Genomic DNA, 576716 nt, shown 5'->3' on the forward strand with positions numbered 1-576716 from the left:
AGCTCAGCAGTTGCCCTGTGCCGTTTAGATGATAGCAGGACATGCTGCGCAAATGCGAAAGACCCCATATGGCTCTCCACAACGCGTGCGTGTATGTGGTGCCGTACAAATTTGACAGTTCCGTTGAAATATGGAAACTGCAACAAGGAGTACCAGAGTAGGAAGTTTAGTTGAAGAGGAGTGAATATTTTTAAAGAAGGCAGTCACAGATGTTGAACAGACAAACATACGTACAAGAAAGGTAAAAGTGAAGAAACGTTGCCTAATAGAAAAAAAATACTTTAACTGAGCGACGAAACTACAAAAATGTTCAGGGAAATATAGAAATTCAGCATCATAAATCCCTTAAGAGTGAAATAAGGAGGAAGTGTAGGTCAGCGAATCGGCTGCTGGAAATGTGTGAACAATGCTGAAACGTCGGGAGGACTGACATAGCGTATAGGAAATTTAAAAGAAACGTCCTTGAAATTAAAGGGAAGTGTGGTAACATTAAGTGTGCATGATAATTCCGCTGTTAAATGCAGAGGATAGAGTGGTGAAAACGTTACACTGAAGGCTTGCATGATGAGGACAGTTTTCCTGATGAGTTGACAAAAGAAGAAACTTCAGCCAATGCAGAAAGCAAAGTGGATCCAGTATTACAGTCAGAGTTTGGAAGAGCGCTAGAAGGCTTGAGGTCGTACAGGGCAGAAAGGGAGACAACATTCCATCGGAATTTCTAAAATCATTGGGAGAAGTGGCAACCAAAAGACTACCCGATTTGGTGTGTTGGTGAATGTATGAGACTGGCGACATACCATTAGACGTTCGGAAAAGTGTCACCCACAAGTCAGCAAGCGGAGATAAATGCGAAAACTATAGTACTGTCAGCTTAACTGTTCATGCACCCAAGCTGCTGACAAGACTACTATACAGAAGAATGCACCAGGAAATAAGTTTGTTAGATGACGATGGGTTTGGCCTTAGGAAAGGTAAGGGAAGCAGAGAGGCAGTTCGCCGTTGCCCTTGTTAATTAAACCAGGACTGAACAAAAAATCGAGACACCTTCTTAGGATCTGTCGAACTAGGAAAACCTCTCGAAAATATAAAATGGTGCAAGATGTTCGAAATTATGAGACAAAAATGAGGAAGATGTAGGGAAAGACGTATAATATGCAGTATGTATAAGCACCAATTAGAAACATAAGACTGAAAGACCAAGAATGAAGTGTTCTGATTAAAAATTGCGTTTCATCCCTATTGTTCGGTCATCGAACAAACAAAGACGGAAAAGAAGCGAAGGTTCAGGAGTGAGATTAAAATTGAGAGTGAAAGGATATAAATGATAAGATTCCTTGGTCACACTGCCATCCTTAGTAAAAGTTAAGAGGAGTTACAGTATCTGTAGAATGCAATGACCAGTCTCACGAAAGCGGAATAGAGATCGAGAGTAAACCAGAAAAAGACGAAAAATCAGGAGAAATCAAAATAACCAGAGACTTAACATAAAAATTGCTAATAACGAAGTAAACAAAGTTATGCGATTCTCCTACCTTGAAAACACGGTAACCTACGACGAAAGAAGCAAGGAGGATATAGAAATCAGTATAGCACAGGTAAAAAGGGCAAGAGAAGTCAACTAGTATCGAACATACGCCTTAATTCAAGGAAGAAATTTCTGAGACTGTACCTTTGGAGTACAGCATTGTATGGTAGTGAAACATGCATTGTGGAAAACCGGAACAGAAGTGAGATGTGGAGCTACAGAAGAATGTTGAAAATTAGGTGGACTGGTAAGATAAGGAATGATGAAATTCTCTGCAAAATCGGCTAGCACAGGAAGATATGGAAAACATAGACAAGAAGGGACAGGATGACATGACAAATTTTAAGACATCATTGAATAACCTCCGTGGTATAGAGGGAGCTGTAGAGGGTGAAAATTGTAGGGGAAGACAGATAATAATAATAGAGGACGTAGTGTGCAAGTGGTACTCCGAGATCAAAAAGTTAGCGCGAGAGTGCAATTCGTGGCGGGTCGAATTAAACCGGACAGACGACTGATAACAAAAAAAAGAAAGATGTGTTAGTGTTATAGTTGCTGGGGATGAAGATGAGAAAAACGAGAACGTCAAACCTGATGTCGGGTACCGCCAAGTTTAATATCTTCATCTTATGGACATGTCACATTAATCAGTGCAAAATCTTCTGGTAATTTTCTCATTTGAAGCTGCGGTAATGGCGCTGCGGTCGTAATTGTAGGCAGGTTTTTGCGCTCTGAGTCTGCTGAGAACAGTGTTCGTCGAGTGGGTTGTTTGTCGGCACGTCGGCTAAGGAGGAAGACGCATAGCGCGAGTGTTTTGTTTTTGATGTGTAGTCAGCTGCCAGTACAGATTATACGGTCGCGATGCTGGGCAGCGGGAGACCGCAGGACGCAGCCATGTCCGACCTGTTGTAGCGTATATGCAACAATATGTAACGTATATGCTACAAATACATGGCGTAGCTACAGTAAATATTGCCATGTTCGTCTGTGAAACTGGACTCGATAAGGAACCCGAGCTATCAGTAGACGGAATCTAACCTGTATCACACTATGTGCATGTTGTATGAGTGTCAGTTTCACTGTCATTGAAGCCCTCAACAGGTCGTTGCCTTAAAAACTAAACAATAACATTTGGATAAGCTATCTGGTTGCGTTTTTGTCCAAGAATTTACAAGTGGTACAGAATCTGACTTGTGCAACGGAATTTACTGGACTAGAGTACATGATATGTTGTGGTGTGTCAGTATCTCTGTTTTGGCCATAAGTTTTACACTCACCTCTTTAGATAACTGTCTTTGTCCATGTGGTTTGCAGCAGCACGCAGCAACAGCAGCTAAAGGTTATTGTTGCTAAGAATGAATTTAGGGAAAAGGAGTTTGCTTGGGTCTTGTTAGCTACTAAATAACTTTTGAGAAGGGATTTCATTAATTAAGTCTATTTAACACTTCAGAATCTTCATGAACAAGTATTAATAATGACAATGACCAATGACATACTTGTCAATAATGTCTGAGTGTCAGGTTAACAAATTATTTCAGTTTCAAAGTCACATTAACATTTAGTAACCTCAGCATATTATTTAGATACGGAGAATGATTGTGATTATTTGGAAGATAGGAGGCTTATTTCACTGACAAGCAAAACATGGGATTATTACAAACTCGGACTAACAGTCACGGGTCTAACACTGCGATTGGTTTCGCGCTAAGCTTGCGAATTGTACTTTGAATTCCATCTTAAAGCGTAGTTAAGACATCGAAATCTCTCCTGGCTATATAAACGAAATCAGGCCTTGAGTGTGGTAAGATCTGCCATCACCGACGTGAGGGCAGCGTGACACGTCTTCTGTCTCCGAGCTCTCGACCGACACTGCTCTTCCACACACTCGCAGACAGACCTCCTCTCGCAACAATGCTTAGAATCGCGCTCCCATTTTTGCCCTCAGATTGTTACTATCGATATGTGAGTGCTTACACAATGCAAGGGATAACGTTAAGTTGGGTGTATTGTTTTATGTAATGGACAGTTCTGTCACACTCCCTACACTGTTTCTAGCTAAATAGAACCAAGCCAGAGGTGATGTATCAATGACCACTAGTTAAGCGCTCAGATCGTGTTAACCGAAATGAACCGTGGAACTATTCGGTTCTTTAGAAAATCAAAATTACAATCTCACCATAGTTATTTAAAGAAAAAAGGAAACCCAGGATCACTGGTGATGGACATGCTTGTCATTGTTTTACAATTTTAATTTGACTCAAAACAGACATTATTATAAACTACAATCCGGACATTTACCCTCTTACTGAAGCAATATACAAATTTTCACTTTAAATGAATTAAATAAACATGAATAAGAATCATCTTTTGCATCCGCAACCAATAACATAGATAGTAGGCACGGTAATAATCAATCATAAACAATCGTTCTTGTTTAACCATAACCCAAAATGCTAGTAACACTATACACTTCCAAACCAAAGTTACACCGCCACATAATACCAGAACTTCATTAAAACACAATGATCTTAAAGCCTAATAAAACTGTTCTGTCCACATAAAGGTGCACAGTGAAACATGCTTTTACTAAAAATGCAAAGTGGTCCAACCAACTGGCACACAGGAAATATAACAAGTTTCACATTCATTAAAGATACACAAATGATTAACATAAGTGTTGAATAAGAATGGCTAGTAATAATCAGTAAAACAACATACAGAAACGCTAATATTAACAAAGTGGCCTCACTTAACATTAGAGAACAGCATTAAGGCCCACAGCAGTATTTGGAAGCATAACGCTACAGGCAGCAGTCAATATGAACCTTCACTCCCCACGGCTTGTGCACAGGCTCACAAGCAGGCGGTATATATTTATATATAGACCGACCGGCCTCACAGTGCGCGGTCCTGCCAAGAATCCATAACCGCGCCGACTCCTGGAGACGAGCAGACTTAACAAATGTGGTTCAAACGGCTCTGAGCACTATGGGACTTAACTTCTGAGGTCATCAGTCCCCTAGAACTTAGAACTACTTAAAACTAACTAACCTAAGGACATAACACACATCCATGGCCGCAGCGGTCGCGCGGTTCCAGACTGTAGCGCCTAGAACCGCTCGGCCACTCCGGCCGGCCGAGCAGACTTAACAAATGGCCTGCAGCACAAATAGATTTCCACGAAAACAAGGTCAAAACACAGCCACATTGGAATATATAATTAGCATGCCCACAAATTCTTATGGAGCGATACTCTTACAGTGCCCATCTCCCAGTAAATTAGCAGGAAACTTAGAGATACTTGCAGCTGCCTTAAATCACTTTCAACATTAAATAAACATACCAAATCCTGCCATGACAAATGAGTAAACCATTAACTCTACGGCTGCCAGGCGCGTACACAACGGCAACCAGTCCACAAGCGGTTAATATGTCCTAAAACAAGTTAAAACTTGCATGAAAACCACTTAAAACACACACTCCACAAATGATGAGAAACGAAATGAGGAACACCAGCCTCCTTAAAATAGCCACTGTCGAACCAAGTTCAGAAACATCTCTGGAAGCTACCCTAACCACAATAAGTTTCAACAGTCTTCTTAGTTAAACACAGAATAACTTGGAGCTTGCAAATTACGAGCTGGAAAGCGGTTCAGCGTGAGACGACGAACCCACCACAATTTTGCACGGCAAGGCGCCCAATGATTGGCACTGTAAATCCGATGCTACAAAAGACAGGGACGGCGTGCACGGAGAGGCCCATGCACCACAGTTAGCGACGCCGGCTCGCTTTCAACATAAATTGGCTTGATGAACGCCGACCGGAGACTCTCCCATCACAAAAAAAATTGGCTCTGAGCACTATGGGACTCAACTTCTCAGGTCATTAGTCCCCTAGAACTTAGAACTAGTTAAACCTAACTAACCTAAGGACATCACACATATCCATGCCCGAGGCAGGATTCGAACCTGCGAACGTAGCGGTCTCGCGGTTCCAGACTGCAGCGCTTAGAACCGCACGGCCACTTCGGCCGGCTCTCCCATCACAAGTTCACTCGGAAAACCCGCCGGGGGGAGCAGTCAAAGATAGCGAGACAGCCGAATATCAATATCAGCGATGCAAGTAGAACAACCCAGCGCCAGCCGCCTACTGCTCAACCTCGCCCTCCTATTCGAGAATCACCCGCCAAATGAGCAACCCTCAAAACAACTTTCGAGCCAACTTAACCTGGCTCAAGTGTACCGTGAAAACCTTACCCGAGCTAAGCTACTTTACCTTGAAATTCACGAGACTAAGGATCTTAGTAGTTCGGCATGGCCCCTGATATCTCGGCTTAAACTTGCCCTTTACCTCCTGACTCATGGGAGCGACCAAACTGCGGATGAAGACTAAATCGCCAATCTTTCCCAAAAAGAGTTTTCGCCCGTTATTGTACCTGTTTGCCTGCCTCTTATGCGTCAGGTATATGTTATTCCGAGCCCCCTGGAAATTTTCTCTCAAAGCTTCAGGGGTGATCGACGTACGCAACAGATCATTAATACTCCACAAGTTCGAGAAGGGAGATTTAACCGAATACGCAAACATTAACGCATTAGGTGTGATACCAGGGGTCTCATGTATGGCGGAATTAAATGCCTGATTAAGTCAAGGAAGACTCAAATCCCATCTACTCGGTGACTTCGAATCGTATATCGTGAAGGCCGCCTTTAAGTTGCGGTTGACCCTTTCTACAAAGGACGCCTTTGGATAACAAGGAGTGGTGGTGATATGCTTGAGCCAATGGTTCAAACAAAAGGCCTAAAAACTCCTCGCCAAAAAGGCCGGAGCATTATCACTCACCAAGGACGTCGGTTGTCCAAACCATGACATTACTGTAAGTAACTGTAGAGCAGTAATGTCAGCCGTATCGCCACGAGTCGGTAGCAACCACACAAAGCGAGAGAAGGCATCAACTACAACCAGGATATACTTTTTGTCCCTTCTGGTGCTCAGCAAAGTCCGATATAGTCAACAAAGACTATCAAGAGGATAATCTTCCCTTTCAGGTTGTAACAGCCCGTGAGGAACACCCAAGCTGGGCTTCGCCCTTTTACATGCCTGACAGCTAGCAACTAACCGACACACATCGCGATACAATGAGGGCCAAACAAAAATGGTTCAAATGGCCCTGAGCACTATGCGACTTAACTTCTGACGTCATCAGTCGCCTAGAGCTTAGAAGTAATTAAACCCCACTAACCTAAGGACGTCACACACATCCAAGCCCGAGGCAGGATTCGAACCTGCGACCGTAGCGGTCGCTCTGCTCCAGACTGTAGCGCCTAGAACCGCACGGCCACTCCATCCGGCGAGGACACAACAAATCTTTCACCTTGGGTAAGGTCTTATAAAGGCCTAAATGACTAACTATGGACTCTCGAAAATACTTGAACACCATAGGTACCAAACTCATCAGCAAGCAAGTCCTTAACTGCTGGTCCTTGGCCACCTGCTTACAAGGGACGCCACGACTGAAGCCTTAACCAGGATAAGGCTCCCCTAGCCTTTACGTCTCCCTCACTGGTCCCCAGACCGGATATTCTGACTGTGTTTCTCGTAGATACCAAAATAACTCGCGAATATCTGACAATATAGCTCCAACCATACACATTGGCTCAACACTTTGGACCTCGGAAGGTCTTAACCCGTCAGCTACCGCGTTATCAGACCCCTTAATATGTTTGATATCAAAGCGAAACGCTGAAATATGCACAGCCCAACGAGCAATTCGCCCAGTTTTCCTTGGCCTAGCCAGGACCCAGCTCAAAGCCTGGTTATCAGTCTCCAGAAGAAAGTGCTTTTGCTCAAGATAAAAGCTAAACTTCTGTAAGGCAAATATGACAGCCAAAGCCTCCCGTTCATGAACAGAATAGTTAGACTCGCGACCAGATAAACGGCTCGACGCGTAAGGTAAAGGCATCCTCTCCCCCTCCGCCTCCTTCAAGAAGACAGCAGCAACACTCGCATGGGAAGCGTCCGTTTCTGAAACCCAGTTTTTATCGACACTCGGTAGAGCCAATAAAGGTGGATTAGAAATGGTAGCTTCTGGGCCTCAACCTAAACAAATTCCTCATACTTCTAACGAAGATTGTTGAGGGGCGCCGCTAATTGGGCAATATTGGGTACCAACTTGCGAAAACGATTCGCCATTCCCGTAAAACGAGCAATTTCCTTCCTACTCCGAGGATGAAGGAACTCGCGCAAAGCCTTAGTCCTTTCTGGATCAATACTGACCCCTCTAGCCGAGACCAAGTGTCCCAGAAATGAAATCTCGGACCTATAAAGAGTAATCTTCGAAGCTTTCACGGTCAGTTCAGCCGAACGTAAGCGGCAAAATATTTGATTTAATGGCCTATGTGATACTCTAAGATTCGAATATAAACTACCACATCGTCAAGGTAATTATACACACAGACAAACTAGTAAACGAAATATTACTGCCGCACCTGTGGCCACACCGAAAGGGACCGAGTCGAATTCAAAAAGGTTTCAGTCGGTGCAAAAGGCCGTGATCGGCCTTGACACTTCTGAGAAACGGAATTGGTGGTACAAATGGTTTAAATCAAGGGTGGTAAAGATGGTTGCACCAGAAAACCAGGTAAAACAATAGTGTACGTCAGGCAGTGGCACCGACTCCAGGACCACCTTCTTATTAAGACGATAGTCAATGACAACCTGAAAATCTTTACCGTGTTCTTTCAGGACCAAAATTCTGGGGCGGGATACGGCGATGTGGATGGCCAAATTACCCCTTCCTGGAGCACCTTATTAATTTTTTAGTTTATTATCCCTATCTTCGGGGGCTATAAACTTGTCGGCGGCTGGCGCACAGGAACACTGTCAGTCAAAATTATCTCGCACTCCAGCACTTTCACCTCGCCTAACTGCTCGGACAACACTTCAGGATAGCGCTCTAGGACCTCCCTCAACCGGCGCACTTCCTCGGTGGAAAGATGACCCATCTGCACCTGTACATTATCGAAATAATCGACACTGGTACCCCTTGACTGATTGCACGAACAGAGCGACATGACAGAATCGGGAGCCAATTTAAAATGGAAAACCCCTGCTGCATAATCAACAACCAACCCGTTCCGTTGCGCAAAATCTTATCCCAATATCACGGGAGTCTGCAAATTACACGCAGTGATAAAGCTCTGTGGCCATGAGAAACCATTAATGTGCAAATAACCCCGCAACTCCCCTGCAAAGGCAACTCACGGCCGTCAGCGACCCGACATATTTGCACAGGAGGGAGCGGTAATGAAAATTAACACAAATTCCAGAATTCTAGATACCACGTCCGGTCAACTACAGATACCAAACTACCGGAATCAACTAAAGTCCAAACTGGCTAATCTCCAAACCGAGTGCAAACATAGGGCAATGGAGAACGACTGGCACCTTTAATTGCCTTACAATTCAAGGGCCAGTTACGATCTTTGTTGTCTCTACCCCACCTCTGGCGTCAGCTGTTCGGTCTAGGGCTTCTGGACTCGGGACACTGCCGCAGTAAGAGCACGGTAGCTTAACAACGATAACACTGCAACACACGAGAACTATAGGCTCCCCTTTCTCGATCCCCTCCGCGAATTCCCACACAACGTTGTGTAACTGGGAGTTGCGGCCGTTGATCGTCGACTAAGGAGACCTCTTTCTACATAGCCAATTAGCTGCTGAATCTGTGCCAAGGAAATTAGCCGCTGCGCAAAAGTTAAACGCGAACGATCTTGAGAGCGCATCCCTTCCAGAAGATGTTCAATATTATCCAGCTCTCATGCCGACATGTCAAGAGCAACAACTGCCACACGTACTCGATCAAAATATTGGGCTAGCGTCTCATCATCGGCTTGTACCCTCCATTAAAAATCACGCTCCCACTGCTCTTGTGTTGGATGCGAGAGCTTCCTCCCCAAAATATTTTGGCGGAGTTCAACCGATGTTCGACGATGCTGCAATTCCTCCGCTAAGATCTTACCAAAACACTCCCGAGACATCAGATACAACAGACACAAAATTGCGCCATGCTCCACCCCCAATGCTTCAGCATGAACTTGCAACCGAACTAACAACCACAAAAATCCTTGAATATGATGTATGATTTTAATACATAACTCTAATATACTTTCAAACAATTTTACAATTGGATTCGGCAATTTCAAGAAACAGTCAGAATACCTAGTTTTACAATGTACTCCCCCGCCTGTATCCTTACTCTGTACAACAGGCTCGCCTTCCAAACCTCCCTGACCTAAAGCAAGCACGACAGCAGAAGCTTGCAAATCCTGAACTTCAGAAGCAACCTGGTTCCAAAGTATCTGCACTGTGTCACTGAGACAGTCATTCAGCAAATCCATTAAACAATTATTGTACTGAGTTAGGTGAGCTTGCACATTGCAAATTTGCCTCTGCGTAACTGGAGAAGATCGCGAAAAATTCGACTGTGTGAGCAAAGTCATCCACGGATGCTTTAATGCGTGGAAGACACTCACCTACAGCCGCGATGTGATCAACAGGGAGGGAGACTGGGGTATCGGACGAAGCCGCGCGGAGCCGCGCCGCTAACCCTCAACATTGCCCTCCACGGACAAACCGCGTACGCGCAGCTCATACATTAAGTGGTCGCGGCGCAAATATGAAATAGCAGGCCAGGTACGTCCACACATGATGGGCAACCTACTGAAAGAGCAAAACATATTAGTGAACATGAACAAACATTCGTATCACAGGCTTCGACCATCAACAAGAAGGGTAGAAATGAAACCACCTCCCGGTATTATTCTGCTACCAGCTGAAACTTGGTACTACTCAGTTCTTTAGAAAATCAAAATTACAATCTCACTATAGTTATTTCAAGAAAATAGGAAATCCAGGATCACTGATGATGAACAAGCTTGTGATTGTTTTACAATTACAATTTTAATTTGACTCAAAACAGACTTTGTTATAAACTACAATTTGTACATTTACCCACTTACTGAAGCAATATACTAATTTTCACTTTAATTGAATTACATAAACATGAGTAAGAAGCATCTTTTGCATCCGCAACCAAAAACATAGACAGTAGGCACGGTGAATAATCAATCATAAACAATCGTTCTTGTTTAACCATATCTCAAATGGCTAGTAACACTGTACACTTCCAACCCAAAGTTACACGGCAACATAATACCAGAACTCCATTAAAACATAAAGATCTTAAAGCCCAATAAAACTGAACTGCTCACATAAAGGTCGAGAGTGGAACATCCTTTTATTAAAAATGCAAAGTGGGCCAACCAAGGAAAACAGGAAAAATAACAAGTTGCACACTCATTAAAGATACACAAATGATTAACATAAGTGTTGAATAGGAATGGCTAGTAATAACCAGTAAAACAGCTTATAGAAACGCTAATATTAACAAAGTGGCCTCACTTAACTTTAGAGAACAGCATTAAGGCCCACAGCAGTATTTGGAAGCATAATGCTAAGGACGCCAGGCAATATGAGCGTTCACTCCCCACGGCTTGTGCACAGACTCACAAGCAGGCGGTATATAATTATACATAGACCAACTGGCCTCACAATGCGCGGTTCAGCCAAGAATCCATAACAGCACCGACGCCAGGAAACGTGCAGACTTAACAAATGGCCTGCAACACAAACAGATTGCCATGAAAACAAGGTCAAATCACAGCCACACCGGAATATATGATAAGACTCTCTGTTTTTCTTGCAGATCACAAAATAATTCGGGAATATCCGACAATATAGCTCCCACCATACACTGCGGCGCAACTCTTAGGACCTCGGAAGGCTCCTCAGTGAACATACGACTTAATGCGTCAGCTCCCGCTTTATCGGACCCCTTATTATGTTTGACATCAAAGCGAAACGCTGAAATACGCACAGCCCAACGAGCAATTCGCCCAGTTTTCCTTGGCCTAGCCAGGACCCAGCTCAAAGTCCGGTTATCAGTCTTATGCTCAAGATAAAAGCTAAACTACTCTGAGGCAAATATAACTGCCAAAGCCCTTGTTAGTGAGCTTTCGTTAGGCCCCTCTGAAGCTGGTCTACAAATGAACTATGAAAAACCCAAAATCATTATGAATGAACGAACACCGAAGACAAATATGTCTATTGGAAGTACTCAACTGCAAAGGGTCACAGAATATGTCTATCTGGGTCAACTTATAAATACGAGAGGAGACCAAACAAATATTTCGATCCATTAAATTAGGCTGTGAGGCTTATGAAAAATACTCTTTTGTGTTGGAGTCTGAGATGTCGACTGAGCTAAGGAAAATAGTTTTTGACCAAAGTATACTGCCGGTAATAACTTATGGCTCCATTCATGTTCATTAAATGAATTCATTTAAAAAAAAACTAATACTAACCCAATGAGGAATGGAAAGTTGAATGTGTGGCTACATATAGAAAGGCAGAAAGTAAGAAATTGATATCAGACGTACAACAAAGGTCAATGAGATAACGGACGGAGTAAGTACCTCGAAATGGCAGTTGGCTCATCATGTCGGTCGAAGAAAAGATGGAAGGAGGTCAAAACAAGTACTAGGCTGGAGCCCAATTTACGAGAAAGTACCAACGGGAGGACTTCTGTTCAGATGGGCCAGAGACTCAAGGTAGACGGCCGGACTGAACTGGCAACGGGAAGCTCAAGATCGGGATCCTATGTTCAAGCTTACTCAAAGAAGCCACTTCACCAAGTGACTGAATTGGCTAGTAATAGATAGAGTGTGGTAAAAACATAGAAACGTCAAAATACAATTCATTGATATGCCCAATACGGTTTAGAGAAACCTTGTCATTCAAAACAGCTTTCAGTCGTATCGAAATGGATAAATATAGGTCCTTTATGGTTTCCCATGGAATCTTGGAACATTCGTTCTGGAGAATACTGCCAACTGTAGGTAAGAATGATACATTTATGTAGTAATGACGCTCCCTTCTCTCCAAAGTAGACCATAAAAACTCAATAACATTGAGATCTGGCGCCTGTGGTTGCCAAGGAAGATGCGGAAATTCATTCTCGTGCTCAATAAACCAGTCTTGGACGATGTGAACTGGGGTGAGCAGAGTTTCTGTTGTCTTCGAACATAGCCTTACAGTTTTGAAACAATTGTACTATAGGATGGATACAATCAACGCAAGTGGTTACATAATTCTTGGTAGTAGGGTGACCTTGGAAAGTGACCAAGACATGGCTGCCCAAATCATCAGCGAACTGCCGCTTTGTTTCACTGTTGGAGCGTAAATGCGGCCAGAAGTCAGAAAAAGTGTGAAACAAGACTCGTCTGACCACATGACTTTCTTCCAATAGTCCGCAGTCAATCATGGCTTCGGCACCGCGTTTTACTGTTACGGGCGTTGCCATCACTGGTGAATGGTTTTGGAATTCAGATTCGCCCTGCAATTGCTTCGTTATGGAGCACCCTTCGTGTTGTTTCGGTAACGACAGAGTTCGCGAATGCAACATTCAGAACCGCAATGTTTTTGCGCCGGCCGGTGTGGCCGTGCGGTTAAAGCCGCTTCAGTCTGGAACCGCGTGACCACTACGGTCGCAGGTTCGAATCCTGCCTCGGGCATGGATGTGTGTGATGTCCTTAGGTTAGTTAGGTTTAATTAGCTCTAAGTTCTAGGCGACTGATGACCTCAGACGTTAAGTCGCGTAGTGCTCAGAGCCATTTGAACCATTTGAACCAATGTTTTTGCGGCTGTTGTTTTCTTGTTTTTCGTGACAATCCTACTCAATGACTGTCAGTGACGATCACTCAACACACACTTTTATATGATGTTTTTCCGCTTTTTCCGTATGTAGCACGACTCTTCGATACGGTGCCTCTTGAAACTCCAAATATGTCGGCTGTCTTGGTTACCGAAGCACCCACCATACGACCACCAAAAATTCGCTCACGTTCGAATGCACTGAGCTCCGACGTAATTCACTCACAATTACACAGAACACTGTGGAGATCACGACTGACACTTGTGGCATATTATTACTTGTCGTTCGTAAGGCTGAGCTGGAACTCCACAAACTTTCAGAGATCGTTCAGTGATAGCTTATGAGTATCTTGGCTGGCTGGTTCAAATGGCTCTGAGCACTATGGGACTTAACATCTGAGGTCATCAGTCCCGTAGAACTTAGAACTACTTAAACTTAACCTAAGGAAATCACACACATCCATGCCGGAGGCAGGATTCGAACCTCCGACAGTAGCAGTCGCGCGGTTCCAAAATGAAGCGCCTAGAACCGTTCGGCCACCGTGGCCGGCGATTATCTTGGTATAACGGACCCATGGTCCCTGGCTACTCGATAGACAGTTATTTCTTTTCGTTTCATTTCTTGTCCCAATTATCTTTCTATCTGTGTGCAGTGAAAATCATGCTCAACAGTGCGAATGTCGGCAGTGTGCGACAACAGTTGACTTCTTGTGCATCTTGAGCCACGTGAAGAGCCAAGTTTACGAGACTCAGGTGGATATTCACCCGTTCCTGGTTGCTAGGTTCATCACAGTCGCGGAACTGATACTCCAAACTCGTAAAGTTCTTGAGATTTTCAGACAACCTATAGTGCGTCGCTGTACACTCTGCCGTGAACTTGGTGGTCGAAACTGTAAAAAAAAACACCTGTAAGGGAACTGTTTGTGTTTGTTACGTACTATACTGTAGAGTGACAGAACAGACTCAACCCGCTATGGTAAAGGTGTTTGTATCTACATCTACATCTACATCCATACTCCGCAAGCCACCTGACGGTGTGTGGTGGGGGATACCTTGAGTACCTCTATCGGTTCTCCCTTCTATTACAGTCTCGTATTGTTCGTGGGAAGAAGGATTGTCGGTATGCTTCTGTGTGGGCTCTAATCTCTCTGATTTTATCCTCATGGTCTCTTCGCGAGATATACGTAGGAGGGAGCAATATAATGCTTGACTCTTCGGTGAAGGTACGTTCTCGAAACTTTAACAAAAGCCCGTACCGAGCTACTGAGCGTCTCTCCTACAGAGTCTTCCAGTGGAGTTTATCTGTCATCTCCGTAACGCTTTCGCGATTACTAAATGATCTTGTAACTAAGCGCGCTGCTCTCCGTTGGATTTTCTCCATCTCTTCTATCAACCCTATCTGGCACGGATCCCACACTGCTGAGCAGTATTCAAGCAGTGGGCGAACAAGCGTACTGTAACCTACTTCCTTTGTTTTCGGATTGCATTTCTTTAGGATTCTTCCAATGAATCTCAGTCTGGCATCTGCTTTACCGACGATCAACATTATATGATCATTCCATTTTAAATCACTCCTAATGCGTACTCCCAGATAATTTATGGTATTAACTGCTTCCAGTTGCTGACCTGCTATTTTGTAGCTAAATGATAAGGGATCTATATTTCTATGTATTCGCAGCACATTACACTTGTCTGCATTGAGATTCAATTGCGATTCCCTGCACCATGCGTCAATTCGCTGCAGATCCTCCTGCATTTCAGTACAATTTTCCATTGTTACAACCTCTCGATATACCACAGCATCATCTGCAAAAAGCCTTAGTGAACTTCCTATGTCATCCACCAGGTAATTTATGTACATTGTGAATAGCAACGGTCCTACGACACTCCCCTGCGGCACACCTGAAATCACTCTTACTTCGGAAGACTTCTCTCCATTGAGAATGACATGCTGCGTTCTGTTATCTAGGAACTCCTCAATCCAATCACACAATTGGTCTGGTAGTCCATATGCTCTTACTTTCTTCATTAAACGACTGTGGGGAACTGTATCGAACGCCTTGCGGAAGTCAAGAAACATGGCATCTACCTGTGAACCCGTGTCTATGACCCTCTGAGTCCCGTGGACGAATAGCGCGAGCTGGGTTTCATATGACCGTCTTTTTCGAAACCCATGCTGATTCCTACAGAGTAGATTTCTAGTCTCCAGAAAAGTCATTATACTCGAACATAATACGTGTTCCAAAATTCTACAACTGATCGAAGTTAGAGATATAGGTCTATAGTTCTGCACATCTGTTCGACGTCCCTTCTTGAAAAAGGGGATGACCTGTGCCCTTTTCCAATCCTTGGGAATGCTACGCTCTTCTAGAGACCTACGGTACACCGCTGCAGGAAGGGGGGCAAGTTCCTTGGCGTACTCTGTGTAAAATCGAACTGGTATCCCATCAGGTCCAGTGGCCTTTCCTCTTTTGAGAAGGGTGAATGCGGTAAGAAACCGAATACGTTAAATCAAAACAAAATTATTTTAACCTCCTAAGAGTCGTCAGGTGATTATTCTCTGGTGTTTCGGCAGATATTTGGAATCTCGTTTTTGGAATGTGTAGCTGGAGTCAACCCAAACAAATACTGCTGATCGTGCTGGTTATTCTTCATGATTTCCTGTTCCTGTTAACATATATCGGTAAAGCAAACATCGTATTAGACAAATCTAGGACCGCAGTATCGAATGGAGACGTAAAATTCTGTCTTAAAAATTATTTTGTTTGTAACAAAATACACCAGCGCTCTCCGTTGAGAATCGGAGTCGCATTAAAAACGTGACGAGAACTATTTTTTTGGGGTGACCTAGTTACACACGGCAAAGATGAAATTCTCTGAAACAAAGAAGACTGCGCCTTTCATTGAGAGTCTCGAGCCACTTACTCCCTCAGCAGGGTACAATTAATATTTATTGTATTAATTGGTGTAACAGATTGCTGACTTGCAGCTGTGCGTTAATATTTAGGCGCATTATGGCCAAAAAGATAATTTTTAAAATTATTAGTAATAATTAATTTATTGCTGGATTTTATAATGTTGCACATCAGTTCGTAGTGTCATTTCAGACGGTTCAGTTTGCTGTGTTCTGATCTTTCATTTCTCGTTTAGTTTATCTGTAATTAGATACTTTTGTTACGATGAATGAACAAATTTTAGCTGAATCTCTTAATGATGGTCTACCGTAACACATGCGTATTTCTTCGACTAGGGCGGAATCTATCACATGTTGTCTTTTTGAGTTATAATGTTTGTTGTTAACCATAGCTCACCATTAAATATCAGCTACTTTTTCGGCTCTTTTTTCATAATAATATTAACTGCTATGTTATTACGAAGAATTTTATGAGTAGTCATTCGACGGAGCCTCTTGTCACCTTTTGTTAGTCATCTCCTTTAAATCTATAGCTTTAAGCGTTCTGATTTTATTAATCCAAATTGTTTAATTATATGAGCTGTGGCTTAATAACCAAGAGGTTCACAAGCCGTAAGGTCCAAAACCTTTAGTGATACAAGCCTGTAGAAGATCGCAGGCCAAATATTTTTGAGATAAGGAACCAGTACTGGGAAACTGATATTTCAGATGATGTAAGATCTCGAAAGTGTTTGGGGTATGTGTTAGTCGACATAACAATCAATTGCGCGCCGCACTACATAGGTATCTCAGAAACGACCTATCTGCAGGTGCAGTCATGCAAATATTACAATACTGTCAGTATCCAACGTTAAGTTCATTTCGAAACACCTTTCTATCCAATTCCCTTTCTATGTGATTCCCATTCTATCAAATTTCTACTCCCTATTTTCTTGTCATAGCTATAAAACAGCTGTATCACCGAATTTCTGTCATATGGACTCGCTGTTCTAGCAATCCCATTTAAAAATTGATGTCATTGTATTTCTCGGTGCATGATATCAAGTGATTTTCGATTTAACAAGCAAAAAGGTCTTCTAGGTCTAAGCTAGTTACTACCACAAGTAAGCGCTGATCCGTAGATAACGAAATAATGACTGTTGTGCCAGGTTGTCAAAGAGTTAGTTTAGAGGATATTATTAGTGTTAACATCAATGAACACATAATTATTTTATTACTACTCACAATTAAAAACGAGTTTTTTCCTGGTTATCGGTTTTTAAGAAGGAAGTTGTCAATGGAGTAGAAGGATTTGTCTAGGACGAATGATATTAAATTAGATTTAAAACTTCCTTCCCTATCTATCAGACATTTTATGTTATTGGGAAAATGAACAAAATTTTTGTTGCTGCATAAACTCCCCTCTGAGCCACTGACAGCTTTAGGAATGGGTAATAAGTCATTTTCCTCCTAGTGTTGTAGGTATCTACATCACTGTTCTAAAATAGTGATGGATTATATACGACAAATTTCACCAGAGAAGATATGTACTGTGAGGGCACAGTTAAAAAATTCCTAGCTTATTGAAGAGCTACCTGTAAGATGCCTGAGAGTGAAGACAACATACTGTTCTTACTCCTCGCTTTCGTGCAGTCAATAAATTGTTTCTAGGTGATGAGTTACACCAGAAAATTATTCCCTACGACATTATTGAATGGCAATGTACAAAATAAATGAGACTGACACGTTTGTTTTCAATATTAGCAGTTATATACGAAGAACCAAATTAGCTGTCTAAATTAATTTACTCACAAACCCACATCACGTCTCTTCAACAACATGGTTAATCGTTTAAAGTTGCTCCTGTCTGATCGACCATTTACTACTTTATAAAGTGTTAAGTACAACCATTAGTTTTGAAGCTTATTTGCTCTAGAAGAAATCAGCACAGCATGACAGTGAAGCGAAGGTGGCTCAAATACGTTCCATCATCATGTATTCCTCCTCCATTTCCTCAGTTCAGACACCTTTAAACATCCTCTATTGCTGCTGCTAATTCACTACCTGAGGAAAAATGTTGTAACCTCCCCCTCACTTATCGACCTTAATGACAGTGAAAAATTAAACAGCGTGCACCTAATGGAAATTTGGGAAAAGCAATCGTCACCGAAGTTAATTTGTTGGTAAAGAGGGAGGAAAGGGTTACATCTAAATGATAGGAAAAATGCAAATGAAATAGGTGGAAATTAATTTTGAGAAAAGGGTGAAATTAATAAAGAAAGTAAATGTGCGGTCGTTACGTTAACAATTAACTGTCGTTAATTAGATATTTGAGATTTGGGGAAAATTACGGTTGCCAGTCCTATGGATAACTACTATAATAACTGAAAAAGAAATATATAATTAGCACTAGAAGCGTGGCAACAGAAGGTTGACACGTGTAGTGTGAAAACTGAAAGTTTGTCAGTAGTAGTTAATAAAACCGGAAAACTGAAAGTTAATTTAGTGACCGAAATTAATAGTGAACTTTGTTTCTGAAGCACTACGAAATTCAATAAAATAAGGTTAGTCTTGGGCTACCTCAACAATCATTTCAATAGCTACTTGAATCTACGCAATTTAGAAATAAGAGATTTAGCTTTGTACTTGAATTAAATGATTCTGAACAATTAACAATAGTAAAATTTAGTACGTACCAGGCTGAGCTGCAGTCACAGGTAAGCTAAAATATGGTAACAAAACTCGCACTCTTAATTTCTGCTTGTGTAATCTAAATATTGTAGCGAGCAATGAGTATTTTAACTGAACTTTGAAATTAAAGCAGTGAAATGGAACGATATTACTTTAATGCTGGCGTATGAATTTCAACGACACTCGGGTTCATTCCGGAAAAGGAAGGGACCTTGCTTGGTAATGCAATTGGGACAATGAGCAACAAAGGTTCGTGCTAAGTTGCTGTATTTTTGTGATGCAACATTTTGAACAGCTGAGGTCTGCCATGCAGTTCTAAAACTTTACGTGCTTTTAGTCTTCCTTATTGGTTGATTGAAGGTTTGCAGTCGTCGATCGGGGATGTGGCGACAGTCACTGATTGTCGGCCGTCGCTGTTGCAGAAGCTGGATGTTGGCGCGCCTTCTTCTCGACACGGTCACCGGGTGAAACGGCCTCTTGATGTGCGCCAGCTGATGCTTCCCGTCCGCGACACCGTGTCAGAAACTATCATAGCAAGTCGAGCGCAATTACATGCTGCCAAACCCCGAACGCGGGGCAACTCGCGGGAGCGTCACACAACACACCTGCTCCACCGCCCTACTCCAGCCAGACTCCCTCTGCTCTGCCCGCGCTTCACGCGGCAGAGTTAACACTACCAAAGATCCTACACACTTTGGTTCTCCACACGACCTATCGATGTAATCGTTCGATAGCATATTTTTTCCTAGGGAAGACCCAGCGTAAAATTCAAATAGTATTTACAAAACAAACCAATTATACATCGACATAAATGTGTAAATATATGTATACAAATAGTAAAACAATTACAATATATAAAGACACAGAAATGTCATATCTTCAGGCAACAAAATAAGGAAAAAAATATAGTACAATAGATGGAAATAGGAGGATATGCATTTCCGGCGTTACAAAGTGAAACACCCGAAGAGGAATAGGAATGAAACACAGAACTTTACAGCTTGAGAGGGTAATAGTCTGTTATTTCGATACGACGTTGAGCAACCTACAGCCTCGATGAATGTACTGGTTCAGTTGGAAGAGGTGTGTCAGAAAGCTGCTGCATTCTCTCCTCAGGGAAGCTGACCAACAACTGTTGTAATGGGTCTTTGATGTCGTGCATACTGGCACTGGGATGTAGATGACGTCAGATCGGTGCAGATATGGGAATCTGGCTGGGCACAGGCCCATCTCAACATAAACCAGAGAGCTCGTGAACCATGTACCATATGTGGGCGAGCCTTGTCCCCTTGACAAAAAGCACCGCAATTCGGTCGCATGATACGCAACACATGCGGATGCAGCATGTCTGTGACTTAAAGTTTTGTCATCGGTTGTGTCATCGGAGTCGATGAATGACAATAAACGCCGACCTGAAGTGATAGCCAATGGCTCCTCACACCAAGATGGTAGGAGAAACCCCGCTGTATCGCTCCAAAACACTGGTAGAAGTAGATCTCTCCCGACGTCGACGCCACACTTGCCGACGATAGCAATCCGAGGTAGTGCAGAAAAGTGATTACTCGCTGAACAAATGCAACGTTGTTCATCAACACTCCATGCTTTCCGGTTATGACACCACTTCAAATGTTTGTATTGTAGTGTTAACGGACGGTTATGCCTTAGTCCGTAGTAGTAGTGGTAGTCTGCGACCAATGGTGCAGAATGAAACAGAATGATATAGGGAGTCCATTACTTGTCATCAGATAGCAGGCGCATATGTGAAGGAGCAATGAAGTCCTGGGAGCACACAATACGGCTATCCTCCCTTGTGGTGGTCACATGAGGTTGATAAGAAAACTGGAAAACTGGCGACGAACTCATCTTTCCTCATGCCCCCCCCCCCCCCCGTCCTTTTTTTTTGTCATCTGTCTTCTCACTGGTTTGATGCCACGAATTCCTCTCCTGTGCTAACGTTTTTGTCTCAGAGTAGCACTTGCAACCTACGTCCTCGATTATTTGCTTGATGTATTCCAAACTCTGTCTTCCTCTACAGTTTTTGCCCTGTACAGCTCCCTCTAGTACCATGGAAGTCATTCCCTCATGTCTTAAGAGATGTCTTATCATCCTATCCCTTCTCCTTATCAGTGTTTTCCACATATTCCTTTCCTCTCCGATTCTGCGCAGAGCCTCCTCATTCCTTACCTTATCAGTCCACCTAATTTTCAACATTCGACTGTAGCACCACATCTCAAATGGTTCGATTCTCTTCTGTTCCGGTTTTCCCACAGTCCATGTTTCACTACCACACAATGCTATACCCCAAACGTACATTCTTAGAAATTTCTTCCTCACATTAAGGCCGATATTTTATATTAGTAGATTTCTCTTGACCAGGAATGCCTTTTTTACCATAGCCAGTCTGTTTTTGATGTTCTCCTTTCTCCGTCTGTCATTGGTTATTTTACTACCTTGGCAGCATAATTCCTTAACTTCATCTACTTCGAGACTATCAATACTGACCAAAAGTTTCTCGCTGTTCTCATTTCTACTATTTCTCAATACCTTCGTCTTTCTTCGATTTACTCTCAATCGATATTTTGTACTCATTAGACTGTTCATTCCGTTCAGCAGATCACGTAATTCTTCTTCTCTTTCACTCAGTATAGTAATTGCATCAGCTAATCGTATCATTGATATCCTTTCACCTTCAATTTTAATTCCACTCCTGAACCTTTCTTTTATTTCCATCATTGCTTCCTCGATGTACAGATTGAACAGTAGGGGCGAGAGGTTACATCCTTGTCTTACACCCTTTTTAATACGAGCACTTCGTTCTTGGTCGTCCACTCTTATAATTCCCTCTTGACTGTTGTGCATATAGTACATGACCCTCTCTCCGTGTAGGTAGCCCCTACTTTTATCAGAATTTCGAACATCTTGCACCATTTTACATTGTCGAACGCTTTGTCCAGGTGCACAAATCATATGAACGTGTCTTGATTTTTCTTTAGTCTTGCTTCCTTTATTAACCGCAACGTCGGATTGCCTCTCTCGTGCCTTTACATTTCCTAAAGCCAAACTGATCGTCATCTAGCACATCCTCAATTTTCATTTCCATTCTTCTCTATATTATTCTTGTAAGCAATTTGGATGCATGAGCTGTTAAGCTGATTGTGTCATGATTATCGCACTTGTCAGCTATTGCCGTCTTCGGAATTGTGTGGATGATGCTTTTCATAAAGTCAGATGGTATGTCGCTAGACTCATACATTCTACACACCAATGCGAGCAGCCGTTTTGTTGCCACTTCCCCCAATGACTTTAGAAATTCTGATGGAATGTTATCTATCCCTTCCACCTTCCAAAGCTCTTTTAAATACTGATTCTAGTACTGGATCCCCCTAACTCTTCTAAATCGACTCCTGCTTTTTACTTCTATCACATCCGACAAATCTTCCCCCTCATAGAGGCTTTCAATGTAATCTTTCCATGTATCCGCTCTCTTCTCTGCATTTAACAGTGGAATTCCCGTTGCACTCTTAATTTCACTACCCTCGCTTTTAATGTCACCGAAGGTTGTTTTGACTTTCCTGTATGCTGAGTCTGTCCTTCCGTCGATGATTTCTTTTTCGATTTCTTCACATTTTTCCTGCACCCATTTCATCTTAGCTTCGCTGCTCTTCCTGTTTATTTCATTGCTCAGCGACTTATATTTCTGTATTCCTGTGTTTCCCGGAACAATTTTGCACTTCCTCCTTTCATCAATCAATTGAACTATTTCTTCTGTTACCCATGGTTTCTTTGCAGTTACCTTCTTTGTACCTATGTTTTTCATCCCGATTTCTGTGATGACCCTTTTTAGAGACGTGCATTCCTCTTCAACTGTACTGCCTACTGAGCTATTCCTTATTGCTGTATCTATAGCCGTAGAGAACTTCAAGCGTATCTCGTCATTCCTTCCGTATCCCACTTCTTTGCGTGTTGATTCCTCCTGACTAATGTCATAAACTTCAGCCTCCTCTTCATCACTACTACACTCCTGGAAATTGAAATAAGAACACCGTGAATTCATTGTCCCAGGAAGGGGAAACTTTATTGACACATTCCTGGGGTCAGATACATCACATTATCACACTGACAGAACCACAGGCACATAGACACAGGCAACAGAGCATGCACAATGTCGGCACTAGTACAGTGTATATCCACCTTTCGCAGCAATGCAGGCTGCTATTCTCCCATGGAGACGATCGTAGAGATGCTGGATGTAGTCCTGTGGAACGGCTCGCCATGCCATTTCCACCTGGCGCCTCAGTTGGACCAGCGTTCGTGCTGGACGTGCAGACCGCGTGAGACGACGCTTCATCCAGTCCCAAACATGCTCAATGGGGGACAGATCTGGAGATCTTGCTGGCCAGGGTAGTTGACTTACACCTTCTAGAGCACGTTGTGTGGCACGGGATACATGCGGACGTGCATTGTCCTGTTGGAACAGCAAGTTCCCTTGGCGGTCTAGGAATGGTAGAACGATGGGGTCGATGACGGTTTGGATGTACCGTGCACTATTCAGTGTCCCCTCGACGATCACTAGTGGTGTACGGCCAGTGTAGGAGATCGCTCCCCACACCATGATGCCGGGTGTTGGCCCTGTGTGCCTCGGTCGTATGCAGTCCTGATTGTGGCGCTCACCTGCACGGCGCCAAACACGCATACGACCATCATTGGCACCAAGGCAGAAGCGACTGTCATCGCTGAAGACGACACGTCTCCATTCGTCCCTCCATTCACGCCTGTCGCGACACCACTGGAGGCGGGCTGCACGATGTTGGGGCGTGAGCGGAAGACGGCCTAACGGTGTGCGGGACCGTAGCCCAGCTTCATGGAGACGGTTGCGAATGGTCCTCGCCGATACCCCAGGAGCAACAGTGTCCCTAATTTGCTGGGAAGTGGCGGTGCGGTCCCCTACGGCACTGCGTAGGATCCTACGGTCTTGGCGTGCATCCGTGCGTCGCTGCGGTCCGGTCCCAGGTCGAAGGGCACGTGCACCTTCCGCCGACCACTGGCGACAACATCGATGTACTGTGGAGACCTCACGCCCCACGTGTTGAGCAATTCGGCGGTACGTCCACCCGGCCTCCCGCATGCCCACTATACGCCCTCGCTCAAAGTCCGTCAACTGCACATACGGTTCACGTCCACGCTGTCGCGGCATGCTACCAGTGTTAAAGACTGCGATGGAGCTCCGTATGCCACGGCAAACTGGCTGACACTGACGGCGGCGGTGCACAAATGCTGCGCAGCTAGCGCCATTCGACGGCCAACACCGCGGTTCCTGGTGTGTCCGGTGTGCCGTGCGTGTGATCATTGCTTGTACAGCCCTCTCGCAGTGTCCGGAGCAAGTATGGTGGGTCTGACACACCGGTGTCAATGTGTTCTTTTTTCCATTTGCAGGAGTGTATATCTGCTCCTGGGTATGCCTTACAATCCAGTATCTGATTTCGGAATGTATGTCTGGCCATGATGTAATCTAACTGAAATCTTCCCGTACCAGCCGGCTTTTTCCAAATATATCCCTTCTTGTTGTGATTGTTGAACAGGGTATTCGCTATTACTTGGTAAAACTTGTTACAGAACTCAATTAGCCTTTCTCCTCTCTCATTCCTTGTCCAAAGCCCATATTCTCCTGTAACCTTTTCTTTAACTCCTTCCCCTACAACTGTCCCCATGCAGTCCAAAAATGGGCCTCTGTCCCAACCGAATGCCCCCCAAATCTGGATATTGCGGACTAGCTCGCCGGATGGAAGCACACAATGAGACCTCATCCTAACTGTCATTTGCTGATAACGTTGTGTGGCACGAGTACATGTTATATCCAAGTGCTTCACAGTGGTCAGACGAAATCTAACGCTTTTCCCACCATATAAATTCTTGCATATATCAGAGCCGCTAACAACAACATAAACGAACAACAGCAATTCACTCCGGTGGGCCTTCTAGCTGCCACAGACGAATGCAGATCCAATCATTTACATACGTCTCCATGGTGTGTACGTGTGAGAACTTATGCTCACATCTGACAATGTCTCCTGTGTGCCCCACATTTTGTCAGACAAAGTATTTTTGATGGTACAGAGCCTATCGCTTAAATTATTATGAAATTACCAGTAGCCTGATGAAGTGCAGTGGAACCTTGGTACTGATGTTGCATGGGGGCTTAATTAAATATATATGAAAATGCAAATATTTTTGGTAGCTGTATGTCCGATTACGCTGGCGCTGTGGCTCAGTGTAGCCACCTTTCAATGTATCTTTCCGTATCTGAATATAGTTTTAATTCGTACTTAGTTTCTTGAAGACCATACTGCCGAAAGCTACACCGGTAGCAGCGCAACTATCAGACAAGACTAATTTATTTTAAAAAATGCAATTTAAAAATTAATTATAACTTCAAATCATCCAGTTATCGATTCTCTTTCGGTGTACATACAAAAGGCTCTCTCTTATTTATTCAATCAGATACGACTGAGATGAATGTTGAGCAAGTTAACAATTTCATACTTCTGGACACACTTTCACAAGCGTGTCCAAAAAAGCACATTAGGCCTTCACTTTCTTGTAAGGGTCATATACAACAAGACATACATGGGAAAATAGATTCACTTCCTCGGTTGAGACTTAGGGCTATTAATATAATTTTAGTTTAAATTGAGTTAATAGCAGATGTACTAATGGAGACGATAATGAATAGTAATTTGCAATAACGACGTCAGACCGTACAACTCGGGAAAGGCGACTTCTTCCACCACGAGCCCTTCTCGCTTTATAGAAACTATACCTGTCCAGTGTTTCCTGTCCATTTCTCTTATATAAGCAGCCAAAATAACTTTGCTGGGCTCCTGTTTATATGCTGGTATTGGAGTTGTTTCCAGTTTTTTAAGTGAGTACGATCTGCAGTTATTAACCGAGTTTTCATGTAAAATAATTCTACGAACGATGACTGAGAAATGCTTAATTTAGTCTCACGTTGTCAGTGATTTTTGTAGTGTTAGTGGGAAAAGGACTGGAATGGTAAATATGGCACCTTACTGCTGCGCCTCTCTCACCTTAATCATGTTACTGGTAGACTGCGTAAGTCTCTTCCATCCAGGAATTGCTAGTACTTGTAGATTGGGCTGCACTGATTGGAACCACGTACCATACATTCACCGTATATCTTGCAGGGTGGGTAAGATATGTCAGATGGAGTGGACTGATCATGTTTAAATCTGCAACAGTTACCTGCTGTAATGCACTGCTCGAGTTACGTTCAAATATCTGAAATACCAGAACACCTAGGTGACCTACTTTTGCTAGCGAGGGGACCAGGGTAAGCCTCTTGGTCTCTTCAGATGATGGGAGCGCGGAGGCGAGGGTGATGCATTCGCCACCCTCCTTGCTGTGAAAAGTATTCCAGCCGGTGATTGTGCAAACAGTGACGTTGGGTTGTGGAATACATACTGACAGCAAGTTACATTTGGGAGAGGCTCTTCACTGTGGTAGGTGCAGCTGTACAACTTTTCACGCAATAGCTCACACAGAACACTGAAAATAACTCCACTGTATAAACACGAGTCCAAGGATGTTGCTTTGTCTATTCACATTAGAGAACTGGATAGGAAGCGCTGGGGAGATAAAGCGCATCTGCAGCGCTTTTGGTGGGATACGTCGCTTTTCCTGCAAGAATGCTATAGTTGACACGGATGAATGGTACAGTTGACGAATAGTATGACTAAGAATCAACGTCCCTTTCTGTAATGTAGAAGAGTGTGCTGAGATTTACGTAGATTCTATCTACAGTGCTCAACAATGTAATACTATCGTAAAATATCGTCTACGATACTGGAGGTCTCATTGACCTAGGCACTTCATGCATTATCCAGTTAGAGCTCATATACTAGACGGTATTTACTACTGAAATGCTTTGTGGCCGTTCCAGTCATGTAAGCATGCCGCTGCCGCAGCAGCATACCGAGAGAATTCCAGTATCAATAGCAACTTGATTCAGTTTGTGTTCAGTACTGGTACACAATACAGGTCCGAACGCCGTTGCAGAGGCAATGGAAAAAGCATGCGAAGTTCACAAGAACGCGAAATCAAGAAGATTGGCTAAAATTTACAGACGCGCGAAATTTGGCACGGACTTCAATGCGTGATACCTTTAATAGGTTCCACAACGAAACATTGTCTCGAAATTTGGTAGAAACTCCGAAGAAATTCTGGTCGTATGTAAAGTACACAAGCGGCAAGACGCAGTCAATACCTTCGCTGCGCAGTGCCGATGGTACTGTTACCGACGACTGTGCCGCTAAAGCGGAGTTATTGAACGCAGTTTTCCGAAATTCCTTAACCAAGGAAGACGAATGGAATATTACAGAATTTGAAACACGAACAGCTGCTAGCATGAGTTTCTTAGAAGTAGATACCTTAGGGGCTGCGAAGCACCTCAAATCGCTTGATACGGGCAAGTCTTCAGGTCCAGATTGTGTACCGATTAGGTTCCTTTCAGATTACGCTGATACAATAGCTCCCTACTCAGCAATCATATACAACCGCTCGCTCACCGATAGATCCGTACCTACAGATTGGAAAATTGCGCAGGTCGCAGCAGTGTTTAAGAAGGGTAGTAGGAGTAATCCATCGAACTACAGACCTATATCATTGACGTCGGTTTGCAGTAGGGTTTTGGAGCATATACTGTATTCAGACATTATGAATCACCTCGAAGGGAACGATCTATTGATACGTAATCAGCATGGTTTCAAAAAACATCGTTCTTGTGGAACGCACCTAGCTCTTTATTCTCACGAAGTAATGGCCACTATCGACAGGGGATCTCAAGTTGATTCCGTATTTCTAGATTTCCAGAAAGCTTTTGACACCGTTCCTCACAAGCGACTTTTAATCAAGCTGCGGGCCTATGGCGTATCGTCTCAGTTGTGCGACTGGATTTGTGATTTCCTGTCAGGAAGGTCGCAGATCGCAGTAATAGACGGCAAATCATCGATTAAAACTGAAGTGATATCAGGTGTTCCCCAGGGAAGCGTCCTGGGACCTCTGCTGTTCCTGATCTATGTAAATGATCTGGGTGACAATCTGAGCAGTTCTCTTAGGCTTTTCGCAGATGATGCTGTAATTTACGGTCTAGTAAGGTCATCCGAAGACCAGAATCAGTTGCAAAGAGATTTAGGAAAGATTTCTGTATGGTGTGGCAGGTGGCAGTTGACGCTAAATAACAAAAAAAGTGTTAGGTGATTCACATGAGTTGTAAAAGAAATCCGTTGGAATTCGATTACTCGATAAATAGTACAATTCTCAAGGCTGTCAATTCAACTAAGTACCTGGGTGTTAAAATTACGAACAACTTCAGTTGGAAAGACCACATAGATAATATTGTGGAGAAGGCGAGCCAAAGGCTGCGTTTCATTGGCAGGACACTTAGAAGATGCAACAAGTGTACTAAAGAGACAGCTTACACTACACTCGTTCGTCCTCTGTTAGAATATTGCTGCGCGGTGTGGGATCCTTGACAGGTGTAATTGACGGAGGACATCGAAAGGCTGCAATAAAGGGCAGCTCGTTTTGTATTGTCACGTAATAGGGGAGAGAGTGTGGCAGATATGATACGCGAGTTGGGATGGAAGTACAGAGAGACGTGGCAGATATGATACGCGAGTTGGGATGGAAGTACTGAGAGACGGGAAACGTGGACGACAGACATCGCACTGGTCATCCTCGTGTGACAACACCAACGCACGCTCGTTTCGTCCAACTGTCGGCTCGCAGGCGCCCAAAGCAACTGCCAGAAATATTGGAAATGTCTTCTACGAAGCAACAGGGATTCGTACCTCAGGCCAAACAGTGCGTAGAAGACTGCATGAGGGTGCTGTTCATTCCAGACGACCAACGAGAAGTTTTGAACTGAACCAACGGGACCGACGCACTCGAAGGACCTGAGCTGTTGCGCATCAGCATTTGACTGTTTCAGAATGGAGTAATGTCCTGTTTTCGGACGAGACTCTAGACTTGTTAGAAAAGCGCTAGACGACACCAGAAACGCCGACACTTTCAGGAAGTTCATCCGTTTGAAGGTGGAAGTGTAATGTTCTGGGCGGCAATAATGATGCGACGGCGGACCACTATCATTCCCATCTAATGCAATTTGACTGGTCCCCGATACCTCTAAGAGACCCAAAAAACTATTGTAAAGCCCTACAAAAACATGGTTCAAATGGCTCTGAGCACTATGGGACTTAACTTCTGAGGTCACCAGTCCCCTAGAGCTTAGAACTACTTAAACCTAACTAATCTAAGGACATCACAAACAGCCATGCCCGAGGCAGGATTCGAACCTGCAACCGTAGCAGCAGCGCGATTCCGGAGTGTAGCGCCTAGAACCGCTCGGCCGCCCCAGCCGGCAAGGCCCTACAGACGTGAAGTCTGTGACGTTCTCATCTTTAGCTACTGCACTGCAAGACTTCACAATACTGTAGCAGTGGCTTGGTATATTCAAAGATATGCATTGACCAGCACAGTCCGAATGCATGAATGCAATTGAGCAGGCATTGGGCCGTTCCTATGTGGCCATTACACAGCGTCCGAGCCCACCTGACAATCTTCAGTACCTCGTACCCCAAGAGAAACTTGATGGTCTAATCCAGAGTGTACCTTGCAGAGTGGAAGAACTCATCCGTGTGCGGGGAGGATATACTCTCTACTAAGGACTGATAATCATCATAACGGAATAAAGATTTTCATGTTTCTGTCTTCAAGATGTACATTTAGGAGGGAGCATGCTTTGTTTTTTAATGATTTTCTGTAACTATCCAAAATCGTTCTTGTTTTCAGAAGGAATTATGTTTATTTTGTTAAGAAGCTATTATACAAACCTCATTGGATCTACTATTAGAAGTCATTGCAGTAAACTATATGATATTCCGAACATTTCTTAATGTGTCTTTATGCGTTACTTGCAGTAGCGTCCGCAGCTCGTGGTCGTGCGGTAGCGTTCTCGCTTCCCGCGCCCTGGTTCCCGGGTTCGATTCCCGGCGGGGTCAGGGATTTTCTCTGCCTCGTGATGACTGGGTGTTGTGTGATGTCCTTAGGTTAGTTAGGTTTAAGTCGTTCTAAGTTCTAGGGGACTGATGACCATAGATGTTAAGTCCCATAGTGCTCAGAGCCATTTGAACCATTTGAACTTGCAGTAGCATTACTAATAAATCACATCTGTATTCCACGTAGTGTTAATGCACTTTGTGAAAAATCAACAGCCCCCGCTCCCTTCCAGCATGTCTGTGTACTGTATCACCAGTGATTCATAAGGGGCGCTGCGGAAGGTCAGTATAAGTTTGTGAAACACCCGGTAGTTTCCCCGTATGGCGTAGTGCGGTAGACAGAACTGGGAATTACCTGGTCGCCCTTCAGTTTGCAGACCTGTGGAGGAGGGAAGTGCATGACCACAGTCCGGCAACCCACCTACCGTCAAACTGCTGTCCTTCACCGCTGTTTACTGTTAAATTGGCCCCCTTTTTTTAATAATCTACGATTTTTATATCTCTTTTAACGTGGAAAGTATGAGTCCCAGAGGAAAAACGAATGGGACAATTTCCTGTAGGAAAATGAAATTTCTAGGTCTTGAAGAAACCTCAAACGCCATCGGCGAGGATATTTATTATGTTGCTCATGGCACTCCCTCTTAGAGTTGCACAAAAATTTGAGAAAACACGATTTTTCTCCTAATTTTCCGTCGTAGACAGGATTATATCACGGAGAATAATCAAACGTCACACCGTTCGTTCTTCAAATCTGTCCCGATGCAGACATTGTGCAGTACCCCCATTATCGTATGCTAATACACATAAAAAACGGGCATTCGATAACTCCACCTACGTCTACACTTCCATTGCACTGGGCGATAAGCCAAGTATCTGGGGAATACTTATTTGCTCACCAAGCCCTTAACGATCACTTAATCATTTGACGCTACGCTTAAGTAATGTAATGAAGTCGGTCAAGTAAAACACGAAACATGGGTGGTGAACTAATAATTATAACTTAACGAGGTGTAACCGAGCTAGGGTAACGGAGCTACCGTTTTGATCACTCCTCGTAAGCAAGAGAATCACGTGATATGATGGTACTATTCATTCAGATATGTTTGCCATGATTAATGTTCTATTGTAGAAAATATGTTATCTCATTGAGACAAAGCTTTTCTTTTACTTCTGTGTGTAATGATTCTGTCCCGAAAGCCCGCATCTCGTGGTCGTGCGGTAGCGTTCTCGCTTCCCACGCCCGGGTTCGATTCCCGGCGGGGTCAGGGATTTTCTCTGCCTCGTGATGGCTGGGTGTTGTGTGATGTCCTTAGGTTAGTTAGGTTTAAGTAGTTCCAAGTTCTAGGGGACTGATGACCATAGATGTTAAGTCCCATAGTGCTCAGAGCCATTTGAACCATTTGTCCCGAAAGGTTTCCCGTTTTTCTTTTACTTATCTTCTGAATTCGTAATGTTTTTAGGAAGACAGTAAACTGCACATATGGAACGTATAAGGAAAAGATATATATTACCGATTTACCTTATAATTCTGAAATGGTGTCGAGATATTGGTGCATTACCCTAAAGTAGTCTAGGTCTAGGCCCATAGCCTAGAGCACATACCAGTGAGCAAGTCGAGCTGTGCTACATGGCAGAAAACATTTTTCTAGCACTCTCAGTGACGACGGTAGAGGGCTACTGCTAGCTGGAAAGCCGCCAGCGGTGAAGTGGGAGAAGGTCGACGATTAACTCCCATGCAAGCCTGCATATCGACTGCATCAGTATGCAGCCGCTAATAGAAGCACCTTGACGCGATGCAACAAAAGGAGTGCGGTGGGAAACCAGTTCTGAATACATCGCGGACCGACGAAATGTCAGCGGTGCCACACAGTACGTAATAACCGAAGGACACAACTTTTCGACGGCGCTTAAAATGGTTTCCTCACAAGAAATGAAAGGTCTCATTCTGCGTCTAAATACGTTACACGCGAGCCACCGTATGGCCCTTGGAGGAGGGTACATTGAACCACTGCTAGTCATTTCCTTTCGTGTTCTACTCGCAAATAGAGTAAGGGAAGAAAGACTGTCATATGCCTCCGTAAGAACCCTGAACTCTCTAATTTATCTTCGTAGCCCTTAGGCAAAACGTACGTTGTGGCCTGTCGGATCGTTTGCTATTAGCCTCAGATACCGGTTGTATAAATTTTCTCAAAAGGAGTCATCGAAAAGTGATTGCTATTTGAGTTGCCAAAGCATCTCCATTATAATTACATATTGTTCGAACCTACCGGTAACAAATGTAGCAGCACGCCTCTAAATTACTTCGATGTCTTCCTTTAATCCGAGCTGGTACGGATACCAAACTCTCTAACAGTACTCAACAATGGATCGCACTACTGTCCTATACGCTGTCTCCTTTAAACATTAACCACACTTTCCCAAAATTCACCACCGCCATCCCTACCACAGTTGCTCCATGCTCGTTGCCAATCATATTGCTTTGCAACGCTACACCCAGATAATTAAATGACGTAACTGTTTCAAGCAGTACACTACTAATGCTGTACTTCAACACTATTCGTTTGACCGGCCGTAGTGGCCGAGCGGTTCTAGGCGCAACAGTCTGGAACCGCGCGACCGCTACGGTCGAATCCTGCCTCCGGCATGGATGTGTGTGATGTCCTTATGTTAGTTAGGTTTAAGTAGTTATAAGTTCTAGGGGACTGATGACCACAGCAGTTAAGTCCCATAGTGCTCAGAGCCATTTGAACCATTTGAACTATTCGTTTGTTTTCCCTACTCATCTGCACTTACTTTCGTTTTCTACATTTATAGCACGCTCTTATTCATCACACCTACTAGAAATTTTGTCCAAACCATCTTGCATCCTTCTATAGTCACTCAGCGATGACACCCTACCACATGGCACAGAGTCATCTGCAAAGAGTCGCAGACTGCTCCTCACCTTGTATGCAAAATAATTTATATATACAGAAAATAGCTGCGGTCCTATCACATTTCCCTGTGGGACGCCTGACGATACCCTTTTGTCCGATGAACACTCGCCGTCGAGGAAAACGTACTGGGTTGTGTTACTTAAGAAGTCTTCGTGTCACTCACTTACCTGGGAACCTAATCCATATGCTTGTACCTTCGTTAACAGGAGGTAGGATGGCACTGTAGCCGGCCGTTGTGACCGAGCGATTCTAGGCGCTTCAGTCCGGAATCGCGCCGCTGCTACGGTCGCAGGTTCGAATCCTACCTCGGGCATGGATGTGTGTGATGTCCTTAGGTTAGTTAGGTTTTCGTAGTTCTAAGTCTAGGGGACTGATGACCTCAGATGTTAAGTCCCATAGTGCTTAGAGCCATTTGAACCATCTGATGGCACTATGTCAAATCCGCCTGTTGCCCTCCATCCATTTTGCGATGTGTTCCATGCAGAAACAGGCAGTGTTACATAACACTACATACTAAAGACGATGCCACTTGCGAAGCTGCCGTGAGGTAAAATCTCTAGGGATGAACAATGTCGTTTTTGATTTTGATCTGGGGTTAGGGTGCTCAACATCCACATCATCAGAGTCTGTTACCCTCCCTCACAACTTCACTTCCGCTGCTAACTCTCCCCTACCTATCAGATCTCAGGAAAGTTTTCCCGCATACATTTTCACTAGACTGTAGCAGTGCTGCTGGTAGAAAGGCTATCGCTGAGAAATGCGACAGTCGACCGAGAACGGAACCCGAAGTTCTGTTTTTATTCTACAAACAGTTTTATTCTGCTATGAAATTCAAGAACCGAGTAAAAATGCTTTCTTGAAACAGTTTCAAGTCGTCATTTTTATATGTTTTCCGTCTTTCCCTTAGTTGCTCTAAATTCGTGGAAGTATGTACCGTCTATGCAACTAAATGAAGGCAGTTTGTTTATTGCCATTCGCGTTGCGCTTCTTTTATATGGGAAGCATCATCAGTGGCCTGAAATTCATATTTCTTTTTAAACATACAATAAACGTATTATGTGATAGACTTAATTTGCTGCTATATTACATTTTGTCCTGTTTTTCTCTTGCTTTTTAGGTTAGAGGCAATTTTTGTAGCACAAGTTCCGTTTTGTGAATATATCGTTCGGTGTTACAGTTTACAGCGTTGTTAACAAATGTGTATGGTCTTGGAGATGTATTTGTTAGTTTTCATACTCCAGCTGGCCGATGTCTGGCGGTCTTCCATCCAAATTTGTCAATCGCTTTTTCTGTGTAGTGGTTATCTATTTTTGTGCTGATGTTATATTTGAGTCCATTCGCTAACAGCTGTGTTTCTTTCTCCGTTAATCCTGTATCTGTGAGACATTAATTTTGGATGAAATTTGTGGTGATGGGTGTAGAAACGGAAAACATCCTGACAGAAGAAGAGAAAAAAGAAAATAACACCATAAATACTGGGCTTACACGAGAACTAGAAAAGAAATAAATAAGTAACTTAATCACCATGTCAAAGAAAGAGCAAAACAGTAAACTTCAAACAGAAAAACACCACTAAGAAATTAAAGGAAAAACTACAAGCTAACAACATCATAGTCACAAGAGTTGATAAAGGGAACAGCACAGTACTGATCAATAAAGGACAATATATAGAAAAACCTAATTTCATCTCTTCTAACAATATCACAAAAGTAAAATCTGACCCAACAGCACGCTTCCCGACATATATAAAAAAACAACCTCAAAGACATCAGACACATACTCATAGATAAACAAAAACAACACATCACACACAATAACTGAAAAGTACCAACACTCAGAATCCAACCCAAGGTCAACAAACCCCACATTCCATTGAGGTCTGTTGTTGATTTGATGAATGTACTATCATACCATGTAGTAAAACACATGAACAAAGTCATAATGCAACATTATGAAATTTGAAACACCGCAGAACATTGGAAAACACAAATGAACTCATAACACAAATAAATGACTTACACTTCCCACAAACAGCATCACTCATCTCTTCAGACATAGAGAACATGTACACCTCAGTACTCACTGCAGATACTATAAAACCAATTGAAGAAAACTTGCTGACATACAACAAAATATGTGCAGGCAATATTAATGAAATAACTAAAACCCTCAAAGCAATCACATCCGATAATTACTTCCAATTTGAAAATTAATTTTACTTACAAGAAGATGGGCTTCCAATGGGATCCCCAATTTCAGGAACACTGGTAAACATATTCATCAGCCACACAGGAAACACAATCTTTGATACAGTCCTCACAAAGGATGGATAAAAAATTGTTTACTGGTACAGATATGTGGACGACATAAGTTGTATGGTAGATGAACCAACAGAGAAAATTGATGAAGTTCATACTGATATAAACAACATACATAAAAATATTCAATTAACCATGGAAAAAGAAACACAAAAGGAAATACATTTCTTGGATATAAAAATAAAGGGAGAGAACAATAAACACACATTTGACATCTTCAGAAAGCTAACAGTCACAGATATCATTATACATGCTTCATCCAACGACCCACAAAATCAAAAATTGGCGACCCTCCTTCACATGTTACACAGACTAAATAACATCCCATTCAGCAAAGAAAACTATGAAAAAGAATTACAAACAGTACAACTCATAGCCACAAACAATGGTTACAGCACCCGTATAGTACAAAAACTCAATCAAAAAATTAAAACACAACTAAAGAAAAATCAAAACAAGCAGAGAGCACAGAACCCCACTGACCCTACAACACACACGGAAACACAAAACAATAACACTCATGACGTGAATAACAGAAAAAATGGTACACTCTTACATACATACACAAAGCAACACACAAGATAGCAAACGTACCAAGGAAACAGGGATTATAAATAGCTGACAGAGCAAGAAACACACTCCAATCACAGACAAACCAGATAAATGCCAAGGAGAAGGTACAATGCCAAGCAAGAATGTAATTCATATATTTGTGGATGACAAGCAGGAACTTTAACACTAGATACAAAGAATATATAAGAAGTTGGAAATATGAAAATAGCCACTCTACCGTCGCCGAACACCTGATAAAACATCCATCAAACACCGAATGTGACATGACAGTTATCAGAGTGAATAATCACAAAAAAGCTCCTGACATAGCAAGAGAACTTTCACGTCCAAAGAGCCGGCCAGTGTGGCCACGCGGTTAAAGGCGCTTCAGTCTGGAACCGCACGACCGCTACGGTCGCAGGTTCGAATCCTGCCTCGGGCATGGATGTGTGTGATGTCCTTAGGTTAGTTAGGTTTAAGTAGTTCTAAGTTCTAGGGGACTGATGACCTCAGATGTTAAGTCCCATAGTGCTCAGAGCCATTTGAACCATTTTCACGTACAAAGAGCCATTGCAATGGAAAAGAACGTACTCAGCGACCAAATCCATAAAAAAAATAACTCCGTGATCATGCTAGCCACTAAAACAATAAGAAACTGAAATGTAACCAGGATAAATAATCAATAAATCTCCTTCCCCTCTCCTCTCCCAACCCCCCCCCCCCCGCCCCACCACACACACACACACACACACACACACACGCACACACACACACACACACACACACACACACACACACACACACACACACATGAACTCATATTTATTTAAAAAAATACATTTACACACACACACAACAAATGAAAAACATCAATCACAACGCAAACAAAAGATAGACAAACACACAATAACAGTTGGCAACAGTATACACTCAATGACACAGATATGTTGATCACCAAATGGAAAGTGAAACATTCTAGGTGACAAATGTGGATAAGAAGAACGCCAGACATAGGTCAGCTGGTGTATGAATACTAACAAATACATCTCCAGGACCACAGACATGTGTTAACAGCGCTGGAAACTGTAATTAACACCGAAGATACAATCACAACACCGAACTTGTGCTACAAAAGTTGCTTCCATCCTAAAAAGCAAGAGAAAAACATGACAAAATGTAATATAGCAGCATATTAGATCTATCACAGAATACGTTTATTGTACATACATCAAAAATAGTTTTGCATCACCCCAGTTCACAGAACTCCTGAAGATAGAGGTTGAATGTGGATATTGTATCACAGACACAGTCCCTTTGACTTTTCAGAGATGTCACTAAACACGCCCAAAGATGTAAACAACCATGCAGTTCCAGCCATTCCACCAGGAAGGAGGTACACAGCTCACGTTGTCTGTAGTTCAACCATGCCTAGGCAGTCAGTACCGCGGTTCGTTCGTGTCCGCATTGTTACTTTGTGCCAGGAAAGGCTTTAAACAAGGGAAGTATCCAGGTGTTTCGCAGTGAACCAAAGCGATGTTGTTCGGACATGGAGGAGATACAGAGAGACACCGTCGACGACATGCCTCGCTCAGGCCACCCAATGGCTACTACTGCAGTGGGAGACCGCTGCCTACGGATTATGACTCGGAGTAATCGTGACAGCAACGCCACCATGTTGAATAATGCTTTTCGTGCAGCCACAGGACGTCGTGTTACACCTCAAACTGTGCGCAATAGGCTGCATAATGTGCAACTTCACTTCCGACGTCCTTGGCGAGGTCCATCTTTGCAACCACGACACCATGCAGCGCAGGACAGATGGGCCCAACAACATGCCGAATGGACCGCTTAGGGTTGGCATCACATTATCTTCACCGATGAGTGTCGCATATGCTTTCAACCGTCAGGCTGAATTCCTTGTACACATTGTCCAGCGTGTGCTGTTTTGTGGGAGAATTATGCGGGGCCGAGGTACGTCGCTGGTGGTAAAGGAAGGCGCCGCAACGTCTGTACGATACGTGAGTGCCATCCTCCGGCCGATAGTGCAACCATATCGGCAGCATATTGGCGAGCCATTCGTCTTCATGGACGACAGTTCGCGCCCCATCGTGCACATCTTGTGGAAGACATCCTTCAGGATAACGACATCGCTGGACTGGGGTGGCCAGCACCTTCTCCAGACATGGACCCTATCGAACATGCCTGGGATAGATTGAAAAGGGCTGTTTATGGACGACGTGACCCACCAACCACTCTGAGGGATCTACGCCGAATCGCCGTTGAGGAGTGGGACAGTCTGGACCAACAGTTCCTTGATAAACTTGTGGATGGTATGCCTCAACGAATACAGGCATGGATCTGTGCAACAGGACGTGCTACTGGGTATTAGAGGTATCAGTGTGTACATATGTCTGGACCACCACCTGTGAAGGTCTCACTGTATGGTGGTATAACATGCAATGTGTGATTTTCATGAGCAATAAAAAGGGCATAAATGATGTTTATGTTGATCTCATTCCAGTTTTCTGTACAGGTTCCGGAACTCTCGGAACCGCGGCGATGAAAAACTTTTTTTGATGTCTATGTATATAAAAGTAAACATGTATTTCAGGCCACTGATGGTGCTTCCCAAATAAAAGAAGCGAAACGCGTATGGCAATAAACAAACTGCCTTCATTCAGTTGCAAAGACGGTACATACCTCCACAAATTTCATGATCCATGGCGTTGAGTACGAGGTAAAGGTAGTTTTTTATTATTTTATTCATTTGTTGGTTACTGTTTTCACGTATGACCTGCATTTTAAAAACAACTGCAGACCGTGTTTCACACTGTTATTAGGGGAGAGTGATGTACTTATAGGGCAGTGTACATAGGCAGACATGTCATCTTATGATCGGTACTTCAGTCTAGCTAGTGAATTTAGAGCGACATGAAGGAATGTAGCCGGCCGAAGTGGCCGTGTGGTTCTGGGCGCTACAGTCTGGAGCCGAGCGACCGCTACGGTCGCAGGTTCGCATCCTGCCTCGGGCATGGATGTGTGTGATGTCCTTAGGTTAGTTAGGTTTAATTAGTTCTAAGTTCTAGGCGACTGATTACCTCAGAAGTTAAGTCGCATAGTGCTCAGAGCCATATATGAAGGAATGTACACTAGAGACAACCCGTAAGCCAATTACAACAGTTTTTATTGTTGTTGTTAGATGTGAAGGTTGAGATTTATAGAGCATTTGCAAATATTTCACGCTCTACGCATTTAAAAGCTGCATAATATATTAAAGCTATTAGGAACACATTATTAATTCCTCGTCGGTCGTGCACCATCTTGAACCTTGAAATATATGACGGTTTTTCTGCCACTTAGCATGTGAGATTTGCAAATGAAATGAGAATCTTCTCTGTCATGATAAGTTCACCTGTCTTGAAGACAGAAATTTGAGCTATCTTCCAGTAGTTTCCGTTTTTTGATAATGTTTTTGCTGAATTTTATTTCAGTTACAGATTAAATACAGTATTTACAAGACTTTCGCATATGCAACTCATTTGGATTTCAATAAATTGAACACGTTTTCACGCTTTGAAAAATCTTAATTTTGCGGAGTATTTTTTTGTAATTTGAGAAAAAGTCTGCAGAACGCAAGAAGTGAGTGCCATCATTTAAAAATTGAATAAGGAAAGATATTAATATTCTGTTACGGGGTTGGCTAGAAAAGAAAGCATGAAAAGCTTACGCAGGTGCAGCCCTCTCCCATACCACGGCTACAATCCTCAGTACAGTACTCTGCCATGAAGCATACCAAAGCTTCCCTGGTTCTAATGGCATTCAAAACCGCATCCTCCACGAGTTCACGGACAGAGCGGTAGAATACCTTACAGACGTAACGAATGCCATCCTACAACCTAACACTTCCCTGGCTTTCGTAAGGTGGCTAAGGTCCTGATGTTCAGGACGCCGGGCGCTGATAACCACGCAGTTGAGCGCCCCACAAACCAATCATCATCATCATCATCATCATCATGTTCAGGACGCCAGGTAAAGACCACTCCTTCCCAGAAGATTACCGGCCCATCAGTCTGCTCGCTCAGCAAGACTGCCGAAAACGGTAATAATAAAACGCATCACTAGCCACTGCATCGCCAACGTCACCCCGAGGCCGGAGCAGTTCGACATTATGAATCACCTCTCAACAAGACAACAACTCCTCCGCGTAGTTGAACATATAACACGCGGGTAGAACAGGAACAAAGCAACAGGTGCTGTGTTCCAGGACATCGAAAAAACACAATGGTATCATACACAAACTAAGCGATGTAGGCTTCCCCGACGAGATCGTGCGTCTCATACACTCCTGTCACCAACAGATGGTTCAACACTGATATGCAGTGCAACCAGACGACACGACACGATATTCAAGCTGGAGGACCCTAGGGAAATATACTGGGGCCCATATTGTTCAACCTCTACAGTAATGATCTCCCAGCAACAAAAAACACTACGTTAGCCATCTACAAGGATGACACAGTCGATCACGTGAAAGATTCTTTGTTGATTCATTATGGACTGTGGGACAACGGCTGACACGTATTTCTTGATGCAATAATTTATCAACAGCCGTATGTATCGTAGAAATTTATTTTATGAACTTCTTATATGCTACCAGTTTCGGCATTACATTGATGCCATCTTCAGGCCCCAAACGTCATAGTCGTAAAATCGCTATACACGGAAGGAGGCATACAACTGGATCCGTGAATCAAATTAAAATACAAAACAATGGGGTAAATGATAGAGTTACAAGAAGACATCAACACACTACGTTTTATGCTCAACATGTTGATGTCTTCTTGTAACTCTATCATTTACCTCATAGTTTTGTATTTAAATTTGATACACGGATCCAGTTACATGGCTCCTTCTGTGTATAGCGATTTTACGACTATGACGTTTGGAGCCTGAAGTTGGCATCAATGTAAGGCCAAAACTGGTAGCATATAGAAAGTTCATAAAATAAATTTCTACAATACATACGGCTGTTGGTAGATTATTGCATCAAGAAAGCTGTTCAAGACTGTAAACCGTCGAACATAAATTCACGATTATAGACAGCACTCGAGCTTTGGTTCGAACGATGGCGTATTAAAGTAAACGTCTACAAGTTCTGTTCATATGCAGACCGAAAGTACTGACCAAATATCAACACTGTAGACAGGTTACACCACATGCCTATCCAAAGGTTTTCCGAGAGGAAGTTAGATAGATCGGTGTTTGGCTGAACAGGAGGGGGAGCAGATAGAATACGTTGCCAACAGAGCGCACCTGAGGTTCACACAACGCTATCCTATGCTCAACAGCGAAAGTACGCTGAGTAGGAGGGTACAGAGGGTCTGCATGACACTGCTCAGACCACTGACGACGTACACAGCTCCCGTCTGGCGATATTCAGTTCCTACACGTCTACGCCACCTGTGCTAAGCACCATTAGCAACGCTCCACGCTACACTCCCGCCGCAGATCTCCACAACGAATACCGCCTTGATATCCTCCAGGAAGTATTAAAAAAAACTCGCCAGACGACTAAACAGGAACTCGAGACACTCGAACAATCCTTTCATTCTTACTCTGGGGTGCTATGATCATACCCATAGGAAGAAGTAAAAGCGACCAAAGGCACTCTTAGATAGGGCGAAACCACCTATGGTGAGCTAACACACACTCACAAGCGACATCGGTAACCCCAGCACGTCAGTAAAATATAACCCGACATGGCAGCTGCCAACAAAGCCGACCAACAGCAGGGAAGCCGATATACTCGCACCCAGAAGCCGCCTACATTACCCTGGCCTACACTATTCATACTATATATGACCTATCGGACACTAACCGACGACGAACTCAACTGTCACAGCAATGTTGATGCTGACGGAGAAACCAACGCCAGTACCCGGCTGCAGCTCCCGATTGACAACGCATCGCAATGTCAAAGGTATCCTCCTGCGTGATTCACACAGTTCACTTACCTAGCCCCTGCACGACCTGTTGAAGACAGCAAGCAAACTGCTACTGTCCTTAGTGCGCGACCAGACGATCGCAGGTTTTTTTTCCCTTGGCTCTTGTCTTCTCACTTTTTTTCCTCTCTGCACTTCAAATCACTACCCTTCGTTCAGATTTTGACCCAATCTATCTCCAGATAAGCGTGTATTAATGGTCAATCATAACCAGACGTACGCAAACATCGCAATTCCCACTTACGACGAAGACCGCACTTAGTGAACACTAACACCTATGCAGAGATGGCAGTAGACCTATTGTGTTGGCTTCCATGCCAGTGTGGGCGTGGAGGATCTCAGCCCTACAAAAAAGTACATTAATTAACTTGTTTCGTTCTTTATAAACAGTTACCTATACAGCACCACATTACACCACTTACGGACACAAAATGAAAGTGGTGTGGAGTTGAAAGAAATGTAGAGGGAAAAAGAGAATGGGATTAATAAAGGCAAGTTGCGAACTAGCTACAAACAAAAATTAAAAGTGATGGGAAGAGATGAGAAGTAAATGTTTAAAAACAAAGAAGATAGTAAGATAGTTAGTGCGCAACGGAGTGTGCGCTGATATAAAACTACCTTGCAGATGAAAACTATGGGCCGGACCAATACTTCAAATCGGAACCTTGGCCTTTCACGGGCAAATGCTTTGCCAATTGAGCTACCCAACCTCGATTCATGACTCCTCCTCACAGCATTATTTCCACGAGTACCGCGTTTCCTACCCTCAAAACTTCACAGAATTTCTCGAGTGTGACTTGCAGGACAAGCACTCCTGCAAGAAATGATATTGCCAAAGATATACTTCCAGAATGAAAGATGCCGAATTCGAGTCTCGATCTGGCATGCAGCTTTTATTTGCCAGAGAATTTTAGTTAGGTAGTTCTCGGAATAGGTAGTATTGGTCATAGTTCTGTTACTGTTTTATCAGCACTTGATAAAGGATAATTCACCAGTCACAGTCCATGATTCTGTGTCCGGCGCACTGGAGCATCCCCGGCATTCAGTGTCTGTCCTTGGGAACGTGGTCTCCTTCATGCTGATAAATGATCACACTGATCTTCATGTTTTTGGCGACTAGAGTGTCATCCAGCGGATGTGACCTGGGTCATCACCATTGTCCGCCATCGCAAAACTTTCCATTCATCTCCTGAAACTAGCACCAGCCTGAACTGCCGGTAGTCGTCATTATTTCAGCAGTCTTGGCACATTCAAGCACTTCGTGCCAGGTACGCTTGTCACGTAATAGTTTCAGTAGATTGTCTTTTCCGATGCCGGATTTAAGACAGTGGAAGCAAAGTTTGGAACAGGAATAGAAATCATCGATGGATAGATTGGCAGACAACGTACCATGACAGAAGATAAGTGATAATACGATTAGCACTGAATACACGTTCAATGGTAAACAGAGCAAAGATGAAGTTGGCGAAGATTGGTAGAAAGGACATTCTTCACATTGAAACTGGAAACGATCTGGTAGTGGAGGAGGAAAATGGTTCAGTCTAGAAACCAAGAATACATATGATGATCGAAGTAAGGAAGATAAAGTAGAATGGCAGAGACCAGAAAATATTCTTTAATGGAAGAGCTACATTGGTATCGGACACCGCAATGCATCTGTAGTCGAGCATCCTAAATATGTCTGGAGTATGTGTAGGTACTTCTGAAAGTAAGTTAGACACATGAGCCTAGGCTAAGACCATTACACCAAAGGAGTGCCCCGTTATCAGAAGAGATTACATATTCAGGGTTGCCTGCTCGCAGCCATATGCAGCAAGGGACCACAAGCGCCACCATATGGACACACGGCAGCAGACCACTCCTACTTGATACAGCACGGGCTTTCGTGGTGTAGCACAGTGTTCTACAGCTTTCACTAGGTACGCATAGTCAGAGCTTCGTTTAAATTCCGTCCACTAGGTGCTAGCACAATGCAGAGGCACCAGGGCGTGCCACAGGTGTTTTGCAATGTTCTTTCCCTATTGTGTTGGCAGATTTACAGTTCTGTTTTGTCGAGCAAATAAAGCTCATCACTTCTGTGCTAACTTTGATATCATTTTTCTACATCTACGTCTACACAGATACTCCACAATGTATAGCGGAGGACACCCTGTACCACCACCGGCCTTTTCCTTTCCTATTCCACTCGCACATAGAGCGAGGGATAAACGACTCCGTATGAGCCCTGTAGTGTTTCGGAATAGTAAAAAGTTGGAAACGTGGAAAATTGTTAAAGTTTCGTTGCCTATGCCGAGAGCCAGAGGCAGTAAGTTAGCCAAGAGGTAGGAGGGTTGCGCATGTATCGGAATGTGTCGTCACGCAGGGGCAATGGCCTGGTTACACACAACAGGCGAGAGAGAATTGCTTAGCACGCGGGTTTGTGTTAGACGTCAGCTGAACTGCATTTCACAACTTCGTCTAAGTCTGCCGTAACAACACGTAACTTTGTCGCAAGAACACCTAAGGGGCGAGTATGACAGATGAATCAGCAGTATAAGTGGAACGAATGCAGTCACTACAAACGAGCATGACGTCAGGACGTCGCTCGTGTTTCCTTTAAATACGCCAGCTTTGTGTGTTAAATCTTACGGGACTTAACTGCTACGGTCATCAGTCCCTAAGCTTACACGCTACTTAACCTAAATCATCCTAAGGACAAACACACACACCCATGCCCGAGGGAGGACTCGAACCTCCGCCAGGAACAGCCGCGCAGTCCATGACTGCAGCGCCTTAGACCGCTCGGCTAATCCCTCGCGGCTACGCCAGCTTTGACAGCAATAAGGCACTCGCAGTTAGACTTGCAGTTAGATGTGTACTGGGACGCTGCGTAGCGCTCAGCTCGGTGATCGACATGTTAATCTTTATTAAGGAGATGTTGCAGTAAGGGCGGCCCATCCAGCAGCAGACGTGAGGGGACAGTACCAGCTCTGGTCCTCTCTGCTGCCGCTGTCAATGATCAACCCAGGATTAGCAGACATCGCGGCAGACTCGCTCGCCGCCAATGCTGACCACATCGGTGAGCCGTCGTCGAGGTCGTGCGGGACCTAGGCCCTGTGCATCCGCTTTCACAACCCGCTGAGCCAACAACGCTGGGGGACTGCAGCCCGTTTCGCCCGTCCACCGCGGACGAGCCACCAGGAGGAGTAGGGAAGAAGATGGGGTAGGATACACTCCGCACTACGAGAACGCCTCTCGTGCCGACAGCGCCGGGACTCCAACCCAGAGCCTCCACGTGCAGCAGCTAGCTGTCCACCGCAGAGCCGACCGGCCAGTCGGGCGCCACCAGCCACGTGTGGATGAAGTACGAAGTATGGACATTCCTTCACTACGTCACAGCACGCGGCGCTGCGCTAGCAAGACTGTGCGGCCCGGAGCTGGTGTCATCGCTACGAGTGAGCGAGGACTCGGGAAGGTCGTTGATATCACCAAGCCACACTGTACTCGGCAGGAATAAAGGCGTTATGAATTAATAATGTTTCTTTGGAGCTTCCGACGCTTCTACTGCCATTTCCTAGCACCCTGACAACTGGAGAGGTCACCGCTCGGCCATCCAGTCCACCGTAGGCGAACGGGACCACCGGGGCGCCTACAGCCCTAATTTCTCGTATCTTATCTTTGTGGCCCTTACGCGCAATGTATGGTGGTGGCAGTAGAATCGTTCGGCAGTCAGCTCCAAATGCCGCTTCTCTAAATTTTCTCAATAACATTTTTCGAAAAGAACGTCGCCTTTCCTCCAGAGATTCCCATTTGAGTTCCCGAAGCATTTCCGTAACACTTACGTGTTGTTCGAACGTAAGGGGAACAAATCGAGCACCCCGGCACTGAAGTGAATCGATATTTTCCTTAAATCTGGCCTGGTAAAGATCCCAAACAGTCGAGCAGTACCGAAGGATAGGTCGCACCGGCGTCTTTTATGCGGTCTCCTTTACAGGTGAACCACTGTTGACTAAAATTCTTCCAATAAACTTAAGTCGACCATTCGCTTTCACTAACACAGCTCTCATGTGTTAGTTCCACCTCGTATCGCTTTTGCCACGTTACGCCCAAGCATTTAAACCACTTGACTCTGTCAAGGAAGACACTGGTAATACAGTACCCGAACATTACAGGTTTGATATTTCTACTCATCTGCATTAGCTCACATTCTTCCACACTTATTGCTAGCTGCCATTCATCATACAAAATGGAAATTTTGTCCAAAACGTCTTGTACCTTCCTACAGCCACTCAACTTCGACACCCTACCGTACACCATGGCACCATCAGCAAATAACCGCACATAGCTGCCCACCCTGTCCGCCAAATCATGTTATGTATATAGAGAAAAACAGCTGTCCTCTCACACTTCCCTGGGGCATTCCTGACGACACCCTTGACTCCGATGAACGCTCGCCGTCGACGAATACACACTGGGCTCTATTATTTAAGAAGTCTTCGAGTCACTAACATACCAGCGAACTTATTCCGCATGCTCGTACCTTCGTTCACAACCTGCAATGGGGCACCGCGCCAAACGCCTGCCGGAAATCTAGAAATACGGCATCTGCCTGTTGCCCTTTTTCGCAGTATATTATGTGAGAAAAGGTGAAGCTCAGATTCACACGAGTGATACTTTCTAAAACGACACTGATTTGTGGACATAAGCTTCGCAGTCTCAAGAAAGTTTATTGCATTCGATCTGAGAATATGTTCGAGGATTTTGCTGCAAACAGAAGTTAGGGATATTGGTCTGTAATTTTGTAGGTCGTCCCTTCTTTTGCCCAGCGCTTTTTTCAAGTCCCTGGGGACTTTGTGTTGGGCGATAGATTCACGATAGGTGCATGCAAGCTACGTATGGGGCAAATGCTGTAGAGTACGCTTTGTAAAATCGAACTGGGATTCCGTCCAGAAGTAGTGAATTTTTCTTTCAATTGTTTTTACGCACCAGTGCTGCTTATTGCTATATCCTCTTTACGAGAGTCTATCCGATGGTCAAATGACGGTATGCTTCTATGATTCTCCAGTGTGAACGATAGCTTGAACGTGAAATTTAGAACTTCGGCATTCGTTTTGCTGTCTTCAACTGCAACACTATACTGGTAAAAAAGATACTGAATGGAAGTCTTAGACCCGCTTAGTGATTTTACGTAAGACCAAAATTTTCTCTGGTTCTGTGCCAGATCTTTTACTAGGGTGCCTCCGGCATAGATCTATTCACAGATGCACGAGTCTCTACTAACTTACGCTTGTCGTCATTTGTGCTTCCCCTTTTGAAGCGAGAGTGAAACAGCCTCTGCTTCGTCAGCATCCTTCGAATTTCGATATTAACCACCGTTGATTTTTTTCCATCATTTATCCACTTACTAGGCACACAACTCTCCAGGTCACTATCTACAGTCTGCTTAAACTTTGTCCATAATTCCTCTGCATCCATCTTACTGGAAACAAGTGATACCAGGTCACTGCCTAAGTGAGATTCTTACAATAGCTATCTGATCTCTCTAGCAGAATCGCTCTCCTAGCCTTCTTCATTGATTTGTTAACTTTCGTGATCATAGTTTCTTTAATGACATCGTGATCGCTAATCCCCGCTTCTGTACTTTATAGCTATAACGTCCAAAATATTTCCACTGCTTGTGGGCTGCACAAGACGGTTTTCAGAAAACGCGTTTAAAAGTATTTCGTATGACTGTCTGCCTGTACCCCCCCCCCCCCCCCCCCAATGAATACACAGACGTCCCAGTCTCCTCTCGGTAGGTTGAAGTCGCCTCCAACAAGTACCTTGCATGATCTGGGTATTTACGCGCTATTTGCATGATTCTAGAACTGTCACAACAGACTCGTGTGGCTGGTAAAATCATCCAACAATTAACTTCAGTAAAAACATTACCAATCGCCGTTATGTAGGTTTATTTCTAGGCAACCAGTTTCGACGTTACACTACGTCGTCTTCAGGCCAAAACTGCTCCAATCCAGTAACCTTCGTGTTTAAAATGTAGCAGTGCCTTTAACTGGTCTCGTAATAGCTATTACGGTCATACGTGCTCGTTGGACAACAGTAATAGCTATTTCAAGACCAGTTAAAGGTACTGCTCTATTTGTAACACGGTTACTGGATTGGAGCAGTTTTGGCCTGAAGATGACGTAGTGTAAAGTAGAAAATGGTTGCCTAGAAATAAACCTACATAACGGCGATTTGTATTGTTTTTATTGAACATTCAACAGCCGTAGTCCCATATTCCACCAGAAGACGGAGTTACATTGAACAATTAACTTGGTTTCACCTATACCTGTTACACGCGACCAGATGACTTCACTGTCACACACACTTCGACCTCAATAGAGACAATATTTTTGTCAACTGGGGTGAACACTCCTTCTCTTATGGTTTCTAATCTGTCTTTCCGACTCGCTCAATATGTTGGAGCTTTCCACTTCGATTTTCAGCCAGCTCTCGGTCCCAAGAATAATTTGAGCCCTAGGACATTCCTGGAGGGCAGCAAATTCTGGAACTTAATCACGAATACTTGGACAATTTACTGATAAAATTATTACAGTCGAACTGTCTTTATTCTGAACGCCGTTTGACTTCAAGAATTTTTAACATTGTGCAGCCCTGTCAGCAACTGTGATAATTGAACATGTAACACGTGAGCCTCAGTTGCAAATAGAAACCAGTCTTTACCCAGGTTTCAGCCTAAATAATTGCGCCTTCTTCAGAAGCGAGTGGCACTAAACTATTGCATGCCATAGTTTGGCCATGTCAAGTATAAAACTGTAGCACCGTAGTAACCAGTCATAAACCTACATTACCGAGCGAGGTGGCGCAGTGGTTAGACACTGGACTCGCATTCGGGAGGACGACGGTTCAATCCCACGTCTGGCCATCATGATTTAGGTTTTCCGTATTTCACTAAATCGCTCCAGGCGAATGCCGGGATGGTTCCTTTGAAAGGGCACGGCCGACTTCCTTCCCCATCCTTCCCTAATCCGATGAGACCGATGACCTCGCTGTCTGGTCCCCTTCCCCAAACAACCCAACCCATAAACCTACATTAGTTGGGCTGAAGAGAAACAACAGGCGCCAGAGTTCCGGCGCAGCTCTCGCGGTCTACAGACATCGTCCGCGCAGTGGGGCCTATTGTTTCTCTTCAGCACAAGTAATGTTGGTTTATGAGTGATTAACACGGTGCTACAGCTTTGTACTTGACATGGCCAAACTATGGCATGCAATAGTTTAGTGTCACTGGCTTCTGAAGAAGGCCAAATTATTTTTGCTGAGACCTGGATAAAGATTGGTTTCTATTTGCAACTGAGGCTGACGTGTTACATGTTCCGTTTTACTTCCCTCGCTGCATATCGACTGGCGAGTGTACATCAGAGCACTTCAAACTACTACGTAGCCTAAAAAACCTCAGCTTAGGACTAGCACTGTGTACAGCTCTCGATGGATATCGGAAGTCAACATTCGCTCGATAACGACATAAAATAGTTCTCTATTCACGTCTGCGACAACATGCCTATGAAGAGGACAGAGTTAAGTTTACGTACTAGTTAAACATGTAACCCCCAGCTCATAAAGACTTTTCATATATTAATAACACACACAGTGACAGGTAACTGATCAATATAAGGGAATTCTGCCACATCTCTGCCACTTTTGCCACTACGAGGTAGGAGACAGTTGCTGGAGAGTGATGTATGTGGTTTCTGTTAAGGTACAAATACATGATGACATCCCCCTCGTCACAAATTCTGATTATTTTGACTGTGTACTTCCTTTCTGAGTGCGTCTATAAATCATTGTAATATTCCTCGATCTCTTGTGTACATAAAGAAGACTTTTGTAGTGCATGATCTACAGTACTTGACATACAATCTCAGATGTTACAGCTAGGGTTCCCACCTCGTTTTTAACGCACAGACACACACAGATTTATTCCGCAGTAATACGGTTTTCAGAATTCGTCGAAATCCTCTATAGTGTTTCAAATGATACCTCTCATTGTCATGAACATTGTTCTCCTCATATAGGAGAAATTGTACTTCGACCGTAACATCATATTTCGCAGAGACGAACGTGAACGTACAGTCCTCTTGCACTTAACTCTAGGAACTGACGTTCGACTACTTTGCAACGACACCATCCAAAAGCTGCTCGTATATCATCGTAAACAGGAGAGTTTTTAGATTTTTTGGCAGTCTGGTGAATAAGGAAACAAACATCCTGGTACTTAAATTTATTTCTTTTGCACATACATTTGGAGCCTGATAATTGCGCCTAAGTCGACGCCAGAAAGTGCTGTCGAATGGAAGGGCTGGGCGTAGGGTAAATTAATATCATTCATCAATAAAAGAAACAACGCCTCCATTACACACTCAGAATTTAAAAGAATTGACGCTAACCATTAGGACCATAAAATTAGAAATTTTCGTTTTTACTTTACCGTGCAAGAACGCAGTGAGTGGACTCAAATTACAGCAGTTCGAAATTACATGAGCAGCCATTTAACTGTCGACGTACACGACAGATGGCCTCAAATTTATAACAATTTGAAATTATATAAAACTCTAACAGCTCCCAGGATAAAGCCGCAGTGAAATAAATTAATAGTATTAAACAATCAACATACTAATCCGTGAAGAAAAGCCAACTTTAATATTTAAACAAATACCACAGAAACAGTCGTAAAATTACAAAAGTGGTAAAATTAGAAAAACACTTAACTCCTTCTTTGGTCGCGACAACACGGGGGCCAAAAAATACTGGTTTGCAGAATACACGCAGGCCAAGCTGCCAGAAATGAAGACTAACACTGCCTGTGCCCAAACATCAAGGCGCTGGTCGAAACTGGTCGGTAACACTGAACGCCAGCCATGACTGCAAAACAAAGTCCAGTGATGAGATAGGTCAAACCACAGCAACAGTATAACCTTTATCAATCTTCCAAACGACAAATGTATGCCAAGGCGCACCTATAGTACAGACAAAAGACTATTACTTCAGATATAGTCACTATTCAGTGCCAGACTCGATACGAAATAGTAGAATGGGCAGGTTTCGAGAAAGTCAGTTACTACAAATATCGGAAATGAAACAGCTTTAAAATTTACTCCTTAACGTTGATCATTACTCTGACAGTAGTTCATTAACAACCTTTACGGCCAAATTTAGATAAACCGTCTGAATTAGTGTTGGTCTAAGCACAGGCTGCACCTTGCATCAGCTGTTAACGATCCTTATCAGCAGATAATATGCAAAACAGTAGCGCAGTTTAAAAATTTGTTACCTTAGCGACACAAAAAACCAATGAGAGCGATTTCATATAATCGATAACTGTGCACCCTATGAGGGCTTGCTAATCAGAAGGAAGGTACTCAAAAGAAACACCTCTAATAATATTAGTGTTATGAACTAGCGTTACCGTTCAGAGGAGCTCAAACACCGAAAGCATTTAAATATCCAAAGGCACATAGAACTGGGCTACTTTTAATACGAAAACTGCTTATAGTTTTCAAGCTGCTTTCCTTCATCCATTACACCGCCAGGTACAAACAAACACGTGCCATGGTGTCAGATGCTGCAGTCTGATGGTGTCCCAGCACGCTACCATTCTTAGTGGCTCTCGAATGAAGACAACTAAGACACACTAGGGTTTTCATATGAGAAAAATGGAAAATGGTAGCACACAGTTGACTCTCAGTATCACAGAAGGAGCTATTTTCTTACCAAGATCAAGTTTACACCACCTCAACAGCAGCTTAAATAACATTCACAAGGAAATCAGGTTTCCTTTTTAAAAAACTGCAGGTAACATACAATGTACTGAGGCTCAAATCTCATGTAACAGCTGGAAAGGCACTCTCCATATCGCACAAGGAACAGCGCCACCAGTAAAAGCGGAAGCAACTGCAAGGCACACAGTGATGGATTACTCACATACAACCCAACCACTTCCCAATACACTTGACTTTCCAACTAGCCAGGAAGTAAATCATTGACGAAGGCGCCGGCCGCTGTGGCCGAGCGGCTCTAGGCGCTTCAGTCCGGGACCGCGCTGCTGCTACGGTCGCAGGTTCGAATACTGCCTCGGGTATGGATGTGTGCAATGTCCTTAGGTTAGTTAGGTTTAAGTAATTCTAAGTATAGGGGACTGATGACCTCAGATGTTAAGTCCCTTGCCGGCCGAAGTGGCCGTGCGGTTAAAGGCGCTGCAGTCTGGAACCGCAAGACCGCTACGGTCGCAGGTTCGAATCCTACCTTGGGCATGGATGTTTGTGATGTCCTTAGGTTAGTTAGGTTTAACTAGTTCTAAGTTCTGGGGGACTTATGACCTCAGCAGTTGAGTCCCATAGTGCTCAGAGCCATTTGAACCATTTGAACCATTTTTGTTAAGTCCCTTAGTGCTTAGAGCCATTTGAACCATTTTTGATGAAGGTGAAGGCGGAACCAATCTACCTTCCATGATGCTCAAGAAGGCGCTACGCCAGAACCACCACGAGTTCGGGCACACCACACTACGGCCAAAAAAATGGCAAATCCAATTGCCTGGCCATACAGAGAAGCACTCCATGTTCTCTCACTAACAGCCTGTATTTAGCACAACACTCCTTCCGTCGGAAACCAAAGAGCACGACTCCAATCGAAAACAGAAACGATAGAGCCCACACGTCTCACATTTAAGCACAGAAATAACACTTTCTTCATATTTGATGGGCCTGGGAGATGACCTGGGGGAGTCGCTGCTACAACCTTGCGACTCTGGCTAAAAATGGGGGTGAGATGCGAATACGAGAACTCAACAAGAGAGTTCTCGTAGCCTCTCTCACCTCAGTTCTCCACAGTCCTACCTACACGTGGTGCCCCTGTTAAGCTGAGCAACCCAGTGGAAGGTTGGGTAACCAACAGCAGCGGGAAATTGGGTCTGCGAACCGACAGAATGTGGAGGACAGTGGCAACGGGAAACCACCACTGGAATTTCTTTCCTAGACGTTCATGGGGTGGACCTCTTCGTACAATATTCCAGAGGTAAAGCTTCCCCTCAGTCGAATCTCAGCGAAGGGAATACAACGAGGACTCCAGAGATTAAGGCAAATGGAAAAGGAAGGAAGTAGAAGAAGAAAGAAGACTTATTGAGGATTGGAACTTGGTATGTTTTAACCGTTCTCCAGGAAGGGAAATTAGAAAACACCAAATATGAAATGGCAGGAGACAAATTGGACGTACTCGGAATGTGTGAGGTGAGATGGGGTGGTTGTGGAGAACTAGAAAGTGCCGACTTCCGATTGTACTATTCAGGTGAAGATAAAAATGGAATGTATGGGGTTGGAATGTTGATAGGTAAAAGACTGAAGGACAAGGTCACCAAGGTTGAATAGGTTAGTGGAAGAATAATGATGACAATGAGACTGAAATGGAAAAAAGAAGGACTTAGTTATCATCCAGGTCTATATGCCAACAAGTAATCATTCAGATGAAGGGGTAGAAGAATGTTATAAGAAAATAGAAAACTTAGCAGAGAGAGAGAAAACAAATACATATATTGTCATAATGGGTGATTGGAGTGCAGTGGTTGGTGAAGGACCAGAAGGAAAAGCGCTAGGAAAATTTGGACTGGGAGAAAGAAATAAGAGAGGGTAAAGATTGTTGGAATTCTGCAATGAAAATTTCATAGTAGTTGGGAATACTCTATTTGATAACCACAAAAGACGACAGTATACTTGGATATTTCGATTTGACAACGAAAGGTATGAAATTTAATGCATAATGATACAAAAAATATACCGAAATTGCCTAAACAGTGTCAAAAGTTATCCAGGGGCAGTTATTTATTCAGATCATGTATTAGTAGTTGCTGAGGTTCTACTTGAATTGAAAAGAACCTGGAAGGGACAGAAGAGAGAGCACATTAATTCAAATGTGTGTGAAATCCTATGGGAATTGGCTGCTAAGGTCATCAGTCCCTAAGCCTACACACTACTTAACCTAAATTATTCTAAGGACAAACACACACACCCATGCCCGAAGGAGGACTCTAACCTCCCCCGGGACCAGCCGCACAGTCCATGACTGCAGCGCCCTAGACCGCTCGGCTAATCCTACGCGGCGAGAGCACATTAACTTTGAGTAACTGAAACACAAAGGCGATTGTGAAAAATTAAAGAATGCATATTGAGAAATCATGAAGCAAGGACAGGAAACGGAATGCAGAGAAGGAAGATGGGATCATTTTAAAAATGAGATCAAATAGGCAGCTAAGGTAACGCTTGGAGTCAAGGAGAGGAGAAATGTAAAGAAAGAATGGTTAACACCAGATATGATAACCAAGATGGATGATAGCAGGAAATAGAAAACTGTAAACACAGAAGAAGGGAAGCGCAACTACAGAAGGTGAAACAATGAATCAGGAAGGGAGACAGGAAAAACAAAGGAGAAATGGCTGACAGAAAAGCGTGACAAGATAGAGAAATTAGAGAAAGAAGGAAAATATGATTTGATGTACAAAGGAGCAATGGATTTGACATTCAGGGGAAAGAGAAACAACAATGGACTAAAGGAAGTAGAGGCAGCAGGTGGTCAAATGGTGAGTGAACCCCAAGAAATAATGAGAAGTTGGGAAGAATATATAGAATGGCTATACACTGCAGACAGTCGACCAAGTGAAGAAGACTTTGGGATAGAAGAAGAAGATAAAGTTGCAGATGATGAAGAAGGAAATGTAATACTAACCAGTGAGATTGAAGAATCTATGAAGGATGAAAAAATGGAAAGGCAATCGGAATTGATGCGATTCCTGCCGAACTGTTAAAGCCAGTGGAGAAAGAAGGGAAAAGTGAGGTGATTGAATTGTGTAATTAAATATACATGACAGGAAAATGGGCAAAGGACTTTACAGAAAGTATCTTAATACCGATAGAAAAGAAAAAAGACCAGCAAAAACTGTGAGGAACATAGAAGTGAGCCTGATATCGCATGCAGCCAAAGTCTTGCTGAGGACGCTCAACAGAAGGCTCTATGGAAAGCTGAATTGCGTAAAAGGAGATGAACAACTTGATTTCAGGCGAGGAGTGGGAACTAGAGATACCATTAGTCTACTGAGAGTGATAGGTGAGAGGTACGTGGAGAAGAAAAGGAAGGTGTATGTTGCGTTCATTGATCTTGAAAAGACTTTTGACTGTGTCAGTTGGGACAAACTGATGGAAATCCTAAGGAAACATGGAGCTGACTGGAGGGATAGACGGCTAATTAGACATTTATGTTTGAACCAGAGAGCAAGAGTAAGAATAAGAGGTGTGATGAGTGAAGAAATTGAACTGGGAAGAGGTGTAAGACAAGGTTGTTGTTTATCACAACACTGTTCAATATCTATCTGGAGGAAATCATTAATGAAAGTTTTGATGGAAGGAGAGGAGTATATATAGGTAGTCGGAGAGTAGAATGTATAAGATCTGCAGACGACATGGCTCTGAGGGCAGAGAGTGCAAGAGAGATGAAAAAAAATGTTAGATGATCTAAACACAAAATTAGAAGAATATGGAACGAAGATTAACAAAAGAAAGCGAAAAGCCTGGTAATTGGTGGAAAGGGGAGAAAATGCCGTATGAAAATAGGGGGAGACGAAATAGAGCAAACGAATAACTTCAATTACTTGGGAAGTGCAATAATGGTTGATATGTATTGCACAACAGAAATTTGCAAAAGAATTGCAATGGCAAAAGAAGGATTCAAGAGGAAACAGAAATTACTTTGTGGACCACTAAACAAAGATCCGAAGAAAAGACTTGCCAAATGTTACATCTGGAGCGTTGCACTGTATGGTGCGGAGTCCTGGAGATTGAGGAAGGAATATGAAAGAAGATTGGAGGCTCTAGGGACGTGGATATGGGGAAGAACGGAAAAAGTGAAATGGGAAGACCGAGTAAGGAATGAAGAAGTATTAAGAAGAGTTGGAGAAGAAAGAAACATGCTGAAAGTCATCAGAAAGAGAAAACGGAACTGGATTGGACATTGTTTGAGGAGGGACTGTTTATTCAAGGAACGAATAGAAGGAATGGTGGAGGGAAAAAGGGGAAGAGGAAAAAGAAGATATCAAATACCGGACAATATCAAAGGAGACAAATATTCAGAAATGAAAAGACTGGCTATGGACAGACAAAAGTGGAAGAGGCTTAACCTATGAGAAGACCTGCCGTAAGGTAGAATACCATACTACTACTACTACTACTACTACTACTATATTTGCTAGGTATATAAACAGTTATAAGAGTCGAACGGCGTGAAAAGGAGGCAGTGGTTGCGAAGGTTATGAGATGAGGTATAACCTATTCCTTATGTTATCCAATCTGTACACTGAGTTAGCAATAAAGGAAACAAAAGAAAAATTTGGTGTAGGAATTAAAGTCCAGGGAGATGAAATAAAAGCTTTCAACTTTGACGATTACATTGTATTACATTGTAATTCTATCAAAGACGCAAAGGACTTGAAAGAGCAGTTGAATGAAATGGACAGTGTCTTGAAACAAGTGTATGAGGTGAACATCAACAAAGGAAAAACGTGGATAATTGAATGTAGTCTAATGAAATCAGGTGATTCTGAGAGAATTAGATTATGATACGAGAGGCTCAAAAAAGTTGATGAGTTTTGCTTCTTTGGTAGCAAAATAACTGATGATGGCCGAAATAGCTATATAAAATGGTAGGAAAAGCGTTTCTGAAGAAGAGAAGTTTGTTATTGTCAAGTATAGATTTAAGGTTCATAAAGTCTTTTCTGAAAGTATTTGTATGAATTCTAGCCATATATGGAACTGCAACATGGACGATAAATAATTTGGTCAAGAAGAGAATAGAAGCTATTGAAACATATTGCTTCAGTAGAATGCTGAATATCAGGTGGGTATTTCACTTAACTGATAAGGAGGTACTGAATACAATTAGGGAGGAAGGAAATTTGTGGCACAACACGACTAGAAGAAGAGACCGGAGATCGGTTGATAGGATACATTCTACGTCGTCAAGGGATCACAAATTTAGTGTTGGAGTGAAGTCCTGTAGTAGAAATCGTAGATGGAGACCAAGAGAAACCCGTAAGCAAGTTCAGAACGATGTTAAATTGTAGCAGTTGTTCAGAGCTGAAGAGGCTTGCATAGGGTAGAATAGCGTGGACATCTGCATCAATCTAGTGTTTCGACTGAAGACCACAAGAACAACAACAGTTGTAATAACATCCAGCTTAATTTTCAATTTTCGTCTGAATCATCTAATTCTTCCTCCAGCCATAAATGTGAACAAAGAAGTTCATATTGTCCAGGGATTTTTCCGTAATAAATCTCTCCACGATGCACATCACCTCTCTTGTAGTGACTGCCACTGGAGTTTGTTGTTTATCATCTCTCTACCGATCACGGGCCACTCCATGTTGGATCTTGTCTGTCTCTTCCTCTATTAATCTATCTTTGTGCTGACTGCTGAGAGATACACCACACTTCACGTCATTTAAGGAAGACGACGAAACAATTTGGAGGCATGCAGGTGTTCTTTTCTCAAGACGTTACTGACAAGGGAACCTCCCCATCGCACCTCCCTCAGATTTAATTATAAGTTGGCACAGTGGATAGGCCATGAAAACTGAACACAGATCAATCGAGAAAACAGGAAGTAGTTGTGTGGAACTATGAAAAAATGAGCAAAATATACAAACTGAGTAGTCCATGTGCAAGATATGCAACATCAAGGAGAGGGTGAGCTCAAGGTCGCCGTGGTCCCGTGGTTAGCGTGAGCAGATGCGGAACGAGAGGTGTTTGGTTCAAGTCTTCCCTCGAGGGAAAAGTTTAACTTTTTATTTACACTTTATGTCACAAACTCTTATGTATTCATCACTCTTTTGGGAGTGATTATCACACCCACAAGAAAACCTAAATCGGGCAGGGTAGAAGAATCTTTTTACCCATTCGCCGAGTGTACAAGTGGGTCGACAACATATTCCTGTCATGTGACGCACATGCCGTCACCAGTGTCGTGTAGAATATATCAGACGTGTTTCCCTGTGGAGGAATCGGTTGACCTATGACCTTGCGATCAAATGTTTTCGGTTCCCATTGAAGAGGCACGTCCTTTCGTCTACTAATCGCACGGTTTTGCGGTGCGGTTGCAAAACACAGACACTAAACTTATTACAGTGAAAAGAGACATCAATGAACGAACGGACAGATCATAACTTTGCGAAAATAAAGAAAGTAAACTTTTCACTCCAGGGAAGACCTGAACCAAGGACCTCTCGTTCCGCAGCTGCTCACGCTAACCACGGGACCACGGCGCTCCTATGCTTACATTATCCTTGACGTTGCCTATCGTGCGCGTGGACTACTCAGTTTGTATATTTTGCTTATTTTTTCATAGTTCCACAAAACTTCTTCCTGTTTCCTCAATTGATCTGTGTTCAGTTTTTCAAGGCCTATCCACTGTGCCAACTTATAACTAAATCTGAGGGGGGTGCGATGGGGAGGTTCCCTTGTGAGAAACATTAGAGAATATACATTTGCGACGGACTGCGGAACGAATACAGCAATGAACGCGCACATCACGTAACGACCATAACAAAATCAGACGTATACACTAGACGTCCGCTCGCTGAAGCATCGTAATTTGATGGCTAAGACAGGCAGTCCGAGCGCTTTATTATTTGTACTGAAATCCGAAAATATGGGACCATTTACTGTAAGTTGTTCTAAAATAAATGTGACTGCTGAATGAGATGCTGGTACACAACTGCGCCTCTCTGTGTTACACAAGACAAGAATGTTGCTAATGGCATCGATGCATCAAGAATTTGACACACAAAACGTAAAATTCACACTGTAGCACATAGTATTTTCTAATAAGAGTTGTACTTTTAGAAATCAACAGACTATTCCACTTCGTTACGAAAGGATTTCATAATTATAATCGTTTCTACGGCATGTGGGACATCTATACGATTGTAAGGTACGTTTTGGCGACTTTACATGGCAGCTGCGTACGGTACATAAAATGTTCAGGACTGTTTCACGAGAGAGTAAGATTCTAATGACACCTCTTTCTGCCGACATGACAACGCGAGAATGTAGCACATCCTGTCACTAACACAGAATCACTACAGCTATGAAACTAAAAAATGACGATAGGAATACAATTAAACAATTCAGGGTCTAAACCAGCAAATCTAATAGTGATACCACTGAACAGTACGTCGAAATTGGTCAGTTGTATCCTAAAATTGACTATGTTGTACCGAAATCACCAAATATAATGGCGATTCCACGTAACACAAGGCCTTGACAGGCTTCTAGAGGTTTTTTTTTTTATTTGAGTCAGTCTTCCGATAGGTTTGATGCGGTCCGCAACGAATTCGTCTTCTGTGCCAACCTCTCCATCTCAGCGTAGCACTTGCAACCTACGTCCTCAATTACCTGCTGGATTTATTCCAGTTTCTGTCTTCGTCTACAGTTTTTGACATCTACAGCACCCTCTAGTACCATAGAAGTCATTCCCTGATGTATTAATAGATGTCTTATCATTCTGTCTCGTCTACTTGTCAGTGTTTTCCACATATTCCTTTCCTCTCCGAGTCTGCGCAGAACCTCATCATTCCTTATCTTATCAGTCCACCTAATTTTCAACATGCTACTATTTTCTTCTGTTCCAGTTTTCCCACAGTCCATGCTGCACTACCATACAATGCTGTGTTCCAAACGTACATTTCTTTCTCAGATTAAGGCCTATGTTTGATACTAGTAGATTTGTTTTGGCTGGGAACGCCTGTTTTGCCAGTGCTAGTTTGCTTTTGATGTCCTTCTTGCTCCGTCCAACGTAAGTTATTTTGCTGCCTAGGTAGCAGAATTCCTTAACTTCATCTACTGCGTGACCATCAATTCTGATGTTAAATTTCTCGTTGTTTTCATTTCTGCTGTTTCTCATCACTGTCGTCTTTCTTCGATTTACTCTCAGTCAATATTCCGCAATCAGTAGACAGTGCATTCCATTCAGCAGATCACGTAATTTTTTACTTTCACTCATGATAGCAGTGCCATCAGCGAAACGAATCATTGATATCCTTTAGCCTCGAATTTTAATTCCACTCCTGAAACTTTCTTTTATTTCCATCATTGCTTTTTTGATGTGCAGACTGAACAGTAGGGACGAAAACTACATCCCCGTCTTACACCCTTTTTAATCCGGGCACTTCGTTCTTGGTCGACAACTCTTATTATTCCCTTGGTTCTTGTTCATATTATACATTACCCGGCTCTCCCAATTGCTTACCTCAATTTTTCTCAGCATTTCGAAGATCTTGCACCATTTCACAGTGTCGAATGCTTTTCCCAGGTCGACAAATCCTGTGAACATATTTTGATTTTCTTTAGTCTTGTTTACATTATCAACCGCAACGTCAGAAATATCTCTCTGATGCCTTTACTTTTCCTAAAGCGAAACTGATCGTCATCTAACACATCATCAGTTTTCTTTTCCAGTCTTCTGTGTATTATTCTTGTCAGCAACTAGGATGCATGAGCTCTTAAGCTGACTGCGATAATTGTCGCAATTGTCAGCTCTTGCAGTATTCGGAATTGTGTGGATGATATTTTTCCGAAAGTCATATGGTATGTCGCCAGGCTCATAAATGCTACATGTGAATAGTCGTTTTTTTGCCACTTTCCCGAAAGATTTTAAAATTTCTGTTGGAATATTATCTATCCCTTCTGGCTTATTTGATCGTAAGTCCCACAAAGCTCTTTTAAATTCTGAATTTATTACTGCATACTTTATCTCTTCTATATCGACTCTTCTATCACATGACACCAATCTTCACCATCACAGCGGCCTTCAGTGTACTCTTTCCACCAATCCGCTCTCTCCTCTGCATTTAACAGTCGAATTCCCATTGCAGTATTAATGTTGCCAGTTTTGCATTTAATTTCTCCGGACGTCATTTTCACTTTCCTATATGCTGAGTCAGTCCTTCCGACAGTAACTACTTTTTCGGTTTCTTCACATTTCTCATCCAGCCATTTCGTCTTAGCTTCACTGTACTTCCTATGTATTTCGTTCCTCAGTGATTTGTATTTCTGTATTCCCGAATTCCCCTGAACATTTTTGTACTTTCTTCTTTCGTAGATCAGCTCAAGTATTTCTTCTGTTTCCCATGGTTTCTTCGCAGTTACCTTGTTTGTACCTATGTTTTCCTTTCCAACTTCAGTGATTGCCGTTTTTAGAGATGTCCATTTCTCTTCAACTATACTGCCTGCGGAGCTATTCCGAACTGCTGTATTTATAGCCTCACAGAACTTCAAGCGTGTCTCGTCATTCCTTAGTACTTCCGTATCGCACTTCTTTGCATATTGATTCTTCCTGACAAATTTCTTAGACTTCAGTCTAGTCTTCATAGCTACTACATTGTGATCTGAGTCTATATTGGCTCTTGGGTACACCTTACAATCCAGTATCTGACCTCGGAATCTCTGATCTAATTGAAATCTACACGTGTGACCCGGCCTTTTCCAAGCATACCTCCCCCTCTTGTGATTCTTGAACAGAATATTCGCTATTACTAGCTGAAAATTATTACGAAACTCCATTAGTCTTTCTCTTCTCTCATTCCTTGTCCCAAGCCCATATTCTTCTGTTACCTTTTCATCTACTCCTCCCCCTACAAGTGCATTCCCGAAACTATTAAATTTTCATCTCCCTTTTCAGTATCCTCATACACTTTCTCTACTTCTTCCACGTCGGCCTTCGACGTCGGTGTTCGTCTACCTGAACGACCGTTGTCGGTGTTGGTTCGCTGTCGATTCTGATAAGAACAACCCTATCACTGAACTGTTCACAGTAACACACTCTCTGCCCTATCTTCCTATTCATTATGAGTCCTACTTCGGTTATACTATTCTCTGCTCCAGCTGATATTATCCTATACAGCTCTGACCAGAAATCCTTGTCTTCTTTCCATTTCACTTCACTAACCCCCAGTATTTCTGGACTGAGCCTTTGCATATCCCTTTCCAAATTTTCTACCTTCCCTACCACGTTCAGGCTTCTGACATTCCACGACCCGACTCGTGGAAAGTTATCCTTTCGTTGGTTATTCTATCTCTTTCTATGGTCACCTACCCACTGGCACTCCCCTCCTGGAGATACGGATGGAGGACTATTCCGGAATCTTTTACCAATGGAGAGATGATCAAGAAACTTTTTCAATTACTTGCAGCATGCCATGTGAATACATGTTATGTGTCTTTAATGCAATGGTTTCCATTGCCTTCTGCAATCTTATGCTCTTGATTATTGCTGATTCTTCCATCTTTAGTGGCAGTTTCCTGCCCCAAGGACAAGAGAGGGGCCCGAAACTGCGTCCGCTCCTCCACCCTCTATGACAAGGCCGTTTGCAGAATGAGTGACTCCTTGTGCTTTAAGTCTTCGGTCGTCAGTGCTGATTATTAATCGAAATTTAAGAGGTGGTGGGTTACGAACCAGGGACCAAGGAATTTTGATTATTAATGTAAGTCGGTACCCCAAGGTCATGGTTGAATTACCTCTAGAGGTATGGAACGTCAGTTGCTTATGTAATTCACATCTGATTTTAGTTCGGTAGTTGCGTTATTTTTAGTCATTTAGTCAGAATACATAGTAGCCACGAGAAGTTGGAGTATGGACATAAGTTAAATGTAATTCTGGGAGAGCAGCATAGATATTAGAACAAATGTAGTTCTGACAAGGGGCAGTATTTTCCACTGAAGTATTATGTCAACGGTGTATCCATTTCTACCACAGACCCAAACCCATCACAAACAGGAAGCTGGGACTTCCACATACATTTCTAGCAAACATTAGTCCTAGTCATTTAGTCCGCAGGATATGTAAGTAGAAAGAAAATGGCTCTGAGCACTATCGAACTTAACATCTGAGGTCATCAGTCGCCTAGAACTTAGAACTACTTAAACCTAACATAAGGACATCACACACTTCCATGCCCGAGGCTAGATTCGAACCTGCGACCGTAGCGGTCGCGCGATTCCAGACTGTAGCGCCTAGAACCGCTCGGCCACTATGGCCGGCATATGTAAGTATAAGTGTGGCATACACATTTCGTATTACCTCAAGATTTCAAAGCCCTTTCTGTTGAATATACATGCCATTTCTTCGCCAAGATGCTTATGTGGAAAGACTTTGGATAACCAAGGGTGCAGATGTCCATGATAGAGAAGTCTGCTGTTAGGACTCAGTAAACTCCATATGGACCATCTACAGATAGAGCATGGTAGCAAATCCAGTGATCCAATGGGTTGTTCCAGGTTTCCAGAGCCATAGGGCATCACATGTTCTAAGCAAAATCGCATGATACAACACGCCAGACAATGACTATGCTCACTGGAGTGAGATTTGGGGAAGCACGAAACAACTAAATATTTAGGGGAGTAGGTGGGAAGAATACGATAATTTGACGTATTTAATGGTACTTCATCTTAAATGCATTGCGTTTATATATTTCCTTGGTGATATACTCTGGGAATCTCTAGAAGTCTCTGATACTGTGGGATACGGCCCACGTGTCTAACATAGGGTGCTTAGGAAGCTGTATCCTCAGATAGCTAGTAAACATCCGAGCACATCATATTAATGGAGTTTATTTCAGTAAATTGGCTTGGCGTCTTTACAAAGATTGGTCGCAAGCAAATGGCGACAGGCAAATAATCAATGTCCTTCAATGTATACAATTTCCATTCAAGCAGTTAAAACAGATCACAAGTCATGGATCGTCTTATACTGAGGCTCCTCTAGTGCGACCGCGGCTAGCATTCTCTTAGTACAGGTGCCGCTTCTTCCGTGGTGTCGTCGTGGTCAGCGTTCTACTGGCTGGCATCGTCTCACAGCCTTCTCTGCAGTTTCTTTCAGGCCGACTTGCCGGCGCTTGATATTACGCCGGAACAGTTACTATACAAGGATTTCACGTTATTTCAAATTTGATTTTAGTTTTAACAACTGCCTGTGGTAAGCTGTCGGCTTTTCATAATTTGTTATCTGTTATACTTACAAAAAACCGACTGTTATCAATACCTACCTCGCTGGCGGAAGCGTTGAAACCGACCTCCTTGGCAGAAACAGTCAAATGCAAGGTATCAGCGTTTGAGGTCAGAACACAGAAGATTCTATTAGAAGTCTGACTCAGTTTTAACATTAGTGCATTTCCCACACTTTGTATGTACGTAACTGCAGCACCGCTAAACCCAACAGAACACAGTTAATGTAAAGGTTACAATAAGTGACACGACTGCCACTATAGTGAACTGCATACGCCCTCAAACGATTTGGGTCTCGTGTCACAGATACACATCCTGCTGGAAGCGTAGTGCATTCATACAGCGAATTTTTATTGTCTTGTCGTTTGTAATTCAATGGTATTGTATAGCCTTATGTAGAGAATTTAGAAAAGCAGCCGGCTGGGAGGCCGAGCGGTTCTAGGCGCTACAGTCTGGAACCGCGCGACCGCTACGGTCGCAGGTTCGAATCTTGCCTTGGGCATTGATGTGTGTGATGTCCTTACGCTAGTTAGGTTTAAGTTGTTCTAAGTTCTAGGGGACTGATGACCTGAGAAGTTAAGCCCCATAGTTCTCAGAGCCATTTGAACCATTTTTTTTTAGAAAAACACGCTAATATCTATAAGTGGGAAATCAATATGCATGCATGTCTGAAGGAACATGCATTGCAGTGACCGGCTGCCATATAAAGCAGTGTGTCAGCAGTGTGCAAGTAGCAGCATTACTGCATTTACTAGGCAATCTTGTATTTTAATAACCGTTTAAATTTTGTGTCGATTTGTTTGTGCTCTCTGTAGATTAGTTCAGACGTTCTTTGCACAACAGTTTTTAGCATGGATAGGGACTGCAACTGCTGTGTTCGGATGCAGGCTGAGTTGGCATCCCTTCGCTCCCGGCTTCAGTCAGTGTTGGCTTCGGTCACACAGCTTGAGGCTGTTGCCAATGGGCATCACTGTGGGGGTCCGGATGGAGGTTTGTCGGGGACGGCCAGCTCGTCCCACGCATCCCCCGATCGGACAACGACTGTGGCTGCCCGGGATACTGCCCACATTGAGGCTGATCCCTCACCTGTGGTAGAGTGGGAGGTCGTCCTGAGGTGTGGCAGGGGGCGAAAGACATTCCGGAGGGCTGAACGGAAGGCCTCTCCAGTTTGTCTGACGAACCGGTTTCAGGCTCTGTCTCAGGCTGATACTGATCTTCGGCCGGACATGGCTGCTTGTCCTGTTCCAGAGGTTGCCCCTCAGTCTGCAAGATCCGGGCAGTCGTAGAGGGTGGGCTTACTGGTAGTTGGGAGCTCCAACGTCAGGCGCGTAATGGGGCCCCTTAGGGATACGGCAGAAAGAGAGGGGAAGAAACCAATGTGTACTCCGTGTGCATAACGGGGGGGGGGGGGGAGTCCTTCCAGATGTGGAAAGGGTCCTTCCGGATGGCATGAAGGGTACAGGGTGCACCCATCTGCAGGTGGTCGCTCATGTCGGCACCAATGATGTGTGTCGCTATGGATAGGAGGAAATCCTCTCTGGCTTCCGGCGGCTATCTGATTTGGTGAAGACTGCCAGTCTCGCTAGCGGGATGAAAGCAGAGCTCACCATCTGCAGCATCGTCGACAGGACTGACTGCGGACCTTTGGTACAGAGCCGAGTGGAGGGTCTGAATCAGAGGCTCAGACGGTTCTGCGACCGTGTGGGCTGCAGATTCCTCGACTTGCGCCATAGGGTGATGGGGTTTCGGGTTCCGCTGGATAGGTCACGAGTCCACTACACGCAGCAAGCGGCTACACGGGTAGCAGGGGATGTGTGGCGTGGACTGGGCGGGCTTTTAGGTTAGATGACCTCGGGCAAGTACAGAAAGGGCAACAGCTTCAAAGGATGCGGGGCAAAGTCAGGACATGCGGGGAACAAGCAGCAATCGGTACTGTAATTGTAAACTGTCGAAGCTGCATTGGTAAAGCACCGGAACATCAAGCGCTGATAGAAAGCACCGAAGCTGAAATCGTTATAGGTACAGAAAGCTGGCTGAAGCCAGAGATAAATTCTGCCGAAATTTTTACAAAGGTACAAACGGTGTTTAGAAAGGATAGATTCCATGCGACCGGTGGTGGCGTGTTTGTCGCTGTTAGTAGTAGTTTATCCTGTAGTGAAACAGAAGTGGATAGTTCCTGTTAATTATTATGGGTGGAGGTTACACTCAACAACAGAGCTAGGTTAATAATTGGCTCCTTTTACCGACCTCCCGACTCAGCAGCATTAGTGGCAGAACAACTGAGAGAAAATTTGGAATACATTTCACATAAATTTTCTCAGCATGTTATAGTCTTAGGTGGAGATTTCAATTTACCAGATATAGACTGGGACAGTCAGATGTTTAGGACGAGTGGTAGGGACAGAGCATCGAGTGACATTATACTGAGTGCACTATCCGAAAATTACCTCGAGCAATTACACAGAGAACCGACTCGTGGAGATAACATCTAGGACCTACTGATAACAAGCAGACCCGAACTTTTCGACTCTGTAAGTGCAGAATAGGGAATCAGTGATCATAAGGCCGTTGCAGCATCCCTGAATATGGAAGTTAATAGGAATATAAAAAAAGGGAGGAAGGTTTATCTGTTTAGCAAGAGTAATAGAAGGCAGATTTCAGACTACCTAACAGATCAAAACGAAAATTTCTGTTCCGACACTGACAATGTTGAGTGTTTATGGAAAAAGTTCAAGGCAATCGTAAAGCGCGTTTTAGACAGGTACGTGCCGAGTAAAACTGTGAGAGACGGGAAAAACCCACCGTGGTTCAACAACAAAGTTAGAAAACTACTGCGAAAGCAAAGAGAGCTTCACTACAAATTTAAACGCAGCCAAAACCTCTCAGACAAACAGAAGCTAAACGATGTCAAAGTTAGCGTAAGTAGTCCTATGCGTGAAGCGTTCAGTAAATTCGAAAGTAAAATTCTATGTACCGACTTGACAGAAAATCCTAGGAAGTTCTGGTCTTACGTTAAATCAGTAAGTGGATCGAAACAGCATATCCAGACACTCCGGGATGACGATGGCATTGAAACAGTGGATGACTCGCGTATAGCTGAAATACTAAACACCTTTTTCCAAAGCTGTTTCACAGAGGAAGACCGCACTGCAGTTCCTTCTCTAAATCCTCGCACAAACGAAAAAAATGGCTGACATCGAAATAAGTGTCCAAGGAATAGAAAAGCAACTGGAATCACTCAGCAGAGGAAAGTCCACTGGACCTGACGGGATACCAATTTGATTCTACACAGAGTACGCGAAAGAACTTGCCCCCCTTCTAACTGCCGTGTACCGCGAGTCTCTAGAGGAACGGAAGGTTCCAAATGATTGGAAAAGAGCACAGGTAGTCCCAGTCTTCAAGAAGGGTCGTCGAGCAGATGCGCAAAACTATAGACCTATATCTCTGACGTCGACCTGTTGTAGAATTTTAGAGCATGTTTTTTGCTCGAGTATCATGTCGTTTTTCGAAACCCAGAATCTACTCTGTAGGAATCAACATGGATTCCGGAAACAACGATCGTGTTAGACCCAACTCGCTTTATTTGTTCATGAGACCCAGAAAATCCGCACTGTCGCCTGATAAACAAAGTAAGAACCTACGGAATATCAGACCAGCCGTCTGGCTGGATTGAAGAGTTTTTAGCCAACAGAACACAGCATGTTGTTATCAATGGAGAGACGTCTACAGGCGTTAAAGTAACCTCTGGCGTGCCACAGGGGAGTGTTATGGGACCATTGCTTTTCACAATATATATATAAATGACCTAGCAGATAGTGTTGGAAGTTCCATGCGGCTTTTCCATGCGGCTTTAGAAAATTGTAGCGAAATGCAGGAAGATCTGCAGCGGATAGGCACTTGGTGCAGGGAGTGGCAACTGACCCTTAACATAGACAAATATAATGTATTGCCGATACCTAGAAGGAAGGATCCTTTATTGTATGATTATATGATAGCGGAACAAACACTGGTAGCAGTTACTTCTGTAAAATATCAGGGAGTATGAGTGCGGAACGATTTGAAGTGGAATGATCATAGAAAATTAATTGTTGGTAGGCGGGTACCAGGTTGAGATTCATTGGGAGAGTCCTTAGAAAATGTAGTCCATCAACAAAGGAGGTGGCTTACAAAACACTTGTTCGACCTATACTTGAGTATTGCTCATCAGTGTGGGATCCGTACCAGATCGGGTTGACGGTGGAGATATAGAAGATCCAAAGAAGAGCGGCGCGTTTCGTCACAGGATTATTTGGTAACCGTGATAGCGTTACGGAGATGTTTAGCAAACTCAAGTGGCCGCCTCTGCAAGAGAGGCGCTCTGCATCGCGGTGTAGCTTGCTCGCCAGGTTTCGAGAGGGTGCGTTTCTGGATGAGGTATCGAATATATTGCTTCCCCCTACTTATACCTCCCGAGGAGATCGCGAATGTAAAATTAGAAAAGGGAGGTAATGACAGTGGCACGTAAAGTGCCCTCCGCCACACACTGTTGGGTGGCTTGAGGAGTATAAATGTAGATGTAGAAAATACTAGAGTCATATCTGCATTTGCCAATATGGGTAAATTTTGGCTGCACAATACATACACTGTAACACTCTGAGGGCATAAGAAACTCAAGATCTAAATATAAATGGGAAATGTCCTCTTCCGGTAATCTGTGAACCTTAATAGCAAATACTAACAGAATTGGATAGGCTGTAAGGGAAAGGGTACAAGCAGGGAACGGAGGTTACTTTGCAAATCTGCAACTCTTCAGAGACCGCCTTGTTGCAAGAAAAATGTGAGTCTCATTATAGAAGGCGTTTCTCTGGGCGTGAAATAACTAAATATCTCGAGAACGACGCATCGTACGAAAAAAAATGTTTAGATGAAAAGGGTATGTGCTACAACTGGCCACTTCCTAATCACCCCTCCAGCGTGAGCGGGGTCAACTTTGTATTTTCAAATGGGAAACTGCACAAATAGGCACACCTGATATTTGTCGATTACAGCACTATCTGCCACGAACGTAAAGAAATGATTTCAGTAAACAGCTTTCATTTTTATTGTGTAGAAACCTACCCGTGGTTTAGGGGTAGAGTCTTTGATTCATAATCAAAAACATCTTCAGTCGCGGGTGCGATCCGCGCCACTGCCTAAATTTTGATAAATAATCAGCACTGGCGGCCGAAGACTTCCGGCATAAGAAGTCAGCCTCATTCTGCCAACGGTCTTGTCAAAGAGGGCGGAGGAGCGGATAGAGGTTCAGAGCACTCTCTTGTCCTAGGGGTGGGAAATTGCCCCGAAAGGCGGAAGAATCAGCAATGATCAACGACATGAGGATGCAGAAGGCAATGGAAACCACTGCATTAAAAACACGTAACGTGTATCCACAGGACATGTGGCCTGTAATTGAAGAAGTGTCATGATGATCTCTCCATTGGCAAAAGATTCCGGAATAGTCCTCCATTCGGATCTCAGGGAGAGGACTGCCAAGGGGGAGGTTACCATGAGAAAAATATTGAATAGTCAACGAAAGGATAACGTTCTACGAGTCGGGGCGTGGAATGTCAGAAGCTTGAACGTGGTAGGGAAACTAGAAAATCTGAAAAGGGAAATGCAAAGGCTCAATCTAGATATAGTAGGGGTCAGTGAAGTGAAGTGGAAGGAATACAAGGATTTCTGGTCAGATGAGTATCGGGTAATATCAACAGCAGCAGAAAATGGTATAACAGGTGTAGGATTCGTTATGAATAGGAAGGTAGGGCAGAGGGTGTGTTACTGTGAACAGTTCAGTGACAGGGTTGTTCTAATCAGAATCGACAGCAGACCAACACCGACAACGATAGTTCAGGTATACATGCCGACGTCGCAAGCTGAAGATGAACAGATAGAGAAAGTGTATGAGGATATTGAAAGGGTAATGCAGTATGTAAAGGGGGACGAAAATCTAATAGTCATGGGCGACTGGAATGCAGTTGTAGGGGGAGGAGTAGAAGAAAAGGTTACAGGAGAATATGGGCTTGGAACAAGGAATGAAAGAGGAGAAAGATTAATTGAGTTCTGTAACAAGTTTCAGCTAGTAATAGCGAATACCCTGTTCAAGTATCACAAGAGGAGGAGGTATACTTGGAAAAGGCCGTGAGATACGGGAAGATTTCAATTAGATTACATCATGGTCAGACAGAGATTCCGAAATCAGATACTGGATTGTAAGGCGTACCCAGGAGCACATATAGACTCAGATCACAATATAGTAGTGATGAAGAGTAGGCTGAAGTTCAAGACATTAGTCAGGAAGAATCAATACGCAATGAAGTGGGGTACGGAAGTACTAAGGAATGACGAGATTCGTTTGAAGTTCTCTAACGCTATAGATACAGCAATAAGGAATAGCGCAGTAGGCAGTACAGTTGAAGAGGAATGGACATCTCTAAAAAGGGCCATCACAGAAGTTGGGAAGGAAAACATAGGTACAAAGAAGGTAGCTGCGAAGAAACCATGGGTAACAGAAGAAATACTTCAGTTGATTGATGAAAGGAGGAAGTACAAACATGTTCCGGGAAAATCAGGAATACAGAAATACAAGTCACTGAGGAATGAAATAAACAGGAATTGCAGGGAAGCTAAGACGAAATGGCTGCAGGAAAAATGTGAAGACATCGATTGTCGGAAGGACAGACTCAGCATACAGGAAAGTCAAAACAACCTTTGGTGACATTAAAATGTGATAGAAGAAGAAACAGGAGTCGATTTAGAATAGATATGGGATCCAGTATTAGAATAGGAATTTAAAATAGCTTTGGAGGATTTACGGTCAAATAAGGCAGAAGGGATAGGTAACATTCCATCAGAATTTCTAAAATCATTGGGGGAAGTGGCAACAAAACGACTATTCACGTTGGTGTGTAGAATATATGAGTCTGGCGACATACCATCTGACTTTCGGAAAAGCATCATCCACACAATTCCGAAGACGGCAAGACTGACAAGTGCGAGAATTATCGCACAATCAGCTTAACAGCTCATGCATCGAAGCTGCTTACAAGAATAATATACAGAAGAATGGAAAAGAAAATTGAGAATGCGCTAGGTGACGATCAGTTTGGCTTTAGGAAAAGTAAAGGGACGAGAGAGGCAATTATGACGTTACGGCTAATAATGGAAGCAAGGCTAAAGAAAAGTTAAGACACTTTCATAGGATTTGTCGACCTGGAAAAAGCGTTCGACAATATAAAATGGTGCAAGCTGTTCGCGATACTGAAAAAAGCAGGGGTAAGCTATAGGGGGAGACGGGTCATATAGAATATGTACAACAACCAAGAGGGAATAATAAGAGTGGACGATCAAGAACGAAGTGCTCGTATTAAGAAGGGTGTAAGACAAGGCTGTGGCCTTTCGCCCCTACTCTTCAATCTGTACATCGAGGAAGCAATGATGGAAATAAAAGAAAGGTTCAGGAGTGGAATTAAAATACAAGGTGAAAGGATATCAATGATACTATTCGCTGATGACATTGCTATCCTGAGTGAAAGTGAAGAAGAATTAAATGATCTGCTGAACGGAATGAACAGTCTAATGAGTACACAGTATGGTTTGAGAGTAAATCGGAGAAAGACGAAGGTAATGAGAAGTAGTAGAAATGAGAACAGCGAGAAACTTAATATCAGGATTGATGGTCACGAAGTCAATGAAGTTAAGGAATTCTGCTACCTAGGCAGTAAAATAACCAATGACGGACGGAGCAAGGAGGACATCAAAAGCAGATTCGATATGGCAAAAAAGGCATTTCTGGCCAAGAGAAGTCTACTAATATCAAATAGGGGCCTTAATTTGAGGAAGAAATTTCTGAGGATGTACGTCTGGAGTACAGCATTGTATGGTAGTGAAACATGGACTGTGGGAAAACCGGAACAGAAGAGAATCGAAGCATTTGAGATGTGGTGCTATAGACGAATGTTGAAAATTAGGTGGACTGTTAAGGTAAGGAATGAGGAGGTTCTACGCAGAATCGGAGAGGAAAGGAATATGTGGGAAACACTGATAAGGAGAAGGGACAGGATGATAGGACATCTGCTAAGACATGAGGGAATGACTTCCATGGTACTAGAGGGAGCTGTAGAGGGCAAAAACTGTAGAGGAAGACAGAGATTGGAATACGTGAGGCAAATAATTTAGGACGTAGGTTGTAAGTGATACTCTGAGATGAAGAGGTTAGCACAGGAAAGGAATTCGTGGTGGGCCGCATCAAACCAGTCAGTAGACTGATAAAAAAAAAAAAAAAGAATCCACATATGCATTAAAAATGGGAGACTTCCCGCTTGAAAATACGAAGCTGACCCCACCCACGCGCAATGGATGGTTGGGAGGTGGCCATCTGTAGCATAGACAGATGCCTCCTATACTAATATTAACTTTTCGCCTGCGAGTTCTTTAGTTGTCTTAAGTTAAAGATACACACTGTATGACTACCAATATGTTTAATGTAATGTTCTCGTGGCTTTTTTATGGTGGTATTAAAAGTTCGATGTGCTTACATGGCTTCTTTCTTGTTAAATTCCAGTAGTAAATTTACTATGAAGCACACATCGATGTATTTGAGGAACGCGGAAAAAGATAAAACTATCCAGGATGCAGGTTAAATACAGTTTACTTTTATCATGAATTAACGTCGCTGAATTTCTTCTCTGATTGAAATTAATCACAGATAAAAAATCTCCTTCATTATCTAGCAAATCCAAATGTACTTTTGTTATATTTTAAAACTACTTTTTCTTAGCGAAAATGATTTCAATGCTTGGTTTCTACAGCGACCAGAGATGCTTAACAGATAGTTAATGTTGGCCGGTTATTGAACAATGGATTGTCGTTTAGAGTAACGTTCGCTACGTTAAAATGTCAGAAATATATAGTATTTATCACTTCAATGCTCTTCGTTGAATATATTCTTCATCTGTTAATAATTTCAGTCTATTTAACTATCTCTGAAAATAAGGCTTTCTATTTATTTAAGTGATTTATCACACTTGGGAAAAACTCATGATCTTTGGAATCAATGTCAACCATACGGCGAATTCACTTTCTTGAAAATATCGGGTAAAATACAGTTTAATAATACTGATATTTTGTTTCCACTTACAGTTCACAATCACACATTACATCGAAGCGATTAGTGCTCATGGACAAGGTTCTTACAGAACAGATCTGAACATATTACTTACATATTAACACAAAGGAATTCTAATCTACAGTTTTTTTTTACTCCAGGATTATAACGTATTCCATTTTATAATTAATACTTAAATATTTCAATTAAAACAATTAAAGTTTTTTATTCAAGTTGTGGTTTAACGCCATCAATGCGTGGCTACTTGAATTCGCCCAGTTGTCAACTTTGGGTCACAAGTATGGATCGTGACACATGACAAAAATCTTTTAAGAATTTTTGAGCGAAAAGTGTTACGCAAAATGGATTGCCCAATAATCGGGGTACAAGGCTGGAGGATACGCTATAACATCGAGCTACAAGCATTAATACAGGAATGAGATATAGTGAAACTTGCCAAATCACTATGGATACAATGGATAGGACATGTGGAGAGAATGACAGAGGACAGAACACAAAAGAAAATGAAATGTGTTCAATTTATACTACTAGACGAGAAAGAAGTCCTAGAAAAAAGTGGATGGATGATGTAATAGAGGATCTCACCAGTATGGTGGTGGAGGGATGGAAAAGAGCTGCAAAGAAAACGAGAAGCGTAGAGTCAATGAAGCCAAGGATTCCAAGTACTGTAGCGTTACGGAAGAAGAAGAAGAATCTTTCGAAGATTTGCAAAGGTAACTTCGTTGGTAAAAATAATTGTATCAAGACAGCCCTATTGTCCAGATATCGCATCATACTTTCTGCTTAAAAGGTTTACTGCTTCTGCGATCATGCAGGTTAATTAGCTGGTGAAGTTGCACGTGATGAAGATGGAAGCTGTTTGCTCACAAAATGTAAACAACGCTCGGCTGACGTATTACAGAGGCACTCAATGTTTCTCTGGAGCTACAAGTGGATAATGAGCGACTGTTTTCAGATCGCCAATATCGTTGCAGCATTTCTCCTTGAGCTTTGCGTTGAATTCCAGTGCCTTCCCAATAAGTATTTTTTACAGTTTCGCTGAATTGCTATTTTTGTTGGACACCGTTGTCGAGATATCTTTGTGCTTATAAATCAAGTATTACCTTCTCTTTCGTTCTGCATTCTTCGTAAAGAAGTGGCGCATCTAGTGCCTCATAATTTCCGGAAGACATTTACTGCTTCATACCAATCAGTACTCGACAGACGTTCGACGACACAGACTGCCTGTTCTCCGTGCTCCTTTTACACTGGTATTGCGGCGGTGCAATGCATCCTTTCACCCTTACCTGCGTGACATATTTCCTGATTTGGGTATGAAATCACAGACTCACTCATAAGGCATCAATCGGTGTCAGGCTCAAAAGACATAAATTCTAGGTAATTACTCTGAAACCAGCTGTCGGATTTTGTACAGTGAAGCGTCGTCGAATTTGTCTCTTTTAGAAACACGGTTTTAATAACAGAAATTATTATAGTTAGATTATAAAAAGTGAAGTGGATAACGACACCTTCGTAATTAGTATATTTATGAAAAGAGATGTCGTGTAGTGAGCACTTGGTCACAATTCATTTGGGTATAAATAGAATCACGCAGCTTAAAGGTTCCGAAAATAATTGATATGAAAAGCCCAGCTCAATCAACCTGTATATTTCTGTCGTGCATACATTGGAACCTAGTATCATTGGCCCTCACGCTAGGTGACGTAAGAAATATTTAATTCGATGTTGAAATACCTGGAACACAATCAAGAAAAGGCAGGAAACCCATCCTAGCTGAGTTCTCCGTATCTTGTGGTTACTCACATCGTTTAAGGCGTACTTGTCGAAAAAAACAGCTGATCTGTGATCTACTTCTCCGAATATCAGTACTGGACAAATACGGAGAGAAAATAGCAAAGCTCTGACGATAAAAATGTGTGTAAAATCTAATGGGACTTAACTGCTAAGGTCATCAGTCCCTTAGCTTACACACTACTTAACCTGAATTACAGACACCCATGTCCGAGGGTGGACTCGAACCTCCGCCGGGACCAGCCACACAGTCCATGACTGCAGCGCCTAAGAGCGCTTGGCTGATCCTGTGCGGCTCTGATGATAGAATCGACAAAAGGTACTCCTTGAATGACTCGCCGTAATACAACGTCATGATAACTGTTAGCTTGTAATTACAGATCACTATGCTTTTTTTTAAGTCCACCGCCATTTGACAATGTATTACTATAAAAGTATTTATCTTCTACACAATCTGTTTCTCGGCTTTTCGACTTTTACACAGTACTACAAGCTGGAATACTCTGTTTCAAATTCTAAAGTTGGCAGGGGTAAAATACAGGGAGCGAAAGGCTGTTTACAATTTTTACAGAAACCAGATGGCAGTTCTAAGAGTCTTGGGGCATGAAAGGGAAGCAGTGGTTGGGAAGGGAGTGAGACAGGGTTGTAGCCTCTCCCCGATGTATTGAATCTGTATATTGAGCCAGCAGTAAAGGAAACAAAAGAAAAATTTGGAGCAGATATTAAAATACAGGGAGAAGTAATAAAAACTTTGAGGTTCGCCGATGACATTGTAGTTCTGTCAGAGACAGCAAAGGACTTGGAAGAGCAGTTGAACGGAATGAACAGTGTCTTGAAAGGAGGATATAAGATGAACATCAACAAAAGCAAAACGATGATTATGGAATGTAGTCGAATTAAGTCGGGTGATGCTGAGGGAGTTAGATTGGGAAATGAGACAAAGTAGTAAAGGAGTTTTGCTATTTGGGGAACAAAATAACTGATGATGATCGAAGTAGAGAGGATATAAAATGTAGACTGGCAATGGCAAGGAAAGCGTTTCTGAAGAAGAGAAATTTGTTAACATCGAGTATAGATTTGAGTGTCAGGAAGTCGTTTCTGAAAGTATTTGTATGGAGTGTAGCCATGTATGGAAGTGAAACATGGGCGATAAATAGTTTGCACAAGAAGAGAATAGAATCTTTCGAAATGTGGTGCTACAGAAGATTGCTGAAGATTAGGTGGGTAGATCACGTAACTAATGAGGAGGTATTTAATAGGATTGGGGAGAAGAGAAGTTTGTGGCACAACTTGACTAGAAGAAGTGATCGGTTGGTAGGACATGTTCTGAGGCATCAAGGCATCACAAATATAGCATTGGAGGCAGCGTGAAGGGTAAAATTCGTAGAGGAAGTCCAAGGGATGAATACAGTAAGCAGATTCAGAAGGACGTAGGTTGCAGTAGGTACTGAGGATAGAGTAGCACGGAGAGCTGCATTAAACCAGTCCTGAGGCTGAAGACCACAAGAACAACAGCAACAGTACTACAGAGTTAAAAGTTGTTGAACAACGATTATGTCATATCTGTTAACACTGCCTGAATAGATACGATATGCTTTTCGCATTGTAATTGATAATGGCATAAAAACCGAAATCTAGATAGCACAGAAGATAAATATAGTAATAAACGGTCAAGTGGAAGTTTACCCTTTTAAAAAATTATTGCATTACTGGGTCAACATCATCGAAAGGATCAGTATGTATTCGTTAGAGACACATATAGCAACCCACCGACTTTACGCACGAGCAGATCATTTACGCAAGGAGTACTATGTTTGTAAACTGATCTGTTGCAATCTATCATGTCTGTTAACTGATCTGTTGCAATCTTTACAAGGGGCTACGTTACACGGGGCGGTTAAGTAAGGTACGTTTGAACTTTAAGGAATCAACCCTTAGAAATACAAGCAAATTCGTTATTGGGACATGAGCCCACGCTACAATTCTTTTCTACATTAATAGAGAGAAAGAGACAGGAAGAGGGCGTACCAGCATACTCTTCCTTACCTCACATTTTAGAGACACTTTCTTCGTTATATAGTCATGTAATGAAAGAAGAGCCCGTAAAATGTAATGAGGTAAGAAAGAATTTCATGTCGTATGTTGGTACGCTCTCTTCATTTCTCTTTCCCTCCATTAATGTAGAAAAGAATTGTTACGGCCTCACGTCCGCCCCAGTAGCTGAGTGGTCAGCGTGACGGATTGCCGTCCTCTGGGCCCGGGTTCGATTCCCGGCTGGGTCGGAGATTTTCTCCGCTCAGGGACTGGGTGTTGTGTTGTGTTCATCATCATTTCATCCCCATCCGGCGTGCAGGTCGCCCAATGTGGCGCCGAATGTAATAAGACCTGCGATATGGCGGCCGGACCTGCCCCGTAGCGGTCGCGCGGTTCCAGACTGTAGCGCCTAGAACCGCTCGGCCACCCTGGCCGGCCATGTTCTTCCACCCAGCAACAACGGATCAAAGTAAAATATACGTCGGCCATTAAATTTGAAACGCCAGAAAAGAAAGTAAACAGCAAAATTCTCCCTATTGTTCGTGTACAGTGTTCTAAACAGAATACTTGACTGAAAATGTAATTTGGAAGTGAACAAAACTAATATATCAGGTAGAAACATCGAGTCTAAGTCGACATGCTGCTTCTGCTGCAGACTACATCAATCGCACTGACTGGCGAGTGGGGGCACACCACATTTTCAGTAACTCTTGACCAGGTGGTGCCAACCTGCAAAATCTTCCGTTACCTTATTGAGAGATAAAGCCACGGGGACCTCGGTGATAGGGCCTAGTTACCGGGCTTAAGCAGTCAGAACTGTAACGACTACCGTCCAAATTAACGGCAATACGAAACAGAAATAAAAATATTAAGTACCAACTGGTGTCGCATACCATTATAGCAGTTGTTGGGTCCGTATACTGCTACCAAATCACTTGTAAACGTCCGTTTTCCCCCTGGGCCTCGACTCACGGATTCATTCAGAGTGATGCTGTACGCAGAACTTGGTCCCGTCTTAAAAGACTGATTCGTCCGTTGTTGTTGTTAGACGCACCAGCGTCGGTCACGTTGCTGACAGTCGGTGGTGTTCTAGACGCCGTCGCAGTCCCAGTGTGGATATTTGTCTTGCTGCGAACATACCCAATATTTTGTCTGAAGGCAGATGAGGTGACTGTACGCACCCGCGGATCCGACGGGAATTCCGACACACCAGGCAGTATCGACACCATCGATCTTTCAGCTCAGTAACACTGTGCTCAGTACAACGTCAGTGCTGCAGCATAGCGAATGATCCCAGAAAGTAGGGTGCAGAGGCGACGAATTCTTGTAAGCGCCAGTTCTCATTGTGGCGCTAAAAATGGATTTCTATTGAGTTTTAGTGTAATTCTTGATGCTTAAACTTAGGTAAGCGTTTCAATATTTTTTAACGGTAATAACTATGACGTAGTTGAACAATATTTTTTCAAGGGCGTCTTCTAGCGTGGGTCTTAAAACTTTTGGAGCATTATCAAAGCCATTAAAGTCTAATCTCCTCCATGATGACTGAGTAGCGTAATGCTAACCGACGAATATGGCGCTGTCATTGTTGATCCATTATGAACTGTGGGACAACGGCTGGCATGTATTTCTTAATGCAATAATTTACCGACAGTCGTATGAATTGTAGAAATTTATTTTATGAACTTCTTATGTGCTACAGTTTCAGCATTTCATTGATGCCGAAAGTGGGAGCACATAATAACTTCATAAAATAAATTTCTACAATACATACGGCTGTTGGTAAATTATTACATCAAGAAAAAAATATGGCGCAATGTCGACGTGTTGTCGAACATTCGTCACGCTCTAAACATCAGAAAAAAGTTGTTTACATTTAAATAACGATTTATATCTAATGTCAGATGGCTCGGATAATAAAGAGAAAAGCAGAGAAGGTTAAATGAAATGAAGAAACCCTCAAAAGGGCATGAAGTTTAGTGAAGTTAAGAAGATCACTGAACATCATATCAAAGGAGCTGAATATGCTAAAAATTACCATTTATGATCCATTAAAACCAAATTCAGACATCAAATCTTTTCTGAGGAAGATATTTCTTCTTTTTTCTCCTCAATAACAACAAGAATTAGTCAACCATGTGTCTACATTGACACAATAATTCCATGCCGTTTCACGGGGCTGAATTGTGGCGAACTGCCTGTGACCTTGCCAGAAAACCAGCCCCAAAGCAAAAATTACCAAAATGACTGGAGAACATTGGGTTTCTGGTTTCTAAAAGAGGAATCCTAAAATAAGCATTAAGTGTCAGCGGTGGTCTTGGTTTCAAGAATGCTGAACTGATTTACTTTTTTTTTTCGAACTGGAACATCATTTTCGAAAAAAAAGTACCATACCGTATTTTGATACACGGCAAGATAGAACGGGAATTTTATTCTGTCTGCGTTTTGTACTGTTGATATTACCCTGTTACGCCAGCAGTACAAAATGCAGACAGAATAAAATGGTATCGGTATTACCCACGTACTCCTGTTGCACGCTTTTGAAAATGTTTGTATAGCTCTAAGGGCATTCAACATATTTCGATTTTCCTGACGCTGCTATACAGCTAACACTCCTGGGTCACATAGAGTGTTATGCTTTTTTCCACGGAAGAAACAGATACCAGAACAAAAAGAAACATCTGTTAAGGTGTTGGTATTCCTGCGGTCGCCCCAATATTTCTCCCCTCATGCACTAGTTGCATGTTGCCTTTGAGTTTCTGCGTGGCGCTCTGAATATGGCCTCGCTGAACCCATCTAATCCACATTACCGTGGGAGTTGTGAGCCTCCTACCAAACCAAGTGACAGTGTCGCGACCCAGTTGCTGTCGAATTCCAACATGTCGTGGCACGTTTACTTCGCCTTGCACGAAGCGTGATAGGATTTCTCAGTGAGAAACCTGGTGTATAACCTTTACTTACATACATGATGTGCATGGTGATAATGCTCTCTACTTTGTACCGTTCCCCTGAAATACTGAACATTTTCAAATCCAAGCATGGTGCACTCTTCATGCCAAATTTGTTGTAACCAGCTTCATGGTATTGTAGTTTTAATGGCGAGCCGTGTACTTGCGTTGCTAACACTTAACCTTATCCACTAGGAGTTGTGTGACTCTACCAACGCAACCAAACATGTACTTTCTACATGGTGATACCCTGGCGATGTTACAGACTCTCAATGATAGTGGAGAATAAACGTCCGTGGAAGAAATCCCACTTATTCGTCAACGGATGATGTAGCCATCTCACTTTGGATCGAGGGTTTCGTGAAAACCAGAATCAGACATGTCCTGAGGAGTAGATAGAGGATTTCCTGTTTCTTAGTTAGCTCGTTCATCTTACCTCACCCATTTTGATTTCTTCTTGCGGGGCCACGTCAAGAGTTTAGCCTACGAGATGTCTATCGAGACTGAAGAAGATCTTGTGACGAGAATTTTTGGTACCTGCGACAGTGTTCAGATTACGCTGGGGACATTAGGAAGGGTACGACAGAATTTTGAGCGGCGATGCCGTGCCTGTATTGACGCTGGGGAATGTGGATAGTGAACAATTGTTGTTTACTGTAGCGGCCTGTTAACCTTGGGCACGTAAATGCAATTCATAACTACTGTATCGTCGACTTAAGATTTTCGGTCACTCTGCCATCAAGTTAAGTGCGCCGTTATTGGTCCATCTACAGGGAAAATGGACTGAGCGTTTTGGGGAATATTCAGCGGCAATTCTGTGCGTTATGATCAGGAATTGGAAGCTGGAACCCTTCCTTCGGGCTCTGCTAGAGCGAAATTCAAGTAAATTTTCGCTGATACCTTTCGACAAGGTTGTTTTCAGACTAAGATCAATTACTTCAAATTTACACTCTTTTCCTTGCCTATCGTGGGATGAGGAATACCGCCTTATGCAAGACACCTTTTATCTGTTTTGCTTCACCCAGACATGTTTCAACACATTTTGTGCTATCTTCAGTAAGCTATTTTTTATTGTGTAACCTACATGATACCTTTTGAAAAATCCCCCTTGTATCCTTTATTGGGTTTCGTGTGATTTACCGAAGACGCCAAACAGTTAATTATTATGAATATATGACCGTGTGGATAATGGATGAAACGCCATCGGTTTTTCTGCTGTGATTTCAGGGGTATTTCAACCGAGTGCAGCTGTTCTGAGACGGAATTGTTAAAGATTGAAAGTTTTTCTGTTATTGAAGACCACAAACGTTGCGATATACAAATTGATATGTGTTTTCTATTAACACACAAATTCTGAGGCAGTTGCTACCTTCGCCTTACAAGTTTGGTTCAAATGGTTCAAATGGCTCTGAGCACTATGGGACTTAACTGCTGTGGTCATCAATCCCCTAGAACTTAGAACTACTTACACCTAACTAACCTAAGGACATCACACACATCCATGCCAGAGGCAGGATTCCAACCTGTGACCGTAGCGGTCGCGCGGTTCCAGACTGTAGCGCCTAGAACCGCTCGGCCACTTCGGCCGGCTCCATACAAGTTTAATTACGGTTAAACGTTTTATTGATTGCTGATTTTAAGTACTTCGTCATACGCAATGATGATGGTTAACATGCACAGCAATCCTCACTGCACTCCATGGTTGATGCTGGCCGATGCAGTTGACGCTGAACACGTAATCCGGCACATGTCACTTTGGGTTTTATGTCACTCACGAATCGTTATTGATGAGGGTCAACCACATGACGATAAGGGGACGCACTCATTTGTCACACTTCGGTGAATTTACAATTGACACCATACTCAGTCCTACCGCCATTTTTTTTTATCATTTCCAGCCTTCCAAATACTGTTTCCACCCGACACTAATCTCACTGCCTCTTGCAGCACTCGACAATCGACTCCTGTCTGCTATTGACCGGGGTGTCGGATACTAATATCTATGTTCATGGGATCACGGATCACTAACATATTGGACATTTATTTTAGTAGCTATTCTGCTACACAATTTACAACTTCTCATGGTGTAGCAGAACAGCTACCAGAATAACTGTCCAATAGTATCGTGTAAGTTAGAAAATAAAAAATAGCTTACCGAAGATAGCACAAAAGTACTGAAACACATCTGGGTGAAACAAAACAGATAGAAGGTGTGTTGTATAAGGCGGAATTCCTCTTCCCATTTTGTAGCAAACAGGGACATAACAGGAAAACTGCAACACCACAAGGTGATTACTTGTCTACCATCCGTGAAAATTTGTAATATCATCGCGGAATGACCCAATATATCGAACGTTTTGAAATTCTCTTAAACAGGACAGATGCCGAAATTTTACTGTGTGAATAATTTTCTAGAGAGTATCCAATAACCCTCTTTTCAACGATTTCATTAGATCGGTGAGGTACTTGGAAGAAAATTTCCAAGCAGTCGTCGGAACGTTCCTTGCGTATTCCAGCGCTCACATGCTGCTAAGTCACAAGAGACCGCTTCCCAGAAACTTTATCATACAGCTGCAAACCGCTTCCGTCGAAAGCGTCCTGTAACGTACTCGTGGTCGGATTTTCTTAGCGTTCTGCGTAGGCGGCATTTACGTTTCTGCGGTTTCCTTCTTCCTGAGTTGCTGTCTTGTAAGACTCAGCGTTAATACCTCTTACGCACGACAGTGTCAGTTAGTAGGAAGATTATCCTTCAGTTCATAAATCTGTAGATCAGCAGCGGGATTCAACACTTACTTCTTTTCAATCTTGACATCATGTAGGTTAAACGTAAACGTCACTCATGTATTAGGAGTGTAACGACTGGCCAACTGCTACTGGGCAGTACGAGGAGCGATATATGATCGTCGGACATGCCACCAATTACTCTAGCCGTAATTGACAGAAGATGAATTCTGACGACACTGGTGCTACCTTCCTCACCGAAGGCAACGTGTTTTTTTCCCTGAAGATATTAATTGTACTGAGAAACGTTGGATTACAGTATTGTACAAATGTTGATGCGAAACTTAAACACTACCGTTAACACACTACTGGCCATTAAAATTGTTACACCACGAAGATGACGTGCTACAGACGCGAAATTTAACCGACAGGAAGAAGATGCTGTGATATGCCAATAATTAGCTTTTCAGAGCATTCACACAAAGTTAGCGCCGGTGGCGACACCTACGACGTGCTGTCATGAGGAAAGTTTCCAACCGATTTCTCATACACAAACAGCAGTTGACCGGCGTTCCCTGGTGAAACGTTGTTGTTATGTCTCGTGTAAGGAGGAGAAATGCGTACCATCACGTTTCCGACGTTGATAAATGTCGGATTGTAGCCTATCACGATTACGGTTTATAGTATCGCGACATTGCTGCTCACGTTGGTCGAGATCCAATGACTTTTAACAGAATATGGAATCGGTGCGTTCAGGAGGGTAATACAGAACACCATACTGGAACCCAACGGCCTCGTATCACTAGCAGTCGAGATGACAGGCATCTTATCCGAATGGCTGCAACGGATCGTGCAGCCACGTCTCGATCCCTGAGTCAACAGATGGGAAAGTTTGCAAGACAAGAACCATCTGCACGAACAGTTCGATGACGTTTGCAGCAGCATGGACTATCAGCTCGGAGACAATGGCTGCGGTTACCCTTGACGCTGCATCACAGACAGGAGCGCCTGCGATGGTGCACTCAAAGACGAACCTGGGTGCACGAATGGCAAAACGTAATTTTTTCGGATGAATCCAGGTTCTGTGTACAGCATCATGATGGTCGCAGCCGTGTTTCGCGACACCGCGGTGAACGCAAATTGAAAGCGTGTGTTCGTCATCGCCATACTGGCGTATCACCCGGCGTGATGGTATGGGGTGCCATTGGTTACACGTCTCGGTCTCCTCTTGTTCGCACTGACGGCACTTTGAACAGTGGACGTTACATTTCAGACGTGTTACGACCCGTGGATCTACCCATCATTCGATCTCTGCGAAACCTTACATTTCAGCAGGATAATGCACGACCGTATGTTGCAGGTCCTGTACGGGGTTTTCTGGATACAGAAAAGGTTCGAGTGCGGCCCTGGCCAGCACATTCTCCAGATCTCTCACCAACTGAAAACGCCTGGTTAGTGATGGCCGCGCGACTGGCTCGTCACAATACGTCAGTCACTACTCTTGATGAACTGTGGTATCGTGTTGAGGCTGCATGGGCAGCTGTACCTGTAAACGCCATCCAAGCTCTGTTTGACTCAATGCCCAGGCGTTTCAAGGCCGTTATTACGGCCAGAGGTGGTTGTTCTGGGTACTGATTTCTCAGGATCTATGCCCCCAAATTGCGTGAAAAGGTAATCACATGGCAGTTCTAGTATAATATATTTGTCCAATGAATACCCGTTTATCATCTGCATTTCTTCTTGGTGTAGCAATTTTAATGACCAGTAGTGTAATTATTTCATAATTATGAAATAACTTAATATGATCTAACAAGCAGAAGTGAAACACGCACGGTGCATGCAGTATTAGTGCGTGTGCTGTCCGTGTGTAGATCGGGGAAGGTTCACGATCTATCTGAGTTTTACCGGGGGCAAATTGTGATGGCCCGAAAGCTCGGCACGAGCATTTCGGAAACTGCACGACTTGTCGGGCATTCGAGGAATAATGTGGTGACTGTGTTCAACACGTACCGTAACCAAGGCGAAATCACGTCCAGGCGTAGAGCGATTAGGCGGCCAGACCTCACTGCAGATGTCGGACGTCGTAGGTTGGGCAGACTGGTGAAACAGGACGGGTGACGAACTGTGGCGGAACTAACATTAGACTTTAATGCTGGGCAGCACAGAAGTGTGTCTGAACAGACAGAGCACCGAACAGTTCTAATTATAGACCACTGCAGCCGACGACCCATGAATGTGCCAAACATCGTGACATCGGCGGCTACGACTGAAACGGGCACGTGATCATCGGCAGTGGACATTGGCCCAGGGGGAGAGCGTTGATTCCGATACCTTCTTCATCACGCCGATGAAAAGTTGCGAATCCGTCGTCTCACAGGGGAACAGCTCCTTAACACCGGTACTGCGAGACGGAGACAAGTTGGTGGCAGCTCCATTGTGCTCTGGGGATCATTCACGTGGGCGTCCATGGGTCTAGCGGAGCCCGTGAGAGGCACCAAGACGGCCAAGGAGTATCGTATACTGGTTGCTGACCATGTACACTCGCCCAAGACGATCATTTTTCCCGACGGCAGCGGAATTTTTTCAACAAGATAACGCACCATGTCACAAGGCTAGGAGTGTGACGGAGTGGTTCGAGGAACACAGTGCCGAGTTCCAATTGATGTGCTGCCCCCCCCCCCCCCCTACTCGCCACATCTCAGCCCGATCGAACAAATCTGGGTTGCAATTAAACGTAGCCTCATTGCTTTCATGCCATAACGCGTCGCCACTCTTATCCGTGCGAAAGGTGGACATAACCTCTATTAGGTAGCCGGTCATTATGTTTTGGCTGATCATTGTATTGATTCTTCTAACGTCTGACCATGATGACGATGGCATATTGTATTGGAAAGCTCAAAAATGGTTCAAATGTCTCTAAGCACTATGGGATTTAACATCTGAGGTTATCAGTCCCCTAGACTTAGAGTTACTTAAACCTGACTAACCTAAGGACATCACACACATCCATGCCCGAGGCAGGATTCGAACCTGCGACCGTAGCAGCAGCGCGTTAACGGACTGATGCGCCTAGAGCCGCTCGGCGACAGTGACCGGCTTGTTGGAATGCATCATGGTCCTATAAGTTTCAGTTTTCATGTTATTACTCGAAAAGTGCAGTGGCATCTAAGGCTTAGGAACCAAGCCCCCACTAGTGTCGAACGCACTATCAAATTATGTACTTCGTACATACTCCGAAGAAAGCCATTAATGATCGAACTGGCCAATTAGGAGGGCCTTTATTACCTAGTTATCATTTAGCAACCGTGGTCATTGATATTTGCCGGCCGGAGCGGTCGAGCGGCTCTAGGCGCTTCAGTCTGGAACCGCGCGACCGCTGCGGTCGCAGGTTAGAATCCTGCCTCGGGCATGGATGTGCGTGCTGTCCTTAGTTTAGTTAGGTTTAAGTAGTTCTAAGTTCTAGGGGACTGATGACCTTAGATGTTAAGTCCCATAGTGCTCAGAGCCATTTTGAAACATTGATATTTTTTCGTTCTGCATGGACGGTTTGTATTTTGATCCCAGTTTCGTGTTTGTATTAATTTCCATCTTTTTTTCCTTAGGTTGTCCTGAGTATGTCATTATTTCTGATTATTTCTGATATACGATATGTTATTACAAATTAACCATATTAATGTTTCCATTTTAGCCCAGGGAAGGGATCGAATGTCTAAGTACGTCAATCAGCATTCTGTTCGATAAGTCTTGTAGCTGCTCATGTAGCAAGTCTGCACATCGGCGCTCTGTCCCTTTCCATACGTCTACGATTTTCGAACATCCAACCGTTCTTTGTGTGGCGGTGTCCTGATACGGCAGTGTTAGTGGTCAAGACTTTGCTCTAGATGGCTGCACGGGCTAACCGCGAGGTCTACGGCGCCTTGCCAAGGTTTGCGCGGCTCCCCACGTCGGAGGTTCGAGTCCTCCCTCAGGCGTGGGTGTGTGTATTTTCCTTAGCGTAAGTTAGTTTAAATTATGTTAAGTACTGTGTAAGGCTAGGGACTGCTGACCTCAGCAGTTTGGTCCGGTAGGAAGTTACCACAAATTTTCAATTTTTTGCTCTAGATGGATCTTCTACCGTCGGTCTGCTGAAGGTGAAAGGTCTCTGATGAAGATGTGTGCGTCAGAATAAACGTCTAAAGCTATACGCACACCAGAGAGATTTCTCCATGTAATCTTCCAGTGCACATTTAGTATTTTAACTTGAATGTGCAGTTTCACTCGTTTACCTGATAATAAAATTTCGACAGTATTGTGCTACGACTGCTTCCTGTTTCCTCCTCTGTAGGCTGCTGAACATACCGAAGAAAAATAGAAATATCCCTTGGTATTGTCAAAATCATCCGGGGAGGTGCCTGAAAATGACGCCCTCCATCGGTAATGCTGAAATTCAGAATGGTGTTGGCCCACCTTTAGCCCCGATGACAGCTCCCACTCTCGCAGGCATACGTTCAGTCAGGTGCTGGAAGGTTTCTTGGGGAATGGCACCCCATTCTTCACGGAGTGCTGCACTGAGGAGAGATATCGATGTCGGTCGTTGAGGCCTGGCACAAAGTCGGGTTCCAAAACACCCCAAAGGAGTTCTATAGGATTCAGGTCACGACTCCGCTCAGGCCAGTCCATTACTGCGATGTTATTGTCGTGTAACCACTCCGCCGTAGGCCGTGCATTATGAGCAGGTGCCCGATCGCGTTGAAACATGCAATCGCAATCCCCGAATTGCTCTTCTATAGTGGGAAGCAACAAGGTGCTTAAAACATCAATGTGTGCCCGTGCTATGATAGTGCCACACAAAACAAGGGATGCAAGCCCCCTCCATGAAAAATACGACCACATCATAACACCACTGCCTCCGAATTTTACTCTTGGCACTACACCTCCTGGCAGATGACGTTCACCGGGCATTCGCCATACCCACACCTTGCCATCGGATGGCCATATTGTGTACCGTGATTCGTCACTCCACGCAACATTTTTCCCCTGTTCAGTCGTCCCATGTTTACGCTCGTTACACCTAGCGAGACGTCGTTTGGCATTTACCGGCGCGATGTGTGAGCAGCCACTCGACAATAAAGTCCAAGTTTTCTCACCTCCCGTCTAACGGTCATAGTACGTGCAGTGGATCCTGATGCAATTTGGGATTCTTGTGTTATGGTCTGGCTAGAAGTCTGCCTATTACACATTACGACCCTCTTCAAATGTCGGCGGTCTCTGTCAGTCAACAGACGAGGTCGGCCTGCCGTTGGTCTTCCTGAATATTCGCTTACAAACGTCATTATTTATGCATTGGATACACACTATTCAAAGCATTGTCAACTTGAATGCATACCACTTCATCATCAAGCAAGTTTCGGTCAGCAATTATCCACTTCCGAATAGCGAGAGGGGTAGGTCTCTACGCGTTACATTCAAAAACCAAATGTCGCTTACTGTTCAGCTGACATAAGCAGAGCAACCGTAGCTCCGCAGTAAACAAGTGCTGCGCTGTACACAGCCGTAGCATAATTCCACACGCGACAGCGGTCAAATGCGGACCACTCCTCTAGACGTTATTACTTGTTGTTGTTGTGGTCTTCAGTCCTGAGACTGGTTTGATGCAGCTCTCCAAGCTACTCTATACTGTGCAAGCTGCTTCATCTCCCAGTACCTACTGCAGCCTACATCCTTCTGAATCTGCTTAGTGTATTCATCTCTTGGTCTCCCTCTACGATTTTTACCCACCACGCTACCCTCCAGTACTAACTTGGTGATCCCTTGATGCCTCACAACATGTCCTACCAACCGATCCCTTCATATAGTCAAGTTGTGCCACAAACTTTTCTCCTCCCCAATTCTCTTCAATACCTCCTCATTAGTTATGTGATCTACACATATAAACTTCAGCATTCTTCTGTAGCACCACATTTGGAAAGCTTCTATTCTCTTCTTGTCTAAACTATTTATCGTCCACGTTTCACTTCCATAGATGGCCACACTACATACAAATACTTTAAGAAACGACTTCCTGACGCTTAAATCAATACTCGACGTTACCAAACTCTCTTCTTCAGAAACGGTTTCCTTGCCATTGCCAGTCTACATTTTATATCCTCTCTACCTCGACCATTATCAGTTATTTTGCTGCCCAAATAGCAAAACTCCTTTACTACTTTATGTGCCTCATTTCCTAATCTAATTCCCTGAGCATCACCCGACTTAATTCGACTACATTCCATTATCCTCGTTTTGCTGTTGTTGATGTTCATCTTATACCCTCTTTTCAAGACACTGTCCATTTTGTTCAACTGCTCTTCCAAGTCCTTTGCTGTCTCTGACAGAATTACAATGTCATCGGCGAACCTCAAAGTTTTTATTTCTTCTCCATGGATTTTAATGCCTACTCCGAACTTTTCTTGTGTTTCCTTTACTGCTTGCTCAATATACAGATTGAATGACATCAGGGACAGGCTACAACCCTGTCTCACTCCCTACCCAACCGTTTCTTCCCTTTCATGCCCCTGGACTCTTATAACTGCCATCTGGTTTCTGTACAAATTGTAAATAGCCTTTCGCTCTCTGTATTTTACCCCTGCCACCTTCAGAATTTGAAAGAGAGTATTCCAGTCAACATTGTCAAATGCTTTCCCTAAGTCTACAAATGCTAGAATCGTAGGTTTGCCTTTCCTGAATCATTCTTCTAAGATACGTCGTAGGGTCAGTATTGCCTCACGTGTTCCAACATTTCTACGGAATCCAAACTGATCTTCCCCGAGGTCGGCTTCTATGAGTTATTCCACTCGTCTGTAAAGAATTCGCGTTAGTATTTTGCAGCTGTTACTTATTAAACTGATAGTTCGGTAATTTTCAAATCTGTCAATACCTGCTTTCTTTGTGATTGGAATTATTACATTCTTCTTGATGTCTGAGGGAATTTCGCCTGTCCCATACATCTTGCTCTCCAGATGGTGGAGTTTTTCCAGGACTGGCTCTCCCCAGGCTGTCAGTAGTTCTAATGGAATGTTGTCTACTCCTGAGGCCTTGTTTCGACTTAGATCTTTCAGCGCTCTGTCAAACTCTTCACGCAGTATCATATCTCCCATTTCATCTTCATCTACATCCTCTTCCATTTCCATAATATTGTCCTCAAGAACATCGCCCCTGTATAGACCCTCTATATACTCCTTCCACCTTTCTGCTTTCCCTTCTTTGCTTAGAACTGGGTTTCCATCTGAGCTCTTGATATTCATACAAGTTGTTCTCTTTTTTCCAAAGGTCTCTTTAATTTTCCTGTAGGCAGAATCTATCTTACCCATCGTGAGATAAGCCTCTACATCCTTACATTTGTCCTCCAGCCATCCCTGCTTAGCCATTTTCCACTTACAGTCGATCTCATTTTTGAGACGTTTGTATTCCTTTTTGCCTGCTTCATTTACTGCATATTTGTGTTTTCTCCTTTCATCAATTACATTCAATATTTCTTCTGTTAGCCAAGGATTTCTACTAGCCCTCGTCGTTTTACCTACTCGATCCTCTGCTGCCTTCACTATTTCATCCCTCATAGCTACCCATTCTTCTTCTACTGTATTTCTTTCCCCCATTCCTTTCAATTGTTCCCTTATGCTCTCCCTGAAACTGTGTGCAACCTCTGGTTCTGTCAGTTTATCCAGGTCCCATCACCTTAAATTCCCAACTTTTTGCAGTTTCTTCAGTTTTAATCTGCAGTTCATAACCAATAGATTGTAGTCAGAGTCCATGTCTGCCCCTGGAAATGTCTTACAATTACTTATTTGTGTGGCTCACTAACATTGACACACACTACCACACATGAAAATAGATGACTACACTCATTCTCGAAATAAGTAGGATGTGTAGTGAAATAAGTATTGTTTTTAGTGTCGGCTTGTATCTATCTTAGGAGGCTAGTGAGTGTTTAGAGAGCTATGCTTAACAGTATGACGAATCTAAATTTCATAACAGTCGCCACATCAAGATTTACTACGAGACTTCTTGAGCCAGACCTTGATGATATTGAATGGCAAATATTCAGCGGTGATCTCTCCCGAACGATCACGATTGGACTACTATGTCAGCATCACGTAGTAAGTGGTGTGGCAAAGGGTTCTTTCCCTGTTTCTTCTGTGGGAACATTTCAGTTTCAGTTCCTATTTCGTGTTTTTTTTTTTTTTGAGAATTCCTTGTTTTTTCATAGACCTTTTATTATTCTCCTCCCACCCATCCCTTCTGCCTCTGCCCTGTTTCCTTTTTTATCCCGATCTAGAAGCCTACAATCTTCAAAACTTTTATTCAAAAATTGTTTGTGTCCCGTGCTCCGTCCCCTACTGTGTTATTTGCTCTAATATTAATTTTAACATATGAATGCAGCTTGTAGCAACGGTTGTTCAATTTTCTCTTTGTTTAACGTGTTGTAATCCATCATATGCAAATGACAGGTATATTACAAGTTTCTGCTTTCGTATTTTACTATATTTGCGATGTTCTGTTGTATTCCAAAGTTATTCCTTTATTTTCAGGAGTCTGTCGGTTTTAATAAACCTATTATTTGCCTTATAATTCTTCTTTCCAAATATTTCGCTTTATCTTACACATGAATCAGCACTAGAAAATCACTTGCACGTATAGTAATTCTGGTTGCACCTCGGTTTTGATTTTTTAAAATGTTCTTAGACGCGATGTTTACGGTTCGTGTATTCGTCGTGATGTAACAGTAAAAAAATGAAAAAAAATACTTTGCGTTAAGGTCCAGAGAATCATTCGATGCTGACCGGCTGCCATAGCATTATCTGATTAAATGTCATTCTCATGCAGCATGGAGAGGCGTGGGGTAGTACTCTGTTCTCCCAGACAACGTCAGCTTTGCAGGTGTTAGAGTTGCTGCTTGTCATTGAAGTTGCCGCTAGAGTCTGAATGCATCCCATCCTAGCCGTCCCAAACCCGGGCCCTTTGTATGGGTATCCAACAGGCCGACCTTTTAAGTAGGGAGGCGAACATCGATCGTGATGCCAAGGGGCTTAGATGTCTGGCGGTTCCTCGCTTCTACATTAAATTTTATGACTTCCTTTGCACGATGTGTGGTTCTTTAGTGGATACAGGAAGGAGGAACAGATGGCGTTCATGAACAGAGAATTCAGATATTAATTTATTCCACCTCTAGTATCAAACATTAAAAACAATACATAACATTCTTTCTGAAATACCAGTGTCAGTTTATAACACTAAATTTATATATATATATATATATATATATATATATATATATATATATATATATATATATATAATGTATCCACTGTTTAAAAGTCCATAACTTGCAAACTAATTGACGGAGTTGTCTTAGTTTTCTTATTTTTAGTGAAAGTGTAGCATAAATAATTCCAACTTAAAGATATCAATGTGTTACAAATGGGCACCATTAACATCCACACATAAACGATGCCACCGAACTGCAGCACGAACTACGGACTGCATCGTGTTCAGTGGGGTATTTGCACATGAATGTACGATGGATTCTGAGGTTCATTCAATGTGCGTGATTTTTGTCGATAAACGACGTCCTTTAGTGTTCCCCACAGGTAAAAGTCCATAGGAGTTAAGTGTGGGGAACGTGGTGGATACTCCACAGCACCTCTACGGCCTGTCCGTCTTCCTGGCAGATTCTCGTAAAGATATACCCTAACGCGATTTTGGTAGTGGGCTGGGGCACCATCTTGTTGAAAGTAAACTCTTCCGTCTCCATACAAGTCTCGGATGGCAGGTAAAATGGATGTCTGAAGCTTCTGAAGGTACAACTCACCGGTAGCTGTGCCGTCAAAGAAGAATAGCCCAATCAAGCCCCGGTAAGAAAACCCACACCACACATTTACTCCTGGCAAATTCACGGCTTTGTCTACATGGACGTTTGGATTTTCGGCAGCCCAGTAGATGCAATTGGTTCAAATGGCTCTGAGCACTATGGGACTCAACTGTAGATGCAATTGTGGCGATTTACTGTACAATTGAGTTGGAACTGTGCCTCATCAGACCACACAATCATCTCCGCAAACTCTTGATCGTTACGCACCATGTTAGTAAGCCACTCGCAGTACTCCATTCTACGATCTGGGTCGTCCTCGTTCATTGCGTGTAGCAATCGTGGGATGTAGCACTTCCACTTTGCTGGTTTCAGAATTCGCCGAACACTTGAGCGACTCACTCCAGTTTTACGGGCACACTGTTCAAAAAATGGCTCTGAGCACTATGGGACTCAACTTCTGAGGTCATTAGTCCCCTAGAACTTAGAACTAGTTAAACCTAACTAACCTAAGGACATCACAAACATCCATGCCCGAGGCAGAATTCGAACTTGCGACCGTAGCGGTCTTGCGGTTCCAGACTGCAGAGCCTTTAACCGCACGGCCACTTCGGCCGGCGGGCACACTGTCTCACGTGCTTCCGTGGTGAGCGAGTGAATTGTTGTAACACACGACGTGAGTTAGCTGGACTTGTTAATGTTACAGGTCGTCCAGATCGTTGTTTGTGTACATCTTTAACACAGCCATCGGCTTCAAATTCGTCTCGAATGCGACGAATCGTTAAACGTGTCGGTGGTTCTGTTTGATACTCATGTCGCCATTGCCGTTGAACCTCATTAATGTTTTCGTACGTAAAATATCACTTCAAAACTGACTTCCTTTCATCGAGTGTAAGCCTTGTGCCAGCCAGCTAGGTGCAACCAAGAACAAAACACTATCTGGCGACTGCCATCTCACAACACAACGCAATGCAACGCTTGTGTGGCGATTTCCGGAACTACAAACTATTACACTAACAAAGATGAGACAATTCCGTCAATTAGTTTGCCAGTCATGGACTTTTAAACAGTGGATACATTTTTTGGATCCCTCTATACCGCACAAACTTTAGAACACCATTATTTGTTTTTTTCTTCAATATACCTGTAATTGCCGTTTTCCGTGTGATCACTTAGTGTGGTTCTGTCGTAGTTCTTCGCTACAATGTGAACTCTCGATTCCGCTCTACAGGGGCAGCTTGGATGAATTTTAATATCATCTGAAAGTCATTGGAAACAACAGTGAGTTCCACTGTCTCTCTACCTGAAACCTGGTTTTTTTTCGCAGGTTGCGCGTCAGTCCTTCAGCGGCTCTTGACCAAAGCGGAAGAACGACGCCATCTCCTCTGTTCCATACCTCTTCCGAGTTACGATTTGGTGCGGTAGGTCGGTTCCCTGCATCGACGTAGTCCTGTAACGTCCACATCCACGATCATATTCGCAATTCGTGTCGTTTCGCTTGGGCACCGCCGACGAAGCAAGCTCCCCACAGTCACCGGTCCGTTGAGCGCTCTTTTAAACATTGGCTGCTCCCACGTCACTGCAAACAGCGAGCCTCGTGACATTTCAGACGAGCTGCCGTCACGTCGTCTGCGCGGCCGTAGCCACACGCGCAAATATCGCGATCACTTCCTACCCAGACGCCCTCTCAGTCTTCTGCACGTCTTTGCTCGTGAGGGACGCAGGTTTCACCTGGCAGAGCACACGGCGGTCGGGACACACGCGCTCAAATCCGTAGTGGCTGCTTTCACTACGAGGAAAGGTACTGGCCGTCCACAAACTAGGTCACTCGTAGCATTCCTATTTCGATCTCTGCTATCTGTGAAAGAATCACCCTGGTCTGGAAGGAAAGGCACTGGAATTTGTTAGAGATGCGCATAGCCGATTGTTGACTCTGAAACAACTCATAAAGATTTCATCTCGGCTGGAGTAATAACTTTACGTTCCTCCAAAACTACATATCGCTACGAATTTCCACAGCGCAGAGAAAATCAAAACACAGGTTGCGTCAAAAAAATGTATACACACCTTGAACTGTCATAGACAATTTATTTCCCGTTCTACAAGAATGGCTCTGAGCACTATGGGACTTAACAGCTGTGGTCATCAGCCCCATAGAACTTAGAACTACTTAAACCTAACTAACCTAAGGACATCACACACATTCCATGCCCGAGGCGGGATTCGAACCTGCGACCGTAGCAGTTGCGCGGTGCCGGACAGCGCGCCTAGAACCGCGAGACCACCGCGGCCGGCCCCGTTCTACAAGGTTAAATATCTGTGACAAAGTAATGTTATGTTTCTTCAACAGGTGGCAGCAGTGGCAAGGAAGTAACTGCAACATGGCGGACGTGCGTTTGAGCTTTGAAGCGCGGAAGCAGATAATTAAGTGGTACTGGAAGTTTGAGAATGTAGCTAGCTGCGGTTTGAAGACAGTGAAGAAGTGAGTATGGTACAGAACCACCTTCAAGGTTAACAATGACACATTAACGAGACAAATTCGAAATGTGATGTGCATAAAGGTCGATCAGGGCGACCTCGTACAGCTAGAAGTCATGATTCCTCAACTGCGGTCTTTGAACTGTTTCAGCGTGTAATGGTACTTGAATTACGTAACCATTACGGCACCTCAACTCAACCTCTCGATACCAGCAATATTCTACTGTGTTTCTGTAAAGTAGTTGACATAGTTCTGAAACAACATTCAGATTTGATTTCATTAATGTAGAAGTACTTTGATACATCGATATGTTTATATTGCAATGATATTATTCTTATGTGTATTCTTTCTTTTGTCACTATGATCTTTGTCGTACTTGTAACTCTGTTTTTTGGGCGCGTAAGCAGTTAGTTAGAGAGTTAGAGACTGCAAAGTCAAGTCTTGGACGTCATGTTGGAAAGACGCATATTGTAGACAGCTTATAAAATGTGAACTTTAACAGTGAGGTAGATGTTTTCAAGTATGTTGTGATGTTTTGTGTGACGTGATATTGCAACAAAGGCAATAAAAAGGAAGTGTAACTTAAATTCGGAGCCGGCCGGAGTGGCCGAGCGGTTAAAGGCGCCACAGTCTGGAACCGCACGACCGCTACGGTCGCAGGTTCGAATCCTGCCTCGGGCATGGATGTGTGTGATGTCCTTAGGTTAGTTAGGTTTAAGTAGTTCTAAGTTCTAGGGGACTTATGACCACAGCAGTTGAGTCCCATAGTGCTCAGAGCCCTTTTTTTCTAAATTCGGAGTGCTGATTATTTTTTTACATCACCATTGTGCTAACTTTCAAAGGTTTAATGTTCAGGAATGGTTTATGAAACACACCTATAAAAATTTTGAATATCGCAGACTAAAACCTAGGCCTCTTTGCATTCGAGCTTGGAATCATCACCATCTAGATTTTCGACGATTGAGCCATGAGTTTAGAATGAGACCAGCGGGGGAAACACGAAAAGATGAGTGCGTAGTTTATTCATTATTACATGAAACAACTTTTTAACTGTGCTATAATGAGACCTGCCACATAATAACTTTGTTGTTGCCCGAAAATGCAGTATTTAGCAACGTGAGCAACACCACAATCATTATTAAATTTTGACCTTTGTTGTGGTAGGGTTGTTAGAAGCGCTCGCCTCAAAACTCTTCAAGGCAAGTGGCACGTGAGAGTAATGTAAGTGAGAGTTGTGTGCTACGCATTCTGAAGAAAGGCAAGTTTCGTGTGTACATTCCAAGGCTGGTGCAACAGCTAAGTGACGATCGAAGGTTAGAATTTTGTGAATGGGTTTAGGAGATGGTGAGACGTGAACCGGGATTTATGGGTAGCATAATTTGGTTGGATGAAGCCAAATTCAAACTCAATGGAAGTGTCAATAGGCACAATTGTGTGTACTGGGCTGAAGATAATCGTCACATTACAATTGAAAAGGCTGTGAATTTGCCTGGTGTAAATGTGCGGTGTGGTTTGTTTGCAAGGGGACTCATTGGGCCTTTCCGCTTTGAAGGTACTGTTACTGGAGAAACGTACCTAACAGTGCTTGCTGACTCCATATTCCCTGCCATTCGTGCATTATACGGTAATGATGAGTTTTATTTCCAACAAGATGGCGCCCCGCCGCACTATCATAGGGACGTACGAGCATACCTGGATCACAATGTGCCAGGTCAGTGGATAAGACACAGGGGACCGATCGAGTTTCCTGCACGCTGTCCAGACCTCACGCCGTTGGATTTCTTCGTATGGGGCACAGTAAAAGATGAGGTGTGAAACGTAAACCACGTAACCTGGACACACTTTGGAATGAGATTCAGGCTGTGTGCGCAGAAATCTCATTGGACACTTTGGTACGATGTACAGAATCAGTGGTGACTCGTACTCAGAAATATATTGATGCTGAAGGCCACCAATTTGAACGTTAATCACATTTGCAAAGTACATTTTTTATTCCAATTGGACTTTAAGCCTTCCATTTCCAGAAATTTAACATTGTATAACGAGAAATAAATTTTCTATGACGCTTCAAAGTCTGTATACATTTTTTGACGCACCCTGTATTTATCTTGACGCCATAAAACTATGGGTAGTTAAACCAGGTTTAAACATAGTAAAATCATTATTTCATATTATTTTGATCAAACTGAAGAATATTTCTAAACGAGCATGGGGATTGCTTACTGTACATCAAATATACAGTACCGCTGTTAATTACACTATTCCATAGCGGCAAAAACACATCCAAACAAAGTCAGTATCTCCCAAAGCATGAGTTCAGTTGCGAAGAAACTTTGCAGACTCTGCTGTCCTGCTACGCTGTATACGTTGACCACATTATACTTCCTGCAAAAGCTTTCTATGGCGGCTCTCAAATGAGTGCACAACAGGGAGTGGCGATGTCAGTGCTACGGTCTTGCCGCAGACGCCTCACGGAGCGGTTGGTTGTGTCCGTAAATTTCGACAACATTATCAACTGGGACCAGCGACCTGATGCTGTATTTAAGATAATATGAACAGTCGAGATCACAATAGTATTCGTTTATTTACCGATTGCGGCTTATGTTAAAGCCATCTTCAGAATTTTTGGCCGCCTATGGTTGGTACTGGCAGCTACTCGGTTTTCTTGTGGTACTAAGAGATTTTGGCAAAAAAATCTGAAGATGGCTTAATATAAGCCGAAACCGGTAAATAAACAAATATTTTTTCGATCTTGACTGTTCATTTTAAACTAGTTGGTTATGTGTCTAAAAGCCAGTGGCGGTTGGAGAAAAAAGCCCCCTCCCCCACTCACACAGATACCCGCTCCTCTACACACATACACTCAGAAACAGATTACAAATATGCAAGAGCAGAATAATGAACCCTGTTTGTACCCTAATGCTGCTTCTTCCACAAGAGAACGGGTTGCTGAGGTTAATAACCGAGGACAGCTAAACTGAATAGCCAACCGTATAACACAATAACTTTGTACCGACTGTAAATTGTGTTCAATTATCCTCACTCAGTTTGGACCTTTAGCTACTTTTGTAGTGATCGACAAAACCACTTCTCTGTGACATGAAATAGCATATACATGAGTAATGAGAGCGCCCCACAATGGGCGTCAAAATTTAGTGAGTTGAGGGTCCTTTGAATATTCTCTCTCAGATTTCGTAGCAGGCAAATCACCAGTGGGATGGACCAACTGTGGACACCAAGAATGTAGCGAATGGAGAATTCTTTGATCTTTTTGCGGTAGACGTAGTATGCAAATTCCTAATGAGATCGTCCTGCGCTGTTACACGGCTGTGTGGAGAGCGTGCCCGGAATGGTGTCTGTGATGACAGGTGGCTGTCTGTCGCGGTAGCTCGTAGTGTAGTCGGAAGGCGGATGCTGGCGAGAGATGGAAGACCCCAAAGTCATCTTGCTTCCACGCTGTCTCACCGACTGTCCTCTTCATTCCTCGTCCATGTCTAAGCTCAACGACTCGTCGAAATATTCCTCCTCTCGTGAGTTAGCGAGCGTTGCGCACTCATTTAAATATATGGCCGGAAGAGTCAGCCTACAGGAATAGTGAAACGACTCCTGTCGTCCAGGACCGGATGTCACGAAGGGCGCAGATCCACCACGAGATGAGGAAACTCACTGGCGTGTGTTGAGAACTAAGTGTTGTAGTGTGTGAGTGAGACAGACGATAACCTGCGTCATAGGAAAACCCAGTAGAAGGCTTTTGTGACCAAGGAGACGTATCAGTGTTAAATGTGGCGGACCTAAGATCGGCTATAAAGGGAATCATTTATGGAAACTATTTAATTCTGTAGTAATGCAGGGAGTGAAGCCACAATAATTTTAATCTGCCATTCTCAATATATTTTCATGGTGATCCCAATAAAACTTGAATAGTGATCATATCTGTAATAGTTTAGAATTTACTGCTAAAGTCTTAACGCTTTGGTCGATCGTAACGATCGATATTTCATATAGAAGAGTATCATTAAAATGACAAACGTTGTAAACATCAACTCTGTAAATTTATTTGTCTGAAAGATATAGTAAATTTAAATTATCAGTATTTTCAGCTTAAGCATGAGATCATCATTTCCTCCACACAAAACACATTGAACGATGACAGCATGAAACCTTATTGAATCGTTAGATAATATATTTGTTGTAAACTTTAGTGCATAATGGTTACTTTTGCTCTTTATTTACTTGTCAGAAAGCACATTGGTGCAAGGCTATTGGCCGTGGCATTCAAAGCTAAGAAGGAAATTCTGTCGGTTTTACGCAAAAGGATTTAACGTTTATTATGTAATGGATATTATTGTTACTTTATTTAGAACGTGAAACTGGTCAAGCTTTGATTATTTAAATATGTTAATATGTAAAATAATGTAGAATAAGCTGTATCTAAACAGATGGACGACTTGAGGAAAGGGAACTGTCCTAGGCAGTTGAGCGAGGAGATACGGTGCGCGGGAAACGCGGACGGGGACGGTCAGAGGAACAGTGCTGGTGCAGACGCGAAAGCGGGCAGTTCAGCTGGAAGGGTACAGTTCGGATGCAGACGCGAAAGCGGACTGCCGATCTTTAGGCAACTAGGAAGTGAAACAGAAAATTTCGCGTTGTGTGGTATCGCGCGACTTAGTCTCTGAGCGGTGAGCAGCCGAGCGCCTGGTGTGAGATAACTTTTCGTGTAGACAACGTCTATTTCGCGATGAGATTGTGAGTGATCGAACTGTGTCAAATGGATATGGGCTCGACTGTAACAGTAACTCTAAATAGGACCACTTTCGCTATTAGTTTTCATTCTGAATAAACATTATTCTAACCAAATCGCAACTGCGTGGCCTACATCGTTCATGGGTGGTGAAACGACTCCTTAGAAAAATTGTATACGTGACTGGGCTTAAACCGACACACAATGTTTTTAGCGCAACGCAATCTGACTTTCGATAATCACTAAAAAAGAATGGCCCTGACTAACATTAACCTATACCTTTCACAAATCACTTACCTCACAAAAATCTTCGTTACTCGAACTACTGCAATGCAGCAAGCGCCACTACTGCCAGCTAAATAAAAGATTCAAACTACGGAAGGCACTAACTACTGATAGGCATTGATAGCAAATGAAAGATTTTGATAGAGAACAAATGATGTATTTACCTTAATAGTCATAATGTATATAGCAGTTCATAACATCCAGTCTTACAAATTTCAAAACTCCGCCATCTCTCTCCCCACATCCACCACTGCTGGCGGCTCACCTCCAACTGAGCAACACTACGCGCAGTTAACATCCAGCTGCCCAACACTACAATGGCAGACAACAATGCAAACTAGCCACAGACTGCACGCAGCACAGCCAGTGATTTTCATACAGAGCGCTACGTAACGTTGCCAATAAGAAAACATGAACAGCCTGCTTACATAGCCCCCATGCTCCCCACAACAAATTTTACAAATTGTTTTGGGCAGTGGCCAATAATGATTTGATAAAATTTTTCATAATTACAATAACAAAGATAACAATATATTGATACAATGTTGGTCAAAAGCTAAAATTTTCTCACAGTCCATAAAGACAGTCCTGATCATTCATCACAGTAAAATTGCAGTGTTTTTCTCAAAGACTGAGCAGTAAAAAAAATTGCACACAGAAGTAGTGGATTTCCATGCAGTCTTGAAGAAGTAGTGTTGTCCTTCCAACGGAAAGACAGTGCTGACTCTCGACATGCAGACAGGTAATGGGCCACAACAGAGCAAACCCACAGCAGAGTCATTCGAAGTTTTGAAGAATATTGGTAGGTAGGTCATCACAGAGTAGACCCGCCGTAGTCCTGGTAGAGATTACGGTATTGGTGGGCCACCAGAGGTGCAGATCCACTGCAGTCCATGTAGAAATAATGGTACTGGTGAGTCAGCAAAGGTGTAGACCCACTGTAGTCCTTGTAGAAATAATGGTATTGGTGGGTCATCAAAGATGCAGACCCACTGTAGTCCTTGTAGAGATGGCCAGCAGCCATCTGTTGTGAATGTGCCGGTGCACAATCACCATTGAAGAGGCTTGCGGAGAATATAGCAAGTCCATAAACCTCCACTTGCGCACTCACAAAAATTTTTTGAAATGTCCTTAGAACCAGCAATGCTGTTATCCTGTCCCTTGCTGAATTATTAACACACGTGCAAACACTAACAGTCCCTACTTCTCACATATTGTCCATATACTATGACTGACAGAAACGTGTGCAGTGAAATGTAACTTACAAGTTAATAATATGATGAACTGGAATCAATTACAATTTTATAACATAAGAATACAATAACAACGGTACAAAACACATCATTAAAAACATAATAATACAGATAACTTTTGTAGTAATAGGGGCTTTACAAAAGAATAGAAATAAACATATACATCAGTGCTACAGGAATTATGACATGAGTAAATACATAAAAGATCAGAATAATTATTGAAACATCAACTTCACACATGAGCATTAAAACAGAACAGAATTAATAATGTCTAACATCTTTACAAAGTAAATAACATATTATTAATGCAAATTATATTTGAGGATAACAGTATTCCTCATCATAGTTCATGTAGCTGAGTATTAGAAAAATTCTACAACATAAGTCTTAACAGATAAACATATAAAGACAGGAAGAACATAAATACACAAGGGTACACAAACACATAGTGGGATAACACAAGGAAAGGACAGGGTTTGTTTTACTGCAGTATTTTGCAAACAAAACTTTCTTTACTTCTCGGAGATCTCCCTTCGTTCTTCATTATTTCCAAGAAGTCCTATCTATACCTGCTTTCTGTACTTTTCTCATATAGCCTCTCAGTGCATTTCTTCAAATTCATCGCAACTCGTTCTCTTATAGTCTACCCCCTCTTAAGCTAACTTAAATCAACTGAGCTCAGATGCTAAACTAAGGGACAAGGCAATGCAGCAGCACAAAACAATAAATGAAAAAAATGGAAATTGTCAAAGCAAGCTGCAGGAAATCTAAATTACCAAGCAATGATACATTACAACTAATATGAGCCAATGTGCAGCAACAAGAAAAATAAATCAGTAGAAAAACTAGCTTAACAGAGTAATACAAAGTGAAATTTAGTAGCACTATGCCTAGCAAACAGCAGCAGCAAATGCAATAACTTATATCTGAACATGACATAGCTCAAGCAGAAAAAATATTACACTAAAGACAACAATGCAGACAAGGGAAATGTATATTCACATCTTAATGTCTATGTAACTATAGTGGTGCACCACAAGAAGTTATTCTACCAAAAAAATTACCAAGTAGTTGAAAAGAAAATTCCATATGCAATTCCTGTGAAGGGAAATGTCTTTTTATGCTCCTTCATTTTTTGAATAGATCATAAAATTATTTACTGGATCTGTATGCATAAAATATTTATATTAGTACATCTATTAAATTTTATTTTAACCAATGCTGCAGTGCAGCTAGAAACTAGATATTAAACAAAATGAGTAAATAAATACGTAAGCAAGCCATATGGCATTTCTCTCAACTAGCAAGACAATAGCCGTGAAATGTTTCTGATCGTTTCATTAGGCATTTTAGTAAATATCATAAATTAAGAGCTCCACAGTATAATCATATGTTTTCAAGTTTGAGTGTGTCGTATTTGCGATGCTTTCTACAAAGGAATGTCAATAGTGAGGATAATGGCCTCTTTTTTTCTCCACCTGTGCCTCTGAAAGGCACACACTAATGGCTTTTTTTCCAGGTGACTGTCGCGCAGCTGCCCACGACACATTATGTGCAGGTGGTCACTTAACTTTCTTACGGAAATATTTATTACAGCAGTTTCCGCTACGGTGACAGTCTCATATAAAAATATTTCACAGGTCAAGAATTTGCGTTACAAATCTGTAGAAACAAAATCCTATTGATGTAACAGGGTACAAATAATTTTCGTCGGCATTGTAATACATTCACGCATGTACATACATTTCATAACTCTTAAAGTACTATTCTTGGTTTCCAACAACCTTTTTCACAAACCAGAGGCCCTAACCACTACTCATTATTCCTTACCTTATTTGTCGACACTTCTTCAATATTTCATCATAACAGATATGTAGCATACTCAGATAACTCATATAGCATCAGCTTATTGATCATAAAGATACCGCAACACCATAATACACATAGTCATCGTAATAATAACATCATAACACCTCAGTCAACTCTCAAAATCGTCGTAGCTTCCTCCAATAATTTCAAAACCTAAAAAAAATTCTCTGCTCATGTCAAAAGTGTCATCTGCCTCAAACGTACTTTAAAAATCGTGATCCCATACCAAATATATCATTCAAAGCTCTCATAATATCACAGTGGGTCCGAAAAAATATGAACAGTTCACAAAGTACAGACAAAATACAATTTTGTAAGTGTGAAGTTACCCAACTGTGTAATTGCATAAACATGTGTCACTGATGTAGTAAAAAGATGTTTGTTTCTCTGTTAAATAATCAGGTAGCTGTGTAATTCTGTGTTGGAGAAATATGGTACCGATGTGTAAAGTTGTATAAGCAAATACCATATTAGCTAGGGCTCCTTGTGCTTGCCACACACATGGTACACAAAGTAAGCGTGTCCCCCCCCCCCCCCCCCCTTAGGATTAATATAATTATACCCTCAGGTGTTACAGATTACAGCAATGGAATGAAATGTATCACGGAAAACCTTTGCATCACTGTACTTCAAAATTAATCACTCAAATACGTGTACTGTAGCGCTAAACTGTGCGTCTTGTTGCAACACAGTCTCTGTGGAAGTGTCGTAGTTATCGTCCTCCGAAAGCTAAGTTCTGCAGAAGTCAATGTACTTACCTCATGATAAACAAAAGTGAAGTGCTTTGCGTATAGATGTCGTAGTTATTATGCTTATTGGCGTGATGAAGAAAGTACTGTACAGTAACGTATTGTTGTGCCACGAAAAAGGCTGTCTCATTGTTGCTATACCACAAAAGTTACTACTAAAACATGTTTTACTTTCCAGAATAATACAAAAAAACTGTGCAGATATAAAACAGAAACACCGCAAAATCAACATTGTAAATTGTCACTCATTGGTAGCGTCGTGATAAAACCGTGTAGTTGTCACATAAACTAACCACTGTGTCGTCTGGCATCTCACAGAAAGTACATTAAATCCAGAATGTATTTTCAAGTAAACCAAAATGTTGCATTAAAATCTCGTTAGCAGTACCAGTATATGTTCTAAGTATGTAAGCCTTATAGTTGTTACGTAATCGTGCAACTAACAAGCAAGAATGTACACACACAATAACACTGTGGTGACGTCTGTTCACTATAACAATGCATTCGTAATTTCTGTTTCAATAAGTTCTCTTGGTTCTTGACTGGATATTTAACTTTAAACATTGTTGCATGTTAACAGATTCTAAGTCTGACAAGCATACTAGTAATGTAACGTGAAAAGTTGTATGGCAAAGACTAAATTAAAAAAAAAAAAAAAACAGATTATCTCTCAATAAACGGTTTTACGTGTGAAATGTGGTGTAAACCTTTACTCTTCCTATTACGCAGTGTTTCAACTTCGACGCAATTATCATGTGGTATACGTCGGTAAAGAATACTGGAATTTTTCTCAAGGTTAGCGTCTATGTAACGTTTCTCTGAGCCAGCTGGCGCACGCGGCTGCCTGCTGTGCGAGTCATTGTCTGTCTCTTTGTTGGCGCACGTCGTTATTAGGATTAGGAGACCTAACTTCTACAAATTCACCTTGTCGAGAGTGCCCTGCTCTGTTTGAATCCCGCCAGTTCTGATGAAATTCAGGTCTGTCGTTATGATTATGTCGCCTGCCGTCATGTCGGTAGTTCCTGTAGTTTCTTTCTTGTCGGTTAAGCGGTGGAGAATTTCTCCCTGAATTATCACTGCACGGTGGACCGTTGCGTCTGAAGTTATTCTGTCTCCCGTGACAATAATAGTTCTGGTTGCCATTTTGTCTGTTTCTATGATTGTCTCCGTCATATTCATTACTACGGAAATGTGATCATTCTCTGTAACTATTACTCTGCCAGTGGTTGTCATATGGGTGGTGTCTGTTTTGATCACGATATGCGTTGAAAGAATAGACTTGTCGTGTCCAGTAATTGTTTCTGTCGTCACAGAATTGTGACAGATGTGACCTGTAGTGATTGTTTTCCTGTTTTCGCATCCCGTGACTGTCAGTGTCAATTTCTAATTCTTGTAAGAGTCCCTGAAAAGCTTCAATGTCGTCTTTACAACGTCCTGTTAAATTAATATTTCTTAAATGTTCAGGCAATTTCATTAAGCAAATGCGGATGAGTTCTGAATGGCTGTATGGGTTTGAAAGATATTGATTCTTATGCAACATGTCTTCAAAATATTTGACAAGGCTGGAAAATTCTGATTGTTCAAAGTGTTTCATCTTCATGACGCTATGTTTTATTCGGTCTTGTGTAGCTTGAGACCAATATGCTGAGAGGAAGGCATGGTAAAATTCTCCTTCACTGTGACAATCGCGAATGACCGATCGCATTCTTACAGCTGGTTCATTCTCTAAGTAGCCACACATAAATTCTAATCTGTGTTCCAACGACCAGTTGGGAGGAAAACAATAAGAGAATTGATGGAGCCATGCTTGTGGATGAATGTCGTTGCCAGAATTCTTAAATGTTTTGAATTTACGTGTAGTAATGAACAGCTTATAGTCAAAATCATCATGTCGGCGAGTCACATGTCGGTCATTGTTACGTCGTTTCGGCGGTTCCATCTCAAAATTCGGTGTGCTTTGCCAATTTCTTTCATAATTTCCGAAGTGTCCTGTGTCATTATTTTGTGGTTGTTCCGTATTTCTAAGTCCCTCTCCCCGTGTTGGAGCGCGAGTGTCCTCTGAAATATGTAATTTTTGTATTACTTGTGCCAACTGATCTTGTACTTCCCGGATTTCTCTTTTGTGTTGCGTATTAATTTGATTCTGATTTTGTTTGAATTTCTTAATTTGTTCATACTCTTCTGTGTCAGTGATGGCTACAGATCTTGTGTCATTCAGATCATCATCTACCTTTGTAGATAAGTTAGTGAACTGATCCGAAAGTTCGGCTACTTTCTCCGATAGTGTACTTATTTCCTCAGTGTGTTTTTCTGAACCAAGTTTCAGAGTACCTACTGCGTCCTTTAAGTTTTCCTGAGGTTTTGCAAGTTGCGTAACCGAATCGGTGGATGCAACTGAGTCAATTTTAGCTTGCAAGGTGTCGTGATTTCCGTGAACAATGGTTTGCAGTTCTTTTATGGCTGCTTCGTGATTCTGTAATGCATTTTCATGCCGCGAAAAAATAGGTTGAAAATGCTCACAAATTTGTGTTTTTACTTCATTACAGACTTCTTGACATTTCGATTCAATGTTGTGTAACTCAGTAGTTAAATCTTCACGTGTTTGTTCAAGTGTGGTGTCTAACTTTTGAAGCTTTTGCTGTATTTGTCTCTGATTTTGTTCCATTGTGTCTAACTGTTGTTGTGTTTGTCTCTGGTGTTGTTCCATTGTGTCTAACTTTTGAAGATTTTGTTCCATTGTGTCTAACTGTTGCTGTGTTTGTCTCTGGTGTTGTTCCATTGTGTCTAACTTTTGAAGCTTTTGCTGTGTTTGTCTCTGATTTTGTTCCATTTGTTGCATTAGCTGTAATAACAATGCATTAGTGTCTGGAATCTGTTCCTCTACGCTTTTCGGCAGTGCATTTGCACCGGCAACATTCACATTTTGAGAAGCAGAAGATGTGTCTTGACTTATTTGAGAAAACGGTGAGGACGCAAAACCTGAATCTACAGTATTTGCAAAATTGTGTCCTGTCATTTCGGATTCCTGAGGCGAGTTGTTGCCGAGCGATCGATCGATAATGTTTCCCTGTTCACTAATTGTTTCACTGCCTACGCGATTGTTTGCCGCCCGCTCCATTTCCACATGCACAATTACCAAATTACCATGTTGAACATTAGTTAATTCATAACACGGTGGCGCTAACACACTGCTTTCGTCTTCACTGTCATTTCTCAGTTTACTTTGGAGCCTAGTATTACGTTTTTCACACGCCATAATTGTCACAATATTTCACACGATAACACAGAAAAGCACAATTTGAAGAGCAAAATAAGATAACATAGCAATGGAAATAATGTCTATTTAATTGCAAGCGCAGCTGCGAGATATTTGGTGCAAATCTACATGCATGTCACAACTGTTTTACTATACAACAATGAAAAACTACAATTACAAAGGAAATTCTATCTATGATTACGCGCTAGCAATAAACAAAGGCTACACTAATTACACAAACTACAAGAAAAAAATCAGAAGATTCCAGTGAGGTATCCTCGGCTAAGGGTCGATATATGAAACGTCCACTTAGAAAAATTATATACGTGACTGGGCTTAAACTGACACACAATGTTTTTAGCGCAACGCAATCTGACTTTCGATAATGCCTACAAAAGAATGGCCCTGACTAACATTAACCTATACCTTTCACAAATCACTTACCTCACAGAAATCTTCGTTACTCGAACTACTGCAATACAGCAAGCACCACTACTGACAGCTAAATAAAAGATTCAAACTACGGAAGGCACTAACTACTGATAGGCATTGATAGCAAATGAAAGATTTTGATAGAGAACAAACAATGTATTTACCTTAATAGTCATAATATATATAGCAGTTCATGACATCCAGTCTTACAAATTTCAAAACTCCGCCATCTCTTTCCCCACATCCACCACTGCTGGCGGCTCACATCCAACTGAGCAACACTAGGCGCTGTTAACATCCAGCTGCCCAACACTACAACGGCAGACAACAATGCAAACTAGCCACAGACTGCACACAGCACAGCCAGTGATTTTCATACAGAGCTCTACGTAACGTTGCCAATAAGAAAACATAAACAGCCTACTTACAGTGGTTAATTTAGTTCCCGATATTATTACTGTCACTATATGTTATGTTAACTTTGTCTTTCGCAAACCTGCCATTGGCCAGACAGTTTAACCAAAGGGCCACAAGTGTCTGATTCAGAGCGTGTAAAGCGACCCTAGGCGAGGCTGAGCCAAGACATGTAGACGAATAGGAACCGCATGTGAGCCCGAACATGTCAGGGATGTTAGCTCGCACTCTCGATGTTGTCATTGGTGGACTAAATTTGCCACGCCCTTTGGCTGATGGCCTTGCCTCCCAGTGCAGTGTGACAATTCTCTACCTTCTGTGGACTGGTGTGTGACTCGGGGATTGGCATCTTTCTCATGATTTGAATGTCAAGGCAGTTCCCAGGGTTGGTCGCACATTGTTTCTACATCATTCGGCATTCCTAAGTTGCTGTGAAAGCAGTCACACGACCTTCTTTGTAGTGGTTATCTCTGCGTGAGGCCTGGACAGTTTCATGTTTGTGCTCCGTATAAGAATCTACTGGTGCTCGTGATTTATAAAAAATGGCTCTGAGCACTATGGGACTTAACATCTATGGTCATCAGTCCCCTAGAACTTAGAACTACTTAAACCTAACTAACCTAAGGACATCACACAACACCCAGCCATCACGAGGCAGAGAAAATCCCTGACCCCGCCGGGAATCGAACCTGGGAACCCGGGCGTGGGAAGCGAGAACGCTACCGCACGACCACGAGATGCGGGCCGTGATTTATAAGCAGCGTCCTTCTTGTCCAGAACACAACTTTTTAACCAGGATCACTTCTTCGATAGTTCCTTACCCTCACACGCCTCATTGCACGAAGCCATCTCGCTTTGTATTTGCGCTCGCTCCCAGTGCCTGTGGGTTCTTGAATCATCGACATACTCCTGATTTTGAGGCAATTATAAACTGCTGCTCTCAACCGGAAGATTCATACACCTTCACGTGTGGTTTCTTGACGCTTTTGTGTCTACGCCCCATCCCCCGGCTGCAGGGTTCCATCAGTTTTGAGCATGCTTCTCATTGTCCGCCAAACTCTTCGCAAGGTGTACATTCTTAGGCGACGCTATGGCAGCCTCCTGCCCTCCCCCTGTGCGGTCGCAGAACGACTCCAACGTCCGCATGTGGGGTGCTCGCCACATCGTGTCACTTTTCCCGTCGTCCTGGCCCACTGACGATATAAGTTGGCGAAACCAGTTGCCAACGGAGGTATCATACTATTGTAAAACATTACTCAACCAAGACTGTACCTCCTCATACAGCACAAACAACCATGTATTTATTTACTCTATTTGATTAATTCTCTCAGTTTATTTATGATACATATTTTATCGTTTTGTATGTTTTTTAATTTATTGCTGTTAATTTATTTCATTTGAAAACCTTCTCCGCAATATGAAACCAAACAGAGATGGCAAACTCTTGGACATAGTCTAAACCCGACAACTCAAGTACACATTAAAATGGTTCAAATGGCTCTATGCACTATGAAACTTAACATCTGAGGTCATCAGTCCCCTAGAACTTAGACCTACTTAAACCTAAGGACATCACACACATCCATGCCCGATGCAGGATTCGAACCTGCGACCGTAGTAGCAGCGTGGTTCCAGACTGAAGTGCCTAGCACCGCCCGACCACAACGGCCGGATACACGTTAAAGCTAAATCACCTGATCAAACTATGTAGCCTCATTCTCTGTGAGTAACGTACCCACTTTTCCCTTGTATAAAATTCTTGTAATAACGTAACTACTTATCCCTTGTATATAATTCCTGTAATAATGTATCCAATACCCATTGCATAACAATCTATAACGTAATTCTTTCATTAAACATTAAAAACGTAAGTTTCACTAGAATGAGCAGATATGATACCCTTCCATACATTAATATAGTAATTCACGAGTATGCAAAATATGAGTAGCTTTATTAACATGTAAAATATGATTATATAAATTATTTTTTTAAAATATGAATAGTCTGATTATTTTTTAAAATACATCTTATCAAGCATCCTTTCATCTTGTCACTACTTCTTGTCAGTAGTCCTCGCATACTTCTTTTCTCATCAGTTTTACGGAGAACCACCTGATTTCCTATTTTATCAGTCCACTTAATTGTCAATGTGCTTGTATAGCGCCAAATCTCAAGCGTTTCGATCCTATTCGTTTCTGGTTTTCCCACAGTCCATGGCTCATTACTATACAACGCTGTGTTCCAGACGTAGATTACCGGAACATTCTCGTTCTGATTAATGCCGGTTTGGTAGCAATAGACTTCACTTGACCAGGAGTGCCTACAATGATTGTGCTGGTCTCCTTTTTATGTACGTCTTGCTTCGACCATCCCAACCATCCCCACATACTTTTGTTGCGAGGTAGTATTCCTTCAGTTTCATAGCTACCTGTAGGATGAAAGATGGCTACAGTGTTTGTTATCTTTGGTATAAAGCAACTTTCAGCTGAGCTCTTTGGCAGTCAGACTGGCTAAGCTCGTTACATTGTGGTGACAACTGCTATGTCTGTATATGCTGAGTGAGGTAAAATGTAGCATAACTTTTGCATTTTTTATAATCGCTAATATTCATGAAACATACTTACGACAGATTATTGTTATCGCGAGTTATTATGTGGAGCGTAATAGCTGTCTCACGATTCCGTGCATATGTTCTGGAAACCGTTACATCAGATTTTAAAAAGCGTCTATTCTTAACAAAATCCAACCAGCATAACGACATTGCTTTCTGTTTCCATGATTCTGCCCTGGTGAGTGTTAACTACAGTTTTTTTAAAGACACAGGTTCTTTAATTCAAACACTAATACATTAGCCCTCAATATTTTCGTGCTTAAAAAATATGCATAATTTTGCAGTACGTTTTGATTCAATTCATGCGGAACTTTCATATTTCCTTCTGACGATTATCAACCTACTGAGCATGACAATTTTTGTACCCATTGCACAGTCGCGTGATTTGTTTTGATTCACTTTATGCCCAACTTCCTTATTTCGTTTCGACAATAAAAGAAAATCAAATGGCGTGATTGATTGGGAAAGGTTTTTCCTCTCTTTCGCGCTCACTGACACCTTTTTTTCTGACGTGTGGCAGTTGTGTGTTAAGTGTATCTGGACTGTATTACTCTACCACGATATTATTGCAGGTGGTCTGTTGCGGCCGTTATCGGAAACATGTGGTGGCGTTACAGAATACTAGTACAGTAATGTTTAAGAGAAACGCATTACACTTTGAACGGTTCAGGACACTTGAGCATATACTACCAAATTGTTCAGCGTGTGCCTGTGAAATATTGAAATATCACTTTAAAAACACGATAAGCCGAATGGAGCGGCTTCACTGCCAGGTGCAGTGGTCGACAAGTGGAGAAGGCAGAAAATGGAACTTTGTGGGGGTACATACTCCATCCCTTTCGAATAGTACCAAGGGGGCTACCTAGCTCAATGTCCCCATCCACCGGACAGATCACCAACAGTGTCATAAGCCCTCACCCCATTACACACTGCGCAGAGGTTTGGAATTTAATCCAAGACCTGAGCGCTAAGCCTCTTAACGTCACCGTCCTTCCTCCCCCACGCCGGAAGGCAAAGGGAAAATTATCAACAGAGCATGACGTATCCTTCCAGCTGCTAATTTGAGCCTTCTGACGGGAACCAGTGTATTGAACGAGGCTCCTTTTGAGAATCACAATTTTGCTTAGTATGACCATGCACTGGACAGTCACGTGATTTGTTTCATTAGCATGTATACAAGCACTGCACGTTAGCGTAATTTATTTACGAGGCAATGCATAGCTGCGCATCGAGCAACCAGATTCATGTATCGCAGGTCAATATGTAGCAACGTGAATTATGTACTTCAGGCACCACTGAAGAGCAAAACAGATTTCCTGTTTCCCAGGTACAGTTACGCAAGGGGTACCCAAAAAAACGGAATTATTTTTTAAAAGCTATATATTTTTAAACTGTTTATAAAACAACCTTATAACGGCCTTATCCCCTTCAAAATACTCCCCACTACAACTAACACATTTGTACGATCGGTGCTTCCACTGTTCCAAACATTTTTGTAGTCATCTTTAGAAACGGCTGACAGCTCCTCGCTAGCTTTTTCCTTGACCTCTTCAGTGCTGTCAAATCGGTGTCCTTTCATGTTCCATATCATGCGTGGAAATAAGAAAAAGTCACACAGATACGGGCCATGCGAGTAAGGTGCGTGGGGCAGCGGAACCATGCGATTTTTAGCCAAAAACTGCCCAACAAAGATGTCTGCGTGTGCAGGTGCATTGTAGTGGCGGAAGAACCAGTCTCCTGTCTGTCACGAATCGGGTCTTGTTTGATGAACACCGAGACAACCCACAAATCTTTGGCGGTTGATCTTCTTCTTCTTCTTCTTCTTGCGTTATGGCCTCTGTAGGGACCACGGGTAGCCCCTTCGTGGACTGCATTTTCCTCTTCTTCACCCAGAACCTATTCATTCTTTCTCTTCTTCTCTCTCGTTCTTCTTCCGAGATCTTCAGTTTCCGTTTCTCCTGGCGGGTCCACTGGTTACATTCTAATCTTTTCCTGTATTCTACTCTGTCATTGATCTCCGGCATATTTGTCAGTGTATATTTGTTCCTCCAATGTTCCTTCCTTCGACCTTGATCCCCAATTCCAACCAGTCCTTCCGAAGTTCAACTACCCACTTGGTTCTTGTCTTTCCCCTTGTCCTCCCTGTTGTTTCCCACACTTTCTTCGTCATTCTGTCCATACTCATCCTAACTACATGCCCAGCAAACGTTGCCCTTTTGAGTCTGATTTCCCCGGATATTGTTCTGACGTTCCGGTACAATTCTTCCCTAGGTCTTCGCATCCACCTCTTTTGGGACCTAGTATTTTTCTCAGTATTTTTCTCTCTTCTTTCTCTAGTTGTTCTGCTCTATTTCTTCCTAGTGTCATCGTCTCAGCAGCATATAATACTACATTCCTCACTGTTGCCTTGTAGTGGCTTACCTTTGCCTCTGTGGATATATTCTTTTTGTTGTATATCTCCCTCGTCGTGCAGAAGGCTGACCTCATCTTCTTTATCCTCTCTGTTATTCCCTCCTTGCTCTTGTTCCTTCCTGTTATATATTCTCCCAGGTATTTAAATTTGTCCACCATTTGCACCGTGTCTTCCGGTGTTTCCCAGTCTGCAGTGGTGTTTAGTGTCTTGGTCTTGTTATAGGCGATCCTCAGTCCCACCTTTCTGGCTACCTTACTTAAGTTGTCGAGTTGTGTCTTTGCGTCTTCTTCCGTCTCACTTCCCAACAAGAGTCTGTCGATGGAGTCATACGCCTTTGTGGAGTCCACGAAGGTTATTACTGTCTTTTTGTTCTTTAAGGCCCTATGTTCTATCAGTTGCTTGAGGATAAATATCTGTTCTACACAACCTCTTCCCTTCCTGAATCCCGCTTGGTAGTAGCCAACTGCACTTTCTACCTGTTCTTCTACTCTCTTGAGCAATAGTTTTGACAGCAACTTGTATCCGACCTCTAGTAGCGATATTCCACTGTAGTTATGTGCATCTCTCTTGTCCCCCTTTTTGTGTATTGGTACTACAATTGCATTCTTCTATCCTTCTGGCGGTTGATCAATTGTATGTCGACGATGCGTGCGCACAACCTCTCTAATTTTTCCAATATTTTCGTCGATTCGGGCAGTTGATGGACGTCCAGAACGAGGTTTCTGATTAATCGATATGTCGGCATTTTTAAATCAACGAAACCATTGGTAAACTTGAGTTTTTCCAGTAGCGTCCTCTTGGTAAGTTGTTTTCTAGATTACAACAATTTCAGTGGCATTTTACCAAGTAGAAAAGCTGCACATTCTTCGCTTAAACTTGCCATCATAATAAACGAAACAAGAACAAACCAGTGTTATCCACAACAATCTGTGCAGATGGACAGAACAAGCCAGGTCCACAACCCAGGAGACACTCAAATGGGAATGAGTTGCACTGTTCATGACTAGCGGCAGAAATGCGGAAATGCATACCACACAAGCTTCGTCCAAGGAAATGTTATTCCTGTTTCTTTTTTTGGGGGGGTGGGGTGGAGGGGGTAACCTCGTATTTCAAGGCTATAACGAACTATTCTTTGGCGAGTTAAGGAAGCAAGAAACATTTATTTGTTTCCATATAATTCTAAAACAGAATGAGGAGCTGCAAGTGGTTTTTGCATACAACAGTGAACACCGCTAAATCTTGATTTGTAAACGTCAAGTTGTATTTTTGTCCTTCTAGTTTAGCATTGTTTCAGTTCGTTATTTGTCGCCTATTTTTGTTAACACTTTGTTTATGTGCTCGGTAATCTACTCAATAAAGTACCGTAATTTTACTTTACGACCACCCGAGTCTTATCCCGAATGTCAATCCACCTGTAATTCCTGCAAATCCCCTAAATAATGCAGTGTATGAATTTCACTTATGACAGCAAGACAACAGACTTTGTATGAACAAGTTACAGGTATTAAGTTTGCATTTACAGTTGCTATGTTACATTCCATGTAACACTTAGAGCATTTCATTTAGAAAGTTTAGTGCCACTCCATATTCATGAAGTTGAACAGTCACTTCACTGGTAGAACATTAAGCTGACAGTTATTTACGTAAAGCTTACACGTTTCATAGGATACACATAAACGTTACACGTAAGGACTGCACATAAAGGCTACACATGTCAACTTTTACCTAGGATTGGATCTACACTGACATTTCCTGATCAGTGGTCAAAGTAGGGATCTAGAAAACTTGAAGATATTAGGAGTTAATAGTGCCTTCAAATATTCAGTCCCTTGGTCTGCTTCAGATGAAACTGTTTAATTCGTTTTTCTGCCTTTTGTATTGTGTGGACTTATTTTATGGAAATGTAGCACAACGATTTTTGATAAGTGATACTTGCCCAAAACTTAGCTTTTGAATGGGAAGTAACAAGCAGTGTTACACAAGTATTCAAGGTAGTGTTACAATTGATACTGATAGGTCTCGAGTTTACCAGCCTAATGCTTGTGCCTATAAAGATGGCTTCTGAGAATTGTAAAGCTCTGTAAGTAGAAAATCTATCGTGTGATGTACTGATTGGATTTTCCATAAGATAATCTTCGAGTATATGGCGTACATGTTCAGTGACACTTATTCAGAAAATTTAGTACAGGAACTATTTTAATGCTTGTATTGTTTGGAGCTTTGCTTGGCTTCGCTAGAGAGACATATCATTGACTTAGCAGACAACGTCATGGCAGACTGAAGCAAGGCATCTCACTAGCAAGAGCCAGTTAGGTGTTCTTGCACAAGAACCCACATGCAGACTATACTGACAGCGCAAGAACATCACCTGGGCCTCATGTTAGGGGGAGCTGCCACGCATCAAAGGTCCAAAAAATGCGGCCAGGACTGCAACTCAAGATGGATGCCACTGCAGAGTACTAACAACATTGCCACCTTACCGAACCTAGCAGCTTGGTTCTGTTGTGAAGAAGGTCAAGGAAAATGATGCTCTTTCAAAACAGAGATGGAAAGAGCCGTCATTTTAGCCTGTCATCTAGCTGCAGGATGCTGTCTTCACTGAGATGCCTGTTCCGCCTAGATCCCGAAGACCTGAGCCATCCGACCATACGTGGCATACTATCCACAAACTCATCAAGGCACTGTTGGTCCAGATTGTCCTATTCCTCAACGGCGATTCGGCGTAGATCCCTCAGAGTGGTTGGTGGGTCACGCCGTCCACAAACAGCCCTTTTAAATCTATCCCAGCCATGTTCGGTAGGGTTCGTGTCTGGAGAACATGCTGGCCACTCTAGCTGAGCGATGTCCCTTATCCTGAAGGAAGTCGTTCACAAGGTGTGCAGGAATTGTCCATGAAGACGAATGCCTCGTCAATATGCTGCCGATATGGTTGGCAGGAGGGTGGCAATCACGTATGGTACAGCCGTTACGGTGCCTTCCATGACCACAAGTGGCGTACGTCGGCCCCACATAATGCCACCCCGAAACATCAGGGAACCTCCACCTTGCTGCAATCGCTGGACAGTGTGTCTAACGCGTTCCGCCTGACCGGGTTACCTCCAAACACGTCTCCGACAATTGTCTGGTTGAAGGCATATGCGACACTCATCGGTGAAGGGAACATGATGCCAACCCCGAGCGGTCCATTCGGCATGTTGTTGGACCCATCTCTAGCGCGCTGCATCGTGCCGTGGTCGCAAACATGGACCTCGCTATGGACGTCGGGAGTGAAGTTGCGCATCAAGCAGCCTATTGCGCACAGCTTGAGTCGTATCGCGACGTCCTGTGGCTGCACGAAAAGCATTATTCAACATGGTCGCATTACTGTCAGGATCATTCACTGCAGTAGTAGCCCTTGGCCGGCATGAGCGAGGCATGTCATCGACAGTTCTCTTCCATGTCCGAACAACATCGCTTTGGTTCACTCCGAGTCGCTTGGACACTTCCCTTGTTGAGAACCCTTCCTGGCACAAAGTAACAATGGAGTCGCCATCTAAGCGCGGAATTGACCGTCTAGGCATGGTTGAACTTCAGACAACGCGAGGCGTGTACCTCCTTCCAGGTGCAGTGACTGGAACTGGTCGGCTGTCGGTCCCCCTCCGTCTAATAGGCACTGCTGATGCATGGTTGTTTACATCTATGGGCGGGTTTAGTGACATCTCTGAACAGTCAGAGCGACTGTGTCCGTGTTACTACATCCACAGTCAACGTGTATCTTCAGGAGTTCAGGGAACCGAGGTGATGCAAAACATTTTTTGATGTGTGTAATTGTCAATTTATCTTTCTCGATTTGTGAGCTGCCTATCACTTGGTTCCTACCCACTGCCTCACTGCAACGATGCCCAGTATAGGGAGTTGGCTGCCATGCTATGCTCTAAAACAATGACTCTTTCACCCTCAGTAAAAGCCAAGTCACCATAGACCTCTGCGCGCGTTAGAGGGTTAGGGTTTGTATGGATAAAATTTACTTAACGCTATGATTTGTAAAACACCCAACTTCTCAGTGTTATGATGAAGTTGAACAACTCTGTGACGACCACTGCGTGCACTGTTTTTTGGCTGGATTGCGATGATGTGTTTGTTTTGTGAAAATTAGGCAAAGGTAGATTACACACTGTGATATTGTAAGTGTAATGACATGGTACCTACAAACAGGAGGAAACTTAATAAGTATTTTGGTGTAGTTTACCACTTAAAACTACACTTCTATCTATAATAATCCAATTTGGTGATCATGAGAAGGGGAGATTCTTTTTCCTGGTAAACAGACACTAGGCTCTCCAGGTCATATTAAACATTCAGTAGAGTGTCGTAATATAATCAGTTTTAATTTCCTGCAATAATCCCGCATCAAATCCATCAGATTGCACCGTGAAAGAGTTAGGGAAGGTTTACAAGTTATAGTGTCATCAGCAACATAAAACCTGTGACTAGTATTTGGGTGTTTTTCAGGGCTTCTTAGTAAACTGCCCAGTAGTTCTACTTCATTGTCGCCCTTTCTTTTTCTAAAAAATTTGTAACCACGAGTGCAGGTGAAGGAGTTCGTACCTATACCGATGCAACTGTGTCTAGATCATCGTGAGTTCGTCCGGGGTGCTAACAGATATCATGAAAGCGACCGAGAAATGTAAACCATCACACCCTTTCCGGCTGAGTATAAAGGAGTTGCGGGTGGTATAAAAGATACGGGTCATGCCACTCCGCAAATATTTGGGCAAGTGCTCTTGGGACCCTTTACTCAAGCCATCTGCATTGCCATGCTTATTGCCAGATTTGTGCACTACTTCACAACCGAGTTCAGTTAATTTTAATGCCCAACAAGACAACCACATATAGGATTTTTTAGGTCTAAGAGCCATTTCAGGGCCACATGATCTGTTATAATTCTGAATTTCATATCACATAGGTAGCACTGTATATGGACCTCAACGTCTCCTTCTCCATAGTTAAATAATTTTGTTTGGCAGTATTTAACTGCCTTGAAGCATGTGGTACTGGCTGCTCCTTGCCATCTTCTATCAGATGATTGCTCACATCACATGACATGATAATTTCTTTTTGGTAATTTCGTTAGCGCCTCTTTCAAAATCTCGAATACAGCTTGCACTAGAATTTTACAGCGTTCTTTAAAGAATTTGCTAATGGTCTAGTGTTTTCAGCAAATCCCGTAACAAATCCCTATAATAATTGCAGACTCTAATAATGACTGGAGATATTTTGTAGTTTGTGGTGATGAGAAATCATGGACAACTCGTCCTATCTCGGGTCAGTCTCCATATCGTCCTGCAATATCACATGCCATAGACTACTTCTGTCGACAGAAAGTGGCACTTTTCAGTACTCAGCTTTAAGTATGCAGAATTAAAACTTACAAGCACATTTTCCATCTGTTGTGCATGCTCCACCAAATCTTTAGAAAAAACAGTAATATTTTCTAAGTAAAATACTGTCTAAGTATACCATACACTGACGTAGTTTCAACACTTCATTCAATAATCGCTAAAATGCGGCCAGTGCATCCCTGTTTTCAAATGGTGTCATTCTGTACTGGTAATGCCCCATGTATGGTGAATGCGATCTCCTTGACTAATTCAAAGTGGTGATTCACATTTATTCAGGCTATCCAGCGTTTCTGTGATATTTGCAGTGGGATATGCAGCTCTTACTGTTCTTGCTCTTATGTATCGGCCGTTGCAGCAGAACCGGTAGGTCTTAGCTCCACCTCATAATTTTATGGGAATAATGGTAACAGATGCTCCCAAGTGAGTATCTGGTGATTGATAAATTCCCCCATGGAAATGGAAATGAGCGTTTGGCGTCATTGGCCGGGAGGCCCCTTACGGGGCAGGTCCGGCCGCCTTGGTGCAGGTCTTATTACATTCGACGCCACATTGGGCGACCTGCGCGCCGGATAGGGATGAAATTATGATGAAGATAGCACGACACCCATTCCCTGAGCGGAGAAAATCCCCGACCCAGTCGGGAATCGAACCTGTGGCGGTAGGACGACAATCTGTCACGCTGATCACTCAGCTATCGGGCCGGACAATTCCTCCATTATTACTTGCAGGTAATGAGATATTCAGTATGATTTCCTAAAGATAAGATGAGTATGCCCCATTTGGATTTTAGGCATGTCACAGGTGGTACGGTTCCTGCACTTAACTTAGCAACTAATAAATACACGAAACCATCCGTTGGCAAATTTACCTTTATTGTAATTTTAATTGACGTGGAAGCCATAAAAACATCAAACATGGAGGCAAAATGTACGCATCTAAAAGCTACTTAAAAAAGGAATAAAATCATTTAAATTTGTTTCCACAAGAGGATAATACAACGTCCCAATTCGGACCTTGCTTACACTTACATTTTACTGACATTAAATATAACAAGATAAATAATCATACATGTGACGAGAACAAATGAATAACACTACCAATCTTTACAGATGAGAATACGACTATATCCACGAAGGTTCGCGCCCTGGCAAGGGAGATACTTAACTTCAACATATAAGGTGATTACAGTTAGCCCTAATTCCACTCGACAAACGTGGTAACGATATAAACGAGACAAATGTACTGAAGGAGGATAGCCGAATGTGCCGTAGTAAAAAGGGCCACTATCGACCCCGTCAGGACGCGACCCCAGTGAACACGTCAGTTTCAGCTACCTGAAACATACACAGAGGCATTCGTAGCTTCTTAAAAACAATTAACATGCAAAGGGCACAACGCGTAACACACTAATAAAATATAAACGACTGCTTCACAGAACTAGCTCCTCTTTAGACAAAGCAAATAGCAGAATATTAATAACACGTAACCTACAACAAACTAAGGTACCACGTAATACAATATCGTCTTGAGCCCATAGAATACTCAGTTGGACTTGCCTGTTTATAGGTCTTACAACAGTGTCAGCTTAAGCAAACCCGCGAATACAAAACTCGAAATAGGACTGGAATAATGATTGAAGCCCCTAACACTGCTAGGCTGCCACACAGAGGAGACAATAGTAATTTACAGCGGCACACAACCGACCTTACATCTCCAATTTAGTATAATCAGAATAAACAATTTTCTGTATAATAATTACTTACAGTACCACGACAACCTCCGAATAACACTTATTACCCAAGGTAGGTGCTGGTATCGAAAGGTACCTTTAGTAATACAGAGTTCGAGTGTATTCACTTATTGGAATGGTTTCAACTTTACATACCTTTCCAAATACCTCTCTGTTTACACACTTCTTTAACTTCTGCAACTAAAGAAGGGCATATAAATGCACATATGACTGACACTGATTTAAGCAGAATAAAACAGTACATTAGTATGGCGCAAATGGCTTCATTTGCTTTAGACGTGGGATATCTTCACCATTCAGTAATTCCGAAATATATTCAACCACGCGTGAGAGCAAGACGTCGCCGTTGTATCAGCTATTTACTTCATATAATTTCCTGCACAGTCACAAGGCAGACGAAGCGTTTTCACATGCAACAGCGGCGAGCATCACACATTTCCTCCGTCACGCCATAGACACATCTCAATTTCAATGGCCAGTAACAAGAACCTATACATGCCCTCGTAGCAGAAAAGCCCCAAAACACAACAGTGCACCACCGTGATCCCAGACCCGAGGTCCCATCAACTCACTGCTGGGATCTTTCGCTGACCCTGCCCATAGCGTACAGGCGTCGTACCGCAGGCCTCACGGTAGACGTCAACGAGCCACCTCCGACCCTGCGAATCCACTCTGCTGTCTCTTTTTCTCTCTCCGTTAACCACCCGACCACCGGCCTGAGTCGCGGAAGGCAAAGATGCTGACCCTATACTCGATGGCATTCTAAGTGCGAGAACACTGGCGCCAACCGCGCCACGGCTCAACAGGTGTCACAGATAATGGTCCACCAGGACTAATAGCGTTCCCATAGTTGCCCTATCTTTCTCTTTCAAATGCTGTACTTTTCTGGCGTGACGTAAATGCATTAATAGGTCGCTTACGCCAAAGGCATCCAAGCGACCATTCTAGATTGTGGTCATCCATGACATTGGCAGTCAATAACCCCTTTCGCAGATCCACTTCGTAGGAGACAAAATCATCCACACTAATCAGAACCAAGTAGTCAACATTTACTTTCAAGGCATGTGTGATGCTCCTGTACCCAGAACATTGCTAAATATGAAGCTCTTCAATTTGTATGAATGACTCTATAATACCTAAAATATCACCCAGTATGTGTGTGTCAGTACCGACGGTTATCCACAGTAATTTTCACATGCCATTTGGTACTTTACCAGATGCATTGAGCTTTAATGACACAAAAACCATCAACTTTGTCTGAAATGCAAGATGTTCAAAAGGTGAAGAAGTCCTGTGTGAATTATACTAAAAACTTTGTGAAGTTGTAATTATTTCCTCAGTGGTAACTGAAATGATAATGGTGTCAATGTGTAGCTATAAAATTTTATGACATTCCTGTAGGGGTTTCAAGATTTCAAGTGCTATGACATATTCAGTTATACTGTCGAAAATGTATTAGTAAAAATTGAATGCGAAGGCTTAGATGTCGATTTCAGTCATCAAATGCCAGGAAAGACTCGAGCTGTGCATGAACCAGAACCATTACTTAGATACTCATAAATTGTGTATTACAACATGCGTCCGTAACATAGCAATGCACGGCATTTGATGAACATTAAGTTCCCTCATTTACAAGAAAATGGCAGGTAATTACGGAGTACGCTCTTCTGAGAGTAACATACAATCAAACCGTAAAGTTGTTAGAGCCATTACTAAGTTTTTGATCGAGAGGTAAACGGTAAGTGCATCCTGCATAAGGTGCTCACAAGGAGCCATTATTTAGGCACGAGTTTCAATAGCTCTTTTTTTTCTGTGTTGTGCCAAGGTACTCACATGGAGCCATTATTCAGGCACGAGTTACAATAGCTCTTTTTTTTCTATGTTGTGCCAAGGTGCTCACAAGGAGCCATTATTTATGCACGAGTTACAATAACCCTTTTTTCTATGTTGTGCCCTTTTGGACCAACAACAGGGTTGAACACCAGCAATTATCTGATGAATTTCTTGTTACTTGTTCTGGTCAGAATACCGTAACCCTCCTTTGTGGGATATTCTACTTGAGCTGCAGTTCTCCACATTATTTTCCATTTCAGAAGTGTGCTACTACACAATATTTGCACAAACCCACGACTTGAATCCCCACATCGTCTTCAAAATGAGTTTGTATTTTCGAACTTAAGACCTTCGAAAACCCATAATAGTACTTTACGAGTGTGGTAAGGATACACACCTCCAGTTTGCTCTGTTGTGAATGATCTCACTGGAACCTACAGAGCTGCTTAAATGATTGTGATTCGCTTGCAAGTTTATATCGTTATCGTAAGCAGAAGTAAACTGGAGAAAAGGCAAATGCTGCATAAGGGAAAATTTTAGATACTTCTGGAGGCTAGAGGAGCAACTGCATAATTATCAAGAGCTCAGATAAGAAACAAATACTAAGCAAAGAACGGAAGACTGTAATGTGGGAGAAATATACACTCCGTCATCAGAAGTTTCTGGACACACTTGCGTCAGAGGGTACTGACCGCCATATGCCACGAGAAGTGGATCTTTTCTTATAAAAGAAAGAAGGGACTACTGTGTTCTCAACAGAGAATCAGTAACAAAAAATGGTTCTGAGCCCTATGGGGCTTAACATATGTGGTCATCAGTCCCCTAGAACTTCGAACTACTCAAACCTAACTAACCTAAGGGCGTCACACACATCCAGCCCAATGCAGGATTCGAACCTGCGACCGTAGCGGTCACGCGGTTCCAGGCTGAAGCGCCTAGACCCGCACGAATCAGTAACAGTAGAATAAGTCGGTGAAAAGAGCTCAGTGACTACGATCGTGGACAAGTTATTGGATGTCACCTGAGAAACAAATACAGTAGAGACAGGTTGTGGCTAAGCCATGTCTCCGCAATATCCTTTCTTTCAGGAGTGCTAGTTTTGCAAGGTTCGCAGGAGAGCTTCTGTAAAGTTTGGAAGGTAGGAGACGAGGTACTGGAAGAAGTAAGGCTGTGAGAACGGGGCGTGAGTCGTGTTTGGGTAGCTCAAATGATAAAGCACTTGCCTGCGAAAGGTAAAGGTCTCAAGTTCGAGTCTCGGTCCGGCACACAGTTTTAATCTGCCGGCCGGGGTGGCCGAGTGGTTCTAGGCGCAACAGTCTGGAACCGCGTGACCGCTACGGACGTAGGTTCGAATCCTGCCTGGGGCACGGATGTGTGTCATGTCCTTAGGTTGGTTAGGTTTAAGTACTTCTAAGTTCTAGGGGACTGATGACCTCAGAACTTAAGTCCCATAGTGCTCAGAGCCATTTGAACCATGTTTTGTAGCGCCTAGAACCGCTCGGCCACCCCCGCTGGCAAAATGTGAGAGGGAAACGGCCTGAAAAGTGGTGAGAAAATTCATGGCTCTTGCATCACGGTTACACACCCGCACCTTCATCCCTTGTTGGTGTATGACAATTGCACAAAAAATGAAATCACTGAGCTGTCTCATCCTCCGTAATCTCCAGACCTTGCTCTTGTGGCCATCTTTTGGTTCACATAAATAAAAACCACGTTGAAAAGACGAAGATTTGCAACGATAGACGAGATAAAAAAATTCGTAGATCCAGCAAGACGCGTACGAAGACTGCTCCCGAAAGTAGAAACGGCGCTGGGAGGAATATATCAATTTTGGAGGCAAAAATATCAACAGAGACTACGCACAATAACTAAAAGATAACCGTAGAAGTATTTTGTGGACAAGCTTCCGGAATTTTCTGAACACACGTCGCATTACTGCTCTGTGTCTGTCGTACAGTAGAGCAACAGTTCGTTTATATGTATCAACATTACTATGCATCCTGTTATCAAGCAGCATGTCTGAGGGAAATTAGTCTTTCGAATTGTTTGATGTGGCCCACCACGACGAACTCCTCTCCTATGCCGACCTCTGCATCTCAGAGTAGCACTTGCAACCTACGTCCTCAGTTATTTGCTGGATGTATTCCAATCTCAGTCCTTCTCCTCAGTCTTTGCCCTCTACAGCTAAAACCGTGGAAGTCATTCCCTCATGTCTTTAAGACGCCCTGTCCTCCTGTCCCTTCTTCTTATCAGTGTTTTCCACATATTTCTTTCCTCTCCGATTCTGCACAGAACGTCCTCATTCCTTACTGTATCAGTCCACCTAATTTTGAACATTCATTTGTAGCAGTACATCTCAATGCTTCGATTCTCTTCTGTTACGGTTTTCACCACCATACAGTACTGTGCCTCAAACGTACATTCTCAGAAATTTCTTCCTCAAACTAAGGCCTGTGTTTGATACTAGTAGACTTCTCTTGGCCAGAAATGCCCTCTTTGCCACTGCTAGTCTGCTTTCGAGGTCCTCCCTGCTCCGTCCGCCATTGGTTATTTTACTGCCCAGGTAGCAGAATTCCTTAACTTCATCTACTTCCTGGCCATCAATCCTGATGTTAAGTTTTTCGCCGCTCTTATCTCTGTGTCTTCTCATTATTTTCATCTTTCTTCGATTTACTCTCAGTCCATATGCTGCACTCATTAGACTCTTCATTACAGTTAGAACATGCTATTCTTCTACATCTACATCTATACTCCGCGAGCCACCTTACGGTGTGTGGCGGAGGGTACTTATTGTACCACTATCTGATCCCCCCTTCCCTGTTCCATTCACGAATTGTGCGTGGGAAGAACGACTGCTTGTAAGTCTCCGTATTTGCTCTAATTTCTCGGATCTTTTCGTTGTGATCATTACGCGAGATATATGTGGGCGGTAGTAATATGTTGCCCATCTCTTCCCGGAATGTGCTCTCTCGTAATTTCGATAATAAACCTCTCCGTATTGCGTAACGCCTTTCTTGAAGTGTCCGCCACTGGAGCTTGTTCAGCATCTCCGTAACGCTCTCGCGCTGACTAAATGTCCCCATGACGAATCGCGCTGCTTTTCGCTGGATCATGTCTATCTCTTCTATTAATCCAACCTGGTAAGGGTCCCATACTGATGAGCAATACTCAAGAATCGTACGAACAAGCGTTTTGTAAGCTACTTCTTTCGTCGATGAGTCACATTTTCTTAGAATTCTTCCTATGAATCTCAACCTGGCGCCTGCTTTTCCCACTATTTGTTTTATGTGATCATTCCACTTCAGATCGCTCCGGATAGTAACTCCTAAGTATTTTACGGTCGTTACCGCTTCCAATGATTTACCACCTATGGCATAATCGTACTGGAATGGATTTCTGCCCCTATGTATGCGCATTATATTACATTTATCTACGTTTAGGGAAAGCTGCCAGCTGTCGCACCATGCATTAATCCTCTGCAGGTCCTCCTGGAGTACGTACGAGTCTTCTGATGTTGCTACTTTCTTGTAGACAACCGTGTCATCTGCAAATAGCCTCACGGAGCTACCGATGTTGTCAACTAAGTCATTTATGTATATTGTAAACAATAAAGGTCCTATCACGCTTCCCTGCGGTACTCCCGAAATTACCTCTACATCTGCAGATTTTGAACCGTTAAGAATGACATGTTGTGTTCTTTCTTCTAGGAAATCCTGAATCCAATCACAAACCTGGTCCGATATTCCGTAAGCTCGTATTTTTTTCACTAAACGTAAGTGCGGAACCGTATCAAATGCCTTCCTGAAGTCCAGGAATACGGCATCAATCTGCTCGCCAGTGTCTACGGCACTGTGAATTTCTTGGGCAAATAGGGCGAGCTGAGTTTCACATGATCTCTGTTTGCGGAATCCATGTTGGTTATGATGAAGGAGATTTGTATTATCTAAGAACGTCATAATACGAGAACACAAAACATGTTCCATTATTCTACAACAGATTGACGTAAGCGAAATAGGCCATTAATTATACGCATCTGATTTATGACCCTTCTTGAAAATGGGAACGACCTGCGCTTTCTTCCAGTCGCTAGGTACTTTACGTTCTTCCAGCGATCTACGATAAATTGCTGATAGAAAGGGGGCAAGTTCTTTAGCATAATCACTGTAGAATCTTAAGGGTATCTCGTCTGGTCCGGATGCTTTTCCGCTACTAAGTGATAGCAGTTGTTTTTCAATTCCGATATCGTTTATTTCAATATTTTCCATTTTGGCGTCCGTGCGACGGCTGAAGTCAGGGACCGTGTTACGATTTTCCGCAGTGAAACAGTTTCGGAACACTGAATTCAGTATTTCTGCCTTTCTTCGGTCGTCCTCTGTTTCGGTGCCATCGTGGTCAACGAGTGACTGAATAGGGGATTTAGATCCGCTTACCGATTTTACATATGACCAAAACTTTTTAGGGTTCTTGTTTAGATTGTTTGCCAATGTTTTATGTTCGAATTCGTTGAATGCTTCTCTCATTGCTCTCTTTACGCTCTTTTTCGCTTCGTTCAGCTTTTCCTTATCAGCTATGATTCGACTACTCTTAAACCTATGATGAAGCTTTCTTTGTTTCCGTAGTACCTTTCGTACATGATTGTTATACCACGGTGGATCTTTCCCCTCGCTTTGGACCTTAGTCGGTACGAACTTATCTAAGGCGTACTGGACGATGTTTCTGAATTTTTTCCATTTTTGTTCCACATCCTCTTCCTCAGAAATGAACGTTTGATGGTGGTCACTCAGATATTCTGCGATTTGTGCCCTATCACTCTTGTTAAGCAAATATATTTTCCTTCCTTTCTTGGCATTTCTTATTACACTTGTAGTCATTGATGCAACCACTGACTTATGATCACTGATACCCTCTTCTACATTCACGGAGTCGAAAAGTTCCGATCTATTTGTTGCTATGAGGTCTAAAACGTTAGCTTCACGAGTTGGTTCTCTAACTATCTGCTCGAAGTAATTCTCGGACAAGGCAGTCAGGATAATGTCACAAGAGTCTCTGTCCCTGGCTCCAGTTCTGATTGTGTGACTATCCCATTCTATACCTGGTAGATTGAAGTCTTCCCCTATTACAATAGTATAATCACGAAACTTCTTCACGACGTTCTGCAGGTTCTCTCTGAGGCGCTCAACTACTACGGTTGCTGATGCAGGTGGTCTATAGAAGCATCCGACTATCATATCTGACCCACCTTTGATACTTAACTTAACCCAGATTATTTCACATTCGCATTCGCTAATAACTTCACTGGATATTATTGAATTCTTTACTGCTATAAATACTCCTCCACCATTGGCGTTTATCCTATCCTTGCGGTATATATTCCATTCTGTGTCTAGGATTTCGTTACTGTTCACTTCCGGTTTTAAGCAACTTTCCGTTCCTAATACTATATGCGCACTATTTCCTTCACATTCACTAAGGATAGCAGCGTCATAAGACAATCGAACTATTGATATCCTTTCACCTTGAATTTTATTCCACTTTTCAACCTTTCTTTCATTTCCAACATTGCATCTTCGAGACACGGATTGAACAGTAGGGGTGAAAGGCTGCATCCCTGTCTTACATCATTCTTAATCCGAGCACTTCGTTCTTGGTCGTCCACTCCTATTATTCCCTCTTGGCTCTTGTACGTATTGTAGGTTACCTGTCTCTTCCTATAGCTTACCACTATTTTTCTCAAAATTTCAAACATCTTGCACCATTTTATGTTGCCGAATGCTTTTTCCAGGTCGACGAATCCTAAGAACGCACCTTGACTTTTCTTTAGTCTTGCTTCCATTTTCTACAGCAACGTCAAATTTGTCTCTCTCGAGTACTTACCTTTCCTGAATCCAAAATGATCGTCATCTAGCACATCCTTAATTTTATTTTCCATTCCTCTGTACATTTTTCCTGTAAGTAACTGCATGAGGTGTTAAGCTGATTGTGCGATTATTCTCACACTTGTCAGCTCTTGCAGTCTTCGGAGTTGTGTGAATGATATTTTCCTCAAAGTCAGATGGTATGTCACCATACTCATACTTTCTGTGTACTAACGCGAATAGTCGTTTTGTTGCCACTTCTCCCAATGATTTGAGAAATTCTGATGGACTGTTATCTGTCCCTTCTGCCTTATTTGATCTTAAGTACTCCATAGCTCCCTTAAATTCTGATTTTACTACTGGATCCCTTATCTCTTTTAAACCACTCCTGTTCCTTCTTCTGTCACATATTACCCACCACAGAGGCCCTCAATGTACTCTTTCTATCTACCTGTTCTCTCCTTTGCATTTAACAGTGGAACTCCCGTCGCACTCTTAATGTTACGACCCTTGCTTTTAATTTCACGTTCCTATATGCTGATTTAGTCCTTCTGACAATAATTTCTTTTACGATTTCTTCATATCGTTCATGCAGCCATTTCGTCTTAGCTTCCCTGCACTTCCTGTTTATTTCATTCCTCAGTGGCTTCTATTTCTGTACTTCTGCGTTTCCCGGAACATTTTTGTGCTTCCTCCTATCGTCGATAAACTGAAGTAGTTCTTCTGTTACCAACGCTTTCCTCGCATTTATCTTCTTTGTACCTATGTTTTTCTTTCCAAGTTCCGTGCTGGTCGTTTTAGAGATGTCCATTGCTCTCCAACTATACTGCCTACAGAGCTATTCCTTATTGCTGGATCTACAGCCTTACAGAAGTTCAAACGTATCTCGTCATTCCTTATTACTTCCGTATCCCACTTCTTTGCATATTGATTTTTCCTGACCAATCTTTTAAGCTTTAGCCTAATCTTCATCACTACTACATTGTGACCTAAGTCTGTATCTGCTTCGGGGTAGGCCTTACAATCCATTATCTGATTTCGGAATCTCTGTCTGACCACGATTAATTCAACTGAAATTTTCCCGTGTCACCCTGCCGTTTTCGAGTATATGTCCTTCTGTTGTGGGTCTTGAACAGAGTATACGCCAGTACTAGCTGAAATTTGTTACAGAATTGAAATTAGCGTTTCGCGTCTCTCATTCCTTGTCCCAAGCCGGCCGCGGTGGTCTAGCGGTTCAGGCGCTCAGTCCGGACCCGCGCGACTGCTACGGTCGCGGGTTCGAATCCTGCCTCGGGCATGGATGTGTGTGATGTCCTTAGGTTAGTTCGGTTTAAGTAGTTCTAAGTTCTAGGGGACTGATGACCACAGATGTTAAGTCCCATAGTGCTCAGAACCATTTTGAACCTTGCCCCAAGCCCATATTCTCCTGTAATATTTTCTTCTACTCCTTCCCTTACAACTGCATCCCAGTCCCCTATTACTATTAAATTTTCATTTCCCTTTACGCAGTGTATTGCCATTTTGTATCTTCATATACTTTCACTAACTCTTCATCTTTAGCTTGCGACGTCGGCATGTATACCTGAACTATCGTTGTCGGTGTTGGTTTGCTGTCTATTATAATAAGAACAACCCTATCACTAAACTGTTCACGATAACATACTCTCTGCTGTACCTTCCTGTTCATAACGAATCCTACTCCAGTTACACCATTTTCTGCTGCTGTTGATGCTAACCAATACTGATCTGACCAGAAATCCATGTCTTCTTTCCATTTTATCTCACTGACCTCTACTATACTTAGATTGAGCCTTTGCATCTCCCTTTTCAGATTTTCTAGTTTCCTTGTCCCATTCAAGCTTCTGGCATTCCACCCCCCGACTCGTAGAACGTCATCTTTCCTTTGTGAATATAACATTCGTGAAATAGTGTGTCATGCCCGGAGTCCAGACATGACCCCAATGGAACCTCTTTTGGCTGTGTCAGAAAGCCGGCTTGTCTCCAGAACCTAGCGTCCAACATCACTAGCTTCTCTGGTTTAAAACACTTTTCGTTTGCTATGTTTCACAGCTTTGTTAAATAGTAAGTGTGGAAGACTGTGGCACGTCAGCTTCTGTAATATTTGTTTCTAATTCTATGGCTATTTTTTGTTAGAGCCCCTTTTCCAGTACCTGTTGTACAACGATGTGGATACAGGACAATTCTCGTACATAAATATGTTTGAAAAGTCTAGTAGTTCCCGTTAATAGCAGTTCTTGCACACACATATTATAAAACAAAAGTCGAAATATCGTATTAACAAATATTATTTTATTTCCAGAATAAGGTAGGAGACGAGGTATTGACAGAATTGAAGCTGTGAAGACGGGTCGTGCGTGAGTCGTGCTTGGGTAGCTCAGCTGGTAGAGCACTTGCCTGCGGAAGGCAAAAGTCCCGAGTTCGAGTCTCGGTCCGGCACACAGTTTCAATCTGTCAGGAAGTTCAAATATTTTTACTACCTAAAGTTAGACACATGGAGTGTCAATTCAGTAATTATCCAAAGAATATACCAAATAAAACGGAAAAGAGTTGCCATTGGTAGTAGGGGGTTAATACAATGCAGTCCAATGTAGGACATAATACGTATCATAGAGTTGAAAATTCGTGGCTGGATTTGTTGCTCGGGGGACGTCCAGTGAGGACGTCACATTCGAAGTCATTGGGCTCTCGTCACTGGCACGGTCTGGTGTTTCTGCTTCTCTGCCGGCTACACAAAAGTCCCATCCTCCTTTCATACTGACGGGTCCGCCCCGTGACATCAGGTGGTCAGTCTCGCATTAATATACACTACTGGCCATTGAAATAGCTACTCCACGAAGATGACGTGCTACAGACGCAAAATTTAAGCGACAGGAAGAAGATGCTGTTATATGCAAATGATTAGCTTTTCAGAGCATTCACACAAGGTTGGCGCCGGTGGCGACACCTACAACGTGCTGACATGAGGAAGGTTTCCAACCGACTTCTCATACACAAACAGAAGTTGACCGGCGTTGCCTGGTAAAACGTTGTTGTGATGCCTCGTGTAAGGAGGAGAAATGCGTACCATCACGTTTCCGACTTTGATAAAGGTCGGACTGCAGCCTATCGCGATTGCGGTTTATCGTATCGCAACATTGTTACTCGCGTTGGCCGAGTTCCAATGACTGTTAGCAGAATATGGAATCTGTGGGCTCAGGAGGGTAATACGGAACGCCGTGCTGGATCCCAACGGCCTCGTACACTAGCAGTCGAGATGACAGGCATCTTATCCGCATGGCTGTAACGGATCGAACAGCCACGTCTCGATCCCTGAGTCAACAGATGGGGACGTTTGCAAAACAACAACCATCTGCACGAACAGTTCGACGACGTTTGCAGCAGCATGGACTATCAGCTCGGAGACCGTGGCTGCGGTTACCCTCGACGCTGCATCACAGATAGGAGGGCCTGCGATGGTGTACTCAACGACGAACCTGGCTGCACGAATGGCAAAACGTCAATTTTTCGGATGAATCCAGGTTCTTTTTACAGCATCATGATCGTCGCATCCGTGTTTGGCGACATCGCGGTGTACGCACGGTGGAAGCGTGTATTCGTCATCGCCATACTGGCGAATCACCCGGCGTGATGGTATGGGGTGCCATTGGTTACCCGTCTCGGTCAACTCTTGTTCACATTGACGGCACTTTGAACAGTGGACGTTACATTTTAGATGTGTTACGACCCGTGGCTCTACCCATTATTCGATCCCTGTGAAACCCTACATTTCAGCTGGATAATGCACGGCCGCATGTTGCAGGTCCTGTACGGGCCTTCCTGGATACAGAAAATGTTCGACTGCTGTCCTGGCCAGCACATTCTCCAGATCTCTCACCAATTGAAAACGTCTGGTCATTGGTGGCAGAGCCACTGGCTCGTCGCAATACGCCAGTCACTACTCTTGATGAACTGTGGTATCGTGTTGAAGCTGCATGGGTAGCTGTATCTGTACACTCCATCCAAGCTCTGTTTGACTCAATGCCCAGGCGTATCAAGGCCTTTATTACGGCCACAGGTGGTTGTTCCGGGTACTGATTTCTGAGGATCTATGCACCCAAATTGCGTGAAAATGTAATCACATGTCAGTTGTAATGTAATATATTTGTCCAATGAATACCCGTTTACCACCTGCATTTCTTCTTGGTGTATTAATTTTAATTTCCGGTAGTGTACATATTTGCAGGTGAACGGAAACTGCAAATAAAATTTGCGTACGTTGATTTTAGAGCGCATGCGTTTATCAGGTAATAGTAATACAATATAGCAAGACTGATGCTTAGGTAGCCACACAGGTTGCAAGTGACTGAATAACTACGAGGAGGCATTTAGATGAAGCATTGAAAGTGAATATGTGTTACTTTTCGTATATGAAGTTATTTTATGCAGTAACTTCATTCTATGACAATTGTGTACTACGTGGACGTTAAAGGAGCAGCAGTTAGAAAAAAAAGGTCGTGTGTTAGATGTTACATAGCTATAGTAAAACAACGCTAAGTATACAGTTGTTAAATTTGTCCAACATTATAACTTGTGTCTGAGCAACCTGTATTTCAGGGCCCTGTTGTAGTCCTATTATATAATTATGTAATTATTCCTATACATATCCTTCGCATTGAAATTCTGTTTTCGCCTGTAGAGAAGCCACTGGAACTTAACCATTCTAAGCAAAATTACCACATTCTGAAATACTACCGACAAACCGAGGATAAAACATGGATATTTCCGTAAATGAAATACGTTAGGGTCTAATGTGATGAAGATAGCAGATGGACATATGCATAATTACAAGTAAAAGCTTGTGTGATATCTTTAATGAATTCGTTGCTGATAATGTTAATCAATAGTTATCAAACGTGTGATAGTTTTGCCACATGTTTCGAGAGTAAATTATCCCATTATTAAAAACAAGGAAACTAATCGTATATGGCAATACCAAACTTATTGAGAACCATATAAAAATATTTAATTCGTCCTTTAGCGTAGCTTATTTTAGAACTTCTATGCCACTAGGCACAGTAAAAAGTAAAATCCTAGTAGCAAACACGTTTTGTCAAACATACAACCCTTCCTAGAGTATCTCACTCTGACGTGTTATACTCTCGAGGCACGTTGTAAACTGCAGGCGCCACTTTCACTTACCAAAGGTGGAACTTCCCTGCTACGCATGTCACATCCCCCACAACGATGCTACTGGGTGTTATAAAATCTACGAACAACACACATCAAGTACTAGTAAGTTCTGAAAGCAATACCGCACCTACGTTGCCATGCATGGATACACTATATTCCAATAAGCTGGTGTTTGCTTCCCAAAGTAAGAAATTTTATGTTTAACATTGCATGTTGCTGCTGTGTTTAGTCTTGTTGGTGCCTAATGACATAGAAGCGTTAAGGTATTTTATACAACAGGACGATTTAAATAGATATCGTTTTCAGTACGTATTGTTTTCTTATTATATTGCACTTCATAATGGGATAATGTAGTCCCGAAATATGTTGTGGTAAAAACATCACACGGTTGACAACTGACGCATAAAATTCTCAACACCGATTCACGAGGCAGTTGTACGATGGCTTCACAACATACACAGTTAATGAAGTTTGTATGGCATATCTTTTCGTGGTCTCACCGCAGTAATGACTGAGTTGGAGGACTGCAAAACTGAATCCGACCGCACTACGAACCTTGTGTGATAGAGAACTCGCTGTTACTCATTTATTTCTTTTGTCTGTGTTCTGAGTGGTTTAATGTGGTCCACCACGACTTCCTCACGAGTGCGAAACTCTTGATTATACAGTGACACTTACACCCACATCCTCAATTATTTGCTGGATATATTCCAGTCTCCGTGCTCCACTATATCTTAGGTGTGGTTTCCCCAGTTTTAGAATTATCCATTATTAGTGTGTTGCTTGTGTTATACTTGCTTATGGGCACGACTTACAATCCAATATCTTCATAATCCCTGCCTTACATTGCCTTAATGCATCTAGTATCTCCTGTCGCATTAAACATTTTCCAAGGAGTGTTCCAATCCACCTCGAATATTAGATGTTAGTTCGATGTCCTCAAATACTTTCTCTCTCTCTCTCTCTCTCTCCCTCTCCCTCTCCCCCCCCCCCCCCCCTCTCTCTCTCTGAGTGGCTAAACGTCATCAGTATCATGCCTATAGCTCTACAGACTATGATACTTGCATATCTGCGCAGAAGTATTTTTTCCTTTTCTTCCTCCCCTATTTGCTCCAGATTTCAGCAAAATATGCCAGAAAAGCGAGTCGTAAGTTCCATGACATTTCGTTATTGGGAGACAAGTCACAGTGGTTAGCAATGCAGGACAAAGCGTCACTAATTGGGGAACGACTTTTGTTGTAATATCTATGACACACAAACAAAATATGAATTACAGACTTATTTTCTAACCAAGGACAATGTTAAGTCCCATAGTGCTCAGAGGCATTTGAACCATTTTAACCAAGGACAGAGACTTTACGCGCCGTGCAGGGGGTTCAGGTCTTTCAGAGAGCACCCGTTGTCACACCTATTCTGTATTGTAACATGTCACTTTTATCTTTTTTCGAAATTTTACTGCTTTCTTAAGTATTTTGTACTTTATCGGTGATGTATTTTAGCGTACCTGATAGTAAATGTTCTGAGTTTGTATGTAAATGTGAGAATAATTTTTTTTGTAATCTTGCTTGGTCATGCTTATGTTATTAAAATAGTAAGGGATAGTGAAAATGCGGAGGGAAGTTCCGTAGTGGCTGGGAGGTAAAAACGCGAATAGAGAAAAGGTGGAACTGAGCATAGAGAGCGCGCTAGTTGTAAAACAAAAACTACTTGCTTGTGGTCTGCCTCTGAGGAAGACGTACCTGCAGCAACAAGCAGGACTAGAGTGTTAATAAATGATTGCGATTCTTAGGAACGTTGAGCGTAATTACATGTTCTGAATAAATATTCCAGAGCAAAAACGAGATTTGTAGAGCGTGTAACGTGAACAGCTACTGTTTCTCAATAGTGGTCAGCATCGTCGCCACAGCATCTCAGTAATTGGCCTACCTACAGGCAATGGAATGATTTTAGAAGTCTAACACTGGAATGGACCAGTTCTTTATGATGTATTCTTAATATATGTGTGGAAGTTAAATTATTGTGTCTGGCCTATTTTATTATTTAGAGTCATATTATCTGAGTTGAATTTCCAGTTCCACTCCTTTATGTAATCCGAGACATTATTGGAGTGTAAATGCTTATTCACACAGTTATTTTAAGTGCGTTGTTATTGTGCTGATTGTTAAATGGAGCTAGTAATTTAACCAGAATACTTTAATTAATTCAAATGCTCCGTGCGCTTGTAAAAGGTAATTACATCTTTCACTTCTTTAAATATCTTTATCGAATATTTTTCACAAAAAGATTATTAAAAATAGTTTCATTAGTATAGGAATCTGAGTGTGAAAAGTGTTGAAAAAGAAAGTAATTGACTGTGCAGAAAGAAGGTAATTGACTGTACAGTTTTAGGACCTAAAATCTTATCTCATCATCAGACAAGTCTATAAACAATGAATTTTATAGCCAAATATTTTGTACAAGTGTCCCTACACTTCTAAATACCAAAAGCGTCTGTAAAAAAGTTATAAAAATTAAATAAGAGTTTAAGGGACCCACATATATTAGCAACCTTGCTCGTTGTTACTTGATAGGAAGTCTTGGATTCTGTATTAATATCTAAAATACTTTTTGGAACGTAACAGTTTGCTATAACAGAATGTAGAAAGTAACATGCAAGTTAGTATGTCCTTTATAAAGCACCCATTTATCACTGAGAATATTTTGTTACAAACCATTATAAATGTGTGGTACTGGTTTGTGTAAAAGTACGTTAAGATGGTAGAACAGAGTCAGTGAACCCATACGATTCTTTGCATGTTGCTTGTTACCAGACACAGTTTATGGCAGAACGCCTGGGCTGCGAAACTTACCACCTACTGCAGCTTAGTGAGACACATTCAGGCAGCTTCTTCACCTGCCTGTCTTCTTGTTCTGCCTAAAAACTTAAAGAGGATGCAGTATGTACAAACCATTCGACAGTGCTAAAGTCCTTGTGATTTGTGCTGTAGTTAAGTGCTAGAATTGAACTAGCGACCACATAGATTAATATCTGTACCAAATGACTATTTTCTCTGTTTAGAGACCTCGTTCCGAATCCCCGTTACTGGCTAATATTGTTCAGATACATTGCTATAAAGGAAAAGAAATTTTGTCTGACTGCATTTATTCCATTAGTCACACGTCCTCGGTCAATCCAAAAATCGTGTGAAAAGGGTAACTTTCACCAAATTTACGAAAACAACACTGTTTTAGTAAACCTCTTTAGTGTTATATTTGGCGACCATAACAGTAATTTTTACAACAGTATTAATTGAATGCTGTTGCCAGAAGTCGGTTGTATCCTGAAATAAAATTGGATAGGAATATAAATTCAGTTCCCAGTACTATCATCGCAGATCAGAAAGCGGTACCATATCCCAATGAAAGACTAAAAGTGATTATCGATGTAACCGTCATGCTTGCAGCAAATCTTAATTAAAATCCTGATTTCATCAGGGCGCCTCACATACGTGTTTGTTGTTGGTGGATACTGGCAATTTAATTGTAATAGTGTGATAGGTACTTGAATCAAAGGATTTGATATGCTAATAATATACATTTAATTTATGAATAACATATACGTAAGGGCCAAGTTGTTCCGAAAGAGAGAGCAGGTCGCCACCAGCGTAGTGCTGGACAGTATTGATTGAATTAATGTTAAAGTGGCTGCCAGAGTTAGCTGCTTAATTCATCCATGGTTTCTCCAAAATATTAAAAAAGGAAATAAACGAACCAAAAATACTGTGGAAGGGTAACTTTCAATAAATTTAGGAATACAACACTGCTCTAATAAACGTTGTTAGTGTTATATCTGGTGACAACGGCAAGACATTTTTATGACAGCCGTTGCCAGAAGTTGGTCGTATTCTGAAATGCAATTGGATACATAAATAAATTCAGTTCACAGTGCTATCGTTGCAGATCAGAAAGTGGTACCATGTCCCACCGAAACACTAGAATCGATTATTAATATTTTTTATTATTATTTTGAGCTTTTCCTCATTACAGAGGCTTCTCTTCAACATAATAATTTACTCGGAAATATATCAATATATTTATCAATATAATAATCGATTTATAATAATAATAATAATAATAATCAATAATAATCAATAATAATAATCAGTTTATCAATAGAATAATCAATATCAATATATTTATCAATAGAATTGTCGCAACTGCAGCGAACATCAATTTAAATCCTGATTTCGTCAGAGGGTCCTGACATAAGTGTTTATGTTTGGAGGACGTTGGGGATTTAATTATAATGGTGTGATAAGTGAAAGAGTTTACATTTATTAATTCATAAATAACACATTGAAAATATATTTTTTATACATTGATTTTATAACACAAACTTAAGACTAAATTATTCAGAAAGTCAAACTACAGTCGTTCTTAGCGTATTGTTGGACAATACTGGCTGAATTGACGTTGAATTTACTGTCGCACCTGGCAGTTTAATGCAATCATTGTTTCATCAAAATATTAAGGATGAACAAAGTGCAAAACATCATTATGAAGACCTCAAAGAAATAGTTTATCAGTCCAAAGGCGATACGTGAGTGGTGCTTGATTAAAGTTTTCTGCCAAATTTAACATCACAGGAAATATATAGAAATATGCAAACAGCTGCATGAAGCGCACGTTACAGTAAGAGATTACCAGAAGATTAAGCATAGGAATGTAACCATCTCTCCTCAACAGCTGAAATTTCTCTCATCACTCGATCGTATTTCTGTGCGGATAAACAGTGTCTGCAGTGAACCTGCGTGATGTCGCAATTCACTGTGCTGCAGCGAGTGACAGTGCAGGCTGACTTAGGGCGGGCTGTTGCTTCTGCAGCTGCCGGATGCACTCATCTGCTCAGATGCGATCGTGAAAAATTTATCTAAATCAAGAGAACTGTTGAATCAAACTCTGGCGATTTGGCCGAAATCCAAATCTGCCTACCAAAACCTCAGAGATGCTGGGAGTAACGCCTAGGACGAAGTCTCCACGAGTCTCCTCTGCAGAACCGCCTGTCGCTTCCCTACAGTCCTTGGTGTTCATGTTTGGCGCACTTTATTCGGCCAATCAAAGAACAAGCCTAACTGTCCCTCCAACGATGGGAACGGAATAGAGCCCGCTGTCTCGCATCAACAATTTAGACTCCAGAAAGCCAATCAGAAACGTGCTTTCGCACCTGGGAAAAGTCCGAAAGCACGTTCTCACGGCAAGCCAAACGTTCTGGTATTTATATAATTTTAAATATTTCCGGACAGTTCTTCCAGCGGCAAACTGAATTGGAAATTCTTCCAGGCGCCGCTGTGGGGCTCTATCAGAACTTAAAGGGCTGTCCGGCATCAGGACAAAAGTGTCGTAACCCTCTGGGGCAGGTTAGGAAGATGCTTCCGCCTCTCCGAATTCCGTAGATTTCTGTTCTGTATTGTGTGAAAAGGAGTTTGAGGCCTCCCGTTATGTGGAACCCTTTTGGTTGCCGGAGCCCCATACTATGGCTGGCCAGCCTGCACTCGTTTTTACGTCCACTAGAAAAGCGAACTCTGTTTCTGAATTAGCTTACTGCACCCTTGAGATCCTCCAGAGCTGTACGTTTACGTGAGCGGGAAACTACAAGACAAAGGAGACCTTGTAAACTGAGATACTGACAGTTTTCTCCAGTATTAGAACAGAGTCGAACTAATAATGTGCATTGCCGCCCCTGACCACTCATATACATCGGTCAGCCAAAACATTGCCCACCGCGACCTTTGGTCCGCAACTCGTGGTCTAGTGGCTCTGGATCACGGGGTTCCGAGTTCGACCGCCGGCCGGGTTGGGGATTTTCTCTCCCCGCGGACTGGGTGTTTGTGTTGTCCTCATCTATTCACCATTATCGTCATCATTCGTGACAATCGATTGGATTGTGTAAAAAATTGAACTGTGTAGAAACTGGGACTTTGTACGGGGGCTGATGACCACGCAGTTGAGCGCCCCATAAACCAAACATCATCACCATCACCGCGACCTCTGATGCCGCCAGGTTGTGTTGCGGGCACGTGACGCGGTAACAGAAGCATATAAGCTTAGCAGACACTAACAGTGGACCATCCTAGCGAAGATACGGGCTTCAAATGGGAAAATCCACTGAGATAAGCAACTTTGACAAAGGACACATCATTATTACGTAGAGCCGTTGAAGATAAAATGTTCACGTCCTACTGCCGAGAGCATCTGCGGAGTAAGGTATGACTGTGAAACTACTGTTGTTGTTGTTGTGGTCTTCAGTCCTGAGACTGGTTTGATGCAGCTCTCCATGCTACTCTATCCTGTGCAAGCTTCTTCATCTCCCAGTACGTACTGCAGCTTACATCCTTCTGAATCTGCTTAGTGTGTCCGCAGCTCGTAGTCGTGCGGTAGCGTTCTCGCTTCGCGCGCCCGGGTTCCCGGCTTCGATTCCCGGCGGGGTCAGGGATTTTCTCTGCCTCGTGATGATTGGGTGTCGTGTGCTGTCCTTAGGTTAGTTAGGTTTAAGTAGTTCTAAGTTCTAGGGGACTGATGACCATAGATGTTAAGTTCCATAGTGCTCAGAGCCAATCTGCTGGTGTATTCATCTCTTGGTCTCCCTCTACGATTTTTACCCTCCACTCTGCCCTCCAATACTAAATTGCTGATCCCTTGATGCCTCAGAATATGTCCTACCAACCGATCCCTTCTTCTAGTCAAGTTGTGCCACAAACTCCTCTTCTCCCCAATTATATTCAATACCTCCTCATTAGTTATGTGATCTATCCGTCTAGTCTTCAGCATTCTTCTGTAGCACCAGATTTCGAAACCTTCTATTCTCTTCTTGTCCAAACTATTTATCGTCCATGTTTCACTTCCGCACATGGCTACACTCCATGCAAATACTTTCAGAAACAACTTCCTGACACTTAAATCTATACTTGATGTTGACAAATTTCTCTTCTTCAGAAATGCTTTCCTTGCCATTGCCAGTCTACATTTTATATCGTCTCTACTTCGACCATTATCAGTTATTTTGCTCCCCAAATAGCAAAACTCCTTTACTACTTTAAGTGTCTCATTTCCTAATCTAATTCCCTCAGCATCACCCGACTTAATTCGACTACATTCCATGACCCTCATTTTGCTTTTGTTGATGTTCATATTATATCCTCGTTTCAAGACACTGTCCATTCCGTTCAACTGCTCTTCTAAGTCCTTTGCTGTCTCTGACAGAATTACAATGTCATCGGCGAACCTCAAAGTTTTTATTTCTTCTCCATGGATTTTAATACCTACTCCGAATTTTTCATTTGTTTCTTTTACTGCTTGCTCAATATACAGATTGAACAACATCAGGGAGAGGCTACAACCCTGTCTCACTCCCTTCCCAACCACTGCTTCCCTTTCATGTCCCTCGACTCTTATAACTGCCATCTGGTTTCTGTACAAATTGTAAATAGCCTTTCGCTCCCTGTATTTTACACCTGCCACCTTCAGAATTTGAAAGAGAGTATTCCAGTCAACATTGTCAAAAGCTTTCTCCAAGTCTACAAATGCTAGAAACGTAGGTTTGCCTTTTCTTAATCTAGCTTCTAAAATAAGTCGTAGGGTCAGTATTGCCTCACGTGTTCCAATATTTCTACGGAATCCAAACTGATCTTCCCCGAGGTCGGCTTCTACCACATTTTCCATTCGTCTGTAAAGAATTCGCGTTAGTATTTTGCAGCCGTGACTTATTAAACTGATAGCTCGGCAATTTTTACATCTGTCAACGCCTGCTTTCTTTGGAATTGGAATTATTATGTTCTTTTTGAAGTCTGAGGGTATGTCTCATACATTTTACTCACCAAATGGTAGAGTTTTGTCAGGACTGGCTCTCCTAAGGCTGTCAGTAGTTCTAATGGAATGTTGGCTACTTCCGGGGCCTTGTTTCAACTTAGGTCTTTCAGTGCTCTATCAAACTCTTCACGCAGTATGATATCTCCCATTTCATCTTCATCTACATCCTCTTCCATTTCTATAACATTGCCCCCAAGTACATCGCCCTTGTATAGACCCTCTATATTCTCCTTCCATCTTTCTGCTTTCCCTTCATTGCCTAGAACTGGGTTTCCATCTGAGCTCTTGATATTCATACAATTGGTTCTCCTTTCTCCAAAGGTCTCTTTAATTTTCCTGTAGGCAGTTTCTATCTTACCCCTCGTGAGATAAGCCTCTACATCCTTACATTTGTTCTCTAGCCATGCCTGTTTAGCCATTTTGCACTTCCTGCCGATCTCATTTGTACCCCTTTTTGCCTGCTTCATTTACTGCATTTTTATATTTTCTCCTTTCGTCAATTAAATTCAATATTTCTTCTGTCACCCAAGGATTTCTATTAGCCCTCGCCTTTTTACCTACTTGATCCTCTGCTGCCTTCACTACTTCATCCCTCAAAGCTACCCATTCTTCTTCTACTGCATTTCTTTCTCCCATTCTTGTCAATTGCTCCCTTATGCTCTCCCTGAAACTCTGTACAACCTCTGGTTCTTTCAGTTTATCCAGGTCCCATCTTCTTAAATTCCCACCTTTTGGCAGTTTCTTCAGTTTCAATCTGCAGTTCATAACCAATAGATTGTGGTCAGAGTCCTCATCTGCCCCTGGAAATGTCTTGCAATTTAATACCTGGTTCCTAAATCTCTGTCTTACCATTATATAATCTACCTGAAACCTTTTAGTATCTCCAGGGTTCTTCCATGTATACAACCTTCTTTCATGATTCTTGAACCAAGTGTTAGCTATGCTTAAGTTGTGCTCTGTGCAAAAGTCTATAAGATGGCTACCTCTTTCATTTCTTATCCCCAATCCATATTCACCTACTATATTTCCTTCTCTTCTTTTCCTACTGTCGAATTCCAGTCACCCATAACTATTAAATTTTCGTCTCCCTTCACTATCTGAATAATTTCTTTTATGCCATCATACATTTCTTCAATTTCTTTGTCATCTGCAGAGCTAGTAGGCATATAGACTTGTACTACTGTCGTAGGTGTGGGCTTCGTGTCTACCTTGGCCACAACAATGCGTTCACTGTGCAGTTTGTAGTAGCTTACCCGCATTCCTATTGCTTTATTCATTATTAAACCTACTCCTGCATTACCCCTGTTTGATTTTGTATTTATAACCCTGTACTCACCTGACGAAACGTCTTGTTCCTCCTGCCACCGAACTTCACTAATTCCCACTATATCCAACTATAACCTATCCATTTCCCTTTTTAAATTTTCTAACCTACCTGCCCGATTAAGGGATCTGACATTCCACGCTCCGATCCGTAGAACGCCAGTTTTCTTTCTCCTGATAACGACGTCCTACTATTAGGCGCTAAATAGTTGGACGTCTTGATAGAAAATGAGGTACGGGCCATTGTCTGCTCTGTATGTTAGAACAGGTGGTGATCTGTGGCATCTGCCGAAAGAGCACAATGCTGATGAAAGCACAAGTGTTTTGGAGCACACCGTTCATTGTGCAGTAATGAAGATTGAGCTCCGCACTAGACTACCCCTACGTGTACACATGTTGACCCAGCGACATCATCGATTACGATTGCAATTGGTACGGAACCATCGGGACTCAACCGTCGATCAATGGGATCTGATTTTCGTTACACTGGGTAGATAGTCACCTACACAAACGACGAATCGAAAGGTCAAGCGCGCCATCGACACAGGTTGGTGGGAGAATTTATCCTGCGTTTGCATGGGACCTGTCGTAGCAATCGAAGACATGCTTACAACTGCGAACCACCTGCATCAGTTCATGCTTGATGTCTTCCCCGACAGCGATGTCATCTTTCAGCAGGATAATTACTCGTGTCTGAGCCAGAACCATATTACAGTGGTCTAAGGAACATTATAGTGAACTCACGTTGATGCCTCGGCCTCAAAATTCACCTGATGTAAATCCAATGGAAAACGGCCCATTATCTGCGCGCGTTGCATGACCTGTGAGTAGAAATCAGATGCCACATACCTCCAAAAACCTATCAACAAACTGTCGGATCCCTGATACGCAGAATGAGATATGTACTTCGTTCTAAAGGCGGGCAAACAAGCTACACTCCTGGAAATTGAAATAAGAACACCGTGAATTCATTGTCCCAAGAAGGGGAAACTTTATTGACACATTCCTGGGGTCAGATACATCACATGATCACACTGACAGAACCACAGGCACATAGACACAGGTAACAGAGCATGCACAATGTCGGCACTAGTACAGTGTATATCCACCTTTCGCAGCAATGCAGGCTGCTATTCTCCCATGGAGACGATCGTAGAGATGCTGGATGTAGTCCTGTGGAACGGCTTACCATGCCATTTCCACCTGGCGCCTCAGTTGGACCAGCGTTCGTGCTGGACGTGCAGACCGCGTGAGACGACGCTTCATCCAGTCCCAAACATGCTCAATGGGGGACAGATCCGGAGATCTTGCTGGCCAGGGTAGTTGACTTACACCTTCTAGAGCACGTTGGGTGGCACGGGATACATGCGGACGTGCATTGTCCTGTTGGAACAGCAAGTTCCCTTGCCGGTCTAGGAATGGTAGAACGATGGGTTCGATGACGGTTTCGATGTACCGTGCACTATTCAGTGTCCCCTCGACGATCACCAGTGGTGTACGGCCAGTGTAGGAGATCGCTCCCCACACCATGATGCCGGGTGTAGGCCCTGTGTGCCTCGGTCGTATGCAGTCCTTATTGTGGCGCTCACCTGCACGGCGCCAAACACGCATACGACCATCATTGGCACCAAGGCAGAAGCGACTCTCATCGCTGAAGACGACACGTCTCCATTCGTCCCTCCATTCACGCCTGTCGCGACACCACTGGAGGCGGGCTGCACGATGTTGGGGCGTGAGCGGAAGACGGCCTAACGGTGTGCGGGACCGTAGCCCAGCTTCATGGAGACGGTTGCGAATGGTCCTCGCCGATACCCCAGGAGCAACAGTGTCCCTAATATGCTGGGAAGTGGCGGTGCGGTCCCCTACGGCGCTGCGTAGGATCCTACGGTCTTGGCGTGCATCCGTGCGTCGCTGCACTCCGGTCCCATGTCGACGGGCACGTGCACCTTCCGCCGACCACTGGCGACAACATCGATGTACTGTGGAGACCTCACGCCCCACGTGTTGAGCAATTGGGCGGTACGTCCACCCGGCCTCCCGCATGCCAACTATACGGCCTCGCTCAAAGTCCGTCAACTGCACATACGGTTCACGTCCACGCTGTCGCGGCATGCTACCAGTGTTAAAGACTGCGATGGAGCTCCGTATGCCACGGCAAACTGGCTGACACTGACGGCGGCGGCGCACAAATGCTGCGCAGCTAGCGCCATTCGACGGCCAACACCGCGGTTCCTGGTGTGTCCGCTGTGCCGTGCGTGTGATCATTGCTTGTACAGCCCTCTCGCAGTGTCCGGAGCAAGTATGGTGGGTCTGACACACCGGTGTCAATGTGTTCTTTTTTCCATTTCCAGGAGTGTATTAAGCAGATGGTGGTAATGTTTTGGCTCATCATTGCAGTTAAGTGCGAAAACTGTTTGACCACAGAATACAAATATAGTCTGAATCAAAAGAAGGGATGAAGGTGTTAGGCAAGATTTGTGCATATCATTATTTAAATAGGAATAAAGATCTGAAAGGGCGACCTGACACAAGCTGATGTCCTACTTCACCCCATATTTGGTCTTAAAATTGTTCATCAAGAAATATGTTGAGATGTCACCCAAAGAATTTTTCTTAATCTGGTAAGCAATAACATCGATAAAATGAAGAAATGGGGTTTTACTGAACGGAACGATAGTGAATGCGGTTATCCACTTTTAATTGTAATCAAGAAAGACAGAGGGGTTCGACTCGTGTTTGATTCAAGGACATTATATAAAAAACTGAATGCATTGATGAGATGTTATAGGCGTTTAATATTGTATATACCATATGACTGTGCTTGTCCTGGTAGGTGGCTATTGGCAAGTTCCTTCAGCTCTGGACCCATGAAAACAGCCACCATACTGAATGGTCTCTGAAGCTCTTCACACTGGAGAGTTGACTTTGAAGTTTAAAAAAATGCAAGTTTATTAAAAAGGTGATCAAGTTTCTCAGGCAAATAAGTACTATGTCTGCGATGGGCAACGACCCACAAAAGTTGGATGCCGCAAACAATTGCCCACCACCTAAAAATGAGAAACAACTCAAGGCATATGTCGGACTTTCCGGATTCTGTCACAAATTTGTGAAAGGGCGTACTTTTAATAATTCGTATACGAGCAGTCTTTTAAGAGGAATTAGAGCCTTTGTATGGATGGTGAATTTCAATGTACTTTTGAAGAACTGAAAAAAGGAATTAATAAGAAACAATATTTTGTATCAGATTTATCCTAACAATTTCGTATGAGTACCGACAGCGGTTTTTACCCTATAGGCAGCGGAATTTTCCAGATAAAACGTAAACCATGTAAACATGGTCTAGGGCTAGCGTCATTGACTAGAAATCAAATGCTACTCAGTTCCAGGTTCCAATCTCACAACTACTTAAATTTTGAATAAATATCATCAGCAATGGCAGTCGAAGACATTTGGCAAAACAACTCGCCCTCGTTCTGCCAACGGCCCTATCATAAACGGCAGAGGAGGGAACAGAATGTCAGAACACTCTCTTGTCCTTAAGGTGGGAAACTGCCCCTAAAAGAGCGGAAGAATCAGCAGGATCAGTGGCCTGATGGTGCAGAATGCAATGGAAACCGTTGCATTAAAGGCACATAGTAAGTTTCAGCAGGACATATGGCCTGTGAACGAAAAATTGTCATGATGTTCTCGCCACTGCAAAAGACTCTTGAATAGTCCCCATTTAGATCTCTGGTAGTCTCTGGGAGGGGACTGCCAACGGGATGGTGACCATGAGATAAAGGCTGAATAACCAACCAAAGGGTAATGTTCAACGAGTAGGAGGTGCTATAATATTGTAGGGAAGCTAGAAAATCTGGAAGGGGAAATGTAAATGCTTAATCTAGATATAGATTGAGGTCCCTGACGTGAAATGGAAAGAAGACAAGGATATCTCGCCTTATAAGGTACTGTCAACAGCAGACAAAAATGGTATAACAGGAGTAGGAGTCCTGATGAATAGGAAGGTAGGGTAAAGAGTGAATTGCTGTGAACAGTTCAGTGATAGGTTTGGTCCTATCAGAATCGATAGCAAATCAACACCGACAAAAATAGTACAGCTATTCATGCGGACATCGCAAACAGAAAATAAGAAGGATACAATGGTATTGAACAGGTAATTCAGTACGTAAAGGGAGACGAAAATCTAATAGTCATGGGGGATTGCAATATGGTTTTGATGGAAGTAGAGGAAGAGAGAGTGGTGGAAAAATATGGGCTTGGTACTAGGAACGAGAGAGGAGAAAGACTAGTCGAATTCTATGAGGAATTCCAATTAATAATAGCAAGTGCTCTGTTCAATAATCAACAGATGAGGGGATATGATAGGAAAAGGCCTAGAGTTACGAGAAGATTCCATTTACATTATGTCAAAGTGAGTCACAGACTTCATTATCAGATGTTCGATGGTAAGGCATTCCCAGGAGCATATGTAGACTCGGATTTCAATTTAGTAATGATGAAGAGCAGGCTGAACTTTAGGAGACTCTTCAGGAAGAATCAAAGTGCAAAGAAGTGTAATACGAAAGTACTAAGGAATGCAGAGATACGCTTGAAATTCTCTGAGTTTATGCTTGTAGGTACCGCGAGAAAGAAAAGCTTTTAGTCAGTTCATTTGAAGAGGAGTGGTTATCTCTAAAAGAGGAAAGTACAACAACGCTCACGGAAATTCCGTGATACAGAAATACAAGTTACTTAGGACCGAAATGATTAGCAAGTGAGGGAAATGACTACTTGAACAATGCGAAGAAATCGAAAAATAAATCATCACCGGAAGGACTGACTCAGCATCCAGAAAAGTTAAAATTAAATGGAAGGGTGGTAACATTAAAAATGCAACGGTAATTCCATTGTTAATTGTGCTGGAGAGAGGAGAAAGCTGGGAAGAGTAAACTGAAGAGGTTTATGACGAGGAGGAATTGTGTGATGACGTTATATAGGAAGGAAAAGGAGTTGGGATGCAACTGATAAGGGATCCGAAATTACAATCACAATTTGAAAGAGATTTGGAGGGTTTAAGATCAAATAATGCATATCCGAATTTCTAAAATCATTGAGGCAGTAACAACAAAACATTTGTTCACACTGGTGTGTATAATTTACTAGTCTCCAGTTTATCTACGGTAAAGATGCAAGCGAAATAAATAATTTAAGATTCGTGCAACTGCTAGGATTTGAAGCTGGGTCTTTTCGCTTAGAAGGCAGAAATGCTAGCCATTGTACCACCACCCTTCTCAAACGTCGCGACGAAACTTTAAGATCTATAGATCACGTAGACCTGAGGTACAAAATGTCCCCATTACATCCAACACTGGGGTGCTATTCCAATAATGCCAGTGAATCTCGACAATAGTGACGATGTAAGAAGGGGAAAACTATGTGAAGATATGAATAGAAGTTTGTGTTGGGGAGGGCATTCGACATGAGTAGTCTGTGGAGAAATGTTTGCTGTACTGATGTGCTCGTGTAATGACTAGTATTCCCATCCTGTAAACAAGAAGTCCCAGGTTGAACTTCCAGCTTCGGCACAAAACTTTCATTTATTGCTTTGGCTTCCATCGTTATCGAAGCATTTCAGATGTGGTGGTACAACCGTATTTTGAAAATTAGGTGGAGCGGTACGTTAAAGGTTTAGGAGGTTCTGCGTGGAATCAAATATGGTTCAAATGGCTCTGAGCACTATGGGACTTAACAGCTGTGGTCATCAGTCCCCTAGAACTTAGAACTACTTAAACCTAACTAACCTAAGGACACCACACACATCCATGCCCGAGGCAGGATTCGAACCTGCGACCGTAGCAGTCGCGCGGTTCCGGACTGCGCGCCTGTGCGTGGAATCAACGAGGAAAGGAATACATGGAGAACACTGAAAATAAGAAGAGACACGATGAGAGGACATGTGTTACGGCATCAGGGAATAACTAGGGGGAATTGTAGAGAGTAAAAACTACAGAGGTCGCAGAGATTGGAATACATCTAGCAAACAATTGAAACGCATGTTATAACTGCTACTGCAAGAAGAAAAGAATGGCAGACATGATGGACTCTTGCTGGGGGGGGGGGGGGGCATCAAACCAGTCAGAAGGCTGATGACTAAAACAAAAAATAAGAAAAGATAGGCCATCAGAAAAGCTGCATAAAACTACTACGTTAGTGAGCAGAACTATGATCAGCTATGAGAAAAATGATACAATATCTACAAATAAACTCTTGTTATTGTTTGGGATTCTAAGAAGTTCAGGAATTATTTTTGGGGTGATAAAGTGACTATTTATATGTATAACAAAACTCAACATTTCTGAAAAACTGTCGCCTTTTACAATGAAGATTTACCCACTGGACGTTATTGTTGTAGCAGTTCAGTTACTAGATATAATACAGTAAAGGCACATTACATTAAATGACTGATGTTTATTTGTATTGCCTGAAAATTCTACTATCTTACATACATTAAATGACGATGAGGGTACATTTCTAATGCTTTATTTGAAAGAGAAAATATTTGTGACAATATATGCACTAACAAAAAAAGACAGAGATTGGAAATTAGTCAGAGCAAATTATGACAATAAGTAATTTAATCTTCAAAAGTATTCTGGGCGAGATGCAGATAAGGAAGCGTAGAGAGGTTGTTGTCCATCTCAATTTGAAACTAAAATTATAGGTTACGCCCATTTAGCGTATGGGCATTGTGGACGAAACAAATGCTCTAAGAAAATTTGGAATGTGTTATTCCTTAGCAATACATCAAAGCAAGTGTGAGGTCGTTTAAAATCATGTGACATTTCCCACAGACTTAAGTGAGCAGACAATGTGAACAGATATCCAACGGAGAGTATAAAGCAGAAAGATGCTGTATCCATTGACATCTACAGCCAGTAGCCCAAAACATCAAAAAAATTATATCTGTATAGTGATGATACTGGACGTTTCCATGAAATGTGTTAAGCTATATCCAGTAAGGACAGCCACAGCGAAAAAGTGTTTAGTAGAATGGGTGACTTATCTTTTCAAACAACAAAAGCCAAAATTCGTCTTATCCAATAATGGGCCGCAATTTATTTCAAAAGTAACGGAAGGAGGCATGGAACATAATAGTGTGCGAATAAAACATACTCTGCATACGATTCAGCAAACAGCCCCTTCCACGCTAAATGCACGGATTTGGTAGGCTACTTGGAGTATACTACCATCGCAATCACAGGACGTGGCGCAAATGAATACCTGATTTTGAGAGCATTACGAATTCGTTGGTTCACGAATCTACTGGATTTAGTCCAGAAGAAATTTTGTCAGACGTATAGTTTAAAAGTTTGACAGAGGAAATGATTGATATCCCACACAGTAAAGAACTGAAACTGGATATAAAGAAAGAACTGTTAAGAGAAAGAATGCTTAAATGAGCAGAAGCCAGAGGCAAACGGCATGATAAAAGTCTCAAATCAGAAAATGTTAATGTTGCCGACCTTGAATTGGAAAACATATGAGTAGTCTATAATGAGTAATGGAAAGATTTTCCAATGTAACTACTAGTATAATTGACTCTTTAGTCCAAAGGATTTCTTACACTGATGTGTACCAACTGCTATACCCATACACTGGAAAACTGATATATACCTATAGCACAGTTGATTTGAAAGCACAGAAGCCTAGAACAGTATAAAAAGTTCCTACAGTGGAAAAGAACAAAATAGAGAAATGTGAAGAAGTTATAAATTTAAACTTGTTACTTATCTCGGAACGGAATGGACAGTGTCTTGAAAGGAGGATATAAGATGAACATCAACAAAAGCAAAACGAGGATCATGGAATGTAGTCGAATTAAGTCGGGTAATGCTGAGGGAATTAGATTAGGAATTGAGACACTTAAACTAGTAAAGGAGGTTTGCTATTTTTGGGAGCAAAATAACTGATGACGGTCGAAGTAAAGAGGATATAAAGTGTAGACTGGCAATGGCAAGGAAAGCGTTTCTGAAGAAGAGAAATTTGTTAACATCGAGCATAGATTTAAGTGTCAGGAAGTCGTCTCTGAAAGTATTTGTATGGAGTGTAGCCATGTATGGAAGTGAAACATGGACAAGAAATGGTTTGGACAAGAAGAGAATAGAAGCTCTCGAAATGTGGTGCTACAGAAGAATGCTGAAGATCAGATGGGTAGATCAATCACTAATGAGGAGGTATTGAATAGGATTGGGGAGAAGAGGAGTTTGTGGCACAACTTGACTAGAAGAAGGGATCGGTTGGTAGGACATGTTCTGAGTCATCAAGGGATCACCAATTTAGTATTGGAGGGCAGCGTGGAGGGTAAAAATCGTAGAGGGAGACCAAGAGATGAATACACTAAGCAGATTGAGAAAGATGTAGGCTGTAGTAGGTAATGGAAGATGAAGAAGCTTGCGCAGGATAGAGTAGCATGGAGAGCTGCATCAAACCAGTCTCAGGACTGAAGACCACAACAACAACAACACTATCTCTGTAATACTGTAATTTCTGAAACTCGTAATAAATAAGTATTTCATCTGCGCTAAAGTCTGTCTTGTAATTTTCAGATCCTAAAGATTATCCTTTCTGTAAATAGGACGCATTAAAAGGGCAAAGATAATTAGTGAACTACATAAAGTCACCAGCAGCCAAAATAGTGATGTATATAATGAAAAGGATATTGCTTTAATTGACTACTAAAATTGGTATTAGCAGCCATTTCCCTACAAAATAAAAGGAAAATAACAAATTGCTGAAGCTGTGACTAGCATATGGGAACCAATGCAGAAATATCTGAGAGTCTCATAACAATTTTCCAATGGTACAAATTCAAATATGGATATGCTGTTTGGCATTACTTTTCAGATGCTGAAGTATTACTGCTTGTTCTCACGACGGGTATGTTAATCTCTCAGTTTCATGCCAATTCTACTGCAAAAGCTGATATTTTGGCTGAAACAGGGATTTTTTAAATATGTGCACCTTCGAAGCAGCCTCCCTCAGGATATGTTAGTGTTAGAGAGGGGGGAGGGGTGCGGGAAGCCTGTGTTAATCCTGGTGGTGCAAAAAGCTTTCACTTCCAGCATTTGGCTGGCAGGTGTAGGAGAGTTGGTGGCGTAAATAGTCTGATCACCAATCTTTGCGCCTATGTCCCGGTTTATATACCAAGCATCTCCACAGTGTCTCTTGACGTGAGGGAATGAGACGCTGTTAATACTCCACACGCGCGAGCGCGCTCACACACACCCACCCACCCACCCTCCCAGACACTCACACACACACACACACACACACACCCACACACACACATATACACACGCACAAATACATACGCAAGACATATACCTGTAGTATTACAAACATTGCAGTGGAGCACTTTGCTAATAAATAAAACAAACAAAATAAATACAGGGAGGGAATGGTTTTGGTGCAACCAAGTAGAGCACTTGGTGCAGGACTCGCCAGTACCGTGCAAAAAGTGTGCTCAGAGTCGATGCCATGCAGGCACAGGCCGTTGTATTGGTCTACGGGGTTTTATAAAATGTTGCAGTAAGCTACATAGGTACAAAGAACGTAGCTGCGAAGAAACCATGGTAACAGAAGAAATACTTCAGTTGATTGATGAAAGTAGGAAGTACAAACATGTTCCGGGAAAATCAGGAATACAGAAATACAAGTCGCTGAGGAATGAAATAAATAGGAAGTGCAGGAAAGCTAAGACGAAATGGCTGCAAGAAAAATGTGAAGATATCGAAAAAGGTATGATTGTCGGAAGGACAGACTCAGCATACAGGAAAGTCAAAAGAACCTTTGGTGACATTAAAAGCAACGGTGGTAACATTAAGAGTGCAACGGGATTTCCACTGTTAAATGCAGAGGAGGGAGCAGGTAGGTGGAAAGAATACATTGAAAGCCTCTATCAGGGTGAAGATTTGTCTGATGTGATAGAAGAAGAAACATGAGTCGATTTAGAAGAGATAGCGGATCCAGTATTAGAATCGGAATTTAAAAGAGCTTTGGAGGACTTACGGTCAAATAAGGCAGAAGGGATAGATAACATTCCATCAGAATTTCTAAAATCATTGGGGGAAGTGGCAACAAAACGACTATTCACGTTGGTGTGTAGAATATATGAGTCTGGCGATATACCATCTGACTTTCGGTAAAGCATCATCCACACAATTCCGAAGACAGCAAGAGCTGACAAGTGCGAGAATTATCGCACAATCAGCTTAACAGCTCATGCATCGAAGCTGCTAACAAGAATGATATACAGAAGAATGGAAAAGAAAATTGAGAATGCGCTAGGTGACGATCAGTTTGGCTTTAGGAAAAGTAAAGGGACGAGAGAAGCAATTCTGACGTTACGGCTAATAATGGAAGCAAGGCTAAAGAAATATCAAGACACTTTCATAGGATTTGTCGACCTGGAAAAAGTATTCGACAATATAAAATGGTGCAAGCTGTTCGAGATTCTGAAAAAAGTAGGGGTAAGCTGTAGGGAGAGACGGGTCATATACAATATGTACAACAACCAAGAGGTAATAATAAGAGTGGACGATCAAGAATGAAGTGCTCGTATTAAGAAGGGTGTAAGACAAGGCTGTAGCCTTTCGCCCCTACTCTTGAATCTGTACATCGAGGAAGCAATGATGGAAATAAAAGAAATGTTCAGGAGTGGAATTAAAATACAAGGTGAAAGGATATCAATGATACGATTCGCTGATGTCATTGCTATCCTGAGTGAAAGTGAAGAAGAATTAAATGATCTGCTGAACGGAATGAACAGTCTAATGAGTACACAGTATGGTTTGAGAGTAAATCGGAGAAAGACGAAGGTAATGAGAAGTAGTAGAAATGAGAACAGCGAGAAACTTAACATCAGGATTGATGGTCACGAAGTCAATGAAGTTAAGGAGTTCTGCTACCTAGGCAGTAAAATAACCAATGACGGACGGAGCAAGGAGGACATCAAAAGCAGACTCGCTATGGCAAAAAAGGCATTTCTGGCCAAGAGAAGTCTACTAATAGCAAATACCGGCCTTAATTTGAGGAAGAAATTTCTGAGGATGTACGTCTGGAGTACAGCATTGTATGGTAGTGAAACATGGACTGTGGGAAAACCGGAACAGAAGAGAATCGAAGCATTTCAGATGTGGTGCTATAGACGAATGTTGAAAATTAGGTGGACTGATAAGGTAAGGAATGAGGAGGTTCTACGCAGAATCGGAGAGGAAAGGAATATGTGGAAAACACTGATAAGGAGAAGGGACAGGATGATAGGACATCTGCTAAGACATGAGGGAATGACTTCCATGGTACTAGAGGGAGCTGTAGAGGGCAAAAACTGTAGAGGAAGACAGAGATTGGAGTGCGTCAAGCAAATAATTGAGGACGTAGGTTGCATGTGCTACTCTGAGATGAAGAGGTTAGCACAGGAAAGGATTTCGTGGCGGGCCGCATCAAACCACTCAGTAGACTGATGACCAAAAAAAAAAAAAAAAAGCTAAAGGTTCTCGCATGGGCTGACTTACTCTTTGTGTGCACTACCGTGGATCACGAACCAGTCTGCGCGCTGTTAATCTCTGGTAGTAATAAGTGACTTGTGGTTTGGCAATGGTACAGTGAAGTTCCCCGTGTTTTTAGTTACCCAGAATACGGAAGTCGAGTACGCTGTGTCGCGCTGTGAACAGTTGGCCATTATCAGTAGTGAGCAAGGTTTACTCCTCCAGCTTGTTATTCAGGGGCTCTGTTCGCCTATTACATTCACCGTTATCAAAGAACTGAGCACTGACGTGCTGTTTGGTCGCGATTTCCTTAAGCACACCATGTGCATCTTAAGTCACGTCTAAAAGGTCATTTTTTAGAAATTCAGGTCTGTGGAGAAACATTTTTGGTGGAGCCAGTGGCAGAAATACTGGGTGTGTTCTGCAGAGGTAGAACAGTCACCGTTTGATATATACCGTTTGATATATATCGTTAGAGTAAAAACAAGGAATGTAGCTTGGTGAAGGGGCTGTGACGGTATCCAGAAGTATTTATCGATAGGCTCAGCTCACTGACAAAATCCAGCGTAATATCTTGCTGACCAAGCAACGCTGAAGATGAGGGAATTAAGGAAAACTGTTGATAAGCTTTTGGCTGATGGTGTAATTCGACCATCGGTTTCGCTCTACATATCACCTATTGGTTTCCAAACCCAGTGGGGAAGGGTAACACCCAGTCGTGCATTATAGGCCACTGAATCAGACGTTTATACGGGGGAATCCGTGTCATGGCCCAACCTTGCTTTACTTGGTTTTCAGAGCACAATATTTTACCATTCCTGACCTGAATAAGACCTACCACCAGGTGCCTCTCGCAGAGGAGTCCAATCCCTTTACTGCACATTGCACAGACTGGAAACTCCTTGAATATATATGAAGGCAGTATCTGTTCCCGATAGAACAGATAACATTGATGACCGTGCAGCTTCTCTAGCATTAAATAATAATTAAATCGACACCCTAGTTGCAAGCAGAAGTTGATATACATCTTTGTGGACATGTTGAAAATGTGTGCCCCGACCGGGACTCGAACCCAGGATCTCCTGCCTACAGGGCAGGCGCTCCAGCCATCTGAGCCACAGAAGGCCCGGAGGATAGTGAGCCTGCAGGGACTTAACCCGTGCACGCTCCCCGTGAGACCGACATTTCCATAGTGTCCACACCACCACGTTCGTAGTGTGCCTAATAGATGTTTGCCCATCACACTCATTACTCGTGGCAGATTAATCTACCAAGTCTGTATCTGTCCTTTCGGGAATAGATACTACCTTCATATATAGTTAAAATATGGCTGCCCAGCCACTGACCTTCTTGTGCGAATGCACACGCTATGCCCCAACTCCTACGGGTCTTGGTAGGTTCATCTGCCACGAGTAATGAGTGTGATGGGCAAACATCTATTAGGCGCGCTATGAATGTAGTGGTGTTGACATGTTGGGAATGTGGGTCTCATGGGGAGCGTGCAAGGATTAAGTCCCTGCAGGCCCACTAACCTCTGTGCATTCGGTGGCTGAGATGGATGGAGCGTCTGCCATGTAAGCAGGATATCCTGGGTGCGAGTCCCAGTTGGGGCACACATTTTCAACGTGTCCCCAATGATGTATATCAACTCCTGTTTGCAGCCAGGCTGTCGATTTAATTATCATTTCTTTGAATATAATCGCATTTCATTCATTATGGCTACTGGAGCAGCCATATTGCCATATTTAGAAGATTATGAGTTGGGTGACTTAAAATTTAAGTGTGTATGCAGCCAGCTAGATGGTGTGAATACTTACTGCAAAACCTTCAGGGAGCAGTTGGGCCATGTGGGACCAGTGCTTCACTGTCTTCGGGCTGACTGAACAAATCTGTACGATCAACCCGGTGCGAAGAGAGATCTCGTTCCTGGGTCGTCTCGTGTCTCGTGAAGGCCTACTATGATCGAACTAAGAATATTTATTTGTTTCCTGGCTAAAGAATGAAAGACAGGTTTAGAGAGATGGTGAATTTTTTTCACAAATTCATTCCCAGATTTGTGCAGCTGGCTGACCCCTTTAATGTACTGCAGAGGGTGAGCATTATCAGTCGAGTGATACGTGATGGGCATACTTCGATCCACTGAAGGAGGCATCGGCTAGCACACCCATCCTAGCTTTATTAGATTTCGACACAGAGTTTATCTTGTAGACAGGAACTTCAAATTCTGGTGTTGCGGCTGCCAAGAGATGTATGGAGAGCAGGACCCTATCAGTTACGCCTCCAGGTCTTTCTAAATGGTGGAAGGCCAATTCTCGGTGTACAAACTGGAGGCGCTAGCCATATTACTTAGACAGATTGATCTTGAACATAAGTCATTCCACTTACAGACCAACAAGCAGACCTTAACACAGATGCTAGCTTGGCCACAGAAGACGGAGAGAATAGCCCAAGGGGTTGTGAGAAAAATGGTTCAAATGGCTCTGAGCACTGAGGGACTTAACTGCTGTCGTCATCAGTCCCCTAGAACTTAGAACTACTTAAACCTAACTAACCTAAGGACATCACACACATCCATGCCCAGGCAGGATTCGAATCTGCGACCGTAGCGGTCGCGCGGTTCCAGATTGTAGCGCCTAGAACCGCTCAGCCACTCCGGCCGGCTGGTTGTGAGAATATCCGCCTTCTGTGTTGCTGTATGAATACATATGGTTAACAGGGTGGCTGACGCCCCTTAGCCAAATGTTTCAACACGAATCTGAGGCAGCGGTGCCGTAGCGAGGCAAGGAAGAAATTGCTTTTGTGTGCACGGTCCTAAGTGTAGTTTTTGGTTTCATCAATTGATGTTCTTAACCGGTTATTGTCTGTTTATGCTCTCGCTGTAAATAGTGTTTTAAATTTCGTTAGCTTTGCCGTGGCAGGAATTTATCATTGGGCGTTATGAGGTTTGTCCCAGTTGCTAAGTGTAATTATTTGCTTGAATCAAAAAATGGTTCAAATGGCTCTGAGCACTATGGGACTCAACTGCTGAGGTCATTAGTCCCCTAGAACTTAGAACTAGTTAAACCTAACTAACCTAAGGACATCACAAACATCCATGCCCGAGGCAGGATTCGAACCTGCGACCGTAGCGGTCTTGCGGTTCCAGACTGCAGCGCCTTTAACCGCACGGCTACTTAGGCCGGCTTGCTTGAATCCTTGATGTTGTGTACCTATGCAGTGAAGTGACAAAAGTTATGGCATATCACCTAATAAAGCGTCAGTACTCCTATTCTGTGGAAGTATCCTACAGAAATACTGAACCATGCTGCCTCTACAGCCGTCCATAATTGTGAAAATGTTCCCGGTGCACGATTTTGTGCACTAATTGAAGTCTTAATTATGCCACACACATGTTCCATGGGATTCATGTCAGGTGGTCTGGATGGCCAAATCATTCTCTCGAATTATCTGCAATGTTCTTCAAACTAATCTCGAACAATTGCGGCCCATTCACATGGCTGCAAATGGTCTCCAATTAGCCGACACAGTCATTTCCGGTCAATGATCGGTTCAGTTGGACCAGGGGATCCAGTCTATTCTATGTAAACACAGCCCACACCTTCATGGAGCCATCACCAGCTTGCACAGTGACTTGTTGACAACTAGGGTCCATGGTTTCATTGAGACTGCATCACACTTGGCTGCGCCCCACTCGAGCCCTACCATCAGCTCTTATCAACTGAAATCGTGACTCATCTGACCACGTCACGGATTTTCAGTCTATGGGCCAACCGATATGATCAGTTCATGAGAGGCGCTGCAAGCGATTGAAACCTGGTAGTAAAGGAAGGCAGGATTCGGTTACGACTGTCGACGGGGCCTGGATTTTATTTTAATCACACACAATTTGCTTAAATCAACAAGAAAATAAAATTGTGGCAATAAATTAAGAATTTTTTCACGGCTGAAGGCCTTAAACGCCAAGAATGGCAATTACTAAAAAAATTAACAACATACACAAAATAGAGACACAGCAAATAATGTTTTGAAAACAAGCCAACGTGGTAGCAATTTAAAAAAAAAAAATGGTTCAAATGGCTCTGAGCACTATGTGACTTCACTTCTAAGGTCATGAGTCACCTAGAACTTAGAACTACTTAAGCCTGACTAACCTAGGAACATCACATACATCCATGCCAGAGGCAGGACTCGAACCTGCGACCGCAGCGGTCGTGCGGTTCCAGACTGTAGCGCCTAGAACCACTCGGCGATCCCGGCCGGGCGCAACTAAAATTTTAAGGTAAGTAACCACAGTCATGGCTGCAGGCCTTTAACGCCAAGAATGGCAATTATTAAAAAAAATTAACAACATACAATAAAACAGCAAATATAGTAACAAAGGTTAATTCAAAACGACAAGCAACTGATCACCAACCAGGTAAGACAAATGATGGTAACTTGGTAATACAATAATAAAATAGTAACACAATAAAAAAACACAAGGGACAATCACAGACGGTGCTCCAGGATTCAGCCTCTGAGTAGGTCAGGCCAAAAAGACTTCCGGGAGCGATTAGAAAGGTAGCCAAGAGTTGCATTCACACCACAAGATGGTAACTCAGATTAGTGGCAGTCTAACGAGTGACTAATGATAATCTTGGTGAGGCTACCTGACGTCCAATAAACGAAATGCAAAGATGTAAAAATACGCCAAAGCCTGTACCAGCAGTCTGGACTCCGCCCACAGAACACTGTGCTTAGAGCGCCCTTAAAAAGAAAGGAATCACTACTACCAAGGCAGAAAAATCTGCAACCAACTTACAATCAAGAAAGCTGTCACACTTACACGCCTCACCGGACAGCGGCGACAAGGCAAGAAAACGTACACTGCCATTACATACACTAGCCCAAAGGGCAGATAACTGGGGCGTTAGCGGTCGCCAGGAAGGAAAAACCCGCTGGTTGAACTTAACAACTGTAACAAGCTGAAGGTAGTAAATAGTAATTAGAAGCCCAGGAAAGCTAATCAGATCCGCCTTCCCCAAGCACTCCACTCGCTGCTCTTTGCCTTGGCGACACTACGAGCAGCAACACGAACCCAGTGGAGAACCGCGGGATTTCACAATGGTGGTGGTTTGTCTACTCGAATTGAAATGCCCTCACCTCGAAACTTGCTGGATCCGATTTGGACGAGGTCGTGCACCCTCGCGACCACAACCCTTCGATCCGACAGTCCATGCACGCCACCAGTGGTCCCGGCGTGTTCTCGCTCTGTGCGGACCTGGCTACTCCTGCGTCCCCAAGCGAACTGCTCACTCACACGACACAGAAGAACAACGACGTCACCCCAAAGATAGGGCCACAGTTACTACATATCGATAGCGCCGCTGCTGCCACTAGCGGACAGGCAACACTCGCATTCTGTTATTAAAAGAAGGTCATCGGGCACTGCGCTGTCCGTGATGAGAGGTAATGCATGAAATTTGGTATTCTCTGCATACGCTGGACACTGTGGATCTAGGAATATTGAATTTCCCTAAATGAAGTGTCCCAAGCGTCTAACTTCAACTACCATTCGCGCATTCAAAGTCTGTTAATTACCTTAGTGCGACCGTAATCACGTCGGAAACCTTTTCACAAGAATCACCTGCGTACAAATAACAGCTCCGCCGACGCTGTGCCCTTTTATATCTTGCGTACGTGATACTGCAGCCATCTGTATATGTGCATATCGGTACCCGACGACTTTTGTCACTTCAGTGTAATAGGCTGTTAACAAGTAACGCCGTATGCTGCATGATTTGATTTTTGCCAACCAAGGTACTCGATTTTTCTTATCTTTTTATCACCTTGAATCCATGCATTTGAAGGACTGTATTTAATGATGTGTTGAGTCCTTGCCTTAACTGCCTTATTCATAAGTCATCGGTGCTCCCATTATAGAATTGTGTATTTTATCAATGGAAAGAGTTTAATTCTTTCTGATAATAAAACGATGTTCAAATATACTTTATTTTGTAGTACCAGTACCTTTCCACTCGCCCGCCAACTCCCAATCACTTCACTTAAAACATGTACATCTACATCTAGTACCACATGATTGCTCTATAATTCACAGTTAACTGCCTGGGAAACGGTTCATCTCTACCATTCTGCTCTCCAACAGCGAGCAGGAAGAACACTTAAATCTTTCTGTGCAAACTCTGATATCTCCTATTTTATTACGATGATAATTTCTCCTGTTGTAGGAGAACGGCAACAAAATATTTGCACGCTCTGATGAAAAAATTAGGTTCAGACACAGTGAAAAACGCCTTTGTTTTAATGACTGACATTCCAATTCGTATATCACATCCATGGCACCTTCACTCCTACTTCGCAAAACACTAAACGTGCTGCCTTCCTCTGAACTTTTTCGGTGTCCGTCAATCCTATTTTATGTGAATATCACACTGCACAACAGTACTCCAGAAGGAGGACGACAAGCACAGTGTAATCACTCTCTTTAGAAGACCTGTTACAGTTTCTCAGCGTTCTGCCAATAAATCGCAATCTTTGGTTTGATCTGCTTACAGCATTATGAGTGTGATCGTTTTATTTAAATTATTCGAATTTGTGATCCATTAGAATTTAGTTCAGTTCATAGTCTGTAGATTTATGGACGAGCCTTCTTTGGAAAGTAAAGTCCGCTCGCCCGCCCGGTTAGCCGTGCGGTGTAACGCACGGCTTTCCGGATTGGGAAGGAGCGCCGGTCCCTTGCACGAATCCGCCCGGAGGACTTGTATCAAGGTCCGGTGAGCCGGCCAGTCTGTGGATGGTTTTTAGGCGGCTTTCCATCTGCCTCGGCGAGTGCGGGCTGGTTCCCCTTATTCCGCCTCAGCTACACTATGTCAGCGATTGCTGCACAAACAAGTTCTCCACGTAAGCGTACACTACCATTACTCTACCATGCTAACATACTAACATAGGAGTTACACTCGTCTGGTGTGAGACGTTCCCTGGGAGGGTCCACTGTGGGCCGAACCGCACAATAATCCTGAAAGAGTGGTTCGGTGTGGGTCGGGGGAGGGGTGAAGTGGACTGCGGTAGTCGTCGTGGGGTTGTGGACCACTGTGGCCATGGCGGGGATGGAGCGTCTCCATCGCTTCTAGGCCCCGGTTAACATACAATACAATGCAAGGTCCGGTCAGTTTCGAAATGCAAACCACAGAGACAATCCGATGAAACTTTGCGCACGTGTGTTGGGCAGTGTTTCTAGTATGCCCGTCGATCACATCACATCACTCTTTTCAGTTCTCAGCGCACAGGGAGCGCGTAAAGATGACTAGAAAATAGAACCCCCCACCAAGTGTGCGGACCTGGTGACGGATTTCGCCTGATGTCATACAGCCCACATCACGTAAGTGCCATGCATTTCCTTCTTCATTACAACTCTCGGCCACACCATGCAGCGGCAATGAAGATGCCCCTGGAGTGATATCGATGGGAAGTGTTTGATTACCCACAATACAGCCTGTAATTGGTTCCTCCTCAGTTTCATCTCTGCTCGCCTGAACCGCTGGCTATGGAGACAACATTTTGGCACAGACAACGAACTGAAGACCAGCGTAGAGAATTGGCGAGAGGCACAGGTGGCTGCCTTCTATGACGACGGTGACGGAAAATTCATAGAACGCTAAGACAAATGTCGAAGTCGAGCGGCGACTATGTAGAGAAGAAGCTGGTGGTTGTAGCTAACTGTCGCAAATGAAAGCTTTTTGATTTTCACAGTGGTTTCGATTTCCCTACCTATCGGGCCTAACATTCCTAACAGCCCTCGTAGTTTATCGTGTAACCAAAATTTAGTGGATTCTTTATAGCGCTCATTTAGATGACTTCATAATATTCATTATTTAGAGTCAACTGGTATTTTTCCACAATACACATAAACTATTTTGCAATTGGTTTCGATCATAAGATGACTTTACAAGACAGTAAGTGACAACGTCATCTGCAAACAGTCTAAGAGGGCTTCTCCGACTGTTTCTTAAATTGTTTACATAGACGAGGAACAGCAAAGAGACTACTGCGTTTCCTTGGGGGACACCAAATGCTACTTCTGTTTTATTCTCTCACTTTCCTTCAGTTACAAACCGTGACTTTTCTGTCAGGGCGTCACGAATCCAGTTATATACGTGAGGCTATTACCATAGGTACCTAATTTGATTAGAAGTTTCTATAGAACACTAATCCGTTTCATATGCTAGAAATTTTCTAAATTTTCTCCACGGCCTGGTTCGAATCTTAAAGCTTCAACTTCAGGTACCACCAAATACACACATCAAAAAAGGTTTGCATCACCCCGGTTCCCAGAACTCCTGAAGACAGACGTTAACTGTGGACATTGTATAACAGACACAGTCCCTTTCAGAGATGTCACTAAACCCTCCCAAAGATGAAAACAACCATGCATGAGCAGCGCCTATTAGACGGAGGAGGTCTGACAGCCGATCTTTTACAGTCTAGGAAAGAGGTGTAGGACTCGTGTTGTTCGTAGTTCATGCATGCCTAGAAGGTCAATACTGCGGTTCGATCGCGTCCGCATTGTTACTCTGTGCCAGGAAGGGGTCTCAACAAGGAAATGCCCAAGCGTCTCAGAGTGAACCAAAGAGATGTTGATCGGACATGGAGGAGATACAGAGAAAAACAAACTGTCGATGACATGCCTCGCTCAGGCCGCTCAATGGCTATTACTGCAGTGGATGACCGCTACCTATGGATTATGACACGGAGGAACCCTGACAGCAATGTCACCATGTTGAATAATGCTATTGCATGGGGGCTTAATTAAATATGATTGAAAATACTTTTTAGTTTTTAGTAGCTGTATGTCCGATTACGCTGTGTCTTGTAATCGGTTGGCCCTGACTAGTATTATTACGCTATCTGACTGCAAAGAACAACAACAAGAATGAAATGAAATTTTTCGTTAACACAATTAATTAATTAAATCCCCAGCAACTATGAAACCTACGAAACCAAAGCATAAGTATAACTGTTCTGTATGTGGAAGTATGACTCAACGCACATCTGGCACGGTTCTTCTTCAACAAGACAAGAATTTTTAAATACCAATTTTACTGACGTGATAAAAGAAAATTAGAAATACGATAATTGCGTAAGGAAAGCAGAATTACACTCTAATACAAGATCACACGCCAGATGCTTTGTTGACTGAACCTGTAATGACGCATTATTTAGGACACTAAAATAAAAACAAACTGAGTTAATTACCTCATTTATATTGATGAAAATCATTCTAATCCTTACATTATATCTCAACCAGAACTCTCCAATATCACATCTCAGCAAGCACTGCCTAATAGCACATCTCAACAAACACTCTCTGCTACAACATCTCAGCACAGACTACCACGAGCTCTCTCCAAGCACTGTCTTCTACGAGTTCTTAACAGGCACTGACTTCTACGAGTTCTTAACAAGCACTGTGGAGGCGGCTTAATAATACTCTTTGGCGCAATCTCTGGCGCAGTGGCTCAGTGTAGCCACCTTTCATATGCCCCTCCTCCACAGGCCAGAATTTGATGGTATTTTTGCCAGCATTGGTGGTTAAAATACCACCAAATTCGTCCAGAAAAATACAGACAAAAATAAAAGATAATATTAATACCTAAATATCACATAATTAGTCCAAATTTTGGCTTTGCACTGACTTTTCAATAACCTAATATATAAAATACAGTAGGCAATACAAATTCTTTTCATCCATGTGGCTTTACATAATAGTTTACACAATACATAAAAATCAGTTTATACAAATGTTCACATAAAATACTTTTAATTTTTCAAAAAAAAAAAAAAAAAAAAACAAATAATTGATAATTCCAGCCCAGCAATGGTCAACAGGTGCAAACACCAACAAGTGACATCGTTTCAGCAGAAGCAGTCCATCAGTTGCACCCAGCAATGTTGAGAGCAGGTGCAGACACCAACAAGTGACATCATTTCAGTAGAAGCAGTCCATCAGTTGCACCCAGCAATGTTGAGCAGGTGCAGACACCAACAAGTGACATCATTTCAGTAGAAGCAGTCCATCAGTTGCACCCAGCAATGTTGAGCAGGTGCAGACACCAACAAGTGACATCATTTCAGTAGAAGCAGTCCATCAATTGCACCCAGCAATGTTGAGCAGGTGCAGACACCAACAAGTGACATCATTTCAGTAGAAGCAGTCCATCAGTTGCACCCAGCAATGTTGAGCAGGTGCAGACACCAACAAGTGACATCATTTCAGTAGAAGCAGTTCCATCTGTGGCACCCAGCAAAGTTGAAGAGGTACACACAGCAACAAGTCACATTAGTTCAGTAGAAGCAGTCCATCAGTGGCACCCAGCAATGTTGAGTAGGTGCAGACAGCAACAAGTGACTTCATTTCCATACAAGTAGTCCATCAGTTACACCTAGCAATGATGAGCAGGTCCAGAGAGCAGTCCATGATATTCACTATCACCGATCACACTGTTCATCAGAGTATATAAGCACAAATTAAACATGTCCTAGTGACACCAATCATGTAGAAAAAGTACAAGTAACAGTCCATAATATTCACTATCACTGATCACACAGTTCATCAGCAGAAATTAATCATTCCTAAGTGTCACACATTATGTTGAAAAAGTGCAGGTAACAGTTCATAATATTTACCCTCACTAATCAGACAGTTCAGGCATGAACAATAGTTTGAATGCACATACAAATGCTTTTACACTAAACATATAAATCATAACAAACACACAAATGATGTCAGATAATTTTCATATTAACTATTACAAATACTCAAATATCAGTAAACCTATAATATTTATGGGTGTCAGTGCAAGCCACTACAAACAAATAAAATAATATTTACGAGATAGGTGGGTAGGATTAGGAAAGGAAAACACACAAAACACACTCATTCATCTTTCATCCACATTAAGTACTACTGTGTAATTGAATGGTGTTAACTGTGTAAATGCAATTCCGTCAAAATTTGATGTTCATCATGTGTATCAAATAGTAGTGGCAGCAATGTATAACAGTCAATAATAGTTAAGTCAACGTCATATTCATCATGTCAAGACCAATGTTTGCCAAGCCAGATCAAATATACTGTTGTTGAACAACTGTCAGTGAGCCAAGATATGCAAATACTTCCTCTCTCCAAAAAAAAAGTATATACTGCTTAGTGATTTAACAAAGTGTGTGTATAGACTATCTTCCTTCTACTTTAGTGTTCTAGTCTGCTATCTTCATCCTCCTTGTTCCATAAGACCAACAAAAAAAATATGCATCGCACTTACTTTACTTCTTATCCACCAAAACTCCAATAATCATCAACTTCACACAATCTCAATAATACCTCAATAATACCTCTTCAATACGTCGATACATATAAACCTTTTTACCAATCTCATTTCACTTCCATAACAACTCTTTCCTCTAGTCAGTCTCCTCGAACAAGTACAGATAAAATCCTAATGCAAACTTCAGTTCATCATCCCATACAATCCGAAGACACATTGTCAACACACAACCTCTGTGTAATCCATCTGAGCCAAATCTTCTACTCATTATGAATTATAAACAAAATAAATGCATACATGACCTCTAACAGACTTAGTTCGAATAACTCTCAGTAATTAAGTACGATTACGGAATGTGAATGATCACAATATTTCACAGTGTGTACACCACTTCAAGAATTATGGCAGAAGCAAACATGTGGAGTATTTCTTGTATCAAGTGTCACTTCCTATTTCAATTGCTCACGAAAAATGCAGTGTAATAACTGTTAATGGTCTAAACCCAGTAATGGTATGTCATGTCGTTGGCTTCCTTCCTATTAGCATAAAGTTATACAGCTTCCATAAAACCTCAGCTCATTTGACTTCTATGAAGTTTCTTGTACTAATGTCGTTCGTCGAATTATAGCAGTTCATTTTCTTATCTTAAAAATATAAGGCACTTAGCGTAAGCAAACAAGCAATAGCGAGTAAATATACCAGTGGAGAACATAATGTCAACAAGTGGATGCAGCACAATACTTACAACGAGGCTCTGCCAAGCGAACAATCTGTAACCTATACCATAGTGTAACCTAAACTCTATATTCGTACACTGTACATCAGCATTGCTATACACCAAATTAAAGAGTAGTTATGACAACAACAGATATGTATAAATATGCAATCCATACGCAAAGCAGTAAACATGTCATTAGCATCATATCAGCATAAGCAAATAAATGTTCATATGTCATCTTAATAAGTAAACATGAAGGCGCAAGCAGATAAATCACAAAGTATAACTTACATACATAATCACAGTCAGCACAATTAATCAGGTGACAATTATAATTTAAATAAATAAACACAGCAGGCACATAATTAAAAAATATGACATCAGTGAAAAAGCATAGCAGCCAAGCGATGCATAATATATACAAATAACAATCCTGTTCATTAATAATCATTGTCAAAATCAGTTAAAGTACGCAAGCACGTCGCTTCACAAGTAATTTCATAGAACATAAAATTTAGCACAAAGTATGAATCACGTAATCGCGAGCACCAAATTACGTCTAAAGTACGTACCTAAGTGGAAATATGTTACCTGAAAAATAAACTCAATTAATAGTTGCCTTTTTAGTTCATTAGTTTCTTCTTCGAAATTACATTCTTCCTGAAAATTTCTCGATAGCAAGTCGTCTTAACGTCGGAGACACACAGAATTTACCTGAAGTTCTTAAATATTTTATAGAACCGTATCCTGAAAAATACTGAATGTTAATAACATAATTCATCAAGTCACTATAGCTTTATACTGAATTTAGTCAGAGAAATTAGACTGTGTGTTTGTTTACGGCTGTCAGTGCATTCGCACTGAGCGCTCGATCAGCTGTAGGCGCGTGACGTAGGAAGCAATTGTTTGCGGTCAACGACTGCCTTGTGCGGCGCGCAGACTTGACTGTTGCTTTGAGTACATGCCGCCGCCAAAACACAGCGCGGTATCCTTGTACTCTCCGCATGTTTACATCTAGCTGTTAGTTTCTCTAAATTATGTCATTCCACAAAAATTTTTCAAAAGTATATCATTCCACAAAAAAGTTTGGAAACTACGAACCTCACGTTTTGTGGTAGGTACGGCATAATTACGAATAGCGTCTAGTTTTTTTTTTTTTTTTTTTTTTGGATCAGGAAGAAAACCTTTTGTAGAAATAATGTGACCGAGAAATTTCACCTGAGAACGACCAAATTCAGATTTTTCTAAGTTCACTGTAATGCCAACTCGTGCAAAAATACGTAATAATGAGTCCAAAATTTTGTTGTGTTCACTCCAAAAATGTTTAGCAATAAGAATGTCGTCAACATATGAAGTAATATTGTCACGAAGATAAACAGGTAAAATTTCATTTAAGCTACGAATGAATGCTGCTGAAAATACAGTAAGTCCAAATGGTAATTTACGAAATCACTTTTAGGTACAATTAGTCATATCAGGTTATTATTTACTTACTCACTAGATAGATTGATGGTCGAAGAGTTGGTTTGACAGATGCAAAGAATAGTGAAAGAGTAGGCAGCGGTACAGAAAACTAAAAGAGAAATAGCACCACTACAGCTCGGGGCCCTATGCTCGCTACGGCACATATTCACTTAGAGTAGTGAATCCCCTGAGGACATTAATAGCCGCACATAATTTCCAGTTTGTGTCTTAATGGCAACTTTGGCGGAAGTGCGTACATAAATTGATCTAGCCATGAACATGGATGTATGTCATTCTTAGAATTGCAGAAGATCTTAAATTTCCGAACAGTCAAAAAGTGTTTATAGTTAAAGTTTTCGCCTCGTGGCGACAAAGACCTACCGCGTCTGTCCCAGTCCCAATGACGATTATTGTCAAGTTCGCGCGCCTGGCGCTCTCCTGTCGCATCGCGTAAATGAAACAAATTATTTTCTTCAAACCCCTCTGCTATCTGTGATTCCAAATTTCTTTTGCTGTCTTTTCCTACAATTTCGCCTTCGATCTGTTTGACTTGCTTTTTTAAAGCCGCAAATTCCCTTTTCACGCGTTCATTAAATTTTCCCTGATTTTCAACATGTTTGTTTATGTTCTGATACTCTTAGGTTTCTGCAAATGGCAATGGTGCTGTATCATCCGAATCTCTGTCCCCATGTAAACTAAGATTTGTCAGTTTATCTGAAATTTCCTCAACTCTTTCCGATAAGTCACCTAATTGTTCTTTCTGTTTATTTACGCCTTCCGTAAGTGTCGCGACTCGGGTTTCAGTATTGACACATTTGGTAGCTAGCTGTTCATATTGTTGTGTTAGGTTATTTAATCTGTCATTTGGTACTGATTCCTCGATTCTCTCAAATATTTCTTCCTTATCCTTTGCACGTTGAAAATTTAACTCTGAAAATTTCTGTACTATTACGCGATCTCTTTCTTCCTCTTCTCTATCCTGTTCCCTTTGTCTAATCTCTACTGCAATTAATCTATTATTGTGAGAATTCAAAATCGGTTGTACTTCTTCTCTGATTTCTTTCTTTAATTCCTCTTTCATATTTTTGAAACATGTCCCTATTCGTGAATCTAACCGTGTTTCCAAAGTTCCCATCTCTGTTTTTAATTCAGATCCAAACCGTGTTTCCATTGTTCCCATTTGTGATCCCAGTGAGTCTAACCGTTTTTCCATTGTTCCCATCTGTATTTTTAATTCAGATCTAAACCGTGTTTCCATTGTTCCCATCTCTGTTTTAATTGTTCCTATTTGTGATCCCAAATTTAATATTGCACCCATCAACTGCTCCATATTAAATGGTTCAGAATTCTTTTCGCCCCTAACATTTCCCGCAAAACTAACTTCCTTCTGCATAGCCATAAGGCTATCTGTGTTCGATGCTATTCCAGAATCTTCTGTCGTTAATCTCGGATTCTGTGAATTTTCTGATTGAGAAAAATTTTGAAATGGTTCCGGACTATTTTCCCGACGTATCACATTGTTTTCCACTTCATTATCCATCATACTGTTTTCCTCTGTTGGCGAGTTCGCCATGTTAACAATTTCGTCATTCTCACTATTCATCATTTTCGCCTTTTTCATTGATCGCGTAATCATTTACAAAACATAAAAAAATTCGTCACAGTACGAAAATTACACACAATGACTCTTTATCTCCAACAATACCATTTACATAAAATGTTTCCCTCAAACACGATTAATCGAACAATTGAAATAATTGCACTAAATTGTCAAACGTGTATACAAGACAACAAATCAAATTGTGAGAAAAAATACCATTAGAAGAATGACAATTACCAAATCTACACATCCAAAATAGACTACAATTACTAAACTCAAATTACTACAACAATACTACGGTCTACTATTTTTACAATCAGAAGATTCCAAGGGACGATCCGAAGCAGCGGTCGCCACGTGCATGGGGGCTTAATTAAATATGATTGAAAATACTTTTTTGTTTTTAGTAGCTGTATGTCCGATTACGCTGTGTCTCGTAATCGGTTGGCCCTGACTAGTATTATTACGCTATCTGACTGCAAAGAACAACAACAAGAATGAAATGAAATTTTTCGTTAACACAATTAATTAATTAAGTCCCCAGCAACTATGAAACCTACGAAACCAAAGCATAAGTATAACTGTTCTGTATGTGGAAGTATGACTCAACGGACATATGGCACGGTTCTTCTTCAACAAGACAAGAATTTTTAAATACCAATTTTACTGACGTGATAAAAGAAAATTAGGAATACGATAATTGCGTAAGGAAAGCAGAATTACACTCTAATACAAGAACACACGCCAGATGCTTTGTTGACTGAACCTGTAATGACGCATTATTTAGGACACTAAAATAAAAACAAACTGAGTTAATTACCTCATTTATATTGATGAAAATCATTCTAATCCTTACATTATATCTCAACCAGAACTCTCCAATATCACATCTCAGCAAGCACTGCCTAATAGCACATCTCAACAAACACTCTCTGCTACAACATATCAGCACAGACTACCACGAGCTCTCTCCAAGCACTGTCTTCTACGAGTTCTTAACAGGCACTGACTTCTACGAGTTCTTAACAAGCACTGTGGAGGCGGCTTAATAATACTCTTTGGCGCAATCTCTGGCGCAGTGGCTCAGTGTAGCCACCTTTCACTATTCGTGCAGCCAGAAGACGTCATGTTACGACTCAAACCGTACGCAATAGGCTGCATGATGCGCAACCTCACTCCCGACGTCCATGTCGAGGTCCAACTTTGCAACCAAGACACCATTCAGCGCGGTATAGATGGGCCCAACAACATGCCGAATGGACTGCTCAGGATTGCCATCACGCACTCTTCACCGATGAGTGTCGCATATGCCTTCAACCAGACAATCGTCATGGACGTATTTGGAGACAACCCAGTCACACTGAACGCCTTAGACACAGTGTCCAGCGATTGCAGCAAGGTGGAGGTTCTCTGCTGCTTTTGGGGAGACATCATATGTGGCCGACTCACGCCGCTGGTGGTCATGGAAGGCGCCGTAACATCTGTACGATACGTGAGTGCCATCCTCCGACCGATAGTGCAAGCATATCGGCAGCATATTGGCAGGTAATCGACTTCATGGACGACAATTCGCGCTTCCATCGTGCACATCTTGTGAACGACTTCCTTCAGGATAACGACATCGCTCGATTAGAGTGGTCAGCATGTTCTCCAGACATGAACTCTATCGAACATGCCTGGGATACATCGAAAAGGGCTGTTTATGGATGCCGTGAACCACCAACCACTCTGAAGGATGTCGTTGTGGAGTGGGATAATATGGACCAAACGTGCCTTGATGAACTTGTGGATAGTATTCCACGACGAATACAGGCATGCATCAATGCAAAACGACGTGCTACTGGGTATTAGAGGTACCGGTGTGTGATGCAAAACTTTTGTTGGTGTGTGTAATTACGAGAACATAAATGTGCGGTGGTCGTACCAGATGGTCAAACAAACGCACGGGAGTGTAAAACAAGCAACAACCACCACAGCACCCGTCCAGACAGCACGACGCAGGGGTGTCTAGTGCAGATCAAGTATTTTGATTAGAAGCCGCTTCTTGAAATCTAAAGATATGTAATCAATCTGACGTCCTTGTCGATAGCACTCGTTACTTCGTGAGAATAAAGAGCTGGGTGTTTCACAGTAACGATATTTCTTGAATCTGTTTTGGCTGTTTGTCAATACGTCATTTTCTTTGAGGCAATTCATAATGATCGAGCACAGTATACGTTCCAAGTTCCTGCTACAAATCGACTTATGTGGTATGAGCCTCTCAGCGGTTTACTTCTATTTCCTTTCTTGAGTATTGGCGTAACTTTCCAGTCTTTGGCTACGCATCTTTCAGCAAGCCAGCGATTATATATGATAGCTAAGTATGGCGCATATTGCATGAGCATACCCTGAGAGGAATCTGAGCGATACATAATTTGGACCGGGGACCTAGCCTTTCTCAAGTGTTTCAAGCTTTTCGCTACACCGACGTTATGTAGTTTTAAGTTATTCACGTTATCAGTTGCTCTCGATACGAATTCTGGAATGTTTTCTTCGTCTTCTTTTCTGAAATAATTTCGGAAACCGTGTTTAGTAACTCTGCTTTAATGCCAGTTTCATCAATAACATCATCATTCTTATCGTGCCGTGAAGGTACTGATTCAGTCTTCGTGCTGGTGTACTTTGCATAAGACGCGAATCTCTTTAGGTTTTTCTGCCAGATTTTGAGACAGAGTTTCATTGCAGAAACAGTTAAGATCACTTCACACATTATTTCGGGCTGACTTTCTAGCTTCTGTAAAACCTCGTCATTTTAAATTTGACATATTTTTTTCTTTGATTTTGCAACAGTGTGTACCATGGATGATCATTACTGTTTCTTATTAGTTGATTTGGTATATATTTCTGAACTACCGGCGATACGATTTCTTTGAATACAAGTCGCCTCTGGCATACGCTTATACAGAGTGGAAGGAAAGGATTCTGTCTGTCAGGAAGGTGTGAAACGAATTTTTAACTTTTTCTTTTCCTTAAAAAAAATACATGTATTTTGGGTTTATTTTTGATAGTTGTGGATGTTACGGTATTCATTCTAGCTACAACAATCTTGTGGTTACTAATCTCTGTATTTACCCTCATGCTCCCTATTTGGTCAGATTTATTTTTGATGCTAAGAGGTCAAGTATGTTTCTGCAACCATTTATACGTCGACTGGCCTTCTGAACTAATTGTTGAAAATATTTTTTTAACAAAGCATTCAGTACGATTTCGGTTGAAGTTTTATGCCTACCGCCGAATTTAAACATATATTATCGCCAACTTATCGAGGATGAATTGAAGCGACCATCAACGATAGTTGCACGAGTGGGGTACTTTCTTCAAATGAGACTCAAGTTTCTTTGAACTGCTCAACAACTGTATCCTCTGAGTCGAGGGGTCGGTAAAAGTTCGTCAAATATAACTTCTACCCACACTCACAGGAGTTATCTACTTCAGTTTCGCTACCATAAACTTCTTCTGACAGCAATAAACTCCCCTTCACAAACTGTATTTAATTTACACTTTCTGAACACGGTTAGGTCTTTCTAAACATTTCAGGTTACCTTAGTTCCGGCTTTAGCCAACTTTCACTACCCGTAACAAATTTTTCGTGGTGTGTATGTGGCGATTATGCCACATCTCTGCCTAAATTTTGTTGTCTCGTTTTAACGTACAGTATAGAAAGATTTTTGTCGCTGGAAGCTGGCAAGAAGGTAGGTTCATTCGGCGTACTCATCCCACCATGCTCCAGGTGTTCTTAGAGCATGAGAACGGTAAATTGAGTGGAAGAAGCTTATAGTGCTGGAGCGCAAAGAGACAGCGGCGATTCTCCAGTGAGTCTTGGACGCCAGAAAACGTGTTTTCCATTATTTATATTTCACGTTTAAATGTTACCATACATCTCCAACTGTGCCGATGACGTTACTTGCGCTGAAATCTTGTTAACAATAACTTCTATAATTTTAAGTTCACATTCAGAGACTAATTACAAAAGTTGTTTAATTTTCATAGTCAGTGGCTGATACCAAGAACCAATCGCAACCATGCGACGAGCGGAAAGTCGCCAAACTGTTAAGGTAGTTCACACTACTGGTCTACGATGCGCTTCTGGGGAGTGCGATTTTGTGTGAAGATACACTGACTTGTTAAAGGTTGCTTCGCAAGACGAATGTGCAAGATCGTGCTGAATATTGTGTTGTGACTGTTTACAGTGCTCCGGAAATAACCAGAAACCCGAAGCTTTGCTATATTAGCAGTGGTCTGCCTCTCGGAATCGTTTGCTCGCTTTTGTAATTCTGTCAATAAAAGGAGAGTCAAGTTATAACGCCGGACATGCATATCCTCCTATTTCCATCTATTGTACTAAAAAAAATTTTTTTCCTTATTTTGTTACCCGAAGATATGACATTTCTGTGTCTTTATGTATTGTAATGTATAATTGGTTTGTTTTGTAAATATTATTTGTATTTTTACGCTGTGTCTGGACTAGGGAAAACTATGCTATCGAACGACTACATCGATAGGTCGTGTGGAGAACCAAAGTGTTTAGGATCTTTGATAGTGTTAACTATGCCGCCTGGAGCGCGGGCAGAGGCAGTCTGGCTGGAGTAGTGCGGTTGAGCTGGTGTGTTGTGTGACGCTCCCGTGAGTTGCCGAGCTTTCGGGGTTTGGCAGCATGTAATTGCGCTCGACTTGCTATGATAGTTTCTGACACGGTGTCGCGGCCGGGAAGCATTAGCTGGCGCACATCAAGAGCCCATTTCGCCTGGTGACCGTGTCGAGAAGAAGGCGCACCAACATCCAGCTTCTGCAACAGCGACGGCCGACAATGAGTGACTGTCGCCACCTCCCCGATCGACGACTTCAAACCTTCAATCAACCAACAAGGAAGACCGGAAGCATGTAAAGTTTTAGAACTGTATGGCAGACCTCAGCTTTTAAAATTGTTCCATTCACAAAATTACAGCAACTTAGCATGAACCTTTGTTGCTCATTGTCCCAGTTGCATTACCAAGCAGGGTCCCTTCCTTTTCTGGAATGAACCCGAGTGTCGTTGAAATTCAAACGCCAGCATTAAAGTAATATCATTCCATTTCACTGCTTTAATTTTAAAGTTCAGTTAAAGTATTCATTGCTGGCTACAATATTTAGACTACACAAGCACAAATTAAGAGTGCGAGTTTTGTTACCGTATTTTAGCTTGTTTTGTTACCGTATTTTAGCTTACCTGTGACTGCAGCTCAGCTTGGTACGTACTAAATTTTACTATTGTTAATTGTTCAGAATCATTTAATTCAAGTTCAAAGTTAAATCTCTTATTTATAAATTGCGTAAATTCAAGTAGCTTTTGAAATGATTGTTGAGGTAACGCAAGACTAACCTTATTTTATTGAATTTCGCAGTGCTTCAGAAACAATGTTCACTATTAATTTCAGACACTAAATTAACTTTCAATTTTCCGGTTTTATTAATTATTTTGCTGAATTAAGTCAGAGTGTAGCGAAATTTATGATTTCTGACAAACATTCAGTTTTCAGACAACACGTGTCAACCTTCAGTTGCCATGCTTTTAGTGCTAATTATATCTGCAATAACATTTCGTTTTCAGTTATTACAGTAGTTGTCCGTAGGACTGGCAACCGTAATTTTCCCCAAATCTCAAATATCTAATTAACGCTAATTAATTGATAACGTAACGACTGCACATTTACTTTCTTTATTAATTTTACCCTTTCCTCAAATTTAATTTCCACCAATTTCATTTGCATTTTTCCTTTCATTTAGATGTAAATTTTTCCTCCCTCTTTACCGACAGAGTAACTGCGGTGAGCCCGCATCTCGTGGTCGTGCGGTAGCGTTCTCGCTTCCCACGCCCGGGTTCCCGGGTTCGATTCCCGGCGGGGTCAGGGATTTTCTCTGCCTCGTAATGGCTGGGTGTTGTGTGATGTCCTTAGGTTAGTTAGGTTTAAGTAGTTCTAAGTTCTAGGGGACTGATGACCATAGATGTTAAGTCCCATAGTGCTCAGAGCCATTGTAAGTAGGCTGTTTATGTTTTCTCTATGTAAGTAGGCTGTTTATGTTTTCTTATTGGCAACGTTACGTAGCGCTCAATATGAAAATCACTGGCTGTGCTGTGTGCAGTCTTTGGCTAGTTTGCATTGTTGTCTGCCATTGTAGTGTTAGGCAGCTGGCTGTGAACAGCGCGTAGCGTTGTGCAGTTGGAGGTGAGCCGCCAGCAGTGGTGGATGTGGGGAGAGAGATGGCGGAGATTGGTAATTTGTCATGAACTGCTATATTTATACATGATGATATCAAGGTAAATACATTGTTTGTTCTCTATTAATATCTTTCATTTGCTAACTATCCCTATCAGTAGTTAGTGCCTTCAGTAGTTTGAATCTTTCATTTAGCTGGCAGTAGTGGCGCTCCTGTATTGCAGTAGCTTGAGCAGCGAAGATTTTTGTGAGGTAAGTGATTTGTGAAAGGTATAGTTTAATGTTAGTCAGGGCCATTCTTTTGTAGGGAATTTTGGAAGTCAGATTGCGTTGCGCTAACAAAATATTGTGTGTCAGTTTAAGCACAGTCTTGTATAATTGTTCAAAGGGGACGTTTCATATGTCGACCCTTAGCCTAGGATACCTCACTGGAATCTTCTGATTTTTTCTTGTAGTTTGTGTAATTAGTGTAGATTTTGTTTATTGCTAGCGCGTAATTGTAGAGAGAATCTCCTTTGTAGTTGTAGCCTTTCATTGTTGTACAGTAAAACAGTTGTGGTATGCATGTAGATTTGCACCAAGTATTTCGCAGCTGCGCTGGCAATTAAGTAGACATTATTTCCATTGCTATGTTATTTTATTTTGCTCTTCAAATTGTGCTTTTCTGTGTTATCGTGTGAAATATTGTGACAATTATGGCGTGTGAAAAACGTAATACTAGGCTCCAAAGTAAACTGAGAAATGACAGTGAAGACGAAGGCAGTGTGTTAGCGCCGCAGAGTAATGAATTAACTAATGTTCAAAGTAGTAATTTGGTAATTGCGCATAGGGAAATGGAGCGGGCGGCAAACAATGGTGTAGACAGTGAAACAGGTAGTGAACAGGGAAGCGTTATCGATCGATTGGTCGGCAACAGCTCGCCTCAGGAATCGCGAATGACAGAACACAATATCGCAAATACTGTAGATTCAGGTTTTGGGTCATCACCGTTTTCTCAAATAAGTCAAGACACATTTTCTGCTTGTCAAAATGTGAATGTTGCCGGTGCAAATGCACTGCCGAAAAGCGTAGAGAAACAGATTCCAGACACTAATACATTATTATTGCAATTAATGCAACAAATGGAACAAAATCAGAGACAAATGGGACAAAATCTTAAAAAGTTAGACACAGTGGAACAAAATCTTAAAAAGTTAGACACAATGGAACAACACCAGACACAAACACAGCAACAGTTAGACGCAATGGAACAAAATCTTCACACCACGCTTGAACAAACACGTGAAGATTTAACTACTGAGTTACATAACATTGAATCGAAATGTCAAAAAGTCTGTAATGACGTAAAAACACAAATTTGTGAGCATTTTCAACCTATTTTTTTGCGGCATGAAAATGCATTACAGAATCACGAAGCAGCCATAAAAGAACTGCAAACCATTGTTCATGAAAATCATGAGACCTTGTGGGCTAAAATTGACTCAGTTGCATCTACCGATTCGGTTACGCAACTTGCAAAAACTCAGGAAAACTTTAAGGACACAGTAGATATTCTGAAACTTGGTCCAGAAAAACACACTGAAGAAATAAGTACACTATCGGAGAAAGTAGCCGAACTTTCGGATCAGGTCACTAACTTATCTACAAAGGTAGATGATGATCTGAATGACACAAGACCCGTAGCCTTCACTGACACAGAAGAGTATGAACAAATCAGAAAATTCAAACAAAATCAGAATCAAATTAATACACAACACCAAAGAGAAATCCGGGAAGTACAAGATCAGCTGACACAGGTAATACAAGAATTACGTATTTCAGAGGACACTCACGCTCCAACACGGGAAGAGGGACTTAGAAACACGGAAAAGCCGCAAAATAATAACACAGGGCATTTCGGAAGTTATGAAAGAAATTGGGAATGTGCACCGAATTTTGAGATGGAACGGCCGACACGACCTAACAATGACCGATATGCGACTCGACGACATGATGATTTTGACTATAAGCTGTTCATCACTACACGTAAATTCAAAACATTTAAGAATTCTGGCAACGACATTCATCCACAAGCATGGCTCCATCAATTCTCTCATTGTTTTCCTCCCAACTGGTCATTGGAGCACAGATTAGAATTTATGTGTGGCTACTTAGAGAATGAACCAGCTGTAAGAATGCGATCGGTCATTCACGATTGCCACAGTGAAGGAGAATTTTACCATGCCTTCCTCTCAGCATATTGGTCTCAAGCCACACAAGACCGCGTAAAACATGGCATCATAATGATGAAACATTTCGAACAATCTGAATTCTCCAGTCTTGTGAAATATTTTGAAGACATGTTGCACAAGAATCAGTACCTGTCAAACCCATACAGCCCCTCAGAACTCATCCGCATTTGCTTAATCAAATTACCTGAACATTTACGACATATTATTTTGGCAGGACGTTTGCAAAGACGACATTGAAGCTTTTCAGGGACTGTTACAAGAACTGGAAAGTGACACTGACAATCACGGAACACAGGAGCACAACAATTACAGATCACATCAGTCGCAATTCCGCGATGAAAGAAATAATAACTGGACGCGACAAGGCTATTCTCACAACACAAATCGTGACCGAAACAGACACCACCCGTATTACAACCGTTGGCAGAGTAGTAATAATTACAGGGAAAGATCACCTCTCCGCGGTAGTGACTATCACAGAGACAATCAGAGAAACAGACAATTTGGGAACCAAAATAATTATTATCAAGGGAGACAGAATAACTTTAGACGCAACGGTCCAGCGCGCAGTTACGATTCAGGGAGAAATTCTCCACCACTTAACCGACAAGAAAGAAACTACAGGAACTACCAACATGACGACAGACGATGTGATCGTAACGACAGACCTGAATTGAATCAGAACTGGCGGGATTTAAACAGGGCAGGGCCCTCTCGTCACGGTGAATTTGTAGAAGTTAGGTCTCCTAATCCCAGTAACGACGCGTGGCAACAAAGAGACAGACAATGACTCGCACCGCAGGCATACACGTGCGCCGGCTGGCTCCGAGAAAAATAACATTATATCTGGTACTGCTAATGAGATTTTAATGCAACATTTTGGTTTACTTGAAAATATATTCTGGATTTTAAGTACTTTCAGTGAGATACCAGATGGCACAGTGGTTAGTTTATGTGACAGCTACACGATTTTATCACGATGCTACTAATGAGTGACAATTTACAATGTTGCTTTTGCAGTGTTTCTGATTTATATCTGCACAGTTTTCTGTTTTATTCTGGAAAGTAAAACAGGTTTTAGTAGTAACTTTTGTGGTATAGCTACAATGAGACTGCCTTTTCCGTAGCACAACAATACGTTACAGCACAGTACTTTCCTCATCACGGCAATAAGCGTAATAACTAAGACATTTATACGCAAAGCATTTCACTTTTGTGTATTATGAGGTAAGTACATTGACTTCTGCAGAACTTAGCTTTCGGAGGACGATAACTACGACACTTCCACAGAGATTATGTTGCAACAAGATGCACATTTAGCGCTACAGGACACGCATTTGAGTGATTAATTTTGTACTTAAAACATTTATTTTTAAAGATATTTGAAGTACAATGATACGAAGTTTTTCCATGATACATTTCATTCCATTGCTGTAATTTGTAACACCTGGGAGTATAATTACATTTATCCTCAGGGGGGTATACGCCTACTTTGTGTACCATGTGTTTGGCAACCACAAGGAACCCTAGCTAATATGGTATTTGCTTATACAACTTTACACATCGGTACCATATTTCTCTAACACACAAATTACACAGCTATCTGATCATGTAACTGAGAGATAAACTTTTTTATTACATCAGTGACAGATGTTTACGCAATTACACAGTTGGATAACTTCACACTTACGAAATTGTATTTTGTCTGTACTATGTGAACTGTTCATATTTTTTTGGAACCATTGTGATACTATGAGAGCTTTGAATGATATATTTGGTATGGGATCATGATTTTTAAAGTACGTTTGAGGCAGATGACACTTTTGACATGAGCAGAGAATTTTTTTGGGTTTTGAAATTATTGGAGGAAGCTACGACGATTTTGAGATTTGACTGAGGTGTTATGATGTTATTTTTACGACGACGATGTGTATTATGCTGCTGAGGTATGTTTACGATTAATAGGCTGAGGCTATATGAGTTATTTGATTATGCTTCATATTTATAATGACGAAATATTGACGAGTGTCGATGGATACGTATATGTGTAATAAGGTAAGGAGTAATGAATAGTGGGTAGGGACTCTTGACTTGTGAAAAAGGATGTTGGAAACCAAGAATCGTACTTTAAGAGTTATGAAATGTGTGTAACTGCGTGAATGTATCACAATGCCGGCGAAAATTTTTTGGACAACGTTATATTCATAGGATTTTCTTTCTACAGATTTGCAACGCTAATTCTTGACCTGTGAAATATTTTTATGTGAGACTGTCACTGTAGCGGAAACTGGTGTCGTAAATATTTCCGTAAGAAAGTTAAGTGACCACCTGCACGTAATGCGTCGTGGGCACGCAGCTGTGTCAAACACCTGGAGAACAAGCCATTAGGGTGTGCCTTTCCGGAAGCACAGGTAGAAAAAAAAAAAAAAAAAAAGGCAGACCTTTATCCTCGCCATTGGCATTCGTTTAGAGAAAATATTGCAAATGCGACACCCTCATTACTTCCATTAACCTTGCTATTGACATTCCTTTGTAGAAAGCATCGCAAATATTACACGCTCATTACCTGAAAACATATGATTACTCGTACTTTGTGCTAATTACTGCAATGCTTATGAATTGATGGGAAATATTCGTACATCTGCACACCTGATTATGACAAGTGTCTTTCTATGAGAGTTGAGAGCTACTGACTTACGAAAGGCCACATGACTATTGAATGATATTTTTATGCTTTGCTTTTCGTAGTTGCTTATTTCACTTGATATCTGGTTTCCAGCTGTGTTGCAGCATTGCTTTTATAAAATAAAATGCATTTGCTAATGTGAACACTTTCTGTCAACAGATCTATTAAATAATTATTTTATGATCCACATTCTTTAAAAAAGGAGCACTCAGAAAGGAAAGAACAATAAGAAGGAACTAGTAACAGTAACACATAATTTTCTTTTCAAGTACATGGTAATATTTCTTTTTACAATCAGTTGTTGTGGTGCACCACTTTAATTACATAGATATTAAGATGTGAATATACATTTCCCTTATCTGCATTGTTGTTTTTACTGTAATATTTTTTCTGCTTGAGCTTTGTCATGTATAGATATAAGTTTTATATTTTTTATATTTTTTATATTTGCTGCTGCTGTTTGCCAGGCATAGTGCTACTGAATTTTAAATTGTGTTACTCTGTTAAGCTAATTTTACTACTGACTTATTTTTCTTGCTACTGTACATTGGCTCATGTTAGTTGTAATGTTGCATTGCTTGGTAATTTAGATTTACTGTAGCTTGCTTTGCAATTTTGCAATTTTTTGGTCATTGCTGTTTGTGTTACTTATTTTGTGCTGCTGCATTGCCTCGTCCCTTAGTTTAGCATCTGAGCTCAGTAGATTTAAGTTAGCTTAAGAGGGGGTAGCCTCTAAGAGAATGAGTTGCGATGAATTGGAAGAAATGCATTGAGAAAACAGGTTTAGGTAGGATTTTCTTGGAAATAAATGTTGAGGTAAGAAATGTGTGAACATATAAATACAGAAAGCATGCTTAGATAGAATTTTTTTGGTGGAAACAAAGGATGAAATAAGAGGAAAGATATATGAAGTTTTGGGTTGGACTGCAGTACCAAATGTTACACTGAAAACGAACCCTGTCCTTTCCTATTGGTGTTATCCCACTATGTGTTTGTGTACCCTTGTGTATTTGTTTTCTTCCTGTCTCTGTGTAGTTTCATAGAATTTTTTCTTCTTTTAATATTAAGCTACATTCACTACGATGAGGAATACTGTTATCCTCGAATATAATTGGCATTAATAATATGTTATTTACCTTGAAAATATGCTTAGACATTATTAATTCTGTTCTGTTTTAATGCTCATATGTGAAGGTGATGTTTCAAAAAGTTATTCTGATCTTTTATGTATGTACTCATGTCATAATTCCACTGATGTATGTGTTTATTTCTATTCTGTTGTAAAGCCTGTACTACAAATGTTATCTGTATTATTATGTTTTTAATGATGTGTTTTGTACCTTTGTTATTGTATTCTCATGTTATAAAATTGTAATTGACACCAGTTTATCAAACTAAGTAACTTGTAAGCATTCATTTCACTGCACAAATTTCCGTTGGTCATAGTATATGGACAATATGTGAGAAGTAGGGACTGATAGTGTTTGCACGTGTGTTAATAATTCAGCAAGGGACTGGATAACAGCATTGCTGGTTCTAAGGACAATTCCAAAAACTTTGTGAGTGCACAAGTGGTGGTTTATGGACTTGCTATATTCTCCGCAAGACTCTTTGATGGTGAGTGTGCACCTGCACAATCGCAACAGATGGCTGCTGGCCATCTCTACAAGGACTACAGTGGGTCTGCATCTTTGATGGCCCACCATTACCATTATCTCTACAAGGACTACAGTGGGTCTGCACCTCTGGTGGCCCACAAATACCGTAATCTCTACCAGGACTACAGTGGGTCTGCTCTGTGATGACCTACCTACCAATATTCTTCCAAACTTCGAATGACTCTGCTGTGGGTTTGCTCTGTTGTGGCCCATTACCTGTATGCATGTCAAGAGTCAGCACTGTCTTTCCGTTGGAAGGACAACACTACTTCTTCAAGACTGCATGGAAATCCACTACTTCTGTGTGCAATTTCTTTTACTAATGAGACTTCGTGAAAAAAAAACCTGTAATTACTGTTATGATGAATGATCAGGACTATCTTTATGGACTGTGAGAAAATTTTAGCTTTTGACCAACATTGTATCAATAAGTGTGTGCATTTGATTTCTTTGTTATTGTAATTATGAAAAATTTTATCAAATCATTATTGGCCACTGCCCAAAAAAAAAAATTTGTAAAATTTTTTGTGGGGAGCATGGGGGCTATGTAAGTAGGCTGTTTATGTTTTCTCTATGTAAGTAGGCTGTTTATGTTTTCTTATTGGCAACGTTACGTAGCGCTCAATATGAAAATCACTGGCTGTGCTGTGTGCAGTCTGTGGCTAGTTTGCATTGTTGTCTGCCATTGTAGTGTTAGGCAGCTGGCTGTGAACAGCGCGTAGCGTTGTGCAGTTGGAGGTGAGCCGCCAGCAGTGGTGGATGTGGGGAGAGAGATGGCGGAGATTTGTAATTTGTCATGAACTGCTATATTTATACATGATGATATCAAGGTAAATACATTGTTTGTTCTCTATTAATATCTTTCATTTGCTAACTATCCCTATCAGTAGTTAGTGCCTTCAGTAGTTTGAATCTTTCATTTAGCTGGCAGTAGTGGCGCTCCTGTATTACAGTAGCTTGAGCAGCGAAGATTTTTGTGAGGTAAGTGATTTGTGAAAGGTATAGTTTAATGTTAGTCAGGGCCATTCTTTTGTAGGGAATTTTGGAAGTCAGATTGCGTCGCGCTAACAAAATATTGTGTGTCAGTTTAAGCACAGTCTTGTATAATTGTTCAAAGGAGACGTTTCACCATTTGAACCATTTGAACTGCGGTGACGATTGCTTTTCCCAAATTTCCATTAGGTGTACGCGGTTTAATTTTTCGCTTAGGTCGACAAGTGAGGGGGAGATTACAAAGTGGCATCCCAACACTTCGTAATATCAGTCAGTAGTAGCACTGAGGGTTTTCCCTTTTGTCACTTCGTTATGCACTGATAGCTGCATGCGTTAGCGCCCTCTCTCGGCGGAAATGAAGCCAATCGCGACGCCGGTGACGGGAAATCCTTATATTACAAGAGGTAAGAAAATTCTCATGTTGTGCTAAGACAGTGGGAACAGATGTTGTTCCGGCGTAACATCAAGCGCCGGCACGACGATCAACAACGGAAGAGCAAAGAGGGCTGTGAGACGACGGCAGACGGCTGACAGCCCCGTCGCTAGGGCGACACCTAGACAGGAGCGGCATCTAGGCAGAGAAAATATAAGCGCCGCGCCGCCTCGCCGCGGCCCGAGTTGAAATCTAGCCGATCTACGAACTCTACAGCAGTGACTTATGAACAGTGTTACTGAACTCGTATATACTGAAGAGATTGCTTATGTTTCATGTCGCCCATTGCTAGCGACAGTGCAAATTTGTCGATGATAGGTACTGTCATTAATCTTAATGTAACAAACATCTGTTAACACCGTTTGCTTGAATTGATGTCTAGCGACCCGGGAAATCAGGCTTCCTAGGCACGCTGTATTAGACGACTACGCAGAACACAACAGATGTTGCATTTGGAAATTCACCGTGTTTGTTGCACCTGATGTACGAGGGTCGCTCCGAAAGTAATGCGTCCTATTTTTATTCATGCAAACTACAGGAGATCCAAAATCACAACAGCACACCTAAATAGAGGAATATATCAGTTACAAACTATCATTTATAAATATAGTCACCACCATTCGTTATGCTCTTTTGCCAACGATGAACCAGAGCCGGCCGCTGTGGCCGAGCGGTTCTAGGCGCTTCAGTCTGGAACCGCGCTGCTGATACGGTCGCAGGTTCGAATCCTGCCTCGGGCATGGATGTGTGTGATGCCCTTAGATTAGCTAGGTTTAAGTAGTTCTACGTCTAGGGGACTGATGACCTCATGTGTTGTCCGATAGTGCTTAGAGCCATTTGAACCATTTCGATGAACCAGAGCCTGCATGCCGCACTTGAAAAAATCGGAGCCAGCTGATACCAACCAGCTTTGACAACAGCATCCGAGTCTTGAAGATGTTCGCCACGTAGTCCATCTTTCAGAGGCCCAAAGACATGGAGGTCTGAAGGCGCTAAATCGGGGTTGTACGGTGGGTGTGATAAGACAACCAGCCGAATTTTGCAATGAGTTGAGTGGTCAGAAAGCTGGTGTGGAGCCAGGCGTTATCATGTTGCAGGTGAATGTTGGTCTTCTTCTCTGGCACTAAGTTGGAAATTCGGGCTTTCAGCTTAGTCAGTGTCATCTTGTACTGTGCTGAACTAATAGTTCCTTCAGGCTCCAAGACATCCAAAAGACCACACCCTGGCTATCCCAGAAGACCGTGCACATCACCTTGCCTGCTGACGGCTGTGTCTGGAGCTTCTTCTTCGACGGAAAATTCGCATATCGGCATTCCGTCGACTGTCTTTCGGATTCTGGCTCGTAGTGGTGACTACACGTCTCATCTCCGGTGATGACTGTCACCTTGAGCTTCATACTGGTCCATCAGGTCCCAACAGATTTCTATTCGATGTGTTTTTTGTTCTTCTGGAAGCATCTGCAGGACCCGTCTCGCACACATTGCGGTGACAAAGATATTCCAACATTGTTTCCGAGGCATTACTGCCTTCATTCAGCTTTCCACACGATGCTCTGGTCGTTATCCGCCTAAGAGCACTGATGAACTGAGCAAGACCATCTTCATTGTAAGGGATGGCAGCTGTGCACGGTCGATCAGGCCGTGGCTTTTCATGCACACCTGTTTCACATCTTGAAAATACTGTACCCATCACCTCACATTGCTCACGTCTGTAGTATCGTCTCCATACACCTTCACCAAGAGTCGATGGATTTCAGACGGCGCAATTTCTTCAACAGTAAGGAATTCAATTTTTTTTCCTTTATTGTATTTCAATGCCCCATATTGGGCAGGCTGGCAGCAGCATAGGCGCCACTCTTCAGCCGAGAGACAGACATTGAGTACAGGACATGGAGGCATTTAAAGAAACAACAGAAAGGAGGAAATACGGCGAAACAGAGATATAAAAGGGAGAAAATAATGGAAGACAGCGTAAAAAAAAAGGTGGTGACTATAAAATTGTGATAAAAAGCTAAAAACTGTACACAAAAAGCCACACACTGTGACAGTTACAAGAAACACAAGTCAAAGCATGGCCAGAGCATGAAAGTAGCAATGGATGGCGTAGCACGTAAGAATGACTTACAGTAACACTATGTACAAGACCAGCACACAATTAAAATCACAGCTCGATGTCATGGGAGAACAGCACCAAACACAACTCTGACATAGCACACTGATGATGATGAGCAAACTGAGAGGATCTGCCAGGGGGGGAGATGAGGGAGAAGGGTAGGATAGGGGAGGAGAGGGGGTGAGACAAGAGGGGAACGCGCCAAAGGGCACAGGCAGGGAAGGAATTCGGAGGGAAACAATCGAGGAGGAGGTGCAGCGACCCAAGGGGGGAGGGGAAGGATTAAAATCCGCTCTGGGAGAAGGAGGGGAGAGGAAAAGGGGGACTCTGGAGAGGGGAGGGGGAGCCAGGCCAGGCTGCTATTGGTAAGAAGTGTAGATGTCACAGTGAACGGGGAGGTGCTGGAAATTTCCCTGATGAGGGAGATGGAGGGTGTGGAGGCGGAGAGAGGGAGGGATACAACAACAGAACAATGGGCAGGGGGATGGAGAGGAAAGAGGAAACCAGAGGGTGAGGAGGATGAACCCAGTGGACAGTGTAAAGGATGCAGCGATGTTGGAGGAAAAGGAGGAGGTGGGGAGGAATTCAATCGCACACAGCTGTTTTATACGCGGATCCATATCAGACACCATTTTGGAACACTCCAATGCTAGTGACAACTACCGCAGAACAACAGAACCAGCTGCAAATTAAAGAGGAAAGTCGAAGTATTAACACTACACCAGCCACATCTGGCGCAGATATCCAAAGTCACCAGAAAAAAAAAATAGAGGCATTACTTTAGGAACGAGCCTCGTATCTTTTCAGTGGAGAGTTTTAGTAACCCACCGTGTAGCATGTAGCATATTAGGGTTATCAAATGCATTTACCATGAAACTGCTAATGGTTTGAACATTGAGTGCCTTAGTTATAACACTATGCATCCCCTGCAGTCCCCATATTCGTCGCACAATTACAGCTTGTAAGCGAGGCTCTCACTACGATTTTGTTAGATATTGTTAGATTTATACAAGCCTGACTTCCTTATTACTGACACGTGAGGAATAACAAATTTTCCTGCACAATAGATTTGGTCGAAATATAGCTCGTGACTCGAAAGCTAGATGTGTAGTGGACACTTTCCAAGAAGTAGAGAGCCAACGGATGGAGACTTTAATATTACAAGTGGTATACGGGTCAGGTCTCATAAGCCAAACATGAAAACGCTGGTGCAATAGAAGTGTGCCACAAATATCCATCAACTTAATACTGGCACGGAAAATAATTCTGACTTAATTTACAGAAAGCCTCGGGCATCTTGTTGCATTTCGTGCCACGACCTTGGCTATTGACTAACACGCAACTTGTAACTAATGCATTCCCTTCTGTCACGCCCATCGCCTGCTTAGCATTCTCCAGCTCATTACATATCTAGTTTAATGTTATTGTTTCTTTGTCGCTCCGCCTGCGTTTGGCGGTCATTATCAACATCTGCAGCAGCTCAGTCAACACCGTGACGACACCACTAAGGCGTATAATTCATTAAAACGACTAGTGCCCAGCCTGGTGCATAGCGTATTATGTAACCACAGTCCCTATTGTACTCCGTTCTATAATGAGCAAGACGGCGTATACCTTCGCTATCCAAACGGCCATCAGCGCTACAATAGCATTCGGCTCTCTCCTCGTGTCAGAAGCCTAGATGAGCGATTATCATATGAACAATAGCTCGTTACGATCTTCCACGCTTGCGGGCGGTCTCTGAAGCCACGAATAATCTCAAGTTGTAATGTTTCATGCTGATTATTATCATAGGTACATTTAGCAATGCGTTTAGAAGAAGTAAAATTTAAATGTTTGTTCCACTTACCTAAACAAGACGAAAGACACGGGAAGCTGCTGCTCATATTTAAATGTAATAGAGAACTGTCAGTGTTGACCACGGTTTAATTTTTCCGAACAAGCAACCGGTTTCAGCATTGCAGCCAATATTAGATGTAAATAAAAATATATTCAGTATTTTTGATACATAAATAGTTGTGTTCCAATAAACAACAGCTTTACCGGCTATCAGCGGAATTCTTCCTAACATCAGTTCTATGAGACTTCTAGCTGACTTTACATAGCTAGAAAATTGTGATTGGCAGTAGTCTATAAATGTAAAAATAATTCACTGTATTGTGCTTAAACAGTCAGAACGGCCGAATGCCGTATGATTAAAATTAAAATTTAAAACAGTCTTGATCGCATTTTTTTTTTTTTTATTGGACTAAGCGACCGGTCTCGACTCTTTCATAGAGTCATAGAGTCATAAGGAAATAGCGGGAAGGTCGGGGAAGAAGGCCAGTGTTCACTCTGTCTGCTTGCCAGGGGGTCTCATCCGAGATGTGGGGGAGGCTCTGCCGGCGGCGATAGAGAGCACTGGGTGCACCCGACTGCAAATTGTTGCTCATGTCGGCACCAATGACTCCTGCCGTCTGGGTTCAGAGGTCATCCTCAGTTCGTACAGGCGGTTGGCGGAATTGGTGAAGGCGGAAAGCCTCGCTCGGGGGGTGAAATCAGAGCTAACTATTTGTAGTATCGTTCCCAGAACCGATCGCGGTCCTCTCGTTTGGAGCCGAGTGGAAGGCTTAAACCAGAGGCTCAGACGATTCTGCGGAGATCTGGGGTGCAAATTTCTCGACCTCCGCTATCGGGTGGAGAAATGTAGGGTCCCCCTGAATGGGTCAGGCGTGCACTACACGCCGGAAGCGGCTACAAGGGTAGCGGAGTACGTGTGGAGTGCACTTGGGGGTTTTTTAGGTTAGAGAATCCCCTCCCTAGGCCCGACAAGACGCCTCCTGAGACGCAGCAAGGTAGGAGTAGGCAAAATGCAACAGGGAATAACAATATTAATGTGCTAATAGTAAACTGCAGGAGCGTCTACAGAAAGGTCCCAGAACTGCTCTCATTAATAAACGGTCACAACGCCCATATAGTACTAGGGACAGAAAGTTGGCTGAAACCAGATGTAAATAGTAATGAAATCCTAAACTCAGATTGGAATGTATACCGCAGAGACAGGCCGGACAGTGAAGGGGGAGGCGTGTTTATAGCGATAAGAAGTGCAATAGTATCGAAGGAAATTGACGGAGCTCCGAAATGTGAAACGATTTGGGTGAAGGTCACGGTTAAAGCAGGCTCAGACATGGTAATTGGATGTCTCTATCGGCCCCCTGGCTCAGCAGCTGTTGTGGCTGAGCACCTGAAGGATAATTTGGAAAATATTTCGAGTAGATTTCCCCACCATGTTATAGTTCTGGGTGGAGATTTTAATTTGCCGGATATGGACTGGGAGACTCGAACGTTCATAACGGGTGGCAGGGACAAAGAATCCAGTGAAATTTTTTTAAGTGCTTTATCTGAAAACTACCTTGAGCAGTTAGAGACCCGACTCGTGGCGATAACATATTAGACCTTCTGGTGACAAACAGACACGAACTATTTGAAAAAGTTAACGCAGAACAGGGAATCAGCGATCATAAAGCGGTTACGGCATCGATGATTTCAGCCGTAAATAGGAGTATTAAAAAGGGTAGGAAGATTTTTCTGTTTAGAAAAAGTGACAAAAAGCAGATTTCAGAGTACCTGTTGGATCAACACAGAAGTTTTGTCTCAAGTACAGATAGTGTCGAGGATCAGTGGACAAAGTTCAAAACCGTCGTACATAATGCGTTAGATGAGTATGTGCCAAGCAAGATCGTAAGAGATGGAAAAGAGCCACCGTGGTACAACAACCGAGTTAGAAAACTGCTGCGGAAGCAAAGGGAACTTCACAGCAAACATAAACATAGCCAAAGCCTTGCAGACAAACAAAAATTACGCGAAGCGAAATGTAGTGTGAGAAGGGCTATGCGAGAGGCGTTCAATGAATTCGAAAGTAAAGTTCTATGTACTGACTTGGCAGAAAATCCTAAGAAATTTTGGTCTTATGTCAAAGTGGTAGGTAGATCAAAACAAAATGTCCAGACACTCTGTGACCAAAATGGTACTGAAACAGAGGATGACAGACTAAAGGCCGAAATACTAAATGTCTTTTTCCAAAGTTGTTTCACAGAGGAAGATTGCACTGTAGTTCCTTCTCTAGATTGTCGCACAGATAACAAAATGGTAGATATCGAAATAGACGACAGAGGGATAGAGAAACAATTAAAATCCCTCAAAAGAGGAAAGGCCTCTGGACCTGATGGGATACCAGTTCAATTTTACATAGAGTACGCGAAGGAACTTGCCCCCCTTCTTGCAGCGGTGTACCGTAGGTCTCTAGAAGAGCGTAGCGTTCCAAAGGATTGGAAAAGGGCACAGGTCATCCCCGTTTTCAAGAAGGGACGTCGAGCAGATGTGCAGAACTATAGACCTATATCTCTAACGTCGATCAGTTGTAGAATTTTGGAACACGTATTGTGTTCGAGTATAATGACTTTTCTGGAGACTAGAAATCTACTCTGTAGGAATCAGCATGGGTTTCGAAAAAGACGGTCATGTGAAACCCAGCTCGCGCTATTCGTCCACGAGACTCAGAGGGCCATAGATACGGGTTCACAGGTAGATGTGTTTCTTGACTTCCGCAAGGGGTTCGATACAGTTCCCCACAGTCGTTTAATGAACAAAGTAAGAGCATATGGACTATCAGACCAATTGTGTGATTGGATTGAGGAGTTCCTAGATAACAGAACGCAGCATGTCATTCTCAATGGAGAGAAGTCTTCCGAAGCAAAGAGTGATTTCAGGTGTGCCGCAGGGGAGTGTCATAGGACCGTTGCTATTCACAATATACATAAATGACCTTGTGGATGACATCGGAAGTTCACTGAGGCTTTTTGCGGATGGTGCTGTGGTGTATCGAGAGGTTGTAACAATGGAAAATTGTACTGAAATGCAGGAGGATCTGCAGCGAATTGACGCATGGTGCAGGGAATTGCAATTGAATCTCAATGTAGACAAGTGTAATGTGCTGCGAATACACAGAAAGATTGATCCTTTATCATTTAGCTACAAAATAGCAGGTCACAAACTGGAAGCAGTTAATACCATAAATTATCTGGGAGTACGCATTAGGAGTGATTTAAAATGGAATGATCATATAATGTTGATCGTCGGTAAAGCAGATGCCAGACTGAGATTCATTGGAAGAATCCTAAAGAAATGCAATCCGAAAACAAAGGAAGTAGGTTACAGTACGCTTGTTCGCCCACTGCTTGAATACTGCTCAGCAGTGTGGGATCCGTACCAGATAGGGTTGATAGAAGATATAGAGAAGATCCAACGGAGAGCAGCGCGCTTCGTTACAGGATCATTTAGTAATCGCGAAAGCGTTACGGAGATGATAAACAAACTCCAGTGGAAGACTCTGCAGGAGAGACGCTCAGTAGCTCGGTACGGGCTTTTGTCAAAGTTTCGAGAACATACCTTCACCGAAGAGTCAAGCAGTATATTGCTCCCTCCTACGTATATCTCGCGAAGAGACCATGAGGATAAAATCAGAGAGATTAGAGCCCACACAGAGGCATACCGACAATCCTTCTTTCCACGAACACTACGAGAATGGAATAGAAGGGAGAACCGATAGAGGTACTCAAGGTACCCTCCGCCACACACCGTCAGGTGGCTTGCGGAGTATGGATGTAGATGTAGATGTAGAGTCATCTTCAGACTCCAGAGCGGTGGATGGACACTGCCAGAAGAGTTGTTACACGAACGCCGAGGACCGACGGATCTCTTCTGGCAGTGCGCATCCACCGCTCTGGAATCTGAAGATACTCTATGAAAGTCGAGACCGGTCGCTCACTCCAATTAAAAGAAACTGCGATCAAGACTGTTTCAAATTTCAATGTTAACAAATTTTTAGATCGCTGACTATGTTTTCAAAAAAAAACCGTATGATTTGATGATTTTAGAACTATCACTGGATGGAGTCTCGTCCATAAGATGCGCTGACGGAAAAAATCAAAACACCGAGAAAGAGTTGTGCGACGTAAACGAAAGTCGGTAGGCGTGTCTCTACATCTGAAAGATGACCTGGAAAGGTGGCTTTCATTTGTGACATTCATTTCGCAGATTATTCTGCATGTTTGAAGTAAATAAACCCATATAAAGGTTGATTAGTCTTATTAGGTGGATTAGAAAGAGAGATACGTGATGATTAAACACATGTCTGAAATAATACGGGCTTTGGTAATGATAATACTTAGTTGCATGCTGTAGGTGTAAGCAAAGTAAATTTTCCAGTGGAGGCGAGGAGTGGACGGGCTCCCGGCGAAGGCCGGCGAGCAGCGGAAGAGCATTGTGCAGAGGCCGGGGTCCCAGGGGATGCGGCCAGCTACCAGCAAGCATCAAAAGAAAGGAACGCCGCCGGGTGCCAGGTGAGAGAGAGAGGGGAAATGTCGAGCAGACAGAGAGCGTCCAACGTACGCGCTGGCGCCGCCCGGTCGCGCGCTGTTTTAGCGGCAAATGGGCTGACTCTGGTTGGGCAGTTCATAAGAAAGTGCGGAAAACGCTGAGGGTCAACGCCCGCTGTTTGGACAGAGAAATTTTTGGATAGGTGGAGATATTGTATCACTCCGCGAGGGAGATGTAGGAAGCCTTTGCAGCGTCGGGATTGGCTGATTAGAGTTTGGCGGCGAGATTGTCGCAAGAGCATCGGTCAGAGCGAGGGAGAGGGAGAGCGTCTTGTGCCGTGAAAGCGGACAGTCGCAAAGTTGGGTAGCTCTGAGATAGGGACTTATATTCTGAAGACTGTGCTGTGTATGATCTAGAGTCATCGGCGTCCACGATAGGCATTGCACTGACTACTAGTATAATTGCAGCTGATTCCTCCTTATAGGCTGGCAGTCACCATTGAACGTAGTCAACCAGTGCACAGAGCTATCATACTGGTATCGCACGTTAGTACAAGACACACTGGGCTGCACCTTAAAGGTTGTTGAGCCGGTCTTGAAAGCGTTGTATACCATTTAGAGGAAATATAGGGCTTGTGGTATTAGCAGCTTCTGAGTAGTTTATTCTGCTCAATATATTTGAAAGACTGATCTTAATTCAGTGACTTCGCAGCTGCAGTCGTCGCCCCAGTAGTATCAACGGAGTCAGCACTCTGGTAGACGCTATTGTAAAATTTGCAGCAGCGGCAGTAATGTTCAGAAACAGTTGTTGGATAGTGTTCTTGCCATCCACTGAGCATCCGTGCAGTTTTGCTTACGATTCGTTATTGGTTAATTGTCTTTTTGCATGTTGTTTGGTTTGTTTCTTGGTGGTGGTGTGCGAAGTACGTATTATTTCAGACACAAAAGGGATTATAGGAACGCAGTCAGATCGCATTTACCATTTGCTTATCCAGGGGCATAATTAAATCCAACTTCGCATCAACTTAACATTATGAGCTGAGAGCCAATCTTACCAGTGTAGTATATCTAAGAACGGTATACAATTTGTTTAGTTTGTTTTCATTCATGATTTGTCCATTACGATCTATTTTCTATCATGAGATAATTTACAATAAATACAAGTTATTTACAATATCGCTCTTGATTCAGTAGTAGGTGGTAGTTAGCCGTCACTGTCACATTAATATACTTGATTTTTGTTTAATAGCGGCCACGGCCCCAATAAGAAGACTTCCAACCTCAAGTCAGATTTCGCAGCAGTCGCATAAGAGCGGCGCTGGAAGCTCCACCATGAGGGTCAAATCAGGTTTGCTTTAAATACACGCTGTAATGGTCGTGAGCGTTCGTTACCTTTGACATTGGACGCGGTGAATTTCTGTAAGTCAAGAATGACTTTAAGGTGACAAACAAGCCATTATCAGCACCTCACTGAGTTCGAACGAGATCGTGTAACAGAGAAGCTGCCGGCAGGTGTGGCCGAGCGGTTCTAGGCGCTACAGTCTGGAACCGCGCGACCGCTACGGTCGCAGGTTCGAATCCTGCCTCGGGCATGGATGTGTGTGGTGTCCTTAGGTCAGTTAGGTTTAAGTAGGACTAAGTTGTAAGGGACTGATGACCTCCGAAGTTAAGTCCCATAGTGCTCAGAGCCATTTGAACAGAGAAGCTGGATGTTACTTCTTCGATATTGCAGAAAGACTTGACAGGAATGTTGCTAATGCACATCATTGCTGGCAGCAGAGGTCACAAGAATGTACCGTCGCAAGAAGACAGGGCTCTGTACGGTCACGTGGCACTACCGAGAGGCAACACCATCGTGTTCGGCGTATGGCTCTGGTGCATCTGCAGCAGCAATTTGACCAGCAGTTGGCACCACAGTGACACAACGAACTTTGACAAAGCCATGACTTAAAGGACAGCTTTGAGCCAGTCGTCCTGTGGAGTGAATTCCGTAGAACCCAAGCCACCACCATTTGTGAGTTCAGTCGTGTCAAGCGAGAAATCACTTGAGGGCAGGTTGGAGGTATTTTGTGTTTCATGTTGAAAGCTGGTTCTTGATTGGATGGTTAGTTGGTTTGGGGAAGGAGACCAGACAGCATGGTCATCGGTCTCATCGGATTAGGGAAGGATGGGGAAGGAAGTCGGCCGTGCCCTTTCAGAGGAACCATCCCGGCATTTGCCTGGAGTGATTTAGGGAAATCACGGAAAACCTAAATGAGGATGGCCGGACGCGGGATTGAATCGTCGTCCTCCCGAATGCGAGTCCAGTGTCCGACCACTGTGCAAACTCGCTCGGTAAAGTTGGTTCTGCCTCGGTGCCGGTGGTGACCGTGTGTTGGTCAGGAGGAAGTCACTTGAGGCCCTGGATAGAATCTGCCTGCGTGCTAGACACACTCGATCTATGTTTGGAGTGGGTCTACGTATGACAGCTGGAGCACTCTCTAGGATATCCCACACACTCTGACTACAAATTTCTGTGTCAGACTTGTTATTCGGCTTGTGCTGCCATTCATGAACAGCATTCAGGTGGGTATTTTCCAACAGTATAATGCTCGCCCACTTACCACTGTTGCAACCCAACATTCTCTACAGCGCATCGACATGCCGCCTTAGCCAGTACGCGCAGCACATCTGTCTCCAGGCGAGCCATGTGGTAAAACATCGGAAGACAACTCCAGGATCATCCACAGACAGCATTAACCGTCTCTGTATTGGCCAACCAGTTGCAACAGGCATGGAACTCCGTCCTACAAAGTGACATTCGGCAGCTGAACTAGAGAATCCATGTCATGTTTGCACGCTTGCATTCAACGTTCTATCGGTTAGACAGGCTATTAACGTGCCAACATTTCACATTTTCAGTGGCTTACCTCGCACTTACACAAACCTGTGATCTTGCAATGTTAATCACTTAAATATTTTACCTAGGCAAATGCATTCCCGAAATTTCGTTGCTCTTCATTTATTATTTTTTGGTGTTGTGATTTTTTCCGTCAGTGTATGCAGAGGAATGCCTACAGAGCGATTAAAGTGGAACGATTTCATAAAACGAATCGTAGGAAATACTGATGCCAGCAAGATTCATTGGAAGAATACCCAGAAAACGTAGCCTGTCAGCAAATGGAGATAGCTCAAAATTTTAAACATGGTTGAAGCAGCAACTGTTGAAAATCATCACGGTAAATGATAACAGCCAAACAGTTGCAGAATAAAGATTCATCGAAATTCTTGACTACAGTATAGGTATATCTAAACACGTCTTCATCACAAGCAAAAATACACTTGAACAGAAATACACCTTCATTAGCCGAAAAACTTAGCAACATAAATGAAAAAAAAAACCTTCTACCTTTTATTTAAGTCACCATGAAATATACCGAAGTATTAAGAGCACAAAAGCATTTAATCACTTACTAAAATCACGTCCTGCAGTGGAGATGCATAAAACAATCGTGCCGAAGGTGCCGTCAGTAGTTAAAATTTAAATATCACCTCCATCTGTACAGCACAATTATAAAGAAATGGTTGTTGTACATAGTTCCGCGTAGTCAGCGCATACACAACTTTCCCAATAGAGCGCTCCTCGCTAAGCACAACAGCGCAGGCGCATTGCTCGACCGTCTCCGCACTACGAGATGGCGCTGTCTTAGAGACGGACCAATTTCTGCTTCCGCCGATCCGTGTATTAATATGTCACGTAGCCAATGAGATTGCTGCTAACGTAGAACCTTTTCTCCTCGTGGATCACACTCGCGCAGTGATACCTGAACACTCGAGGTATAATAACGAGTGTACAGACCTCCGATTAGTAAGTCTGCATTAGTCTGTAGTCAATTTTCAGTCCGCGCGTACTAAGATTATCATATTCCTGTACATAGCCATGAAGAGAAATGTACAGACACTTTGTCAAGTAACAGAGATATGTGAGAATAAGATTAACGTACCAAGACCAAAAGAACTTCAGATTGTCAATTGTATACAGCATGCAGAATCAAGTTAAGTAATTTCTATGTTTTTTATTATTTTAATAAATGTGAGTGAAAATTAATCAAGTTCTGTTTAAAGTTGGTCACCGTCAATCTGCTACTCTATGCGTGCAAGTGGCTTTTCTATCGTCTGACCTAACGGCAGAAGATAAACACGCCACGATAAGACCACGGGACATATTGCTGACACTCGCCTACTTCGTTAGAGCGACGTGTCAAATAATCTGATGGTGTGTGTACCGAAGGTCTTACAGTACGCACACCATAATGGTCGATGTGAACACGGCATATTGTCAGTAGCCTGCGAACTAGCGTGAAGAGAGTGTGGGAGCACTAGGGCAGACAATTTCACCGAGAGGGGGCACTTGTGGTCCTTGCGAGACGCTCGCGCACGTTAAAACACCGGGATACATACTCATTCGCATCAAAATCCTAAGGGTTGTGCTAATTTAAACCCTCTGTTTTAATAAATAAAGCATATCAGAACCATTTAAAACACCCGCATACAACAGAAAATCTGAACACCAATTAGCCTGTGTCCTAGGGTCAAGCAGGTGAAGCTTGCGTTAACATCTAACGAGAGAGGGCACTAGTGTCTTGCGCGAGAATATCGCGCAAATTAAAGGCTAGAATACATACTTGTGAAAACAAACACAAAGTTGTAAAAGGAAACCATCTGTCGTCATGAATAAAAGACGTAACACAATCATTTAAACCACACATACACATTGAAAATCGCGGACAACAATCATCAAAAATACGTAAAATCCCTACACGACAGGAAAGGAGCATCTCAGCAGCATCTACAAACAAGAAAAGTAGTCTCTAGTCAGCCCAGACTATATTACGCACATTCGAGGGTTGGATTCCCTCTCTTCTTCATCGAAGAGTTTCACTGCCTGGGCTACTCTCAGGGTGCGCCTTCGACGTGGAAGATCCTTGCCGTGTCGTCTGTTTGCCACCGCCGCCGCCGCCGCTTGGTCGCCGCTTTCCGGTCCTTGCCGCCGCCGCCGCCGCCGCCGCCTGCCGGGGCTCGTCGCCCGTCGCCCCCGCCTGGTCGCCGCCTGCCGGGGCTCGCCGCCCCCGCCTGGTCGCCGCCTGCCGGTGCTCGCCGCCGCCGCCGCCGCCGCCGCCGCCGCCGCCGGTGCCCGCCGCCATCCGGTGCCTCCTGGTCGCCACCATCGCCGCCGTCCTGACCCTGGTCTACGGCCGTCTTCGTCTTCATCCGTATTCGTCTTTGTCTGTCCCCGGTTTCTGTCCTCTCCTCTTCGTTCTGTTCGTTCTTGTTTCTCTCTCCCGTCATGTCCGCCCCCACCACCACTGTCACTACTACCACCACCGCCATTGTCTATACCTCCCCTTCCGCCGCCTCCACCACTATAACTTGGTGTGCCCAGTCCCACCTCCCTCCTTCCATTCCATCTCTCCTCACTGTCCCTTCACCCTCTCTCTTTATCGCCCCCTCTCCCGCTTCTTCCTCCCGCTCCTCTCGTTCTGATCCCTTCCCCCCACTCCCCCAGCCTGTCACTGCAGCTCCAGCTCGGGTGGTGGCCCGTCGGGCCACTGCCCACGCCCAGCTCTCCCCGTCACCTTCGCCATCACCGCCGCCTCTGCCGCCGTCATCGTCATCGTCGCCTTCACCGTCACCGTCACCATCTCCGGCGCCGACTCCGGCCCCGGGACCTGCCCCTCCCCGCCACATTCCCGTTGTTCCCATCCCCCACACCTCCTCCACCGCCGTCAAGCGCCCCGGTGGCACCCCTGCTTCCTCTGCTTCCAAAAAGGCTGCACCTCGTCCTCCTTCCCCCACCCTTGATGCCATGGAAGTCTCCCCGCCTGTCCCTGCCCCCTCATCCTCCTCCTCTCTCCCTTCCTCCTACCGCTACCTCCTCTCCCGTCCTGATCCCTCTCTCCTTGAAGCCCGGAACCTCACCCTCTTCCTTCGCCAGCATTGTCCTGGTGCCCCCATCTCCCTCCTCACTCCTCGCCGAGATTCTGTTCTCATCTCCTCCCCCAGCCCAACCCTCCATACTGACATCCTCTCCCGTCTCCCCATCACCCGTTTTGGTCCCAACGCCTCCCTTACCCCTGCTCCTTCTCCATCTCCTACCCGCCAACCCCAACCCCCGCGTCGCCCGCCGACCCTCACCGCCGTGATCACGCGGCTCAGTCCGTCGATCACGGAGGAGGAGGTGTTGGCGGAGCTCCAGGCCCATCCCACACTGGAGGTGCGGGCGGTCCGCCGCATTTTCAACTCGGCCGGCCCCACCCGCCTTATGCGGGTTTTCTCTGAGGACGCCCCCTCCATTGACCGTCTCCTGAAGGAGGGTGCCCTCCTCTTCCACCAGCGGTACAAGGTCGACCCTTCCCGTTCCCCTCCTCAATCCCTGCGCTGCCAGAGGTGTCTGCGCTATAATGCGCACCCCACAGCTGAGTGCCGCGAGGCCCCCACCTGCCCGCATTGTCGGCAGGCGCACTTCCTCCGGCAGTGCCCTAACCTCCAATCCCCTCCCTCCTGTAATACCTGCAATCTCCCTCATCCCACCTACTCCCAAAAGTGTAAAGCCCGACCCCCTCCAACCACTCCTGAACTCACCGTACCTGTCCGTCCTCTGGACGCCCCCACCCCTCCTGGCAATTCCCTTCGTCCCCCACCCACCGCTGAGGACATCATCAGGTTCCTCACCATCGTCCTCCAGAATGTTCATCCCTTTCAGCGCCCTCACACCCTCCAGCAGATCTCCCTTGCTGCCCGTTCCATCTTCCAACTCAAGATGTACGCCACCTACTCCAACAACCAGGCCCATTTCACCTTCTCCCGTCTTGACACCCTCGTTTAAATCCCAGTCATGGCGCGACAGCAACGTATCCTTTTCAACAACATACGCTCCCTTCCCGCCAACAAAAACCTGTTCCTGCACACCCTTGCCACCCACCGCGTGGATGCCTTCCTCCTCAATGAAACCTTCCTGCAACCCCACCACACAGTCCACACTTCGCCCTACCTCCTCCACCGCTCCGATAATCCCCTCCCGATTGCGCGTGGCGGAGTTGCCATTGGTCACCACCGCCAGATCCCCGTTCGGCTCCAACCTCTCCTTCCCGACCCCACCGAACACCTGATCCTTAGTCTCTTCTTCCCCGGCCTTACCGTTACCTGCGCCACCATCTATGTCCGCCCCAACGCTCCTATTCCCTTCGACTTCCTCTCCCACGTCGATCGTACCTTTTCCTCCTACGTGATCGCCGCCGACCTCAACATCCATAGTCGTTCCGCTGCCCAGTTACGGCGATGGCATCGGTTCCTCTCCACCCTTCAAGGTGACCTCGTCCCCATCCCCCGGCATACCCGTCCTGAATCCAACTCCACTCCTGATGTTATCCTCTCCTCCCCCAACCTCCTTGGCCGCATCACGGTGGATGTCCTGGAGCCTATTGGTAGCGACCATCTCCCTGTCCTCCTCACCGTTTCAGACGGTCGTCGCCCTCGCCCCGACCCTCGTACTGACCCTCCCCCTAAGTATGTCCACGACTATTCCCGAGCCGACTGGAATGCCTACCGGGATACCCTTTCCACCCAGGTCGATAGCCACCCTCTCACCTACCACCACCCTGACGATGTCACCCATGCCGCCTCCTTTCTCCAGCGGACCTTGTCTGAGGCCGTGGAGGCCCACGTTCCTACTGTCGCCATCCACCCCCACCGTCCTACCTTACCCCCACAGGCCGTTCTCCTCCTCCGTGAATCCCGTCGTCTCTACCGTGCCTTCCTCCGCACGCGTGACCCGGACACACTACGACGCCACCGGCAACTCCAGCGACACGTTCGTAATTTGCTCGCGGCTAAGAAACGCCGGGACTGGCGACAGACATGCACCCGTTTAAATGCAACCCTACCAATCAACTCGTCCAAGTTCTGGTCGGCCTTCCGTCGCCTTACCGGAACTAAACCCTCCCCCTATTATCCTCTTCTCCATGATGATCACCCTTTCCCTGACTCCCTTAGTAAGGCCAATCACTTTGCCTCCTACCTCTCCGATGTATTTTCTGTCCCCGATGATCCCCAGTTCGATTACTCCCTCTTCCCAGATATCCGCGATCGAACTGACACCTCTTCCCCTCCCCTCGCTCCTGGCTTCCAGTACTTGGACAACATTACACACACGGAACTCAATGCCCCTATCGCTACACAGGATCTCATTGCTACACTCCGCACAAAACGCAACACCGCTCCTGGTCACGATCGTGCCACCTACCGTCACCTTCGTGAAGCTCCTGTCTCTTTCCTCTCCACCCTGGCCAGGCTCTACAATGTAGTCCTGTCCACCGGTTACTACCCCGACCTGTGGAAAACCTCCCGTATCCTCATGTTCCTTAAACCTGGCAAACCGCCGTCCGCCGTCTCCTCCTACCGTCCCATCAGCCTTACCTCGGTCTTCAGCAAGGTCCTAGAATCTATCCTCACCCGCCGCATCCACCAGCATCTCCGCCAGCACCGCCTCCTTCCCGTCACCCAGTGTGGCTTTCGGCCATCCTTCTCTTCCGACGATCTTCTCCTTCACCTCACTCATCTCCTTTCCGAACAGCTTAATTCCCGTCGCTCCGCCATCTTCCTCTCACTTGACCTCGAACGCGCTTATGACCGCGTCTGGCATTCCGGTCTCCTCTTCAAGCTCCAAACCTTTGCCCTTCCCATTAACTACGTCCGTCTGATCGGTTCCTTTCTCTCCCGCCGTCCTTCCTATGTCACCATCCATAACACTGATTCCTACACCTTTTTCCCCTCCGCCGGTGTGCCCCAAGGCTCCGTCCTCTCCCCCCTTCTGTACCTTTTGTACACGGCGGACATGCCGCCGCCGTCGCCCCCCGTCCACCTTCTCCAGTTTGCCGATGACACCGCCTTCCTCGCCCTTGCCCCCACCCTGCAACGCTCCCAACGCCTTCTCCAATCCCATCTTGACCGGTTCACCGCTTGGTGCAACCAGTGGTTGCTCAAGGTCAATCCCTCCAAAACCCAGGCGATCATTGTAGGCAAAACCACCCCTTCCTTCCGCCTCCTTGATTTCTATCTCACCGTCTATGGCCGTCCTATCGCCTTCACTCCCACCCTTAAGTACCTTGGCGTCACCCTCGACCGTCGCCTCTCCTGGACTCCCCATCTCCAGACAATCCAAGCCAAGGCACGTTCCCGACTCCGTCTCCTCAAGCTCCTTTCCGGCCGCACGTGGGGTCTGGACCCCTCCACAATCCTCCACACCTATAAATCCATCATCCGCCCTATCCTTTGTTACGCCCATCCAGCCTGGATCTCCGCCCCCCCTACCTTCTATAAATCCCTCCAAATCCTTGAACGCCATGCTCTCCGCCTTGCCTATCGCATCCGTCTCCCCTCCCCCACACGGATCCTGTATGATCTCATCCCCTTCCCCCACCTCCTCCTTTTCCTTGAAAGGATACGTATCCTGTACACCTCACGTAAACTTGATCCTCCTCACCCGCTCGTTTCCTCGCTCCTCTCCCACCCCCGCCCGCTGCCGCGCCTGTATTCGCACGTCCCACCCGGTCTCCATCTCTCCACCCTCCATACCCTCTCCCAAGGTGGCTTCCGCCAGCTCCCTCTCCCTGATGATGTCCTCGTCCCCTCCATCTACCCCTCCTATCAACTTTGACCCTGCCCCACCCCCCACTTCCCGTGTCCTTTCCTTTCGGCACCCTCCCTCCCTTCTCTTCTCTTCCCTTCTTTTTCCATCTCCCTGTCCCCTCCCTTCCCCCTCTTCCCCCGGGCTTCCTCTCCCCCTTCCTCCCTCCCCCCTATCTCCCCTGCCCGTGGCATCTCTGCTCTCCCCTCTCGCTCTCCCACTCCCCTTCCTCCTCCTCCTCTCTTGGCAGGTCCCCGGACTCGCACACGTATAGTGAACATTCGCGCGCCGGAGATCGTCGCCTTTTGTGCTTCGTGTGTGTGACGTCATATAGTGTTTTTGGTGTCCGCCATCCCACTCCTACGTTCACTTGTGCCGTCGGACTCACCAGTGTTTTGTGCGCCGTGCCGACGTGTTTTCCGTGTTGTTATCGTCACATGTGAACGACTCCGTGTTTTTTTTTTTTTTTTATGTCTCTGTGACCTCTCTCTTTTGCCCGTCACTTTGTACATTGTTATTCACCATGTTTTATACTCTTGTAAAACGCTATGGCTGAAGAGCGGCGTAGTGTGCCGCTGCCAGCCTACCTGAATTGTACAGGTTTTAAAATAACAATAAAGTAAAAAAAAAAAAAAAAAAAAAACTATATTACGTTAGAGCAAGAAGGGGCTTGAAATAATCCAAAAAATTTTTGTTTCATATTATTGGGGCACGGTAAGAAATTGGCATTAAATCCGGAGTTTACAAAATTACTTGTAAGGACTGCCCCAACTATTACCTTGGACGGAAGGGTAGACCCAGTGAAATACTATGTAAAGAAAGATGCTAGGTAAAAATGGGGAAAACGTGTACAATTCCACGTTTGCTGAACATCTATTACTCTTACAACATACGCCATCTAAACTGGATGACGTAGAATTGCTACACGAAGTGAGTAAGGGTTACAAACTGGACCTGTACGAGGAAATATAAATTTTCAAGCATGTCTCGAAAAGATTGGTTTAGTCTCAACGAACAGGTGCAGCTTAGAAACAAATTTTTTTTGATAGTTTCAAACCCCTTCTTGCTTTAACGTAATATAGTCTGGGCTGACTAGAGGCTAGTTTTCTTGTCTGTTTATGCTGGTGAGATGCTCCTTTCCTGTCTTGTTGGGATATTACGTATTTTTGATGATCGTTGATCGTGGTTTTCGTTGTGTATGTGTGGTTTAAATGATTGTGTTACGCCTCTTATTCATGACGTCAGATGGTTTCGATTTTCTACAAGATTTTGTTCGTTTTCGTTAGTATGAATCCTAGCCTTTAATTTTGCGCGAGATTCTCGCGCGTAATACTAGTGCCCTCTCTCGTGGGATATGCTCCTTAGCGCAAGCTTGACCTGCTTGACACTAGGACACAGGCTAATTGATGTTCAGATTTTCTGTTGCATGCGGGTGTTTTAAATGGTTCTGATATGTTTTATTTATTAAGACAGAGAGTTTAAATTAGCACAAGCCTTAAAATTTTGATGTGCATCAGTATGTATCCCGGTGTTTTAACGTGCGCGAGTGTCTCGCGTAGACCACAAGTGCCCTCTCTCGGTGAAATTGTCTGCACCAGTCCTTACATACCCTCCTCACGATAGTTCACAGCCTTAGTACTCATGATATGCCGTGTTCACATTGATCATCTCTTTATAATTATGCTGTACAGATGGAGGTGATAATTTAATTTTAGCTAGTGACGACGCCTTTGGCACGATTGTTTTATGCATCTCCACTGCAGGACGTGATTTTAGTAAGCGACTAAATGTTTTTGTGCTCGTAATTTTTCATGATGACTTAAAGCTATAAGTGTTGTTTTTTTTATCTTAGTTAAGTTGATAAATTTATTTGCTAATGAAGGTGTATTGTTGTTCAGGTGTATTTTTGCTTGTGATAAAGATGTATATCGACGTACCGAAACCGTGGTCAGTCAAGTATTTCGATAAGTCTTTATTCTGCGAGTGGTTATGGAGATAGTTTGCAAAACACTTATTCGTGGTATACCTACAAAACTGGGAAGATTCAAAGAATAACGGTAGCTTTGGTTACAGACTTCTTAACCGAGAGCACATCTTTCTCCAGCTGCAGATGTTGCAGGAGATGCGCTCTGCATCACGGTATGGTCAACTGCTGCACTTGCTAGAGCACCCGTTCCCAGAAGAGCCAACCTATATTGTGATTCCTCCTACACACATCTCGTGAAAAGATCATGAATGTAAAGTAAGAGATATTCGAGCTCATACGGCTTCCTAACAACACTTGTGCTTCCAGTGAATCATTCGCGACTGGAACAGGAAAGGATGAAGGAACAATGGTACAGAAAGTAAACATCGCCACACATAGAAAAGAATCAATTAAGTCCGTAGAACAGCTACATGAAATAAGAACAAGAAACTGGACCCCGTGTGTCACATGAGAATACGCAATATGCAGAAGGTGTCAGATCTAGATTCAGCAGTCAGTCAGATTCGAGAAAATCTCTCAAGTGGAAAAATTCAGATATTTGGGTTATATTACTGCACTTTAATACCTACACTGGAAAGGTATCAATGAAACAAAACTGCAAAATCATATAAAGTCACTATGCGTATACACGATAAAAAATATTATTACTAAAAGCAAAAGTAAGTAATAATTGGTTTGCACTACTGGCATAAGGTTTCCTGGGGTTGAAAGGACAGAGCAAAATAAAGACTGAACATCACTCGTATCAAGGTTTTTACGAACACCCCTCAGGAAAACTAACTCTACCAGTTGGGAGAACAGGACCTTGACATATTAAGATAAAATATCTAATTAGATAAAACAATTTAAAAACAGAGACCTTGTAGGTGGGGCAAACCAGCTATGGGTAATCATTTTGGGTATTATGTGTCCACCTGGAGATGTGGCTCTTAGTGCCACGCAACCGGTAGTGACCCAATAATAAAGACCTAAATACAGCTGATGCGGTTTAATAACACTCAAGATGAATTTAAGAACAGTTACTGATAACTGATAAAACAATCTCCTCAAATGTTCTTTTCTTCGTTTTAAAAGAATAAACGATGCAATACAAAACCCAAGATTTCCCAAACAACAAGTACTGGGTGATCAAAAAGTCAGTATAAATTTGAAAACTTAATAAACCACGGAATAATGTAGATAGAGAGGTAAAAATTGACACACATTCTTGGAATGACATGGGCTTTTATTATAACCAAAATGCAGGATGGCGCTCCACCCCATATTGCTAGACGGGTGTAAGATCTCTCACGCGCGTCGTTTGGTGATGATCGTGTGCTCAGCCGCCACTTTCGTCGCGCTTGGCCTCCCAGGTCCCCAGACCTCAGTCCGTGCGATTATTGGCTTTGGGGTTGCCTGAAGTCGCAAGTGTATCGTGATCGACCGACATTTCTAGGGATGCTGAAAGACAACATCCGACGCCAGTGCCTCACCATAACTCCGGACATGCTTTACAGTGCTGTTCACTACATTAGTTCTCGACTACAGCTATTGTTGGGGAATGATGGTGAACATATTGAGCATTTCCTGTAAAGAACATCATCTTTGCTTTGTCTTACATTGTTATACTAATTATTGCTATTCTGCTCAGATGAAGCGCCATCTATCGGACATTTTTTGAACTTTTGTATTTTTTTTTTTTATTCTAGTAAAACCCCATGTCATTCCAAGCATGTGTGTCAATTTGTACCTCTCTATCGACATTATTCCGTGGTTTCTTCAGTTTTCAAATTTATACTGACTTTCCGATCACCCGGTATAACATGGTAGGTAAACAGTATTCGAAACAGGCATTCAATAAACACCTTTACAATATGTCTGACTAAAATACACACCTGGAAATTGAAATAAGAACACCGTGAATTCATTGTCCCAGGAAGGGGAAACTTTATTGACACATTCCTGGGGTCAGACACATCACATGATCACACTGACAGAACCACAGGCACATAGACACAGGCAACAGAGCATGCACAATGTCGGCACTAGTACAGTGTATATCCACCTTTCGCAGCAATGCAGGCTGCTATTCTCCCATGGAGACGATCGTAGAGATGCTGGATGTAGTCCTGTGGAACGGCTTGCCATGCCATTTCCACCTGGCGCCTCAGTTGGACCAGCGTTCGTGCTGGACGTGCAGACCGCGTGAGACGACGCTTCATCCAGTCCCAAACATGCTCAATGGAGGACAGATCCGGAGATCTTGCTGGCCAGGGTAGTTGACTTACACCTTCTAGAGCACGTTGGGTGGCACGGGATACATGCGGACGTGCATTGTCCTGTTGGAACAGCAAGTTCCCTTACCGGTCTAGGAATGGTAGCACGATGGGTTCGATGACGGTTTGGATGTACCGTGCACTATTCAGTGTCCCCTCGACGATCACCAGTGGTGTACGGCCAGTGTAGGAGATTGCTCCCCACACCATGATGCCGGGTGTTGGCCCTGTGTGCCTCGGTCGTATGCAGTCCTGATTGTGGCGCTCACCTGCACGGCGCCAAACACGCATACGACCATCATTGGCACCAAGGCAGAAGCGACTCTCATCGCTGAAGACGACACGTCTCCATTCGTCCCTCCATTCACGCCTGTCGCGACACCACTGGAGGCGGGCTGCACGATGTTGGGGCGTGAGCGGAAGACGGCCTAACGGTGTGCGGGACCGTAGCCCAGCTTCATGGACACGGTTGCGAATGGTCCTCGCCGATACCCCAGGAGCAACAGTGTCCCTAATTTGCTGGGAAGTGGCGGTGCGGTCCCCTACGGCACTGCGTAGGATCCTACGGTCTTGGCGTGCATCCGTGCGTCGCTGCGGTCCGGTCCCAGGTCGACGGGCACGTGCACCTTCCGCCGACCACTGGCGACAACATCGATGTACTGTGGAGACCTCACGCCCCACGTGTTGAGCAATTCGGCGGTACGTCCACCCGGCCTCCCGCATGCCCACTATACGCCCTCGCTCAAAGTCCGTCAACTGCACATACGGTTCACGTCCACGCTGTCGCGGCATGCTACCAGTGTTAAAGACTGCGATGGAGCTCCGTATGCCACGGCAAACTGGCTGACACTGACGGCGGCGGTGCACAAATGCTGCGCAGCTAGCGCCATTCGACGGCCAACACCGCGGTTCCTGGTGTGTCCGCTGTGCCGTGCGTGTGATCATTGCTTGTACAGCCCTCTCGCAGTGTCCGGAGCAAGTATGGTGGGTCTGACACACCGGTGTCAATGTGTTCTTTTTTCCATTTCCAGGAGTGTACAACAGGTACTTTATGTTTACCTAAAAGGAGCTCATTAAAAGGAAAGAAAAACAATAAAGGCTGCTTGATATGAAACCCCAACACGCCAGGCAATGTGATCCGGACGAACAGCCCCGAAATTACTTAGGGCGAGCCCGATATGCTTCCCACCACACTCCTCTACTTCTATGCAACCAGTGGGCACACTCCCCAAGGCACGACATACAGTGATGGCCGGATGAACTGAGAAGTAACTTTTCAGTAAAACAAGTAAAAACTTAAGTGAGCAGATTTCAAACTGGCAGCGTAGGCAAAACCGATGGGATATGTCGCTAACAGGTAATAACGTAATTGGCCAAGGCAAGCACCTGATTGTAAAGAAGTTCGCAAAAACAGACATAATGTCTTATGGGATAACAGCAATCAGTGATTTTATAATGTTACTTTAAATCCGTCTTGATTGCAAATTTTTTTTTATTATTCATATGACTGGTTTCGGTTCATTCAGAACCATCTTCAGATCTGATATTTAAGTTACAGGAGTAACCCGTCCAATTCAGCAACTTTCACATGCTACGTCACGGTGACGTAGCATGTGAAAGTTGCTGAATTGGACGGGTTACTCCTGTAACTTACATATCAGATCTGAAGATGGTTCTGAATGAACCGAAACCGGTCATATGAATAATAAAAAAAATTTGCAATCAAGACGGATTTAAAGTAACATTGTAAAGAAGTTCAGTGGCCAACGCGGGTTCAGATTCAAATCACGCCACGAGACGAAACGGTAAATACTTAACCTTAGCGCCGTACGGGAAAACGTAAATGGAAGGGAGAGGCGAGCTGTTGGATAGTGAACTTCACATGCGTTAAACACAAACTTGGCTTGGAAGTGTAATCCACCAGATACATGGAACAAGATTGGCCGCCGTAAGACCCATAAGATTGCAGGATAAAAAGAAATTAAAGAAAGGGTTGGAGATTTATTGCACAACGTACCAGGCAAAGAAACATTGACAAAAAAATTACATAACACCAAGTAGTTCAAAACCCCAATGATATAAAACACAATAAAATCACAACTCTGTAACAATTACCAAATTGAAACACTTGCGTTTTTATACGAACGGTTGTTGTTGTTGTGATCTTCAGTCCTGAGACTGGTTTGATGCAGCTCTCCATGCTACTCTACCCTGTACGAGGCTCTTCATCTCCCAGTACATACCGCAACCTACACCCTTCTGAATCTGCTTAGTGGTCTCACTCTACGATTTTTACCCTCCACGCTGCCCTCCAATACTGAATTGGTGATCCCTTGATGCCTCAGAACATGCCCTACCAACCGATCCCTTCATATAGTCAAGTTGTGCCACAATCTTCTCCCCAATCCTATTCAATACTTCCTCATTAGTTATGTGATCTACCCATCTAATCTTCAGCATTCTTCTGTAGCACCACATTTCAAAAGCTTCTATTCTCTTCTTGTCAAAACTATTTATCGTCCATGTTTCACTTCCATACATGGCTACACTCCATACAAATACTTTCAGAAATGACTTCCTCACACTTAAATCTATACTCGATGTTAACAAATTTCTCTTCTTCAGAAATGCTTTCCTTGCCATTGCCAGTATACATTTTATATCCTCTGTATTTCGATCATCCTCAGTTATTTTGCTGCCCAAATAGCAAAACTCCTTTACTACATTGTCTCATTTCCTAATCTAATTCCCTCAGCATCACCCGACTTAATTCGACTACATTCCATTAGCCTCGTTTTGCTTTTCTTGATGTTCATCTTATATCCTCCTTTCAAGACACTATCCATTCCGTTCAACTGCTCTTCCAAGTCCTTTGCTGTCTCTGATACAATTACAATGTCATCGGCGGACCTCAAAGTTTTTAATTCTTCTCCATGGATTTTAATGCCTACTCCGAATTTTTCTTTTGTTTCCTTCACTGCTTGCTCAATATACAGATTGAATAACATCGGAGATAGGCTACAGCCCTGTCTCGCTCCCTTCCCAACCACTGCTTCCCTTTCTTGCCCCTCGACTCTTATAACTGCCATCTGGTTTCTGTACAAATTGTAAATAGCCTTTCGCTCCCTGTATTTTACCCCTGCCACCTTCAGAATTTGAAAGAGAGTATTCCAGTCAACATTGTCAATAGCTTTCTCTAAGTCTACAAATGCTAGAAACGTAGGTTTGCCCTTCCTTAATCTAGCATCTAAGATGAGTCGTAGGGTCAGTATTGCCTCACGTGTTCCAACATTTCTACGGAATCCAAACTGACCATCCCCGAGGTCGGCTTCTACTAGTTTTTCCATTCTTCTGTAAAGAATTCGCGTTAGTATTTTGCGGCTGTGACTTATTAAACTGATAGTTCGGTAATTTTCACATCTGTCAACACCTGCTTTCTTTGGGATTGGAATTATTATATTCTTCTTGAAGCCTGAGGGTATTTCGCCTGTTTCATACATCTTGCTCACCAGATGGTAGAGTTTTGTCAGGACTGGCTCTCCCAAGGCCGTCAGTAGTTCCAATGGAATGTTGTCTACTCCAGGGGCCTTGTTTCGACTCAGGTCTTTCAGTGCTCTGTCAAACTCTTCACGCAGTATCATATCTCCCATTTCATCTTCATCTACATCCTCTTCCATTTCCATAATATTGTTCTCAAGTACATCGCCCATGTATAGACCTTCTATATACTCCTTCCACCTTTCTGCTTTCCCTTCTTTGCTTAGAACTGGGTTTCCATCTGAGCTCTTGATGTTCATGCAAGTGGTTCTCTTATCTCCTAAGGTCTCTTTAATTTTCCTGTAGGCAGTATCTATTTTACCCCTAGTGAGATAAGCCTCTACATCCTTACATTTGTCCACTAGCCATCCCTGTTTAGCCATTTTGCACTTCCTGTCGATCTCATTTTTGAGACGTTTGCATTCCTTTTTGCCTGCTTCATTTACTGCATTTTTATATTTTCTCCTTTCATCAATTACATTCAATATTTCTTCTGTCACCCAAGGACTTCTACTAGCCCTCGCCTTTTTACCTACTTGATCCTCTGCTGCCTTCACTACTTCATCCCTCAAAGCTACCCATTCTTCTTCTACTGTATTTCTTTCCCCCGTTCCTGTCAATTGTTCCCTTATGCTCTCCCTGAAACTCTGTACGACCTCTGGTTCTTTCAGTTTATCCAGGTCCCATCTCCTTAAATTCCCACCTTTTTGCAGTTTCTTCAGTTTTAATCTACAGGACATAACCAATAGATTGCGGTCGGAGTCCACATCTGCCCCTGGAAATGTCTTACAACTTAAAACCTGGTTCCTAAATCTCTGTCTTACCATTAGATAATCTATCTGAAACCCGTCAGTTTCTCCAGGCTTCTACCATGTATACAGCCTTCTTTTATGATTCTTGAACCAAGTGTTAGCTATGAATAAGTTGTGCTCTGTGCAAAATTCTACCAGGCGGCTTCCTCTTTCATTTCTTAGCCCCAATCCATATTCACCTACTACGTTTCCTTCTCTCCCTTTTCCTACGACCGAATTCCAGTCACCCATGACTATTAAATTTTTGTCGCCCTTCACTATCTGAATAATTTCTCTTATTTCATCACACATTTCTTCAATTTGTTCGTCATCTGCAGAGCTAGTTGGCATATAAACTTGTACTAATGTATTAGGCATGGGCTTTGTATCTATCTTGGCCACAATAATGCGTTCACTATGCTGTTTGTAGTAGCTTACCCGCATTCCTATTTTCCTATTCATTATTAAACCTACTCCTGCATTACCCCTATTTGATTTTGTGTTTATAACTCTGTAGTCACCTGACCAGAAGTCTTGTTCCTCCTGCCACCGAACTTCACTAATTCCCACTATATCTAACTTTAACCTATCCATTTCCCTTTTTAAATTTTCGAACCTACCTGCCCGATTAAGGGATCTGACATTCCACGCTCCGATCCGTAGAACGCCATTTTTCTTTGTCCTGATAATGACATCCTGTTGAGTAGTCTCCACCCGGAGATCCGAATGGGGGACTATTTTACCTCCGGAATATTTTACCCAAGAGGACGCCATCATCATTTAACCATACAGTAAAGCTGCACGCCCTCGGGAAAAATTACGGCCGTAGTTTCCCCTTGCTTTCTGCCGTTCGCAGTACCAGCACAGCTAGGCCGTTTTGGTTAGTGTTACAAGGCCAGATCAGTCAATATCCAGACTGTTGCCCCTGCAACTACTGAAAAGGCTGCTGCCCCTCTTCAGGAACCACACGTTTGTCTGGCCTCTCAACAGATACCCCTCCGTTGTGGTTGCACCTACAGTACGGTCATCTGTATCGCTGAGGTACGAAAGCCTCCCCACCAACGGCAAGGTCCATGGTTCATGGAGGGCAGTAGGCTCCTCAAATCTCCTGGCCATGCGCAGGAATGGGAAAGATCAACAGGAGGCTGAAGCGAGTCCGATAGAGAAGCAGCGAGACACAAACGTGGCCAGGAACCGAACCAGTCACAATTATCATGCTCACGGCGGGGAAATGTATTCGCAGTTGCGAGTATGGAGGACCATCAGCTGTATAATGGAATGACGAAATTGAAAACTTGTGCCAGACCGGGAATCAAACCCGTATTTCCCGCTTATCGCGACCAGTGCAAGCCTACATGCACGTCCGAAGAAACATTGCATCGTAGTTCACAATAATATAGGCACTGCAATATCGAATATTTACAACTGCAGTGTGGTCTTCTCGTCGAAGCAACTACCTAAACGTAGATCTCCGAGCATTCAAAGTCGTTGTGCTGTGACAAACCGTAGAAAAATTTTGATACGCAGGGAGGTGCCGTAACGTTACGGGTATTGAGGCGAGGTAATAGGCGGAAAAGTGTTGGTACGAGGCAAGACGAAATTTTTGTACTGCTGAATGCCAGCGGGCCCATGACTTAGGGTGCGCCGCGGCATTTCCGGCTTCCGGCAAAGTGACCGGTACCAGAGGGTCCAGGTACAAAGACTAGCAGCACCATTAGAAACGGGAAAATCCCGGTATGAGGAATTTGGACGATGCGTCGACCCCTTGAAAGGTCCCGCTTTGCTTCCAGCACTGGTAGACTTTGAGGCAAGCTGAAAGGTGGTTCTTACAGCCCTTTAAGAGCCTTTGATAATTTAAAATCAAATATTAATGCAAACCTGGATGCATCGGCCATGCCATAAAATGAGGTGCATCGAATTACACAACAGCAATTTCAGTGTCTTTAAAACAACAAAACTTAAAAATTTACAGTGGCTGAATATTTCCACAGTGAATCTCTGACAACGATTTTTAATCCCTTTATGTGGTTTCAACAAACGGTATCTCAGATAACAGCATTGCGCTATAGCTATCATCCTGATAGCCTCTCATCTGTACGTGTTTAATTTACTGATTTATGGCGTCTTTTATGTACAGAGGGGTCCAAAAAATGTATCCACTGTTTTAAAAACCATAACTTGCAAAACTAATTGACGGAGTTGTCTCACTTTTGGTAAAAGTGTAGCTTAAAGTCCAACTCAAAGATATCACTGTAGGTGTTCGAAATGGTCACCATTAACATCCACACACAAACGATGCCGCCGAACTGCAGCAGGAACTACTGATTGCAACGTGTTCAGTTGGATATTTACACATGAATGTACGATGGATTCTCGAAGTTCATCCAATGTGCGTGGCTTTTGTCTATAAACGACGTCCTTCAGTGTTCCTCACACAGGTGAAAGTCCAGAGGAGTTAGGTCTGGAGAACGAGGTGAATACTCCACAGCACCTCTACGGCCTATCCATCTTCCTGGTAGATTGTCGTCGAGATACGACCTAACACGATTTTGGTAGTGGGCTGGGGCACCATCTTGTTGAAAGTAAACTCTTCCGTCTCCATACAAGTTTCGGATGGCAGGTAAAATTGATGTCTGAAGCTTCTGAAGGTACACCTCATCGGTAACTTTGCCGTCAACGAAGAATGGCCCAATCAAGCCTCGGTAACACAACCCACACCACACATTTATTCCTGGCAAATTCACGCCTTTGTCTACATGGACGTTCGGATTTTCGGCCGCCCAGTAGATGCAGTTGTGGCGATTAACTGTACCACTGAGTTTTACTGTGCCTCATCGGACCACACAATCATCTCTGCAAACTTTTCATCGTTGCGCACCATGTTGGTAAACCACTAGCAGTACTCCGTTCTGCAATCTGGGTCGTCCTCGTTAATTGATTGTAGCAATCGTGGGATGTACAACGCTTGTGTGGCGATTGCCGGAACTACGAACTATTACACTACCAAAGATGAGACAACTACGTCAATTAGTTTGCCAGTTATGGACTTTTAAACAGTGGATACATTTTTTTCGACCCCTCTGTATGTTTCATTATGCAAATGTTTGTCAGAACATCATGTCCGCCACAGTTACACAGTAAATGAACACAGTATCAGTGCCTCACATTTTGTCATACTTGTGTCTTTATTGAATGAACAGTTTACTATTTTGCCAGTAACATTATTAAAATGTTGACTGCAAGTGCTATTAAAAACGGTTTAATTTAAAGGTGATCAATCGCGTTTATTAGTGGACTCAGTGATTAAACAGAGAACCAAAAGATGATTCTGTCAAGAAGTCATAAATAGCTCTTTAAATAACATTTAATGACGATTCGTTGTCATTTAAAGTGAGCGCACTTGTGCAAGAGTACTAGCTTATTTACTTACGAACAGTCCTTTATGTGTGAGTGACGTGAATCTGATCGAATGTTAATAACTTTTATTTATTCAAATATTGTTGTAATTTATTATTTAGTCTGAAAAGTGGTCAAAGTAGCACGTTAAAACGATGTATTCTGGGTGGGGATGACCTTCACCCAATGGAAAAGGGGATATTAGTGGAACCCTGTGGGAGTCAAATGGAGACTGTGACTTTTTGGGTGAAGATCACAAGGGAGCGATTCTGAACACTTTATGTCGACTTATTGAAGAAGGCAGACCTGCCTGCAGTAACGTGCGTGATTCCACCACTTAGGTGTTACGTTGTGAGCGCTGAATGGCCAGTACCATTTGTTAACTTCTGAAGAGACTTTATACTTGAAGAGGTCTGAATGTGCTCCAGAATAGGATTCTAACCTCTTCCACTTGAATTACAGAGCTGAGGACAGACACAGTATGAGATACTATTCTTTGTATTGTGTGATAATTTGTAAATCACCATATTGAACTCTTAACTGTTTTGAGCTGGTGAATATTAGGTGTATTGTGATTGCAAAATGTAGTTTCCTGTGTCTTTGATGACTACTTAGTTTGGGGATTTTGTTACCGTTCTCCTAACACTCTCAGCGTTACTGTACTGCATATGAGAAGGGTATTTTCTGTCTGTATTTTAACTCGTTTATTTGAGTTGTCCGTTCTGGAATAACGTCATTCAACATAATTCTCTATCAGTTGCAGACATTAGAATAGAACCCTTGTTATTAAATTATTCATTTAACTTCTATTTCATATTTCTGGGTATTTTATTAACTTGCAGCTGTAGCCAATGCATAGATTATTTGACAGCAGGGTCACAGCTACAAATTATTATCTACACTGAAATAGATGCAGGGCATGAAATCACACATGCCTGGCTCGACTCTGTTACTACATCGAGCTGTTCTTTTTAAACAGAGCCATGCATAGCACAAGGACCTAAGGTATGAGTAAGAACAACTAGTAAGGAGTAACTCTCAGGTACCGTCAAATGCGTGGATGACGATGACCCACCGCCCTGCTCCAAATCTAGTTGGCCAAAATAATAATGAATCCATTCCCATTTCTGGTGCACATCCGTCATGTCCAGAGGATAATCACTTGGAAGTCACATGGGCAGTAGCGTAAGCAGCCAGCCCGTTACCCTGCAGACCTGCACTGTCTGTGTTGCTTCACTCAATGCCTCCTGGAAAATGGTCTCAGCACCATTTGCAGCAAACGTGCCATGCCCCTTTCATGTCAAAAATTGTGTTCCAGGAGACATGCCACAAGCTATCGATCATGCAACGGTTCACACTCTTTCCCCAAAACAGGAGCCCCGAGGAGGGATGGAGGAGGTGACAGCACTCTCAATGGAGACTAAGTCACCTCTTGAGGCAGCTAAGCGTGATCAGAGTGGGTATCTCCAACGCCTTATATGGGCCCGCAAAGCAGGGTGACAGTTTTTCAGACTTCTTGCAAAGTCTCTGCTTCCAAAATTTCTCACAAAGACATTTCTGACAAAGACTATGTTCCCGACCTACAGTTATCGTTGGCCCCGGGTATAATGCGCTGCTTCCCTTTTAACGGCGCTTGGAATATTTGCCTTGGCTCTGCACCATTTATCCTTGGTTAACTCAGAACTAACATCATCGGGCAACAAATCGTGATGAACCAGATATTTGATAAAGGGAAATAAGACGGATTGGAGAACATGAGTGTAGCAGGGGTAGTTCTGTGCACCTCATGTCTGGCATTATTGAAGGTTACGTTGAGCCATGGTAAAGAAAGATCCCATTTAGTTTGAGCCTCAGGGTGAACAACAATCAGAGAGGACTTTAGGTTACTATTAACCCACCTCACCATTGAAGCTTGTAGTAATAAGGTGTCGTGGTCAGAAATAGAAGTTTCAAAATTCCTGCAAAGAGAAACAAGGCGCATTATCGCTGGCAATGACCTTCAGAGCACTGAACCAAGAGAATATCCTATTCAGATGCCTAACAATTTGTCCAGTAGTTATACCACTATATGGGACCAGCCATCTGAACCGAGTAAAACCGTCAACCTGTAACCTCCCCCTTCCTAATCTGCCAACTGGATTGCGGCATAACTGACCGTAGGCGCATATCCGTAAAGAAATTTTACAGTGAGTAAGGCTATCGTTACCGAAGGAAAATAACACAGGTTAGTTAGAGGAAAGTGTACAACACATTCTTCTGAAGGAAGATTCTAAAGTAATTTTAAGCTAAATACTGATGATACTTTTGAAATGGGTACAATACAGAGCAATCGCTCACGAACCGCACAGTGGGTAAAAAGGGTACCACGTAATATTTACTACAGAAATCACTGATAACACAAAGAAAACGGTGATTAGCTAAAAAAAAGGTAATTGAACGGTCGTCAGCCCACTAGGGCAATGACTCTGCAGAAGGTAAGAATGATAATGTGAAAAAAATTTAAGCAATAATCACTGGCGATGTAACAGATGGTTGTCACGCTTCTCCGCAACACTGCAGTTCACGAGGAAAAACTGAATCAGACAACATTGAGTTTGTAGTTACTTATTCTGAAATATTAAATTTTGATAGTAACGTAAAATGAAATTATTGGTTATACAACTGACTGGCTTATCTTTTTGTTATGTAAGAAAATAACTTTCAGTAACTTCAGTGCAACGTAGTGCAAAATTTAGAAAAAGGCAAGCAATTTACTTTTGATTATTGAAAGTTTTAACTGAATTTACTTTAAGCAAATGAGCAATTGATTGTACTTTTAAAATGACAACAATAAAACACATACCAAGACAGCAGAAGTCACTCGCTAAGCTAAATACATAATAGATGAAATTGCGCACTCTTAATTTGTTCTGTATCTTTAGTTATTAGATTTCCCAGCTTTTCGCTTTAATACCATTTCGATGTTGCTTAATGCATATAGATAAACTACGACACCGCTAATACCATTTCGTTGTTGCTATCGATACATTTCAATAAAATACCCTTGGCTGTTACCCAGCAATTTACAATATTTTCATTATAATTACAGTTACATAATTATATACAGTCAGAAATAAATACAGCATTACATCGAGTACTTATTAAATATAGTTTTTTAAATACAGGTTACACCTTCAGAATTAAAGTACAGTACAAATGAACAACGGATATTAAACGCCGAAAATCTTTGGTTGGTGCAGAACGTATTTTATCTGCATTTTTAGTGTTACAAACCCCATAAATATACAGCACTGCCTAACTTGGGTTTTCAGATGAGGACCAACGTAATCAACAAAAACAGGGTCAGTGGGAACTTCCACCCCGCTGGTTGAAGCAACCCCCTACGCCCATCGAAATGTGGCTCAGCCATCTTGGACTTCCAACATTGACTCCCCATTTGCTAACATCAGGATACAGAGTATTTCAGGTAAGGGACTCACGGATCTTGCTAATGGTTAGATGACCCCCCACCCCCACAAGAGAATTATATTTGAAAAGCTCTTCATCCCGGCGCCCACAAAGGCCTTCCTCATTTTGTACCCAGGGACTCTCAAATGCTCCCTAATGGAGCCCAACGTGGGGTCATGCTCCTGTAGTTGCTCATGGCCAGCAGACCATACCGAAAGTTCGGTAAGCACTGAACTAACAAGACTTCTTATCACCTCGCAATCATGGGGAGAAGAATCCAGCTTCACCTCTTCAGACATGCTGCTCAAAGTGTCTGCTACAATGTTATCAAACCACCAATGTGGCGGACATTGAGGCAGGTGGAAATTTGGTCGGGCCTCCTCGCATTACGCCCAGTTTTACGCTGGCGAGCCCAAACCCAGCTAAGGGCCTGGCTGTCCATCTCCAGTGTGGATTCCTGGTGTTCGAGGTAGTATTTCAATTTTTATACCGTGAAGAGAACAGCCAGTGATTCGAACTCATAAACAGAGTATGTCTTCTCAGCTAGAGACAGGCACCTAGCGGCGTAGGTTAAGGACTGCCGCTTGCGATCTTACTCCTGAAGCAACACTTCGGCTATCCCCGATTTAGAGGCGTCGGTTTGGACCACGAAGGGTTGATCGAAGTCAGGAACAACCAGAACGGGGGCATTACTCAAAGTGATCTTAAGTGGATGAAACACAGCCTGATGACTGCCCATCCAGACAAATGGCTCACCCTTCTTTCGCAACAGGTTTAACAAAGTGGCTAGCTCAGCAAACTTCAGAACAAATTTTCGGAAAGAGTTAGCAATGCCAACGAAATGGGCTACCTCTTCCTTAGTCTTAGGAGGTCGGAAACTGTATAGCTCGTTTCCTAGATGTCGTCAAACTTGGTTGTTATGCAGTCACACCCTGTGCCTATTTATTAACATTTGCCAACATATAGGCATATGCAAAACTAGTGTTTCCTTTTTAATCATAAATAGGTACTTTAAGAAATGCGGGATTTTTATTGTACTGAAGTGGAAAAATTATAGTTTCATATTACAGTGAAATGAAATTTTTTTTGTAAATAATAAATATCAGCTATCAGTCGTCCTTTTGAAATTTTATTGGCAGATCTAGATTTCGGCTAGAAACTAGCCATTCTCAATGCACTATCATTTTTGATCAATGCATGTAATGCTTGTTGGTCGGGCTTCATCCACAGTTCATTTAATAATAATTATTCAATGAACTGTGGATGAAGCCCGACCAACAGCCATTACATGCATTGATCAAAAAGGATGGTGCATTGAGAGTGGCTAGTTTCTAGCCGAAATCTAAATCTGCCAATAAAATTTGAAAAGGACGACTGATAGCTGAAATCTATCATTTACAAGTCAATAACAGTCGCTGCGTGCAACATTCTCTGAATGGAGGGTAACCTGAAATGAATTTTTATTAAATACACTCCTGGAAATTGAAATAAGAACACCGTGAATTCATTGTCCCAGGAAGGGGAAACTTTATTGACACATTCCTGGAGTCAGATACATCACATGATCACACTGACAGAACCACAGGCACATAGACACAGGCAACAGAGCATGCACAATGTCGGCACTAGTACAGTGTATATCCACCTTTCGCAGCAATGCAGGCTGCTATTCTCCCATGGAGACGATCGTAGAGATGCTGGATGTAGTCCTGTGGAACGGCTTGCCATGCCATTTCCACCTGGCGCCTCAGTTGGACCAGCGTTCGTGCTGGACGTGCAGACCGCGTGAGACGACGCTTCATCCAGTCCCAAACATGCTCAATGGGGGACAGATCCGGAGATCTTGCTGGCCAGGGTAGTTGACTTACACCTTCTAGAGCACGTTGGGTGGCACGGGATACATGCGGACGTGCATTGTCCTGTTGGAACAGCAAGTTCCCTTGCCGGTCTAGGAATGGTAGAACGATGGGTTCGATGACTATTCAGTGTCCCCTCGACGATCACCAGTGGTGTACGGCCAGTGTAGGAGATCGCTCCCCACACCATGATGCCGGGTGTTGGCCCTGTGTGCCTCGGTCGGATGCAGTCCTGATTGTGGCGCTCACCTGCACGGCGCCAAACACGCATACGACCATCATTGGCACCATGGCAGAAGCGACTCTCATCGCTGAAGACGACACGTCTCCATTCGTCCCTCCATTCACGCCTGTCGCGACACCACTGGAGGCGGGCTGCACGATGTTGGGGCGTGAGCGGAAGACGGCCTAACGGTGTGCGGGACCGTAGCCCAGCTTCATGGAGACGGTTGCGAATGGTCGTCGCCGATACCCCAGGACCAACAGTGTCCCTAATTTGCTGGGAAGTGGCGGTGCGGTCCCCTACGGCACTGCGTAGGATCCTACGGTCTTGGCGTGCATCCGTGCGTCGCTGCGGTCCGGTCCCAGGTCGACGGGCACGTGCACCTTCCGCCGACCACTGGCGACAACATCGATGTACTGTGGAGACCTCACGCCCCACGTGTTGAGCAATTCGGCGGTACGTCCACCCGGCCTCCCGCATGCCCACTATACGCCCTCGCTCAAAGTCCGTCAACTGCACATACGGTTCACGTCCACGCTGTCGCGGCATGCTACCAGTGTTAAAGACTGCGATGGAGCTCCGTATGCCACGGCAAACTGGCTGACACTGACGGCGGCGGTGCACAAATGCTGCGCAGCTAGCGCCATTCGACGGCCAACACCGCGGTTCCTGGTGTGTCCGCTGTGCCGTGCGTGTGATCATTGCTTGTACAGCCCTCTCGCAGTGTCCGGAGCAAGTATGGTGGGTCTGACACACCGGTGTCAATGTGTTCTTTTTTCCATTTCCAGGAGTGTATTTCATCTATCCTTTAACAAGTATTCATTATTTTTGTACTTCGTGGTAGGTTAGTGCACCTCAGTGAAGAAGTGATATGCAATTATCAGCAAATAATTTTATAGTTTTACCTTCCATCCAGGTGTAACATATGCAAGTAATAGGGGTCCTGGAAACATACTGCAAAAACAAACACACCTACTGTACCACAAAAGCACTGAAGCATGTCTCACACATACCTTCAAGATCGTTAGTTTATGTTATATTGTAAGTAGGCTGTTTAGGTTTTCTTATTGGTAACGCCACCTCTGTTCTTATTGGTAACGGCACCTCTGTATGAAAATCACTGGTTGTGCTGTGTGCAGTCTGTGGCTGCTTTGCATTGTTGTAATACTCGCCATTGTAGTGTTAGGCAGCTGGCTGTGAACAGCGCATAGCGTTGCGCAGTTGGAGGTGAGCCGCCAGCAGTGGTGGATGTGGGGAGAGAGATGGTGGAGTTCCGTAATTTGTCATGAACTGCTATATATATTATGACTATCAAGGTAAATACATTGTTTGTTCTCTATTAATATCTTTCATTTGCTAACTATCCCTATCAGTAGTTAGTGCCTTCCGTTTGTTCTCTATTAATATCTTTCATTTGCTAACTATCCCTATCAGTAGTTAGTGCCTTCCATAGTTTGAATCTTTTATTTAGCTGGCAGTAGTGGCGCTCGCTGTATTGCAGTAGCTTGAGTAGCGAAGATTTTTGAGAGGTAAGTGATTTGTGAAAGGTATAGTTTAATATTAGTCAGGGCCATTCTTTTGTAGGGATTATTGAAAGTCAGATTGCGTTGCGCTAACAAAATATTGTGTGTCAGCTTCAGCACTGTCCTGTACAATTGTTCAAAGGGGACGTTTCAATATTAGATTCTGCTTCCGTAGAATTAACGCCTATAATGTCGGTTAGTTAGTTACTCAGGATATGATACCATTGCTTCTGTTGGGTGGGCAGCAAGTAAAGCTAGTGCCTTTACAAAAGTCATATCTGTAACACTGTGACACAGAAAAATAATAAATTATGTTGTTTGGTCTGTGTATTTCTGTCTTTTCAGAAAATATCTGAGGAATCGAAAAATTGTTACAGTTGTTGACTGGAGAAGAAATACAATTCTATACAGTTCGTTTAACGTTTATAATTACCTTTATTACTATATACTTACAGTATGCAATATAGCGCCAGGTCCTGGTTTAGAGTCGTCTCTGTGGCTATTTAAGGCTAAACTTTTTTTCGTTGTGGGTTACTTGGAATTTTAAATATGCAAAAACTGTTTTTGCAGTGGTTATTGCAGTTCACAGTTGAGCAGCCACCCATATTAACGACGAATCATTCAGTATATTTAATTACAAATCTCCACTCGCATCTTGGGTCATATGTAGAGAAAACTGACTGACCTACGCTTTGGGGGAAACGTGGCCAGCAGTTCAGCTCAGGAGTGTCAGCGGAGGACTGGCTGTTTGATTATGTCTCCCACAAAGTCACGTCATGTGCTTTGCAGTCATGGTGGTCTGCTCGCCATAGTAGAATGGCTGATGCTTACCTTTCGGATCGTGCTTTCGCCTACTTGGGAGTTGAGATTTGCCCTACCATTGTGTTGATGGGCTACGTACTGCAGTTCGATTTTGGCGTGTTCCCTTTGCCTTCGTCCGTGATTGGCTTTAGCCTGATAAAGGAACAATTGTGAGCAACATTTCGTGTTTGAATAAAGTGTTAGCTGAAATTCTCAGGGCACCATCTAAGCAGTAGGTTCGAAGTGCTGTATGTTCTTCTTGTCATAAACTTATTCAGATGATTCCACTGGCTGTGGTTTGACCGATGTCTTTAATATGCATCAGCAACCTGGCGGTAAAAAGTCGACTAAATATTTATTTAGTTGTACGAGGGTTTCATTTTCGAAAGACGGTTTTGCTTTGCACTGTAGGTGCGTGAGTTTTCTAATTTAAGTTTTTTAGTGTACTCTATTCTCTGAATATTCGTACCTTTTTCTAAGCAGTTGTAGGCCAGTGTGATTGAGCTGTACGGTCACATGTACCACTTGTATTTGGAAATTCGGATACTCTCTGTCATTCACTTGCCATGAAAATTTAACTTGTTTTATCTGTGTATGTTTTAGAACCTGCGCTGAATTGAGGAACTGTCTCGGGCGTCAGCCAAAACTGAGACAGTTACTGCATTTGCTTAACTCATGTGTTCTAGGCGCTTTACTGGCCTGGGATTTTAGGGTGGCCGAGCGGTTCTAGGCGCTACAGTCTGGCACCGTGTGACCGCTACGGTCGCAGGTTCGAATCCCGCCTCTGGTATGGATGTGTGTGCTTTCCTTAGGTTAGTCAGGTTTAAGTAGTTCTAAGTTCTAGGGGACTGATAACCTCAGAAGTTAAGTCACATAGTGCTCAGAGAGATTTGAACCATTTTGCCTGGGATTTTGCTCATGAAAGTAGGTGCTGTAGTGTATCGACCACATTTGGTCAAATAATATGCTAGGGCAGAAGTGAGCTGCGACACAGCCAGCCACAGGTAGGCGAGAGTGTTATGCATGGCAAAGCAAAACACGGCTGACTGATGCAAAGCAGACCCAGCTGGGCACAGTATGCTGCATTGTGCTAGTGGAAGGATGGAAGCTTTCCTCACTTGCCACCATCGAAGTTTTTAGAGAACATGCCTTAAGCCTTAAGCAAACATAGCCTAGCGCATATAGATACTCAGCCATTCATGTACTCAATCATTCAGTATCACAGCCTACACCACAACCCTGTGCACTCAGAGGGACACCCCAGAATGCAGAACGGCGTCTGCTGTTCAACCACGATGCAGCACAGCCGGCTCTGAGTCGCGAGGGAGCCGCCCGCTTGCTGGAGGAAGTCCACGGCCATTGTCAGCTGTGCCACCACGCTCTCATCGTGGTCGCAACTGGAGACATCACTGCCAGCGAAATTCGAGTGACACCACATTCGGCCCCGCTCTTTGCACCGTCAGCAGTGCTGGACATCTTTTGTGTCACATCAGGGGGAACTGGATGCCTTCAACAAGCGTTTCCTGTTGTACTATGGTCAAGGATCAGAATAAAGAAATTTAATTGGAAGATCTACTGTCGTCCTAAAGTCTCATTTCACTTCCCATGGGTAAGGATTCTAGTGTCATTAGACACTGGTAATGCCTGGCGATTTGTCAATACTCCCGTTTGAGTCTCATATTTTATTATTGCAGTCTCCTCAGTCTACTTCACAGATGTGTATATTATTTTAAGTTTTCTTCTTTTATCTTGCATAACTGTTTTAAGACCCCACCCATCACTTATCTGGTTTTGGTGTGTGTTCACCCCAGCTAATTGACTAACAGATCAACAGAGAGTGCAAAACTGCCGCAATATCGGATAACGCAAAGAAAGTAGTAAGGCCCCATGACTCCTGATTGAACTGCGGTGGCAGTGTTGACATTAATTGATTCAGAATTGATCCCTTTTAATTAAAAAGGGGTGCACATTGATGTTGTATTCAGCTATTGAACACCAGATGCAAATGTTGAACATAAAATTAATTAGGAAAGTGACTTGGGACTTCACTACTTGATTGAAAACAGATGCAGTCGATTAGCACAAATTTATTTTAACTCCCGACCTTAAATCTTCACATTACATGACTCTCCTAACAGCCAGTGGAAATAAAGTGCGTTTATGTGTAGTAAAGCGCGACAAATCAAAATTAATTCCTGTCGACTGACCCAGGCATAATGCAAAGTGCTAGAAGAATTCTACAATTCACAGCCCATGAAACCCTCATGGAAACTTTGCCGATATGATCCAAAAAATTTATCTGTGGCCTAACTGAAGCCAGAGCAGGCGTAATATCACTTAATTCAGCGCGGCGGGGCGTCGTCGTTGTGAGGACGTTGGATGGCCTCGTGGTGCTCCAAGGTTGTGCTCGTCTATTCACTCCTAGATATCTTGCTTAGTACATAGCTCAATCGTTCCGTTTGCTAAGTCCTAAACTGCAGAGATGCTCACTCTCTCTCAGGCAAGCTGAGTAAAGAACGCCAAGTCCGTACTCTAGGCAAGCTGGAAATGGAAGACCCCTATGGAGACTTCTGCCAGTCCGCTCTTTGCCTTGATTTCCCCTCCAGCAAAATCAATTACGCCAATTGCAGTGCAAGTCGCGTTAATTATGCGTGGCTTCCCAGTGCCGACCAATGCCTGCTCTGGGAAGTGAACAAATTCCCACAAAATTTCCCTTCCTCTCAACTTCTGCTATTTAGCTCCTCCCAGGCCACCCATCAAGGTTAGCATCAGCATTAAACAGCAATTTTTCTGAAATTCTGACTCCCAGGAGAGTACTTCAAATTCCTTGGTCCTACGTTCCCATCGGAGGCTGGCATATTTCATTCTGTCGCTCTTCACTCTGTGGACCGTGATTCCAGCATGAAGTTGCTATAGTCACGAAGATGCACATTTGGGCCTCTGTTGACCGCTCTACCGTAGCTTTACGCGGCTTTCTCGCATGTTTCATTGAAAGTGGGATGACAGACATTTATCAGCAGGCGTACAAGTTCTCCGTCTGCTTCCCGGTACACCAGCGTGGGGTCAACCACCCCCTCACTTCACTCATCTTAAGGCAGCTGGAGGCCACGTCCCATTACCGCTTTCTCAGAGTTTGAGCCGCCCTAAGCTGCCTATTGTCACTTCCCTTCGCCGCTCCCAAGCCGCACGCCGCCACACGGCCGCAGTCAACTCTGAATACTTCCCTGTAAATCGACGCATTTCCACGAAGTTTTCACGTCGCGTGAATTACTTTACAACCACCATCCAGCATTAATTATTCCAATACGTCCATACTATACCCTCTACAAGATGCATTGTGCCTTGTCGGTCATTTTTGTTCAGCCCCATTGTTCGCTCAACGTGAGTTCAGTGATCTTTAATGACTTCATGTAAGGAACACAGTTCTTGCCATCTTACAATGTACATAATTTGAAATCTGCTGCCGTTTACGTTACAGATGTGCACATTATTTGGAGTTGTCTACTTTCTGTGACTGTGTATGTTAGTGAGATAATAATCTGCTCTGGCATCTTCATGTCTGTGTACATATTTTCTTTTATTTTTTATTGTCAGTTCTCTTAGCTACATGTTTTAAATAAACTGATGCAGCAGACTGCTTTGTCTGCTTCTCATAGTGTACATTTCTTTTTAAATGTCAGCTATCTGATCTGTGTATTATAAAAAATTGTTGTTTAAAATTTCAGTGCAAATTTAGGAGTATTTACTAGAACTTAATGTGTTCAATTTGCGCTCCGTGGTGAATAAGTACAGCTGAGTTCTGTAATTTAGAGTTTGACTTCAGTGATAAATAATTAATTATCTTTAAAAGTTACTTTATTTACGCATAGCATCTTACTACTCTTACATCATCTACATCTACATCTACATGGATACTCTGCAAATCACATTTAAGTGCCTTGCAGAGGGTTCATCGAACCACCTTCACAATTCTCTATTTTTCGAATCTCGTATAGTGCGCAGAAAGAATAAACACCTATATCTTTCCGTAAAAGCTCTGATTTCCCTCATTTTATCATGGTGATCGTTCCTTCCTACGTAGGTTGTGTCAATAAAATATTTTGGTATTCGGAGGAGAAAGGTGGCGGTTGGAATTTCGTGAAAAGATTCCGTCGCAACGAAAAACGCCTTTCATTTAACGATTTCCAGCCCAAATCCTGCATCGTTTCTGTAACACTCTCTCCCGTATTTCGCGATAATACAAAACGTGCTACCTTTCTTTGAACTTTTCCGATATACTCCGTCAGTCGATGTGTAAGGATCCCACACCGTGCAGCAGTATTCTAAAAGAGGACGGACAAGTGTAGTGTAGGCAGCCTCCTTATTTGATCTGTTACATTTTCTAAGTGTCCTGTCAATAAAACTCAATCTTTGGTTAGCCTTCCCCAGAACATTTTCTATGTGTTCCTTCCAATTTAAGTTGTTTGTAATTGCAATACCTAGGTATTTAGTTGAATTTACGGCTTTTAGATTAGACTGATTTATCGTGCAACCGAAGTTTAATGAGTTCCTTTTACCACACATGTGGATGACCTCACACTTTTCGTTAATCAGGGTCAACTGCCACTTATCGCACAATTCAGATATTTTTTCTAAATCGTTTTGCAGTTTGTTTTGATCTTATGATGACTTTATTCGTCGATAAAAGACAGCGTCATCTGCAAACAACCGAAGTCGGCTGCTCAGATTGTCTCCCAAATCGTTTATATAGATAAGGAACAGCAGAAGGCCTATAACTCTACCTTGGGGAACCCCAGAAATCACTCTGTTTTACACGATAACTTTCCGTCAGTTATTACGAACTGTGACCTCTTTGAGAGGAAATCACAAATCCAGTCACATAACTGAGACGATATTCCATAAGCACGCAATTTCAATACGAGTCGCTTGTGTGGTACAGTGTCAAAAGCCTTCCGGAAATCCAGAAATACGGAATCGATCTGAAATCCCTTGTCAATAGCACTCAACACTTCATGTGTTTCACAGGAACGATGTTTTACAAACCCATGTTGACTGTGTGTCAATAGACAGTTTTCTTCGAGGTATTTCATAATGTTCTAAAACAATATATGTTCCAAAATACTGCTACATATCTACTTTAACGATATGGGCCTGTAATTTAGTGTATTACTCATACTACCTTTCCTGAATATTTGTGTGACCTGTGCAATTTTCCAGTCTTTGCGTACGGATCCTTCGTCGAGCTAACGGTTGTATATGGTTGTCAAGTATGGAGCTAATGCATCAGCATACTCCGAAAGGAACCTATGATAGCTCCCTATCACTTCAAAAACCTCCGTAATACATTCAGCTATATTTTCAGCTACATACCTCATTGTCATTATTGTGATCTATATCTAACACGAGAGAACGAATGCCTCCTCTCCTATCATTACCACACCTCAGTGTTGCGAAGCTTCGCCAAGAGACATGTCGAAATATTATGGCTTTCCAATGCCACCACCCAGAGGGAAACCCAAGCGCTTCCAATCAGCAGGGTACGCTGGCAATATCCACATTAGTGCTCAATTGAAATACAGCACTAAACTACCTTTAAAGCATGGCGTTGACTATTATACATCGTTACACGTAGCTTTGAAGTCTCAGTTTGCACCTACCACGAATAATTTTCATCGGAGTGCTCTTCCACCCTATTTCTATTAAAACGATTGCGTTGTTAGAGTGCTCAACCCTAGGATTACCTCCAGATAGCTAATGTCCTAGCTGCCGTCATCACTATAAGAAGATGACAAACAGACCCTCAAGACATTAAGCACGCGCTGTTACTTGCGCACGTATCTCGCGTGGTACGTAACTGCCACCATCTACTTAGCGTTGCCTTATTGAGCAACTGTTTTGTTCACGCTATTAAATTTAGAAACCGCTGATTTAATGATAGGAATAGCTGCTACCAATTACGCTGCAGTTTCTTTGCTCTTTTTCTGTATCTTTTAGAGCAAATCGAATCGAGCTCCGCCTGCTGATGTGCGTAGACACCAAGGCTTCGGTATTTCCTGAGATCGGGTAACGCACAGTGCAATCCATCGCCAGGTATATCAGTTTGAAGCCTTACGTCGTTTCATATATTTCAGAGAGAAATCTGATCAGTTATACCAGAGGGATACTCTTGTATCACAATTGTTCTAACACACGTCAGCCATATTCTTCAAAGCTGAACTAACCTACGACAGCCTCAGGATATCTATCAAATAGTAATAGTTTTGTAACTACTATAGAGCCTTCGGGTCTAGTAGGTACTCTGTTAGTTGAGCTCATCTCACATTACCTCACGCCGGATGGATAGGCGTAGACCCAATCAAGTTCACTTTTAACTTCGCCGGTGGAAGTTCTCATCTGTTACGGCAGTGTAGCTCCATAGAAGAGTGACGAAAAATAACTTCAGATAACCTCTCTAAGTCTCAATGTGTAACCTGTAACAATGCAATCGATTAAATCTGATCGCCTTGTTATCTCCCACTTATTAGCACGACTGGGTTCTCTGTAACTGAAGAAACAACCAAAGTTCATAATAAATGTATATTAGGCTATCAAGTTCAGCGGGTTCAGTAAGATCGAGACCATCATGAGGCAATGACTCTGAGCTTCCCATATCTCTTCATCCGAAAGGTAAACGCTTGACAGGAATGTCGAGATATAGGTTTCCGCGGCCGTTGTCATCACGAATGAAAATTTCGGGATATGTAAACACGGACACTGCTTTAATTACCGTGTTGGAATGACGACAGTGACCGAAACTTCGATTTCATAAGCGTAACGACTCTGTTACACACCCGGAAACGTTCTATGGAAGATAAACTTACATATTTATTGTTGTGGCATGTGGTTCAGATGTGCTAACAAAACTAACGGGGTTCCGTTTAAAATAACGTAGGTTTGTGTTAAAAAACATACTTCCGTGCATTTTTTTATGGTTCGAAATCGATTCGTCAGTATTTGATGTGGTTTACGAAATATATCCAGTGGTAATGTTAGGTAACTCACTCTGTATATATATATATATATATATTTGTGAATACAAGCCTGGAAAAAAATTTACAGCCATAAAACACAAGAAAATGGGAGGACTTCAACAGGATACAGAAAAACACTTCAAAAATAATCCGACGAGAAAAAAGAGGTTACGAAAACTGCAGGTTGAAAGAGATAGAAGAACACTTCACCAGAAACAACACACGAAATTTTTACAGAGTATTCCGAGAAAATATGACAGGATATCAGCCACCAAGCTTATGCTTCAAAAGACAAGATGGAACACTGGAGACAAATCCGAAGAAAAACTGAAATATTAGCCAGATACTTTGACACGTTACTTAACTGTGATAAACCAAAACAGAGATTACAGTTTACAAAACCAGAACCCAACCGGGACTCCGAACCCCCAACATATGAAGAAATCGTGAAAATAATAAAATCATTGAAAAATAACAGAGCACCAGGTGAAGATGGACTGATTGCAGAAATCTGTAAATTAGACCATGAAAACCTTACACCCAAAATTCATAGTATAATCAAAAACATCTGGGAAACAGAAAAGATACCAGAAGAATGGAAGTCAGCCCTAATACATACCCTCCATATGAAAGGAGACAAAACAGACCGTAATAACTATAGAGGAATTTCGTTACTGCCGGTGGCATACAAAATTCTATCAAAAGCTCTGTTAAATCGCCTAGAACCTCAGATAGATCCACAGATCGGAGAATACAAAGAAGGGTGTCTGAGAACATTATTAACAACGAGAAAGTCCAGAAACACCACAATAACATTTGTTTATTTCAAGAAGGCTGACGATTCCATAGACAGAGAAACACTTTTTAATACACTAGAAGAAAGTAAGGTAGACAATAAGACCAGAAAACTAATTCAGGAAACATTAACAAATACAAAGTCAAAAGTGAAGTTCATGGGCGAGATTTCAGAATCTTTCGAAATCAAGACAGGAGTGACAGGGAGATGGCCTGTCACCCATTTTATTTAACGCTGTTTTAGAGAAATTAATCAGGACGTGGGACAAAGGAGTCAATGGGGTAAAGATGGGGAGAGAGAAAAATAGAACCGTCAACATAAAATGTCTGGCCTTTGCCGACGATATAGCCATCATTACAAATGACAGAAAAGAAGCCAGAGAAGCCCTAGATATATTGCATGAAATCGCAGCCAGAACAGGACTACAAATATCATATGAAAAAACCCAGTACGTGGACACAAAATCTACAGACAGAAGCCCATTGATACCAAAGTACGGAAAGATAACACAAGTAGAAAGTTTCAAATACCTGGGAGAGATTATACAGAAAACAGGACTGAATTCAATAGCCAATGACGAAAGAGTTACAAAACTACAAAAAGCATACAGACTTACATGGAACCAATACAATAAAAGAAATATTTCCGCCAATGCCAAATTAAGACATTACAAAACAGCAGTCTTACCTGAGGCCTTGTATGCCTCAGAAACAACAGTAATCAGAGGAAAAACTAAAATCAAGGAAATGGAAAAGCAAGAGAGGAAAATTCTGAGAAAGATCTATGGGCCAGTTCAGAGACAGGGGATCTGGATAAAGAGACCAACAAAGGAATTGTACAAACAGGCAGAGACAATTACAGACAATATCAGAAAAAGAAGGGCAAAATTCTATGGGTACATTCATAGGATTAATGAAAATAGGCTAACCAAGAAGATTTTTAACATAGTGGTGACGAATAACTAATTCTAATAGGTGAAATTCTAATAGGTGAAAACTAATTGGGTAAAGGAAACCATGGAAGACCTCAAAAATCTAAACATCTCCACAGAAGAAATATCAAACAGAGGAAAATACAGAGAAAAAATCAACAAACAGAAATTCGAAGAAACACCAAAAGAGAAGAAATCAGGAAAGAAGTGGACAGAAGAGAGGAAGAAGAAACACAGTGAATTTATGAGAGGTTTTTGGGAATAGAAAAGAAAGAGACAGAAAAAAGTGCCATGAATTTGAAATGTCCCAATTTATGTACCATATTGTCATTGTGAATATTGATTGTGTTTTAACGCTCTCCTTAATGGGGAATTGACGATAGTAATAATAATAAATTCGCGCCTTATCACGTGGGGGCTCGAGCCAAACTATTCAATCTGCAATGTGTAGTGCCCAGTACAGTCGTAACAAATTATACTTCATCAACAAATAACGCTCAGCACTGATATGTTTTGTGACATGTATTGCAAGTGACTTTACATGTCTTGCTTAGAAATCAACAATTTAGAAGATAACTTATTGTTGTGTAACTTAGAGCATAACTTGTCATACGTTAATTTCCTCGTGACCCTTCTAGAATTGGATTTGGTTTAACTAATGCCCAATTTTTTTGTTTTAGTTATTAAGAAATACTATTTTAGTACTGAGAAACTAATTTTTTCTAGTATTACCGGTATTCGGTTCGAAACATCAGTCATCATAATGAATGTCTGTGTTAAAAGTATCTATACTAATTAAATACTTGTACATCATTATCCTGTACCAAACTTTTGTAGTAAGCGATTTGATTCAGTTCATAGACCATTTCAGAAACTAGGCATGCCAAACCATTTATAACAAGTCATTTTTCTCTGCCTGTTGCACACGACTATTACTTCGTAAAACTTTTACTGGAGGCAAAATAGAATCATACCTTATTCCACTTCTGACCCGTTTGCGTTTGCACACTGGTGTAATTACATATGTAGCATGCAGACCAACCAGTTCTGTTGTATAAGGAATAGTGAGAGGTTTAGTATCACTGATTTTGAAGGTTTTTGGTTTTGGAACTGGCATTTGACTGAGTTTTCCCAATTGTCCCAGGAAAAATCTGAGTTCAGGGAGTGAAGAGATCCTAATGTCTCAAATACGATTACACTGCTATATTCTTCTAGGAGCATTACAGTCACAAAATTTCGGAGTTCCTACAGACGCATCTGCAGTCTAATATGAATGATCCCGTACAGGGAAGAACACCTCACTCTGAAATCCATGCTTTGGTGGACTACTTTTGTTTGGAGTGCACAACTGTCACGAAACAATCATTATGGTTTTAAGACTGGGCTGAAGAAATGCCACGGACATGACCCCTACCACCTTTTTACTCAGATGTGTCGAGTTTCATGAAACACTCTATTCATCAATAACTATTTGGAACACAACACCCTAGTTGTTGTGAATAATACCCTCTATTAATTTGTGTCTGTGGTAAAGGCTCATTCTGCATCAAATCGAAGTACACTGTTACACTGACGTCTGACGTCACGCAAGAGGATTTTATATTTCTTGCTATCAATGTTCAAAAGAATTTGGTACATTATGATGTAAAATGATCATCTCTGCATACAAGATTTGGTACTTTTTGGAAGCAAATACTTACTTGTTAGATTGAGCAAGCTATTAGGCAGGGGCTGCCACCTCTAAGTCACCTTCACCTATGCAGACTGAAGCAACAAATGAAAATCTGTATCAAGGCCGGTATTCGAAGCCAGGTCTCCTACTCACTAGGCTTATGCGCTAACCACTACGCCACCCAGGCACAGCAGCTTTGCAGTGTTACACGGACTAACGTAGCATGCCTCCATCCTCAATCCAAATTCCCATTCACACTTCAGCCCATTTGGTATTCCCCCTTCAACACGAACAACATTGCAAAGGCTCTCCAACTGTATTGGAATAGCACCTGAGCATCGAACTAATTTTATTGATGCAAGAATCCGGCACTTGTTGACTGTGTCAACGCTGTTGCTTGATGTCCATTATTCGAGCTTCATCATCTGGTATCTCTCTTGAGTTGTTGGATAGCTTGGGAATCTTTCTGAGATCATCCAATACACGTTCAGTTTCCAGGATAACTGGCAGGACCTCCTTACCTTTCGAGTCACATTGTAACATGCGACGAGAGCATCAGTCGCTTGACTGCCTGCTTCTCTAACCTGCATCACTTTGAAATGGAAAGCGGAAGATCTAACCGCCCAGTGGCCATCATTTTTTTCGGGGCCTAGCCAAAACACAGGTTAAACCGTAATTATTTGTTTCCGGCTGGAATAGTTTTCTTCATCGTAGAATTTAAATTTATTGAGTCCGAATAAGACAGTCGGGGCCTCTAGCTCATTAACAGTGTACTTCCGCAAAGGATAGGGATCTCATTGCGTACGTGACTTGCCTGCTTCAATTCTTCAAGTAACATAGCCACTATTCCTAAGTTACAGGCCTCAGTTTGCTGGATAAATTCGCGGTCAAAACCAGGAACAGCAAAGACAGATGCGGTACCTAAGATCACATTCGAAACATCAAACGTGGACTAATGGATATCAGACCAATAACACTTTTCATCTTTTCGGCGCAACTCAGTCAATAGTGCGGCCGTTCGAGCTAAATTCACTATATATTTTCTTAAAAACTTTACCATGCCTATTAACCCTTAATGTTTTTAGTTGGAGGGAATTGTTTGACAGCTTTAGTGCGTTACCGATTCATCTTGATCCCAACAGCCTACGTAGGATACCCCAAAAGGAAATCACCTTGTAGACCAAATTTACCTAATTGGTAGGGCTGATAGTCATCCAGCTTTGCGTAAAGAGCACAAGAAGAGGCGCAAATGCTCAAGAAGTTCAACAGTTTTAAATTTGAGTTCCCCTAAAACTGAACCCAGCAAACGCGACAACGCTGCTGCCCCAGAGGGCATGTAAAAAGCAACACACTTATATTCAAAGAGATTCCAGTCAGTATAAACTCAGTGCGGGGCTTTGATTCTTCGACCTTCGGCACCTGCGATAGGCCAGATTGAGATAAACACTGAGGTGACAATAGTGATAGGAATATCCACACATCCAGATGGTGGTAGTTCGAAGTACACAAGGTATAAAAGGTCGGTGCATTGTCGGAACAGTCATTTGCACTCAGATGGTTCATGTGAAAACGTTTCCGCCGTGATTACGGCCCCATGACGGGAATCAACTGACTTCGAACGCGGACTGGTAGTTAGAGCTAGGCGTATGGGACTTTCGGTTTCGAACGTTATTCAGTATTCCACAAGTGTGTCGAGAATACCAAATTTCAGACATTACCTCTCACCACAGACAAAGCAGTGGCCGACGGCCATCACTTAACGACCGAGAGCAGCGACGTTTGCTGCGAGTTGTCAGTGCTAACAGACAAGCAACACTGCGTAAAATAACGGCAGGAATCCGTAAGGAAAGTACGAAGATTATATCCGTTATGGCAGTGCGGCGACTTACGGTGTTAATGGACGACGGCCGCAGGCGGTCGACGCGAGAGCCTTTGCGAACAGCACGACATCGCCTCAGCGCCTCTCCTGGGATCGTGACCAGTTTTATTGAGTCGTCCGTGTTCTGACTGGTTTGATACGGCCCACCACGAATTCCTCTCCTGTGCTAACCTCTTCATCTCCGAGCAGAACATGCAGGCTGCGTTTTCAATTATTTGCTGGACGTATTCCAATCTCTGTCTTCGTCTTCAGTTTTTACTCTCTACAGTTCCCTCGAGGTCTTACCAGATGTCCTATCGTCTTGTCCCTTCTTCCATCCGTTTGTTTCATATATTCCATTCCTCTCCGGCTCTGTGCAGAACCTCGCCATTCCTTATCAGTGTACCTAATTTTCAGCATTCGTCTGTAGACCCTCATCTCAAATGCTTCGATTCTCCATCTCTTCCAGTTTTCCCCCAGTCCATGTTTCATACCATACAATTCTGCAATACTGTGCTCCAAATGTACATTCTTAAGAAATTTCGTCTTCAGATTAAGGATCATGTTTGATACTAGTAGACTTGCCCTTTTTGCCAGTGCAACTTTCCTTTTGATGTCCTCCTTGCTCCGACTGTCATTGGTTACTTTGCTGCTGAGGTAGTAGAATTCCTTAACTTCATCTTATTAGTGACCATCAATCCTGATGTTAACGCTTCCACACCTGAGCCCGATGCTGACCCGTGTGCCCCGCTAACTGAGCATTTTTCGTGGTTTTTCAGAATACAGTCACTTTTTAAGCTGTAATGCTAGAGGTAAAAGCTTTCTATGTTTTTGCAGACTGATGTGTCATCTGAAGAAATAGGTTGTGGCAGGTGAAAGAAACAAACACATTATTGATACTGAAAAATATTACTGTATATTTTCGGATTTTAAAAAAAGTCAAACATTGAATGTAAGACACACAATTTGTTTTTGTGTGGTATTCCCTGAAACATTCTGGTGTACATAAAGAGACATTACACTCTTGACACCACCAACATGTCTCTTTCCTTCCTGACTTGCCAGTCTGTGCTTTGCTCCATTGCGAACAAACTTTAAAAACTCGTTTGGGGTTTGCTTTCCTTTGCGCTCTTCTGTACAAAATGCCTTCCCTTCAGTCTGTCATTGATTGGACTATTTACAGGCTCTGTTTCCTTGTGTGCTGTTTTCACAAGAGACTCGCCGACCTGAAGAAGAAATATCTTCAGACTACATTTTTCCTGTCTTCAGCATTTCTTGTCTCCTTCTACAATACATATGGATTTGTGAGACGCATCACAAGCATGTAAATAAACTACTTTTTCCACCCTTTGAACTGCTTCCTGCCAAATGGCTAGTAAGCAACCATCTGATCAGAACGATCCACTCATGTTTTATAAGTATTGTAGTCCGACACTACATATGGTTTCATTTTGTTGATACGGCCCTGTTTAGTACGCACCGACACTTCTGACATCGCGGACCTGCGACATGTTGAAAGCATCAATACATCCTTGTATCTTTCCACGTCAAGCAAAGTAAGTGTTTTCCCCTCATAAAAATCATTCCACTCTCTTTATTTTCATTTTCACAACAGTATCTTTGGGCATGTCTCTCATGTTAGACATGCATGTCCCCCACTGCATTGATATTCTCGTTCCACAGGTGGTCAAATACTTCAGGAGAGGGGTAGTATCTGTCCATGAATAGAGTATGGCCTTTACCGAAATGTTCAGAAAGTAGTCTAAGAGTGCTATAACAGCACTCTCTTCGGATCCTTTTCCCACGTACACTTCGAAGTTCAAGCAATAGTCAGTCTTTGCATCACATTCATAAATAATTTCATACCATATTTTTCAGGTTTATTTTTCATATAAACTTTGAAGTGAATTCTTCCTTTGAACTCACACATTGTTGGGAGGGAGCATATGACAACTGACATGATCGACCCATACTGTCATAAAACTTTCTGATTTTGAAAAGTGGGTCATAATTCTCTTGCCCTGTAGGTCTGTAAAAATGGTTCATATGGCTCTGAGCACTATGGGACTTAACATCTGTGGTCATCAGTCGCCTAGAACTTAGAACTACTTAAACCTAACTAAGGTAAGAACATCACACACATCCATGCCCGAGGCAGGATTCGAACCTGCGACCGTAGTGGTCACGCGGTTCCAGACTGAAGCGCCTAGAACTGCATGGCCACACCAGCTGTCCATAGGTCTGTAATTTTCATTACTGTTCAAATGCAAGTTTGACAGAATTACTTTGAATCTGTCCCTGCTCATTATGCTAGGAGCAAAGGACGAAGAAAGCATGTAATCTGTCGACCAATAATCATGCAATGACGACTTTTTCACAAGATACATGTGTAAAATAATAACAAGAAAGGAATATATGTCACTCGGGTTCACAGGCTACCACTTAGCAAACAAACTGTCTTTAGAGAGTTATTCCTCCTCATTTTATTCATGATAATTGCTGCATATATATATTAGTTTCCGTTTTGATTGTTTTCACAATTTCGTCTGTCATAAAAACACTGAAACATTGGTAAGCACTTGAGTTTCCGTTTATTTGTTTAGTAACGCCACTATGTTCCCCAAAAACAGCAACATCCGGCAAAACATCGTCTTCTGTCCACACTGTACCTTCGTCTTCATTTCGAGAGCCCCGTATCTTTTTGGGTGGCGGAGGAGTCTCAAATCCGGCGGCAGTTTTACGGCGTTCCTCTTTTTCACTTATTTCATCAGCTTCGCTATGCTGTGCAAATTACAATATACTTATCTTAGCAGTGTTGCCTGTTGTATACACGCAAAGAGAAAATCAAATAAAATCTCAGTAAATACATATTTTTTTCGCTTCGGCAACTTACCAATTGTAAATATTTCATTATTATCTGAAACACTTTCCCATTCTTCAATATCTCCTTCTGAACCAGACTCGTATAGAAATTTTTCTAGAAGAGCTAAAAAGTTCAGCCTTCAGTCTTTCGTCCATGACGTAGCTAATTCGCTTAGAAAACGATCATGCACATTTACTGTCACTAGATATACATGCGTAAAACGCGGGAATTTTCGTAGTCGGGATTCACGCTACACGCATGCAAAAGGTGCAAGAAACACTCAACAGGCGGCAGCACATGATGCAGGAAGCTCGACGGAGACAACAACATATAACGGAAACTGTACCCACTTCAAAGGCGTTGAAAAAACAACAGCTGACTGCCGCCCGAGTCCCACTCGGGCTCAGGCCACTCAGCGATACCACTAAGCTCGAGTCACACTTGGGCGCTGTCACGAAAGTGTTAAGTTTCTCGCTATTCTCATTTCTGCTACTTCTCATTACTTTCATGTTTCTTCGATTTACTCTCAATCCACTCTTCCCCACCTGCCCTCTCTTTGCCCCCTTCTCTCCCCCGCATCCTTTTCCATTTCCCTCCTCTGCCTCCTCTCATTCCCTCTCGCGTCTGCCCTTCTCCCCTTTATTAGTCCTCACCCTCCTTGGTTCCCCCCCTTTTCGTTTTTTTCCTCTCCTCCCTCCTTGTTTTCCCCCCTCCTGCAGCCCCCCCCCCCCATCCGCCTTTGGCTCGGAAGTGTCGTCTTTGTGCTGCCACTTTGTGCAGTGTTCTACAGTGAGTGTTCTACAGTGCATGTTTTACAGTGAGTGTTCCGTGTTGTGTTTTTTGGGACTTGTTGCGAACGGCCATCATACTGTCGCTGGGTGTGCCTTTTATCTCTTGCGATCAGAAACCGGACTGTCGCCATGTTTTTTAATTGTGTGTCTACTATGTTACTTGTCTGATTCCTGTGTATTTTATCTACATTGCCAACCCCTTTTGCTTTCTGTTTTAACTTTCCGCAATTCTACGCCATTTTACACTTTAAATCACCATTTTATCACCTGTTTTTCCTTGTTTCTTTCTTCTTCCTTTAATTAACAAAAGTCTGTAGGCTGTAGAGCAGCGTAGTAAGCTGCTGCCAGCCCGCCCCCTTGGGGGAGAATTGAAACTCAATAAAGAGAAAAGCAAAAAAAATCAATGCACATTCTGCACTCATTAAACAGTTCATTCCATTCAGCAGATCATGTAATTCTTTTTCACTTTCACTGAGGACTGCAGTGTCACTGGCGAATATTATTATTGATATCATTTCACCTTCAATTTTAAATCCACTTCTCAACCTTTCTTTTATTTCCACCATCGCTCCTTCGATGTACAGATTGAACAGGAAGGGCAATAGACCACACCCTTGTCTTACGCCTACTTTAATCCGAGAACTTCGTTCATGGTCTTTCACTCTCATTTTTCCCTCTTGGCTCTTGTACAGGTTGTATATTTCCCGTTTCTTCCTATACTCTACCCCAATTTTCCTCACAATTTTGAACATCTTGCACCATTTGACATTGTGGGACCCTTTTCCCAGGTCGACTAATGCTATGAACGTGTCTTGTTTCTTCTTTAGCCTTGCTTGTATAATCAGCATTTTACTACATTACATATACATTTATCGTTTTCTATGTATCCCCTGGAGAGGAGTCTCTGGGACGTGGAAAAAGTAAAAGTTTATTTATTTATTTTATTTTTATTTTATTATTATTTTTTCAGCAATTCTAATGCAGACAGAGTTATGAGCTATAATGCTTGTGAAGATATTAGTCGATGGAGTAGAAGGAGTTGACCAACAAGAAGTTCTTAAATTCACTCTGAAACCTATCTTTATCACTTACAAGACCTTTGATATGCTCTGGTAAGTTATTGAATAGTTCCCATGTATCTGACTCCTTTTTGTACTAACGTTAAGCTTTTATAGTCCTAATACAGACTGTTTTTAGTTCTGGTATTATAATCATTTTTGGCACTATTTTGTGTAAAAAGAGACACGTTGGAAACGACAAAGACCATCAGTGAGTATATGTACGGAGACGTAGTAGTCAGAATCCCAAGTTTCTTAAAGAGTTCTCTGCATGATGATATAGGACTGACACCAGATATAATTGTAATGACACGTTTCTGAATTTTTAAAATGTTCTCTTTGTGAGAGGAGTCTCCCCAAAAAATAATCCATAACTCATTAATGAATGGAAGTAGGCCTAATAAACTAACTTCTTCATTTTTAAATCACATATTTCTCCTATCATGCATACTGCAAATGTAGCCGAACTAAGGCGTTTCATTAAGTCTAGGGTGTGAGTTTCCCAAATTAGGTTGTGGTCAATTTGTAGCACTAAAAATTTGACACTGTCTACAGCTTTAATTTCATTGTGTGAATTTGCATTTCGTGACGCTGCATATGGAAGGTCATTAATATATAATAGGATATATATAATAGGATATAATAGGGACTTAAAATAGAGCTCTGGGCCACTCCTTGTCTTATGGTTTCATATTTTACGTGGTAAGCCTGATACATACACACACACTGTTTTCTATTACAAAGATAGGATAAGACCCATGAGTCTGTTACTCCTGTTATCCCATAATATATTAACTTTTGTATAAGGATATCATGCTTAACACAATCAAACAGAAATGATACAGAATTTGGGATGGACATCATTAAAAGAAAGGTGCTTTTCGTTGCGACGGAATCTTCTCACGATTTTCCAATCACCAAATTTCTCCTCCGAATGCGAAAATATTTTGTTGACACCTACCTACGTAGGGAGCAACGATCACCAAGATAAAATAACGGAAATCAGAGCTCGTACGAATAGATATAGGTGTTCATTTTTTCCGCGAGCTATACGATATTGGAATAATAGAGAATTGTGAAGGTGGTTCGGTGAACCCTCTGCCAGGCACTTAAATTTGATTTTCAAAGTATCCATGTAGATGTAGATGTAAAAGTTTTAGCCACATCACAGAATATTCCACGCGGTAATAACTTTTGATTTATTGATTCTAATATATCATCTGTAAAAGTAAATATAGCTTGATCAGTTCACAATTCTTCCCGAAATCGAAACTGATTGTGAATGAGAATATTTTTCTGTACTAAGTGTTTGCAAAGCCTATTGTATATAACCCTTTCAAACACTTTTTAAAATATTGCCAATAATGAAACAGGACGCAAGTTTTCCACTGATGACTTGTCTCCTTTTTTGTCTAAAAGTTTAACAATAGCATATTTAAGCCTATCTGGAGAAGTGTCCTGTGGTGGGATTCATTACATAAGTAACTCAGTATGTCACAAAGTTTTGAGGAGCAACAATTAATTATGGTAGTGCTGATTTCATCATAACAAAACAACTGCATGGTCAGAATTGGCTCTCTGGTGCCTTTACCTTTCCTAAAGCCAAACCAGTATAAGCTGGGATATGAGATCTGCCGAGATAAAAGGCAGCGTAGCCAACTTAGGTCAATGTCTGCGCGGCGCATTGGACCATCGTATTAACATCACATGTGACATCGTTGGTGACACAAAAACGCCTGCGCTGTGTGCCCTAGTTTGCTGTCTGGTGCCTGTTCGAATACTAAATTATTGCAAGCTGCGCTCTTCATCAACGTTGGACCCAAAACGACCTGGAAACCGCGGCCTCGTCAGATGAGACAAGATTGCAGTTGGTAAGAGCTGATGGTAGGATTCGAGTGTGGCGCAGACCTCACGAAGCCATGGGCCCAAGTTGTGAACAAGGAGTTGTGCCAGCTGGTGGTAGCTCCATAATGGTGTGGGCTGTGTTTACATGAAGGCAGCTGGGTCCTCTACTCGAACTCAACCGATCGTTTACTGGAAATAGTTCTCTTCGGCTACCTGGAGACCATATTAAGCCATTCATGGGCTTTACGTTCCCAAAAACTGATGAAATTCTTATGGATGGTGGTGCAACATGTTACTAGGCTAGGAAAGTTCGTGTTTGGTTTGATGAAAATCGTGGACAGTTCGAGCTAACAATTTCGCCACCAGATCGCCCGACGTGGATCTCATTTAACATTTATGGGACAGAATCTAGAGGTCAGTTCATGCAAAAAGATACTGCACTCGCAGTACTTTCATAATTTCGGATGGCTATAGAGTCAGCATGGTGCAATATTTCTGCAGGGGCTCTCCATCGACATGTTGTGTCCATGACACATCGAGCCGCTGAACACGCCGGTCAAAAGGAGGTCTGACAGGGTGTTGGAAGGTGTTCCCCGACTTTTGCCACCTCAGTGTAATATGGTAAAATACTTGGCTCACGAAAACGGGTAAACAACTATGGAGCTCAGCTAATGGTACCGATTCTAATGATACTTTTTGGTTAACAGAGCATCCACTGGTCTATAACGCTCAACACTGGGCTTAATAACAAGAAGATTAAGCGAGGCGTACAGAGTTACTCACAGCACAATATTACTGTGAGCCAAAATCGATAAATGTGTATAAATTCTTCATTTTATGAGGGAAACTCTGCAAGAAGATTGGCAGACAGGGATTTAAATAGCGAGCCGAATTTGTGCTCAATGTTATCCGTGAACCCTAATTTATTAGTAGGTCTGTCGGGGAATTCCCCACTTACTTCCAGCTCTTGCCGAGCCCCTCTCTCACCGAGATCAGTAACAAAAGGAGCAGCTTCTACATAATTATGGTTAAATAGAAAATACCTCTGGTTAGGCTCAAACTTGAAAAAGAGCTCTCTACTTTCATGACATAAAATACGTCCGATCTTCTTTAACAAATTATTACGAAGCAGTACATCGGTCAATATACTCTAGACAACAGTAAAATGTACCGATCATGATGTCCCACGATACCGTCCAACACTGGCAACAACTCGCCATTGACCATACGACACTGCTTAATTATCTTTAGTAATGGGGGAACGTCACACACCTGAATATGCTTACTACACCACCGATAAGCGGACACAGTGATGTGGCCAACCGAGGCAAGTAAAGTGCATTTTGGCTCATGACTTAAGATGGTACAGAAAAATAGTAAATTTGATCGGTACACGGTCTTTACCCTACTGAAGGCCTTAAACAGCCCCAAGCGCACCGATTACAGAGAGCTGCTGCCCAATGGCGTCACCTCTGTTTAACTCTGTCTTGGAGTATAGGACAGTCCCGCACTAAATGACCTGACTGATTTCATCAAAATGTGACCTTCTTCCGCTTATAAACAGACAGCATGTTTCCTGCTGAGCAGAGTTTTATACTACGTTCATGGAAGCCGCGCTCTTCATCACTAAACCTAACATTTTCAGTACTTCTACTAATTTATCTTAAGACACTCAGGTTTATTAGCAATGAAAACAGGCGACCAGTCTTCTGGACTCATACCTTCTAGAAAGCTGTTTACTACTTCCAGTTTAGTAACCCTCAGGCCAAGTGTCGATAGACTAACATAATGAGTATAGGAGTTGAGTGGCTCACTTCGATTCTGAACACGATAGAAATATTGTGCTAGCCAGTTCATTCGAAATTCTTCTTCACAAATTATCCTCTAACAAGTTTCTACGGAAGTCTAATGGTCAAATTGTGGAAATCCGGGTTTTCTAAGTGAACGATAACTATAAATGATCTCTTTGTGTATATTTATATCGTATCGATTCTCGATATTACTGGCAAAAGTTGGTTAGATAATTTACCGAACAGTTTCCTCGTTCTCCCACTATTCCTACTCAAAGTTGCAAACCTCTCATCTCGATCACTTGCATCAGGAGAAGGGAACTCTTCTTTTCCCAACCCAAAACCATCGAGCCAGCTTAGCAAACTTGCATCAAGCTGTAACTGAATGACGTTACTGCGCAACTCTTCAGTAAGAGGCAACTCTACAGTGTTGGTATTGAGTGTACTTTAATCCAAAACTCAGTTACTCAGTTGGCTCACATGCGCCTGTGACTGCGAACGCACACTACATAACAGTAACTCAATATTCGCACGCACAGCAGACAGCAAACTACAGCATACAGCGCAGGCGTAAGCCGTCCCGCCAATGGTCCAGGTGTGACGTCAACACGACGGTTCAGTGCACCGCTCAGACACGGACTTAACTTGGCTACGCTGCCTTCTATGGGCAAACCCCATACCCAAGCTCGTACTGGAGCTCATTCTTCATGAGGCATTATCATAGTTTACCAGGCTATGGCCGATTCCATGCTCTACAATTACGTGAAGTTAAGAAAAAAAAAGTAGTACACCTAGCCAGAAAAAACTGTCTTGCGTACCAGTACACGGGAGCAGAAACCTGCTTCTCTGTGAGAACCAAGCTCTTCTACAACTGAGAAGGTAGGGAGCTAGGATCTTGGAATAGTAAGGCGCTGAGCGTAAAGAAAATAATTTTTGAGACATTTACTTAACACAGAGCCCGCACTTTAAATTTAAAAAAGAACACTCAGTAGTTATTCGTCACAGAGGGTAACTTGAACACCTTAAGTTTCGTAAATATTACAAATTTATGCAGAATTTTTAAACAACAGTTTCTTTAATACATGGCATCAAATAGGTGACATTTCAAAAATAGTATACACGTTTATGAAGCAGAACGCTGCTTCATTAAATATTAAAACCATATATAAGAGAACTGATTGTAGATATTTGAGGAAGATTTTGTGCATGGCCAGATTACGCTCGATCACAGAAGTAGAAAATTACAATAAAAATGTTCAAATATGTGTGAAATCTTATGGGGCTATCAGTCCCTAAGCTTACACACTACTTAACCTAAATTATCCTAAGGACAAAAACACACACACACACACATGCCCGAGGGAGGACTCGAACTTCCGCCGGGACCAGCCTCACAGTTCAAGACTGCAGCGCCTCAGACCGCTCGGCTAATCCCGCGCGGCTGAGAAAATTACAAATAATGCAATCATCTATGATACAGAACGCAGTAATTCTAAAATAATATACTCATCTGTAACACAAAAGGCAGAAAATTGAAAATAATGTACACATCTCTGCAGTGAACTGAGAGCAGTAATACAATATGTGACTTCCAGATTACAAAAGGGAGCACTGAAAAACCGCCAGGCGTTACAAGTTACTTTTAAGAGGAACAAAATCCCATTCACATAAAAGGCCTAGAACAAATAAACTAGCAGAAATAGTAACCGCCACTATTTGGCCGTCACTCCAGACAGTTGGCTCGATTCAGTACAGATTCTAAAACATACAAACAGAGAACAAATTAAATTCACATAGCAAGTGATTGACAGACAATATACGGGTCCCCAAACAGTCCCCAACCAGAACAGCTACATCAGAGGATGCAACTGAACTCATTTGGACGGCAGGGACTAAAAACTAAAATAAAAAGTATTGAGGGAATAGCAGATACTAAAAAATTTAAATTAGAAAACACACGTTACTATAGTGCAAAGAGAAATCGATATTTTGAAATTGACACCCTCTTACAATGAAATAGATATTTGAACTGGTCAAGTTCTTATGGCCAGGATGCTGATCCACTTTAAAGGCATAGGTCAAACGATGATCGATCCGAATCGTTTTATGGCGAGAACAACAAGGGGTGTCTCGTGAAATGTGATAACATTTTATACACACAAGAAATGGATCTCACCATTTTTCATGTATCAGACCGAAGTTAACTGATGGTGTACATGGTCAAGTCCACCAACCAAAGGAGCAGGAAACACACCAAAACTGAACTCCACAATACGGCGCGTCACCACACAGGCAGCGCAGTGCTGCAGCTTCCAAGTAAGTGAACGGATGGTCCTCAAGGTAAACATCAGCCATTCAAACAGGTGGACGTATAGCATTTGTGACAGCCTCTGGCGGCGAGGTTAATTCTTACTGCGCATCTAATAACTGTGATGGTCCCGAACCCAGCAAAGTAACAGAGAGGATATGGAGTGGAAAACCGTACTTGACAATGTATGTTGGACGTAGCCCACAGTTAAAGGAAGATGCCGTTTACAGGAATGATTGCCACTATACAGATACAGATACTGATCTGGCAGTATTGTATTCTTGAAGACTAGCCGCAGTTCTCCAACCTGTGAAACAAACCTGACCTTACCTCTAGAGCAGTTATCGGTATGCTACACTCCAGCATGTGAATTCTGCCTAATTAAGTTTTTAACGCAATCACGCTTGGATAGTAGAATACAGCCACCAATAATCAGAAATTATTTCTGGTAGAAGTGAACTATACTGAGGAGTGCCAAAGTCCTCAAATTACGCGTCTGAACATTCTCCGTTGCATCAAAAAAATTTGAAAGGTGGTGCCTACCAGAATTCACAGAGCTTGCTCAAACGTGAGTGTGCAGTTGCCAGTGGTAGAAAAGCTACACATGAAACTTCACTCGCGTGAAAATTTATATTTTATAAATACCACAACATAGCTAATCTGTGTTGGGGAGACGAAATTAATACTCTTTTCCTCATGGAACTGCTCACTCCTTCCCAGGGTAGTTAGAAAAGCCAAAATTAAGTAATTTGATATTCTCCGAGTCTACTTTTTCCCGAATTGCGAGTTGCGACCGAAGAGTCATCAGGGACAATATGACAGCACTCGAGTAGTAAACAGTTTCCCAGTGCACCGCACTAAACTTACCTCCGCACATGGGAGATATCCGTCTCATACGCCATAAGATTTGCTCATAACCCACTAACATCTAAAATTCAGTTCTTTGTCACGAACGGAAATATACTTTAGACACAGTCAAGTTAACTGCCTGTGCAACCTTACTTAGATGACGTTACTAACACAGTATATGCATTAGCAAAGTTTATTGTGCGAATCCCGTTTAACCGCCAGGCAGCGCGCCTCCTCTAACAATGGCATGTCACGCCATTGCTCACGATTCTCGGTGGCACTGACGTCAGACACCACAGTTTGACAAATATTTACTCTGCTTCTAATTACATCATTCTCTACGGGTTACGTACCTAGAGACACACTCTAAACATTGCTTGCATTTGGCAAGTTCTCTACGGTGCAACACAAACAAATGTACGGTGGACTATTTTTCCCTTCAGGTTGGTCAGCTGAAGAACTTGTGCACGGGCACCAAAGGGAAGGGGTATCGGCCCCCGAGAAATGCGTCTTAACTTTTACTGCAGCTGCTTTCTCTGTATCCCTGCGCCTGCTCACATTCTTTCCAGACCGTGCTGGCTTTGCCCATCATACTGCACCCGCATCTGCACCTGACACCGAACGGTCCACGTGGCCTCCCCACCCTCCAGAGTCCGCAGCTCGTGGGCTACTGGTTACCGTTGCTACTTCTGGATCACGGGCTCCGGGTTCGATTCCCGGCCGGGTTGGAGATTTTCTTTGCCCGAGGACGCTGTTTATGTTGTCCTGATGAGGACATCATCATCATCATCATCACCATCATTTGTGACAGTGATTTGGCGGTGTACAAAATTGGACTGTGAAAAACTTGGGACTTTTTACGGGCACTGATGACCGCGCAGTTGGGTGCCCCACAAATCAAACATCATCGTCGTCATCAAACCGCCCTCCAGCCACCTCTGAGTCGATTCGAACACGTATGCTTAGTTAAAATGATACTACAGTATTTGGAAATTTGTGATAAGGTCTTATGAGACCAAACTGTTGAAGTTATCGGTCCCTAAGCTTACACACTAGTTAATCTAAATTAAACTAACTCACGCTAACAACAATACACACTCATGCCCAAGGGAGGAATCAAACCCCCAGCGGGGGGAGCCGCGCGAACCGTGACAAGGCGCCTAGACCGCTCGGCTGCCCCGCGTGGTGATAATAATCTGGTGATGATTGTTTAGATCAAAACTTCAGACATTGCTTTAAATTTATGTAGTGAATCACACAATTTTATTATGGTGTAATGTGAATATCAGCTTCTTTGGAACTCCTAGATTGTTGATACTAGGAGGTAATACTATTTTTGCAGTGCTTAATGATATGTCGGAGTGAAGGTCATATTTTGTGTGTACCAAAGGTCTATTTCTACAGCGTCAGATATGTCTGAATTGCCTGGTATGCTCATTCCAACGAAACTGTCCACCATTTCTGTAGAAAGTCATACAAAACCAGAATGTGGTACACGACGCCAGGCATGTCAACAGGTACGTGCGCAGCAGGACGCGATTTTTAAAACTGTTCTAGCAGTAAATTACTGGTTGTATATGTATAATGAAAATGAAATTGTAACTTTAATGTTGTAGTTACGTTACGATAATAATCGCAAAACACACAGTTTGTAGCTGTGGCAGAACGCCATTGATCACGGGAGATGGAATACCTGTTTGAACGTGCGTGTCACCCGCATTATTCCATCTCTTTCATGGATGTGCACACTTGACTGTAGCCCGATACCCGAACGATGGCGGTTCGCGCACGTCAAGGCAATGATGGGAAGTGCATCATTGCCGGTGTCAAGCGACAGTTGCGGTGCGCACATGCACGTGCATTGCGCCTGATGAAAGCGTCTATGCCGCAAATTATGTCTCTCGCTTGCTTATGAAGAATTTGTTGCTCTCCACTGCCATCAGCCATGACAACTCGCAACAAATTGAATAAAAATTACCTACATAGCTTGCTCAGATCGCGTATAATGCTCGCACTCCATACAACAACCACAACAGAGCGCTAATAACACAACTGAACGCTCATTAGCTGTCTGAGAACGCGTGAAGTAGGTACACACAACAAGCGTAAGTGCGACTGCCATCGTTCGTGACTTCAGCTATACATTATACCACATAAATGACAGCTTTAGAGAAGTGTTTTACCTTTCAAGGGGGACGACCAGAGTGACTCTAGATTTTCGAACCGATATTCATGATTTTTAAATAAAATAACAAACACATTACAAAGTTCACTTTAAATCTTTATTGTTTACAAAAAAATCGTATAGTGCAAAGCTCTTGAAGTCAAAGGACACTGCACGACATCGGCGAAAGGCATTGCGGAGTGCGAGTGGGGTTGGTGGGAACTCTGAACACCACAGTACTCAATCTAGAAGAAGTTTTAAAAAGCTGTTTGGAAACGGATGCTATTTTATAACGTAGTAGGTAGGAATATTTAAAAAAATGGTTTTAACAAAATGGCAGCGCTCTGAAATAAAAGTCAATTTTTTCGTCAAATACGTCGTTATCCAAACGTGCAGCAGAAATCGAAATAAAAATATTTCACAAAAGTTCTGCCTACTGCAGTAGAAAAAAACGCTGGCTCACAAGTTACAAAAAGACGTATTGTAACTGAATATATATTTTATGAGTTACAGCCGCCGCCAACTGGAAAAAACAAGTGTTTTTAATGGTTTTTGACAAAATGGTGGCACCCTTAAATAAAAGTCAGTTTCTTCCACAAAAAAGTTGTTACAAGAACGTGCACCAAAAACTAAAATTAAAATATATTACTAAAGCCCCGCGTACTACGATAGAGAAAACGCCTACAAGTACAAAAAGATGTATTATAAATGCGTATATTTCCTATAAATTATAGATCCCGCCAGCATGAAAATCATTGTTTCGAAACGGCAAGCGTTTAATGTTTCAACTTGTCTTTTTTAAGGTGAAACTTAACACATTTTTAGTCCGCCACACCACCAAAGCACAGTTGGCCTGTTTTTCGCCGATATCGAAACACTCTCTCTTTAACGAAGTTAGCTTTCTTCGTCTTACCAATCAAAGCGTTTTTGTACGCTGGGATTGCCTTTAGAGCCATTTCTATCTGTACAAATACGTTTATTTTTCATTTTCAAGCTCTCAATTAGCAAATGCGAGACAAGCACGTGCTTTCAGACTGTTAACAGTAAACAAACCACGTTACGAAGAGAAATATAGTTGATAATAGTATTTTTGTCGATACTAATATCTTCTGTGATACTGTCCGAAACTATCATGTGCTCTATTCCGTCGGTAACTATTACAGTATTAAATCGGTTGGATTGAGCGCCCTGATGTACCGGACACCGCATGCAGCAAAACACTGTTTTAACATATTTTAATACTCGTATTTACGGCACACACTATATGAATTTTTGAAAACAGACTAGCTTAGGAACATTTCAAGCCATTACGCTCAAAATAAAATAAAATAAAATCTGCCCTTGCCTGCTCCCTTAAGAGTCCTTGCGTAAGGTCTTGGCTGTGTGCAATCAAACGAAATATATGGCTGGTCCAGGACGCATAGATACAGTTCTTTCAGATATTGTGATGTGTGTGAAACTCTTATGGGACTGCTAAGGTCATCAGTTCCCAAGCTTACACAATACTTAACCTAAATTATCCTAAGGACAAACACACACACCCATGCCCGAGGGAGGATTCGAACCTCCGCCGGGACCAGCCTTTCAGATATTACTCAATTGACTATAGGAGTTATCACCACGGGAGTGGGGAACATGAGGGGTCGAGCATGTTGAAGTCCGCATTTGCCACTACCCAGCCCCTGAATATAGACAACCCGACGATCAAAGGTCAATTTTTGTCCAAGTCACTGTAGACACCCAGAAGGCTGAGGCGACATGCAGGAAGACCTGCAGATGATGGACGATTAGAGCAGAGACATTCAGTTAACCTGGAACTTAAATAAATTTAACGTATTGCTCGCAAACGGGCTATGGGATCCATTGGTGTTCTATTACACTACTGACGCCAAACTGCTGGGAACAACAACTGTCAGAAAAATCCAGGAGAAGCGTGCAGCTAGAATGACCAGAGAAAATCAATCGTAGTAAACGCAAATGTTGGTTGATTGGTTTGACGGATAAATGGACCAAACTACAAGGTCATCAGTCCCTTAAACGCAAATTTCATTCTGAAATTAACTGTAAGTATCAAAAGAAAAGTCTCGCGGTTCTAGGCGCGCAGTCCGGAACCGCGCGACTGCTACGGTCGCAGGTTCGAATCCTGCCTCGGGCATGGATGTGTGTGATGTCCTTAGGTTAGTTAGGTTTAAGTAGTTCTAAGTTCTATGTTCTATGGGACTGATGACCACAGCTGTTAAGTCCCATAGTGCTCAGAGCCATTTGAACCATTTGAACCCTGACAGCAACGCCACCATGTTGAATAATGCTTTTCGTGCAGCCACAGAACGTCGTGTTACGACTCAAACTGTGGGCAATAAGCTGCGCAGTGCGGAACTTCACTCCCGACGCCCTTGGCGAGGTCCATCTTTGCAACCACGGCACGTTGCAGCGCTCTAGAGATGGGTCCAACAACATGCCGAATGGACCGGCCAGGATTGGCATCAAATTCTCTTCACCGATGAGTGTCGCATATACCTTCAACCAGACAATCGTTCCAAGGTAATATTGAGCCGTGCGTACTTCCATCTTTCGACGGTTCATTTCCTGAGCATCGTGTGGAACCAATATTTTTGGTAATAGTGTTTAGGCGCGATCGGGCTCTAGCATCTTGTTGCTGTCTTTTATTGCTTCGCTTCTATTTCGTTTTTCCGCGGTTGTTCAGGGTTGGTCTTTAGTGTACTCACTATCGATTGCGAGTTCTGTCCTCGGTGTACTTATAAACCGTAGGTTGATAACACGACCGACTCACGTGTTTACTGCAGCAGACTCCTTGGCCTGCACTATTTATAGGCGAGCGCGGTCACGCTGGGGGAGGTTGTCGAGCAGTGGCCGTCGTGTCTGCTCTGGTGACGTCGACATCCTGCCTTCCGCGTACGGGTGTAATCGAACACGCACTTCTATCAGTGGAGGAACGCCGGCCTGGTTGGGCCCCTCTGTCCGCTCTTCGCTGGTTGTCCGCGGGAGGCGGATCACAGTCTAATCACCGCCTGCGTCGACGAAGGCAAACAAACAGTAACCATCATGGGGCGGTGTAGCCGCCGTTCGGCGAGATTTTGAGTCCGGGAGCAGTTCGGCTGGGTCGGTGTCTGCCGGGACGACTGAGGACGGCTCAGAATTGTGCACAGCAGTACCGGACAAACGACGAAGTGCGCCGAGGGAAAGGAGAAAAGAAGTTAAGTGTGAATGTTTCAAGTTGATCGTCCTTTGGGATTGAGTTCATCCAGTCGTCTTTCCCGCCTTGGGGCCACCGCTGTGGCAATCCTCTGTTTTGATCACTGGTGCAATTCTGACAGTGCAGATTCCTCCACGCATCGTTGCTAACCGGTGTACGTTTGCACTTATATGTTTTGGTAGTTCATCCTCCCGCCCTGTGGTTGCAGAATTTCGGGTATGGGGTTAGTAGCTTGTCTCCCAAGATCTAGTGCTGTATTATTAAGGTTAATTCTAGTTCAGTCTAGTGTTCTGTTAATCCCTGGGCATATGTATCCGCCATACTATTTGCGCTGTATTTATTCTAAGTGAGTTGCACTGACAGTAGTTGGGGGTTCGAGTCCTGTCACGGAGCTGATAAGGGGTCACATTGGTTTCGGCTTGTCAGTTGGAGAGTGTTGCCTTAGGGGTTTGTTAACATTGGCATGTCAGCGTTGTCTAGCGCTACCGGAACCTAAAGAAGAACATTGTACTGATTAGGGAATGTTGTTACACGTTCTTGTTTCCATTTCGATACCTGTATTTGTGAAGGCAACCGCATGAAGTAAGATCTGTTCTGAAGCTATGCTGGATCTTGCGCTCTTGTGATTTTTTGGTTTTGTTTTGATCCCGACTATTAGGGTGTCAGGAATGTAGAATTGTGTTGTTAATATTTGGCTTGAACAGCGGATACGCGGCTAGTTTAGTACGTGTGTAGTGGCATGGCGTCCTCGTGAAGGCGTGCCCGCTAGATTGCTATTGCGTCTCCTCAAAGTGTAATTTCCACCATACTAAAACTCCCTAGTTAGAATGGAGGAAGGAAAAAAAACTTTAGAAATACCTTCTATTTGCATTAACTATCTTACCTGTCGCTTAAGTAAATATCTGCTCAGCGATTAAGCAAATGGGAGCACCTATCCTAAAAGCAACTAGCGCACTTCTGTTATGGTGGCCCTGGTGCCTATTTTGGTCCGAAAGATTGTATCAACTGGCTTACATGCTCCGTATCGAGCTTCTGATGTTGTTTTTTGAGTGATTGTGGATTATTAAAATTGATTATAGTGCAAACGTTTGTATTTTACCAACCGTGCTTATAAGTTATTAATATGATTGGTTGGAATGTAATAGGAAAGTTTTAGGACCATAGGTTGTCCAGGTAGAAATTTTGAAGCCCTGCTGTGTTGTGAATTCATGTACTTATGTTTTATATTGCAATGAGAATTTAAATGTGGTAAACCCAGGCTTTGTGATGAATAATTAAAGATTTAAGAGTGCATTCACTTAGCACTTACTTATGTGTTGTGTTATTATTATTTTTAAAATTTATAATAGGCGTTTTAGTTTCTTAAATTAAAGCCTTTCCAATTCGAAAGTGGTGGCCCTCCCATTTTGGGCAATTGTAAGCATCGAAGCAGGATTTACGTAGTTGGTGTTATGTATTGTATGTTGTGAATAAATTATTTATGTGTTCATTCACGCCTGATATGCCAATTCCTTGGCTCCGTCCACACCTAGGTCGTAGTCTTTTAATATTAAATGATCAGAACACCGTTCCAAATATTATCGTCGGAGACGTGTTTGAAGGAAACCCGGTCAGACTGAACGCCGAATCGCCGCTGATGAGTGGGACAATCTGGACCAACAGTGCCTTGATGAACATCTGGATAGTATGCCACGACAAATACAGTCATGCATCAATGCAAGGTACCGTTGAACCTACGACCTGCAAGGTAGGAAGGCACAATCTCACGCATTCAGAGTTCAGAAGAGTACAGCAGTACGGACAGTGATGGAATTAGAAAGTGATGTCAATGTCCGTTCCACTATATTCACCTTAAAGGAAATTTATCACTAGCAGAAATTAGTGTGTGGGTTCAGGCGCGACTATATGTTAGCTAAAGCAAAAATCTTAGATTTTCCTTACTAAGGTTTCATTTTTTTCTTTAAGTATGACTAGATGACATATCAATGTTAGCAAAATTACGTACAGCATGGCAAAATATTGATCCTGGGTGTTCACAACTGTGAAGCGAAATTTCTTATTCTTATAAGGTTCTTTAATGGCAAGATAGTTGATGACCAAGTCTGGGGCCCGATAAAAATACAAACAAATTTAAAACAGTTGTGGCCAGAGATATCAATTACGGTACAATGCACAATGAAAATACCCATATTGAATGGGGGTCTGTAAAGAGCGATCAAAAAGAAGTACGCAATTAAAAATATTCATAACAGGTGCTCATCTGTCCTTTTTGTTAGATCGGACAACTCCCGTTTCTGGGTAAATTAAGCCTGATAGTCTTGAATATGTTTAGCTACAGATCATGGCTGAATGTATGCAAAGTAGGAGAGACGGAGATTACCACAGTTCTGAGAGTCAATTCATTATTACTCGCTGGCGTGTTGCGAGCACGTGTGATTACCTCGTGTCGGCAACGGCAGTGGCGGCTGTCGGCGCGAGATGTGAACGTGAGAATCTATTCTAAACCTCTCTGTACTGTTAAACACTAGCCGGGTACATTTCCTTCACCTTTGGTGAAGCCAAGACTCCTATTTATTCGCTATCTAAGTTAACTGGCATGATACACTCCATTTGACTAGAACAGCGCGTACGATATTGCCCTCAAATCACTCACAAGCATTAACTATCAGTGTTCGGTGCGATTCTCTGTACTAGGAGACTTCGCAGTTTAAGTCCTTGAGAGTTAAGACGAGCCTGTGAACAGGTGTTCACATAATGACTCTCACAATCGTCTCAGAGCAGCGAGGGTCTCCTTGCTCTAACACACGACGATTTTCTGCAAGAGAAGTAACCAATCACTCTGTCTGCAATTTGCCTATATCAAAGCTGGTTTTCTTTCTGGCCAATCAGGGCGTTTGTACTTGTTATAACTCCACCCACTAGAGTTTTTGTTGCCTGCCACAGGCGCCGTTTCTTTCGTTGGGGGGAATTTAACTTCTGCTACTTAATACTGAGATAAACAGCTTTTTCTTTCACACGAGTTTTAATGTAGATGGTTGCAGTCAGTCACCATCGATTTAAGTTGGCTTTCTCTGAACATTTATGTGCGACCTCCAGCCATGTTCCTGTAAAACGGCTTTCTGAAAGGTCGTCGTTAAAAGTGGCGACAAGCGCTGATTTTGCTGGCGGCATATGCAGTGGCTGCGGCATCTCATTGTGTCCACTAGGTGCCCCGCAGCGAGGGGTTCAACCGCGCCAGATGGCGTGCCATCGTAAAGTGCGCCGTATAGCTCGGATTGGGGAAATTACTTGCGTGTGATTACTAGTATGAGTGTTATTGGTTTATAGTCACGAAATGTCAGTTTGTTTATTCACTTCTCTCTGCCTGTTAACAAAATTTGTACATTGTCACGTAACCATGTTGTGTGAGTTATCGAGTTAACCGGAACTGTTTCAGGAATTAAATGTAAGGTGTGTTATTTGCTTGACACCTTACATATCACCACCCTTCTGAAATAATTTTTGTGCTGAAGGTAGACAACGGTTGAGGTGCTATCTAAGCCAGTCAAAAATTATACTTTTTCCCAGCATTGAATATTGGCCAGCCACTTGGTCTGGTCCTTATTCTATTTAATTCTATTGGTTTATATACTTTAATTTTTAAAATGATTAACTTTGTTATTGATTTAATTGCCTCCCTCAAGCGAAGACTATAAATTTTTATACTGACATCAATTTCTTTTTTATTATTGATGCATATGAGTTTTTTGTATGTTAGATTTTATATCGAAGGTGAGGAGCCTCTCACATCTATCTTTTGATACTATTTTTTCAACCACCTACATTATAAATCAGCTTAAAAATTTAAATAGTTTATACTTAGTCCAAAAATGCGGTGTTCTGCTGTTTGTTTTACGAAAATTGCGATTATAACAACTAATGTAAGCATCAAAATAATTCTTTACCTAATCCTAAACATATCAAAATTTTAAAAGTTTATATAAACGATTTATGCAAATTCGAAAATATTCTACTCACAAACAGTATTCATACACACATATTATTCTAAAAAAAATATTACTCTAAGAGGTACATCTACATCTACATTTATACTCCGCAAGCCACCCAATGGTGTGTGGCGGAGGGCACTTTATGTGCCACTGTCATTACCTCCCTTTCCTGCTCCAGTCGCGTATGGTTCGCGGGAAGAACGACTGCCGGAAAGCCTCTGTGCGCGCTCGAATCTCTCTAATTTTACGTTCGTGATTCCTCGGGAGGTATAAGTAGGGGGAAGCAATATAATCGATACCTCATCCAGAAACGCACCCTCTCGAAACCTAGACAGCAAGCTACACCGCGATGTAGAGCGCCTCTCTTGCAGAGTCTGCCACTTGAGTTTGCTAAACATCTCTGTAACGCTATCACGCTTACCAAATAACCCTGTGACGAAAATGTGGTTTTTAAGAAATGTTGCATTGATAATTACACATGAATAAAATTTTAAAATATTACTCTCATAGACAGTAAATTAAGTTTACAAAATTTACTAAAATACATGAAGAGGTTTACTTTTTAGCATATTACTCTAATTACATTATAAGTACATAAAACATTTTCTTTACAAAAAGATTTCTCCTGAATTGCTCATGGAACAAAAAAGATTATGAAAAGACTGTTATACAGTTCTGATTCAGACACTTACACATATTGTATAGAGAGATGTAAATTGTATCAAATCGATATGAATACATCGAACTCCTATGTTAATTATTGTGCTTTTTGCGACTTTTTCACTGTCTCACACTGATCTTTATTTAATTTTGACTATTATTTTGACACAAAGTCAACGAATGTTCTTCCGTGAGGTTGCCGACGAATGACTTTGCACGAAGCTGAAGGACTTGTGCGAGATGCTTGTCGGCAAACCTTTAGGTGGGCAGCATCGTTCTCCATCGAATTTTGCAACAGGTTGTTGCCATAGTTTGGTGTGGCCCTCATAATAGTGTGGACCTTTTAGTGTGGAGTTTCGTGGAGTATTGGCTTTAAAAACGCGTATTTTTCTTCTCAAGGCACTGCTGAAGGTGTTTACATTTTTGTAGCACTTCGCAGACAACTAGCTTAAAATAGGATGGGTATTTCGAAAAGTGTACCTTGAAATATTTTTGCCCACCTTCTGTCTCCAACATTAGTCTTGGGACTCTTCATCTTCTGTTCTTCCAAACATCTTCATTTCTTCACACTTGAGTCTTGCCTCTTCTCTGGGCAGGATATAGGTAATTATTGACACCTAGTTGCTTTGAAGTATTACATTGGTTAGTGTTTAAATCTTTGATTAGGATTTTTCAGCACTGATTGACTGATTTTCCTTCAGCTCTGTAGTTTAATATAATATCGCAGCCTAGTGGCACCAGTGCGAATCTACACGTAATTTTTTGCCAAATTGTGTCCCAGCCAAGCAAGTAAAAATTCGAACTTGTTGATTTGTAGTTATACTATAGGAAAATTTTTGTTTCTTCAAGTTGTCCTACAACTGTCTGCGTGCCCATCAGTTAAAGCCACTTTTTCTCAGGAGCATATAGACGTACAGAGTTGAAATTTATGTCATATAATAAGTTCTATCATCCACCAGAAACGTATAAAACGTAAGGGTGTGAACCCATGCAGTTAAAAGATATGGCACCCAATATCTAGGGATAGCATCTTTGATTAGTAATCAAAACATTCCTTGGTTCTGGATTTGAAAACCCGCCGCCTCATAATTTTTGAATAAAAATCATCAGAAATGGTGGCCGAAGACTTACGGCATGAGAAGTCACCCTCATTTCGCCAACAGCCTTGTCAAAGAGTGTAGAGGAGCAGACAGAAGTTCAGCGCACTCTCTTTCCCTGGTGGTGGGAAACAGCCCCTACAGGAGGAAGAATCAGCAATGATCAACGGCATAAGGATGCAGAAGGAAGGATGCAGAAGCAATGAAAACCACTGCATTAAGGACACGTGATGTGTATCCACTGGACATGTGACCCACAGTAGAAAAAGAAAAAACAGTGTCATGATGATCTCTCTCTTGGCGAATGATTCCACAATAGTCCCCCATTTCGATGACACGGAGGGGACTACCAGAGGGGGAGGTGACCTTGAGAAAAAGACTGAATAGCAACGAAATAATAACGTTCTACGAGTTGGGGCGGGAAATATCAGAAGTATTGACACACTAGGTAAGTTAGAAAATCTGAAAAGGGAAATATGAAGCCTCAATATAGATATAGCGGGGTCAATGAAGTGAAATGGAAAGAAGACTGAAGTGATATCAGGTGTTCCGCTGGGAAGCGTCCTGGGATCTCTGCTGTTCCTGATCTATATAAATGACCTGGGTGACAATCTGAGCAGTTCTCTTACGTTGTTCGCAGATGACGCTGTAATTTACCGTCTAGTAAGGTCATCCGAAGACCAGTATCAGTTGCAAAGCGATTTAGAAAAGATTGCTGTATGGTGTGGCAGGTGCCAGTTGACGCTAAATAACTAAAAGTGTAAGGTGATCCACATGAGTTCGAAAAGAAATCCGTTGGAATTCGATTACTCGATAAATAGTGCAATTCTCAAGGTTGTCAATTCAACTAAGTACCTGGTTGTCAAAATTACGAACAACTTCAGTTGGAAAGACCACATAGATAATATTGTGGGGAACGCGAGCCAAAGGTTGCGTTTTATTGGCAGGACACTTAGAAGATGCAACAAGTCCACTAAAGAGACAGCTTACACTATCCTCGTTCGTCCTCTGTTAGAATATTGCTGTGCGGTGTGGGATCCTTACCAGGTGGGATTGACGGAGGACATCGAGAGGGTGCAAAAAAGGGCAGCTCGTTTTGTATTATCACGTAATAGGGGAGAGAGTGTGGCAGATATGATACGCGAGTTGGGATGGAAGTCATTAAAGCAAAGACGTTTTTCGTCGCGGCGAGATCTATTTACGAAATTTCAGTCAGCAACTTTCTCTTCCGAATGCGAAAATATTTTTTTGAGCCCAACCTACATAGGTAGGAATGATCATCAAAATAAAATAAGAGAAATCAGAGCTCGAACAGAAAGGTTTACGTGTTCGTTTTTCCCGCACGCTATTCGGGAGTCGAATGGTAGAGAGATAGTATGATTGTGTTTCGATGTACCCTCTGCGAAGCACTTAAATGTGAATTGCAGAGTAGTCATGTAGGTGTAGAAGACAAGGATATCTAGCCAGATGAGAATGGGTAATACCTACAGCAGCAGAAAATGAATAGAAAGTTAGTGGAGACAGTGAGTTACTGTGAACAGTTCAGTAACAGGGTTGTTCTCATAGGAATCGACAGCAAACCATTGCTGACGATAGTTAAGTTATAACTTGCAATGTCGCAGCCCGAAGATGAAGAGTTAGAGAAAATATATAAGGATACTGAACGAATAATTCAAAACTTACAGGGAGATAAAACATTGGAGAATGGAATACTGTTGTAGGGAAAGGTGTAGAAGAAGAGGGGCTTGGTACTATGAGAGAGGAGAAAGATTAATTCAGTTGTGCAATAAATGACAGCTAGTAATTGCAAACTCGCTGTTTAAGAATCACAAGGGGAGGAGGTATACTTGGAAAAGGCTGGGAGACACAGGAAGACAGATATTTTGAAGTCAGATATTGGATTGTGAGGCGTACACAGGGGCAGATACAGGCGCACATCACAATTTAGTATTGATGACAGTAGCCTGACTTTTACGAGATTAGTAAGGAAGAATCAATGTGCAAAGAAGTGGGATACACAAGTACTGAGGAATGAAGATGTAGCCTTGAAGTTCTCTAAGGCTACAGACACTGCGTTAACTAATAGCTCAGCAAGCATTACAGTTAAAGAGCAATGGTAACTCTAAAAAGGGCAATCACCGATTCTGGAAAGAAAAACGTAGGTAGATAGAAAGTAACTGCGAAGAAACCAAGGGTAACAGGAGAAATAATTCAGCTGATCCATGAATGAAAGAAGTACAAAAATGTTCAGGGAACTAAAGGAACGTAGAAATACTGGTCACTCAGGGATCAAATAAATGGGAAGTACAGGGAAGCCAAGGCGAAACGGGTGCACGAAAAATGTGCAGAAATCGAAAGGAAATGATCCCCGATACGACTGACGCAGCATACAGAAAAGTCAAAACAACCGTCGGTGAAATTAAATGCAAGAATAGTAACATTAAGAGAGCAATAGTAATTTTACGGTTAATTACAGAGAAGAGAGCGGATAGTTGGTAAGAATACATTGAAGGCCTGTAGGAGGGGGATGACTTCATTGTGTACGTGATAGAAGAAGAAACAGGAGTCGATATAGAAGAGATTGAAGCTCGTGTGCAAGAGGTAGGAGATCCTATATTATAATCAGAATTTAAAGGAGCTTTGTAAGACTTAAGATCGAATAAGCCAGAAGCGATAACATTCCATCCGAGTTTCTAAAACCATTGGGGGAAGTGGCTACAGAACGACTACCCATGATCGCGTTTAGAGTGTATGAGTCTGGTGATATAGCATCTGATATTTGGAAAAACTTCATCCATGGAAGTCCATGGATCTCAAGAGCCGACAAGCGCGACAGTTATCGCACAATCAGCTTAACGGCTAATGTATCCAAGTACCTGACGAGACTAATGTACAGAAGAATGGAAATGAAAATTGAGAATTTGTAAGATAACGATCAGTTAGTCTTTAGCAAAGGGAGAGGCACTAGAGAGGCAGTTCTGATATTATGACTGATCATGAAAGCAAAATTGAAGAAAAATCAAGTCAATTTCATAGGATTTGTCGATGTGGAAAAAGCGTTCCACAATGTCAAATAATGGAAGATATTCGAAATTCTAGGAAAAATAAGGGTAAGCTGTAGGGAAAGCCGGGTAATATACACTGAGGCGCCAAAGAAACTGTATTCAAATACAGAAATATATAAACAGGCATGATACGGCGCTGCGGCTAGCAACGCCTATATAAGACAACAAGTGTCTGGCGCAGTTGTTAAATCGGTTACTGCTGCTACAATGGCAGGTTATCAAGTTTAAGTGACTTTCAGCGTGGTGTTATAGTCTGCACACGAATGATGGGACGCAGCACCTCCGAGGTAGCGATGGAATGGGGATCTTCCCGTGCGACCATTTCACAAGTCTACCGTGAATTTGAGGAATCCGGTAAAGCGTCAGATCTCCGACATCGGCGAGGACGGAAAAAAATCCTGCAAGAACGAGACCAACGACAACTGAAGAGAATCGTTCAACGTGACAGAAGTGCAACTCTTCCGCAAATTGCTGCAGATTTCAGTGCTGAACCATCAAGTGTCAGCGTGCGAACCATTCAACAAAACATCGTCGATATGGGCTTTCGGAGCCGAAGGCCCACTCGTGTACCCTTATTGAGAGCACGTCACAAAGCATTATGCCGTCAACACCACCATTTGACTGTTGATGACTGAAAACATGTTGCCTGGTCGTACGAATCTCGTTTCAAATTGTATCGAGCCGATGGACATGTATGGGCATGGAGACAACTTCAGGTATCCATGGGCCCTGAATGTCAGCAGGGGACTGTTCAAGCTGGAGTGGTGTCGGGCGTGTGCAGTTGAAGTGATATGGCACCCCTGATACGTCTAGATACGAATTTGACCGGTGACACGTACGTACGCATACTCTCTGACCATCTACATCCATTAGTGTTCATTGTGTTTTCCGATGGATTGTGCAATTCCATCCCACATGTCCACCCCACATGTCCAGAATTGCTATAGAATGGCTCCAGGAACACTCTTCTGTGTTTAAACGCCTCCGCTGGCCGCGAAACTCCGCGGACATGAACATTACTGAGCATATCCGGTAAACCTTGCAACGTGCTGTTCAGAAGAGATCTCCACCCTGTCCTACTCTTATGGATTTATGGCCAGTCCTGCAGGATTCATGGTGTCAGTTCCCTCCAGCCCTACTTCAGACATTAGTCGAGTCCATGCCACGTCGTGTTGCGGCACTTCTGCCCGCTCGCAGGGGCCCTACACGATATTAGGCAGATGTACCAGTTTCTTTGGCTCTTCACTGTATATTACAGAAGCTGTGTAAAATGTGATAAACCTTCATTCCTCCAAAGTTTTCATTTCAGTTTTCTCACTAGAGTATCATTATCAAACGAAACTGTACAACGGAATAAATCAGCAGTCCAATGTGCTTCTACTCAAACACCGGTACGAGTATGTTACTACGAGTTTACATGTTGGCTTGTAGTAGAGTATGTAGTGGCTTTTGTTTCGGAGAAGGTTTTCAACATCTTGACTGTCATGATTACAGGTCGGTGATGTGTCTTCGACTGTTACACATGCTTTATCATTTCTAGAGAATTGTGTGTATCGACAGAAAATACTGTGTGATTCATAAGTATCTCCGAGGTTTCGGAAAACGACTGCAAAGAACAGGAAGATATTCAAAAAATAGATAGATACTAGTGGATAGTTTCTACAGGGTGTTACAAAAAGGTACGGCCAAACTTTCAGGAAACATTCCCCACACACAAAGAAAGAAAATATATTATGTGGACATGTCTCCGGAAACGCTTACTTTCCATGTTAGAGCTCATTTTATTACTTCTCTTTAAATCACATTAATCATGGAACGGAAACACACAGCAACAGAACGTACCAGCGTGACTTCAATCACTCTGTTACAGGAAATACTCAAAATGTCCTCCGTTAGCTAGGATACATGCATCCACCCTCCGTCGCATGGAATTCCTGATGCGCTGATGCAGCCCTGGAGAATGGCGTATTGTATCACAGCCGTCCATGATACGAGCACGAAGAGTCTCTACATTTGGTACCGGGGTTGCGTAGACAAGAGCTTTCAAGTTCCCCCATAAATGAAAGTCAAATGGGATGAGGTCAGGAGAGCGTGGAGGCCATGGAATTGGTCCGCCTCTACCAATCCATCGGTCACCGAATCTGTTGCTGAGAAGCGTACGAACACTTCGACTGAAATGTGCAGGAGCTGCATCGTGCATGAACCACACGTTGTGTTGTACTTGTAAAGGCACATGTTCTAGCAGCACAGGTAGAGTATCCCGCATGAAATCATGATAACGTGCTCCATTGAGCAAAGGTGGAAGAACATGGGGCCCAATCAAGACATCACCAACAATGCCTGCCCAAACGTTCACAGAAAATCTGTGTTGATGACGTGATTGCACAATTGCGCGCGGATTCTCGTCAGCCCACACATGTTGATTGTGAAAATTTACAATTTGATCACGTTGGAATGAAGCCTCATCCGTAAAGAGAACATTTGCACTGAAATGAGGATTGACACACTGTTGGATGAACCATTCGCAGAAGTGTACCCGTGGAGGCCAATCAGCTGCTGATAGTGCCTGCACACGCTGTACATGGTACGGAAACAACTGGTTCTCCCGTAGCACTCTCCATACAGTGACGTGGTCAACGTTACCTTGTACAGCAGCAACTTCTCTGACGCTGACATTAGGGTTATCGTCAACTGCACGAAGAATTGCCGCGTTCATTGCAGGTGTCCTCGTCGTTCTAGGTCTTCCCCAGTCGCGAGTCATAGGCTGGAATGTTCCGTGCTCCCTAAGACGCCGATCAATTGCTTCGAACGTCTTCCTGTCGGGACACCTTCGTTCTGGAAATCTGTCTCGATACAAACGTACCGCGCCACGGCTATTGCCCCGTGCTAATCCATGCATGAAATGGGCATCTGCCAACTCCGCATTTGTAAACATTGCACTGACTGCAAACCCACGTTCATGATGAACACTAACCTGTTGATGCTACGTACTGATGTGCTTGATGCTAGTACTGTAGAGCAATGAGTCGCATGTCAACACAAGCACCGAAGTCAACATTACCTTCGTTCAATTGGGCCAACTGGCGGTGAATCGAGGAAGTACAGAACATACTGACGAAACTAAAATGAGCTCTAACATGGAAATTAAGCGTTTCCGGACACATGTCCACGTAACATCTTTTCTTTATTTGTGTGTGAGGAATGTTTCCTGAAAGTTTGGCCGTACCTTTTTGTAACACCCTGTAGTTCTAATACACGCCTGCGACGTAGTTTCAGATTGCAACACTAAGGGGCAGATGTGTGAGTGCACGTATACAGGTCATCCACTCCATATTTTCGTAACGAATTAGTTTTCAACGACAGATAGGTAACCCATTGAAGAGCAGGCTATTGGCCTAGTGCTTTCCCAGTTCCCAGGCAAATACTACAGCAACTTCAAATTATAGCACGAACATATTGACGCATGACAAATGGTTCACTTTTGGGGCATTTGTAATGTGAGTTGAAAACTTGAATAGCTGCTCTATGTACTTATAGGTGTCTACTATCTTATAGCTGCCATATAGTCATCTTCTGAAACCCTAGAGGTATCCGTAAATAACGCTGTATACAACGCTGACGTCCTGACCTGTGATAGGATAGACTAAATGTCAGAAAATTAGGTCGCTTTTTCTGTATGTATCAGTAAATAAGTAAGGATGACCAAGAACCAATAAGCCGATTGAAAAGGACGTAAGACCGAGATGTAGTCTTTCTCCCCTACTGTTCAATCTATACATTGAAGAAATAATAATGGAAACGGAAGGTTCAAGGGTGGAATTAAAACTGGAGCTGAAAGTATATCAGTGATAAGATTCGCTGATTACATTACTATCATCAATGAAAGTGAAGAAAAATTAGAGGATCTGTTCAGTGGAATGAACAATCTAATGAGTATAGACTATGGATTGAGAGTAAATCGATGAAAGACGAATCTGCTGAGATGTAACGGAAATGAGAATAGCGAGAAACTTAACATCATGGCTGGTGATCACGAAGAAGATAAAATTGAGGAATCCTGCTACTTAGGTAGAAAGAAAAAACAGACTGATGGGCAGAACAAGGAGGAAAGGGTGACGTGAATGGTAGACTGGCACTGGCAGAACGTGAGAGAGGGCATGTTCCTGGTCAAGAGAAGTCTCCTAGTGTGAAACATAGGCCTCAACTTGAGGAAAAAATTTCCGAGAACGTACGTTTGGAGTACATCATTCTACGGAACATGGACTGTGGAAAAATTGGAACAGAAGAGAATCGAATAACTTGAGACGTGATACTACAGAAGAATGTTGAAAATTAGGTGGTCTGATAAGGCAAGGAACGAGAAGGCTTTACGCAGAATGGACGAAGAAAGCTATGGCCGTGCGGTTAAAGGCGCTGCAGTCTGGAACCGCAAGACCGCTACGGTCGCAGGTTTGAATCCTGCCTCGGGCATGGATGTTTGTGATGTCCTTAGGTTAGTTAGGTTTAACTAGTTCTAAGTTCTAGGGGACTAATGACCTCAGCAGTTGAGTCCCATAGTGCTCAGAGCCATTTGAACCATTTTTTGAAGAAAGCTATTTGTGGAAAACAGTAACAAGAACAAGGGACAGGATGGTAGGACATGAGTTAAGACATCAAGGAATAACTTCCATGGTACTAGATGGAGCTGTAGAGGATAAAAACTGTGCAGCAAGACAGCGATTAAAAAATATCTAGCGAAGAACTGAGGACGTAGGTTGCAAGTGCTACTTTAGTTTTAACAGAAACAATAGTATGCACTTCCTATAAATATCACAGGAATTTTCCTAACTACGTTATATGTTACTGTGTATTATGTTCGTGGCTGGAGTAGTCAAGATTCCATTTGACACTGCGATTTTCATTCCAAACTGATATCTAATTTATACTTTGGCTTCATGTGGATCATGCGAGATTATCATTTTATTTGTTTCATAGCAGCTGAAATTAAATTTGCGTTATTGTAGTTTAGCGATTTCTCCTTGATTTTTGGAAGATGGTGTACACCACATCATCTTGGCAAACCAGTGATACGTTTCATAAAAGATTATATTAGAGGAATTTAGAAACTGTTTTAGGACAAGACCAGACGCCGAACTCCTTCAACCCCATGGTAAATGAGCTTCTTAAAAAGCAAACGTCTTTATGTGTTAGCGTCTCACAAGTATCGTGATTTCCCAATTAAAAAGTCACAAGAAACCCTTTAAGACATGATCATATCAACTACAATTCGTTCACCATCACTAATTCTGCTACAATTAATTCTTACATTAGGATTTCTCTTTCAGGCCACCAATAGAAAGAAACCTCCACACGAACGAAACAGCTTTTGATTTGATCTAGTCACACTCTCTTGTACATGTTATTCACTAGTAGCTTTGCAAGTGTAGAACAGAAAGAAGCTATTACCTGTAAACTGCAGTGTATAGAAAGTTGGTGTACGTAAAATTATCCGGTGTAACATACGGAGTCCGGATTGTTAGTGCACAGACACTACGAAATTTAGGAAAGCTTGACTTGACACCAGTCTATTTCGCGCTTACACTCATCAGCCCCAACGTTATGATCACCTGCCTCATAGCTGGTATGTCCACCTTGCACGGATAACAGCGGCGACGCGTCGTGGCATGGAAGCAATGATGCCTCGGTAGGCTGCTGGTGGATGTTGGCATCATATCTGTACATCAAATCACCTGAATCCCGTAAATTCCGGGGAGGGGGTCGAGGGCGATGAGCTCAGACGCCACGTTCCATCACTTCCAAGATCAGATTCAGATCTGCCGAGCTGCGGTGTCAGCACATCAATGGGAAATCGCCACTGTGTTCCTAGAACCACTCCACCACTCTCCGGGCCTTGTGACACGACGCGTTATCTTGTTGAAATATGCCGCTGCTGTCGGCAAAAATAGTCATCGTGAAATCACTTAACAAAAGCTAGTGTTCTGTTCCAGACTGTTTACCAATTAGGTTCATTCGGAGTATGCTGCTGCATTAGCTCCATACGTAACAATCATATACAACCGTTCGCTCGACGAATGATCCGTACCCAAAGACTGGAAAGTTACTCAGGTCACACCAATATTCAAGAAATGTAGGAGGAGCAATCCACTAAATTACAGGCCCATATCGTTAACGTCGATATGCAGAGGATTTTAGAACGTATATTGTGTTCGAACATTATAAATTACCTCGAAGAAAACTGTCTATCGACACGCAGTTAACATGGGTTTAGAAAACATCGCTCCTGTGAGACACAACTAGCTATTTATTCACATGAAGTGTTGAGTGCTATTGACAAGGGATTTCAGATCGATTCCGCATTCCTGAATTTCCGGAAGGCTTTTGACACTGTACCACACAAGCGGCTCGTAGTGAGACTGCATGCCTATGGAATATCATCTCAGTTATGTGACGATTTGAGATTTCCTGTCAGAGAGGCCACAGTTAGTAGTAACTGACGGAAAGTCATCGAGTGAAACAGAAGTGATTTCAGGCGTTCCCCAAGGTAGTGTTATAGGCCCTTTGCTGTTCCTTATCTATATAAACGGTTTGGGAGACAATCTGAGCAGCCATTTTCGGTTTTTTGCAGATAACGCTGTTGTTTATCGACTAATAAAGTCATCAGAAGATCAAAACAAACTGCAAAACGATTTCGAAGAAATATCCGAATGGTGCGAAAAGTGGCAGTTGGTCCTAAATAACGAAAAGTGAGAGGTCATCCACATGAGTGCTAAAAGGGTCTCAAACTCCGGTTACACGATAAATCAGTTTAATCTAAAAGCTGTAAATTCAACTAAACACCTAGGTATTACAATTACGAACAACTTAAGCTGAAAGGAACACATAGAAGATGTTGTGGGGAAGGCTAACCAAAGACTGCGTTTTATTGGCAGGACACTTACAAAAATGTAACACACCTACTAAGGAGACGGCCTACACTACGCTTGTCCGTACTCTTTTAGAATACTGCTGCGCGGTGTGCGATCGTTACCAGATTGGACTGGCGGAGTACATCGAAAAAGTTCAAAGAAGGGCAGCACCTTTTATCGCGAAATATAGGAGAGAGTCTCACAGAAATGATACAGGATTTATGCTGGACACCATTAAAAGAAAGGCGTTTTTCGTTGCGACGGAATCTTCTCACGAAATTCCAGTCACCAGCTTTCTCCTCCGAATGCGAAAATATTTTGTTGACACCGACCTACATAGGGAGGAACGATCACCACAATAAAGTAAGAGAAGTCAGAGCTCGTACGGAAAGATATAGGTGTTCATTCTTCCCGCGAGCTATACGAGATTGGAATATTAGAGAATTGTGAAGGTGGTTCGATGAACTCTCTGCTAAGCACTTAAATGTGATTTGCAGAGTATCCATGTAGATGTAGATGTAGATTTAAATGGATGTGCGTGGTCTGCAACCAGTGTACGATACTCCTTGGTCGTCATGGTGCCTTGCTCGAGCTCCACTGGACCCATGGATGCCCCCATCAATGTTCCCCAGAGCATAACGGAGCCGCTGCCATCTTAGCGCCGTCCTGCAATACAGGTGTCAAGGAGCTATTCCCCTGGGAGACGACGGATTCGCGCCCTCACACCGGCATGATGAAGTTATCGGGATTTATCAGGCCATGCAACGCTCTACCACTGCGACAGCGTCCTGTGCCGATGGTCACGTGCCCATTTCAGTCGTAGTTAACGATGGCGTTGTGTTGACACAACCATTAGTTGTAGGCTGCCGAGGCCCAACGTTACGAGTGTTCGGTGCATTGTGTGTTCAGACACACTTATATTGTGCCCAGCATTAAAGCTTGATGTTAGTTCCGCAGCAGTTGGCGCCCCTCCTGTTTAACTAGTCTGCCCAGCCTACGACGTCGGACATGAGGAGTCGCTGCCCAGCTCCACGACGTCTGACCGTGGTTTCACTTCGGTTTCGCCACGTGTTGATAACACACGGGAGAGTACTCCTCGAATGTCCGACAAGTTGTGGAGTTTCGGAAATATTCGTGCCGATACCTGGGCCATCGCAATCTGCCCTCCGTAAAACTGGGATAGTTCGCGCACCTTCCCCATTCTACACCCGGACAGCACGCTCACTGATATTACATGCCCCGTGGGTGTGTCTTCCTAGCAGTCATTCCTCGCCAGGTGACGCTGATACCGCCTGGACAACTTTACATCGATAGTAGGTCGGTGGTCATAACGTTCTGGCTGATCACCACGTTTACCATGATTACGTTTCATTTTAGATGTCCAGACCTGGTATAAAACAAGTATTAGAAACTGACTTTGTAATTACGTAACTAATCTGAAATACAGTATTATGAACATATCAGTGTATGCTATACCTATTGTAGTCACAGGGTATGTTCCGTGCTCCACTCCTGTTATCTCACGAATACACGTACAGGATAGCCCAACGTCATTGTAACGAAGTGTGAGCAAGAATGTTAAGTATCGCCACGTAAATGTGGTACATGAAGATGACGAAGTCGTCGTGTTGAAACAGAACAGTTGAAAGATAAAACTAAAATTATGATCATTGTACAGAACTAATACTAGAATGGAAGAGAATCTCGCAGATTCGTTTAGCAACGATGTTTAACTGCACGCTGTATGTGTTGCCCGCACAGAAAACCACCTTTGGTTGTGCACCGCAGAATAAGCACACTAATGAAGAAAATGCGTTTGAGATGTGAACTTCTAATTTCTCTTCCATTCAGGTTTTAGTTTTATACATCGACTACATGTTTTATGAAATTTATAGAACAGCCACAAGTAGTAATCGATACTTTTTAGTGTCCAGTCTCCCCAATTTCATAAGAGCATCGTCAGAAACTGTGGGACTTACAGTTCAAAGTAATTGGCTGATTACACTGCCGGCTGCTTTGAACTAAATTTCAAAAGAGAATCATCAAAAACGTTTGAATTTACCGTTCAAAATATTTGGCTCATTACATTGCTAGCTACTTTGAACTATATATTCCACAGTTTCTGACGCTGCTCTTGTCAAATCCTATCAAAGTGAGCGAAACCGGTCAATAAAATGTTGATTACGACTTGTGGCTGACCTAAAGATTTCAGCAGTCGCTGTTTACACTGCCCATAAATAATTTTAATTTTATCTCTGGAGCTGGTTTCTTTTAGGACAAAGATTTCGTCGTCTGGATGTACCATATACAGAGGGAGATACCTCCTTACGTGCCCACCCACAATCTTTTACAAATAATGACTTTGAAATGTATGTGTATCCAATGTAAAGGAAGGCTGAGCACAGCGCATCCACAGTAGCTGTCGTACCACTTCTGTATTCATCGCCTATGTACTTCAGCTTAGTTACGTAAGACAAGGCTTAGCATTTCCTTTACTTTATTTAACTGCTCTGATGATGTTCTAAAATGATATAAGACGGGTAGTCGTAAATGTGACCTAGACTCCGATAAACAATATTAAAACGCTGAGAAATGTTGCGCAAATAGTATCGTAAAGCATCGACAGACTGCGTAGAAAGTCAAGGTTAGGAGACTACGTTTCAGCGCTATAGAGAAACGTGTGTTACAGAGTGGTAATTGCGCTGGCGGTATGCCACGAGAAAGTAGATAGATAGTTCTCTCACAGTTCACAAGCGCACGAGAACTATGCGAGCAATAGTGTTGCAAGTCTCCTGGCAACTGTAAGAGTTTTCAACGATGTTTAGTGACGTCCTTCAAAGTATGTCAGTTGTTGCCAAAGGGACTTACGTTCATAACATTGTCTGCGACAGAGCCATTGTTATTTATTATTATGCTTACATCCAAGTTACACAACCAACCTCCGTAGCCGAGGCTGCTACACACTCTCGTGCGTTGGCGTTGGTAATCTGGTGGTGGTGGAAAAAAATTTCCATGCCAGCGTTTGGCTGGCAAGGGAAGGAGAGGTGACGGCGTAAATTTCCTGGTCACCAGACTTTGCCCCAATGTCCTGCTTGAAATACCAACTCTGTCTCACGACGTGAGGTCTACATCTACATCTACATCCATACTCCGCAAGCCACCTGACAGTGTGTGGCGGAGGGTACCTTGAGTACCTCTATCGGTTCTACCTTCTATTCCAGTCTCGTACTGTTCGTGGAAAGAAGGATTGTCGGTATGCCTCTGTGTGGACTCTAATCTCTCTGATTTTATCCTCATGGTCTCTTCGCGAGATGTACGTAGGAGGGAGCAATGTACTGCTTGACTCCTCGGTGAAGGTATGTTCTCGAAACTTCAACAAAAGCCCGTACCGAGCTACTGAGCGTCTCTCCTGAAGAGCCCTCCACTGGAGTTTATCTATCATCTCCGTAACGCTTTCACGATTAGTAAATGATCGTGTAACGAAGCGCGCTGCTCTCCGTTGGATCTTCTCTATCTCTTCTATCAACCCTATCTGGTACGGATCCCACACTGCTGAGCAGTATTCAAGCAGTGGGTGAACAAATGTACTGTAACCTACTTCCTTTGTTTTCGGATGGCATATCCTTAGGATTCTTCCAATGAATATCAGTCTGGCATCTGCTTTACCGACGATCAACTTTAAATGATCATTCCATTTTAAATCACTCCTAATGCGTACTCCCAGATAATTTGTGAATTAAGTGCTTCCAGTTGCTGACCTGCTATACTGTAGCTAAATGACATTGTTGATGCTGGTCCGTCCGTCGGATGAGGGCGCTAGTTTGGTGGCCCCCTCGGTGCTGTAAGCGAGGAGTAGGCTGTGTGCCGGCACCGCATTTCAGCCTCTATCATCATCATCATCATCATATCATAAAACACAAATATTACACTATACTCCAAACACACACGGAATACATAAATGTAGTCAGAATGAGATTTTTACTCTGCAGCTGAGTGTGCGCTGATATGAAACTTCCTGGCAGATTAAAACTGTGTGCCGGACCGAGACTCGAACTCGGGACCTTTGCCTCTCGCGGGCAAGTGCTCTACCAACTGAGCTACCCAAGGCACTTGCCCGCTGCAAAGTGAAAATCTCATTCTAGTACAATAACTGTGTACTGCGTAGCCACTACTGTCTCAGCGTTTTTGCAAAATGTAACCAACCGTTTGCTATTAATATGTTTATTAATTTTGAACAGTTTGAACGTTTTCTTGATATTTAATAAATGCTGCAAATTTATGAATCTTGAAAGGACTATCTCTGTTATTATGTTTAGTTTTATAATATTAGGAGCTTGGGAACCTGTGAATTCTTAATTTTAGTTAAACTAAAATTTATTTTTGATTAACAATAACAGAGAAAAGTTGTAATATTCATAATAGCCCAACTCCTACGTTGTAAAAGGATTTCTTTTGAAGTACCAAGGTTACTACAATGCTCTAGTTCGGACTCTGACAAATCATGAGCATATTATGTTGTTGAGACTATGGTAAACGTTCTATATCCGTAAATCTTTACGTTATTTTCAGTGACACATATTAAATTTGCTATGTGTATTTAAGGTAAATGCGTCTGTGGTTTGTTTAGATAACTGCCATTCTATAAATTGCCCAGAGCGTTCCACAGCCAAAAAGATCTGTACAATTTAGCGACAGCAAGATATCTGTCGTCCTTTTCTTTCTGTAATAACCATTCATGGCCCGTACCACATGGTGGGTATCCTACTGTGCTTCGCACTAATACACATGTGGCACCCAGGACATTATTTTTTCTTTAAATTTGTCGTACTGCTCTGACTGTAAAAATTAGGACCGCCAGTTTTTTCCTTATTTTAACTTCGTATCAGCCGTACGAACCTTTGCCAGCAAGCTCGAGACCGAGTCCTACTATCTTCTTGTCATTGTCCAGCTGTCACATAATTTAGTCAACACTTCACTACCTGAATGTCATCTTTTCCGTCACAATTTTGAACAGTGTGCGTTTCTGATTAGTTGATGAGTCATTTCTATTAACAACTATTCGTCTACAAGATAAGAACGGAAAGAAATCTTTACAAAAGACTGAAAGATTAAAATCTGTAATCGTATTGTGGCATATGTGGATGTCTACTATGTGTACATCTACTAACAAATCTCAGACTTTTATTGACCACCCAAATGTAATGCATAAAAAATTCGGTCTTTTGGAGGGGGGAGGGGGTTGCAGGTGATACTCTAATCTACACTACAATCAAAACATTCGTTTGATTAACAAATATTCTAGGGATTCAAGCCACATTAAGTCGTTAATTGCCATCAAGCTTTCAGCAGAGATCTCCTCTGCCATTTTCTAGTGGCTGACTGTCGTCTGAATGCCGCTGCTATGCTTATATAGCCGCGCCGCCGTCAGTGACGTCACTGGTGCGTAGTCCCACGTCATATGCGTCAACGTTTTGTTTGCGAGACCGACGCGCCCACTTCAGCTCCCTGGTCATGGGATCTCAGGCAGTACTCAGCTGCAATCGACCATCTTTATTGAGGGCATTGTCCGATATTTTGGCATCTATTCCTTGATGTATTATGCTATCCCAGAAGCCGTTGGTCCGTTTAATAATAGAAGATCGTCTAATGCAATTCGGTGTCTAGAGCATGCTCCGCTACAGCTGATTATTCGGGTTAGCGTACGCGGAAACACCTTTCATGTTCTGTGCCACGCTCTTCAAGAGTACGAACGTCTGACCGACATAAAACTGCCCACGCCTACAAGATATTTTGTATATTCCCGGTGTTTTGAGGCCTACATCATCTTTCGGAGGCTTCAGTAGTTCTACGATATTTACTGGGGCCCTGAAGACTGTACCGATTTTATGTTGCTTCCACAGCCGATTAACCATCCCTGTTATTGCGCCACTAAATAGTATACCCAACGCGGTAAATCTGCCCTCACCACAAGGTGAGTAGCGGATCTTTCCGCTCATGGCGGAGAGTCAGTGTGGAGGCTGGCCGTCTGGAACCGCCGATTCACCCAGTCAGTGGACATTGAAAGGTGGCTACACTGAGTCACAGCGCCAGAGACTGCGCCAAAGATTATTATTCTGCCGCCTCTACTGGTGCAGTACTAGTTGAAAGGATGTCGAGAGCAGTTGTTGTTCTGTTTGGCGAGAGAGTAGATGCTGTTCGGTTGGTGTAATGTATAGATAGAAGAAGTTGCAATTGTCACAGTGTATTTGAGAAAGGAGATGGGCTTTTCATTTATAATTCTGGTGTAATGGAAAATTTTCGTCGATATATAATGAGGTAAAAAGGTATTACAGTTTTCTTTAATAACAATGCCTCTTGCTCACAGGTACAGTCAACAAACATCTTGCTTGTGTTCATTTATTAGATTTGTAACTCTGAAAAACCAGAAATACTATAATTGCACATAGAAACCAATTAGTTCATTGTAAATGGCGTTTAAAATATTTTGTCGTATTGAGAAACAACCGAGCCAGATACATGTACGTTGAGTCACACTACCACACACAGAACATTTACACCTGTGCTTTGTTGTTCGTAGCTTTTATAGTTGCAGGGGACTTAATTAATCAGTTGTGTTAATGGAAATTCCTTGCCATTCTTTATTTTTATTTTATGCAGTCAGATTCCGTGCTAATACTAGTCAGGGCCAACCAGTTAGAGCTACTAAAATTATTGCATTTATTCATTAATATTTATAATTAAGCCTCCATGCAACATGTGGCCACTCCTTTAACAGGGTCCGAGCAGGAACACGGGAGGGGGTGTTTACTAGTTATCGGGAGCTCCAATGTTAGGCGTGATAGTGTGCCTTAGAGAAATAGCACCCAGGAGCAGAAATATATCTGATGTGCATTCAGTATGTCTGCCGGGACCCTCTTTCGAGATGTGGAGGAGACCCTGCCTGCGGCTATCGTGCATGTAGGTTGTGCCGTCTGTGGCTTTGGTTCTGTAGACATCCTCAATTCGTCTGCGCAGCATGCGGAAGTAGTGAAGACTGCTGGCGTTATATGCGAGGTACAAGCAGATCTCTCAATTTGCAGCCATGTTTTCGGAACTGATCGAGGTTCTTTGGGTTGTAGTCGAGTGCAGGGCGTCAACAAAATACTCCGTCGATTCTTTGACAGTACTGTCTCCAGATTTCTGGACCTCCGTTATGAAGCCTGAGCTCTCGGCTGATGCAGATCTACAGAGCGGTAAGTTAAGTTTTTATCTGTTTCTGTCTTTTTCTCGTAGTGTATTTATTAATTTTCTTGCGTATTTCTCTGTTTAAGAAGTTTAATCTCGCGTTTTAGCAAGTGTACATTCATTCACTCTATAGAGGAGTATTTGCTCATTTGTTTTGAAGACAAGCGTCTGTTCGTTTAGTAAGCCAGTCAGGCTCTCGGATGATACAGATTTACAGATGGGCAAGCTACATGTTAACTCTTCGTGTCTTTTTCTCATGCTACATTTATCAAATTTCATCAGCGTACATTGGCAACACATGAGCAGTGCTGCAAGTTGCATATCAAGCATTCTGTCTGCTTTTACAGTTTATTAGTTTATTTTTTCAGCTAGTCTTGCTAAGTTAAGTAGGATATGTGCGTACTGCGTGAAGGTTGTAGGAGGAGATTGCTGCAGTTCGCGAACAGCTGAATGCGCTTCTGGCTACGGTCAGTCACATCCAGGCTGCTGTCTAGGAGTGCAGCGGTGTCGGAGAATCTGGCGCATTACTTGGGGCACCTCGAGTGTCGCTTGTTCGCAAGGGCTCTGCTACCGAGGCACCTCCTAGGGCACCCGACACAGTGAATCTGTCCACACAGCAGACAGAGGTGGGTGGTAATGTTTCGTGCCGCTCGAGGAGGAGGGCAAATACGGAGACTGTTCGTCTGGCCTCGCCTATTCACCCTATGCTGAAGCTGGCCGTTCCTTCAGCAGGATCCGGATAGGTACACTTGGAGAGGGGTTTTTAGTTATTCAGAACTCCAACGTTAGGGTTGTTACGGAGCGCCTTAGGCAGAAAGCGTTCAAGTCTGTAAAGAAAGCCAATGCGCACTCGGTATGCCTGCTGGGGAGCCTCATCCAACATACGGAGGCGGCCTTACCTGAGGCTGTCAGGCGTGCAGGATGCAGTCGTCTGCATGTTGAGAATCACGACGGCACCAACGACGCCTGACGCCATCCTTGATTTTATATAGGAGACTTCTGACCTCATGCTTGGGTTGCAAGCAGAGTTTGCCATTTATAGAATTGTTCCCAGAGTTGATCAGGGTCATTTGGTTTGGAGCTGAGTGGAGGGTATCAACCAAAGGATTCATCGACTCTGATCTTGTCTGCTGATTTCTAGACCTGCGTTATCGGGTGGGGATTTGTAGGACTCCCCTTGATGTACCAAGGGATCACTAGACAAAGGAAGCAGCTATTCTGGTAGCAGAGTACTTGTAGAGTGCAAATGAGGGTCTTTTTAGGGTAGGCGGTTGTCTCAAGTACTCTGATGAACACTCAACAGTCGATGTGCAGCAGGGAAAGTCAGACCACGTTCAGAGTAAAGACATTTCAGCTGTCAAAATTTTATCAAGAAACTATTGAAGTATTCGTAAAAAAGTTGTCGAATTTATTGCTCTTCAGGAAAATTCTCGCGCTCAAATTATTTTCGGGGCCGAGAGTTGGGTGAAACCCGAAATGGAAGGCTCTGAGATACTTAGCGAGTCGTGGAACGTATATCGGAAAGACAGATTAGAGACTACAGGAAGGGGTGTGTTCGTGTCAGTTCAAAAAAGTATCGTCTCTATTGAGGTCTAAGTTGAGTGTGACAGCCAAGTTATCTGGTAGCGCGTAACATGTCCAGCTGAAACGAAGTCAATTCTTGGATCTTTCTACCGGCCACCCGACTCTGCTGTGGCCGTTCTAGAGCCATTTAAAGAATGCCTATGGTCAGTAGCGTGTAAATACCCAAATCGTGCACTACTAGTTGAAGGTGATTCTAGCCCATCCAGTGTAAACTGGGATGTCTTTAACGAACTCTGAGACTTGAATAAACTGTGACAGAAACCCGAACCACAGGGGACTGACATACTAGAACATGCTTTGATACTATGAAATGCTACATTGATACTGGCTAGGCACTAGCCGAACGCTGCAGTCATGGACTGTGCGGCTGGTCCCGGCGGAGGTTCGAGTCCTCCCTCCGGAACGGGTTTGTGTGTGTGTGTGTTTTTCCTTAGTATAATTTAGGTTAAGTAGTGTGTAAGCTTAGGGACTGATGACCCATAAGACTTCACACACATTTCACACCAGCCGAAATCTAGAATTTCCGAGGAAAACCTGCAAGAAAAGCACGACTGATCGCTATGCTGTATCATTTGAAAGTCATATCGCAGTCGTTGAGTGCACCCACGTTCCTAATGGAAGGTAAACCAATATCTTTCCTCATAAATCTTGGCTCCATCTTTCCTATTCAATCAGTCCTTATTTAACTCTTCCAACTAATATCAAGATTTACCTTCACGATCGTATTCTGTATCGAACAGAAAGGTCTAACATCTCGAGCGTGACATCATTTATGTCACCGTTATTATTTTATATAAAAGTTATGTTTGCCTTTTAATCATCTTAACCAAGGATGAAGAGCAGTAGAATGAATTTCAACATACTGCATTCATCAGAAGCAATAGAAATTACAACTAACTTAGACATCCAAGACAATAATTCTCGGTGTGCATCCAGCAGGAAGGAACAGAGGTGAGAGTTCGAACAGGAAAACCAGTTCGACGGTGAGTGGTAGACGGGGGACGGGCCACGGTTCGCGTAGGTAACAGTGAATGGGCATAATAACCTTCACAGTTTCGTCCCTAGACGGTGGAATGTCGTTAACGCCTAGAGGTGTAAACAGAATGTACATTAACCGAGAATACAACAGTAATGTACAAACAGGAACTGAAACGTGGAGAGCGAGGAACTGGGAGTTTAAGTGCCAGACCACGAAAATATTTACTCCAAAGAACCAATTTAATTCATATTTTAAAGCCCGTGCTACACCAGAACAATAATAGCTGCATAAAGTTTTAGCCGTGTCGCCTAACAATGAATACAAGGAATTAAAGAAGTGCGGCACCAGCAAGTAAACCTCTTGAACAACGGGTTTTGATGCAGACACTTTAGATCAAAGGGTCGCTCTCTGTCACCCAGACTGGAGGTGCAATCTGCCTGGCAAACCCGACAACTTCACGTAGTAATCTGAACTTACATGATAATCAGAACATTTCAAGGCAGTTCTCATTAAATATGGAGGTGAATGAAAGATATTTTATGATAAAAATACGGAAACATACTACTGAAGATTGCACAAAACAAAACACTCTTCGGATCTCTGAATAAACATTAACAAAGATTCGATAGTTTCAAGAGGAAGAACCATTAATATCTAAGAACCATTCAGCAATTACTACTGAAAGGTGATATCGAAGCACAGTACCCATATACACATAAAACACTTCTTCAAAGCTATAGTAGTGATTTATAACTCCTTTTAAGGGAAAACAGATAGCCCTACCTGGATAATATACATTTAAAGCCAAAAAAATAAATCACAACGAAGGAGTGATTCGAATGGGGCGGAAATCGGTAGGTGTAATATACATGTACAGGCAAAAAATCATCACAGTTTGAGAAAAATTGGATGATTCATTCAAGAGAAAGGGATCCGGAAATTGAGCAGGTCAGTAATGCGTTGGGGCATCTCTGGCTCTTATGCAAGCAGTCATTCTGCTTAGCATTGCTTGATAGAGTCTTTAGGATACCGTGTCAAATTCTGTCAAGCTGGCGCCTTAGATCGTGAAATTCCCAAGCTGGTTAGAGGGCCCTGCTCACAGTGCTACAAACGTGCTCATTCGGGGAAAGATCCGGCTGCTTTGCTGGCCAAGGTATTGTTTGGCAAGACAAGCAGTAGAAACTTCCGCCGTGTGCGGGATGGACATTATCTTGCTGAAATGTAAGCCCAGGACGGCTTGCCGTGAAGGACAACAAAGCGAGACATAGACTGTCACTGATGTTCCGCTGTGATTCATCGGTGCCGGGGAGTTTTGTTATGGAATGAAATGCCATCCCAGACCATTACTCCCGGCTGTGGAACGGTAGGAGTGGCGACAGTTAGGTTGGTATCCCAAAGTGTCAGGGCGTCTCCAGACAAGTCTTCGGTAGTCATCGGCACTCAAAACGGAGCGGCTCTCATCAGTCAAGACAATACTACTGCAGTCGATGAGCTTCCAGGCCGATTATTCCCGACACCATTGCAAATGGTCTTCTTGGTGTAGAGAGGTCAATGGTATTCAGTGCACGGGGCGCTGTGAGCTTAGCACCCTTTCTGTGAGCCGCCTATCAATGGCTCTTATGGTCACTGAACCACCAGTTGCATGTCGGATCGATGAGAATGATGAACCCGAGGCTTTGAATGCCTCTCTGACGCTTGTTCAGACCTCTCGTTCCGTCGTTGTCGCTGACGCTGTGTTCGGCCATGGTTCACCCTGCCGTCATTGTCGAATACCGGCATCGCTCCTATGCAAATGTCGAGCGATTCGCCGAGTACTCCAACCGATTTCTTTGAGCCTAACTTCAAGTCATCTCTCAAATGCTGACATCTGCGTATGTGATTCACGCAGCTGTTTGCGAGGCACAGTTACTGTTCAAGTCAGTACACTGAAGAAAATACCCAAAGGCCTTTTGCCTTGGTATCTTGGTATGCCCTGTTTAATATCCTTGCCAAATGCGCGGTAAAATTGTGCTGCAACGTCACTCACTCATCCATCGACTGCCAAAACACTGAGTTTTGCATTTTCGATACCTGCATCAGAATCAATTTGTGAGCAACTGGCATAGCTCCTTATTTGTGCCTCTTTTTTTATTTGTTTTAGAGTGTATATCCCGATAAAATGTTAAAACATCCCTTTTGTCAGAAAAAATGGCTCTGAGCAGTATGGGACTTAACTTATGAGGTCATCAGTCCCCTAGAACTTAGAACGACTTAAACCTAACCAACCTAAGGACATCACACACATCCATGCCCGAGGCAAGATTCGAACCTGCGACTGTAGCGGTCGCGCGGTTCCGGACTGTAGCGCCTAGAACCACTCGGCGATCCCTTTTTTTATTTAAAATAACTTCAGCTGATACAAAATAAGTTTTTGAGTGTATCCTGAAACTTTCAGCTTTCTGTAGTACTTAGAAACTGAGAGACTAACTTTAGTATTGAAAAACTAAACTTATGGGTTACCGAGACCAAAACTGAGACATCAGAACATGCCTTGTTCTTAGATTGAATCATTAGTTCTCCTCATCTTCCAATTGTAATTCCCTGTCGGCAACTTGTTTGATCTGTCTTGCACCCCTACTGTACAACTTCAGATCGTTTTCTGCAATTCTCAGTCTCCCAATACCGAAATTTATCATCGTCTCCACAAGGCGACAGCCTTCACGTGGTCCTATTTATTGCAGCACATCAAGTTTATTAATGTTGCCTTGAGTGAAAGTTTCAATAGTGTAAGGTGCATATGCCCACAAAAATATTTTTGGGTAAGCGAATCCAAATGACATTCTTCACAGACTCGTTTGTATTCTGTGTCCTGCCATGTAAGCAGTTTCGAAGTAGATCAGTGTTTGCCAAGTCTTTTTATATTGGCTTTACTACCTCCATGACGGCAATAAACAGACTTTTTCGATGATTACATTTTTAACCCGTGTCTCTTCATGGCTGGCATTGCATCCAGTTGGTTTGCCATCAATTCGGCAAGTTTCCCTTGTGACGACTTCACTTTTTCATGAGGACACCCATTCTCGTATTCACGTGCTCCAAACACTGAAGATTCTTTGTTTTGACCCCTTCCCCATGCGTTTTGGAAGCCACGATTTCACTATAGCCTTGAAAGTTCCCATCGCCTAAGCAGTAGATGTACAGTACATCATAACATAGCTGAGAGCATTGAAAAGTTTCTTCACTCCTGTCGCTTCCATCGCTCCATTTGTACACTCTAATTTGCTTTTGTCTTTCTGGGCACCTACAAAAGTAGGACGTAATAGCAGCAACAGCCGCTTTGCTTGTCTCTACAGTCGTGGCGGTGATGTCACCGGTTTTTGAAGCGTGGCCTCGCGTTTGCCAAGTGCCATTAAATGCTGCACTTATATCCCTTTCATTGACACAGTCTACATTGCCTAACATTGCTTCCTCAACTGAATCTTTCATATACCCATTGGCCACATCTTCCGCTGCACTCCTTAATATACAGTGTGTTCGTTTTCACTGAAGGCATTGAAGTACCTCGAAAACAGAAAATCGGATCAAAAAACGCTATAATTCCAATGTTATCACATCCAGTGAAAACACACTCGACCCCCATCCAATCCCTTCCGTGGGTGGCGGGAGACAACTTTGAAATCTTCAATGGAAGCCCCGGTTTTTTTAATTGAATATTATGATTCGACGGCCAAATCTACACATGTTTTGTCTGAAGCATTTTCTTCGTTTCTCCGAGTACACAATCGTAATTTACGACATGCTACTAAACGGCCCTTGAATATCCAATGGTAAGTGGGATCCCACCTCCATGCTGCGACCGTAGGACAGGCCAGTATTTCATAACTTGTTAGTGGAAATTCCACTCGTAACGTTGCATTTGTCTGACATGTTGGACAGGGGATTCCAAGACCGACCACTGTGGCCATATCTCGAGGAGAACGCTACTCTTCTTTTCCAATTAGAGTAAGTTTTCAAACTTAGTGCCGCTAGCTTCAGTGAACTGACTTTTACCGGACAGGGGCATATCGCCGGGAATGTCAGCACAGGCATTTCTGATGCGATCGACCATTTCTTCAGGACCTGTTGGTACTTGCTGTTACATCTTACCTTTTAAATAGTCCCACAGAAAGAAATCCATCAACGTCAAATCTGGCTACCTAGCGAGCCAACAGAAGGATCACTTCCGCCAGTGTAAACACGGTGTACTACCTCCCGTGCTTTAATTGTGTCAAGCTCTGGGCAACAGCCATGCTTAAACCAAATACGTTGTCGGACATCCAGGGCTATAGTACCGCTAGTTCCTGTTCCAAAAACGTTCGATATTTGCGTCCATTCAACGTACCATCGATAAAATACGGAACAGTGAGTTCATTCACCTTGATGCCACACCATACGTTAACCGACCAAGGACGTTGATGGTCAGCCTGCCGTAACCGGTAGGGATTATCTACATTCCCGTAATGCATGTTTTGCCGATTAATGCTAGCAGGTTTAGCGAATGAAGACTCATCGCAAAATAGTACCTCGGCAAATAACGTGGAGGTCGTTTCCATTTGTTGAAGTGTCCATTCACAAAGCGCTACCCTGCTATGGAAATGAAGTTCTTGATGCAATGACTCGTGGTGTGGGTGATACTTATGAGAATTAAGCATATTGACAACATTACCTACGGACATACCGGAATCGTGCTGTAACTCCCGGGAGCTTACCCGTGGAAGGTGGTCCACTGCCGCTAGTACAGCTATTTCATCAAATGGTTCAAATGGCTCTGAGCACTATGGGACTTAACATCTTAGGTCATCAGTTCCCTAGAACGTAGAACTAGTTAAACCTAACTAAGCTAAGGACATCACACACATCCATGCCCGAGGCAGGATTCGAACCTGCGACCGTAGCAGTCGCGCGGTTCCGGACTGCGCGCCTAGAACCGCGAGACCACCGCGGCCGGCTATTTCATCAACTTCTTGTGTTACGTGATTACTTCGTTTCCTTTTGTCAGCCTGTCGCTGGCATCAGACAAAGGCGTTCGTAATGAACGAACGAGAGCGAGCTTTCTCGGCAACGTTTTCTCTACATTCTCCCTCAATCAGTTTTCTTTTTTTCTGCAGTTGTAACATTCATCGTCCACGCGCACGTTTGTCCTCCAAATGACAGGTAGGTGTGCAGGCAATAAACACTGTCCGTGTACTGTAATGTTTAGAGCCGCTATCTGTTACACATCTGGCCGATACGTGAGCTTCAGACGCCGTGTACTGCCTGTTATAATAGTCGTAGTTCATTACACGGCCACGGTGGCGCGTCGAGTAATCCCCTATTCCATATGTCAGAGGAATGGAGGAATACAACGTTTCGAATACGTTGCCATTTAGAACCTTGCAGTTCCTTTGTATATTCCAGGACCATTGAGAAGCATGTCGTAAATTACGATTATGTACCCACTTCTGTTCCTCATATTAAAGAACCACCTGTGGCGAAACAAAGAAAATGCTTCAGGCAAAACGTATATAGATTATGCAGTAGAATCGTAATATGGAATAATAACGGGAGTTCCGAGAGAAGATTTAACCCACCCTGTCTGGATCTCCGCTCCCCCTACCTTTTACAAATCCCTTCAGATCGTAGAACGCCATGCTCTTCGCCTCGCCTATCGCATCCGTCTCCCCTCCCCCACGTGGATCCTCCCTTTCCACGAGTGGATACAGATCGTCTACACCTCCCGTAAACTCGATCCTCCTCACCCGCTTGTCTCTCCCATCCTCTCCCACTCCCGTCTGCAGCCGCGCCTGTATTTCCACATCCCACCTGCTCTCCATCTCTTCACCCTCCTTACCCTCTCCCAAGGTGGCTTCCGCCAGCTCCCCCTCCCTGATGATACCCTCCTCCGCTCCATCTACCCCTCCTACCAACTTTGATCCTCCCTCCCTCTTCCTGTGTCTGTTCCTATGGGCACCCTCTCTCCCTTCACTCCCCCTTCCCTCCCTCCTCCCTTTCTCCCCACTCCTCCCCCGGGCTTCCCCTACCGCCATACCTCCATTCCTCCTACCATCTCCTCTGCCATTGGCATCTTTGCTCTCCCCTCTCCCTCCCCCACCCACTTCTTCACCTCTTGGCAGGTCCCCAGACTCACATGTTACGTGGACATTCGCGTGCCAGAGATCATCGCCTAGTGTCTGTGTGTGGCGTTGTGTTCCAGTGTGTATACGTTTAGTGCTCCAACATTCGCGTGTGACATCTATCATCTCTGTGTGTGTCCACATTCCTGAACATTCTTTCTTGGACTCTGCGCCTGTGAACGGCTCCATGTGTTTTAATTTTGTGTGTCTACGTCTGCATATCCACCCTGTCTATTCTACGATTGTCTTCATTTGTATCTTTAGTTTTATCTGTGGCCTAATAGCGGCGTAATATGCCCCTGCTGGCCTACCTGTATCAGGTGTGAAAATAACAAGAAAGGAAAAAAAAGAGAAGATTTAACAGCTTCCCCACCGCCACCCAAGCACAGGGAGGAGTGGCGGGCCGTGTTTGGCATCTTTGGATGTCTCCCTTCGAGACAAACAAGTAGGAATTAAAATTTTTTTCATCCGACGTATAGTTTTCGATATATTTCAATGTCTTCAGTTAAAATGAACACCCTGTATATTTATAACTTCTAAATTTTGATAGGGGAAGTGGAGGCAGGTTCATTACCCCGCGGTGTGTGTATATTTGCAGTTGCTGTTCCCTTCACAAAGGAGTGTATATAATAACGTAATATTGGAACTGTGCAGTTTTCCCTTATTGTAACATGTGTGACATAAAAAAGAAACTAACACCAGAATTACAAGATATAAAAATTTACTGCTCTGCAGCTATGACTAATGTTCATTTATTCCTAATTTCATGCCTTCACTATTTCATTGTTTGCACTTGTTTATCGAACACACTGGGTAAAATATAAATGTCAATTATTTCAAATTCTTCACTACCCTTATTTATTCCTTACAGTGTTGAGTTTCTCTTGGGAAGATTTCTTCACTGTTTTTATATCTTCTTCTCCAATCAACACTAAGGTTGAATACTCTATTACTTTTACCAGGCATTTTATAATTGTAATTCTACTATTATTAGCAAAAGTAATCACTTCCTCCCCACAAACTACATTTATAAACGAAAGTATACAGGAAGAAAGAAACAAGAAAATGTAGAATACGATGAAGCATAGCGATACCAAGCTATCAACAAAAAAAATTCTTCTTCAACTTTTTATTTCGGACGAATAGCGGGAAATCTGATTGTACTCTGTAAATTTTCATTTCTTCCTTTGACAATTGAGGCGGCAGCCATGTTGATGTCTAACTGACAATTCTTGTGAAAGTCATTATTTAAAACCGATAGATATGCCTATATGTATGTTCCACAACTCCTCCTAAATCACTGCACCGATTTCAGCAAAACTTGGTGCACAAATTACTTAACGTCTGGAAAGAATCGCTGAGGCGGTGAGAACCAACTACAAAAGGGTGAGCTGCAAAGGCAGCGAAGCCTACGAAGGATGAATACCTATACTTTAATATCTTCAACATTTCGCGGCCGTGTCAGCAACTGTGTACATATTAATTTTAATAATTAACAGCCTCAGTTGCACCCTTTGAATACAATTTACCTAGGTTTCAATGGGGATGACCCAACATTCTTCAGAATGACAGTAACTACCGCTTTTCCATAGTGGACATCGTCAAGCCAAAACTTTAGTCATCCAGTGTTCGAGAATGAAAAAACGTGACTTCCAACAAACGCTACACATAATTTTAAAGTTTCGCAAAACGTTTTCTCTCTGACAACCCACACAAAATAATTATATTAAAAAGTTTATCACTTACTGTACTTTATTTTATTGCTTCTTCACTACTGATTGCACTCGTGACACATTTTGGAGCAGTATTCATATATATTAATGAATTTACTATCAAAACTATGTCGTTATACGACACTTAGTTCGGGAGATATAACGTTATAAACAATGAGATGCGTGAAAAATTGCCACATTATGCATGATGTTTCCATTTATCACTTCTTTACTACTAACTCTATTCACAACGCATTTCGCAGGAGGCAGTCGCATATGCCACAAGATGTTTCTGTAAAACCACGCTATGTGACCAAAAGTATCCGGACACCCCAAAAACATACATTTTCCGTATTATGTGCATTGTGCTGACACTTACTCCCAGGTACTCCATATCAGCGACCTCAGTAGTCATTAGACATCGTGAGAGAGCAGAATGGGGAGCTCCACGGAACTCACGGACTTCGAATGTGGTCAGGTGACTGGGTATCACTTGTGTCCTGCGTCTGTACTGGAGATTTCCAAACTCCTAAACATCCCTAGGTCCACTGTTTCCGATATCATAGTGAAGTGGAAACGTGAAGGGACATGTAGAGCACAAAAGCGTACATTCCGATCTCGCCTGTTGACTGACAGAGACCGCCGACAGTTGAAGAGGGTCGTACTGTGTAATAGGCAGACATCTATCCAGACCATCACACTGGACTTCCAAACTGCATCAGTATCCACTGAAAGTACTATGACAGGCGGGAGATGAGAAAACTTGGATTTCATGGTTGAGTGGCTGCTCATATGCCGGTAAATGCCAAACGTTGCCTCGCTTGGTGTAAGGAGCGTAAACAATGGACGATTGAACAGAGGAAAAACGTTTGGAGTGACGAATCACGGTACACGGTGTGGCTATGCGATGGCAGGGTGTGGGTATGGCGGATGCCCGGTAAACGTCATCTGCCAACGTTTGTAGCGCCAACAGTAAAACTCTGAGGTGGTGGTGTTACGGTGTGGTCTGCGTGACACTATCACAGCACAGGCCTACAGTGATGTTTTAAGCACCTTCTTGCTTCCCATTCTTGAAGAGCACTTCGAGGATGGTGATTGAATCAATCAATACGTTCGAGCACCTGTTCAGAATGCACTGCCCTTGGCGGAGTGGCCTGCACAGAGCCCTGACCTCAATCCTACAGAACACCTTTGGGATGTTTTGGAACGCCGACTTCGAGCCAGGCTGCTCCGACCGACATCGATACCTCTCCTCAGTGCAGCACTCCGTGAACAATGGGCTTCCATTCCCCTTGAAACCTTCCAACACCTGATTGAACTTGTGCCTGCGAGAGTGGAAGCTGTCATCAAGTCTAAGGGTGGGCCAACACCATACTGGATTCCAGTATTACCGATGGAGCGCGCCACCAACTAGTAAGTCATTTTCAGCCAGGTGTCCGGATACTGTTGATCATATAGTGTATATTGATGTACAGCACATAGTTTAAGGGATATGAAGTCATGAAAATTGAGCTTCATGAAACTGTAGGGTGAAATTCGCTAGAGATATGGGTGACGGGCGTTTGTGTACGAATACTAATATATTGCCTTTCTGGAGAAGAATGGGGGGAGGAGGAGATAGATAGTGAGGGGTAATAAGGAAATGGACACAGGTAAGGGGAAGAGGAGATGAGATGGACAGAGAGAGCGGAGGGGGTAAAAGGTAGAGTGAGGGGGGATGAAGAGATGGGCAGAGAGAGAAAGAGGACGAAATGGACAGAGGAAGGCGGAAGGAAGAGTTGAAGTAATAGACGATGGAATTAATACGTACATAGCCTGCCAACGCCAGGTACTCAGCTAGTATAAAATGTACTACTGGTAGCGCTATAAAGAAGGTCGGAACTCCATTTAAAACATACTATTCTATTCAAGTCAAAACAAATAATAACTTTTTGATTGAAATGCCATTCAGTTTCCCCTTAAAACTCCGGAAGAGAGGCAAATACCCTGGCAACACAGCCATAGCCATACCACTGTGCCATGGAACTGAAACCAAATGAAACTGGGCAACGTACATAAAATGTAAAGTATGTCCTGTAATAAACCGTGCACACGTGTCACTGAATGTGATGTACAGGCAAATGAAGGTGCGTGTTCTACAACGCTTGTTACCGGATTGTATGGTTGGCCTCGGCGTGTAACTAGCCCGAGCCTTCGAACTGCAGCACGTCCCTCAAATGTCGTATAGCGAGTGCGTCTCCGTCTCTTCCCCCCCCCCTCCCCCCACTTCCCCCGCCTCGCAAAGCTATGGTGGATACTGCTAGTGTTAACAGCACGGTACATCGCGGCGGGTCGGCTTGCGCCGCCTCCGATAGTCAGCCGGGGCACGCGGAAACTTCAACAAAGACTGTGCGGCACGTGCGTGTCGCGCTGTAGTCTAGTGTCACGTCACACGTGCTATACGCTTCTCAATTTGCGCCTAGCCTCTGAGAGCGAGCCTAAGTAGGCAGCCCTCTAAAATCAGGCAGAAGGTGCCAATTGCATACCCTAGTGGTACGTCATAGGCGATGCCAGAGACTGAGTCAAAGATCGACAGAGGGAAACCCCCTACCGATACAACCTGAAACACAGCTCAACCAGCCCCCCCCCCCCCCATTTCATCTCACACCACACACACACACACACATTAAGCATCGGGGTACGAAGCTCCACTCCCCACTGCCTTACTATAATTGTTAACAATTACCAGTTTAAGCTGGCTTACATAAACACGGTTGGTTTCTTTAACCAAGAAGCGATCGTCCAAGTTCCAACAAATCACGGCAGTATTTTACTAGAAATTTTCTTATAGTCCTGAAAAAATTGTTCAAATGGCTCTGAGCACTATGGGACTTAACATCTGAGGTCATCAGTCCCCTAGAACTTAGAACTACTTAAACCTAACTAACCTAAGGACATCACACACATCCATGCCCGAGGCATGATTCGAACCTGCGACCGTAGCGGTCGCGCGGTTCCAGACTGAAGCGCCTAGAACCGCTCGGCCACAACGGCCAGCTATCGTCCTGACAGTGGACATAAAAAAATTTTATACTTCCTTTGCGTTGTGTAAGGAGAAGTGGACTATGGAGTGGAGCGGCAATTGTCAGCGGAAAGCTGGACAGGCGCAGAAATGGTTAGCGAAGAAGTAAAACCGCAAACAGAAGATTCACTTATCTTGTATCTCTCCAAACGAACGAAGACTCAGTACATGTGATGCAGCAAGAAACAGAGTCCAGCTATTATGATGTACATAAGGAATAGCACGAACGATGAAGATGCAGCCGCGACCAGGCGGTACCTGCTTAGCATCACGTTGCGAAGTGACGCCGTCCACAAGTGGAGCTGAGTCGCTGCCGCCGCGTATCCTATATAGCGGCGGCAGAGGGCGCTCGAAGTACGGACCTGCTGGAGGTGCTCACCAGACGCCCTTGGGTTCCTATGTATAGGTTGATATACAGGGCGGGCCATCGATAGTGACCGGGCCTAATATCTCACGAAATAAGCATCAAACGAAAAAAACTACAAAGAACGAAACTCTTCTAGCTTGAAGGGGGAAACCAGATGGCGCTATGGTTGGCCTGCTAGATGGCACTGACATAGGTGAGACGGACATCATCTGCGTTTTTTTAAAATAGGAACCCCCATTTTTATTACATATTCCTGTAGCACGTAAAGAAATATGATTGTTTTAGTTGGACCACTGTTTTCGCTTTGTGATAGATGGCGCTGTAATAGTCACAAACGTGTAAGTACATGGTATCACGTAACATTCCGCCAGTGCGGACGGTATTTGCTTCGTGATACATTACCCTTGTCAAAATGGACCGTTTACCAATTGCGGAAAAGGTCGATATCGTGTATATGTATGACTATTGTAATCAAAATTTCCAACGGGCGTGTGCTATTTATGCTGCTCGGTATCCTAGACGACATCATCCAAGTGTTAGGACCGTTCGCCGGATAGTTACCTTATTTAAGGAAACGGGAAGTGTCCAGCCACATGTGAAACGTCAACCACGACCTGCAACAAATGATGATGCCCAAGTAGGTGTTTTAGCTGCTGTCGCGGCTAATCCGCACATCAGTAGCAGACAAATTGCGCGGGAATCGGGAATCTCAAAAACGTCGCTGTTGAGAATACTACATCAACATCGATTACACCCATACCATATTTCTATGCACCAGGAATTACATGGCGACGACTTTGAACGTCGTGTACAGTTCTGCCACTAGGCACAAGAGAAATTACGGGACGATGACCCATTTTTTGCACGCGTTCTATTTAGCGACGAAGCGCCATTCACCAACAGCTGTAACGCAAACCGGCATAATATGCACTATTGGGCGACGGAAAATCCACGATGGCTGCGACAAGTGGAACATCAGCTATTTTCTGCGTGTTTTAGATTTAAAAACCCCACTGATGATGGTGATATTTATCGTCCAAAACTAGTTTGGGATAATAAAGAAATAAACGAATAACAAGGTGTTTTGCATCAAGGCGGACTCAATTTCTGATATTACTGTTCAAATGTACCTACGTTCTGTATTTTAATTTAAAAAACCTACCTGTTACCAACTGTTCGTCTAAAATTGTGAACCATATGTTTGTGACTATGACAGCGCCATCTATCACAAAGCGAAAAAAGTGGTCCAACTAAAACATTTATATTTGTTTACGTACTACACGAATATGTAATAAAAATGGGGGTTCCTATTTTAAAAAACGCAGTTGATATCCGTTTGACCTATGGCAACGCCATCTAGCGGGCCAACCATAGCTCCATCTGGTTTCCCCCTTCAAGCTAGACAAGTTTCGTTCTTTGTAGTTTTTTCGTTTGGCGCTTATTTCGTGAGATATTTGGTATGGTCACGATCAACGGACCACCCTGTATATACGCGATACTAAAAATACGATGTCTCCAAGGTTCGGATTGGTAGCATGCCTATCCCGGTTATACATTCTGTGTGGTGTGCAAAATGAGTACTATTTTTAGGACGTCATCAGTTGCTCTGGATGATCTCAGCACTGACCTGTTTTGAAAGAAGATCGTTAACAGACCTTAGGTTTGATTTAACAGAAATAAATCTTCCGAACAGGCCTCGGAAGAACCATTAGTACGAGTGAGCTGCCGTGTCAGCCTCGGCCATTAGGTGTCACTCACTGGGTGTAGATACAGAGCGGCATGTGGGCAGCACACCAGTTTCCCAGCCGTTGTCAGCTTTCGTGACCAGAGCCGCTACCCCTCAGTCAAGGAACTCTTCAATTGGCCTCACAAGGACAGAGTGCGCCCCGCTCGGCAACAGCGCTCGGCAGAGTCGGACGGTGACCCATTCAACTGCCAGCTAAGCAACTTCGGTGATCTGATTGGAACCGGTTTTACCAGTGTGTCAAGGCCGTTGTCTAAGAGACACAATGGAGTAAGCATATATTAGACTACCAGACGTTGCCGTATGAGTCACATGAACAGCGGAATTACGATCCATATTCAACCTAGCTATAAACTTAGCCCACTTAGCTGAGAGTCAACTTGGATTGTAATCAATGTGGATTTAAGATTATTGTTCAAGGCGATAGATAGTAAGGAATGGTGGTAACATGTGATAAAGCGTTTCCAAAGCAGAAAATCTCAGACACTGCAGCCTGGGGCAGCCAGACCATCAAAATTTATATACCTAAGAAAGGCTTTAATTTATCTTTTAAAGCCAGTACTGCACCCGAATATTGAACTCTGTACATATTTATACCTAGTTTTTGTACGTCCATCCTTTTAGCAGGAGGCCTCTGGGACGACGGCCATTTACTATCGTGACAAAATAAAAACACTTCTAGCCGTCCTTATGATTTTATTTTGTTGCTACCAGTTTCAACGCTTCATTGCAGTCATCTGCAGGCTGTTTCTGATGCGGTACGGGTTCATATGATCCCCATGCGTAACACACCAGTTGCCAACATTACTGGATACGCAGATAATGTGAAACTTACGTGTCAGCCCTCCAACCACTCAGGGGCTGACACGTAAGTTTCACATTATCTGCGTATCCAGTAATGTTGGCAACTGGTGTGTTACGCATGGGGAGCATATGAACCCGTACCGCACCAGAAACAGCCTGCAGATGACGCAATGAAGCGTTGAAACTGGTAGCAACAAAATAAAATCATGAGGACGGCTAAAGGTGTTTTTATTTTGTCACAATATTTATTCTTGTCTAGATTAACAATAAATACGAGCAATTAATCATGTGCCGCACCAGCACATAAGACTTTTTAACAACGGATTCGCCGGCCGCGGTGGTCTAGCGGTTCTAGGCGCGCAGTCCGGAACCGCGCGACTGTTACGGTCGCAGGTTCGAATCCTGCCTCGGGCATGGATGTGTGTGATGTCCTTAGGTTAGTTAGGTTTAAGTAGTTATAAGTTCTAGGGGACTGATGACCATAGTTGTTAAGTCCCATAGTGCTCAGAGCCATTTGAACCATTTTGACCAACGGATTTAGTAGCAGGCAGTAAACAAGGAGGAGTACGTCGTTCTCACTGGACGTGCACTTTCCCCGGCGTACTTGACAATTGGACGCAATAAAATGACCGTACATGTTAATTAGAACATTTAAAGGCAATTCTCATCAAATATGGAAGCGAATGAAAGATCTACAATAATGAAAGTATGCACTAGTGCAGATTAATCAAAACAAAACTAATCTTCCGACCTCTGAATAAACAGGAATAAAGCGTTGATAATTTTAAGCAAACGGTCCTTTAATAAACAAGAACCATTGAACACGCTGTAACGTTGATATCAAAGCGCAGTCACATACCATGGGTTATAATTAAATTTTTCCTATTTAACACGTTATTACACGGGAACCAATTACCGCACGAAGACCAAAATTGGTAGCATTAATTTCAAGAAGTTTCCATTAATTTACGTCAACGCTCACAAACTTTTTGTTAACAGATTACCGGTTTCTGTCTATAATTACCATCATCAGATCTGTTTTATACACTACTGGCCATTAAAATTGCTACACCACGAAGATGTGCTACAGAGGCGAAATTTAACCGACAGGAAGAAGCTGCTGTGATATGCATATGATTAGCTTTTCAGAGCATTCACACAAGGTTGGCTGGCATGAGGAAGTTTCCAACCGATATCTCATACACAAACAGCAGTTGACCAGCGTTGCCTGGTGAAACGTTGTTGTGATGCATTGTGTAAGGAGGAGAAATGCGTACCATCACGTTTCCGACTTTGATAAAGGTCGGATTGTAGCCTATGGCGACTGCGGTTTATCGTACCGCGACATTGCTGCTCGTGTTGGTCGAGATCCAATGACTGTTAGCAGAATATGGAATCGGTGGGTTCAGGAGGGTAATACGGACCGCCGTGCTGGATCCCAACGGCCTCGTATCACTAGCAGTCGAGATGACAGGCATCTTATCCGCATGGCTGTAACGGATCGTGCAGCCACATCTCGATCGCTGAGTCAACATATGAGGACGTTTTCAAGACAACAACCATCTGCACGAACAGTTCGACACCGTTTCTAGCAGCATGGACTATCAGCTCGGAGACCATGGCTGCGGTTACCCTTGACGCTGCATCACAGACAAGAGCACCTGCCATGGTGTACTCAACGACGAACCTGGGTGCACGAATGGCAAAACGTCATTTTTTCGGATGAATCCAGATTTTGTTTACAGCATCATGATGGTCGCGACATCGCGGTGAACGCACATTGGAAGGGTGTATTCGTCATGGCCATTCTGGCGTTCACCCTGCATGATGGTATGGAGTGTTATTGGTTACACGAGTCGGTCACGTCTTGTTCGCATTGACGGCACTTTGAACAGTGGACGCTACATTTCAGATGTGTTACGACCCGTGGCTCTACCGTTCATTCGATTCCTGCCAAACCCTACATTTCAGCAAAATAATGGACGACCACATGTTGCAGGCCCTGTACTGGCCTTTCTGGATATAGAAAATGTTCGACTGCTTCCCTGGCCAGCACATTCTCCAGATCTCTCACCAATTTAAAACGGCTGGTCAATGGTGGCCGAGCGACTGGCTCGTCACAATACGGCAGTCACTACTCTTGATGAAATGTGGTATCGTGTTGAAGCTGCATGGGCAGCTGTACCTGTACACCCCATCCAAGCTCTGTTTGAGTCAATGCCCAGGCGTATCAAGGCCGTTATTACGGCCAGAGGTGGTTGTTCTGGGTACTGATTTCGCAGGATCTATGCACCCAAATTGCGTAAAAATGTAATCGCATGTCAGTTCTAGTATAATATATTTGTCCAATGAATACCCGTTTAACATCTGCATTTCCTGTTGGTGTAGCAATTTTAATGGCCAGTAGTGTAAAAAAATCGTAATGTACTGCAGCCATAGCGGCATCGTCAAATGTTAAATGCAGAATCAGCACCAGCATCGTCAAATATATATGGGTGCTGTTTCTGCCTTTAACATTTGACGATGCCACTATGGCTGCAGTACATTAGGACTTTGTTTTTATAAAACAGATGTGATGATGTTCACTATAGATCGAAACCGGTAATCTATTAACAAAAAGTTTGTGATCATAGACGTAAATTAAAGGAAACTTATTATACATACGACAATGTCGCAGCTTGTGATTTATTTCAAGGGCATCGGGTACAGAAATAATGCAGGATCAGTTCAGTTGAAACAATATGCAGCTACGGTACGTCATACCATTAGATACCGGTACCATTACTGCTACAATAGGGGCTCAATATACCGCCAATCAGAGCCTGAAACCTCAGGTTTGCATTCTGCACAGCAGAACGAAGCGTGTCAGTAGCTACGCTGGCTACCTCTCTTGATATTCTGCGCTTCAGATCAGCACATGTGTGAATGTCCCCCTCATAAACTGTGTCCTTCAGGTAGCTCCACAAACAGAAATCACAGGCAGTGAGATCAGGTGATCGTGCCGGCCAAGCATTTGTAAATGAGCGGCTGATAATTCTATCGTTTCCAAATGTGTATCGGAGAAGCAGGTGAATTTAACGAGGAATGAGTTCAGTGCGTCTCTCTCCTGAAGGGCGGGTATGACATGCTGGCGAACCATATCACATTAACGCTGGCCAGTCACACTGCACGTCTTTGGTCCTTTGCACGTCTTTGGTCTTTGAGTGCCAACCTGTTGGAAGTAGAATGGGCCAATGATGAATGTAGCCGTGAAGCCACGCCAGGGCTGACACGTTCACCACACAGAGGAACTTCATTCACGGTGGTAGGAGGTGAAGACCCCACACTCAGCAATCCTGTGTGTTTACCTCATCCGTCAGAGAGGGCCGGCCCTCGTCAACTTCAATCCTTGCGAGAGGGTTGGAGTGAAGGCAACACGTCGTTGTGCATTCTGTGGTGCAAACTGCTTTACGATACGGATACTGTACGGATACCATTTGAGAATGTTTCTAAGCACCTTCCCTACAGTGGACCACAGGATACTTAACTATCGTGACAACACACGCACACTGCCTGACGATGCCGGCCGGAGTGGCCGAGCGGTTCTAGGCGCTTCAGTCTGGAACCGCGCGACTGCTACGGTCGCAGGTTCGAACCCTGCCTGGGACATGCATGTGTGTGATGTCCTCAGGTTAGTTAGGTTTAAGTAGTTCTAAGTTCTAGGGGAGTGATGACCTCAGATGCTAAGTCCCATAGTGCTCAGAGCCATTTAAACTGCCTGACGATCGGAAATTGCGCGCAGCGTTGTCTGCCATAGCAACAGCGATTACATCAACCACCTGTGGTGCAACACGTCATCGGCCTCTTCCGGAAGCGACGCCCAGTTCCCCAGCTGATTCGAACTTCTTCATCACGCTCCGCACACCAGGTGGAGAACGAGGACCCTTCCGTAATGCATACAGCCGGCGATATTCTCGAAGTGCAGCTGCAGCATTACTGTTGTTTTGATAACAGAGCTTCACCAACAACGCCCTTCGCCTTTTGTCCCAGCTCATGTCGACACTGCGACTGGCCAGGTATGTGAGACTGTAAATCACAATGACTGATCACGGCACTTGGTGCCCATAGTTAAACTGGTCGGCGACGCTGTGACGCATGAAAATCATCCACCCCATACTCTGCACGTTAATGCCACCAAGTTTGCTACTCGTACGATAGTTAGTTTCCGGGCTATAACGTCTTAATGTGGGGAAAGTTTCATTATAGCCACACGGTATATTAAATGCTAGGGTAGTGAATTACAACAGCTTTTAATCCTCTGGCAGAGGAGCAAGTATCATGGAAACACAGCTAGAAGCAGACCGTCGCGGCACACGGCAGAGGCTCGACTTGTGTCGATTCCACCTGTCAGCTGCAGCACGAACACTTGAAGGCTTGCTGCGTACACATCTCTATAAAGACAGGCGCCATTTGTGCACTATACCATCATGCCACAGGCGTTGCTAGATGCAGAGTGAAATATACGATTGAAGGAAAATCTCTGTCGATTCGAGTTGATACGCGACGACACAAGAGGACACAAGTCGGTTGCCTACGTGCAGGAGCAATGACATCACGATCCGTGGTAAGCCACATCCCGTCTGACATCACAAACCAAGATGGTGGTAAGTCACTCCCCTATCCTAATCTCACAGCCCAGTATTTTGACTGCCATTGAAATGAAACAGCCAATCCCATTACAGTACATTACTGGCCAAGATAACTAAACAGTCAGTCTCAAATTAACATTTTTACCAGCCATTAAAACAAAACAACCAGCCACAGCATACTATTCTTGTGGCCATTCAAAAGAAACAGTCAGTGCCAAATATAGCCACAGAGCAGCTATCTTGATCAAAAGTATCCAAACGATTTGAATTTTGCACCATATTCCAAACTAGTTATCAAAAATTACATAAAGGGTGCTACCTGCGTTATTTCCACGTGTAAAATACTGAAGCTACATAGCAAGAAAAATGAAAACCACCATGTATGCCATGAACTGACAGGACAAGCAGCAATTGTAAACGTCCATTGTTAAACCTGCATACCATTGTTGACGTAATGCACAATGGATCATCTAAATAAATATTTTCCATATCTAAATTATTTTATGATGCTAGCCATGTGTCACAATATTAACCAGTATCTAAAATTTCGGCCAAAAATTTGTCTGAAACACTGGGAAAGCAGCGTTTATGTCTAGTTTCACATGGTTATTTCCACAGACACTAATATCTGTAAAAATTAATGCCTACAAACATTTCTGTGGACACTCTAAGTTGTGTTTTCATATCTAAATAGCTACAGAACACATGTTCTTAAGGAAATCCTAAGCATGTAGTTGACATTTAATTTTTGGGACTACGCTTGGTGTAAGACATAGTAAACCCTCAAATTCAATAATTCCACATCTAAATTGAACTTCGATACTTGTTAAGTATCGTAATGTTAATTCAGCTTCTAAAAGGCAGCAAAAATACGAAAGAAGTACAAAATCTGCAATGTGCTTGGGAAGTGCAGGGCCCTGGCGTAATGGTTGTCACCTTTTAAACTGACCTCTGGCAGAAGGGTAACGGTGGTCATTTTGGAAACTGACCATAACTGCACCCCAACTCCAACGCCAATGTGGTGACCGTGAATCTGACCATCATTAGCACCCCACACGTGCTTTTGTAGTCACCTGTAAATTAAAAAGTATTCCCCTAGAGGTAACGATAATTACTCACTAAACTCACCATAATTGCTCCAGGGGTAACGATGGTTACCTCCTGAATAGGTTGTCAGTGTCCTCTTGAAGGGCAGGCGTTTATTGCAGATCTTGTTAGCGGAACGGCGGTCTGCGGGTAGCATCACCGACTAGTAATGAAAACGTTCTGGTCCCGTGTTCAAACCTAACCACGATTTAAATTTTGCATAACAATGATCAGCAATGCTAGCCGAAGACTTCCGGCATAAGTTGTCGCCCTTGTTCTGCCAACGGACTTGTCAAATAGGGCAGAGGAGCCAACACAGATTCATGGCACGCTTTGGCTCTACGAGTGAGAAACTGTCCCTAAAAAGCGGAAGAATCGACAATGATCAATGGCATGGTGATGTAGAAGGCAGTGGTAACAACTCCACTTAAGTCGTATAATTTGCATCCACAGGATATGTGTCCTGCAATTGGAAAAGTGTCATCGTGGTCTCTACATTGGCAAAAGATTCTAGATCAGTCCCCCATTCGGAACTCCAGTAGGGGACTGCCAAGGGAGAGGTGACACTGAGAAAGAAAGGAGTAACTAACGAAAAGGAAATGCCCTCCAAGTGTGTCGACTACAAGAAATTTGAACGTGGTATGGAAGACAGAAAATTTGCAAAGTGAAATGTAATGAATCAGTCAATATACAGGGTGTAAATTTTAAGTTGACAAACCAGAATAACTCGAAAAATAAGCTTCACACAAAAAAATGTGTAGAACCCATAGTTTCTTATTTTTGAATGTGACATCTGCTGGTGCTAAAATTAGCCCGCCACCCCCACTCCCCTGGGGGTGGGAGGCAACTTTAAAATTTCAAATGGGAACCCCCAGTTTTTACTGCAGAATTAAATTCTACATAAAAAAACTACGTACAATTTGTCTTAAATATTTGTTTTGATTCTTGGTAGTTGGCGCTGTAATTCAAGAAAATCCATATTCTCATTTTATGTGGAAAATGGCTACGGATAAATAAAAAATGCTTATTTACCTCGTAAATTTTGATTCGCAAGTATTTGCACATACTCAACAATAAAACGAAACAAATCGTTACTTTTCAGGACCACCATATCTTAAACGGGAATACGTTCATCTTTAGTTAGCGAGTGGATTAGTCTTTTCTTCAGTTAGACTTTTACATTGTTTACTCTGTCAATTAATGAGTTCACTCGTTAGTGAGTAGGATGTTTGGTTAGTTAGTTAGCTAGTCAGATGATTTGTTTGATAATTAAAAGTTGTGTGGCCTCATGACCATGAAACAAACAAAACTTACCCGAATCTGCGGAAAAAATGAATATTTGGGTCAACATTTCCTCACTCTCAAACCCCACCCTATGGGGGGAGGGGGAGATTTTTAGTTTTAGTGAATCAAAATTTACGAAGTAAATAAGTATTTTTTATTTATCCGTAACCATTTTCCACGCAAGAATGAGAACATGGATTTTCGTGAACTACAGGGCCAACTACCAAGAATCAAAATAAATGTTTAAGACAAAATGTACATAGTTTCTTATGTAGAATCTGATTATGTAATAAAAAATGGGGGTTACCATTTGAAATTTTAAAGTTGCCTCCCGCCCCACCCGCAGGAGGGTGGTGTGGCGGGCAAATTTTAGCATCAGCAGATGTCCCCCTCGAAAATAATCTACTGCGGACTCCACACATTTTTTCGTGTGAAGCTTATTTTTCAAGTTATTTTCTTTGTCAACTTGAAATTTACATCCTGTACAGTGGGAGCCAGTGAAAAGAAGTAGAAGGAAGATAAGAATTTCTAGCGAGAAAAATATGTGGTAATATCAATAGCAGCAGAAAATGGTATCACGAGTGTAGAATTCATTATGAATGGGAAGGTAGGGCAGAGAGTGAGATACTGTGAACAGATCAGTGATAGGGCTGTTCTCATGAGTTTCTACAGGAAACCAGCGCTGGCAACAATGGTTCAGATACACATCCAGACGTTGCCAGTAGAAGGTAAAGAGATAGAGAAAGTGTATGAAGATATTGAACAAGTAATTCGGTATGTAAAGGGAGAAGATATTCTAATACTGATGCGGGACTGAAATGCAATTGTAGGACAAGAAGTAAAAAGAAAGAGTGTCTGCTTGGCAGTAGGTATCAGACAGGAGAAACGCTAATTGAGCTCTGCAGTAAATTTCAGATGATAATAGTGAATACTCTGTACGGTAATCACAAGCGAGGACGTACACTTGGAAAATGCCAGGAGACACTGTAAGATTCCAGATGAATTGCATCATGGTGAGACTGTTTCCGAAATAGATATTGAGTTGTAAGGCGTACCCATGAGCAGATATAGGCTCGAATCACACTTTGTTAGTGATGAAGATGTGGCGAAACAAATAAAAACATTTTATATTTTAAATTCCACGTCATTGTTGATTTAATCAGAGTTCACACCTTAGACGTAGAATTAGTCCTTCCGCCACAATATTAATTCATTAGTCGCCATCGATGTTCTTCTCTTTGTTGACCGTGTGTACCATCATGAGTCGGCATCGGTTCACTTCACGAAGACGGTGGAAACCAAGGAATACTATGCTACGTCGCTATAAATAATTTTCTTAACACTTCGATATTTTTCACTATTTTTTTATTCACAACACAATAAGACTTGCTGTGCTCGTCGCACAAACCATAATTACCAACCATATGGCTGCCTTTCCGCACAGTCCAAAAATCACGTCCATCCTCCACAAGGCAACAATCGAAAGTGTCCCTTAGCTCCTTGGAGTATCAAACAAAAGAGAATCCAATGTGAACTTTACAAAGATTATAATATACATGCCTCTCAATTTATCTTTGGCGCAGCTTTTAAGATATTGTATGTCTCTGCATAGGAATGTGTCATTACAACTGCCCCCCTACTGTATACTGTCACTAGAAAATTTTATTTGATTGACAGGATACAGTAGTCGACCTTGCAATTGATAGGTTTGGGGGTCTTTTATTTACACACTTCATTTTTATTGTCTCATTTTCATGGCACGGTGAATTCTTTGGTATTTCTGAGTGTGTGTCAGTTTTTTGGTATACTTATGCTAATATTTACAAACCTTAATCCTAATATACAAAGTTCTGGTTAATACTGAGAAAATGACATCATGTAGTAAAGTTTGTACAATAAAATATACACTGAATACAACGTTACATACAAATGTTTCCTTCCTCATCAGAGGTGAAAATTAAGTCCTTGTATTGCTTTCTATATTTATTCTGGGGCGACGAGCTTTGTTCGCTAGCCCGTGTTGAATATGGGCGGGTGATACGCGCGCCTGATTGTTTAGTTGTCCGTTAGCGGGCGACGTTGGTTGAATGCGCGCGCCAGTGCACTGAATATACACCGACGTGCGGGTACCGTCGAGACTTCCGAACCTCAGTATGCGTGTGCTTTTTGTAGTTCCTTCCAGTACTTAGACTGGATACGACGAGGTACATTGGAATATGTGCCCCGAAGAACACACCACACTATGTGCGAGGCGGAGGACGATCCCGTCGATGCAGCTCCTGGTAAGAAGCGTACCATGTCAAACTTGTTTGGCATTGTCCTTTCCTACTGTGACGCCATGGGTCGTTTGACGATACAAGCTTCAATTTTCGCTGTCACTTGTTTAGGGTCGCTGACATTTGCAACGTAGCACTACTTTGCACAATTTTAATTTCTACACATACCACTTTAACCGCGAGTATTGCGATCGAAACTTCTTTTTCACTACACTTTTTTTTTTTCTTCGCATTAACCCCTTTTACCTATTGTACTGAGATTCATTCCCCTCAATACTTCTGGTCAATGCACATAATTTGTAAGTCACGGGACTTGGCATGAAATACAAAATACATCACATACAATGGAATAACATATAATACATACAATACATTGTTTACATTAACTACAGGAAAAAACTATCGACTAAAATTGAAAAAATTTTTGACCACTCATAGTGGCTTCTTCGTCTTGGATTTTACTGACACACACCCTCGCCTTTTTCCATTAATCTGTTAGAAGGAACAAGTCCTTTGTTTTCCTTCTTGAACTCGAGTATAAGTTAAGGTTTACCTCCGTTACGTATTCTTCATACGCAACGACATGCATCAGCATGCAGAGAATACACCTGTAGCCGCTCCACTGAAGCTTGGGAAGGGAATTTTCTACCTTCTACTTAGGGTAGTGGCAACGACTACGTGTATGCTACGGTTTTTTGCGTATAAAATCTGAAAATGCACGAAATAATCATTTGTATGCAGCATAACCCTAATATGTACAGTGTTTTGTGCTTAAGCACGTTCTGGTGTGCTTGTAAATCATTACCTCTAATAAAATTTCCTACATTAACATAGACATATAAACATACAATCTTGAAGTTCAGGGTGTAACTACTATTAATATGTACAGTGTTTCATAATAGCGGCACGCCCTTGTGTGCGTTTATCATTTTCAATTAAAGTGCGCTTATAGGCGTCTTGTGTTATCATGGGAGAAAAAATAGACATTTTAATGCATCGGTTGTCATGAAAATCTATGTACACGAATAATCACACTTTCATAGCTTCAGTGCAGCATGAAATTCTGTATGACTTTTTTTTTCATAGTTTATTTTATAGACGATTCCTTTGCTTACAGGTCCTCGATCACACTACTTACCTGTTTCTCGTATAGCGGCGATGTCATTTTCATTCTTTGTGACCGTAAATCGTTATATGTATGAAAGATATAATTTTAACATGATTTATCCTTTCATGTTTCAAGTGGGTAAAGTAATTCATACCTTCCTTCTGCATACATGAGTGAAGCATCGCTAATGTTGCACTTTGTATCAGGTTTTTCGTATTTTCTCGTAAACTCGTAGAGTCTTACGGTTTTAATTAAGTTGTTTCTTGATGTTAGGTATACCTGTTTATACGAGGTTGTCTTACAGTTTAATTTTCCTTATACACTTCTACGTTGTTTAAGTTCCGTACATGTACAGGGCTTCTTTCGCCTTTCACACATTCATACATACGTTTATACACAAAAAAATATCTACCACTATAATATACACTTTGCTGGTGGGGCCCTTTTTCGGTACCCTGCACCATTCCTTCAATATTCCAAAATAATTCAGGGTGTGCTGAGCATCGTCCCTTATACTAATAATACTTACAACTAAATATTTCTTCTTACATACATAACTGCCTTACAGTCCATTAATGCGCAACATTCCCTATTTTCCTCCTGTACACTTTAGCTTTCGTACATGTACCCTCGTGTATAGCTTATATATTCTACAAAGTTGTTTGCTGAGTGCTTCAGGTGTTTCTTAACGTTAATGTGTTTCTCCCTCTATAAACCCTAGGTATTTGTTTTGAGGGCGATTCAGTTCGTTACTCACGTTGCATAGATCTGTTTATTATTTTCCTACTTTAAAGCATGTGTCATTCTCTTCCTTAGTCACAAAATTTAACGCGTTTGCCTTGTTGTTCATTCTGAAAATCGCCCGCTACTGTGTAATGTAAATGCATGCGTTACCTCTTTTCTTTCCTCTTTGCTGCTTTTTCCCTATACGTAATTGTGTGTTGTTCTCGTGTACATAGCCTTTCTTCCGGTTATATATCTGCATAATTTTTTTTTCTATTTTCTTTCTCCTTCCGTACAAGCTAAGATTTTACTCAGTATAATATAATATTCCAATACCGTCCATGACCAGTATGTACTTGTATGTTCACTTTCATTACATAATACCAGCTTATAATTAAATTTTCTAAGTTACCATTTACAAGACTTGTGTACCCTTTTCTTTCTTGTTTTTGAATGACTTTCGTCTCTGTGTCTCATAGTAAGAGTGGTCTCAAAACTTTTAAACGTTCCGCGCATGCGCGCTTACGTACCACGACTGCATTGTTGGTGAACATTATTCGTGATAGCCACCATCGTGTAATAGTCGCGTGACACCTGGACTCGACCGCGCATGCGCCTTCGCGCTTTGTATAAGCTCAGCTGATCGGACATGGAAGGGGGGAAGATTTCTCCCCGGCTCGCTGCCTACAGCGCGGCCAATCACCTCGTCTTGACATGCAGCTATCGCGTGCTCAAGAGCTGAGCGTTGGATTGCAACTTCGACGTGTGGTTTGTTGCTCGTCTCATGCGAACAAACTCTGACCTTCGCGCTAATTTGTCTTTGTTCCCCTCTCTTAAATAACTGAGTTAGACTACAAAAGTACCGTATGGTTTATTTTATAATGTTACGACTCACAGTAACACATGTTTCATTAGGTTTGGTTAAATATACGTTTTTAAGCTGGCATATGCCCCCAGTTGTTCGCAAGTTTCTTAGGTTAATGACAGCAATTTTACTATGTGATCCAAGGTTGTACAATTTCAATTTTGCTAAAATAACATATTACCTTTAATGAAAAAATTCCTTGATGTCCTTGTGGGGGTATAACCCTTTCACCTTGCCCGTTCGTGTGTTACCTAACAGATAACATCCTGGGTGAGGTTTGTCTATTATAATGAAAGGGCCATCATACAACAACTGCCACTTTTTGTTTAATGCCTTAATTTTAGAGGATTTTGGGTGGGTACGTAATAGTACTTCCTGTCCAATGTTAAATTCTGTAACCTTTCTTATCTTTTTGTTGAACTGCTTTCTCCTTATTTCTGCTTGTTCTTCCATCTGTAGTAATGCTTGACGTACCTTTTCGCCTAGTGTTATTTCCTTTGTGGCTAATTTAGGTAAAGGTTTAGCCCATTCGTCAAGTTCTGTGCCTTGAAACATTAACTCTGTAGGTGTAAAGCCTGTTGAAGTATGAATTAAATTATTTACAATATGCTGAAATGGAGCTATGTATTCTACCCATTTTGTCTGTTTTTTTGGTACATAAGTTCTTATAAAGCGATTAAATTCTTTAAAATTTCTCTCAATCGGGCTCGATTCTGGGTGAAATTTGGATACCAATATATGTTTTATGTTTTGAGATTCGAGAAATGTTTTCCATTTATTACTAGTGAAGTTTGTTGCATTATCAGTTAATATAATTTTCGATTTTCCCACTAGTGGTATGTAGTCTTCTATCATGCGTTTGATTATTGATCCTGACAGTACTGCTTTTATAGTATACATTTTTAAATACTTTGTGAAGACATCATAAAATGCGATCACATATCTAACTCCTCCCCTAGCTCGTGGATATGGTCCTGCTGCGTCCACAGAAACTAGTTCTCTTGGTCTAGTTGGAATGATAGGGTGTAATACGTCCAAACAAGATCTATTAAGATGTTTAACCTTCTGACATATTGTACACTTTTTTATTATTTGTTCAATCCTGCGTCTGAGATTCGGGAAGTAACAATACGTTGATATTTTCGCTGTACATTTTGATACCCCATAGTGTCCCCATACTCTATGTGTGTGTCTTATCAAATTGTCTATGTATTCTTCCGGGATGCAGACACGCCAGGTGTTGGATTGTGGATTGCGCCTGTAGAAAAGAACATCGTTTGACATTGTGTAATATTGTTTCAATGTACTATTGTCATCTGCCTGCAGTTTTTGCATAACTTGTCTCCATCTATTGTCTTCCTTTTGTAGTTTGCTCATGTCCTTACACATCTTTCTGTAATATGGTTGAAATGTGCCATCATGCATCAGAAAAACTCTAAAATCGGAAGTCTGTTCGATCAATTCATTGAACTCGTTCAAGCCTTGTGGCAAACGCGATAATGCCTCAGCAATTACATTCTGTTCACCCTTGATATAAACTATCTCGAAATCAAATTCCTGGAGGAATAAACACCAACGTGCAATCCGTTTGTGCAATAATCTACATGTGAGTAAAAACGATAATGCTTGATGGTCACAAAACACTCGTGTATGCCTTCCCCAGAGATAGTATTGGAACTTGCGGAAAGCCCACACTACAGCTAACGCTTCAAGTTCAGTTGCCGAATAGGCTCTTTCACATTCCGTTAACGTTCTACTGGCAAAACTAATTATGTTTACTTTCTGTTCTCCATTGTCATTTACTAATTGGAACAGACAAGAGCCTAATCCCTGACATGATGCGTCCGTGCTCAAACAAAAGTTGTAGTTCATGTTAGGATGCTTCAAAATGGGTGCGTTTATGAGTGCCTGTTTGATTTTTACGAAATCTTCCTCACATTTTACTGTCCACAACCATGTGTGGTTTTTCCTTAAAAGGTTGAGTAGGGAATCACTATTCAGTAACTGTTTGGGCACGAATTTTCGAAAAAATGACGTGAGCTCCAGAAAAGCTTTCAATTGTTTACGTGTTTGTGGTGAGGGGAAATATTCTATGGCATCAAGCTTTTTTGGATCTGGTAAAATTCCGCCTGGTGAAATAATGTGGCCTAAAAATTTTATTTGATCCCTTCCGAATTCGGACTTCTTAAAATTTGCTGTGACGTCATATTCTCAGAAATTTTGGAACACCTTGTGTACCAAATGTACATGCTCTTGCCAGGTGTCCGTGGCTATCAAGAGATCGTCTACATACAACGTCACTTTGCTAATCAGTTCTGGACCCAATACTCTGTCTAAAGCCTCTATAAACACCCCAGCACTCACGTTGAGTCCAAATGGCAGTACTTGGAATTGATAGATTCTGCCAGCATGAATGAACGCAGTATATTTTCTGCTATCACTATGTAGGGCTATTTGCCAATACGAAGCCTTCATGTCAACGGATGTTAAATACTTCACTCCATGAAATTTAAGCAATTGCTCATCTAAGTTCCCCGTCCTAGTGCGTATTGGTACGATGATCTTATTAATTTCCCGCGCATCAAGTACTAATCTGACTGATCCGTCAGGTTTGCTAACAGCTAGGATGGGACTGCAGTACGGTGAATGTGAAGGTTCTATCACCTTCCACAGAACCATTCTATCTATTTCTTTGCGAACCGCTTCCTTCTTTGCCCATGGTATCGCATATGATTTATGGCAGTACGTTTTATGTGGGTAGACTTCCATTTTGTATTCATACTTTTTGATTATTGTTGGCTGTTTTCTAAAAATGTCGCGGTATTCATAAATAAGATCTGCTAGTTCATTTTGTTGAGTTTCTGAAAGACAAGTGGATTTTCCTACCTTCTCGTGGGCGGCCTGTTCGTTAATTATTTCCGTGTCTAATTGTTCGGGGAAAGGAATATCTATCAATAAAACTTGTGGGTAAACTAATTTTACTTCAGCTTGTTTCTGTGATTGGCCATTACGATCTATTGTTGACTTTACAAGATTGACCTTCACACTACGACTGCCCACTCGGAAATAGCAAAGTCCACTGCCTATGTCGATGTTTACTTTATGCTGCCGGAAAACTTCCATGCCTAAAATACAATTGACGATTAACTTGTCAACGATTAAGAATGTACAGTTTATTGTGACATCGCTAATGGTAACAGGTATTTGCGTCTGCCACTTAATACTTTTTGACTTGTTACCTACAGCTGTCAAGATTTTACAGTTTTCCGTTGGCAACACTGGTACTTTTAATGCTTTCGAAACTTCTTTAAATAAACTGTTAGAAATAATATTCGTAGATGCGCCTGTATCTAAAATTACGTTGGTAATTATAGTTCCTATCTTTGCTGTTATTACAGCCTGCACGAGGTCACTTACCTTGTCCGGTGCTTTCATCTCTTCTTCACATAGATCATCTTCTACGGTCGCATCCTGATCATATCTTAAAAATAATTGTCTAAGATGTAATGTGTGCTTGTTTGTGCCCCCTGTTGTCCAATCGGTCGGCCGGTGGGGGCTCATTACGACCGATTGTTGTTTACCGGGGGAGACAAAGGCGTTGCTTCAGTACTGTCCATTACCTCTACAAAGTGTACTGAATGGTTATTCTGTCGCCAATTAGTTTCCGGACCGCTGCGTGCAACATTTTCTTGCGACCGGCCGTCGCTATTCCTCCTCGGTCTATCATTCCTATTACTGTAACCATTGTAATTTTCATTTGTGTACCGCCTTTCAGCACGCGGGCCTGACCAATCATTCACATGATTTCTATCATTTCCATACCGGCGTGGACCGTAATCTGTACTATACCTTCGGTCTTCACGTCTCTGTGGCGCCGAATTCCTCCGATTTCCGTAATTCCAGGTTCCATTATTTGGCCTTGTCGCATAGGGATGCCAACTATGTGGGTTTTGTCCACTGCCATTAAAATGATATCCGTTACCGTTGTTTTGATTGGTTCCGGAATATTCATTCCGATTACTTGTGCTCGGCTCTTCTTCGTATATTAGATCAATTGAGTCAAGCACGGAAAGAAAGTATTCAAGGTCGTTCTCCGGTATGGTTACCAATTTTTCGCGTAAGTTCGCGGGTAGTTTGTTTTTCAGAATTTTGAGAACATCTACGTGTGGTATTGGATTGTTCCAATAGCGCGTCTTATTCAAGTACTTTTCGAAATACTTTCTCAACCCGCCGTTTTTGAGGTTGAACGGTTGTGTGTTGAATACCTCACGTCGCAGTCTTTCTTGGACCCCAGCAGACCAATATTTCTCCAAAAAAGCCCGTTCAAATTGTTCGTAGGTGACGCACTGTTCAGCCATGTCTGTGGCCCACAAAAGTGCGTCGCCTTGTGTGAAGCCTACTACATATCTAATCTTCTGTGCCTCAGTCCAGTTTCTTGGTAAGACATTTTTAAATGCTCTTACAAATACGACTGGATGAGTTTTTCTGGATTCTGTGGAGAAAACTGGAAACTGTCTATGTTTCAACAGGCTCTCATCGACTAGAATCGTCGAGATGCAAGGCGACACGCCTACTGCCTGTTGCAGCACCGCGTTTGGCGAATAGCCATTGTTTGCCTGTGCCGGTGCGTGCACATACGCCGGACTGGGCGCCTGATGTTCTGCGTTATTGACATCGTAATCTGGCACGGGCGAATAAGTGTCGCGCTGCCTGCTGCTTGACGTAGGCAAGTCATTTGAAACATTCAGTCTACCAGCAATTTCCTTGCGTATTCTGTCCTCGGCTACTTTGATTTCATTACCTAATTTTTCAAAAAGTTTTGTTTCCCGGTCAGTTATTGATTCATTTACATTACCGTTTTCTAAAGTTTCATTTATTTTGATAATGTCCGCGTTTATACGTCGAGTCTCCTGTTTCAGAAAACCGACTTCTTCGTTAACTTTATTAACTTGGTCAGGTATTTCTTCACATGCGGACTGTACTCTTGTTAAATTTAATTGAATAGCCTGTACGTTTTCATGTATTTCTTTTTGTACGGTTTGTGTTTGATTGTGTGTTTCTGCTATTTCTGACAGTTCCTGTTCCTGTTTGTTTGTAAGATCTGACAATTTCTTTTCTAAGTCATTTGCCAATACATTGTATACACTATTGACGGTTTTGATGACTTTGTCTTCGATCTTTTGATCGATTTCATTGGTGAGTTTATTTAAGCGTTGATCGAAATGTCTGTGTATGTTTTCAAATTGCGTGTTTACACTTGAAAACTGCTGTTGGAACCCAATTTCCATGTTTGACAATTTTGTGTTTGTCATGTTGTGGCTGATTTCTAGATTCGCCAGTTTCTCGCTCACGTTTGACATCAGACTATATAATGCCTCAAGCGTAACTGACGAAGCTTGTGTGTTTGTATTTATGCCATTATTTGTTGCCATTGTTTCTCTGCCACGGTCTGATTGAATCGAAACCGGGCTAGGTTCACTGATTTCACGCGAAATATTTTCATCTGATCTGGTAATCGATGCTTCATCGGTTGTGCACAAGGTTTCATTTGCAAGTGGTTCGTTATTGTTAATCCCTGTGGATTGCAATTGAATTGTATTTACTTCTACATTATGTTGTGCTGAAAAACTAATTGCGTCATCATTTACGTCACTATTGTCAGAATCGGTGACGTGTCCATGAACATTTGTCAAATTAAAGTTCTTCGACTCCATTGTGAAGATATTATTTTTATCTGTACTTTACTGTTAATCTAAATCTTTAAATTCTCTCGCAGTTGAATTAATAAAAATATCTCGCGATTGTTATTTGTTGCGCGTCGGAAATTTACAAGATGGCGCACTACGTCTTCTAATTCTGCGATTGTTGAACATAAAAAAGTAATTATCAAAGTGTAATTGTGTGTTGCCACAAACACTACCAGGATTTTAATATGGACAGGAAAAGGTTCTGCTTTAAGTGGAGCTAAGCCAAGGTGCAGCCACTGCATGCGTTTGCGCTTTCCTACCTTAATTCCGACTGTGCTGCGTCACTCACGATTACGTTAGTTTTGTAAATCCTTGTCCTTGTTCCTTCTGGTTATTGTGCCATCCGTTTATACAGTTAATATTGTTTCACTTTATTCGTCATTTTCCATGTGCGTCATGTAACAGAGAAGCAGTAATTAGTACAAGTACATTTGTAGCACAACAATGAAGTACTTACTCTTTGTTCCACCAGCACTGTCCCTGTCAGCGGTCGCCAGTGTGGCGAAATAAATAAAAAACATTTTATATTTTAAATTCCACATCATTGTTGATTTAATCAGAGTTCTCACCTTAGACGAAGAATTAGTCCTTCTGCCACAATATTAATTCATTAGTCGCCATCGATGTTCTTCTCTTTGTTGACCGTGTGTACCATCATGAGTCGGCATCGGTTCACTTCACGAAGACGGTGGAAACCAAGGAATACTATGCTACGTCGCTATAAATAATTTTCGTAAACCTTCGATACTTTTCACTATTTTTTTATTCACAACACAATAAGACTTGCTGTGCTCGTCGCACAAACTATAATTACCAACCATATGGCTGCCTTTCCGCACAGTCCACAAATCACGTCCATCCTCCACAAGGCAACAATCGAAAGTGTCCCTTAGCTCCTTGGAGTATCAAACAAATGAGAATCCAATGTGAACTTTACAAAGATTATAATATACATGCCTCTCAATTTATCTTTGGCGCAGCTTTTAAGATATTGTATGTCTCTGCATCGGAATGTGTCATTACAAAGAGCAAACTGAAGTTAAAGAGAAGCATCTGGGAAAATCAGTGCGCAAGGAAGTGGAATGCTGAAGCGATAAGGATTGGTGAGACTCGTTTGAAGTTCGCTGAAGGTTTGGATGCTGAAACAAGGAATACTACGATAGGCAGTTCAGTTGAAGAGGAATGGAAATATCTAAAAAAGAGTAACTTCAGATTTTGGACAGAGAACAGTGGAGTTAGGAGGGTAACTGCGAAGAGAGATTGCGTAACAGAAGAAGTACTTCAGCTGATCGACGAAAGGAGGAAATACGAAAATTTTCAGGGACAGACAGGAATACAGCAACCAAAATCACTTTGTAATGAAATAAATAGGAATTACAGGGAAGCCGAGACGAAATGGCAACATGAAAGGCGTAGAAAATACAAAAAGAAATGATGGGACCTAGAAAAAGAGTTCTACTATGCAAAATGGTGCAAGATATCGAAATTCTCAGAAAAATTCAAGTAAGTTGTAGGGAACGACGGATAATATGTAACAAAAGGTTAAGAACGATGTGCTCGGGTTAAGATGGATGTAAGACAGCGGTGCGATCCTTCGACCCTACTGTTCAAACTATGCATGGAAGAAACAATGACAGAAGTAAGAGTTCAAGAATGGGATTAAAATTTAGGGCGAAAGAATATCAGTAGTAAGATTCGCTAATAACATTGCTATCCTCAGTTAAGGCGAGGAAGAATTATTGAAACTGTTCACTGGAACGAACAGGTTAATGAGTGTAGAATATGGGTTGAGAGTAAACCAAAGAAAATGAAAACAATGGTAACTAATAGAAATGTAAGCAGTTAGAAGCTTTAACGTCAGACCTGGTGATAAAAGAGTAGAGGAATTTAAGAAATTCCGCTACATTTGATGCAAAATAATCCACGAAAAGCAGACCAACAAAAATAGAAAGGGTGTTCCTGGATAAAAGGAGTCGTTTAACATCAAGCATAGGGCTCAATCTCAGGAAGAAGTTTCTGAGAATACACGTGTGGAACACAGCTTTTTATGGTAGCGAATCACGGACAATGGGGAAACTGGAACACGAGAGTATCGATGCGTCTGAGATATGGTGCTGCAGAAGAATGCTGAAAACTAGGTGGACAAATGATGGAAGAAATGAGGATGTTCTCCAGAGAATCGATGAAGAAGAAAAATATGGAAAACACTGACAAGAAGAACGTACAGAATAACAGGCATGTGTTAAGACATCACGGAATAACCTCCATGTGATTAGAGGGAGCTGGCGAAGATAAAAACTGAAGGGGAAGACAGAGATTGGAACACATTCAGCGACAATAGAGAACGCAGGTTGCAAATGTTGGTTTGAGATTAAGTACTTGGGGCAGGAGAAGAATTCACCATATGCGTTTTGACTCGAAGTCTTACAAATTTAGAAAAATAGTACATTTTGGTGCAAAGTTCGTATGTTCGTTGTTGTTGGTTGTTTTCTTCCGATGGTGCTCGCAGACAAGTGTGGACTACTGTGTGGTACCTTTGTCACAGATTTCGGTTTTGCATAACTTATGACACATAACGTCTATTCCTGATCGTCGACAATTTGATGTTCTTCAAGGCGTTTCTGCAACAAAGAAAACGACTTTGAGAGCCACTGAACGGTCTACAACAAACTGCGATTCTCTGTCGATAATACACTCCTGGAAATGGAAAAAAGAACACATTGACACCGGTGTGTCAGACCCACCATACTTGCTCCGGACACTGCGAGAGGGCTGTACAAGCAATGATCACACGTACGGCACAGCGGACACACCAGGAACCGCGGTGTTGGCCGTCGAATGGCGATAGCTGCGCAGCATTTGTGCACCGCCGCCGTCAGTGTCAGCCAGTTTGCCGTGGCATACGGAGCTCCATCGCAGTCTTTAACACTGGTAGCATGCCGCGACAGCGTGGACGTGAACCGTATGTAGAGTTGACGGACTTTGAGCGAGGGCGTATAGTGGGCATGCGGGAGGCCGGGTGGAAGTACCGCCGAATTGCTCAACACGTGGGGCGTGAGGTCTCCACAGTACATCGATGTTGTCGCCAGTGGTCGGCGGAAGTTGCATGTGCCCGTCGACCTGGGACTGGACCGCAGCGACGCACGGATGCACGCCAAGACCGTAGGATCCTACGCAGTGCCGTAGGGGACCGCACCGCCACTTCCCAGCAAATTAGGGACACTGTTGCTCCTGGGGTATCGGCGAGGACCATTCGCAACCGTCTCCATGTAGCTGGGCTACGGTCCCGCACACCGTTAGGCCGTCTTCCGCTCACGCCCCAACATCGTGCAGCCCGCCTCCAGTGGTGTCGCGACAGGCGTGAATGGAGGGACGAATGGAGACGTGCCTTCTTCAGCGATGAGAGTCGCTTCTGCCTTGGTGCCAATGATGGTCGTATGCGTGTTTGGCGCCGTGCAGGTGAGCGCCACAATCAGGACTGCATACGACCGAGGCACACAGGGCCAACACCCGGCATCATGGTGTGGGGAGCGATCTCCTACACTGGCCGTACACCACTGGTGATCGTCGAGGGGACACTGAATAGTGCACGGTGCATCCAAACCGTCATCGAACCCATCGTTCTACCATTCCTAGACCGGCAAGGGAACTTGCTGTTCCAACAGGACAATGCACGTCCGCATGTATCCCGTGCCACCCAACGTGCTCTAGAAGGTGTAAGTCAACTACCCTGGCCAGCAAGATCTCCGGATCTGTCCCCCATTGAGTATGTTTGGGACTGGATGAAGCGTCGTCTCACGCGGTCTGCACGTCCAGCACGAACGCTGGTCCAACTGAGGCGCCAGGTGGAAATGGCATGGCAAGCCGTTCCACAGGACTACATCCAGCATCTCTACGATCGTCTCCATGGGAGAATAGCAGCCTGCATTGCTGCGAAAGGTGGATATACACTGTACCAGTGCCGACATTGTGCATGCTCTGTTGCCTGTGTCTATGTGCCTGTGGTTCTGTCAGTGTGATCATGTGATGTATCTGGCCCCAGGAATGTGTCAATAAAGTTTCCCCTTCCTGGGACAATGAATTCACGGTGTTCTTAATTCAATTTCCAGGAGTGTAGTGTGCAGATTATGATTGTTGGGACGGTAGCGGGACTTCATGGAAACCCTGCAGATGGCCATCACTTTATTGCATAAAAATACGAGAGTTTCCGCAGTAATAATTTATTTTCAATGTAAATAGTCAATTAGATTTATTTAAATGATTGTTTAACATCGAGTGTTCCACGGCAACATGTCGAATCCGCATGTGAAAACCAAAAAAAAAGTTGTCGTTTGACTTTCATTAGAAACAACGAATCACGAAACTTCTTTTGGCCCCGTAGTTGCTCTTGGTTACATAACAATTTCACATTCTCTCTCACAAAAGTATTAGAACGTTTCAGTTTCTAACATTAAGATGTGTAAGGAACGATCAAAACGTGTATATGAAACGTGGAGCGACTCCGATGTGGGTATATAAGTACCGACATGTAGGCGAGGGGGCGAGTGTGCATTCCTGTGTTTCTGACGTGCGTGCGGTACATGCGGAAACGTGAGTTATTGAGACGTTATTACCAAATGCATCCAAACAGGACAAACGTACTATTCTGCTTTTCTTGGCTGCCGAAAGAGAAACACCGATACACACACATCGGAGAATGAAGAATGTGTATGGGGCAGCACGTCTGTCGAAAAGCACCGTTGAGGAATGGTGAATGTAGGGCTCCTGGTGCTCCATGGTAACCCACGTCCCCATACCGTTAAGTGTCGTAACGCTGAAGCTGCGCTAACTCAAGTGGGATGCACCCGAGCACCCGTCCTATACACACTTCTTCCCACGCGACTTCAAGCTTTCGGTCCCTTCAAAAAGGCCTTGACTGGTTAGCGATTCCTGTCGCACGAAGATGTGCAGCAAGCGGTTAGGGACTTCCTCACGCAGTTTCTCATAATTTATGCTACATACTTTTTGTCAAGGTGAACTACTGTTCTGGACTTAAATAGGAAAAGAAACAAACTGCGCAAAAATAGCTCCATTTAAAACCAAACGAGTAATGTTTTATAAGTCTCAAGGACAACAAATTACCGATATGGTAACGCGTACAAAAATATTTTAGATGAAAAAGTTTGCTGCCTCATTATGATTGCAGGGTACGAAGAGTCCGAAGTTCATGGACAAACTTTCAGAGATTGATCACGTTCATTTGGTGAGTGCTTCGATACGAAGTACTTGTGGTCCCTAGTCGCCCGTTACGTAATGTGTGTGTCAAATCTTTTCGGACTTAACTGCTATGCTCATCAGTCCCGAAGCTTACACACTACTTAACCTAAATTATCCTAAGGACAAACACACACACACCCATGCCCGAGGGAGGACCAGCCGCACAGTCCATGACTGCAGCGCCTGAGACCGCTCGGCTAATCCCACACGGCGTTGTGTAATAATGCCTTCCGTATGTTCCCAACTCCGCCGTCTCACAGACATCTGCGTGGCTATTTATGCTCGTGGAATCAAGGTTAGGGTCAGTGCATGAGGTCGTTATAGTCGGAGCAGTGGCAGCTGGCAGTGTCCTTACAGAAAACTCCTCGACATTCACCTTGAGCGATTAGAGGAGTCGCAGAAAACCGAAGTCCCAATAAAGCCGCCGTCTCGAATTAGAGTCCACTGACTTAAATCTTCCGCCACCTCTGCGAGGAGGATAAATCAGTAACACGGAGTCTCGTATAGTGTTTGTCAAACGAGTTCACAGTAACTTATGGTGCATCGTCCGCAGCTCGTGGTCGTGCGGTAGCGTTCTCGCTTCCCACGCCCGGGTTCCCGGGTTCGATTCCCGGCGGGGTCAGGGATTTTCTCCGCCTCGTGATGACTGGGTGTTGTGTGATGTCCTTAGGTTAGTTAGGTTTACGTAGTTCTAAGTTCTAGGGGACTGATGACCACAGCTGTTAAGTCCCATAGTGCTCAGAGCCATTTGAACCATTATGGTGCATCAGTGTCTGAGATGTAACTGATTTTTATTTGAGTTTACTTACAGCATACGGGAGTGAAAGCGGAAAATATGAACTTTTCCGTGTCGTGCGAGTGACAAATTTGTCTTTAATAGTCGCACACCACTTACGATGAAGAGTGTAGTATCTAGTCAGCTTGACAAGTTGCTTATATTCCACACGGTTAGCTCTTTTCTTACTGCAGGGGCCGCAGTAACCACAAAATTAGTGTGTCTACTAGTAGCACAATAAACCAGTTAACTGCACCTCTGAAAGGTTAGTGAATGTATACAATGTTTGCTTATGTTTTGGGTTAAAATATAGTAGTTAACGTGATAAAGAAATTAAGGCGGCGAGTAGGCGGTTATTAATTTAACTTTCATCGTACGAACACATGCAAACCACCGACTATAAATCAGCTATGCATTGCCCGAGACCGTGTAGTGCAACATTCTACCGCTCCTTACATAAAGCGGTTGGTCACTGAAAGACGCGAGTCACGGCCCATTGTTTCGAGATTAGTCAGTAGCGCCGCTTATAAAGGGAACTGCTGCGAGGGTTCTCTTCATCCCGCAAATCGTGATTCATACCACCATAAATAGTGACACATTCCACTGCGTTTCACCTGTCGACTGCTGCAGAAAATGCTTTGTTGTCATTCTTCAGTGTTATCATTTCATACGTGACCACATTTACTGATGTTCTTCAACGTAGCTCGAGCATTTCACACATATCTCCCAGTTTATAGAAACACTGTATCATGAGTCTGATTGTCAAACCTTTTCCATCAGATCTTGAGAGTAGACCAATGAGCGGCTTCATGCTTTCAGAACACGTATGTAAATCACAACACAGGTGACGACTTGGTCGCCATTTGTAGCTGGAACCACTGCTAAAGCCTGAAGATGGATCTTTGTTCTCTCAAATACCTCTAACTGATTCGTCACTGTGCTCTCACGAAACTGAATTAAACGGTGGTGTCGGGTGTCGAACGGAGGTCTCTCTTGCTGGAGCGGCACTAAAAATTGAACACAAGGACGACGTGGCGATGCATCTAAGTTGTCCACCGGTTTCTGTAACAAGTGAAACCGAAGTAAGAGATTCCATTCAATGTATCATCGGAAACGTCGTACCCTATCCTACTTTCTTCACAAGCGCGGATCACGCTGGCACTTGGTACACCACTCAAGATTCGATGTAGCAATATGAACAACATAGGGAAAGCATTATCGTAGCCAAGAGGTACACGAAGCCCACACCCATTACTGCAGAACAAGTTTTTATGCCAACCAGCTCCGCAGATGGTGACGGCACTGAACTAATGTCAGATGAGATAAAATTAAGTGAAACGAAAACCAATTGTGATGGAGGACGGATTCGATAGCAGGAAAAGAAAGGGCAGGAAGAATAGTGGGTCAATATGGACTGAGCGGAAAGGAATGAAAGAGGAAGCCGCCTAGTACAATATTGCCCGTACGATACTTAAATCGCTACGACTTGGTTTCTGAAACATGAAGGAAGGCTGTATGCGTGGAAGAGACCTGGAGATCCCTGAAGGTTTCAGACTGCTTATACACTGAGATGAGAAAAGTGAGGGTACCTCCCGATATTGTGTCAGGCCTCCTTTTGCTCGGCGTAGTGCAGCAAATTGACCTCGAATGGACTGAACAAGTCGTTAAGTCGTTGGAGTCCACTGCAGAAATATGGAGACATGCTGCCTGTATACCCGTTCATAACTGCGAAAGTGTTGCTGGTGCAGGATTTTGTGCACGAACTGACCACTCGATTGTGCCTCATGTGCTTGGATGTTGGTCGCTCTGGGTGACCAAATCATTCTCTGGGACTGTTCAGAATGTTCTCTACGCCAGTTTCCTACAGGTGTGACCCCGTGACACGGCGCGTTTTCATTGATAAAAATTCCATCGTTGTTTGGCAACATGGGGTCCATGAATGATTGCAAATGGTCTGCCAGTAGCAGAATATTACCATACCCGTGCATTCCACGTAAACACAGCCCACATTATCATGTAGCCACCACTAGCTGCCACAGTGCATTGTTGATAACCTAGGGGTCCATGGCATCGTGGAGTGTTCGCCACGCTCGAACCCTACCTTCACCACTTACCAAATGAAATCGGGGCTCATATCAGCAGACTAAGGTTTTTCAGTCGTTTAGGGCCCAACCGACATGGTCACGACCCCAAGAGAGGCGCTGCACTCGACGTCGTGCTGTTAGCAAAGTCACCTAACGGATAGGTTCGTAGCAGGTTTGACTTTTGCAATTATTTCACGCAGTATTGGTTCTCTGTTAGCGCTGACAGCTCTCCGCAGACCCCGCTGCTCTAGGTCGTTAAGTTGAGGTCGTCGTCCACGCCACAGTCCGTGGTGAGAGGTAAAGGACGAAATTTGTTATTCTCGACGTGCTATTGGCATTGTGGATCTCGGAATCTTGAATTCCCTAACCATGTCCGAAAAGAAATGTCCCAAGCGTGTAGCTGCAACTACCATTCCACATTTAAAGTTTGTTAATACCAGTCGTGTGACCATAATCAGTTCGAAAACCTTTTCACGCGTCTCGCCTGGGTACAAATGTCAGCTCCTCTTTCTTTTCTTTTTTCTTTATTGAATTTCGATTCCCCCCGAAGGGGGCTGGGTGGCAGCGATGTAGTATGCCGCTCTTCAGCCTACAGACTTTGAAAAAGATGAAGATAATATACAATAAAAACAGGCGATAAAACCGGAGACTTAAATGGGAACGTGGCGAAAAAAATCGTGGATCTTAAAACATAGAACAAAGGGATGATGATGCTAATAAAATACATATGAAGCAGACAGGTAAAATGATAGACAGACAATTAAAAAACACGGCGACAGTCTGGTTTCTGTTCGCAAAAGACACAAAATTCACACCCAGTGACAGCATGGTTTCTGTTTGCAACGCTTGGAAAGATGAAACAACACTGAACATTCACTGGAACACTGCACTAAAAGTCTGGCAAATATGACATACCACAGCCGAGAGCAGGTGGGAGGAAACTGGACAGATGGGAAAATAAAAAAGGGGGGAAGGAGAGGAAAATCGAAGAGGGTGGAGGAGGATGGAAAGAAGCCAATGGAGGATGAGGACCCATAAGAGGGGTGGGGGGTGCTGGGCAGACGCGACAGGGAGTGGGGAGGCCAGAGGAGGGGAATACAAAAGGACTCGGGGGGGTGGGGTGGGAGAAGAGAGGTAGGGTGAGGTTAGGTGGGGAGAAAACACAGGATGGAAGGGGGGGAAGAGGGAGCCCAGGGAAAGGACGGAGGAAAGGAGGGGGGGTGAGGATCAGAGTTGATAGGAGGGATAAATGGACAGAGAGAGGGCATCATCCAGGAGGGGGAGTTGATGGAAGCCACTTTGGGAAAGGAGATGAAGGGTGTAGATATGGTGGGTAGGGGGGACACAACAGTGAAGACGTGGCAGGGGGTGGGGATGGGAGAGGAGGGGAGCAACCAGGGGGTGAGGGGGATCAAGGTGGTGGAAGGTGTAGAGGATGCAGATATGTTCGAGGAATAGGAGTAGATGGGGGAAAGGAATGAGGTCATAGAGGATGCATGTGGGGGAGGAGATCAGCTCCTCCAATGCACTACCCCTTTATACCTTGTGTATGCAATACTACCGCCATCTGTATATGTACGTATCGCTGCTCCATGACTTTTGTCAATTCAGTGAATAATGCTAAACAGATTCCGGAACCAGGGGCAGATGTGGACTCTGACCACAATGTATTAGCTATAAACTGTAGATCAAAACTGGAGAAATTGCATAAAGGTAGGATATAGAGGAGATAGGACCTGGATAAGTTGAAGGAACTTGAGGTTGTTGAGAGTTTCAGAGGGAACGTTAGGCAATAGTTGACTACAACATCTACATGTACATCTACATTGCTCTGCTATTCACAGTTAAGTGCCTGGCGGTTCACTGAACCACCTTCGAGCTGTCTCTCTACCGTTCCACTCTTGAACTGCGTGCGGGGAAAACGAGCACTTAAATTTTTCTGTGCGAGCCCTGATTTCTCTTATTTTATCGTGATGATCATTTCTCCCTATGTAGGGGGGGGGGGGGGGGGGGAGGGTGCCAACAGAATGTTTTCGCTGCCGGAGGAGAGAACAGGTGACTGAAATTTCATGAGAAGTTCCCGTCGCAACGAAAAGCGCCTTTGTTTTAATGATTACCACTTCAATTCACGTATCATGTCTGTGGCACTATCTCCCCTATTTCGGGATAGTACAAAACGAGCCGTCCTTCTTTGAACTTTTTCAATATCATCCGTCAGTCCCATCTGGTACGGATCCCACACCGTACAGCAATACTCAAGAATAGGTCGAACAAGTGTAGAGTAAGCAGTCTCTTTAGTAGATCTGTTGCACCTTCTAAGGGTTCTGCCAATGAATCGCAGTCCTCGGTTTGCTCTATCCAAGACATTATCTATGTGATCGCTCCAACTTAGGTTATTTGTAATTGCAATACCTAAATATTTAGCTGAATTTACTGCTTTCAGATTTGTGTGACTTATCGCCCAATCGAAAGTCAGCGGATTTCTTTTAGTACTCATGTGAATAACTTCACACTTCTCTTTACTCAGGGACAATTGCCACTTTTCACACCACACAGATATCTTACCTAAATCATTTTGCAATTCATTTTGGTCATCTGATGACTTTACAAGACGGTAAATGACAGCATCATCAGCAAATAATCTAACAGGGCTACGCAGATTGTCTCCTATGTCGTTAATATAGATCAGGAACATCAGAAGGCCTATAACACTTACTAGGGGGACGCCGGATGTTACTGTTTTACTCGGTGACTTTCCGTCTATTACTACGAACTGTGACCTTTCTAACAGGAAATCATGAATCAAGTCGCACAACTGAAGTGATATTCCATAGGCACGCAGTTTAGTTAGAAGACGCTAGTGAGGAACGGTGTCGAAAGCCATCTGAAAATCTAAAAATATGGAGTCAATTTGACATGCCCTGTCGATAGCACTCATTACTTCATAAGTAAAAATAGCTAGTTGTGTTCCGCAAAAACGATGTTTTCTGAATCCGTGCTATGTGTGAATAAATCGTTTTCTTCGAGGTACTTCATAATGTTCGAATACAGTACATGTTTCAAAACCCACCTGCAAATCTACGTTAGTGATATGGACCTGTAATTCAGCGGATTACTCCTATGTCCCTTGTTGAGTATTGTTGTGACTTGAGCAACTTTCCAGTCATTTGGTACGGAACTTTCTGTGAGGGAGCGTTTGTACATAATTGCTAAATATGGAGCTATTGTATCAGCATACTCTGAAAGGAACCTGACTGGTATACCATCTGGACCGGAAGCTTTGCCTTTATTAAGTGATTTAAGCTGCTTTGCTACGCCGAGGATATCTACTTCTACGTTTCTCATCTTGGCATTTCGTGATTGGCAGTCGGGAATATTTACTTCGTCTTCATTGGTGAAGGAGTTTCGGAAAGCCGTGTTTAATAACTCTGATTAGGTGGCACTGTCATCAGTGACTTCACCGTTGTCATCGCGCAGTGAAGGTATTGATGCGTCTTGCCAGTGGTGTGCTCTACATATGACGAGAATCTCTTTGGGTTTTCTGCCAGATTTCAAGACAAAGTCTCGTTGTGGAAATTGTTAAAAGCACCTCGCATTGAGGCACGCGCTATATTTCGAACTTCTTGCCAATATTTGGAATTTTGCGTTCTTTTAAATTTGAAATGTTTTTTTTTTTCGTTGCTTCTGCAACAGGGCAAATGAACACAGTAGAAGACGAATGTGTAGCTTTGGGAGATGACATAGTGTGGGTGGCAGAGAATCAAATTGGTAACACGACAACGCCTACTAGATATCCGTAGATAACACAGGATATAATATTGATTTAACTGCTGAAAGAAGAAAATATGAAAATGCAAAAAATGGAGAGGAAGAAGAAAGGGAATACAAACGTGTAAAAAAGAGATTGACAGGAAGTTGAGAATGGCTAAGAAGGAATGGCTATAGGACAAATTTAAGAATTTAGAAGCATATTTCACTAGGAGAAAGACAGATACCGTCTACAGGAAAATTACAGAGGCCTTTGGAGAAAAGAGAAACAGTTGTATGAATACCAAGAGCTCAGATGTAAAACCAGTACCAACAAGGAAAATTTGAAATGTGGAAGGAGTTGTTGTTGTTGTTGTGGTCTTCAGTCCTGAGACTGGTTTGATGCAGCTCTCCATGCTACTATATCCTGTGCAAGGTTCTTCATCTCCCTGTACCGACTGCAATCTACATCCTTCTGCATCTGCTTAGTGTATTCATCTCTTGGTCTCCCTCTACGATTTTTACCCTCCACGCTGCCCTCCAATACTAAATTGGTGATCCCTTGATGCCTCAGAACATGTCCTACCAACCGATCCCGTCTTCTGGTCAAGTTGTGCCACAAACTTCTCTTCTCCCCAATCCTATTCAATACTTCCTCATTAGTTATGTGATCTACCCATCTAATCTTCAGCATTCTTCTGTAGCACCACATTTCGAATGCTTCTATTCTCTTCTTGTCCAAACTATTTATCGTCCATGTTTCACTTCCATACATGGCTATACTCCATACAAATGCTTACAGAAATGACTTCCTGACACTTAAATCACTTCCATACATGGCTACACTCCATACAAATGCTTTCAGAAATGACTTCCTGACACTTAAATCTATACTCGATGTTAACAAATTTTTCTTCTTCGGAAAAGCTTTCCTTCCAATTGCCAGTCTACATTTTATATCCTCTCTACTTCGACCATCATCAGTTATTTTGCTCCCCAAATAGCAAAACTAATTACTACATTGTCTCACTTCCTAATCTAATTCCCTCAGCATCACCCGACTTAATTCGACTACATTCCATTGTCTTCGTTTTGCTTTTGTTGATGTTCATCTTATATCCTCCATTCAAGACACTGTCAATTCCCTTCAACTGCTCTTCCAAGTCCTTTGCTGTCTCTGACAGAATTACAATGTCATCAGCGAACTTCAAAGTTTTTATTTCTTCTCCATGGATTTTAATACCTACTCCGAATTTTTCTTTTGTTTCCTTTACTGCTTGCTCAATATACAGATTGAACAACATCGGGGAGAGGCTACAACCCTGTCTTACTCCCTTCCCAACCACTGCTTCCCTTTCATACCCCTCGACTCTTATAACTGCCATCTGGTTTCTGTACAAATTGTAAATAGCCTTTCGCTCCCTGTATTTTACCCCTGCCACCTTTAGAATGTGAAAGAGAGTATTCCAGTCAACTTTGTCAAAAGCTTTCTCTAAGTCTACAAATGCTAGAAACGTAGGTTTGCCTTTCCTTAATCTTTCTTCTAAGATAAGTCGTAAGGTCAGTATTGCCTCACGTGTTCCAGTGTTTCTACGGAATCCAAACTGATCTTCCCCGAGGTCAGCTTCCACTAGTTTTTCCATTCGTCTGTAAAGAATTCTTGTTAGTATTTTGCAGCTGTGACTTATTAAACTGATAGTTCGGTAATTTTCACATCTATCAACACCTGCTTTCTTTGGGATTGGAATTATTATATTCTTCTTGAAGTCTGAGGGTATTTCGCCTGTTTCATACATCTTGCTCACCAGATGGTAGAGTTTTGTCAGGACTGGCTCTCCCAAAGCCGTCAGTAGTTCCAATGGAATGTTGTCTACTCCGGGGGCCTTGTTTCGACTCAGGTCTTTCAGTGCTCTGTCAAACTCTTCACGCAGTATCGTATCTTCCATTTCATCTTCATCTACATCCTCTTCCATTTCCATACTATTGTCCTCAAGCACATCGCCCTTGTATAGACCCTCTATATACTCCTTCCACCTTTCTGCTTTCCCTTCTTTGCTTAGAACTGGGTTTCCATCTGAGTTCTTGATATTCATACAAGTGGTTCTCTTCTCTCCAAAGGCCTCTTTAATTTTCCTGTAGGCAGTATCTATCTTACCCCTAGTGAGACAAAGCTCTACATCCTTACATTTGTCCTCTAGCCATCCCTGCTTAGCCATTTTGCACTTCCTGTCGATCTCATTTTTGAGACGTTTGTATTCCTTTTTGCCTGCTTCATTTACTGCATTTTTATATTTTCTCCTTTTATCAATTAAATTCAATATTTCTTCTGTTACCCAAGGATTTCTACTAACCCTCGTCTTTTTACCTACTTGATCCTCTGCTGCCTTCACTACTGCATACCTCAAAGCTACCCATTCTTCTTCTACTGTATTTCTTTCCCCCATTCCTGTCAATTGCTCCCTTATGCTCTCCCTGAAACTCTGTACAACCTCTGGTTCTTTCAGTTTTTCCAGGTCCGATCTCCTTAAATTCCCACCTTTTTGCAGTTTCTTCAGTTTTGATCTACAGGTCATAACCAATAGATTGTGGTCCGAGTCCACATCTGCCCCTGGAAATGTCTTACAATTTAAAACCTGGTTCCTAAATCTCTGTCTTACCATTATATAATCTATCTGATACGTTTTAGTATCTCCAGGGTTCTTCCATGTATACAACCTTCTTTCATGATTCTTAAACCAAGTGTTAGCTATGATTATGTTGTGCTCTGTGCAAAATTCTACCAGGCGGCTTCCTCTTTCATTTCTTAGCCCCAATCCATATTCACCGACTATGTTTCCTTCTCTCCCTTTTCCTACACTCGAATTCCAGTCACCCATGACTATTAAATTTTCGTCTCCCTTCACTATCTGAATAATTTCTTTTATTTCATCATACATTTCTTCAATTTCTTCGTCATCTGCAGAGCTAGTTGGCATATAAACTTGTACTACTGTAGTAGGTGTGGGCTTCGTATCTATCTTGGCCACAACAATGCGTTCACTGTGCTGTTTGTAGTAGCTTACCCGCATTCCTATTTTGCTATTCATTATTAAACCTACTCCTGCATTACCCCTATTTGATTTTGTGTTTATAACCCTGTAGTCACCTTGTTCCTCCTGCCACCGAACTTCACTAATTCCCACTATATCTAACTTCAACCTATCCATTTCCCTTTCTAAATTTTCTAACCTACCTGCCCGATTAAGGGATCTGACATTACACGCTCCGATCCGTAGAACGCCAGTTTTCTTTCTCCTGCTAACGACATCCTCTTGAGTAGTCCCCGCCCGGAGATCCGAATGGGGGACTATTTTACCTCCGGAATATTTTACCCAAGAGGACGCCATCATCATTTAACCATACAGTAAAACTGGTAGAAGGAGTATATACACTGAAAAACCAAAGATTATGACCACTGACCACGGCGACGCCTGGGCAAGTGGCGCTGTAGCAAAAGTATGTAGGCGGAGCAGACACGGAGTGGGGATGATTCCTGCGAGATATGGGCTGCATATGGCGAAACCCATTGAGATACGCGACTTTCACAAAGAATGTATTGTTATTACGCAGAACCTGTGAATCAGTATCTCGAAAACAGCGTCTGGTTGAAAGTTCATGCGCTACTGTCGTGAGCATCTGCGGAAAGAGGTAGAAGGGCAGGGAAACCACCACTAGGTGCTAAGTAGTTGGACATGACAAAATGGTAGATATCGAAATAGACGACAGAGAGATAGAGAAACAATTAAAATCGCTCAAAAGAGGAAAGGCCGCTGGGCCTGATGGGATACCAGTTCGATTTTACACAGAGTACGCAAAGGAACTTGCCCCCCTTCTTGAAGCGGTGTACCGTAGGTCGCTAGAAGAGCGTAGCGTTCCAAACGATTGGAAAAGGGCACAGGTCATCCCCGTTTTCAAGAAGGGATTTCGAACAGATGTGAAGCACTATAGACCTATATCTCTAACGTCTATCAGTTGTAGAATTTTGGAACACGTATTATTTGCGGATGATGCTGTAGTATATCGAGAGGTTTTAACAATGGAAAATTGTACCGAAATGCAGGAGGCTCTGCAGCGAATTGACGCATAGTGCAGGGAATGGCAATTGAATCTCAATGTAGACAAGTGTAATGTGCTGCGAATACATAGAAAGATCCCTTATCAATTAGCTACAATATAGCAGGTCAGCAACTGGAAGCAGTTAATTTCATAAATTATCTGGGAGTACGCATTAGGAGTGATTTAAAATGGAATGATCATATAAAGTTGATCGTTGGTAAAGCAGATGCCAGACAGATTCACTGGAAGAATCCTAAGGAAATGCAATCTGAAAACAAAGGAAGTAGGTTACAGTACGCTTGTTCGCCCACTGCTTGAATACTGCTCAGCAGTGTGGGATCCGTACCAGATAGAGCTCATAGAAGAGATAGAGAAGATCCAACGGAGAGCAGCGCGCTTCGTTACAGGATCATTTAGTAATCGCGAAAGCATTGCGGAGATGATAGGTAAACTCCAGTGGAAGACTCTGCAGTAGAGACGCTCAGTAGCTCAGTGCGGGCTTTTGTTGCAGTTTCGAGAACGTACCTTCACCGATGAGTCAAGCAGTATATTGCTCCCTCCTACGTATATCTAGCGAAGAGACCATGAGGATAAAATCAGAGGGATTAGAGCCCACACAGAGGCATACCGACAATCCTTCTTTCCACGAGCAATACGAGACTGGAATAGAAGGGAGAACCGATAGAGGTACTCAAGGTACCCTCCGCCACACACCGTCAGGTGGCTTGCGGAGTATGGATGGAGATGTAGATGTAGATCCATGACTGTTCACGGAACGTGTGATTCGGAGGATTTTTTGATCTGTAAAGTTGGATGGACAAGATCTGTGACATCTCTGTCGAAAGGGCACAACGCTGGTGCATGCGCAGGTGTTTCGGAGCACACCATTCATCGCGCGTAACTGAAAATGGAGCTCCGCAGCAGACCACCCCTACGTGTCCACATGTTGACTCAACAACGTCGTCAGTTACGATTACAGTGGTCACGTGAACATCGGAATTCGACCGTCGGTAAATGGAAAAGTGTCAGCTCTTCGGTCGAATGACATTTTTGCTACACTAGTTCGATAGTCGTCTCCCCAGACGCCGTCATTGTGGTTACAGCGGCTCGAAACGTGCAGCGCGCCACTGACGCAGGCTGTTGGTAACGGTGTTATGTTATGGGAGCCATTCTCCTGCGTTTGCATGGGACATTTGGTAGTAATCGAAGGCACGCTGACAGCTGCGGACCACCTGCTTACCTTCATACTTGATGTCTTTCCCGATGGCGACGTCATCTCTCAGCAATATAATTGTCCCTGTTTCTGATCCAGAACCGAACTACAGTGATTTGAGGAGCGTTATAGAGAACTCACGTTGATGTCTCGATGACCAGATTCGCCGGACGTTAATCCTATGGAACCCATCTGGGTCGCTAACGGGTGCCAACACCGTGTACGCAAACCAGCGGCCCATTATTTCCGCGAATTGCATGACCTCTGAGTGGACACTAATGCCACATATCTCCACGCAACTACCAACAAATTGTCGTATCCTGGTTACGCAGAATTAGTTGTGTATTTCGTTCTAAAGACGGTCAAACAATGTTTTGCCTCATCGGTGTTGGGGGAGGGGGTGGGGGGTGGGGGGTGGGGGTTATGTAAGGGAGATGAACATGAAGGCAATATTTTAGGAATGGAGGAGGACCTGCATGAAGATGAGAAGTGCAATATGACACTGTAAGAAGAATTTGACAGACTACAGAAAGACCTAATTTGAAACAAGGCTCCGGGAGTAGGTGAGAGTCCTTCGGATCTTCTCGTACCCATGACAAAATTCTTCCATCAGTTGCAAGATGTATCAAACAGGCGAAATACACTTAGGCTTAATGAAGAATATAATAAGTCCATCTCCATAGACACTACCGGCTATTGCTAAGTTAGCAGAATACCTATGATGTTATTTCTGTGAAATGATTTTTGTAACCGTAACTGTAATCGGACTGTTTTTCGGTTCCGGAGAAATTGTTACTGAGAGGAAATAACAGCAAAACAAACGGGTATCAAACCACGGTCGCCAACCTAATTAGGCAAAGTTGTACCCAATATCTTCAACGTTCATAAAGAACGTTAACTATGTGGGTTGACTTTACTTGAAACTAAACTTCTGGTTTGCTGATGAGATGAACAGCTTTAGCACAGTCTAGCAAGTAATGTACCAGTGAACTGACTTGAACTACATGGACGAAGTGTTAATGTGTTCAGGAGACAAGTGGCTCCTAGCAACACTTACTATCTCTACAATTACAGTAGAAAAATAATGACAATTATGGGTGAATGATGGTGGTGCACCACTGAAGTGGGGCAAGAGGTTCTTTTGCCAGTTTCATTACAGGCAATTACTACTACTGAAATAGTTATGAAGTAATTGAACCTTTTGTATTGTTTATTATTTGCACTTTCAAGGAATATTCACTACATTATATCAGTTAGCTCTAACGGAATATGCGGCTTCTGGATTAGTACAGTTTGAATAATTGTAGCCAGTTGCTTATTCTTGATTGCTGTTATTGTAATATGACATTTAAATCTGGCTCAACAATTAGCATGCGAGCCCAGATACTGATTTATCTGTAGGTTCAGATCGTGGCTCAACACTTTAGTGACAACACAATAGGGGAAGCACTGTTACTTGCATAACACACAGAACTGCAGACACTATTATTTCAATAAAACGAATCTTTGAACTGAATACTTTAAGCATCCATTCATGAAAACTGCGTGGAGTATTTCGAAACTTATGATCACTATGATCATCAAGGGATCACCAGTTTAGTATTGGAGGGCAGCGTGGAGGGTAAAAATCGTAGAGGGAGACCAAGAGATGAATACACTAAGCAGATTCAGAAGGATGTAGGTTGCAGTAAGTACTGGGCGATGAAGAAGCTTGCACAGGATAGAGTAGCACGGAAAGCTGCATCAAACCATTCTCAGGACTGAAGGCCATAACTACAACGATCACTAAATAATTACGTACTGCACAACTACACAAAGTTTGTTCATTTTTGTTAAGGAAAATAATTGATTTCGAGTTCAGTGAAATAGGATGCTCGGATTCAACGTAGCACTAGAGATAGAACCCTGTCTAGGTAAATACTAAGGATAAAATACGGTGCCTCAACACATAGTTGCGGAATACAGAATTGTTGTGTCTAGACAAGACAGCCTAGACACAATGAGAGGAAGCCGAAAGGCACGCGCTACGCTCACGCAGATGGGCGTGAGGTCTGAAACAGGATACGTAATGAATGCTATAAAGAAAAGTACGTAGCTTCTGGAATACTTAACTTTAATCCATCCTTTTGGTACAACTGGAGATTGTGGCGATACAAGTGAGACTCTTTACATACATGCAATGTTACTAATGGCGCCTTGCTAGGTTGTAGTCATTGACTTAGCTCAAGGCTATTCTAACTATCGGCTCGGCAAAGGAGCGAGGCTTCGTCAGTATAGTCGCTAGCTACGTCGTCCGTACAACTGGGGCGAGTGCTAGTCCGTATCTCGAGACCTGCCTTGTGGTGGCGCTCGGTCTGCGATCACACAGTGGCGACACGTGGGTCCGACATGTACTAATGGACCGCGGCCGATTTAAAGCTACCACCTAGCAAGTGTGGTGTCTGGCGGTGACACAACAAGAATTATTACTGAAAATGAAACCATATAATTGGTTCATGCAGCTATACAGTACCCAACTGATAATTTGAGATTAAGATGGTGGCAGCGTCGATCTTCTGCGCCACAAAGGAGCTTTGCAGTTCGACCACCAGATCCACCTTTTCTATTCCCGCCTAGTGTGTGTGTTCCAGAGGGACTTCCCTCCAAGTTTTACGTGATTACAAATCTACTTATCTACTTGGCCTATGCATGAAGCGATAAAATATAGCATTTTCATTCTTTTACACTTCGTTACTTTCGACATTACACTCACATTAATTACCGTTACATAAATTAACATAAATAATCAATTAAACATTTTACATGTATGTTACATCATATTTATACAGAAATCACAATAAGTAAAAATAGACAGAGTAGTTAGATAAGACTATTATAGATGATATCGATAATAGTGTTACAAGTTGATGACAGATGTGAATATTACCGAAATATCAATTTAACGAGTCATAGTTGCAAGATATTCTTTACAAAAAAATTAATGAACTTTTACAAACCTTTCCCTGTGAAGATCAGTTTGTATTTCGGAGACTACTGACCATACGACTTACCTTAGAATATATGTTACAGAAAGGCGAACCTATGTTTACAGCGATTGTAGACTTGACAGTACTGACTAAATAGGGGAGGCGAAAGTCCATTTATAACTTCCGCATAAACCAGACGGTCGTTACAAGAGTCGAGGGGCATGCGAGGGAACCAGTTGTTGAGAAGGTCGTGAGACAGTGTTGTACCTGCAGCCTTTCCCCGATGTTATCCAGTTTGTACACTGAGCAAGCAGTATAAGAAACCAAAGAAAAATTTGGGGTAGCAATTGGAGTTCAGGAAGAATAAATAAAAATTTTGAGATTTTCGGATGACATGCTAAAACTTTCAGTCACAGCAAAGGACTTGGAAGAATAGTTGACAGGAATGAACAACATCTTCAAAGGATGATATAAGATGAATACCAACAAAAGAAAAACCAGCGTAATGGAATGTAGTCGAATCAAATAAGATGGTGCGAGGGAATTAGATTATGAAACGAGACACTTAAGGTGTAAATGAGTTTTGCTATTTTGGCAGCAAAATAACTGATGATGGTCAAAATAGAGATGCTATAAAATGTAGGCTGGTGATAACAAAAAAAGCGTTTCCGAAGAAGAGAAATTTGTTAACATCAAGTATAGATTTAAATGTCAGGAAGTCCTTTCTGAAAGTATTTGTATGTGATACGCCCACTAAACCCGCTTGGCAGAACAGGTAATTAGGATTGTGGAAAGGGCCATATTATGTTTGGGTCAGTTTCACCTTCTAATTGTAATTTATTGGAATTTAATAACACTTTTACAGCCAAATCGAACATAGCCGGACCGTTACCGAATGCAACTCTTTCACGGCTGAAAGCCTCCAAACAAGAAATCTTAACAAATAAACAAGATAAAAATCCAATTAAGACAGCAATAAAATAACTAAAAAAATATCACAGCAAAGTAGATAGAACAAACATACGGAAGGTGCAATACAAAAGGCTGAAGGTCACAACTAAGTTCCAAAATTTTAGAATATATTACCATAGACTTTTAAAGGCAGAAGGCCAGAATGTTTAAAAACAAGAAATCTTAAAAACCAACAAGATAGAAATGCAATTTAAAGGAAAATGAAATAAATAAAAAAACATATCACGGCTACGTGGAAAATCTTCAGACAAAGCAGATCGAACAAAGATATGCAAGGTGCAATACCATTGGCTGAAGGCCACAATTAAGTTTCAGAATTTTGAAATTTATTACCATAATCTTTCAAAGGCAGAAGGCCGCAATGTTTAAGCTTGAAAGATAAATTTATGAATTAATTTTGCAAAATTTTTAAGAAAAATGAAAAAAAAGACCATAAGCCTTACATTTGAAGCAGCTAAAAACAGATAATCAAACACCGGTGGCAATCAGAAGCCTCCAGGGCGGTCGGTCTGCCCTCGGTCACTTAGGCGAGACAGGTAGAGAGCCTGACTGCACGTGATCCGTCAGAACCCAACCAGGAGACAGCCACGGACCGACCGACACAACGACTTGTTTCCCATCAATCAGTATATGAGAAGTCAAAAAGAAAAGGTTACAAACGGGATGATCCACAATGGAGTATGTATTAGCTGTCAAAAGTACACACCATGCTGGACAGCGACAACAGATGAGGAAAGGACGCTGCCTGCAATTACGTTAGTGGCCAGGGCAGGTAACCGGAACACCAGCGGCCACTAGGCAGAAACAATTCCGCTGGTACACTTGAATTTGAAACACGGCAATATAGTTAACTTCACCCAAAAGAATACTGCCTGAATTGACGTCAGTGCCCAGGGCAGGTAACCAGAACACTAACGACCACAAAACTGAAAATTCCACTGGTGCACTCGAACTGTAGTCAATCAAAATAGTTAAATGCACCACATGGCGGCTACATTTCAGCAGTAGAAATACTCACAGGAAATACTGCAGCCGGCCGCGGTGGTCTCGCGGTTCTAGGCGCGCAGTCCGGAACCGTGCGACTGCTACGGTCGCAGGTTCGAATCCTGCCTCGGGCATGGATGTGTGTGATGTCCTTAGGTTAGTTAGGTTTAAGTAGTTCTAAGTTCTAGGGGACTAATGACCACAGCAGTTGAGTCCCATAGTGCGCAGAGCCATTTGAACCATTTGAAATACTGCAGAAAAGTCACAGGAAAACCTCCCCAACACCAAACCACCGAAACGAACCACCACAACATGAAAGGACGTGGCTTGGGTAGTTGAAACCACTAATCAACTGTGACGCCCTGGGTCGGTGAACCACGAAGCTCGTAGCGATCGGACAGCCCCACCCACACACGCTCCAACACTGCGCAGGGGCTGCCAGCAGCCCCAGCCGACTGCACCGCGCGGGGATGGCTTCCGTCGTCCGCATCAACCGACCGACTGCCTCCAGACCCCCTAGCTGGAAATTATATGCACCAACCCAAAGATGGTACACGGCGCAAATATCAATACACATCACTGCTGCCACACGTAGAAGGAACAAGAACTACGACGTAACCGCAACAAGGGCTGGAAACCAAACACAGATATACAGCAAAGTTCACGAAAATGCATCGTTGGGAGTGAGCACAGCTCAGTATGGAGTGTAGCCATGTATGGAAGTGAAACATGGACAATAAACAGTTTAGATAAGAAGAGAGTAGAAGCTGTCGAAACGTGGTACTACGGAAGAATGCTAAAGATTAGATGGTTAGATAACGTACGTAAAATGGAGGTGCTGAACAGAATGGTGGAGAAAATAAATTTATCGTATAACCCGACAAGAAGAAGTGACTGGTTTATAGGACACATTCTGAGACGTCAAGGGATCAGCAGTTTATTAATGGAGGGAATTGTGGTGGGCTGAAAGTCGTATAGAGAGTTCAAGAGATGAACACTTTAAACAGATTCAGAAGTAAGTAAGTTTGTGTAGTTACTTGAAGACGAATAGGCTTGCACAGGATAGAGTACCATGGAGGCCTGCAGCAAACAAGTCTTTTGACTGAAGACCACAACATCAACAACAGCAACATATTCAGTCTAAAAGACAGTTTTGAGCAACTTCCAATGTTGTGTGTAAAGGAGCTCCATAAAATTATGGAAACACCCCAAAAAATGTATGCTTCAATTAATTGCAGATGCAAATGCTCGCCTCCAGGTTGCGCTGTTGTATCTGACCATGGATGACATCCCTGTAATGTCCTCAGTACGTTGCCAGTACCACTCGTGGTAAGAACAGTGCTCTGTTTGATTATGAATTGATTATGTCGGAGCTAAGTGAATTCGAGCGTGGAAAAATTACTAGCGTTCGTATGGTTGATACTTCTGTAGCAAAGGTAGCCGAACTGTTTGGTGCTCCTAGACAAATATTTGTACTGCATACAGACAGAGGAAAAACACCAACCGCTGAGGCTCAACACGGACGAAAGTTTGAGTTGAGTGACCGACAGGGACTGTGATTGAAGCGGACTGTGACGAAAAATAAGAGGACGACAACTGTAAAAGTCACTGAAGAACCGAGTGTCGCACGCACGAAACCTCTCAGCATGGAAGGATCTCCAGAAGCAGGAAACTGCATGGCGAGCTGGGATTCCAAAATCATACATCAGTGATTAAAAGACCCGAAGCCATGCAATATGAACTATGGAGCAATGGAAGAATGTCATTTGGTCTGATGCTCTGATCGAGCTTACGTGCCAAGAGTGAAACGTGGAGAGGGGTTCAATGATGATTTGGGAAATCATATTGCAGTATTCAATTGGTGCCATGACTACTCTACAAGGTGGCATTACTGCCAATGTGAGACATTAGGGAGAAGCTGAATCAGATGCTATAAGTAGGTATGCAATGGTGTTTCTGAGTCACCACATTGAGTTTAGATATGGAATTTAATGTGAGGGTCCATTGTGCCTTGCAATAAGATAGATCTAATATTTCAGTGCCAGATAACTCCAACAGGGAGGGATACACCCTATTGAGTGTTTCGTTTTATTGGCCAGCAAAATTTTGGGTGCAATTTGAGGATCTATATACGTTTTTGATCACTCAGAAGCTCGTTGACCAGCCTATTTCCAAGAAAGGTGGTTTGCGTAGGAGAATGGATGACAGAGAGGATGGGGAGAGGAGTTGGGCATGATGTTGTAATCTGTTTGGCCAGTTACAGTATATTTTTTGGGGGGGAGGGGGGGGGGGTTAGGACGCGTTGCCAGCAATCGGAATAGCAGAGAAAGCTGGCCACCGACTGCAGGGGGTCAGAGATCTAACTAGTTTTGTTCGTATTTGGGAATCCAAAGATCCAACTAGTAGGGCACTGAGGCTACCGACTGTAGCGTCGCCCAGTGGAGGCCACCCGAACTCGGTGAGGTAGCGAACTACGATAGCGCCGGCTGGTGGAGACAGTCTGAATTCAATTTAGTGACCCAGAAACACCACTGCATACTAACATCTAGCATTTGATTCAGCTTCTCGCTAATGTCTCAGACACTGCAGCAGGCTAGAGGACGCACTATATAGCGAGAGAACTGGGGGCCCTTTATAGGGATTAGAAAAAATGTAGAAACACTTAAAACACAACTCATTACTATGCCTAATACTGTGTAGGCAACCCACTTGCATTAAAAACAGCTTCCAGTCGTCTCTGAATGGATAGGTACAGATCTTGTATGGTTTTCAAGGGAATCTTATACCATTCTTCCTTAAATTAGTGGCAAGTTAGGTGAAGATGATGAAGAGGATAATGGTTACACAGCCTTCTCTACAAAGTAGACCATAAAGCTTATATGATGTTCAGGTGGCTGTGATGGTAAGAGAAGACGCAAAAATTCATCCTTGTGGTTAGAAATCCAGTTGTGGACCATGAGAGCTGTGTGAACAGGAGCTACGCCGCCTTGCAATACAGCATAACCACTGGAGACCTAACATTGTACCATGAGATGGAGCTGATCAGCCAGAATGGTGAATTCAGACTGTCTCCACCTGCCAGCACTATCGTCGATCGTTACCTCAGCGAGTTTGGGTGGCCTCCACTGGACAACGCTGTAGTCGGACCGAGGGAGGTGGCGGCTGGTTAGCACACTGGGCTCACATTCGGGAGGATGACGGTTCAATCCCGCGTCCGGCCATCCTGATATAGGTTTCCTGCGATTTCCCTAAATCGTTTCAGGCAGATGCCAGGATGGTTCCTTTTGAAGGCTACAACCGACTTCCTAACCCATCCATCCCTCATCAGATGAGACCGATGACCTCCCTGTTTGGTCTCTTGCACCAAATTAGCTCCAACCTATATCTGGCATACTTACTGCAGTCGATGACCACATTGTCCTGCTAGTTCGATCTCTGGATTCCCAAATATGCTATAACACTAGTTAGATCTCTGAGCCCCCTGCAGTCGGTGGCCAGCTTTCTCTGCTAATCCGATTGCTGGCAACGCGTCCTACTCCCCCCCCCCCCCCAAAAAAAGAAAGTTACTGTGACTAGACAAACAGGTTACAACAACATTCCCAACTCCTCTCCCCTCCACTCTTACATCCCTCCTCCTGCGAAAGCCACCTTTCTTGGAAATAGGGCGGTCAGCGAGCTTCTGAGTGAACCAAAACATATATAGATCTCCAAATCGCACCGAAAATTTTACTGGCCACTAAAACGAAACAGCCAATAGAGGCGTATCCCTCCCTCTTAGAGTACTCCATTTGGCACTGAAATATTAGCTCGATCTTATTGCGAGACACAATGGACCCTCAAATTAAAATCCGTGTCTAAATTGTTCTGTATTGTGGTTTTATGGCTGTATGATGTATATAAGGCTCACTCTATTGACATTACTGGTATATCTTGTAGGTTAAAGTACACTTACCACAAAGAATACGACTCTGGGCCCTGAATTTAAGTGTCACAATATCAGTCCCTGGTCTAAACTATCACCGAGCGAGGTGGTGCAGAGATTAGCAAACTGAACTCGCATTCGGGAGGACAATGGTTCAAACCCACTTCTGCCAATCCAGATTTAGGTTTTTGTGATTTCCCTAAATCGCTCTAAGCAAGTGCTGTGATGGTTCAACGATATGGCCGATTTCCTTCACTATCCTTGATGCAGTCCGAGCTTCTGCTCCATTTATAATAACCTCGACGGCAACGGGATATTAAACGCAATTTTTCTTCTTTCCTTCCTTCCTTCCTTATAAATTGTCTTTAATTCCTTACTACAACAGTACAAAACATATGTGTCCCACTTTATTGACACTATAGGCGTAACTTACAGGTTACGACACACTTGATGACAACGAAGCTTCTATCTTTACGCCGAAGCAAAAATACTTTAAAGTAACCAAAAATGTTTTTTTATTGTTATATAACACCATAGAACATAGATGTCTCACTTAATGCCACTAATAATCTGACGTACAGCTTAAGGTACATTTGGTGGTTAGTATACTTCAATCTTTCTGGGAAGGAAAATAACACTTTAAAGAAACCAACAGTTATTTTTATTATTAGTCTAGAACAATACAAAACACACGTGTCTTAATATATGTTACAATTGACAAGACTGACCTTTCAGTAAACCTAGCGACGATTATAGTTCATTCTTGTACCAAAGTAAAAGAGCACATTTAGTAAGCAAAAACTATTCTGTGTTATTTGTCAATGTACGAAAACATCTATTCTATAACGGTACAAACACATGTGACTCAATTACTGGCACTATCATTATAATTTTCAGGCTAAGATACACTTGACGAGAACAGGGGTATGCTGTCAGGTATTGGAATCTGCAGGACGCAGATGAACATGCTGAGCAGTAGTTGTAAATCTGAAATTAGTACACATTCATGTAAGTTAGAAACTAGGTTTTCTAGGCATTCAACAGCAATCACATGGCTGTTTCCTTGGTACATGTGCATCCTGCATCTCTGTAATATGAGAAATAAGACACTCAGAAGTTTAAACAGGTCAGATTTTACTTAGACCCTGCTGCCAAAATCTTAGCACATCCCCCCCCCCCCCCCCCCACCCTGTCCTCACATGCTTGCAGTCCCTATACAATCCTCATTACCACATGCATGTGATGTATGGGGTAACTATGCTAAGATATTTATGTATGTTTAGTCAACAAGAACTCATACTAGTCGAAATTTGTTCACGTATGTGTCTTATTTCGCATATTGCAGAGATTCAGAATGCACGTGTATCTGCCTGCTGTCAGAGGGAAGCAGGTGTATATAAGCGGACTGTCAAGAACAGTTAAAGAAAGAACCATCTCTAAGATAAAGTTAAAGAAGTTAATTATGGTGTATTTAACAATTTACCAAGCGGTAAATGCTCCCTGATGATCGTCCTGAGTTACTTACACAACTACATGTACACAACTAGCACCTTTTGATTCTGGATTTAACGCAAGTTTTTACTGATTTTGCTGGGATTTTTAACAAACCAGGAATGAGTAATAGCATAAAACCATGACTTCTGTGTGCGAGAGTACTACCAAGGAAACAGCAACGTGACTGCGAACAATGATAAGACCGCTTGAAGAGTGAGTTTAATCAGGATGATCTCCAACTGAAGAATAAAAAGTGTAATAAATTTATATGTCAAATCACAAGCCCAGACATTGTGAAGCATCTTAACATGTTATATAATGCCCTGACATGACTCTACAAATAATTTTTACGTCTTCCAGCTGGCTAAATAACATGCCATTATCCGACTTGAAACTGTAATTTATAACTGCAGAATGGATGGTGTGTTTTATCTGATGCAAAATTGTGGAAGACTATTGAATGCGAACATATACTTTACGGAGGTAGAAGTTGGCTTTATCAGCAGAAGATGAAAAACATTTTGTGCTGCAAGAGGAAATGAATCTCGTAGCAGGGGTCAATAAAGTTAGTGGTTGACTTAGAAAAGTAGCTGAAAGTGGATGGCAGCCCTGTTTTATTTCCTATACGAATGTATACTACACTCAAATGTAAAACTACTGTTCACTATGTTACTTAATCGAAGCCTCATGTAGTGTCCAAAATGCAACAGAGAAAGTCAGTAGTCACCAAGAGACCTTAATCTGTAAGTTAAATCACTAGCACCACTAAGTACGTTGCATGTGTTTAATAGTGTTGTACGTAGGAACAAATCTTTACGTATTTTGGTTTCTTAAAGTGATGTTCTACTTTGGTATAGAGCGCCAACTAGAGTCATGACTAAGTGCACCTTACCCTGTAAATTAGATTAATAGTCCCATAAGTGAGCCACTTGTGTTTTGTCCTGTTATACAGAACTAATACACATACTTCCACTTTCTTTTAAAGTCATACTTCCATTTGGTAGAAAAATCGAAGTACAGTAGTCGCCAAATGTACCTAAACCTGTAGCTCTACCAGTAGTATCAATGATGTGAGCCACGTCTGTTTTGTACTGTTATAGAACAAACCGTTAGTATTTTGTTAAAAAATACAGATGTTGTTTGGTTTCTTCAGAGTGCTATTTCACTTTGTTGCAAAGATCGACTTTTCGTCCACCATCAGAGATTGATCTGTCAGTAACTTTTTCCAAAGATATCACTACTCCTGAGACACTCTTAATAGTGCCGCAAGCCTTTCAAGCAAACCGAGCAGCTTCCACGTTGATCTGTTTACGGTCTGTGATCGAGATTTACTGCCACAGGAAGGTTTTATAAGGAGTCTTTCCTCTCCTTGGCAGCCACCAAACCGGGAACCGAAGCTACTGTGTTGCGGATTGCAATTCGCGTCCCTCGCCTCTTACTATCCGGCAAGCTAACGTGCTTACACCTCATCAGCTGACCGCATGGTTCAGACGTACTGAGCCCTTCCAACAGCGACAAGTTAGCCGTCTTTGCTAACGATTTTAAATACTCTTCCATTTTTTTCTCTGTTCTGGCTATTGTCCAAACAGCTATAGGGTGTTTTTCTTAATATAAATGTCTATCGAGGACAAGCTCCTGATAATTTCACAAACATTTCCTTTCATCATCTACGAGGGCAGTTCAATAAGTAATGCAACACATTTTTTTTCTGAAACAGGGGTTGTTTTATTCAGCATTGAAATACACCAGGTTATTCCCCAATCTTTTAGCTACACAACATTATTTTTCAACGTAATCTCCATTCAATGCTACGGCCTTACGCCATCTTGAAATGAGGGCCTGTATGCCTGCACGGTACCATTCCACTGGTCGATGTCGGAGCCAACGTCGTACTGCATCAATAACTTCTTCATCATCCGCGTAGTGCCTCCCACGGATTGCGTCCTTCATTGGGCCAAACATATGGAAATCCGACGGTGCGAGATCGGGGCTGTAGGGTGCATGAGGAAGAACAGTCCACTGAAGTTTTGTGAGCTCCTCTCGGGTGCGAAGACTTGTGTGAGGTCTTGCGTTGTCATGAAGAAGGAGAAGTTCGTTAAGATTTTTGTGCCTACGAACACGCTGAAGTCGTTTCTTCAATTTCTGAAGAGTAGCACAATACACTTCAGAGTTGATCGTTTGACCATGGGGAAGGACATCGAACAGAATAACCCCTTCAGCGTCCCAGGAGACTGTAACCATGATTTTACCGGCTGAGGGTATGGCTTTAAACTTTTTCTTGGTAGTGGAGTGGGTGTGGCGCCACTCCATTGATTGCCGTTTTGTTTCAGGTTCGAAGTGATGAACCCATGTTTCATCGCCTGTAACAATCTTTGACAAGAAATTGTCACCCTCAGCCACATGACGAGCAAGCAATTCCGCACAGATGGTTCTCCTTTGCTCTTTATGGTGTTCGGTTAGACAACGAGGGACCCAGTGGGAACAAACCTTTGAATATCCCAACTGGTGAACAATTGTGACAGCACTACCAACAGAGATGTCAAGTTGAGCACTGAGTTGTTTGATGGTGATCCGTCGATCATCTCGAACGAGTGTGTTCGCACGCTCCGCCATTGCAGGAGTCACAGCTGTGCACGGCCGGCCCGCACGCGGGAGATCAGACAGTCTTGCTTGACCTTGCGGCGATGATGACACACGCTTTCCCCAACGACTCACCGTGCTTTTGTCCACTGCCAGATCACCGTAGACATTCTGCAAGCGCCTATGAATATCTGAGATGCCCTGGTTTTCCGCCAAAAGAAACTCGATCACTGCCCGTTGTTTGCAACGCACATCCGTTACAGACGCCATTTTAACAGCTCTGTACAGCGCTGCCACCTGTCGGAAGTCAATGAAACTATACGAGACGAAGCGGAAATGTTTGAAAATATTCCACAAGAAATTTCCGGTTTTTTCAACCAAAATTGGCCGAGAAAAAAAATGTGTTGCATTACTTATTGAACTGCCCTCGTACTAACAAATGCTCTGTTGTCGTTGTCATTCATAAGAGTAATAACTTACGGTTCCTAAGGCCTGCTGTAAAGGATGTTGCCTCAAGAACGTGCAAAAATGCAACAGAACATAGAGCATCCTTCACTGAACAATTTGAGGTCAGCTTAAGGAGACGATAGCAATAAAATCGCATTACTGTATACTTTCTTATTTACATTAGTGACAGTTAACTGCAAGTACCATCACTAACACAATGAACGTACCATTTGTACTATATCTTAGAAAATGTGTTGAAACTGATGGCCATCAGCCTCAGTGCAAGCATGAATTCAGCCAACAAGATTTTGTCGCACCCCGACAAATATCCTCGTTGTGTGTCGAATCACATCGCAGGCAGCTACAATTCTGGCAACTAATTACACTGGGATCTCATACACAAGTGACTTCAAATATTCCCATAGAAAACAATGAAGTGGATTCAGGTCAGGTGACCTCGCAGGTCGTGGAATAGGACTTCCCATGTCAGTCCAGCGACCAGGAAATACACAGCACTGAAATGGTTGCGGACATCCACACTGAAGTGAGACGGTGCACCGTCATTTGTATCCACATCCTCTCAGGTACAGTCAAGGGTGCGCTCTCCAACAACACGGGTAGAACTCTTTGAATGAGCGTCAAGTACAGGTAGTCATTCAGACGGCCATGTAGATTTCCTATTGATCAGGCTCGTGCTCCTTGTTTCCTTCCTGGATATAAAGAATGTACATGTAAAAAAACAGCACAGTACGTGGAATCTTGTACACATGTTAGTCGCAAATAAGGTGGAAACCAGTAATGTTAGGCAAAGCGGTAGACAAGTTTATTTCCATCTCCTCAAGCTGGATTCCCTACCTCGAATTGTTCAGTGGAGCATTCTCTTGTCCTGTTTCATTTTCGCTCATCCTTTCGGAAACACGGTGTATAACAGAACTGTTCCAGTAACATTTTGATAATGTGTGGGGAAAAAAAGGCCAAGGAGCTAAAAACCTACTGATGAGGCAAGAAAACCTTGCTCATACTTAACGGATAGGATGGAGTAGTAATTAAAAAAGTGATCTCAATCTCTGGGCGGGTGGTATTCAAATCTCCATCTGACCGTTGTTTATTTAAAACAGTTAAGGCGGTTACCTGAACGATTTCTTGGAAACGACACACACTATTGCATTTCTACCCTTGTCCAGATGCGTGGTTACAAAGTAAGGTGCGCGAGTTCTTGGTTGTGGTGCCAGGCACTCAACATCACGCAATTCCTCTTAGAAAATGTGACTTTGTTTCGCCGCTATGGCACAACAAACTGAGCTGGATAATGTTCTGAAAAAGAAACACACGGTAACTCTAGCGGAACTGGATGTATGATCAATTGATTTCAACTACGTGCTAGAGATCATCAATGAAGTAGATAAGTAGATTATAACGTTATGCCTTTATCTACGTGCTAGCCTAATGGATCGGCATTTTTTTTTAAATCAACAAACTTCTGACTACATCTCAAGTTATTCACTGTATGTATTCCAGTCTCTTTCTCCCTATATAGTTTCTGCTCAGTACAGCTTCCTCTGCTACCATGGAAGATGTTCTCTGATGTCTCAACCGACATCCAATCACCCTGTCCCTTCTTCTTGTCAGTGTTTTCCATATATTCCTTTCCTTCCCGATTCTGCGGAGAACTTCCTCATTCCTTACCTAATCTGTCCACACAATATTCAAATTCTTTTGCAGCATCACATATCAGATACTTCGATTCACTTGTTTTCCATTTTACCTATTACCATAGAGTGCTGTGCTCCAAATGTCCGTTCTCGGAAATGTCTTCCTCAGAATAAGGCCTATGTTTGATACTTCTCTTGGCCAGAAATGTCCTCTTTGCCAGTAATAGTGTGCTTTTTATGTCCATCTTGCTCCGTCCATCACGGGTTATTTTCCTGCCTAGGCAGCAGAATTCCTTCACTTCGTCTACTTAATGATCCCCAATTCTAATGTTAAGTTTCTTGCTGTTCTCATTTCTGCTACTTCTCGTTACTTACATCTTTCCTCGGTTGATTCTCAGTCCGCATTCTGTACTCATTACACTGTTAATTCCAGTCATAAGATCCCGCAGTTCTACTTAACTTTCGCTGAGGGTAGCAGTATCATCAGCGAATGATATCGCTAATATCCCGTCACCCTTAAATTTTATTCCACTCTTGAAACTTTCTTTTACTTGTGTCATTGCTTATTTAACACGTAATTGGAACAGTAGAGGCGAAACAATACACCCTTGCTTTACACACTTATTAATCCGAGAACTTCGTTCTTGGTCTCCCGCTATAATTGTCCCCTCTTAATTCTTGTGCTTATTATACACCTTTTGTCTATAACTTGCCCCTAATTCTCCCAGAATTTCAAACATCTTTCACCATTTTACATTGTCAAACGCTTCTTTCCGGGTCGACAAGTCCTATGAACGTGTCTTGAATTTCCTTCAGTCTTGCTTCCAATATCAACCGCAAGGACAGAACTATTTCTCTGCTGCCTTAATCTTTCCTAAAACCAAACTTATCTAACAGATTCTCAATTTTCCGTTCTTCTGGATATGATTCTTGTCAGCAACTTGAACGCACGTGCTGTCAAGCCGATTGTGGGGCAATTGTTGCACTTGTCGACTCTTGCTATCTTCGGTATTATGTCGATGACGTTTTCCTGGAAATTTGGTGTTAATACCCAGTCTCAAACAGTTTACGCAGCAACGTGAATGGTCGTCTTCTTGCTACTCCCCACAATGACTTTAAAAATTTTAATGGAATTTTATCTATTCCTTCTGCATAATTTGGTTCCTTCTTCTGTGACGTCATCAGACATGTCCTCCACTCATAAAGGCCTTCAGTGTACTATTTCCGCCTATTTGCTCTGTCCAATGCATTTAACAGTGGAATTTTCATTGCACTCTTAACGTTACCGCCCTTCCTTTAATTCCACCAAAGGTTGTTTTGACTTTTTAATACACTGAGAATCTTTCCGACAGTCGTTTCTTTTTCGATTTTTTCACATTTTCCATGCAGAGATTTGAAATTAGCTTAACTGAACTTCCTATTTGTTTCATTCCTAAGGGAACTGTATTTCTGTTTTCTGAATTTCGCTAGACATTTCTCCACTTCCTACCTTCGTTCTGTTACCCACCGTTTCCTCGTAGTTACTTCTTTATACATAGATTTCTTCTTCCAGTTCTGTGATCGGCCGTGTTGGAGATTTACATTTCTCTTCAACTGAACTGCCTGTTGAGCTGTTCATTATAACAAGTCTGTGGCCTCAGGGAACTTCAAGCTCCTCTCTTAATACACAGTACTTCCGTGTCCAACTTCTTTCTGCATTAGTTCTTCAGAGTCGGCATCCACCCCTGGGTGCGCTTTACAATACAGTATCTGATTGTGGAATCCCTACCTGACCAATATGTAATCGAACTGGAACCTTTCCGTATCTCCTGGTCTTTTCCAAGTATATCTCCTCCATTTGTGTATTCGTTGTTACCAGCTCTATTTTATTATAGAACTCAATTAGTCTTCCTCCTCTCTCATTACTATCACCAATCCGAAATTCTCCCGTAACCCTTTCTCCTAATACATTCCAGTTCCCCAGGACTATTAGATTTTCGTCTCCGTTTACATATTGAATTGGCCGATCAATGCCCTCATATACTTTTCGTCACTCTAAATCTTCTGCTTGCGACGACGACATGTATATCACAACTGTAGTTAGTGTTGGTTTGGAGTTGATTCTGTTGAGAATAAACTGAACTGTTCATACAATGAAGAGACGAAGACTGGCACACGCGCCTAATATCGTGTAGGGTCTCCGCGAGCACACAGGATTACCGCAACACGACGTGGCATGGACTAATGTCTAAAGTAGTGCTGGAGGGAACTGACACCCTGAATCCTGCAGGGCTGTCCATAAATCCGTAAGAGTACGAGGGGGTGGAGATCTCTTCTGAACAGCACGTTGCAAGGCGTCCCACATACGCGCAATAATGTTGATGGCTGGGGAGTTTGGTGGCCAGCGGAAGCGTTTAAACTCAGAAGAGTATTCCTGGAGCCACTCTATAGGAAATCTGGACGTGTGGGGTGTCGCGTTGTCCTGTTGGAGCTACTCAAGTCCGTCGGAAAGCACGATAAACATGAATGGTTCAGATGATCAGATAGGACGCTTACGTACGTGTCGCCTGTCAGAGTCGTATGTAGATGCATCAGGGGTGCAATATCACTCCAACTGCACACGTCCCACACCACGAAGGAGGCTCCACCAGCTTGAAGAGTCCCCTGCTGACAAGCAGGGTCCATGGATTCATGAGGATTCGAAGTACGCGTCCATCCGCTCGATACAATTTGAAACGAGACTCGTCGGACCAGGGAACGTGTATCCAATCATCAACAGTCTAATGTCGATGCTGACCGGCCCAGACGAGGCGTAAAGCCTTGTGTCGTGCAGTCATCAAGGGTACAGAGGTGGGACTTCGGCTCCGGAAGTACATATCGATGATATTTGTTGATGGCCCAGCATTGAAATGTGCGGCAATTTGCGGAGGAGTTGAACTTCTGTCACGTTGAACGATTCTCTTCAGTCGTCGTTGGTCCCGTTCTTGCAGGATCCTTTTCCGGCCACACCGATGTCGGAGATCTGATGTTTTACTGGATTCCTGATATTCACGGTACACTCGTGAAATGGTCGTAAGGGAAAATCTCCACTTCATCGCTACGTCGGAGATGTTGTGTCCCATCGCTCGTGCGTCGACTATAACACTACGTTCAAGCTCACTTAAATCCTGATGACCTACCAATGTAGCAGCAGTAACCGATTTAACAACTACGGCAGACACTTGTTGTCTTACGTATGCGTTGCCGACCGCAGCACCGTATCCTGCCTGTTTACATGTCTCAGTATTTGAATACGCATGCCTAAACCACTTTGGCGCTTCAGTGTAGTAACGCACTCTCTGCCGATTCATAACGAATCCTTTTCACGTTATACCGTTTTCCATTGCTGTTAATATTACCCTATACCTGTTTGACGAGAAATCGTTGTCTTTTTTTTCCATTTCACATCACTGACTTCCACTATATCTAGATTGTGCATTTGCATTTCCCTTTTTAGATTTTCTAGGTTCCCTAATACGTTTAAACCTACGACATTTCACGCCCGACTCGTAGAACGTTATCCTTTAGTTTTTTATTCACTCTTTCTCAAGGTCACCTCCTCCTTGGCCGTCACGTCCTGGATATCCGAATAGGGAAAGTACTCCGGAACGTAGAAATGATCAAGTCACTTTTTCAGTTACAGGTCACATGTTCTGTGGATATACATTATGTGTCCTTACTGCAGAAGTCCCCATTTCCCTTTGCATCCTCATGCCGTTGATCATTGCTGTTTTATCCGCCGCTTTCCACAGTTTTCCCACTTGAGGGGCAAGGGGTGCACTGAGCCCCTGTCTACTCCTCCGCCCTCTGTGACAAGGCCTTTGGTAGAACGAGGAAGTTCGAACCTGGGACCCGGAACGGTTTGATGACTAGTCAAAAGCGGTTAGTCTTTTTTGTCAGGTCTATTATCATTTCGCTCGTGACTTCAACATGAAGACGAAAGTGGCAGTAAAAACGTGGCCGTGGACGGGTCTCGATGGCGAGACCTCACATTCGGACGTCACGAGTCTTACAGCATTTATTTTTTCTTTCTTTGAGGTCGTGGACCTACACTCCTGGAAATTGAAATAAGAATACCGTGAATTCATTGTCCCAGGAAGGGGAAACTTTATTGACACATTCCTGGGGTCGGATACATCACATGATCACACTGACAGAACCACAGGCACATAGACACAGGCAACAGAGCATGCACAATGTCGGCACTAGTACAGTGTATATCCACCTTTCGCAGCAATGCAGGCTGCTATTCTCCCATGGAGACGATCGTAGAGATGCTGGACGTAGTCCTGTGGAACGGCTTGCCATGCCATTTCCACCTGGCGCCTCAGTTGGACCAGCGTTCGTGCTGGACGTGCAGACCGCGTGAGACGACGCTTCATCCAGTCCCAAACATGCTCAATGGGGGACAGATCCGGAGATCTTGCTGGCCAGGGTAGTTGACTTACACCTTCTAGAGCACGTTGGGTGGCACGGGATACATGCGGACGTGCATTGTCCTGTTGGAACAGCAAGTTCCCTTGCCGGTCTAGGAATGGTAGAACGATGGGTTCGATGACGGTTTGGATGTACCGCGCACTATTCAGTGTCCCCTCGACGATCACCAGTGGTGTACGGCCAGTGTAGGAGATCGCTCCCCACACCATGATGCCGGGTGTTGGCCCTGTGTGCCTCGGTCGTATGCAGTCCTGATTGTGGCGCTCACCTGCACGGCGCCAAACACGCATACGACCATCATTGGCACCAAGGCAGAAGCGACTCTCATCGCTGAAGAAGACACGTCTCCATTCGTCCCTCCATTCACGCCTGTCGCGACACCACTGGAGGCGGGCTGCACGATGTTGGGGCTTGAGCGGAAGACGGCCTAACGGTGTGCGGGACCGTAGCCCAGCTTCATGGAGACGGTTGCGAATGGTCCTCGCCGATACCCCAGGAGCAACAGTGTCCCTAATTTGCCGGGAAGTGGCGGTGCGGTCCCCTACGGCACTGCGTAGGATCCTACGGTCTTGGCGTGCATCCGTGCGTCGCTGCGGTCCGGTCCCAGGTCGACGGGCACGTGCACCTTCCGCCGACCACTGGCGACAACATCGATGTACTGTGGAGACCTCACGCCCCACGTGTTGAGCAATTCGGCGGTACGTCCACCCGGCCTCCCGCATGCCCACTATACGCCCTCGCTCAAAGTCCGTCAACTACACATACGGTTCACGTCCACGCTGTCGCGGCATGCTACCAGTGTTAAAGACTGCGATGGAGCTCCGTATGCCACGGCAAACTGGCTGACACTGACGGCGGCGGTGCACAAATGCTGCGCAGCTAGCGCCATTCGACGGCCAACACCGCGGTTCCTGGTGTGTCCGCTGTGCCGTGCGTGCGATCATTGCTTGTACAGCCCTCTCGCAGTGTCCGGAGCAAGTATGGTGGGTCTGACACACCGGTGTCAATGTGTTCTTTTTTCCATTTCCAGGAGTGTATCTTCTCGTCTAGCTAAGTTTAATATCAAAAAGTAAAAGAAACAAAAATCAAATCTACCCCTAGTTGGCATCACCACTTTGACTCTACCATAAACAAAGGAAATGAACTATTGATTTTCAGCCGTTGCCTTGAATTATTCGCGAAAATTCTCCCAAGGGATGGGTTCCACGCATCTGTAATTTGTTTTCTATTTTTTAATTAATTTATTTGGTAATTACATGTCGATTATTTTAAATGTGTACAAATGAAAATGCTATATAAATTAATGTTACAATAAAAATGTGATTGAAAGAACAATAACTTTCTATATTGCTTGCGCTGCTTTAGCGAAAGGAGTCTTTCTTCTAGAAATGGTGCAACTGGAGTTTTCTTGTCCACTGCTACTAGCGTTTTCTACGTCCATCAATACCGCCTAAAACATCTACAACAAACTAATGCTGCATTGCTAATGCCTCATTGAATGCAGCGTTCCTGGGATCAGGTAATCGCTTTCCTTTGTCACTGCTTGAAATTCAGCTCATTCTGTCTTCGATGAGATGCTGCGCATACGTTCACAGCTACATTGAGCCTGGCATTCCATGGCTAGTGGCAAGGGCGGCGGAGGGGAGAGGGGAGGCAGGTTACGAAAACGCTGCGTAAATAATTTGCAAAGCGCGTGCGGTACCTCGGTGTCCGTGCAGCTGGTGTGCGAGCGCTTTGCAGATTCCACAAATAATGAAATTCCACTTCCTCCCCTTCGCCGAAGATGTAATAGATTCCCTTGAACCATGAAAGTGCAAGATATTTGACGAGGGAAAAGTAGCAGTCATCCTGACACAGAAGGGACGGAGGCTCAGTCACGTCAGGTGGAACAGGTAGATGACAAGCTTGGATCTTCTGTGTCATTCCCCAGGCTACACGCAGGTGAAGCGATGTCCATCATCATCCAGTAGGCGACAGTCGGGACAAAATGGGGAGTCTTTTAATCCGACAGCGTGATACTGGCGGCTCGTCTCATATTTTTTATTGGCGACTTGATACCACGCCGCACGCACGTTAGTTGGCAGAAAATGCTGGTGTATCGTTTTCCACACTCGTGGTCAGTTGACAGTCGGATACTTGTTTTCAGCCACGTTGCGCGGGACTACACGCAAAAGGGTGGTGTACAAATCTTTCGCCTTCGGAGGGCGCATTGTGAAGAGATCCGAGGCTGTGTTCCATAAAGAATACCGATACAAGTCGATACATGTGACGCGACGTGCGCCACCGACACCGGCGGGTCGTGACAAACCGGCATCAGGACTTCCAATAGACGACTGCTCATATAAAGGGCAGCTGCCCGTGCTCGGGGATTAACGACTGCCAACGCTCCACTGCATAGGGGGAGGATGAGAGTGTCATAACGTAGTTTAAATATGTGTCCTGTGGACAGTAAATAACCGAAGGCCGCCTGAAGGCTGCGACCTATACCCGCTGGTAGGGGAAGGACGTCTGCCACGTGCTTGTTTTGTTGTCACTTAGAGGTTCAGGTACTTGACACGTTGCACCTGGTTCAAGTCCCGGAGCAGCATCTGGCGCACGATCACGCATGCGGCCTGTAGTAATCGTCGGTCATTCCGCGCACATACTTCATAAACGTGACTCCGAAATACACTCCTGGAAATGGAAAAAAGAACACATTGACACCGGTGTGTCAGACCCACCATACTTGCTCCGGACACTGCGAGAGGGCTGTACAAGCAATGATCACACGCACGGCACAGCGGACACACCAGGAACCGCGGTGTTGGCCGTCGAATGGCGCTAGCTGCGCAACATTTGTGCACCGCCGCCGTCAGTGTCAGCCAGTTTGCCGTGGCATACGGAGCTCCATCGCAGTCTTTAACACTGGTAGCATGCCGCGACAGCGTGGACGTGAACCGTATGTGCAGTTGACGGACTTTGAGCGAGGGCGTATAGTGGGCATGCGGGAGGCCGGGTGGACGTACCGCCGAATTGCTCAACACGTGGGGCGTGAGGTCTCCACAGTACATCGATGTTGTCGCCAGTGGTCGGCGGAAGGTGCACGTGCCCGTCGACCTGGGACCGGACCGCAGCGACGCACGGATGCACGCCAAGACCGTAGGATCCTACGCAGTGCCGTAGGGGACCGCACCGCCACTTCCCAGCAAATTAGGGACACTGTTGCTCCTGGGGTATCGGCGAGGACCATTCGCAACCGTCTCCATGAAGCTGGGCTACGGTCCCGCACACCGTTAGGCCGTCTTCCGCTGACGCCCCAACATCGTGCAGCCCGCCTCCAGTGGTGTCGCGACAGGCGTGAATGGAGGGACGAATGGAGACGTGTCGTCTTCAGCGATGAGAGTCGCTTCTGCCTTGGTGCCAATAATGGTCGTATGCGTGTTTGGCGCCGTGCAGGTGAGCGCCACAATCAGGACTGCATACGACCGAGGCACACAGGGCCAACACCCGGCATCATGGTGTGGGGAGCGATCTCCTACACTGGCCGTACACCACTGGTGATGGTCGAGAGGACACTGAATAGTGCACGGTACATCCAAACCGTCATCGAACCCATCGTTCTACCATTCCTAGACCGGCAAGGGAACTTGCTGTTCCAACAGGACAATGCACGTCCGCATGTATCCCGTGCCACCCAACGTGCTCTAGAAGGTGTAAGTCAACTACCCTGGCCAGCAAGATCTCCGGATCTGTCCCCCATTGAGCATGTTTGGGACTGGATGAAGCGTCGTCTCACGCGGTCTGCACGTCCAGCACGAACGCTGGTCCAACTGAGGCGCCAGGTGGAAATGGCATGGCAAGCCGTTCCACAGGACTACATCCAGCATCTCTACGATCGTCTCCATGGGAGAATAGCAGCCTGCATTGCTGCGAAAGGTGGATATACACTGTACTAGTGCCGACATTGTGCATGCTCTGTTGCCTGTGTCTATGTGCCTGTGGTTCTGTCAGTGTGATCATGTGATGTATCTGACCCCAGGAATGTGTCAATAAAGTTTCCTCTTCCTGGGACAATGAATTCACGATGTTCTTATTTCAATTTCCAGGAGTGTATCTCAGTAACTGAGTGGGGGGCGACAGCGCCCCGCCCGAGGCCGTGATCGATGTCCAGCGCCGCCGACTTAGTGTTAGGAGACTGCCTGCAGCCTCTGCATATTGCTCGTTCGTATTTAGTACTATGCGGACCTCATCAGCAGTAGCACGTCGTCGGCGTGCGCCCTACAGCGGAAGGTGGCTTCCCTCAGATGATGCCTGATAGCCTGTGGTTGAGACCAAAAATGTCCAAATGTGTGTGAATTCCTAAGGGACCAAACTGCTGAGGTCATCGGTCTCTAGACTTACACACTACTTAAGCTAACTTAAGACTAAGGACAACACTCACATCTATGCCCGCCGGCCGGTGTGGCTTCAGTCTGGAACCGCGCGTCCACTATGGTCGCAGGTTCGAATCCTGCCTCGGGCATGGATGTTTGTTATGTTCTTAGGTTAGGTTTAACTAGTTCTAAGTTCTAGGGGACTGATGACTTCAGATGTTAAGTCCCATAGTGCTCAGAGCCATTTTGAACATCTATGCCCGAGGCAGGATTCGAACCTCCGGCGGGAGGAGCCGCACGATGAGTGACATGGCGCCTCTAACCGCGCGACCACTCCGCGCGGCTGTGGTTGAGTGCCCCGAGCAGTTGGTAGATAGCGGGCAACCTCCTGATGGATTTTGGACCCACCTTCCGCCCATTGACCTGGACCTCAGACCTGCGTGCTGCCACAAGTCGCCGCAGGGTGTCGGTGAGCCTGGAAGTAAATCCCATATGGTCCATCACCTAAATTATCAAGTTATGGTGTTTTGTATCCCGCCAGGAAGGCGGCGCGTAGGTCTGCTACGGTAAACTGAAAGGTTGGCCGAATGTAGGAAGTGAGTAGGAGCAGGAAAAGGTAAAACCCGACGGTACTGCTTGTCAAATTATAGATGTTTACTATAGGCAAAAACAAGTTGATAAACCGTTACATAACTTTTCAATCAGGTGCGAAGTGTCCCCGCCGTCTGCTCTTGATGAAATGGGCTGAATCTGCAGCGGCGCTGGTAGACCTCAACAGCGACTGCTAGAGGGCGCTGTCGTCGGTGTCTGTCGTAGTGTCAACTTAACTTACACTTAGGCCTTGGCATCGTTGGTATCGATACCACATGGTGTGCTCTGTTGAAGGCCCGATTGATATCGATTGAGGCGATGGCCGCTCTTAGGCGTTTTGCCGAGGCGATCGCTATGGAGTCCCTGCAGTCGGCGGTGCCCATTTTTATGTTGGCGTCTCCGGCACACGATGTCTGTTCTGGGGCGAGAATCGTTAACAAAGTATTCTTAATACCGCCTGCTAAAAGCCTGGCAAAGATTTTGTAGACCGCATTCAACATTGTAAGCAGCCAATCGTTATTGACCGATTGCCCTCCTGCTGGCTTGTGTACTGGTGCGAGAAGTCCTTTTACGAAGGAATGCGGTATGGAGCAGACTGGGGACAGTAGTTCTAAGGACACTGTAACCCAGTGGGGCATCATGACGTCACGGAAGGTCCGGTGAAACTCGACCAGTAATCCATTGAACTGTGGAGACTTGTTGACTGCAACTTAGTCCAAGGCGTCGGTCACCTCGGCAGACGAAACTTCCTCCAGTAATGCCGTCACCATTGCCCTGTCAATAGAGCATGTCACCTGTCTTAATGCTTCCGCAGTGACCTGGTGGTCTACAGTTCTTTCCTAGTGAAGATGACGAGAATGCTCCTCCATGGTTTTACTATGATCGTTTGGGTCGTACAGGAGCGTCTTTCTTGCATCATAAGGCGAGTGATTAACTGCTGGTGATATGAGGTGCATGGTGGGGACCTCCCCTGCTGCTGGGTCGTGTCATCGCGAGCGAATTATGGCGTCTTCTGGGCGGCGCTTCGTGAACAACAGTAAGTGAGCTTTGACACCGTGTCATTCTCGTTGCCTGAGCGGTGATGGAGACAGAGCATCAAGGTCCCTGAGCGCCGCATGGTACAAGTCCAGGGCCTGCCGGTGTCACGCAGCCGTGTCCTCACCGAACTGCGTAAGTGTCCTACGGCCTGCTTATTCTGTGCAGAGGAGCCACCCCGCCAAAGTCGATTGGTCCCGGGATTTACGACTTTCACAGCTGGCCCACACTGCGGCCACTTGCAGACGGCAGTTCGAGTCCTGGAGGTGTGTTACACTCACCTTCCAAAGGCTATTACTGGGCCAGACGGTTGAGTGTTGAAATTCATCGTGCAGATGTAGCCACTATGATCACAAAAGGCCAGAGGTTATCGTTCGGCGGCCACCACACCCTGTTCAAGACTTTCTTGATGCAATAATTTAGCAACAGCCGTATGTATTGTATAAATTTGTTTTATGAACTTGTTATGTGCTACCAGTTTCGGCATTACATTGATGCAATCTTCAGGCGCCTGTACAATGAGTAGAATAAATCTACTATTATAAGAAATATAGAACATACGTTAACAGAAAGCGGATGGCAGTTATAAGAGTCGAGGGACATGAAAGGGAAGCAGTGGTTGGGAAGGGAGTGAGACAGGGTTGTAGCCTCTCATCGATGCTATTCAATCTGCATATTGAGCAAGCAGTAAAAGAAACAAAAGAAAAGTTCGGAGTAGGTATTAAAATCCATGGAGAAGAAATAAAAAGTTTGAGGTTCGCCGATGACATTGTAATTCTGTCAGAAACAGCAAAGGACTTGGAAGAGCAGTTGAACGGAATGGACAGTGTCTTGAAAGAAGGGTATAAGATGAACGTCAACTAAAGCAAAACGAGGATAATGGAATGTAGTCGAATTAAGTTGGGTGATGCTGAGGGAATTAGATTAGGAAATGAGGCACTTAAAGTAGTAAATGAGTTTTGCTATTTGGGGAGCAAAATAACTGATGATGGTTGAAGTAGAGAGGATATAAAATGTAGACTGGCAATGGCAAGGAAAGCGTTTCTGAAGAAGAGAAATTTGTTAACATCGAGTATAGATTTAAGTGTCAGGAAGTCGTTTCTGAAAGTATTTGTATGGAGTGTAGCCATGTATGGAAGTGAAACATGGACGATAACTAGTTTAGACAAAAAGAGAATAGAAGCTTTCGAAATGTGGTACTACAGAAGAATGATGAAGATTAAATGGGTAGCTCAGATAACTAATGAGGAGGTATTGAATAGAATTAGGGAGAATAGGAGTTTGTGGCATAACTTGATTAGAAGAAGGGATTGGTTGGTAGGACATGTTCTGAGGCATCAAGGGATCACCAATTTAGGACTGGAGGGCAGCGTGTATGGTAAAAATCGTAGAGGGCGACCTAGAGATGAATACACTAAGCAGATTCAGAATGATGTAGGCTGCAGTAGGTACTGGGAGATGAAGAAGCTTGCACAGGATAGAGTAGCATGGAGAGCTGCATCAAACCAGTCTCAGGACTGAAGACCAGAACAACAACAACGTTAACAATTGACAGGTATCATATTAACTATGTAAGTAGCTGACAAGGATATATTGTATATCCTTAAAACTATATGTAACATTAGGGCAAATATGCTTCTGCCTATATCATGCTGTTGTTAATAGTTTTCACTGTTGAACTCGAATATAGCATGATAGATGAACATATGTATACGCTATTATTCATAAATCCGTAACACACAGTTGTAATAGGCCATGCAACACAACAATCAAATGTACTGCATATAATCATATGTCCAGTGGAAGAATATTTTTTAATGATTAACTAATATAAAAAACAACAATAAAATAATTTAAAATACAAGAAAATATGACATAACCATGTCAGAATACATAAGTTACGTATGTGTAGCCTAGGTCGTATTATGTGTGGTACGACAAACAGCTGCCGCAATATTAACGATAAAAAACATAAAAGAGTATGTCTTAAAACCCAATTACATTCACGAATTAAACCAATGCAATCGTACTACAAAAATTATCAAACACCTGGTCACTGGAGGCACTTCATTAGAACCCGTATGTAAGACCACCCCGCACTGTGCTGAGTGGATTAAAGCAACGACAGTAGCTGCCTCATATAGTCATAGTTACAAAGTCCCTGTGTAAGACGTTGTACACACACATGCGATCGAGTCGCCTCGCCGAATGGCTGGTAAGATGGGTGTGTCCAGAACTGTCACGTCAGTATGGCCAAGAAACCTGTACATTGCACTGTTCGATCAGCCGGCCAAATGGGTACCAAAATGAGGCCTTGTCAAACCCAGTGAGATGCTGATTAAACTGTCTCAAATGAGTCCATGGCATCTACGTGCCCTTCACAGTGATCACTCAACATGCAATGCTGTTCAGGCATATTAAACTGTCAAGTCGTATAAAGTGTCAAAAGCTGAATACCCACAGTCTGCAGCACAGAATGGTGCAAGACGTGCAGGAGGTCACTGAGGTTCTGCAAGGAACCGACAGCGATGTGGAGCCATACTGACTCCGTGCTGTGCTGTTTTTCTCGGTGCAGAATCCATATCACGAATAGTCCGCTCGAGCTTGTGCCACAGATTATCGATTGCGTTGAAATATAGGGAGTTTGGTGGCGTGGAAGTACGGTAACATAATCCTGGTGGTCTTCGAATCATACACGTGGACTGCGAGCTGTGTGACAAGTTGCATTTTCCTGTTGGTAGATGCCATCATGCAGAGAATAAACAAACTGTACATATTGTTGGATGTGTTTCCCAAGGATAGATGCGTACTTATGTTGATCCATTCTGCTTTCCAGAATGACGAGATCGTCCAGGGAGTGCCAAGAAAACATTCCCCGTACCATAATGGTCCCTCCTCCAATGTGGACCGTTCAGACGATTGGTGCAAGTTATCTGACTTGAGACGTTTCACGTTGTTCACTTCATCGGGCATGTGCCCAAAGGAGCATAAAATATGATTCATCTCAAACTGCCACCTGTCACGTTCAGTTGCGATACTGGTGCGCAAATTCCGACCTTCGTTATCGATGAACAACAGTCAGCATGGCTCCATGAACAAGGTGCCTACTGCAGAGCCCCGTTCACAGCAACGTCCACTGAATCGCCCCAGTGCAGACACTGTTGGGAGCCCCTCGATTCATACGGGTGGTCATTGGTTCTACAGTTGCGCCTCTACACGGCAGTAGACAAGGCCGCAGCTGTCTTTCAGCCCTGTCACGCATGGCCAATGGTGCTCTACACTTGGCTCGACACAGGTTTAGGATAGCGCCATTTTTCCGTACACGATATAATTTAAACACTCTTGCACACGAACAGTTATCAAACTTAGCGGTTTAGGAAATGTTTCCACCATTGGGCCAAGAGCAAACGCTCATGAAGTTTTGGGCATGAGGTAAATTGCTTCGTTTCCACATTACGATAACGACTGCACTGTTTTCCGCGTCCGTCGCTCTATATGCCCTCCATTTCTGGTGCTCCTACCCGCCGTCTGTTAGGGGGTATTGCACGGTAACATTGAGCATAGGCTGTGGTCGCATTAATGTGACTGGACTACGTGAAAACCTTACCAGGGCTGCCAACAACACTAAAAGCGAACAATACTAATTCGCTCTGATGCCCGTTCTATCCGTCGCAGAGAAATGAAACTCTGATCGTTCAAGTGCCCTCCGATGACGTGTTAAAGTTACTTTGACTTCCGGCGATGATTTTTGGTGCTTCACTTTTTCGTGAGACACTGTATACTAACGTTCTTTGCAAGCACAGATTAGTTTGGAGAAAAAAGGAGATACTGTGCAGTGGATTTCAGCGAAGTCATATAGGTTGCTTCACAAAATCCCGAAAATAAAACGATCAGATACACAAATGCCCGTAACAGAAAAACGTGGTGTCGAAGCCATGAAACCTGTACCATACAGCATTCGAAGAGCGTCGTTTGGTCGGATGAGTCTTGCTTGAGTTCCAACATCTGGCCGAGTTAACGCACCAAGAGAGTAAAACGGTGGAGTTGGTGGAGTTCAGTGGCCATATGGGCGACCACACCGCAGTATTCCATTGGTCCTATAGTTACTCGGCATGGTCACATTACTCTCAAGGATAATTTGGCTGATCACATCCATCTCATGCTACTAAATGAGTTACCCCATGGTGATATTCTGTTCCACGATGACTGGACCCCTGTTCACACATCTAGCATCGTCCAAGACTGGATACGTGTGCGCGAGGATGAATTGTCCGATCTTCCCTGGCCACCACAGTCAAGATCCAAAAGTTATTGAGTCTTTGTGATCTACACTCCTGGAAATTGAAATAAGAACACCGTGAATTCATTGTCCCAGGAAGGGGAAACTTTATTGACACATTCCTGGGGTCAGATACATCACATGATCACACTGACAGAACCACAGGCACATAGACACAGGCAACAGAGCATGCACAATGTCGGCACTAGTACAGTGTATATCCACCTTTCGCAGCAATGCAGGCTGTTATTCTCCCATGGAGACGATCGTAGAGATGCTGGATGTAGTCCTGTGGAACGGCTTGCCATGCCATTTCCACCTGGCGCCTCAGTTGGACCAGCGTTCGTGCTGGACGTGCAGACCGCGTGAGACGACGCTTCATCCAGTCCCAAACATGCTCAATGGGGGACAGATCCGGAGATCTTGCTGGCCAGGGTAGTTGACTTACACCTTCTAGAGCACGTTGGGTGGCACGGGATACATGCGGACGTGCATTGTCCTGTTGGAACAGCAAGTTCCCTTGCCGGTCTAAGAATGGTAGAACGATGGGTTCGATGACGGTTTGGATGTACCGTGCACTATTCAGTGTCCCCTCGACGATCACCAGTGGTGTACGGCCAGTGTAGGAGATCGCTCCCCACACCATGATGCCGGGTGTTGGCCCTGTGTGCCTCGGTCGTATGCAGTCCTGATTGTGGCGCTCACCTGCACGGCGCCAAAAACGCATACGACCATCATTGGCACCAAGGCAGAAGCGACTCTCATCGCTGAAGACGACACGTCTCCATTCGTCCCTCCATTCACGCCTGTCGCGACACCACTGGAGGCGGGCTGCACGATGTTGGGGCGTGAGCGGAAGACGTCCTAACGGTGTGCGGGACCGTAGCCCAGCTCCATGGAGACGGTTGCGAATGGTCCTCGCCGATACCCCAGGAGCAACAGTGACCCTAATTTGCTGGGGAGTGGCGGTGCGGTCCCCTACGGCACTGCGTAGGATCCTACGGTCTTGGCGTGCATCCGTGCGTCGCTGCGGTCCGGTCCCAGGTCGACGGGCACGTGCACCTTCCGCCGACCACTGGCGACAACATCGATGTACTGTGGAGACCTCACGCCCCACATGTTGAGCAATTCGGCGGTACGTCCACCCGGCCTCCCGCATGCCCACTATACGCCCTCGCTCAAAGTCCGTCAACTGCACATACGGTTCACGTCCACGCTGTCGCGGCATGCTACCAGTGTTAAAGACTGCGATGGAGCTCCGTATGCCACGGCAAACTGGCTGACACTGACGGCGGCGGTGCACAAATGCTGCGCAGCTAGCGCCATTCGACGGCCAACACCGCGGTTCCTGGTGTGTCCGCTGTGCCGTGCGTGTTATCATTGCTTGTACAGCCCTCTCGCAGTGTCCGGAGCAAGTATGGTGGGTCTGACACCGGTGTCAATGTGTTCTTTTTTCCATTTCCAGGAGTGTACTTGGGAGACACAGTTGAGTGATCTCTACCTTCCCCTAACTCTGTTAACTGAACTTGTCACTATTTTGCAGGAATAATTGTACAAGATTCCCTTTAAATCTATACAGGTCCTGTATTTATCCATTCGGAGAAGACTGAAAGTTGATTTGAACCCCAACGATTTTCCAATACCGTATTAGGCGTGGTGGGGTGTTGTTTTTGTGGTCTTTCCGTAATTTTGTCCACTTCCGGTAGCCCTGTGGCTACGGTTGATGATAGATGTCAGATTTCAGAACATAAAGACTCTTTCTAATCATTTGTAAAAGTATAAAAAGGATTCGGCATTGTTAACTGGGCCAACATGTTCCTCGGGCGTGCAATGGCAGTAATCCTACTTTTTGATCTGATGTTTCGGCCTTATACCATATTCCCATCGTCTGAGTGAAGCAACGACCTGAACTTCAAACACCCCCCCCCCCTCCCCAAATACCTTATTTTATGTAACAGAAGCACCACGGGACAATGCCCGTCAGATGTCTTACTTGGCTTACGGCAGATGTAGGGCGAAACTGCGAAAAAATTTGAATGTTTCCAGAATGAGATTTTCACTCTGCAGCGGAGTGTGCGCTGATATGAAACTTCCTGGCAGATTAAAACTGTGTGCCCGACCGAGACTCGAACTCGGGACCTTCGCCTTGTTTGGAAACATCCCCCAGGCTGTGGCTAAGCCGTGTGTCCGCAGTATCCTTTCTTTCAGGAGTGCTAGTTCTGCAAGGTTCGCAGGAGAGCTTCTGTAAAGTTTGGAAGGTAGGAGACGAGTTACTGGCAGAAGTAAAGCTGTGAGTACCGGGCCTGAGTCGTGCTTCGGTAGCTCAGATCAGTCCGGCTTTCGCCGCCGTGCAGTGCGGACATGTTGTTCTTTCCGCCTGCGGAGCGCGCGCGCTCGCTGTTGTTTACATTTCAGCGGCCGTCACTTACGTGTCGCTTACGTGCACTAGAATCATGGCCAACCATTTTCTACGCACGACCAAAGGCCTTGGAACTGGAACGCTTCCTACGCGACGTTGCTAAGATCCCAGCTTCTGACATCTTGGGCATCCATTTGTCCATATTAAGCAGTACTGTGTACGTCAAAGTCGTCAATGACGCGGTATGTGAAAGAATACTTCGTGACACCAACCATGGATTACGCTTTTGCCACGCCGACGGCAATGTCGGAGCGGTCACTGTCGACCATGACGGCTTAGGAATGCGCACCATACGAGTTTTTGAACTCCCGTTCGAGCTTCCAGCGGAAGACGTTATCGCGGCTTTCCGTCCCTATGGCACTGTACATGGCCACACTGCCGAACGCTGGGCGCAATTCCAAACGTACCCTGTTCTTAACGGTGTACGGCAGATCACCATTGACCTCCATCGCCACGTGCCATCTTACCTGCAAATTAGCGGGTGCCGCGCGGTTGTCATATACGACGGCCAACCCAAGACCTGTTCCGGGTGCGGCAAAGAAGGACACCTCAGATCTGAGTGTCTTCAGCGACGAATCACCCAATTGCCAGCCGCTACCGTGGCACCTCCGGCTCCGACTACGGTTTTACCGATCACCTACGCATCGGCGCTCTGTTCTCCTCCCACCGGCCGCCGCCCATCGGACCATGCACCGGTGACCCTTCCAGCTACTACGGATACCGCTGGGGCCGACGCGTCGCGCTGAAAGCCTGACGCTACTCCGGCGCCACTACCAACAGCGACGACTTCCGACACCCACCCGCCTGAACATATGGACGCCCCTTCATTTGACGTTCCCGCGACGGCCTTCCTCTCAGAGCGACGCGACTCCCTCCCGTCTTCCGACACGGAAGGACGAACCCGCAAACAACGTTCACCTAAGAGGCGCAAGAGGAGGCGCCGTACGGTCTCGGAACGAGACGGATCACCACCCCCCGATGCTCCAGAGGCCGTCCGACCCGACGAGGCCTCGGAGAACCTACACGACGATACGAATGACGACAACATGACGCCGACTGTGGATACGTCGATGCCTACTCTACTGGCTCGCTCAGGTGCTCCTGAACCAATGGACTCCACAGATGCGACTGCCGCCGAGACGCCCACAGCCCCTACGACCGAAGTGGAACGTACGACCATCGCAACGACAACGCCTTCAATGGTGTGGAGTGAGGACGTCGATGAGGAGCCGGACCACACGCTGGGGACAGAGTTACCCCAGACGGAAGCATCGTTACGCCGCTGATAATGCCGTCAGGTGGCGTACGGCACGACTCACCGTTGCCTCGTCCCTCTTCATCCTCCGCCGGTGGAGTTCCCCTCCACGGCGGGTTACAGCTCCAAACCTACCGAATAGCGACGATCAACACTAACACCATTAGCTCACCCGTGAAACTTCAACTGCTGCGAGAGATGATATGGGCGTCGGACGTCGATATCGCACTACTACAGGAAGTACACCTGGCCACACTACCAGACGTCGCGGGATATAACACTTATCCTTCTCCTGGTGACCACCTGGGACGCGGCGTAGCCATCTACGCCAGAGAAGGCATTCCAGTGGCCGATATCACATACCTTCCATCTGCCAGAGGCATGGCCGTCACCGTCATGGGGACGCGTATCATCAACATTTACGCTCCGTCAGGCTCCACCCGCAGACGCGACAGGGCCCTCTTCTATTCAGAAGAAATCGCTCCTTTGTTTCTTGGACGCTGCGACCATTACTTGCTAGGGGGCGATTTTAATTGTGTCTTGCACCCTAAAGATCAAGTGCCCCACTACAACACCTGTCAAGAACTGCGTCTTGTCGTCCGAGATCTGTTGCTCCGCGACACTTGGGAAGTTCGGCACGGCGACGCGACTGGACATACTTACCAGACGAGTCACTCCGCGAGCCGCCTTGATAGAATTTACGTCTCTCGGGAACTCACACCTGCAGTCCAAGGTGCAGAACTTTGGCCCCTGGCCTTTTCGGACCACTGTGCCTACATCTGCAACATTCTCTTCCCCAAGCAAGTGGTCTGGCGTAGTCGTGCACCGTGGAAGCTAAACACCTCCCATCTTCATGATCCCGAATGTCTTCAACGTGTTACCGAGACATGGGCCACCTGTGAACGTCGCTTACCTAAATACTGCACGACCTTGACCTGGTGGCTAGAATGTGCCAAACCTGCCATTCGACGTACTTTGATTCAGTATGGAAAGGAAGTTGCTATGTGGCGCCGGCACACTACCGACTATTTCTACGCCGTTCTCCGCGACCTGGACGCCCAACCGCCCACCCCCGACACCCAGAGGGAACGCAGCAGGATTAAGGCGCAAATTGTAACTTTGACACGCCGTAGACTGCAGGGGGCTATGGTGCGAACCCGACGTCAAGATTCGGCGGAACGAGAACATCCGACCATGCATCATATCGCCTCCGATAGGAAACATCGACGACGACAACTCATCACCGAGATCACCACTTGTCGCGGCCAGCACGTCACTTGCCAGGCCGAAATCGTCAGTGCCTTTGTCGACCACTACCGCACAATGTACCAGGAGGAGACTACCAACAACCACGCTGAGGAGTCTGTGTTACCACACGTAACTCGCACCCTCACCAGCGACGAAGCGGACGAGCTGATGGAGCCCATTACGCGTGACGAAATCCACGATGCAATCAAAAAAGGTGCTCTGAATAAGTCACCTGGTGTCGACGGATTGCCGATAGAATTTTATCGCGCTTTCTTCACACTAATGGCATCACGGTGGACAACGATGTTTAATGAACTGCTGACGATAGGGAACGCCGTACCGCCGTCCTTCGTCACGGGAATTATTATACCCATCCACAAACCGACACCAGGTGTGACGACAGCACATTACCGTCCCCTGACTCTGCTTAACGCAGACTGTAAAATTTTTACACGCCTACTGGCAACGCGATGCCGCAAGATCCTGCCTCGCATTCTATCCCCGGAACAGACAACTCCGGGCGGCTCAGTTAATATACAAACGGCCACAGGAGAATGTCGCGATTTAATTGCACTGGCAGCGGCGTGCAGACTCCGCGCCGCAGTGGTTGCCATTGATTTTGACAGCGCATTCGACAAATTGCGGCATCTTTTTCTGTTCTCAGTGATGAACCGCATGGGTTTTCCACCAGCCTTTATCGACGCGATCCGGCGCCTGTACGGCACCGCCGAATCTCTGATTCAGGTTAACGGCCGTGTGGCGGGACCAGTGGCGATCCGGCGTTCCGTACGGCAAGGCTGCCCACTTTCGACCCTACTCTATGCCATAAGCCTGGAGCCACTCATCGGGAGTCTGACGAGCCACCTTTCTGGTCTCCATTTGCGACAGCACAGTTTTCGATGTCGTGCGTATGCGGACGACCTCCTCCTCTTGATCCGCTCACGGAGTGAAACACACACGGTACTTGATTTGATATCAACGTACGGCACTGCAGCGGGCAGTAACATGAATGTGGCTAAATCCGCGGCGATGCCCATTGGACGCGGCCTCTCACACGAAGACTTAGCACCTCTTCCGTGTGTACAACAACTACGATATCTTGGTATCATTTTCACCTCCACCGTGCGCCGCTCCGCTGCCATCAATTTTCGGCGTGCACTCCAAACTATCCGCACGACGGTGCGACAAAATCTTCTCCGACGACTCGATTCTTTACAACGTGTCCAATACCTCAATCAACATGTGGCGGCCAGAATGGTCCACATCGCACAGGTCCTCCCGCTGCCATCAACTATTGGACGCAGCCTCCAGGCTGCCCTCGGATACTTCCTTACAGCCGGTACGATCTTCAAGGTCCGCTGCGACACGCTCACCCTTCCCCCGCGAGCAGGAGGCCTCGGCCTTGTCAATGTGCGACTCCGAGCGGCGTCCTTGTACATGTCCACCATGCACAAGCAGTGGCACGGGGGCACCTCCCTTACGCGCAGCTTGCTGGAAATTCTTGTGCCCGCGACCATAACACCACCAGTACCAGTCGGACACATCCAGCACCATTTGACGCACATTTCTGATTTCATCGTCGACTTCAGTTATGCTCACACCCACTTACCGACCACGCGTTCTCCTCGACCTAAAGATTTTTACACCCCTCTCCTTCGTTCCATATCCAGCAACAATATCGAACTGAGACATCCGTCCACGCGGTGGCCAACGGTTTGGCGTCACATCCACCAGCCTTTTCTTCCCTCCAACGTCCGGGCAACATGGTACCAAGTCGCAAATGAAAAATTCGCCACAAACCATCGCCTTCACGCCATCGGACTACAGGACTCTCCACTTTGTTCCATTTGCCACCTCGTGGATGACGATGTCCATCAACTGACTTGTACTGCCACCAGTGACGTCTGGAAACTTGCCCGACAGTTCGTTGCCTGTTACCTCCGCGTTCCGCCGGACTCGATTGACCCATGGACTTTTATCCATCCTGAGAATACTTATTTCCCCGCCTCCAAAAATCATGCGATTGTCTGGGTCAAGGGATGGACGATCACCTACATGTATAATGGTGGCGACAAATCACGCCTTGATTTCTGGCAGTACTTACAAACCGCCCACAGTGAAGTCGAACAGCGACCGCGCTACCGCGCCTTCTTCGCCAATTACCTACACGCGATCTTTACTTCACCCCCACTCAGTTGGATGGTGCCACACGCAGACAGCACTCCCGCCCCCCCTGCTGACATCTGAGACTCCCCGCGCTACTTTCTACTTTGTAACCCACAGTGGAATAGGCGCATGGACACGCGCCTCCTTTCTTTAATGCACTACCCCAGACAACACTGGTCTTTCCCTCACTCCACTGTATATTGCTTCACACCTCTTAGATTACATCAGACCTATTATTCTTTTTTTCCCTACGCCATGTTCATAAAAAAAAAAAAAAATTCCTCGCCTTGTACGAGTGTATTGTCTTGTGTTATTTTCGCCGGAAGGATGGCATTTCTGTTGTATTTAAGTTTGTACCAATAAAGATCTTTTTTTCCATTTACCCTTTTCCTGGTGAAAAAAAAATATATAAATTAAAAAAAAATCAAAAAGCTACTAAAAAAAAAAAAAAAAAAAAAGATGGTAGAGCACTTGCCCGCGAAAGGCAACGGTCCCGAGTTCGAGTCTCGGTCGGGGACACAGTTTTAATCTGCCAGGAAGTTTCAATTTGAATGTTATTTATTGTGTCATTTGATTGCTTCAGAAACACATCGGAAAGTTTCATAATTGAGTTCTGGTTACAAATATGATTTAAAAAAGTTTGTTTTGGGCCTCTTGATTTGCCACGCCCCCTCTTTCTATGCTGTGACCCGTACCTTCTCTACGCTAAAAGTTTTATGTGCATTAATTTTTCGTCCACACAATTGAAACGAACTGCAGATGAGTCTAGAAGACTGTGAGAAAGATTATCTTCGGTTTTTTTTTTTTTTTACAATGTGTTTTTCTGGGAAAAGGAGGTATTAATAGACTAATAGACAAGAAAATCACACTTTACAAATAAGTTATAGAACAGCTATCAGGGTTACTTACACAGTATGAAAACAATGCAATGGACAGTATTATTTTACAAACTTTCCACAGGCGATTCTCCTCAACAACCCTTTTGTGACATATCGTGGTGCCACTATTTTCAGGCAGAAGCCAGTGGAAAGCCAAACATCAACAAACATAATAGCTTGCCACATGCTGTCTTAAATCTTATAAAACCAACTTTCATTTACCTAGGCAATGCAGAACTGCTGAAGAAGTGTGTACATAGGGAAACACTGAATATAAATAAGAGCTCCAATCAATCTACACTGGTGTACAAAATTGAAGCAACAAACTGCTATTTCACCCTCACGTGTCTAATTCACGATATAATCGTACAGACTGTCAACATATCTCCGTAAGGTCGTGTTCTGCACGGAAGATGGCGTTTCGGTCAACGGAAAACCACGCGAATGATGATGGCAGGGCACATATCAAGTGGCGTAGTGTTTGCTGGGTAGTCCCACATCCACAGTTTCTGTGTACACAGTCACAGACAGCTCAGTAAGACACAGAGACGACGCCTACCAGACACTCTGCAGTGGAGGGCCATAGGAAGAATGGAAGCAGGACAGTCGTAAACTCAAGTGACCCGATGGCTTAACGTGAGCCATTCTATTGTTTCTCGGATGTGTCGACAGTTTATAGAGACTGAAACGGTGTCACGAAGATCAGGGCCGGTGCAATCAAGTGTGACATCACAAAGAGAGGACCGTTACGTGGCTGTAAGCGCACGACGGCACCGCCTTAGTACTGCGCAGCAACTGTCTTCTGACCTTTGAGCACCCACTGTAAGTGTTGAAAGAGGCAAACAGTTAGAGAAGGCTTCGACAGAATGGCCTTTATTGTCGGAGACCTGCTGTAGTGTGCCACCTGGGCAGTCGAACAGTGGCCCAATGTCCTTTTCACAGATGAGTCACGGTTTGGTCTAAAGTGTAGTTCTCGAAGGATTCGGTTCTGAAGGGAATGTGGAACATGATTTCGAGACCCGAACATTGTGGAAAGAGACCCATATCGAGGAGGATCGGTAATCGAGTGGGCAGTGATTATGCTGATTACTCGAACATCTCATTGTACGGGTGAATCGGAATGATTTAACTGCTGACAGGGATCGCGATGAGGTCCTGGTGACCACTGTACGGTTGTTGCGAGTTGATGTGCGCTCAGAATTCGTACTGATGGACGATAACGCTCGACCTCGTGGAGCACAAGATGTCTGCAGGCATGGCGTGGGCTGCTCGCTCTCCTGATTTGAATCCCATAGAGCATGTCTGGGATACAATAGGGAGACGTGTCAGCATCCCTCAACCACTCTCCAAGACATGCGAGCAACTCCGCAGGAAGAACGGGAGTTACTGCCTCAACACGATATTGATGACGTTATTTACAGCTCGCTCCTTCGTTGTAAGGGATGTATTGCTGCCACATATGGTCACACCCCATACAGAGCACATTAACCAGTTGTCAGAATGTGTGTGCAAATCTGTTAAGTTAGAAAAAACGAGGAATATTTTATGCAGCTGTTATGCATATTGCAGCTGCTTACATTCACTATTCTTTACGTAGTTTTTACTTTTCTATCACCTGTTTATATTGCTTCGTGGCAAAATAAAGGCAACCTTGCAAAATTGCCGTTTGTCTCTTTAATTTTGAATACCAGTGTACGTGAATGCATTGTCAAAAATGAGTATTTGTGTTCTCAGTTGCTGTGAATAGATCTGCATATGATGCCTGTCCAGTGTTCAATAGCAAAAATGTAGGTAATATTAAATGACTGCAGAGACTACGTTCTTATCCAGGTGCATCCACACTGAAGGCACTCAGAACCATCGATGAAGCGTGACTGGACAATGCTCAGACAACAGAAAAAAGCGTACAAAAGTTGGCTAGGCAAAGGAGACGGAGGGAGAGATTACTCCAGGAAGACGAGGAATAGAATAAAGATTATGGGTATGGATAGCATTAGTCACTAGAGGTATAGTAATACTGTCAACAACTGAGATAAAAACTTTAAATGCGAAGTGCCATAAACTAACTTTTTTGAACTATAATCTACCTTTTCTCAGGAATTATAAAAGCTAACATCCTGAAATTCGGCAGTGTTATTAAGAATTAATTACTGAATAAGCCTGTGCAGCACTTCCCCGTTATCTTTTCTCTGAGAAAAATTCTCCTTTAAAATTCGAGAAAAATAGAGCACTCCCGGGTAACACAAAACTGAAAAACTAATTTCAAAGTAACTATGTCCTTTAAAAAAACCTGTTCCACGCGTTTTATTGGCCTCTTATGCGGATGTAAACTGAAATTCTAATTTTATTGCGTGATTAGTTTACGAGAAACGGTACCTTAGAGAAACAACTGCAATTAAAAATTCAAATCCTTACAAAACGTATCTCGATGTGTATTTTCGGACAAAACTTGCACAGAATATCAAGCATTATGTTGTACAAAACAGTCTCAAGTTTTGCTATTTTAGCTGTAATATTTCTGAGGACATACATGTTTAAATACTATAACACATTTTGCCCCACGCCTGTCCATACTGGTGGTTGAGAAACTGGTGGTTATGAATGATTGTTTCTGCGACTGTTGTATGTAATCTGTTATATGTCAAATTTTCAGCTCCATTCCTTTAAACCCGGAGAATCCACCACAGCGCATGCGGGCACAAATTCAAACTGCCAGAGACGTTGTTCGGCTGCAAAAAATTATGCATAAATTAAATCTGTGGTTACACTTTCGACCATACAGGATCTCAGTGTGACTTCAGGAGCTACACCGTACTGACCTCGTTGCGAGTTTATTAAATTGTTGAATCCGGGGCTTTCTTCAAGAAAGTCCTCAGAAAAATAGATGTAGACTGTACTGAACGACAAAGGAAAAGAACTTCTCGAACTAAGAAGGGCGTAAGGCAGGGTGCAATCTTTCACATCTACTGTTCGTCCTTTACAAGAATAAAATAAATGAATGGTTCAGAAGTGAGGTAAAAATTAAGAGTGAACGGTTATGAATAACGGGATACATTTTTGACGTTCCTGTTCTGGGTGAAAGTGAAGAGGAGTTACAAGGTATATTAAACGGAATGAGCTATTTGCTAGTGGACTGAGAAGAAATTAAGGTACAGCAGAAAAGACGTTTTATGGCAAAGTAAGGACAAGAATGATTTCTTCCAAATGGTCTACAAGTATCTTCAACTTGTAACTTCCTGGCAGATTAAAACTGCGTGCCGGACAGATACTCGAACTCGGGACCTTTGCCTTTCGCAGACAAGTGCTCTACCAGCTGAGCTACCCACGACGACTGACCCCTACCCCCCCCCCCCCCCTCCCTCACAGCTATACTTCCGCCAGTACCTCGTCTACGCTCATTTCCATTTTTTTCCTAACTTCCAATCTTCACAGCGCACACTCCGCTGAGGCAAGCCATGTCTCCGTAATATCCTTTCTTCCAGGAGTGCTAGTTCTGCAAGGTTTCCAGGAAAGCTTCTGTGAAGTTTGGAAGGTAGGAGACAAGGTACTGGTGGAAGTAGAGCTGTCAGGACTGGAAGTGAGTCGAGCGTGGGTAGCTGAGATGGTAGAGCACTTGCCCGCGAAAGACGAAGGTCCCGAGTTCGAGTCTCAGTCTGGAACACAGTTTTAATATGCCAGGAAGTTTCACATCAGCGCACACACTGGCGCTGAGTGAAAATTTCATTCTGGAAATACCTTCATCATCATTGGCTCTACACCGAATGCGAAAGTACCATTGTACACAGGTGCCAAGAAAGGAGACGACGAAATTGGTGCAAAACCGAGATATATTGAAGAAAACTGTTGCGACGTTTCAAACTCTCTATGGAGAAAATTAAATCACTAGTTCAAAAATGTTCAAATGTGTGTGAAATCTTATGGGACTTAACTGCTAAGGTCATCAGTCCCTAAGCTTATCCACTACTTAACCTAAATTATCCTAAGGACAAACACACACGCCCATGCCCGAGGGAGGACTCGAACAGCCGTCAGGACCAGCCGCACAGTCCATGACTGCAGCGCCTGAGACCGCTCGGCTAATCCCGCGCGACCAAATCGCTAGTGCCAAGTGGTCTGCCTAACGCTATATTTACGAAAAACATGTGGATTGAACAAGAAAAGAAAAAGTAAAAACAACCGTCATAATGGTTGTAAGCATGTTGTGGTCCCTAGATGTACGACTGACGAAATACACTGACAGAAAAAAAATCGGCGCACCAAGAAGGAGTTGTGCAACATAATGTAAAGTTGGTAGGCGCGTTTCTACAGGTGAACAATAATTATTCAAATTTCGCGCCAGTTGCACTAGAGTGGCACTAGTAATGCCACTACGAAGATGTAAATCAGGCTTGTTTTAAATATCGCTCTGACGTTCGTGAGCGCCAGTTGTGTTTGACACGACGTGGTGAGTTGATGTTAAATGCTTTTAATTTGACAAGAACGCCATTATGAACACCTGACTAAGTTAGAACGAGGTCGTGTAATAGCGCTATAAGAAGCTGTGTGTTTCTTCTGTGAACTTGCAGACACACTTGGCAGGAATGAGGCAACTGCACATGATTACTGGCAGCGGCGCTCACGAGAATGTACGGGCGCAAGAGGTCTGGGCTCTGGACGGTCGCGTGACACTACAGACAGTGAGGATCATCGTAATCGGCATATGGCTCCGGCTCATCGTACTGCATCTGCAGCTGTAATTTGAGCAGCAAAAAAAAAAAATGGTTCAAATGGCTCTGAGCACTATGGAACTTAACTTCTGAGGTCATCAGTCCCATAGAACTCAGAACTACTTAAACCTAACTAACCTAAGGACATCACACACATTCATGCCCGAGGTACGATTCGACCCTGCGACCGTAGCGGTGACGCGGTTCCAAACTGAAGCGCTTAGAACCGAATTTGAGCAGCACTTCGCACCACAACGACACAACGACGAGTTACAGACCGGTTACTTCAAGGACGGCTCCCAACCAGACGCCCTGTAGCGTGCATTCCACTGACCACAAATCACAGCCTTTTGCGACTTCAGCGACATCAAGCGAGAGCTCAGTGGATGGCAGGGTGGAGGTGTGTTGCCTGTTCTGATGAAAGTTGGTTCACCCTCGATTCCCGCGGTGACCGTGTATAGGCTAGAGGAAGGCAGTTGAGGGGCAGCAACCAACCTGTCTGTGTCCTAAAGGCATTGGACTTACAACTGGAGTTATGGTCTGGGTTGGGATTCCGTATGACAGCAGAATCACTATCGAGGCTATCCTACGCACCTTCCTGTAAATTTGTACGTCAATCTGGTGAATCGACCAGTTGTGGTGCCATTCACGAACAGCATTCCAGGGAATTACTCCAATCCATATGTGGCATACAGCAAACCAGTGCTTAACATTATTGATTAACAGTCTTGGTTGCAATTTTAGTTTTTTAGTTTTCAACTACGCGTTTCGCCTTATTTAGGCATCGTCAGGTTGATCTACATAGAAAACAGAGAACAAATACATCTATTTACCAATCACGATTGCGTTGTGCAGACTTCGATAACCTAAAAGCATGTATAAACAGATCAAATACTGAAAGAGCAAATACCTTTGGTATTTCTTAGGACGATCCTTTCGACAGTGTAGCGGAAGGGCATCGTCGAATACATCAGGCCAACATCGCCTTCGTCAGACTCAGTAAAAACTAGAAATATAAAATAGTTAAAGCAGATAAGAAAATTCACCAGTGATCGGACACTCAGTAATGCAATCATATTGCCGAAGCATAATAATTTTACTTGTATTTTATATTAAATAAAGAGTTTCCTTGTTAGGTAGAACTTCTAGCTCCAAATGACGCAGTATTGAGTGTTACATGGGGCCTCTTCATCTGAAAACATGCTCTAAAGAGTGTCGATATGTTGCTTTGGAGCAGGCTGTGGTGGCCGAGTGGTTCTAGGCGCTTCAGTCCGGAACCACGGGTCTGCTACGGTCGCAGGTTCGTATCCGGCCTCGGGCATGGATGTGTGTAATGTCCTTAGGTTAGGTTTAAGTAGTTCTCAGATGATGAGTCCCATAGCCCTGAGTGCCATTTGAATCATTTGTTGCTTTGGCCTGCTCGATCACCAGATCTGTCTCCGATCGAGTACATATGTGACATCATCGGACGATAACTCCGGCGTCATCCACTGCCAACATTAACCGTCTCTGCATTGACCAGCCAAGAGAAACAGCCACGGAATTCTATCCCACAAACTGACATTCGGCACATGCGCAATACAATGCGTGCAGATTTACATGCTTGCATTCAACATTCTGGTGGTTACATTGGTTACTAACGTACCAGCGTTTCACAATTGCAATTGCTTCCCTCGTGCTTATGCTAATCTGTAATCTTGCAATGTTAATCACTTACATATGTCACCTAGAGAATTGTATTCCCAAAATTTCATTAATCTATCCCAAAATTTTTTGGTGTGGCGAGTTTTTCCCGTCAGTTTACACAGGTACCCTCAGAGATTGGAATTTATTCTACGTGTATTGAGGACGTTTAGTGTGTTATTATAAGAGCAAAACTCGTGGCATGCTACATTCAGCCATTGTGAAGAGTGATGGGAGGACAAAAAGAAGTGAGCGGCCAAGAGTGGCTGTCAGCAGAGAGGTGAGTCAGCAGCAGCGGCGGTCGCAGGCAGAGGTGGTCAGACAGACGGTCAGCACCTGCTGGCGGCTGGCGGCTGCCTTGAGACTGCCGGCTGGACTGGTTCGCTGCGCTCGGCCCTCCACTGATTTGATGTGTAGGCGGCCTCTGGAACAGGTTGCCGTCTGCACTGTGTCCTTGCTCCCATAGGCTCGGATCGGCCTCGACTGTGCACCGGACCAAGGAATAAAAACAACCAAGTTTGATATGACAACTAGAGGCCACCAGTTCTCTGCAGGACACACCACCTTACAAGTGGTACTGTCCTTGTGGGCTGAGATGTTTGTGAGTTCATATGACACAAAGGGATCACAAATTTAGCATTGGAGGGCAGCGTGGAGGGTAAAAATCGTAGACGGAGACCAAGAGATGAATACATTAAGCAGATTCAGAAGGAGTAGGTTGCAGTAAGTACTGGGAGATCAAGAAGCTTGCACAGGATAGGGTAGCATGGAGAGCTACATGAAACCAGTCTCAGGACTGAAGACGACAACACAATAATGACAAGGGCTATGCCGACGGTAGCACAGCTGCTAACAGGGTCGATGAGCCAGACCTAACTGTGCCTCACAGTGCCCTATCTTCCCATTGTCTGTCCTTCATCCTTTCACATTTTTAAGACAAAGGCAAACTACCCTCGACAGCTGTAGAGAAAGAAAATCATCTAGGGGAAGGTTACCCCGTAAGCAAACTACAAGAAATCTTCGCAATTTGGTAGTACAAAGTAGATGAAAAGTTCGAGAACACGGTATACGGTTTGGAACGTGGAATAGTCGTTGTTTATATAAAACAGCTGCCTGCATCAGAATCATCAAGGGGATTGAAAGATAAAGGATAAATTTATCTGCCTTACAGGAATTACGTTGGGGTGGTAATTGGTAACCTTGATGTCGAAAAGTAAATATGTTTTTATGGAAGCTGTGAGATAAGACACAGACTCTTGTAAACCATCGTCACCAGTTTTGTAGGGGCCTCGTCGCTGCTGCTGTGGAAGCCGAGTTGCAACTGTTGTTACGGTAAGCCGAGATTGTGAGTTCGTGAAACGACTTCGGGTGCAGCACACAGCTAAGATACTTTCTCCCTGAAACTATTACACAGCTATGCCCCAGTGTCAGGTAACAGCATAGGGAAACGAAGGTTCTACAACACTCCAACATACACTACTGGCCATTAAAATTGCCACATCAAGAAGAAATGCAGATGATAAACGGATATTCTTTGGACAAATATATTATACTAGAACTGACATGTGATTACATTTTCACGCAATTTGGGTGCATAGATCCTGAGAAATCAGTACCCAGAACAACCACCTCTGGCCGTAATAAGGGATTTGATACGCCCGGGCATTGAGTCCAACAGAGCTTGGATGGCGTGTACAGGTACAGCTGCCCATGCAGCTTCAACACGATACCACAGTTCATCAAGAGTAGTGACTGGCGTATTGTGACGAGCCAGTTGCTCGGCCACCATTGACCAGACGTTTTCAATTGGTGAGAGATCTGGAGAATGTGCTGGCCAGGGCAGCAGTCGAACATTTTCTGTATCCAGAAAGGCCCGTACAGGACCTGCAACATGCAGTCGTGCATTATCCTGCTGAAATGTAGGGTTTCGCAGGGATCGAATGGAGGGCAGAGCCACGGGTCGCAACACATCTCAAAGGTGACGTCCACTGTTCAAAGTGCCGTCAATGCGAACAAGAGGTGACCGAGACGTGTAACCAATGGCACCCCATGCCATCATGCCGGGTGATACGCCAGTATGGCGATGACGAATACACGCTTCCAATGTGCGCTCACCGCGATGTCGCCAAACACGGATGCGACCATCATGACGATGTAAACAGAACCTGGATTCATCCGAAAAATGATGTTTTGCCATTCGAACACCCAGGTTCGTCGTTGAGTACACCATCGCAGGCGCTCCTGTCTGTGATGCAGCATCAAGGGTAACAGCAGCCATGGTCTCCGAGCGGATATAGTCCATGCTGCTGCAAACGTCGTCGAACTGTTCGTTCAGATGCTTTTTGTTTTGCAAACGTCCCCATCTGTTGACTCAGGGATCGAGACGTGGCTGCACCATTCGGATAAGATGCCTGTCATCTCGACTGCTAGTGATACGAGGCCGTTGTGATCCAGCACGGCGTACCGTATTACCCTCCTGGACCCACCGATTCCATATTCTGCTAACAGTCATTGGATCTCGACCAACGCGAGCAGCAATGTCGCGATACGATAAACCGCAATCGCGATAGGTTACAATCCGACCTTTATCAAAGTCGGAAACGTGATGGTACGCATTTCTCCTCCTTACACGAGGCATCACAACAACGTTTCACCAGGCAACGCCTGTCAATTGCTGTTTCTGTATGAGAAACCGGTTGGAAACTTTCCTCATGTCAGCACGTTGTAGGTGTCGCCGCCGACGCCAACCTTGTGTGAATGCTCTGAAAAGATAATCATTTGCATATCACAGCATTTTCTTCCTGTCGGTTAAATTTCGCATCTGTAGCACGTCATCTTCGTGGTGTAGCAATTTTAATGTCCAGTAGTGTATCAGTAGCTGCCTCGCAAATGAGTTAACATATTTATTTATTTTTGTGACTTATTGAATCATGAAGTCTGCAACATTGTTTGTAATATAACAAAAAAGGCCCTCAATGGTTAAGAGCAAATAATCGTAGGTAAACTTCACAGTACGTAGCAAATGTAATTACAGCTACTTTCTGTTCACTCTCAAGAGTTCACTAAACGACGTTCCCTGCCTAAGTCAACACTAGGCGATGATCTATAACCAAGTGGGTGACAGATTCCCTTTGTCTTTTAAGTACGCTTCTGTCCGTTATCATCCGGTCATTGGCGGATTATACTCGGCCGAAAATTGGCCGAGACGAAGTCGATATCTTCATCCTCAGTGCAGCCCATGGCGCTGGTGGAACTCGTGCAAGTGGCGAATGTCTATGGCACCGGCACCAGCTCGCATCTTTGCGCCTATAGTGCCTTCGCCCTGGTTGTGTCTTGTTCGGACGACATTAGTAGCAGCAGCTGCTAATGTATCTGGATTTCCGTCACTGACTCCTAGAATAGCGGTATTAACAACAGACCATAAGGTACGTAACACGTCATTTGTTAACAACTGTGCACCCTCTGAAGAAAGCGCATTCCAAGTGGAGAATGAGTTCTATGCGCAAATAGAGATATTCATGGGTGCTATTCCCATCACGGAAGGACTTCGAAACCGAAAGGTCGGCCTCTGTGGCCCAGCGGTTCTAGGCGCTTCAGTCCGGAACCGAGCTGCTGCTGCTACAGTCGCAGGTTCGAATCCTGCCTCGGGCATGGATGTGTGTGATGTCCTTAGGTTAGTTAGGTTTAAGTAGTCTATGGGACTGATGACGTTAGATGTTAAGTCCCATAGTGCTTAGAGCCATTTAATCCATTTGAAACCGATGGATTTCACTACCTGCGGAAGAAGACCATTAGGAAGACCAAAGAGAAAGTGGGGAGATGGAGTCCATAAGCACTTGCTACAAAACGGCATAGAGGGTGATTAGCGACAGATGGCACAGAAAAGAATCTGGTGGAAGAGGAGCCTCGTAGCTGCGTGAGATCTTCTGGGGTTGATCGTGTAAAAAGGTACCATCAGCTGTAACTCAAATGCACTTCTTCTGTTTGCTCCCAAATCACGTGGCCCTTCAAAACTTAACGACCAGATAGATAAAGTAGTATCACATATTAACAAGTCGGTGAAAATGACTGAATGTGCGGGAAGATGTCGCCAGAGGTCTCCCTGTCGTGCACAGAAAGCTGGACATAGCATGCTGTGAGATCAGCGTGACTATAGCGCCAAATGGGGCTGGCACCGCAACAGTTGCCAGTAGGAAGAGTGGAAAAACACGTGGCGCGTCAACCAGCAAGCATTTACGCTGTACTATAGCTTTTCGTGCACAGGGAACATTTGAGTCACTGACACCGCTGTCCGAAGGAGAGGAGATGTTCAACAACAGTCAAGTACAGCTGCGGATGACGGCTACATTGTGCAGCACCCAAGAAGGAACCCAAGTCGGACAGCAGGTGCACTTGTAACCACATTTAACAGAACTCCAAGGTAGGCAGTTTTACGCTCCACATTGTCACTGCATGGGGATGACGTCTTTGCTTGAAGACTAGTAAGTTGTGCTCCGCTGACACCCGTACATCGACAGCACAGTTTGCGATGGTGCAAAGAGCATGGAGACTTGACCAACGAAGAGTGGGACTGCGTGATCTTCTTGAATTGGACCAGTTACAGTTTGAGTAGTCATTCTGGATGTACTCCAATATGGCAAGAGATGGGAACACGTATTCCATCTAGGAACATCGTATAATATTATCGTTTTGGAAGACTAAGTGCTACAGTCTGTGAAGGCATAATGTTGCATTGGTGTACGTACTTCCCAATCTTTCAACAGAATACACTTACTGGTCAAAGTTATAATGGCACTGCACTTTTTCCCATGTGTGTCTTTTCAGGGATGCATTTGGTCTTGATTTCATTTTTATATACGACATTGTGCGACCGCAACGAACAACGCAGGTGGACAGGCTGTTGGAACTAGATGATATTCGGTGAGTGGACTGGCCTCTCCATTCCCTTGACTTAAATCCCACGGAGCACGGGTGGAATTAACTCCGTATGTGCCTGACAAAGCTCCACGTAACTAGGTCATCCAACCTGAAAATTACTTCTTTAAGAGTGGAGGTACATTTCTTCAGACATGATAAAAGTTCCTTGAGTTCCATTCAAAAGATTTCAAAACAAGAAATGCGCTGAACGAAATATGAACAGGAAACTACAGGTGATTTTGGAATGCTTTTTCCTTTTATGGGTAGGTGAGTTTATAACGAAGCGGGCTCTTGAATAAACGCTACAGTTTCTGTCGACTGACCCAGTATATGGGTGAAGCTTTTGCGAGCGTGTTAAAACCGATAGAATAGCACTTGCCGTTAATACAGCAAACTGTTGGTAGCTTCCGCAGCTCTGGCTTACATATGCCATAACTTCTGTTAATGACCTACTACAGAAGAGTGACCCCGGTTAGCCACTGAATGATGTACTGTGTCCCATATCACTGTAACAGGAGTCTTGGTTGCCCTTTCGAATTGGTCGGTTTCTCATTCACAACCTATTAATGCCAGTTCACTGATGATCAGAACATTAAGACACCTGCTTAATAGCTTGTTTGTCCGTCCTTGGAACGAAACACATCACAGATTCTGCGTAACAGAGGTCCGACATTATTTTGGCAGGTTTGTGGAGATATGTGGCTCTACATTTCTACGCACAGCTCATTAAATTCGCTTAAGTAACGGGTCGCTCATTTGCGTACACGGTGAGGACGCCAAATAGCGACCGAAATCGGTTGCATAGCATCTACATCAGGCGGAATTATAGTACTGAAGATGACATCGCCATAGCGGGGGGGGGAATACACCAAGCATGAAGGGATCCAGGTAGTTCGCACATGTCAGCATGTCTTCCATTACCGCCACAGGTCCCATGCAAATGCAAGAGTAAGTCTCCCATAGCATAATACTATTCCCACCAGCTCATTTTACTCCTTGCCCTACAATCGCATTTCAGTCCCCCATCAGTATTAGAATATCATCTCCCTTTACATACCGAACTACTTGTTCAATATCTTCACTTTCTCTATCTCTTTACCTTCTACTGGCAACGTTGGGATGTGTATATGAGCTGGCCGGTGTGGCAGTGCGGTTCTAGGCGCTTCACCATGGAACCGCGTGACCGCTACGGTCGCAGGTTCGAATCCTGCCTCGGGCATGGATGTGTGTGATGTCTTTAGGTTAGTTAGGTTTAAGTAGCTCTAAGTTCTAGGGGACTGATGACCATAGATGTTAAGTCCCATAGTGCTCAGAGCCATTTGAACCATTTTTTCTGTGTATCTGCACCATTGTTGCCAGCGCTGGTTTGCTGTAGAAACTCATGAGAACAGCCCTATCACTGATCTGTTCACAGTATCTCACTCTCTGCCCTACCTTCCTATTCATAATGAATTCTACACTCGTGATACCATTTTCTGCTTCTATTGATATTACCATATATTTTTCTCGCTAGAAATTCTTATCTTCCTTCTACTTCTTTTCACTGGCTCCCACTGTACAGGATGTTAATTCCAAGTTTACAAAGAAAATAACTCGATAAATAAGCTTCACACGAAAAAATGTGTGGAATCCGCAGTAGATTATTTTCGAGGGGGACATCTGCTGATGCTAAAACTTGCCCGCCACACCACCCTCCTGCGGGTGGGGCGGGAGGCAACTTTAAAATTTCAAATGGGAACCCCCATTTTTTACTGCAGAATAAAATTCGACATAAAAAACTACGTTCAATTAGTCTTATACATTTGTTTTGATTCTTGGTAGTTGGCACTGTAGTTCAGGAAAATCCATGTTCTCATTTTTGCGTGGAAAATGGTTACAGATAAATAAAAAATACTTATTTACTTCGTACATTTTGATTCACTAAATCTAAAAATCTCCCCCTCCCCCCATAGGGTGGGGTTTGAGAGTGAGGAAATGTTGACTCAAATATTCATTTTTTTCGCAGATTCGTATAAGTTTTGTTTGTTTCGTGGTCATGAGGTGACATAGCTTTTAATTATCAAACAAATCATCTGACTAGCTAACTAACTAACCAAACATCCTACTCACTAACGAGTGAACTCATTAATTGACAGAGTAAACAATGTAAAAGTCTAACTGGAGAAAACACTAATCCACTCGCTAACTAAAGATGAACGTATTCCCGTTTAAGATATGGTGGTCCTGAAAAGTAACGATTTGTTTCGTTTTATTGTTGAGTATGTGCAAATACTTCCGAATCAAAATTTACGAGGTAAATAAGCATTTTTTATTTATCCGTAACCATTTTCCACATAAAATGAGAATTTGGATTTTCTTGAATTACAGCGCCAACTACCAAGAATCAAAACAAATATTTAAGGCAAATTGTACGTAGTTTTTTATGTAGAATTTGATTCTGCAGTAAAAACTGGGGGCTCCCATTTGAAATTTTAAAGTTGCCTCCCACCCCCAGGGGAGTGGGGGTGGCAGGCTAATTTTAGCACCAGCAGATGTCCCATTCAAAAATAAGAAACTGTGGATTCTACACATTTTTTTGTGTGAAGCTTATTTTTCGAGTTATTCTGGTTTGTCAACTTAAAATTTGCACCCTGTATATTGACTGATTCATTACATTTAACTTTGCAAATTTTCTGTCTTCCTTACCACGTTCAAATTTCTTGTAGTCGACACACTTGGGGGGCATTTCCTTTTCGTTAGTTACTCCTTTCTTTCTCAGTGTCACCTCTCCCTTGGCAGTCCCCTACTGGAGTTCCGAATGGGGGACTGATCTAGAATCTTTTGCCAATGTAGAGACCACGATGACACTTTTCCAATTTCAGGACACATATCCTGTGGATGCAAATTATACGACTGAAGTGGAGTTGTTACCACTGCCTTCTACATCACCATGCCATTGATCATTGTCGATTCTTCCGCTTTTTAGGGACAGTTTCTCACTCGTAGAGACAAAGCGTGCCATGAATCTGTGTTGGCTCCTCTGCCATATTTGACAAGTCCGTTGGCAGACCAATGGCGGCAACTTATGCCGGAAGTCTTCGGATAGTCTTGCTGATCATTTTTATGCAAAATTTAAATCGTGGTTAGGTTTGAACACGGGACCAGAATGTTTTCATTACTAGTCGGTGATGCTACCCGCAGACCGCCGTTCCGCTAACAAGATCTGCAATAAACACCTGCCCTTCAAGAGGACACTGACAGCCTATTCAGGAGGTAACCACCGTTACGCCAGGGCCCTGCACTTCCCAAGCACATTGCAGTTTTTCTACTTCTTTCGTATTTTTGCTGCCTTTTAGAAGCTGAATTAACATTATGATACTTAACAAGCATCGAAGTTCAATTTAGATGTGGAATTATTGAATTTGAGGGTTTACTGTGTCTTACACCAAGCGTAGTCCCAAAAATTAAATGTCAACTACATGCTTAGGATTTCCTTAAGAACATGTGTTCTGTAGCTATTTAGATATGAAAACACAACTTAATTAGTGTGTCCACAGAAATGTTTGTAGGCATTAATTTTTACAGATATTTGTGTCTGTGGAAATAACCATGTGACACTAGACATAAACGCTGCTTTTCCAGTGTTTCAGACAAATTTTTGGCCGAAATTTTAGATACTGATTAATATTGTGACACATGGCTAGCATCATAAAATAATTTAGATGTGGAAAATATTTATTTAGATGATCCATTGTGCATTACGTCAACAATGGTATGCAGGTTTAATGATGGACGTTTACAATTGCTGCTTATCCTGTCAGTTCATGGCATACATGGTGGTTTTCATTTTTTTTACTATGTAGCTTCAGTATTTTACACGTGGAAATAACGCAGGTAACACCCTTTATGTAATTTTTGATAACTAGTTTGGAATATGGTGTAAAATTCAAATAGTTTGGATACTTTTGATCAAGATAGCTGCTCTGTGGCTATATTTGGCACTGACTGTTTCATTTGAATGGCCACAAGAATAGTATGCTGTGGCTGGTTGTTCTGTTTTAATGGCTGGTAAAAATGTTAATTTGAGACTGACTGTTTAGCTATCTTGGCCAGTAATGTACTGTAATGGGATTGGCTGTTTCATTTCAATGGCGGTTAAAATACTGGGCTGTGAGATTAGGATAGGGGAGTGACTTACCTCCATCTTGGTTTGTGATGTCAGACGGGATGTGGCTTACCACGGATCGTGATTTCATTGCTCCTGCACGTAGCCAACCGACTTGTGTCCTCTTGGGCACCTGTCATGTGGGAGGTGTGTCGTTGTCGTGTATCAACTCGAATCGACAGAGATTTTCCTTCAATCGTATATTTCACTCCGCATCTAGCAACGCCTGTGGCATGATGGTATAGTGCACAAATGGCGCCTGTCTTTATAGACATGTGTACGCAGTAAGCCTTCAAGTGTTCGTGCTGCAGGTGACAGGTGGAATCGACACAAGTCGAGCCTTTGCAGTGTGCCGCGCCGGTCTGCTTCTAGCTGTGTTTCCATGATACTTGCTCCTCTGCCAGAGGATTAAAAGCTGTTGTAATTCACTACCCTAGCATTTAATATACCGTGTGGCTATAATGAAACTTTCCCCTCTTTAAGACGTTATAGCCCGGAAACTAACTATCGTACGAGTAGCAAACTTGGTGGCATTAACGTGCAGAGTATGGGGTGGATGATTTTCATGCGTCACAGCGCCGCCGACCGGTTTAACTATGGCCACCAAGTGCCGTGATCAGTCATTGTCATTTACAGTCTCACATACCTGGCCAGTCGCAGTGTCGACATGAGCTGGGACAAAAGGCGAAGGGCGTTATTGGTGCAGCTCTGTTATCAAAACAACAGTAATGCTGCAGCTGCACTTCGAGAATATCGCCGGCTGTATGGATTACGGAAGGGTCCTCTTTCTCCACCTGGTGTCCGGAGCGTGATGAAGAATTTCGAATCAACTGGGGAACTGGGCGTCGCTTCCGGAAGAGGCCGATGCACCACAGGTGGTTGATGTAATCGCTGTTGCTATGGCAGACAACGCTGCGCGCAATTTCCGATCGTCAGGCAGTTTAAATGGCTCTGAGCACTATGGGACTTAACATCTGAGGTCATCACTCCCCTAGAACTTAGAACTACTTAAACCTAACTAACCTGAGGACATCACACACCCATGCCCCAGGCAGGATTCGAACCTGCGACCGTAGCGGTCGCGCTGTTCTAGTTTGAAGCGCCTAGAAGCGCTCGGCCACTCCGGCCGGCATCGTCAGGCAGTGTGCGTGTGGTGTCACGATAGTTAAACATCCTGTGGTCCACTGTAGGGAAGGTGCTTAGAAACATTCTCAAATGGTATCCGTACAATATCCGTATCGTAAAGCAGTTTGCACCACAGAACGCACAACGACGTGTTGCCTTCACTCCTACTCTCTCGCAAGGATTGAAGTTGACGAGGGCCGGCCCTCTCTGACGAATGAGGTAAACACACAGGATTGCTGAGTGTGGGGTCTTCACCTCCAGTCACCGTGAATGAAGTTCCTCTGTGTGGCGAACGTGTCAGCCCTGGCGTGGCTTCACGGCTACATTCATCATTGGCCCATTCTTCATCTAACAGGTTGGCACTCAAAGACCAAAGACGTGCAAAGGACCAAAGACGTGCAGTGTGACTGGGCAGCGTTAATGTGATATGCTTCGCCAGCATGTCATACCCGCCCTTCAGGAGAGAGACGCACTCGTTAAATTCACCTGCTTCTCCGATACACATTTGTAAACGACGGAATTATCAGCCGATCATTTACAAATGCTTGGCCGGCACGATCACCTGATCTCACTGCCTGTGATTTCTGTTTGTGGAGCTACCTGAAGGACACGGTTTATGAAGGGGACATTCACACATGTGCTGATCTGAAGCGCAGAATATCAAGAGAGGTAGCCAGCATAGCTACTGACACGCTTCGTTCTGCTGTGCAGAATACAATCCTGAGGTTTCAGACTCTGATTGACGGTATATTGAGCCCCTATTGTAGCAGTAATGGTACCGGTATCTAATGGTATGACGTACCGTAGCTGCATATTAAAAGTGTTTCAACTGAACTGATCCTGCATTATTTCTGTACCGGATGTCCATGAAATTAATCACAAGCTGCGACATTGTCGTATATATAATACCTTTCATTTATTTTACGTCTATGATCACAAACTTTTTTGTTAATAGACTACCGGTTTCGGTTTATAGTGAACATCATCACATCTGTTTAATAAAAGCAAAGTCCTAATGTACTCCAGCCATAGTGGCATCGTCAAATGTTTATGCAGAAACAGCACCCATATATATTTGGCGATGCTGGTGCTGATTCTGCATTTAACATTTGACGATGCCGCTATGGCTGCAGTACATTACGATTTTTTTTTACACTAGTGGCCATTAAAATTGCTACACCAAGAACAAATGCAGATGATAAACGGGTATTCATTGGACAAATATATTATACTAGAACTGACATGTGATTACATTTTTACGCAATTTGGGTGCATAGCTCCTGAAAAATCAGTACCCAGAAGAACCACCTCTGGCCATAATAATGGCCTTGATACGCCTGGGCATTAAGTCATACAGAGCTTGGATGGCGTGTACAGGTACAGCTGCCTATGCAGCTTCAACACGATACCACATTTCATCAACAGTAGTGACTGGCGTACTGTGACGAGCCAGTTGCACGGCCATCATTAACCAGCCGTTTTAAATTGGTGAGAGATCTGGAGAATGTGCTGGCCAGGGAAGCAGTCGAACATTTTCTGTATCCAGAAAGGACCGTACAGGACCTGCAACATGCAGTCGTGCATTATCCTGCTGAAATGTAGGGTTTCGCAGGGATCGAATGGAGGGTAGAGTCATAGGTCGCAACACATCTCAAAGGTGACGTCCACTGTTCAAGAGCCGTCAATGCGAACAAGAGGTGACCGAGACGTGTAACCAAAGGCACCCCATACCATCATGCCGGGTGATACGCCAGTATGGCGATGACGAATACACGCTTCCAATGTGCGTTCATCGCGATGTCGCCAAACACGGATGCTACCATCATGACGATGTAAACAGAACCTGGATTCATCCGAAAAATGATGTTTTGCCATTCGAGCACCCAGGTTCGTCGTTGAGTACACCATCGCAGGCGCTCCTGTCTGTGATGCAGCATCAAGGGTAACAGCAGACATGGTCTCCGAGCTCATATAGTCCGTGCTGCTGCAAACGTCGTCGAACTGTTCGTTCAGATGCTTTTTGTTTTGCAAACGTCCCCATCTGTTGACTCAGGGATCGAGACGTGGCTGCACCATTCGGATAAGATGCCTGTCATCTCGACTGCTAGTGATACGAGGCCGTTGTGATCCAGCACGGCGTACCGTATTACCCTCCTGGACCCACCGATTCCATATTCTGCTAACAGTCATTGGATCTCGACCAACGCAAGCAGTAATATCGCGATACGATAAACCGCAATCGCGATAGGCTACAATCCGACCTTTATCAAAGTCGGAAACGTGATGGTACGCATTTCTCCTCCTTACACGAGGTATCACAACAACGTTTCACCAGGCAACGCCGATCAACTGCTGTTTGTGTATGAGAAACCGGTTGGAAACTTTCCTCATGTCAGCACGTTGTAGGTGTCGACACCGGCGCCAACCTTGTGTGAACGCTCTGAAAAGCTAATCATTTGCATATCACAGCATTTTCTTCCTGTCGGTTAAATTTCGCATCTGTAGCACGTCATCTTCGTGGTGTAGCAATTTTAATGTCCAGTAGTGTATCAGTAGCTGTCTCGCAAATGAGTTAACATATTTATTTATTTTTGTGACTTGTTGAATCCTGAAGTCTGCAACACTGTTTGTAATATAACAAAAAAGGCTCTCAATGGTTAAGAGCAAATAATCGTAGGTAAACTTCGCAGTACGTAGCAAATGCAATTACAGCTACTTTCTGTTCACTCTCAAGAGTTCACTAAACGACGTTCCCTGCCTAAGTCAACACTAGGCGATGATCTATAACCAAGTGGGTGACAGATTCCCTTTGTCTTTTAAGTAGGCTTCTGTCCGTTATCGTCCGGTCATTGGCGTATTATACTCGGCCGAAAATTGGCCGAGACGAAGTCGATATCTTCATCCTCAGTGCAGGCCATGGCGCTGGTGGAACTCGTGCAAGTGGCGAGTGTCTACGGCACCGGCACCAGCTCGCATCTTTGCTCCTATAGTGCCTTCGCCCTGGTTGTGTCTTGTTCGGACGACATTAGCAGCAGTAGCTGCTAATGTATCTGGATTTCCGCCACTGACTCCTAGAATAGCGGTATTAACAACAGACCATAAGGTACGTAACACGTCATTTGTTAACAACTGTGCACCCTCTGAAGAAAGCGCATTCCAAGTGGAGAATGAGTTCTATGCGCAAATAGAGATATTCATGGGTGCTATTCCCATCACGGAAGGACTTCGAAACCGAAAGGTCGGCCTCTGTGGCCCAGCGGTTCTAGGCGCTTCAGTCCGGAACCGCGCTGCTGCTGCTACAGTCGCAGGTTCGAATCCTGCCTCGGGCATGGATGTGTGTGATGTCCTTAGGTTAGTTAGGTCTAAGTAGTCTATGGGACTGATGACGTTAGATGTTAAGTCCCATAGTGGTTAGAGCCATTTAATCCGTTTGAAACCGATGGATTTTACTACCTGCGGAAGAAGACCATTAGGAAGACCAAAGAGAAAGTGGGGAGATGGAGTCCATAAGCACTTGCTACAGAACGGCATAGAGGGTGATTAGCGACAGATGGCACAGAAAAGAATCTGGTGGAAGAGGAGCCTCGTAGCTACGTGAGATCTACTGGGGCTGATCGTGTAAAAAGGTACCATCAGCTGTAACTCAAATACACTTCCTCTGTTTGCTCCCAAATCACGTGGCCCTTCAAAAATTAACGACCAGATAGATAAAGTAATATAACATATTAACAAGTCGGTGAAAATGAATGAATGTGCGGGAAGATGTCGCCAGAGGTCTCCCTGTCGTGCACAGAAAGCTGGACATAGCATGCTGTGAGATCAGCGTGACTATAGCGCCAAATGGGGTTGGCACCGCAACAGTTGCCAGTAGGAAGAGTGGAAAAACACGTTGCGCGTCAACCAGCAAGCATTTACGCTGTACTATAGCTTCTCGTGCATAGGGAACATTTGAGTCACTGACACTGAGATGTTCAACAACAGTCAAGTACAGCTGCGGATGACGGCTACATTGTGCAGCACCCAAGAAGGAACCCAAGTCGGACAGCAGGTGCACTTGTAACCACATTTAACAGAACTCCAAGGTAGGCAGTTTTACGCTCCACATTGTCACTGCATGGGGATGACGTCTTTGCTTGAAGACTAGTAAGTTGTGCTCCGCTAACACCCGTACATCGACAGCACAGTTTGCGATGGTGCCAAGAGCATGGAGACTTGACCAACGAAGAGTGGGACTGCGTGTTCTTCTTGAATTGGACCAGTTACATTCTGAGAAGTCATTCTGGATGTACTCCAATATGGCAAGAGATGGGAACACGTATTCCATCTAGGAACATCGTATAATATTATCGTTTTGGAAGACTAAGTGCTACAGTCTGTGAAGGCATAATGTTGCATTGGTGTACGTACTTCCCAGTCTTTCAACAGAATACACTTACTGGTCAAAGTTATAATGGCACTGCACTTTTTCCCATGTGCGTCTTTTCAGGGATGCATTTGGTCTTGATTTCATTTTTATATACGACATTGTGCGACCGCAACGAACAACGCAGGTGGACGGGCTGTTGGAACTAGATGATATTCGGTGAGTGGACTGGCCTCTCCATTCCCTTGACTTAAATCCCACGGAGCACAGGTGGAATTAACTCCGTATGTGCCTGACAAAGCTCCACGTAACTAGGTCATCCAACCTGAAAATTGCTTCTTTAAGAGTGGAGGTACATTTCTTCAGACATGATAAAAGTTCCTTGAGTTCCATTCAAAAGATTACAAAACAAGAAATGCGCTGAACGAAATATGAACAGGAAACTACAGGTGATTTTGGAATACTTTTTCCTTTTATGCGCAACAGAGGTCCGACAGTATTTTGGCAGGTTTGTGGAGATATGTGGCTCTACATTTCTACGCACAGCTCATTAAATTCGCTTAAGTAACGGGTCGCTCATTTGCGTACACGGTGAGGACGCCAAATAGCGACCGAAATCGGTTGCATAGCATCTACATCAGGCGGATTTGGTCACCGAGATGTCAACGTGAGTTTAATGCTCCTCAAACCATTGTAGCACGGTTTTGGCTCCGAGACAATTATAGTACTGAAGATGACATCGCCATAGCGGGGGGGGGGGGGGGGGGGGGGGGAATACACCAAGCATGAAGGGATCCAGGTAGTTCGCACATGTCAGCGTGTCTTCCATTACCGCCACAGGTCCCTTGCAAATGCAAGAGTAAGTCTCCCATAGCATAATACTATTCCCACCAGTCCGGGTCCGTGGCGCGCTACACCTTTCAAGCACCGATTCACCTCGCTGACGGCCCTTGTGGAGACGACCAGCGATCTAGTGTAGCAAAAATGTGATTCACCCGAAGAGCCTACACGTTTCTATTGATCTACGGTCGAATTCGGATAGTCTCAAGCCCACTGAAACCGTAACTGACCATGTCGTTGGGTCGGCATGTGACCATTTGAGATTGGTCTGTTGTGGAGCTCCATGTTCAACAATGTGCCATGAACGTTCTGCTCCGAAACTCTCGTGCGTGCACCAGCAATGTGCCCTTTTGGCTGAGAATCCACAGATCACCATCTGTCCTACGTTACTGAGGAGACAAGGTGGCAGTTTCACTGTCCTTCTGCAACTACATCTACATCTACATGATTACTCTGCAATTCACATTTAAGTGCAGAGGGTTCATCGAACCACAATCATACTATCTCTCTACCATTCCACTCCCGAACAGCGCGCGGGAAAAATGAACACCTAAACCTTTCTGTTCTAGCTCTGATTTCTCTTATTTTATTTTGATGATCATTCCTACCTATGTAGGTTGGGCTCAACAAAATATTTTCGCATTCGGAAGAGAAAGTTGGTGACTGAAATTTCGTAAATAGATCTCGCCGCGACGAAAAACGTCTTTGTTTTAATGACCTCCATCCCATCTCGCTTATCATATCTGCTACACTCTCTCCCCTATTACGTGATAATACAAAACGAGCTGCCCTTTTTTGCACCCTTTCGATGTGCTCCGTCAATCCCACCTGGTAAGGATCCCACACCGCGCAACAATATTTCAACAGAGGACGAACGAGTGTAGTGTAAGCTGTCTCTTTAGTGGACTTGTTGCATCTTCTAAGTGTCCTGCCAATGAAACGCAACCTTTGGCTCGCCTTTCCCACAATATTATATATGTGGTCTTTCCAACTGAAATTGTTCGTAATTTTAACACACAGGTACTACCTCTTACCTTATATGTTCACGATAGTAGCACGTGCACATTCGACCAGCTTCACCGTTTTCCACCTACTCGTTCACTGGATCTGCGTAATAACAATCTGCCCTTTGTCAGAGTAACTTATCCCAATGGATTTCCCCATTTGCAGCCCACATTTTCCCTAGGGTGATTCCCCGTCCGTGTCTGCTCCGCTTACATACTTTGGTTACTCGTCACGTGCTCGCAACGCCACCAGGCGAAAACATTCCCCATACCACAATGCATGCAGGGTTAATTGCTTTCAGACGTTTGTCGCTGTACACGCCAATGGCCATCTATCCGATGAAGCACAGAACGTGATTCCTCTGCAAAGGTCACCTGTCGCCACCTATTAGGCGTCCAGGAACGGCACTGACGTGCAAATTCCAACCTTCTTCCCCGATGAGCAGCCATAGGTACCTGCTGTCGAGGCACATATGCAGCAACGTTCGTTGTACGGTCTTTGAGGAGACATTGTTGATTGCCCGTTGGTTCATATGGACGGTAAGTGCTCTATAGTAGCACGTCTGTTCGCCCGTAGACATCTCCGCAGCCGTTGTTCACCCCTTATACCATGGCCCTTGGCACTCTATAGTTTCCTCGGTGCCGGCTTTAGACAACACCGACTCAAAGAAAGGCCTCGGCGCTTGTTGGTGACGTCACGTCAGCTAGGAATGGAGAACGCCAGGTCTGTTGCAGGCAGAAACGCCTGGGCGTGCTTATGAGTATAAATCTCTTATTTTTGGACAAAACGTTTGGTATTGTTTTGGATTCTGCAGTTTTATTTAGATGAAAGATTTTCTTACTATCGTAAAGCTACAACTGAAGATCATAGTTCTGTATTACTGAATCCTGTCGAAACAAACGTAGATCAATATGAGAAGACGCTTTGCCCCATTGCAAGCTTCGGAAATTTTACATTCATGTAACTATACTTACTTGATCCATTTTGTTATCGAAAGTTACCCCAACCCCCTTACAATGAACTCGTTTCTTTTATTTATTTATTTATTTTCGTTTGACGTCGTCACTGGAAATGTGAACTAATTTACATGTGTAAATGTCCAACTGTTGCCAGTCATTAGATTACAGTCGTTTTCAACGAAAGGAATTCTAAACACAAAAAAAATTGCTTCATACATCGAAAATACCGCTGAGCTTAAACTTTTTTAAACATGCACATTCGAAAAGATAAATATTCCCCTCTTGCAACCGAAAGGAGAAACTTAATAAGATAAAAAAATTTTATTTGATAAAACGAGTATCTCTCTTTTGCCTCTTCTTCTGTCCCGCACCCCCTCCCTCTCGACGTGTACAATCGCAAGATATTTCATTAACATTCAAAGCTCCTCACCCCATAGTCAACCAAGATACCTAAAGAAGAGCACCAATATGTTCACAGTTTCTTGTAAAAGCAACCCAGTACAAACGTAACTGCCTCAGATTTACAAATAAGGTAAATAAGCACGAATTCTGTTGCTGCTGGACCATGAAGTTGTTTTTGTATGTCAATCCTTAATACAGGTGGAAATTTAAGTTCAGGAGTACACTATTTGTTAAGAAGTGTAATGAATTGCACAATTAATTGATTGCAGAAATCTCTCAGAACAATGTGTGTTGGTCAACAACCGCCAATAGTTTCACATTTTCCAGTGTCTGGGAGGGAGACACCACCATTATGAGTATGCCTGCAACAGACCTGGCGTTCGCCGTGCCTAGCTGACGTGACGTCACGAACAAGCGCCGAGGCCTTCCTTTGAGTCGGTGCTGCTTTAGACAGCGCCATTTTGACACGCACGGTATACCTTAACCACTGTGGCACGCCAAGAGTTCACAAACTTAGTCGTCTCGGAAATTCTTCCACTCTTGGCCCAAAAGCCAACGATCATGGCGTTTTGGACGTGAGATAAATCACCCCATGTCCGCATTACGACAACGACTGAACTATTATCCAGGTCCTCCTTCCACTTCTAGTGCTGCAACCTGTCGTCTGTGAATGATTATTGATCTTCGGCGTCGAACATAGGCGTTGGTCACACTAATGTGACTCCGTCATGTGTAACACTGTTTCAGAAAAAAAGAAAAATACTGACAACTAAATCTTGCGTAACTTATTAAATTGTTCTTGGATGGACCATTAACGACACAAGCATTTTTGGATTTGTCATTAACCATTACAATAGTTTCAAGATTTATAAACCATTTTTGACGTAATAAAATGTCTGACCTCTTTTAGAATTTACAACAGAGAATATTTAAGAAATTACATTTATTTTTGGAAGTGGGAAATCGTTCAGTACAGCTTGTGGTTAATTAAGAAATTGCTTTACGGGAAATACTACTTACGCTTAACAGACTAGTGAACGAGAATGGAAAAGCGTTAATAGAACGCGCAGGTATATCATGTCGTTCTTAGAGCAATTATAACGAGTTCTTAGAGATCCGTATCGCCCTACTTCCAATTACCGATGGTCATAAAACTTTATAACCAATATGATTTCCTGTTGACGTGTACCAAATAAATGGCAATTCTAAGCGTCAGCATACTGTCAGTATTAATTTATGGCAGGCTGGAAACAACAATTAAACCAAAGAATCTAGTACCTTGAATCGCAGTGTCCAACCCGACTGACAGTGTTGACCTTCAACTGAATATGCGGATGTGTTTAAGTAAGTTGTGTATAATGTGAAAATGTACGTCGCACCCATAAATCGCTTTTCTGGTTTCCACTGTTACACTTATGCAACAGCAAATCGTCAGGAGAGTGAAAAGTGAGTACTTCAGTTTCATGTTATGAGATCTGAACTTATTTTAGAGGTATTTAATGTTCGAGTTTTGTTTATCAATAAACTAAAATACTGAACATCGCCCATGGGGCAAGACAAGCTAATACTTCTTTCATGGGTAGGTGAAGTGAATCATTTTCAGGCTAAATCAAGACAATCAATTCCCCTGCCTAAAATGTAATTCAGCAGTTTAAAAAATTCTGCAGTAATCACTCACAAGGTAGATTATAACACATCAAAAATACAGATACTACGTTCCGTAAAGAAAACTAAATCATTGGAGAAACCAGCATGGTGCATTTCACAGACTTACCAATCCTTCATTAAAACATGAAATCAGTAAAAGATAAAATAGAGTACTTTGAACTGGATAGAAGTTTATCTTACTGAGGTCAGATGCAGACATACAGAATTCGAGCATAATGTTGTTAGAAAGAACATCTTTTACTGTAGGACTGCTTCAGTGGATGGATGATCATAGTTTCATATCACAAAAATAATACAGTTTAAATCTAGAAATGACTTTGGTGGAATAAGTGAAGACAAACACTTCATGATATGAGCTATTGAATTAACAGGGCTTGACATCACTCAAAAATTAATCAATCTGTCTGTATATTGACCACCGAGTCGGAATATGGTCACTTCTATTCAATAAACTAACAGTATCTCTAGATGAAGTATCAACAGCCAAATTCAACATAATTTTGTGTGGAGGCATGTACATAAACACAAATATCATCAACGAAAGTAGTAGTCATCTCCAAAATATCTTTCACAGTTTTGACATGTTCATGTCGGTCAATAGCGCAATCAAGTCTTCGAAGGAAGCACTTGAGCTACGAGTTCACGACATCCAAAAACATATGGCCCCAGCATGTCAATATCGATCATTTTATAGATTTGCATCTGGGGCCTGAAATATAATAAAATAGGATCTCAACCGCACAGCTGTTTGACGAATTTCATAGTTAAATATTTGACCAGCCGGTCCCATGTCCACAATGAATCAACAGAGACTGACAGTGCAATAGGGTTTGATACAATGACTGCATCATTAATTAATTAAATGGCCACAAATATGGACAGGAAAAAATCTGAAACAGCTGTCATAGGACGAGTGACCTGGGCGTAGCGTCTTTGACTTGATATCAAGACGCCATGGGACCCTGGTTCCAACCTGACACTGCCTAAATTTTGGAAAAAAAGTATCAGGAATGGCAGCTAGAGGCTTCCGGCACAAGGTATTACCCTTATTCTGTTATTGATCATGTCCAAGAGGATGGAGGAGCGAAAATTGTATCAAAGGAACCTCTTACCCTTGGGTTGGGTAACTTACCTTAGATGGTAAATGACTCAACAATGGTCAAGAAATAGGGATCCAAAAAGCAATGGTAACCACTGCATTGAGGACATGTAAAGATTACCTACAGGCCATTGAAAGCACTACAGAGCTGGTGTTCAGTGATAAGCTGCTGAATCGGAATAAGTTTATTCAAATTTAAACAAACCGCTTTATTTAAACAAGCAGGAAATTTCACAAGCGTAAAATATATCAGATAAGAATAGCACATACCACTAGAATTAATTAATATGTCTTTACAAAAGGGTACTGCTTGCAGAATTAAGTAAAATACCTCAGTTAGGTAACACTACCAACCAGATTTATTACTACTCGTAACAGAAGCAGCCACTGACACCGCGAATTTGGCCAACGATTACTACAGAATTTACCATAGTGATTTACAAAGCTCACTGCTGGCAGAACGTAGTAGTAGAATGAGCATTAAGCTAAGCAGTAACTACCAACTAGATAAATTGTTACAAATTAAAGAAAGAACTGTTGGCAGAAGTTAATAGAATAATCAATGAGTAAGGCTGCAGCTGTAAACAAGATCTACTATTACAACTTAAGAAAGGTAGCCGTAGGCAGAATTTAGCAAAATGAATAACCAGCACGACAGAAAAGGCCAACAAAACGTATTACTACAACTTAAGGAAAGCAACTGTGGGCAGAATTTAATACAATGGTCAATGAGTAAAACAGCAATTGCCAACTACCACTCATGAAAAGCGACTGTTGACAGGATTTCAAAATGATCAGTAGATATAACAGCAACTACCACTATAATTTAATTTTTCGCTTAAGGAAAGCAACCATTGGCAGAATGTAATGAAATTATCAAAGAGTATATAGTTAAACAGCAACTGGCAATTTTAAACAGCAACTGATAACGAGAGAAACCCTTTCTTTAATAAGAACAACACTGGTTTAAATATTATCTAGATAGCACTTGCAGTTAAAGTTAAATCCTATTCATAGTGGATAGTTCACGATAATACGGGAGCAAATAATTTTATCAGACCTAGCCTAGCAAGGCCGTTTTAAATAATGAAAAGCAAACAGTATTCACCTTCGATCAGATAGCTTCTTACACAAAGGGTACTCAAAAGTTTGCATGAGCAAAGAAATCAGTACCATTATACATACCCTGAAATAATACGACATTCAGTATGTAAGATGGGGTTGTCAGGCAGTAACGTAAGCAGAACCAAAGCTGAAATTTTACTTAGGACCTCTAGACTAAACAGTTGCATAACCTAACTAGTTTCTTCATTTAGAGTATCTTATGGATAATCTAAAGCATTTAGTTGCAAGTTATCCACCTGTTTCAGTAAAGGAGTTATTAATGACGCAGGGGGAGTCAGTTGTATCCACCAATATCGTTTTACGCAACCTGCAGTGCTATATATGGCCTTCAAAACTCTCGCGCGAGATTTTCATATTCCCTCGCTCGCTACGCGCACGCTATTAGTCCTACAGAAAAATGAACAAGACCTATTCGTAGGAAATTTAGTGTAGTTGAATTTGTTTTGAGAGACGTTTCAGCTGGATGCCATGGTTTCCAAGATATTCAAAAGAAAGGTATAAAAGTGACCTACAAAAACATCTACATCTCCACAATTGTGCCTCACCAGTCAAGGTTTCTTGTACAGTAAATTGTTCGTTGCATTCCCTTCTGCCACTGTTCAGTAGTTTTGGTCTACTCGAGGTATTCCCAATATTTGAACTTTTGTGGTTCTATTGATTGGGCTACTAAACAACCAGCATAGTCGCATACTTCGTTAACATTATTAATTTAAACGTGCCCCTGAGGTTACCAATAAGAAACGACTTTTCTAAAAGTTATGCTAAAACTAACAATTGGATCCAAAGGACAGTAGTTCCGTAATCAGAGGGCTTGACGAATACAGGGACGTAATTTTTTATTTTATGCTGTTAATATTCACAACATAGGTAAAATTTAAACAACCGTCAATTTTACGATTGTAAGCGGTAAGCTGGTGACGTATTAGGGCAGGTCAATGAAGACCAAAAAACTCCGAATCTGGGAAATAGTTCATGCAGTTGCTAATTATTGTACAGTAGTAGGAGGTAGTACCATGAACAACATACCAGAAATCTTGACCGGTGGGGGGCTGGGGAGGGTGGCTGAATGTAAGTGTGTGGTTGCCTTTGAAGAACACTTTTGTACGTTTCTCCACAATAACTCGAAAACTACGACCTCTAGCGAAAACGTACCCGAGTGAAAAATTTAACTACACTAACATTCCTACAGTAAAGATCCTGTCCGTTTCTTTTTTTTTGTGTAGGACTAACAGTCTGAGCGTAGCGAGCGAGAGAATTTGAAAATTTCGCGCTTGTTTTCTGAAGGCTAGATAGAGAGTTGTGTGTTGCATAATACAGACTGTAATGACACATTCCGACGCAGAGACATACAGTACCTTAAAGGCTGGGCCAAAGATTAAGTTGAGATGGATGTAGAATATAATCTCTGTAATGTTCATATTGGATTCTCTTTTGTTTCATACTCCAAGAAGGACTTAAGATACACTTTCGATTATTACCTTGTAGGGGACGGACGTAATTTTTGGTGTGTGCGGAAAGGCACCTATCTTGTTAGTATTTATGGTTCGTGCGACGAGCAGAGGAAGTCTTATTGTCTTGTGAATAAAAAATAGTGAGAAGTATCTAAGTTTTACGAGAATTAGGGCCTATTTAAAGCGACGTAGCATTGTATTCCTTTCTTTCCACTAACTTCGTGAAGGATAGCGACGCCGACTTTGGAAGATACGCACGGCCAACAAAGAGAAGAACATCGATGGCGACTAATGAATTAATATTGTAGCAGAAGTACTAATTCTACGTTTAAGGTGAGAACTCTGAATAAATCAACAATGACGTAGAATTCAAAATTTAGTTAATCGGAATTGTAAATTATATTACAGGCAAATTTCACGCAGCACTGAATTTGTCGGCATTCCAGCCGGTCAATATAGTCCGTAAAAAAGCCTTTCAAAAATTCTAAAGTTACAGTTCCATTTCCATAATTTTTTTTTCTTTTTAAAAAAATCAGTAAATTTAATTTTGTATTTATTTCACCACAAGACAAAAACACAAGATCCCCTTTCTGTAACACACGAGACTCAGATGCACTATCAAAACAAATTTACAAACTGTAGATACAGAGAAAAGGTGAGCTTGTGATTAAGGGACCACACAAGGCACAATAGAGAACAATAAATACGGCTCTAATACTGCATCACACGAGTGACTTAAGTTACATGTGGTTTTGCCATTTTGAACAGGGTCCGACTTGGCCTAGAGCCTCTGATCGTGTCGTAAGATTAATAACAAACAATCTGTACGAAATGACGTAATAGTCAGTGTGACGCAATTAGCTGGCTGGTTCTGCTGTGCTTCTGACACGTTTTTGGGTAACCAGGACAGCTAGCTCACAGGCGGGCAGATCACATAACGACACAACAGTCGTAAAATAAAACGGTCACTGCAATTTCTGAAGATCTATGAGAAAATCAAAGGCAGTCCCAAATAATCGAGACTGCCAGCAAGCCTGTGCTTTGGTGGTAGAGCTATAGTTCAGAAACCAATAGGCCGTAATCCACAGGCAGCCGTTGCTGCTGACACAGGGTCCTTCAGATGTTCAGATGATGAGCAGATATAAAGGTCCACTCGTCACGTCGGGACAAGCTCCTCACCAGGCGATATTTGGTTCAAATGGCTCTGAGCACTATGGGACGTAACATCTGTGGGCATCAGTCCCCTAGAACTTAGAACTACTTAAACCTAACTAACCTAAGGACAGCACACACATCCATGCCCGAGGCAGGACTCGAACCTGCGGCCATAGCAGCCGCGCGGTTCCAGACTGAAGCGCCTAGAATCGCACGGCCACACCGGCCGGCCCAGGCGATATTTGTTACCCAAACATTAACCATCATCACGTGGGAACAGCACAGGCTAACATTAAGCTTAGCTGCTGCTGCTGCCCCAGCCTTCCCCCGGCCGCAAACACGCTGCTGCTGTTCGAAGCTCACAACCTGTCCGGAAGTGTCTGAGCGCGCTGCCCACCGCTCCTCTCCTTAAGGGGAAACGTTCGTGAAAAACACATTTTCTTTAAAAGATAGATAAAATCTACAATTTCCCAGATACGGTAATAAAACTTTGTACCATGCATTACATCAAAATGACACATTTACCGTTAACTTCCTTGGATTATATACATGACGTTTCACAATTCGTGTTACACTTTTCTAGACGTCCGGAAACGTCATATGGCGGCGCTACAGACCGTCAGATATACAGGCGCCGGCGCCTGTAAATGTATGTATATAGGGTGGTCCATTGATAGTGCACGGGCCAAATATCTCACGAAATAAGCATCAAACGAAGAAACTACACACAAGGAAACTCGTCTATCTTCAAGGGGGAAGCCAGATGGCGCTATGGCTGGCCCGCTAGATGGCGCTGCCACAGGTTAAACGGATATCAACTGCGTTTTTTTAAATAGGAACCCCCATTTGTTAATTACATGTTCGTGTAGAACGTAAAGAAATATGAATGTTTTTGTTGGGTCACTTTCTTCGCTTTGTGATAGATGGCGCTGTAATAGTCACAAACATATAGCTCACAATTTTAGACGAACAGTTAGTAACAGGTAGGTTTTTTAAATTAAAATACAGAACGTTGGTACGTTTGGACATTTTATTTCGGTTGTTCCAATGTGATATATGTACCTTTGTGAACTTATCATTTCTGAGAACGCATGCTGTTACAGCGTGATTACCTGTAAATACCACATTAATGCAATAAATGCTCAAAATGATGTCCGGCAACCTCAATGCATTTGGCAATACGTGTAACGACATTCCTCTCAACAGCGAGTAGTTCGCCTTCCGTAATGTTCGCACATACATTGACAATGCGATGACGCATGTTGTCAGGCGTTGTCGGTGGATCACGATAGCAAATATCCTACAACTTTCCACTTTCCGGGTACGTCAGATCCGGTGAACGTGCGGGCCATGGTATGGTGCTTGGACGACCAATTCACCTGTCATGAAATACGCTATGCATCACGAAATATGCTATTCTATACCGCTTCAACCGCACGCGAGCTATGTGCCGGACATCCATCATGTTGGAAGTACATCGCCATTCTGTCATGCAGTGAAACATCTTGTAGTAACATCGGTAGAACATTACGTAGGAAATCACCATACATTGCACCATTTAGATTGCCGTCAATAAAATGGGGGCCAATAATCCTTCGCTCCATAATGCCGCACCATACATTAACCCGCCAAGGCCGCTGATGTTTCACTCGTCACAATCATCGTGGATTTTCCGTTGCCACCAATAGTGCATATTATGCCGGTTTACGTTACCGCTGTTGGTGAATGACGCTTCGTCGCTAAACAGAACACCTGCAAGAAATCTGTCATCGTCCCGTAATTACTCTTGTTCCCAGTGGAAAAGCTGTACACAACGTTCAAAGTCATCGCCATACAATTCCTGGTTCATAGAAATATGCTACAGGTGCAATCGATTTGATGTAGCATTCTCAACACCGACGTTTTTGAGATTCCCGATTCTAGCGCAATTTGTCTGCTACTGATGTGTGGATTAGCCGCGACAGCAGCTAAAACACCTACTTGGGCATCATCATTTGTTTCACGTCATGGTTGACGTTTCACATGTGACTGAACAGTTCCTGTTTCCTTAAATAACGTAACTATACGGCCAACGGTCCGGACACTTGGATGTTGTCGTCCAGGATACCGAGCAGCATACATAGCACACGCCCTTTGGGCATTTTGATCACAATAGCCATACATCAACACGAAATCGACCTTTTCCGCAATTGGTAAACGGTCCATTTTAACACGGGTAATGTATCACGAAGCAAATACCGTCCGCACTGGAGGAGTGTTACGTGATACCACGTACTTATAAGTTTGTGACTATTACAGCGCCATCTATCACAAAGCAATAAAAGTGGTCCAACTAATACATTAATATTTCTTTACGTACTACACGAATATGTAATAAAAATGGGGGTTCCTATTTTTTTAAAAACGCAGTTGATCTCCGCTTGACCTATGGCAGCGCCATCTAGTGGGCCAACCATAGCGCCATCTGGTTTCCCCCTTCAAGCTAGACAAGTTTCGTTCTTTGTAGTTTTTTCGTTTGACGCTTATTTGGTGAGATATTTGGCCCGGTCACGATCAATGGACCATCCTGTATACAAGGCGACTCCGTGATAATGTTACACTCTTCGAAGGATAATGGGGAAGGATAAACGTATCAGTTTGAGGTTAGGATCCCTTTACCGGAAACGGACGAGTCGAAAGTTATAAACGAAAACCGTTGTGATACCTCTGGTTGGTACTGGCGTTTCTAAGATTGTAGTGTAGGCAACTTTCAGAGATGGTAGTATGGACCAAGACAAGAAAATATGCCTGGTAAACATGGGCTTTAAAATGCATACCTCAAGGGCTATGAGCACTTGTTCAATACAGAAAATTTGAATCAACAATATCAGAAATTGAGTCCGCCTTGATGCAAAACACATTGTCATTCGTTTATTTCTTTATCTTCCCAGAACAGCAGGATGGCGTGATATTCTTGATCATAAACTAAGTGTGAAAGTTTTGTTTTTATGTGTATAGAATCAGCTACATACCGTCCAACGAACTTGCAGATGACATGATGTTCGCTGAGTAAAAACGGCAACAAAAAAGAAAGCGTACGGAAAATATGTCGCAAACAGCGACAATAATTCTCAAAAACATGCTGTAACATACAATAAATAAGATTAAAAAACCCAATGATGATGGCGATATCTGTCCCCGAAACTAGTTTGGGAAAATAAAGAAATATACGAATAACAGGGTGTTTTGCATCAAGGCGGACTTAATTTCTGTTATTGTTGTTTTTCTATGCAAACACGGACCAAATGGAAGAGTTCCAAGATAAAATTACAGGAAATGCGTTTCACACTAGCGAAGATGAACAAGCGCTCATAGATCCTCAGGTATGCATTTTAGAGCCTATGTTTACTGGAAATTTTTTCTTGCTTTGATCCATACTACCATCTTTGAAACTTGCCTACACTGCAGTCTTAGAAACAACAGTACCAGTACATGTATTCCACTATCAGAGGTATCAGAACGGTGTTCGCTTATAACTTTGAACCCCTTCGTTTCAGGTACAGGGACCCTTACCTCCTATTGATACATTTATTCTTCTTCATCAGTCTGGAAAATTGGTAACATCATCATGGAATCATCACGTACATAGATACATTTACAGGCACACGGCCTGTAACTTTGATGCGCTCTAGCGTCGTCGGATGACGTTTCCGGACGTGGATTCCTAAGTAGAACTTCATCTACTAAGTTCCCTCTGCAACCTCTAGACGTATGTAACACGAAATGTGAAATATCCTGTACATTTAACATTTTTTGTAGATTTTCAAATATTTATTTTCAAAAAATAATATGTGTAATTTTCTCCCAGAAACTATTAAAGAGACTTACACAAAATTTTCTCTGTTAAATCTCTTCGCATACAGTAAACTTCTCTCATGAGCTTTTTGAATATATCAACAAGGAGAATTTAAATAATTTTTAATTGCAATTCTGTGAGGGCAGTATGAAATTCATGCAAAATACTAACGACTTCGCCCCATATCTCAGATTCCACTCAGAATTTCCAAATTTTCTCTGAGACGACATTTATTAAAAATAAGTGTAGAAAATTTCATAGTTCTAGCCATCATACCTTCTCAGAAAAAGGTGCATAAACTTCAAAAAACATAATTTTCACGATATGGAATTTAAAGTACAACGTAACGGCTTTTCTTATGTCACATCTTCAAAAGACTCTAGTTTTGTAGTCAGGGTCTTCTTTTGCGTCAGATTTCCTTTCTGCTTTCTTATTCTCTGCCTACCTTTCTTTACCAAGTCTTCAACTGACTTTTCAGCTGCAGAAAAGACGCGCTGTAAATCTATTTTTCTCAAAATGTCTTGAGTGAAGTTTCCCATCTTAAAACCCATTCTCTCTAAAACCTGCATCGTCCCTACATTCTCATCATTAAATACAAGAACTGAATCATAAGTTGCAATTCTGATAACTGTAGCTGATGAAAATGTGATTTTAGAGCACCGTTTCCATATGCGTGAATTTAGAGACTCATTTGGAGTCTGGGTTTTGCCATGAACACACTTTTTAAAAATTCATTATCGACCATAAACCAGTAAGTGGGCCTGACAACCTCTAGAAAACAATCTCGAATTGTGAATGTAATGACTGTTATCCCTCTGAGCCTGTACATGTTTACTCCAGCTAACATGGCACAGATGACGAATGTGATGTTCGTCCGTTTGTAACACCGATAATGCAGACACAATACCTCCTGCACCAATAAAAAAATTTGCCGTTTAATATCCGTTGATAACTTGTACTCTAGTTCTGATTATCAAGCTGTAAGCTGTATTAAAGAAACTATATTTAATAAGTATTCGATGTAATAGTGTATTTATATCTCACTGCATATAAGTGACTGTAGTTTTAATGAAAATATTGTAAATTGCTGGGTAATAATCAAGGGAACTTTATTGGAATGTATCGATAGCAACGACTAAATGACAGTAGCTGTGCCGTTGTTTATCTTTGCATATGGAGAGTCTCTGACGCGGTGCGAGCAGAGAGGAGGCAGAGCAGTTTGATGATGAAACAGTGAAACAGTGCGGCAGTGTTTTGTTCGGCGCTCCCGTCGACGCGGTGTGCAGCTATGCTCGCGCCGGTGTAGACGCCCTGATTCGTTAACCCGCGAGTATTGAGACCACGGTAAGATTGGGCAGGCGGAGGAAGCTGCTTTTCTGTTTCTTGTCCCGTAATTATCCGTAGCTCTGGAGACGACTCGGGGTTCTCATCGAACAGCAGCAGCAGCAACAACGGCTGCTCAACATTGTCGTCGGCTACATTCTTCGTCCTCCGCAGTTACAACATCGTAAGACTGTTAACTGACAGATTTAGGAATGTAGAGGCTTTACCCTGTTTCATTTCTTTCACAAAGTATGACTATCTGGAATAATAACTTGCATTAGTTAAAACTTGTAGGTCGCATGTGTTGTCATTGTTCTCAGTCACTATTGCCAGGTAGGTTCCCGTGTCCTCTCCATGCAATCACCGAAGGTTGTAAGACTTTGAAAATTGATTAACTGTTTACTACCAGTTTCGTGTGTTTGCTAATGACTAGTTTCAGTCTAAATTTTCTGCCTCAGTAACTGTACTGCATAACAGAGGTTAAACTAATTTGCTAATTTTTGTATTAACTTCATGAGCCGTGCTGCGGTTCACGTTGGTGCTGTCTGTAGGTTTCTGCCCTCTGTTGGAGGCCAGACATTATCGTTTAGTAGGAATAGTTGCAGTTGACAGTGGTCTAACAGTAGTGGACACCAAAAGATCCTGAGGAAGATCCCAGCAGAGGGGTCGAAACGTCGAACATTTTAGAAGATACGTGACGCAGTCTAATAACCCAGAAGATTTTAACTTCAGTGACAACGGCCACGAAAGCCTGCAGACTTACATAGTTGCGCTTGTTTGTCTTCTTCTCGTCTTGACTGGCGCCACTCGGTTTCGCAAGCGTTTCCTGTCCGCTAGTGACAGCAGCGACTGTTATTGATATGTAGTAACTGTTGCCCTATATTTGGGGGACGTGTTTGATTTTCCAGGTCGTGTGAGTGTGGCGAGTTCGGTTGGGGACTCAGGAGGAGCCAGGTCCGCGCAGTGCTAGAACACGCCGGGACCACAGGCAGCACGCATGATCTGCCGGATGGAAGGGCTGTGGTTACGAGGGTGTATGATCTCGTCGTAAACCGGATCCAGCAAGCTTTAAGATGAGTGCATTTCAATCCAAGTAGAGCAGAGTCAGTCACACGTGTGGGCCCCGTAGTACGTATGTGATGTTGTGACAGATTATCATCGCGTCGTCATATCCAGTTTGGTGGATCTGCATACCGCTTAGTACTTGAAGACTGCACTGTGTTAAAAGCACTTGGCTCAGTGATTAAACGGTGTGGTTACTCAATTGTGAATTAATAAAGCAAAGAAGAGATCTGTTTCATTCTGCCAACTGTCGTCAGAGTTGTCACAGTGAGTTCAGTGTGCGTTTGTGTGCCTAAGGAATTGGATGTCACTCATTTGGTACTTGGTTTTGGCTCGCTTTGCGATTGTTTCCGTAATGACGTGTGGTTGCTGATTCTGGTTCGTTACATTTCGGTTTTGCCTCGCACGCAAATCGAGTGGGGTTTTAGTTACTGTTAGTTTTTCTGGTGTTCTGTAGTGTGACTTGCTTGTTAAGATTTTCGGGTTTGTGGAACCGGTCGGAAATCTGGTAGTGGTTCCTTTCTCGTCCCGGGCGCTCTAAACACAGTATTCTGGGGACGTATTGCAGACCGCCGGTTCAGGCTTTGGCGTATTGCTCCATCATTGCATTTGGTTTATCGGACGTCAGGTAGCTTCAGCAAGATTATCATTAGACATTCGTTAGACTACCACTAGTCTGAGTCACCATTTTGTGAAGTGATTGCAACTCTTGGCTGCCTATCTCATCGCTCGTCAAAATGTTTGTTGCCGGACCTTCTCAGAGGTCGATTCCTGGAGCACCGTCTGTGACTGGTCCTTGGGTTTTATTATTGTATTATTCATTACCATCCCTTTTAATGCCTACATTAAAGGTTGTGTATGTCTAGTTAATAGTTCCGGTCGCCTTGGAATAAATCTAGCAATGTAAGGGTTGTGTTACAATGTTACCATCATATTACTTCACCCGTTTTATGGTCAGCTGCTGGTTTCTTTTAATTAACCTCTGCTTGTGTTCTCTGTTTTGCAGCAGGTTTCTAAATTTTTATATAATTGCCGTTCCTGGCGCGTAAGGCCTTCAGTTGTGATTGTGGTCATTTGCTTTGAAAAAGGCATTCGATATTTGTACTTTAGTAGTAAGCTTCAAAACCTTATTTACTGCCATTCCTGGCGCGTGATACCTTCTGCTGTGTATGTGGCCACTTACCTCTTAATATTTCAATACCTGTACGTTGTAATTGCAGCAAGTTCTTAAACATTCTTAATTTATTGCCATTCTTGGCGTGTAAGGCCTTCAGCCGTGATCACAGTGGCTTTTTTTCAAAAGCATTATATGTATCTGTGTTTTATGGTGATTTGCCAAACTGTAACGGACTGAAAACACTATTATTTACAGTTATTTATTCCTATATTAATAACCTCTGGTACTTTTTATTTCTTGTTGAGTCTGGAATTACTGTTTCAAAAATAAATGTGTGTAACTGTAAAAGGCAACTAATAGTTACAGCCCCGTTCACAATCGTAAACGAACAGTTCGACGACGTTTGCAGCAGCATGGACTATCAGCTCGGAGACCATGGCTGTGGTTACCCTTTACGCTGCATCACAGACAGGAGCGCCTGCGATGGTGTACTCAACGACGAACCTGGGTGCACGAATGGCAAAACGTCATTTTTTCGGATGAATCCAGGTTCTGTTTACAGCATCATGATGGTCGCATACGCGTTTGGCGACATCGCGGTGAACGCACATTGGAAGCGTGTATTCGTCATCGCCATACTGGCGTATCACCCAGCGTGATGGTATGGGATGCCATTGGTTACACGTCTCGGTCAACTCTTGATCGCATTGACGTCACTTTGAACAGTGTACGTTACATTTCACATGTGTTACGACCCGTGGCTCTACCCTTCATTCGATCGCTGCGAAACCCTACATTTCAGCAGGATAATGCACGATCGCATGTTTCAGGTCCTGTACAGGCCTTTCTGGATACAGAAAATGTTCGACTGCTGCCCTGGCCAGCACATTCTCCAGATCTCTCACCAATTGAAAACGTCTGGTCAATGGTGGCCGAGCAACTGGCTCGTCACAATACGCCAGTCACTACTCTTGATGAACAGTGGTATCGTGTTGAAGTGCATGGGCAGCTGTACCTGTACACGCGGTCCAAAATCTGTTTGACTCAATGCCCAGGCATAATAAGGCCGTTATTACGGCCAGAGGTGGTTGTTCTGGGTACTGATTTCTCAGGAACTATGCACCCCAATTTTGTGAAAATATAATCACATGTCAGTTCTAGTATAATATATTTTCCAATGAATACCCGTTTATCATCTGCATTTCTTCTTGGTGTAGCAATTTTAATGGCCAGTAGTGTAGCAAGCACAGATAAGTGAGCTGTTCAAGGAGTTATATCGATCCCTGTTCTCGAGGACTACCTTTGCCTAGCGTTGCTTCGCCAACTGTTCCCTTGGTGTCTCTAGTGGTGGCGCCTTGGTGTCTCGACATGGGATTTAAGCTCGTGGACAGCTGAGGCATGCCTGCTGCAGTTTGGCAGTTTTTGTGGAACCTTGTGTATCTCTGATACACACACTTTCTTTGAATCGTCTTCTGACTGGTTTGATGCGGCCCGCCACGAATTTCTCTCCTGAGCCAAACTTTTAATTTGCTGGATGTATTCCAGTCTCTGTCTTCTTCTACAGTTTGCACGCTCTACAGCACCCTCTACTAATGTGGAAGTTATCCCCTGAAGTCTTACCACACGTCTTACCATCCTGTCGCATCTTCTTGTCAGTGTTTTTAATACATTTCTTTCCTCGCTGATTCTGAGGAGAACCTCCTCATTCCTTACCTTACTAGTCCACCTAATTTTCAACATTCGTCTGCAGCACCATATCACAAATGTTTCGCTTCTCTTCTGTTCCAGTTTTCCTACAGTCCACGTCTCACCACGATACAATGATGTGCTCTAAACGTACATTCTTACAAATTTCTTCATCACATGAAGATCTATGATTAATACTAGTAGACTTCTCTTGTCCATGGATGCCTTTGTCGCCAGTGCTAGTCAGCTTTTTATGTCCTCCTTTCTTCGTCCATCATATGTAGCAGAATTTCTTAACTTCCTCTACTTCGCGATCCCAAGTTGCAACGTTAAGTTTCTCATGGTTTTCATTTCTGCTACTTGATCTTTCTTCGAGGTACACTCAGTCCATATTCTGTACTCATTCCATTCGAAGTAAGCTGCTGTTCTTCTTCCCTTTCGTTGGGGATAACAACGTCGTTAGCGAATCTTATCATTGACATCCTTTCACCCTGAATTTTAATCCCATTCTTCCATAGTTCTTTTATTTCCTTCAATTCTTCTTCGATGTGTAGATTAAACAGGAGGGGTGGGGCATAAGACTTCATCCCTGTCTTACACCCTGTTTAATCAGAGCATTTCGTTCTTGGTCTTCCACTCTTATTGTTCTTGTACATATTGTATGTTAACCTCCTAACCCCATACTTTATTCCTACTTCTCTCAGAATTTCGAACATCTTACCCCAGGTCGGAAAATCCAGTAAACATGTCTTGATTTTTCTTCAGTCTTGCATCCATTATCAACTACCGCGTAATAACTGCCTCTCTGGTGCCTTTACCTTTCCTAAGGCCAAACTGGTCATCATCTAACAGATCCTTAATTTCCTTTTCCATTCTTATGCATATTATCAGTGTCAGCAACTCAGATGCAAGAGCTATTAAGCTGGTTGTGCGATAATTCTCGCACTTGTCGGCTTTTACTCTCTTCGGAACTGTGTGATGAAAGTCTGATGGTATATCGCCAGTTTCATACATTCGACACACCAACGTAAATAGTCATTTTGTTCCCAATTCCCTCAACCATTTTTTAATTTCCTATGGAATGTTATCTATCCCTTGTACCTGATTTGATGTTAAGTCTTCCAAAGTTCTTTTAAATTCTCATTCTAATGCTGGATCCCCTAACTCTTCCCTGTCGACTCCTCTTTCTTCTTCTATGAAGTCGTCAGATAAACACTTTCCCTCACAGAGGCATCCAATGTACTCTTCACCTATCCGCTCGCTCCTCTGCATTGAACAGTGTAATTCCCACTGAACTGTTAATGTTATCACCTACCTATTAATTCCACCGAAGGCTGTTTTGACTTTGCTGTATGCTGAATCCGTCCGTCCGACAATCATTTCTTTTTCAATGGTTCCACATTTGTAATTTAGCCATTTTGCATTAGCTTCCCTGGACTTTTTGTTTATTTCGATTCCAAGTGACTTGTATTTTTATATTTCTGTATTTTCCTGAACATTTTTGTACTTCCTTCTTTCGTCGATCAATAGAAGTATTTCATCTCTTATTCATGTGCAGCGACTCATTTTATAGTATTCTTCTTTTTATCAGCTGCAGATGTAGTCATTTCAACATCTTCTATGGTTTTATACATTGTATATCGTGAACGTCGACGATATCTTCTGTAGGGCATCTTGGCAGCGTTCAAAGCAGTTGCCTGTGAACCGGCAGCAGCGCGAATGATCCGCTGCGCGGAGATCGCTCGCTTATATAGTTGCGCCACAGCGCGTCAGCGATAAGGGACTTAGAATATTTCACACTGCCAGCCGAGTGTTATCCCGGACGCGTGCTAAAGGAAATCTAGTAGCACGCGTCCGCGCGGCGCTCCGTGGCTGGCGCGCTGCCAAGATGACGTCATGCAGCATTATCATATCGTCGACGTTCACGATATACAATGTATAAAACCATTGAAGATGTTGAAATGACTACATCTGCAGCTGATAAAAAGAAGAATACTATAAAATCTGTCGCTGCACACTCTCTACTTGATGGACCATCAGTCTTCTGTGGATGCAGATTGAACTTCAGCATTGACATTAATGATTCCTTCACACATGGCAACGGATGGTTGACAGTTGCTATTGTACGAGGTGGTTCTGGTGTTCCAAATGTAACTTCTGTATCCCCCTTTCTTTGCGTACTGATTCCTTCTGCCTAATCGCTTAAACTTCAGGCTATTCTTCATCACTACTACATTGTGATCTGAGTCTATATCTGCTCCTGGGTTCAGCTTAAGATCCAGAATCTGATTTCGGAATCTCTGCCTGACCATGATGTAATCTAAGTGAAACCTTCCGTATCTCCCAGCCGTATCCAAGGGTAACTGCTCGTCCTGTGATTCTCGAACAGAATATTCGCTATTACAAACTGACATTTATTGCGGAACACAATTAGTCTTTCTCCTCTCTTGTTTCTCTTACCAAGTCCATATTGTCCCGGAAACCTTTCTTCTCCGCCCTCCCCTACAATCGCTTTCCAAATCCTCATGACTATTAGATTCTCATTTCCCTTTACGTACTGAATTACCCGTTCAGTATTCTCGTACACCTTCTCTATCTTTTCAGCTTCTCCTTGCGACGTGGGCATGTATACTTAACTGTTGTTGTCGGTGTTTGTCTGCATTCGCTTCTGACAGGATAAACCTGTTACTGAACTGTCCACAGTAACTCACTCTCTGTCCTACCATCCTATGCATAACAAATACTACTTCCATTATACCATTTTCTGCACCCGCTGATACTACCCAGAAATCCTCGTCCTCCTCCCATGTCACGACACTGATCCCCACCATATTAAGACTGAGCCTTAGCATTTCCGTTTTCAGGTTTAACAGCTTCCCTACCACGGCAAGACTTTTGACATTCCTCGCCCCGACTCGTAGAACGTTATCCTTTCGTTGTTTCTTTAGTCTTTTTCTCATGGTCACCTCCCCCTTGGTAGTCCCCTTCTGGAGATCCGAATGGAGGGCTATTCCGAAATCTTTTGCCGATGGAGAGATCATCATCACACTTTTTCAGTCACAGGCCACATGTCCTGTGGATACAAGCTGTGTCTTTAATGCAGTGGTTTTCATTACCTTCTGCATTCTCATGCCGTTGATCATTGCTGGTTCTTCCGCTTTTAGGGACAGTTTCCCACACAAGGCAAGAGAGTGCCTTGAACGTCTAGCCGCTTCTCCAGCCTTTCTGACAAGGCCGTTGGCTGAATGAAGGTGACTTCTGATGCCGGAAGTATTCGGTCACCACTGCTTATCATATGCATATGATTTTAATTTTTCTGTCTTCTATCATTACGGGTATTCGTGAAATAGTACTTCCTTTTGGCTGCTTCACAGCCGCGTATGTAAAGTTAAGATTTTTAATACTAAATTCGTAATCTATATGACTGACAGATGTTGATGCAAAAGTCTGCGTCAGAGATATATACATTACTTTAATTTTCTGTTTCCTGTAATGCCGTTTGGCTGCTTCACAGCTGTGTATGTTAAGGCTTAAGAAAATATTTTAACTGATTTTCTCACCGATTTGCTGATTCAAAAACCTGCTCAGCAGACGTGAACGTTTCAAATATTATACTTTCCATGAGTGTACGAACTAATGAGACAACAGTCCCCTCAGTTTGCCCAACAGCTGTGCATATAAGTTTTCTTAAATTTTTGTGCCCTTTGGTAATTATCTGCCGTGTCTGTTTCAAGGACTTGTATATTAGTTCAAGTTTCAGGGGCCTGTTAATGCATATTACGGAATTTGTTGATAAAAGAAATCAACAATTCCTTAAAATTTGCTACTCGATATATTAGCATGATAAAATTCCCACTGGCTGCTACACGCCCGTGTCTGTATATTTACTGCTATTAATTCTTTGACCAACGTGTTCTGGTATTTATTCGCGATACAGTCTATTCTGTCTGTCGCATCTGCTGATGTGTATTGTTTGAGAAGCGTTTGATAAATTTTGGGTATGAACAAATATTACTTGCTTTTGTAAATTAAAGCGGTGTCTGTGGTAAACAGAAAAATGTAATTCTTTCAGACATCGTTATATTTTCGCTCAACACCTTATTACTCCCAGATCCCATCTCCTTATTACTTGTTCGCAGTTCGTGGTCTCGCGGTCGCGTTCTCGCTCCCCGAGCACGGGGTCCCGAATTCGATTCCCGATGGGGTCAGGGATTTTCACCTGCCTTGAGATGACTGAGTGTTTGTCTTGTCCTCATCATTTCATCTTCATTTATGAAAGTGGCGAGATTGGACTGAGCAAAGGTTGGGAATCTGTACGAGCGCTGATAACCGCGCATTTGAGCGCCCCACAGATCAAACATCATCATCATCCCTATTATTACAACAACATTCCTCCAAAATTTATGACATAATTAGGGAAAGTGCTATTCAACTGTTTAAGTTGGTGTGCAGAATGTATCAATGTGGAGACATACCATGAGACTTTCACGTGCACTGGCTCTCGTATAGTCAACTCGTGCATGTAAGGTAGTGCCAAGAACAATATACAGAATGGTGGAAGAAAACAAATTGAGGATCAGTTCCCAGGATGCAGTTTTCACCCTGCAGTGGAGTGTCCGCTGGTATTAAACTTCCTGGCAGATCGAAGCTGTGTGCCAGACCGACACTCGAACTCGGAACCTTTGCCTTACGCGGACAAGTACTTTTCCACCTGAGCTACCCAAGCAAGGCTCACGACCCGTCCTCGCAGCTCAGATTCCGCCAGGCGAAGGTGCCGAGTTCGAGTCTCGCTTCGGCACACAGTTTTGATCTGCTAGGAAGTTTCATATGAGCGTCCGTTATTTGACGACCAGTTCGAGTTTAGGACAGGTACGGCCACCAGAGAGCCAGTTCTCAACTTTGTGAATAATAATAGATGAGAGACTGAAGAAATCCCCAGCCACTGTCACAGGATTTGACGATTTCGAGAAAGTGTTTGTTAGTGTAACACGATGGGCGAGGTTCGAATTTCTGAGAATGGTCCTGTAGGGACAGGAGCATATATACAAAATGTACAAGGTTCAAGAGCCAACACTAACGATGGAAGACCAAGAACAAAGTGCTCGGATTAGAAAGAGTCTAAGACAGGGATGTTGGCTCTTGCCCATGTTGTTCTATTTAAAACATAACAGAAGAAATGCCGAAAGTAAAAGAAAGATTCAAGAGTGGTATTAAAAATCAGGTTGAAAGGATATTAATGACGAGATTCGTAGATTATAACGATATAGTTTGGTACGAGAGCGAGTCCCCTATAATATTACCCCCTTGAGAGGTTTCTAAAGTTGACTGTAACTACTGGGAAGCAACCAGGTTTTGTTTCGTCACGTGAAAGATTGTGTTTTGAAATGGTTATAACAGTTACTGTAATGGCAGTGGAACCAAAAGTCTTATAGATGGATAATAAGACAGTGGTCATGTAAATCAATTAACTGTCAATTCACTGTCGCCAACCTAATTCGGTAAAGTTATTCCAGGTAAACAGCTGCAAACAGAGTAAACCAACTGCTGGTTTAGACTTGACTTGGGAACAGAAACCTGTTTTACAGTTTTACAAATCGGATACGAAAACAACAGTACTCTGTAGCTTTTATTAGCAGAGCATCTGACCATGAACAACAAAGAAACACGATACAAACTACGAGGACGTATTAACCCTACGTTAGTGTCAATATATTTTATAGAAAATTCCTGCTTTGAAAGAAAAAATAAATAAACTTATTATGGGTCCAACAACCCCCCCCCCCCCCCCTCCCCCTTAGGCTTCCATGCTATAGAAAATTTCCCTGTGTAGGATTTCGTATTTCTCATCTGTACAGCAATGCAAGTTAGTTTCTTCTTGGTTGGTATTCTTGATATTCACAACAATCGGTTTACTTTCAGAGGAAGTGATTTTTGATGTCAGTCAGCTGTTATTTATCTTGTAAACTTGCAGTGAGTTAGTGCAGTTCCCAACACGTAGGCCTCCAGTAACTTTGGTGTCCTACACAGCAAAAACGAAACCAAGTAAAAACTTACTGATGTTTGGCAACAGTGCAACAAGATAAAGGCACTGTTGGAGGAGAGAAGAGATAAATGCATAATATAATGGTGGAATTGATACCATTGATCCAAGTGCGCGTATGTACACCTGCAAGAGGGGAACAAAGAGATGGCCTCTATCTGTATTTTACTCTCTCATCGACATTTGTGCTATCAATGCAATCACCATATACATCCAGCAACATCCAAGATGGAATGAAAGGAAACACAACAAACGGAATCTTTATCTTCTGCAAGCTGGGATGGAACTAGTGAAATTTCAGATAGAAGAAAGAAGTGCCAATGCAAGAGGGTTATCTAACCAAATTGTTCAATCAGTGGAGACTATTCTACAAAACAAAATCAAAGAAGTGACAACAGAAGCACGTCAGGCTCCTGCAGGGAAAGGTCGGTTCCATATTTGTGTAAGAGAAGCTAAAACAAAGAAGCAGAAGTACAACAATCTAAGTAAACCAAAACAGAATTGTGGACAGTGTCATAAACATGTGTGTACACACATTCAAAAAAAAATTGTTAAGTGTGTCTCTTGCCTTGAAGTTGAGGACTCAGAGTAGTCTATTGTATATGAACACATCTATATTTTGTATTGCAATATGTCAATCTTTTATTTACTCAATCCAATATTCATAACAATTAACAACATTTATAAACCGATGCGTTAGTTAAATACATAAACCATTTTGAAAGTTGTAATTTTTCGTCAGTAAACTTATTTAATACCTGTGGGGTCGCCGAACCCCCCCCCCCCCCCCTTAGGCATCCAAGTTAGAAAAAAAGGCTTGGGTGTCTTAGGGTTAAAATGTTATACCACTGAAGTATTATTTTAAAACTCTTAAAAATTTTTAAAGAAAACAAACGTTAATAACATTTTACATCTTTGTTCTTCATGTCTACATAAATGGCAGTCCTCTGCAGTTAGGTAAGTCCGAATTGTACGGTGTAAGATGGCGGTGGCAAAATGTTACGTAACTATGTTGATGCGTGAGGAACAGCATTCTGTGACGGAGTTACGAATTCGAAGAGTTCATCCAGACAGGGCAACCTCTCCTTCAGCATGATAGTGCGAGGCATCACGGAAGTACTATGACGTCAGCAGGAATCCAACGCCTTCGGATCACTGTCATCTATCACCCTCCATACCGTCCCGACTCGATACGTTCCGATTATCATCTGTTTCCTAAGCTTAAAGAAAACCTTCGAGGAGTTCAGTTTTGATAGTGCTAAAGTGGTGCAAGCAGAAGCAAACGTTCTACAATGGCGTTAGCAAAAAAGTATCGTTCAGTATGGCAGAAGCACATATAAAATGAACATGAGATGGCGTTAGTACTTCACTACTGAAAAACTATAATGAAATAGTTATCTAACTGTTATTTTAGCTAACGTGAAAATTGTTTGCTTTCGTGGGAAGTATATAATCCTTTGCATTATACCGACCATAAGTGAAGTATGGGGACGCTGGATCACTTACAGTTATAATGTTACTAGTTGTGATTTTAATTGTAAAATACTCCTTGCATAGTTACTGAATTTCATAAGCACTTTTACTGTAAAATTTTCTAACCTACTGGCTCAACGAAATGTGGAGGGCAAAGAAATTGTTCTGTCTACTGACTGTGTTCGAGACTAACACTTCTAGCAAAACACAGTAATAATACACTTGTTAACACAAACGAACAAATAAATAAACACTGTTATAAACCTGTAATGCAAAAGGCATTTTCAGGCCTTTGAGCAGTTATGGTTTGTATTTGGTTTTTACAGCCACTGTTTTACTATGCAACTTGTAGTATTGTGTAATGCTTTTAACGAGAATTTCAAATAACCACTTCGCCCTAAGTCTTTCCAGACAGATACCTTTGAAGTCGGAAACATTCGGAAGTTTTCAGCACTAGGAAATGGAATCTGCCCACATGATTGACTAAGAATTAATCACTGTTCTCTAAAAAAAAGTTGTGAGTGAAACAGTTATTATGTAACAGTCCAAGCAGATTTCTGGTCCATGCAGATATCTGCTACATCAAACTTTACTTGTCCTGGAGGTGACGACAGTGGTGATCTTCCGTGACAAAAGAATATAATCGTCTCGTAATACATAGTTCTTAATGTAACGCGCTTTGTAAAATATCTCCTTGCTGTCGGACTTCCACGATTCAGAGCACAGCAGTAATTACCATAATCCAATAGCCAATATAAATCTTCATCCCGAGGTGTACTTAATCCATTCATCCTACAGTTTTCCCTCATTGAGCACTCAGAACAATAAGTTGTGGGATGCTGGCCAGCGATTATGTCCGTTACAAAGGCTGCTCGCACTACTTCGCCAAACTATCTCTTACACTACCTCATAAACCTTTACTTTCCGGACGGACTACCCACCAGGTTTTACATTTCATACAACTCTCAGTACCTAAGCATGAATCAGTTTAAAATATAATGCTTTAACGCATTTGTATTATGAACGAACGTTGTTTAAGAAAAAGATACTTGCAAACCAGTTCTAGTTACATGCCTTTAAAAATATAAGAACGATTGGTCGCGTATGTGTCGATTCAAAGAACATTACCACACCGATAATACAGTATTCATAGGGAACACAGAAGTTACATGAATTGGGCACAATCGTATCATATACACGTGTTAGGTATGCCCCATGTTTCAGTGATGTTCCCTGATAAAGCTACCATCATTGAAACATCTAAAATACTTCACACTGTGTTGAGCGCAACTACATACCAGCAAAAACAACATTTTTTACATATGTAACAGTAAATGAAATAGTATCCCAACAGAGTTTGAAACGAATATCATTAGCTAAATTCAGCAAAAAACATATCGCGTAAAAGTGTTCAAATGGTTCAAATGGCTCTGAGCACTGTGCGACTTAACTTCTGATGTCATCAGTCGCCTAGAACTTAGAACTAATTAAACCTAACTAACCTAAGGACATCACACACATCCATGCCCGAGTCAGGATTCGAACCTGCGACCGTAGCGGTCGCTCGGTTCCAGACTGTAGCGCCTAGAACCGCACGGCCACTCCGGCCGGCGCGTAAAAGTGTTCCTCTGTCGCAGACATTTCGTGTAAGAGTTATATATATAAATAGAAAATTTATGGGCAAGAGAGAATACATTATACATATAATACACACTTCTAACAAATTTTTCCTGAGCATCGGTCTGTAATAGTTACCAGTTCATTTACTTTGTCTTATGGCTAGCATGTAATTGTGGAATGCTTTACATTCCAGAAAATTAGTAAATATTTTTCTTTCATCTGAAGGATGATTTTGTCTGCTCGAATTTTACGCAGTCCAACAGAAGAACGCAACACATTATTAAACACACTATTTACAATAAGCACGCCTTCTCTGCCCCTTTACCACTTCAGGCAGTCCATATCAAACAAAGTTTTGTAATATTCTCTTAACAGAAGAGTATGCTGCTCATTTCAGACTTTGTCACTCCATTATTCACTTTTTCTTTGCTGTGCAGTTCACATCATTAGGCTGCAGATCATTATACGTGGCAGTCCTTTTATCCATCATTCCATTTTACAGAATGTCCTTTTCATTACATCCTTTCCATTAACTTACTCAGAATCTGGATCTTAAATGTATATTAGTATGTTTGTAACAGAACTTCTTCACAACGGTACTACGGTACAGTGTTCCTTATTCTGTACAATGGATGTGAGGTCTTAAGCCCATGATATTGTGAACACTTAATGTTTTCTTTGCTTATATATACACTAGATAGTGAGCTTTACTCTGAGGAGTTCCTGCACTTCACATGGACCATTGTAAACATACTTAAATTGAAAATTTCGTGCTTAATTCACTAGATTTTTCGAGGGTTTTACGAGAAAAATACTTCCGACTTTCATCTTCGTTACTTAGAGATTATTATCATGCTGATTAGATCTGGCTTCCATCTTTTATTTCGTTCTTTCCCCCTCTAATTCCTTCTTTCTTCCCAATCCAAGGTCTATACAGTTGGAGATCCAGGACCTCTTCTACTGTACTTTTGCCTGTACTGTGTAGTGGTATTTCCTCCAACGTAAATCCCATGGATTGCTGATGTAAGGATTTCATGACAACTCCGAAATCTGATGTGAACCGGCATAATCCACATATGATTGCGGTGGCAATAGGTTCTACACAGTCTACATAACTAACAGATTCAGCATTCAACTGAATTTAGCATTCAGCTGGTGGTGAACTGAAATATACGTTTCTTGTACTTCATACTGCTCTATAATTTCTTTCCAAATTCAGAAATGAACTGGGGTCTATTATCTGATGCTAGTGACTGTGGTTTTTTGATATTTGCAAAGAGTTCAATAATTTTATCAAATATTGCTTTACCTGTGGGTTTTCTAATTGGATAGGGTTTGGTAAGTTTGAAAAAGGCTTCGAATACCACTAACATATATATAAAATTTCCTGACGTCTTCGGGCGGGGCCTTTATAAATTTGCAGAAAATAAATCAAGTATATCATCTGGTATGTCGCTTTGTGTAGGACCCTCATTTCACACCTTTCTCACGATTTTATATGCACAGTTACCTTTTTTACCATGTTACCAATGATTAGTATAACACCTACAAGTTTTCCGGTATACTGCTTGGGTCCACTGTGTACTGATGCAAGGTAGCAACAGTCTGACACTTCAAACTGTGATGGCCAACAAACCTTCCAGACCCCCTCATTCAAATATTCCCTTTTATACATTTTAAAAAACATTATAATACTGAGCAATTTGAGATGGCTCACACTATCAAATTTAAGTTTCTCTCATTTTCAGGCTTTGTATTCGTTTTGATAATGTCGCATATTTTTCATATATCTTTAATTTTCTTTTTCTCAGGTACTTCATTAATGAGAGAGCTTTGGAACGTACCGTATTCGTCATTCTCTTTTTAGGCAAATCGATTCGATGTTCCGGTAATCTAGATAAAGCATCTGCTACATATTTATCGGTGCATTTGACATAAGAGTTCGTATGAACAAATTGCAGAATGTATAATGCCTAGTGGGTTAACCTCCCGTTTTTATAGGAGGCAAACTATTAGGTAAGTTAATGCCTTGTGGTCAGTACGAATAACTATTGTATACCCCCATAAAAATGTCGAAGTTTCTTTCCCTGATATAGTGTAACCGCTTTCATGTTTAGTTAGTGCCTTGCTCCCGGATGCATTGGTTTGGAAGCTGGTCCACAGTGCTTTGCTCACAGATGCACTGGATTTGGGACCTCTTCCTTCTCGACCATCTATTGTTTGGAAAATTTCAACTTTGATTCCACAAGCAATGATGCCAGCACTCATATAAAATGGTTTCATTAATTCTAGATGATGTAAACATTATTCTTCGACATGTACCTTTTTAATTCTTAGAAATCATCTTGACACCCTTTAGTACTAATAAAGGCAAAATGCTCCTAAGCAGGTTGCTAAAATAGACACTACTGAAAGCCTGCGTGTCCCTTCGCAACTCTGTGATAAAATCCACACTGGCCAAGAAATGCTTCAAGCTGTTTTTATTCTTGGGGGAACGGTATTTTTCAAAAACTGTTGACATTTCTGGGCCTTAAAATTCCCAGAATTCGTAATGATGCCTTGCAGAAATTTAAACACTTTTTACAAACTCGGACGTTTAAAATTTTAAGGTCCTCACCACAGCTTTAAGAGCAGTGAATACTTTATGTAGTGTCCTCACCACTCTTATGTGGCGACTGACAGATCATCAACGTATACTGTTAATCTGTCACTTAATTCCTTCCCCAAGACTAAATCCAGTGCTCGAATAAGACACAAAGCTGATGTACTGAGACGGAAAGAGACAACTTTATGTTGGTAACATTTGTCGGCAAATAAAAATACCTATACTTACAGGCTTCAGCGTCTAATGGAATTTGCCATCCAATCAAGCCCTGTTAGAAATCGTAAATTACGGAAATTCTGTAGCTTTTCATCTAAGCCTTCCAGCTGGTCAGCTTCTCTTCTGACAGTCTTATTTCAAGTTTGTGTGTCAATGACCATTCGCACTCTTCATCTTCCTTATTCACAGCAATGAAAGGGGATTATATTCGTGGTTGATCCTCCCAACAATTTCACATTCAACCATTTTGTCTATTTCTAACTGTTCAGATTGTTTCTTATCCAAGGAAAGTGAGAAAGACGTCACGAAAAATCGTTCGTGAGTCAATGCTTCAATATCGTATCTGAAGTTGTTAAGTAACCAAGGTTTTTCAGAAAATGAATTAGTATTTCTTTCTAACATAGTGTACATATCAGATTTCTGTTCTCACGTAAAGTCCTGTTATTCATTTTCTTACTTTTCATCATCAGTCTTTCAACATGACAAATTTCGAAACTACTTTACAATCCATTATTCTTAGGATAAATTTCTATTTGTAATGATTCATAGTTAGCGTCATTAGTAATTTCTGTTTCCTCAAACGGTATCTTTAAAGTGCCAGATTTATTTTTAATTTTGAGAATTTCATTACTACAGTCCATAGTAAACTTTTCTTCATCGAACCAATCGACCCCCAAAATAATTTCGGCATTCAGATCAGGAATGATTAAAAATCGCGTCCAATTTTTGTCCTTTAATTTTGAGGTCTACCAAAACTTGGTTTCTGTTTTGTTTACTGATTTCTCCTTTGACACCATTTACGGACAGCATAACTAGTCTGTGCTTGGATTCGATGCAATAAACAAACGATTGTGATATAGTACTCACCGGTGATCTTGTGTCTGAAAGTAATTGTTATTTAATATTGTATATTTCAACAGGAATTATGTTGTGTTTAATTGTCTTATTTTCGACATTATTTTGATCGTCCACAACAAATCCTTATCAACCATGAGATCATTCCGAGAAATAATGTTTACCAGCTGATCACCTACATATGAAGGTTTATTCGGGTTTCCGACTTCAAAGAATTTTGAAACTTGAAGCCGCTATTTGCCAAGGTATTGTAACAACTTGTAACGTAGCAAGTTATTACGAGATAACATTCATTGCAGTAAAGCATGCAGCCGCGTAGCCCAGTGCTGTAGAATTGTGTCTTCGCTGTGACTCACAAAGCAGCTGACGCTACTAGCTGTGACAACGGTCTCCAGTACCATCTACTAGGAACGGTAATTCATACCCCCTACGAATCGAAATAAACCATGGTAATTATCAACCGAATTTTTCAAACTTGGTATACCGTCTTTTGTTATTAAGAAAAGAATACTGTGAAAAATCCAGACTCTTACCTCTAATAGTTCTGGAGATTGAGAAAATTACATAAATGTCCAAAAACCGACACTTATGTTTCAAAACTCAGTTAGCAACAGTAGCAGTTTGTTTTTCATTATCATCTAAAGTCATAAAAAGAGTTCTCAGTGTATAAAATGACTTCATTGTAATTGTCTTTTCAAAACTTTAATTACTATGCATTTCGTAGTGTAAAAGAAGCATTCAAAAATAATTATCTGCATATTATTTTGTTGTGTGTGTACATGAGAATGAATGAGAGAGTGTCTGTGGGACGCACGTAAAAACTTAATACCATTTTAAGTAAAAAGTTATGAAATAGAATCGTGGGAAAATTGTGGTGCAACGACGCAGCTGATGTATGTCGACGTGTGCTTGATTTTGTAAGAGAGCAGCCAGAATAGAAGTTGGAAGTGGAATATGTTTCTAAATTAATTTTAAGATTATTTTGCATTTCGGTCTATTTTATTAAATATTGCATTTTAAATTGGCATTGGGATGACGTAATGATTTTCTGATTAGTGATTGGCTCAGACAAGTTTTGCCGCAAGGATGATATAGAAGGATGATTCTGATTGGTCACTCAAACCATAAGACAATCAGAATTAAGCTGTTCCCACGTGCAGAAAGTTAGGTAGGCTTAGAGTGGGGTGACATTGAGAGAGTCGCTCGCCAACCTTCGTATGTGTAACATCATGCCTAATGTCGCCGAGAAAATTAAAATGAAGAACTGTTGAGTTCATCGCTGATAGGAAGTGTCGTGACTTACGAACATTGTGAGGACAATTTGATTAATTAATTTATGTGTTATGAGGGTGTGATATTTAGGTCTTAGCGAAATTCAGCGTGGCATATTCTGTATACTTTATGGAGTTCTTGGGGGAGCACTTCTAACTTTGAAGACCACTGATAAGATCGAAGTTACAACTCCCTATAGTAGTGGGTCAGTAACTGTCAGATCAAACATTAATTGGGTCGGACTGGCCGATATTATGGCTGCTTTCCTGTGTGAAATTTTGGGGTATTGACTGTGAACTTGGAAAGATAGAGCAGTTAAAATAGTAAACTCGGACTTGCGGACTTGATAGCAAATTTATGTGCTTCCTTAAGATTAAAAACCAGTTTACTAAAATTTCCGGAGGATTGCTGCAGGTAAACTGCATTTACCCACCACACGAAATCTGTTAAAATGAACTTACAGGAACTGATTCGTAACTTTTGTTACGCGTCCTATGTGTGGCAGGTATTAGGTCGTGGTTTCATCACCGCTGCTTTACACGGCCTAGTGAGTATCTACTACTGCAGAGTGAAGGGACGTCGTAAGGAAGCCGTACTGAGATAGGTGGACAATGAATGAGAGAGAGAGAGAGAGTACGATCGAGTAACTACGATGAAACCCGCCCCGTTGCAAACTGGAGGCCCTTTCTTTTTCCTTCAGTATTTACTTCTCATATTTGCTTAGAATATTCTGCCTCTTTAGGTTTATAACAACTTTTTCCTAATAATTCATTTATTTCCGTTGCCCCACTGTTTTCATCATCAGAGCTGGCTTTTGAAGCCGACCACCGGGCACCACAACTTGATTCTAACATGAACGTTTCTGTTCGATGGGATTTAGGGATTGCAGCCGGATCACGTTGACTTCTTGCCATGATATTTCGGCTGGCAATCGTCCAGCCATCTTCAGGTGAGTGTCGATCACTGGAGACTGCAAGTTCCCGGGGTCAAATTTGGCGCGAAAACGCATGCGCATTGGCCTCCGGCACAGGAGCGTCATCTATCGAAATTCCCTCCCTCTGGAGCTATGGTTCTATCTGTGGAGCGCAGGCACATGCGTAAAAGTGAAAACTACATGTCCGCCCTCTGTCGGAATGCCCGCCTGCATCGCTAAAAATTGACGTCAGATGTCGCCAGGCGTGTCATTATGAATTAACTGCCTTCTCTCAGAGGAAATTAGAGAGATCACCGGATCCCAAGCCTTGTCCAGTTGAAAACCACCATCACGATTGATAAGATTTTGCGCTAGGCGTATCTCCACAGATTCTTTAATTACTGAGTCTCAAAAAGTTTCCTCTGCGGCCAAGATTTTCGTGGCAGAAAAGTCCAGAGTGTGTCATGTGGTAATACAGTGCTCAGCTACGGCCGACTTACTGGTCTCAGGAAAGGACGTGATGGACCTTTTGTGGGGAAGTGCGTGCATCATGTTCGCAACTCTGCTGAGTTTACCAATAGACTGAAGTCAGTTCAACTCAGTGATAATGACTTACTAGTCAGCTTTGATGTCATCTCACTTTTCTCTAAGATCCCTCTTATGGATTCTTTGTCGCTCATCAGCAATAAGTTCACGCCCGACATAACAGCACATTTCCATCACGTCCTTTCCTCAACCTACTTTTTATTTAACAACGAATATTTTGTGCAGACTGACGGTGTTGCCATCGGTAGTCCTCTCTCGCCTTTGGTAGCATACTTCTTTATGGAAGACTTTGAGGAAAGGGCACTAGATTCGACAGGACTTGAACCGAGAGTTTTCTGGTGATATGTAGATGACACTTTTGTAGTGTGGACCCATGGTGAAGAAGAACTGTCACGGTTCTTGCAACATTTGAATGCAATCCCGAAGAACATCCAGTTTACCATGGAAATAGAGAAAGATGGTTGCTTGCCGTTTTTGGACGTGTTGGTTACTAAGAGAGTGGGTGGGTCATTAGGGCATTCTGTCTACCATAAGCCAACACATACGGACCTTTACCAGCAACCGTCGAGTTGTCATCACCCTTCACAAAATACTGGCCTCCTTAGAACTTTGGTGCACCGGACTTATGTTGTTTCAGATGGAGACAGTCTTACAAAGGAGCTGGAACATTTGGAGTCGGTGTTCAGAGGTAGATGGAAGAAATGTGACCACCCACAACATCAAGAAGATAAGGAGCTATTCAAATCCAGGGTGTTCCTTCCATACGCCAGCAACCTTTCATCTAAAATAGGCAGGATCCTAAGGAAACATCAAGTTAAAGTAATCTCCCGACCACCTGCGAAGATTGGTGCCCTTTTCGGTTCAGTAAAGGACGATCTGGATCTGCAGAAGGCCGGGATCTATAAAATTCCTTGCAGTGTGGCAAAGCCTACATCGGTCAGATGAAACGCACAGTACATGAAAGGTGCATAGAGCACGAACGCCACACTCGCCTTTCGCAGCCCAGTAAGTCGGCCGTAGGTGAGCACTGTATTACCATAGGACACGCTCCGGATTTTTCTGCCACGAAAATCTTGGCCCCAGAGAAAACTTTTTGGGACTCAGTAATTAAAGAATCTGTGGAGATACGCCTAGCGCAAAATCTTATCAATCGTGATGGTGGTTTTCAACTGGACAAGGCTTGGGACCTGGTGATCTCTCTAATTTCCTCTGAGAGAAGACAGTTTTCAGCTTCACGCATGCGCCTGTGCTCCACAGATGGAACAGTAGCTCCGGAAGGCGCGAATTTCGATGGATGACGCTCCTGTGACGGATGCCAATGCGCATGCGCTCTTGCGCCAATTTTTGCTATAAAGTTGACCCCAGGAACTTGCAGTCTCCAACTATAATCTGGCCTGGTTCCCCCACTTGCCAGGGCCCTCTTTTCCCTCTCCCCTCCTTCTCCCAGAGCGGGTTTTCCTCCTCCCCCCCCCCCCCCCCGAGACTCTGCACCCCATTGTCGCATCTTTCCCTCCTATGTCCCTCACTACCTGGCCCTCTTCGGCGCGCCCCCCATATCGCCACCTCTCTTCCCCCCCCCCCCCCTTCTTCCCTTCTCCAACATCTCCTTGCGCCTGGTAGATCCTCCATTTTGATCATCGTCAGTGTGCCATGTCAGTGTTGTTCAAAGTGGTTCAAATGGCTCTGAGCACTATGGGACTTAACATCTGTGGTCGTCAGTCCCCTAGAACTTAGAACTACTTAAACCTAACTAACATAAGGACATCACACACATCCATGCCCGAGGCAGGATTCGAACCTGCGACCATACCGGTCACGCGGTTCCAGACTGAAACGCCTAGAACTGCACGTCCACACCGGCTGGTGTTAGTGTTGTGTTTAGTGCTGTTCTCCTGTGCGCCGAGAGGTGTGATTATATTTGTGTGCTGGCCTTGTACTTAGTGTTACTGTTAGTGATTGTTATGTGCTACGCCATCTGTCGATACTTTTATGTTCTGCTCATACTGCACCATGTGTTTTTTTAACTGTCCCAGTGTGTGGTTTTTGTGTGTGCTAATTTTTTACTGTCTTTATCTCCATTTTACAGTCGCCCATTTTTGTCTGTTGCCTTCCATGATGTTCCCCCTTTTATATATCTATGTACACCATGTTTTCTCTTTTATGTTATTTTTCAATGTCTTCTATTGTTGGTTCTATGTCCTTTGGCTGAAGAGCAAAGCATATGCTGCTGCCAGCCTGCCCCGATGGGGAATTGAAATACAATTTTAAAAAAAAACTTGCAGTCTCCAGGGATGGATACTCACCTGAAGATAGCTGGACGACTGCCAGCCGAAATATCGTGGCAAGAAATCAGCGTGATCCGGCTGCAATCGCGAAACCTCATCGAATATTCAGTATGCTGGGAAGACTTCAAGAATCACTTGAACGTTTTTCTCAGATGTGAGGTGATTTTCATCTGACTTTTTATCATAATATTAACACTTGGTATCACGATTCTCTCCCAGTGTTAATAATTCTAACTCGGTCACAGCAGGCTCTTTATGTGAGCTGTCTTCTTCTTTAGCTCTAATGATGTCTAGTTTCACTTCGCATTTCATATGATCATCAAGCACTTCAATGATTCTGAAGCAATCACCTGTATCTACATCGTCTTTCCTCCTGACAGCAGCTCACCTGGAGTTAGTTACTTGTTTACTTAATGAGAAAATGGTTCAAATGGCTCTGAGTACTATGGGACTTAACATCTGAGGTCATCAGTGCCCTAGAACTTAGAACTACTTAAAGCTAACTAACCTAAGGATATCACACACATCCACGCCTGAGGCAGGATTCCAACCTGCGACAGTAGCAGCAGCCGGTTCCGGATTGAAGCACGCAGAACCGTTCGGCCACAGCGGCCGACGCCTTTTCCGTATCAAACACTGTTTCTTAGATGTAAGATTTATGTTTTACATTCACCAACAATTCGGTTTTCAAATCGAAAACCATATCGTCTACGTTTATCTTTATTGATTCTCCCTTTTCCTGTATCCTTTAGATTTATGACTTGAACTTTGCGTTACTGTCAATCTGACCCTGCTTAGACGCAAAATTTGTATTTGTGTTATCAGACCCTATTTTTCATGTCCTCAGTTTTGGCATTGAAAATGCTTACTTTTTCGTCTACTTTGTCAATCAGTTGACCGATTTTTATATCCTGTGTCTTAATGATAGATTATCGATTTTATCGCCCTGTATTGTCAGCTGGATATTAAGGCTACTAGTGCCACTTGCCTCTGTCTTGAGATGGTTATCAAACCACTAGCAATGCTAACCAGTTAGTTGATTTGTGCTACTCTTCATTAATGAGTAAGATTATAAAGTAACTACTTTGTGCTTTGATTTGTATTGTCGAAGGTTAAATAATTCGTTCATGCTCAAAAGTTTCTCCTGTAGTAAGGTATCATCATTCTATGATTCTACCTCATACGTTTCTAAAACTATTTTTTTTTTATTTGTGACAGACCTAACATTTCAACAGATTTATTTACGTATTTATCCTCTTCCAAGTAAGCTTCCTATCTTCCTTTGTCGAGTGGCTCTTGTTTTATTTGAGCCGATCGCAACAACTGACTTTGACTATTTACGTACGCTTGGTACCCTATGTAAGCTTGTTGCCGTACTGTGGCACCATCTGTGTGTTCACTTCCGTAACTACTGAGTGTAGCGATTAAATTTCACTATGTGGCAAGCGTGTTCTCCTCGTTATCATCTGCGACCATTATCGTATCCATACTGTCAGTAAATATCGATTACAGTTTACGTAATAATTTCCTGTATTATCTGCTACTATTTTCCCTATTAAATTTTCTGCAATTTCGTGCCACTGATCACGCAATACTTGTAATATACTTGTTTCACGTTTCCTGTTTACACCACGATTAAAATACAGGTAGTTAATGAAATGTCCCTACCGTCACCTCAAGGAATCCCCTCCATCCTTCCCGTCTGTCCTTGCTACCCTGTACAATGTCCTCCTCTCCACTGGATTTTACCTTGACCTGTGGAAGACTTCCTGTGTCCTGCTGTTCCCTAAGCCTAACAAACCCACCTCTGCTACCTCTTCCTATCGTCCCATCTGCCTCACCTCCGTGTTCAGTAAGGTCTTTGAGGCCATCCTCTCTCGCCGTATCCACCGCCACCTTAACCAGCACTGCCTCTTTCCTCTTACCCAATGTGGCTTCCGGCCTTCCTTCTCTGCTGCCGACCAGCTCCTTAACCTTACCCATCTTCTTTCCCTCCAACTAAACTCCCGTCGCTCTGCTATCTTTGTTTCCCTTGATCTCCAGAACGCCTATGACCGTGTCTGGCATCCTGGGCTCCTTTTCAAACTCCAGACCTATGCTCTCCCCATCAACTTCGTCCGTCTCGTTGCTTCCTTCCTCTCCCATCGTCCCTCCTATGTGACTATCCACAATTTCAACTCCCGTACTTTCTACCCCTCTGCCGGCGTGCCCCAAGGTTCTGTCCTTTCCCCTCTCCTCTATCTCCTGTACACTGCTGATATGCCCAAACCTCCCCCTCCTGTTCATCTTCTCCAGTTCGCTGATGACACCGCCTTCCTAGCCCTTTATCCTACCCTTCCATGGTCCCAACGTACCCTCCAAACCCCCCTTGACCAATTCACCGCTTGGTGCAACCAGTGGTTCCTCCGTGTTAACCCCTCCAAGACCCAGGCGATCATCATAGGCCGCACCACCCGCACCTTCCGCCTCCATGATTTCTACCTCACCATTTATGGCCGTCCTAGCCACCTCACTCCTACCCTCAAATACCTTGGCCTCACCCTCGACCGCCACCTCACCTGGACCCCCCATCTCCTTACCATCCAACACAAAGCTCACAACCGCCTCCGCCTCCTGAAACTCCTGTCCGGCTGGACATGGGGTCAGCATCCTTCCACCATCCTCCACACCTACAAATCCATGATCCGCCCCATCCTTTGTTATGCCAGCATCGCTTGGATTTCCGCCCCTCCCCGGTTCTATAACGCCCTCCAAATCCTCGAACGCCATGCACTCCACCTCGCCTTCCACGTCCGCCTTCCGTCCCCCACGCGCATCCTCTATGACCTCATCCCCTTCCCCCACCTTCTCCTTTTCCTTGAACACATCCGCATACTATATATTGTCCGCCGCCTTGATCCCCCTCACCCCCTGGTGTCTCCCTTCCTCTCCACTCCCAACCAGTTGCCGCACCTTTACCGTTGTGTCCCTCCCTCTCTCCATCTCCACATCCTCCATCTCCTTTCCCAACACAACTTCCACCATCTACCACTCCCGGATGATGAGCTTCGCCCTGACATCTACCCTTCCTACCAACTCTAACCCCCCTTCCTGCCTCCTCCTCCGGGCTTCCTCTCCTACTCCTCCCTCCTTCTGAGCGGATTTCCCCTCCTACTCCCCCTCCATCTCTTTTGCCTTCTTTCAGTGTCTCTGCGCTCCCTCCTGCCTTGTCTTCCCTTTTCCTCTCCCACCCCATGTGTCTCCTGCCTCTTCGTGAACCCACGGTTGCCCCTCCTCTCTTCATCCCACCGCTTCCCAAGCTGCCCCGTGCTCTCCCCTCCTTTTCCATCCTCTCTGACCTTTCCCTCGGCAGGTCCCACCTGGTAGTTTTATTCTTCGTCGTGTGTGCTCCAAGTGGGTTTTAAGTGTGTTGTTTCGGAGTGTTTTTAATACTGTGGCCCACATTTAACCTGTGCATGTGCATCCAGTGTCTTCCCTGTGTTTTAAGAATCGCCAACTGTGTTTTTTAACTTTCTGATGACTATTTTAACTGTCCCCAATGAACGTCTACATGTCAGTGTATTTTTACCTCCATTTTCTCCCCTTACTCTGTTTTATGTTCCCCTTTTTTACCTCCTTATGTATGTATTATTTTATTCTTGTTTTAGTTGTCATGTCACTCGGCTGAAGAGCGGCGGATTGTGCTGCTGGCAGCCCTCCCCTGCCCATATGGGGCCGGGGAATGAAATCACAATAAAGAAAAAAAATTGAAATGTCCTGTCCGTTCCGATATCCTTACCATCACTGACGATCCCTAGTTCGATTACTCCATCTTCCCTGATGTCTGTGAGCAAACTGACACCTCTGCCCCTCCACTCGCTCCTGGCTTCCAGTACTTGGACAACATTACACACACTCAACTCAACATCCCAATCACCACTCAAGATGTCATTGCTACACTACGCACATAACACAACACCGCTCCCGGTCACGGCCGTGTTACCTACCGTCACCTCCTTGAAGCTCCCACTTCATTCCTCTCCACCATGGCCAGGCTATATAATGTGGTCTTGTCCACCCGCTTCTACATCAACCTGTGGAAAACCTTCCGGATGCTGATGTTCCTCAAACCCGACAAACCGCCTTCTGCTGTCTCCTCCTACCGTCTCATCAGCCTTACCTCGGCCTTCAACAAAGTCCTGGAATACATATACACCCGACAAATGCACCAGCACCTCCACCGGCACTGCCTCCTTCCCTCTAGCCAGTCCTTCTCTACCGATGACCTTCTCCTTCACCTCACTCTCCTCCTCTTCGACCAGTTAAATTCCCATCACTCCGCCATCTTCCTCTCTCTCGACGTTGAGCGCGCCTAAGACTGTGTATGGCATTCCGGTCTCCTCTTCAAGTTCTAAACCTTCGCCCTTCCTATTAACTACATCCGTCTGATCGCCTCTTTCCTTTCTCACCGTCCTTCATATTTCACCATCCATAACTCAGAGTCCTACACCTTCCACCCCTCGACTGGTGTGCCCCAAGGTTCAGTCATCTCCTCTCTTCTCTACCTTCTTTACATGGCAGTAATGCCACCGCTTTCACCCCCTACACCTTCTCCAATATACCGATGACACCGCCTTCCTTGCCCGCGCCCCCACCCTGCAACACTACCAGCACCTTCTCCAATCCCATCTTCATCATTTCACCACTTGGTGTAACCAGTGGCTGCTCATGGTCAATCCTTCCAAAACCCAGGCGATCATTGTAAGCAAAACCACCCCTCCCTTCCGCTTCTTTGCTTTTTATCTCAACATCTATGGCTGTCCTATTCCCCTTAGCCTCACCCTCAAGTTCCTTGGCGTCGCCGTTGACTGTCACCTCTCCTGGACCCCCCCCCCCCCATCTCTGGACGATCCAAGCCAAGGTATGCTCCTTACTCCACCTCTTCAAGCTCCTTTCTGGCCTCTGTTATGCCCATCCCACTTGGATCTCCACACCTCCTACCTTGTATAAGTTCCTTCAAATCAAGGAACACCATGCACTCCGCCTCGCCTATCACATCCACCTCCCTTCCCCCACATGGATCCTCTATGACTTAATCGCATTCCCACACCTCCTCCTCTTCCTTGAATGGATATGGATCCTTTACACCTCCCATAAACTTGATTCCCCACATCCACTTGTCTCTCCTATCCCTTCCCACTCCATCTGCTGCCTTGCCTATATACCAGTATCCCAACTGCTCTCCATCTTACCGCACTCCATACCCTTGCCCAAGGTGGCTTCCATCAACTCCCCCTCCCGGATGATGCCCTCGTCCCCTCCATCTACCCCTCCTACCAGCTTTGATCCTCCCCTTCCTCCTCCTATGTTTTTCCTCCTGGGTATCCTCATTCCCTTCTATTCCTCCTCCCTTCCTCCCACCTCTTCCCTCCCTCCCCTCCACAGGCTTCCACACACCCCTACCCTCTCCCCTCCCCCTCCCTTCCTCTCCCCCACACGCATCTCCACCCCACCTCCCTTCTCCCCCACCTTTTCCCTCTGGCAGGCCCCCGACTTTTTCGTGTGCACAGTGAGTTCTTAGAGCGCCAGAGATTGTCGCCACTGTGATAGTGTTTGTCTGCCCATCCATTAGTGTCTCTCATCCAGTGCTCTACCATTCACATGTGAAACTCTGTGTCTCCGTTGTGTACCATGCTGAACGTTTTTACACAAACAGTGCATCTGTGAACGCCTTCATTTATTTTAGTATGTCTGTCTCCTGTTTTTATCCTCCACGCATGTTTGTTTATGTGTCTTCTTGTTTTCTGTATGTTTTTTCTGTGGCCAAAGAGCGGAATCGATAGGCAGCTGCCGGCCTACCTTTTTGTAAAGGTATTAAAATTACAATAAAGAAAAAAATGTTGTGTGTCGCGGATACAAGCATAGCAATATAGATTCTTACTGTTCTGACTGTGATAGCTAGTCCCTTATAATGATACCCCTAAGAAAGGATTAAGTTGACTATGATCGTATACTACTGAGGAGGAATCAGACTTTGCTTTGTCACTGGAAGGCTTACGTTTTGAAAAGTATGTAAAGTTATTCCAATGGGAATCGAACCAACAATCTAATAGTTTACCATGTAAATCAAAACACGGTCGCCAGCCTAATTAGAGAAAGTAATTCCAAGTAAATATACTGCTAACAACATGAAATAACTGCTGTTTTAAACTTTTCTTGGAAATCTGTTTCATAAGCTGCACATGAAAAGAACAGTAGATTCTAGCATGTATTAGCCAAGTATCTAACGATGAGCAGCACAGGTGAACGATTAAAATGTATTGGCAGAAATCTATTTTGCACTAACATACTGTGGTGTGCTTATTGTAAGACCTTCGGTACACACACCATCAGATTATTTGACTTGTCGCTCTAACGAAGTAGGCGAGTGTCAGCGATATGTCTCGTGGTCTTATTGTGGCGTGTTCATCCTCTGCCGTTAGGTCAGACGATAGAAATGCCACTTGCACGCTTAGAGTAGCAGATTGATGGTGAAAAACTTTAAACAGAACTTGATTAATTTTCACACACATTTATTAAAATAATAAAAAGGCATAGATATTACGTAACTTGATTCTGGATGCTGTTTACAACTGACAATCTGACGTTCCCTTGGTCTTGGTACGTTAATCTTATTCTCATATATCTCTGATACTTGACAAAGTGTCTATACATTTCTCTTCATGGCTATGTACGGGAATATGGTAATCTTATTAGGCGCAGACTGAAACCTGACTACAGACTACTGCAGACTGACTGATTGGAGGTCTGTACACTCGTTATAATACCTTGCGCATTCAGGTATCACTGCGTGAGTGTGATCCGCGAGGAGAAAATGTTCTACGTTAGCAGCAATCTCACTGACTGCGAGACATATTAATACGCGGATCGGCGGAAGCAGAATTTGGTCCATGTCTAAGGCAGCGCCGTCTCGTAGTGCGGAGACGGACGAGTGCTGCGCCTGCGCTGTTGTGCTTAGCGGGGCGCGCTCTAGTGGGAATGTTGTGTACGCGCTGACTACACGGAACTATGTATACAACACATACACTGTCTGCTTTAAAGTGTCAAGGACAATGCTCATTACAAAGTACCACTTAAGGGAGAAGCACATACAAATTGGACATGAGGTCGCTTTAATACTTCACTATTGAAAGACAGTGATACTGAAATAATTATCGAACTGTTGTTTTTGTTGACGTGAACAATCATTGCTTTCATGGGAAACATAATCCTAAGCATTATACAGATCATCGTAAGTACGACAACTCTGAATCACTTATGGTTTTAATACGTTTTGGCAGTTGTGATTTTGATTGTGCAAGCGTCTCTAGAGTAATACTGAATTTCATAAACATTTTCACCGTAAAATTTACTAAACTACTGGCTGAACATAAGGTGGGAGGGGGTGGGGAGAGGTACAAAGAAATTGTTCCATCTACTGACTGGGTTTAGGACTAACACTTCTACCAAAACACAGTAAAAAATACACACAAATACAAAATAAATAAATAAAAGGACACTGTTACAAACTTGTACTGAAAAGAATTCTAGGCCTTCGAACTATTATGTCATGAACTTTATTTTTATAATCACTGTTTCATTATACAACTTTTACTATAGCGTAAAGCCTTTAGTATTAACTGTAAATAACTAATTCGATTAAGAGTTTTCAAACGCAATAATTTAACTGTACACTTTGGCGATCACGTTGAGCATTGCATATATAAGGTTCATTAACCACTTAAGAAAATTATTACTACACGCAAGTTAATAACTATTTTGAATAGTACCGATTCTGCCGTTCGCTATAATCGTAAACACTTGGAAAATTTCAGCGCTAGAAGAGAAACATTTTCAGGCGAACGACAGAGAATGAATCAATTTTCTCACCACAAAGTTGTGAATGGAACATCCATAATTTAACAGTTTAGTAAATTACTAATCCATACTAAACTTTACTTGTCCTGGATTTCGTGGCCGTGGTGATCTTCTGTGGCAAAAGAATAAAGTCGTTCGTGTGATCATGGTTCTTGATGTAACATGCTCTGTAAAATGCCTGTTTGGCATCGTATTTCCACGATTCAGAGCCAACCATAAATACCATGATCTAACAGCCAACACAAATCCAGATCCGAGCCATAATTAATCCACTCTTGCTGCAATTCTTGCCTCAATAAGCACTCGCGATGTTAGCTAGTTGGCAGCTGTCACCGATTATGTCTGATGCTAAAACTTACCACGCTACTTCGCGCCAAACCAACTGTTCACTCCCGGTTAAAGATTTTCTATATATATAATAATATAGAAAACTTGTATTACGATCGAACAGAGTTTTTACAAAACGGTAATTACATAGCCTTGCAAAAATAAGAACAATTATTTATATACGGGTCAATCCAAAGCAAGTTATCACGGATGTATCATAGTAATCGTAGGAAACATAGGGCTCCACGGACGAGGCACAGTCCACGTCAGACATTACTCTCCTTAGTGAAAGTAAAGGAGTATTACAGGACCTACTGAATGAAATATAGAGTCCAATGAGTACAGAATATAGACCGAGCGTAAACAACGAAATGTGAAAGTAATGAGGAGCAGGAGATACGAGATTAGCGAAAAACATGACATCAAAACTGGGTACCCAGAAGTAAAGAAGTGAAGGTGTTCTACCATCTAGCCAGCAATATAGCCCATGAATGACGAAGCAAGGAGAACATAAAAAATATAATAACACAGGCTAAAATGACAATCTTACGCCAAATATGCTTGTATCAAACATCGGCCTCACCTTAAGAAGAAATCTCTGAAAATACATCTTTGGAGCATATCAGTGTACAGTAGTGAATTACAGACAATGGGATCATCGGAAAAAAAAGAGAATCGAAAGGTCTGAGATGTGTTACTGAAAAAAGTGTTGAAAATTAGGTGGGTTGATAAGATATGGAATGTGGAGGTTCTCAGTAGAATCGCCGAGGAAACGAAAAAAAAAAACCAATGACAGGAAGAAGGGACAGAACTATAGACATGTGTGAAGACCTCGGGTAACAACTTTCGTGGTACTAAATGGAGTTGTACATGATGAGATCTGTATGGGACGACAGAGATTGTAAAACATACAGCAATTAATTGAGAACGTAGTTTGAAAGTGGTACTCAGAGATGAAGAGGTTGGCACAAGAAAGAAAACTGTGGCCGGCCACATCAATCGAGTCAGAAGACTGATGACCCCTAAAAAAGATGAAGAAGAAAAGATCTTTGACTCTCAGAACTGTTGTACCAAATAATAACAGGAAAATCACAGATGGAAAACATACATCTATACTGCAAGCCTACAACAGGCATTTATATGAAATCAGAATACAAGAATATTCACCAGAAATTACAGATCGTAGTTGAATGAAGTGTGCAGCTAAACAAATGTAAATGCGAACGCGTCTGAATTTTCAACATTACTTAAATTGTACTTTGAAACGACATTTCCAAAGTACTCACATCATTTCCAATGTCCCTCAAATATTAATGTATAACAACAGATCTTAGGAAGTCCTCTCAGACCCTGAAGTCCTGAGTTGTATGAAAAACTGTCATAATGAACCAGTATACTTAAATTTATATCATAGATACTAAATCCGGATCTAGGGTGGGGCAAACCGGGGTATCTGCCGTGGGCGGATATTTCAGGGAGCCCCAAAGTAATATCCTTGAAGAAAAAAACCTTGTTTCACAAAGCGCCTGATATCCAGCGCACGTTGGTCTATCGATTATTCATATGATTTTTAAACATATCCCTGCTCATTTTTGAACATTTTTCACCATGTTCTAAGTTGATTTCTGAACTAATCGTAAGTGTTTTTTTGAATGTGTGCATGGTGTACGTGATGTCTTTGCCAGGGGATTCCCCGTCGCATCTAGAAACAAAAACTTTCCCACAGACCAAAGGGGATTGGGCTATACTAGCTGAGCGTAATAAACCCGAACAGATAAATGCCATTCGCTCTTTGTTTTGTTGTCGATTTGGTGTGCAAATGATCAGCGTTTTTATAATTAATAGCGAAATATACAGAAAGAGACTGCCAGAATGAAAAGAGATGCCTAACAGGAGTGACAGGTAAGAAAGTTTACGTATTAATCTTCTTGGTGTATCCAAGAAAATGAAAATTTGACAGAAAATTTTTGCCAGATCGCTACACGACTAAGGGCTAGTTGTACAGCCCCGGTTAGTAGCCGTTTAAATTATGTTCTCGGAACAGCGCGGAAAACGCGTTAAACGAACACGTAATTATGCCTAACAGAAGAACAAATGCAGGATAACTAAAACAGTGATTATGGCAAGGTTAGCGAAGATAAACGGAGAATTAAGTTTTGACAGTGGTAGGAATAGTTACAGAATGAGTGATGACAAGATTGATTGTTACAACGAGGAAGGAGAAGAAACGGGGACATCACAATGGGGATTCAAATTATAACGAAGAACATGATGAGTCCAAATTCATACAAAAAATTTCGCACCACTACTTTTCGATCTCATGCTTGAGAAACTGCAGTGTATGAACGAAATGTGAAACTGTTTCCTAACATAAAACTTTTTGCTTTTAGTAGGCCTAATAGGCGTTTGGTATTGGTACTTCGAGAATTATATTCTGCTGTGTCATTTATGTAAATGAGGTAAATAAAAATGACCATTTGTGCCAAAACAGTCTCTCTTATTTGGCCTATGTTACTACTGCCGCAATATTAGAAAGGCCTATTTCGTTTTATCTAGCAGACAGTGACAAAATAGACGTAATCCAATCGAGAAACCACACCAGTCCTTGGTACAATTCGTATTAATTTCTGTTTCAGTATTAGACAAAAACATTTTTGATGTTTCATGTAGCAAAACGTTTGACGTACTTTGATGAGGTAACAGATTCTTTCGCAGAAAGGAAAGCACGCCGTGTAAGGCTGTAGCAAGATTAGAGAGAAAAAAATGCTGGGACCTAAGGATTGAAGAAATGTTTACTGTGTTGCTTATCTCTGGTCTTTACTGGTTTTATATTTCTTAAATTTGTTTTTATGTCACACAAAAGAGAAAGTTATTAGCTAACAGGCAACGAAGAGTGCAAATTTTCTGGAGGGTTCATATCCTCTCGGTTACAAATAGTCCCGTCCAATATTAATTCTGTTTGTTTAAAGGGATGTAGGATATCAAACCGGCCGACTGGGAACAGGAGAGGCACCACAGGACATTTCAATTTCCACTGTCCTGAATATAAGTTGTCTTACATTTCCTCGAACATATATGTTTTACATACCAAACTTCTCTCAGAAAGATTAGCGCTACAAAACGAATGTATTTTAGAAAAATCAGTTTTTTTTAATTTGTGACGTCCTATCTCAAACGCTAGAGGGTGGGGGTGGGGGGCAGGGGGCGCTACTGTAAAGTTTTTGCCCCGGTTCGGAAATGTCGTAGAGCCGGCGCTGATAGATGCAAAAAGATTTATAGGAAGGAGCTTAATTGTGCCCGTTGCGTAAGAACGAATAAAACTGGCCACTTCGTCATTACAGAGTTGCTCGAACCTTGCCATTAAGATGCCGCCATAAATCTTCCAGTTGAGTGTGCTGCAGATGAATTCACAGCGCGAGCGACTCACAACGCTCTTGGCTTACTCTATTTTGTTTTTTTTTTTTTTTTTGGAAATATGGAAATCCATTAGGCAGTTAGCCGTGTGGAAACCTGTTATTGCCCGCATCTCGTGGTCGTGCGGTAGCGTTCTCGCTTCCCACGCCCGGGTTCCCGGGTTCGATTCCCGGCGGGGTCAGGGATTTTCTCTGCCTCGTGATGGCTGGGTGTTGTGTGCTGTCCTTTGGTTAGTTAGGTTTAAGTAGTTCTAAGTTCTAGGGGACTGATGACCGTAGCAGTTAAGTCCCATAGTGCTCAGAGCCATTTTTTTGAAACCTGTTATTATCCTCAAGCGACCATCACCTGCCAATTAGAAGCATATTTGTTCACGTCGTCTTCGCCGGAAAGTAACAAGCTCTGTTCACATACAACTGGACACAGCTACGTGATATGATGAAGGAATATTTGCCCCACGACTCTCCTTATGCAAAAGCTTCTCTACACCCTGATGTTGTCTTATTCGATCTTCGATGTACTGAATGTGCTGGCGGTAACATGACATATCTGACACATATCTGACAGTTCAGTCGGTCGTGCGCTAAACACGCAACGAATTCTCGTGTCTATGGGAGATTAACTGCAGCGACCGGCGTTGCCAGAGATGTTTAATATCTGTCACGCAGAGAGATTCGCCCTGTGCCTTGTTGATACTCATAGCGAATGCAAGCCGCGTAGTAAACTGGAATCGCTTTAAATCGAAGGGGCATATTTAAATCACTCTGTATCAAAGGAATGCGGGGAATGAATACGTCTTCACCTGCGACGTACCTCGTGATAATGGTGCCCTCTATTACGCCCGGCGATAGGTTGACCACGGGCAGTTTCGTTCCGTTGCATATGTAACAACGGCAGATAATCAATAAATACGAGTTTGCAATCATGTTTCTGCCACATTCCCCTGATCTAATAATGTCTGATAGTATTACCTCCAAGACGGATATTGCCGCTGTAATTTATTCTCGCGATAAGAATTACAGTCCTTTTACCACGATATATTTTGTTTGTTAGGTATTTAATTTTTCATTACATTTTTCTTTGTTTTATCGGAATCTAGAAATTCTAGATTTGCCAAGAACTTTTTGGTACATCTACATCTACATTTATACTCCGCAAGCCACCCTACGGTGTGTGGCGGAGGGCACTTTACGTGCTACTGTCATTACCTCCCTTTCCTGTTCCAGTCGCGTATGGTTCGCGGGAAGAACGACTGCCGGAAACCCTCCGTGCGCGCTCGAATCTCTCTAATTTTACATTCGTGATCTCCTCGGGAGGTATAAGTAGGGGGAAGCAATATATTCGATACCTCATCCAGAAACGCACCCTCTCGAAACCTGGACAGCAAGCTACACCGCGATGCAGAGCGCCTCTCTTGCAGAGTCTGCCACTTGAGTTAGCTAAACATCTTCGTAACGCTATCTCGCTTACCAAATAACCCTGTGACGAAACGCTCTGCTCTTCTTTGGATCTTCTCTATCTCCTCTGTCAACCCGACCTGGTAAGGATCCCACACTGGTGAGCAATGCTCAAGTATAGGTCGAACGAGTGTTTTGTAAGCCACCTCCTTTGTTGATGGACTACATTTTCTAAGGACTCTCCCAATGAATATCAACGTGGCACCCGCCTTACCAAAAGTTAATTTTATATGGTCATTCCACTTCAAACCGTTCCGTACGCATACTCCCAGATATTTTACAGAAGTAACTGCTACCAGTGTTTGATCCGTTATCATATCATCATACAATAAAGGATCCTTCTTTCTATGTATTCACAATACATTACATTTGACTATGTTAAGGGGCAGTTGCCACTCCCTGCACCAAGTGCCTATCCGCTGCAGATCTTCCTGCATTTCGCTGCAATTTTCTAATGCTGCAACTTCTTTGTATACTACAGCATCATCCGCGAAAAGCCGCATGGAACTTCCAACGCTATCTACTAGGCTATTTATATATATAGTGAAAATCAATGGTTCCATAACACTCCCGTGTGGCACGCCAGAGGTTACTTTAACGTCTGTAGACGTCTTTCCATTGAGAACAACACAGCTGGTCTGGTATTGCGTAGGCTCTTACTTTGTTTATCAGGCGACAGTGCGGAACTGTATCGAACGCCTTCCGGAAGTCAAGGAAAATGGCAACTGCCTGGGACCCTGTATCTAATATTTCCTGGGTCTCATGAACAAATAAAGCGAATTGGTTCTCACAAGACCACTGTTTCCGGAATCCATGTTGATTCTTACAATCGGTCAAGTGCTTTTCTGAATGTTTGGTAACAACTTTTCTCCTTTATATGTTTTATACACATATTTGTATCGTTTATATACATAAAAATATATAGCCTAAGTCCACCCAAATGTTCGTTTAAGGAACGTGTAGGAAATTGAAGAAAGCCGCCCAAGAACTTTTTAGAGATTTTTGGTATCAACTTTTTCTCTTGATATATTGCACACATACATGTTTCAAGTGAGATTACAAAATCCTATGTGGACTGTGATCTTCCTCTTGTCCTGAAGGTAAAGTCTACAAAATATCATCAATATCTGAATAAAGCTGTTGAATTGTATGAAATACAAACAAGTGGACACTCTTCTTTACATATACGGAGCGGGTAAACACTTGCATTTGTGAGATGCTTACAGAAACCGTATGTTAACACATCCTCTCCCGTACATAAGGAAATGATAGTAGTTACAATTATTTAAATTAATGCTACTGTTAGTGATCTCGGCTACAGAGGCGGATGGTGAGATAAAATTTAATTTAATACATCCCACTTTCATCTACGCGATTACGGAGGATACACTACAGTAAGAGTTAGGTACATAATACTGGAGAGATAATGGCAACGCAATTTTAAAAAGACAGATGTAACTGAAAGTATAAAATCTGTCACAACGGAGAATTATGGCAGCCACAGAAATATATTGCTGAGCTCGGTGGTGGATTCTACATATACGTTTACATCATACTGCTCATGCCACCTCATGGTGTATCACGGAGGGTACTTCTGGTATCACTAATTGATTCTTCCCCCCTCCCCCCCCCCCCCACCCTATTCTGTTCCAGTCGCGGATGTGGCTTGGGAAGAAGATTGTCAGTTAGCCTCTGTATTGACTCTAATTTCTTGAATTTTCTCGTCGTGGTCATTACGTGAGATTTATGAGGGAAGAAGTAATATGTTTTCCAAAATGTACTCTCGCTAAATTTCAATAGTAGTCGTCTCCGTGATGCACAACGCCTCTCTTTTAATTCTGCCAACTAATGTATGCTTTTAGACAGGGTCTGCCTTTAGCAAAACACAAATTTGTTTTTTAACCTAAACATGTTTCACAGCAGTTGCAGCATCATCAGTGGGCTTTTATTTTTCATCTGTTAAAGATAAAGCGTGTTCTTTACTGTTTGTATACATGTAACAGTTAGTTTTTAAATCGTAATTAAAGATATTTGAAAAAAAAACACACAAATTATTAATTCGCCACGTGGTGTGGTTTTTCTGATATGTTGTGTTTCTACAGTGACTGTTTTGTTCCACAGATTGTCATCTGCAACCACTTACACCTTAAAGTAGATAAATTGTTTAAGCCAAAATTACGATTTGAAATAGTTAGTGTGTGTGTGTGTGTGTGTGTGTGTGTGTGTGTGTGTGTGTGTGTGTGTGTTTGTGTGTGTGTGTGTGTGTGTGTGTGTGTGTGTGTGTGTGGTTGGTCTTGTCTAATAATTCTTTGAGGGCAGAGAACAGAGTTCCATTGCAGAGAGCAGTGTAATCATTTATCACTTGTTTCGCTTCCACTATGGCTTTTTGTATCTGATAATTTTCTTCAGTTATTAATTTTTGTGGGGGGCTGTTGCTGCATTTGAGAATTTTGAAATCAGTATTGATGTTTGTTGGGTTATTTTTCTGTCCATGAGGTGTTCAACAAATGTGGATCGGCAGCTGTTACACAGAAGAGCATTAAAAAGTAGAAGGTGTCATTCCACATTTTCTGAACACGTCATGGACATGAAACATAACCCAACAAACGTCAATACTGATTTCAAAATTCTCAAATGCAGCAACAGCCCCTCCACAGAAACTAATAATTGAAGAAATTATCAGGTACAAAAAGCCATAGTGGAAGGGAAACAAGTGATAAATGAATACACAGCTCCCTGCAATGGAACTCTGTTCTCTGCCCTCAAAGAATTATTAGACAAGACCAACCTATCGAGCTCTCACCCCCCCCCCCCCCCCCAACACACAGAATTAATTAATTTCAGAGATAGAAATAAATATTTCAAACTGTAATTTTGGCTTAAACGGTTTATCTACTTTAAGGTGAAAATGGCTGCAGATGACAAACTGTGGAATAAAACAGCCACTGTAGAAACACAACACACCAGAAAAACCACACCATGTGGTAAAGAGGTGTGAATTCATAATTCATGGGTTTTTTCAAATATCTGTAATTACAAAGTAAAAACTAGCAGTTATATGTATACAAACAGCAAAGAACATTCTTTATCTTTAACGGGTGAGAAACAAAAGCCCATTGATGATGCCGCAACTGCAGTGAAACATCTCTGGGTTAAAAATCAAAATTGTGTTTTGCTAAAGGCACACCCTATCCAAAAATATACTTAATGTTAAAGCAAACACAGAAAAAAGAGCTTCAACCCCAAGATGATTATTCTGCCAACTAAGGTTGTTGAACATCTCGGTAACGCTTTCGCGACAAAGCCATCCCGTGACGAAAGAGGTTCAGGACGGTCCGAGTGTTATTGACCTCGTAGCAGGTAACGCTGACGTTGCTGGATGCCAGGTCAGCACCTACTTACCTACTTAGAAACAGCTCTTGAGCCGTCGTGGAATCATAAAGACGCTTAAAATAACAACATGACTTATTTAGCAGATTCCTTACAGTCGAGTTATCAGTGAGCTTTGAGTGCTTACTTAAACCAGCATGCAGCAGCAACAAATGCCGCCAGAGCAAAGACGCCATTCCAGAGAGGAGGTCCCAGAAAAGCGTATTCAGTGTCTTGCAGGGTGTGTAATTGCAACAGGCCAACAGAGGACGAGCACACAGCGTCAGCGTCCTCTGGTGCAGGACAACCCTACCATTAGGCGATATTGCAGTGACTATCCAGCTGCTCGCACTGGACGCGGTGCACCCAAGGGCAGAGTGCGTGACAAGGAACCCAGTAAGACACCTCAGAGCAAGCAGATGTTAGCCAGCAGTTGGACCTCCACCGCAACGTACCGCTTCAGTTCCCGGCAGCATCACGATGAGATGTGGTACCTAGACTCAAGGTTAGTGGAGGCATCGTGTAGTTCAAGTTGAGACAGGGTGACTTTGTGTCGATAGATAGATTGGGTAATTCTCGGTGTAGGCTGTGGTCATTGACAAATACTCTACGGCTTTGGTAGGCAGTACTTACGGCTATTCGATCTGACTCTGTCATATCACGCTGATACTGTTGTGGACATACAGATCACAGAAGTGGTGAAATGCCAGGCCCCACGAGCATGTAATCTATGTCATCAATACGGTGGCTTGGTCTTCACAACGTCCAGCACCGACAACATTCCAGCTTGAGATTTTCACTTTGCAGCGGAGTGTGCCCTGATATGAAACTTCCTGGCAGATTAAAACTGTGTGCCGGACCGAGACTCGAACTCGGGACCTTTGCCTTTTGCGGGCAAGTGCTCTACCATCTGAGCTACCCAAGCACGACTCACGCCCCGTCCTCACAGCTTTACTTCTGCCAGTACCCTCGTCTCCTACCTTCCAAACTTTAATCTCCTCCTGGGAACACTTCCAGGCTGTGGCTAAACCATGTGCCCGCAATATCCTTTCTTTCAGGAGTGCTAGTTCTGCAAGGTTCCCAGGAGAGCTTCTGGTAAGTTTGGAAGGTAGGAGACGAGATACCGGCAGAAGTAAAGCTGTGAGGACGGGGCGTGAGTCGTGAACGAGCACGCTTCAGTACTGGGACGGAAGTTTTCTACATGTCAGCTTACAGCTGTTTATTGAAAGTGGATGAAACGTGATGCGAAATGAGTTTATGAACTGTCTGCCGCAGATCCTTATCAGCTATAAAATTATTCTGACTTGACAGTCTTCTCTCCCTTCGATCACGATGATATGGGGCTTCTTCACGCTTAGGAGTGGTTGCGATTGCTAAATAAAAACCTGTTGATGTAGGGTAAAAGGGGAATGCTACTCATCAACAGACAGACAATTGGTTTAAATGGCTCTGAGCACTGTGGGACTGAGGTCATCAGTCACCTAGAACTTAGAACTACTTAAACCTAACTAACCTAAGGACATCACATACATCCATGCCCAAGGGAGGATTTGAACCTGCGACCGTAGTGGTCGCGTGGTTCCAGACTGAAGCGCCTACAACCGCTCGGCCACATCGGCCGGCACAGTCAGACAGATCCCGAACATCAATCAGATATATTGACCCTAAAACACATGTAATGTGAACCCACCCAGATAGTCATGTGCGCTAAAGTGCCACTTCTGGAAGGGGGAGTTGCACCAGCCTTGAATCGAATCCACGTGGCTGTGTACAATCCAGCCTGTATGTTGTTTTTAGGCCATTTCGAACACATCAGTAGGTGAATACTGGGCTGGTACACATTTCCCGCTCAGTTACACGATTCTCAAACACTTAAGAAACTTTCTGCATGAACACCAGACGCAGATGGTTGTGGGTACACACATTCCGTCTTGCGTAAGGGGAAAGGGGGGGGGGGGGAGAGGAGCGAGAGTGGATACGAGGTGCTGACAGGAAGGTTATCCGTTCATCCCTTACGCTAAACTGAGCGAGGTGGCGCAGTGGTTAGCACACTGGACTCGTATTCGGGAGGACGACGGTTCAATCCCGTCTCCAGCCATCCTGATTTAGGTTTTCCGTGATTTCCCTAAATCGTTTCAGGCAAATGCCGGGATGGTTCCTTTGAAAGGGCAAGGCCGATTTCCTTCCCAATCCTTGCCTAACCCGAGCTTGCACTCCGTCTCTAACGACCTCGTTGTCGACGGGACGTTAAACACTAACCACCACCACCACCTTACGCTAACCTCATTCGGTAATAAACATGCTGACCCTGCGCCGATGGTGGACTAAGGCACAAGAAAAAGAAGAGAGACGAAATATGTGGTAACCTGTTACATTCTACAAGAAATCGATCCACTGAAGATTAAAGAAATTACCTACACCTTAACGTCTTGCTGCACGCGAAGACAAAACAATTAAACTGGACTGAACGTAGAAAATGAAATACAGACGACTCGTTCAGACGCTCAAACAGAAATTGTTAAGAAAAAATTGTGAATAAACTTAAGAACTTGTAATCAAAGGAAAATAGTAGCCACGCGATCTGCACATTAACGCTGTCTCAGACAAAGGCAGCATGAACTGGTCTATATAGTCAGCGTCGGAAAGGTCGTCATGCCTGCCGATCGCGATGAGAATAGTTGCGTCGTTGCGACCGAAATTACCACGAGCTTTCTACTGAGAAACCGGTGTCCTAAAGCGAACTGCTCTGCCGAGGATAGCTACCAAGTAACGCAGGCAAGCGCATAGAAGGTAATAATGGAACACACACGCTACTGACAACACGATGTGGCTCCGACAAAGAACTGAAAAAGTGGGGTGCTGACTTCGGCTCTCTGCGCTTTTGTAGATTCGGCGTGTCACCACAGTACTTGTTCGCTGGCGGAGAAAGGGTGCGGCAATCAAACTAACTGGCATGACAACTGCAATCTATTCCGGCCAGGGCCAGCCCAACCTCCCAGCTCTGGAGTTTGGAAAACTGAAGGTGAGGAAGCCAAATATATTTTTGTGTGCTCAGGTAGCCGTAGCTTGAAGTTCAAAGTAACATCGCGGAACCTCTACCAAATTTCGCCATTTTGCAAATTATAACAAGAATTAATCGACAGCCCATAAATTTTCTCTGTACTCACCAATTATCTTTTCAAATAAGCCATCGATGGTATCATATTGCCGGGGAACATTGATTTAATATCGTTTATGCGTCAGTTTATTTTATCGACTTACGAGTTAACAACTTGACCAACCGGTGACATATATTACATTCATAATTTCACAAGCAATGCGACCCTGCGATCGGAAATGTAAATTAAATTTAACTAGCAGATCTCTCCTTGTCAGGAGACTGGACAGCCCTGCAATCGTGTCTCCTTCATGTCTCACGTTTTGGATAGAAAATACATCAAAATGTTTGTCAGGTAAGTAAATTAGTAGATATGTCATGTTCCTAACTGTAGCCCCTGTTATGGTTACTGGGAGCCGAACGTTGTTTTCGAAATGTCACAAGCTGTACCGTCATTCCACATACGTTGGTTCTCCAAACCTTAGATTGATCCCGTTGGTAATAATTCAGGATAACCACCAAAATGTTACATATGGAATATACGTACTGTAGACCGGTTTTCTGGAAATAAGGTCCCGCTCCAAGCATGTTCCGTTTGCATCCTTACGCTTATGTTCCTCGCAAAAATACTTCTACTTCAGACGTCCCTGCAGCAGCCTGGGTTACTTGGGAAGCCACTACACAACACAAGTCACCTTCATAATCTCTACAATGGTGCACAGATTACGATACCCTCGTCCTACCCCCACACTCAGTTACTTGCAAGGAAACGAATGCCATTCAGCAGTTTTGCGAAACGAAATAAAAGAAAAGCTCACTGCACTAACAAGACAAATGAATAATGTTCCTCGCAAATAAAATACGCAAAATAAAATACAACTATTATCAAACTCTGAATAAATCCCTCACTAGACATCACAAAAAACTGCTTACAGGCACTACATCAACAATCAGCTATGTCCTCACCAGGCGCACTGTAACACAGAATAAAATCTTCGAGAAAAACAGCCAGTTAGTCCATTAAACATTGCAACCAAGGATTAAAAAAATATCACCTAAGAAAAATCATACTCCTACAATTAATTACCAAAAATGAAGACATGATATACCGCAAATAACCCCAAAATTCTCCACTGCATTCGACATACAATGTAAAAATTTCAGTGCCCATCATCTGTTGTTTCCTCATAAAACAATTAAACCCTCCGTTGCTGTGACAACAAGACAAATTAATCCAAGTGAAATAAATACACGATATTTCTAAAATAACCATTTACCTACCACACAATAACGTCTATGCACACATCTCAAGATAACGCAACTTCCTTCGTCATTTCTACAAAGTTCATACAGCTTGGGGGCTGTGATACATGTCACAATAAATTCATAAAAAGCACAAGAAAATCTTAATATGCTACTACTTCCATGACCTGAACAGGTATCATAATGGGCTTGTAGTTTATGCAGGTGCAGCCGGTTTCTCCGTCTTCTACCTGTCGTCTACCTCCTTTCTTTCGGAGTGTCACCAGTACTGGTGGCAATTAATCAGGCACGCTCGTAGAAGGATACCTGTATATACATCTGACTTGTATGACTATTCAACATTTTGGAAACTGTAGTTCGACATTCACTGGTGATGTCATCTCAATATCCTGGTGCGGACCATGACACTGGCGATGAATTTCTTCATTTTTCCCCTTTAGGATGAATGAGCTTGTCTGCATCACCCATTGAGCCACACAATACTCCTGCAGTGGATTGTGCGCTGATATGAAACTTTTTGGCAGATTAAAACTGTGTGCCGCACCGAGACTCGAACTCGGTACCTTTGCCTTTCGCGGGCAAGTGCTCTACCGTCTGAGCTACCCAAGCACGACTCACGGCCCGTCCTCACAGCTTTACTTCTGCCAGTACCTCGTCTCCTACCTTCGAAACTTTACTGGTAGAGCACTTGCCCGCGAAAGGCAAAGGTCCCGACTTCGGGTCTCGGTCTGGCACATAGTTTTAATCTGCCAGGAAGTTTCATATCAGCGCACACTCCACTGCAGAGTGAAAATCTCATTCTGGAAACATCCCCCAGGTTGTGGCTAAGCCATGTCTCTGCAATACCCTTTCTTTCAGGAGTGCTAGTTCTGCAAAGTTCGCAGCACAACTTCTGTAAAATTTGGAAGGTAGGAGACGAGGTACTGGCAGAAGTAAAGCTGTGAGAACGGGGCGTGAGTCATGCTTCGGTAGCTCAGTTGGTAGAGCACTTGCCCGTGAAAGGCAAAGGTCCCGAATTCGACTCTCGGTCCCGCACACAGTTTTAATCTGACAGGACGTTTTAATACTCCTGTAACTGCACATTGTGCTGCCCCACTCACTCATGACGTTCGGAGACCTTGGTATACACTTTTTGTAACTATCTCCATACCCCTGTGATCGATTTTGCGAAATTTCATACTGATTCAGAGAACGTCTGCCCCTTGGGTAAGTTTAAGTCAGATGGTGATAGCATTTTTCGACCATCTACTACCTTGTATGGTGATACTCCCGTAAATTCAAGGGTTCTGAATTACAAACTGTGACCATATACGGCAATAGAGTATCGCAATTATTGTGATGGCTATTCACACAGTAGCTCAGCATCTAAATTATCTGATATAAATGTTCCGTTCTCCCGTTCGCCTCTGAATGTAATGGGCTTGTTCTCAGTTTGCAAATACGTAGCAAATAACAAAACTGCTGCATCAGCACCGTCATAAAGTTGGTGTCTGATCAGTGGCTGCCGTTTTCAAAACCCTGAACTTCAGTGAGCAATTATTTATCGTTGTGTGTGTTACCATTTCTGCTTGCTGGTTCAGGATAGCGATCGTCTCAAGATAGCGAGAGAAATCATATATAACAGTCAGAACGTAACAGTTTCCAACTGGTGTCTGGTTGAAAGGCCCTAAAATATTTTTTGTCTGCATATAAACCACCAGTACTGCGCAGCTACTTTTTAAACCGTGTTTCAGTGCCTTCCACGACTGCTCAATACTTCATCAAGTGCCCGTTTGAACACTTCTTCTTTCAGTGTGACAATAACCACAACACATCAACACATAGCCCAAGCTTTGTGGTCTTGCGTAATACACCATCGCATTTGAGAAAATATCATCGCATTGCAAATGACTCAAAAACTGTGTTACCAGCGTGTGGTCTTTGCTACTCTCAAGTAATATGATCAAATGTCTCTAGCATTCCGATCTACCCACTAAAGGCATCCACATTATTGTTTTGTACCAGGTTTATGGACTACTTCAGAATCAAGCTCACTCAGCTTCAACCCCAACCATGTAAGTCTGGAAGACAGATCCCTTAATCCCAACAACCACTTCAACAGTGTGTGAGCTGTTATTACATTAAACTTTTCCCATACAAATAATAGCGGAAGTATGCCACACCGTATATGAGGCTCAGGATCATATATTTTAAGGTATACTAGTTCCTCTCTGCTTTATTTAATTGTGGCGATGTGTACGCTTCTTGATATCCCTTACGTTCTACTTCTTGATGGTAACACAAATGCTGTTTCATAATCTCGAAATACTAATACGAGGCTAGTCTTTCAGCTTTTCAAATGCACTTTTGCTCACCAATGTCCAATGGAACTTTATACCCTGCTTTAATAAGTGTGTGAGGTGTGATGCCGTTTCCACAATCCCTGAGACGCATTTCTATAACAATAATTTGCTAACCACAAAAACGACTAAAACTGCTTGCTTAACAGAACTTGAAAATCATGTTCAGTACTCATAAATTTTGCATGTGTTCCTACTCATTTATGGCTGATTATGATCCACATGTATTGAAACATGGCTAGTAACTTTTTCAAACCAAATGACATCCACTGATATAGATAGTAACCAAAATGAAGCGTAATTTCAGTTTTTGGCCTATTGTCTGGTACTATTTTCAGTTGATGGTAGGCACTATGTAGATCTGTAGTAGCAAAATACCTGCACTGTCCCAAGTTTTCAAGGGCTGTTGTTACATCTGGAATCACAAAACTACTGAGGTATCTGTAGTCACAGTAGAGTCGATTTTTCTTCATCTCATCTGAGCTTTACCTAGTACTATCACCACAGTTGTACCTCTTGGGCTGGTGGTCTCCCCAATCATACCATTGCTTGTATGTTGGTTGATGAATTGTTCCACCAATAGGTGTAGCTTGTGGGGCACCTGATACGACTTTCTGTACACTAGTGACTGCTTCCCATTTGGGGTTCTGTGTTAAATCATCAGGGTCACTGGTAACAACCCACTAGGATTAAAAAAGTCATCAAGTTATAGCAATAATTCCTCCATCACTACTCTTTCCATTCATTTTGAAGACTTCATCTTTTCACATTATGCCAGTTGCACTAGTGGCTCGCTGGTGGGTAGGGTTTAATTCATACTGTATAGATCATGTGCGTCTAGAAGACCTAAACTGGCGCCCACTAATCCTTTAAACAAATCAATGTCCTTGGTCCCAAAATTATCAACATCAGTGGCACCATCCACTCACCCGTACGTGTATAATACTCATGCACACAAAATGCCATGCTTTATTTGATTCATCATTTTCTTCTAATAACTCAATCGTACATATTAAATTCACAGAACGCCTTGTTCCAACACACCAGAGTAGTTCCTCTATATCTTGCATTACTTCATCATGTGAACTGATCCTTAGTGATCTTGCACTCATTTTAATGTCTTTCATGAGAGATGAGCCTTGTGGCAGTGTGTCACTGACAGTAATTTTCACCAGAATGAATGATGTTCCTCCAAGTTCTACTATGCATTGTCTAAGATGAATTTTTGAGTGACGCTTATACAGGAAATCTAACCATAGTGTTGTACAGTGTCCACCATGTACGCATGAAGAAAGTCCATACTTTGCCGGAGTTGCTTTGCTCCCTCTCGAAAACTTCACATCGGCGAACTAATTTGATGAATATTATTACCTACAACTACAAGTAACATTTATAGCGAAATGTTAAATTGCCTCTTCTCTATGAGATCCAAACTTATCACAGGCACATGCGCAACTGTACCTAACAAAAATTTTTGTTCCCTACCACTGATTATGCCAATCAAGTAACAATCCATCCTTAATACACACACGTCGAAAAAAGTTTTGCATTACCCCGATTCCCAGAACTCCCGAAGATAGACGTTGACTGTGGGTATTGTATCACAGACACAGTCCTTTTGACTGTTCAGATATTTCACTAAAACTGCCCAAAGATGTAAACACCCATGCTAGAGCAGCGCCTATTAGACGGAGGGGGTCCGACAGCCGATCAGTTCCAGTCATTCATCCACCAAGGAGGTACACGGCTCGTGTTGTCCGTAGTTCAACCATGCCTAGACGGTCAATACCGCGGTTCGATCGCGTCCGCATTGTTACTTTGTGCCAGGAAGGGCTCTCAACAAGGAAAGTGTCCAGGCTTCACGGAGTGAACAAAATCAATGATGTTCGGCCATAGAGGAGATTCAGAGAGACGGGAAGTGTCGATGACATGCCTCGCCCAGGCCGCCCAGGGGCTTCTACTGTAGTGGATGACCGCTACCTACACATTATGGCTCGGTGAAACCCTGACAGCAACGCCACCATGTTGAATAATGCTTTTCATGCAGCCACAGGACGTCGTGTTACGACTCAAAATGTGCGCAATAGGCTGCATGATGCGCAACTTCACTCCCGACGTCCATGGTGTGGTTCATCTTTGCAACGACGACACCATGCAGGGCGGTAGAGATGAGCCCATCAATATGCCTAATTGACCGCTCACGATTGTCATCATGTTCTCTTCACCAATGAGTGTCGCATATGCACTCAACTAGACAATCGTCGGAGACGTGTTTGAAAGCAACCCGGTCAGGCTGAACGCCCTAGACACAGTGTCCAGCGATTGCAGCAGGGTGGAGGTTCCCTGCTGTTTTGGTGTGGCATTAAATGGGGCCGACGTACGCCTCTGGTGGTCATGGAAGGCGCCGTAACGGCTGTACAATACGTGAGTGCCATCCTCCGACAGCTGGTGCAACCATATCGGCAACATATGGGCGAGGTACTCGTCTTCGTGGACGACAATTCGCGCCCCCATCGTGCACATCTTGCGAATGACTTCCTTCAGGATAACATCGCTCGACTAGAGAGGCCAGCATGTTTTCCAGACATGAACCCTATCGAACATGCCTGGGATAGATTGAATAGGGGTGTTTATGGACGACGTGACCCACCAACCACTCTGAGGGATACACGCCGAATCGCCGTTGAATGGTGGGACAGTGCCTTGACGAACTTGTGGATAGTATGCCACGACAAATAGAGGTATGCATCAATGCAAGAGGAGGTGCTTCTAGGTATTAGAGGTACCAGTGTGTACAGAAGTCTGGACCACCACCTGTGAAGGCCTCGCTGTATGGTGGTGCAACATGAAATGTGCAGTTTTCATGAGCAATAAAAAGAGCGGAAATGATGTTTATGTTGATCTCTATTCCAATTTTCTGTACAGGTTCCGGAACTCTTGGAACCGAGGTAATGCTATTTTTTTTTATGTGTGTGTTTCTGCGACATGAAAACTTATTGGGAGCTTAGCCTGGCTGACCAGTGTTCCAGTTGCGAATTAACAGCTCATTATGGTCAGTCTTCGCTTCTTATCATGCACATGATGTCTGACTTTGCCACATCTGTTACAGTGGCATTCACTCCGTATGTGGCTTGAATGACCACAATAGCAGCATTTAACGCCAATGGTAGAGACATTTCTCCTATCACGGACTCAAGCTTCCGCATGTATCTCTCCCAGGGCTGTTGCTGCCCCTATGGCTGCAGCAAAGTCCGATCGAAATGCCGAGTGTACGTTGCCCGATACATCGGGTGGCATTCCCCGTAAAATTCATCTAACATTCTCTGCCTTGCCTTTTGCAGAAGGATGCTACTTGTGTTCGTTACTGTCTGTTAACTTACAGGTATTGACATTGACATTCCATATCCTATCCACGAAACTTTCGACAGGTTCTCTCTGCCCCTTTGACATCCCACATGCTATCTACAACTGTTCTGCCTTTTATATCATTGTACTAGACTTCCTAGTTCATAAAATGCCTTTCCTTTTCTCAGTTTCCCATATTATATTATAAAAGTTTTCTTCTCTCCTGTCAAACGTAACTTTGCCATTTGCAGCGGCAGGTCTTCTTTGTAACAATGGAGGTTAGCAGCTGTCAACAGGTTATCTACAAGCACTAATACTTCTCAATTCATAAAGAAGTCGTTTATTTAAAATGTTGACTGGTTTCGAACTTTCTGCTGACAATCTTCAGATCAGTCATCATTTTTAAATAAATGCGATCTGATAATTTATAAAACGAGGGTGGTTTGAAAAGTTCTCGGAACAGAATACAGAAAAATTACTTACATACTGAAACTTTTTTTAAAATTTTCAATGTAGCCTCCTTGTAGATTAATGCAGTTTGTCCATCAATGTTGCAGTGCCTTCATCCCATCTCGGAAATGAGTTTCTTCCAGGCCTGCGAAATAGTTGTCAACTCTGGCTATCAGTTCTTCGTTTAGAGTGAATTTTCGTCCACCAAGAAAAGTTTCCAGTGTTGGGAAGAGATGGAAGATTGACGGAGCCATATAGGGTGAATAAGGCATGTCTGGCAACAATTCATACCTTAGTTCGTGTAATTTTGCCATCGCCACGGCACATGTGTGGCGCGCGCATTGTCTTGATGGAAGATGACTTCCTTCCTTGCTAAACCTGGCCTTTTTTCGTGTATCTTTTGTTGAAATTGATCCAGGAGGTTAGTGTAGTATTCTCCAGTAATTGTTTGCCCATTGGGGAGACAGTTTACGAACAGAATCCCCTTCGCATCCGAGAACACTAATACCATGACCTTTCCCGCTGAAGGAATTATCTTTGCTTTCTTTGGTGGCGAAGAATCAGCACGTTTCCACTGCTTTGACTGTTATTTTGTCTCTGTGGTATAGTTGTACATCCAAGTTTCATCTGTGGTAACCAACCGGAGCAAAAAATCTTGTTCATGTCTCCTAAAAGGGCCAAACATTGTCCCGATATGTCCATTCTCATGCGTTTTTGATCCAGCGTCAAGAGTCGCGGCACCCACGTTACCGATAATTTTTTCATTTCTAATTCTTCAGATAAAATGTGATATACCCTTTCAGATGACATCTGGCAGGCGTGAGCATTTTCACGCACTTTCAATCGGCGATCCTCCATGACCATTGTGTGCACTTTTGCAATGATTTCTCGAGTAGTGACACATATTGGTCGACCACTGCGCGGATCATCATCTAAGCTCTGCCGACTAAATTTAAATTTATTTGTCCACGTGGCAACAGTTAAATATGAAGGAGCAGAGTCCTCCAGTGTATTCTGGAAATCGACATTAATGTCCTTTGCTTTCATACTTTTCTTTAGGAAGTACTTAATCACTGCTCGAATCTCGATTTTTTCCATCTTCGCAAATCACTACGAGGGAGCAACAACACAGCCACGTCACCGCCACAGCTCTCTTCAAAAAGCGCTGTTTACAGGCACTTGTTTACAGACAACAGTCCTATGAATATCACGTGAACAACTCGTTGCGCTAGCACTGACCTCTCGTCGTGATTCCGAGAGCTTTTCAAACCACCCTTGCAGACCACTGACAATCTCCTAACCACGTTACATAAAGTTATTACTACATCTTCTCTTGCCTTGGATGAAAAACGGTCAACTGGGCTAGTAGTACCTAACTTTAGGAACATCTCTGTTCTCTTCTGCAGCATCAAACTATTTATGCAAGTGTATATTATCTGCCCTCTTTCGTACTATTTGTCTTCGACTCACCGAGCGGGGTGGCGCAGTGGTTAGACACTGGACTCGCATTCGGGTGGACGACGGTTCAATCCCGCGTCCGGCCATCCTGATTTAGGTTTTCCGTGATTTCCCTAATCACTCCAGGCAAATGCAGGGATGTTTCCTCTTAAAGGGCACGGCCGACTTCCTTCCCCATCCTTCCCTAATCCGATGAGACCGATGACCACGCTGTCTGGTCTCCTTCCCGAAACCAACCAATCTTCGACTCAGCTGGTATAAAACCTTACCTACCATGCAAGGACAAAATAAATGTCGTGTGACGAGGGCCTCCCGTCGGGTAGACCGCTCGCCTGGTGCAAGTCTTTCGATCTGACGCCACTTCGGCGACTTGCGTGTCGATGGGGATGAAATGATGATGATTAGGACAACACAACACCCAGTCCCTGAGCGGAGAAAATCTCCGACCCAGCCGGCAATCGAACCCGGGCCCTTTGGATTGACAGTCTGTCGCGCTGACCACTCAGCTACCGGGGGCGGACATGTGAGGACAAATAAAATATCACACACAGTAGGGTGAACACAAAGACAATTTAGATGAACACAAAACAATTTAGCACTAAAATAACACAACTTGATAATGATGGGAAGCACAAGCCGTGTGGACTCATTACACTATGGGGTATAATGTGTATATCTCGTACGTGTGATGCATTTCACTAGGATGAACTAAGAAATTACACTGTATGCACCAAACAGGACGCAGAAACACTAATGTGCACTCGGATTTCCTTTAACATCCTCCACATTTATACCCTCAAAAAAAAAAAAAATGGCTCTGAGCACTATGGGACTTAACATCTGTGGTCATCAGTCCCCTAGAACTTAGAACTACTTAAACCTAACTAACCTAAGGACATCACACACATCCATGCCGTAGCGGTCGCGCGGATCCAGACTGAAGTGCCTAGAACCGCTCGGACAGTCCGGCCGACTTTTATAACCTCATTAATTTTTACAAACTGCACTTTAAAGTGAGTCCATAAATCTAACTGACGTCTCATTGCACGACACTTTAAGAAAGCACAACCAGGAAAAATAGTTTTTCGGCACTCACCTCACTGCACTGATGATGTTTTATGCCACGTCACGATGTTCCTCAGTACCATTAGTCACTTCTGACGGCATTTATAGTGGGTTCAGGGTGGTCTCAATGACCACATGGCTAGTCATGTTTAAGTTTCAGGACGTTAGACAGGTCAACAAGTGCAAAGAACCAGTTCCTCAACCGCCATGGAGTCATAATGATAATGGAAATAACCGTAGGAGTTATTTAGCGAACTTTATACATTCGCAACAGTCAGTTTGTTGGTTGATTGGTTGACTGGGGGGGAGGGGGGGGGCCGAACCGAACAACGAGGTGATTGGTCCTCTAAAACAGTTAGTGCCCTAGTGATCTTGGGAACTGGTACTAATTGGGTCAGAATGCAGCCGCAAGAGATGGCCACGTGCACATAGATACCAGGACAGACAGTCGGCCCCAGAAGAAGCAAAATGAGGGCCTCAGTGGGTGCCGTGTTGTGTCAGTCCTACTGATATTCGACAGTGGCGGCCAACTCCATGGCAGGCCGGTCCCGCAGGTAGGTGAAAATGCATTGACCGACCACCAGATCACAATGGACTCGATGGAACTAAAATGCAGACATTGAACCAAGGATCACCAGGAGGCGCCCTGGAGACACCAGGCAGCAGTAGGACCCCAGCTTGAAGGCAGCAGTTCAGCTCCTGGCAGCCTCTGGGCTAGAAAGGCAGTGTATAGTTCTTTGAGACAGGACAGCCCCTTTCAGTTGGAGAGCCGGCGTAGAGTACTTCTCGATGTAGGCTGTGGTCGTCAATAGATACTGCAGGGCTAGAGTGGGTGGTATTTAGGGCCAGTCGATCCGGCTCTGTTGTGAACGTCAATTTGTCACATAGGCCACAGAAGCGGCTCAGCTCCAGCCGAAGCAGAGGATAGTCCAGGTCAACATTGCTGTGGCTCGACTCTCGCAGCATGTCCGCTGACACTGTTCCAGCCCTGGCAGAAGGCAGCAGGGTCCAGTGTGTTGTAAATGAGCTCACTTCAGTGCCGGAACAGAGACATTCGTTATGCCAGCTACGCACCATTCCAGAGTCTGCAGCGGAATGTGGTCGGCAGACATCTGACTCGCCTGGTTGCAGGTTGTGGACGCCGATTTGGAAACGTAGCGGCGTAACGTAGTTAAGGGTCGTTATTTATTAATGAAGGTGAATAGTGAGGTCGATTTCTCCATTTAAGTATGTACTGTGATATTGCGTGGAATAATTTATACTGCTGCAGTCACTTTTTCCTAATATTTTATTAGCACAATCCATTTCGGCAGCATCAGTTGCATTATACGGTTACTGATACATCAGCTGATACGTTATATACATTAGCTGTGTGTGCCAGTGGGGTTAATAATCGCAAAATAAACGTGTGTGGAAGGATAAATCCGTCACAGTGTGTACATTATGCGAATAGCATGATTAGATAATATATTAATACGTTTACTTACATTTCTGTTGCCGATTTCATTTTCTGGCACAAGTTGTGATTTACCTGTTACTGTGCTCTGTGTGCCAGAAAATGAAGTCGCCAACAGAAATGTAAGTAATTATTAATATATTACCTGACCATGCTGTTCACATAATGTACACAATGTAACAGATTAATCCTTCCACACAGGTTTATTTTTCGATTCTTAACCCCACTGGCACACACAGCTAATGTACATAACCTATCAGCTGATGTATAAGTAACTGTATAATGCACCTGATGATGGCAGCATGCTGCCGAAATGCAATGTGCTAATAAAATATTAGTAAAAAGGTGACTGCAGCAGTATAAATTATTCCACATAGCCTTATGATGCAGTCGCAGACCTCAAACAACATCCGTATAACATGGATAAATTAAAATATACCGTAATGCCTGCGCCAGCTGCTGTGGCCGAGCGGTTCTAGGCGCTTCAGTCTGGCACCGCGCTACTCCTACTGTCGCAGGTTCGAATCCTCCCTTGAGCATGGATGTGGGTGTTGTCCTTAGGTTAGTTAGGTTTAAGTAGTTCTAAGTCTAGGGGACTGATGACCTCAGATGTTAAGTTCCATAGTGGTTAAAGCCATTTTGTAATGCCTGCCTCCCATAAGGCAACTATGGCATCAATACCTGCACATTCCCATGACATACCGGAGACGGGAGAGCGGTAGATGCGCAGAGTTGATTTCACTGAGAATGGATTAATAAGATACCAGACACAGTGAAGAGTGACTAAACAGTCTACCCCGCTGTTTCGCCTGTTATATACTGCTTTGGCGCATAAGTTCCTTGCGTTTTTTCACAATTGTAATAATCACAACAGATACACATAACAGAGACTTTAGTCATCAACAGTATATTCTCCTTCACAGTCTGCCAACGCTAGGAGAACTTTTCGACTCCAGACTGTAGAAATCAAATGTTTTTGAGACGAAAAGCCCATCGAGCCATGTTCGGAGGCATTTTCATCCGTAAAAGAAGTCCCTTTAACGTTGAAAGTGGTTCAAAAGCCTCTGAACACTATGGGACTTAACATCTGAGGTCATCAGTCCCCTAGAGCTTAGAACTACTTAAACCTAACTAACCTAGGGGCATCACAGACATCCATGCCCGAGGCAGGATTCGAACCTGCGACCGTAGCAGTCGCGTGGTTCCAGACTGAAGCGCCTAGAACCGCTCGGTCACACCGGCCGACTCCCTTTAAGGTTTTTTAATAGAGTGCGGAAAAGGGAAAATCCGGGGAAGCAAGATCAAATGAATAAGGAGGGTGCGGAATGACTTCCCACCCCATCTCGTGTTTAGTGTTTTCTGTCAATCTAGCACAATGCAGGTTGGCATTATCGTGGAGTAGTTTGACTTCACGCATTGTTCCTGATTGTTGTTCTAGAGTTGCGTCTACGAGACGTCTCAGTTGTTGACAATAAATATCAGCAGTATCGTAGTACACACACCGTCGGTTTTCCACCAAGCGCAGAACATTACCTTTTGTGGATGCGCGCAGGTCTTTGTACATGGAGTTGCTGCTTTTCTTGGGCTCAACAATTCCTTTGTTTTCCTTATGTTAGCGTAAAGACTATTTCTCGTCACCAGTAACGACACAGGATACGAATGGTCGGTGTTGTCCACGAGCCAGATAATGACGAGCAGGTAGAGATGTACCAGGTGATCAAAATGTCAGTATAAATTTGAAAACTGAATAAATCACGGAATAATGTAGATAGAGAGGTACAAATTGGCACACATGCTTAGAATGACATGGGGTTTTATTAGAACCAAAGAAGCACAAAAGTTCAAAAAATGTCGGACAGATCATCTGATCAGAATAGCAATAATTAGCATAACAAAATAAGACAAAGGAAAGATGGTCTTCTTTACAGGAAATGCTCAATATGTGCACCATCATTCCTCAGCAATAGCTGTAGTCGAGGAATATAATGTTCTGAACAGCACTGTAAAGCATGTCCGGAGTTATAGTGAGGCATTGGCGTCTTTCAGCATCCCTAGAGCTGTCGGTCGATCACGATACATTTGCGACTTCTGGTAACCCCAAAGCCAATAATCGCAAGGACTGAGGTCTGGGGACCTGGGAGGCCAAGCATGACGAAAGTGGCGGCTGAGCACACGATCATCACCAAACGACGCGCGCAAGAGATTTTCACGCGTCTAGCAATACTCTGTTTTTTTTCTAATAAAACCCCATGTCATTCCAAGCATGTGTGTCAATTTTTACCTCTCTATTTACATTATTCCGTGGTTTATTAAGTTTTCAAATGTATACTGACTTTTTTATAAAAAATGGTTCATATGCCTCTGAGCACTATGGGACTTAACATCTGAGGTCATCAGTCCCCTACAACTTAGAACTACTTAAACCTAACTAACCTAAGGACATCACACACATCCATGCCCGAGGCAGGATTCGAACCTGCGACCGTAGCGGTCACGCGGTTCCAGACTGAAGCGCCTAGAACCGCACGGCCACACCGCCGGCAATTTTTCAAACTTGCATGCAAACATCGCACGATGGTGGAATGACCACAGTTTATCACATTTGGCAGTTCTCGAGTACAGTGTCGAGGATGAATATGAGTTAAAGATTTTAAACAATCTCCCTTATACCCCAAAGGTCTTTGTAAATGTGGAGAGTTACTAATGCCAAAAGATCTTCCTTAAAAAGAGAAAACTGTTTTCTTACGTGCTTTGTCCAATGGCTCTAGCCCTATACACGGTGCAAATGTTTCTCACTGCCTCCGCCGCTGCCACCCCTCTACTGAACAGAAGAAGAGGTCGGAAACATTCCGATTCCTCCACTAGGCACTTCATCTTCTAGCGTCCAAAGTTCCATTCACTATCTCCAAATGACAAAATGACAATATACAAACTCAAACAGCAACTGTGAACTATAAATAAAACGTATTAATCGATGCATAAAACCATAGCAACAGGACTACCAAGTGGCAAAACTAAACGTCCTGCTATGTTTTTTGGGGGGATACTCGTTGCAGCAGGTGGAGTGCCAAGATACGCACAGGAGACGTCTGTCACACAGGCACGGGGAGTAGCCGCCAGGGGCGATGGCGTGAAGCGGGCGAGACGACACGGCTTCCTTGAACCGCTGGCGACTGGCGAGTGGTGTCTGCAACCAATGAAAGCCGCCTCAGGTGGGCCGACAAGTGTCAGTGTCCGAGGGAAGCCCAGCACGCATTCTGCCCGGCTATTGGCATGCCTTTCTAGTGACGGATATTGTTACATTGTGAATCATCAGTCCGATATGTTTCAAACTTTATGGAGATGTTCACCACATAACTGACGATTAAACTTTCGTACCATCCGGACCTGATCTCCATCAGCATCACTATCAGGTGTGACTACGCGATGAGGCGTAGCGCCCTATACCGATCCTGCCTTGGAGGCGGGTAAGTGGGAGATGTGTCTGAGCTGGAGAGTGACAGATGGTGGCGCGAGAGTGGACGCGCACGTAGTTCATGTATCAGCCGATAGAGGACAATATTGGGTAGGGGGACTGTGATTTTAGTTTCGATTGTGCCCACTAGAGTGCACTAAAGTAATAGAATGTTTTTCATAAACTGTTCTAGTATTTTCATAAAGTGTTATTTTGTCTTTTTGTGTACGTAAAATGTTATAAATGTGTTTTAGCAGTATGAATGATGTGTGAGTGTGGTTTAAGGTTAATATGAAGGTAACTGTTTAACGAGTTATGTAGTAGGATTTAGTGTGGGAACATTTCGAAGAACTATGGATATGGACAAAGGGGATTTTTGTAGAATAATTTTGTAAAGTAAGTTTATGGTAAAGGGAAAGTTAATTCAGGTATAAATAACAATAGTAAATAACTTTATGGATAAGCAAAATTTCAGCATATTAGATAATTATGTCGGTAAAAAGCGCAGTCCTTAGGTTTACTATTTTGCGATTGGTTATTCATGAAAAGCGCAGACTGACGCGGGAGAGTGTTGTTTTGCTATTGGCTATTGAGTAAAGTGACCAATGGTAAAGCAGTATTCTTCGCACGTCTTTCTCTGCTGTTAGAGAAAACTTAAAGTATTCTAGAGAGAGTGGGAGCCAAGCACAGTTCGGACGTGCGTAGTAGTAGTTCCGATGGAAACGATAAGTTGCCGGATCTAGCAGTGTTTCAGACATCAAAAGTGTGGTAAAGTGACGGCATAATTATTCCGATGTGTGTGTAGTAATTTCGGAAATTTTAAGTGAATTTTGTGACGATAAAAGACATATATTCCGCATGGCGTATTGAGCAGGTCGGTGGCTAAAACTGTGACAGCATTTGGTACCGAAATACTTAATATTTGACGAGCATTATCAATCAAAAACAATCAGTATTTTTGTAGCTATTACGTTTTCCGGAAATGCAACACCATAAACTTGCTAAATGAGTAAAAAGGATTATGAGTGACTGTGTTAAGACTAGCACGGGCTTGGCAGTGATACTTATTCACCTAAGTTTCAGAATATATCGATTGAGGACAAAATTTCCAAACTTTCTTTTGTGTGAAAACTTTCTCCCGAAACATAGATTAGTGACTTAAATTGCAGCCTGGTTCACGTCGAATTACAGTAGGTTTCACTCGGCTTCCCTACCGATGATCTTATGATACAGTGTTCACAGGTAGGTGCAGGTCCGTCGTATAAGAGACGGAAAGAACCGCGCCGCCGCAGCGGGAACGAATACACTCTCGTGTTCTTTGTATGGTGGAAGCGAGCATAGTCCGAATGTCTTCTTGAAGCATTTCTTGGCATGCTTGAAACAAGTGTTGCACCGTTTACGAGTTATTTAGCCTTGCGCGCGCCAAATTCAGGCACTCGCACGCACTAAAATTCGTTAATGCACAGACACCTTCTTTTACACACCTAACTCTGCCCATGACATATTCGCCTTTTTTGTGTTACGATAGAAGAAGCATTTTTCATTCTGGTTCCCGACGCTTATTCCACCAGAACTGTGACTTTTTGACCGCCTTAGCTTGGCAACCGATGTAAATTTTAATCTCTGTTGATCCACTGTGGATACAGGATAGCGGCCGTCCAAATATTTAGAAGGAAAATCGTCAAACGGCCGTATGTTTTAAGAAGTTATTTTATTTAGAGAATCCCTCTCTACTCCATGTATAGGCAGGGACAGGCTGTTTGAACATAAATGAATGACTCATATTTTGCACATATACGAGAAAAAATCTACTACTGTACATTACACTGTTTATGAAAAATTGATTTAGAGAGTAGCTACAGCATAATGTCTAGGAGTAACCATCCGGAGCGACCTTAAGTGGAACGACTGCATGAAACAAATAGTAAGAAAGGCGAATGTCACAGTGAGATTCATAGGATGATTCTTAAGGAAACTTAATTCATCAACGAAAGAAGTGGCTTGAGCATTTATCACCACTCTGCGAGCCTCACTACGTTGGATTAAGAGAAGAGCTTGTCGAGATCCAACGAAGAGTGGCGCGTTTCGTCCCGGGATCGTTTATTTGGCGCGAGAATGTTACGGATATGCTCAACAAACCCTATGCCAAGTTCTGATAGAGAGGCTCTGTGCAACCCGGAGAGGTCTGATGTTGAAATTGCGAGAGAGTACACTCCAGATAGAGTCGGGCAACAGATTACTTTTTCCCACGTACGTATCGCGAAAGCACTACAATGAGAAAATGTCAGAATCTGGATCTAATACAGAGGTTTATCGACATCCATTCTTCCCACACGACATTCCTGACTGTAACAGGGAAGGCAGGATCAGTTAGTGGTACTGCAAACACCCTCCGTCACACACCGTCACGTGGATTACGGAGCACTGATTTTGATCTAGGTGCTGCCCACTCCATCGTTACACACCCAGTAGACAGTAACGGTTGTACGTCACGAACTTCGGATACGCTCAGTTTACTTTCACATCTGACGATCTGACACAGTTAAGAGAACCGTGCTGAACTTTATTGACTATGAAGTCTAGGTGCACGTGCTGTATTCTCGTTCTTTATTCTCTAGACGAAAGTGTGTCAGTCTACGGAAAGCGTTCGGACGGCAGAATCAATCTGGCTGCCATTATGTTCCACTTTCCGGATGTAATAGACGAACAAATCGAACTGATTTTAAGATAGCCATTTGCGAAATTAACCTTGATTCCCACCAGGTTTTCGTTCTCAAAGGAGGTCGTGATACATGAACATAAAATGTGCTCCACAACTGTACAACAGATTGGTAGCAGCGATAAAGGCCTACAGTAATGGGCTTCTGTCTGATAACTTTTTCTGAAGACGGGAATGATCTGCACTCTTTTCCAATCACTTGAAACGCTTCATTGTTCCAGTAACGCGGAACTGCTGCAAGAAGGGGAGCAACCTCATTCGCCTTATCTATTCAGAACTGTACAGATTCCAGTCTTGTGCTTCTTTTGTTAATACCTTTCCAATATTTATTCCTTGTGACTTCAGGTTTCGTGCGTTGGTTGACACAAGGAACTCCATTACAGTCTTCCGCAACGGCACTATTTCAGAACACCTAATTCAATATTACGGCGTTCTGTCATTCTACGTCTCAGTGACAGTATGAACATTGTATGTGTGTAAGCAGTACTGATCCGTGTACTGAATTTAAGCAAGACAGGTCTTAGATGTTTTCATCAGATTGGTATAAGAAGTTTGCTTTCGAATTCATTCAACGTATCCGTTATCTTCTGCGTTCATTTTGGTTCCATTCATCGATTGTTTGTCAAGAAAACTTCGACTTAATTTATATTAGAGATGAATACCTCGTTTATTTTGTAGCAACATTCTGACAGCGTCGTTGAGCCATTTAAGATATTGCCCCGTCCATCACAATGAGACATTACGAGCAAAGCGGTCCGCGCTGCGAAAGGCGGTGGCCAATGTTTGATGGCTCAAACGATCGGCTAACCGGATGCGCTAAGCAAGAAACGCCAGCAAGGCCAGCGCGAAATGCAGGTTCCTGAGCGACCCGTCACTGGTTTTCTCAAGGCTGTAGCGTGAGGTGGACGAAACTTCGTTCACTGCTACTTCATTTCTTCATCCCTAGAGATTAACATTTGACACTGACCGCTCTGATGATCTCCAGTCTCATTCTTCTCACACTTAGTAATGGGTAACGTATTACCAGCATTCTTAGCATTCCTTTCGATACGTGTAGATATTGACGCTCCAAGATCTTCGTTGTGACTGATTGCTTCCCTTACGTTAAACTGAAAAGAAAATGTTGGCTTTGTCAATTACCAGACCTATTCCAAGATGGAAACCAACAGCTAATGAGGAACAATCATATTCAGAACCATCTGCTTTCCATGTGGCCCGCAACCACCACCAGAAACTTTTGCCAACACTTTATCAGTTGCGTTATTGTACGGGTATCAGAGGACGGTTCACTTACAATAAATACTTTCGATAAAAGTATCCCTTTTGTTTCTCTTTCCTCACTTGTGTTTTTTATTTTCTATTAGTTTCTTACCTGATGCACTTATTTACATTTTGTTTACATTTCACAACACATACTGACCTTTTTTTTAGAATTGTTACTAAAAGCTTTCTGTAAATAACTTGTCACACATGTCAGCTGTTTTTATTTCTGTTCTTAAAGGATTTCGACTATGTGAAATATTGACCAGCTATTTACGATTACAATTTTATGTACATGTATTGTTGTAATGATGTTATGCTCACAAATAAATGCAAGAAAAAAAATGCGCGTAACTCAGGCACATAATTTTTGGTAATCGGGATTGCGTTCGCACTGTACGAGAATTTAAAAAATTAAAAAACTCGTGCTCACCGTATGTTAGAACATGGAAAAGAACTTTTGCGCCACTCTCCGCTTATTGGAGTGATTTTATTCTAATAAATGTTCTACTCCTACTTTCAGGAATCTGTTGTAGCTACCGATTGGCCAACAGCCTCCACAGGTAAGTGCAGAAGGAGTGCTTAACGGTCGGCGCCTAACTGAACTTCACTGCGGCGCATCTGATCCCTTGTTCCTGAACATTCAGCTCCTGCTCACCGATAGTCTGAAATATCCATTGCTTTACGCTATCTGAGACGCAGCCTAAGAGCCCGCGCCAAAAACTTTAAAAGAAAATTTTTCTATAATACCGTGATACTTTGAGACCTCATACATTCGCGACAACGTATTTTTGTGTGAGCGTGTGTGTGTTTGGTGGGGGGGGGGGGGGGGGTTCTTTGGGCGAATTTTTCTGTGGACCGGCGATCTAAAATGAGTGAGCATAGACCTCACAAAATCTATCCGCAGCTCATGGTCTGACTGTAGCGTGCCGTTGACAAGGATGTCTTAGACTGCTGGTACATACTGCCAGAGCAACATCCTGTGGTGTGCATACTGTAAGACCTTCGGTACACACACCATCAGATTATTTGACTTGTCGCTCTAACGAAGGAGTGTTTCAACAATATGTCTTTTGGTCTTATCGTGGCGCGTTTATCTTCTGCCGTTAGGTCAGACGATAGAAATGCCAGTTGCACGCTTAGAGTAGCAGATTGACGGTGACCAACTTTAAACAGAACTTGATTAATTTTCACACACATTTATTAAAATAGTAAAAAGCATAGACATTACATAACTTGATTCTGGATGCTTTTACAATTGACAGTCTGAAGTTCCTTTGGTCTTGGTACGTTAATCTTATTCTCACATAACTCTGATATTTGACAAAGTGTCTATACATTTCTCTTCATGGCTATTTACAGGAATATGATAATCTTATTAGGCGCAGACTGAAACTTGACTATAGACTGGTACAGACTAATGCAGACTGGTACAGACTGGTGCAGACAAATGCAGACTGAGTAATCGGAGGTCTGTACACTCATTATAATACCTCGTGTGTTCAGGTATCACTGCGCGAGTGTGATACGTGAGGAGAAAAGGTTCTACGTTAGCAGCAATCTCATTGGCAGCGTTACATATTGATACGTGCATTGGCGGTAGCAGAATTTTGTCCGTCTCTAAGGCAGCGCCATATCGTAGTGCGGAGACGGATGAGCGCTGCGCCTGCTCTGTAGTGCTTAGCGGCGGCAAATAAATATACACTGATTAGCTGTACGTTATGACCTCCGACCTACTATCGATATAAACCCATCCAGAGGGGAATAACTGTTCGTCACACACACGCATTGTACATGTAATATCAGAGAGTGTGCTGTCGGTGTGTAGAATGGGATAGGTGCGCGATCTATCTGAGTTTGACTGAGGGCAATTTGTGATGGCCTGGAGGCTCGGCACGACGATTTCGAAAAGTGAACGACTTGTCGGTTGTTCAAGGAGTGCTGTGGTGTCTTCAATGCGTGGCGAAACCAAGGTGAATCCACGACCAGACCTCCTGGGCTTCAGTGGTAACCCCTCTTTGCAGATATCGTATGTCTTAGATTGGACAGTTTGGTAAAACAGGGTAGCAGGCGAGCTGTGATGTAACTAACATCAGACATTAATGCTGGGCAGAGTACAAATGTGTCTAAACAGAGTACACCGAACATTCCTAACCATGGGCCTCCGCAGCAGACGATCCATACATGTGCATATGTTAATTCCACGACACCGGCAACTATAACTGAAATGGAAACGTGACCATCAGTCTTGGACGTTGGCGCAGTGACAGAGCATTGCACTGTCAGATGAATCCCGATACCTTCTTCATCAAGTCGATGGGAGAGTGCAAATCCGTTGTCTGCCAGGGGAAGTGCTCCTTGGCACCTGTACTGCTGGAGGGAGCCAAGCTGCCGGTGGCTTCATTATGCTCTGAGGAACATTCACCTCGGCATCCACGGGTCCAGTGGAGCTCTAGCAACGCACCATGATGGCCAAGGAGTATCGTATACGGGTTGCAGATCACGTACACCGCTTGATGTCGATCGCGTTTCCCAACGGCAGTGGCATTTTTCAACAAGATAATGCGCCGTGTCACAAAGCCAGGAGAGTGATGGAGTGTTTCGAGAATCACAGAGGCGAGTTACAAATGATGTGACCATCCAGATCGCCAGATCTGAACCCGAAAGGACAGATCTGGGATGTGATTGAATGTGGTGTCCGAGCTCATCGCCTCCATCCCCGGAATTTACGGGAATTAGATGACTTGTGTGTGCAGATGTGGTGCCAACTGCCTCCATCGCCATAGCAAGGCCTCAATGGATTCATGCCAAGACGCGTCGCCGCCGTCATCACTGTTATCCATGCCATAGGTCGACATACTGAAAATTATGTATACGGTCATAATGTTATGGTTGATTAGTGTAGAATATGTTTTGTCAGTCCATTTATAAGTAGGCTGTTTAGGTTTTTTTATTGGTAACGCCACGTAGCGCTCTGTATGAAAATCACTGGCTGTGCTGTGTGCAGTCTGTGGCTAGTTTGCATTGTTGTCTGCCATTGTAGTGTTGGGCAGCTGGATGTTAACAGCGCGTAGCGTGGCGCAGTTGGAGGTGAGCCGCCAGCATTGGTGGATGTGGGGAGAGAAATGGCGGAGTTTTGAAATTTGTAAGACTGGATGTCATGAACTGCTATGTATATTATGATTTTTCAACACTATTAAGGTAAATACATTGTTCTCTATTGAAATCTTTCATTTGCTAACTATGCCTATCAGTAGTTAGTGCCTTCCATAGTTTGCATCTTTTATTTAGCTGGCAGTAGTGGCGCTCGCTGTATTGCAGCAATTCGAGTAACGAAGAGTTTTGTGAGGTAAGTGATTTGTGAAAGGTATAGGTTAATGTTAGTCAGGGCCATTCTTTTGTAGGGATTATTGAAAGTCAGATTGCGTTGCGCTAAAAATATTGTGTGTCAGTATAACCACAGTCGTGTATAATTGTTCTAAGGGGACGTTTCATATGGCGACCCTTAGCCGAGGATACCTCACTGGAATCTTCTGACTTTTTCTTGTAGTTTGTGTAATTAGTGTAGCTTTAGTTTATTGCTAGCGCGTAATTGTAGAGAGAATCTCCTTTGTAGTTGCAGTCTTTCATTGTTGTACAGTAAAACAGTTGTGGCATGCATGTAAATTTGCACCAAGTATTTCGCAGCTGCGCTTGCAATTAACTAGATTTTTTTTTTTTTCAGTGGTATGTTAATGTGTTCTCTTATTTTTGCTCTTCAAATTGTGCTTTTCTGTGTTATCGTGTGAAATATTGTGACAATAATGGCGTGTGAAAAACATAACACTAGGCTCCAAAGTAAACTGAGAAATGACAGTGAAGACGACAGCAGTGTGTTAGCGCCACCGTGTAATGAATTAACTAATGTTCAACATAGTAATTTGGTAATTGTGCATAGGGAAATGGAGCGGGCAGCAAACAATGGCGTAGGCAGTGAAACAATTAGTGAACAGGGAAGCATTATCGATCGCTCGGTCGGCAACAGCTCGTCTCAGGAATCCGAAATGACAGGACACAATTTTGCAAATACTGTAGATTCAGGTTTTGCATCCTCACCGTTTTCTCAAATAAGTCAAGACACATTTTCTGCTTGTCAAAATGTGAATGTTGCCGGTGCAAATGCACTGCCGAAAAGCGTAGAGGAACAGATTCCAGACACTAATGCATTGTTATTACAGCTAATGCAACAAATGGAACAAAAACAGAGACAAACACAGCAAAAGCGTCAAAAGTTAGACACAATGGAACAACACCAGAGACAAACACAGCAAAAGCTACAAAAGTTAGACACAATGGAACAAAATCTTCAAAAGTTAGACACAGTGGAACAACACCAGAGACAAACACAGCAGCAGTTAGACGCAATGGAACAAAATCTTCAAAAGTTGGACACTACACTTGAACAAACACGTGAAGATTTAACTACTGAGTTACATAAAATCGAATCGCAATGTCAAAAAGTCTGTAATGACGTAAAAACACAAATTTGTGAGCATTTTCAACCTATTTTATCGCGGCATGAAAATGTATTACAGAATCACGAAGCAGCCATAAAAGAACTGCAAACTATTGTTTACCAAAATCATGAGACCTTGCAAGCTAAAATTGATTCAGTCGCATCTACCGATTCGGTTATGCAACTTGCAAAAACTCAAGAAAACTTAAAGGACACAGTAGATACTCTGAAAATTGGTTCGGAAAGACACATGGAGGAAATTAGTTCATTATCAGAGAAAGTAGGTGAACTTTTGGATCAGCTAAATAATTTCTCTACGAAGGTAGATGATAATCTGAATGACACAAAACCGGTAGTCTTTAATGACACAGAAGAGTGCGAACAAATTAGGAAATTCAAACAAAATCTGAATCAAATTAATACGCAATACCATAGAGAAATCCGGAAAGTACAAGATTAGTTGACACAGGTAATACAAGAATTACGTATTTCAGAGGACACTCGCGCTCCAATACGGGAAGAGGGACATAGAAATACGGAACAGCCACAAAATAATAACACAGGGCACTTCGGAAATTATGAAAGAAATTGGCAAGGTACACCGAATTTTGAGATGGAACCGCCGAAACGACGTAACAATGACCGACATGCGACTCGCTGACATGATGACTTTGACTATAAGCTGTTCATTACTACACGTAAATTCAAAACATTTAAGAATTCTCGCAACGACATTCATCCACAAGCGTGGCTTCATCAATTCTCTCATTGTTTTCCACCCAACTGGTCATTAGAACACAGGTTAGAATTTATGTGTCGCTACTTAGAGAATGAACCAGCTGTAAGAATGCGACCGGTCATTCACGATTGCCACAGTGAAGGAGAATTTTACCATGCCTTCCTCTCAGCATATTGGTCTCAAGCCACACAAGACCGAGTAAAACATGGCATCATAATGATGAAACATTTCGAACAATCTGAATTTTCCAGGCTTGTGAAATATTTTGAAGACATGTTGCACAAGAATCAGTACCTGTCAAACCCATACAGCCCCTCAGAACTCATCCGCATTTGCTTAATCAAATTACCTGAACATTTACGGCATAATATTTTGGCAGGACGTTGCAAAGACGACACTGAAGCTTTTCAGGGACTCTTACAAGAATTAGAAATTGACACTGACAATCGCGGAACGCGAAAACAGGAACACAACAATTACATGACACATCCGTCGCAATTCCGCGATGAAAGAAATAATAACTGGACACGACAAGGCTATTCTCACAACACAAATCGTGACCAAAACAGACACCACCCGTATGACAACCGTTGGCATCATCATCATCATCATCATCATCATCATTTAAGACTGATTATGCCTTTCAGCGTTCAGTCTGGAGCATAGCCCTCTTATAAAATTCCTCCATGATCCCCTATTCAGTGCTAACATTGGTGCCTCTTCTGATGTTAAACCTATTACTTCAAAATCATTCTTAACCGAATCCAGGTACCTTCTCCTTGGTCTGCCCCGACTCCTCCTACCCTCTACTGCTGAACCCATGAGTCTCTTGGGTAACCTTGCTTCTCCCATGCGTGTAACATGACCCCACCATCTAAGCCTGTTCGCCCTGACTGCTACATCTATAGAGTTCATTCCCAGTTTTTCTTTGATTTCCTCATTGTGGACACCCTCGTGCCATTGTTCCCATCTAGTAGTACCTGCAATCATCCTAGCTACTTTCATATCCGTAACCTCAACCTTATTGATAAAGTAACCTGAATCCACCCAGCTTTCGCTCCCATACAACAAAGTTGGTCAAAAGATTGCACGGTGCACAGATAACTTAGTCTTGGTACTGACTTCCTTCTTGCAGAAGAGAGTAGCTCGTAGCTGAGCGCTCACTGCATTAGCCTTGCTACACCTCGCTTCCAGTTCTTTCACTATGTTGCCATCCTGTGAGAATATGCATCCTAAGTACTTGAAACCGTCCACCTGTTCTAACTTTGTTCCTCCTATTTGGCACTCAATCCGTTTATATTTCTTTCCCACTGACATTACTTTCGTTTTGGAGATGCTAATATTCATACCATAGTCCTTACATTTCTGATCTAGCTCTGAAATATTACTTTGCAAACTTTCAATCGAATCTGCCATCACAACTAAGTCATCCGCATATGCAAGACTGCTTATTTTGTGTTCACATATCTTAATCTCACCCAGCCAGTCTATTGTTTTCAACATATGATCCATAAATAATATGAACAACAGTGGAGACAGGTTGCAGCCTTGTCTTACCCCTGAAACTACTCTGAACCATGAACTCAGTTTACCGTCAACTCTAACTGCTGCCTGACTATCCATGTAAAGACCTTTAACTGCTTGCAAAAGTTTGCCTCCTATTCCATAATCTCGTAGAACAGACAATAACTTCCTCCTAGGAACCCGGTCATATGCCTTTTCTAGATCTATAAAGCATAGATACAATTCCCTGTTCCACTCATAACACTTCTCCATTATTTGTCGTAAGCTAAAGATCTGGTCCTGACAACCTCTAAGAGGCCTAAACCCACACTGATTTTCATCCAATTTGTCCTCAACTAATACTCACACTTTCCTTTCAACAATACCTGAGAAGATTTTACCCACAACGCTGACTAAAGAGATACCTCTGTAGTTGTTACAATCTTTTCTGTTTCCATGTTTAAAGATTGGTGTGATTACTGCTTTTGTCCAGTCTGATGGAACTTGTCCCGACTCCCAGGCCATTTCAATTATCCTGTGTAGCCATTTAAGACCTGACATTCCACTGTACTTGATGAGTTCCGACTTAATTTCATCCACCCCAGCTGCTTTATTGCACTGCAATCTATTGACCATTTTCTCCACTTCCTCAAACGTGATCCTATTTCCATCATCATTCCTATCCCATTCTACCTCAAAATCTGAAACATTGCTGATCGCATTTTCACCTACATTGAGCAACTCTTCAAAATATTCCCTCCATCTGCCCAAGGCATCCACAGGATTCACCAGCAGTTTTCCTGACCTGTCCAAAATACTTGTCATTTCCTTCTTACCTCCCTTTCGAAGACTGCTAATTACACTCCAGAATGGTTTTCCAGCAGCTTGACCCAATGTCTCCAACCTGTTTCCAAAGTCTTCCCAAGATTTCTTCTTGGATGCTGCAATTACCTGTTTGGCTTTGTTTCTTTCTTCAACATAACTTTCTCTGTCTACCTGAGTTCTAGTATGTAGCCATTTTTTATACGCCTTCTTTTTCCTTTTACAGGCTGCCTTGACTGTGTCATTCCACCAAGCTGTTTGCTTCCTCCTACTTTTACACACTACTGTTCCAAGACATTCTTTAGCCACTTCTAGTACTGTGTCCCTGTACCTTGTCCATTCCTTTTCCAATGACTGTAATTGACTACATTCAACTAACTGGTATCTTTCTGAGATCGCTGTTATGTACTTGTGCCTGATTTCCTTATCCTGAAGTTTCTCCACTCTTATCCTCCTACATATGGACCTGACCTCCTGCACTTTCGGCCTCGCAATCCCAATTTCACTGCAGATTAAATAATGATCAGTGTCATCAAAGAATCCCCTGAATACACGTGTGTCCCTCACAGCCTTCCTGAATTCCTGATCTGTTATTATATAATCAATGACAGATCTGGTTCCCCTGCTTTCCCAAGTATACCGGTGAATGTTCTTATGTTTAAAAAAGGAGTTTGTGATTACTAAGCCCATACTGGCACAGAAATCCAAGAGTTGCTGCCCGTTCCTGTTGGCCTCCATATCCTCTCCAAATTTACCCATAACCTTTTCATACCCTTCTGTTCGATTTCCAATCCTGGCGTTAAAATCACCCATGAGCAGAACACTGTCCTTGTCCTTTACTCTAACAACTACATCACTGAGTGCCTCATAAAAACTATCCATCTTATCTTGATCAGTCCCTTCACAATGCGAATATACTGACACAATACTAATTTTCTTGCTAGACACTGTCAAATCTATCCACATCAGTCGTTCGTTTACATACCTTATTGCAACTACGCTGGGTTCCATTTCTTTCCTGATGTAAAGCCCTACACCCCATTGTGCTGTTCCTGCTTTGACTCCTGACAAGTAGACCTTGTATTCTCCCACTTCTTCTTCTTTCTCACCCCTTACCCGAATGTCACTAACAGCTAAAACGCCCAGACCCATCTTACTTGCAGCCTCTGCCAGCTCTACCTTCTTCCAAGAGTAGCCCCCATTGATATTAATAGCTCCCCATCTCATTACCATTTGTTTGCCAAGTCGTATCTTAGGAGTCCCTGGTTTGTCAGTTAGAGGTGGGACTCCGTCACCTCCAAAGGTCCGAGGCATTTTGCTCTGATTGTTGCCAGCATCATATTTAAAGTACCAGGGAAGCAGGTTGCTAGCCTTACTTGCCCCGAGTCCCATTGGGTTTTACCCCTAACGGCTGAGGGACTAACCGGTGGATTTGGTAGTCTTTGCCATATGAGCACAAAGGTGACCACGACTCAGAATATGTCCGAGATGCCCAGCCTTATTCCAAAGTAACTGGTATCCCGACTGTCGGGACCACTTACTTGGCCACTCATACGTTGCCCGTGGTTCATGAACTAGGACATGACTACAGGAACCCACACCATGAACCGTTGGCAGAGTAGTAATAATTACAGGGAAAGGTCACCTCTCCGTGGTAATGACTATCACAGAGACAATCAGAGGAACAGACAATATGGGAACCAAAATAAATATTATCAGGGGAGACAGAATAACTTTAGACGCAACGGTCCAGCGCGCAGTTACGATTCAGGGAGAAATTCTCCACCAAGTGACCGACAAGAAAGAAACTATGGAATCTACCGACATGACGACAGACGATATGATCGTAACGACAGACCTGAATTGCATCAGAACTGGCGGGATTCAAAAAGAGCAGGGCCCTCTCGACAGGGTGAATTTGTAGAAGTTAGGTCTCCAAATCCCAATAACGATGCGTGCCAACAAAGACACAATACGCAATGACTCATACCGCTGGCAGCCACAAAACGTACGTATGAAACTGACGACGCAGCTGCCGTAGCTAGTAATTACATAAAAATGGAAGACATTAGGGACATCTTACTCCAGGAACACGACGTAAAACATAACAACATTGCATATCCTGTGATTCACATTACAGTAAATGACGTAAAATTTACTGCAGTACTTGACTCTGGCAGTCCCATTTCAGTACTTAGTGTAACAGCCTTTAGCAAATGCAACAAATCGAACGATTGCCCCACACTTCCGTTACGTAAGATTAAATTAGAAGGTGCAATCGTTGGAAAAAGTGTAGATGTACGCCAACAAACCAACTTAGAATTCTTTTGTCAAAGCCACAGCTTCTCTATGAACTTTCTCATTGTTCCATTATTGTCGACGGAAATTATATTGGGAGTAGACTTTTTGAATGAATATAAAGCAATCTTAAACTTTCACGATGCTGAAATAAGTTTAGAGAAAGAAGGTAAATCAATAGCTTTGAAGTTTGAAGATTGGCTCTCAAACCTTGCACAACAGTGACAGTCTCACATAAAAAATTTCACAGGTCGAGAATTTGAGTTGCAAATGTGTAGAAACAAAATCCTATGAATATATCAGTGTCCAAAAAATTTTCAGTGGCATTGTGATACATTCACACATGTACACACATTTCATAATTCTAAAGTACGATTCTTGGTTTCCAACATCCTTTTCTACAAATCAGAGTCCCTAACCACTACTCATTATTCCTTACCTCATTATACATATACATATTCATCAACACTTCTCCAATATTTCATCATGAGAAATACGTAGTATAATAAACATTCCTCAACAACATAATACACATTGTCGTCGTAATAATAACATCATAACACCTCAGTCAAATCTCAAAAACGTCGTAGCTTTCTGCAATAATTTCAAACCCTAAAAAATTTTCTCTGCTCATTTCAATAGTGTCATCTACCTCAAACGTACCTTAAAAATCATGATCTCATACCAAATACATCATTCAAAGCTCTCATAGTATCACAATGGTTCTGAAAAAATATGAAGAGTTCACAAAGTGGAGACAAAATACAATTTCGTACATGTGACGTTATCCAACTGTGTAATTACGTAAACATCTGTCACTGACGTAGTAAAAAAAAAGTTTGTCTCTCAGTTAAATGATCGGATAGCTGTGTAATTATGTGTTAGAGAAATATGGTACCGTTGTGTAAACAAATACCATATTAGCTAGGGCTCCTTGTGCTTGCCAAACACATGATACACAAAGTAAGCGTGTACCCCCTGAGGATTAATGTAATTATACCCTCAGGTGTTACAGATTACAGCAATGGAATGAAATGTATCACGGAAAACCTATGTATCATTGTACTTCAAATATCTTGAAAAATAAATGATTTAAGTACAAAATTAATCACTCAAATACGTGTCCTGTAGCACTAAATGTGCGTTTTGATGTAAGATAATCTCTGTGGAAGTGTCGTAGTTATTTTCCTCCGAAAGCTAAGTTCTGCAGAAGCCAATGTACTTACCTCATGATAAACAAAAGTAAAATGCTTTGCGTATAGATATCGTAGTTATTACGTACAGTACCGTGATCAAGAAAGTACTACACTGTAACGTATTGTTGTGCTACAAAACAAAAAAAGGCTGTCTTATTGTAGCTATACCACAAAATTACTATTAAACATGTTTTGCTTTCCAGAATAATTCAGAAAAACTGTGCAGATATGAAACAGAAACACTGCAAAAGCAACATTGTAAATTGTCACTCATTAGTAGCGTCGTGATAAAATCATGTAGCTGTCACATAAACTAACCACTATGTCATCTGGTATCTCACTGAAAGTACTTTGAATCCAGAATGTATTTTCAAGTAAACGAAAATGTTGCATTAAAATCTCATTAGCAGTACCAGTATATGTCCTAAGTATGTAAGCCTAATAGTCGTTACGTAATCGTGCAACTAACAAGCGAGAATGTACAAATACAACACTGTGTCGTCTGTTCACTATAATAATGCATTCGTAATTTCTGTTTAAATAATTTCTCTTGGTTCTTGACTGGATATTTAACCTCAAACATTGTTGCATGTTAACAGTTCCTGAGTGTGACAAATAGTATTAGTAGTGTGAAGTGAAAAGTTTTATGGCAAAGACTAAGTTAAAAAGCAGAATATCTTTCAATAAACGGTTTTCCATGTGAACTATGGTGTATACCTTTACTCTTCCTAGTATACAGAGTTTCAACTTTAACGCAATTATCATGACAGACCCAGTAAAGAATACGTATCTCATATACTTTCTTAGAAAAGAGAGCACAAGTAGACATCTCCCTTCACAGGAATTGCATAAATAATATTTTTAATGACTCGGTAACTTTCTTGCAGAGTAAGTTTTTTGTGATGCATCACTCTAGTGTTAAGATGTGATATAGGTATTAGACATGGCCATTTTTAGTGTAATATTTTTTCTGCTTGAGCTATGTCATGTTTAGATATAACTTATTGCATTTGCTGCTGCTGTTTGCTAGGCATAGTGCTACTAAATTTCACTTTACATTACTCTGTTAAGCCAGTTTTACTACGAATTTATTTTTCTTGTTTGCTGCACATTGCCTTATATCAGTTGTAATATTGCATTTGCTTTGCTAATTTATGCTGCTTGCTTTGCCACTTGTATTTTTTATCATTGCTGTTTGTGTTAATTGTTTTGTGCTGCTGCATTGCCTCACTCCTTAGTTTAGCATCTGAGCTCAGTAGATTTAAGTTAGCTTAAGATGGGGTAGGCTATATGAGAGAACGAGTTGTGATGAATTGGAAGAAATGCATTGAGAAGCTATAAGAAAATGGTTTGGCAAAAAAAAAAAGTATTTTGAAAGAGGATATGAGCAAAAAAGTAGGGTTTAGGCACAACAGGTTTAGTAAGGATTTTCTTGGAAATAAATGAGGTAAGATAATGGAAAATAAATAATGAGGTGAGAAATATGTGAACATAAAAATACAGAAAGCATGCTTGGATAGGATTTCTTTGGTGGAAACAAATATTGAAATAAGACGAAAGATCTATGGAATGAAGTTTTAGGTTGGACTGCAGTACCAAATATTACACTGAAAACAAACCCTGTCCTGTATATTTGTGTTATTACACTATGTGAATTTGTCTTTTTCCTGTCTTTATGTGTTTAGCTAATAAGATTTATGTTGTAGAATTTTTCAGATACTAAGTTATTTTCTTTGTAAAGATGTTTGGACATTATTTATTCCGTTCTGTTTTAATGCTCATGTGTGAAATTAATGTTTTGAAAACTATTCTCATTATTTTATATATATACTTATGTCATAATTCTTGTAACACTGATGTTCATGTTTATTCCTATTCTTTTGTAAAGCCCATATTACTACAAATGTTATCTGTATTATTATGTTTTGAATGATGTATTTTGCACCTTTTTTATTGTATTCTTACGTTATAAAATTGTAATTGACACCAGTTCATCGAATTAAGTAACTTGTAAGTTACATTTCACTGCACACGTTTCTGTTGGTCATAGTATATGGACAATATGTGAGAAGTAGGGACTGTTAGTGTTTGCACATGTGTTAATAATTCAGCAAGGGACTGGATAACAGCATTGCTGGTTCTAAGGACAATTCCAAAAACTATGTGAGTGCACAAGTGGTGGCTATGGACTTGCTATATTATCCGCAAGACTCTTCAATGGTGATTGTGCACCTGCACAGTCGCAACAGATGGCTGCTGGCCGTCTCTACAAGGACTACAGTGGGTCAACACATTTGATGACTCACCAACACCATTATTTCTACAAGGACTGTAGTGGGTCTGCACCTCTGGTGGCCCACCGATAACGTAATCTCTAACAAGACTGCAGTGGTCTGTTCTGTGATGACCTACCTACCAATATTCCTAAAAACTTCCACTGACTCTGCGGTGGGTTTGCTCTGTTGTGGGCCATTACCTGTCAGCATGTCAAGAGTCAGCACTGTCTTTCCGTTGGAAGGGCAACACTACTTCTTCAAGACTGCATGGAAATCCACTACTTCCGTGTGCATTGAGAAAAGAAACGGCAGTTTTACTGTGATGAATGATCAGGACTGTCTTTATGGACTGTGAGAAAATTTTAGCTTTTGACCAACATTGTATCAATAAGTGTGTTCATTTGATTTCTTTGTTATTGTAACTATGAAAAATTTTTTCAAATCTGTATTGGCCACTGCCCAAAACAATTTGTAAAATTTTTTGTGGGGAGCATGGGGGCTATGTAAGTAGGCTGTTTAGGTTTTTTTATTGGTAACGCCACGTAGCGCTCTGTACGAAAATCACTGGCTGTGCTGTGTGCAGTCTGTGGCTAGTTTGCATTGTTGTCTGCCATTGTAGTGTTGGGCAGCTGGATGTTAACAGCGCGTAGCGAGGCGCAGTTGGAGGTGAGCCGCCAGCATTGGTGGATGTGGGGAGAGAAATGGCGGAGTTTTGAAATTTGTAAGACTGGATGTCATGAACTGTTATGTATATTATGATTTTTCAACACTATTAAGGTAAATACATTGTTCTCTATTGAAATATTTCATTTGCTAACTATTCCTATCAGTAGTTAGTGCCTTCCATAGTTAGAATCTTTTATTTAGCTGGCAGTAGTGGCGCTCGCTCTATTGCAGTAGTTCGAGTAACGAAGATTTTTGTGAGGTAAGTGATTTGTGAAGGGTATAGGTTAATGTTAGTCAGGGCCATTCTTTTGTAGGGATTATTGAAAGTCAGATTGCGTTGCGCTAAAAATATTGTGTGTCAGTATAAGCACAGTCTTGTATAATTTTTCTAAGGGAACGTTTCATACATTGAATTCGTTATTGACGGTCCCCCTGGCTAAATAAAGTGAGAAGATAGATTGTGGTTCCAGCCTGATGTACTCAGGGGACTATACAATGCTATTCCTTAGTTAGAGAGAAGGCAACCAGGATACACGCCAAGTGATCTCTTACAGTATCCACTGTTTTGTTAGTGAATTCGTTAAATCTAGATGGCGCTGTCAACCGTTTTACCTTTGTATGAGTTGAATATCACCTTTAAGTTCTTAATGTTCTGTTTTGCGCCTATATGTAGCATCAAAAAAATCATCCCTTGTACTACATCCCCAGAAATGGTAGGAGACACTGCGTCCTGGCTTCAGGTTTCGACCCCTATCCACCCTGCCTCCACCACCACACAACCTAGTCCCTAAAACCTAAAACAATTAAAAATTAAAGAAAAGAAACCGTAAAAAAATAATGCTACGCGATCATTTACTTATACTTTCATGAACACCGCGCCCGCTCGCCTCAAACTCCCAGTGGCACACAAACATACGCGTGGCACTTACGTCGACAAAATTGTCAGTATTTTCAAATCAATGCTCAATGGAATTTTGCTTGTTTGAAGCAAGTTAGTTCGGGAAAAGCTATATCTTATTTATTCTAAACCACGACCAATATAGCTGTTTACTTCCTGTTGCCAGACGCCGATTTTTGAGCTCTTGAAGCTGTGTAAAACTGTTTTCAGATAACTTTATTTGTTAACGAAGTATTGTGGCTAACGTACAAGATGTCTTAAGAAACATAGCATCTGACAGGTGAGCTTACTGCTCCGTGACTTGAGACCAAGGTCAAGCCACTGTTGTGAGCGCTATACCGGAGAATTCCAAAGACTAACAAACAAATGACATTTAAGAAATACATGAATGTATTTTTATAAAAAATTATTTATTCCTCTAATAACTACACAAAACTAGGAAACTACTCCATATACTTGTCAACATTGCTGTTATAATATTACGTGGTTGCATCAGTCACTTCAGCGCGATACTGCCATGGCGGGCATACCTGTAATTGCGCGGGAAAGACAACTCGATGTAACAACTGAGTAAAGAAGCTACCTCTGTGATAAGACTGCTTTTTTCACATTTTTTCTTTGTGATATATTATGTGGATAGCCAAAGAATAGAAACTAATCGCCATAAATAAGAAACAGGATTGTAAGAGCGCAATTGCGAAACGAAATATTGAACAATTAAAAAAGGAAGAATGACAAATGTATATGTAATTCACGTCGTATGACATACGATTTGAAGCAAAATTCATCTGCAGCTGCTCCAAAAAAAAACGATGGTGAAACATTTTTACTTGTCGTGTAGAGTCATTTCAGTATGTAACCCACGTTTCCACATATACATAGCCGGCCGAGGTGGTCTCGCGGTTCTAGGCGCGCAGTCCGGGACCGCGAGACTGCTACGGTCGCAGGTTCGAATCCTGCCTCGGGCATGGATGTGTGTGATGTCTTTAGGTTAGTTAGGTTTAAGTAGTTCTAAGTTCTCGGGGACTGATGACCACAGCTGTTAAGTCCCATAGTGCTCAAAGCCATTTGAACCACATATACATAAATAGTGTGGACGTATGTCGACGTAGTTGCTCTAATTCGAATTTACGTAATCGTCGTCTGAGGTTCCTGTACCAGCTGCTAAATCTAGCGTCACCTATTATGTAAGATATGTATTTTTTCCATACCTAAAAGCGCTAACTGATTACTTCAGAGAAGCAGAAACTGACATACCTGTTCTCGAGTCCGAGAGAGTAGGAGTAGCACCGCGGTCATGCTGAGCGTGTGCTACAGAAGTCCACCTTCAAGACGATAAGGGAAAAAAGTAATGCACTTTTTGAAGTTCCAGACAACAAAAAAGAGTGAGGAAAATCATGTGTTATTGCTCTAGTTTCTCACAGCAAAAAGTTTATTTGGAAACGGGGCGCTACATAGTTTTTTGTGGTAGTATCTTGGGATAAGTAAAAACAAAATGAAAGTAGCGAAATTCTTCAGAACCCTAGATTGGAGGTGAATACAACTTCATCAGCACTAACATCCCTAATAAGCTTCATAGAAACCAGAAAGGATAGATCTGAAGTTTACGAATAGAAACTTGCCAAGTTAACTAACTCTGAAACTTCCTGGCAGATTAAAACTGTGTGCCCGACCGAGACTCGAACTCGGTACCTTTGCCTTTCGCGGGCAAGTGCTCTACCAACTGAGCTACCGAAGCACGAATCACGCCCGGTACTCACAGCTTTACTTCTGCCAGTACCTCGTCTCCTACCTTCCAAACTTTACAGAAGCTCTCCTGCGAACTCGGTCGGGCACACAGTTTTAATCTGCCAGGAAGTTTTATATCAGCGCACACTCCGCTGCAGAGTGAAAATCTCATTCTGGAAAAATCCCCCAGGAGTGCTAGTTCTGCAGGTTCGCAGGAGAGCTTCTGTAAAGTTTGGAAGGTAGGAGACGAGGTACTGGCAGAAGTAAAGCTTTGAGTACCGGGCGTGAGTCGTGCTTCGGTAGCTCAGTTGGTGGAGCACTTGCCCGCGAAAGGCAAAGGTCCCGAGTTCGAGTCTCGGTCGGGCACACAGTTTTAATCTGCCAGGAAGTTTCATATCAGCGCACACTCCGCTGCAGAGTGAAAATCGCATTCTGTTAACTAACTCTGCTGAGTACGAAAGTGAAACACGGCGCAAGCGCAAAATGAATGTATGTATGTCACCTCTTCACCAGATACCGAGTTGGCCTCTTCAGAAATGTAGTTTCCTTTCTGCCAGAGACCAATATTTTGATCCACATTGCGGCACATGTTTGACGACGACAGACTAATTGATTCCCGTGCTGGATTTCTCAATAAGTTAATTTAGACCATGAACTAGGAAATCAACAAATTTAGGTCAAGGCGTTTTACACAAGGTTCAAAAAGTTGTTGAGGACAATGAAAAAGCATTTAATAAGGAGAGACTGATTTATAAACTATTCTGTTTTCCATAACGTCGAGATTGCAACTGCCACCGGTCACAGAAAGAAGTGGGTGGACATTTTCAACATTGAAATTGATTGAAATCGGTCTTAGAGCCTCCGTGTTAGTAAGCATGTTCAATGCTTTGGCTTCACTCAATACTGAAAGTGAAATTTTAAAGATCGAAGTTATGGATATACAGGGTGAAAAGTATTTAAACCGACAAACTGTGGGCGGTTGTAGGGGACATCAAAACAAATATTTTTCCCCAATGTCATTTTTTCCTGTGAGGAGTATTTAAACCGGTAGAGGAAGATTTCTCTGGCGGCAAATTAATTAAACCAACAAACACTTTTCTATTTTTTTATGACCAAGAGACAACACATTAACACAACCCAATTCCAATTACAGTAGATTTTCAAAAATTCCTCCATTGTCACGTAAACAAAGGTTAGACCGTCGGATCATGTTCTATCTGACACGGGCAAAAATCCGAGGAGTATCCTGAATTGTTCCTGCTGCTGCTGCTTGCTGGGCAACCAGATCCTCTTCTGATGCAACAGGAGTTGCGAAAACAAGGTTGCGCTTCTCTCCCCACACAAAAAAGTCCAGAGGAGACATATCTGGGGATCGAGCAGGCCATGGTACAGGACCACCTCTGCCAATCCACGTTTCTGGGAACCGTCGGTTGAGGAATCGATGCACACGATGACTGAAATGTGCCGGAGCCCCGTCATGTTGGTACCACAAGCGTTGTCTTGTAGGGAGCGGGACGTCTTCCAGCAATTCTGTCAATGATCAGGCGAGAAAATTTTAATAGTGCCTGTCATTTAATGGCCTAGGTAACAGATACGGCCCAGTTAAACAGTCCCCAACAACACTGACCCGCTCATTAACGAAGAACCACACTTGATGAGCGCTAGTAACTGTGGCATGTGGGTTATCCTCACTCCAAACATGCAAATTGTGCATGTTGAAGGCTCCATCACGCCTGAACGTTGCTTCATCGGTAAACAACACAGAGGATGGAAGTTTAGGATGCATTTCACACAATTCCAGGTACCACTGCAAAACTGTGCTCTGGGTGGATAATCAACTGGTTCCAGGTTGTGGACACGCTGTAAGTGAAATGGACGTAACAATTGCTCTCGAAGGACTTTTCTTACATTCGTCTGATTTGTCCCCACGTAACATGCAATTGCACGAGTGCTGATTGAAGGATCCCGCTCCACATGCTGCAAGACAGCTTCCTCAAATTGCAGCGTTCTTACCGTGCGACGGCGTCCCTGTAGAGGTAATCTGCTAAATGACCCGGTCTCACCCAGACGTTGGTACACTGCAGCAAAGGTCGTATGATGCGGGATACGGTGATTAGGATATTGTTGTTGATAAACCCGCCGTGCAGCTCGTCCGTCGTGGTGAGCTAAGTAGTAAGCACCAACCACATCAGTGTACTCACTCCAAGTGTATCGCTCCATTAGTAAACAGAGACAATGCACTACTACACTGGTGGACAGCAGTTGCCTACAACTGAAGAGCGTAATACGGCCTACACCGGTTTAAATAATCCTCATAGGAAAAAAATATTTGTTTTGATGTCCCCTACAACCTCCCAGAGTTGTCGGTTTAAATTCTGTTCACCCTGTAACTCCATTAAACAAACAATTGGTATAATCAGTTCACCGTAAATATAACATGAAACTTTCATTTTAAGGATTTTTATTTGAGGAAGTATGTGTTTGAATTAAATGCAAGAAAAATTTGCTTGTTTGTCAGATTCCTTTCGTAATCTTGCACTTGCGAAGCAAACTTGTTTACTTACACTTATTTTAGTTTACACTACCTGGCCCAGAGGACAGTACGCAACTACAAAACTCCTCTTTCACCGGATTCTACTTCCTGCTTTCTTCCGCAAATCACCCTCAATCCCATGAATTCCATCTCTCCACCTTTTGTTTGTTCTTCCTAGTGGTCTTCCCCCACGGGGAGTAAAATCCATGGATTTCAAAGATCTCAGACATTTATCAGTCAGAGCGACATGATCTGCCCATACAGGCCACTTGGTTCTCTTCAAGACTACAATATTTTGGATGTTGAAGAGCTCATTCCTCTCTCAATTAGGCCCTTTCCTCCATTTGCAAGTGATCTACTATCTGCTCCTGCACTGGACCAAAGATCTTGCTTCAGACTTGCCACTCGAAAACGAGAGGATTGTTTACGTTGCGACATGATTGTCACAAGTTACTGTGCAATGCAGTTTCATTTTTTCTGATACTGTTTCGTGGTAATTTCATTGAGATTATACTGGCTTGTTTGCTTGCGAGGAAAATGTGTGACCAGACGAAGCTACACCACAACCGTGTGTTCTTTGATTGCTCTGGGAGAAGGCTCATCAAACTGAAACACATGAAATATTAGTTCACTTTATTACATTAATGACTAAAACATTTAGTTACTTTGACAAACTTTTTTGCCACAGGAGTACCAAACAATTTACAATTGTCATGGCCTAGCAAAGTATCACTTGATGCAATAATTAACAAACAGTTCATCATTAACAACAGTGTAAGTTCATCTGAAACTACGCGTTGGTTCTTCTCTATGATGTTAACTCCTTCAGATGAGATCACTAACAGGACAGAGCGCCTCCATGCTCGGCTCTATATTGACCTCTGTTGCGAGGGTGCTGCTATGCTGAGGGGGAGGCGTGGTCTTCTCGAATGTCTCCCATTGGCTATTCTGCGATTGTAGTGAGGTCTCACTAACATCTGTGGTATCGATATGCGTTAACGACATTGATGTTGCATTGCAACCTCTGAACGATACCACAGAAAGATTTGTGTTTTCCCGCTGCGAAAATCCATTCCCAGTGGGGTCACCAGTTTGCCACCAGAAGGCGGTCAGTAAGTCTCACTGGGAGCAGCGAGCATTCCCAAGCGGTTGATCAGTTTGGAGGAAATGTGACCACAGCCTGGTCTACGATTTTGCTGGATAGAGCTGGCACCTGTGCTTGCTGAGGGCAGAGGCTGTCGTGCCACGCGATTCTAGGCGCTACAGTCTGGAACCGCGCGACCGCCACGGTCGCAGGTTCGAATCCTGCCTCGGGCATGGATGTGTGTGCTGTCCTTAGGTTAGTTAGGTTTAAGTAGTTCTAAGTTCTAGGGGACTGATGACCTTAGAAATTAAGTCTCATAGCGCTCAGAGCCATTTGAACCATTTGTCATGCCACCACTGTCATAGCCTACTGGGCATGACGTATTTCCCTTTTCTGTACGTTCATCAAAGGGTGGGATGCTAGAGCACCACCATAGCTCTGTGAGAATGTCGGGTGTTTCTGTTCCAAATTGTTATGTATCCAACGTAATGAGGTACCCCTGCCACTGGGTTTGGTACAAAGCGGTTGACCAGTTGGTGGAACATTGCTCCAGGAGGGAACTAAAGTATTGTTCGATAATGTGTTCTTTGTACAACGGAAGTCCAAAGTTTCTCCTATCATCATGAATTCTGGTGTCTTTTGTTAGCTTTGAATTCACGTGCTGTCCAGACGAGAAAATCTTGCTGTATTTTCTCCACACAGACTTCGATATAAAATGGTACTCCCCACAGCGTTAGCGTCTTTCTGAGTTATTTCTGACGATGACTTAGAGACCTTTGCCCTCTGTCAATTTTATGTTACTTGTGTATGTTGTAAAGAGCAAATAAACATTTGTTAGAGTTGTCTTATATATGAATATTCCTTAATCTTCCTACAACTTTTCCATCACTAAGCAAGCAACAAATACCACATATAACCTGTTGTATACTCAAGTTGTTTCCATTATGATGGTGTTTTCGTTGAGTACAGTGGCCAAACACAATGAACTACTGTTTCAAGTTAAAGAAGGACACCATCGAGTTTGGAAGTCTTTTTTTCTGCACAATCTAAATTTAGAAACTGTACGATCCCACGGGTTGGATCATTGTTTGTAAAGCTGCCCTACGAATTTGCCTGAGAGACTGCACTATTTACCAAATGGGCTAAAACTGAAGTACGATCGGTTTGCGATTTGGATTCCTGCTTTTAGCTCTGCCCCACACGGTGTGTCCTCTGAAAGGATCGTCCGCACATATTTAAAATTGTTAACTCTTTTGTAGGATCGGATTCCGACTAACAAGTGGATGGAGCTGGCCTCTTGAATAGGGACAAGTCTGGCTCATCACCAGGTACTCTATCTTCGATTCAGTCACCAAGAGACCCATATTGCTCCTTGCCGTTCTGCTGCCGCTGCAGCCTCGGACTGAGTTATTCCCTTTTTTTTCTGACTGGTTTGATACCACCTTCCACAAATTCATCTGAGAGTAGCGCTTGCAACCTACGTCCTCAGTATCTGATGGATGTAATTGCTTAGGCTTCCGTGGCCAGAGTCAGTCGACATAATAGTTTCCTGGATGTGGTACTGCATCATAATGTATAAAACTACTGCTGCTGGAGAGGAACCAGCGTTTCGGCCACGGTTGCAGCGGCCTTCTTTTGGGTCTATTGCTGCATTGTAGCTTTTTTTTTCTTTAGTGTTATTCTAATCACCTTATACAAAGGTGGGCTGTGAGCAGCATAGTACGCTGCTCTTCAGCCGCGAGTGGTACTATAAATATGACATACTAAACACAAAACGAAGGTACACACACGACACACTGATGGCGATGATCTCCGGCGCGCGAATGTCCACTGAGCGTGTACGAGACTGGGGACCTGCCAAGAGAGGAGGGATTTATAGGTGTGGAGTATGGTGGAGGGGTCCAGACCCCACGTATGGCCGGAAAGGAGCCTGAGGAGACGGAGTCGGGAGCGTGCCTTGGCTTGGATTGTCTGGAGATGGGGGGTCCAGGAGAGGCGACGGTCGAGGGTGACGCCAAGGTACTTAAGGGTGGGGATAAGGGCGATAGGATAGATGGGAATTAAGTTGTTCAGAAAGGAGATGAGTGAGGTGAAGGAGAAGACCATCGGAAGAGAAGGACGGACGAAAGCCACACTGGGTAACGGGAAGGAGGCGGTGCTGGCGGAGGTGCTGGTGGACGCATTGGGTGAGGATGGATTCCAGGACCTTGCTGAAGACCAAGGTAAGGCTGATGGGACGGTAGGAGGAGACAGCAGACGGTGGCTTACCGGGTTTAAGGAACATCAGGATATGGGAGGTTTTCCACAGGTCGAGGTAGTAGCCGGTGGACAGGACTACATTGTAGAGCCTGGCCAGGGTGGAGATGAACGAGACAGGACCTTCACGAAGGTGGCGGTAGGTGACACGATCGTGGCCAGGAGCGGTGTTGCGTTTGGTGCGGAGTGTAGCAATGAGATCCTTTGTAGTGATAGGGGCATTGAGTTCTGTGTGTAAAATGTTGTCCAGGTACTGGAAACCAAGTGCGAGGGGAGGGACACAGGTGTCAGTTCGATCGCGGACATCCAGGAAGAGGGAGTAATCGAACTGGGGATCGTCGGGGATGGAAAAGACATCAGAGAGGTAGGAGGCAAAGTGATTGGCCTTACTAAGGGTGACAGGGAAGGGGTGATAATCATGGAGAAGAGAATAGTAGGGGAATGGTTTAGTTCTGGTAAAGCGACGGAAGGCTGACCAGAACTTGGACGAGTTTATAGGAAGGGTAGCATTTACATGGGTGCAGGTCTGTCGCCAGTCCCGGCGTTTCTTAGCCACGAGCAAGTTTTGGATGTGTTGCTGTAGTTGCTGGTGGCGTCGTAGTGTGTCCGGGTCACGCGTGTGGAGGAAGGCACGGTAGATACGGCGGGATTCACAGAGGAGGAGGACGGCCTGTGGGAGTCAGGTAGGACTGTGGGGGTGGATGGCGACATTAGGGACGTGGGCCTCCACGGCCTCAGACAAGGTCTGCTGGAGAAAGGAGGCGGCATGGGTTACATCGTCAGGGTGGTGGTAGGTGAAGGGGTGGCCTTTGACCTGGGTGGAGAGGGTATCCCGGTGGGCATTCCAGTCAGCATGGGAATAATCATGAACGTACTTCGGGGGAGGGTCATTACGAGGGTCGGGGCGGGGGCGACGACCGTCTGAAACGATGAGCACAACAGGGAGATGGTCGCTAACAATGGGGTCCAGGACATCCACCGCTATGCGGCCAAGGAGGTTGGGGGAGGAGAGAATGACATCGGGAGTGGAGTTGGATTCGGGGCGGGTGTGCTGGGGAATGGGGACGAGGTCGCCTTGGAGGGTGGAGAGGAACCGATGCCACCACCATAACTGGGTGGCGGAACGACTATGGATGTTGAGGTCAGTGGCGACCACGTAGGAGGAGAAGGTACGATCAATGTGGGAGAGGAAGTGGAAAGGAATAGGGGTGTTAGGGCGGACATAGATGGTGGCGCAGGTGATTTAGACGAGGGTGTCGAGACGGAGAAGGTGAAATGGGCCTGGTTGTGGGAGTAGGTGGCATACATTTTTAGGTGAAAGACGGAACGGGCGGCGAGGGAATCTGTTGGAGGGTGTGTGGGCGCTGGAATGGGTGGTAAAATGGTGAGGAACCTGATGATGTCCTCAGCAGTGGGAGGTGGACGAAGGGAATTGCCAGGAGGGGTGGGGGTGTCCAGAGGGCGAACAGGGACAGTGAGTTCAGGGGTGGTCAGAGGGGGTGGGATGCAGGAGATTGCAGGTATTACAGGAGGGAGGGGACTGAAGGTTAGGGCACTGCCAGAGGAAGTGCACTTGTTTCCAATTCGGGCAGGTGGGGGCCTCGTGGCACTCAGCTGTTGTGTGCGAGTTGTAGTGCAGACACCTCTGGCAGCGGAGGGATTGAGGAGGGGAACGGGAGGGGTCAACCTTGTATCTCTGGTGGAAGAGGAGGGCACCCTCCTTCAGAAGGTGGTCAATGGAGGGGGCGTCCTCTGAGAAAACCCGCATAAGGCGGGTGGGGCTGGTAGAGTTGAAGATGCGGCGGACCGCCCGCACTTCCAGCGAGAGATGCGCCTGGAGCTCCGCCAACACCTCCTCCTCTGTTATCGTCAGACTAAGCCGAGTGATCACGGCGGTGAGGGTCGGCGGGTTATGTGGGGGTTGGGGTTGGCGGGTAGGAGACAGGGAAGGAGCAGGGGTGAGGGAGACATTAGGGCCAAAACAGGTGATGGGGATGCGGGAGAGGATGTCAGTATGGAGAGTGGGGCTGGGGGAGGAGATGACAACTGAGTATCTTCTGGAGGGATGGATCGCGATGAGAGAGGATGTACTTGCAGGAAGAGGGAGGGGAGGAGGACGAGGAGGTGGAGGGAGCTGGGCCAGGGGGGATACATCCATGGCATCCTGGGGGGGGGGGGAAGGAGAACAGGGCGGGGCCTTTTTGGTAGCGGAGGAGGTGGTGGTGCCACTAGGGTGTTTAACGGTGGTGGAAGGGTGGGTGCTGACATGAAGTACAGGAGCTACAGGGAGGTGGCGGGAAGTGGCAGGTCCCAGAGTGGACGCAGTAGAAGGCGCCAGAGATGGTGATGGTGAAGGCAATGGCGACGGCGACGGCGATGGTGGTGGCGGTGATGGCGAAGGCAATCGGGAGAGTGAGGCATGGGCAGTGGCCTGATGGGCCACCACCCTAGCTGGAGCTGCTGTGACACGCTGTAGGAGTGGGGGTAAAGGATCTGAGGGAGAGAAGCGGGAGCAAGAAGCTGGGGAAGGGGCGAAAAAGAATGAGGGCCAAGGGAGAGTTAGAAGTGGAGGAATGGACGGGGGGGGGGGGGCGACTGGGCACACCATGTAATGGTGGTGGTGGCGGCAAAGGGCGAAGTATACACTATGGCAGTGGTGGTACTAGTGGCAGTGGTGGTGGGGGCTGACATGACAACTGAGATGAACTAAATCAGCACAGGACGAAAAGGAGAGGAAACAACCAGGGATGGAAGAAGACGGACGAACACAAATGAAGACGGACAAAGATGGACCAAGACGAGGACCAGAATCCCACGCTGCTAGTCCTGGCAATGGCGGGCAGGAACGCTGCAGCTACTGCTCCTGCTGCTTGCTGGACTGCAGCTGCTGCTGCTGCTGGCTGGATGGCCAGACCACAGCTACTCGCTGGACAGCTGCTGCTCGCTAGACTGCTGCTGCTGGCTGGACCGCTGCTGCTGGCTGGACCACTGCTATTGGCTGGACCACTGCTGCTGGCTGGACCGCTGCGACCACTGCTACGATTGCTGCTGCTGCTGCTACTGGCTGGACCGCTGCTGCTGGCTGGACCACTGCTGCTGGTTGGACCGCTGTGACCGCTGCTACTGCTGGCTGGACCGCTGCTGCTGCCTGGAACGCTGCTCCTGGCTGGACCACTGCTGCTGGCTGGACCGTTGTGACAGCTGCTACCGTTGCTACTACTGCTGCTGCTGCTGGCTGGACCGCTGCTGCTGGCTGGACCGCTGCGACTGGCTGGACCACTACTTCTGGCTGGACCGCTGTGACCGCACCTACAGTGGATACTGCTGCTGCTGCTGGCTGGACCACTGCTGCAGGCTGCACCACTGCTACTGGCTGGACCGTTGCCACTGCTGCTACCGCTGCTGCTGGCTGGATCGCTGCTGCTGGCTTGACTGCTGCTGCTGGCTGGGTGGACGGTCCACTGTTGCTGGTTGGACCGCTGCTGCTTTCTGGACCACTGCTGCTGCCGGGACCACCGCGACCGCTGCTACCAGTGTTGCCGCTGCAGCTGCTGGCTAGATCGCTGCTGCTGGCTGGACCACTGCTGCAGGCTGGATCGCTGCGACCGCTGCTACTGCTGCCGCTGCTGCTGCTCGCTGGACTGCTGCTGCTGGCTGGACTGCTGCTGCTGGCTGGACTGCTGCTGCCGGCTGGACTGCTGCTGCCGGCTGGACTGCTGCTGCCGGCTGGACCGCTGTTGCCGGCTGGACCGCTGCTGCTGGATGGACCACTGCAAATGCTGCTACTGCTGCTGCTGCAGCTGCTGCTGGCTGGATTGCTGCTGGTGGCCGGACAGCTGCTGCTGGCTGGATGGCTGGACCGCAGTTGCTGACTGGATCGCTGCTTCTGGCTGGACGGCTGCTGCTGGCTGGACCGCTGCTGCTGGCTGGACCGCTGCTGCTGGCTGGTGGGTCAGACCGATGCTGCAGCCTGGACTGCTGCTGCTGGCTGGACCAATGCTGCTGGCTGGACCGCTGCGACCAGTGCTACGTTGCTGCTGCTGCTGCTGGCTGGACCGCTTCTGAAGGCTGGACCGCTGCTGCTGGCTGGATCACTGCGTCTGCTGTTACTGCTGCTGCTGCTACTGCTGCTGGCTGGATCGCTAAGCTGGCTTGACCGCTGCTGCTGACTGGGTGGCTGGACTGCTGTTGCTGGCTGGACCGCTGCTGCTTTCTGGATCACTGCTGCTGGCTGGACCACTGGGACCGCTGCTACCAGTGTTGCCGCTGCTGCTGCTGGCTAGATCGCTGCTGCTGGCTGGATCGCTGCTGCTGGATTGACCGCTGCTGCTGGCTGGGTGGCTGGACCGCTGTTGCTGGCTGGACCGATGCTGCTTTCTGGACCACTGCTGCTGGTTGGACCACTGGGACCGCTGCTACCGGTGTTGCCGCTCCTGCTGCTAGCTAGATCGCTGCTGCTGGCTGGACCGCTGCTGCTGGCTGGATCGCTGCTACCGCTGCTACCACTGCTGCTGCTCCTGCTGGCTGGATCACTGCTGCTGGCTGGATCGCTGCTGCCGGGTGGACCGCTACAGCTGGATCGACCACTGCGACTGCTCCTACTGCTGCTGCTGCAGCTGCTGCTAGTTAGATCGCTGCTGTTGGCTGGACCACTGCTGCTGGCTGGATGGCTGGACCGCAGCTGCTACCTGGATCACTGCTGCAGGCTGGAACGCTGCTGCTGGCTGGACCACTGCTGTTGGCTGGACCACTGCTGCTGGCTGGACTGCTGCGACAGCCGCTACCGTTGTTGCTGCTGCTGCTTCTGGCTTTATCACTGCTGCTAGCTGGACCACTGCTGCTGGGTGGACTGCTGCGAACACTGCTACCATTGCTGCTGCTGCTGCTGGCTGGGCTGCTGCTGCTGGCTGGACTGCTGCTGCTTACCGGACCACTGCAACCCCTTCTACCACTGTTGTTTCTGCTGCCTGGTTCGCTGCAGATGGCTGGACCGCTGCTTCTGGCTGCATGGGCGGACTGCAGCTTGTGTCTGGACCGCTGCTGCTGGTTGGACCACTGTTGGTGGCCGGACCAGTGCGACCACTGCTACCGTTGCTACTGCTGCTGCTACTGGCTAGATCGCTGCTGTTGGCTGGACTGCTGCTGCTGGCTGATCTGCTGTGACCGCTGCTACCGCTGCTGCTGCTGCTGCAGCTGCTGGCTGCATCACTGCTGCTGGCTGGATGGCCGGACCGATGCTGCTTGCTGGACTGCAGTTGCTGGCTGGACCGCTGCGACCAGTGCTACCACTGCTGCCGCTGCTGCTGCTGCCTGGACCGCTGCTTCTGGCTGGACCGCTGCTTGGACCACTGCTGCTGGCTGGACCGCTGCGACCGCAGATAGCGTTGTTGCTGCAGTTGCAGCTGGCTAGATCGCGGCTGCTGCCTGGACCGTTGCTGCTGGCTGGACCACTGCGACCGATGCTCCCGAGACGCTGCTGCTACTGCTCACTGGCCCGCTGCTGCTGAATGGATCGCTGCTGCTGGCCAGATGGACGGACTGATGCTGCTGGCTGGACCACTGCTGCTGGCTGGACCGCTGCGACTGCAGGTACCGTTGTAGCTGCTGCTGCTGCTGGCTAGATCGCTGCTGCTGCCTGGTCCTATGCTGCTGGCTGGACCACTGCTGCTGGCTGGATGGCCGGAACGCTGCTGCTGGCAGGACTGCTGCTGTTGGCTGCACCACTGCTGCTGGCTGGACCGCTGCGACCGCTGCCACCATTGCTACTGCTGCTGCTGCTGCTGGCTGGACCGCAGCTGCTGGCTTGACTGCTGCTGCTGGCTGGACCATTGCTGCTGGCTGGACCGCTACGACCCCTGCTACCATTGCTGCTGCTGTTGCTGCTGGCTGGACCGCTGCTGCTGGCTGGACCGCTGCTGCTGACTGGACTACTGCGTTCACTGCAACCACTGCTGCTGCTGCTGCCTGGACTGCTGTTGCTGGCTGGATGGCCGGAAAGCTGCTGCTGGCTGGACCAATGCTGCTGGCTGGGCCACTGCTGCTGGCTGGATGGCCAGACCGCTGCTGCTGGATGGACCAATCCAACCGCTGCTACCGCAGCTGTTGCTGCAGGCTTCATTGCTGCCGCTTCCTGGGCCGCTTGCTGGGCCGCTGCTGCTGGATGGGTGGCCGATCCGCTGCTGCTAGCTGGACCACTGCTGCTGGCTGCACCACTGCTGCTGGCTGGACTGCTGCGACCGCTGATACCGTTGCTGCTGCTGCTGCTGCTGGCTGGACCGGTACTGCTGGCTGGACGGCTACTGCTGGCTGGACCACTGCAACTGGCTGGACCACTGCGACTGCTGCTGCTGGCTGGATTGCTGCTGCTGGCTGAAAAGCTTCTGCTGGTTGGATGGCTTGACTGCTGCTGCTGGCTGGACCGCTGCTGCTGTCTGGACCACTGCTGATGGCTTCACCGCTGCGACCACTTCTACTGTTGCTGCTGCTGGCTGGACTGCTGCTGCTGGCTGGATCGCTGCTGCTGGCTTTACTGCGGCTGGCTAGATGGTCGGACCACTGCTGCTGGCTGGACCGCTGCTGCTGGCTGGATGGCCGGAACGCTGCTGCTGGCTGGACCACTGCTGCTGGTTTGACCGCCGCAATCGTAGCTACTGTTGTTGTTGCTGCTGCAGCTGGCAAGATCGATACTGCTTCTTGGACCATTGCTGCTGGCTGGACCGCTTCTGCTTTCTGTGTTGCCAGACCGCTGCTGCTAGCTGGACCACTGCTGCATGTAGTACCACTGCTGCTGGATGATCTGCTGCGACCACTGCTACCATTGCTACTGCTGCTGCTGCCGCTTGCTGGACCGCTGCTGCTGGCGGGACCGCTGCTGCTTGCTGTACCACTACTGCTGGCTGGACCATTGCGACCGATGCTACCGTTGCTACTGCTGCTGCTGCTCACTGGACCACTGCTGCTGGCTGGACCACTGCTGCTGGCTGGATGGCTGGACTGCTGCTGCGGGCTGGACCGCTGCTGCTGGCTGGATCACTACTGCTGGTTGGACTGCTGCGACCGCTGCTAGCGTTGCTACTGCTGCTGGTGCTGGCTGGACTGCTGCTGCTGGCTTGACCGCTGTTGCTGACTGGACTACTGCTGCTAGCTGGACCTGCTACTGTGCTACTGCTGCTGCTGCTGCTGGCTGGACCGTTGTTACTGGCTGGAACGCTGCTGCTGGCTGGACCACATCTTCTGGCTGGACCACATCTTCTGGCTTGACCGCTGTGTCCGCTGCTACCGTTGCTGCTGCTGGCTGGACCATTGGTGCTGGTTGGACTGCTGCTACTGGATGGATGGGTGGACCAGTGCTGCTGGCTGGATGGCCGGACCGCTATTGCTGGCTGGACCGCTGCTGCTGGCTGGACCACTGCTGCTGGCTGGACCGCTGTGACTGCTTCTACCGTTGTTGCTGCTACTGCTGGCTTTATCGCTCCTGCTGGCTTTCCCACTGCTTCTATCTGGAATGCTGCTACCGCTGCTGCCACTGCTGCTGCTGGCTGGATCGCTGCTGCTGGCTGGACCACTGCTGCTGGCTGGACTGCTGCGACCACAGCCACCCTTGTTGCTGCTGCTGCAGCTGGCTAGATCGCTGCTGCGTCATGGATCGTTGCTGCTGGCTGGACCATTGCGACCGCTGTTACCGAGATGCTGCTGCTGACTGGATCGCTGCTGCTGGCTGGACTGCTGCTGTTGGCTGGATGGCCAGACCGCTGATGCTGGCTGGACCACTGGTGCTGGCTGAAACGCTGTGACCGCAGCTATTGTTGTTACTCCTGCTGCTGCTGCTGGCTAGATCGCTGCTGCTGCCTTTACCGCTGCTCCTGGCTGGACCACTGCAACTGCTGTTACTGCTGCTGCTGCTGCTGGCTGGATCGATGCTGCAGGCTGGACCGCTGCTGCTGGCTGGACCACTGCAACTGCTGTTACTGCTGCTGCTGCTGCTGCTGCTGGTTCTGCTGGCTGGATCGCTGCTGCTTGCTGGACCTCTGCTGCTGGCTGTATGGCCGGACCACTGTTGCTGGCTGGAGCACTGCTGATGGCTGGACCGATGTGACAGCTACTACTGTTGTTGCCGCTGCTGCTGCTGGCTAGATCACTGCTACTGGCTGGACCGCTGCTGCTGGCTGGATTGCTGCGAGCGCTGCTACTGCTGCTGCTGCTGCTTCTGGCTGGATTGCTGCTGCTGGTTGGAACGCTGCTGCTGGCTGGATGGCCAGACCACTGCTGTTGGCTGGAGCACTGCTGCTGGCTGGACCACTGCGGCCGCAGCTAACGTTGTTGCTCCTGCTGCTGCTGTTGCTGGCAAGATAGCTGCTGCTGCCTGGACCGTTGCTGCTAGCTGGACTCCTGCAACAGCTGCTACCGTTGCTACTGGTGCCACAGCTGGCTGGACAACTGCTGCTGGCTGGATGGCCGGACCACTGTTGCTGGCTGGAGCACTGCTGCTGGCTGGACCGCTGTGACAGTTCCTACTGTTATTGCCGCTGCTGCTGCTGGCTAGATCACTGCTGCTGGCTGGACCACTGCTGCTCGCGGGAAAGCTGCGAGCGCTGCTATTGCTGCTGCTGCTGCTTCTGGCTGGATTGCTGCTGCTGGCTGGACCGCTGCTGTTGGCTGGATGGCCGGACCGCTGCTGCTGGCTGCACAGCTGCTCCTGGCAGGATGACTGCTGCTGGCTAGACCTCTGCAACTGCAGCTACTGTTGCTACTGCTGCTGCTGCTGCATGGACCGCTGCTGCTTGCTGGACCGCTGCTGCAGCCTGGACCACTGTTGAAGGCTGGACCACTGCGACCGCTGCCGCCGTTGCTGCTGCTCGCTGGATCACTGCTGCTGGCTGGGCCGCTGCTGCTGGCTGGACTGCTGGTGCTGGCTGGGCCACAGCTGCTGGCTGGACCGCTGCGACCACAGCCACCGAGCTGCTGGTGCTGCTGCTAACCGGATCGCTGCTGCTGGCTGGTCCGCTGCTGCTGGCTAGATGGCCTGTTCGCTGCTGCTGGCTGGACCACTGCTGCTGACTGGACCTCTGCGACTGCAGCCAATGTTGTTGCTGCTGCTGCTGCTGGCTAGATCGCTGCTGCTGCCTGGACCGTTGCTGCTGGCTGGACCACTGCTGCTGGCTGGACTGCTTCTGCTTTCTGGACCACTGCTAGTGGCTGGACCGCTGCTGCTGGCTGGACTTGTGCTGCTGGCCGGGTGGCCGGACCGCTACTGCTATATGGACCACTGCTGCTTGCAGGACCACTGCTGCTGGCTGGACTGCTGCGACCACTGCTACCATTGCTACTGCTGCTGCTGCCACTTGCTGGACCGCTGATGCTGGCAGGACCGCTGCTGCTGGCAGGACCGCTGCTGCTGGCTGGACCACTACTGCTGGCTGGACCATTGTGACCGATGCTACCGTTGCTACTGCTGCTGCTGCTCGCTGGACCACTGCTGCTGGCTGGACCACTGCTGCTGGCTGGATGGCTGGGCTGCTGCTGTGGGCTGGACCGCTGCTGCTGGCTGGACCACTACTGCTGGTTGGCCCGCTGCGACCGCTGCTAGGTTGCAAATGCTGCTGGTGCTGGCTGGACTGCTGCTGCTGGCTGCACCGCTGTTGCTGACTGGACCACTGCTGCTAGCTGGACCTCTGTGACCGCTGCTACTGTGCTACTGCTGTTGCTGCTGGCTGACCCTTGTTGCTGGCTGGAATGCTGCTGCTGGCTGGACCACATCTGCTGGCTGGACCGCTGCGACCGCTGCTACCGTTGCTGCAGCTGGCTGGACCACTGGTGCTGGCTGGACTGCTGCTGCTGGCTGGATGGGTGGACCAGTGCTGCTGGCTTGATGGCCGGACCGCTGTTGCTGGCTGGACCACTGCTGCTGGCTGGACCACTGCTGCTGGCTGGACCGCTGTGACCGCTTCTACCGTTGTTGCTGCTACTGCTGGCTTTATCACTGCTGCTGGCTTTCCCACTGCCTCTATCTGGAATGCTGCGACCGCTGCTGCTGTTACTGCTGCTGCTGGAGACGCTGTTGCTGGCTGGACCGCTGCTGCTGGCTGGACCATTGCGACCACTTCTACCGCTGCTGCTGCTGCTGCTGGCTGGATTGCTGCTGCTCGCTGGATGGCCAGATTCCTGTTGGTGGCTGGACCGCTGCTGCTGGCTGGACCACTGCTGGTGGCTCCACCATTGCAACCGCTGCCACCGTTGTTGCTGCTGCTGGCTAGATCGCTGCTGCTGGCTGGACCGCTGTTGCCGGCTGTACCGCTGCAACCACTGCTACCGCTGCTGCTGCTCCTGCTGCTGCTGCTCTCTGGATTGCGGCAGCTGTCTGCACCACTGCTGCTGGCTGGATGCCCCAGATCGCTGCTGCTGTCTGAACCGCTGCTGCTGGCTGTACAGCTGCGATCGCTGCTACCGCTGCTGCCACTGCTGCTGCTGGCTGGATCGCTGCTGCTGGCTCGATAACTGCTGCTGGCTGGACCACTGCTGCTGGCTGGATGGCTGGGCTGCTGCTGTGGGCTGGACCGCTGCTGCTGGCTGGACCACTACTGCTGGTTGGACCGCTGCGACCGCTGCTAGGTTGCAAATGCTGCTGGTGCTGGCTGGACTGCTGCTGCTGGCTGCACCGCTGTTGCTGACGGGACCACTGCTGCTAGCTGGACCTCTGTGACCGCTGCTACTGTGCTACTGCTGCTGCTGCTGGCTGACCGTTGTTGCTGGCTGGAATGCTGCTGCTGGCTGGACCACATCTGCTGGCTGGACCGCTGCGACCGCTGCTACCGTTGCTGCAGCTGGCTGGACCACTGGTGCTGGCTGGACTGCTGCTGCTGGCTGGATGGGTGGACCAGTGCTGCTGGCTTGATGGCCGGACCGCTGTTGCTGGCTGGACCACTGCTGCTGGCTGGACCACTGCTGCTGGCTGGACCGCTGTGACCCCTTCTACCGTTGTTGCTGCTACTGCTGGCTTTATCACTGCTGCTGGCTTTCCCACTGCCTCTATCTGGAATGCTGCGACCGCTGCTGCTGTTACTGCTGCTGCTGGAGACGCTGTTGCTGGCTGGACCGCTGCTGCTGGCTGGACCATTGCGACCACTTCTACCGCTGCTGCTGCTGCTGCTGGCTGGATTGCAGCTGCTCGCTGGATGGCCAGATTCCTGTTGGTGGCTTGCCCGCTGCTGCTGGCTGGACCACTGCTGGTGGCTCCACCACTGCAACCGCTGCCACCGTTGTTGCTGCTGCTGGCTAGATCGCTGCTGCTGGCTGGACCGCTGTTGCCGGCTGTACCGCTGCAACCGCTGCTACCGCTGCTGCTGCTCCTGCTGCTGCTGCTCTCTGGATTGCGGCAGCTGTCTGCACCACTGCTGCTGGCTGGATGCCCCAGACCGCTGCTGCTGTCTGAACCGCTGCTGCTGGCTGTACAGCTGCGACCGCTGCTACCGCTGCTGCCACTGCTGCTGCTGGCTGGATCGCTGCTGCTGGCTCGATAACTGCTGCTGGCTGGACTGCTGCAACCACAGCTACCCTTGTTGCTGCTGCTGCAGCTGGCTAGATCGCTGCTGCATCGTGGATTGTTGCTGCTGGCTGGACGATTGCGACTGCTGCTACCGAGATGCTGCTGCTGCTACTGACTGGATTGCTGCTGCTGGCTAAACTGCTGCTGCTGGCTGGATGGCCAGACCGCTGCTGCTGGCTGGACCACTGGTGCTGGCTGAAACGCTGTGACTGCAGCTATTGTTGTTACTCCTGCTGCTGCTGCTGGCTAGTTCGCTGCTGCTGCCTTTACCGCTGCTCCTGGCTGGACCACTACAACTGCTGTTACTGCTGCTGCTGCTGCTGCTGCTACTGGGGGGATCACTGCTGCTGGCTGGACCACTGCTGCTGGCTGAATCTGGATGGCCGGACCACTGCTGCTAGCTGGACCGCTGCTGCTTTCTGGACCTCTGCGAACACTGCTACTGCTGCTGCTGCTGCTGCTGCTGCTGCTGGCTGATTCGCTGCTGCTGGCTGGACCACTGCTTCTATCTGGACCACTGCTGCTGGCTGGACTGCTGCGACTGCTGCTACCGCTGCTGCTGCTGCTGCTGCTGCTGCTGCTGGCGGGATCACTTCGGCCAGCTGGACCACTGCTGCTGGCTGGATGGCCATACCGCTGCTGCTTGCTGGACCGCTACTGTTTGCTGGACCACTGCTGTTGGCTGAATTGCTGTGACCGCTTCTACCATTGCTGCTGCTGCCCCTGCTGGCTGAACCGCTGCTGCTGTCTGGACCGCTGCGGCCACTGCTAGCATTGCTGCTGCTGCTGCTGCTCGGCTGGACCGCTGCTGCTTGGCTGGACTGCTGCTGGCTGGCTGGCACCTGCAACCCTAACACTTCGATTAGTGACAGGCACGAATCGAAGGCCGGTACTCAATGCGAGGTACCGTCGGAGATGTGCATTGTAGCTGTGCAGTGCCCCTTATATTTTGCTGTTACTGTTCACTGAGCGTGCCATTACGTCATAATTTTAGAAAAGATTGTTCTTTTTATTGGTCACTTAAGAAAGAAGGAGAGGGATCTTTATTATAACAGGTTATTTCGGTGGAGGTAGAATGTGATCTCTGTTGTCTATTGGCTCTTGTGTTATGTGCAATGATTGGTGGTCACCGTCGATTGAGAATTTGGCTGCTGTTTACCAACTGCTGGACGTCGGCCGCGCGGCGTCAGTTACTCGCCGGTAGTGCTCGTGCCTCGTGTTGACAGTGCGGTCTGTTGGGCTCTGATTGCTGGCACCCAAGATGGGGATAGCCTGAGTCCATCCTCCCTATTCATGTTATTATGGTGTTTAAGTATTTCGATGACCTCTCTGATTTTGTGTTTCGTCATAACCGGCTGCTTGGCCAATACACAGGATTCGCTGAATTTTATTTCTTTTGCGCAGTCTTGCTGAAGTTCTGCGTCTGCAGATTTGTTGTGTTGCCCTAAACGAATATAGCGCTCGTGTTCCCGAATGCGCGTTGCTACTGGCCTGCCAGTCTCGCCGACGTATGCCTCTCCACATTCGCATTCCACCTTGTAAACGCCTGCAGTATGTAATGCATCCACCTTGTCCTTGGTGGAGCCTAGCACGTCCTGGATCCTACGACCACTATAGAAGACAGGCTGCACCCCAACCCGGGGAAGGTGTTTGCGTATTCGATGAGTAACATTTTTCACACCAGGTAAGTGCACTGTTGGCTGCAGTTTGTCTATTTATTGCTTATCTTTCTGGCTTGCGTTCGTCGACAAGGCTGTGTGGATCGACTTATGGCTGTACCCATTGGCTAGAAACGTTTTATACATTATGACGCGGTATCACACCCAGAAAACTTTTACGTCGTCTGATTGATCTATTCCAATCTCTGACTTCCTCTACATTTTTTTCCCTCTACAGCTCCTTTTAGGACCATGAAAGTCATTCCCTGATGTATTAACAGATGTCCTAACATTCTGTCCCTTCTCCCAGTCAGTGTCTTCCACATATTCCTTTCTCTCCGATTCTGTGCACAACCTCCACATTCCTTACTTTATCAGTCCACCTAATTTTCAATATTCGTCTGTACCACCACATCTCAAATGGTTCGATTCTCTTGTGTTACGGTTTTCCCGTAGTCCATGTTTCACTACCATACAACACTGTACTCCTAACGTACATTCTCAGAAATTTCTTCCTCAAATTAAAGCCTATGATATTACCACACTTCTCTCGGCCAGGAATGTCCTTTCTGCCAGTGCCAACCTGCTTGTGTCCTCTTTGCTTCGTCCGTCAATGGTTATTTTGCTGCCTAGGTAGCAGAATTTCTTAACTTCATCATCTTCGTGCCCATCAGTCCTGATGTTATCTCTCTCGCTGTTCTCATTACTGCAAATTCTCATTACTTTCTTCTCTCTTCGATTTACTCTCAGCCCGTATTCTGTACTCATTAGACAGTTCATTCCATTCAGCACATCACGTAATTGTTCTTCACTTTCACTCAGGACAGCAATGTCATCAGAGAATAGTATTAGTCGTAACCTTTCACCTTGAATTTTAATATCACTCCTGGACCTTTCTTTTATTTCCATCACTGCTTCTTCGATGTACAGATAATCCTTACAAGTTTGGTAAATAGAGCCATGTGGTCGGCAAATGATTTTATCACTTTCAAGATCGATACTTACGGAATTCTTACGAAAAGCTTAACTTATAATTATAGTATGTCATTTTTAAAATGGAAAAACACTGCTGGTCATCCAAAATGCAACACCACGAAGGACTGTAGACACCACAGCTAAGCCGATTTCAGAGATAACATGCTGTAATAACATAACATGATTGGAGATAGAGCCCTATATGAGGTGAAGAAAATAATGAAATCAATACTGAGTGTTGCCACCATTACTGGCTATAAACCCTGCTTGTAGGCGCTACAGTCTGGAGCCGCGTGACCGCTACGTTCGCAGGTTCGAATCCTGCCTCGGGCATGGATGTGTGTGATGTCCTTGGGTTAGTTAGGTTTAAGTAGTTGTACGTTCTAGGGGACTGATGACCACAGCAGTTAAGTCCCATAGTGCTCAGAGCCATTTGAACCATATAAACGCTGCTACACGCCTTGGCATTAAATCAAAGAGTCTTATATTGCCGATGCTGACCTGTTGTAGTAGCGGGTGGTGAAACCAGGGCCAGCGGTTCTGCAGTCATCAACCAGACGTTTTTGACAGGTGAGTACAGGAATAACAGGGAGGCCACAGCGGCAAAGGAAACCAATGGGCAGCGAAGATGTGTTGAACATTGTGTGCCACGTGCGGTTTCGAATTATCCTGCTGCAATATGGCTATCGGCAGGCTCCGAAGGTGCGGGAGGACAACAGGCTCCAAAACTTCAGAGATAGAACGCTGGCTCAATAGTGTACTAGCAATGGGTGCTAGAGGGGTACGGGAGTGGAATCCAATACCACCCTAAACCGTAATACCTAGTGAAGGACCAATATGGCGATGCGTAGGGGCAACAGTTCAACCGTCTCTCACCACAGTGTCTCTAGACTCTAATCTGCCCATCGCAGTGGTGCAGACAGAATCGAGATACGTCTGTAGGTACGATGTCGTTCCGTTCGGTTGTTCACGCCCGTCGTTCATCGCACAGCTGCCGGTGTATACGCGTGTGGCGATGACTCGGTGGTAAACGCAGCAATGGACGCCTTGCGGGCAGTCCACTCTGCCCCGGCAAAAGTCGTCGAACGGTACGCTCGGACACCGCTTGGTGTGCAACAGACCGAATTTGTTGCGATGTGGCAGAGCGATCCATTACTGACCTACGCACAGGGTTCCTGTCATCAAGTATAGCGGTGCAACGAGGTGGGTGCAACCAGTGCCGTCGGTCCGTCGCTCCCTCCTGCATCTAATGAATACAGATACGCGTCACAGTTGCTTTGGTTCCGCCGGACAGGATTAGCGATTTCTCTGAAGTGTAATCCGCAATCCCTGTAGGGAGCTACTTACTTCTCGGCCAAACTACGAAACGTGCTCGAAAGAATCTCTCTGTCTTCTCGGCGGCATACTGAGGCTGCTTACGCAAACAGCCGCACGATAAAGCAATTCCAGGATGTCCACACGGTCGTCTGTTCCCCCTTTGCATAGACGTTGCATGCGGCACAGCTGGCGCCCGTGATGTGAACCTGCGCTGAAATGCTAATCACATGCATCTCTCGTCGCCGAAAATTTCACCTCATTTGGATGCTTTCCTTCAGGGTGTTGCATTTTGGGTGGCCAGCAGTGCACTAATTTTTGCACGGACATGAATCTCAGTTATTTGACGTACATTTGTTCATAGCAATAGTAATAAACGGTTTGAAATAACTTTGTTTTTACAACCTCATCAATTCACAAAAGCCGGCCGTTGTGGCCGAGCGGTTCTAGGCCCTTCAGTCTGGAATCGCGCGACCGTTACGGTCGCACGTTCGAATCTTGCCTCGGCCATGGATGTGTGTGATGTCCTTAAGTTAGTTAGGTTTAAGTAGTTCTAAGCTCTAGTGGACTGATGACCTCAGATGTTAAGTGCCGTAGCGGTCACGCGGTTCCAGACTATAGCGCCTAGAACCACTCGGCCACTCTGGCCGGATTTACTAGGAAGAAATTTCGGAGAATGTACGTATGGAGCATAGCATTGTATGGGAGTGAAAAATGGACTGTGGGAAAACCGGAACAAAAGAGAATCGAAGCATTTGAGATATGAAGCTGCAGGTGAATGTTGAAAGTTAGGTGGACTGATAAGGTAAAGAATGAGGAGCTTCTCCGCTGAATTGCAGAGGAAAGAAATATGTGGAAAACAGTGCAAGGAAAAGGCACAGGATAATAGGACATCTGTAGAGACATCAGGGAATGACTTCCGTGGTACTCGAGGGAGCCGTAGACGGCAAAAACTATAGAAGAACACAGAGATTGGAATACATCCGGTACATAACTGAGGACGTAGGTTGCAAGTGAGATGAAGTTGTTGACACAGGAAAGGAATTCGTAGCGGTTCACATCAAAACAACCAGAAGACTGATGACTCAAAAAAATAAAAAAATAAATAAAAAAGCCCATACCGCACTATTCTCCAAGCGTTCCGCGCCCTCTTCTCTGCGAGTCTCGATTACCAGCGATATTGCAGCACACTTTATTTATTTATTTAATCCTTATTAGCTTCTGAAATGCATATGTGTCAGCCATCACAAATTAAAAGATTTGACAAGTACAGCAAGGTAACATTTGGCCATCATCACATACATATCTTAGGGCATACATTCGTTAACTTAATTTCATATTGGCAGTGCTACATGTATTCACTCAGACTAATGCTTATAGTTGAGAGCTAAACAATCGTTTGTCTTAAAGCGGTTACTTCATGAATTATATTAAGTGGCCACCATCCTTATAGATTCTGATGTCTTCTTCTGCTATAAAGCTGGCTATGATATCATCTCCGAGAACTGGCATATTTGAAAGAAGCTGGTAGCGACCAAAAATCGAGAGCACCTTTAAAAATTCGACTGTCTTTCTCATAGCGGTTGCACTGAAATAGAATTTGATTTGCATCACCAACTGTAACTTCGTCACATTGACACTATTCAAGTGGACGCGGAAGAATCCATGATTGAGACACATTGCCACAATGAACTATTTTCCTGATTTGTAATTGTATTGACTGTCGAAATGAGATTTAATCTACACAGTGTCTATAATTCATTGCTTGATGATAGTAATATGCTAGGTTGAGTGGGTAGTTACTAGCTCTTTTGTTCCAATCCTTATGAGTAAAACGCTTTGTGACTCGGTGATTACTATTACGTTAGGGATTATGAGGTACCTTGCTTGTTACATTGCCTGCATAACAGCTAATGTTTCAGCTAGAAATGTGGAAGAATGGTAACTACACAGAGACTGATTTGGGTCCAGGAACACCCACACTGACTTCTTGAAGCGCGGTTGAAGTGTAACACATCATTTCCGGACAGCGCCTGTTTGCTCGTTTCTATGGATACTGTGTTCCGGAGGAATAATGAGGTTTTCTCCAAACTGTTGGAATTGACCAGTTCTCTCTCTAATTCCCCAAAATGCGTTGTGTATGGGCATACGAGCCCGGATCGGCGTCGAGTGATTTCTCGATGATGGTCAGTGTTATCCAACATCAAGTGCAGGAAAATTTCTAAACTTTCTCGTTTTCTACAGCACTTTACACAAGTGTAGTAACTGCATGCATGAGACAGCCAATGAAAATTCCTGCATTACACGCGTGATTCTCTCTATCTTATACATAAATAGTTTGGAGCTCACGGTATGAAGAGTCGGCCGGTAGACCTCGTGCGGTGTAGAACTTGTGTGCCTCGTGGAGCGGAGACGGTGTATTCGTAGTGTATCTCGGAGGCCGGAGGAGTGTATCGTTCGCGACCAACCGAGAGACTCTGACCGCGCGCGGTCGCTGATTTCGGATTGAACATCTTCGAGATATAGGCGATATTTACGATTAAGTTAGAGTGAAAGGTAAGTCGTCAGAGAGCTTACATTAAATCATAGAACCAGTGCTAGTCGTACGATAGTATTTTTGCGAACGAAACGGACCTGGCGAGTTTCCGTAGAACCCGCTTAATTATTTTTGCTCCTGTAGTAATTTGAGAGTGATGTTTCTGTGTGACTCTCTCGCTGTTGACTATTGAACTATGTTACGAGCGCTAGCAGAAATCCTTGGGTAACAGAAGATATACTGAATTTAATTGGTGAAAGGAGAAAATATAAAAATGCAGTAAATAAAGCAGGCAAAAAGGAATACAAACGTCTCAAGAATGAGATCGACACGAAGTGCAAAATGGCTAAGCAGTGATGGCTAGAGGACAAATGTAAGGAAGTAGAGGCATGTATCACTAAGGGTAAGATAGATACTGCCTACAGGAAAATTATAGAAATGGAAGAGAATGCAGATGAAGATGAAATGGGAGATATGATACTGCGTGAAGAGATTGACAGAGCACTGAAAGACCTAAGCCGAAACAAAGCCCCGGGAGTAGACAACATTCCATTAGAACTACTGATAGCCTTGGGAGAGCCAGCCCTGACAAAACTCTACCATCTGGTGAGCAAGATGTGTGTGACAGGCGAAATACCCTCAGACTTCAAGAAGATGTGAAAATTACCGAACTATCAGTCACGGCTGCTAAATACTAACTCGAATTCTTTACAGACGAATCGAAAAACTGGTAGAAGCCGACCGCTGGGAAGGTCAATTTGGATTCCGTAGAAATGCTGGAACACGTAAGGCAATACAGACCCTACGACTTATCTTAGAAAACTGCTTAAGGAAAGGCAAACCTAAGTATCTAGCATTTGTAGACCTAGAGAAAGCTTTTGACAATGTTGACTGGAGTACACTCTTTCAAATTCTGAAGGTGGCAGGGGTAAAGCACAGGGAGCGAAAGGCTATTTACAATTTGTACAGAAACCAGATGGCAGTTATAAGAGTCGAGAGGCATGAGAGGGAAGCAGTGGGTGGGAAGGGAGTGAGACAGGTTTGTAGCCTATCCCCGATGTTATTCAATCTGTAGATTGAGCAAGCAGTAAAGAAAACAAAAGAAAAATTCGGAGTAGGAATTAAAATCCATGGAGAAGAAATAAAAACTTTGAGGTTCGCCGATGACATTGTAATTCTGTCAGATACAGCAAAGGACCTGGAAGAGCAGTTGAACGGAATGGACAGTGTCTTGAAAGGAGGATATAAGATGAACATCAACAAAAGCAAAACGAAGATAATGGAATGCAGTAGAATTAAATCGCGTGATGCTGAGGGTATTAGATTAGGAAATGAGACGCTTAAAGTAGTAAATGAGTTTTGCAGTTTGGGGTGCAAAATAACTGATGATGGTCGAAGTAGAGAGGATATAAAATGTTGACTGGCAATGGCAAGAAAAGCGTTTCTTAAGAAGAGAAATTTGTTAACATCGTGTATAGACTTCAGTGTCAGGAAGTCCTTTCTGAAAGTATTTGTATGAAGTGTGGCCATGTATGGAAGTGAAACGTGGACGATTAATAGTTTGGACAAAAAGACAATAGAAGCTTTCGAAATGTGGTGCTACAGAAGAATGCTGAAGATTAAATGGGTAGATCACGTAACTAATGAGAAGGTATTGAATAGAATTATGGAGAACAGAAATTTGTGGCACACCTTGATTAGAAGAAGGGATCGGTTGGTAGGGCATGTTCTGAGGCATCAAGGGATCACCAATTTAGTATTGGAGGGCAGCGTGTAAGGTAAAAATCGTGGTGGGAGACCAAGAGATGAATACACTAAGCAGATTCAGAAAGATGCAGGTGGCAGTAGGTACAGGGAGACGAAGAAGCTTGCACAGGATAGAGTAGCATGGAGAGCTGCATCAAACCAGTCTCTGGGCTGAAGACCAAAACAATAAAGAACTATTTTATTGCTGTTTTTATTATGAGCATTTGTTGCTACTGCCGAGCTGGAATATTAACCACTTAGCAGTGAACATATTGCAATCCAATGTTCGAATCTCGAAAGTTTTCTTGATATTACTTTGATAAATACAGGGATTTTAATTGTTGACTTCGGAGTTCTAGAGATGTAACCTTTTGAGTACCAGTGATTTCATCCTGAAACCATCTCTTTATTATAATTTTTTTTAATGACGTACCAATGCCTTTAGCATGCTGTTGCAAGACAGAGACATCTAGTGGCACACTGAGATACCCTCTACCAGGCAACTTGAGTGTGATTTGGAGAGTAGGCATGTAGTGAATGTAGTGCATTGCAGCAGACACGTGTAGCGTTCAAAGCAACAGTGGAAGCGGAGATTGTGGTATATGATTGAAGGAAATTGCACATTGGCCGTTTTTGGTTCATTTATATTGAAGGTAATTGTAACGTAAATTTGTATTACTGCTTTTATTAGTGGTTTCGAAATGAAATCACTGACGCACTATATATTTCTGATAGGAAATTTATTAATTTTTAGGCACATTTTACTCGTTATTTGGGACTATAATCGACGTTAGGCATAATGAATTCGCGAAAATTCCGAGATGTGGGACTGTGTCTAGAAAAAATGCGAAGTTGCTTACCAAAATATCACATGAAATGAAATGATGGTTAGTTGAAAACTGTATTTCCTAGTGGTTCGGAAGTGAAATCAATTGAGTGTCTACTTCTTGTCAACTTCTTCTTATATTCGTTGCTTACTGCGATGATAAAGATTAGTTTTGTGAAAAATTTAGAAATTATTATTTTTTGTTCTTTTCATATTGGTCCTACTCAAAGGGCTAAACCAGTGGTCGTCAAACATTTTTGGTGAAGACCAATGCGAACATTGCGGGGCTGCACTTCGGGCCGCAAGTATACAGGTATTATCAAGTAACTGATAATCTACATAAATTAGTATGCTAAGACTCCCCAATACACTAGCTGCAGTACGAGCGATATAAGTTCTCAGCCGGCTCCCAAGGTCAGATCATAAAAAAAGGGAGAGTTCGGAACGCTTCGTGTTGACTTTTCTCCGTTTCAGATTTCTGCGACCTTCAGCAACCTGAAGGCTGTCACGCACTAATTGCCTTTTGCGTTGTTGTTGTTGTGGCGGTGCTGTTGTCTGTGTGAGTGGAGGATTAATTGGTTAATGGCAGTAATTGTAATTATTCTTTAATCAATTATGCAGTGTTAGACCCGACCACAAATGTTTACCAAATGTTTTGAATGTCTTTTTCTTCTACTCGTTGCGTTGTAATACAACAGCCTTAATTTAATTTCATATTTCCTGCTACAGATATGTACCGTATTTAAAAATGATCGCGCCGATAATGCGCATCACGAATTCGTGTTACTTCCGTTTAAAATTTGTACCACAGCAGCTGATTAGTACGAATCGCGCACGCCTGTGAGTTGTCAGCACTGGAAGACAAATAATAAGACATTACCCCTCTCACATTCTCTGACCCCGAAATGACTGTCCTACTTACCCATCTGCTCCTGTGGTAAGCGGCTAAGTTTAAAAGGCTAAGTTTAATTACTTCAAGGATACACTCATCAATGACAGTTAAAATTAAGCACATCTTAAAATCTACTGTCTCGGTAAGCATTTTTGTTTGTTACTGAGCATGGAAGTTATATCCTGAAGAAGGTCTTAACGGTGGTTGACATTTTTGGATTCGCATGCTAGCCACCAGATCCATATTATTATAAAATATAGCTGAGAACCGCGAGCCGGGCGATATATCGATATCGAAACGGAAATATTGAATGCCGATATTTTTATTTTACATTACATTTTCTTCCAATTTCCGGTAAATATGTGAAGCTATTCTTTTTAAACTGTAGTAGAACATGATTTAACTTTCATTGCGTGAATGAGTCTCACTACTTTTTGAGCGCCCATCACGACTTCTCTTTTAGTGTGTGAAGCAAGTAAAGGTGGCAGAAAGAAGATGTCCGATTGCAGAGTGGCGGCGGAGGTGTGAATGAAATAACAAGATATCCGATGTGGAGAAATAGACACCAGTTGCGTTACAAACCGATTTTGAACGCACATCTTGCGCTATTTCTTCGCATCGGCATTCTTAAAAAAAACAGTTGCTGAAAAAGATGACCATAATCTCAATGACAAGATCGGTTTCAGCGGTGGGCGGACACTTGTGAGGGATTATGCTGACGCAGTCGGCACTCGGCCCTATCAACAGAAAATACAACGTTTAACTTACCCACGCAATTTTGACACTACAACTGCCAGGTCGCTGGCGTTTGCAGAAATGGAAAAACAGGGAAGTCGACGGAACCGAACGACGGGCCAATCGGAACCTTTTATTGTGGCACTTACATGCAGTTACCATTGCTAGCAAAGTGGTTATTGCCAAGCGTTTCTATCAGTTGTTGCTCTAAGGGGGATAAGCAGGCAGGTAGCTAGTTGATGTACAAAATATCTAATAATAAATCAATACTTAAACCTGCAGCCGTAAAACTGGAAGTACATTTACAAGGTGCAGCCGATATTTTTGTAGATCAGTACGTCAATATTTTTTTCGTCGATATATCGAAACATATTCTCAGTTTATCGCGGGCCAATAATGACATTTTTTGTAATATCGATAAATCGGATTCGCGATATTTTTAAAAATATTAACAGACCTATGTCAAATACTTCCCGCAGATCAATGCGAGCCCGGCGAACCTCATTTAGAACGACAGGTGGTTAAGCACGGCGTAGAATTAATCCGAATCCACGAGCGAACGTTTCCAGTTGAATCTAGAGAACAACACGTCTTATAATTAGTTTCTCGTGCCGCACATCTCCAGGAATGCGTGGGTTCTGGCCGTGACCGCGACTGTGACTGTGATCTGTTGCGATGCTACGGAAGCTCCTAGGGTGAGGACGAAAGGAACATTTGGAATGATCGTTGGGACAGGAGAGCATCGGCACTCCCTGTTCGACAGTTTTCCCCTGCGTGCATTACGTGCACCGAACTCCTCATCTGAGACTTGCACTTGCAACCTACGTCGTCAGTTAGCTGCATTATGTATTCCAATAACTGTCTTCCTCTACAATTTTCGCTCTCTACCTCTCCCTCTTGTACGAGGGCTATTTAGAAAGTAAGGTCCGATCGATCGCGAAATGCGAACTACAGTGAAAATCCGATGAAGCTTCGCATAGGTGTGTTGGACAGTGTCTCTGGTATGACCATCTATTCCTCAATTTCCCTGAACATTTTCGTTCTTCCTTCTTTCATCGACCAACTGAAGTATTTCTTGTGTTAACCATGGTTTCTTCGCAGTTACCTTCCTTGTGTCTATATATTTCCTTTTCAGCTCTTGTGATTGCTCTTTTTGGAGACGCCCATTCGCCTTCAACTGAGTTAGTTGCTGAGCCACTCACTATCTCAGTATCTATTGTCTCAGAGATCTTCAAGCGTACCTACTCTTTCTTTAGTACCTCCCTGTCCCAATTATTTGCTCTTTGATTCTTCCTGACTAGCCTCTTAAACTTCAGCCTACTCTTCATAATTACTAAATTGAGATCGGAGTCAATATTTATTCCTGAGTACGCCTTACAATCCAGTATCTGATTTCGGACTCTACCTGAACATGATTAACCTATGTAATCTAACTGTAACGTGGCAGTTTCTCCCGCTCTGTTCCAAGTATACCATCTCCTCTTGTGATTCGCTATTAGTAGCTGAAATTTACTACTAAATTCAGTTAGTCTTTCTCCTCCCTCATTCTTACTACCAAGCTCATATTCTCCTCTCAAGCCTTCTTCTAATCCTTCCCCTACAACCGCATGATCTTGCTGACCTCCAAATCTTTTCAACAGGTTACACGCACCTGTCAACGATATCTTGACACTGTACTCCTTCTCCATGTGAGTCTTTTCAGGGACGCATTCGGCTCTGGCTTCACTTTTATGGATGACATTGCGCGACTTCATCTAACTGCGCCGGTGGAGGAACTCTTTGAACGAGAGGATATTCGACGAATGCACTGGCCTGCTCGTTCCCAAAATTAAAACCCAGCGAGAACACGTGCAATGCACTGGGAAGACTATTATAACACATCCACATGCACCAACGACCATTCAATAGTTTTCAACCATGCTGGTGGACGAATATAACGCCGTACCACAGTAACTCCTTACAAACTTTCTAGTCAGCAGAGCAAGTATTGCCGTCCGTGATCATCACACGCCCTATTAAGAACAATGTATCGCCGTTTGTGGAGTCCAGCGGACCACTAGAAATCGCGGTGGCTTCACTGTGATTATTGTCGTGGAATAAAACTGTCATTCCTGTTGGTCTCCTTGCGTAGCTCTTCCACTAACCTTCGGTACCATACCGTAGCAGTTCTGACAATGTATGGTTCAAGTTTCATTCAGCTGTGTTATTTGGCACAGACGCATAATGGGAAAGTTGCTTTGGTCCTTTAGTTTTGCACATCACATTATTGTAATGCAGGTGACGTTAACAAGGATACTGTAACCCCCACGATATGTCTGTAATCATATTTCAAAGTTGAGTGGTACAAGGACCTACTGTCCAATATGTATACGAATGTAGTCGTGTACAACATTCCACAGGCGAACAGAAAGATTTAACACAGCTCCCCAAAGTTTTTCTTTCCTCTAAAAATCCATGCCATTACACAGTCAACAGACGAAAAGCGACTGCTAGGCGCTACTAGATAAGTGCGTTTAATTCACTCATGAGTTGTGTGTAGGCTCTCTTTTATTTAGCCTATCACTTTTCTGGGCATAACTTAGAGAAATTACTTCCAAAGTATAGTTTCCTCAGCAATCTGCAAAGTGTCCAATTAATTCCATGTTTGTCATGGAAATGTATGCCATTATCCATATTATCATCATTTTTCATATTATCGTAAATCGTATCATCATCCTGTTTAGCCGGCCGGGTTGACCGAGCGGATCTAGGTGCTACAGTCTGGAACCGCGCGAGCGCTACGGTCACAGGTTCGAATCCTGCCTCGGGCATGGATGTGTGTTATGTCCTTAGGTTAGTTAGGCTTAAGTACTTGTACGTTCCAGAGGACTGATGACCTCAGAAGTTAAGTCCCATAGTGCTCAGATCCATTTGAACCATTTAAACCATCCACTTTATCTGAGTTACATCCATTTGTGTCACAGATGATACCATAATAAATTTAAGATTAATTCACCCAAAGATCAACTTTATTATCTTGCAATCTCTAATATTTTACGTTCCATTCGCCTATTTGGAATTAATTCTTACATAATAATTAAATATTCATTTCCCAGTCATTTAGTCATTAATAATTAAAACTCGTATAATATTACGAAACTTTCAAATTATAATTTCTATCGTCTTGTCTACATATGTAGTGCTCGTATTTTTCAGTAGTATGACCCCTGAGGTCATATTATCTCGTTTTACAACATAAAAATCACTTGTGCCATGGCACCGGCAGTCCTTCATTGTAATTTGTTTTGCTCCACACACGTGCTGTTGATTCTAATGCCTGTAAACTAATTAAAGAGACATCAATCCTCCTTAACTTGTCATGAAGCTACTCGTCTGTGATATAATGATATCTACATAACCTGCAATTGTTTTGCTTTGAGACCATTAATCTGCCTCAAGAGTTCCACAAGAACTGCGTTCCTAACATCTCATTTACTTTTGCAGCGTAGCTCGACCTATGTCATTACCTGTCGTGTTCTATTTGCCAAAGAAATTTCTAAGCACCGTTTTAGTTGCCACGACGCATAATTTGGATTGGGTCCCTTCTACAAAACTCTAAAACTCACTGAACTATCACTAATGTAGTGGCAAGAAATAACATGATAGTCGACCTATTTTACAAGTACACCAAAATTTTTCATGAATTCGGTTGTTTGTTTGTTTCTTCAGTCCTGAGACTGATTTGATGCAGCTCTCCATGCTACTCTATCCTGTGCAAGCTTCTTCATCTCCCAGTACCTACTGCAACCTACATCCTTTTGAATATGCTTAGTGTATTCATCTCTTGGTCTCCCTCTACGATTTTTACCCTCCACGCTGCCCTCCAATACTAAATTGGTGATCCCTTGATGCCTCAGAACATGTCCTACCAACCGATCCCTTCTTCTAGTCAAATTGTACCACAAACTTCTCTTCTCCCCAATCCTATCCAATATCTCCTCATTAGTTATGTGGTCTACCCATCTAATCTTCAGCATTCTGCTGTAACACCACATTTCTAAAGCTTCCATTCACTTCTTGTCTAAACTACTTATCGTCCACATTTAACTTCCATACATGGCCACACTTCATACAAATACTTTCAGAAACTTTTAGAAATGACTTCCTGACACTGAAATCTATATTCGATGTTAAAAAATTTCTCTTCTTCAGAAACACTTTCCTTGCCATTGCCAGTCTACATTTTATATCCTCTCTACTTCGACCATCATCAGTTATTTTGGTCCCCAAATAGCAAAACTCCTTTACTACTTTAAGTGTCTCATTTCCTAGTCTAATTCCCTCAGCATCACCCGACTTAATTCGACTACATTCCATTATCGTTTTTTTTTTTTTTTTTTGCTTATGTTGATGTTCATCTTATATCCTCCTTTCAAGACACTATCCATTCCGTTCAACTACTCTTCCAAATCCTTTGCTGTCTCTGACAGAATTACAATGTCACCGGCAAACCTCGAAGTTTTTATTACTTCTCCATGAATTTTAATACCTAGACCCTTTTTTTTTGTTTCCTTCACTGCTTGCTCAATATAAAGATTGAATAACATCGGGGATAGGCTACAATCCTGTCTCACTCCTTTCCCAACCACTGCTTCCATTTCATGTCCCTCGACTCTTATAACTGCCATCTGGTTTCTGTACAAATTGTAAATAGCCTTTCGCTCCCTGTATTTCACCCCTGCCACCTTCAGAATTTGGAAGAGAGTATTCCAGTCAACATTGTCAAACGCTGTCTCTAAGTCTACAAATGCTAGAAACGTAGGTTTGCCTTTCCTTATTCTAGCTTATAAGATAAGTCGTAGGGTCATTATTGCCTCACGTGTTCCAATATTTCTACGGAGTCCAAACTAATCTTCCCCGAGGTCGGCATCTATCAGTTTTTCCATTCGTCTGTAAAGAATTCGCGTTAGTATTTTGCAGCTGTGGCTTATTAAACTGATTGTTCCGTAAAGATTTAAAATAGAATTTATTCGTATAAAGTAATTGTCATCGAAGTGGAGTTACGTCGTCACTGAGGCTGTGTTGAATAGGCAAAAAGCGCACCTGATCTGGGAAGATTCGAGACTGTGGTGTTGAGAGCACAGAAAGCAAACCTCACTCTGCCCGCAGATTGCTGAGTGAGTTGAGAGCGAAGTGTGAAGGGCAAACTCTGCCTCCCACAACCACTGCAGACATCAAAGCTGTGTGTCTCTTCAAGCTTTCCCGGCGGATGTGTTGTAAATAGTCTTCACGGGTTTGCCGCCGGATCACGTTGTGCAGATCCATAATATTTCCTCGGAGCAACCGCCTGGCGGCAAACCCGTGAAGACTATTTACATCAAAGTTGTCCTTTGTCCTTGAAATCAAGCGCCTACAAGAAATAGGAGTGACACCCGGAGAAGACGGACACTGAACTGTTGTGTGCAAGCGAAACTGAGAATGTAACTGTTTTACACATCGACATTTTCAGTAATAACAGCTGTTGATGTAAACTATGTAAAAGTCAATTGTAATAGTATTCAACAATGGCGGCTACCATGCTGCTGCAACAGTTTTCGGCAACTGCCACTCAACAGACACACAAAGTAATGGAAGTCAGCTTGTTGTAGGAATATGCTTTTATGCTCACGTATTATGACTTTTCTAGGGGCTAAAAATCCTGTCTGTAGCAATCAACATAGGTTTCGGACACAACTGTCGTGTGGTACCCAGCTCGCTCTGTCCGTCCACGAAACCCAGGAAGCAGTAGGCACAACAGCCCAGGCAGATGGCGTATTGCTTGAACTCCAGATGTCGTTCCTTACAGTTCTGCACTGCCGCCTGATGAACAAAATACGAGCGTACGTAGCATAATTCAATCAGTGTGACTCTTTTGGAGAGGACGTAGCAAACAGGCTATTATTATCAACGGAAAGAAATCAAACGTAAGGGAGAGTTATGAGACCAATACTTCTCATAGTCTATATGAATGACCTGCAACGGCGGAAGTTCCATGAGGCTTTTCGCGAATGATGCTGTTTATGTTGAAAAGTAGAAAGGCAATAAAATTTTAGCCATATTCAGAAAACTGCTGAGGATCGCCTTGCGGTACAGAGATTGGCGGTTGACCCTCAGACATAATATAACGACTTGTGGATAAATAGGCAATAAGAACCACTGTTTCCAGAATGAGATTTTCACTCTGCAACGCAGTGTGCGCTGATATGAAACTTCCTGACAGATTAAAACTGTGTGCTGGATCGAGACTTGAACTCGGGACCTTTGCCTTTCGCGGGCAAGTGCTCTACCCGAGTTCGAGTGTCGGTCCAGCACACAGTTTTAATCTGTCAGTAAGTTTGAGAACCACTGTTGTGCGGTAATACGATTGTAGAACGATCACTGAAAGGAATGCCAAAATTTTCTAGGAGTATGTGTGCGGAGGTTTTTAAATTGCAACGACCACATAAAACTAATGGTGTGCAAACAACTGCCGCACTGTGTGACTCATTGGAAGAATCTTCAGTAAGTGAGGTCCACACTTAAAGGCGGATAGTAACAAAACCCTTGCTCGTCAGTCTGGAATCCGTACCGGATAGTATCGATGAAGGGAATACAGAAGGCGCAAAGAATGGCAGCTTGTTTCGTTACAGGTTCATTTAGTAAGCTCGAAAGGTCTACGGAGGTGCTCAACCAACTCCAACAAGAGAGGCGTTCTGAATCATAGCGTGCTTTATTATTAAAGTTCCGAGAGCGTACGTTTCTAGATGAGTCAACCAATGTGTTATGTTATTTCCTATGAAGCGTATCTCGTGAAAAGACTATAGGTAAAATTAAAGTAATTCGATTTGACATGGAAATTTACCAACAGTTGTTCCTCCTGCGAGTGGTCAGCGACTAGCACAGGAAAGGGAGAAAAGGGCCCTCCGCCACAAACCATAGGGCGGTTTTCGTAGGATAGAGGAAGAAATAGATAGTTTGATAGCTACGACTGGTTGTGATCGCACACGAAAAGGTATCAGCGCAGAGTCTGCTGGTTCAAAATGGTTCAAATGGCTCTGAGCACTATGCGACTTAACTTCTGAGGTCATCAGTCGCCTAGAACTTAGAACTAATTAAACCTAACTAACCTAAGGACTTCAAAAACATCCTTTCCCAAGGCAAGATTCGAACCTGCGAACGTAGCGGTCGCTCGGCTCCAGACTGTAGCGCCTAGAACCGCACGGCCACTAAGGCCGGCAAAGTCTTCTGCTACTGGAGATTAGAAACGTGTGAGCATAGAGACCAAGAACAAGTGATTGCAAAGCACTTTGAAACCAGCCCACAGTGACCTATTTTCCAGAAAACGTCGACAAAAATCAGAAAACAGAGAACTTAATTTCATCTGAAATACCCCGTAATAGGATAAAAATGTACTGTATAATGCTATACAATGATAATCAAAAAAATGGTTCAAATGGCTCTGAGCACTATGGGACTTAACATCTGTGGTCATCAGTCCCCTAGAACTTAGAACTAATTAAACCTAACTAACCTAAGGACATCACACACATCCATGCCCGAGGCAGGATTCGAACCTGCGACCGTAGCAGCCGCGCGGTTCCTGACTGAGCGCCTAGAACCGCGAGACCACCGCGGCCGGCAACGATAATCTTTCTGCTCTTCAAGCATAAGCGTCAAGACAGTTGAAAGTAATTCAACTCGGCAGCGCTCCTGCCTCGTGTTTGTACCGTAAATTGGAGCGATGTTGAAAGTCGCAATTACTTTTCTTTCAGCCATTTTAAAGACCTTTTAATGGAAAGTTATTGAAGGTGTGTATATTGTATTCCGCATGTTCTATATTATAATTTATTTTGTATGGGCATAAATATTAACATCAAAATTAACTGTTTTTTTCCCTTGTGCGTTAATATCTTTGAAACAATAGTACAGCTGTGAGTTTAATCGCGTTTGATGACTTACCTTATTTAAAAATGTATCTAGGGTATAATTTTTTGATTGTTTGCGACATCTCGTGCCACGATGCAAAAATGCGTTTTTAAGCTCACGTTTAATATCAAGACATGTGACGCTGGGCCAGTCGAGACGCTGGGACAGTTTTCTGGTGTAATTTTAAATTGAAATCGACTACGTTCGCCTCATTGACAGTTTCGAATAAAGTTTTTCAGAGTGCAGGCGTCGGAAAAAATTCGATACTAGACAAGCAATTTCATTTCGAACATCTCGAGAAGGATGAAAATTTAAGAGGAACTGTTCACTCACGCGCTACAATGCAATTTCCGTAATGCAGATTCGATGTTAATGTAGACCTTTTAAAAGCGTTTTCTGTGGATACTGTGAAAATGTTAGTACAAAGTTATCTGTGGTAATGCGTTCTTACGTAAAGTTACAACGTGCCGATTCATTGTTCCCTCATTGTCGTATAAGGAACACTGAAAATCTGTCAACTGCCAGTGGATGTTAAGGACTATTGAAACAAAGTCATAAAAAGGCACCGTCAAAAGTATTCGCTAATGTCGTCTAGAGGAAATACCATTACATATGTTTTACAATTATTGCTTATATCATTAGATCCTTACCTTCTTGTCTGAGATTAAAACCACCAAAGAAATTTATACGAATGTCATCCATGGCTCTACAACTAGTGTTACTTTTGTGTGCACACACAACACCTACGGATGACTGAATGTAGTTTGGTGATTGTACATAATTGATCATTCATTATAACATTAGCTGGGATGTATTATTTTCAAATAAATTCTAAAAACATTGAAGAAAACATGTTTTAAAACTTAACAATTTTTGGAATCATTTCAGACCCATTTTTCTCGATCGAATGAATTTTTTTAACAAAATTCCGCCATTTTTCGTACACCATATTCAATTTAATACTGAATATAACATCTTTTCGAATTAAATACCCTTCCAAACCGCTTTGAACCAATCTTTCGCAAATGAATTTTTCCATGAAGAAGCCGTTTTTTTATTATCAGTTTTGAATTTTGAAAAGAAATGTACACGCATGCTCATAAATTAAGGATAACTGCAGAATGTGGTGCCACACAACGTGGCACTACACAAAACTGGCGCTAATAGCATAGGCACACACGGAACACACACGACACAGATTTGTAAGGCCACGGTATTGGTGATAAGTTAAGAAAACCGTCCCGAAACACATGTGCTACAAAACGCCACTGTTTCCTGCGCATGTACCCCGACATCAGTATGCGATATGATCACTATGCACACGTACACAGGCCGCACAACGGGTTGGCATACTCTGAACCAGGTGGTCGAGCAGCTGCTGGGGTATAGCGTCCCATTCTTGCACAAGTGCCTGTCGGAGTTCCTGAAGTGTCGTGGGGGTTTGAAGACGTGCAGCGGTACGTCGACCGAGAGCATCAGAGACGTGCTCGCTGTGGTTTAGGTCTAGAGAACAGATAGGCCACTCCATTCGCCTGATATCTTTTGTTTCAAGGTACTCCTCCACGATGGCAGCTCGGTGGGGCCGTGTGTTATCATCCATCAGGGGGAAGGTGGGACCCACTGTCACCCCAGAAAAAGAGGACACACTGGTGCAAAATGGCGTCCCTTTACACCTGACCTGTTACAATTCCTCTTTCAAAGACGTGCAGGGGTGTACGTGCATCAATGATAATCCCACCCCACACCATCAAACCACGACCTCCACACAGGTCCCTGCCAAGGACATTAAGGGGTTGGTATCAGGTTCCTGGTTCACGCCAGATGAAAACCCGTCGAGAATCACTGTTCTGACTATACCTGGACTCGATCGTGAACATAACTGGGACCACTGTTCCAGTGGCCATGTGCTGTGTTCTTGACACCAGGCCTTACGGGCTCTCTTGTGACCAGGGGTCAGTGGAATGCACCTTGCAGGTCTCCGGGCGAATAAACCATGTCTGTTCAGTCGTGTGTAGACTGTGTGTCTGGAGACAAGTGTTCCAGTGGCTGCGGTAAGATCCCGAGCAAGGCTACCTGCAGTACTCCGTGGCCGTCTCCGGGCATTGATGGTGAGATATCGGTCTTCTTGTGGTGTTGTACACTGTGAACGTTCCGTACTGTAACGCCTGGACATGTTTCCTGTCTGCTGGAATAGCTGCCATAATCTTTAGATCATACTTTGTGGCAACCGGAGGGCCAACGCTACGACCTGTTGCTTGACCTGCATCCAGTAGCCCTAGGATTCCACCCCTCACAACGTCATCAATGTGTGTCCCTTGAGCCATTTTCAACACAGTCACCATTAGCACGTCTGAAAACGTCTGCACACATAGTCGCTGCACCGTACTCTGGCATGCACCAACACACCTCTGCGCATGTGGACTGCTGTCAGCGCCACCGTGCGACGACCGCGGGTCAAATGCACCGCATGGTCATACCCCGAGGTGATTTAAGCCCGCAAACCGCCCACCAGAGCGTTGTTTCACCATGTATCAGCATTTATGAGCAAGAGTGTAAGTAATTTCCAAGATCACTTCCAAGCGATATGTACCGAGCACACGACTGTCACGGAAGCAGACATAGATTTTTCCCTTGACTATCAATTTTAATTTCAATCTGAGCCTTTTTTAGTTTTTATACACATTTCCCGTGAAGTGGACCACTGTGGAGCGGCACTGCATTCTGACTGCGACATCCGTACGTATACGTTGTGGATGTATACGTTGTGGATGTATATTTGAAAGTAGGACGAGGTCACTGCAGCAACCATGAGACTAGACAGCTTTGTAAAAATACCGTCGGACTTTAGCCCGGAGGGTGTCGAGTCGTATCGTTGGTAAGTGGTATGAACATGTTTGAGACCATTGTTTCCGTAATTCACTTCAAGGAATGTGCAATGAATTGCGTTGTGTTGCGTTATTTCTGAGTAGCTGCTATGCCGGTCTGACTGCTGCGTGTGAGGTAGCCGCTGAACTGTTGCTTAACGTTGGTAACATGATAGTCGTGGTTTCTGCAACGTCCTAACTAGTAAAATTAGTTATGATACTCTACTGCCTTCTGCTACAAAGTGAACCATGAATTTCACATCCCCATTACGTTAGAAGCATAGTATTACACGCTGGGGAAATCTGTGTACAGTTACTATGCCACAATTTGTTAATAGCTGTTACTAGTGAGCTACCATCAGCACCACTGGAGTGGTTACCTGACGACATCGCACTATACATGGGTGTGGATCCCATTATCCTCTCAGTTTACGTACCAACGTCAGCAAACTATCTACATAGTTTTATCTTCTCCAGGCGATCACACAGCCTTCCCGACCACACGAATTACATGATGGAACGATGCTGCGAGCAGTCACCAGTAACGTAGTTTTATGTTTCTATGGCTGCGCTTCAGTGTTGCCCTAATTCTAGGTAAGTATGGCTTTCAGTCAATGTTGCGGCCGGGTTTTGTATTTAGCGGTTGAAATCTGGCTAAGGCCGAACAAACTATCAGTGACATTTTGTCAAGGACTGGAGTGCGGTAATGTTGCTCAAGTCGTTTTGCTTGCACTGTATTTTTTGATTATAAATTATCAACCAGATTCTTTTCTCAAATTGAGATTTCACCCATTTTCAAACCGGTCTTTCAGTACTATTAAAAGTCCCCGGTTTCCTAATCCATACCCACCGTACCCTAAGTCGTACTTAGGATAAGTAGTCAGCGACGACGTAATAAATCCATGGAACGTTACTTCCATAATTACATGTAACGATATTACACAAACAAAATATAAATTCTTAACCAGTTAAATTGCTTAAATTGACATACTGAAAATCAGTTAGTTTGAACGTACTCTCCACGGTAGCACATACGTCATACACACAACCTTTACATTTCAAAGACTGGATCATATCTTCTTCTCGATGTTCCTTAGACAGCTGACATAATCAGTTCAGTCTGTTCTTTACTGTTTTATTCTTGTTAAATGCTTCCTGTACCTCTATCTCTCTCTTTTTACGTTATAGGTTTGTACACAGATTTCTCCTTTTTATTTGCTTTTCTTTGGCATCTGTTTTCTTTCTGTATGGACTTAATATTAATTTCATTTTTTGTTTAGGTCGTTTCGTATTTATCGCGATAACTGCTATATACTGGATAGGAGACAAAAACTTTACTTGTTGACTTAATTTCAGCAGTTGTTGCAACACCGTACTCGGGTCCACATTCGTGAGGCATTGTAGAATGTCCAGACTGATCACTAAATGGTGTTTCAACGTTAGCCAGCCTTCCAGATTTTTACGTTGTTGTTTCAATTCCATCAATGGTTTCTTGGTGTGACTGATCAATAAGACGCACAGTAGTAGCTACAAAGTGGTCTTCTTTGACGACATGTCAATCATATGACAACAAGCCTTTTGCCTTAAAACCGTTTAGTGTTGTGTGCATACAAATGATCTGGGGTATGCACTACCCATGAGTTCTGCAGCGTTAGTTTGTTTTATGATATTGTCAAGACTTCAAAGCAGCCACGAAGGTGCTGTTTCATTGTAGCTGTTGTTTAGTGCTTTAAACAAAAATCTGCCCTATGGCTGTAGACGATGAATCGTGTGAGCAGAAGATGATGGCATGGTTATACCGTAATCACGAGATAGCGCACAAACCAGACATTTAGAGGTAATTCGGCTATGTCAATACAGTAACGCAAAATTGTTTCTGGTCCCTTTCTTCCACTTTTGTACATTTTATGCAATGCTCTAATCACTGGACCAAAAGTTCTGATGTTATCCAAACCTTCGTCGAACATCCACATCCTGTTTTTGGTAGAGCTACCATTTTTAAGACATCAGTCGCTCTGCTGTGCTTATATGTTAACACTGGCGGCATGAAGTCGTCTGCTGCATTCTTTGCGCATAGATATGACGTTGTAAGATCTCTTCTCCGTTTATGATAGCGCCTACGTGATGTTTTCCATTTCGAGCAGTTATTTTAGACGGTTTGTGAACTGTGTATAAGGCGGTTTCATCCATTTCATACATTGAAAAGCCAGAGAAACTGGTACACCTGCCTAATTTCGTGTAAGGCCCCTTGAGCACGCAGAAGTGCCGAATGCCGAAACACGACGTGGCATGGACTCGAATAATGTCTGAAATAGTGCTGGAAGGAACTGAAACCATGAATACTGCAGGGCTATCCATAAGCCCGTAAGAGTACGAGGGTGTGGAGACATCTTCTGAACAGCACGTTGCAAAACATCCCAGATATGCTCAATAATGTTCATGTCTGGGGAGTCTGGTGGCTAGCGCAAGTGTTTAAACTCAGAAGAGTGTTCCTGGACGTGTGGGGTGTCGCATTATTCTGCTGGAATTGTCCAGGTCCGTCGGAATACACAATGATCAGACAGTATGCTTACGTATGTGCCATCTGTCACAGTCGGCCACACCGTCACAGAGCCTCCAACGGCTTGAACAGTAACCTGCTGACATGCAGGGTCCATGGATGTATGAAGTTGTCTCCATACCTGTAGACGTCCATCCGCTCGATAGAATTTGAAACAAGACTCGTCCGACCAGGCAACATATTTCCAGTCACCAATGTGGGTGTTGACGGGTCCAGGCGTAAAGCTTTGTGTCGTGCAGTCATCCAGGGTACATGAGTGGGCCTTCGGCACCGAAAACCCCTATCGACGATATTTCGTTGACACTTGTTGGTGGCTCAGCATTGAAATCTGTAGTAACTTGCGGAAGGGTTGCACTTCTGTCACGTTGAACGATTCTCTTCAGTCGCCGTTGGTCCCTTTCTTGCATGATCTTTTTCCGGCCGCAACTATGTCGGGGATTAAATATATTACCGGATTCCTGATATTCACAGTATACTCTGAAATGGTCGTACGCGAAAATGCCCACTCCATCGCTACCTCATAAATGCTGTGCCCCATCGCTCGTTCGCCGACTATAACACCACTTTCAAAATCACTTAAATCTTGATAACCTGTCGTTGTAGAAGCAGTAACCGGTCTAACAACTGCGCGAGACATTTGTTGTCTTACACAAGCGTTGCCGACAGCAGCGATGTGTTCTGACTGTTTTCCGGTCGCTGTGGCCGAGCGGTTCTAGGCGTTTCAGTGTCGAACCGCACGACCGCTCCGGTCGCAGTTCGAATCCTGCCTCGGGCATGGATGTGTCTGATGTCCTTAGGTTAGTTAGGTTTAAGTAGTTCTAAGTTCCAGGGGACTGATGACCTCCGATGATAAGTCCCATAGCGCTCAGAGCCATTTCAACTATTCTGACTGTTTACATATCTCTGCATTTGAATACGCAAGCCTGCACCAGTTTCTTTGGCGCTTCATTGTATATCTGGTCATCAGTAAATTTTTTATTTATCAAAACGCTCATTAACACGTTCTTTATTAAAACCCTTCCTTCGTTCCATGTATATTGCTTCGGGAGCTCCCCGGGACAAGGTGGGATGATCTTTCATAAACCTATAATAGCATTTTTGCCAGCTGCCTTCGTTTTTCTTTATTTAAGCGATGCAGCAGACGATATTTCTTAGCAAGTTAGAAGAGAAGTTTCCTTAATTCAGTGATAATTACTCCTTAGAAACTAGACTCTAAATTATTTATATGCTGTGCTAATTCATCTCCATTTCTGCTGTTATGTCATTGGGTCCTACAGATTTTGATGCTTTAATTAAGCTCTTCAGGTGACGACGTAGTGGAAGTTATGGTACGTTATATCTTCTACATGTCTCATTAAACCCAATTCCACCATTCCTACGTTTCAATGAAGTTTCGTGAATATGCTCCAGCTTCCACTTACTGTACGCTTCTTCGTTATATTGCTCAGTTGAACCAAGCAATTTTTAGTTAGTATCTAATCTTTATCAACGCCTAAGTCGTTCCGGCAGAATTAGCGAATTCTCGGCAGGTACGAATTAGGCCGTGGAACCTCCACCATTTCAGACCAAATTACTGGCATAATCTCAAAGTTTTCTGCCGTTGGATTATGCTTAAATGAATGGCAGAGTATCACTAAAATATACATGATATAAAACAATTACTTCATCATATTTTCCTCCGAAACTGCTTACGAATGAACGAAAGAATGTAATAGAAACAGTTCAACAAACTTACTTTTTAATTATCGTTCTGTTACGGCAGCCAGCGATCCACTCTCTTGTTTTTTGCTTACTCGCACGACTCTGTAGTTCCATTTTACACCATTTAATACAGTAAATTCATTTTTCATGATGGATGATTTCTGTAACAGTGCTGATGTGGAAACAACCAATGTAAAAATTTTTCAGAAAATTCAAAAACTTTCATTAACGTTCATAAATTTTGTAATATCCAAGGAAGAACGGGAAGCATTATTTTCGAATGTACAGGAGACCAACTTCTTTTAATGTCATCATTAAAAGCATATCATTGCACCCAAGACAATCAAAATTATCATTTTCAAATCGTCATAAATAATGTTAAAGTTGATTTAGCCTGATCTCAAATCCACAACAGAACTAACAGTCTTAAAGCAAACAGCACACAACTAATAATTATCGAGAATTTTTCATGAATGAATTGTTTATAAAAACCAAACATAACAGCATCGAAATTAAAACTGTACTTGAGCATCAGAAAACTAAGGTTGCCATCATGACATACAAAAAGAAATCACACTGAACAACAAATTTGAAGTGCAAGTGTGTAAACTGCATGATTATGAGTTAGTTATGTTTTTTTTCAGTATAAAATGATAGAAAATCATCATCTTCATAAACATTTAGCTCTATTTTTTTTAAGTAATCTACATTTTTATATAAATAACTCACTAAATAAACATGCATCCATGTTCCAAGATTCAGCATAACAAATTTTAAATGAATAATTACTTGAATTATTTTATGTGTTATGCATTGATAAATTTCAGTGCCATTCTGGAAGTACCAAAGTAAAATATTAAGAATAAATGAAGATAATATTACATGAATGAAAATACTTTGTAAGGCTACTTTATGCCAGAACTACGTAAATCACAAAAGAAAATATATAAATTAACTGTCATAAATGTATATAAAGGATTAAAAATGTTAAATGTCGGTATCCACAGTATGTACAATTACATATTTTGCTCAGAGGTAAATTCAGATGACTGTATTCGCTTGTCTTGACGTTTATACACATATTCGGTAACATCCCTTATGGCAGTCCAGCATTAATTTGCTAAAATAGTATGGCTCCACTTTCCAGCATACCTCTTCTCAAATGTGACAATATATTGCTGAAATCGCTCCCCATGTTCATCACTTATTGCACCACAATCTTTGGGGAAGAGATCAAGGTCACTATGCAAGAAATGCATTTTCAGTGACAATTTTCAACTAAGTTTTTCATATGATGACATGTTATCTACAATCTCCTTGTAATTTAGTGCTCAATTTTTCCCTAGGAACTGTAAACAGACTGTCTTAAAACATTCCCATGGATGCTTCTCATCTCCTCATATGATTCCATCAAAAGTATGGTCTCCAAAAAGGTCTCAGATCTATGGGCCTACAAAGATGCTTCTATACTTTGGCATCACTTAAGTAAGGGAATTTTTGCCTTAAGTACTTAAACGCATCACCATCATTGTTCATTCCCTTAACAAAGTTTTTCATGAGACCCAACGTGATGTGCAAGGGCGAGAGCAGAATCTTTTTAGGATATACTACAGGTTCACTCTTGAAGTTGTTTATACCTGGTTGAAGGGGTTTTCTGGTGGGCCATTCATGTTTACCGTAATGAGATGCATGAGCTCAGCCCCATTCACAGAGAAACATCAATATTTAGTATACCCTAATTGCATACCTAATAGCGGTGCAACCACTTTCAAGTCACCAAAACTCTGCCATTGAGTGTCATTATACTTGATGGCTTCTAGTAAAATTTTGTTGTTTTGGTATGACTCCTTCATATGCACGCTATGCCCAACTGGAATAGAAGGAAGCTCATTACCAATATGTAAAAGCACTGCTATTATTGGAACCACACCCTGCCTATCGAATCCATGTTAATTTAGGCAGGTATTTGACCCATTTCTGAAAAAAACTATTTGATGCAAGACCTTAATATTTTTACTGTATGTCACATGATGCTAATAGATTCAACTGTACTAAAATCTACTTTATCCATTTTATAGTTTTTCAGAAATGTTTTTTTAATTTCTTAACAAAAATATTAAGTTTTTTCTGCAGAAAATATTTTTTGTGGACTTCCTAATGGGGTAATATTAATGAATGTAATACCAGAGGTGGCTTTTTATGTTATACGGAGTCTCTGAAAATTTCATTCATTTATCTACCACAGTTTCTGATATAATGGGGTGTATGTACTGCAAATTTTAGTTTGTGGAAAATTGACTTTAAAGAAAAACTTTTGAAATTTGTTACTTAATTATTATTTTTTTTTGAGCTTTTCCTCACTACAGAGGCTTATCTCCAACATAATAATTCACTTGGAAATTGCAATACAAACAATAAACATTCTTAAACTACAATCTCAAAATATTTCTCCAGGTGTTTCGATCTTGTGTGTCTTCTTCCTCTGCGCCCATTCTCCTCATTGTGTGCTGTACATTTTGGAGCCAGGTGGTCATAGGTCGTCCTCTTCTTCTTCTCCCCTCCAGTTCCCACTCCAGCATCAATTTTGGTATTCTGGCTTTCTCCATTCGTCGTACATGCCCGTACCATTGTAATTTCTTCCTATCCATTACGTCATATATTCTTTCTTTTATTTCCATTCTCCTTATTACTTCAGTGTTCCTTATCTTTTCTTTCCTGGAGATCCGTGCGGTTCTTCTCCAAAAGTCCATCTCTAGAGCTTGTAATTTTTTAATGTGCTTCATGTTAATTGTCCAGGTCTCCGTTCCATACAGAACCACACTCTCTAATATGGATTTGTCTGACTCCGATATTCCCTCGATTTCTAAAATGGATCCCAAATAACAGAAAGTGTTTATCTTTTTGATTTTCTTTCCTTCAATGTATAGCTCATCTGAATCATTAGTCAAGTATTCTGTTTTTTGGTAATTAATCTTCAAACCCCAAGTTTTGTATGCTACTGCTAGTCGGTTGCACATACAGTTAGCATACTCGCCATCTTTTGCTACGACTACTTGATCATCAGCAAATAATAAATGATGTAGGTAAACTCCATCTCTTATTTCTAATCCCTTACTATTACATTTACGAGACCATGTTCTAAGGCTAATATCTATATAGATTTTAAATAATGATGGTGACATGGGACAGCCCTGTAAAAGGCCTTTGCTTGTTCTAAATTTCTGTGAAAGTTTATTACCAACTTTCACTTGGAAAATGTTATCTTTATACATCTGTTTTATTATTTTAATCAAGGAAGGGTTTATGTTTGCCATATGTAGTGCTCTCCAAAGTAATTTTCTTGGAACAGTATCATACGCTTTTTCTAGATCTATGAAAATTAATCCTATATTTTTTGATTTTTCCCTATGTTTCTCCAAAATCTGTCGTAATGTGAAAATACGGTCTACACATGATCTCCCAGCCGTGAATCCACATTGCTCTTCTTGGGTTCTAAATTTTTTTTTCCAGTTTGTTTTTAATTACTTTCGCAAAAATTCTCATTAATGTGTTTGTAACACAAATTCCTTGATAGTTTGAACAAATTTTGCGATCCCCTTTCTTAAATATTGTATTAATGTAACCTACCTTCATCTCATTAGGTATTGAATCTCCATGTATCATTTTGTTGTAGAGCTGTATTATCAGTTTCACAATTTTGTCACCACCATATATCAGACACTCCAGATTGATATTGCCTGGTCCTGGTGATTTACCATTCTTTCCTGTTCTCAACGCCTGAAGTACTTCACTTTCTAAAATCTGTATCTCATCATCTTCATGTCCTTTATCTTCCCTGTTCCTTCTTCTAGATATTCTTCTCTGTCCTCATTTAATAACTTTTGGAAATACTCTTCCCATTCCTTTTGTGTTATCAGTTGGAGTTTAGTTTTGCTTTTTGTATCCTGTCGAAGCCCTTTCAATACTGACCATGCTTCTTTTGCTCTCCCAAATCCTAATTTGCTATTCACCTTGGCACATGTTCTTTCCCAAGCTTAATTTTTTGCCATCCTTATTTTTTTCATCACTTCATTCTTCTTTTCCTTGTATATTGATCTTGTTTCTTCTGATTTATCATTCAACCACTGAAGGAGCGCATTTCGTTTTTCTCTAACGAGGACCTCTAGTTCCTCTGACCACCACTCTGCTGCACGGTTGTGGTTGCTATCTTTTTTACCTAACACCTCCGTTGCTCTGATTTTCACATTAGCTTTTATATAGTCATATATTTCCTCTGTACTTCCTTCAAATGATTCAACCAGTTTCCTTTCCATCCTGGCCGCAAAGAGTGTTCTGATACTTTCGTCTTGTAGGCTGTCAATATTAAAAGGTAAATTTTCATCATTCTCAGTCTGTTTTATTTATGTTACTTGTATCACTCCTCGCATTCTTACATGGCCAGAAAGACTTCATTTTAACTATATAGTGGTCTGATCCACACTGGGCTCCTCTATAAGATCTGACGTCTACTGCTTTGAAACTACTTGTTTGCCTAACATAATATAATCTATTATAGAACGAAGTTCTTCGGTGTTCTGTTGTCAAGTATATTTATGAATGTCCTTATGTTTGAAAAATGTGTTGGTAATTTTTATATTACTTAAAGTTAATTAAAACTGTCCTGCTGCATATGATGGTCCTTCTTTGGCCTGTAGCAGGTCTTCCAGCTTCTTTTTAACCTTCCTGGACGTTTATCTTGCTTTCTTCGCCATATTAGATGCAGACCTGTCTGCATCGCCTATCCTCATTTTATCACATTGTTGCAGCCCAGTGATCATATTTTCACCAGTATTAATTCCCGGCTTTTTCAGTACCCAGCACTTTCCAATATTACCACAACTGAATGGAATAACAGCATCATGAACTCCTAGTTTCATTGTATGCATGCCTACAAATACAGTTTTAGGAAGGCGGTTCCAAATTACTCTGTTGAAACATTCATTTGGGTTCTGTGTCTACCCATGCAGACATTTCCTTAGAAGGTCAGAATGAGCCAAGTCTCTGAAAATAGGTTTAATTGCTATAATAACAGCAGCAGGAAGAGAATTCTGGTGAGAATAAGATTCTCCAGTTGCCTGAGCCCTATTGTATTTGCACTACGAATTTTATCGTGTTGTACACAATCCATGACATGGCTTATCATCAGTAGAGGACTTATGGAAGATTGTGGCCCAAACATCTCTCTTCATTGCCTCCAGATTTTCTTTATTTCTCCTAATTGCCTGCCCATAGTATACCTGCAAGTTTTCTATTTCAGTTCTAGTTAACCGATCCTGTCCAGTCAACAATTTTCCATCTCCTAATATTTTTACTCTCATATCAACAGTTAGTTTTCTCAGCCTTGTTCCCAAACGTTTTGGAAAGCGGCCTACATATTCTATTGTGCTAATAATGGCATCTCCATATGGCTTAGAGTTCACCACATTGTTGTATGCCTTACTGTCACCATCGCCCAAATATTTGGCGTACCATACGCCTCTTGTTTCTATGGAGGAATGTAATATTTGTTGTATTCCATGAACTTCCATACCAGCACTTGTTCCTCTAAAATTAGCCACACAGTTGTGTTTTTTATGTTCATGGACTTTACAACATTTGCAATATTTAGAAATTATCTCCACATCTAACACTTTACCGGTGTCTACAGTCGTGGCGGTCACTACTCCATTCAGAGAAGTATTTCCTCTTTTCTGCCAACTTCCATCAAGTGCAACTGCAATATCCAAACATCCATCATTTTCTTCCACTGCCTTCCTAGCAGCCAGTTTCATGCTTTCCTCACTGACCTCACATACAGCTTTCTCTAATGTTGCAGTCAGTTTTTTTCAAATTTATTCTGTGGTTGATGTAAATTCTTCACTGAACAAAATGTTCTCGCTGCAGCCATGCCCTTGTCGATGGATCGTAAGGCATGAACTAATCTAGTATTGATTTCACAAGGGCCACTTGCATCTGGTTTTGAAGAACTCATAAATGAAATCACAGCTGAGCATTTAGTGCAAATTAAATCCAAAGCAATTGCTAGGCCTTTTCTCCCACTGGCACTCTCACAAATTTTCACATTCTGTGACTCACCACACTGTCTAAATCGTACAAATTTTGAAATTAGATCTGATAATATTCTCAAATTCATAATAATGTTACTGCACCCCTTGTCACTTACAGTAAATTCGTTGTAACTCTCTTGAGATGGTGTGAGCTTCTTTGCTGATGCACTTCTTGAAGAATTACAATTAGAAGCATCGTTGCCAGGCGACATAGCCTCTTGTACAGAAAGCTTTCTAAACTTGTTTCCTCTAAACTGTCGTTTCTTGAAAATGCCTTTACGTTTCGTCATCTTCAATAAACACAACAAAACACACGCAAACGAGCACTGTAAACGTAAGTATAACAACTACTCGCAATCACACTTGAACAAAACTAATCGCGTGTTTGAAAGCGTGTTGTTTGCAAAGAGCGGAGACAAAAGACTACCGAACTTTGCATTCCAAGGGTAGCCAACATATTCGGAAATAAAAAAAAAATCCCTAACGTGCAATGTAGGTGATGTAAAGTTCTAAAGTATATGCAGAACAGTGAATGACAGAAAAGTGGGCGTGGCACATAAACACACGTGGTAGGAAAATGCTCTTTAAACCCTCGAAAAAATTTTTTCAGTAAAATCCTTTTCAGAGTACTTAAATAAAACCTTAATCTATCGAAATATGACGAAAACCGAAAATCATTTATTTTTTTTGGACCTGAACCACGGTGTGGTCCCCTTAAGCTCAACTTCGACGAATCAATAAACAGTCTCCACTCATCAGGGTTGTAATTAATTTTGAGAGCCTTCATTAGACCATTTATGCCTACACTTGCCACAGGACTATCTTGCATGTGAAAGAAAGGAGTGAGTTGTTGTTCTCTTCTGCGGTAGAATGAAACATTAACATTGCTTTCGCGAAAATTGCGCTGCTGCAATCTTGGTGCTAAAATCTCAGTCTTAGCTTTGGAGAGCTCCATATCTCTAATGAGATCACTTAACTCATTCTGAGACTATTTTTATGGATCATCAATGGATGATATATTTGGAAGAAACTCTGGATCATGTGATGTACATGGTTCAGGACATGCAGAGTCCCCATCAGAAGTAATCTCGTACTCTCTCAGTGGTTCAGATATTGGCAAATGGTTCAAAGGGCTCTGGTCATTATGGGACTTAACATCTGTGGTCATCAGTCCCCTAGAACTTAGAACTACTTAAACCTAACTAACCTAAGGACATCACACACATCCATTCCCGAGGCAGGATTCGAACCTGCGACCGTAGCGGTCGCGCGCTTCCAGACTGTAGCGCCTAGAACCGCAGGGCCACACCGGCCGGCCAGATATTGGCAATCCTCCCTCATGTAGAACTGGACGTATAACATATGGAATGTTAGGATAGATCACTGTCGCCTTCTTCTTCTTAGATATTCCTTTCTTGATAGGAGGAACCGCACAAAAGTAGCAGTCACTGACGTGGTTAGTTGGCTCACGCCAGATCATGGGCACTGCAAAGGGCATTGAACGTCATTTCCAATGCATGCAGTACCTGAGGTTGCTGGCACAAGTGTTGCAGATCGCATGTGGGGACCAGGGTTTATCTTGATCACCTACTTTGCACGCAAAATAATAACTTTAAGCTTTTTTAATCAAAGGAGTTGCCGCGCGGAGTAGCCGCGCGGTCAAGGCGACTTGTCACGGTCCTCGCGGCTCCCTCCTCCTTAGCGTAAGTTATTTTAAGTTAGATTAAGTAGTGTGTAAGCTTACGGACTGATGACATGAGCAGTTTGATCCCATAAGATATTACCACAAATTTCCAAAATTTCAATGGAGTCACTTCACCACACACAGAGCAAAATGTGTCAGCACTGTTAGCACAAACTCGTGGCATTTTTGTTCACTTCAATAGTAGTCAACCTGAACAACTGGTAGTTAATCTAGAATCAAATGTGCAAAAATTATTACATGCATTAATAAAGTCACTGAAGTTGAAGAGGAGGGAGACGACAAGATCACTAACATTGGTATCAAAATGTTTATATCCAAAATATTGCACACAAGTAAGACCAGGGACAATAATATAATCCACTGTTACTAGTTATTATGACTTTCACAAACAATTATAATATTTGATTTTAAACTTAACATAAAAATCCATATTTAATTATCTCACTGTAATAAAACAGTGTAAAATGAAAACTAGAGCTAATTTTGAATTGTCTTTGTGATATTCGCGATCAGCACATTAGAGTTGATAGGAATTGGCTATTTTCATTCCATTTACAATTTGATTGTTCCACAGTGTTATCGGATAATATCCCAAAATGGCTTTGGAAACCAGATGTAAAAATTTTTTGTAAGACAAACAATAACGTGAGATGAAGACTGCGACGCAAGATAACTGAAAGAAATTACACTTGTTGGAAAAAATGGAAATTTACACAGACAAGAACAAACCAAAACCGACGCTACACGGACAGAGATCTACACCACGACCTCTGTCGCTTCTCTGTTGAAAATACGTGGTCGGATCAGCAGCAAAATGTCTCCAGGGGCTGACGCAAGAAGCCTTAGCCCAAAGGTAAGAAGGCAGAAGTTGACTGGGCGTACTTTCACAAAAAGCTACAAGTGGACTCTGCTAGCACGGCAAGAATCGCTACCAGTGTGGGGTGGAAATAAAATAACATCACTTAACATAGCGGAAACACGGATGTCGACTGTATCCAGGCTGACATGGATGTCAACATGCCCACACCAGACACTGGGCTACTTTCCCTGTTCTTTGTTATGTGGACTGATGGCTTGCAAATCGTTGGTAGATAGAGCCAGCATAAATACAGTACTACCCGTTTCAGATATATAGCGTGAGTCACAGCTTGTAGCCACTTACGAGATGTGCCCCGAATTGAGGCATTTTGTAGATACTACCAGACGCCGCCTTCGCTAGCTGCAGAGGTACTGGCTTGCACTTACGCCTGAAGCTGCTGTCTTCCACACATGGGATCTTCAGCTGGCCTTTACGGACTTCAGGGTGCCTACCTCAGTGTCCATGGTTTGCATCTCGGCGTGACTACTTGCCTATTGCCTTGTGTGGGAACACTCAATTATCTTGCGCCGTCCCGGGACCTGAATCAGCGCTACTCTGTCACCCAAATGTTGACTACTCAGCCGCTAGCCGTTCGATAGAGTATGCTGTCAGATGCGGCCACTTGCTGAGCTAAGCATGTCTGCACGACTAGGTTCAGCCTGCATCCTGGGGTCGCTGACTGATCATTGCCTCTTTATCTCGTACAGACATACTTATTTAATTGCTACCTTCCACCAGTCATGAACCTGGATCCACGAACCGCTCCCTCCTAGTCGACAGTCAATGCCTTCTCCACCTGCAGTAGGGTAACCGCCCATCCCAGCCACCCTGAAAGTCTGTTACATGATAGAGACATCATCTATATGACATTTATGTGTACGTGATGATAAAAACGAGCGTTACCTTAGGATATGTCGATGCTGGAACATGCTCTCTCGCTGCTTGCCAGAGGCCGTATTGCACTTAGGCTTCAGCCTCATGCTGGTAGACCTCTGGTATTTCAGTCATCTGTTTTCTGGCTGGGATTCATCACCCTGAGGGTGTTGATATCGCTAATTGACTGGATTACTTGTAGTGTGTGAAGCAAAAATGATATTTTCTACATCTTCGGGCGACAGTTATAGTGTATGTTACCATCTATATAGCTCGTAGCGCACATATACGCGGTAACATGCAACTCAGAGGTACGGGTCTAATCCTGGTGGTCGATGGAAGTTTCACTACCAGTAAGTTGGCAATTGGAGTGGAGCAGGTGACATAAATTTAGTGATCACAATTTCTTTCAGTAATATCGTGGATTAAATTACAAAATTCTCAGCACAGTCTCATGGAGTGAGGGTGTGTGACACTCTGATGGTGGTAGTTGTACATCCGTCAGATGGGGACGTTAATCTCAGCGGCCTTATTGATGTTATTCCCGTGGACTGAACTATGTGCTGACAATGGGTTTCACCCTCTCCTTCCTCTCACCCAATCACACAACACAAAAATAAAAGTACACAACAAACTCATCCACTAAAGTCATCTACACTCTTTAAATACAGATGAGACACATCTCTCCAAAGTCTGCGTGGAAAGCAGCCATTGTGTGCGGACGAAGAACACCGAAAAGGCGAGTGATAATGCAGCCAACAATCATCCATTACATTTAGATTTATATTTTAGTGATACATTTAAGGCAAAAATTTGGTTACTGATATAGAAAAAGAATTCTGATGCACTGTTTTAATGCAGACTATCCACACTGCAGTTCTTTCATCATCCGAAAAGCAGCTCAAGAAATATGTAGACACTTTGTCAGACAGTTACGAATGTAGGAACAAATTTTCTAGTTTATTTAAGTATAACTGAGCCACCAGTAGTTAAATCTATCTAGCGTACTCTGCGGATGTTGTCACTGTCAGTAAAATTCTTCAGGGGATGTGACCCTATTTTCAGTACGTAAAATTCTGTAATGGTTCGTCCACTGTTGCAAATGACCTACGTGACGGGTCAAAAGAAACAAGATGGGTTGCTTTGGTTTTGATGTTATTATAATATGTTGCTTATACTTGTTCTTCAAAGAATAAGCTATAGTATACCCATGTTGATGAGTTGCCGGAATATAAATTTTGGTTTCAAAAATGTTACAAGCCGTGCACAGAAAACGCGAGCGGTTCGAGCGGCAAAGACTACGTTGATAGCAACCGGATACGAACAGAAGAGCCAAAGGCCATCTACATATTTCATTAATTGTTAAAATTAATGATTTTGCGCCACATTTGTTTCGTAAATTGTTGCTAAATGGTTTCATATGGGATTAAGTTAATCGTGAATGAACTGTTCTTGAGGAGAAGCAAAGTAAAAGAGGCTGCCTGGTATTTTCAGTACAGAGGACGTGTCGATGGCTATTGCCATCTATATTGGTATTAGCAGTAGCGCCCGCAGTGTGGAACGGACTAATTTTTTGTTACGAATACTGACTTACCCGACATATCCAGAAGGTAGATAGAGCGAGTTACGTCTCTGAATTTACAGTAAATAGTAATAGTGGTACATAGTGGAGATAACGAGGGAGACAGGGCTCTGATAGTGCGGAGTACGGGAAGATAAAACGTGAGTACATTTCTTTGCAAGCAAGATTTCAATAGCGTAGATGTGAAGAGTCCAAACTCTGGCCAGTGAGTTCTCGTTGCAATCAACGATCATGTCGTCATAGGAATAGTTATCTAAATTCGGTTTTGTGTGCTCCAGACTCGTTTACTGTTGAACAATACAAAGCTATGGTGCGTTAAACTGAAATAAGGAACCAGCTCTCAATTTCCCCTATAACAGGAAAGAAAGGAACTGAAAGATATTTTCCCGTTAACGAGTCCAGAAGAATCATTTGAATTTTATTTTTTATTTATTCGCGTCAGAAGCATTTACGATGTATAAAATAATGTACAATATTTACATGTCGTGTGTATATATATTTACAAGACAATTATTTACGCTTTTGCCTCCCAGAAGTCAGCGACCTTTACTGCATTTGGCGTTGCATGTAGCAGGCCTTCTGTTGTGCATGTTGCTGGACATTGGGTACACTGGAGAAGGTGGAAGGTCGTCCGCGTTGCTCCACACTCACAAATTGCCGGCTCCTCTAGGAAACCCCATTTAGTCAGATTGCTCTTACATTTCATGACAACCGAGCGTAGTCTGTTGAGGGATCTCCATGTACTCCAATTCTCTGTGTAGACGGGTGGCAGTCTTTCGCTTGGTGTAATCCATCCCACAGTACTGGTGAGCCTTGCCCGCCATAGTTCAATTCGGCATTGCTGTGGTGCCCCAACTAGAGCCTCGGTAGAGCTGAGCAAGCTCTTTCTGGATTTTAGTCGTGGGTTTGCTGGTTTATAGCCATATAGGGGGTGAGCTTCAGAAGTTTCTGATTTTTTCTTCTCACTTTTTGCTGCTACCTCTCGGCGGATGTCGGAGGGGGGGGGGGGGGTGCAATTCCCGCGAGGCTGTACAGTTTATCCAGAGCAGTAGGCTTCAGGCACCCGGTGATGATGCAACAAGTATCATTAAGAGCGACATCTACTGTTTTGGCATGGCAAGAATTGAACCACACTGGGTTTGCATATTCACCAGCAGAGTAACATAGTGCAGGGGAAGAGGTTCTCACAGTGTTGGCGTGTGCTCCCCACGTTGTGCCTGTTAGATTTCTGACGATATTGTTCCTGGCTGCCATTTTTTGCTTGGTATTTAGGCAGTGCCTCTTATATGTTAATGCACGGTCAAGGGTGACCCCTAGGTAGTTGGGATACGTACAGTGTTCTAGTGATGTTTCTTCCCAGGTGATTCTGAGGGCTCTAGCTGCCTGCTGGTTTTTAAGAAGGAAAGCGCAAGTCTGTGTTTTTCCTAGATTTGGTCTCAGCTGGTTTTCCCTGTAGTAAGCTGACAGTTCTGTCAATGCTTTGGACAGATTCTCTTCAACAGTTTCAAAGCAGCGGGCTTAGGTGGTGATAGTACAATCATCTGCATACATGAAGCTCTGTGTTCCTTCAGGTAGTGGTTGCTCATTTGTGTAGATGTTAAACAAAGCTGAAGCAAGCACACTTCCCTGGGGTAATCCGTTTTTCTGTGACCTCCATCTGCTTCTGTTGCCCTGTGATTAAAAAAAAAAATCTTCTATTTTCAAGGAGATTCCTTATGAAAGAAGCACTTATCATGTGAATAAAAAGTAAAATTAAAGTAAATATTAGTGATTGATTAGTCAGAGCCATTCTTTAACGTTCATGTTCAGCTGTGTAAAGCAAGCCTGAAATAATATTAACAAATAGTTCTTGTCTTAGAAAAATACAAAGTATTCTAATAAGTCCTCCTAGCTTAAAGATAGGAGATAAATACAAAATATATTATTATTTAACGGTTCCTTGAAAGATAAATAAACGAAATAAGCACATAGCAAAGATAGTGGTTTCAATACAGTAAGAAAAGAAACAAAATAGACACATTTTATCGCTGACTGAGTGATCTGGTACATTTATGGATTTCAATTTTTCGACGTATGTAACTGATAAATATTCACATCTTTAAATGTGATTATATAGTAATTAGTTATTTGCTGGATGTATCAGGTAATAACGTAGAATTGCAGGCAGAAGGCAACTGATAATTTTTTAATTAACTGTAATACATAGTTTTATTTCATCCTACGTTAATGTGAAGATAAATGATATAAATGATTCCACTGCGCATGTAGAGGTATCTTCTATTACTATTCCCATAAAAATTTTAGTTTAACATTCACATACTTGAAGCGAAGGAGCTACACGAAGATTGCGAATTGTTATATTACTGTAATTACTCACAGTGAGATTTAAGTTGTACGAGTATTAATACCAAATGTGTGAAGTGCACAACGTGAATCATTATCTGCGAAGTAGTCGGTTGATTTAAGTGCATTATGAAAGCTGACTATCCCCTAGTAAACATATATTTTCCTGTTGGGCCTTATTGTGCTGGATGTAGACTAATTACAACTTTAGGATTTATCCTAAACTCACAAGCTCACACTTGAAACGAATTGTGCTAGAATAGTGGGATTTCTTGTCAGTATCAGTTCAGATACGCTGACGTAACGAATTGTTTGTGCGTCGTTAGAAACTCGTTAATCAAATAATTCTCAGTAGGACGGAGCAACCTTCGACCTATAATCACAACCTTAGCACACATTTATAATTACGTCTAGTGCAGTAACTATTAGCCCTCGGTATCACAATATAAAGAGTAACGTATAATGATGTCTATCTTGTGAGTTTTAAGCAGATTGCTATCTTGTTTGTCTTTACGTAAGGCACAGTAAGAAACGCCAAGCGTCGTTAGCACGCTCTTCGTACAAATCAGCACAAGGAAGTGTCGTTGGTACACGGATACAGAAGGATTGTTCTGTCACAGTGCATCTTCCACAGGGTGTTTTGCTGTGGTTCAGTCAGTAAAACACCCTGAGAAAGGTAATTTGGGACGTGGCTGAAACGTCGAAGAATTTTATATATTCTCGATGCGTTTCACATACCCTGAATAATTTTACAGACAGGTAAACATGCGATTCGACCAGCTACATAATTAACGCAGTTTCTGTAGAAAAGTGATTCGTTAGGCTACTCACTCTGAAACAATTTTTCGTCAATTTTCATCTGCATCTACGTCATGTACTATATATGTCGATTGTAAATTTTCGTCCTGATATTTTATCGAAAAATATAAAACAATAAAATAGGTGAAAGTGAGGAACTAATTTCCAAAAATTATTACACCCAATATTATTCACTATGAAATGCATTGTGATGATCTACTTGCCTCTGTTTCCTTCTTCTTCTTCTTCTTCTTCTTCTTAAGCTTATCCATTAATGGATGTTGGCGGCGACATGCTGCATCTTTCTTCTGTGAACCGCATTACATAATACCTGGTCTACACTTCGTAGTTCTGTCCACTGCTTTATATTTTAAAACCAGGATGTTCTTATTCGCCCTTGTCTTCTTTTTCCTTCAATCTTTCCTTCTATTATTAACTGCAGAAGCATATATTTGGTGTTCCGTCTATATGTCCTAGGTATGCAGTTTTTATTCCTTTAAGCATTGCCAACATTTCTCACTGCTTCCTAATTCGCTCCAGTACTTCAGTGTTGGCTATTCTTGCAGTCCACGTTATTTTAAGCATTCTGCGATAAAGCCACATATCAAAGGCCTCTAATTTCTTCGTTGTTGTCATATTTAGTGTCCATCCTTCAGAGCCATATAGAAGCACGGAACAGATGTAGCATTTTACAAATCGGACTCTAAGGTTTACTTTAGGTCTGTACTTGTTAAGAATATTATTCAATTTTATGAAGACATTTCGTGCGTTCTCTATCTGACATTTTATTTCCAAATCTGTTCACCAATCTTAACAAAGCCATGTATCTTTAAACTTGTTGACTCTTTGTATTACAGACCCTTGAAATCGTAGATCTGCATCTTTAAATGAGTCGGACTCTCGTGTGACAATCACAAAATAAGTCTTTTTGATGTTAATATTCAGGCCTAGAGTACTGCTGTGAGCTCCTACTATGTTGACGAGTTGTTGAAGGTCATCTAAGTTATCAACTATCAATACCGTGTCATCAGCACAGCGAATGTAGTTGATATACACTCCGTTAACCTTTATGCTTTTTTCTGCATCATCAAGTGCCCCCTGAAAAATACTTTCAGAGCACAAGTTAAATAACAGGAGTGACAGTATGCATCCTTGTCGGACTCCCCTACATATATTGACCAAATCTGTGACCTAATTATCAAATGTAACCTGCTCTGTCTGATTCCAATATAAACTCTCTACACACGGATATCTTTCTCATCTACATCATTTCCTTTGAGAATTTCCATGAGTTTATGTTGTTGTACTCTATGGAATGGTTTTTCGTAGTCAATAAAACAGAGGCCTACATTCTTACCCTGCTCATAGCAGATTTCTACTAGAACTTGTATTGCGACTACTGCTTCTCTTGTACCTAACCCTTTCTTAACTCCAAACTGTGTCTCACTAATGAATTTCTCATATTTTCCATGAAGCCTTAGAGGGATGACTTGCAGAAATATTTTCAGAGAATGGCTCATAAGACTGATGAGTCTGTGATCTTCACATCTTCTCGGATTCCTCTTCTTTGGTAAGGGTAATGACCAGTGTCGTAAATTTTGTTAAACAGTTTGTGTAAGACTTTGATACCTTCTTCATCAAAGAGTTTAATAAGTTCTATTGGAACTTCATCAGGCCCTGTGGCTTTATTAGTTTTTGAGTTTTTGATGGATTTCTCTATTTCTTCTTTCATGATTGGGGGTCCTGTTAAATTGTTGTTCCTAGAAATCTCAACTTTTGGTCTATCATCTGAAAAGAGGTTCTTAATGTAGTCTTCCCATATCTCTTTCTTCTCAATGGTATCTAAAGTAATTTATCATTTTTGTTGGATAATAAGGAGATGTTTTTTCTTTTATATATCGCAGCAGTTTCTTTCAATATTTTATGTAAGTTAAAATCGTCATATGAAGCTTGCAAGCATTCAATTTCTTCACATTCGTATGGTAGCCATTCACTTTTTGCTGCTCTAATCTTTGATCTTATGAGTTTCTAGATATTATTGTACGTAGTGTGATCTAACTGGGCTTTATACCTTTGCCGTTCATCCATCAATGAAAGTGTTTCATCAGTCATCCATTTCTGTTTCCGATGTCCAGATTTATATGCTATTTTTTCTCGAGCAGTGGTTAGCGTAATGTTTTCATCTCTTCCCACACTCTGGTACCGTTTTCTTGGTCAATCAGAGGTTTCATTGCCACTATTTTATTGTTAATGTGCTTGCTAACTTCACTTCTTAGTTTCCAGATACATCCGAATCCGCCTGCAATATATTTCTGTTTCAGTTCGTCACTTGAAATTCTCTCTTAAGCTAACAACAAATATAACTGTGTGAGTATGGTGATTTCATTAGTAATATAGTGGCAGAATGTGGTTACTCTACTAAGGACAATGCTTAAAAGCAACTCGTGTGGTCCATACTAGAACCAGCGGAAAAATCCTGCTATGGGAGCGCAAAAAAGGCAACAAAAAAAAGAAGAAATGAAACGAGGGGTACCAGCTGATTCATTCAACCTTCAAAATTTATTCCAAAATTTTTGTCACGCGAACATATTTGTGACCTTTTTAAGACGCAACTTAGCTGTTACTCCCACAAGTTCCCCTAATTAGCTCGCTCATACCCACTAGTCATTCGCCGTAAATCGCCCATACCCATTCATTCCCACTGGCCCATTCTCACGCTTTCATTCGGCACAACTCACTGTCACGAACTCGTCGTGTGTCTCTAAATGTCACTGCCTCCTGTCTCACAGCGACAGTCTCCTTCGTTCTGTCCCACTACTGCTGTCTCCTTTCATACCATCCCCCCTTGCTCTCTCTTACTGATATTATCTCATTCATTTCTTCCAACTGCTGCTATCTCTTCTCACTATCACTCTCTTTTCCTCACTGTCATTGTTACATACACTGTCTCTCAATATCACTGGCTCTCACCCACTTCAACTTTTTCCTTTTCTTTATTCCTCGCCCACTTGCATCATTTCCTTCACTCTTTTCCAGCACTGTTTTGTCACTGTCAACTATGATCTACTGCCACAGTGCCCTGTTTCCCTCACAATTCCGTTCTATCCTTCGCTCTTTCTATAACATAACCACTCTCTACTTTCTTCAAATATTTATTAATTTTACATCTCTTTCCCACTGCCACAGTCTCCTTCTGCCTCTGCATAAATAAGTGCGAATATGTTCATATAACAGAAATTATCGGAAAATTTTAAAGGTGCTGAGCAAGGTACAATGATGCAGCTGGTACCCCACTTTCAAGTGCATTTTTCCACTGGTTTGCTTCCTTTCCCTGCTACGGCAGGACGTGTCACTTATACAAAAAGAACAGTAAAGTTATGGTGGCTTACTTATGTGAAATCGCAATAACTGACAACTAATGTTACACATCATGACGGATCTTTCGTGCACAAAAGTTTTTCATCTTATTCAGTACTACAACATGAGGTTCCCAGAACTCTTCTGATGACACGGAAACAACAGCATAATTCTCCGTGCTACACCACTCTAGAAATTACGTTTTACTTCGTACACATAACTGACCTGTGCAAGTAGGATAATTTGAACCTGTGTCTCTCGAAAACGGATGAAGATACCAAGAAAATTTTTAAGGTTGCTCGATATCGGGATCCTACGAATGTATCAAAAATTTCAGCCATTTATTGTTCATAGCCATCTTTTAATCCGCGGCTCTATAACTGAAAAAGGTTTTTGAAAACAGGAAGATGCCACTTCTAGATAAATGCCTAGAGAATATAGATAAAATTTGGGCGATTTGCTGTAATTAGGTATTTACATACCGCCGCTGACGGCGATAAAAATGGTGAAAAATGGTTTTTTCGAGTTTTTTCGGGAACTGCCCGTGAACTAAATAGTGCCTCCGTAAGCCCCGTAAGGCACACCATACAACACATTTAATGGAAAAGAGACCAACTGAGTCGCTCTATTAGCTTAAGCTGAAGGAATATTCACACTTCTACCATTTACTGTAGGATAGTTACAGTAGGACGACCCTTCCGTCGAGTACACACACTGTCCCTAGCCCAAAGGCCATTCAAAAAACCTGACTCTACCTTTCAATCAGCTACAGAACCCGAAGAATGAGCCCCGAAAAACAGCATTTTAATGCGTGGCGTTTTGGGACATGACGGTAGCGCATGCTATGGCACATGTACTGATGTTCAAATGAGTGAGTCCAATCCCATATAGGACTACTAGCAGGGTTTGATCGTCTACAAAGAAGGGTGCGTTTTGTTTTTATGCACAGGAGAGCGTCAGGGAAATCAGAAAAACCTGTGGTGACACGTGCTTGCAGAGAGGTGAATAACAACTCGTCAAAATCTCTTTAGAAAAGCTTCAAGCACCAGTACATAGTGATGGATCTAGGAATAAACTACACATCCTGTGTACCGCTCCTGTAGGTACCTGCACTCCATATGCGAATGGAAATGGAACTGGAAGAAACCTTAATACATGGTACATACACTTCACAATGGTTTGCACAGTGCGGATATAGATGGAAACGGGGAAGTAGATGTATGGTGTGCGAGGGACCGCGTAATCGAAGAAGTGTGCTCTAAACAACTGTACTGCTAGAGAGACCCTGAAGCAACGAACCATGCGAGCAGCATGGTACAAATATAAAGTCATATACACAGTGAAATCTCAGTGTAAATAATTTGAACAACATTTTTATATCATTTTATGATTTTACTGGTCTGCTAAGACTCAGTGATCTTGTTTCATCATCGTCGGGTCATGTCGCCGAGATGCGAGCAGCGAGGTTGCAGCATAAATACACCTTAGAGGACACTACTTCGAATGTCGTGCAGATCGCGGCGCGTGGAGGTGGATAGGACAGCGGGTCTTCGTAGCAGGCCTAGCCACTACTCGTTAAAACCATCCTAGCCTCTATGAAAACTGTTCAAGTGTGCCACCTACGAAGACATCAACCTTCAACATGTAACGTACCCCCCTATTTACTCAAATACATGTGTATACATATTCACGTTCAGCTGTCTACAACACCACTCACTAATAACCTCAACTGAAATTAATTACGTCCCCAGCCTCACTATGAAAGGGTCACTCCTACAGAATAAATAAATTTTCTAAATCCAAACCCTCAAGCGCATCTCCCTCGAAGACCCAAAATTGTTCATACAATCGGGGAACTCCTTTAATTGTCTCTGGCAAATCCCTTCTCCACACCTTCACTCACCTTGAAACGTAATATTCAGCTAAGTCTCAGAAATGACCTTATAAAGTGCCTCATGAAAGATAGTTGCAGCAACTGAAAACTTCGTATGCTCCACTCTTCCAACAAGCGTAATTCCGGTCTACCACCTGTAAACTCACTACTGTTCCCTTCAGCACATTACCTTAAACTGCAAAATTTGCTTCCGTCCACTTTCTACCGCTAAAACACCTTCAACTCACAGCAAAAATATGGAAGCAATTGCGCAGTTTCCAAGCGCCCGTTAGTTTTGGATTGTACGTTGCTTATTGCTTTATTTTCTTATTTTGAAATATGTGGTTGCTCACTGAATCTAAATACGACTCTCGAAACACCAAATTACACTGGCTATTTCTACTACCACGCAGCAATGGAGAACAATAATCCAAGATCTCATGTAACATTTGTAGGTGACAGAAACCTAAGATACTTCGTTATTTTTGGTCAAGAAAATGTTTATTTTTTTAAATATTGGGTACGTTTCATGTTTTTAGATATTAATTCAATGTTTTACAGTCTGACGAACTTCTTCCGTACATATAGTTGAGTTTGTATATCGATATTTAAATACGTCTCCGAGCTATGCAAGGAAAATTAGTCTTCTTAAAAATGCCATAACAAAATCTAAAATATAACTTAATTTTCAATTTTATTTTATAAAGTCAGTACACTGTCATTTATGAAAAAGTCACTTAATTTTGTGTTAGTTTGCCAACATATATTGTGGCGTTTAGGATTTAACTCAACTTTTCAGAAGTATAAATGTCTATTTTAAATCATACGGACTTCCCGAAGCTTCGAGAACATTATCTGTTTGATATTGTAAATTGATGGCAAAGCCACTACCAGTTGCTTACTAGTCTTTCCTCCATGCGCATGTGTTCACACCCAAGACTCTTCGATTTCGGTGTGGTATAATATGCAAAAATTAATGCCCTACACTTCAGTCCCATGGAACAAACAACTGTGCACCATTAAAAATTTTCATTAAGGCTATCCTCGAAACAAGAACCTTGGCCACTGAAGGAAGGAGAGACACACAGCAGTCAATCTCAGTCTCATTAGTTTTTATTATTCTTGGAAATGTAGATTTTGGCTACAAATAGCGGTTGTTTACCGCCTCAGTGTCCTCCTCTGCCTGTACTCCTATAACGACATACGGTGACATGGAATGCGACGAGTCTGTTGAATTGTAATAGAAATCCACTGAAGATGACTATTTATGGACGAAATCTAGATTTTTAAGAATAATAAAAAGTAATACGATTGCCGACTGACTGCTGTGCGCATCTCCTTCCTTATAGTCTACGGTAGCTGTGCACAATAGTTCCTTATTAAATCAAAGTTGAACACTGTATCCAACTCCAGGTTAAGTAAAATATATATTTTCGTTATAAACTTATTCTCTCAATTGCTTACTACAATTATCGCAGTAGAACTGGTAGGTACTGATATGCAATAAATTTAGACTAATACACTTCGACAGAGTGTTAAGGGATACTTTATAATTGCGATTCCTACTGCAGAGAGGCTAAACCTGTTGTCCCGGACCGCTCCTGACACCTCGGTCGCTATAATTTCTCGTTTGTTTGCCATCGGGACTGTCACCACAATACAGTGCCAGCAACCTTTTCCTTCGATCTGTTTTCTCATTCACTCTCTACGTCAGCAGTCTCTCGCCACGGTCCTTACTCACTGTAGACCCATACCAGACTCGCTCCGGCTGCTGACGCTCCCCATACACACGCACAACCCGATGTATTTCGCCTTCTTTCTCTTTTGAATGAAATGACACAAAAAGTCTTAAAACAACAGCTGCCACTGGTCACTCAGCTCTCTTGTACTTCTACAAGGTGAGTTTTCAATACAGCCATAGTCCAAAAACCACGAATATTACTTTACAAAGGAAAGTAGCACTTTCCAGCTGAAAAATCCACGTCCGTCTGGCGTTCACAGTCTTAAATTTCCTGCAGCCCCTATAATTCCATACCTACTCCGTAGGCTTCGTAGCGAACCATACAATGGACAAGTACTCGTATACTTTACTGTGTCCGGCTGATCCCAGACAGGTGTTATTTTCCCTGCGTTCGCCACCCATGGCTGGTTTCCCCCACGGGTCTTTAACAAAAAATGCAGTATTCACACTGAGGCCTCCTTAACTGAATCAGCACAATCTTGAAAACTCCACGGGTATTCAGCCACGTAGCGTTGGCAAAATGGCGCGATATTTCGGCAAGCCGACTTCTTGCCATCTTCAGGCGTTCTTGTAGTCTGATTTATCTCTAATGGATGACGACTTTATATAATCTCCTGCCCTCTCCCGCAGACTCCGTCTGGGCCCTTCCGAGCTGTCTGCGCCGGTGGTGGGGGAAGGGAGGCGCTCTGCCGTCGTGGTGACAATGCTTCTTCTTCTTCTTCTTCTTCTTCTTCTTCTTCCTCTTCTTCAGGTGTCCTGACAGGCGCGGGTTTCCGTATGGACTGCAGTTTGTCTGCAGGTGGTCGATTGCCAAGCACTGTAGGCTTGAGACTTACTAACTGCATCTACCCACACTCATGAGTCCTGGGAGAGTGTCGAGGCAAGCTGCAAGTGGAGTGCCGGCCGAAGTGGCCGAGCGGTTCTAGGCGCTACAAACTGGAACCGCGTGACCGCTAAAGTCGCAGGTTCGAATCCTGCCTCGGGCATGGATGTGTGTGATGTGCTTAGGTTAGTTAGGTTTAAGTAGTTCTAAGTTCCACGGGACTGATGACCTCAGCAGTTGAGTGCCATAGTGCTCAGAGCCATTTGAACCATTTTTGCAAGTGGAGTGAGAAGAGTTCTGTAGACGTCTCGTCGAGCCTGCGTCGAGTGTACCGGATCCTCTCCCTGACCACATCACAAACTCCGTGCATTACGCCCAGCAGCTCCAGAACTTCCGATTGGGCCAAGAAGACTTCATGGTGAGTTTTGACGTGGTATCCCTCTTCACTAGGGTACCTCTAAAAGACTCCCTAAGCCTCATAGGAGAAAAATTGGGACCAACAGTAACGACAGTTTTCGTATTCGTACTTACGTCAGCATACTTTCTGTCCGATGGGAACTACTACGAGCCGGCCGGAGTGGCCGAGCGGTTCTAGGCGCTAGAGTCTGGAATCGCGCGACCGCTTCGGTCGCAGGTTCGAATCCTGCCTCGGGCATTGATGTGTGTGATGTCCTTAGGTTAGTTAGGTTTAAGTAGTTCTAAGTTCTAGGGGACTGATAACCTCAGAAGTTAAGTCTTACAGTGCTCAGAGCCATTTGAACCATTTTTGAACTACTACGAACAAACAGATGGAGTAGCGATGGGCTGTCCCTTATCACCAATAGTGGCCAATATGTTTATGGAGGCTTTTGAAGAAGAAGCTCTCTAGTCGCAGTCTACAAGCCCTCTTGCTTTTTTCGATATGTAGACGATACATTCGTAATCTGGCCGCACAGACGACATCGCCTCCAAGACTTTCTGCAGCATCTGAACTCGCAGCACCAAAATATCAAGTGGAGGTAGAAGAAAACAACCCGCTTCCACTTCTGTATGTGCTCGTCAAGCGAAGACCAGATGGCACACTAGGACACAGCGTCTACCGTAAGCCGACACATACAGATTTGTACCTGCATGCCTCCAGCTGTCATGCTCCTTCACAGCGAGATGGCGTTCTGAGCACACTGGTGCACAGAGCACGCGAAATCTCGAACTGTGACAGCCTAGCAACTGAATTGCAGCAGTTGCAGGCCGTGTTCCGCACGAACGGTTACAACAACCGGCAGATAAAACGCGCCTTAAGACCGAAGAAGCCAACACCGCAGCCTTCCGAGGACGAAGACAAACCGGTTGCGACGGCGATTATACCTCATGTCGGGAACACAAAGTCAAAGATCGGCGGAATACTCAGAAAATGCAATGTCAAGTGCGTGTTTCGCCCTCCATCCGAAACGAAAACATTATTAGGATCAGTCAAGGACGACTTAGGACTCCGCAAAGCAGGAGTTTATAGCATCCCTTGCCGGTGCGAGAAAACGTATGTAGGCCAGACCATCCAGAGGTTACAGGAGAGATGTAGTGAACATAAACGCCACACAAACAACGCACAGGTGATCAAGTCTGCCGTGGTGGAGCACCGCATCTCACATGGACATGACATGAACTACGATGGCACAAAGGTGTTACAGCAGTCTAACACCTTCTGGGACTGTATCCTCAAAGATACAGTGGAGATCAGGCTGCATGACGAATTAATAAATAAAGACAGGGGTTTCCAGTTAAGCAAGGCCTGGGCTCCAGCTTTGAGTATGATTAAAATACAGCGACAGTCTACACGGAAATCTGCTCCTGCCAGGACACCTGAAGAAGAAGAAGAAGAAGAAGCATTGTCGCCACGACGGCAGAGTTCCGAAAGCGGCCGTGGCCGCGAAAGGACTGTGGCCCACGATGTGTCGCGGGGCGCCGCGCTTCCCCCACCACCTGCCGCGGACCGCTCCGAAGCGCCCAGACGGAGGCTGCGGGAGAGGGGTGGAGATTTAAAGTCGGCATCCATCAGAGATCAATCAGAGTCCAAGAATGCCTGAAGACGGCAAGCAGTCGGCTTGCCGAAATATCGCGTCTTTTTGCCGACGCTACCTGGCCGAATGCCGGAGAAATTTTCAAGATTTCTGTACGCCGGGAAAACCTCAAATCACAAATCAGCACAATGACACAGGAATACTTATGTCACAAGTTCTTACATCTTAAACAGATTTATACTGCGTGATTTACTATGTACGTTAGAGCCGTTTTGTTGATGTTGTTGTTGTTGTTCTCTTTGCTATTTGGGAAGCAAAATAACTGATGATGGTCGAAGTAGAGAGGATATAAAATGTAGACTGGCAATGGCAAGGAAAGCGTTTATGAAGAAGAGAAATTTGTTAACATCGAGTATAGATTTAAGTGTCAGGAAGTCATTTCTGAAAGTATTTGTATGGAGTGTAGCCATGTATGGTAGTGAAACGTGGACGATAAATAGTTTAGACAAGAAGAGAATAGAAGCTTTCGAAATGTGGTACTACAGAAGAATACTGAAGATTAGATGGGTAGATCACATAACTAATGAGGAGGTATTGAATAGAATTGGGGAGAAGAGGAGTTTGTGGCACAACTTGACTAGAAGAAGGGATCGGTTGGTGGGACACGTTCTGAGGCATCAAGGGATCACCAATTTAGTATTGGAGGGCAGCGTGGAGGGTAAAAATCGTAGAGAGAGACCAATAGACGAAAACACTAAGCAGATTCAGAAGGATGTAGGCTGCAGTAGGTACTGGGAGATGAAGTAGCTTGCACAGGATAGAGTAGCATGGAGAGCTGCATCAAACCAGTCTCAGGACTGAAGACCACAAAAACAACACCTTTTTATTACAACCAAATAAATCATTTGCTTAACATTCTAAGAAGCTCATCAACATAGACAACAGTGATGGCCAAATCACCCTACTGAAAACGGCATAATTACTTTTAAAATCACAACTTTTTAACACCTTTTTCGTATTTTTGTCTCTGAAGCAATTGCACGGGCAACACTGCAGCTCATGTCGATGACTACATGATTAGTCACCACCATTCTATCGGAATTTAACTCTACATCTGCATGATTACTCTGTAATTGAAAATTAAGTGGCTGGTCGAGGTAACAGTAACATCAAATATCTGACGTATTATCACGTGTAATCGCAGAAGCTCTTACGTTTTCTCAGAAGTAGCGGCGCACATCAACAGACGCTGGTGGTACGAACAGTCCTCTTGCACTTTAGGTGAACTAGTACATCTATGCAGATATATCCAATGAAATGTCCTAAATACCTTAGATAAGAGTTCTGTTGCACTTCACGTGAACTGGCTCATTTAGGCAGATTATTTCATGAATTGCTATAAATACGTTAGATGATAGGACATAGCTAATGGTTTCATTTTTCCTGATTCTAGTTTTTGATCTCAAGATGGTGTATTCCGACTAACACCTCTGTTATAGTTAAATAAAAACATGATCCAGACTGTTATGAAATCCATACGTACTATAAAAATAGATATATGTACGTATGTATGTACAAGGTGACAATTATTGAACTATATAAAAAACTAAATCAGTTAAAAAATAAAGTGTAAAAGTCACTAAAGATATTCGGATTTAGGTCGCTGTCGACGACCTGCTGAATGGCTGTTTTCAGCTGAGCAATGGGTTTGTGGTTATTGCTATACACCTTCTCTTTAATATGGGCCCACAAAAGGAGTCGCATGTCTTCAGATCGGGAGAACATGCCACTGGCCTCTGGGTACCCCAGAGTCAGAATGCGGTCTCCATAGTGTTCCTCCAGGACATCAAACACTCCCGTGCTTCAATAGGGTCGAGCTCCGTCTTGCATGAACCACATCTTGTCGAAATCTGGGTCTCTTTGGCTAATGAGGATGAATACTAATTTCCATCATGCCCCGTGCACTTTGAACGACCTAACGTAAACCGTTCAGAAGCTATAACGATTTTCTTTCATATAGTTCAATAACTGTCAACCTATTAGGTGCATTGTGCATGCCACCTACTCCCAGGTACTCCATACAAACGACCTGAGTAGTCATTAGACACCGTGAGAGAGCAGCATGGGGCGGTCCTCGGAACTCACGGACTTTGAACGTGCTGAGGTGATTTGGTGTCACTTGTATCATACGTCTGTACGCGAGATTTCCACACTCCTAAAAATCCCTAGGTCCACTAATTCCGATGTGATAATGAAGTGGAAACGTGAAGGGACTCGTGCCGCACTGAAGCCTACCGGGCGACCTCGTCTGTTTACCGCCGATGGTTGAAGAGAGTCGAATGTATAATAGACAGACATCTATCCAGAGCATGACGCAGGAATTGCAAACTACATCAGAATCCACTGAAAGGACTATGAAAGTTAGGCCAGAGGTGAGAAAACGTGGATTTCATGGTCGAGCGGCTGCCCATAAGCCACCTATCGCGCCAGTAAATGCCAAACGACGCCTCGCTTGTTGTAAGGAGCGTAACCATTGGACGATTGAACAGTGAAAAACGTGGTGTTGAGTGACGAATCACTGTACATAATGTGGCGATCCGATGTCAGGGTGTGGGTATCGCGAATGCCCGGTGAACGTCATCTGATAGCGTGTGAAGTGCCAACAGTAAAATTCAGCGGCGGTGGTGTTCTGGTGTGGTCGCGTTTTTCATCGAGAGGGCTTGCACCCCTTTTGCGTGGTACTATCACAGCACGCGCCTACATTGATGTTTTAAGCACCTTGCTTCCCACTGTTGAAGAACAAATGGGGGATCGCAATTTAATCTTTCAACACGACCGAGCACCTGTTCATAATGCACGGTCTGTGGCGGAGTGGTTACACGACAATTACGTCCCTGTAATGGACTGGCCTCCATAGAGTCCTGGCCTGAATCCTGTACAACACCTTCGGGATATTTTGGAATGCCGACTTTGAGCCAGGCCTCACCAACCGACTCCGTGAAGAATTGGCTTCCATTCCCCAAGTAACCTTCCAGCATCTGATGGAACATATGCCTGCGAGAGTAGAGACTGTCATGAAGGTTAAGGGTGGGCCAACACCATATTGAATTTCAGCATTACCGATGGTGGGCGCCACGAACTTGTAAGTCATTTTCAGCCAGATGTGCGGATACTTTGATCACATAGCGTACGTATGTTCTAAATCCTCACCCCCCTAAACCAATGGACTAGTTTCTGCTAAACTTGGTAAATAAACCTCTTATTGTCTGGAAAGAATCGCTGTGGGGTTAAGAAGAAATTAGCTATCAAAGGAGTGCAGGTGTAACCCACAACGCGCGAATACCCATAAATTGGCGATCCAGGATCAGAGACTGAGAGCTCTTAGTGACTCGCAACAAACTTTACACATAATGTCATATCATTACGCAACTTTTTATCGCTGACTATCCACACCAAATGATGAAAGCAAAAGTGTTTATCGCTTACTACATGTTCGCTATTCATGCAGCAAAACTTCCACTTGAAAAATGACTTTTAATTTAATACTTCTTCACTACTAACTGTACTCGCTACACATTTTGCAGACAGTATTCACATACCCCATTGAATGTACCAGTAATATTATGTCGTACAACGCATCGTTTAGGACAGTGTTTTTCAACATGTGGGTCGCGATCGCATGGGGTGTCGCAAAGCCTTGCTCAGGTGATCGCAGTCGCAGGCTCAAGCATTTGTAGCATGGCTGGTAACGTATGTTTCATGACGATCATCTGCTACGGTCTAAATGTCACACGGAAGTGACAAGACTTTTCGAAAGCACCTTACAAATTCGCTCAGGCACAGATCTGGTACTTAGTTATAATAATGAATAAGAATTTAATTTAAGCCTGTTAAAGAGCTCAAATACGCAAAAACTTGCAGCAGTGAGAAGCAACACGATGTCTATCGATCTCTTCCCACTTCTGCGGAATGGAACTAGGGCGGCGAGAGTCACTAAGTCTTGTACAGATACTATTTACCTCTGGGAGGTTTGCCGGGAGTGGTAAAGGACCACATCAACTTCCGGGCTGGAACGGCGGTGCAGTGGCAGCGTCCTGTGTATTACTGACTACTTAGTTGCCAATCATATGCTGTAATAAAAATATCACACAAAACGAGAGCAATTTATGAAAGCACATTTAAAAGATGCTCATGTTCAAATGTGATACAACGTGGCTGCAACAACACGCACACACCTCACGTGCAAGATTTGGCACAACGGTTACTAGAATGCATTTACAACAAGCTTCGAACCAAACAATAGATCGCTAGGATTGGTAGCAGTGAGATAAGGCACGAAGTACAGCAGTTTCTACCGAACGGATCTAGGATACCTCAGCCCAACTCAGACTTTAGTTCACACACTGCATGTTGGCGTTGTTTCTATTTTCCTAGTTCTGTGGCTTTATCGTGATTCCCACAAAATCGTCGTTGCTGGTCACCTGATTAATTTCTCATTTCTATCGGGTAGTTAATTGTGGTGATTGCCGTGAAGTGAATCATTGTTTTTTGATAGTGATTTATAACAGAGTTGCAAAATATCTTACAAAATACTAGTAACAGCAGTTGTAAAAATATATACTACATATACTCGCAATTAATTAAAATGAAATGTTGCCTTCTCTTGAAACCGAATGCTAGTAAATGAAATAACCATCCTGCTACATGTCTGAAAACTGGGGGTGCTGTAGTACAAAAACCTACGCCTATGGTAAATGGTAATTATTTTTTATTAAAATTACGTAATTCCTTTTTTAGGATTAATTCTGAATTGAGCATCATGTAGATTTTTTATAATAAATACACCGTGTTAACGATAAATTAACGCAAAACTGAAAAACTGTTTTCAGGAACCGATCGATAGCTAAATGATGAAGATCTAGTAAGTATCTGTGACAAATTCGAAAAGAGATCTTCTTGCTTACAAATTGACTACACATTGGGACCTAGTTTGATTAGGATAATTCACTGCTGCATTACGAAACACTCGTTATGCCAAACATATTTTTCTGTTGAAATTCACGTAAAAAAGGATGATACATTCCATTCCGGAAAAATACTAAAACAGTTTATAAAATGTACATCCTTATTTACAAGAAGTCGTCTAATGACATTTGTTTTACCTTATCTTCAAAATGAGACATAATCACGGAAGACGGCCAGCTGACTGAAACATCTGCCTTCGTATCGGTTCATGCGCAGCTTTATGGTATTCGTGTTGGTTAACGATGACATATCTAAAATGGAATTCATATAGAGGTATTTCAATGCCATAAAGTAACATGAGTCTTGCTTGCAAAACCGTCACAAAGAATTTGACAACGCTGTCGAGGAGACCCGAGTGGAGGTATCGGATACAATAATTGCAACGCGAGGAGTGTCGCTAACAGTACAGTTGAATTCCGCATTGTCGGCTGCGTTGTCTGTGTCGGAGCGTCTATCGTACTTTGTCCATCGTAATAATAATAATAATAATATCACTGATACACCACATTACGCTCTTTTTTCCTCTGCGTTTTCTGTTATTTCATTTTCGTTTCTTTCACGAGAACATAAGGCGTACTGTCTAGAGTAAAGTCAATAACAACAATGGTACGATCCAGCAATTACACGCAAATGCACAACCCTTTATCAGCAGAGCTGCAGTTTGATGCCTGGTGACTAATGTCTCACATTTGCACCATTAAAAAGCATACTTGGCACTTACTAAGATTTTATTGTTTTGAACAGTTTTTATTCATAGGACGACGCCAGCGATATCTGCCACGGCTGCCACTTAGCCAGATGAAAGTGCCTGTTTATTTATCAATAATTTGTCGAATCGTGGTTCTATTTTTGAGACACAAATCACCAAATCATTTTCTAGTTGAAGTCTATTTCATTTCTTAGTTTTTAAGTTCACCATTGAAGAGAACGCTAATTCACTAAAGTAAGAAGCGGCGAATGGCACAAATAATTTCAAAACTTCCTTTGCCAGCAGTGGATACTCTTCTTTTCTGTTCAACCAGAAGACGTCAATCTTCTGCGAATTAAATCCCATTTTAAGCATCCCGTCAGCTGCTAAATCTATAAGTGTTTCTTTCGTCAGCCAGTTTTACTGACTTATCTAAAAAAAGAATTAGTAACCATCTATGACCGTTGTCAGCGTCAGACTTCAGCTCTGGAAAGTAACTTAACAGTTTCCCTTCTAAATTATGCAAGCTCTGTATCATGCAAGTAATGTGGCAGCTTAGTGTCAGCGACTCATCCATTTCAGTTTCTTCGATAATCGTCTGAATACAAGGGAAAGACTTAGACATCATCTTTTGTAAAAACTTTGAGCACAAACTAAGTCTTGAGAGGAATCATTTGATTTTATCCTTAGCTGTTATAATGTTTTCTTCTTTCCATTGGAGGCTCTTGATTAATATATTTAGATGGTTAAAAAGATCCGTGAGAAATGCTAATTTTAATAGCAAACAGAGTCACAAGCGTAATTCGCATATCCAGATTCAAAATCTTGTAACAACATTAACAATTCACATTTTAGTTCCAGAACACGTGTCAATACCTTTCCTTTGGGAAGCTACCAGACCTCCGTGTGATAAAGGAGATTTTGATGGAGAGAACCTATGTCTTCACAAATGATCGTAAACAGTCGAGTTTGCAGCGCTTTACTTTCAGTAGAGTTTACAACTTCGATCGCCTCTTTCAGCCCATCATTTAAATCAGTATTTCAAATCGTGGCTGCCAGAGCTTGTCGATGAAGAAAGCAGTGAGTCCATGGAAAATTTGGCATTATTGATTTTAATTTCGCGACGAGCCCATTTTTACTGTCAGTCATAGCTTTAGCATCATCACTACAAATGGCGATACATTTTGCCCAGTCAGTCTCGTACGTCCGAGTGCTCTCTAAAAACATGTCATACAAACACTGGCCAGTAGTGTTCGGAGGGAGTGCTTTGCAAAATAAAATGTCGTCCATGATACTTTCATCCACTTCAAAGTCCACAAATACTATGAACTGAGCAGATTCAGAAACATCAGTAGATTCATCAAACTGCAAAGCAAAATGTGGGCTCTTCTTTAATTTTTCAGCTAATTGTTCTCGAATGACACAGGCCATAACGTTTATCCTGCGTTCAGTGGTATTATCAAACAGTGATGTGCTTTATGGCTTATTTGCCCCTTGCTTACCTAACATTTCAGCCATATCCAGGGCTGCTGGCAAAATAAGATTCTCTGCATCTGTATGCTGTTTCCTGCTTTAGCGACTCGGAATGCTACTCGGTAGTAACGCTTTCTCGTTGACACTGGATACCTAAAATCAGATGAAAATATTGATAAATGAAAGAAATGAATAAACAGTCAGAAACATTATACTATTTTAAATCAACAAATAAAATTACTATTGTATTGCCAGAATCATAGTAGTTTGCTGCTGGTTAAGTGTTTTCAGTTTCCTTTAAAAGTAATCCAACGCCTTATCAGCTTCCTTGGAATATTTGGTTGAGAGGTGACGCAGAAGCTTTGATGGTTTCATACTCCCACGTGGCAATACTTCACCGCAAATTACAAAAAAGTGGTTCAAATGTCTCTGAACACTATAGGACTTAACATCTGAGGTCACCAGTCCCCTAGAATTTAGAACTACTTAAACCTAACAAACCTAAGGACATCACACACATCCATGCCCGAGGCAGGATTCGAAGCTGCGACCGTAGCGGTCGCGCGGTTCGAAGACTGAAGCTCCTAGAACAGCTCGGCCACGCAAATTACACATTGAGGTTTATTGTTCATGACAGTAAAACCATACTTCAGACGACTGTCGTCATAAAGTCTATTTTTTCTTTTTATTTTGATTCGCTTCCGCCACTACCAGTTGCACCAGATATGGAGGGCTGCACAGATCTTTTAAGGAACTTGTCCATTTTATGCTCGCTCAGAGCGAAGCACGAAGAAAATAATCACGTCCGTACTTGCTGGGGTACTCGGACAACGGATTGTAGTGACCGCAAAGGCGCGACCATGACACCTTCTCACCCCTACGCCTCTACAGAGGCAAAGAACATAATTATATCTCTGCCCGCACAGCGCTGCGGCATCTTGTCACATTGCACTTGATTTCTCGATCAGTATCAGTATTGTATAGGATGACCAAATTATTTTCGGTGAAAACCGGGACACATTCACCCGGGTGCCAATGGACACCTCATTCCACATGTACCCAGGTTTCTTAATTTTAAATTTTAATGTTTTGTTGAGACATTTTGTTAACCCGATTATTATAACTAATAATAGAATACAAAAGATTGATATAATCTAGATTATCTGTATAATTAATGACATTTAATAAACGTATACAGTAATAAAGAAATGTATTACGATTTTACAAAATTTTACGGCCATTCAACTTTTAATCAATCAATATTAACATGAGCTTTAATATTACTGAGCACTTGTAGATGGAATTGACTGTCCTTGGAGAAAAAGGTATTTTTCACCGCCTCCAGCCTTCTTGATCATGTCTTTGTTCTTTGAGACACAGTGATAAAACTCGGCACAATCCATTTTGTAGTTGTACAGGATCTGCAGGATTGCTTCAAGAGAGTCCACCTCCATTCTGTTTCTTTCATAAGTCCACTGGATATTCATCAACGAAAATATTCTTTCCACATTGGCATTATGGGCTGGGATTGCAAATAAATACCTTGCAATTATTACCAACTCAGAGTAATGCTGAAGACAGTCACAGCTTTTAAAAAAAACTCACCCACTTCTCATGACATTCCAATGGTAGTTTTTTTCATCATTCCACTTGTGAAGACTTTCTTCAACAAAATTTGTCAGTATGCCGAACTGATCAAAGAGAATGGAATCATCGATTTCAATCTCTTTACTCTTCAAATAAGAAACTGTCTCTTCAACGCATTCCCATTTCGGCACTCTCTTCAGTAACATCCAGTCAAACACTGGCGAGTAGGGTAAATATGAGGCGCTCCACTTGCTGAGATATTCTACAGAAGTGTCATAAAAATTGTTAACTTCTTCTCTAAAACTCCTTTCCGCTGCTTCTGATACTTCTGCTCTTTTAAGGACAGATTTAACATTAAAAGAAATGAACTGCTGATCTCTCCTCTTAGTAACAGTTTCCAGAGTATTTTTCAAAACATCATTTTCCTCTATTACACTTTTCGTGCTTTCCTCAATTTCCTTTATCCCATGCTGCAAAGTGCTAAGCTGACTGTGAATGAACCATAAGTAGGCTTCACTTAAAGGGTTGCTGAAAAACTGAACCAATATTTTGGGGGCTTTGTCTTCATTTAGGAAGAAATCTTTTAACGGTTCAAACAGGCGGATTACTCTTTCAACTGCTGGAAACAGTGATAACCAGCGAGTTTTCGAGTGACACATTACATTCATATATTCAGTTCCCACATAATCACAGAACTCCTTACACCTCTCTGTTCTAACAGTATATCTTCATGACGATAGTTTCAACATCACAGCTTAAAGTGTCAGCAGATGTTCAAATGGTTCAAATGGCTCTGAGCACTATGGGACGTAACATCTGAGGTCATCAGTCCCCTAGAACTTAGAACTACTTAAACCTAACTAACCTAAGGACATCACACACATCCATGCCCGAGGCAGGATTCGAACCTGCGACCGTAGCGGTCGCGCGGCTCCAGACTGAAGCGCCTAGAACCGCTCGGCCACACCGGCCGACTGTCAGCAGATGTCTGCACGCTATTGTGTGAAACATGTGCAGGGCACCCTATGCCTTCAATGTTTTCATGCAATGTTGCCTTTAATTTGGTAAATACGTTGCATTTGCCTTGTCTTTTTAAACCACCAAAGTTTGTGTTGGTGTTGTCTCTACAAAATGCCATACATTTATTTTTCTCAAGATCAAACATTTCGATAGTATACATACAAAATCTTGAAATTTCGTCAGATGTTTCATTAGGTAGGGAACTCACCTTCAAAAGTTTGGTCTGAATTCCCTGATTAATACCGGAAAACTGAACAACAAACGGAAATATTTTAGTGGCCTTATGATTGCTGGCATCAGTGGATATCCCATAGAACGAAGACTTTTTGATGTATTCAAGGCTTTCCTTTACACTCTGGGGAGCAATAACTCCTTTCACTAAGGCTGACACTTTAGTTCTTGTTGAACTAAACTTTTTTGCAATGGAAGAATCATCAAACATAACGCTGTTAAGCTTATTAGTACAATCACTAGATCTGTAAGTTTGGTTATCTTTTACCGTGTGGTAGGCTAGTGTAAGCTCGGCTGCTCGAACTTTCGTCTCATCACTTGACTGATGTTTCACAAAATAATTTTGTAGAGTTTTACTGCAGCTCGGTGCACTGTATCTGTTAATGTGTTTCTTTGACCTGATGTGACCAACTATGCCGGAACGTCCACCATGACTTATACTAGTAAAACAGTTACATACGGAACACTCTACTTCGTAATCAAAACGACCTTTCTTAATAAAATTCCATTCCTTGGAATAACAGTCACTGAACTTGCAGGCACGTTTCGGCATTGCGTTTCACAGTACTGCAGCAATAATACCACTAATATGAGAAAAAACTATTGCAGTTTGTCTGACAAAACATCAACTACTACACTGTTCTGACAATGAGTGTGTGAGTAAGTGGCGCGACAATCGGACGGTTTCATAGCTCTGTTACAATAATACAACGCCAAAGTACCGCTCAAAGTAAATTATTGCCTGAGTGTATCAATACTGATACTGTGATTACTAGTATGGGACAATGGAGGTTTTAGACAAATAAGCTAAAATATATTGATTTATTGTGTTGCATTTCCTTTAATATAGCGAAATCCCAAAAATTTGAGAAAGTTTCACGAAATGTATTTAAAAACTGAATTCCGGGACTTTTGAGCGTCCCGAAACAAATTTTCGGGACACCGGAACACAGGGATGAAAACCGGGACAATCCCGGTTTTCCGGGACGTTTGGTCACCCTACTACAGTATCAATAGAACGAAAATTAAATACTTTGCCTTTGAAATCGCTGTCATACTTTTATTATGGTTCTGGGGGTCGTCAGAATACTTTTACTTGGAAAGAGGTCGCTTATTCAGAAAGTTTGAAAAACACTGGTTTAGGAGATACGACGTCATAATAACTGCGATGTGTTAGAAACTGCCGAATCATGCAACACACTTAAATTTTTTACCTCGTTGCTAGTAATTCTATTCATAACACAATTCACAGAGAGTAGCCGCATATACCACCGGATGTACCTGAAAAATTATCGCTCTACAGCACGTAGCTCAGAAAATACGACGTCATAAGCTTTCACCTGCATAAAAATGAAAGTGCAAGACGAAGTTCGCAGGAGGTGCAGATGAAATATGTGTACAAATACGTGTAAAATATGTTAAGTATGTATAAAATATGCGAACTCGAGCAAAGCCACGGGTATGAGCTCATTTTAAATCCCTGGAACAATTTCTACCAAATTTGGTAGACATATTAGTTACTATTGATAAATAATTACTGTCGTGGTAAGGACCACCTGCCTCCTATTGGCGTGAGCATGGAAACGTGGAGAGAGAAGGGGGGGGGCGAGGAGATAGGCTGACAGCAAGGGAGAAGTAGGGCATGGATACAGATAGGGGCAATGAGAGTATGGATAGAGTGAGAGAAGAGGATGAGATTGACAGAGAGAGTGGAGATGAGGAGACAGACAAAGAAAAGAGAGAGTAGAGGAAACGAATTGGGAGAGGGGGAAGAAATGATGGACAGAGAGAGACGGAAGCAGAAGGTGGAAAGGAAGGGGGAGGCATAAGGGGATAGAGAAAGGGAAGAGGAAGAGAGAGAGGAATGGAGGTATGTACGAAGAGAGGGGGGGGGGGGGGGAGATGGAATTAGAGGGAAGAAATGGAAAGAGGGAGGAGGAGCAGATAGAGAGAAACAGGTGGAAGGAGGAGATGGACAGAGAGAGGGGGAAGCAGGAGGTCGGAATAAGTGCATACCCGGGCAATGCCACAGTGCTCAGCTGGTATAAGATTGTAAAACAGTATCACTGCCTTTTCCAGCGACATTTACCACTTTTCTGTAACAAAAATTAGCTCCTGAAGAATGTAATAAATACATCAACAACTAAACAAACTTATCAGCATCTCAGGTTATCTAAAACACCAGTACATAAATGGCGCTCATCTAAATTGTTATGTATCACAGTACTATTTATTTGATGCTATACCTTTAACAGAGTATAGGTAGGACAGTATCACAGGCTTTTAGTTGGTTAAATGCATGTACTTTCATTCTTCAAACAATGTTTCTTTCATTTATGCCGCAAGTACATCTCCATAACTTTCACTCAAGCGTCTAATGCACTTGCTGGAACCTGCTGATAAACACTTGAACAAATACAACAATGACTCCACACCAATGACTTTCTGCCACTTCAGAAGGGGCTACCATTACACAGAAGTTCACAGCTAGTACATATGCGAAATTATAGAACCACTACAGTGTTGTGAATAAGAACACATTTTCACCATATAGATAATTTGTAGTAATAGAGAGCTCAAGAATGAGACACTGTCTTCATAATTTTGCGTAAATGTATAAGTAGCACTCCTAAAGCGCTACTATCTCTTTTTTGGTTGAATGTAGGCCACCGGTCTGCTCTTACTCCAGTGGCCACCTGTGTGTAGCTAGGTGTTCACAGCACAGTTGGGCAAGGGTGTGCAAACAGCTGGCATGTGGGCATGCAGCTGGGGTGCAGCCTGTGTGGCTCTGCTGCAAAGTGTGCAAAAGCTGAGCACTTGGGGGGAGCAGGGTGGGAGCGGGGGAGGGGGGTGGGGCAAGAATAGCCAAATGACCCTCCCATGCACCGAATGGTGTCTAACAAGCCATCCTTGTAGGTAGCCTATACCAGGTGTGCCTGCCCAATGGCGAGCTGAGTACAAGGCGGCTATCGGTATTTGTTATTTAAGTATTCTGAGGTCTTAAAATTGTGGCTATGAATGCATCAGACTACCCAACGCCGTGTTACAGTACACATTGTTATATAATACACATTTCACAGTTACATGTGCATACTGATGATTTGAAATAAGACTGAAGTAAAACATTTATGACAATTGGAATGTTGGCGTAGGTTTTTTAATGGTGTGATATACTACTTCACTGCATCACATGACTTAATACCATAATAAATATAGTAAACATGAACACAACCATACATGCAAACAATGCTGTTAGTCATGGGCTAACGAACGCATATATTTATGTAGATGATGCTGTGCAGATAGTAAATCTATTAATTTACTGCATAGACAGAAGTCTACAGTCATAAAGGAGCTTCATACTTTAGTATCCAAAATTCTGTTAACCATCAAAATATTTTGCAACGTAAAAAAGTCAATAAAATATCCAAACAGTCTACACCGCATCTAATTCTTGAATTGCAGAATGTGAACGAATATAGTTACTGAGCTTTTGTCAACAAGAAGGACTTAGGTCCGCCACACACGTTCCGGTATACTTGTCAGGTAAACCTGCACAGGTATACCGGAAAGGTATACGTGTGAAGGCTGGAGTACACACACGCTACTGTAAACTGGAAGATTTTAACTCAGTCAGTCGAGAAACGGCAAGCAAACAAGAAGACGACGAAACAGCTTTAGTCTCTTCGTCAATGGCCATTAAGTGTAAAAGGAAGCAAAAAACGAAAAACGTGGTGTGAAGAGTGGCTTACAGAGAGAAATGAATACACTGATACGAGATTAGTAAGAGTTATGTTCAGATCTTTCAGATTACGGTAATTATTTGCAGATGAATGAAGACGTCTACTAAAAACTACTGTCACTTGTGACTCCTTTAATACGAGTGCAAAGGAAAAATGGAGTTATGAGAACTACTATTTCTCCCCATGAAAGACTGACAGCTACTCTGAGGTTTCTTGCAACTGGTCGATTGTACGAATCTCTCAAATATTCTACTATAATATCACTCCAAGCTCTTGGCCAAATAATTCCAGAGACGTGTGGTGGCACCTACAATGTGCTGAAAGGAGTATATCTTCAGATATGTACAATAAATACACACATTTTTGTAAATTCTGTTATTCTCAGCACCTCTTTTTACATTTCAAAGACAAAATTTTAACTGAGGCGTAATAATGAGTAATAGATGAAATTAGAGAAATAATTGAAAATTTGTTAGTATTCGTCAATTAAGACCATAGAAAAATTAAAAATGTCTGAAAATCAAATATTGTTAAAGGCAGTTAAGTAAGAAGCTGCTGGGAGTGGAAGCGGAAGCTTTACTGTAGTATTTTAAAATTCTATTTCTTATTTTCTTTATAACCCAACTTTTTAAACAAGCATTGGTTTTTTGTTATTTTAAATGTTAGTTTTATTTTGATTGTAAAAGTAAATTTATAAAGCCTGTCGCAATCATCACCGCTATACACCCACAGTGTGAAAAAATATTATTAATCTGCTGTCGTTTCAGTTTCCTGACTCCACTGCGAAATGGAATATTATTGTTGAAACATTTGAAGACAGATGGAATTTCCCACATTGTCTTGGTGCCATGGATGGTAAACATACAGACATAGTTCTCCCAGCGAATTCCAAATCTTCTTACTTCAGCTGCAAAGGCCGACACAGTATGGGACTTCTTGCAATAGTGGATGCTAACTATCGGTTCCTTTTACTGTATTCTGAAACTAATGGACGTGGTGTTTCTGATGGAGGCGTTCTTCAGGATCATAAATTTTATGAAAAGCTAGAGAGTAATGAGCTCAAATTTTCAAAGCCATACAATGCTACAGAAAATTTCGAAAACGTCCCTTACGTCTTTTGGCTGTTGACGCCATTCTTCTTACACTTAATATTATGAAGCCTTTTCGACTAGCACAACTAGATTCAGCTAGTAAAAAATTTACAACTACCGCGTTTCAAGAGCAAGACACGCTCTCGAAAACTGATGTGGATTACTTGCATCCAGATTTCGTATATTCCACACTCCAATCTATTTGGAACTAGAAGACATAATGAAAGTGGTGATGGCAACATGTGCATTGCATAGTTTTTTGATGGAACACCATCCAAGCTTTTACGCTCCTCCAAACATTACCTACCAGGAAACGTACGAAGGAACTACTAGATTATAGGTTTGGATACCTCGGAAACGAATATGGCGGCCATGAAGCGTCTGAACCACGGGAACACAACGTCTGCTGCTAAACAGCTTAGAAATGGTTTGACTTCATACTTCCTGAATGAAGGCAAAGTTCTATGGAAAGGCAACAAGGTTCTTAGAAACAAAAAATGGACTAAAAGAAGTAGTTTGGCCTTCGAAGTTAATAATTCATACAGTTCAATACGTTTTGAATTAATAAATACAAAAATGTGGACTCTAAATATAAACTTTCCATTTGTGAAAACAAAATGTAGTTTAATTAAATTAAATTAAATTATATGAGTGTTATAAATAATGTGATTACTTACTTCATCGATCTAACATCCATCCTCGTCATCTAAGTTTGACACAGACGCACCAGGAGTATCTTGATCGCCAAGAAAATCGAAAAAAATCTAAGTACCACAATTTTGATGTGTGAACGTTGTCTGTTGAAGCTCCGGATTTCATTGCATATCATGTTTCTTCTTCGCTTTACGTACATTACTTCTTAAATGTTTTTACTTTTTTAACTACATATTGTTTTGTAGCATCGAGTTCTGATTCCTTTAATTTAATAACAAGTCTTTCATAAGCCGCATCTTCCTTTGGAAGGTCATGGTACTCTTTACGTTTTACCTGCCACAGACAAGGTTCTAACCTATAAATTTCGATAAACTCTTCTATGACTTGGTTCCGTTCTCGATTTGACATGTTGATCAGAAGAGTTCAGCATTACCGTGCATGTAGTCACTACTTAACACTGTTGTACACGTAAATATGAGTGTTATAAATAATCTGATTACTTACTTCATCGATCTAACATCCATCCTCGTCATCGAAGTTTGACACAGACGTACCAGGAGTATCTTGATCGCCAAGAAAATCGAAAAAATCTAAGTACCACAATTTTGATGTGTGAACGTTGTCTGTTGAAGCTTCGGATTTCATTGCATATCATGTTTCTTCTTCGCTTTACGTACATTACTTCTTAAATGTTTTTACTTTTTTAACTACATATTGTTTTGTAGCATCGGGTTCTGATTCCTTTAATTTAATAACAAGTCTTTCATAGGCCGCATCTTCCTTTCGAAGGTCACGGTACTCCTCTTTACGTTTTACCTGCCACAGACAAGGTTCTAACCTATAAATTTCGATAAACTCTTCTATGTCTTGGTTCCGTTCTCGATTTGACATGTTGATCAGAAGAGTTCAGCACTACCGTGCGTGTAGTCACTACTTAACACTGTTGTACACGTAAATACAAAGACAACCTACGCTCTCTACTCAAGGATCTAGCCCCAGATAACCAGAAACTAGTACAGGCGTGCCGGAGTGACTCACAGACACGCTCAGTTCTACACGCTTGCAAAGAGAGAAAGAACTGAATTTTGATTCTTCTCTGGTCGCCTGTGCAGGTCGCTACGGCTGTACGGTTTGGCCTGCAGCGGCTGGCACACACGCTCGGCTTTACCTGTACAGGTGACCTGTACAGGTGACCTGTACAGGTTTATCTGACAGGTATACCGAAACATGTGTGGCGGGCCTTATCTGGACTGATGTTGTATATGTCATGGTCCAGTGTGAGATAAACAGTTTTCATATTCTCCCTCATTCCTTCTGTTGCACTTTCATGCTGATTATTTATTCTACTTCTGGCATTACATATATAACCACATTACAGGCATTTCTCCTTATACTTTTCCTCTATCATCGGAAACGCGCACAGTTCTACTCGGAGCACACACCACAACAATGGTTCAAATGGCTGTGAGCACTATGGGACTTAACATCTGAGGTCATCAGTTCCCTAGAACTTAAAACCACTTAAACCTAACTAACCTAAGGACATCACACACATCCGTGCCCGAGGTAGGATTCGAACCTGCGACTGTTGCGGTCGAGTGGTTCCAGACTGAAGCGCCTAGAACCGCTCGGCCACAGTGGCCGGCACCACAACAATGACATACCGCCATGGATTCTATTGCTCAATGTTCTTAGAATAAAATGAAGTCTCTGCCTAACGAGTGCAGTTCTCTTTCAGGTCTGACAAAATGCTTTGACCAAGTATGTCCTTATTCCAATCTTCTATCATACCAGTTCCTCCTTCCCCTTCACCCTGCCCATCACCTCCTCCACTCTCTCTCTCTAAACCCCATCCACCTCATCTCTCTGCCCGTATCCTCGTACCCCCCCCCCCCCCTCGCTCTATTCATCTCGTCCTCCACCCTCTCCCTGTACATCTCTTACTCTTCTTTTTCTCTGTCAGCTTCCTTCTCACCCTCTCTCTGTCAACCTTCTCCTCCCATTTCTCTCTGTCCATCTCCTTCTCTCTCCTTCCACTATCTATTTCGCCCTCTCCCTCTGTCCATCTTCTCCAGCCCACTACCTGTATCCATCTCCTCCTTCCCCTTGCTGCTTGTCGCAACTCCTCCTCTTGCTTTGTCTCTTCAAGTTATCATGCTCACCCACAGTATTTGTTTCCAGATCGTAAATAATATCAGTACCAAATCTGGTAGAAATCGTTCCAAGCGTTTAGTTTGAACTTCGTCACTTCTGTCTTTCCCCACACATGCACATTTGAAATGTACGTCACATATAATAAACATATTTTATACTGATTCGTACACATATTTCACCTGCATCTCTAACTCTATGTTTATGACGTCATATTTCCCGAACTAAGTGCTCTACAGTGATATTTCACATATTTTATGCGTATTTGTACATATATTTCACCTGTATCCCAAGCGAATTTCGTCTGGAAAAATCATTTTCACACAGCTCAATGTTTACGACGTCGTATTTTATGAACTATGTGCTGTACACTGATATAATTTTGCATCTACAAACAGTGGTATATGTGGCTACTATCTGTGAAACGGCTTGTGAATAGAAATTGTAGCAACAAAGTAATAAATTTATGCGTCTTGCATGAGGTATCAGTTTTTAATGAATCTCATTGTTTATGAAGTCATATCTCCTAAACTATGTATTATACAGTAATACACTTTTTAAAGTACATTCAGCGCTATATGTGGATACAGCCTGAGATTTGTATACAAATAGAGTCAATAGTAAAGAGCTAATAAATTTTGATGTTATATGTCCTAAACTATGTGTCGTATTATAACATGTTTTTCTAGGTATATTGAGCGGAACATGTGATTACTATCTCCAGAAAGTGTTGCGAATAGAGTTAGTGGCACCGAAGTAATAAATTCAAACATCTTACATGATGTGGCAGATTTTCACCCATCTCATTGTTTATCTCCTGAAATATATTTTGCACAGTGATTTAATTTTGCAGATGTACCCAGAGGTAAATGTGAAGACTATCTGCAACTGTGTACATATACGGTTACTGCTAAAGAATTAATAAGTTAAAAACGTTACTCTCCATGCAGCAGTTTTAATGCATGAATAGCTAAAGTGTAGTAGGCGATAAACTTTTTTTCTTTTCATCATTTTGTGTGGGTTGGCGGCGAGGAAAAGTTTCGTTAAGGTTAGAAATTGTGTAAGTTTTGCTGCAAGTCACTAAGTGCTCTGATTCTCCAATACTGGATGACTAAAGCATGCGTGCTTGTGTGTTGTTGGCTACACTTGCTTTTTCGCCCTCACGCTCTCACCTTTTACATGTAAGTAGTTTTTACCTTCACAGAGATTCATTCCAGACAATAAGTGATATGTGTACCTAGCCTGGTTGAAATCAGTCCTGTGGTTTAGGAGGAGATGTGGAAAATACATTCATCCATATATATATATATATATATATATATATATATATATATATATATATATATATATATATATATATCATAATGTGACATATGGATCATACTGTTTGTGTTGTATGTGTTTCAGAAAATGGATCCCAGAAGTAGTACCATTTACATTTATTGGCATACCCTAGCAGAAAAATGATAATATTTACGGAAATAATTCCTTAATGTACTAGTACATTTCGTCAGTTGTTACAGTTAGATAACATTGCCACACACTTCACAATGCCTGAAACTGAATTATCAATCATTAAGCTGTGGCTTTATGTCCCGACAGTGAATCTCATGACTTAACTGTGTTATTACTTGGGCAAGAACGTGCAAACAGCTGGCGGATAGGTATGCTGGCAGCTGGTCTGTAGCTTACACGATTCTCCTGAGCGCATGCAGGAGCAATGGTGGTCAGATAACACTCGTCTGCACAGAATGTGTTTAACACGGCAGGCTGATGGGTGATGCTTGAGACAGAAGAGGGGGGGGAGAACATGGAGGGGGGGAGGGGCCTGCACCCAATGGTCAGCCTGCCAGAAAACATATCCTTGGGGAAAACACAGACATAGCCTTGGAGAGTCAGAACTACTAAGATGTCAGCATGAGTGTCTGTAGTCCAACCGCTGGTAGCACTTCTAGCAGCTATGAGAACCTGTGACCATATCTCACTGTACAGTCAGCCCTGAGCTACACAGGAGAAACTTTCTGACCAGCTGGGGTTAGGACAGAGACCAATGTTTCCTTGAATGGGCCTTGCATTAACTGTACCTAGCATATCATGGACTGTGACTTTAGCTGTTGATTTGCACTTCATTGGGTGTTATGATTTGGACAGTGCTATAATCAGTGTACTATAGCGACTTAGTAAATTTTTTTATAAACTGGTTATTTTGCTTCGGTTTGTTTTGCTAGTAAAAGTTCCTTTATCGTAACTCACAGTTGTGTATTCCAAAAAGAAGCAGTTGATAACACTATCCTACAACTATAAAATGAAGTGAAATAAATTGTAAGTTATAATTTTTCACACAATTTCTGTTAGAAAATTTTGCGAGATATTGAAAGTACATGAATCACATATCAGAAGGTACTGATTAACTTGACAGCTAATTAGAGGTAATACTAATAATTAAATTAATAACGCAGTACTTTTCCTGAGATTAATTTAAATGAAAAATATGAAAGTTTTTTCAGGATATTTTCAGTAAATGTTGAATACAGAAAACCACAAAACAGTTAACATGCGTTATTGGTTGGCGACTCCATGGAGTGTCCTGAGCTCAGTTTGTGATCGCTCTAAGCTTGTTGACACCAGTGCCTATCAATTTAAATTGTATATTACAGCACTGAGGAAAATCGATTTTGCGGTTAATAAAACAAAAAAATACGACCAATGCTGTCTCTCCTTCCAAGTTAACATGTGAGTCCAAGAGTCGAGGGTGTCTTTTTAAATGTACTTTTGGGCTTTCATATTTGGTCAGTAGCAATGACAGAAAAGCAGTGTTGTAAAAAATAGAATATTTCAAATTTTCTAAACTCACCAACAACGTCATAAGTCTAATGCTACAGCTGATAACGATATTGACAACTGATTTATGTAGGTGATTCGGCAGAATCAAAATGAAATCGTTGACTGATATTAGAGGATGCCTCGGGGCTAGATCACTTACTTGAGCGACACAACTAAATGTGATGCAAGTAAAAAGAAGAAATTTTCACAGCATCCCGTTATCGTTACCATGAGGGAATCATTCATACCTTACTTTGAAGGGGATGTGGGACTAACAGTGATTTAAGTCCTCCCCTAGACACATGACTGCCACAGGAAACCAAATGGCGTGGAATTAAAGATCAAGACTAACATAGTGCTGACACTGTATCTATGCCACATCAGGCACCATATTTATGCAGGCACAATATCGCCACTGAAAGTAAAATATGGTTTTAGTAAGAAAAACAAATGTGTAATAAAATGTAACAAAACGAAACTGAATTTCTTTTGTTTTTCAGTAATAAACAAATGCGGAGAGACTGTCAGCCGCTCACTTTCCCTTTGAAAAATTCATGCTACTAAATTGTGTAATTACGAACAGTCTGCTTGTTGTTGTTGTTGTGGTCTTCAGTCCTGAGACTGGTTTGATGCAGCTCTCCATGCTACTCTATCCTGTGCAAACTTCTTCATCTCCCAGTACCTACTGCAACCTACATCCTTCTGAATCTGCTTAGTGTATTGATCTCTTGGTCTCCCTCTACGATTTTTACCCTCCACGCTGCCTTCGAGTGCTAAATTTGCGATCCCTTGATGCCTCAAAACATGTCCTACCAACGGATCCCTTCTTCTAGTCAAGTTGTGCCACAAACTTCTCTTCTCCCCAATCCTATTCAATACCTCCTCATTAGTTACGTGATCTACCCACCTATTCTTCAGCATTCTTCTGTAGCACCACATTTCGAAAGCTTCTATTCTCTTCTTGTCCAAACTGGTTATCGTCCATGTTTCACTTCCATACATGGCTACACTCCATACAAATACTTTCAGAAATGACATCCTGACACTTAAATTTATACTCGATGTTAACAAATTTCTCTTCTTCAGAAACGATTTCCTTGCCATTGCCAGTCTACATTTTATATCCTCTCTACTTCGACCATCATCAGTTATTTTACTCCCTAAATAGCAAAACTCCTTTACTACTTTAAGTTTCTCATTTCCTAATCTAATTCCCTCAGCATCACCCGATTTAATTTGACTACATTCCATTATCCTCGTTTTGCTTTTGTTGATGTTCATCTTATATCCTCCTTTCAAGACACTGTCCATTCCGTTCAACTGCTCTTCCAAGTCCTTTTCTGTCTCTGACAGAATTAAAATGTCATCGGCGAACCTCAAAGTTTTTATTCCTTCTCCATGGATTTTAATACCTACTCCGAATTTTTCTTTTGTTTCCTTTAGTGCTTGCTCGATATACAGATTGAATAACATCGGGGGGAGGCTACAACCCTGTCTCACTCCTTTCCCAACCACTGCTTCCTTTTCATGCCCCTCGACTCTTATAACTGCCATCTGGTTTCTGTACAAATTGTAAATAGCCTTTCGCTCCCTGTATTTTAGCCCTGCCACCTTTAGAATGTGAAAGAGAGTATTCCAGTCAACATTGTCAAACGCTTTCTCTAAGTCTACAAATGCTAGAAACGTAGGTTTGCCTTTTCTTAATCTTTCTTCTAAGATAAGTCGTAAGGTTAGTATTGCCTCACGTGTTCCAACATTTCTACGGAATCCAAACTGATCTTCCCCGAGGTCCGCTTCTACCAGTTTTTCCATTCGTCTGTAAAGAATTCGCGTTAGTATTTTGCAGCTGTGACTTATTAAACTGATAGTTCGGTAATTTTCACATCTGTCAACACCTGCTTTCTTTGGGATTGGAATTATTATATTCTTCTTGAAGTCTGTGGGTATTTCGCCTGTCTCATACATCTTGCTCACCAGATGCTAGAGTTTTGTCATGACTGGCTCTCCCAAGGCCATCAGTAGTTCTAATGGAATGTTGTCTATTCCCGGGGCCTTGTTTCGACTCAGGTCTTTCAGTGCTCTGTCAAACTCTTCACGCAGTATCTTATCTCCCATTTCATCTTCATCTACATCCTCTTCCATTTCCATAATATTGTCCTCAAGTACATCGCCCTTGTATAAACCTTCTAAATACTCCTTCCACCTTTCTGCCTTCCCTTCTTTCCTTAGAACTGGGTTGCCATCTGAGCTCTTGATATTCATACAAGTGGTTCTCTTCTCTCCAAAGGTCTCTTTAATTTTCCTGTAGGCAGTATCTATCTTACCCTAGTGAGACAAGCCTCTACATCCTTACATTTGTCCTCTAGCCATCCCTGCTTAGCCATTTTGCACTTCCTGTCGATCTCATTTCTGAGACGTTTGTATTCGTTTTTGCCTGCTTCATTTACTGCATTTTTATATTTTCTCCATTCATCAATTAAATTCAATATTTCTTCTGTTACCCAAGGATTTCTATTAGCCCTCGTCTTTTTACCTACTTGATCCTCTGCTGCCTTCACTACTTCATCCCTCAGAGCTACCCATTCTTCTTCTACTGTATTTCTTTCCCCCAGTCCTGTTAATTGTTCCCTTATGCTCTCCCTGAAACTCTGTACCACCTCTGGTTCTTTCAGTTTATCCAGGTCCCATCTCCTTAACTTCCCGCCTTTTTGCAGTTTCTTCAGTTTCAATCTGTAGTTCATAACCAATAGATTGTGGTCAGAATCCACATCTGCCCCTGGAAATGTCTTACAATTTAAAACCTGGTTCCTAATTCTCTGTCTTACCATTATGTAATCTATCTGATACCTTTTAGTATCTCCAGGATTCTTCCAGGTATACAACCTTCTTTCATGATTCTTGAACCAAGTATTAGCTATGATTAAGTTATGCTCTGTGCAAAATTCTACAAGGCGGCTTCCTCTTTCATTTCTTCCCCACAATCCATATTCACCTACTATGTTTCCTTCTCTCACTTTTCCTACTGACGAATTCCAGTCACCCATGACTTAAATTTTCGTCTCCCTTCACTATCTGAATAATTTCTTTTATCTCGTCATACATTTCATCAATATCTTCATCATCTGCAGAGCTAGTTGGCATATAAACTTGTACTGCTGTAGTAGGCATGGGCTTTGTGTCTATCTTGGCTACAATAATGCGTTCACTATGCTGTTTGTAGTAGCTAACCCGCACTCCTATTTTTTATTCATTATTAAACCTACTCCTGCATTACCCCTATTTGATTTTGTATTTATAACCCTGTAATCACCTGACCAAAAGTCTTGCTCCTCCTGCCACCGAACTTCACTAATTCCCACTACATCTAACTTTAACCTATCCATTTCCCTTTTCAAATTTTCTAACCTACCTGCCCGATTAAGGGATCTGACATTCCACGCTCCCATCCGTAGAATGCCAGTTTTCTTTCTCCTGATAACGACGTCCTCTTGAGTAGTCCCCGCCCGGAGATACGAATGGGGGACCATTTTACCTCCGGAATATTTTACCCAAGAGGACGCCATCATCATTTAATCATACAGTAAAGCTGCATGTCATCGGGAAAAATTACGGCTGTAGTTTCCCCTTGCTTTCAGCCGTTCGCAGTACCAGCACAGCAAGGCCGTTTTGGTTAATGTTACAAGGCCAGATCAGTCAATCATCCAGACTGTTGCCCCTGCAACTACTGAAAAGGCTGCTGCCCCTCTTCAGGAACCACATGTTTGTCTGCCTCTCAACAGATACCCCTCCGTTGTGGTTGCACCTATGGTACGGCCATCTATATCGCTGAGGCACGCAAGCCTCCCCAGCAACGGCAAGGTCCATGGTTCATGGGGGGACAGTCTGCTTATGTTCCTCTATTATGGGATGGGCTGCTGTAGAATACTTCTGCCTCCTGGCTACAAAACTTCATGAGACTCATTACATCCCTAAATTTGGAACCTGAAATGATGTTGAACTTTTCATTAAAAACCTTGCTGTAAGTACCGAAGAACATAGTTCGTTGAGTAACATTCCTTATACAGTCTAAACATTTTTATAACATTTAAATATTGCTACAAATACGCTTAATGTGTCTTCGAGGCTGTAATGGATTTGGTGACCTTCACAGCTATTAACGTAGCTGCAGTTTCAGTACAGTGTTCTGGTACTTCTGATGAAAAATAGTCCTATAGTTAGAGTTTCTCTCATAAAGATAGGACATCTACTTGAAATGAGAAAACCCTGGGTGTAAATAACAAAATTGGGAGATTGTTGACGTAACGTCGTCTTATTCGGCAAGAAACAGGACATAATTTAATGAAGAGTTAGTTGGAAACAGAAACCGAAGATCTTTGTTGTCGCACTTGGAAGCGGTTGAAGAAGCTACATTCGTAGTCAGAGTGTAGCGCATAATACTGAAAGCATTGAGATCAGAGGTTGCGGCACTGCTAAACGCACGTTGACAGATATAAAGCACATAATACGACTGCTAGTCACAAGAAGTCCTTCTAAAGTGAAGTTCCCGATAGCTACAATCTTCGATTTTCAGAGAATGTATTTTTTGATTGCACATTATTAAAATGTCATGCGAGTGCATGTTGTCATGCTGTCAACTTCTCTGGAATCATATAAACTTACCAAAATGTCCTCTGTGAGGAGATAACAAACGGTGAACTCCTTAGCGGCTGATATTCAAATCATAAGTAACAAACTGAATCCCAGTGTTGTGCTTTCGGACACTGAATTTTTGTTTTCGATTACAGATTTTACAATCTGGGAGCGGTGAGCTTGTTGTTCGACGCATGTATAAGTTAGTGCTAAGTTCTCGGTCATCCCATTTACAATTATGGTATTACATTTGTTAAAACTCTGCTGAATGACGAGAAAGTGCTGGACGCATGAACACACGTACAAGACTCTTCTCGCTTTTCCTAGGGTATTACCCGAACAGGAGCGATATTTCCGTCTTAATCGCCTAAATGACTGATAAGATCTACCCTCTATTTTTCTCGTGTGGCGATATTGAAAGTATTAGGTTGTATCAGTTTTCTGTGTAAATACTGAAGGACGTATGTTACACACGTTGTCCAACGCTAAGACCATTGCGCAATAAGAGTGGCACATTGTAAGAGGAATGTACGTGTTCTAGCTTTCCTACATAGGTAGTTTTGCTGCGGTACAGGTGCCTCGCAGTGTGCATATAAAACGGTGCGACAACTGTTAACATATTCCAACGTTGAACTGGGGGGCACGGTACGATTGTTGCGAGCAATACGTCTATATTGCAAGCAGATTCACCGTGGAAATTCTAGCGATATATGCATCAAATGCAGTGTCACTTCCAGCGGTAGTGAACCATTGCCAAATATTTGCCCAAGGCCACACAGATGTGGGTAAGAATGATCGAGAACTAAGGTCATCGATATCGACCTCTGAAGACAACATTCAAGCTACCAACAATGGTTCTCGAATGGTACCGGCAACAAAGAGTGTGGATATCTGTGATCGAGCGTTTGCATAGACTTGGTGACAATGATGAGCAATGGATCAGTGTATCGGTGTTACTTTGAAGTGTAGTGCAGCATTTAATACGATATATAAGGCGCGCCATAATAATACGTAACTTGCTTTTTGAAGTTCCCGAGTATAACCTTTTCCAAACAGAAATAAACTGACGAAAAAACATCGCAACACCAAAAAAAGACGCAGAGTAATGAAATTTTTGAAATAAATTTGTGTGGGTGACATATTTAAGTGATTAATATTGAATGATCACAGGTTAATGTGTTTGCAAGATAAGCTATTCCAAATGTGAAACGCTGGAACGTTAATAACCAGTATAATCGACAGAATGTTGAATTCGAGTATGTAAACGTGAATGCATTGTGTTGTACAAGTGCCGGATGTCAGGTTGTGGAATGGATGGCACAAACGGCTCTAAGCGCCTTGGGACTTAACATATGAGGTCATCAGTCCTCTAGAATTAGAACTACAAATACTGGATATTAAAATTGCTACTCCACGAAGATGACGTGCTACAGACGCGAAATTTAACCGAGAGGAAGAAGATGCTGTGATATGCAAATAATAAGCTTTTCAGAGCATTCCCACAAAGTTGGCGCCGGTGGCGACACCTACAACGTGCTGACATGAGGAAAGTTTCCAACCGATTTCTCATACACAAACAGCAGTTGACCGGCGTTGCCTGGTGAAACGTTGTTGTGATGACTCGTGTAAGGGGAGAAATGCTACCATCACGTTTCCGACTTTTATAAAGGTCGGATTGTAGCCTGTCGCGATTACGGTTTATCGTATCGCGACATTGCTGCTCGCATTAGTCGAGATCCAATGAGTGTTAGCAGAATATGAAATCGGTGGGTTCAGGATCACTAGGATTCGAGATGACAGGCATCTTATCCGCATGGCTGTAACGGATCGTGCAGCCACGTCTCGATCCCTAAGTCAACAGATGGGGACGTTTGCAAGGCAACAACCATCTGCACGAACAGTTTGCAGCAGCATGGACTATCAGCTCGGAGACCATGGCTGCAGTTATCCTTGACGCTGCATCACAGACAGGAGTGCCTGCGATGGAGTACTCAACGACGAACCTGGGTGCACGAATGGCAAAACGTCATTTTTTCGGATGAATCCAGGTTCTGTTTACAACATCATAATGGTCGCATCTGTGTTTGGCGACATCGCGGTGAACGCACATTGGAAGCGTGTATTCGTCATCGCCATACTGGCGTATCACCCAGCGTGATGGTATGGGGTGCCGTTGGTTACACGTCTCGGTCACCTCTTGTTCGTACTGACGGCACTCTGAACAGTGGACATTTCAGATGTGTTACGACCCGTGGCTCTACCCTTCATTCGATCACTGCGAAACCCTACATTTCAGCAGGATAATGCACGATCGCATGTAGCAGATACTGTATGGGCCTTTCTGGATACAGAAAATGTTCGACTGCTGCCCTGGCCAGAACATTCTCCAGATCTCTCACCAAATGAAAACGTCCGGACAATTGTGGCCGAACAACTGGCTCGTCACAATACGCCAGTCACTACTCTTGATGAACTGTGGTATCGTGTTGAAGCTGCATGGGCAGCTGTACCTGTACACGCCATCCAAGCTCCGTTTGACTCAATGCCCAGGCGTATCAAGGCCGTTATTACGGCCAGAGGTGGTTGTTCTGGGTACTGATTCCTCATGATCTATGCACACAAATTGCGTGAAAATGTAATCACATGTCAGTTCTGGTATAATTCATTTGTCCAATGAATACCCGTTATCATCTTCATTTCTTCTTGGTGTAGCAATTTTAATGGCCAGTAGTGTACTTAAATCCAAGCCCGAGGGAGCATTCGAAACTGCGACCTTAGCAGCACCGCGGTTCCGGAATGAAGCGCCTAGAACCTCTCCGTCACAGCGGCCGGCTGTGGATGGGGGTTCCCTGTCTGTCGCACTTGGTCGGTCAGTACAGAGACGCTTAATAATCTTAATGGATGACGGTGGAATTGTTGTCTGATGATGGCCCTTATGTGCTCTATAGGAGACGTATCTGGTGATCAAGCGGGCCAAGGCAACATGTCGACACATTGTACCGCATGTTAGGTTACAACAGCGGTGTGTGGGCGAACGTTAACGTGTTCGCCGACACCCCCTGGAGTGCTGTTAATGAATGGAAGCACAACACGTCGAATCACCTAATTGACCGACAAATATGCAGTCATGGTGGTTGTGATAACCACGAGAGTGCTCCCACTGTCATACGAAATCGCACCTCAGACCATAACGTCAGGTGTACGTCCAGTGTGTCTAGCACGCAGACAGGTTGGTTGCTGGCCCTCATCTGGCCTTTCCTAACCAGCACACGGCCATCACTGGTGCCGAGGCAAATTCATCAGAAAACACAACAGACCTCCACCCTGCCCTTCAACGAACTGTCACTTGACACCACTGAAGTCGCACATGGAGGCGGCTTGGAGTCAATGGAATGCACCCTACAGGGTGCCTGGCTCGGAGCCACCCTTGAAGTAACTGATTTGTAACACTTCGTTGCAACGCTGTGGTGCCAACTACAGCTCAAATTTCTGCTGAAGATGCAGTACGACGCGCCAGTCATACAACGAACATGGTGGTATACCCTCTCGACAGTGTCACGTGGCCGTCCTTAGCACGGTCATCTTGCGAGCGTACATTGTCGTGACCACCGTGGCAGCGATCATGTGGCATTGTCTACGTTCCTGCCAAGTCTTTCTGTAATATCACAGAAGGAACATCCAGCTTGTCGTAGCTCTATTCCACTACCTCGTTCGAACTCTGTGAAGTGGTGATAACTGCGTCTTTTTCGCCGTATGGGGGGTAGGACGTCAAACGGGCCGACTTGGAGCAGGAGAGGCATCATAGAACATTGTAATTTCCACTATCTATACTTTTACAAATAAATTCATAAAACTTTGTCAGCATCACCAGGTAGGATTCAGGATTCACACTCATTGCAGTGGAAGATCGAAAACATAACAAAATAATTTTTTTTTACGTGTGAAATTTCATCATTATTTCACTTACCAATGGCTGCATTTGTTGCTATAGGTACACTTTTCTTCATAAGTTAGAGTGATTCTTCGATGAATTTTTCCCAGCATACAAACCATACTTACAGGTGTGTGAAACTCTAGAATTTATTTAATTGATGAAAAAACGAATGAGCTGTTATATTTTAAACTTCATGTTTAGAAAAAACACAAATTTTCTAGTTAATTACCACAGTTTTTACCACAGTTTTTCATAGATTTGTAAAATTCTAGAGTTTCATACACCTTTGAGTATGGTTTGTATGCTGTGCAAAATTCGTCGAAGAATCTCTCTTACTTATGAAGAAAAGAGTACCTATAGCAACAAATGCTGCCATTAGCAAGTGAAAAAAATGATGAACTTTCACATGTAAACAAAATCATTTCGTTATGTTTTCGAACTTCCACTGCTATGAGTGTGAATTCTAAATCCTTCCTGGTCATGGTGACAAACTTTTATGAATTTGGCTGGCTCTGAGCACTATGCGACTTAACTGCTGAGGTCATCAGTCGCCTAGAACTTAGAACTAATTAAACCTAACTAACCTAAGGACATCACACACGTCCATGCCCGAGGCAGGATTCGAACCAGCGACCGTAGCGGTCACGCGGCTCCAAACTGAAGCGCCTAGAACCGCACGACCACACCGGCCGGCTTTTATGAATTTATTTGTAAAACTATAGACAGTAGAAATTAAAATGTTCTGTGATGCCTCTCCTGCTCCAAGTCGGCCCGTTTGACGTCCTACCGTTCCTGACTAACATCAACTCAACACTTCCTATCTCAACACTAACTAACGCCCGCGAACGTTACAGCATGTATTTAAACCAAACCGGATTTGCATCCTTATATTGGCGTTACTAGTGCCACTCTTATACGACTGGCGCTAAACTGGAGTAGACATCATTTTTCAGATGTAGAAACAGTCCTATCAAATTTCGTTTATGTCGCACAACTCCTTACTGGCGCTGCAATTTTTTCCCGTCAGTTTAACTTAGTAACTACACAGCTAACTGCTAAGAACTGGAGTGGCTATTAGGATAAGTGGTGGCTGCACTTGAATCACTTTGCTATTCATAGAGTTGCTATCGTGTAGCAGAGACTTGTCACAGATTGTTTTTATACTCCATTCGAGACATTCCTGTTTCTTCATGAAATATATACAGAACTTCTAATTCCATTAGTTGCCCTCCTGAAATGATGAAAGTTCATCACAACCACGAGTAATGAAAATCAAAGTATTTCCAGTGCATGACAGTTTCTGATGCTGTTACCAAATCATAACTGTCGCCGCCGGAAACCAGTTGTTAAGAACATGATAGATGCAGTGGCTGTTCCTGACTTCTTAGCGTTTAACGCGGGAAAGAACTTCTATAGCTGAAGACGTGTTAGTAACTGTCACAAAAAGGATGCAAATTCGTGCGATATAGACGCTGTGTTGCCTCTTTTGTTATGATCAGTTGGCGTGAATAATCGTCAGTCTTGATTACACCATGGCTAAAGGCAAACATCTGATAATGAAAATCTTTTACTGGAAAATAGTTAAGTGGATGCAACAGACATAAATTTCAGCACTGACACAAAGAGGGGGAAGACAGCATAATAAATTGCTGGAGGTATAGTACCATCATAGAAAAATAAATTCTTGATGTCTTCAAACAGCCTGGCTCCCATAACGTAGACTGGGATAATGTGTGTCAAAGCAGTAGGCACCCACCAGTCCCGCGACACAACTCCCTGGCCAACAATTCAATTCTGTTTTTAGTTCATGACGTTTTTCCTGAGGCACGTCCGAAAAGTTGACTTACTTTTTCCTGGAATGACCTACATCCGGAAATCCAAAATTTGGTGAAAAAATGAATGGTTTCGGGTGCTGTGTTTTCAAATATGCGTCGCCACGGTTCCACCACAACGGGAGGGGCTATACAACTATGATTGTATATGTTATAGGGTAGCTTTAGTTAGTCAAACCATCATACAAAAGAATTTTAGAAACCGTTGTTGAGAAAACTGTTTACAGAGTCTGGTTGCAAGTAAGAAACATATAAGTTCAACTGATTTATCACTGAAGAGAAATAAAGACCACAATATCTGACAAGTCGTTACTACCTGACACAAATAACCACAATACATACATAAGCACACTGTACAAGAAACAAAGGAGAAATCAAAGAATCTTCGCAACCAAAGATTAATATATCAAAGAGATCATAAGGATCGTGATATAGAATTGTTATTTGTTTTACTATACCGCAATTCTATACAACCGTAGTCTATAATTTTACTAATTTGCAGTCGTTGTCACAGTTTTTCAAATTTTTGTTTGCATAAGTATTTTGTAGAAGTATCAGCTACTGTTTTTCTGTTGCAATATACTTGACACCAAATTTTCTTGTCAGTCATCAGTTACTAAGAAACTCATATTTAACATCTATGTGTTTTAGTCTTTCATATCCCCTTTTACAAAGAGAGGCAATATAAGACTGACGTGCTTCGGTAGCTCAGATGGTAGAGCACTTGCCCGCGAAAGGCAAAGGTCCCGAGCTCGAGTCTCGGTTGGGCACACAGTTTTAATCTGCCAGGAAGTTTCATATCAGCGCACACTCCGCTGCAGAGTGAAAATCTCATTCTGGAAACGTCCCCCAGGCTGTGGCTAAGCCATGTCTCTGCTATATCCTTTCTTTCAGGAGTGCTAGTTCTGCAAGGTTCGCAGGAGAGCTTCTGTAAAGTTTGGAATGTAGGAGACGAGATACTGGCAGAAGTAAAGCTGTGAGTACCGGCCGTGAGTCGTACTTCGGTAGCTCAGATGGTAGAGCACTTGCCCGCGAAAGGCAAAGGTCCCGAGTTCGAGTCTCGGTCGGGCACACAGTTTTAATCTGCCAGGAAGTTTCATATCAGCGCACACTCCGCTGCAGAGTGAAAATCTCATTCTGGAAGACTGATTTTCTTTATAAATTTTAAGTTTTTTATTTGTCAGTTCTTATAAATCTCGAAATAGCTTCTCGAACAACAAATATTCTACAACACAAGTTGCAAGTGATTCTGCTTCTGTAGAAGACAAAGCTAAAGTACTCTTTTTTCTAGTTCCCCAGCTTATAGTATTACCAGACAGCTTGATAGCATAAACTGATGTTGATTTGCTTCTGAACTATTGGCCAAGTCACCATCTACATAAACTAATACAGTCTCATTATTCCCTTCCGCATGCATCCCAAAACCTATTGTGCCTTTTATTTAACGCAATATCCCCTTTGAAACTTTCCAATTCATTTCTGTGGATCACTTTGATAACGACTGAAATAATTCACACCATAACGTATAATAGATCGCGTTGTTTCAGTTACATACAACAGGAGGCCGGCTGTAAGGTAATATCCAGACGCTGCTTGCAGTCTGTGTGCCATAGTTGCTGATATTGGTAGAACCTGAGCCATGTGGATCACCTTAGTCGCCACGTGAACGTTGAGGCGTTCCAGACGCTGTAGGAGGTCCATCCGTCGAAGTAGCTTCCGGCGAACGTCTGTGCGTATCGCCTGGAGTAATCGTTTATAGTTCATGGCAGCTGTGCGGCGCACATCCTGTGTAAATCTTATGCCCAAGAACCGAATCATACAATTGATAGAAGGTCATCAGCATGTATCCTGCAGTGAAAGGCGTGATCCCTCACTGACATGCCTGAGAGCCTGTTTTTCAACCCTCCGACAAGTGGTTCCAGTGCGATCGCGTAAAGGGTCATGGAGAGTGGGCATCCTTGGCGAACTGACCGTCGGATCGGCAAAGGACCCGCAATCCGTCCATTCACCAGTACACGGGATGCAGCTACGCGGATATCGGGATGCAGAACCTTCTTTATGCGGCTGGCAAGTAGTCGGGCGAATATTTTGTAGTCCGAGTTTAGCATTGTAATTGGTCTCTAGTCCTCGATCGCCCGACCTCTGGAAGGCTTGTGTATCGGTATGAGGAGACCTTCCACGAATCCAGGTGGCACGTGGGAATCGGGGGTCACCAGTTCCTGGTACATGGTGATCCATCGGGACATCATGAGATCGCGGAAAGTCCGATAAATTTCGAGCGGCAGTCCCTCTGGCCCGGGCGACTTGTTGAGTGCTCACTTGTTAAGGGCGTACTCGATGTCGTCGCGTGTAAGTCCAGCTAAAAGTGGCGCCGCTGCTGCATTGTCGAGGGTGTGCGACACGTGCTGCAGTATGTCGTAACTGTCCGCATCCTCTGTGTTCACTTCTTCGTAAAATCGGCGATAGTGATCGTCAAAGGATTCTACAACCGGCACCTGAATCATTACGACCCTACCATCGGGCAAAATGAGGTCCACGATCAGCTTCTGTCGGCGTCGGTGGCTGTCGAGCACGATGTGATTCATAGACGGGTTTCCTCCTCCCACTCGGTCTTCACGTCGAGACCGCACGACGACCCCCTCCAAACGTTGCCTCGTAAGAGACAATACTTTACCTTTAATTCGGCAGCTTTGCATTTGTCGGTCTGGTAACGGTGGTTGGATGGCGAGTTCGCGGAGCATTGTGTAATAAATTCCAATGTGTGACGATGCCACGCTGCGATGTCTTTTCCATATTGTCTGAGCACACGCCGAAACGCTCCTTTTGCGCATTCCATCCACCATGCTAGAGTCGAAGGGTATCAGGGAAGACGACGTTCGCAATCCATCCTTGTGTTGGCGATAATCTGACGACATTCCGGGTCTTGAAGGTGTGCCACATTCAGCTTCCAGGGTCCACGGCTGCGCTATATCCGCTGCTGCTGTAGAGTGACCGTGCATATGAAAGCACTATGATCGGAGAAGGCAACCGGCCAAAGTTCGGCGTCCAATACTCCCGGCGCTAGAGCTCGTGAGACATAAATGCGGTCTAGGCGACTGGCCGAGCGATTAGTAAGGATGTGGCTCCGGGACGGTCACCATGCATTTTCTCTCAAGTGTCGGTGAGAAGCAGATCTCGAACCATTAACCGAAGTTCTTGACAAGTCGAGAATTGCGGGACTTGGTCTTTGGGGTGGAGCACACAGTTAAAGTCGCCGCCGAAGATATATTGATCGAAGCGACTAATAAAGAGGGCGGCGATATCCTCCGAGTAGAACTGCGAACGCTCGCGGCGTTGGTCAGTTCCTGATGGAGCGTAAATATTAATGGTGCATGTGCCCAGCGCTGTGATCACCAGCCCCCTGCCTGACGGAATGTAGTCACTTCTTCGATGGTAATTCCGTCGCGCACCAGTATTGCCGAACCGCTGCCATTTTGGTCCGCCGGTGACATATATGCCACATAACCGTAGAAGACGGGGAGGGCAGCTATATACACTTCTTGCAACAGAGCAATGTCAACATCCGAAGAACGAAGCATCTCACGCAGCAATTGGACCTTCACTGCCGTTCTTATCGTATTGAGGTTAATCGTGGCGATACGATACGCTTGTTATCGTACCGCCGGTGCTAAGTTATCCATTGAGATTGGAATTGTCTATGGGGCTTCCGACTGTCGTGGCACCCCCGCATCCCCCCAGACCTCGCCTGCCGTTGTTTCTAGAGGGCCGGCGCCAATGGCGTGGGTCCTGTTGGCGTAAATTTCATGGTGCCGTCGTCGTCGTGGTCATCCGCCTACGCCGGGGAACTCAGAGCGACATCGGCTTCCCTAGTTTTCTCAAGACACGGCATGGGTGCTTGCACTCCAGAATGTGGTGGGCAGCAACTGTCCTGCATATCGGCATCCGATTGCGTCACTGTGGATATGTGTAATTTCTCCTCAGTTCCGTTCGGTGGTGCCACACTGCAGCAAATGGCGGCTGCCTCTGTGATAGCGTCCTCATTGAAGGTGGAGTCGTCGTCCTCAGGAGGCTGCGTCGCATCCCGTTCGGAAGTTGCTCTACGCCTCCGCTTCCGTAGCTTCGTAGAGCGTTGCTTCCTAGTGTGTCCTTCTGTGTCAGACGATTGCAACGACTCACGACGTTCCGGCACAAAGGCCGCCGGTGGCACAATAAGCGAGTCTACTGCTATGCTATCGTCATGTACAGAGTCATCCGTCGACGGGGGCGGCGCTATGGGAGTTGAACCCGTAACCTGTAGAACGGATGTGTCGTCATCGCCCTGTATTGGAGGGTGGAGCGACGACTCAACA

The sequence above is a fragment of the Schistocerca serialis genome, chromosome 8 (genome assembly GCF_023864345.2).
Source record: "Schistocerca serialis cubense isolate TAMUIC-IGC-003099 chromosome 8, iqSchSeri2.2, whole genome shotgun sequence".
NCBI lineage: Eukaryota > Metazoa > Arthropoda > Insecta > Orthoptera > Acrididae > Schistocerca > Schistocerca serialis.